Genomic DNA, 572,691 nt, shown 5'->3' on the forward strand with positions numbered 1-572,691 from the left:
TTCTGGATCTCTCTGGCTTTCTCCATAATCCAGCGCATGTTAGCAATTTGGTCTCTAGTTCCTCTGCCCCTTCGAAATCCAGCTTGTACTTCTGGAAGTTCTCAGTGCACATACTGCTGAAGCCTGCTTTGGAGGATTTTGAGCATAACCTTGCTAGCGTGTGAAATGAATGCAATTGTATGGTAGTTGGAGCATTCTTTGGCACTGCCCTTCTTTGAGATTCGGATGTAGACTGATCTTTTCCAGTCCTCTGGCCACTGTTGAGTTTTCCAAACTTGTTGGCATATTGAATGTAGCACCTTAACAGTGTCATCTTTTAAGATTTTAAATAGTTCCACTGGAATGCCATCACCTCCACTGGCCTTGTTGTTAGCCAAGCTTTCTAAGGCCCACTTCACTCTCCAGGATGTCTGGCTCAAGGTCAGCAACCACATTATCTGGGTTGTCCGGGATATCCAAATCTTTCTGGTATAATTGCTCTGTGTATTCTTGCCACCTCTTCTTGATGTCTTCTGCTTCTGTCTGCATTCAGTTTTCTGTAACTTTCCCTATCTCCCTTGCATTTGGTTTCCGTTCCCTTCTCTGCTGTTTGTAAGGCCTCGTTGGACAGCCACTTTGCTTTCTTGCCTTTCCTTTTCTTTGGAATGGTTTTTGTTGCTGCCTCCTGTACAATGTTACGAGCCTCTATCCAAAGTTCTTCAGGCACTCTATCCACCAAATTGAGTTCCTTAAATCTGTTCTTCACTTCCGCTGTGTATTCATAAGGGATTTGGTTTAGATTATACCTGACTAGCCCAGTGGTTTTTCCTACTCTCTTCAGTTTAAGATTGAATTTTGCTATGAGAAGCTGATGATCAAAGCCACAATCAGCTCCAGGTCTTGCTTTTGCTGACTGTATAGAGCTTCTCCATCTTTGGCTGCAGAGAATATAATCAATCTGATTTCGGTATTGCCCGTAAGTGATGTCGATGTGTAGAGTCGCCTCTTGTGTTGTTGGAAAAGAGTGTTTGTGATGATCAGTTTGTTCTCTTGACAGAACTCTATTAGCCTTTGCCCTGCTTCATTTTGAACTCCAATGCCAAACTTTCCTGTTGTTCCTTTTATTTCTTGACTCCCTACTTTAACATTCCAGTCCCCTATAATGAGAAGAACATCTTTTTTGGTGTCAATTCTAGAAGGTATTGTAAGTCTTCATAGAATTGTTCAATTTCAGTCTCCTCAGCATTGGTGGTTGGTGCATAAACCTGGATTATTGTGATGTTGAAAGGTGTGCCTTAGATTCATATTGAAATCATTCTATCATTTTTGAGATATCCCAGTACAGCTTTTCCCACACTTTTTTGACTATGAGAGGTACTCCATTTCTTCTATGGGATTCTTGCCCACAATAGTAGATATGATAATCATCTGAGTTGAATTCACCCATTCCTGTCCGTTTTAGTTCACTGATGTCGATGTTTATTCTTGCCATCTCTTTTTTGACCACATCCAGCTTCCCAAGGTTCATATATCTTATATTCCAGGTTCCTATGCAGTATTTTTCTTTGCAGCATCAGACTTTCCTTTCACTTCCAAATGTGTCCATACCTGACCATCCTTTCGGCTTTGGACCAACCACTTCATTAGCTCTAGAGCTACTTGTACTTATCCTCCGCTCTTCCTCAGTAGCATGTTGGATGCCTTTCAACCTGAGGGGCCCCTCTTCCAGCATATCTTTTAGCCTTTTGTTTCTGTTCATGGGGTACTCTTGGCAAAGATACTGGAGTAGCTTGCCAATTCCTACTCCAGTTGGATTGTGTTTAGTCGGAACTCTCCAGTATGACCTGCCCGTCTTGGGTGTCCCTGCATGGCATAGCCCATAGCTTCCCTTCGCCACAACAAGGCAGCAATCCATGAAGAGGGCACAAGCTCTAATAAACTCTAATAAACTTTTACAGTTGAAATGTCCTCTGCAGGAGCCATAAAACTCCATTTCATCTATGACTGGATTTTGACATACAGTACTTTTGTTCTTTTGGGCTTGAGAATTATTCCTGTCAGAGGATCTTTCCTGATTTGGAGGGGATGGGTCCTCTCTGGGGAGATCAGAATCATTCTCTGGTGCCTGTGGGGAGGGGCTGCCAATTGGGGCCTAAAACTCATTGTCCACCTCCAATCTTTACAGGAGGGGCACATCCTGGTGGCTTTTGTCTTCAGGGAGAAATCCCTGAAGGTGAGGCAGGACAGCAGATTAACTGGGCCAGTTACTATGTACAGTATGAGTTTGCTTTTCAAGGGATGTGAAATTTTGTCTGAATTTGTGCTTTGAGGTTTGATACATCCAGTTACTCCACTGAACGTTAGTAAGTTGGCATCTCCCATTGACAGGATAGGATGCCACCTAAGAAACTCATGTCCAGTGGTATAGGTTTTGTGATGGAAGTGGTATAACAGTGTTCTAAATAAAACAATGGAGAGTCATATTAAAGTATCAGTTGAAGGATTCTGTCTTAAGGGCAGTCAAGCCTGCTCACCTATGACACACCCAAATGAATTATCCTACTTATTCTGTGTTCAGTATTTTAGGTAATGGAAGGTCAGAAATGATGCTTCTGGACTTTCTGGTTTAACCCATAGTAAATTGGTACGGATAGTCTAGCGTGGCTGCCTCAATCCAAAGCACAGTGGAAACGGACAGGATATGTGCAACAGGTGGGGGTATACGTGACCCCTAATATAAAACGGGTGAAAACATGAACTAGCAAGCATTCGGGTCTATGGAGGCCGGGCAGTCCCCCCCTTTTTTTCTTAGGAGCCTCCTGTGTTCAGATATCTGTTCAATACAAACTGAAAGTCGTGCGTACGGAAGGTGTCCATTTCCCCGATGACTTTTCTGACATTCCCTTTCTCCCCGAAACCCAGTCTTGGAAACGAGCTGGACGGGGAAGCCTCGGCCACAAAGGTTCGATTCCTTCCCAGCGAGGAAATTTAAATCGGGCGCCGCCGCAGCCCCTTTTTTTTTTGCGGTGCAAGGCGCCGCGGTGACCAGAGGACGTCGCCCTCCCTCTCTCTCTCTCTCCCTCCTCAAGGCCCCGCTTGCTTCCCGACTCGGCTTCGGGAGGAGGGAGAGGCGGCGGCTGAGATTGTCGCCGCCGCCGCCGCCAGAGGCCGGAATTATTTCCTGGGGAAAGCGCAGCAGGCTGGGAAAGCATTTCCGGAAGGTTGGCTGCATCCCGCAGTTGGGCTTGGAGGCGTCTGGCGCGGGTGGCGGCGGCGGCGGCAGGCGGGAGCCGGGAGAGACGAGGAACGGGAAAGAGGCGCCCGGTGGCGGCGTGAGGCGCAGAGCGGGGCGCGGGCGGGTAAGTCGGACCCCGGGCGGGAGCCTCCCTCCCCGCCGCTTCCTGCCTGGGCGAATCCATTCCCCCGGGGCAGGGCGAGGGAAGCAGGCAGGCAGGCAGGCAGGCAGGCAGGCAGGCAGGCGCTCCTCCGCTTGCAACGCCAGGAGAGGCACCTCTGTCTCTGCCAGCTGCCACATCTGCAGCCGCGGTGCCGGCTCCGAAAGGACGTGGCGGCCGCCGCCTCATGGCGGGGGCTGAGGGAGGCTGAAGACTCTCGGCGGGCAGCGAATCGGGTCGCCTGGCCGAGGGAGAAACAGGCGCTCCGGGCTTGGACGGGAGGGGGTGTCCCCGAGCTGCGGGGGGAGGAACCGAACCTGCGGCGGTGGGGAAGCGGGTTTTGGGGAGTACTCCTTTCCTGAGGTGAAATTGCAGCCGCCGAGCTTGAGTTCGCGAGGAGCCGGGAAGACTGTGGGGGTGCGCGGTCCGCATTGGCTTCCGAGGAGGAGGAGGCGGCAGGGGGAGAGCCTTCGAAGGGAACGGTCTTTAAAGTGCCCTCTGGAAGGCAGAAGGCGAGCAAGAGCAAGGGAAAAGTCGAGGGGTCGGTGGAGGATAGTAGTCGGGGTCAGGAGGAAGGAAATCGATGTTTTTTGAAGCGAGGAGGTGGGCTGATGATGGGCAAATTGGTATGAGGAAAAGGTGGTGGGAAGTGTCCGGGGCCTGCCTGGTACACTGAAACGTTCTAGGCCGGTGATGGTGAACCTTTTGGAGCCCGAGTGCCCAAACTGCAACACAAAATCAACATTTGTTTCAAAGTGCCAATACTGCGATTAAAACGTGAATGCTGTGGTTTTAGTTTAGAAAAAATAACTGCTCCTGCACTGCAAGGGTTAAATGCTTGGTGGTGGTTGTTTTTTTTTTTTCTCCTATGGGCGCTATACTTACAAGTCCTCCAATCCCCCATTGGGCTAGACCGGTAATGGTCGCCATTGCACCCCTCCGCTGGATCACTGATCCGGCATCGGAGGACGGGTAAGTATTTCTCTATGGCGACTTATGACTCGTGTGCCCACAGAGAAGGCTTTGTGTGCCAGCTGTGGCACGCGTGCCATAGGTTCGCCATCACTGTTCTAGGCACTCATCTTGCCTTGTGTTCCCTTTTTGGCATTTCCCTTCTCATTACCTTTTGCCAAGCTGCAGTTCACACATCTTTCTCATAAGGCCTGGGAAGGTATACCATCATTTTCCCATCTGAGGTCCACACTGCCTCTGGACAGTGAACAATGAACTGAGGGCAATGTAGTTTCTCTTTGTGGTAGTTTGGTTTCCTCCCCTCCCCTCTGTATGTGACTGTATTGGGGAGTTGGACAGGTGGGCTTGGAGGGCATTATAATGTGGTGCAACCTTGAGGAGGAGATGCTCTTCTATGGTGATGTGCTGCCTCAAGAGTTGACAGTCATTTTTCTGCCAATAGAGCTGGAGGAAGCATTGCTTGGGTTTGCTGGTTTCAGGGCAAGTGCTGAGATTTAGTGATGAAATGCTGAAGGTGTGAAAGAAAAGAGGGTAATATTTCCAGTAAGGGGAGATGGAAAGCATTGTTGATTGGTGAAAGGCTTGTACTGTAATCCCTTTGGCACCCCAGAGAAAAAGTAGATTGTGACTATGCATCAGGAAACAGGGCAGATGTTGCAGTGACTGCAAAATGTAGATTAAGTTTTAAACAGCAAGGTGATGGTGAAAGGGAGCAACTAATAGAAAGCACAATAGCTATTTGTTTTTGATCATAGACTCAGGACTACATTTGAAGTTATTTTCAGGTTTCATTTAGTAAGAAAAGAATGAAATAAACTTCCAGCCAGAAAGTGCAACCAGGGTTTTGCCACATGTACCTCTGAATTTATTTGAGTACAAAATGTATGCACCATAGAATAGAAAGATGTTCTCAGCTAATAGACTTTAGCTGGACTTCAGGTACTAAAAAGTAGTCAATAATAAAAAAATAAAACCAGCCACATGATAGACACCTATAATAGTAAAACTATTAGTAGTAAATAACTTTTTATTAGTACACACCAAGGTGTTTGTTAATAAACATTTCTTAATAAAAATCTTAAAATTTAAAATAGTTTTAAAAGTAATTGGCAAGCAAAAAGTCTTTGCTTGCTGCCCCAAATACCATAGTATAGGTCCAAGGTAGTCCTTTAGCTGGGAGTGAAGAACCCCGTAATCTCAGCAACAACATCAAAAAGGCTTGCTCACTAGATATGGATTGCATCTTGCTGGGCAGGGGCAACTCGGAAGGTGATAGGACATCTGTAAACAACCCCCATTTTGCCGCCAATTAACAGCAAAACCTAGATGAATTTACAGCCATGTGGGCACTTAACTACTTAATATATTATTACATAAATTAAATAATTTTTAAAATTGCTTTTAAATGTTGCTGCTCTTCATTGGTTTATAATGCCTCTTTTCATTTTCCTTCAAGCTCTTCAGAAGCACAACCTTAGAATGAGGCCTTTCAACAACTGTATCTTTTCTAAGCTCTGATGACACCTCCTGCCTTTTGTTCTAATTGTACTGCTGGATTGATTTTATTTGTTTTTACACTTCCACATAAACTGCTTTTGTGAATAATTGTTTTGAATAATCATGTACAATACAAAGTAAAACTATGGCCAGTATTAAGGTTGTTGGGCATCTTGCATATAAAGGAGTGTCTCATTCTGGGATCTGCAATCCATAGTTCTTATGGTATATCCAGTGGTTGCAGCATCTCAGTCTTACAGTCCTGTCTACTTAAAAGTAATCCCCGCTGAGATGAATGGATCTTCCTCCCAGAAACACACATGAAATTGTAGCCTAAAGTTTTAATTTAAAATATATCTGAACAGAAAAAAAAAATCTAATTAGCAGATTGCTTTTCACTCCAGTTCTGTGATATCTGCCAACATGGATTTGTAAGAGAGAAATACCAAAACCAGAAATAATTTTGTATCATGTATTGGAACTGTTGAACATTTTTTCAAAAGTTGAGCTGATATATTCACCATTAATAATGGCTAAAATGCAACTCTTCTCCTACTCTGACCCTCCCCTTGATCCCGGGTTTTGTTTTCCGCTCAATTGTAATATTTGCTTTACTCCTATGGCCCCTGCAACTTCTTATCACTGTTGTTATTGGGGCTCAGCCTGACTCTCATGACATGGCCTGGTCTGCTATGATTTCCTTAGCCTCTGACTTTGAACGTGGATATTTTATAGGATCTACAATGGCTGTCATGGTTCTGCTTGAGGACAGCTCTCTTTGGGGACACAAGTCTATGTGTCATCCATTCTAAGCATTTCACCAACCATTACATTGGCCTGGTAAAAATGTGGGAAGAGGGTTTAAAGAAACAGCCAGTCCTAAAATATGGCCAGGTCAAGTTAAAACATAAACAGGCTGATCAAATTACTAATTTCTAAGACTGAGTTGTGGTTATAATTAGTCTTACTTACCTATACTCCTTGTTTGGGTTACTCGTGTTCTGAATTGTTTATGTGCTATCAGGTTGCTTCTGACTTATGGTGACTACTAGAATTTTTGAGGTGTGTGAGATGTTCAAGGAAATTGCCACCATCCCTGTGAGTTCCATGGCTGAGTGGGAATTTAAAACCAGATATCCTGAGCCCAAATCCAGCACTATCCAGAATTCCATGCTGGTTCTTACTATTCTGAATACAGGCAGTAACTTCTAGAGAGTAACTGTGTTAGTCTGTTGTAGCAGAATAACAAGGGTCATGTTCTATAAGTGCTTGTGGACTGCAACACATTGTAAAGGTAACCTGCAGCCTGTTTGTTTAATGAATAAGATAGGAGGCATTGGACATATTAATTTCTAGATCTTGAATAAATGCTGGAGAATAGGCAAGATCATTCCAGGACATTTTCCTGCTAGAGATAGCTGAAAATTTGAATGGAGCATCATTCTATTGAAAATAAAGGGGTATTACATCTGTGCATTTGTTGCTCTGTAGATTTGCTTGGAATTTTAGCCCATTGACTTTATTTCCAAAAGCATTTCTTTGGAGTAAGCCAAAAGGAAGTTGCCATGATGTAATGTAACTTCTTTTGAGTGCCTTTAACAAGTATAACATATTTCCTGCAAGTGAAGTCCGAAGAGGAAGCTGTGCTAGTCTGTGAATCTTTGGGCTGGGTTCTTCCCATTTAGGCATTTCCTTTGCTCAAATCAAGTGATGGAACAATTTGTTTTAGGGTTGATACCACTATATTTCTAAGGGGAATCTGGAGCCCTGCAGAGGCAAATAGTATATGTCAGTGTGATGCTTTAAGTAATTTTAACCTTATTTTAATTGCGGCTATTAAAAAATTTTCAAACTGTACTATCAGTCTGCAGGAAGAAAAATAAATAACAGTCTGGTGACTGGCCTGGCTTGTTATCTAACAAAAGACAAATGAACTCTTTGTGCACAACTCTGAAAAAAGAGCAAAAAAGTAATACATGGGAGAGCGTTTCAGTACTGTCACCAAATGGGCATATACAGTTTTGTAATATAATTCTTCTGAAAAAGACCCTCAACTACTACTGCTGACATTGTGCACATGAAACGGCACTTATGTATTTAGGAACTATTAGTACTTGTAGATACTGTGCAGTTGTATTTGTGTGATTTGCTAGAATACAGTCATACCAAGAATATGAATTTTTGGTGGCAGGCAAATTATGATCTTCGAGGTCATAAAAGCACTGTTTTAGTAAATCCCTTGCCTTGCCATAACTAATGATCAATAGGTGTTGAGGTGACATTCCAAAAGTACGTAGTAATAGCTTTCATATATTTTGCTTTCATGTGGCTCTTCCATAACAAAAGAAAGTAGAGCAAGAGGACCTAATTTCAGCTGTAGCCATAAGTTAAATGTTCTGAGCCACGTCTGTGAAGAAAATGATGGGAGACCCCCTTCCAACTGCAAAAAAGAATTTGGAGCACAGCCTGGTACAGTAAATATTTGCTTAGGAAATTAGACTGCACTGCTTCTGTTCACTTTAAATCTATCTGTGTTCTCTCCTGTGAAGTTGGAACCTACTTATAGTGACCCTAATAGGGCTTTCAAGGTAAGTGAGATATTTGGGTGGTTTTACCAGTTCCACTCCCCCAGTGAGTTTCCATGGCCAAGTGGGGATTCGATCCCTGTTCTCCAGAATCCTAGTCCCTCACTCTATCCACAACATAACATCTATAAATCTATATTGGCCCAAATTTAAATCTCGTACAGTAACTGAGTTAATGGCTTGACTTTATAAACTTTGAGCACGATGATTTCATAACTTTTCTGCCAATGTAGTCTATGAAGGCTAATACCAAGTAAAACATGTTCATCTTAAGGTGTCAGACTTTGATTCTGCTATTATGGCTAGCGTTGTTATGTGCCATCAGGTTGCTTCCAACTTGGTGATCCTGTGTATTAGGGATCTCCAAAATATCCTGTCATTAAGAGCCTTGCTCAGGTAATTACAATGGCTACTTTCCCCCTTTCCAGTGGTTTGGGATGCCTTATGCCAGCAAGACTGGAGAGAGTCCGTGATCAATGCTCTAGTATACAATCCTGCTATAGTGTCCTGTGGTGTAGGATGTCTTGCAGCAATCTGAGCCTTCTACTTGCCTGTCCTCTCAGCCAGAGCAATTCCTACTTTACAGAGACCTCAATATTTTCAGTCTCTAATCCTGTTTCTTGTAAGAATGGTGTAATATATTTGGGAGGAGATATCTTAGTCACTTATAGCTGGAAGTGACTTGACAAATCTGCTTGTTTGTCCTCTGTAGTGTCCCTGAAAAGAGTAAAACAGCAGTCTTTGCAAGTCTTTTGAGTGCCACCTGTGACCACAATTTTGGAGAGTGGGGAGTCTGCATTTGAAGTGTGTATAGTTCAGTGAAGCTCTATATGTGATGACTTATCTGTCTTCTACAAGAAAATGAATTGTTTGAGTGAGTGTCAGAAGAAACATCCAGTAGACATGTAGGGTTTTTCCAGTATACAGTCATGTGAAAAACAAAGTACACTTTTGAATTCTATGCTTCTGCTTTGGTATACAGAGTTCATGATTGACTCAATGACTGCAAGGTGCCAAGGTCCTGTGGCTGCAAATCAAGTCCAAAGCATGAACCCTCCACCACTGTGCTTGATAGTTGGTATGGGGTGTTTGTGCTGATATGTTGTGTTTGGTTTTTGCCAAACATGGTGCTGTGCATTACAGCCAAACATCTCAACTTTGGTCTCATCTGTCCAAAGGACAGTGTTCCATAAATCACGTGGTTTGTCCAGATGTGACTTTGCAAAACTATGCCGTGCTGCCATTTTTTAAAGAGAGAAGATGCTTTCTCCTGGCAACCTTTCCGCACAAACCACAAACCATACTTCTTCAGTCTTTTTCTAATTGTACTGTCATGAACTTTAACATTTCACATGCTGAGACCTGTAAAGCCTGAGATGTAACTCTTTGGGGGTTTTTTTTGGTTTTTTTTTTTTTTTTGCTATTTCTCTAAGCATTGCACTATCTGAACTTAGGATGAATTTGCTTGGACATCCACTCCTGGGAAGATTGGCAACTGTCTTGAATGTTTTCCACTTGTGCTTTATCTTCCTCTCTGTATATGAACTTTAAATGGTTTGGAAATGGCCTTATAACCCTTCCCAGATTGAGGGGCAGCAGCAATTGCTCCTGTTTTTATAGAAGTGGTCACACATGCTGATGATCAAGGGTATTCGGTTATCAGCGCCTGGTTGCTACTTAACCTCTTAATTTTTAATTCCTATGAATCAGTAAAGGTATACTTAGTTTTTCACACCTGGCTTTTTCCATTTTGGTTTTATTTTTGTAAAATAAATAATGGCATCATGCAATATGTCCTGTGTTGTTTTTCATCTGATGTTGTATTTACTTAGTCTTCAGACCTGCTAAGGACCAGATGATTTTTATTACAGTGGGGGGTCTACTTAAGAATGTCCCTACTTAAGAACAATCCAACTTAAGAACAGCTCCATTTGCTAAATTTTGCTTCTGCTTGAGAACAGAAATCCAAGATAAGAACAGGAAAAAAACCTTTCCTGCTCCTTTTTTAACCTTAGGTCATTTTAGGTTAAAAAAAAATCTCCCCCTAGTGGTAGAGTACGTATTAACCATGCTTCAATGTACAAACGCACCTCTACATAACAAAAAACAGCCAGAACGGATTACAGTGGTGCCCCGTATAGTGACGTTAATCCGTTCCAGGATTAACGTCACTATACAGAAACATCGTAAAGTGAAGTGAAAAAGCCCATTGAAACGCATTAAAACCCGGTTAATGCGTTCCAATGGACTAAAAACTGGCAGGGACAGGGTGGGTGGGGGATCCCGAAGGCTTCCAGGCAAAAGCCTGGAAGCCTTCGGGATCCCTCCACCCTGTCCCCGCCGCCCCGCGCTGCCTTCCCTAGCCGAGATTGGACTCCCAGGAGCCCGATCCAGGCTGGGGAAAGTGGCGGGGGTGGCTGCCAGCGAAGGGGACAGGGTGGGTGGGGGGACCCCTCCACCCTGTCCCCGCCGCCCCGCGCTGCCTTCCCTAGCCGAGATCGGACTCCCAGGAGCCTGATCCAGGCTGGGGAAAGCGGCAGGGGTGGCTGCCAGCGAAGGGGACAGGATGGGTGGGGGGACCCCTCCACCCTGTCCCCGCCGCCCCGCGCTGCCAAGCCCAGGATGCCTGACAGGCATTGGGTCTCCCCACCTTCCCCCCGCGGCTTGGATCCGGCTTGGATCCGACCCACGGGGGCTACCCCGGGCATGGCTGGACTCTTGGGAGTCCAGCCATGGCAGGGCTAGCCCCCGCGGGTCCGATCCAAGCCACGGGGGGAGGGTGGGAGAGCGGGGGGATCCGGATGCCTTTTAGGCATCCCAGGCTTGGATCCCACCCGCCGCCGGTTACCCAAGGTTGGGTAACCGGTGGCGGGTGGGATCCGAGCCCAGGATGCCCGACAGGCATCGGATCCCCCCACCCTCCCCCCGTGGTGGCCTCAGAAGGACCCTTCGGAAGGGTCCTTCGAAGGCCACCGCAGGCATTTTCCCCCAGCTGAGTGGTGGGAGCGCTCCTTTGGAGGCTCCCGCCGCTCAGCTGGGGGAAAATGGTGCCTATGGGGAAACATCGCAAAGCGATATTTCCCCATAGGCACCTTCATTATACGATCGCAAAAGCGATGGCATTTTTGCTATCACTATGCGAATTCGTCATTAAACGGGGCACTCGTTATACGAGGCACCACTGTAATTGGTTTTCAGTCCATTCCTATGGGAAATTTTGCTTCAACTTAAGAACGTTTCAACTTAAGAACACCATTCCAAAACGGATTAAGTTCTTAAGTAGAGGTTCCACTGTATGTCCTGATACGTAAAAACATAGAATTCAAAGAGAGTGTACTTTCCTTTTCACATGGCTGTATTTGGGTAACCTACATATTAAAATATTGCTGTTGCATCTGAACAGGCTCAGTTGGTGAGAAGCTAACTGTGCACTGCATGGGTTGTATTTTACAATTAAGAAAGGAGATTATACAAGCTTTAGTACATCCCTATGCTTTTGATAAACAAGATAAGAAAGTTTAGGGATGGAAGGTGACTAATTTACTGCTAGTTACCATCCTCAGGAAATAAACAGAGAATCCAAACTTCACTTGAAAGGCCTTGAAGTGAGAAAACATTAATAAAGAACAAAAGTGATACAGTACATGTTACAGTTCAGTGAAGATCTGGGAACATACAAAGCATACAGATTCTATTTAGAGTCTTTTGTTGTTGTTTTTTCTTTTACATGTTTAATTTCTTTAGGTCTTGATTTGACAGAATTGACTTTATGACACATTGTTATTATTATTTTACACATTATGTATGTAATTGTTAATGCATAATCACGCTATTTCAATAAATGTATTTGGTGTAGTAAAATTTTTAAAAAAGCTTAAATCAATGAAAAAGAAATGCGGCTTTGATCTCCACCTGCCTAAGTGGCAAATGTTGACGGAACAATTCCCCTTATTCGGTGGCTCTACCATAGTTGGGACTAATGACTGGATTTAATCTCCCCCAAATAATGCAGTTTTCAGAAGGGAAGCCATCAGCTGATTTGATTTAAAAATGTTACAATGAGAAAAGCAACTTTGGGCAAGTTGCTCTTCTTCATTGTCAGTTGTAACATTCTGAGCAACAAACCTCCTTTTTTTGGCACAAGCTTTTGTGCATGTTGCCAGACTTCTTCAGATCTAGCTGAAGTGTATTAAAATCTACAAAAAAGTATGCCTTTAAAGTTTCACAAGCCTTTGTTTTTTTTTCCTGTAGCAGACAAATGCACTGAAAATGTAAACCTTCTGAGTGATCCTAATTCTTCTGATGGTACCTGATCTGTTTGCCATCTGCCATGCAATCTCTATGGTAACCAGGTCCCAAATCTGAGAAGCATAGGTGCAGTGCATTTCTTGGAGTCAGTATTTTTATTAGCTCACCACCTTGCTGATGCTTCTGATTTGTCATAGCAAATACCACCAAGTAGAATACACCACAGGTGCTCTAGCAATTCTCAGATGTATTTATTGGCAAACACTATGGTCACATATTTAAAGTGTGCTGTGTCTAAATTTTGATAAGGTATTCTCACCACACAAAGACTCATCAAAAGTAAAGGAAGCTTGTATGTGATAAATGTGTTGCATCATAATCATCATTAGGAATAAAGGAATTTGTCACTTCATTTTCTCCAACATATCTCCCTGCCACCAATATCATGTTAAGATCTAAGCACTCTAAACCAGGGCTGTGTTTGGACTTGCTGAGGCTCTTAATTGTATCTTAGCACTGGGGTTTGAGTCCTTCCATTCAACCACAGCTATGGTGCTATTATTATTATTAGTTTTATTTATATGCCGCATTCCTCCGAACAAGGGACCCAAAGTGGCTCACAACATTAAAATTCACACAATTAAATCTGGTTTAAGAGACACAATAGTATTATGAACATGAAGAACAATGAAAAGAGAAATAATAGTTTTATACTTGTATATAAGAAGAGCCTCGTGGCACAGTGGTTAAACCGCTGTACTGCAGCCAAAACTGTGCTCATGACCTGGGGTTCAATCCTAGGTAGCCGGCTCAAGGTTGACTCAGCCTTCTATCCTTCCGAGGTAAAATGAGTACCCAGCTTGCTGGAGGGGCAATGTGTAGCCTGCATAATTAACTTGTAAACCGCTCAGAGAGTGCTTGAAGCACTATGGGACAGTATATAAGCGGCACGCTTTGCTTTTTTTGCTTTGTGTATCCACAAACATGCAGGTATCATATATGTAGGCAGAGATGCAGTATAAGAACATAAGAGCCCTGCTGGATCAGGCCAAGGGCCCATCTAGTCCAGCTTCCTGTGTCTTACAGTGGCCCCACCAGATGCCTCTGGGAGCACATGAGACAACTAGATCCCTATCTCCTGGTACCCCTCCCCTGCATCTGGAATTTTGAGGTATCTTCCTTCTAAGCCTGGAGATTATACATCCCCATCACTTGTAACCTGAGATGGACTTTTCCTCCAGGAACCTGTCCAATCCCCTTTTAAGGCATCTAGGCCAGATGCCATCACCACATCCTGTGACAAGGAGTTCTACAGATTAACAACACACTGGGTAAATAAATGCTTTCTTTGTCTCTTCTCACTCTCCCAACACTCAATTAAAGTGGATGTCCCCTGGTTCTAGTAATATGTAAAAGGGAAAAGAGCTTCCCTGTATCCACTTTATCCATCCCCTGCATAATTTTATACGTCTCCATCATGTCCTCCCTCAGGTGCCTTTTCTCTAGACTAGGGGTCTCCAAATTCGACATCTGGCTTGCCTTGCCACACGCCTCTGGTGGGCATGCGGGTGTGCCCTCCAAAATCTGGAATACAGGTATATATGTTTTGGCCCTCACTCTGAAAAGTTTGGAGAGCCTTGCTGTAGACTAAAGAGCTCCAAACACTGTAGCCCTTCCTCATAAGGGAGGTGCCCTAGCCTAGTCATCATTTTAGTCACTCTTTTATGCACCTTTTCCATTTCCACTAAGTCTTTTTTTTTTGAGGTGCAGCGACTAGAACTGTACACAATACTCCAGGTGATAAATAAGCTTGTACAGAAAAATGGGACCAAGTGAGCTTCTCACCCGTCCCTAATAATTACCACTAGCCTTGATTATCTGAATATAGCTGAACATAAAGGGAAGGCTTGACTGATGTGGTTCATGCATGTCCCAGCCAGAGGCAGATCTTTTTGGCAAGCTTGCCACAAGTAAAGTCCATAGCATACAAGGTTGTTGCTGTGGCTTATGTAAAGCCATCATACCTTCTTGGAGTGGCTTTGGATCTAGTGTCTATTGGCAGGTAGTCAGGTATATAGGGCTAACGTGGTGTTATGGAATTAAAAAAAAAAGCTTCCCCTGTACAAAGAAGAAAGGTGTTTGCTTTTACTATGTAAAGTGGCTAGTGTTGCAACAGCAGTTTACTGTACAGTCTTCTGTTCCTCCACAGAGATCTGATATATATATATATATATATTAAAAATATGTCTCTAGTTTTTTTTCTTGAGAGATGCCTTTGTGGAGCCTGGTCTGTTTTAGTTAAATAACTTTCCAGAAATCTCAAATAATAAAACACGATATAAATTTAGTAGCCTAGTTGGTGTACAGTTTCAAGATGTTAAATAGTAATACTGATTTGCACATTTAGAATTAGAGTCTTTTAAAGTTCTAACTTCTGTGTTATGTAATTTCTCAGTCCCCATAACAGTGCAAAGGTTTGCTTCAGAAAGTTCAGAGGAAGTCTTTAATCTAGATTATTTTACTGGTATGCATGTGTCGGGGTTTAAAATAAGACTCCTAATGCATCTTGAGATATGCAGAACAGCTGCACAATCAAGAGTGGCTCAGGGTTATAGCTGTGCAAAGATCTTTGGGCTCTGTAATTACATTTGGATTCTTTTTAGATTATAATATTTGGTCAGGAATGCAAAAGGGTATACTTTCCTTAATATTAATTTGTTTTCTTAATATCATGAACACAAATGTCAAATACTATATGCAAAATGGATTAACGATTAAGTAGTTGTTCCAGAATGCTGTCCTCCAACCATCTTCTGTGCTGTGGGTGTTCTGGAGAAGAACCCCAGAACAAAGGATGGCTCTGGAAGGCTGGTGGTGGTGGGCATTAAACCAAGGGGAAGGGTAATCTAAGTGAGAGATAGGTAATATGAATAGCACAGAGAGTCTGAAAAGGGAGGTTGAGGTTAGAGAAGGAAAACAAGTGAGCAAAAGGAGACACTGGAGGTAAAATGGTGGAGATTGAGAGATGCAGAGTGATTTCTCTGCAGTGGAGTGTGGTGGCTGAGGTGAGCCAGGCCAGGATTGCATGAGCACTGGGCACTGTCACAAAGGATAGGCCACAAAAGCAGAGGAGATCCAAATCCCAGTAGAGTGAGGCAAGGAGAAGATACCTTAGTGGAAAAGATGTGGCTCGAAATGGCACTGTTGCTTAGAGAAGGAAAGTATTGGGAACCTTGAATGTGAAGGACAGAGTGTACCAGAAACTGATGTGAAGTACAGTATCTTGCAGCCCTGGGGCTATGTCCAAAAAGGCTATATTGAACTCTGACTTATTCATAGACTGTGGAGTATATGATGTACAGCTGACGCAGGCAAGCTCTGTGAATTCTTGCATGCTAATAAAGTACAGGTTGAGATCTCAGTATATTTCATATTGAAGGCACAGTCAATGTGGAGGAAGAAAGTTTGAATGATGTGCTTGTATTCTCCACTTTATCCAATGAGTGAGAACATCAGGACCAACAGAAGACTCCTTATTCCATCAGTAATAAAGTCTGAGAGATTTGGCATGGCAAATGCACTATATACCTTCCAACCTTTATTTGAATGGGGGTGATATTTGCTTTATTCTGCAGCAACCATTCATGTACTGGCCACACAATATCTCTGTAGTAGAATTTTAAAGAGGGAAAACAACATTCTGTGTGATAGGCAAGCTGGTGCCTTATGAATATTCTGAAAAGCAGCCCCTCCAATCTCTCACTGTGCTGGCCATGTATGTGCTGAGTGTATGATCAAATCTTAACACATTTAGGCCAGAATTGTTTTGTTGTTTGCATATTTTGCATAACTTGCTGCAGCTAATTGATGAGGTGCTGGGGCATGCATTATTTCTGTGCCTAGTCCCACACTGATTGTGCAACCAAAAGGGACTTCATAAGTTAGCGGGAATTAGTTGTGTGCAAACCTTCCATGAACCACCAAGATTCTGGCCTTAAAACAGTTTACCATGCAAGTATTTTAGTACAGGAGGCTGCATTTTAATATTAAAGTTATTTTTTATCTAATTATAATGTCATGTCTGATTTAAAAGTGACTCAAGCTGTATGTAGCTATAAAAAGATGAATGCAGCATTCTTAAGAGTAAATATTAAATTTGAAAGATTTTTTTACATACATCCTCTTTAAATAGCAAATAGAGTGTGAAAATGGACTTTGAAATGAAAAAAATGGCTAACAGATGACAAATGACTTAATTTATATTTATGTATAAACCACAATGTTAAAATAGCTAGAATAATCAAAATACAGAACCAGTTGTCATATTCAAAATCAAATGCAGAAAAGGTGAATTATTAGTGTAGTTTATGTGCTTGTGATAAGCAGAAGGGGATGTGTGCATGGGCTTCTCTCACAGGGATGGGGAATGATGATGAGCACTACAGCAGTGTTTGTTTGAATGGGCACCTCACACTTAGAACAGAAGTGCCATTGTGAACTTCCTGTGGCAGTAGAGCACTCTTTGACAATTTCCTGATCCAGATTATGGAGGTGAAAAAGTAAATGGGTGGCAATATTATAATAAGGAAAAAAAAGGTTGTAGTTCATTCTTATAATGAAATTTTTAGCTACTCCAAACATATTGTAGGTAAGTCTCCCGTGCTGTATCTCATCTAGGTGTCGAGTCAGTCAGTCAGTCTCCGCTGTTGGTATTTCATGTTCACAATGTCATTTGGCTTCTTTGTGCAGAATGTAGAAAATCTGCATAAACTTTGATACTCTGCCATTTATCAGATTCTTTTGTAATTTGTAATCTATGTAGTGGATTTTGTGGTTTAATAAAAAGGGTGTGTTTATCAAGTTCCTGTCAAAGTATTTTGAGAAGAATTAGAAGCAAAGTTGTTAATAAAAAATGCAGAGAGTAGCTGTAAGGCATTTTGTGGGTACAAACATATTACCTTTGTTAATTACAGATTTGATCTAGAATCCTGTACAGTTCTTTCTTTCTTCACAATTAACTTGTGTTGTCAGGAGAGAATATTATTGTATGGAGCAGTTACACTCTCAGAAATAATTTATGCTTTACACTTCTCATTATGCTTTTATAGATTTTAATAGTGCCATGATTCATGTTTTACATTGGTGTTCTTTTGAATTAAAATGGCTTCCTTTTGGCTTGGGAGGTGATTTGGAGGAAGAGGCAATTTCATTGTGGTAAAGGGCTTCAGGAAAGACAAAAGACCAATGCCTGACTGTGTTAAAGATTACTTCAAAATTGCCATGCTTATGGGCCAGTAGGGTTGGATCCAGTTCAAAGTTGCTTGAAGATGTGCCCTATAGAAATCAATGTGAAAATAATTAAATGGGATTTAATGATAATTACCTTTGGGCTTGATGCAACTCAGAGACTTCTAAGATAATTTGTTGTAATCTTTGAAAGAAATCTTGTATATTTTCAGGGTTTTAAACAATGGACAGATGACCATTATTTGAAAGAATGTTGCATATATTGTATGTAGGCTCTTTTAACATAAAAGCAAAGCAAAGCATGTTGCTTATATACCGCCCCATAGTGCTTCAAGCACTCTCGGGGTAGTTTACAAGTTAATTATGCAGGCTACCCATTGCCCCCCCCAGCAAGCTGGGTACTCATTTTACCGACCTTGGAAGGATAGAAGGTTGAGTCAACCTTGAGCCGGCTACCTGGGATTGAACCCCAGGTCGTGAGCACAGTTTTGGCTGCAGTACAGCGGTTTAACCACTGCGCCATGAGGCTCTACATAGTTTTTGGACCCCTCAAATTGCCAAAGTTTCGTGGCAGTGTCTCCATGCATGTTGTACATGTACCTACAGTGAGGAGATCTGAGTGGGTTTTTACAGACATATAAAAGCAGTTAAAAATAATATAGCTTAATTTTACACTTCATTATTTGCTTCTGAAAATATCAGAGCTCACTATAGCAATTGTAATATGTAGTGCTACCTCCTCAATATGTATAATCAGTTAATAATCATCATAGTGTCATGGACATGGGCTAGGATCCAGTAGTACAATAACAGAAGCAGTTTTGACATGAAATCTCTGTGGAGGTAATGCCCTTTCCCCTGCAGTTCTCTAACAATTTACTTCATGGGGCTGGGAAACCCACCAGAGTTTATATTTTGGGGACGGTGGAAAGGAAATAAATAAAAATCCTGTTGTGCAGAGGGATTGCATGGGGAAGGACATTACCTGGTTTTGCTGATGGAACTAATTCCATCAGCAGAACTACCCCACTAGATCCTGGTGGAAATATAGGTCCTTATAAGCAGCAATCAATATGTGAAATGTATGTGAGTAAATGTGGGGAACACTGTGGTGAAGGGACCATGGCACTATATGAAACACGCAAGAAGAACACACCTCCAATCAGATCACACAGAATACAGTTTGGAAAGATAAAACACAGCCAGATTTATACATTTATGTACATGTTTCTTGTTCCCTCAAAGAGTTTCTGAAAAGGAATAAGGCTGGCCAGGTTTTCCTTCACCGGGGCAGGTTATCTCGCCTTCCAATCTAGATTGGAGGAGCAAACAAACATAGCAGTAGTCATTCCTTCCACCAATAGCTGGGCTTTTGTCTCTCTTCCCCTAGGCAGATGCTCTGTACCAGGACCAATGTTACATAAATTGAACTCCAGCACCTTTCCTATACAAACATTATTTCCTATCACCTTGGAAGTCTCCAACCCTGTAACCTCTTTGCAAGAAAATGAAGTGTTTTCCTGTCAATACACACAAAAATGTAACCATGTATTTTCAAAATTGCTGTCTGTTGACCCACCCTGTTGACCAACCCTGTTGTAAAAGTCCATCATTCCTGTGATTCCCACTCAGATAAAGTTTTGGATTCCTTTGTAACCCCATACCTTCTGCCAATAGGTCATGAACCACCTATTTCTCTATTTCTCCTCCCACTTCTTTGTACTGTGAACCGCCCATTCCTCCTCCCTTTCCCTTGTGTAACCAATGTTATAAAAGTCCTAGTCTTCCTGTGCATGGCACAGTTGTTCCTGCCTACGCTTGGAGGCATGACTTCCATCACACTTTTTTATCTAGCTAAATAAAACAGCAGCCATTTGAACTCTCTCGAGTCAAGATTTATTGACAATTAATTTTGACTTCGAAAGTCTAGGGACTAGCCCTGACTCAACAATGGTTCCTATGCTTAATTGGTGCCTCACTAAGAATTTCAGGTTATGTTCTCAGTGAATGTTATCGCAGCTGGTAATGGTTGTCTAGCAAATTTCTGCCTTTGGGCTAAAAGAGCATGAACAGTTAAATGGTCTGTACACTTGCACAATTCCCTTCTTGTGGCGTCGTTTTCCAGCATTGAAGCAATGGAGTTTTGGAATCAGGGTTATGCTTTCTTTGACAAAGGAACTGTTAAACATAAGTGGTCTCAGGATGATACTCTTCATGTGCCATCTGATAAGCCGAGTATGTTTCATCGGAACCTGGATGTTTTTTTTTTTTTGGTCTCAGGATGGAAGATACTTGTTTTATGGTTTTAATCAAACATAAAGATCTCTGAATGCATCCTCATGTGTGTTCTGATAAAATTGGTACACATTTTTTCCTCTGGAGTGTTATAGTGTATAAGGTGCTGTGATGGGACAATTTCAAGAAGTTTTAACATGTACAAAACGAGCAATTTGTTTGTTTGGATGCCTATGACTATGTTAATGACAGCATAAAGAAAGAATGGGTTCAGCTCATTTAATTTTTTGCCTCATTGTCAGAGATTAATAATGTGATGTGATAATGAAAAATCTCTGCTTGTATAAAACTAATCTGATCCAGCTTTAGCTTGGAAGATACCTATTGCTGAGGGAAAGTTATTCTTATTTCAAGGGATCCAGCTGTTGTAAGTTATAGCTAAAGTTAAAATTAAATAAAACTCTTTCACATCTTCTGAAGTTAAAAGTCTTATTTTGACTAGGTAGGAGGATACTAGCTGTGTTATTTTCATAGTTGTTGTGTCCATATAACCTAAATTAGGGGTGGGGAAGGTTTTTTAATTTTAAGCATACAGGAAGAATAATTCAGGAGCTAGATCTAAGAGTGAGTTTTACCTAGAGTTGTTGGTGGATAGACCCAGAGCAAAAGTAATCACTTGATATCTGCAAAATATGATACTCAAACATTTGCTGGGTGTGGCATATAGCCTGGGGGTTGCCAGTGATGGATCCTTCTTTAGGATTATTAAGGGGGAAGAATTGTACTTAAGTATTACATACAGGAATGCTTTCTACCTCCAAAGAGGTTCATGTTTAAGGTCTTATTTGCCTATCATATGGTTTTCTTTCTACAAAATGAAATAGTGTTATCTACGGGTAAAACAAATGCATTTATGATAATCATATGAACTCATAGATTTAAGTTCATATTCTTTATGTTAATCACACAAACTCATGTGTATAAGTTCATTTTATTGATTGACTACATGTTTCCTGATCCTTCCTTGCTTTGATTTTTTTCTTAATGAGAAAGGGGCTTAAGTATGGATTAGTTTTGTCAGGTTCAACTAAATTGCTGACTATTCTTTTAGTGGAAGTGGTGTGAGTAGTTCGCTTGCCCTCCTCCTCCTCTCTCAGAATAGCCTTCCTGTGAAACCATTTGTGGACCAGAGCTGTTTGGAGTGGGTTTTGTTGAAATTGGTGAAACCTCTGTGGAAATGTTTACAGACTCATGCACTTGTCCCCATTGAAAGTAGCAGGAGTAGTAAATTGTGCCTAAATGGATAGACAAGTCGAAACTATATTTAGCTAGTTGACTTCAAACACCATCTTTCTCTGAGATGTTATCTGTCATTGCCTTCATTCTCAGTGAGCTCTCAATACAGTATTTTGATTTTGTTTCATTAGCCATTGTTTTTGTTAATCTGCAAGAAAAAAAATATATCCAAGAATGGATTGCCATATAGCCTCAAATATTTCTGTTTTGTTCCTTTCCTGTGTAATCTTAAAGCCAAGCTAGTGCCGGTAGTTTTGCCAGCCAAGCTTCCCAACTGGAGAATGGGAGGCAATGGTGAGTTAGCTGTCCAGGCTTTTGGCGAAGTTCTCTTGGAAACTAATTTGGCTCTTTGAATCTATATTTGTTTGGTTAAGGCTTAGTGGCAGGTAGCCCAACATCAAATGTACTGCTGATCCCAAAGCCAAGCATATTTGTGTAGTTCCTGCTTCCCATAAAATTGTGATAACACTCTATTGTCAACGACTGCATAGGCAGTCAAAAATCTGCTCTTGAATAGAATGATGGTGGGGCAGGAAGGAACAGTTTTGCTCTTTTGAGCCAAACAAATCAGTATAAAATTTGATCTAAAAGTCTTACCTTTTTCTCAGTGAAGCCATCCGTCCATCTGTTCCCCCCAATCTCATTTTTATACTGCCCATCTGGCCAGGGGCCACTCTGGACAGTATACAACAACACAGCAACAACATAGTTAAATACCAATTTGATAAAAATGATAATAAAATACAAATAAACAATACAGTCAAAAACATTAAAATACATTTACAGAAATAAACATTTAAAAATGGCAGACGATTAAATGAGGCTAACTAAGATCAGCTGATTCCGCAGGTATAACGCTTTGGAATGCCTGTCTGAATAACAGAGTTTCTTAAAATCACCAGCAAAGGGGAGCAGACAAATTGCAGGAGGGAATTCATTTCACAGCCGAGGAGCAACCACGGAGAAGGGCCGGTTTCTTGTCCTCTCCTGCCGGCCCTTTCTTGGAGTTAGAATCCTCAGCCAGCCTGCTTGGGATGTTCATGTAGGACAGGCAGATCCAGTTGGAAGCAGGCGTTTTGCCAGATACTGAGTTCCCAGACTGTTATGGCTTTGTAGGTTAAAACCATCACCTTGAAGTTAGCATGGAAACGTGCTCCAGCAAATGGAGCAGAGATATCTTTCTTGTGGTGCAGTGGTTAAACCGCTGTAAAGGTTCCCCTTGACAATTTTTGTCCAGTCGTGTCTGACTCTAGGGGGCGGCGCTCATCCTGCTCTTCAAGCCATAGAGCCAGCGTTTGTCCGAAGACAATCTTTCCGTGGTCACATGGCCAGTGTGATTTACACACGGAACGCTGTTTACCTTCCCACCGAGATGGTACCTATTTATCTACTCGCATTTGCATGCTTTCGAACCGCTAGGTTGGCGGGAGCTGGGACAAGCAACGGGCGCTCACTCTGTTGCGTGGATTCAATCTTACGACTGCTTGGTCTTCTGACCCTGCAGCACAGGCTTCTGCGGTTTAGCCCACAGCGCCACCACGTCCCTCTTAAACCACTGTACTGCAGCCAAAACTGCTCATGACCTGGGGTTCGATCCCAGGTAGCCGGCTCATGGTTGACTCAGCCTTCTGTCCTTCCATGTATCCTGCATAATTAACTTGTAAACCGCCCAGAGAGTGCTTAAAGCACTATGGGGCGGTATATAAGCAGCACACTTTGCTTATAGGGACTTCTGGTGCATTGCTAACCACTGGTTTTTATGTGATGATAAGTTTGAGATGTTTTGTATCAGGACAGAAAGAAGTGTCATCTTATCTGCAGAGGCCATGGTGTACTACAGAAGGATGTCAATATGAGGATGAGGATGTCCTCACCGACCAGATAGGCGGGGTATAAATTAAATAAATAATAAATAATAATAATAAATAATTCAAATTGGCTCAGTATCTGATTCCCATTCTTGATCTCAAGGCTGATTGCAGAAGAAAGGCAATATAATTCAAGCTGCTTTGGCTGTAAGACAGTTTGTGACCACCAACTGTTTGAGGGAGCTTTGTTGTTGTTTCTGATTTGTGGAGATTCTATAAATCAATGACTTCTGAAATGTCTTATCATTAACGGCCCTGCTCCAGCTGTGGCTTCCTTTATTGAGTGAATCCATCTCACATTAGATCTGCCATAGGAAAAGAAGAAAGACGGTGGAGCTCTGTTCCCGTTTTCTGATGTTGGAACCTTTTTCTAACCTCTCCGGAGACCTTGGTCATCTACAGAGAGGTAGTGATTGCTTGTAAAGCCAGGATGTTATGTGGATAAAACTTTGGGGTCCTGGACAAAACTTCTGGCTTGCTCACACTTCTTGTCTGTCTCCTTTCCAATGTTGAGTGCTCCTACCAAGCTTAAGAGTCATATTCCTTGATGCAAACTTTTTTCTGCATATGTGGACCAAGAATCATGGTTTGCTTTAGTCACTTGCTTAAAACAAACACTACTTTGTTAATTCCTAGAATTATAGTTTTGTAGATAGCAAAACAGGGGTTTGGATCCCAAAAGCTAAATGATAATCATATGCTAAACCATGCTTTAACCTTGTGAACAAACCAACTCTATGGCATCCATGCTTTTTGACTTGTAAATCTGTTGTCAATCCTGCCGAGTCCCCTCCAGTTGCCTAATGTGGCCCTCAGAGCCCTTCCCTTTCCCGTTTCCCTTCAGTTTCTATGCCGGCATTTCAACTGCAAAATTCCAGTTTTGTTTATAACATGGCGACAGCTGCCCATCTATCTGATCAGTCTCTGCAAGGAAGACTTCTGTTTCAGTGCGCTTGGGAGGGGGGTTGTGTTGTGTGCTCTGCCAATGAGAAGTAGATGAGCTGTGAAGGTTTAGTGAGCTGAATCTATTTTTGGTTTTGCAGATTCCAGGCTTTGCCTGTTTGTTTTGGCATAGGCTGGTCCATGGCACTTCCTCTCAGCCCGACTTGGCTGCTGAAGTGCACACATGCTCTGTGTTATGGCTGACTAGGTGATAAAATTGTAAGTGCAGTTCACATCATTTCCCCAGTAATCTCATTGAATTTGGGTAGAATTATGATTTCTGCACCATGGTTAAAGAAGGTGGGGTGATTTTGAGAAACCAAATGCATGTTGATGAAGCAAATACATGTTTGAACCAAAGTTGAAGCCTAAAATCCTATTGATTTTAGTGAGAGTTGAACAGGTGTTTATATCTGTCCCTTGGAAATCAGTGGCCCAGATCCTCTTGCTTAGTTACACTGGTGCAACACAAGTGGAGTAACTTTTGGAGGGAATTACCTTAGGTTAAAAAAATCATTTGTAGGCATTATCTGTTGCATAATAAATTGTAGCTTTCAGCATGCAAATGATAGTGCCTATAGTGATTTCTTAACTTGAAACAGTTGCCTCCAAAAGTTTTTGTTATACACTTTTAAATACAGTATATAACTTACGTTTTAAATTCTGTTCTGATTAATACTGTGAGCTACCTTGAGCCCTCTTATCAGGTGAAAGGTGGTTTATAAATAAGAGCGAGGGGGAGGGAGGGAGGGAGAGAAAGGGAGAGAAGTTGCATAGAAATGTGAACAAATCTTGGTTTGGAGTTTCCTGCTGGTTTGTATGCATGGCACCACAGGTGCCACATATTCCCTTCCCCCTCCTTCCCAGTTGAAGCCCCCACCCACTCACCAGTTGTCGCGGTCTCCTATCATCGTCCTCCTCTGGCTGTTTGACTGATCTCTGGCAGGAGCATGGGCTTTCCTGCCCCACCTCCTTGGCTGATCACCCACTCAGACAAGGAGGCAGGACAGACAAACCCATGCTCCTGCCAGGGTTTGGTTTAACAGCCGAAGAGGAGGAAGAAAGGAGAGGAGAGGAGAGGAGAGCGCTCCGAGTGGTGAGTGGGTGATTGGCCAGGGAGGTGGGAGAAGGGAATATGTGGCACCAACCTCTGAACTGTGGTTCATGCCCATCTCTAATGTTGCACCATTTGCATAGCTAAGCAGAAGGATTATGGCCAAAATATCTTAAAATATGCCTAACTGGACTGGATTGTTCCTGCTGTTGGCCCTGTTGTCTTGGAGAACAGGCTTAATGTAACCTTTCTTCCACTGAATCAGGCCATTGGTATTTCTGTCCTACCAGCTTTTTAAGGCCTTAGGCAGATATCTTTCTTATTCCTATTTTGTTTACTGAAGATACTGTAGAATAAACCTGGAATTCAGGATTGATTGGTTGGCGGTCAGAGCTATATAGTGTCTACCATACATACTGGCCCTGTGCCATATAAATGAGCTGCCTTCCCTCTGATGCAGGGGTGGGCGCTGCCCTTTCATCTGTGTTAAAGAAAAATTGAGCTGTTAGCCCATCTGACTTAAGCTCGTGGGAAACCATTCCCCTGGCATTCCATGAGAGGCTGCCATCTTGTTCTTTGCTTCAGGTGGCAAAAATGTGTCGAGACAACCCTGTTGGCACCTTTTGAAAGTAGTGTTGGTGATACCTGTGTACTGCACAGATAAGCTAAGCCTTGTCTTCGAGAAAGTAACATTTTTTGCCAGAAGGAATGTTTATGTTTCTGAGTGTCTCTAAATGTTAATATTTCTGACAGATAAAGTTTATAAATGTTTAATTTCTGAAATATTATGCTCGTTCGCCAAAAATATAAAATATTGCTGCACTATATACAGTACCTGAGTTATATAATGGTAACTGGATATATGAGCTTCACTGCTCAGTGGTTCCTGTTTGAATGCCACTGAAGAAAAGCACCTTGGGGCAAGAATGAGGGAGTGTTAGAAAATTAGCAAAACTGCTCCTAGGGGCCTGGAAGACTCACAGGTATATAAATTATAAACATACCTGTGGTGAAAGCAGCCTTAGACCCAGCTTCAGATCTCATATTTCATGTTTTAGCTCCTGCACAAGATTCAAAAGAAGAGGTTTATTTTTAGAAACATTAGCAAAATGAACTTTGTGTTTATACTATTTTGCACAAAAGCTTTGCATTTTTCATTTAAAAACTCTGGATTTTATTTAAAATACATTTTTTTTCAAACAATGCAGAAGTTTTAATTAAAAATATATTTTGGTTGTTGTGGGTTTTTCGGGCTCTTTGGCCTTGTTCTGAAGGTTGTTCTTCCTAACGTTTTGCCAGTCTCTGTGGCCGGCATCTATATACAGTATTACTTTTGCATAGAAACCACATCTTCACATTTTTTTGCAAAAAAAATCCTCAAATTCAAAAATGCACAAAAACTCTTGTCCTGTTTCAGCAGGGAGAAAGGCATGTGTTGTTTTTTTTATTCCCTCTCATGAGAAATAATAAATGGAGATTTATGTCCCTAATTTCAATGCCAGAAATGCAATACAAAATATAAATGAAATGGTACCATGAAGCCAAAGATGCATGGTCATGTCTCAATAATTTCATAAGCAGTTCTTCATTCAAAATTTATTGGATTTAAAAGTGTTTATTGTTGGTTAGCTGAAGCTTCTTCCAGCTCTAACCAACGACTCCTTGCAAAAAAGTAAATTAATTAAGTTCAGTATATGCACTTATTTGTGAATAAATCAATAAATCTCAAGAAGAAAAGAGCAGCACACTTTCTTTGTTTGGGAGTAAGATGTGCATATGTTGCAGTATATACATGGTCATAAGCAGACATGTGCCATGATGCTGATCTGATGTGTGGCTGTTGTAATGATACACAGAGCCAGGAAATTGAAACCACGTCTCTGAAGTCCTAAGTCCATTATTTTATGCACCGTACCACACTGGGTATTCTACTCATAGTGTAAAAGAAACCCATTTTAAAACATTCTAATCCAAAAAGTTATTTTTCAATTAAAATGGGATAGAAAATACTTTATTACTTTGGTTCTTCTTAGAAGGATTTTTGTAAAAGATGTTTCATTACCTGATTGACTAATATGTAGCCATGATTATTTCTAACATATATTTTACTTCAATAACATTGGCAGTCCAATTGTCTTCGTTCTACACTATTCACATATAAACCCCACTGAGTTCAATAGGGCTTAAAGCCAAAAAAAATGGGCATAGAATTGTAGCTTTAATTCTGCAGAATGGTCTAATTTTGCTGAGAACTTCTTGAAGGAAAGTCAGGGTGCAAATAATGCTATTCCAGTGAAATGTAAGTGCAATTAAATGCTGAGTATTAGTGCTGCAGCCACAAGAGAAATTATGAACTGAAAAGTTGTGTTTTGAAGAATAACATGCCTACAGAAATTAATATCTGTATGGCCATTATAAGAGAAACATGCTCTTGTTTTTTCCAGGCTTAAGGTTGATTTATTCTCCGTAATTTGTGGCTGCAGTTGTAACAAGCAATGTAAGCTTAAGTAAATGATAAACATACCTATGAGGAAAGCAGCCTTAGAAATTTTGAAATATGATTTTTGTGTTGACAGAAGAAAATGAGCACCAGTTGTGTGATTTTTAACGGCTGGTGGTAGTTATACTGGGAAGGCTGACAGAATGTTGAAAAGCATAGCTGTGTTTTGTTTCCATGCCACAGACACTTCCTGAAGCTATATAATGTGCCTCATATCTGTGTAAGCTTTCTTTGCAGTCTTCTAATTGTTTGTTTTACTAGATCACATAATGAGTGCCAGATTAGGGCCATGTTCACAGTGCTGCACGTTTAATTCAAAGCCTCTTCTACTCTTTCTTCCCCTTTGTCTTATTCATTATAAAAAATCGGAATTATGAGCTCCTTTGCTGATAGGGCTTCTGGTCGCTTGCAAAACACCATATATATGGTGCTGCTGTATATCATCATAATCCATATAGTAAAAGTTATCAGAATAATAAAGGCTTTCATAAGAGCTATCTGAAAGTGTGCACTTTCAGAGAGAGAGAGAGAAAGTCAATGGGTTCCCTTTGTTTGTACAAAATAGTAGAGGGAAGACAGCTGTAGTTGCCACTTTAAAGGAATCAGCATTGCTTTAAGGTACAGATTTTTATAGTTTCCAAGAATTTCCAGTGTTATAACATATCTGTGGGATGAGGGGATGCCAGGAATAACTTCAGACAGATTTTAAAAAGAGAGTTGATACAATCTCTGATTTCTAAGCTCCATATATGGCTGTTAACAAGTACATATCTCTGGAGACCTAAGCGTTTGAGAACTGCAGATTTTTTCTAATGTTGTCTCCTCCACTGAGTGCTGGGGGGAGACAGAAAAATTAACCTAAAGAATCTGTACAGATTATTGTCTGCTCAGAAGTCTTTAGAGTTCATAAAACTGAGTCCCCTGTCTAAAAACTGTTGGGCCCTCTTTATAAAACCTTTTTACAAATATTACTGACTTGGAATTTATAATCCTTATTCTGTAATGAAAACTTTGACCTACAACACACTTTTAAATTCAAACTATAGAGTTCTAGTAAATTCTTTAAAATTAAAACAAACATTTAAGGCTTTTTAACAGTAAAAATAAAAAGTCTGATTTAAGTTAAAATATGACTTTTTTAAAAAAAAATACTTGATTTTATCCATCCTGGGATTTCTTTACCTTCTCTCAGGCATGCCTAACCCTATTCTAAGATATTTTTAGTGGCATCATCTGATTGCCTCCTTAGTTTGACAACTGGGTGAGGAGAATAGGAGATATGACTTTAGCAGTATTGGGCTTCTTGTTTTGAAATGCTCTCTTACTCAGGGTAATTCTGGTGTCTTTTTGCTGCCAAGTTTAGACCTTCTGTTTTGCCAAGATTTAAAAAATCTTTTTATTTTTAAATTGCTGTGATAATTGTTTTGAGTTTAGCTCTTGTATTTTGTGGCTATTTGTTAGATCTTGCCATTTTTAATTCTAATTTACCGGATTGGGTTTATGTATCGGAGTCTGATGCTGAATTGAAATCTATTTTAGTTTTATTGTTGGAGTTTAATTTTTGAGCTTTATTGTTACTTTAATTTTCTGCAGTGCCTGGAGGAGAACCAGCGTGGCATTGTGGACAGAGTGTGGGAAAGGACTTAAAAGACCTGGATTAAAACCCCTGTTCAGCCATGGAGACTCATAGAGGGCTGGCAATGGTCACCCACCCCTTAAGCATCTCAAAATTAATACAAATGCAGGAACAGGTGATACTTTTATTGGATCACTTAAAAAAAATAGTGAGCTTTCGATAATTAATCTTCCTCAAGCTGTGCACCAGATTCTCTCCTAAATTGTGTCTATTCCTGATCTTTACTAAAAAATAAAATAAAATTAAAACCCTATTGAATCACCATCAGTTGGAAGGGACTTGATGGCATATGCTAATAGTAACAACAGTGCCTGGAGAACCTTTTAATAAGAGTTTTAAATAAATTAATAATGGTTGAGTGTTCTATAACAAATGTGTCAGGGGAATTTGTAAATAATCTAGGTGTATTAATTTCATTGTGCATCCACTTCTCTTAATGTCATTTGAGAAGGCAAACATAATGATTCCTTTTTATTTATATTACTTAGTTTGATATCAATTTATATCTATTTTCTGTCGCCAAAGCTGAAAAAAATTAAGATACAAGGCAGCAACATCAAGTTCCAAGCAAATAATACCTGTTTGTTTGTTTGAATTATTACTGTTTCCTTCTGTGTTTTAAGCTGTTGATATTTGTACATACCTGCCCTTGGAAACTACTGTATTTGCATTTAGATTCAACCATGAGAAACTGCTTTTGTGTTCTTTCCATTAAATGATTTGTGTCCTTAGTTTCAGCTTTCAAAGAGCACAATATTGGTAGATTATTTTGGACCTCAGATACCCTTCAAACAGCAATGCCAACGAATATTTAATTCTTGACTTAAAGTCTGGCATGAGCTCAGCTTGCTTTTTAGTGAAGGCTGACTAAGGGCAAACCAAATTCAAGGAGAAATTTTGGCATGCCCTTTTGGCAGGTGCAGTGACTTTAAAGAAATTTTCTTAGCTCTTTTTGGATTCCTAGAAATACTGGTTCAGTTGGTAATTTCTTTAATTATTTTTTAAGTACACAGTGGGTCACTCTTGTTTTGCTTTCAGTTATGCGTAAATCAGGTTGAAATAAGAACGTTTACCAATGCATGATGAATTTGCCAATTTTGTTTTTTATTGAATAGCAGAACAGCATTACTGCAACCAAGAGCTATGATTCATTTTCTGTCTAATTATTTGTATATCGGTGTAAACCATTATAAGTCCCATTGAAACCCGGAAGCTAATGGGCATTCACACAGATGCTATACCAGTATAATACAACTTTTATTCCAGCAAGAACTTAACAATAATACAAAAATGCATGGTGCTGGGCTTCAGCTCTGCAAGTTTATGTGCATCAAAGAATTAAAAGGGCTCTTATGAATGAGAGGTAGAAACACAGAGATGGAGCATTTTTGAGAATCTGCACATGATAAAGCATAGAGAGAAACACAGGGACTGGCCTATACTGTGGAGGAGCCATAAACAGAGACATCTGCCGTTTGGCCTTTTGCAGGTTTTTGTGACAGGCTAGAAGTTGAACAGAAGCTATTTATTTGTTTGCAAACACATGCCTTATTGCCTTTTCAAGGAACATTTATTTTATTTATTTATTTTATTAGATTTATACTCCGCTCATCTAGATTGGGTCTACTCTGGGTGTACATGCTGTACAGTTCTCCTTAATTTGCACATGCATTTTAAAAAGACCCTCACACTTAATAGAACCATAGCAGACAAACCACTTGTAATTTTAAGTAGAACTGGGTGTTGTTGTTGTTGGTTTTTTTAGTTTGTTCTAAGCAATTAAAGGATTTGAACTGAAAATTGGCAAATTGGTTAAAGAAAAATCTAGAGGGAGTTCCAAGAGTAGTTAATGGTTAGTTCAAAGAATCTCATAGAGCAGATATGAGTCCTCATAGGAATATCTGTCCATAGTTTAAAAAGGGAAAGAAAGATTGAGGGCTAAATATACAGTCTGTCAGAGATTGAAGGTTTTCATGCACATATTAAACCACAGTCGGTCCTGTCAGTATATCAGCAAAAAAGTGAGATCAAGCTAAATGCAAAGGTTTCTCTGCTTAGAGAAGGATTAGTTTGTTTCACTTAGTGAAGTAGATAGCAAAAAATATTCTTAAAGGAAACAGTGATTTTGGCAAGGGGCAGGTTTAACCTTGAGAATGAGATTGTATTGTGCTGGTACTTTCAGAGGAGGGAGCATGTCAAAGGTGATTAAACCCACCTTGTCTCCACCTTTTCATCAAGACATAACAGTCATATGGTTGCTTGGTAACCAGGAGGTTGGTGACACTTAATGACCTGCAGGAAAATGATGAATCTGTAATGCCTGACTTTTTATTACTGGTAATAAAATAATGCACTCTGACTTTTTCTTAGTGTAACACAGTTGCACATGCTCAGTAAATGGCAGTGTAAAGCAGTGAAATGAGCAGCTAACAGAGGATCTGGTGAATGGGAGTCTGTTATGGGAATCTGCTGACCTACGTTCATTAAGTGGGTGGGCTTCAGATTTAGTCAATAGACACAGAACAGGGAAAAAAATAATGCTTGTTGTATGAAGATTGCCTTAAGCTAAAGCACAGCCGAATGGACCAGTTGAAAGGCCAGGGCTGGGCTGGGCTCCTGTCTAAAGTCATGGAGAACCTGTACCAGTCAGTGTGGATCAGGATGGGGAACCTTTGACATTTCTAACATTTTGCATTTCCTATCATTCTTTACAACTGGCCATTCTGGACATGAGTTCTGGGAGGCCAAGGAGTTCCCCATTACTGGAGTAGTTAATCATGAGCTAGATCAACCGATAGTATAAGAGGGTATGAAGGCCTTCCTATGTTTGTAACAGCTTTTCTTCTGTCTGATTCAGGCTGAGCATTGCAAGGATAGTGTATCCTGTCTCTTAAACACAGGGGTCAGGGCAGGGAGGACTTTCTACAAATAGAGAACACTTATTGGGTTTGCCCCACATAAACAAATATTTTGCTTTCTGGTCTTGTAAAGTTTCTGTCTGCCATCTTTTACTATGATGTCAAGAATCCTAGGGCTTAAATCATAAACTTCATGGCAACATCTGTTTGGGTTCATCCAGCATCCGGACGAGAGAAAATTGCGAAGAAGGAAAGTTAAAGGAAATGAGACTGGAAAAGAAGGAAAAGTGGAAGTGCTTTCAAAAAATGGGGGAGTAAGGGAAGATTCCAACTTACTAGTTTGACGTTAAAGACAATAGCATGTTTGTTTGTTTGTTTTTGCTCTTGGTTTTATTTAGTAATTTAGATTTTCATCCTGCCCAAAGAGTAGCGAAACCACTACTCTGAGCAGCAGACACTCTGGGCAATGTCTTTATTGGCTTTGTAATAATAATACAAAGGCAATAAAAACACTTGAAGAAAAAGCAGAGTTCTATCTATGTGCTTAGATGGACAAAATCTCATCCTCTGAACAAAACATGTTTTTCCAGCTGCAGATCAGAATAAACCCTGCTTGTGGGTTGGGTCTGCCATATAACCTTGAAAGCTATATGAGGGCTCAGGCTTCTGAGCTCTTCTCAGGCATAGAAAGGATGCATAAGTATTTTCTTTCTTGGTTGCCAGGCAGCATCAAACCTCTGATATAAGTATGTGAACCCTGGTTTTCTGTCTGCTTGGTCAATAGAGTAGGACTTTGCCTTTACATTTCAGACCTTGGTTCTTCCTTTGCCTGAAGTTCTGCCTCAGGCTTAAATTCCTCTTCAGAAATTCAGTTGCAACAAGAGCCTTCTAATACCTTGAGTTAGGATGAACTCCCATCTCAAAGCTGGACTGGCATGGTCCCAATCGGTTACTTTGAGCTGGATAAATATGTTTTTATTGTCTTTTGTCAGGAGCAAAATGAAGGGAAAGAACTCATGATGCTGACATAATGCCAGTCATGGCTGAGTGTGCACCAGCATCTCAATAGTTAGAGGAAGATAGCAGGAAGCAAGGTACTGCAGGGATGAATTATGTGATGTGGAAAAGACAGGGTTTAGAAAGACTTTTACATCTGGCACTTTCTTTCTTTGTGATAATGTCAGGATTCCTCAGTGTGAGTTGTTACATGGTAAATTGAACATTTTCCTCCATCCTCCTTGTTAGTAGATGCCATGAACTCTTATTGACCAAACACCTGCTGTTTGTCCATTCTGAGAAAAAGAACAAGAGCAACTGGGAAAATCTGATTCAAACAAGAATTTTTGAAGCAAAATGTGTAATTTCTGATTAACATCTATTGCTGTGCTCTTGGACTGCTTCTGTTGGCTCAATATCAGTTTTTCGTACAGATCGTTTCTACAGGTTAGCACTGCATAAGGTATTTTAATACAAAATGTTGTTTCCCAAAATCACTGTCAAATGTAGTGTATTACTCTTGGACTGAGTGAATCAGCAGGAAGCTTCGGGTGGTCATTATATTTCAGGATAGCACAGTTATTTTGTTGGTAAATGTAAGATCGTATATGTTGCCCTACGCTTCTTGGGGAAGGTGCTTAAGAAATATGTGATAAATACCATTTAAATAACAATAGATGCAGTATACTACTTCTTGAATGGAGTTAGGGAAAGCAATGATGCAAACAGGTGTCATTTGATTTAATTAGTTTCTATTTTCATTTTTTATATTTGGCATTAATTTTCTCACTTTTATTTTCCCTCATATGCATGCAATGTATTCTGTTTTTGATTCCCGTCTTGTGCTTAGAAGGAAACAGCCTATGCTTGATAGCTTTGGAATTATCCACCCATGAGGCCTGAAAAGTGCTCGTGTTACCAAATAAATAGAAAGAAAAGCAAATTTATAGACTGTTGCACTAACTGGGACAAATCAATATGTGAAGCTTTCACAATATGTGAAAGAAAGAGCAGTTTGACAAATTAGGTATTTGTGCCTTACCTTTTAAAGTGTCAGACATTGCTTTCTGAAACTGTCTTCCAATTTCATGAGTGTTTCATTTTGAAGTACAGAATTCTGCCACTAAGGAAATGTTAATGTTAACTTTCCCAACTTAGGGGTCAGAAGTTGGAAGTGAAATCTTCCCTAAGGAATGCTGCCTACTCTTCTTCCCAATCAACAGTTATGAGAAGAAAATGCTATTTAGTAGCAACCTCTTCTTGGCAAGCTATACCATTGAAAGAATAGGGCTTGAAGGCTTGACTGATCACCTTATGCTTACTTAACAAAGTGGCCCTTTAGGAAATATAGCTGTCTCTTCCAGGTCAGTAAGTAATTTTCTCTAAGATGGTGATGCCAGTACAGCAAATATTATAGTTAGGTCTGCCTCTTTCTTAAAATCTTGTTACTTGCATATACATAAAATTGTCAATCATATTCTGTTTTAGTAGCTTTGGATTTTATTATGTGAGCCAGTTAGGACATAATTCACTGTAGCATCTTGGAATTAGAACCAGTCAAACGTCACTCATCTGGAAGCAGAGGACAGCTTCTGTCCAAAATGCATCAAGAGAGGAAGGCTGGAAGGCTTGCATTTTCCTTTCCAAAAAGATAATAAGAGAAGCCAAGACACTTACGATGTTTCTTCAAAGATGCACATTCTGCCCTGAAATGTAGGAAGGGCTCTCCATATTACCGTATTTGCCAGGGTACAAGACAACTTTTTGGGCCCAAAAAACATGCCTCCAAGTGGGGGGGTCGTCTTGTATGCCGGGTGCACTTCATTTGGGCCAGGAAGGAGCTGCCAAGTGAGTGACGTGGGGCGCGCTGGCCAGGGAAGAAGGCAGGCGGGCAGGCAGTCGGTCTGGATGGAGGGAGGGAAGCACAGCCTGCCATGCCTGAGCGGCCAGAGCCCGCCACCCACCCGTTTCCCCTCTTCTTCTTCTTCCTCCTCCTCCTCCTGCTGCCGCCCGCTCAGCCTCTTCCCCTCTTCCTTACCTTCTGGCTGCCATGCCTGAGCAGCCAGAGCCCACTGCTGGACTGCCCGCCACCCTGCGCTGCTGAGCCAGCAGCGCGCTCGCTCGCCCCACCCCCCACTTCCCCTCCTCCTTCTCCTTCTGCCGCCGCCCACCCAGCCTCTTCCTCGCCCTCCTCCTCACTGGCCATGAATTTCCAGGGCGGGCCTAGGCAGAGCCCCTGGCAGCCGGTGCCGGCGCCACATGTTGGGGGGGTCGTCTTATACAGCCAGTTGCCTTGTACGCTGGCAAATAAGGTACCTATTCCAAGGATAGAAAATTTTTGTTGCTCTGTATGTTTCAGTCTTGAATTCCAAGAAGTCTCAACAAAGATTGTCAATAGTATAGAACTGTGGGGGCCATTGTCTAAAACATCTGGAGAGCCTAGGGTTCCCCCCCCCCTTCTTGTATGTGACATAGTAATTGGAATGCTGGAAATCTCAACCCAGTTCCCCACTTACGGCTACTTGCAGATTTGCGTGGTCTTCCATCATGCAACTCCAGAACCCCTCATCCACCTGCCCCTCTAAGTACAAAAGTCTGCTGTTCCCAGGTGATTGGGTAGGTGAGCCCTCTCTGCAAATACTGTAGTGAAGTGAAAGAAGGAGAATGTGGTGCTAGTATTAACGAATTAACTGAAAGCAATTAAATTGCCATTGATTGAGGAGAAAGGGCAGTACCAAGGACAAAGTGCCAGACCCTTCAGTTGCCGAGTGTCACTGGACCTGTCTCCATTTGTAATGAAGCTCGCTTAGTAGCTTATGCCAGTCATTGTTTCTCAACCAAACTTTAAAGATATAATGAGGGAGAAAATTGTGTTATATTATTATGAGCTCAGAGATGTAATGTATATTGGTGTTAATTGTAATGTTTTAACCAAATTACAACAGTAATTTATATACTGTTATGGGCAATTCTTGTCAGTCTTTTTAAGCACCATGTTGGACTTTAAATTGGTGTCATATATATAGCCAGCTGTGACTATTACTACGTCATATTTGGTTTTTTAGCAATAGTACTTTAAGAGAACATGTCCGTAATCAGTGCCTCTGTGGTAGGGGGGGTGGCAAACAATAGGCAGCCACTTACTGAGAAAAAGCCTGCCTGGAGAGAAAGGTCTTTGCCTGCTTGCAGAAGAATAGCAAAGAGGGAGCCAGCCTTGTCTCCTATGGGAGGGAGTTCCTACAGCTTAGGAACAGTGACAGAAAAGATCATGTCCTCACCAAGCATACCTGGAAAGGTGATGGGATGGAGAGAAAGGCCTCCCCTGATGATTTTAACACCACAGCAGGCTCATAAAAGGTGATGCTGTTTTCAAGTAGCCTGGACCTTTCTCTCCTTTCTCTCTGTAACTGGTTAATAGTTGGTATATCTAATTGTACAACACGGTATGTATATATTTATATGCATGTGTTACTGTGCTTGCATACTAGAACGACGTATTTAGCATTCTGACCAATCAGAATGTGTCTGGCATCAGACATATATAAAGCAGGCGCCAGTTAGTAGTCTCTCAGATAGGGTTAATAGGATCATACTATGATATAGGGTCCATTATGTAATAGGGATGATAAGCCCGATTAGGGCTGACCGGGCCAATACATGACGGATGTTAGTTGATAGGGCCAGATAGTCAAAATGTATAATACTGTAGTCAAATGCATAATAGTCAATGTCCCATCTAATTTTCAGCCCACTCTGCATCTCATGCGTGTGGCTTTGCCCCTGCATGTATTCATGACTCTGCCCCCCCCCCCCCGCATCCTAGGTTCTGTCGCGACTGGAACCTAACACAATAACATGATCGTTGGATGGAGGAAGACAGCAAGACAGCTGTGTGGAGGGAAGCAGAGTTGTGCCCAGCTTAGCAGGAACCTTGGTAATAGTGTGAGAGATAATTATAGCAAATATGTCTGTCAACAAGTACAAACTACAGTATATGTATAACAAATACTAAAGTCTGTGTAAGCACCATGAGTTTGTTATAGTATACATATAGTTTTAAACAGTAAATGTTATTTAATGTTTTAACCAAGATTGAGTGGTTATTTACTATCAACTGTTGACACAAACGCACATAAGGGAGAATATCAACTTTTATCCTGCAAGTGTTTATTTTTTTTTATCAACATGCATGAACTGCTGTGAGCAGAGTCAGTTAGATACATTTTATATTATTTTTATAGCTCAGGTCAACATTTAAAACCAAGACAGGCTCATAAAGGGATATGCCATTTTCAGGTAGCCTTGACCTTTCACTCCTTTCTCTCTGCAACTGTTTAATTCATTTCATTCCCCTCTGCGGCTTGAGGTTTCATTGACTAGTAATGCAGGGTCCTTGTGGCTCACCATTGGCCCATGGGAATCACTGATACAAGGGCAGACTCTTTCCAGTCTCAGTCCTCTCAACTGGTTGCTGCAGATTTCTTGGATACTGTGCATGTAAGCTTTAGAAAGGACAGCTATGATAGATCTCTGGCTATTAAATTTTGTTCTTTGGGATCTGATTGCAATTATTTATTTTATTGAAAGCATTTTTGCCTTGTTCTTCAGCCAGAAGGGCTGTAAGAATGGCTTACAGATTACAGCAGACCACCATATTTGAAATGTAATTGGTTCCCTGGTGGTGGTTCTAAAGCAAACTGTTGTGAGTTGAACTCAATTTTCTTATTTAGGCTTAATGTTCGAATAGGAGTTTGATTGCTGGAGAATGTTCATGCCTTATTAATGAAACCTCTGCTTATCACTTCTCCCTCATACCTTCTTTTCCTGTCTGACTGACTGGCTTGCTTGCATGCTGAGTCCTCCCTTCCAATCCTTCTTGTCTTCTTACTTCTCTACTCCACCTCCAATCTCTAGCTTCCTTTTTGGGCACTCATCTCCAACCTTCACTGTCTTTCTGGGAATTCCCCTTTAACCTCTGATGTCTTCTTTCTATCTCCAATCTCCTGCTGGTGTGCTTGATGGCATAAAGAGCTGGTGCCAGTGGTCATAAAAGTGAGTTTCAGATGCTGGATGAGGGGCAGAAGTAGCTGATAAGTGATTCTTTGTAAAAGCAAGGGGTTATAAAGTAAACTGTTGTAAGCTGCAGTTCCCTGAAACAAGACAATATCTCCTCTCTGGTATGCAATATTAAAAAAAGGTAGAAGGGATTTAGAGGAAAGATGGATATAAGCAAATGAAGTGTTTATTGTTCCAAGGAACTGATAAACGACCAGTGGGAAGGAAAACTGGCCACTCATTTTCACTTTAGACTTCCTCAGGCTTCTGAGAAACTACATGATGATTTGAGCTTCCTGAAAGTAGTGTTCATGGAGCTTGATTCCGCACCACCACGTTAAGCATTTCAGGGAGAAGCATCAGCTTTATGGGCAGGTCTTGCTGGACTCCCTTGGCGTCTTGTCACTGCTGCTATTGTAGATAATGCTCTGTTGGTCCAAGTAGACACCACCACCTGTAGAGCACAGGATCCAGCTGCTGTTCTTCACAGGACCATTGCATCAAAATTCCTCAGCCAAGTAGATGAAACCATCAGGAAGTGGAGATGGGTGAAAATGACAGTTGGCTTCCCTCTTTGTGGAGTGTCTTCCCCACAGGGCAGTTGGTTTTGAAAGGAGAGGCAGGGCTTTTCTTCTGCTGTAGGGTAAACTAGCCGTGATATTTTTGTTTGCAACAGATGGACAAGAAAGTGAGGGAATCCAACCTGCATCTTTGACAAATTGTTGTGATACTGCAGAGAGGAATCTGCTTCTGTTGGCTGAGAATGTTTTGTGTTTTCAGAGCCAAAAAGATGTCTAAAAGGAGAGGATTTTCCCTGGCTTTCTTCTGAGCTAACATTTCATTGCTGCTTTCAAACTGGCTGATTCATTAAGCTTTGGCACTTCTATAAACCTCACTTGCTCTGTCTGCATTTCCGCCTCCAGGCAACATATTTCTGCATGTTGATGGGGAGGCTGTTGGATATGGGAAAGGAAGCAAGAAAAGAAAGATTTGTTATGCGCTGTCCATTGATTCAGGCACCAATACTTCTGTTCTTTCTTGCTTGTTGCAAGAGTAAACTAGTATTCTTACTTTAATACTTGTTGGTAGGCTTGGATTAAATGGAGGCTTCTCTTTCCCATGTAGATGTATGTCTACTGTCCTTAGCTCAGACTATTTTAACTAGCTTAGCTAAGATTCCCAATGCTTCCATCATTTGTACATATATATTTAAAACGTATTCATTAGTTCATTTATTACCCACCTTTCTGCCTGGAAATTCAGGGCTAACATACATGACTGTACCTATTTTATCCTCACAACAGTCCTGTAAGGGAGGTAATGCTGAAAGGGGGAGGGACTGGTCAAGTGTTATCTATTGAGTTTCATAAATTAATGAGACTCGAACCTGGGTGTTCAAAGTCCACCCTACCCACTATACCACACTGGCTTTCACATGTTCCACCTACAGAACAGGAAATGAACAAACCAGTGTTATTAGGAACTTCCTGTCAAAATATTCATGTTCTCTTAAATTATATGCTTTAAATTCTATGGGATCCTAGAGCCATTATGGTCGCTGAGAGAATTGTATCATATACAGCAGAGGTCTCCAACCCCCCCGTCTGCGGCCCATGGCCTGAGCTGGACCAGGCCGCCGAGACAGACCTGTCCCCCGCAGGCACTCAGCCCTGCACAGCCAGTTTGCGGCTCTGCGCATGCTCCAGCACGCCCATGCGAGCACCGTGCCGCCGTTTGAGCATGCTCATGAGCGCGCGCATGACCAGACAAGTGCCGCACTGCCGTTTGCACATGCGCACAAGCCGCCCACACCCATGCAAGTGCTGCACTGCCATTTGCACATGCGCGCTCAAGCTCGTGCACATGCGGAAACGGCGGCACGGTGCTCGCACGAGTGGGCGCATGCCCATATAGAAAGAGAGAGAGGGAGTGCTTGTTCGTGCATGCGTGCGAACGCGGGGGTATCCCGCCTTCCCCAGCCGGTCTGCAGACCGAAAAATCCTTTTACTGCAATTTTCAGAATCTACAGAGTCCTATCTCTAAATAACCCATGTCATATTTTTGTCATGTGCCGTCAAGTTGGAATTGATTTACAGTGACCCTAATGGTGTTTTCAAGGTACACAAGATGTTGGTTTTTCCATTTCCACACCCCCAGTGAGTTTTCTTGGCCAATTGGGATTCAAACCCAGGCTTTTTGAGTCCTAGTTCTTCCTTCTACCCACTACAGCAGGGGTGGGCAATTAATTTCTATAGGTGGCCACATGAAAAATCTGAACTGTGTTTGGGGGCCAAACCAACTTTACTTAAAAATAAAAGATAAGCAACTGATCAACTTTAGACAAAAATCTATAAATGGTTTTGGTGTTCAACTTGTTCAGTGAGAGAAATCCAGTCTGTCTTGGGCTTGAACAAGCGCTCGAACACCGGACTGGAGCGACGACTGGCGGCTGGACAGGAGTGGCTGCGGGCTGTATGTGGCCATCGGGCCGCACTTTGCCCAGGTCTGCACTACAAAGGTGACTTTTACAGACAGAAACATTGCTGTGCCGTGGGTTCCCTGATGTCACCCATTGTTGATAACGTATATGTGGAAGAAGTGGAAAAGTAGGCACTAAACGTCTTCCAGGGGACTACTCCAACCCATTGGTGCGGGTATGTGGACAACACCTAGGTATAGATCAAGATTCAGGAAGTACAGGCCTTCACAGACCACGTAAACGCAGTGGACCCAGATATCAAGTTCACCAGGGAAGACACCAGAGACAACTGGCTGGCCTTCTTGGACTGTGCAGTCATCATAGGATCCTATGGCAGGTTAGGAATAGAAATCTACAGAATACCTACCCTGTTTCCCTGAAAATAAGACCTAACCTGAAAACAAGCCCTAGGATGATTTTTCAGGATGCTCATAATATAAGCCCTATGACCAATATAAGCCCCAGTTAAGCGAAACCCCACCATCCACCCTTGTACAGCAACCAGAAGACGATTGTGTTTGAATAAATGTAGGTTGTTGTACATGGGAAAAAAAACATCCCCTGAAAATAAGCCCTAATGCGTTGTTTGGAGCAAAAACTAATATAAGACCCTGTCTTATTTTCGGGGAAACACAGTACACAGTCTGATCAACACCTGCGGATTAACAGTTGCCAATATTTACGGTTAGTAAGGGGTGACTACCTAATCTATTTCACTAATAATAAAGTTTTTCACATAAACAGGCAGATCTAGGTACTGTACGTTTGAGGGTTAGGAAATGCTAGTTAAAAGAAACGTGCTAGTTGGGAAAAAAGGGATATAATTTATCAAAAGATGGATCATACTTTTACAGTAGGAAAGATGTGCACTAGATTGTTTCCATAGCCTCTCCCATCCAGTGTTTAGAACAAGCAAAACACAGCTACCATCTTGTATTGGTTTTTAGCTGCTCCTTTTTACCCCCTTCCCCATGATACTTACTCCCTCTTTCTGTCTCTCTGTGTTTAGTGCCTCAAGCTGTCAGTTGTACTAGACTTCACAAGTCTGTCCATTTCTCTTTCTATTGCTCTCTCGAGTATAACACTGATTAGAGGAAGCAGAGAGAATTGAGTGGTACTGCGACATAATGGGGCTGTTTTCTTTTCCCCTTCCTGCCCTTTGACATAACATTACAACAAAGTGTTCTGTAGCGAGCATGTGATACTGTGCTTGGCATCTCGTCTGCAGTAGAAGAATAATTTTTCCACTGTCAGCCAGGAGGTTTGCTGTCATGTGAGATGATGGCCCTTCTGGTTAGGAAAGCTTATGGTTTCATACTTAAAGCTAATACCCTAAACCTGTACTGGTGAATGAATCGCGTAACTTTCTATCATCTTCAGCATTATCCAGAAACTTAGATTAAAGTAACTGGAAGATGAGTTTGTGGCGGACATACAACTGTGTCAATGGCAAAGTGGGCATTTTTAATAGCTAGAATCTCAGGCTATTTTGCTATACCGCTTTCTGAAATCCAGTGTTCTTGGAAAAATGACAGCATAAATATATCTGTCTCTGTGTATACATATTTTAGTCAGGTTCTGATTGAATACTCTTTGTCCCTAAAATTTAGCCCCCTTTGCTATCTGTCTTTTAATCCTTTGGTGGCTCTTGCGTAGTAAGATTGTCCCTGCATTCTAATGATAAACATAGTAGTTAATGTAATTATAATAGAGATGTCAAAATGGAGGAGGCTGTAACACAGTGACAGAGAGCCTCTGTATTGAATGCAGATGGTCTGGGATCGGTTCTTGGCATTTTCACACATGGAAATGTCTCTTACTGAAATCTTCAAGAGTTGCTGCATGCCAGTGAAGATAAGAAGGAGCTACATGGGCCAATGGTCAATTTCAGGTATTCCCAGAATGCTGGGGTATGCTAAAACTGAACCTGTGAAAACTGAATGGGCAGATTAACCTTGCAGAAGGCATCAGGAGGCTCAAAATGTTAATAGTTGCGCCTTCAGTTGGTGTATTGAAAACTAAAATTGTTTTAACTAATATGTTAAAAGACCTTCAGAGAGTCCCTTTAATAAACCTTTGCCTTTTTAACCAGGCAATTTCTAAATTACACTAACAGGATTTCAGCCAGTGTTTGACATCCTCAAAATCCACCACCATCCTGATTCTGCATGTATATGTACTGTAGTAACAGGTGCTGGTTTGTGGCTACACAAATATCGGAAGTCTATATTGTTTAGTGCCTTTGGAATCGCCTTCTCCATCAGTTGGATTGGTGTCCAGGAGCAGAAAATAAAATTAAAATACTATCTTCCGTAGCAAAGTAGATTAGTCAACTGGAGATAATGGTTCTGTGTATACCGTACTATCTCTTAACTGCTATTAACTCCAACATAAAAAGTTTGGTGAGGATAACTCCAACCTAAAAAGTGGAATGTATGTTTAAAAGTAAAAGTACTGTATAAACATCTAGGGTAATTTCTCCATTTTGAGTAGTGTCCTAGTATATACATGTGTATGCAAACTGATGTGTGTGGACAGAGAGAAATCTAACCCATGGGTTACAATTACAGTCCTGTTATAGTACAGACCTTTCCTCAGAAAACAACAAATCATTATATTGCTTACAATTCTTCATCTTGCAAACCCTTATCCTTGTAAACTGCAAGAGAATAGGTACTGTAATGTGCAAACTAAGCCACTAAACTAAGCCTTCAGTACTTTATTTGCATTGGTAATTAAAGGCACAAGAAGGTCACTTACCCTAAACAGAATGGAGTCTATGACTCAACAACAGGCAACTCAACAACAATTCAGTTGATTTCTTAGAAGCTCATGACTACTTCTAATATAGGGCAAGATTTATATATCTATATAAACAACAATGTTAGCATCATTGTATATGCACATAAAAGGAGGGAAGAAGGCAGGGCTGGAACCTTTCAACATTACTATGAAATTGACCCTACATGGTCTTAGATTGCTGTTATGAAATTAGGATGTAATCTTGCATTCTTAAACAAATGAAACACAGTAATAGCATATTTCAGAATGAAGCCAGATGTTTTTATTAACCACAGAAATAACATCAGGAAAAATAGAAAAGTCGTGAGAAAAGTTTCACAGAGACATCTGTTCCTCACTTGCCTAAAATGGGAGGTATGCTGGGATTTGGGGGAATAACATTCAATTTTATTATATGTTGCAAAGAGGGATAGAGCTGTTCATTAGCTAGAGTTTTCCATCTATGGCATAAAGATGAGTGGACATCAACACACCTATGCAGGCAGCTGCTTAGAATACAGTTGAATAAAAGCAGTTTTCTCTGGGTAGTTTGGGCGGCATATAAATTGAATAAATAAATAAATAAATAAATATAGGCCAGAATACTATTGATTATTTACATTGGTGTAAATGCATGGCATAAAGCACAATAATAAATTGCCAATTGTTAACTAGTTAGTTTTGCTTGTTTTCATCTTCATGCACCAAGTCATGTGATTGCTATATGATGAGAAATGCTAGTCCCAATTTGTTAACAACTGGCAGTTAGTTGCTGTGATTTAAGCTATTGAACATACTGATGCAAATAACTGGTAGGATTCTGTTTAAACATTTCTTCTGTTCAGCAGTCTTCTCCTAAGTTCTTCTCATTTTCTGTTGTTGTACTATAATGACTCAAGGATGCAGGCGTCATCTTTAAGGATAACTCCAACCTAAACAGTTCAGTGTATTTAAAACACAATAAAATCTGTAAATACGTAGAATGCATTTTGAATTCTGCTAATGGAATGTAGTTAGGTTAATTAAAATGGTGGTTAAAGGCAGAGACCCACTGAATAAGGTAATTGTATGTGTATTATTCTTAAAAACAATGAAGAATCTGGCAGCACCTTAAAGGTCAATGCATTTTATTATGGCACAGACTTTTGAGGATTCATCCTGCTACAGCTTATAAATATTGTAAAAAAGTTTACAGGCTTTTGCATGGATATTACTGCTTTCCTAGTTTTAATAACTTTGATACTTTATATCCTGAAATCAGTTTCAGTTGGCAACCCCCTGATTAGATTAAATTAGCTTTTAATCAGTCCTGAACATTTTATCTAACATGTGAACATTTTGTTAAAGCATGCTGGATATACTTCAGTTGCAGTATTCTTTCTCTCTTGCTATAAACTTAAGTAGTCTTATAAAACACTTTGGAAAGAATTTTTATTTGCTTCTCTCCAGAGGTCTCAAAAATGTTAAAAGCTGGAAACTTATTTGTTAGCTCTGATACAACTAATTCCCAATTTAAATAAAGGCTCAGTTATGTCTTGTAATTGGTACTGGATTGGGGTGAGTGAGTACAGGTGTGGAGGGGGAAAAAGTCCAATGTGAAAAAATTGAGTTGGGGAAAGGAGAGAGGTAGAGGACTGGTGTGGGATTGGAACTAATGGGTTTCTCACAGGGCAGGGTTTCTAACATTAAAGATACCACAAAAATGTTGACTTTGCTGTCACAGACAAACAAAATTGCCTACGGAAAGTATTATTCTGAGTACTACTTGTCTGATTCATGATACAAAACACAGGTCATAGATCTTACATTTCAGGTTCCTATGCAGTATTTTTCTTTGCAGCATCGGACTTTCCTTTCACCTCCAGGCATGTCCACACCTGAGCGTCCTTTCGGCTTTGGCCCAACCACTTCATTAGCTCTGGAGCTACTTGTACTTGTCCTCCGCTCTTCCTCAGTAACATGTTGGACACCTTCCGACCTGAGGGGCCCATCTTCCAGTGTCATATCTTTTATCCTTTTGTTTCTGTCCATGGAGTTTTCTTGGTGAAGATACTGGAGTGGCTTGCCAGTTCCTGCTCCAGGTGGATCGCGTTTAGTCGGAACTCTCCACTATGACCTGTCCGTCTTGGGTGTCCCTGCACGGCATAGCCCATAGCTTCTCTGAATTACTCAAGCCCCTTTGCCACGACAAGGCAGCAATCCATGAAGGAGATGTATTGCTATAGCTACCTTTTAATATTGTTAGCAGCAATACCTCAAATTCTTCCTTCAGGATTTTTCTTCCATTTTTATAATGGGGTAGGAGGGAGAGTGGTGATAGAAGATAGAATTTTTCTTCGTGTATTTGTGTTGCATAAACAGTTGAATTCAGATCTGTCTTTTATTAGTGGTGAAGCCTTTCTTAACATTACCTTTTTTGGACTTTTTCCTTTAGAAACTATGGACTCTATATAATCTTTGCTGTAAAATAGAAGAACGCCTGCTTTTGATTTCCAAGTTGATTTTATTAGGCAGGAGTAAACTACTACCAGTCTTATCTTAATAATAATGTGTTATCCTTTTATGAGCCTACCCGGGTGTAAAGATCATCAGGAGAAGCCTTTCTCTTGATACCATCAAATGCGTTTGGTGGGAATACAGGAGAGGGCCCTCTTTGTTCCTGCTACTTTGGAACTCCCTCCTACAGGAGGCCAGACTGACCCCCGGTTTGCTGTTCTTCCCTTAGTGCCTGCCTGTGTGGTTTTTTTTTAATGGATTGTTGTGCCTTACTGCTTTTAATGTGTTTTTGGTGTTGCTTTTGTTTACCCTTTTTGAGTATATTTGTTTGATCCTTTTTAGTATGTATATATCTACTGTTTTAGCTTTAAACATAATTTTTTAAAGATGCAAATCATTAAAAGGAGAAAGGAGAAAGGGTACAGTATAAGTAAGTAACTAAGTAAATAGTCTGATTTATGGCAACATTTTTCAGGTTACTCAGAAGTGGTTTACCATTCCTTTCTTCTGGGGGGCGCCCTGGGACCGTGTACCTTATCTAAAGCCACAGAAACTGACTTTTCAGAGGTACAGTGGGGAATCAAACTCTACCGATACCTAACTCACTGAGCTATCCAGGCAACTAATTTTACCTTGGTTTTATTAAAATAGCAAAGCAAAATGTTTCCTGAAATCTTTATACAGAACTTGTGAATCATGTACTGTAGCTGGATATAGAGATTAATTAAAGTTTGCATTTGCTAGATTAATATTCAAAAGAAGCACAGTATTTAATTGTGACTTCATTTAGGACTAAACCTTTGAAATCATTATTTTCTCTGTGTTGTAGATATAGTAGGTTGGATTAAAAGATTGCTCTCTGTCAAAAGAATGTAAACTTTGGTTCCAATCCAAATACTTTAGTATCTCTGGCATAATATTAAAAATATGTACTCATAATAGTATCCCTGATTTGTCTTGAGAAAGAAAGGTGCAAAATTCCCTTCGTCTGCATATCCCATATGCCCTTAAGTATGCACTCACATTCAAAGTGATTTTCCCTTTATTTTGTTTTGTATGGGAGCAGTGGAAGCAAACACGACTTCATTCCTGTGGTCATGTTGGTGCTATGAATTAAGTGGGTTAAAACGTGAAATTACATGTCCTCAGGAGATTTTGACTTTTATCAGATGCCCCCCACACACATACAGTATTAGGAATGTAGAAACAGCAAGGTGGGAGCAAGAAGAGAATGACTCTTTAAAGTAGAAGGAAGAGATAGTGACATAAGACCATTCAGTCCAAGGGCTTAATTTACTAAGATGTATTACTGAGCCTTCTGAGTTGTGGTATTTTGGCTTTGGAATGCCCTCTTTAAAGATATATGTCTGATTCCTACTTCATCTAGCAACAATATAAGACTTTAACAAAATTAACCAAGGCATTTTAATTTGTTCAGTTACTTAGTATGCCTAGTATTTTTTAAGCAATTAAAGTTGTTTGATTTTAGTGTTTTACTATATGGTACTACCATATGTTTTAAATACGTAAATGTAAGAGCGAATGATACTTTTCATTGGATCACTGAGAAAATCAAAGTGCAAGCTTTTGTGGAGAAAATTCAGTTTCTTCAGACTTGCACAATCCCTTTATAGATTGTGCAGAAAAAAATCCTTAGGAGATTAATTAATACAAAGAAACGTTGAATCAAGAAATTCATGTTACATCAGGGGTCAGGGAACTTTTTTACCTTTTACCCCCCCCCCAAAAAATTAATATACACCAACATTACTCCCTTGATTTGAAAGAAAGGAAATCATACATTATTTTTAGCCGTTCCACTGAATACAATGACATGCCCCAAAACTGCAAATGCAACTATAATATGTTGGCTTTCTACTCTGGCCTTACCTCAGAGACGAGAGTCTGTGTGTGCCTGTAGTAAGTCAACAGAAATTTTGCTATTGAAAACCAAGTGGACTATCAAAGGAAGGCCTTGGAGTGAAATGAAATGCAAAACCAAACAGCCTTAGAACGGTCCCCATGCTGGCAAAACTCCCACCCTGTTGAACCTGCTGCCTGCCTGAGTCTGTGGCTTCTCAGAACACCACACCAAATGACGAGCACATTTATCTTCTCTGCAGGACCAGCGGAAGGTCAGCTTGTAATTTGCTGTCCCTGTCTCCATCTGCTGTGGTGTATAAACCCACTATGTCCTGCAGTAGATGCTACTCCATAAAAGCATGCATTACTCCTCTGCATGTACTTTTAAAAAACATATAAAATGAGAACCTCTTGATGCGCCCGGACACCTCGTGGGCAGGAGCGGTAGTGACATGGGCCCTCTGGCAGCCCTGCACCGGGAGGGGGAGAGGAAGAGAAGCGCAGCCGGTGAAGGCCCCCTTGCTCCGGCTTCTCCGAGGCAAGGGCGAGAGAAAGGGAGCTGAGGAGGACAAGGGTCCTTCTTCCTCTGCCGCTGCCACAACTCCTCCATCTATTCCTGGGCTCTCCCTTTTTGTGCAGCTCGGCCCAGCGAGCGAGTGACCATCCCGGCCACTTCACACGCACAGGTGACCTGCCTACAAGCTGCACCACCCAAGCGCAGGAACCGGCATTGGGATGCACTGCGACCCCCCCTTCCCACCTCTGCACTCGCCCAGGACCTGCGGCCGCCGTCTGGGCAGCCAGTCTGAAGCCACCGCATCGCCAGGAAAGTGCGTCTTCACCGGCCATGAGCTCAGGTGAAGTGGGCCAGGAAGGGGGCCTCCTCACCAGTGCACTTTCTAGTTGTACATATTTTATTTTATCATTATAAATTGCAACTAGAATACGCCAATCTGAACCAATGGAATTTAAAGACGAGTTGATTCACCAAATCCTCATTTGTTTTGCGGGCCTATTCTAGTGCAATTTATTACACAGAGCAGCAGGATTTCAACCACTAATATCTAGAGAGGTTCACCTCTGAAAATATTCTGTTGTGTTCTTTTGCTGAAACACATAGTCTTCAGTTACAGAGGGCCTTTTAGTTATACCATCCATACTGTTTAATCTGGTAATATATTGTCTGAAGTTCATACATATATATATATATATATATGCATGCATGGTCTCTGATTTGTCAGTGTCTGTGAGCCTTTGCAGGGAAAATGAACTTGAAGATCCTTGCTTATGTTGAATTTATTGCTGCTTTTTAGAGGCTTTCCATCTGTCTCTTTTTACAGAGAAGATGCAATGAAAAATCCTGTAATCCAAAACAAATAGGATTAAGATATTTGTACCCATTTAATTTGGGAACATAACGTTGGTCATGTTGTTGACTTATGACTAGCGCAAATGTTAAAACCAAGGGATACTGCTGAATTGGCATTTGAGAACTACACTTTGATTATAGCTGAGCACAGTATGTATCGCTCTCCTTCTGAATGAGTTCATTCTTATTATCCAGTACACTGACTTTTCTGAAAAGTTGAACCTAGTAGGTGTGGACCCCCATGTCATTCCTTGTTGAGAGGTTATTTGGAAGGGACCTCCATTATGCCTGTGTAATGTGAGAAATTGTTTTCTGCAAATTTTCTTCTACACCAGCTCTGTGAAGCAGGTTAAAGAAGATAGGTGAGGCAGGTTCTGAATCAAGTCCTGTATACAAGATTTCTGTCATGTGAATGGGGGTAAATTGGGTTTTCTAAACTAATCTAGCGCTCCACAAGATCTTAAAAGCCTGTATGCCAAAGTAGAACCTTTGTTTATGCTCTGTTTTCCAAAACAATAACTTTTCATATATTTTAATATTTTTTAAATTTATTTGATTTATATACCATCTCATTAGTGCAAGCAGTACCCTGGACGGTTTACAGTCCCTTTAAGAAGACTGCAGTAGTGTTTATGGTCACATTTGACATCTAATAGATAAAATTATCGAAGGAACTTCAGTAATAGAATGTAGCTATTTAAATTGCTTTGGAAATGTTATTTCAGCTTCTTTGAAATATGGGGGTGCCATTGTACCCATGGCACTCAGAACCAAAACAAACAATGTGCACATAAATCCACCTGATTTCTGTGGAATCTTCAAGGATCGCAACATTTTGAATCTAAGATGGTTGAGAAGTTTATAGGTACTTTTTTCTGCAAATAATTAGAAAAAAATCATTACTGCAAAAATCAAGGCATACCATTTACCCCCTTCAAATACTATTAAGAGGTAGCCTTTTTGAAAATCTTAGATAGCATCTAAGTATCATCAAGCAAAATATCTGATCCAGTTTAATCCTCCAATGGCATAGGCTAATGTGTATGTCCTTGTGTTGTTTTTCCTGTGGGTGCTATATTAAGGGGGCAATCCACTTACCACTAACATAGGTAATGCCGTTGACTTAAGTGGAATTATACTGGTATAAATTAGGATGTTGTTTGACCTCTTACATTGTCTACTTTTTGGGGGAGGAGTGACTTGAGTCTATAAACCACCAATACATTTTTTCATTCATTTATGTACCACCCCATAGAACCTTTCTTAAAAGTGAAAGTATAACTCTTCTGTGTTGTAAGAGATCCTGAGTATTTACTCTCGTTTAAGGGCATAAGTGCCCTAACTAAATCAGGGCACATCCACCTAATCCTCCACACCCCATGTATGTTTACATATGCTATAAAATTGAAATCTGTTTGAAACTGGACGGTACATGTTGTTGTTTAGTTGTTACGTCATGTCTGTCTCTTTGTGACCCCATGGACCAGAACACACCAGGCTCTCCTGTCTTCCACTGCCTCCCGGAGTTTGGTCAAATTCATGTTCGTAGCTTCAGTGATACTGTCCAACCATCTTGTCCTCTGTCGTCCCCTTCTCCTCTTGCCTTCACTCTTTCCTAACATCAGGGTCTTTTCCAGGGAGTCTTCTCAAGAGATGGCCAAAGTATTGGAGCCTCAGCTTCAGGATCTGTCCTTCCAATGAGCACTCAGGATTGATTTCCTTCAAAATGAATAGGTTTGTTCTCTTTCCAGTCTAGGGGACTCTTAAGAGTCTCCTCCAGCACCACATAGCAACCAGTACATAGCAACCTATTTTTTGCCTGTTTGTGGTGCAGGACAGCAAGAATCAATGTTTTAAGATATATTGAATGTTGTTGAAATACTACTTTTTAAGTTAGTTTGTGACTTGGAAGTACAATTTATGGATGAAGAAATTAAGAGTGGAAATCACATACTCATACATGTACCCACACAGCCCCGAACTTGTGTTGCTGAGCAGATTAGGCTGTCTGCCAAATAGATGTAGGAAAATGAAAAAGGGATTTTGGCACTGTTGCAGCAAAAGGACCCCATGTCTGCTTAAGAATGGGAATGTAAAGTAAAATCTAAAATTGGAGGAAGATGACAACATCGAAGTGATGACGTAGGGTTTCTAGCATTTTTATCTGCAAGCTGGTCATAAAATTTTCATTTATTCATGTCAGAGTAAAAGTAAAATGGCTACAATACAGTGTAATGCTAGTGGAGCAAAAAACAATCAAACAAACAAACAAAAAAAACCCACCAGCATAGTTATGCAGGGTTGTGTATGTAGTGTTGTGCAACTACCAAGGAAGAGAGGACTGTAGATCCCTGCTTATCAGGGATCGCTGTTTGTTATTACATGGGCCTGGAATGGAGGAGAAGGAGGTTTCAGTCTTTATGGTAATACAACAGTTAGTTCAGGCATCTGCTCTGCCCACCACATAGATGCTGTCTGGGAGCATCTAGTACCCTATGTCAGATGCCCTAGTGACTGACTAGACATTGGGGGGGGGAGGCATGCTGGGTCCAGGTGCCAGACCAGTATTTACGTCAGTTTTCTGCACCTCCTAGCCTCTTTCTTTGAGCGGATTTGGAGCAGGCTAGCACAAACATGGAAAAATGTACAAGTGCTTGTGCAGCCGAGAACTGCAAAAGGGTTAGAAATGAATTTGGTTAGGCATTAGATTGGTGCAAGGAAATAACATTTAGATTGAGGTGGAGAACCTGTGGTCTTCCTGACCTGTGCTTACTCTCAGCACCAGTCATCATATCTATTTATTTATTTAAAATATTTTTACCCCACCTTTCTCATAAAAAGGACCCAAAGTAGCTTACATCATTAAAACACAATTTTAAAAGCTAAAAACGGTAAATTATTCAATATTTAAAAAGAATTAATAACATTATAATAAAAATGTTAGGTAAGAGCATTACTAAAACAGATTTAGAAGCAACAAACTATAAACCATCCCAGAGAATTGCTAAGGAAAAGCTTGTCTTAAGAGAAAGGTCTTTGCCTCCTTGAAAAAGGACAACAAACCTGGCCTCCTGTGGAAGAGAGTTCCAAAGTTTAGGAGCAGCAATAGATAAGGCCCTCTCTTGTGTCCCCCACCAAGCGCATCTGTGGTAGGACCAGGAGAAAGGCCTCCCCCAATGATCTTAACACCTGGGCAGGCTCATAAAGGGAGATGCAGTTTTTGAGATACAGTAACTTGGACCCAAGCTGTTTAGGGCTTTATAGATTAAAACCAGCCCTTTGAATTGTGCCTGGAAATGAACTGGCAGCCAGTGGAGCCACTGAAATGGGGTTATGTGATCTGCGTTTTGAATCTACTGAATTTTCCAAGGACTATCCAAAGGCAGCCACATGTAGAATGTGTTACAGTACTCTAGCCAGGATGTAACTAAGGCATGTGCCACCGTAGCCAAATCAGATCTCTCAAGGAACCAGTGTAGTTGGCATATTACTTTTAACTAGGCAAAGGCACTTCTGGTCACCACCGAAACGTGGGTGTTAACGCTCAGAGGTGAATCCAGGAGCACATCCAAGTTGCACACCAATTTTCAGAGGGAGTGTAACCTCATCCAGTACAGTTTACATTCTTATTCCTTGCTCTGTCTTTCAGCTGACAAGTAGCACCTGTCTTGTCTGGATTAAGTTTCAGTTTATTCACCTTCATCCAGTCTATTGCTGACATCAGATGCTGGGTGAAATCAAGATAATTCCAACTCTCCTATGGTTTTCTGGGTATACAGTACTCAGAAGTAATTTACCAGTCTGTCCTTATGGTGGTGCTCTGAAACTGGGCAATTTTTACACACAAGTGGCAGGGCTCATAACCCCATCAGCCAGATATGCTCTGGGTGATCTCGGGTATCCCCTCTTCTAGGTGACATTCAAACTCTGGTAGCTGATTCTGCAGCCTTGGAATCAAACTCACTGACCTGTACCCATACTTTGGTTTAAGTACACATAGGTTATGTATATTAATCAGTTATATAAGATGGAATAGGTAGAGAAGATAATTGAAGGTATTTCAGAGCCCACTACTTAAATAGAATATGTCTTGAGATCAATTTACATTTAGAAATAAGCTGATAACAACATTTAAAGTGTATGGACAAACTACACAGTGAACAGTTGCCTTATGTATTTTGTACTTTTCATATATATTTTTAAATTGCAAAATAAACGTATTAAAAATGAAAGAAACCAATATACAGTGGTGCCTCGCAGAACGGTCGCTCCTTAGAGCGACGAATCCGCGCAACTGTGCCGTTTTTGCGATCGCAAAAGCGATTGCAAAACGGCACCTAGATAGGGCACAATTCACAGAGCAAAGGTCGGTAAGTGGTTCGCTTACCGACCTTCGCTTTGCGCCCCGCCGATCAGCTGGTCAGCGGGTCCAAAATGGCCACCGCGCGACCCCAAAATGGCCGCGCGCAGCGTTTTCGCGCCCTTGGTAAGCGAGGGGAGGGCGCAAAAACGCTGTGCGCAGCCATTTCGGACTGTTCCGGCAGCGTTTTCGCACCCTCCCCTCGCTTACCAAGGGCGCGAAAACGCTGCGGCCGGCCATTTCGGCTGTTCCGGCGGCCATTTTGGACCCGCCGGACAGCTGATCGCAGCCATTTTCGCGCCCTCGTTCAGCGAGGGGAGGGCGCGAAAATGGCTGCCAGCCGCCCGGAAGCATCGTTGAACGGTGAGTATTCAGCCCAATTGGAACGCATTAAACACTGTTTAATGCATTCCAATTGGTTTTCTTGCCCCGTTCAATGATGCTTTCACACAGCGAGGGTTAATCTGGAACGGATTAACCTCGCTGTGCGAGGCACCACTGTAATCTTGTCACTGAGTGAATAACAGTAAATAATTCTTAAAAGCTAAGCTGATAGCATTTAAAGGCTCTTGCAGTGAGCTATTATTGTATAATGTTGTTTTTATGTGCTATCAAGTTGTTTCTTACTTATGATGACCCCAAATAGGGTTTTTGAGGTGTGTGAGATGTTCAAAGACTCATTAACCTTTGCCATCCCCTAGTGAGTTTCCATGAACAAGCAAGGATTTGAACTCAGATCCCCTCAATTTTAGTCCAACACTCTATGCATTATATCGTATTGATTCTCATAATTACATGATGCTTCCTGTCATATCACCTCTGTGACTAAATATTTTCAAGTATTGTAATGGATCATACTCTTCTGATAAGCTGTAACAAACTATGCCCATTCCTGGAGAGGTTTGACCTGGCTATGGTGACACATTGCACAGTTTACATCCTGGTTGGATTACTTTAACACAGTCTACACGGGGCTGCCCTTGGAAAATATTCAGAAACTTCAGCAGGTCCAAAATGCTGCAGCCTAATTGTTAACGGGGGCTGGTTACATGGATCACAGAGCCCTTCTGTTACAGCTGATGATAAAAATGGGCCAGGGACATGGGAGAATAACCCGAATTTATGAAATCTTTCGGTGCAGTTGTTTGCAAATCCCAAAGCCCCCAACTGTCTCCACATGTGAAAAAATGTTCACCTTCGGGAAAATGTTATAGTATTCTGTAACATACAGTATTTTTTTTCCAAATTACAAAGAACATGCACAGTGCTTTCCTTTATTCTGGAGTGTAAAACTGTAAAATCCCAACCAAGCTGTAGCAAATGATTATTCTGAACATGCAGATTAGTTGTAGGATTCAGTAACTTCTGCTTTACTGAGTGGACTTAAAGGCTATACCTGGGTATAAAACTCTTGCCTCGTGGTGTATTTTGTATCTGATGAAGGCATATTTCACCACACATGACAAAGTCTAAAATGTAATCTATGTGCTGCATTCCCACCGCACAGAAGTAATCTAGTGATTCTAGGATAGGGATGGCTGATGCCAGGATGTTAAGAAGCTGCATCTTTGATAGGCAAAGCTTTACTTCAGGTGTGTTTAGCCCAGCACTGCCACCATCTGGTGACTCACTCATAAATCAGTTAGTCATATCAAGAGAATTTTTCCCCCTGAGGGAATATCAGTAACTAGGGTGGAGCTGTAAATAAGATGGAGCAGCCGAGGCTTAGCCCCAGGATACTGCAATCTAGAGATGAATCTACAGATGGCTGCTAGGAGAGTAAACAAGGATATCTTCTGGTCCTGTTTCTTTTTTTTTCCCCTCCTCTTCTAGCTTTCTTCCATTTTTGAAAACAAGCTTTTTGGGGAGGCATCACATTCTCATTCTCCTTTTTCTAGGGGGGGGGGAGGATGCCCATCCATCAAGGCAGTGGGTGTTGGGAGATGGTGCTGTTTGTCCCGGGTGCCAATATTAGCAGCCATGGCTCTGCTCTGAGACTTTATTTTGCAAAAGGCTAGGCAAAAGGCCCCAGCCATTCGAAAAATACAGGAGGCAAAGACAAAGAGAAAGGGTAGTTTTGATTTTACCAAGCAGGTGTACCAATAAAGATAATATGGGAGCTGGTATCATTGATCTAGATCTAAAATGACGGGTCTGTATGCATTCAGGTATCAATAAACAAGGCTAGCCCTAGCACAGGGTGAAAGGAGGGTGACAGATTTTTGGGGGCAGCAGCAGTCCCTTTTTCTCTCTGACATCACTGTTTTAGCCTTTCCCCTTTGTTGGAGGACAGAGCTGCATTCAGTGCCCTGTAAACCAGTTTGTGATGGAGGAACTGGAGTGTGATTCAACTGCTAGTCCCATCGACTTTTATATGAGATGGGGAAGGGAGTGTGTGATGCCCCTCTTATTTTTTTGATGCACCTTTCTTTTTAAACACTTAAACTAGAATCCTCACATCTAGAATAGAACCATGTATAAATGGGATTTACATAAGTACTGATCATTCAGAAGTTGATTCCATGGGTCTACTCTAGTTGACACCACTGATAGAACTTTAGGCCTTTTGGTTTGAAATAGTGTACGACAATTGCAGTGGATTAAAAAAAAATGCTCAGGTTGTTAAAGTTGGATAGTTACATTTCTCTTCCCCACAGTCAAAGCTGCACATATTCAGCTTATCCAGCCAAACATACAAACTATATTTTTGCACATTTTACAAAATAACAGAGAATCCTGTACGTAACACACATGTGCAGTGCCCAGAATATTAATTATTATAAACTGGTGGCAAACCTCGGAAGCTGCCTTAAACTGAATCATATCACTAGTTCAGCTTGTTCAGTATTGTATGTACTGTATATCAGAATAGCCAACTATTTTCCTTCATATGTTTTGACCTGTAGTTCCTGTAAACTGTAGTTAGCATAGCCTGTGGTGAGGAATTAATAAGAACTGCAGTACAGGAAGATTTGAGGGACGAGAGACACATAGCTCCTGCTTACAGTAACTGACAGCAGCTCTTCAGGCCCTCATTGTGGGGTGGAGAAAGTCCTTCTGAACTGACATAAGAGTTAGGTAGGCAACAAAATGTGAAGTTCTGCTCCTGGTTGGATTAGGCTTGCTTGGTGATTGGCCAAGCTGATTGGTACTGAGCATCTCTGGCTCATTCCAGAAGACACTGTTGTATATGTGCTTAAAATATGCTCTAAGTTTCCACACTAGTCTTGCCCCTCAAATGTATGTATTTTCAGAGGCCTTTGGCTGCCTGATGCACGACTGTAAAGGTAGATTTCTTCCTCCACCTGGTAGAATAACATGCACAGGCAAGCATACTGTCAGGCTGACAGTGATTCAAATGGTGCTCAGCTGCCTTTATTCAGAGAACAGCAATGAGAGGTAAGGTGATTTTTGATGGTTTTATCACTATTTTGTATCCTGCTTTGTAATACATGAGTCAGCTTTTAGGTTTGTATTAAAAAAAGCGGAAAGAGAAGAAACAAAGAACAATAGCATAAATAAAAATGTTTCTCTGCTCAAAATCTCAACTATGTTTTTTCCCCTTAAATGGAAAATGTAGTGCTGGAAAGGGGAATGTTTAACCCTTCAGATGGTTTGGACTACAGCTCTCATAATCCATGGTTTTGATTTTGTACCCTGATGTGTGGCAGAAGAGTCCACAGATGTTTCACTACCTGAAACCTGGTAGTGAACATGTAGTTTAACATGCTCTTTTGCTAGCGTATCTTACAAGCAAGGAGAGATTCTGGTTTCTTCACAAGAATTTCTGCAAGAGTTGATAAGAAAAAAATCCCTCTCTTAAACAGTGTCTTCAACTAAAGAAAGACAATAAGTTTGAATGCTGATGAAAACTCCATTACTGTATACTGTGTGTGCCTTTCTTGAGTGTTTGTGTTGGTGTTTAGGCAGAGGGCTATGTGTGGAAGTCTGTGCTCCATAAGGAGTTTGAGGGAAGTGACAAATCACTGTAAAATATGTTGTCTCCTCACTTGAGGAAATAACACATCTGATCCAGTCATACACCAAAAATTTAAGAAGTCATTTCAGGCAGGTCTATGTGTCTGCTCAGTTTTACTCATTGTGAGATCAGGAGCAGATCCTGTGCTTACATGCATTGTCTCAGAGTTAATAGATGTTAGACAAAATAGCCAGTGATAGGTAGACAGGTAGTCTGACAGGGCATAGGGGTTACTTGTAAAAACTGCGCTTCTTGGACTGAGAGAGTCCAGTCTGTTATTTAGAGCAGTGGTCCCCAACCTTGGGCCTCCAGATGTTCTTGGACTTCAACTCCCAAAAATCCTGGCCAGAAGAGGTGGTGGGGAAGGCTTCTGGGAGTTGTAGTCCAAGAACATCTGGAGGCCCAACGTTGGGGACCACTGATTTAGAGGGCTGGGAATCATGCAGCCATGACGGGTCTCAAAGCTGTTGTTGTAGCTGTCATAGCCTCCTGTTTTCTAACTTTTTTTAAAAAAAATGCCTTGATTTCAAAAGGGTGCAGTTTTCCTCTCAAACAAAGCAGATGGTCATTCCACACATTTCTAAAGCAAAAAATAATAGTAATAGGGAAAAAAAATCAGGATCTCTCTCCAAAACTGGAAGCAGTTTTTCCAAACATTATTTCCCTCAGAGGAACTGCTGCAACCCCAGATTTAACAGTTCAGTAGCTCTCAGGAAACAATCTGGAGTATATTGATACGTAGGAGTTGGAAACACAGAGCAGTTAGAGTTGGAGGGCAAGCCAGAAGGCAAGACCAGAGAATTTGGCGCAAAAAGTCATAATTGAAATACAAGGCACACCAGAAGTCATGGAGTCCTTGTTGTTTACTCAAGACTCAGGAACAATGGGAGGCCTTTCATACTGCCTTCTGCCCAGAAGGATCCAGTATCCAGGCTTGGTGGGCAGAGTCAACACAAGGGTGTGAGAGTTTTTGTTGAAACATAACATCTGCAGTACAGTGACTCAGCACTAGAGATGGGGGGTATTCATATTCGTATACGAATATCCCCCCCCACAGAGCCTTCCTATCACGCTGTTGTCCACAATGGCTTAGCCACTCCTGGCAGGAGGCAGGATGACAAGCTTCTCTGCCAGGTTGCAGAGTGGCTAATTCATTGCTGATTGTGGAGGTGGGAGGGATGTTCTTGCAGAGGTAGTGGTGGTGGTTGGGACTGCAGGAATGCCAGGACCACCTACAATTTCTCTGCAGGGTTAAAGATGCTACCAAGATTATTGGAAAGCATATTTGAAAAGTCTCTAAGTGTGACACTTATGTCACCCAGAACACACTAGCAGCGGTGGCCTTGCGTACCCAAACTGGGGGAAGAAACCAGCGGGTGGCAGAACCAGAAGTGGCAGCAGAAGGGGGAATCCCGGCATGGAGGTGCCTCAAGACCCCACTCCGGATTCGCTGCCAGCACCAGTTGCCGAAGCGCCAGCACCGTGGCTGCAGCCACCTTCTCAGGTTTGACTGTGCGGGGGGGGGGGGAGTAGTGATCCGGCGACTTATGGCTCGCATGCCGGCAGAAAGAGCTCCACGTGCCAGCTGTGGCACACGTGCCATAGATTCGCCATCCTTGCTATAAGATCTGCAGCACAAATTATCCTTACTCAGTTTTCCTTGCTCTGTCAGTACAGCCAAAATGATTTATAGCGGATCCAAAACCCCAGTTGTAATGAAGATGGATCTGAAACAGGGGATGTAAATTGCTGGGGAGGAAGAACAAAGTACAGTGGTGCCTCGCATTACGACGTTAATTCGTTCAAGCGAAATTGCTGTAGAACGAAAACGTTGTAATGTGAAAATAAAAAGCCAATTGAAACACATTGAAACCCCTTCAGTGCGTTCCAGTGGGCTGGAAACTCACCGTCCAGCAAAGATCCTCCATAGGGCGGCCATTTTCGGTGGCTGTCTTGCGAGGAATCTGTCCCAGAAAACAGCGGGGAGCCATTTTATTTACCCGGTGGCCATTTTGAAACCGCCGATCAGCTGTCCGAAGATCATTGTTTTGCGAATAATTGGTTCCTGAAGCAGGGAACCGATCATCGTAAAACAAAAAAACCCTATTCAGACCATCGTTTTGCGAACGCAAAAGCAATCGCAAAAACATCGTAATGCGGTTTTGTCGTAATGTGGGGCAATCGTAAAGCGGGGCACGACTGTAGCCTGTTTACCTGCTTACCTCTTTTCTGTAGTCTATCTGTAGCCATATGAATGAGTACCTTTAGCCCCAAAGCAGATTAGTTTGTACGCCCATGGTTTTATTAACATTGGAAATAACTTATCTGAGATTTTTAGGACATAATCTACTAGTTTCAAGAAGCAATTCAAGATTCCTGTCTCCACATTTGTTTTGGGCAGCTAGTCATCTGGAATGTACACATTTCCTGAACTCTGGAGCTGTTTTGAATTTCTCTTTTTTCATGAAAGATTGACTGAAATTAAAAATGTTCTTATGTTCAGATGTGCGATTGCTGCCAAGAAGTGAAATCTGTAATTTATGACTCTCAGAGCTGACAGGAGCTACCAAATAGGGGTGTGCAAATAATGTCTAATCTAATTCATATTCAGATATTTGCTATAGAAAGTGAGTTTGGCTCAATTTGTAGACAAAGCTCCTACCAGGTTTCCTTTGCTCTCCCACCCTATGGAAGCTGTCCTTAGGGGAGGATCTGTGCAGGGAGTGTGAAAGAGGTCCTCTTAGTATCTCTAGTCAGTAGCCCGGCTTGCCCAAGTGTGACCACTTATTGGTTAGTCCAAATCAGAGTGCTGCACATTTGGCACCCACCCAATCTGGAACCTACAACTGCTGTATAGCTCAGTAGTTTAGGTATCTTGCTATGGAGCCAGAGGTTGACCAGATAGGTGGGGTATAAAGAAAATAAATAAATAAATTGAGAGTTCAATTCCCCACTGTTCCTTCTTGTTAGGGGCTGGACTCACTGATTCAAAGGGGCCCATCCAGCCCTGCAGTTCTAAAATGATGATGATGGTGATGACTGATTATAGCCACCTGCAGCAAGGAAAAAGTGTTTCTGCACATAAAACTCAGCAGTGGGCATTTTAAAAACAAAAGAAAGCAGAATATGGCAGTGGTGGTAGTAGAAAGAGGAAATGGTGTGCCCATTGGACCTACCCAATCAAAGCTTGCATAAGAGCCAGTTACCCATTCCATATTCACAAACATGCAGACCGAAGTGCAATGAATAATGTAGCTGTCTAAAAGGAAAAGTGAGAAAATTCCAGAATCCTGTCAGACTAAGAAACAATATACAATACCCTTGCTATGCCTGAGTATGGAGATTGCTTGGCTTGGTAGCTGGAAGATACGTAAATAGACTTCTTGGAGGTTTATCTCCTCCACCCCTGACGGTAGTGATTGAGTTTTCCAGGAGCGTTTTTGGTCTTTCAATAGAGCTTCAGCTATCAATCTTATGTGTTGATGCTGCTTTTGTTTGCTGCGGCAACTGACCAGAGAAATTTTTGGTTCAAGATCAGCATTTTTTAGTCCCCAGACAACTGAAGCAAACTTCAATGATGTTTAAGAAGAGAGCTGATTAACCAGAGCACAAGCGGGGAGCTTCTTGAGTTACCCCAAATCTGCTCTAATTAAGTATAAATATCCTTGCTTTACCTCATTTTGACATTCTCTCCCCACCCCCAAAACTAGAGCATATCCCTATTACCAACCAATTAAAGAAGTCTCAGCAGGCTACTCATATCCATTGATTAATTGATCAGCTAAACTTCTGTAGGCATAAAAAGATTAATTCTGAACTCCAAAACCTTTTTCTTTATAGTGATTTGGTCCTTTGTTATAACAAGCAAAATCCTGGAAGAGGTGTCTCCTCCAGTGGAAGAGAGAAATGATAATGCTGCTTGTGAGAAGGTGTTTATCATTTGTAGGTTTAGAAGACTTGCTTATCTTGTAATAAATAGTACAGTATAAGAAATTGGAAGTAGACGTTTTTGAAATACATTGAACAAACTTGCTGGAATTGCAGGCTATAGTCAGATGTCTACAACTAAGGAAGCCTATTTGTGCCTGAGAGTGTTTGAGGGAGTTGAACTGTCTGTTTACCTAAATGTGACACAGAGCTAATTAGGCAAATGATGAATTAATAGTGTAATGTGGCTTGGTTGAGCTTCTAGAACTGTGAATTCAGCACTTTCCCAAGTTATCTGTATCTTTTTCAACCTCTTTTCAGTCCGTCCATAATTAACTCTCAGTATGGCTTAGTCTTTCTGCAGAGGAGGATACTGCCAATGTATGGCAGAGTAATTAACCTTTGCTTCAGGAGGAGGCACTTAGTGGTTTGAGAGCACAGATCTGGGACTCAATTTGGCACTTGCGTTGTGAACTTTATTCCTATGACTTTGTTGCCTTTTTATGTGCCCTTGAACAATCAGCTAAAACTTTGGTCTCAAACGTCTTTGTCTTTGAAGCTTTAGTCATATATTTTCTAGTCTAGATGGCTTTATAGGAATGGCACATGAGCTAGACTTAGTCTTCTTTCTGAAAAAGCCCGTCAGATATGTTTTGTTAGATTACAGTTATCACTTAGTCCAGAAAATGTGTGGTGTTGTGAGTAAATCTTGGTTATTTGGTTATTAGAAAAGCTATGTTATTTGCATGTGAATTGTCACCACTGAAATTGTTGGAATATATAAGTATGAGGTTTTTTATGTTACACTTAAACCGCTGTGTACAAACTCTCAACAGAAATCACAGAACTTCCTTTTTGTGCAGTGCTTGATCATGAAAAAAAGGTTCTTCTGGTCATCATAACTTTTGTGAAGCCAAGAAGCCAAAGCTTTACTTTTCAGAAATTAACTTCTGGAAATTGTACAATGGTGTGTAGGATAGGTAGAGAAGGAGTATAGCTCAGTAACACAGCTCATATTTTATAGGTAAAACATCCCAATCATTGTCATTTCTGGACAGAACTGAAAGACTACTGCTTGAAACTCTGAAAAACTGCTGCTCATCAGTGTAAACAATCAGTAGTCTGAAGTGGTGTGAGTCAGCTTCCTGTGACACAGTGCCCTTTTCCATATCGGTGTACACACACAAAGTGAGACATTAAGAAGAATATATTTACCTTAAGATTGATTTTGTCACTGATACAAATTACTTTTCTAGGATAATAGCCAGGATCCTATTATTTACATCTGAATGTGTACATTTTTATTGCAAATTGCCATTAGTTAAGAAGTTGGTTGCATTTCTAGTTGCATACCAGTCATGTGGCTTGATGTGTGAGAAATTCAGTCATGGGTAAACATCCATTCAGGGAAATTTGTTTACCATTTTTGTCTTCTAACTAACAGATCCCCATGTTTATACAGTTTTAAAATGTGTCTTAACGTGTTTTATACTGTGTCTTCTATTAAACATTTGGTATTACCAACATTATTCCCCCCCCCCCCCCGGAATGAAGGGAGGAAGCGAGAAGAAAAAAAGAAAATGCTATGCTTCTAACAAATTAAATATGTCACTTTTTATAATTAAAAAATAAGGCTATCGTCAATGTATTTAGAACATATTTATATAACCATGGGCAAAAGTGTAAGGAGACCTGCATGCAAATTTTAGCAAGGTAATACTGGGGAAGTACACTTCCTCATGATAGATGTTGAAGAGAAAAATGTTTTTTTCCCCTGAAAGTGCCTGGAGAAAAGAATGGATGATACAGTATTTCGTTTGTTTCACTGAAACAAACTGCTGATTATCATATTGTTACATTGCATCCATTCAATAGCAATACATACCTTATCAAATGAGAAAGATGCTTTTCCTGAAAATAGTTGATTTTCTACTTTTCACACTTACGCATTGCTTACCTGATACTGTCATCAGGTAGATGGTCTCCATGAAAGCCATACAGGTTCTTTGCAAGTCCTGTAGTCCTTACACACTTCAAGGTAGTGTGTAATGTTTGTAATAGTCTAATGGAGATTTTTTTTTCTTGTGCCTCTTCTCTCTGTGTATATAGATACAAGAGGTATGTTGAATTGAATGATAATGAAATTTTTAGACTTCCACAAATTGCAGTACAATGGATGTAGAGTTCCTCTTTTTACTATTGTTTAAACTAGTGGTACCCAACCTTGGGCCCCCAGGTTGATGGCAGGATGAGACGTTTGTAGCTTCTATTCTTTATCCCACTGTAATGTACATTACTAGTTCTCTTTGAGATCATGAAACCCTGCTCTGTTTTACCACTGGGAGCAGATACCAGATCTGGGAATGTTGTATTTCAGGACTGTTCTGACAATATATCCCATGCATTTAAACAGACTGGATTTTACCATGTAACATGTTTTTGCTTATCTCCATTTTTGGAAACTTACGTTTCGTTGTGAGATGATGTGATTCTTAACTTCCAAGGCGATGTGCAATCAAGCATGCTGAACATTTATCTTCATCTATCCCATATTCTCCATCATTGCAGTGCAGTGATCAGCAAAATCAACTTGTGACAAAGCTTACTACTTCAGGCCGTTTACTGCAGTGCGAAAATAGGCCTTGGTTTCCAAAGGCTATGAACTTGATTTAAGAAAAAAGATCACTGTGAGCCTTGGTTAATCATGGGGTGGCTTTAAATCGTTATTGATTACTTTGATACTTTGGGGTTCCCCCCACTTCTCATGCTAAGCAGTTTTCAAATGGCCAGCTTTTTGCTAAGCCATTAATATTTTTCACATGTTGTAGAACTGGTCCCTGATAAGGAGGGCATAGGAATCTGAGGAGTCTCTTTTTATGATGTACGGTATACAAGATTTCCTTGTTTTTCCCTAGTATAATTCCCAAATTTTGAGTTGGGTGGGACAGCATAGAACACACACAAAGTATCTGGACAAATTGCAGCATTTAATTGAATGGCAAATTGGAAGTCATTGCTGTGAAATCTTTGATACAAAAAATACAAATACTGTTCGTGGAATATTTAATATGTTTTTAAAAAACTGTTCTCAATTTTAAAAGTTGCAATTATTTTTGTATGAATTGAAAGATAAGATCTTAGGGTCAATTTTGTTTACTGCTTCCTTCTTTTGGTATGGCAGACACATCTGAGTGGCAGAAGTATACCCATCAGTGTAGCTACACTTTTCACAGCTTCGTTTTACCTGTGCATTTTAATCAATGTCATTTCATCTGTAATGTTTTGCCATATTTTCCAAAACACATTATAAATCTCACTAGAGTAGTAGGCCCATTGAATCAGTGGAACCTATAGAGGAGCTGACCCATTGAATCCCCTTTGTTACAATGGACCTACTCTAGTGTGTTTTAATGTGCTAAGCAACAGGATTTTGGCCACTGTGTCTATTATTATTATGGCCAGCCTATAAAGTTGGTTAACTTTATTGTCCTTTCTTGGGTAAGGGGTGGGGGTGGGATGGGGTGGAGAGTGACCTCAAACTGGGATTCCATTGCTGTTTGAGCCTAGCACTGGTTGCTCACCTGTGCCCTGCTCCTGTCTCTATTTCTTCATTTCCAGTCAACATTCATAGGCAAAGTGAAGGCTCTCTTGGGGTTTGACTTCTGATTTATATTGCCTTTTATTTATCTGTCATCTGGACTTCTTTCAAATGCTCTTTCGCGGCTTATCACAGAGAACAGCATATGCCAGCCGATTTCAGGCTATTGTTTCCCCTTTTTGCTTGGCTAGATGTTAAACATGTGGGACTTGCTCTTTCTGTCCCCTCTTTCATGTCCAGCTATGGCCATAATAATCAAGCTTCTGTCAGGCTTTTTTGAACACTGCTGGTGGAACAGGTACATCTGGACTGATACATTATTCTAAAATGTTAGTTGTTCTTAAAAGTCATGACTTCCTTATATTGCAGTGTGAAAGCCAGGGAAAATATTATGAAGTGAATCTGATTGATTCTCATTTGGATCCTTTTGAAGATGTGTTAAGATGTGTTGCATGGCATAAGTTTAAAATATAGCTGTCCGTGGGATTCTAGAAGTTGTCCAAAAAGATAACTTTTTCTCTCTCTCTGTGGATAAGCAAGGGAAGAAATGATTCTTTCAAGTAGCATACAAAAGTATTGGACAAACAAGTTACATGTAGCATCAGAAAACTATTGATATGAAGAATAACAAAAAGGCAAAACAAAAAAACTAAAAGGAGAAAAAGAAAATGTAACAGTTCTTCATAGTTTGTTAATTCTCATAGCACTCTATGTTAACGACTATTAATAGCCTGGATTCCTGTGTATACACTCTATTTTTCCTCTTGTGTGTGTGTGTGTGTGTGTGTGTGTGTGTGTGTGTGTGTGTGTGTGTGTGTGTGTGTGTGTGTGTGTGTGTGTGTGTGTGTGTGTGTGTGTGTGTGTGTGTGTGTGAGAGAGAGAGAGAGAGAGAGAGAGAGAGAGAGAGAGAGAGAGAGAGAGAGAGAGAGAGGGAATGCTGTTCTCTTCCCTTTCAGGCATATATTTTATGCTCTGAAGTCTTAATCATGAATAGTAAACCTAATAGTTCAAAATAGTGTCTGAGGAATAAACTCTTGTCTAAAAAAGGATTAATATATTATATAGTATTTACTAATTCATTGGAACAGTGGGGGGGGGCTTCTTCTTGTAGTCTCTATTACCTACAAATATTTCAGTTACATTCACATCTTTAGGCCTTTAGATGACAGTAAACTATATGAATCTGTGATTTTACCACCTGTCATTTTATATAAATAAGCAAAACTTATTTAATTAAGAATTAGACACAAACTATTTGTGATTGAGGTTTTTGCACCTCATGCACATATTAGAATAGAATACATATTTAAATTCCAGATACAACATATGGCTATCAAGATATTTCAGTCCAGGTTAAATGTATGAACAGGATCTATTTATGCAACCTGCTTCCCGAGAGCAGCTGCACACTTAGTGAGAGGAATCCAGTAGGTCATATCTGGAGTTTCTTTGCTGTCTGCATCCTAATGCCTGTTGTTTAGCTGAACCTAATTTTGCTGTGCAGGTATATTGCCCATTCCCAATAATTAGACCACATTTGGACTTTCTATACCAGGCTGAGCAAGCAGGGTGCAGTTTTGTCATTCCTCTTTTATTTTTCTCTTCTAGTGCTTTTCAGTAGCCATTGTAATAATTTTCTTTGTCCCTATGTGATAAAGTTGTATTCAGATTCTGGCCCTACTTCTGCCACCTTTTACTTTTGCTTCTCTCCTGTCCTGTTTAATTTTAACAATTTTAAGTTTTAAGTCGTACCTCCATCATCTATGCTTTTCTTTTCTTTTTAATACAGGAATTGTATTCCCTAATGGTGTCAATCAACAGTTTTTCTGGTTCAAGGTCGACTTAGTTTAGTAATGCAAATCTATTATTTAGTGGAATTTAAATTTTTTCAGAAATGATACAAATTACATTTTGGCAGTATTGTTTGTTTGGTGTTTTTTTCCAGCTTTGCTCTTATTATTGATCTTTAATGGTCAGAAATTCAATCCACTCCTGGTCGTGTTTTCGAAGAGAGAAAACAATGTCTGCATCTCCGACTCCCAATTGCATAGTTTGTTTGATTTCTGTATTGGTCATCTTATGATGTCAATGTGTACAGTCATCTGTTCAGCTGCTTGTAGTATGTATTTGCAATAAACAAATTGTTGGCTTCACATAATTCTATGACTCATTCTCCTGCTTTTCTTCTGACCCCTGGGTGAAATTTTACAACAACATTTGGTTCAGTTTTGTTTCTGACTTTTGTATTCTGATCACTTGTGATTTCAGTATGGCTTGTTTTGGTGTGTGATTGATTTCCGCCTGGATGCTTGCATAAAAATTTTCTATTTCATATTTTTCAGTATCTGTAGTTGAAGCACAGACTTTAAATGATGCTTATGTCGATAGGTTTTTCCAGAACTGTGATTGATATTGTTTGGTTAAATCTTGCATTATACTGCTGTCTGTGCTACTTATTGCTTCAGTAATACGAAGCAAAAGCCACTCTGTTTCTTCTGAATTTGTTATTTCTGGAGTAAAACACTTTGTAGTTGTCTGACTGAAAATGTCTTTTTCCAGTCCACTTTAATTCATTGACGCCAAGTGCTGCAATGTTTATGCTTTCAATTTGTTGCTTTACAATTTCCAGTTTACCTTGATTTATACTTCTTATGTTCCAAGTTCCAGTTGTATCTGTTGTTTGACATCAGACTTTTCCTTTCACTTCTGTGCACATCAGCCACTGGACATCCTTTCATATAAGACATCCTTTCATATAGTTGCATCATTAGCTGCAGTGCTATTTGTACTTGATGCAACTGTTACTCCTAAAGAAGGTGGATGCATCTTAGTTGGGAGCCTCAGTTTTGACTATCCCTATTTGGGTGTCCCTGTTAGGAGTCTAGACTCATAACGGAGTCAGGCGTCCTGGCAGCATTGCTCTTGCCTTCTCTAATACACTGAAATCTCATCCTTATGTTAAGGTATGCATCTGAGAGGGAGCTGTCACTCCTAGACTTCCCCATTTTGACTGGGGTAAATGTTGGCATTTTTTCTTGGTGGTTAGAGGATCTCTAAAAATGCCTCTGCAGACCATCTTGTGTCTTTGCAGTAGCCTCTTACTTTGTGAATAGCCAGTGCATTTTGAGCCTGGAAAGCACTGTATGGTTAGATGCTTCTGTTTCAGACCACAAGCATTGCTATAGTATCTTTTCTATGAAGTAAAATTTTAATTTGGCATGGCAGGACTCCCACCCACCACTACAATTCTGTTTGGCATATAAAGTGCTTGCAAGAGAACTGTAAAAGAAAACAAAACACAAACCTATGGAATACCACCCACAGGGCTATATATGAATGATTATCTCTAATCTATCCAGTCACAAACTCATTAAGGCTTCAAATTCTTGACAAAGGTTAGGAGGTTACAGCTTTGTTAGTTTTCTTTGCTAGATTTTCAAATAGATGTTGTGGCTGCAGGTGACCCTGAGTTCTGTGATACCCGAGAGCAAAATGCTGTGCATAGTTGTCATTCCATGCACGGTGCTAACCTGGTGGTCTTGAGAATTGCTCCAGTGGGGGAGGGGACAAGGGGCAAAAAGCATGGTTATGTGTGTAGCCATATACATCTATGAGGAAAGAAATGGCACTATGTTTAATCATAATACGTGTATATGTTTTTGCAAATTAACTTTTTTATATAACACATTTATATGCCATTTAAAAATACCTATGTTTATTTAAATATAGATGAATTATTAAAAAAAATCAATGAAGAGTGCCTCAGATCCCATTGCAGACTTCTCTAGAATCATTCCTGCTGAGTCACGATTTAGAAGCTGAAATGAAATGATGGAGACCCTTCTCTATTATGGTAACTGTAAGAGACTAGAAGGTTTGAAGGAGATCTCCATATTGCAGTATAACTTAAGAGTGGTGTCCAGGATTGTGTGTGCATCAGTCTCAGAGCTCATTTCAGGCATACGAAAGAACGAGGCTGTGATTCACAGGAAATGCGTCACCTCTTGGCTGGCTAGGAGTGAGGTGTAGTGATGCAGACTTGGCAGAGTCAAGATGTTGCCCTTTCTGAATCATGAACATTACTGAGTGATTTGGGGCCTGTTACTCTCAGCCTGATACAGTGATGCCTCGCAAGACGAATGCCTCACACAACGAAAAACTCAGAAGATGAAAGTGTTTTGTTGATTTTTTTTGGTGGCTTGCAAAACAAATTTTTCTATGGCTGTACTTTGCAAGACGAATAGGAACACATTAATTAAATTTCAGTGCATTCCTATGGGAAACCGTGCTTCGCAAGAGGAAATTTTCGCAATACGAAATGACCGCAGAATGAATTATTTTCGTCTTGCGAGTCATCTCTGTACTTCCTTTTTGAAGTTGGTTGCAGACCTAAGGGGCAATAAGAGAAAATGTTGGATTTATTTTCAGGAAACCTTTGGACGTTGAATTAATGAGAAAGAGGTATTAAGATATAAGGACAGAGTGATAAGAAGAGACAAGATAATGCATGACTTAGAAGGCAAAAACATGGTGGACAGGGATCCCAGCAAAATGATTTAAGGAGTAATGGAGTTCTATGTTCAGAATGAAGGAAGGATGAATGACATTGGCAACTTTTGTGTGATACCATTCTGCTTTCTTTTCCTTTTCTTGAAATAGTATTTCCAGAATAATTAAATCAGGATATCACTCAGTACATTTGTGCCAGTACTGCTTGAACCAAGGGCTAAGAGAAGTGGCCTTCCACCAAAGCCTTCATCAAAGATTGGGTAGAGCAAGTATTAAATGCAACCAATTCAATTTATCTGAAGAAGAATCAATTTTCTGCTTCCTAAGTACATATGTTTTGTCAGATCTAAATACATATGTTTCGTCAGATAAAATGTGGTCAAGATGAGAAATTATGCCTTAACAAACCAAGATGCCAGTACTAAACTTGATTGTGAAATTGAAAAGACTGATGAAAAATGATGAATCATGATTTTTCAGAGTAGCAGTCCTGTCTTGGTAATTTGTGCCAGCATGTTAACTGAGAAATTATAACAAACAATGATTTCTGATAACTACGTATGTTATAGAGTGGTTTGTCTGTTTTCATCTTTCTCCATTTTATCAGTACATAGTCTCTGGATGACTGCCAGAGGCAAGCAATAATGTTAACTATGGAGTATTAATTCAGATATTGGACCAAACCACTGTTAGAACAAATGATAATTTTTATATCTTGATCAAACCATGATTTCCCAATCTAATTTGCTGGCTAATCCAGAACAAGTTTGATTCACACGTCACACTGAAATAGAGTTAGTGATAGTTCGACATAATTCTATTGTGATCCAGTTTCAAACTCTATTCCTTCCAGTTCAAGGAGGCAAAATAATTGGAGGGGAAAGAAAGAAGCAAGGAATACTATAGAGCTGTCCACTTTGAATAATAAAGAATAATCAAGTATAGTGGGGCTGCTTGGATACAGGATACATTGTTTGAGGCTTGCTCAGCACCTAAAAAGGTAGGGGAATAAAGCTCCCCCGCTTTCAGAAGCCTCCCAGGGGCACGGGAAAAGCAGCAATTTTTTATTTCCAGCTTTATTCCCCTGCCTTTTTAGGTGCTGAGCAAGCCTCTGGAAGCCTCTTAAGAGCCAGCCGATCAGCTGTTAGGCGGGGAGAGGGGGGGGCAGGAGCGGAAAAGAGCACAAAATGGCTGCCAGGCTCCTGGCTTTTAGCTGTTTGGTGCTGTTTTTCCTGCAGTTTGGGGGCTACCAAGGCTTGGTAAGTGACTTTCTTTTATTTATTTTTAAGTTTCTGACCTTTTTCCCCCTCAGCTGAGAGGCGGGGAGGGAGGGGGCACTTTTTTCTGTTCGTAACTGGAGGGAGATTCACATGTTGGTTTCCCTATTTCCCTATCGGAGCGGTTCGTAAGTTGCATTGTTCGCAAGTAGGACATTTTGTAAGTCGAGGGTTGACTGTACAATCAATCAATCAATCAATCAATCTCTAACATCTGCCATCTCTTTGAGACGACATGCGTGGCTGTCTTCAGGCATTGCGGAAGCCACAAAAGCACATATAGAAGAGCTGTCCTTTGATGGGATTGGTCTGTTTAACGAAAAGATGGACGATATTATGGAGTCTTTTCACAAAATAAAGAAAACAGCTAGACCATATACTATTCAGCAGCAACCCAAATTCCAGAGGTACCAATGATGCAAACAATTTGGCCAGCAGCAAAGTCATCAACGCTACCACCAGTCTTACCGCTTGTATAGGCCTTCATCCCAGGGAAAGCTAATACAGTCCTCTTCTGCCAATACAGTGGGGTCTTGACTTGAGAACTTAATCCGTACTGGAAGGCGGTTCTCAAGTCAAAAAGTCTGTAAGTCAAGTCTCCATTGACCTACAGTGCACTGAAAGCCGATTAATCCCGTAACAGGCCGTTTTTGTTCCATTTTGGTTTTTTTCTGGTCTGTAAGTCAAATTTCAGTGTGCAAGTCAAACCTAAATTTTGCGGCCAGAGAAGTCTGTAAGTCAAGCCGTCTGTAAGTCAAGCCGTCTGTAAGTCAAGGGTCCACTGTAATACTTTCAGACAATCTTCATCCCAGCATCATCAGTCCTACCGGCAACCTGCAAAGAAGAACAAGCAGTACCTTTGACTTCTCCATGAACCACATAGAAGTTGCAAAAAGACCATCCATTCCTCCTTCCTTAAATTTATTAGTTACTCTCATGCCCAGATTGGCCCCGTTCTTAAAATACTGGAACATGATCACCAGGGACTCTTGGGTACTCTCCATCATTCGGTTCGGATACAGGCTGGAGTTCATAGAACTTCCTCCCATCGGGCACATCAAAGTTACACCTTACACTCAGGTTCTCGAGGAAGAAATATCATCCCTTCTAAAGAAGCAAGCTATTCAACAAGTACTCCCTCGATACATTCCAAGGGGTTTTTACTCCCATTACTTTGCGGTACCCAAAAAAGACGGGGGCATCAGACCTATTCTGGATCTCAGACAGCTAAATACTTACCTTCTTCCAAGATGATTCTGCATGGTCACTCTGGAGTCCATCATCCATCTGTTAAGGAAAAAAGACTGGTTTGTTGTTATAGATCTAAAGGACGCATGCTTTCATATTTCCGTTCACCCACATCATCAAAAATACCTACGTTTTTTCTTTGAAGGTACTGCCTATCAATTCTTTGCCCTACCATTTGGCTTATCCACCGTGCCAAGAACATTTACCAAGTGCATGGCACCGGTAGCAGCCTACCTTTGTCTTCAGGATATCACAATCTTTCCATACATAGATGATTGGCTGATAGTGGCTGCCTCTCATCACAAGGCTGTTCAAGACACTGCCTTTGTTCTTCAGACTTTGACAGAACTGGGCTTAAGAATCAACAAAGAAGAATCTCACCTTCAAACAATACAGGTCATAGACTACATTGGTGCATGACTAGACTCTATAAGAGCAAGAGTGTTTCTTCCACCAGAGCGCATCAAAAATGCCAAAGTGTCTGCACACCACACGCAACATCTGTTGGGCTTGATGATGTCAACTACATCTGCTCTCCCTCATGCAAGACTAAAGATGTGGGCCTTACAGGCTTGGTATCTGTCCTTGTTTGATGCTACGATAGACAACCCATCAAAGCGTCTTCAAGTCACTCTGGAGTTGGCAAAACAGTTGAAATGGTGGACATTCATTCTGAATCTTTTAATGGACTGTCCGTTCCTTCCATTATTTTATTTATTTATTTATTTATTTGATTTATACCTCGCCTCTCTGGAACTCACACTTCAAGTCACAATGGATGCGCGCCCCACTGGATGGGGAGCTCATTGTGGTCATCTCAGTATTCATGCCCTCTGGTCCAAGAAAGAAAGTTGATTACATATAAACCATTTGGAAATGTGGGCTATAATCAAAACTTTGTGCTCATTTCGCCCTCTGATAGCAGGTCGTGATTTTCAAGTGGTCCCTGAAAACGCCATGACCATGTATTATATCAACAAACAAGGGGGCACACGCTCAGTGTCACTCCTGTACCTATCAGTTCATCTATGGGAGTGGTGCTATCTACATCAAGTATTTCCTGTAGCCATTCATGTATCTACAGAAGACAACAAAGTGGCAGACGCCCTCAGTCAATTGAACGTCCAGACGCATGAGTGGCAGCTGGACCAAACTCTGTTTATGATGATTTGCAACAGATGGGGATTTCCAAGAGTGGACATGTTTGCAATTTATCTCAACAACAAATGCGACATGTTCTGCTCCCGAGCAGGAATGGACAAAGCATCTCTCGGAGATCCCTTCATGGTGGAGTGGATGGACTGTCTCCTTAACCTATTTCCTCCCATACAACTATTTCAGAGGATCTTAATCAAAATTCTTCAAGTTCACGCTGATGCCATTCTGATCGCACCATGGTGGCCCCGGCAACCATGGTTTACCACTCTCAAGATGATGGCATCAGAATTCATCAGACTCCCAACCTTACCACATCTGCTCACGCAAGATGCGGGTAAGATCTGCCACACAGACCTAGATTCTCTGCATCTAACGGCTTTGAGGATTCTTCCTTGATTAGAGAAGTCTTGGATAGGGCTAGGAAGCCCTCCACAAAACTCTTGTACGTGTACAAGTGGTCCAACTTTATAAGGTTTATTGATTCGAGAAATTTACAGTCCATACCTGTATCCATTGATACCATGCTGATATATTTACGTCATTTGTTTGATCAAGGTTTTGCCTTTTCTACTCTAAAAGTTTATATTGCTGCCATCGTCTCCTACCAACCGCCTGGATCTGATGCCTCCTGGATGTTTTCACAACCAACTATCAAAATGTTTTTGAAAGGTCTGCAAAATATGCGACCACCTGTTCATCCTCCTATACCTCAGTGGTCCCTACGTGTTATTCTCCAAGCTCTTTCACGCCCGCCATTTGAACTCCTGGCGTCCTCTGATATTTGACTTCTGTCATTTAAAACGCTGTTTTAGTAGCAATAACCTTTGCTAGAAGAGCAAGCAAACTGGCTGCAATTCGAGCTGATTCACCTTACCTTTAATTCTTTCCGGACAAAGTAGTTTTATACCCAAATATCTCCTTTCTCCCTAACGTTGTCTCATATTTTCATGTTAATCAGCCATTAACTCTACCCATGTTGTTTCCTAAACCTTCTTCAGTTGTTGAGCGCATGCTCCACTCATTAGATGTTCGCCGTGCTTTGGACTAGAGATTTTTGCACTTCTCCCCGTTTGTTTGTTTGCTTCCATGGTTCTCACAAAGGTTCTCCTGCAACTTCACAGACTATCTCAAGATGGATTGTGTCTACAATTGTTTTGGCCTGTGAGCTGTCGGGTAAGACCCCGCCAGAGGCTTCAAAGGCACATTCTACCAGGTCTGTGGCAACTTCAATGGCCCTGATACGTGGTGTGGACATTTCTGATATCTGCAAACCAGCCAAGTGGTACACCTTGTCCACCTTTGTGTTTCATTATCGATTGGACCTCAGGGCCAAGAAAGAAGCCAGTTTTGGGAGAGCTGTGCTTACATCTGTTCTGGAGTGATGGCCCGCCTTCCGGTAAGTGAGCTTGCTAGTCACCCAGTTGTGTGGATTCACAGAGTTCACGTAGAAGAAAGAGTGGTTACTTACCTGTAATTATGGTTCTTCTAGTGGCTCTCTGTGAATCCACACATCCCGCCCAACCTCTCAACCGTCCATCACTCTTGGTCTTAGCATTAGAACTCTGACGATGGTGGACTCTGGAACTGAGGTTTGGGCGAGTGGAGCATGCATGGTGAGGGCAACGTACTACTATGTTTCTTTTTTGTTAAGCTCTAGAATATTTTGAGGATCCAGCACAAGCACAGTTAAACCCAGTTGTGTGGATTCACAGAGAGCCACTAGAAGAACCATAGTTACAGGTAAATAACCACTCTTTTATTTGGATTATGATTCCCAAGAGCTCCCTGGAAACTTCTGAGAGTTGTATTCCACAGAGTTGCTTTGGGAAAAGATATGACATTTCAGCAGCAGCCAGGGCACCATCACAATGTCTTATTGAAGTTTTAACAAGGTTCCTGCTGCAGCAAGGCGGTGGCTGCTTTCCAGCTACTGCAGCATCTGCTTTGAAAAGAGTTCGCTGTCTGAAGTGCTGCTGCATTCTCTTTTACATGTGGAAGCTGTGATGCAAGATACGGGATAATTGCACCAGGATTTTTTTTCAGAGTCTAGGTAACAGGGAGTAAGGACTTAATAATATTTTGCAGTGCTTTGAGAAATATGTTTCTAACATTCCTAAACTGCAGACAAGGAGTAATAGATATAGATCAAGTCTTTTTTTTCATGTGTTCCAAATCTCAGAGAATCACTAATCCTAAAAAGCTTCTGAGAAAACAGCATGGAGCAGTGGGAAAAAATGACAGTGTTGGACTACAGTAGGGGTGGGTAATGTATGATCAGATGTTATTGGACTGCAGCTTGGACCTGAGCCAGCATTGGCAGTGGTAAAGGATGATGAGGATTGCAAATCAACAGGGTCTGGAGGGCCATAATTTGCTCACTTTGTCCTGGCTTAAATCCCCTCTCAGCTAGGAAGCTCACAAGATGTCCTTTGAGGTGTCATGGTTTATTAAATTTAATCTATTTAGAAGGCTGTTATATGGGTAAATGTATACTTACACTCCTGGAAGGCAGGGAAGGATGGAGGTGACATGCTTACATTTAAAAATGAAAGGAAAATATACAATACAGTGGTGCCCCGCATGACAATGATAATCAGTTCCATAGAAATCGCTATTTAGCGAAATTGTCATGTGAAATCCGTTTCCCAATTGGAATGCATTGAAACCTGTTTAATGCGTTCCTAAGGGGAAAATACATTGTTGTCCTGCGAAGATCACCCATAGGGAAGCCATTTTGCAAGCGCCGAACAGCTGTTAAAATGGCTGTCCTGTGAAGCATGGGTCCCAAAAACACAGGGAAGCCATTTTGCGGAGCTGCCGATCAGCTGTAAAAATCGTCGTCTTGTGAAAAAACAGTCCGCAAAGCATGGACCAAATGGACATTAATGGTTCCTGCCTTTCTGATAAGCCGGATACCCCAGTGCTGTTGATTGTATCTGTCCTCAGTAGCCAAAAAGGAGTATAATTGAATGTGCTTCTCCTCTCTGTCTGGTAAAAATTGTGAGGTAATATCCTAACAGGGAGCTACCCAATGTGGTGTAGTGGATAGAGTGACAGACTAGGACTCAGGAGATGTGGATTCAAATTGCTGTTCAGCTGCGGAAGCTCACTGGGGATGTGGAACTAGTAAAGCCACTCCTTAAATATCTCACTTACTTTGAAAGCCCTATTAGAGTTGCTATAAGTCAGTTCTGACTTCACAGCATAGGCAGAATCATCAAAACACTGCTAGCAACACAGCAGGATTAAAAATCAACATATTTTTGCCAATATGTGAAGGCATTTTTAATTCTGCAGCATTGCTAGCAGTTTTCTGCTGATTTTGCTTATCAGTGCTTTCCTAAATTTTTTAATACAGAAATATACCTAGTGGTTAAACTGCAGTACTGCAATGAAGACACTGGTTATATTCTGAATTTGATCCTGGGCTCGGGTAGCTAGTTCAAGATTGACCTTCCATCCTTCTGAGGTCAATAAATTGAGTATCCAGTGCACTGAAGGGAAAAGCAATGTATAGCCTGTGTTATTAAATTGTAAACCACCCAGAGAATGCTTTAAGTGATACGGGGCAATATATAAGTAGGGTGTTTTTTTCCTTTAAGGTACTTTTTATTGTATTTTTAGTTAAATTCATTATGCTGTATGAAGATATGGCAGTGAGGAACATGAAGGCCCTCAGAGTCTGTCATGCTTTTTGCTTACCATGCACTTCTTGACCACACAAGTATTAGAATTTATCTGATTTCTGGTCCAAAATATAAACAGTTTTATTATTAGGTACTCTACTGAGAGGCTAATTGCAAATATTTTATTGGCAAATGGTATATAATTTATTTTGCCAATGTAGTTGTGGTCCCCAGACTAATCAGAAGAACACTAAAATGGGTCATAAAAGCTCTCCTGTTTAATAAATGTTTGAATTGATTTAATGAATTAATAAAGTTCTATTTGATTCTCGGAGAGATTGAACAGATACTTGTATCAATAATCAAACTGGAAGAAAAGTTTGTGAACGATAATTTCTATCACTATGCTTCTACTTCTTTTTTATATGCTGCTATTTTAGGATGCTGGCCCTGTCGTTGCAAGATGGTACTTCTGATGCTCATTGATTATGTGGAAGTCTCTTTTTTTTAGCTACCTTTCCAAAAAGGAGAAGACACACTGTTTCCTCTTTTGCAAGATGTATCAGAACATTGTTCAAGACAGCATCCTTTTTTCCATAACATCCAATCACCCTTGGCAGACTTACAGACAAGATTTGAAGGCAATAGTTCTCTCCTCCCAACAGAGGATATTCAGAGGCATCATCTGAATCTAAAATTTGCATGTACCTTCCATTAGTACCAGCTCCTGTTAACTCTAATCTTCATGAAAATTGGTCTTGTTGGTTTTCAGTTATTATTACAGTGCAATCATGTTTTAAAAGTTATTGGCAATCAAGTTATATAGATGAGGTGGGGTGGATACACAAACTTTTAACATTCACTTTGTCTTTTTCTGAAACATAGAGGTCCAGTGGCCACATTTAGTCTTAAATAACGCAGGATAATCTGATATACCATCTTTGCTTACATCAAGATGGGGGATCTCACATTTTTGCCCTCAAGCCCTATCACTACCAAGGGGCCTGTGGGAATTTTTCCTGTTGTTAGGTATTTGCGAATCATAAAGAGATCTGCTAGCAGATCTCAGTCTACTTCCTGCCCACCCCTCATAGGCATTCTTCAGTCTTGAGAGACTATGGTAACGTGCTCTGTATGGAGGACTTGGAACAGCGTCTAGTGTTTTGACGCTGTACGCAAAGCTGGAGTGACCTCTCCAGGGCACGAAGCCTGGGTAAAATAATATGGAGGATAGGCTGTTACCCAAGCAGAAAATCCCCCCTCTCCACGTGACTTATATAGTCAGTACAGGTGATAAAAAAACAGTGATTTTCATACTGAATGGTAGACCAAAAGGATTCTCAATAAAACCATATAATAGGGAAAAAACTTTGCTGAATGGCAGGCATTCTATTATTGCATCATTCTCCTTGCATTTAAAGTAGGAAGTTATTGAAAGTGACAAAAAAATCTTTGTAGACTCAGCCTGGTTTCCTGTTGCCTTGGTTTTACTAGGCTGTGGAAAGGAAACTTCTGAGCCCAAGGGAGAGTCGCTGAGAGTAGAAGGCAGGTGTCTCTTAGTGTGCATCTACATGAGCAAAAATTCTCTGATTTTTCACACTTTTGCCAGAGGTAGCATCTGTGGTGGTTGCTGGCAGTTCTCTTGAGAATTTAACTCTAAGCTTCCCCTTTACCAACAAAAATGTTTACAAGTATGATCCCAATTATACCAAGTGCTGTGGAAAGTTGTCCACACCTCATGGGGGTGGGGGCGCTCCAAAGGCCATTGAAAACACATCACAAGCTGCAGGCGCAGTTGTTTACTCAGGCTCAGCTCTCTTCTTCCAAAGGCAATGTAGAACAACACCTCTAGGAATTAGTATGTTTTAATTTAAAAATAAAACAAAGAAAATTTGACAGAATGTATAATTTTGAAAAGGGGCCACCTTTGGCTGTTAAGACCAAACATTTTGTACAAAAGGAACACTCTTGATGCTTGGATACAAGAATGCTGCCTTTTTTCCAGCTCACACTTGTGTCTTCTAGGTTGATAGCATTCCTTGTGAAAATAACTGGTTTTATTTTATTCCGTGCCCTTAATTTCACTTCAAAATGGACTTGAGCCAGGTTCCCTCTTAGGTGCATGCCTGCGTGCTCACATGTGACTCCGCCTCCCTCCACATAGCTTTCTTCCTCCTCTGCACAGCGATCGTTCTCAGTCCCTTTCGTTCTGGTCGCAACAGAACCCAGAGGGTACATTGGATTTGAGATTGGTTCTAATGTTCCCTGAAGTCTCATGAAAGCTACTTCGGGGGTACTTAGAATGGGGATATGATCACACTCTTCAAATACTTGAAAGGTTTTTCTCCAGAGGAAGGGCAGGATCTGTTCTAAATTATTCCAAAGTGCAGGACCTGTAATAATGGGCTCAAGTTACAGAAATATCAGAAACAATTATTTAACTGTTAGAGCTATATGACAATGAATCCAACTGCCTTGGGAGATAGAGTGCTTCAACACCGGAGACATTCAAGAGAAGGTTAGACAGCCATCTGTCAGATATACTTTTGTTTGGATTCCTGCGTTGAGCAGAGGATTTGATTCAATTGCCTCTTCCAACTTTGTTATTCTATGATTCTATATACTGTTATACATATGATACGTTGACACCGGGGGTACAGCTGAGAGATCTTTTGGTACACAAGGCTCTGGGCAGCTACACAAAGTAGTGTCAAGTGATATTACAGCTGTTAACATTCACTGCACTGTGGGTGATCACGGAACAAAGGAAGGCTAATTGCCTTAGAGAAAGAACAAAGGAGTCAACAACGGATGTCCGAGCCAGCGGAGCCTACAGGCAACACCCCGAGAGCTCTTTTATTTACTTGGCATGACTACATAGTATGCTGTTAGAATTCAGATAAGATACTAGTTACTTCATCGTAACCAGGATTGGCTGAAATAACCCTTTGATCTTATGCTCTACCTCTAAGCAAAAGGGCAAAAGAAGGGGTACCCCGCCTGCTGGCAGCTGCTGCTTCCTGCCAAGAGTGTATGCATGTCACTGGAACAGAATGCAGCTACAACCTTTAAGCAGAAGTTTCCCACACTGAACCTCTTACGCATTGAAAATGCCTGATTCCTGCCAACATGCTTATTCCAGGAGGAAGCAAGATGTACCTCTGGTACTATGTGTGGCTTCCTGCAGCCCCTGGCCCTTAAGACACCAGGGCAAACAAGTACAAAGACCTTGCAGTGACACATATTTAATCCTATCCATTCATCTGAGATTTTCCAGGATTCTATATTTTTTCTGTTGCTGCTGAAATTCTCTCTAAACCAGGGCTGGGAAAAGTTGTTGGAGAACTGTAACTCTCTGCATTTCTTGCTGTTGGCTGTGCTGCAGCAACTGCTGAAGAGGTACTTAGAATTTTTTTTTTTTAGAGGGGTCTATTGCACTTTTTGGCACAATAGGAGAGAATTTTAAGTACCTTACCTAATTATACATCTCAAGATTGCTTAAGAGAGACCCATAGTAGTTGAAGTGGTATCATACTGATGTAACCATGTGGTGCAGGTGCATGGGTACAACTACGGAAGCCTGTCCAGATCTTATACAATTGCAAATCTAAACTGTACATTCAATGAGCAGTCACAGACAATCCTTGCTTTCACATATGCGTATTTGTGAAGAAGTATTTACAAATTCACATGCGGTAGTAATGGGAATACCCATTAAAAGGATAATTGTTTTATAATACTACTGTTGTGTAATTGTACAATACTAATTGCTGCTTTTGTCTCTCATTCATATTTCAGTTTTGTTTTCAGTTGCTTTTTGGCATTGGGCTAAACATGGCCTTAGTCTTGTACAAAATGTCGTTATATGTTTTGGTTTAGCTGGTTGGATGTGATATAAGTTGTTTAAGTTGTCTTTAAGACCTGATTTATTAATGGAAACTTTTTCCCTCTGAAAACAGAAATTATTGGCTGAAATCCTATTGTCTTGTTACCCATAAGGAAGACTAACATTCAGTTGCTTCTGTGTTGCAGTTAATGAGTTACTGCTGGGATTCATGGGGGTGCATACATCTCCTGGCTTGAGGTATGCTCTAGAATCTCAGGAGGGACTTGTTAATTGCCATCTAGAAGTGACAGAATGTTATGCTGTTTGCCTTCCATGCACATATCAAAGCAATAGGATATCAGCCATTACATTTTTTAAAAAAAATTCTCAATTTATATGATCATTAGTATGCTCTGTGCAGATGTTCATCTCTATCTGGTGGAGTCAGGGAACATAATGGCAGTGTCTAACCCTTCTTGTTCATGGCGACCAATTCTAAATGCAGAACAGAACATCTGTATAAAGGTTTGTGCACATAGACCCTAAGATGTCTAAACATAATCTTCAGAATCTTCATAGTAGAGACTATTGTGGACTACCAGTCATATGGTTCAGTGCACAGTTCCCCATGCATGCCAGCTATCCAGTGTAAGGAAGCCTGGGCAAAGGGCAGAGCTGTTGATTGAATAAGGGAGGCAGTTATAGTCAACTGTTTAGTTTGTGACTCTTTCTGAGTACATTGTCTTATAGAATATATATTTTAATTGCATTTTAATTATTTTGCCCTTTTATTTTGCCTTTTTATTGTATTTTAAATGCTGTAAGCCGCCCAGAGACCTTCGGGTAGTGTAGGCGGCATATAAATAAATAAATAAATAAATAAATAAATAAATAAATAAATAAATAAATAAATAAATAAATAAATAAATAAATAAATAAATAAATAAAGTACATTTCATATCCATTGCTTCCAGTTTGTTTATTTTTTTAGCTTTTTCCTATGTAATCAAGCTTTGGGAAAAAGGTGGTGATCTGATGTGACAGGCTCATATAATTGTCCAAGACTACATAGTCCTACAGTGAGGTCGAACCATGGCAAGCACTTCCCATACCGTTAAAGGTTGATCAGGAGAGGCATGACGATTGTTAGTTTCCAGTTTGGACTATGTGGGATATTTTGCAGGGAATTTAATGAACAAAGGATTATTATTACGAACATGTGGTAGAAATTTGAACTAGAAGTCTTTCAGATGCCTATCTGTGCAATATTGTTCCTGATAAATCTTTTCAAGCTCTTTCTCAAATGTAATGTAGATGTGGCTGAATATTCCTGTGAGAGGAGCTGAAGGGCAGGAGGGATCAGGACTGGAGGCAACAGGAGAATAGTCATGCTTGCTTTCATCCCTATTGTTTTTAGTCAGATGGAATACATCAAACAGAGAGAGAGACAAGTCAGGTGGTTGACAAGGCATAGCCTTTTTGTTTCACTTTGGGGAACAAGTTGTCTCCTGCTTTTGACTCAACCTTCATCCAGAAGTATGTAGACTGAAATGTTTTGGGAAGCTATGATGAATCATATTGGTAAATGAATTAAGTAACATTTTAATGCTATTTTATATTATTATTTTTAATATCAGCTTCTTGGGGATATCATACTATTAAAGAGTATTGAAATATAACAGAAGGATAGATGAATAGATAGATAAACAGATAGTTTCCTGCTGTCATTAATTGTCATGAGCTGTGTGAAATTAATCTTAAATATTGTACTGTATTAAAATTATATTAATTAAAGGGAATTAAAGTATGTTAATTAAAAAGCGGTGTGTGGGAGACCAGGTCTAGCTTGTGTTACTGTGACTGAAAAAATATTCTCCAAGCAGCCACTCCATCCATACAAGTCTTTCACCCTTTGTTCCAGTTTAAAAGCACCCCCCCCCCCAAAGTGCTGGAAAGGTTACATGGAGATTGTTAGGTACAACACTGTAGTTTAGTCATTGCTGTAGTTGAAGCATTACTGCAAATGAAAGTCAGTGCTTGCAAAAACACAATATGACCTAAAAATTGTGAAATCTCAGGTGAGCGAGAGTATCAAGGTATGGTGTTTGCCTTGAAATTATTTATCCTTATCAGTGGAAGACAAGTACAAGCAGTAAATTTGCTCTGGATTGATAGCCCAACAGTTCATCTCTGTTGCTGGCATGACTGTGAATAATTTATAGACCCGTTATCCAAAACCATGGAGAGGCTCATTAGCATTTTAATGAAAACAATATAGGCATTGTACTAAATCTTTGCATTCTGTTTTTCTTTTTCTTCTTCCTCCAGTAAAACAGTTCTGCCTGGTGCTTTGAAAACAGCTGACAACACGGGATAATGTGCTGACTGGCGCTATGGGCAGGCGATATCCAGGGGCTCACTATCGTCAAAGCAATTCATGTATGTATGTATGCCAATCCTCTCTTTCCTTCCCCATTTAAAAAGCAAAACAGAACCTGTAGCTTCTGTTCGCTGGTTTCTACCCACTGTCATTACACCATGAGTAATTATATGTTGACAGTATAATTTCGAACTTCTCTAGAGGGTGTTTAAAGGTAGAAATGAAGTTTTTCAAACATAATTTCTACAAATGGGGAGCAAAAGATTTGCTGTTTAGTATATGCTAATTTTACTGATTTAATTTCTCTACTATTTGAAATTGCTATGCTATTTTTTATGTGTGTGTCAAAATTTAGAAGCATTATAATTTAAACTGAAATAAAATACATGGCATCATAATGCAAAAGACTGACAAGGCATGCTGTGAGCCAGGTCAATGTACTTTCCAGGAGCTAATTGTTTCTGAGAAACTTCAAGACTCTGACTCTCCCTCCTTTTGTTTTGTTTTAAATTGGATTTGAACTAGACAAATAGGGGACTGTTGTCTGTAAGGTAGGAGATATGACTATCAGAAAATTCTGCTTCTACTAAGAAAGGGTCCCCCAATGTTGGAGGCTTTCACATATAGACTGAACACAAGGCATAATATCAGGGGATGGAAACCTGTGACTTTCCAGAATGTATGGGAGTCTAGTTATGGCATGGCCAGAGGTCAGAGTTGCTGGAATTCAGGCAACATGTGGAGGACTGTAGGTTCCCCTCTCTTGTTTTAGATCAGATCAACCATCTTGTACCCCTCAATATGTTCTTTAACTGCAACTCTTATCTTCTCTAGCCAACAAAGTCATTGGGAGTTTAGTATCCAAATTTCTCTAGCTTTTTACAAATAGTTGCTCTATAAAACAGGACATTGATGGCATTACCTCAAGGTGTTTTGGTCCAGAGCAGCAGTATACATTAACAATTAGAGGGAGCAGTATTTGAGAAAAGAACGCATGATGTTGTGTAGGGATCTGCCAATGACTGTTTCTTCCTGAGTTTTATGACCTCCTCAGGGCATGGCTAAGTCTGGACCCAAATGACTATCTATCCATTCTGCACATTTTCCTCTGATCTCACTGTTTACCATTAACATGCCAACTCAACCCCAACATTGTGTGTGTGTGTGTGTGTGTGTGTGTGTGTGTGTGTGTGCATATACATATATACATATATACATATATACATATATACATATATATATATACATACAGTATATACATATACACACACACACACACACACACACACACACACACACACACACACACACACTGGTAACTTTAGTGTGTGTGTGTATGCGTGTGTGTGTGTATGCGTGTGTGTAATCTCAGGTAGTGCACTGTGGCCCATAAAAGCTCATATTACTTTCGTCTTCTAGATATTTCACTATTTTTCTGTGCCAGACTAATATGGCTTACTTGCCCCACACCCCATAGTAGACATTTGAAGTGTTCTCTTTGGTTTTCTGTACTTAGATGGGAGATCAGGATTAATGGTGCAAAGTTGTACAGGTACGGTACCATAGTTTGGATGTGTATGGTATGTTGAACAAATGGATCTGAGACTTCTCCCATAAGGATGTCTTCCATTTAGCTACTACTTTCTGGTGCAAGTTCAGTTTTGCTGATTTCCTTTGTCTTCCTTGCTTTAAAAAACCTTGCTTGACCTTGCTGTGCTTCTCTCCCACTAAGGATAGTTTTTTTCCATGGGGAGAGCGGAGACTTAAGCACCTCTTTAAAGTTTGTAACTTGTCTCTTTAATCTTTCTGAAATAGCAGCTGACAAGTGACTGTCCCTGTGGCTACTGTCAGTGATAATCTGTGAGTCTTCAGGTTGACTCTTGTTCACAGCATGTCAAATGATCTTCTCAGAAGACAGTACTTGACAGTACTTTGTGATTAACCTTCTTACATGCATAACCTCAGATTATTGTATTTCAATGCTATCTATAATTTCCTGGTCATTTTTTCATTTACTGTATGGTATTCTGAACAGAACATTTTGGATAATAGTTTTCTTTTGTAGTACATTTGCAATGTACTTTAATAGTCCATCTGCTGCTGCTGCTTTTGTTGTTGCAGTGCTACTTCCTTTGTTCTAAAAAACTGTGTCTGGCTTTTTTTTTTTTTTGCCTTCCATACACATTCCTTTGTACACCCACATATACATAGATGCCTTTTGCTTGTCTCAGACTGTAGAGATTTGCCTGTTTTTTGTTTTTTGTTTTTTTAGTTGTCCCAAGACTGTTACCAGGCTGAATTAAAATTATAACTTTTAGTGCATCAGTTTTGAGGCAAGAGATCTAACCGGTCTATCTAATCTACCAGTATGTGTTTATTTTAAATAGTGTAACACAGATGACACAGAGCCTTCAGAAAATTTATAGCTCCCCAAAAATTTATATTGTGGTTCTTTCTGAGGCAAGTGGAGGTTGGCTTTGTGGAACTGCTTAGAATTATTTTTCATATGATGTAGGCTGTAGTTCTAAAAGAAGCACCCTAGTGATCAAACCCTATTGAGCCTAGTAAGACTTCTTACTTCTTTTGCATTTGAACATGCAAAAGGCTGCATTGTGCAGCCCTCGGAATTGCTACCGAAGAAGGGAACTGTAAGAGTCAAACAGCAAGGAAGGAGTTTGAAAATACCAAGTTAGATCATGTGGCATTTGTGAATCCCTGTAAAACCTCCACACCAGGCTTTTAGGTTTGCTCACTGATCACGTACTTTAATCTGTGGGTCTTGTCATCATTTAGTCGTGGTCCGACTCTTCGTGACCCCATGGACCAGAGCACGCCAGGCCCTCCTATCTTCCACTGCCTTCCGGAGCTGGGCCAAATTCATGTTGGTCGCTTCGATGACACTGTCCAACCATCTCATCCTCTGCCGTTCCCTTTTCCTCCTGCCGTCACACTTTCCTAACATAAAGGTCTTTTCCAAGGAGTCTTCTCTTCTCATGAGATGGCTCTGCCTAATCCACTCTAATCAGCCATTTGAGTTGATTCCGACAGATATGGAGAAAAGGTATTTGTGCAACAGTAGAGATGCCATGGAAGCTTTATCGAGAGTGAGAACTAGCTGCTTAATCAGAAAACCAATAAATAATGAGGGCACAAGTGTCTACAGATGATAGCTGTCCAGAGATGTTTTCCCATGAAAAGAGGTTCAACTGCCATGCATCCTGTCATGATCTCTAGTGAGTCAAGGTTGACAGGGTTTTGTTGTGCTTCAAGCTTTTTCTCCGAAAAGCTGAAAGCAGTGTCCAACACTGGTGCCAGTTTTGTTAGGATTGCTTTGAACACTTTTTGGTTAGATATAGCTAGATATATCCTAAAATACCCATACAAACATCTCCCTAGTCCTGGTGATGCTTAGTAAAATTGCATAAGCGAATAAGCATTCTGTTGGCAAAATGGTGAAAATCTGGTGTATTTATGGAGTTATTTTTCCTCACAAATGCTAAAAGCAAGTTAAATTGTTAAGAGGGAGGGAAAGAAATTATATGTTATCACTTGTATTATTTCTATAAGTTATACAATTCATTAATTGTGCACAAAATTTAAAGTTCTTTTTTATAAAGGAAAAACGAACTTAAAATTTTGTGAACAAAATTACGAATTGTATAACTTTAAGTTCATATTATTGCAGAGAAAATTGATACCTTTGCAAAAATCCAGTCTTTTTCTTTTTTTTTTTCTTTTTTTCTTTTCCCTTTCCCCTTTTCCTTTGCCATTGTATTGGACAAGTGGAAGTACATGCTAGTGAAAAGAACAGGTAATTATGTTTTCCTAATTCACACCAAGGCTTTCTTCTTTGTTACCTTTGTACAGATAGTATGCTACCAACTCTGGGTCAGAATTAGTACCAATGTAAGGAGGCTGCTGTACAGAAGCCTCTTACCCAGAATCTGCTACCTGTGTTTTGTCACTGCTGGATGACCCTGGCTCAAACGCCCATTCCTTCAGTCCTTGCTTATTCCCCATGGGTTTAGTAGCCCATGAATAACACATGGATAGGAAACAGGATTTAATTGCAGTAGACAGACAATGTACTGATGGGGGGGGGGATTAAAACACATGTGTAAATGTCACAGTTTACAAGTTCCATGATAAAAAGATAAAATAATATCAGTCTCTCTACCAGGATCAGATTTTATGGCACTCTCTTAGTATCTTTGATATCTGCTAACTATATAGAAAACTTCTGTTAAAGTTTCGAAGAAAATACAATTTGAATTCCATACACTTTCCAACTGAAGAAAAAGAGCTGAAGTTTGGGTTTTAGTTTGTTCCTGTAAATAAAGTTGTCAGTGTGTGCCAGCAGTTTATATTACATTTCACAAACTGTAACTTTTCTCCTGCTCTTTGTGATAATGCCTTCACTTGTTTTATAGCTAGATCTTATAAAGCAACTGTTACAGCTTTGGAGAATGTAATAGTTTCTTGACAGGGAGGTACTCCAAATACTGTTATTTATCAAGAACTTAAAACAGGCATGGAGAGAGGGCTGGATTTCACAGTGACTAGGAGCACCGGGATTCATCGAATCAGATATGGGCAAGCTCTTCATCCCCAAGGACAACTTCCAGTGTTGGCAGGGGAAACACAAACATGCAGGCATTCATGTATACATATGCACTCATGCATGTGCACACAGGCACAGGTATGGAGAAGAATGGGAGTTTTAAGCTAATAATTAGGGGCTGTTGATAGAGTATAAAGCAGGGAAAGCCTCTTCCATCCCACAGCAACCTCTACTGCTAGTGCCAGCTAGAAAATAGCCATCTGGAAAGTAATGTCACAGCCATCCGCAAGAGGCTTTCATCCTTCCCAGCTTCCTGGAAAGCCCCGCTGGACTACCGTCATGACTGCTTTTGATCCTGATAGGAAAGAGAGCATTGGGAAGAGGGTCACTACTGTGGACCTAGTTTACTGGTAGAATCCGCTGGCCAAGAGATCTTCTGAAGATAACCATCTTTGTGCATCCTGCTTTGGCTGGTTGGAGTGAACCTGATTCTGCTGGGAAACAAGCCACAGCACAACTCTTCTCCTTGCAAACCTTATGTGGTGGTGACAATAAATAGGATGGGGGTTGTCCAAGATAGATCTTGAAAGAGTTGTCATTTGGACTATAGTTTTCACAAAAGGATTCTAGAAGGCAGAGTTAGCACTGGCCTCTGTAGCCACAAAGACACCCCCCAAGGGACCATAGTTTGCCTACAGTTGGTTTAAATCTTAAGGGATTATAGGGTGGTATTTTTTAAGAGAATCCTAAATAGAAGACCCAGTACAGTGGTGCCCCGCATTACGACCACCCTGCTTGACGATGACATCTCTTGACTTGCTATAGCGTTCGCAAAACGATGGTTCCAATGGGTTTTTTTCACTTTACGTTGTTTTGGTCCCTGCTTTGGGAACCGTTTTTTTGCATTACGACGATTAAAAACAGCTGATTGGCGGCTCGCAGAATGGCTCCCCGCTATTTTGCTGATCTATTTTCGCAAGACAGGGATCGCAAAATGGCCGCCCTATGGAGGATCTTCGCTGCACGAGCAGGTATTTGCCCCATTGGAACGCATTGACCGTTTTCAATGCATTCCAATGGTTTTTTTTTTTTGGCTTGACCACGATTTCGCTGTACAGCGATTTTGCTGGAACAGATTATCGTCGTCAAGCAGGGCACCAGTGTACTGTACATTTTCCACTTAGATGTCTTTTGAACATAGCCTTTGCAATATTGTTAAATGTAGTCCAATTTTACCACATTCTGCATCCAAAGAAATTTGCTTTTATCAGGGGCTGTGAGTTGGACCCTTGCCAACAATGACCTGGTGCCCAGTATCCACAACACCCTTCAGCAGCCAACCCTAAAAGCACCAGAGACAGTGGTGCCTCACAGAGAGCTTCTACACAAAAGCTGCCTGCTGGTACCAACCATCCCTGAGAGGCCTGAAACCATTTGGCTTGGATAGTGAGACTGCGGACTGTGTCAATCCCAGTGGAACTAACTGAGGACGGCTGGGGGAAGGGAAAGACCCTGGAATTGTTGGAGTAACTGAGCCCAGAGATGGACCCAGTGACCAAACGAAAGGAACTCTGGGTTAGAAGTGACTGGCTTGTCCCTGAAGTCTCCTTTTGAACCTGGCCTGCGGCAGTCGCTGCAGCTGACTCTATCCCCACTGCCCCAGTCCCAGCTGGGGCCAGTGGAGCACACACTGTGTGCCAGCTTCTGTGTAGAATATGACGATCTGTTTTTATTAGCAACTCTAATTTAGCAGAAAATTGGGATGATGGAATTGAGTATGTTATATTTTGTTTTTAAGAGAAAAGTAAGGGCATGACCTTTTCAAAATACGTTTGTGTCTCCATGCTGAAGGTCATAGTATTAATTTCGGTATTTCAAACCGCTGGCTGTGATATACTGTATCATTTCCCCCTCCTTGTTTGAACATACATTACTAAGTCCTGTTTCATGGTGCTGCTGATATTTCACTCTTAACTATATGTATTTGTTTCATCTATGGGGACAGGAGATAAAAATATTTTGTCATCTTCTATCTTCCTTCACTTATATTGAGAAACAAATCAGGCAACACTGACTTCTGAGTAACTCTATAGGCAAGCACAGAAATAACTGAACTACATACAGTGGTACCTCACTTAACGATTGCCTCATTAAATGACGAAGCCGCTATACAATGATTCTTTTGCGATCGCTTTTGCGATCGCAAAACGATGTTTTAATAGGCAAAATCCGCTTATTGGTTCCCTGCTTTGGGAACCGATTCTTTGCATTACGACGTTTTTAAAACAGCTGATCGACGGCTTCAAAATGGCCATCTGCTGTGTAAAATGACTCCCCGCTGTGTTTTTGGATGGATTCCTCGCTTTACAGGCACCGAAAATGGCCGCCCCTATGGAGGATCTTCACTGGACGGTGAGTTTTTAAGCACATTGGAACGCATTGAACGTGTTTTCAATGCGTTTCAATTGGATTTTTTATTTCGCTTAATGAGGATTTCGCTCTACAGTGATTTCGCTGGAACGGATTATCCTCGTTAAGCAAGGCACCACTGTAGTATATTAAATGTATCAGTAGGGAAGCAATTAGTGATTAAAGCTCACCAGTGGATTATTTTCCTGCTTCCTTTTAGAATTTAGCCAGGTGACATTAGACTCTAGCCTTAATGGATTACTAAGGCAAAAAAAATAGGCATTTAATAAAAACATAGAAGGAGTAAACTTTCTTTAACAAGTAAATAACTTTAGCTAACAGTAACCAAAGAGAGAGAGAAAAACATGAGACTACTTAGATTCCTCTGCAGAGCCATATAAGCAAAAGAAAAGCAGACTGCAGTGCCAATTCTTGTTTTTTCTTCTTTTTATCTTATTTAACCTTATTAACCCTTTAATTTAATTTTTAAATGAATAATTAATATCATATTGTTAATAAATAAAATATATTAAAAAGTTTTTTTACGTTGCTAATAATACTACATATTTAGTAATTATATCCTATGAAAATTACTTTATTTTAAAATTAAAAATAAAAACAAATCGGCCAGTTTGGTCATGCATCTTCCCGTTTGCCAATAGCAGTTCTCTACCAGCCATTCTGAACCCTTTTTTTTTTTGCCTTGGCCATAAAGACGATATGAAAAAATACTGTATATAGGCAGAATCAGGATTGTATAAGTCGCATAACAAACCTCATAAGGTGATGTGTGAAGAATCATTCTTCTTTGTGGCCTCTGTGAGTCACACTGTGGGTGATCTGCTCCTGTGCAGAGCCTCGTCGGAATATTCTAGAGCTTCTGCGGTAGCAAAAAACACATTAAAATATACCCCCCCTCCATATAAGTACCTTGGCTCCAGGACTCCCCCCCTTTTTTTCAACTGGCACGTTGAAGAGCCTCGGACTTCTATCTTCTGTGAGTCTGACGCAAAACAAGTATATTTTACTTCTAACTTAATTTTTTTCTATTTTTCTTTTATTGTAATAGAAAGATAACATAATACAAACTGTTTTTAGTTTTTTCCTGCATGCCTCGGCTTCCAGCCTGTCATTTATTCTTTTTCTTTTCTTAATTGTTCATGACCCCCTTGGGCCCGTTCAAGCACTGCGTGATTTGCAATAATAAGATCCCACTATCAGATGGCCATAAATGACGAGTCCTCCGTTTTAGCCTATCTCAACTCAAACTCCATCTTTGGGAACAATCTTTGCAACCAGTAAAACCTATGGCTCAACCTCCGTGTAAAACCACTTCACAAGCTAAAGTCATGGAAAAAGCCATTGCAGAATTGTCGAAACATTGTTCCTCCGCTACTTCATCTCATTCTGATGCACCTTCCACTTCGAAAACCTCTAAGACACATAGATCCAAGCAATTGACATCAAAAACTTCAACATTGAAGCCTTCTGAAAAACAAAAGCTTCCTTCCAATCTGGTTCTGGGTCCCCCACAACTGAAATGATCTAAACAGACCAAATCAAAGACTCCTGTGGTCCCTCCACAAGAGGTCTCCGAACCCGGCGATTTAATCTCTGTCGGTTTGCCCTCTGATGATGAAGGAATTCCATCTCATCAACCAGTTTCTCAGTCACCGGCATGGGACGAGCGAGTGGGCCATCTTACTTCCTCGCCCAATAGTCCCTGACACTCTATCTCTCCTGCTAACCCGTCCACTGACGCCTCACTGGTGCCCTATCCTGGATCATGGGGACGGCCTCCATGGCCACTGGTGCACTATCAGGTGCATCCAGTATGTGAGGCAATTCCACAGGCCCATGCGAACCAATCCCGCACCCAGCAGTCTCATCGGGAAGACATTTGCCCCGATCAGTGCTTCTCTAACCTGCCGGCTGCAGATGCTTGACTGGCTGTTTTCTCCGGTCCCATATTAGCATCACGTCAAAAACCTCAATCTCAACAACCTTTGGTGTTGAAGAGGCCTTATCATTCAGATGCCCGCAGCCATCAGACAACTCTTAATCAACCACCTGCAAAAATCAGGGCAGTCGAGAAACACGCTTCAACTTGCGAAGCATTCGCAGCCCCATTAGTACATATTTTCCATCTCAAAATGATGGAGACCGTTCTTCCTGCTCGGCACCCCCAGCCTCGATTTACTCTACAGACCTACCAATGCATCCTCTGAATCGGCCTCAGCTGCCTTTTTGACACCATAGAAACACTGGTGCCAATATAGATGACTCTCGATATCCCTCTTGGTCCATGGATGCTTCACTTCAATCTTTCTCGGTTGCTAGCCCTCAACAGCAGCTTCAACCTAGACATGCAGTTACTCATCTGTAATTGTAGTTCTTTGAGTGGACCCCTGTGAGTCACACATCCCACCCGACCTCCCCTCTGTCACGCAATGCAGTGTTTTCTTCTTGCGGCGGTTGACACCACTGAAAGGGGAGTCCTGGTGCCAAGGTACTTATACAGAGGGGTAGGGGTTTATTTTAATGTTTTTTGCTACCGCAGAAGCTCCAGAATATTCTGACGAGGCTCTGCGCAGGGGCAGATCACCCACAGTGTGAATCACAGAGGTCCATTCAAAGAACTACAATTACAGGTGAGTAACCTGCCATTTTCAGTCTTACCTGTTTCAAATGTGTTTTTTTTTGGGGGGGGGTAAGGGGCCATATCCATCCATTGAGAATGACTGCTCTAGATGACTGTCCCCAACCCCCAGTCTACGGCCCGATGCTGGTCCATGGCCTGGGCCAGACCGGGCCGTGGAGACAGATCTCCCACCCCCTTGCATGCACTCCCACCCCCGCACAGCCCATTCACACATGTGCGAGCACCCGTCACCCCTTTGTGCATTTGCGCGAGTGCCCCCTGAGCGTCCCCAGCCTTTGTGCAAGTGCGCAAGTCTGCACCCACCCGTGCGAGCATACACATGAGCACGAGAGGTGCCCCATCTTCCACAACCGGTCTGTGGTGTTAAAAAGATTAGAGACCACTGCCCTAGACAGTGCAGCCTCTGGAATGAGAAAAATAACCCTGAAACCTTATGAGGCTTACCTCTGATCTAACGTGTGTGATGTGTTAGGCCTCGCTGTATCCCAGAATCAGTTGAGGATGTAATCTAGAACATGCCCAGCACTGTTTTATGGATGCACAGTGAGGGAAAATCAGTACCAGAGGACTTATTATCTTTCAGGGAGCCTTCAGCAATTGCAGTTTTGTTTTTTCTTATTTGGAAACATAGGAACAAATTTTGAAGATACCAGAAAACAGCTGTTAGTGTAACAAAGGCCATTGATAATTCTTCCCTCTTTTTGCCATTTGAAATACCAGTTCAATACAAATTTCAGATACGATGCAAATCAGCTTGATGTAGAGTGGGATAAAAATTGAATAGACGAAATTAAGAATGCCCATAAGTTCCTGAACTTTACTATGATGGTAAAATCATTGTGCTGGCTTTGTTTTATGGCTTTGTTTTTAATTTCTTAAAATGATCCCTCTTTTCAGATTGCAAATAATAATCTATTTCCTGATCCATTGCTGAAGCCAAGTGATCCATGTCAGAAGTACTGCCAGGTCAGATGCCCTTTTCACCTACTTTTTTGAACAGAGTTCCTTAATACCTTTCTCTCCTGCTGGCCCATAACTTTTCTCCTATGAATTAAATAAACATGTTTCTCTCCCTCCCTCCCTCCCTCCCTCCCTTCCTGTATATGTATTTCTTTTTTAAATCAGCCAGTCTTTCAGAACTGCGCAGTGCCAGTGCAAGCATCATGCTTCCAGTTTCTAGTTCACATGTACGTATTCATTACCAGTCTGTGATACTTTTATCATCCTGACCTTTCTTAGGCCTCAAATAGGTCCTGTGTGGCTGCACTATTGTTAGCCATTTCATGATATCACAGCTAACTCTGAGTTCTGGATTAATTAAAAATCACAAATGGTTGGGCAGAACATATTTGCTGGGGAATGGAAAGGCACCTCCTTCCCGTATGATTTCCGCTATCTCTGAACAAACTCCCCTCCCGACTCCCTTGTTAGTGTTATGAGTAGAGATGGGGGTGTTCATATTCATATACGAATATCCCTGCACAGATGGAAATAATTAGGGTGCGGCCCACTCATGATTTCACCGCTGCCACCGGCTCCACAGAGGCTTCCTGTCATGGCTAATCCGACCTGGTGGAGAGGCTTGTCATCCCGCCTCCTGCCAGGAGTGGCTAATCTATTGTGGACAGCGGCGCAATAGGAAGGTTTGACAAACTCGCGTCAGCGGCGAAATCATGAATGGACAGTGATTTCCACCTGTGCGCTTTTTCCACCTGTGTGAGGATATTCAAATACGAATACCCCCATCTCTAGTTATGAGGCAGAATGGATTTAGGAACCCTATGCTTGTCTCTTCAAGCTCTAAAAATATAGTATTTAGTGACCATAAACCAGGGATGGAGAATTTATGACTTTCAAGATGTGTTTTAGATTTTGACTTTCAGAAGCATCAGCCAAACTAGGGATTATCGGTTTTGTAGTCAAGAAAATTAGATTCCTAGTGTAATGTAGTGGATAGAGGACTCTGGAGAACAGGTTCAAACCCCTGCTCAGCCATGGAAACTCATTAGGGGAGTAGAACTGGTAAAAAAAGAATCTTAAATATCTCACTTATCTTGAAAGCCCTATTTAGGGTCACTATAAGTTGATTCGGACTTCACAGCACAGAACACATACAACACACCGTCCAGAATGTTAGATGGGCTAGCAGTTTTCCCACTCATGTCTATAAAACTGGTGTGGTATACAGTACCAGCTGATACTGTATCTCTAGTGCTTGGTTCCATGAGGCCCCGCAGATACTGAAAACTGCAGATAATAACTCAAAACGTCTCTCTCTCTCTCTCTCTCTCTCTCTCTCTCTCTCTCTCTCTCTCTCTCTCTCTGTGTGTGTGTGTGTGTGTGTGTGTGTGTGTATACACATACACAGATACAGATACAGACATTGATAAACACTCAAATTTCATTTATATGAAATGATAAAAGGAAAAAAAAAACAAAAGAAACGTGTTCACGTGCATTACCAGAACTGGCCACTAGAGGGTGCCAGGGACCATGCGGCATATTCCTCACTAACAGGTATTCATAGCACAGTCTCTGGCTACATCTGGTCTCGTTTTGGTAATACATGCAAAAATATTTTTTCCTGGATCGTTTTCTTTTAATATTTTTTAATATTTTCACACCATGGTGCAGTGAAACCCCAGATACTGATCCCACAGATATGGAACGACTACTGTACTAGCCAAGAATGGAAACACCTAATTTAAGTTTCACATTTTTTATCAACTTTTATTATCATCTTCCATAATCCACTGATTTTCTTCTTCCGTGTTTCCATATGGGATAATAGTATTGGTTTGCCTTCTAGGGCTGTTTTCTCCATAACCCATTGTGCTTGTGAAGGCACTGAGTAAAATGCTGTATGAATACTAAGGTTTATGATGATTAATCAGTCCATGGGCAGTATAATGCAAGACCTACATTATTTTATTCTCTAATATCTTTCATAGTTAGGGAACTTTGAGCAGCATTTGCTCACCTTTAAAAACACTGGTATTCCTAAGGCCTTGGCAGATACATCTGCCTGCATCTCAAAGGATGGCTTTTTAGGCCAAGAATACTTCATGAACAGAAACAAACGGCTAAAAGATATGATGCTGGAAGATGAGCCCCTCAGGTCAGAAGGCGTCCAACATGTTAATGAGGAAGAGCGGAGGACAAGTACAAGTAGCTCCAGAGCTAATGAAGTGGTTGGGCCAAAGCCGAAAGGTCACTCAGCTGTGGACGTGCCTGGAAGTGAAAGGAAAGTCCGATGTTGCAAAGAAAAATATTGCATAGGAACCTGGAATGCAAGATCTATGAACCTTGGTAAGCTGGATGTGGCCAAACAGGAGATGGCAAGAATAAACATTGACATCCTGGGCGTCAGTGAACTAAAATGGACAGGAATGGGTGAATTCAATTCAGACAATTATCATATCTACTACTGGGGGCAAGAATCCCATAGAAGGAATGGGGTAGCCTTCATAGTCAGCAAAAGAGTGGGAAAAGCTGTAATGGGATATAATCTCAAAAATGATAGAATGATTTCAATATGAATCCAAGACAGACCTTTCAACATCACAATAATCCAAGTTTATGCACCAACCACCAAGGCTAAAGGAGACTGAAATTGACCAATTTTATGAAGATTTACAACACTTTCTAGAACTGACCCCAAAGAAATATGTTCTTTTCATTATAGGGGATTGTAATGCTAAAGTAGGAAGCCAAGAGATAAAAGGAACAACAGGAAAGTTTGGCCTTGGAGTTCAAAACGAACCAGGGCAAAGGCTAATAGAGTTCTGTCAAGAGAACAAGCTGGTCATCACAAACACTCTTTTCCAACAACACAAGAGGCGACTCTACACATGGAAATCACCAGATGGGCAACATCGAAATCAGATTGACTATATTCTCTGCAGCTAAAGATGGAGAAGCTCTATACAGTCAGCAAAAACAAGACCTGGAGTTGATTGTGGCTCTGATCATCAGCTTCTCATAGCAAAATTCAGTCTTAAACTGAAGATAGTAGAAAAAACCACTGGGCTAGTCAGGTATAATGTAAACCAAATCCCTTATGAATACACAGTGGAAGTGAAGAACAGATTTAAGGAACTAGATTTGGTGGACAGAGTGTCTGAAGAACTTTGGATAGAGGCTCATAACATTGTACAGGAGGCAGCAACAAAGAGCATCCCAAAGAAAAGGAAATGCAAGAAAGCAAAGTAGCTGTCCAACAAGGCCTTAGAAATAGCAGAGAAGAGAAAACCAAATGCAAGGGAGATAGGGAAAGTTACAGAAAATTGAACACAGACTTCCAAAGAATAGCAAGGAGAGACAAGAGAGCCTTCTTAAATGAACAATGCAAAGAAATAGAGGAAATAATAGAAAGGGAAAAATCAGAGATCTGTTCAGGAAAATTGGAGATATTAAAGGAAAATTTTGTGCAAAGATGGACATGATAAAGGAGAAAATGGGAGGGACCTAACAGAATACATCATGGAAGTCCGGACTGGAGGAATCCCAAGCCGGAATCAAGATTGTCGGAAGAAATATCAACCTCTGATATGCTGATGGCACCACTCTGATGGCAGGAAGTGAGGAGGACTTAAAGAACCTCGTAATGAGGGTGAAAGAGGAGAGTGCAAAAAAAAAAAAAACACGGTCTGAAGCTCAACATCAAAAAAACCAAGATCATGGCCACTGGTCCCATCCCCTCCTTCCTGACAAATAGAAAGGGAAGATATGGAGGCAGTGACAGATTTTATTTTCTTGGGCTCCATGATCACTGCAGATGGTGACAGCAGCCACAAAATTAAAAGACGCCTGCTTCTTGGGAGAAAACCTCGACAGCATCTTAAAAAGCAGAGACATCACCTTGCCAACAAAAGTCTGCATAGTCAAAGCTATGGTTTTTCCTGTAGCTATGTATGGAAGTGAAAGCTGGACCCTAAAGAAAGCAGACCGCCAAAGAATTGATGCTTTTGAACTGTCTTTCTGGATCATTTCTAAGTGATCCACTGAACTTCCACTGCATCTCAATTAGAAGCAAGAATGGTGTAGAACAGGCACTGTCTCCTAACATTTATTTTAAAATATAGTTTTGGATTACGCCGGATGCATAGTTTGATCAGATAGTGTTGATTTTACAAGCACTCTGGCTTAGATTTTGCCTGATTCATTGTCCTTTTTAAAAAAAGTAAGACTTCTTTTTCTTCCACTTATAGCTTTCATTTTTATTTGAGAAGTCATTCATTCCTTTACTTCTTAATGTCATAATTCAGAAATCTCACTCACTGCACTTGCCATGATGGAAGAGAAGAGTGGATTTAGTGGGTAGAAATTGATCCCAACGTCAGGCTTATTGTGAAAGGGACAAGCAAGAAAGACTTTCCTGACCTACTTTGGAACGCTAGGACAAACAGAAAGCCCTTCTCCTTGTAAGAGTGGACTTCTATCTTTATGGGTGACACTAGCCAAAATTTTATCAGTATTCAGTACCTGGTGCTTATGGTCATACACATGACATGGGCATGAAACAGAGACCTGGCCATCAAAACATCTTGCATCTGGAAGAAACACACTTCAGTGGTACCCATCGTCAATGGAGCTATGGGAACAATATCAAGAAATTTCATACAGTACTATAAGCAGTTACAGATCTCAGAAATCACACCATCAGAGCTACAAAAAAATGGCAATATTAGGAACAACATACATACTGTGTTACTATTTAACAGATACTTAGGTTTTTGGTTAAAACTTGTGTCCGTTATATAATACCAGTCAATGTTTTTATAATTTTGACTGTGGCTGGAGTTTTTTAAATAATATGGCAAAATTAGTATACTGGTCATTATGCAAAAAATGTAACCTGTCAGCCCTCAAAATTACTCATGGGAACATCAGGTAGAGAAGGTGTCAGAAAATGATGACATCAAGATCTTGTGGGATTTCCGGATCCAAACTGATAGACACTTTGAACATAACACACAAGAAATAGTACCAATAAAACAAAGAAATGTCTGGATCATTGACATTGCAATTCCAGAGAATGCCAGGGTTGAAAAAACTAACAAAGTACAGAGACCTGGCAATCAAAACATTTCGCTTGTGAATGAAGTGCACTTCAGTGGTCCCAGTAGTCATTGGGGCTTTGGGAACAATATCAAGAAATTCCACACGGTATTATAAACAGTTGCAGATCTCAGAAATCACACCATCAGAGCTACAAAAAACATCAATATTAGGAACAGCATAAATACCACATCAATATTTAACAGATTTAAGTTTTTGATAAAAACTACTTGTATCTTATGTAATACTAGTCAATGTTTTCATAAATTTGACTGTGCTTGATGTATAATAATAATAATAATAATAATAATAATAATAATAATAATAATAATAATAATAATAATAATAATAATAATAATAATAATAATAATAATAATAATAATAATGGAATGTCACCCTACATTATAAGCTGTTGCAGACCTCAGAAATAACACTATCAGAGCTACAAAAATAGCAATATTAGGAGCAGCATACATACATATAATAATTCTGACTTATGACAACTCTTTTCAGGGTTTTCTAGGTAGAGAATACTCAGAAGTGGTTTACCATTCCCTTCTTCTGGGGATGCCCTGGGACTGTGCAGCTTGTCCAGAGTCACATAAGCTTGGCTCTTTGTGGATGCAGAGTGAGGAATTGAACTCCCAACCGATGGCTCTGCAGCCAGATACCTAACTCACTGAGCTTCTTCTGGGGGTGTCCTGGGACTGTGCAGCTTGTTCAAGACTATAAAGGGTGGCTGTTTCCCCCAGATGCCCAGTGTTCCAGTACAGTTTTCTGGTTTCATTTTCTAAAACTGGAGATGACTGGAATTTATGATATGGAGGAAAGATATAAATAAAGCAAACAAACAAACAAATAAAAATGAGTAATCCACAAGATTACTCCATCAAAAATTAATTGATTGGTTGGTTGATTGATTTTTCTCTTCTTTAATATTTTGGCTGCTAGATCCTAGATGATCAGTATTTTTGCCTCCATATATAGCAGAGCTTCAGAACATTTTAGCTGCTTTAGGATTTATATTTTAACACGTTCGTTCGTTCATTTAGTCGTGTCCAACTCTTCGTGACCCCATGGACCAGAGCACGCCAGGCCCTCCTATCTTCCACTGCCTCCTGGAGTTGGGTCAGATTCATGTTGGTTGCTTCAGTGACACTGTCCAACCATCTCATCCTCTGTCGTCCCCTTCTCCTCTTGCCCTCACACTTGCAAATCTGCAAATCTGACTGTTACACCATGTGCCTGTCCCTGGTTTTGCAGTTTTGGACCCAGTGAGCTGTGAGCTTGCTCAATATTGTTCTCAGTTAGCGTCCGGTCTGGGCAGTTATTGTTAAGTTGATGATATATTTTTGTTTCAATACTAGTTTCACCTTCCTGCTCTGAATACTACAAAAATGTACATTTTGGCTTGTCTTAAATCCTTGTCATATCCTGCAAATGTGTTAATTTTTCTTCTTGTGCAGTGCTCATTTCTGGAGTCTCATTACTGCTTTTTTTGTACTTTCAAACCTTTCTGTTAGTTTGCTTTCTGTTGGAGTTGAAGCTTCAGCCAGATCACTTTCCAGCTCCTATGTTAATTTTTGTAATAACTCTTTTATGCCTACATCTGCCCTGGTCTCCTCTTTACTCTTCTCCTATACTGTTGCAATTTGTCTCTGGAGCCATTTCATCTGTTGCTTCACAGACTAGGCTGTTTTTAAGCAACAACAATGATTTTGCTTTAAAATGTGGCAAATTCCTTGTTGGCTGCTCTGTTTGTTACCTCTTTTATTCTTGTTTTTAATGCTTACTTTTTGCTGATTTCTTTAGTGGTCTCAAATGCTCCTTTTAGCGGATAATCAGCAGAACAATCTATTTGTGTTTGGATAGCAGCAAACCACAGTTCTGCCCAAGGATCATTCTTGATCTCCTTCTAAGCATCTTTGGAGAGGGGACAACACTGTATTGAGACTGTTTCCACATAGACTTCAATGGCGTAGGTGCTACTAAATTTTAATGTAGCAAGTCAGTTATGGAGATAGGCAGAAGGTCTACTGGCAGGATTCTGAGTGATTTGCAAGAGATTGACAATAGTTTTTGACCTTGGTTTATAACAATGGTAATTTTTTAAAAAACCTGCCTGCATCCCAGGTTAGGTTGCTGAACAAGCATGCTTGGGAGAAAGCAAAAGGGGGTTGATGGACTTGTGAGTGGCTCCAGGTCATTGGACACAAAATCCTGGACTGAGCATGTACACAGGAGTACTGTGTCTCTTAATTCTTAGTGCATGCTCTCCTGTCTGACCCATTTGGCTACTGCAAACAATTATTCCATCTCTGGATCTTAATAAAATAAACAGACAGACAGACAGACAGACAGACAGACAGACAGACAGACAGACAGACAGATCCATCCATAAATAAATAAATAATTGATCCCATGAGCTTGAAGGTTCGCCATCCTTTTCCTCCACTTATACTTCGGTTATGAAGATATAGCTCACATCTTCAGGTGTAGGCATAAGCATTTGCCATATATTCTTACCTTTTTCATTTGCTGTCTGAACGATGATTTGTTAAAATATAGATGACAGATATATATGATATGTTAGTCTCTTAAGTGTGGAAGGACACAATACTCTGCCATTACTTATTCATACAGTAGTAGCTTGGAATTTATAGATGCTTGAATAATTGCAACCATCAACTATGTAAGGCACATCAGACAGTGAAGTATTTTTCCCTTAGCTTTTGTCTCTGCTGTGTTGTGCAAATCTTCTCTAACAGAAGGCTATTATCTGTGGATCAACAGTTGACAAGAAACAGACTGCTTTTTCAGCTGGACATGTTCTTTCAGTCCTGCCTCTGTTTTATTAGGCATTTTTGTAATTATATATGTATCTAGATACAGTAGACAGAACCCAGCAAATTAATCAGTATTGTACTTGGCATGGCACTGTAGGCACAAGGAAATGTTTTTTTGTTGTAAACAAACAAGAAAGATGGGCATGTATCTAGTGTATATTTTCAGATATTAGAGAACATTCAGGTAGGACAGCATTTGTTCTGGATTCGTGGCACTGTGTATGGAGAGAGCCATGTCTCCTTTTTGCATGTTCTTTTTTTGCTATTGCAGCTGCTGTTCAAAGTGCTAGATGCTGTGTACTCAGAGTATGAAGAGTCTTCTTTTTCTCTAGTATCTGATCTGTTCCAAAATAATTAGGCTACTGATTTAGTGGCATCTTCTGCTTTCATACCTGAAGTGGGCATAAAAAATGCAACCAGGATCCAACCTGGAGGCAGGGAAATAGTGTTCCTACAGTAAACTGGTGTGGAAAGCTCTGGATGTTGTGATATGGCAACAGCTCTTAGATAAGATGGCTTTACAAGGGTATTAGGTAAATTTATAGTGGATGAATCTATTAAGGGCTGTTCCCCATGGATGCCAAACAGAACCTGCCATGTTCAAGGAGAATAGACAGTAAATAACAGCTAGCTGGGGGCAAATAATGGGAGGAGGCTGTTGCTTCTGGGCTTCCCAAGTATGCCTCTTGGCTACTCTGGAGAACAGAATGTTTGACTCTGTAGACTCTTGAATGAGAAAGACCATTAGTCCCAAAAGGAAATACCTTTTTTTTTTTTTTGCTTCATGACCTTAGACCCAGTTAGCAGGATGCCCATGTGTGGATAAGGCTTAAAAAGAAGGACAAGACAGTGTCCTTGTGTCAGGCAGCCTAAGACTCCCAGCCTCAATCTCTAGCTGTGGGGGAGTACAACCAGAATCTGGGGGACTCTGGGAGCAGCTTAGCAGTTTGGGGCTGTCTTCCTGATGTTGTGGAGCACACACATACCAGACCTTCAAGAGCATATTTTTAGAGCTTAGAGCATTAATGTTGTTTCAACAAAAAGTAATTCATTTCAGTTAAACTAGTTGAATGTAAAAGAGGGGAAGTAACCAGATGTTCAGAATCAGATTACTGATGTGTAGCGTTTTTTATCAGTCAGAAATTTAAAAATGCCCCCAAATATCTCCAAAATAACATTTTAGAACAAGAAGTGTTAATGATTGTTGTAGGTTTCTCAGGCTGTTTGGCCGTGTTCTGGAGGTTTTTCTTCTTAATGTTTCACCAGTCTCTGTGGCCAGCATCTTCAGAGGACAGGAGTTAGAACTGGTTAGAACCTATAAGAGTCATCGGATCCCGGCCATGAAAGCCTTAGAGAACACAATAAGTGTTAATAATTGCTATGAGAATGTTACAGTGTTAGCAGAGTTGCCCTTATAAGGCTTAAACATAGCAACAGAAGCACCTATTGTTTGTCTTAAAATAAAAAAAGGGAAATGTGAGAAATAACATGGTTACTTCTAATGTGTTACTACCAAACTCTATAGGTACCATGAAACAGAGATTTATAAATATTAAAACCCCTTATAATTCCTTTAATTCTGCACAAAGCTGCTGTTGCTGCTTTTTAAAGCTTCTGGGTATGCATATGTATGTAGTTTCCCAGTGGTATTTTCAGTGACACCAGCTGATAACGATGCAAAGAATATCTCATGAGTATTTCTGCTTCTTCCGTAGTTGACTCCGGTGTGGAAACGTTGGCAGGGTTTATGGCAAGCAACAGCTCAACAGATATTGTCAATAGGAACAGTCCTGCTACTCCACCCAACACACTTCATCTGCGCTCGTCCCACAATGAGCTGCTGAATGCTGAAATCAGGCACACAGAGGTCAAGAACAGCACCCCTCCGAAGTGTCGGAAAAAATATGCACTGACAAACATTCAGACAGCAATGGGTCTTTCAGATCCTGCTGCACAACCTCTCTTGGGGAACAATTCCTCCAACATCAAGCTGGTAAAGAATGGAGAGAACCAGCTTAGGAAAGCAGCTGAGCAGGGGCACCAGGATCCTAATAAAAACCTGACTGCTCCTACCACTGCTTCAAGCATAAACATAACTTCTGAGAAGTTGGAGGGGAAAGAGCCAAACCAACAAGATTCCTCAGCCAGTGAAATCCTGCCCACTCAGCGCAGGAAAACCAAGAGCTTCCTAAATTATTATGCAGATCTGGAGACATCAGCAAGGGATGTTGATCAGAATTATGGGAACAGCCAAATGGCAGGGGAGGAGAAACTGTCCTCACAGCAATGCAACAGCCAGGCATCCATGGTGATTGTCAATGGGGATGCCCTGCAACCGAAGCAAAACAAGCCAACCACTCCGGAAGATTGTGAGGTAGCGACTATATCATCAAGCCCAGAAACAAAAAAGGATCATCCTAAAACTGGTGCAAAAACAGACTGTGCATTGCATAGGATTCAGAACTTGGCTCCAAGTGATGAAGACTCCAGTTGGACAACATTGTCACAGGAAAGTGCTTCCCCAAGTTCCCCAGATGAAACAGGTATGCATGTGTCATTTATGCATTTATTTAAGCCAAGAAATGTTACATGCTTGAGTAAAGCTTTCATTAATGTGAAGGTTAGATTGACATACCATTTGGCTTCAGATGTTCCAGCTGACATTGCAAAAGTTGAGCTTAACTTTTATAGTGGACATCTGGGACTATAGTAAATAATCTCTGTCATTTTCCTAAAAGTTCACGATTGTTGGTCCTGGTCAGGAAGGAAGGGACACAGAAAACCAGGTTGAGGGGGAGGGAAACATAGAGCACAGCTGATTAGAGAAATGCATAAGAGTATGTCACACTGGAGCATTTTCAGGAAGGTCTTGTGTCTCTTTAATCACCATGTGAGCAGAATTCGACCACCATCAGGTTGAGAAAATACAACTTCACAGCCTTGGGCAGTAAAATTTGTATTGTGCAACACACTGTTCTAAGGCATATAGAAACCACCTAAATACTTTACTCTCGCTAATGTCTCTTCTTCCTTTCCTTACTGAATCACTGGCACATCTTTGAGTTTAGTGATTATATGTCTATGCTTTAAAGAAATACCACTTGTGTGTTCTTTTCATATGTGAAGTAAGTGTAATATTAACAATCACTCTTGCAAACGGAATTCTGGAAAATGAATTGCTTTTTTTGTAGGTACTGTGTGAAGTTGACCTGTTTTGATGAGGTGTTTGATCTCCATATCTTTATTTTCTTCTAAGACTGTAGGTTCATTTTCATTGATTCAAGGCATTTGTCTCTGGGACTTTTGCACAGGTGGATATAATTGATTGATTTTTCCAGTCTATCTTGACTAAATATGGGATTTCAACTATTCAATATGTCTAATTCTGAAGGTTTTGTCTACAGTTCAGGATACTGCATGTGCTTGTGCATGCACATGTATGCAAGAAAAAAGGAGAGCAATTCTGTTTATATATATTTTTTCCTCTTGATGGGAAGTCTGTGGTCACTTGGGGCTTCGTACAATCATAAGAATATTTGTGGAATTCAGGGAGCATATGCTTGACATTCTGCATGTTCACATTCAAAAAGATGCAGTGAAACTGCCCTCCTTTTGAAGCTTCCTCTGTTGAGTTGAACTTTTTGCCAACCTCATTATTATTCCAAGGCTTATAAGACTTTTTCCATAGAGGTGTAGAGTTACCACTGTGTCTCTCTATAGAATTTTGACCAATGGCAGTTTCCAGTTTAATAACCCAAATTCAGGCATATGTGTTTTTCTTCTAATTTTCTTACACACTGATCATATTTGCCACAAGAGTTATGCATACAGGGGCCCTTCACCCCCAGTGTTGGGTTGCAGATGTCTATAAGTCCAACCCAGCGTAAGCAGATTAGACTTCTGAGTGTTCACTTGTTAAGCTTTCTCTACTAACATTTTAATCTCACCTCTGGCTCACATTTATCTTTTCCCTTTGTTTATTCTAATCCCCTCCCACCACAGTTCCAGCAAATCATGCTTTCTGGTGATATTGGAATCACACTGCAAACTATAATGGAAAGGCATTGATTAGACATAAGTTTTATATTCTAGGCTGGAGCCCAATTAATAGTAATAGCAGCGTACAAAAGAAAGGAATTGGAGTGCACAAGGAAAGGAAAGGCATGATCCAGATAACAAAACTGTGGCTTGGCTCTTATGTGAGAGGCAATCTGGAGGTCCTCTGGTGCCTTTTTCCTCTGCTTTGAAGATACGTATCTCTTTCAATGGTATGTGTAAAGATGATGGCCTTTTAGATGTATGGAATGGTGGGTAGAGTATAAAATCCATATTCAAGCCAAATGAATACAAGCTTCCTTTTCCTATAGGTTATAAAGGATGCTATAGCAATGTATGATTTAAAATTCAGGGGCCTTGAGAAGTCCAAAGTACAAGATAGACATCAAGGATATAAAACTGGCCCTCAGGATCCTTTCTGAATTCTTAAACTAAATGGCTACTTTTTGCCTCCTTTGAACACCCCCTCTCCAAAAGAGAATGTTAATTTAATGTCTTCGATTTCAGAGTGGGTTTGGGGAAGCCATAGGTTAAATAAATGGTGAAACAAATGTAATGATTAGAATAAAGAATCTGTATTTCAGTCAACAGAACTGCATAACTGAGCAACATGGGGCCAATTTATACAGTTCTATGGCTTGGTTGCAGCATATGTTTCACACAGCAACTGGGGGGCATCTCTACATAGACAACAGAGAATCTTGTGACACTTAAAAGAGGGCAAGTTTCATTTGGCATAAATTTTCTAGTGTTTAAGGTTCCACAGGATTTTTTTTCTGCTCTGCAACAAACTAACATAACCACCGCCTTGAAAATCTCTACATAGCAAATTGTTGGTGGGAAAGGCTTCTTTCTATATTGGTCAAAAACAGGACTCTCTGTATCATCAGGTAGAAGAAGGCTGCAGCTTAAGTGGACAGACACTGGAAGGGGGGGCAGTACTGGTGTGGTCCTCCCAACCATTCCCACAGATTCCCTGGCCATTCTTCTATAATGCAGGAAGTGTCTCTGGCACTTGCTGACCTGTCCAATTGAGAGAAAGGTCCGTGTGCCAGAGATGAAGTATTGCTTCTTTCTGTGGAATCTGGTGGGGGAGGGAACCATTTTGTCTTTAGCCTTAGGCAGTAAAATGTTTAGATATTATGTTGGCATCGCACCAGTTTCTGCAGCCCTGTAAAGACTCTTCTCGTGTAGCAACTTTGCCATGCACTGATACTCCCACATAGTTGTAAGCAGTATCTGATGGGTATCCTTGTTTTGTCTGGGTTTGATTTTGTAAGTGAAAAAGGCAGGATCAAAATATGGCTTAACCCTCTCTTCTCTGTTCTGCCTCCTCCCACTAACTCAATTTCTCAGTGCTAATGCTTGATTGATATTTCCATTATTTATCACCAGGATAGTCTATTTCTTGACTTCCAGATGTTGTTGGCCGCAGCTCCTATCACCCTCCACCACTGGCTAGGAGCTGCACTCCAGCTATAACCAAGAATTATCAACTATTCCCTAATCCCCCTCTTTTGCCATTCCACCATCACTCTTTTCTTTATTTCTGTATCCACATTCCTCTCCACTTATTCTCCAATCCTTTTTCCATTCCTTCTTTTAACTATTTCACTCCTTCTCTAAGTCCCAGAGGTAGCAGGCAGGCCTTAGCTCAAGCCTCTGTTGCTAAGGCAAAAGAGAAGAGAGAAAATGCAATAATAATTCAGATCATGCTTTTTGAAATGTGTTCTTTAGGTTTCCCCAAAGCTATGAAACAAGACAGTGAAATATGAGTCAATTTGGCCTGATAAATCTATGCTTCAGCATTTTTTTTTTGAAATAGCATAGAATCGCTGCCAAAATTGTCTGCTTGATCTATGTTGCTAAGTGGATACTTAAATCTATAGAAAGAAGAAGAGCTGCTCTTCCTCCCGGTGGAATGGAATCCAGCAACAGTTAGATTACCTAGCAAGTTTAAAGCATTCAGTATGTTTTGAAGTTGTGACAGCGTTCATGTACAAGTTATCTAATTTTAACAGCTTTATACAGAAAGACATCAAAATATGCAAGAAGTTCTTTGTCTCATTTTCTTTCCAAATGAATGTAAATGTTAGAAGAATTAAGAGGCTCCTTAAGAGGAGAGCTAAGGGGATATGTGAGGCCAACAGTGGCACACATGTAAGAGGAAACTGGAGGTGCAAGTGCCCCCGTACAGCAGAGTTGGGGAATCTCAGATCTCACAGATGGTCGTATCCCTTCTGCTTGTTTAATGGTTTCCCAATTTTTCTACGGGCGTATTCACACTCTGAAAAGTAAAATGCCTCCCTTAAGGCATGCCTCTTGGTTGTTGTTGTTATTCACACTCAAGTTAGTTCCAATTTAGAATGATCTTATAAATTAGTCACTTCCGAAAAGTCCTGTGCTCTTCCAGCCCCAAGGCTGTGGCTTCCTTTTATTGAGTTATTGCACCTCTTATTTAAGCCTTCTATTTTCCTGTTGCCATTGTCATTTAATAGCGTTACTCCCTTTCCCAGAGAGTCTTGTCATCTCATGATGTGCCAAAAAGATAGTAGTTTCAGTTTTGTCATTTTATTTTATTTTATTTTATTAAACAGAGTTCAGTCTTGATTTTATCTAGCACACACTTATTTGTTTTTCTGGCAGTCCATGGTATGTAGACAGCTCTCCAGCACCACATTTCAAATTAGTATTTTTTCCCCTGACAGCTTTCTTCAGTGTCCAGCTTCCATATTTGTACATACTAATTAGGAATACAGTGGTGCCTTGATTTACAAACTTAATTGGTTCAGGAAAATGTTCATAACTTGAAATGGTCGTAAGTCGAGGCACCATTTCCCATTGGAATGCATTGAAATGCAATTAATCCATTCCGGCCGAAGAAAAAAATTACTGCAAGACCGATCGGAAACATGATTAATCCCTTCCAGCCGAAGGGGTGTGTGTGTAAAAGAAAAGATAAGCAATCAACCCTGCAAGGCCCATTGCAAATGCAAACAAAACAAAGCAAAAAGCAACCAAGCGTGCAAGACCTAATGCAAATAAAACAAACCAAAAACCAATCAACCATACAAGACCCATTGCAGATGCAAAGATAAAGCAAAAAGCAATCAAGCAGATTGTGCAAGATCAGAAATGGGGGGACCTAAAAAGCAAACTCCCCAAGACACATCAGAAATGGGGGGAATCCAAAAAGCAACCAACACCCCCCAAGACCCATCACAGCACAGAAACATAACCCCTGCAGCTCAAAACCACTCTGCAAAAACACCCAGAACAGTTTTTATACAGCAGAAAACAGCACCTTACCTTACAAGGCAGCCCAAAGCCTCTTGCAGAGACACACACACACACACACACACACACACACTCAGAAGCAAAAGGAGGCAATCCCAAGCCTCCTCCGATACACACTCTCTAACTGCTGGTGCGAAAGAGCTACAAAGAAGCAGCCTCGTCGCCACCTACAGTTAGCAATTTGAATTTTCCACCTTTTTTCCCTGCCTTTTTCTGTTCGTAAGTGGAAGCTCCGGTCGCAAGTAGAAGCAAAATTTGGCAGCCGGAGCTGGTCGTAATTCGAAATGGTCGTAAGTAGGGCCGTTTGTAAGTTGAGGCACCATTGTACCATAGTATAATTATCTTTTGCCTCAGTCTCCCGTGACACATGCTCACATTTGAGAATCTTTTCTAGTTTTTCCATAGCTGCCTTTCCACATTTCAGTCTTCTAATTTTTGATATCATTCTCTGTCTGAATTGATAATTGAACCAAAATATCCAAAATCTCTTTAACAATTTCAAATTATTCATTGTCAACATTAAAGTTTTGTAATTCTTTTGTAGACATGACTGCCAGCATATATTTGCACTATGACATCTGATGGAATAGTTTTACTGATCTTTCATCTCTTCCTGGTGATCAGTTTCTTCCAAGAGTTTCCAAACCAGCTTTTACTTAACTTTCTGAAATTGCAAGTTTCATGTTACAAGATTCTTTTTCAAATAAATTTGGCATCCTTGTAGCTCTTCTTTAAATTGTTCAGTATATTTTGTCTACCTTTTATTTATTATATCCTGCTCAGATGATATGTTTCTCTGTTTATTTTTCAGCACCCTTAATCTAGATCTAAATTTCTTTTTGATTTCTTGGATTTTATGAAAGAGGTCTCTTGTTTTTCAATTGTTGTTCTTTTTTGTTTCTTTGCAGTTCTTATTGCAATATTTCTCTTCATGCTGAAAAGTTGCATTTCTGTTTCTGTCGCCTTTGACTTTAGCTTCTCATCTGTTGTTAACAATATTAAGATTGTCACTAATCCATGTAGGTTTTTCTTTTCGTTTGACTAAAGAATTAACTTATTGCATGCTTCCTTGATAATTTATCTGATTTTAATCCATGTTTCTTCTGGTCATGGCCATCTTGCATAAAAGCTTTAAATTTATTTTTCTTCAGCCTACTGTTAGTAGACCTTTCAGTTAAAATCTTCTCTATCATCAGTCCTACTGAAAGCTTCTCTAAAACTGAATTCAGAATTAAAGTGGATCACCAGACAGTGTATAGAGATGTGTACAAGTTCCTAATCATGTGTGTATTCATTGGAAACATATATTTTCTGAGTCTGTTTGCTTCATATGCTCAATCTATGTATATAAGATAACGGGTTAAACTGCAGAAGCCTCTGTGCTGCAAGGTCAGAAGACCAGCAGTCATAAGCTCCTGTTGCTTGTCCCAGCTCCTGCCAACCTAGCAGTTCGAAAGCATGTAAAGATGCAAGTAGATAAATAGATACCACCCTGGTGGGAAGGTAACGGCGTTCCATGTCTAGTTGTACTGGCCATGTGACCACGTAAACTGTCTTGGACAAATGCTGGCTCTGTGTCTTGGAAACGGGGATGAGCACTATGCCCTAGAGTCGGACAGGACTGGACTAAATGCTAAGGGGAACCTTTACCTTTACCTATAACATTCTTGGTAATAAAATTTCCTTCTTCCTTCTGTTTGGAGTGCTTTGCCAAATAAAAATGTCCCAGATTTTAGTATGCAAGGAAGGATTTCCAGAGTTATTTTAAAAAATAGTAGCCATTTCCTATTCCGTCTTTAAATTAATTTGACTTCTATTCCACAGGGGTGCTTTTTTTTAAAAGCGCGTTTCCCTGGTCATTTTGGCTGACATGGTTCTTGGCATTGCTTAAAGTATTGATTACCAAAAGGGGGAGGGGCTTCCTGATGAGAGCAGCACTCTTCCTAATAAGAGATTTTCACTAAATCAATTTCTACCATTGCTGCAGTGCACCTTCTGGGAGTTGAAGGTTAGGAGCTCCAGGAAGTTCTCGTCCCCCCCCACCCTTTGAAGAATGGATCTTTGCAATATATTTTACTGAACCCTTCCTCCTTTTTTACTTTGTGCCTTTAATGTTTTTAAAAACAGCTAGGAACAAGACATTTTAATGAATTTTTAGAGGCAGCAGGAGGATGTTGGCTTTGGTCTGCAGATGAACTGATTAAATTGTGATGTGATTGATGCCTGTAGGCTGTGGGGTCTCCAAAGCTTGTCACTTTGAACAGAATCAGTCAGGAAATGCTAGAATCTCTGGCAGTCTGGAATTGATTCAGTAGCAAAATGTGTTGTATGCATATACTGCTGTAATTCCTTTACATCAGTCTTGGTTTCTGGCATATCGGGAAAAGGTAGTCATTTATATGGGCAACATGTGGTGTTCCCACTCTGAAATCTATGGGCTGTCAGATGGCCCTTCCTTACTTTCATTCCAAATTCTATTCCTTGTTAGACTAATTAAATAAATGTCATAGACATTGTAGTAGGAATCTCCACCCCATCCCTCATCTGCTTCGCCTGGCAGACCAATCTGGAGGCTTTTCGGAGAGGGAAAACACAAGCGAGTATGAAGCTGTTAGAACATGTGCACAGCAAACTTAGAGGATGCTGGTAGCAGATCAGCTAGTGCTGAACTGTGGAGGAGCAGCTAGCAAATGTAAGTAATGAATGATTGAATCGGTTGCTTTTCCAGCTTGTGTATGCAGCCTGCACGTTTCTGTGTGGAAAAAAGTATTTAGGGTATCGTTGTTGGGGGTGGGGTGGGGTGGGACCGGAGGTTGTACTGTATTCCTGCCTGCTTGTTGCATGCAACTGTAGTCGTTAAGAGTAGAGAGGGCTTAGTGGGTAAAGCTGGGTTAATCCTCACAATAAGGATCTGAGCTCAGCTGTTAGCACCTCAGTGTTGCAGGCAAATCAAGTGATTAAATTGGAAATGATCTCTTGACCTTGAACATTTTCACACAGGTTCTAGAGTCCTTTTTATAAGCATCCTGCTTTTCATTGACACATTAAATCCTCCTTCCAACCCCAAATCTCTACTTGCTTAAAGTCAAAACACAAGCTGGTACACTTTAGACTAATTTTGGAGCTTCAAGGTAAAGCAACTTTTTTGTACAGTACTGTGCAGTTTTGAAGTACTTAGCAATTGGTTGTCAGTGTCTGATTATTTTTTGCCGAATACGTCTGACAGATCACTGGAAATTCTTTTCGGCTCATTTTTCAGAGGAAAGAATGGTTTTGCATTATGGATTAACCACCAAACAGATGAGGGTTAGGACTGTTAAAATAACCTAGAATAGGAAATAACTGGCAGTATATAATGCACCCGACAGAGACTAATTTATGTTATAGTTGTTTTGATAACAGAAGAAATAGTTTAAATATACATCCTGCAAAACAGGGGGACTTGGCTTGGATCATATGTTGGTGTAAGAGACACAGAGTCAGCAGTATGTTGTAAAAGTGGAGAATGTTTTGCAAGATGTTATTTATTATTAATTAGAAAATATCCCCGTGTTCCTTCAGGGTTGGTCAGTTTGTATAATTGCATTGTATGTTACTGTAGGTGCTTGCAGGGTTTGCAGTCTGTCTCCTATAATATCTGCTGAAAGGCAATTGATGAAGAACACTGCCTTGCTTAATTAAATTCCAAAACCATCAACTTTTTTGTTTTGAAAGGAAGAAGAGGAGGCATCTCTTTTCCTTTTAAAAAGAACAGCAGCATTTTTGCTGCTAGATAGACAGAGCTACCTTGGGATATATGGGGCTTTGGGCAGGCACAATAGCTGTTATAACCTCTAAAGAGCCCTGGGAAACTGTATGGGGAACTGCCTGAGCAACAGAGGACATCAATATGCACAGGAGACGTGATGGGGGGTGAGGGCAAATTGCATTGTAACACCTACAGCAAATTGCCCCAGTTAACTTCTTTTCTATCATTTTTGGAATGACAGAAGCCATAAGCCAGTGTTTTCACATTATGGGTTTAAAAGTTGTAACCCTATCAACCAACAGGAAGGTACAATGAGAAACTAAAGTGGATAAATAAATAAATATCCTCATCCCTCTTTCATTGCTTTTGAAGAGGTCGAGTCAATAAAGTAAGATTCTATCTCAGAATATGACATTCATGGTTCATGCTTCAGAGATTCTATTTTCGTTTGCAGGCTACAAGGCTTTACCAAGGAGTAAGACAAATGAATCAGAGTCTCAGCCACAAAGATCTGAAGTGATTTAAGACTTTTGGCTAGAGTTAATTATCATTTAAATTAAACGAATAATATAGCCTTCTATAGGAAGGAGAGGAAGAGTGAAAAAGACAGATCATGATCAGCAATGGGTTTATCAGTGGGCTACTATTTCCTTATTTACACTTGTCAGACGTATTAGATTGGCATTATACTGATTAAAGCTTGACAATAATATGCCCTAAAAGCCAACAATAAATTTTAAAAATCCAAAAGACATACAACAAAAATTCTAAGTATGCAATGTAACCTCAGTTTAAAGAAATACAGTACAAGTTGCTGAAGCTTAAAAGGAACAACCATTTCAGGAAATGAAACTACTATCAATGCCACAAAAACCAAAATAACAGGAATTTAAAAGTTTTGGGTGTTTTTGGTCAGTTGCAGAGAAGGACTTAAAAGAAAATACGTAATTTTTTTGTATGAAAAATGTTTTTAACAAAATGAGCAAAACGTAACATCAGGAACATGAACTAAAATACAAACATAACTCAAAATATATGGGAACTTAAAATGCCTTGAAAGCTGGGAGAAACAAATAGGGTTTAGCTTGGTGCCAAAGGGACAGCAATGAGGGCACCAGGAGGTTTCCCCCAGAGAATCTGTTACATAACTTTAGGAAGTATGGGATGAACAAGCCAGGGCTGCAGACATCACTCAAATGGATAGGAAGCACTGTAGCCCCCTTCTGTGATGAAATACTGTGTTACTCTGAAAATAAGACAGGGTCTTATATTAATTTTTGCTCCAACCCCCCCCCCCTTAGGGCTTATTTTCAGGGAATTTTTTTTCATGTACAACAATCTACATTTATTCAAATACAGTCATGTCATCTTCTTCTGGTTGCTGCACAATGGTGGAGGGTGGGGTTTCACTTAACTGGGGCTTATTTTTGGGCTAGGGCTTGTATTACGAGCATCCTGAAAACTCATACTAGGACTTATTTTCAGGTTACGTTTTATTTTGGGGAAAACAGGGTACCTGGATGCTCTGCAGAGGTTACGCAACTTCAGGATGCTGATCTCTTACATATAATGATATACTGGCTTTGAGGATGCTAGATAGAAGCTTTCCTTTTTTTTCCCAAAGTGTAATTGCATAAATTTGGCTTTTAAAAAGTTTTGAAAGTTAAAAGTCATTTGTTGTAAAAGTTGTCTTTAGAGATTAGAAATGTGATGTTGTTTTGGACTCCAAATCCCAGTATCCCCCAGCAATCATGGCCAGCAATTTGTAGTCTGGAATTTCTTGTTCCAAAATACATTTTCAAAGCTCTGCTCATTGCAAAGATCCCCTCCATATTCATTCCCAATGATGGCTTGTTTCCTTCTTTATAAGGAAACGTTAACAGCGTTACCAATGTTTACATGATTTGTAAAGGGATAATTGTGCCTTTCTTAGCTCCACTTCCATTAACAGCTCACTCATAACTTTGTTACTAACAATATGTAGCTCTATCCTTAAGCAGATATGTTCTGTATGACACTGTTAAGTGTGTGGATGTGGAATCTTTAATGGTCTGGAATAAAATGGGACACGCCCCTATTTATGCATCATTTGTTTGAACCTATGACTTTTTTACACTGGAGGATCAGGATGGGGTGGAGCGTCCGTGTGGTGTGTAGAGAACAGAGTGTCAGACTAGGACTCAGGAGGCCTTTGTTCAGAGCCCTGCTCAGCCATGGAAATGGGGCTTGCAATGGTAAAACATCTTTGAGTATCTTGAATATTTTGAAAACTCTACTTGAATCGCCATAAGTTCAAAGCAAATTGATTGCACATAAATAACATGGGGAGGGTTTCAATGCTATGATTATGTATTGGGCAAATCAGATTGTTTCTTGTGTAGATTGGCACACAGGTCAGGGAGACATAAGGACAGCATTTGATGAGGAACTAACTGGATATTTGGCAAGCACCATGGTGATCAAGCACATGGGTTTTAGCAGATATTAAGAACTGGATGAGATTGGGAGTACATTTGCTATAGATTTGTGATTTTGAATACTAATGTCCTTGCTGCTATGCAAAATACCCATGGCAAAGAAATGAATATTTTTTTAAAAAAAGCTCAAGACACATTGTCAATTATAGCTAGTTTTTAAATTTTGAGTGAGTCATTTGAAAAAGATTCAAAAATCGGGTCTTGCTCTATTGTACTTGCACAATATAGGGAGCCAGACGGATTTCCGTTGGGAGGGTATTCCATAGCCGAGGGACCACTGCCGAGAAGGCCCAGTTTCTTGTTCTTTCCTTCCGGGCCTCTCTCGGCGTAAGGCTCCTCAGCCGTCCCCGCTGGCTTTGTCAAGTGATTCGGGTAGACCTGGGTGGAAGAAGGCGATCTGCCAGGTATTGAGGTCCCAAACCGTTTAGGGCTTTATACGTCATCATTAATACTTTGAAATCAATGCGGAAACGAATGGGCAACCAGTGCAAAGTAGCCAGGGTGGGGAAAGATACGCTGATATTTTTTAATTAAGCCTAGCTGCCTCATTTTGCACCATTTGAAGTTTCCGCATCAATCTCAAAGGCAGCCCCACGTAGATTGTGTTACAATGGTCTAACCTCGAGATTACGAGTGCATGGACAAGAGTAGTGAGGATCCCCCCCATCAAGATATGGTCACAGCTGGGCAATCCACCATACATGAAAATAGGCGGAATGGGCCACGGATGCCACCTGGGTTTCCATGGTAAGCGCTGGGTCCAGATGTATCCCCAAGCTGCAAACCTTGCTCTTTGCGGTGAGGGTCATCCCCCCCAAAAGAAAAGGAGTCACCCAAACTGCTGACGGAAGGACCACCCACCCTCAGGACCTCTGTCTTGTCCGGGTTCTAGTTCCTTCATTGGTAAACTTCCAAGTCTGGTTTTTTGGCTGCACTTGGATTGATGATTGAACCAAAATATACAAAATCTCTATTTCAATTTCTTCATTGTCAGCATTAAAGTTGTGTAGTCACGGCTTTGATTTTCTTAATGTGCAACTGTGGTTCTGCATTGGCACTTTCATTTTCACTAGAAGTCTTTTCAAGTCGTTGTTCCTTTCTACGAATAAGATGACATGTCTTAAATTACAGATGTTGCTTCCACCAATTTTCACTCCGTCTGAATCTAGTCTGGTTTTCTGTATGATATATTCTGTGTATAGAAAGATAAGAAGATAAAATGTATCCTTTTGTGACACCTTTGTCTATAGGAAACTGTTCTGTCCTAATGGTAGCTTGTTGTCCACAATACAAGTACACATCATATCAAGTGCTGAGGTACACCTTTTTCTTTCAGAACAACCCACGGTTTCCCATGATCTAAAAAAAAAGGCTTTGCTGTAGTCTGTAAACAGACTGATCTTCTGAAACTGTTTGGTGCATTCCAGTAACTCCTATAAAAAGGATAGGATAAGTTTGGGTTCAGCACAGTTTTAGGTAGCTGAGAGTCATCTCAACTAGTGTTGGGATCTGCAAGATGAGGGGAAGTAGGGGTCTTGCAGGTGAAGCCTCAGTGTAGGAATTTGTAGATGAAGCTTCCCCCTTGACCAGCAAGGGGGAAAAGAAGAGAGACGGGACACTCGAGTGTGGTTTGCAGGACGGGATCCGGATGGACTAAACAGCATGCTCTGTAGCATGCTGTTCAGTGAGAACTCTCCCAGACCGTCACCTCGCCCCCGTTTATTATTGGGATCTTCCTTTGAACAAGTTAATCAAAAACTATTTTAAACAGAGGCGGTTAATATCCAGGCATGGTAAACAGAGGTAAACAGAGACAGATAAATCCTAAATACACAATCAGGGTAAACATTCCTGAATACAGAGCAGGGTAAACATAGACAGATAACATTTTAAATACACAAGTAAGTTGATACAATTTACCCAGAGACAGGAAATTATCCTAGATACCAAAGCTGGTTAATGATCATCCTTACTGGAAACTGACCTGGGCCCAAAAACAATGTCTGCTATATACATTGTAAAAGCATACAATTTCCCAACAAACTAGCTCTCAATTACCTTGGCTAGTTAGAATTGTACTCTGAATAATCTTCCAGAAAACAAGGGCTCATGTGCATACAATACCATTTATCCTGACCACCTCATAAGACCAGTGGGCAACTGTCCAGTTGTGATTTTTAGGAATTTTTCTGTTGTCTTATCCCATTTCTGCTCCTTTTGCTTTCTGTTAGTGAAGAAAATAACAGAATGGATAAGCTTCAAAACTAATTGCCCCGGTTGGCTAGTCCCAAATTTCTGTAGTAGCAATGAACTGTAACCTCCAAACTTAATTAACAAAGAGTTCTAATGTACCACATGTGTGCTGGACCCTTGCACTTCCTGGCTTATAAAAGCAGCCAGAGGGGAAATGACTGAGTGGGTAAAAGGAGTGGTGAATGCCTCCTTGCAGCAAAGTAGGATCCCAACATGTTTAAAGGAGGCAGTAATAAGACCATTGTTGAGGAAGCCCTCCCTGTATCCCAAATTACTGGATAACTATATGCAAGTCTCAAATAATTCAGTTTCTGGGCAAGGTACTGGAGTGTGTGGCTTCTCACCTCTAGGGATTTCTGGAGGAAGCAGATTATCTAGACCCGTTTCAGTCTGGTTTCAGGCCTGGTTCTGGGAAGGAGACAGCTTGGGTTGCCTTAGTGGATGACCTGAGCTGTGAACTGGACAGGGGAGCGTGTCTCTTTTGGTTCTGCTGGACCTCTCAGTGGCTTTTAATATTTTATTGATTGATTGATTGGATTTCTATCCCACCCATCTAGACCAAAGGCCTACTCTGGGCGGTTATACCATTAACCATATTATCCTTCTGGGCCATCCCTTTGGAATGAGACTTGGAGGCACTGTTTTACAGTGGCTCCCATCCTTCCTGGAAGGGAGAAATGAGAAGGTAGTGCTGGGGGACTCCTGCTCAACAACCTGGCCATTGGCCTGTGGTGTCCCCTCAGGAGTCTGCTTTGTCCCCCATGCTCTTGTCACATTCCCGGGGGTTACAACAGCCGAAGTCCGATAAACCAGTCCAGGGTCAAGAATACCAAGAATGCAAAGCCAATGTCCATAAATCAACTCACAGAATGAAGTCCAGCATCAAAGTCCAGAGTCCGATACACAGCGTAGTCCAGGGTCAGAGTCCAAAGTCCAATACCAGCGTAGTCCAGGGGCAGAGTTCAGAGTCAGGAACACGGTTCAAGAAGCGTGGATGCAAGCCAAGGTTTTGACTCTTTGCTTTCACAGAATTTCTGGCTTCACTGGGAGCTGTTTTATAGTAAAACAGCTCCTTGAGCTGCTGGAAAGCTTTCTATCCTGCTAATACTCAGGACTAGATGAACGTAGGTTTCTGTGGACAGCCTTTGAGCGATCCTCTGATCTTCTTGTCCTAAGTCTTTCCCGAAGCCTGGCCCGAAGCTTGTCTGCTGTGGAAGGAGAATCTGGAGGCGGTTCAGGTGTTTTTGATCTCTCAGCATTCTCTTCAGCCTCAGTTAACCCTTATGGTTCCAGGTCTTCGGATGCACTCATGACAAATCTAAATTAAACTGCTGGGAGAGGTTGTCTGGAGTTTTAGGATTAGTTGTTATCAGTAGGCTGACGACACCCAACTCTATCTTTCCTTCCCATTTAATTCCAAGGTTCTAAACCAGCACCAGGTATCAGTAATGAGCTGGATGAGGGCAAGCAAACTGAAACTTAATCCAGATAAGACAGAGGTGCTCCTGGAAAGCAAATGAGGGAATAGGGATACAGCCTGTGTTGGATGGGGTTACACTGCCTCTGAAAACTCAATTCACAACTTTAATGTACTTCTGGATTCATCCCTGAGCCTGGATGCAGTTTAATAAAGTTTCCAGAAATACAAATAAGAAATGATAACATATTTAACTCTTCTGTGAAATTAATAGACTGTAAACACAGGACAAAAAATTATTCCACAGTCATTTCATCTTTACAATGCAAAACCAAAACTAGCCATCCTACAAAAAGCTACTAATTGTACCTATTTGGGAATGGAATTAAAATGCTCATCTTTGGTGCTGGATACTGACCCTTGCTTTAAAAAGAAGTGCAGAACTTCTGTATTTGGAAAGCTAAGTTTTTGAGCTTAGAGATACTTATAATAATAATTTCTAGTACTTTTCTGTATATAGGCTAGTTTCTTACTCCTTATATAATTTGCATTAATTGGGGGGAGATGTGTTGTGGCTTGTGAACAGTGTTTTACCATTAACTGCAAAAACCCTTCTTAGAAAGGTAAAACCAGATGCCACCTGGTGGATAAAATATAAAATGGGGAAAATTAGTGTCAGCCCACACACTATAATTTTCTTACCTTTCTACCAAGTAATTTCGGTTATATTTCAGTCCCCCCCCTCCCAAGATTAATGAACAATGGTAAATAAAGTTTCTTCTCTAGCAACTGTGTATAATAAAAGAAGGAAAACAAGTTATGTTAGGCTTCCAGATGTATTTGTGTAAAAAAGTTAAATTTGGTCCTCTTTTTCACAAACATGATATGAGACACTGAGCTTGAATTGGGACTGTGTCATTACAGAGTGAGGTTGAATAATTACAGAACTGGATATTTGCCTTCCATCCCGCATCCTACTTATGCTAAACTAGGATGGGGGAAAGGGTAATCTTGACTGCGTATCCTTGGGCAATTAATTTTCTGCACAGAAGGAATTTATTGTATGCAAGGTATTTAAGTTATTACTCTTTTTTTTAAGCTGTTGTGGCCTTGGGCAAAGCTGCATAATCCCAGGATACCACCAGAAGGGAGTGCAGCTGGAGTTAACAAGGGTCTCTCTCTCTCTCTCTCTCTCTCTCTCTCTCTCTCTCTCTCTCACACACACACACACACACACACACACACACACACACACACACACACACACATCTATTTAATTCTGAAAGCAAGTTGTCATAAAACTCTGATGATAGAGTTTGGCATACAACACACATACCAGTGCTCAACCCCTCCCAATTTGGGGGTTTTAACCTGGATGTCTCTGATTCTAATGTGAAACCCTAACTTCTTCATACCTTTCTGAAAGCATAATAAATATGCAACGTCTTCTGTTCGATAGTTAAATAGTAAGAATTTCTCAAACTTTTGAAATATAAATAAATAAGTGTTTCTTTGCCTTTGAAGTAGCTTTTTTTCCTTAATCAAGAAGAATTCTACAAGGAGGAAAAAACCTGTTTTCTTGACAGTCATTTTATGCTGTGAAGGAAGTTTGTTCCAGGGACGTGCTTTTGGCTGTTTATCACAGCACCTTCTTCGGTAATGATCCAAAACTTATCCCCACTTGTAATGCAATTATTGGTCCTACCAAACTTTGCATTTCTTTGCATTTTTTATCATGTCCCTTGCTGTGAGCCCTAGGAAAAACTACCTGTTGATCATCACTATTATGACTTTATAAGGGCTGGACTCAACATTCATTATTATGACATAGTGCATGCATAGGAATTAGAATCTTTTTTTTTTATGTTTCCATGTAGTTCAGTAACTACACCTGCTTTCTGCATGCAAAGCATATCCATTTGAAAAGTGAAGTTAGAATTATAGTTGTTTAGGTACAGTACACCTTCAGTTCAGTCCTCTAAGACAGTGGTCCCCAACCTTGGGCCTCCAGATGTTCTTAGACTACAATTCCCAGAAGCCTTCACCACCACCTCAGCTGGCCAGAATTTCTGGGAGTTGAAGTCCAAGAACATCTGGAGGCCCAAGGTTGGGGACCACTGCTCTAAGAGACACCAAGATTACAGTATTCTAATTCATATTTTAAAGAGATAAGCTGCTCCTCTCTCCCCTTTCTTCATCTGATTTGAGCTACAATGAATTTTGGATTCATAGACATTTAGGAAAGATAGAAGAGTCTCATTGGGACAGTTTAGTAAATGATGGCTTTTTCCTGTACAGGAATGAACTCTTAAAACAGCCATAACATTTTTCATAAAAATAATATATAGAAAAATTTGGCGAGGAAAGCCATCTTTTATATACAGGAATTAATTGTAAGTTATCCCATTCAAAACTATATGATATATGTAATTATATTTCTTAAGTTTTAGTATTAACTGTTGTATTTTCTTTCTGACATTTCCATCATAATCACACTTTAGACTTATCCGTATTATACAGTGTACCCATGGGAATAAACCTTGGGGATAATCTAAGGAGTGAAGAAATTATTGACATAGCCATTTATAGTGAAATAACATATGTTTTCAAATTATTGGTTAAGATTAAAGTAAAAGGCTAGAAAGGCAACTTTGCAGTTTCCATCTACAATGCTGGAATACTGTACCTCCTGAGGCATTTCACATTGTATGAATGTAGCCCCTTTTAGTGACAGAATAACTATCAGTTAGGATAGTATGGCCCAGGATCTAAAGAATTTTGGATTAATTTCTTCTGTTTTATCAGGTTTCACCCTCCATCCCACTCCAGATTGTCTTGAGAGAAAGAAAAAAAAATACAATTTTTAAAAGTTCTAGAGGAAATATTTTGCATGTTTGCACTAGAAGTTGACTTTGATTCATGGTGATATATGCTGATAAACGTCATAAGCCCACATTCACTTATCTGTGCGCTGACAGGTTATGTAGTGTTTTGCTTGTGTTTGTTTTCTAAAGGTGATAGTCCACATGAAGTTTATTGAAAAGCACATGGGGAAAGAGAGTAGCAAGACCAATAGCTTTGCCAATGATCAGTTTACAGGCCTTTGTCTGTGAATGGAAGCTGTGAAATTGGAGAGAAGCTGTGGTCACATACAGATGCTTTATGACAAGTTGTCTTGTCAACGTCTTTTAATCAGCTTCCATTGTCCCTCTCTCTGCTATTAGGTTCTGTTATGCTCAAGAGAAGAGAAGATTTTTACTTTCGTGCAACAGATCTGTGGTCATAATGAAACATTGCTAAGGTTGCGGATCACGGTGTCCTCTGCAGAGCTTGTGTAGTGTCCTGGTCACAGTTTTGTGTTTTTGACAAGCTGCCATTGTCTTCAGGGTATATATTCTGGTAAAAGCGGAAACTCAGGATTCTGTAACTTCTGTAGTATAGCTATTGCTGGGCTGGTATATATGATCTCTCGCTGAAAGTAGAGGATCACTTGCTTCCCCATATATGTAGGTAATCCCTGTCATATATACAGCTCATATGTTAAAGAGAAGAAACTCCAGCTGCTCAGATATGCTTGTGTGGGATACAGATGGAGAACATTCAAGCATGTGACACTCACCTGCATTCAGTCCAAACACAGTTGCAACTTATGGCTGTCCTGATCACTTTGCAACTCAGGTATTTTGAACCATACAAGAATGTACAGTTAATGCTGATGAATGTTGTATCATGTGCAGTCATGGCTGAATGACACCAGTTCACTGGGATGATTGGAGAAGCCAGCACTATTTGATAGTACTGGGGTTGGTTTTTTATTTTTATTTTTTGGATGGCTGACCTTGTAAAATGGCCTTGGGATACCTGCCATACAAGAAAAGATATCTTTATGGAATTGAAAAATAATGGAAGAGAAAATTGGCTCCATTTTGCTGCACCTTCAGGTCAGTGATGCCATAAGAGATACTGCTGCCTATTGCATTTTTTATCTTTGTCTAATTGAATTGAGGTGAACAAATGATTCACGTTATGGCACTTTATGATTTCTTGCCCTTTGCCTGAGAAGAAAAAGCAGTAAAAACAAAGCTGTAAAGAAGAAAGTCCATTGCCTTTGCTTGTTTTTAAAAACACCAATAACTACCAACTCTGCTGTATCGTTAATAGTACTATCAAGTTGCAATAGCAGTTAATTTCCACCTTGTTTTACTAAGTCATACTATTCTTTCAGTGTACTGTAGTAAAACTATCACACTTGAAATACAAATTGAATTCCCAAATTTGCTTTCATCATCTTGCCAAATTCAGTATTTGAATTTGAACATACCATCGTTTGGAGTTTATTGCTGCAATAAATCAGCTCTGTGGTAGATGCTCACAGCTGGATGCTGACAGCTGGAAAAGTGAGTTGTAAAACAGCAATGTGTTATTTTATTCAGGTTTTATTACACCTTGCTGTTTTTTAAAGCTAGTCCCTGAGCCTCCACGTGTATCTCCTGTGGAAACATTTTCTCAGTGTTGTGTTCCTTTAGAAAATTGCTCTTGTTTCAGCTTAACTAGTAGGTGGGCATAAAGGTAACATAAAGGAATACAGAACAGATTGTTGCTACAGTCAGATTCTGTCAGATTTCATGATGGTGAATTGATGGATTCAGGTAGTGGTATCAAAGTGTTGTTGTTTTTTTGGTTTGTTTTTTGTGGCCCCAGATGCCTCCTGCCAAAAATAATTACGCAGACAAAAATAATTATTTTTCACTCTTGCCTCCAGGAGGGATACTTTTGCAAGGACTGCAGGACCACTCCCAAACCTCATAAAAAAGTGAAATTCAAAGCAGACTTCCAGCAACATTGTTTTGATTTTTCATGACTTTAGTTCATTTAGGAGCGGATGGTAGGAGGATGGTTGCTGGCCACAGAAAATTGGTCCTAGGACTTCCAAGGTTGCCCAGTCCTGATTTATGGCAAGGGGAGTCACTCTCTCATCTACCTTCTTTTTTAAGTTATTTGCTGAAATTTTCAACATCAAGATTTGCTTCAGACTGTTGTTCATACTGTAGAAAATGTCATACAGAAAGTCATTTTTTCACACATTTTGCTGTCTTTAAATAAAGAGAAAATTGAATTAATAGACGTTCTTTTCTATCTCCCGTTTAAAAAAAATAAAATTTTAACATTCTTTTAAAACCCTCAGTTGAGTAACTTATTTTTATTTATAAAATCATATAAGAAAAGGTGGAAAGAAATGAAAAAGAAGTTGGGGTACGGTGATTTTAAAAAACTGTGTACAAGTTTCAATAACGGGTGAAATGTATATAAACTTTAGTGTACTAGTTAATTCTATATGATTCTATATTCTATACTGTTGCATAATTCTGTATGGTCCTGTATGTCATATGCACAAATGTTGGAAAGGATGTGAGGTCCTCAGTTGCTCGTATGCTAGAAAACCGGTTTACAGCAAACTTTAGTTCATCTGGTAAAGGGTTCACAACTACTTGGCTTATGCAAAGCACTTCAGTTTTTTGGCAAAAGATTTAAAAACTTCGGTCATAAGAAAAATCCATGAATGAATTTATCCACAGAAAGTCTATGCATTTCTCCACAGAATCCCAATATTTACACTACAGACTATTTTTTTCAGAGGCAAATATAAATTTTTTGTATATACTTCCCTGAGAACACCGGCTGGAATACTCTTGCCCTATACTCTTGCACCATTGAAAGCAAATGGTGGGGCTATATTTGAGGCTTGCTCTAGAACAGGGGTCTCAAAGTCAATTTACCTGGGGGCCGCTGGAGGCAGAGTCTAGGTGAGGCTGGGCCGCATCGGATTTTCCGCCAGGCGGAGCAAGAGCCCGAGGAAGCCGCCCAGGAGTTTCCTTAGCCCAGCTGGGGCTTGGAGGAGGAGGAGGGGTGGGCGAGCCCTCATCGCCAGCCATGACCCCCTCCAGCTCCTTCTTCATACTACCAGCAGCAGCAGGACAAAGAAGCAGAGAAGGGAGCGAGTGCCGCGACCGCCTAGCCATGGGGAGGAAGGCACGGCATAAAATTTTAAAAAGAAACCTCACAGAATTCACCTTGCCAAAGGAGAAAAGCCCCCACCAGTACCCACAAAATTAAACAGAACGGGGCGGGGGGCCCACAGGTGTGTGTGCATGCACGCGCGCACGCGCGCGCGCACACACACACACACACACACACACGGAGGTCTGGCAACCTTCCTCTGAGGGCCCCCCTCAAAAAAGGCGCACTCAGCAGTAGCAGCTACCCCTACCATGACAGGCAGGCTAGCTGGCAGGCTGCAGTTCTGGATGGAGGGTGCAAGAGCCACTGTCTTGGGAGAGAGCCAGCAAGCAAGGCGAGGCTTTTTTTGACTCTTGACAGCAAAGGATGCATGGGCTCTTCGGGGGGACAGGCAAGGCAGGGGCCACAAATTATCATCCAGCAGGCCAGAAATGGCCCCCAGGCCACATGTTTGAGACCCCTGCTCTAGAAGGTATTCAGCATGTGTATGCTCTTTTAAAAGCAATGGGACAATCTCCAGTTTGTACAGTGGCAGACCAGAGATAATGAGACGCTGTGGGTCATACAAGGAGATTCAGGCCTTCATTACAGTTAAGAGATCCAATTAGAACCAATTAGAGACTGCATCTTCTCAGCATTGTTTCCCACCTGTATTCCAACTTTATGGACTACTGTCTCCAATACAGTCGACAAGCAATTTGTGGGGGTGAGCTCTGTTGCCGATGGCCTAGAGCAGCAGTTCCTGACTTTGAGTCCCAGGCTGTTTTTGGACTGCAACTCCCAGGACAGGAGACAGCTGGTGGTGATTGGCCTAAAATAACTGGAGATGAACTTTCTGTGTTTACAGAAACATGGTTTCTTTGCTACAAGATTTCTTTCATTCTGGCCTCCCATTTTGTTGATGGCCGAATGATTCAGACTCAAACAACTATTACAAACACTGGTACTCTTTTCTGTTCATAGAATTGCCTCAGTGGAGACTTCATAAACTAGACTTTTAAAGAAAGCTACACCAGGCTCTTTGTCCTGCCTCCCGGAGTTTCGTCAAATTCATATTGGTAGCTTCGATGACACTGAGCATGTAGACAGTAATATTATGGAAAACAGTACTGAAAGAGTTCAGTGCACTATAAACAGCCATGTTTTTGTGGGGGCATGCTGTTTAATTAAAATGTTCATTATTTTTTGCTAGTTTCTTGCATCTCCCATAAACTTGTTTGCTGCTGATTTGAAAGCTGCTGTTGTAGAACAAATCTGGTATTATACAAATTATGTTGTTCCTCGCATATAGCCTCTTTGACAGCAAGGCAGCATTATCAAGGAAACCCATGTGTACTATAAAAATTCAGTCCTCAGGAGGATCTTAATTCATTGTACCTTTTGTGGAATTTTTATGACTAGTAATTGTTTATTGTCTGTGTAATGTTTTCTGTAATTTAGAAAAGGTCTTTATGCATCAGTCTGTTTCTGACAGGAACAATGCAAAGTGTGATTCCTTTTGACATCCCTAGAGTTACATAAATACCCAGAAAAAAGTTACTTCTTAACCTAATTCCATAAATACTCTTTTCCATGTCTGTTAATAAAAGGTATTTGTAGTTAGTTTCTAGAGCAGAATGGGATACTGCAATCTTTCAAATAAAAATAGTATTTCTAATACAAAGTAGGCTTATATACTTAGGTAAAGTGTCCTTGGGCAATTGGATACCAATCTTAAATGTCGTACACTACATTTGAATTTAGTTCAGTAGAGCGTGCTTGTTTCTTCTTCTTCTTCTTCTTCTTCTTCTTCTTCGTCTTCGTCTTCGTCTTCGTCTTCGTCTTCTTCTGTGGGGGAGAGCAGTAAAATATTGCAGTGCTTGTTTTCACATGCACATGATCCTTTTGTTTGTTTTAGTTACACTGACCTTATTTAAGGTCTGTAGAGCTTTGTTTTCAAGCATAAAAGCTGCTGGAGGCTTCTAAACATCAAAGACATACATATTTGGTTCTCTGAGTTTTACAACATAGTATCCTATAGTAATGAATAATTATATATAATTTTCCTTTCATCTTTTGTTTTTCGGTTTGTAAGAAGTTGCTCATTGTGAACATGGCTGTATATTTGCCTAGTGTGGTTATAATTATTTAAATTCCAGTTGGAACAATTTGCTTTTTCTCTCAAATGACTGTTTCTTTCTCTCACTAAAATCACTTTGTCAATTTATCATGTTCTGTGATTCTAAATAGCTGAGTGTAGAGATTCAACCAGTACAAATCCCTTGTGGGAATTAAAGTTGGTAAAATAAGAAAGATGTGCCATGATTATTTAAATATGTTAAATTTATCCATATGTTCCTGGTGAATAAATAATGTTGATCTGATTTTTAGGGGTCAGTTCTATGTGCATCGTGCTGGTGTTTTAGGAATGCTAATTAATTCATATAATAGACTATTTTATATGAAAGAGTGTTAATTTGTCTTCATAGGAAAATATGTGTTTTATACATAGTTTCTTCTTTAATCTTATTTGGGGATAGAACAATAATATTTTTGCATCATTTAAAACTGTACAGCCTTCCAGTTTGTTTCACATCTTAACAACCATGCCTTGTATTGGATTTATATTCCCAGCAGATATATGGAGTGATCATTCATTTCAGACAGACCCTGACTTGCCTCCAGGCTGGAAGAAGATCAGTGACATTGCCGGGGTCTATTACTGGCACATACCAACAGGAACAACCCAGTGGGAACGTCCTGTGTCCATACCAACAGATCTTCAGGGCTCACGGAAAGGATCACTTAGTTCTATCACACCATCTCCTACTCCAGAAACGGAGGTAATGTTTGTATGACTGCTATGCATGCATGGAGAGGTGAAAAATTGTTTGGATCAATACATTAAATAAATGGCTTGGGTGGGGTGTGGGGAGGGAAGAGGGGAATCAATAACAAGGCAATTTGTATTTATTTCAAACAGGTTATTCTCATGTGTCACCATGCCCATGAAACAGAACTCAAAACAGAAGAGGGTGGACACTTACGATTGTAATACTTATGATTGTCTTGGATCTGTGAGCACAGAATAAAGGAGTAAAGCCAAACAGGAGATACCCATTTCTTAGAAAAGATACATAGCAAGGAAGGAAAAGCCTTAATAATTAACAGGAAGCCATTTTTTATGGTCAAGCCTCATCTCACACAAGTAATGGTGTTTTGATTATATGGCCAGGTCTTGAAACTACTGCTGGCTGGATAGCTCACTGAGTTGGATTATCTGCCTGTGGATCCAGGAGTTGGGAGTTTGGTTCCCCACTGTATCTTCTGCAAAAATAGCCAGCCAATGTAACCTTAGGCCTGCACAGTTGTAGAATTTTCCCAGAAAAGGGACTGCTAAGCCACTGCTGAATACTTTAGAGCTATGAAAACCAGCAAAAGTCACCGTAAGTTGGAATTGACTTTATGACACTTAATTATTGTTTGCATAATCTACTAGTATTTTTCACTCCAACACAAGTAGTCCTAGAGGGAGGATATTGGCATAAAAGTGGTTATATGATCTAGATCACCCACAAAACTTCCATATCTTGTCAAGGCACATATAGAAATCGGCTTTATAATGACCATCACAGTTAAATGTGTCTATCAATCCTTAGTTATTCTGAACAAATGCAACCCCTTTCTACATAAGCCTTCCTAAAAGTAGGGAACAAGATCTAATAAAGCTTGAACTCTCACTGGAAGCTTACATGAGTGGAAAGTAAAATGACTAAACTGAGGTTAACATACTTTGGACATATCACAAGAAGACAAGATTCACTAGAAAAAACAATGAGGCTGAGAAAAATAGAAGTCAGTAGTAAAAGAGGAAGGCTGAACATGAGATGGATTGATACAATAATGCAAGCCTTGGCTTTTAGTTTGCAAGAACTGAGCAAACTGTTAGCAATAAGATCTTTTTGGAGGTCATGAATCCATGGGGCTGCCATACATTGGAGGTGATTTGATAGCTCTTAATAACAACATAACAAATGACAAGTTGTGCTTGGAGGGTCCATTCTGCGGCTCTCAAAACTAAATATGTGTAACATTACCATTTGATTTAATGTAACAACAGAACAATCAGTATAATATAATTAGCTGCCTTTTTGGTTGCTCCAGTACTTCTAATGCGGTTCAAAATCTAAGCACAAAACTTTCACCAATGTGAGATGGTCACACAGAAAGCAGCCTCCAGGACTATAGGAGCACATCTAATTACAAAATACATCCCTGCAGACCAAATGAGGTCTTAGAAGTAGCAAATACTTGAGCTGAGTGAGTAAAATGTAGGGACAAAGATTTAGGTGTTGACTGGTCTGTCTTAGGTCAAAAACAAGCAGCGTGTGGCCTTCTATGATTGTTTCCAACATCCTCTGCAATTAATATGTTCAGACTTCTCAGAAGAATGATGTGTCACTTCCCCATGAGCCTGTTAGTTGGGCAGGACTGGGGACTGAGGGAGAGAGAGCAGGGATGGCATTGAGTAAGGAAGAAAATAAGGATGAGGCTTTGGACACTTTTGGCTTTTACCACATTCACAACTTTAGCCCAGCACACCACTAGTGTGTATCTGCTAGCAGCTTATAAGGGAATGTGGCCCTTGGCAGGAAGATGTTCGTCAGCCGTAGGAAAAACAAGGAGCAAATTTATGTCTGTGTCTTGGACAGAGAAAACCAAAAGTTATAATTCCTGATGAGCATGGACCACAGGTTCGGCAGTTCATCTGAACAGGTGTTCTGTGCTTCCCAGCCCCACTTCTTCTGGTGGGTGCCCACTCAGAGCAGCGCATGGAAGAGGTGGCAGGGCATCCAGGATCCTGCATCTGAGTGGGCACCCATTGGAAGAGGCGGTGCTGGGAAGCACCAAACATCTGTTTGGCCAAAAAAAAATGAACCACCATTTCTATTCCTAATATACACAAGTGGTACTGTCAATAATACATTTTAATACTTTATGGAGTTGTTCATTTAGGTTTGTATTCAGTCTTTCCACAAATATATCTTGTCATTTAATGGCCAAAATCCTGTTGTGTAGTGTAGTAAATTGCTCTAGAGTAGACGTGCAATGAGAATTTGGTGAGTCATCGCCTCCATAAGTTCCATTGTTTCAAACGAGCCTACTCTTAACTGCAACTTTAGAGTAATAAGTCACAGTTAGAGTAGGCCCATTCGAATCAATGGAACTTGACTCCATGGGCCTACTGTATCACCATTTGCTACACTAAGCAACAGGATTTTGGCCAAGTGCGAAGGTAGTGTGAATTTTGAAGTGGTATTGGAAGGGCAGCAAATTTTCACATATTAGTTTATTGCTATATTTTTTACCACAGTGCTGGGGCACCGCTTGAATTTCTGCCTTGGTCACCAAGATGTCTTAGGCCATCTTGGAAAGCATTGTTTAGAATATTTCAGCTTACTTTCAGTTTACTGGCCACTTGTAATAATATCTTTTAATATTTACTACTGAGCTTTGTTACCAGTTGCCAATATTTATTATTTGGCTTGGATGCATCTTCAATGTCTTTATTAACTGAAAGATTTTTGTACTATTTTGATACATTATGTCTAACATCTATTTTTTCCCTTCCTTTGTCTTTTCAAACAAAAGCTTCCTGCAAACAAGAATAGAGTACGAAAAAAGCTTGATTTTAGAGTATATTTTTGTAAGGAAAGACTTTAAACTAAAGAATTGAATGTTGCATTCTGAGCAGTAATGAAGAGTTACTGGAAAGATAATGAGTGTTGAGATTTCCCAGAGTCATCTCATGGATCACTGTGGGGTATTTATTTACAAGAGGAAGCCTATCTTTTTTCCTCCCCCAATTCCCCATTTGTTTAATATTGAATACTTTCTTCCAGGACTTTTGAAGTGCAGGGGAACTACCAAATGCAAAGGGGTTAGCTGGAAAATATACCTGTGTATAGTACATGCACTGGTATTATGGATGAGGCCAAGGCAATTTTAACAAGCTTTATAACTAGCTTCCTTTCATCTGAAGACTTTAATGAAAGTACAAGCAATTTGTCTTCCAAATTATATGCATTTTCCCCTGTCCTATTTGTCTTGGAAAGTAACATTAGATCAAAGGTTCCCAAACTATAGTCTGCAGGCCAAGGGTAGTTCATGAATTTGGTTTAGATGTTCCATGGAAAGGTTCCAGATGTCAGTGATATATCAGCTTGGCCCTTTTGTTGTTTTTTAGTCATTTAGTCATGTCCAACTCTTCGTGACCCCATGGACCAGAGCACACCAGGCCCTCCTGTCTTCCACTGCCTTCCAGAGTTGGGTCAAATTTATGTTGGTGGCTTTGATGACACTGTCCAACCATCTCGTCCTCTGTCGTCCCCTTCTCCTCTTGCCCTCACACTTTCTTAACATCAGCATCTTTTCCAGAGAGTCTTCTCTTCTCATGAGATGGTCAAAGTATTGGAGCCTGAGCTTCAGGATCTGTCCTCCCAGTGAGCACTCAGTGTCGATTTCCTTCAAAATGGATAGGTTTGTTCTCCTTGCAGTCCAGGGGACTCTCAAGAGTCTCCTCCAGCACCACAATTCAAAAGCATCAATTCTTCGGCGGTCAGCCCTACACTTTGTTTATTCTTTTTAGATGCCTAAGATGGAGGGCATTTTGACCAGACCTAGGTTATTTAGCTGACTAATATGGTTGTGTCTTAGGGCCTATGACCTTTAAAATACAGCGCTGGCAGAGACCACTAATATTTCTCTACCAATATATCAGCAAAAGGGGGCCCTTTTAACCATAGGTCCTTGAAGACGTAAAATTTTCCCTGTACTCTACTTGTTTCAATAACGTTGCCAGGACCAGGATTCTCTGGAAAGGACAATAATGCTGGGAAAGGTTAAAGGCAGTAGGGAAGGAGGAAGACCAAATAAGAGATGGATTGACTCCTTAGAGGAAGCCACAGGCTTGCATTTACAAGTGCTGAGCAGGACAGGAGACTGCTCATTCATAGGGTCATCATAACTCAGAGGCATCTTGACAGCACGCAGCAACGAACACCAAGTAGCCAATGTTGAAGATGAAAATATTTTTAAGATTATGAGTTATGTACGTGCTTTGATAGGTGGAACAATAGCAAAAAAGTTTATTGCGTGACCTACAGAGATTCTCTGCAATGTACAAGTGGTCTGCAAAGTAAATAAAATGTTTGAAAAGCAGCGCGTTGATAGCTTTTTGTTTTTACTCCTGCTGCTGCAGCCACCAAATATCAGTGTACCCAGGGCTGGCTCAACTGTAGAAGTAAGTGATGTCAGTGGCTGGGCTTCTGAAATGTCTGTAGCCTGTGCTTCAGTTACGTAAATATCTCGGGGCAGGGGAGAGCCACTGCTTGCACTTTTTGAAGAGGTACACAGGGCAGCTGGGCAGAACTTTGGCTTGGTAAGATCCCCTGCAGTCCTGGAGACATGAGAGCCTTTTGCTCTAGGTTGGATGCCTGGGGCTTAACGGATTTGTAAAAGGGAAGAGGTTAAAAAATGACAGATACTGAAAACTGAAAAAGAAAAAATAATATGTTGGTCAACTACTTGGTGTGCAAATTCTATGCAGATCAGCATTATATGCTGGGAGGGGAAACAAAAATTTAATTTGTTAGGTGTATCTTTTTGTTATTTCACGCAGTTTGAGCCAGCTCTGGCTGAACAGTAAATTAATGAGTTGAAATTTGAGGTGATCGTCTCCCTAATCCTGCCTGTACATGTCAATGCTAACAACCATGTTTGTGTTTTCCCCTTTTTTTCTTTCTTTTTCCCCTCTATCCTTTCTTTTTCTTTTTTTTTTTCTTTTTTAAATTAATGTGCTTCTTCCAATGTGAATAATTATATATCTAGAAACAGCCATGGAGTGATTTTGCTGTACTGAATGGGGGAAAGATTAATAGTGACATTTGGAAGGCAAGTATATTGTTAGACTTTAGAACACTTGTAATACTTTTGCTTCACTTTTTTAAAAAAAGACATTTTGCATGGCCATGGCTGTGTTTATTGTTTCTTTCCACAAATATCACTCATTCTCTTTAATCAGCCAAATTGAAGAAATTTTGTCATTGTGGCTAGGGGAGACTTTACTCATGCTACCTAATGCTCATCTTTCCACACAGAATGAATTTCACCAAGGCAAATACTCACCTGTAACAACACTATGCTTGCACTTAAACTGTAATGTGAAAAATGCATGCATGCTTTTTTTAAAAAAAAACATACCTCAGCCAAACATACCACGTTGCTGCTTTGCAGGAATAATTTTGTAGATCTTTGAAAGTAGAATTAACCTGTTAGAAGGAATGACTCCTGTCCTATTCAACATGCTTGGTTTTGCTTCCCTCTGCAGGACCTTCATGCAGCCACAGTGAATCCAGACCCCAGTTTAAAAGAGTTTGAAGGAGCTACATTGCGATATGCTTCTTTGAAGCTCAGGTATGATTTATTTATTGACCATCAATAATCCTCAGCTGCAAGTACATTTACCTGGAAAAATGTCTCAGTGGATTTCAGCAGAATTTAGAGTGGTGTCCTGCTTAACGCTTACCCCGCTTGACGACAAATCTGCTTCACAATGAAGTTTTTGCGATTGCAAAACAATGTTTGAATGGGTTTTTTTCACTTTGCGGTGATCAGTTCCCTGCTTCAGGAACCAATTCTTCACATTACGACGATCAAAAACAGCTGATCGTCAGGTTTCAAAATGGCCGCCGGATGTACAAAATGGCTCCCCGCTGTGTTTAGGAAGGCTTTTTCGCAAGACAGGGAGCAGAAAATGGCCGTCCTATGGAGGATCTTCACTGGACGGTGAGTTATTCAGCCCATTGGAACACATTGAACGGGTTTTCAATGCGTTTCAATGGGATTTTTTTATTTTGCTTGACGAGGATATCGCTTAACAGTGATTTTACTGGAACGGATTATCCTCGTCAAGCGAGGCACCGCTGTACTTTTAAGTAAATATGTTTTGGATTTCATGCCCAGCTTACTGTCCTTAAAAAAACAAATCAAATGGGGCAGTGTTTAAATAGAAAAACAAGAGCCAGTTAACTTTTAAATCTGGTGTCTAAATGTATTCCCATTTTAGGGGTAGTATGTGTGAGAGGCATACTTTTAGGAAGTTAGTTTTTGCAGGGCCACAGCCCAGTCTTGGAGGACATGTTTTGCATGTGTCAGGTCCCAGGCTTATTCACTGGCATCTCCCTTTAGATCAGGTGCCAGGTAACAAGAAACACTCATGTCTGAAATCCTTGTGAACTAATCACTGGACAATACTGCACTAGATGGACATATAGTTTGATCTGCGATAAAGTAGCTTCATGCAGTTCTTACAATAGGGGGTGATGCCACAAAGATAGCAGGACAACCGAAACTTAGGGAGTTATTTTTGTGGATTTCAGTTCCCAGAAATCTTACAGAGGATTCGAGGAGCTGTCCTAATAAAGGAATGTTGCTAAACTCTAAAACCAGTTCTGATGAAGACAAGTTGGCCAAAATGTAGTTAGCTCAGAATTCTCTGTAAATTCTCTTGGACCAGATAAAATAATTTCACCAGTTCCGGTTACAATGCACGGGCTGCCAGTTAACCACTTCTGGATTAAGTAAATAGTTGTAGAATTGTACCTGAATTTGATACTTATTTTAATTTCTAGTAATAGTAGGAGACAGAGTTAGGATTCTAGATCAAGTAACTTAATTATCTTATTCTTATCTCCTATTCTTTTTGCAAAAACACGGGAAATACGATTAAAATAAGTTTTAATCTTATCTCCTGAGATAAGTCCCCTATAATAAGAGTCCCCTATAATAAGAGAATTTGTACTTATTTCATTATTGGAGCAAAGGGTTGAAGGAGCTGTGTTGACTATTGATGTGTTTTTGGACTGGTGCTGACTACTAAAGCCCAGAGAGACCTAGATAGAGAACACCTGCTTTTTGAAGGAGCACCTGCTTTGATATCTATCTCTATACTTATGTTTCAGCAATGAAGGTAAATATGGTATCCTGCTAATATTGTTGAGTTGCAGTTCCCACCATGTCTTACTATTGGTTGTACCTAATATGACTGAGAAGAGGAGAATCCAACCACATCCGGTGGACTATACTACCCCCCCCCACACACAAATAATCTCTTCCATGCAAAGGAGGTCTTCCTGTATAGGATTTTGCATTTATAGAGTTCCACAAAATTCTGGAGCCAGCCACGCTTTTGCAGATCATGTGAATGTTGCCCCAAAATGCAAATTAATAAAAGCTGTTAATTCTAAAAATTCTACTTTAAGATGCTGAGCTGTCCTTTTGTACCTGACATTTCAAACCTAATAGTAGCATTTTTCCTTCAACCAGAAATGCTCCACAGTGTGATGAAGATGATTCCTGCAGCATCAATAGTGATCCAGAAGCCAAGGTCAGTTAAGCGTGATTTTTAAAAGGTATTTAGTGACCAACATATGTAGTAATCTGGTCACATTGAAAGTGTAAAGTCTGACTTCATCTACAGGCAACTGTGTAACTGAAAGTGCTGAAGGTGAAATTATGAATTTGCTTAACCAAGGATTTAGTTTGCTTGCACATTTTTAGAACAGGAATTAATTTCAAAGGACCTAAAGTTTTTTTGTTGGGGGGGGGATCTTGCAAGATGAATAATAATATGGCTCCTCAAGTGTCTTCATCCAAACAATAAATAACAAGAACTGTAACAAAAAAAGTATCTTTATTAGACCCCTAAAAAGATCACAAACAAATGCTATCTTTTAACCTGCATTGTTTTCATCAGGCTGAGCTCCACAGTACTGTGGATGGTGCAGGAAAAACATTAATGTTTCAAAAATTTTGACTAGATGTGCAGGCCAGGTAAAAGTAAGTTGCAAAATGGCAAATACAGACTCAAATCAGAGGTGTAGTTTTGGATTTCACAAGAATTTTTGATATTAATATGTATTAAAGAAACCAATATACTTCTGTATGGGATAATTACTAGTTTCCTGCATTTCTTGTAGAAATCCCTTGTAGCTTTCCCACTCTCCAGCCCAATGCCACCATACATTCTACCATCTCCAGCCAAGCTGCACCTTAAAGTTGGGGAGCCATAGCAGAACGCAGCTTACACTCACATTCCGTGTAAAATCCACCTTGACAACAGCTTGGTGGAAGGAGCTGCAGTAAGAAGTCTACAGAAAGTTCTCTGGGTGTGCGTGGTATTCTGCATTTGGAGACTAGCAAATGCCCTGACCCTCCACAGCTTTTTGAACTCATTTCCCATGCTGATTTTTCCCTGAAGCTTGTACCTGTGCAGGTAATAGGGCTGCTTTAAAGCAAAGTAGGCAATTCTAAAGGTAGGTTTGGCCTTGGAGTTCAAAACAAGCCAGGGCAGAGGCTAATAGAGTTTTGTTAAGAGAATAGGCTGGTCATCAAAAACACTCTATTCCAACTACATAAGAGGCAGCTCTACGGATGGACATCACCAGATAGGCAATACTGAAATCAGATTGATTATATTCTCTGCAGCCAAAAGAGGGAGAAGCTCTATACAGTCAGCAAAAACAAGACCCGGAGCTGATTGTGGCTGTGGTCATCAGCTTTTCATAGCAAAATTCAAGCTTAAACTGAAGAGAGTAGGAAAAACCACTGGGCTAGTCAGGTATAATCTAAACCAAATCCCTTACCATTGCACAGTGGAAGTGAAGAACAGATTTAAGGAACTCGATTTGATGGACAAAGTGCCTGAAGAACTATGGATGGAGGCTCGTTGCATTGTACAGGAGGCAGCAACAAAAACCATCTTAAAGAAAAGGAAATGCAAGAAAGCAAAGTGGATGTCCAATGAGGCCTTACAAAAAGCAGAGAAGAGAAGGGAAACAAAATGCAAGGGAGACAGGGAAAGTTACAGAAAATTGAATGCAGACTTCCAAAGAATAGCAGGGAGAGACAAGAGGGCCTTCTTAAATGAACAGTGCAAAGAAATAGAGGAAATAATAGAAAGGGAAAAACCAGAGATCTGTACAAGAAAATTGGAGCTATTAAAGGAACATTTTGTGCAAAGATGGACATGATAAAGGACAAAAATGGTAGGGACCTCACAGAAGCAAAAGACATCAAGAAGAGGTGGCAAGAATACACAGAGGAATTATACCAGAAAGATTTGGATATCCCAGACTATCCAGATAATGTGGATGCTGACCTTGAGCCAGACATCCTGGAAAGTGAAGTCAAGTGGGCCTTAGAAAGGACAGCTAACAACAAGGACAGTGGAGGTGATGGCATACCAGTCAAACTATTTAAAATCTTAAAAGATGATGCTGTAAATGTGCTACAGGTAATATGCCAGCAAGTTTGGGAAACTCAGCAGTGGCCAGAGCTTTGGAAAAGATCAATCTACATCCCAATCTCAAAGAACGGCAGTGCCAAAGAATGCTCCAACTACTGTACAATTGCACTCATTTCACATGCTAGCAAGGTTATGCTCAAAATCTTCCAAGGTAGGCTTCAGCAGTATGTGGACCAAGAACTCCCAGAAGTACAAGCTGGATTTCAAAGGGGCAGAGGAACTCGAGACTAAATTGCTAACATGCACTGGATTATGGAGAAAGCCAGAGAGTTCCAGAACAACATCTACTTCTGCTTCATTGACTACGCAAAAGCCTTTAACTGTGTGGACCACAGCAAACTATGGCAAGTTCTTAAAGAAATGGGAGTGCCTGACCATCTTATCTATCTCCTGAGAAATCTATATGTGGGACAGGAAGCAACAGTTAGAACTGGATATGGAACAACTGATTGGTTGAAAATAGGGAAAGGAGTACAACAAGGCTGTATATTGTCTCCCTGCTTATTTAACTTCTGTGCAGAATACATCATACGAAAGGCTGGACTGGAGGAATCCCAAACCGGAATTAAGATTGCTGGAAGAAATATCAACAACTTCAGATATGCAGATGATACCACTCTGATGGCAGAAAGTGAGGAGGACTTAAAGAACCTCTTAATGCGGGTGAAAGAGGAGAGCGCAAAAATGGTCTGAAATTCAACATCAAAAAACCCCCAAGAACAAATAAAAGGGGAAGATATGGAGGCAACGACAGATTTTACCTTCTTGGGCTCCATGATAACTGCAGATGGTGACAGCAGCCACGAAATTAAGAGATGCTTGCTTCTTGGGAGGAAAGCGATGAGAAACCTCGACAGTATCTTAGAAAGCAGAGACATCACCTTGCCAACAAAAGTCCGCATAGTCGAAGCTATGGTTTTTCCAATAATGGTGTTTGGAAGTGAGAGCTGGACCATAAAGAGGGCTGACCACGAAAGAACTATCCATTCTAAAGGAAATCAACTCTGAGTGCTCACTGGAAGGACAGATCCTGAAGCTGAGCCTCCAATACTTTGGCCATCTTATGAGAAGAGAAGACTCCCTGGAAAAGACCCTGATGTTGGGAAAGTGTGAAGGCAAGAGGAGAAGGGGATGACAGAGGACGAGATGGCTGGACAGTGTCATCGAAGTGAACAAAATGAATTTGACCCAACTCCAGGAGGCAGTGGAAGACGGGAGGGCCTGGTGTGCTCTGGTCCATGGGGTCACGAAGAGTCAGACACGACTAAACAACAACAGGCAGTTCTAGATGTTATTTTGCTCCAGCCCCCATCATTGGCTCTGTAGACTAGGATGAATGGGAGTTGTAATCCAAAAACATCTAGAGGGCTATATGTCTCCCTCCCTTATTGGGAAAATCAGTGACCTGTTAGAGCAGTGCTTCCCAACCCTAGGAAACCCAGGTGCTCTTGGACTGCAGCTCCCAGAAACCCCAGCCAGCATAGTTGGTGGTAAACGCTTCTGGGAATTGCTGTCCAGGAACAGTTGTGTTACACACGGTTGGGAACCACTGTGCTAGAGAACTGCAGAACAGGGCATTGGTTGGCAGAAGAATGTGTTTAATTCATACAAGCATCATATGATATTCCTGGCCAGTACACTGGGTGGGGAAAATAGCTAGACAAACCTCGCAATGCTAGGCTTTAGCATGGAGGAGGTGAAAGACTCCAAAATAAGAACAGAAACCTCCGACATATGTGCTACATTCATCAACAACTCCTATTGTGAATGCCAGGAACTATCAGTAGGAAAGACCAGACTTTTCGTCTCTCTTCTTTTTGGATGCCTAACTCTTAGAATTCCCCATAACCACAGGCCAATGACCATCACAGCTGGAGGATTCTGGGAGCTATTGTCCAAAGAAAACACGTTCTGGTGTTAGATTAGGATTGGGACACCTGAGTTCAATATCTCCTTAGCCCTGAAAATCACTAAATGATTTAGACCAATTATTGCTTCTCAGTGCAATCTTGCTTAAACTATAGGGCTGCAGCTTTTCTTAACTCTCATAAGCATAGCCATTAGGAACAGGCTGTCTAAGCTTTGCTACTTACCCTGTGATCCTTTGCACTTTTACTGTGAAGTAAATCCTACTCTTCTATAATATTTACTTGCAGGTAATTATGTATAGGGTTATAGCCTTTGTTCATAATCTTGTAAGATTTGTGCTCAAGAAGGCAGAGAAGAGCAGTTTAGTTGTTTTAGTGCTTTTTTCTTTTATGAATTGTAATTGCTGTTGTCACTTGATGTGCTTATTTCTCTGTATATTACAGATACAAATACTTTTCTGATCTTGCTGATGCTAATCCTGCCACTCAGCAGTATCCTGCATGCATAATTGTTGAATATTGTTACTGAACCAGGACAGGAATGGGTCCAGAAAGGCCTAGCTGCATCTCTAGGGTGTGAAGGCCCACTAATCTGCTTTCCCAGTACATCATGTTGTAAAAATAATTTGTCCTGAAGATCCACTTTATCTTGGATTAGTCTGTAGGAGAGTGATGACAAAAACTTAACTTGAAGCCTGGTGGCAGCTGAGAGGAAGAAATTCTAGTTACAATGAACAAGATGTACAGAAAGCAATGGAGTGGTTCAGCTCCCACAGATGAATGATTTGTGAAGGGTCTTTTATGTTAGTTTCTGCTTTCTTACTAACAGGACAGACTTCAGATAAGCTACATAGTTGGACAGAAAAATGTGGAAGGAAGGGTGAAATTTATACCTATAGCAGACCTGGGCAGAGTGCGGCCCGAGGGCCACATACGGCCCACGAGCCGCTCCTGTCCTGCCCGCGGACAGTTTTGAACATCAAAACAATGTATAGCTCTTTGTCCAAAGTTGATCAGTTGCTTCTCTTTAACATACCGCAAAAAAAACCTCTTTAGTATTTGTGAAGATTAACAAGTTTAAAATAAAAACAATCATAACATCACTGTTTCCTTTTATTTTTAAGTAAAGTTGGTTCAGCCCCCGAACACAGTTCAGATTTTTCATGTGCCCCCCCAATAGAAATTAATTGCCCACCCCTGACCTACAGAGATATTAAGTGTTTTGTGTTTTTACGAATGGGAGTGGCTGCCACCTTGTGGACAACTACAAGAAATATATGAAATGTTTGAAAAGAAGGCCATGCTGCTATGAATAAGGATACAGTATATTGCTGCCTTGAGTGTGAATCTGTCTCTGTCACTTGGTGTAAAGTTAGGTTTTCAAGCAGAAGATTGTTCCAGACTGTACGTAACCCCAAGTCTTCCAAGGAGAGGGAGACATCAGATCCTGACATAAAGTCAGGAGTCAAAACTTCTTTTGTAACTCAACTCCAAACTGCCTTCACTGTTCAAGCCTTCCTTTGGCCCAGCCCAGTTGGACTTAATTCTGGGCAGCCCATAGGTTCAAAGGTGGGGAGTGGTTACTTCATCCTTCCCGTACAAGTCTTTGAAGGAGTTCTCTCTTCCTCCTCCACCCTCATACCTGCGTTGATGTAGGAGTCACTGGGGTGGGCCCTGCTGGTGGTTGCTGGCACCTTCTCTGAACTGTGGCATCCCGTGGCCAGCTGGAGCATGCGGCTTGGTGCAGTTTTTTAGATGGTTCCTGGCTGAGGCCACTTTGGCACTTCCGCCTAGGTCAAGGGGAACCTTTACCTTACCTAGGTTTTCACTTTGTTGTCCTTTTCTGCCTTCTCCTCTTTCTCAGCAGTGTGCTGCCACCAGTCCCCCCCCTTACTGCTTTCCCCCTCACCCTTTATACCCTCGGGGTCTCCTTCCTCCCTTCTAAGATCCTTCTGACTCTTGCTTTTTGCCTTGGGCTTCACTCTTTTCGGAAGGTTCCTTGCCCTTTGGATACTCAAGGCAAGCTCTCTCCTCTGTTTTTCTTCCGCCACCTCCATCTGCTTCTCTGGCAGGGTTGGTGGCTTTCCTGTCAGCTTTGTGGCTACCTGAGGAGATCAGCCAAGGAATGATTGGTGTGGAAAGCACAGTGGATGACCCTGGGACTCTCCAGGATCCCGTCACACTGTTTCCTAAGCCGCTAGTGATCTTGGGGAAAAAAATATCTTTGGCCAGAATCGTATTGGTTCTTTACACTGGTGTTATGTTCAGTGGTGTAATTCACAGTAGTGGAGTATTATTATTTTAAAAGTTGCCACTTCTTTCCTCATCACTCACCCGGTCATAAAAGTGGCATGCAGTGAGAAGTAAAAACAGCAGCTTGTTAACGAACAGCAATTTGTGGCTGCAATTTCCATCATGACACTCAAGGTAAAGGTAAAGGTTCCCCTTGACAATTTTTGTCCAGTCGTGTTCGACCCTGGGGGGTGGTGCTCATCCCCGTTTCCAAGCCATAGAGCCGGTGTTTTTGTCCAAAGACAATCTTCTGTGGTCGCATGGCCAGTGCGACTTAGACACGGAACGCTGTTACCTTTCCACCGAGGTGGTCCCTATTGATCTACTCGCATTTGCATGCTTTCGAACCGCTAGGTTGGCGGGAGCTGGGACAAGCGACAGGTGCTCACTCTGTCGCGTGGATTCGATCTTATGACTGCTGGTCTTCTGACCCTGCAGCACAGGCTTCTGCGGTTTAGCCTGCAGCGCCACCATGTCCCTCTGTCATGACACTCACACCACCATAAATAACCAACAGATTTCTGGCCCTTATATTTCCATTACAATTGCAAACAACATTTCTTAAATATTATTTTACCAAATCTGTGCACTTTCTACACATTTTAATTGTAGAACTGCCTTGTAAAATTCAGAGAAGTGTGTTAACAAAAAGATAATCACATTCAGATTGAAGTGTCAGCTCAGGAAGTATAAATTTGATCAGTTTCTGTTAAAATGTAAGCCAAATGAATTTTCTCCCATCCCTAACTAAGAGCAAGAAAATGTTAGGAACAGGACAATAAGACATGGTTAGTTTAAACATGATTTATGTCATTTATACCGATTTTCCCTACTCCAAATAATGAATGTTGTTATATTTTGTTTATCGTTTGTAAGTTAAAACAAATGCAATGGCATGCAAGGTCTTGTTGTTTAAAGATAAATTAATGATAAATGAAGAGGAATGGGCTATAATATTTTTTATGTAGTCATATGTGCTTTGATAGTCCATAAGCCATTCAGTTATAATAGCAATGATCAATGTAATTAATTTTCCAAATAAATATTATCTGATTCTTTCATAACATTTGCCTTACCTGTTCAGTTGAATGCCCCTCTAAGATCCTTGAAGACTAAATATATTCTCTGCGTACAGTCCACATTTTCTGTTATTCACATTTTATAGATGGTTTGGCTTGGCTTATACATGCTCTTACCTTTTATTTATTTCAAACATTTATCTCACCCTTCTGCCTGAAATCATTTAATGTACGAATTTGAACAGATTTGTTTAGTAACATTGATGAGAATAAGAACAGAAAAAAATTCATAAGCTATTGAATACTTTTTCTGTTCTGGAATGAAAGATATAAATTGCTGTGCCCTCTCCACTCTGTTTGCCCAGCATAGCCCCAATAAGAAAATGCTTCTCTGAAGAGAGGACAGAAGAATGGAACATAAGGCTATGGCTAATTGTTTATAGTTTACAATTTATCGAATTGTGTATAAACTTATATATTGATTGTTTAGTAACTACTTTGAAGGTACGGTGAGTTAGGGAGAGGGTGGGAGCTCAGTTCCATACTGTACATCCCAGAGGAGCCACCCTGTGTGCCCTTGGGCAAGCTGCACAGTCCCAGAAAGAGGGAATGGTAGACCACTTGTGAGTCACCTGTACTTAGAAATCCTGAAAAAGGGCCACCATATGTCAGAATGGCACACAACAGATTATTATTTTGAAGATAAAAGTATAAAGAAAACACAGTGAAAATTGTGAAGCCATATAACTGCTTTGGAACAGAAAATGTTTGTAAAAAATAACCATGGAAAAATATGTGTAACTACAAAAAAAATCATTGTGCCCGTTCATAATTAATTACAGTGGTGCCTCGCATAGCGATCGGTTTGTTTAGTGACGAAATCGCTTTGTGATGGACTTTTTGCGATCGCAGAAGTGATTGCTTTGTGATGTTCCCTAAGGGGTATTTTCGCTTTGCAATGTTCACAGGGAAGCGATCATCACAAAGCCCCCATTTCCGCACAGCTGATCGGCGGTTTCAGAATGGCCGCCGGGTAAACAAAATGGCCGCCCCCACTGTTTTTTGGGACAGATTCCTCGCTTTAGAGGCACTGAAAATGGCAGCGCTATGGAGGATCTTCACTCAGTGGTGAGTTTTAAGCCCATAGAAATGCATTGAAGGGGTTTCATTGTGTTTCTATGGGCTTTTAAATATCGCATAGCGACGTTTTCGTTCTGCAGCGATTTTTGTGGAACAAATTAACATCGCTAAGCGAGGCACCACTGTACCAAGCTGAGTCTCTAGTACATACTCTCCCTTGTGTAATTCCTCCTTTGGGCAAACTGTTATACATACCCATTGTATGTACCTAGCATAGCTGTGCCCCTCTTACCAAAAAATTAGCGATAGAGACTCTCCCTACTTTACCATATTGTAGCTCTCCCATACCAGTTCTGTTAAAATGAGTCTACTTTGATATTTTTTGCAAATTTTAGTTTCACCTTGTCAGCTTATTGAGGAGCAGATGTACTAAACTCCGTTTAGATTTTTTGACTAAAGCTTCCAGAATCCCAGCTGGCCTAGTTCCCAACATAGTGCTCTACAGAGGTTTGCATCAAGACTCCCATAGTTCCCCCAAACTGCCTCAGGCCTGTTCTAACTGTAGCCTCAAACATGAAAGAGGCATCAGGTTTCTTATCTGTGCCATAGAGCCTTATGCAGTATTACCAGCACTAGGCAACATATGGAAGATCAGATGCCCAGTTACACTGATGGGTCCCTTGAAAAGGTTTGTTCCCCAGTTTCTCATTAAAGCTGCAGCCCTCTTGCTTCCCATGAACAGGACTGATGTTTGCGCAGGTACTCTACAACACCCATGTGGCTTAGCAACCTTGGGAATGGCACCCCCACACCGGGTAACAATACCTTGACCACACTTTGTGATGTCACTTTTTGTCAACTTTATAAAGTCTCCAGCAAAGACTTTAGGTAGAGTCATCATGTCCTCAACAGAGGAAAGCAGCTTGGCAACAACTCCTGAAAACCAAAAAGTGGAAAAGACAGAAGACCTTTCCTCCAACAAAACAACTGAGGTGAGGAAGTCAAATCTATTTCACTGGCCTGAGCAGGGTGCTTCCGACATAGAGGTGATTGAGGAAAGTTTTCTTCCAAGTACTCCTTTTAAAAATCTGCTTGTAGGTTTCCCGAAACATCCTGTTGGGCATCCTAAAATATACTTTTGATTTTTGAATCCTAAAGGGCTGCTTTAACAGCCTGATCTCATTGCAGAAGTAGCAAAAACTTCTGCAATGAAGTGGTAACTTCTGAAAACCAAAAAGTGCAAAAAGCAGAAGAGCTTTCCTCCAACAAAACATCAGGTGAAGTATTCTAACAGTTTGGAGACTGAAATAGGCGGCAGGGAAGGATCACCAGTGACCACAAGTTACAATGACTCTGAAGAAGATATGAAATTGGAGGCATGGCACCATAATCAGAAATGGAAGATGAAAGGCAGCTTCATCCAGCACTTTGTCAGCGGCTTGTGCTTAGGAAAGGAAAACTCTTGACTTCAAACCCCCACTGAGGCACCCCCATCAGCTTCCATGCCATGAGTGAACAGGCTGGGTAGGTGGGACTTGTTAGCCTGGGAAGGCAGCCCATCTCGGAGAAGTAAAACTCTGACTTCAAACCTCCACTGCCTTGTGGCTATATCCACCGATGGAAAAGGCTTCAGGAGTTAGCCTCGAGGCAAAATCCGGAGCTGGAGTCGCGGAGGCAGTTCGTGTCATTCTGTCAACTCCTGCGACGTCGCTGAAACCAGTTGTATTGGCTCTTGCCTTTCCATTGGACTTTTTCAGTAACGTGAAGAGGGGGAATTTGCTGGTTGGGTAACAGCCTATCCTCAATATTATTTTACCCAGGCTTCATGCCCTGGAGAGGACACTCCAGCTTTGCGTACAGTGTCAAAACACTAGATGCTGTTCCAAGTCCTCCATACAGAGCATGTTACCATTGTCTCTCGAGACTGAAGGATGCCTATGAGGATGAGTTTCATGGCCTTATTACTTAAATTATTCCATCTTTTCTCCTACTTCATGTTGCTAGAACTCCATTAGTAAACTGATCTGGATGATTAGATTAGTGTAACTGTTAATGTCTTAGATTCAGGCCTTAGCTGGTCACAATTTTGAAAATTCTGTCAGTCCACGTTCAGTTGTTGGTTTTCTGAATGTATGAAACTCATATATTCTCCCTTTCCTCCTTCTTTATCTTATGTGTCATTTGTTTATTTTATTACTTTTGAGTTTCATTCACATGTTCATTCCAGTGGGACTACTCATCAAATCCCCACTGATTCAATGGGCCTACTGTAGTGTAATTTCCTGTGCTAAGCAACAGTGTTTCGGCCAGTGTGTATGACCCAATGCAGGCTTCTAAAGAGGTTATGTATGGAAGCATAAATGTTTGTCAGATAACAGCACAGTCTCATTCAATTGGATACAGTTAATATTTTTTTTAAGTTCAATGTAGAGTTTTTGAAAATGCTTTTAGAGACTCTGGGAAGAAAATATAGGAAAGTGTTTTGTTTTATAGTTGCTCGTTCTAGCCTTAAGGGAGAGGGAACTAATGTTAGTCTCTAAAATAACAACATTATTTAAAACAAAAATATATGATTCAAATTGGTCTCTGATGTAACACAAAGCTTTTGGAAAGCTTACTCAAGAATGATGTGCTGTCTTATCCTCAATAACTGAAGAATATTATCAGTTAAAATATAATAGTTAGGTTTTGCTAACTGTCAAAAAACTATTTTAGTTGCAATAAAATTGAATTTCTGGTTTAAAAGTGCAGCTTTGTAGAATATAAGAAAGCAAAAAAAGTTTAATTATACCTAGGAGATTGTGTTTATAGTATTGTGGAAGTCTAATAGGTAAGCAGCTGATGCAAGACCACTGGGAATCCCATGCATCATCCTCTGAATTATTTTTTTGGGGGGGAACCATGATGTGTATTTTTGTTTTCAGTCAGCAAAGACCACAAGTAGTACTAGTTCATTAAAAAAATGTTATCCACCTATTTGTCTGTATGTAACTATGGCAAATAGTGTGATATGAAGTGGAAATGCAGCATTCATTAAGCTTCATCATATAGGTAGGTATGTGAATAAATAGACCAAGTGATGGTCCATTTATTCACATACCTACCTACGTGAGGAAGCTTAATGAATGCTGCATTTCCATGAGGCAGGTGCTATCATGTGTTTATTACTCATCTTTCTGCAAAGCATTCAGATCTTTCAGGATAACATAACAATCTGAAAAAGGCTACTGTCCTTTATTTGTTACTGACCTGTTTGTTTTCAGCACATTTCTACTAAGCATCAGCCACGTATACTCTATAATTGTGTTAGTTTTATCAACAGGATTGCTGGCCATTCTGGGTGTAACATTCCATGTATGGACAGATAAGAGAGGTACTGGGAACACTGAGGATGGAATATTAATCTGTGTTTGTAGAACTTACGACTTTGGTAGAGAGAGGTCCTGAAAGAATTCTGGAAAGAGAAGGCAATATACAGCCTGTGGGCTAAATGCAGCTTCCCTAGTCATTTGAGGGGGTGAAATCCCTGCTTTCTGGCAATTTTGCTGCCAAAGTGCAGGAGCACCTTTCCTTTAAAACATAGTGCAGTGCATACTTTGTGCACACTTTGTTTGGAAGTGGAATTGAAGACCTGTGGTTTTACTTGTAAATAAAAGGAAGAAACTTCTTGGCACCATAAGGAGTAACAAGTTTTATTTGTTAGCCTTTAAGATGGCATAATGTAACCCTGTTGATACTCCTGGACCTCTCAGCGACTTTCAACACCATCGACCATGGTGTCCTTCTGGATAGGCTGGCTGGCTTGGGAGTTGGGGGCACTGCTTTACGGTGGTTCCACTCCTTCCTGGCTGACCGTGTCCAGAGGATGGTGCTGGGGGACAGTTGCTCTGTCCCATGCCGTTTATGTCATGGGGTTCCCCAGGGGTCAATACTGTTCCCCATGCTAACATCTACATGAAACCGCTGGGAGAGGTCATCAGGAGATTTGGGCTGAGGAGTCAGCAATATGCTGACGATACTCAGCTCTACCTCTCATTTTACACCAATCCAGGTGAGGCAGTTTCTGTGCTGGACTCGTGTCTGGACCTGATAATGAACTGGATGAGGTTTAATAAATTGAAACTCAGTCCAGACAAGACGGAAGTGCTGTTAGTGGGTGCTTCACCGGACAGGCTGGAGGCCCATTTCCGTGCCCTGAATGGGGTTACACTCCCCCTAAGGGACAGGGTCCACAGTTTGGGGTGCTCCTGGACCCCATTTCTAACACTGGAAGCCCAGGTGGACTCAGTGGCCAGGGACGCCTTCCTTCAGCTGCGGAAATTTCACCAGCTACGGCCCTACCTGGACGAGCGGAGTCTCATGACAGTTATACTCGCACTGGTAACATCTCACATAGATTACTGCAATGTGGTCTACGTGGGGCTGTCTTTGAAGACGGTCCGGCGACTGCAACTGGTCCAGAATCGAGCTGTGTGGCTGGTGGGTGGTTGGGCCGCTAGGGAACACATCAAGCCGATTCTGTTTAAATTACATTGGCTACCAGTTGCTGCCCGGGCCCAATTCAAAGTGCTTGTTTTGACATATAAAGCCCTAAATGGCTTGGGCCCTGGATACCTGAAGGACCGCCTCCTTCCATATGAACCTACCCGGCAGTTAAGATCTAGGCAGGGGGCTCTTTTAAAAGAGCTGTCCCTTAAGGAGGTAAGAGGGATGGCTTGTAGACAAAGGGCCTTTTCAGCAGCTGCCCCCAGACTATGGAATGCCCTCCCGACTGAGATTTGTCTGGCGCTGACGCTGATGACATTTCGGCGCCAGGTCAAAACCTTCCTGTTCCAGAAGGCTTTTAATTGAAATAATATAATAAAAATCAATTGGCTACAAATAAAACAAATAAGAAGTTTCGCTATTCACTTACACCAAAAAAACTGGCTTTCTAAGAACATTAACTGAATTTGAAAAATATTGTATTCAAAAAGATAAAAATAAAAAGAGAGGACTAACCTCACTAATATATAAAAGCATTATTGAGAAGGAATATGGAAAAGGTGGAGGATCTAAAAGAGTGTGGGAAACAAATTTAAATATTAATATACCTGAGGAAATTTGGACAGGAATTTGGAAAAAATACCCATATAAATCTATATCGACAAGTGTGAAAGAAATGGTTCTGAAGGTAGTGCATTGGTGGCATCTATACCCTACAAAGCTACAAATAATTAAAGATATATCTGATAAATGTTGGAGGAACTGTGGACAAAAAGGAACTCTGGAACATATGTGGATCTCTTGCCCCAAAATAGACGCATTTTGGCACGAGGTAATTAGATGGATAGAGACACTGACTAATCAAAAAATAAATATTAATGAAACATTATTGTTATTTTCATTATTCACAGGGGGAAATGAGAAACTAGAATATAAAGAATTAGTTGCAAATCTTATAGGCACCACAAGATCTGAAATCGCTAAAAATTGGAAAAAAGCCCAAGATCTTTCATTGCAAGCATTCACGAGTAAAATATGGCATACAATGCTGATGGAAAAAATGACTAATAAAGTTAGATTACATAGAGGAGAAATAAGCCACAGTAAATTCACTGAAAATTGGAAGCCATTATTAAAATATGCCGACAAAATAGACTTTGAGACGTGGTTTGGAAAAAAAATTAGATTGTTGGTCAATATTTCTTTAAAAGGTGAAGGGGAATGGTATAAATGTGGTTTGGAGAATTGTGGGGAATAGCTTTGTATTTATTATTTGTAATATGGTGGATTGTCTTTTCATTCTTTAGAAGTATAAATAAATAATTATTATTTTTTTAAAATTGAAATAATATCAGCTGTAGGTCCAATGGGAGTTTTTAGAGTATATATTTTAATTGCATTTTAATTATTTTGTCTTTTTATTGTCTTTTAAATGTTGTAAGCCGCCCAGAGACCTTTGGGTAGTGTGGGCGGCATATAAGCTTAATTAATTAATTAATTAAAAAGTTGGGCATTCCTAATATACAAGAAAACTATAGTTTCCTGACAGATGATAATTGAGTAGGAGAACAGGGGAACAGAAGAGGAATGTGAGAAGCCTGAAGTTTGAGGTTAGAGGTAGACTAAAACAGTTAAGGAAAGCCATAGTAAAAAAATATCTGAGGTGGGACTATCCTCAAAAATGAGGCATAAAAAGCAGTAGCAGTAGCTTGCAACAGAGGGCAGCAGAGGGGTGAGATACTGTAGCTGCTGAGGAGGCTCTATCCCATCCTCTCTTTAGTCAGTTGGCACAGCTCTGACAGAACACTGCCATAGTGACCTTCTGGAGAGCCATTATCTGCTGTAGAGGAAGGAGACTGTAATTTCAGTCTGCTCTTTTGGCACCCAACAAGTGATCATTGCTGGTAAAGCTGATGGTAGTCATCATCTGTCTGGCATATATGAGTGTTCAGATTTGTTAATATGTATGTATTTGCATAAATGTGGATCAAAGCTTGGATTACATTTAAGAGGTTTCTTTAGTTAAGGAGAATCACCAACCCCCAATAAAAAAAGTCCCACCACTGTAAGCCTCAATATCCTGTTACTTAATTAATTATGTTATCTGTTGAGGTAATAACATAAAAAATTGCCTCCATAATCTACCTGATGAAGTCTATACAAATGTGCTAAAATTCAAACTGATAACAATCAACATTACTGGAACTACAGCGAAGTAAATGGTGGTGAAAACTGGCACATTGACATCCCTTCTTTTAAATTTTGATAAAAAATTACAGGTCTACTTTTATTTGGATTTATTGGGGAAGAATTCCTGTCATTGCTTTGGTGAAATTCTAATGAGCATTCAAATCTTATTATGCTTCATTAAATCTTTAAGTGCATTACTGCCAAATTTACACCATGTTATTTCAGTTATTCAATTTGAAGGTAGAATCTTGCCAACAGTCCAAGGCTATCATTGAAAAATCAGCAAATGTCTATAACTCTTTTTTTTTCCTGCTAGTTATAATTTTCAGGCATAGTAACTGATGATGCCCAGAAACTGTAGATGAACAGGTGCAAAGGGTTTTACGCTATGTATTTAAATTTTCATATTTTTAAATAGAAGTTCTAAAGATTTATTGGGGAACTCAATAAAACTTGTAAAGATCCTTACCCCTTCTGTGTGGATCAAATAGGCATGCTTCAGTTGACTTGTTGAAAAGAGCCTTAGGGCAAAATCAGCGTGCTGTTTGCAAGGTTCTAATAAAGAACATGCTCCTCCTCCTTATGTTTTTGTAGACTTTTATGAGAGGGACATAGGAGCAGACCTTACTGAGAAATCTGCAGAGTTCTTGAAGGATAGATATAATCAGATCATGACTGGTGGTGGCAATTTTTTGGAGATTAAAGGTTCCACCCCCTCAGCCTCCCAAAACTTGGAAAGGATTTATAGGGAGATTTGGAATGAGTTTACAGAGGGGTGGATAGGAAGTTTATGGCTCATGATGTCATTGACTTTACAAGCAAACAGCTACACCAGCAGGGTTGTAGCAACTTCATGTGAATATGACTATGTTCCGTTTATGTAATTGTGAAACTGTATAAGCTCTTAATTCTCACTGGAGCAGAGTCTGTTTTGTCCCCAAGTTATTTCTGTATGAGAGTCTGGGGATAATTAATTTTTGGAAGTAAGAAGTAGAAGGTGTGAGCAAGGACAAGGGACAGGAACTGCCACCAAAGAAGCATAACTCAACTCACAGGAAGATTCCCCTAGCATAGCCTAAGGCACAGCTGCTTCACAAGGCAATACAAAACCAGGACATCTTTTCTGATCCCATGCGTGCCATCCTCCACATCTAGGTTTGAGCCTAAAAGACCAAAGCAAAGTTTGGGTACATATAGGAGAAGTGCTAAGCATTGCACACCGTCATTCATGTGGCATTGTAAACCATTATTCCTCATCATGCACCATGTCTGTTTAGGCACAGGTCTTATTTTCCAGATACTGTACATGGCTTTGTGGAGATTGAGCCAAGATACATTAATATGTATAATTCTGTATAATTTACACTGGTTACCAGTTGCTGTCCGGGCCCAATTCAAAGTGCTTGTTTTGACATATAAAGCCCTAAACGGCTTGGGCCCTGGATACTTGAAGGACCGCCTCCTTCCATATGAGCCTACCAGGCTGTTAAGATCTTGCCAGGGGGCCCTTTTGAAAGAGCCATCCCTCAAGGAGGTAAGAGGGATGGCTTGTAGACAAAGGGCCTTCTCGGCAGCTGCCCCCAGACTATGGAACGCCCTCCCAACTGAAATTCGCCTGGCGCCGACACTGATGATATTTCGGCGCCAGGTCAAAACCTTCCTGTTCCAGAAGGCTTTTAATTGAAATAACATTAACTGTGGGTCTTAATGATGGTAATTTTAATTGTATTTTTTAATTGTATTTTAATTGTATTTTAACTGTATTTTAATCATTTTGTTTTACTGCACTGAATTTTGGTTGTTGTGAGCCGCCCAGAGACCTTTGGGTAGAGTGGGCGGCATATAAATTAAATAAATAAATAAATAAATAAAATAAATAATATCAGTCTTAAACCAGTGCACTTTTTGAATATTGAATGTATTTTTAAATCCAACAAAAATAAATAGCCACTTCAGGTAACATTTATAAATTGCCTTCTATGAAGCACCTTCTACATAGCAAAAAAGGATGGGGATCTTGCAGTGTCGATCAGAGCACCATCATTAAAATGTATAGGAAATATTAAATATTTAACTGCAGGCCCATGCATATTGTTTACTGATGGGTTTTCCCAAGCAATACCTGCAAGATGTTAATACCATGAGTGACGTGGCTCTGTTCTCTGTGTATTGTATGTTGCTGATATTGTTTCCCATTCTGAAAACAGTATGCTTTGATCTGAGCACATGCTTGTCCCATTTTTTGTGTGATTGAGTAGAAAACCTTTTAAAAAAACAATGTTCATTTCAGAACAGAGTCTTCTATAATGAATGGAAAGAGGGAAATACACTTCTAAATTAGGTGATTAAAATTTTTAATGCAATAAATAACTCAGCACATTTCTTAGAGAGAAATGCTGCATTTAAATCTGATCCAATCAAATTTAAAGAACTGGCTTCTTTTTCTTTTTTCTTGCTATCTTGGAACTGCCTTTGTTGTTGTTGTTGTTGCCTGAGCAATCTCCTTGACCTTGCATTTAATCTCTGCAATCCTTCTGTTATAAACTGTTTGAAATATGTTTTAGTTTTTGTTTTCAGGAGGGAAGTTACTCAACTGTCTGTTTCAAGACAGAGGGATCTTCTAGCTTGTGATGGCTGAATAAGAAATAGTTAATTTTTTGACCTAAATGCAATTCCTACAATATGTCAGCTCAGTGTTCTGTGGTGAAATGACTTGTTAAATAATGTAATGACTTATGTAGAAAGCATACAGATAAAGGACCAAACTTTTCAAGGGAAACAAGAGGGAGGTTTTTTTTTCCTTTCAGATTGAGTAGTGATTTCCAGATGGGGGAATCAGGACTCAACAGTGGTTTGGTAGAGCACTGGCTGCTATTAATATAATAATGGTGATAAATAGTTCACATTGTTCTCCTGCTCTAGAGCAGCCATTCTCAATCTTTTTTCAGCCATAGCCATAAACATAATATGAAAGAAATATAGGCCAAACCAGGATTGTCTAAATTGCATAACAAACCTTATAAGAATTGTTTTCAGGATGTGGCCCCCTTCAAATGTGACAGGGAGCCATATACTCCTTGTTGAGAATGGCTGGTCCAGAGCATGCAAATCATTTCAATATTTAAGGAGTCCTCCCAGGTATAGTGTTATCTCTGTGTTGCCAATGTTGTGTGCCGCTGAAGGGCTGAAGAAGAGTAGACATTTATGTAGATTCTGATGAAACTTGAACTAGTGAGTTAGTGACTGACAGCTGAAGGTAAGACATTGCAGTACACTAGATACAGTGGAACCTCAACTTGCAAACGTCCCTACCTACGAACATTTCGACTTACGAGTGGCTCCATTTGCAAAAATTGACATTGACGCGAATGGAGCCTTGACCTACGAACGAAAAAAAGGCAGGGGAAAAGGGCGGGAAATTCAAATTTTCCCTGCCTTTTTTTATTCCATTCAAACCATTGGTGCCGAAGAGGCTGCTCTTTCGCCCCAATGGTTAGGAAAAGGGACCCCCAGGAGGTCTCAGATGGTGGTGGTGGACCCCGGGAGGTCTCCCAGGGCTTCCCTGCCACCATCGGAGACCTCCTAGGGGTCCCCCCCGCCACTGGAGCGCCTTCGGAGGCAGCAGTCACCCAGCGCTGGGAGGCTTGAGCTGGCTGGGCGCTTGGCCGCTCGCCCCCAGCCACAGCAGAGGCAGCAGAGCACCGGGAGGCTTGAGCTGGCTGGGCGCTTGACTGCCCCCCCGGCCACAACTCAAGCCTCCCGCCGCCAGTGGTCACAGCAGCAGTGGAAGTCCAGGAGGCTTCGGATGTCAAGGTGCTGCTTTTTCCTTTTTTAAAAACTGTTCTGGGTGGATTTTGGAGGGTGAGTTTGGACTGGGGGGTTATGTTTCTGTGCTGTGTTGCCTTGTTTTTGGATTTGTTTTTTTCTTTGTTTGTTTTTTACAGTCCCAGCATGGGATTGCTCTGTTTATTTTTATTTTTGGTATTTTTTTTTTTTGAAATGCTGGAATGGATTAATCCCGTTTCCATGCATTTCAATGGGAAATGATGCTTCGACTTACGAACATTTTGACTTACAAATGCTGTTCCAATATGGATTAAGTTCATAAGTCGAGGTACCACTGTACCTGGGTGACATGGTCAATGGTATGATACTAAAACAATAACTTCCAAGCACTGTAAAATTTTATAACACTTTTTGGTAGTTTGAGTCTGTGATGGTCTGGAATAGTTGATGTTTATCTCTGAAAGGCTTAATTCCTGCATTTAATTAGTTATTGATGTCAATCAAAGTTTATCTGATTATCATGGTATGAATTATTTACCTCCTCCTGCCCAACTCACTAAAAATGTAGCTTCCAAACTTGCTCCATCTCTTTTCAGAGGATGAGAGTAAACTATTGATTTCAGCCATGTTGAAATAAACAGAGAAACATGATCCCAGGCAACACTAACTTGTCTGTTTCTATGAATTTTATTAATCTGTAGTGCTTCTCTGTATACAATCCAGAAATTAAAAATTCTAAAGGACTTGAAAATAGGTTACTTCTGAGAAGTCACAACTGAGAGGAAAAGCTGTTGCTACATATGCTTAGAAATATATGAAGACTGAATTTAACTTACAGGCAAATACTTAAGTTAGAAAATATGTTTCAGTTCAAACTATAAAATTTAAAGACAAGAAATCGTATTGCAGTCCAAAAATACAGGAGCTTATAGCCTGAAAAGGCACACCCAAAAGCAGGGAGTACAATCTCTAACATAGATAATTAAAAAGATAAAAATATTGTAACTTTGAGCAGTCTTTAGCCTTGAGCATATCCAGATACACATTAAAAAATTACGTTTTCTCACACAAACCATTACCAATTGCAGTTTGCATCTATGGAGGAAAATCCATGTTGTCTTTGTGTTTCCTCTGTTCTCTATGTCTCCTGCCCGCTTCTGGCTTCTTGGCATCTTGTGCCTTCCTCTGGAAAGAAAGATAGGCAGCCCAGTGAAGGGAATAACTCAGCTGAGTTATGAGTCTATTTTTCAAACACCAGATTCCACATGTTTTGAGGGAACTGGAACTGCTACTACAAACACAGCTCGCAACTCCTTAATGGAACAAATAATGGGTGATGACAATAATGGGTGTTTTATAGAAAGAAAGGTCTTGGGTCTCAGAAGTTTGCAGTAAGGACATGGTATATCACGTTAATGAAGAAAAATGAAATGAGGTTTGCAATAGCTCACCATGTAAATCATTTTTAGCTGGCACACATGGGCACTATCTTCAAGTAATCTGCATACCCCTGAAACTAAACCCTATGAATAAAGACCTGGACCCTAAATTATTAGAGGGCCACTGGCACATATGAGCCTGTGGTGTCACCGAACTGTACTTCCCTAGCTTTGATGCAGGTACATAAAAGCCATTGAAAATAAAATCTAACCAAAAAACTATTCTTATTCAGATCCCATAGTATATCTATGGTATACTGTGTTGCAGTACTGATGATGAAGTTGTAAGCTGTTGGTTGACCTGTTCATATGTGTCTGACAAAGATGTGGCAGTCAGTCAGACCACCACTGGCTAACTACTTCATCCCAAGGGTCTCCTTCTGTGTCACTGACAGAGCTGCTGCTGTCCTAGGAAAGCAGGACTTGCGTTTTATGAAGGAAAGCTGCTAGCGGCAATGCTGAAGAACTGCAAATTTATTTCAGTTAATAATCAGATCTCAACTGCATGCTGCAACTGTTTAAAATTGAAAATGCTACTCTGAAAGTATAAAGCTGAAAATTATATGACCTCTTCTTCCCCCCCCCCCCCCACCTACCCACTGCAGATACTTCCTGCATACTGTGCCATATGTGGAAGTGTCTAGAGCCAGAATTTGATAATCAAGTTGTGGGAGCTAGCTTCTGTTTGTGTGATTTTAATAGCCTAATAAATGTATTACCCACCCTTGTTTTTGGATTGTATATGTCTGAGGATTGTTATATGTTTTTTTCTGTAGACAGAACATCAGTGAAAATGAAGCAAGGTCTCAGAACAACTCTTTCCAAAATTGCTGTGTTAGTAATATGTGGTAGATTCTGGTAGCAGTGCTCCCATTTGGTCACAAGGGGGCAGCAGCACTGAAGAATGTACCCTTGCTTTTAAGTGACTTGCAAATAGCCTTGCAGAATGAGCAGTGTCTGCTACTTTAGTCTGCGTTTTAATCACCCCCTGCCTCAATATATAAATGTATTGCCAAAACAGATGAACGAGTACTCTGTTGAAGCTCTGGATCTGCAAGAAATCTATTTGGTAATGCTTCTGCTGGTGATGGTGACGGCACTCAAGAGTGACTGTCCTTTTGAACATTATCGTGTGATCTAGTGATCTATATATCTATAAAGACACCCTACACATAGATTCACTAGGCTGTGCAGACACCTCTGTAGGTCCACAGGTTCTTGAGATGTGCATATCTGCAGTCGTGCCTTGCTGAAGGTCTGCTGCATGGCTTTAGCAGCAACGTGATGCCATTAAGATTGCTGTTGCTAACATTGAACACTCCGTCAGGAGCAGCCAGGCAATGCCAATCCCTGCCTTCTGTGAATTAGCACAGGCTCATTGTGTCAGCCCTCTTGGGTCTAGAATACAATGATGAGAAGGCGATGGATGTGATCTGTGAAATCAATGGGTTTTGAAAATAAAGAATGTTCCTGACATTGTACATATACAGTGGTGCTTTGCATTACGATATTAATTCATTCCAGCAAAATCGCTGTAGAATGAAAACATCGTAATGCGAAAATAAAAAGCCCATTGAAATGCATTGAAACCCCTTCAATGCGTTCCAATGGGCTGGAAATCACTGTCCAGCGAAGACCCTCCATAGGGCGGCCATTTTCGGTGGCTGTCTTTCGGGAATCTGTCCCAGAAAGCAGCGGGGAGCCATTTTATTTACCTGGCAACCATTATGAAACCGCCAATCAGCTGTAGAAAAATCGTTGTTTTGCGAAGAATCGGTTCCCGAAGCAGGGAACTGATCATCGCAAAGCGAAACAAGCCCATTTGGATCATCGTTTTGCAATCGCAAAAGCAATCGCAAAAACGTCATCGTAATGCGGTTTCGTCATAATGCGGGGCAATCGTAATGTGAGGCACCACTGTATATCCTGTACGGCACCTCCTTTTATATGATTGCTTGTTGTGATAACCAGTGGCATTTTCTGTTTGCTCTCTCATATCTGCAGCACACACTTTACTTGACTGATTAATATGTGCTTGGAGGGAAATCATGACTGGCTGCTCTCAAGCCAGCTGCACGTGTCATGTCCTGCTGCATACATCCTATGACAGAGTGCCTTTAGTAGCTAGGCTTGCTGCAGCTGACTAGAGAAACATCATTTCTACATTATCCATAATGGTTTATGTGTGTAAGATAACTTGTTCTTTCCCCTTCTGCCCACAAAGCATTTATTATAATTTTACCACTAATGACAAGAATAGCCCAAAATTGCAATTTGTGCCACTCTGAGCCCCTTTGCCTTTGTTTCCTTGCTCCAAAGATCCAAGTACATATTAGGGTGCCTGGAAGACTATTTTAATCCAGTTAAATAATTCTGTATGGCTTTCCTTCTTTTATTTATTTGGTGGTTAAAGAGTATAAATTTTGTAACACAAGGGAAAGCTACAGAAGACTGCTAGGTGTAGACAGTAAAAAGCAAGGAGTTAAGAGTGAATTGAAGGAGACTGGCTTTTAAAACATTTTGATTACAAATATTTTAAAAAACTGATCGTGCTTTCCTTTGTTCTGGCTCCAGACCAAGTTCTAACAGTACATCTCTAGAAAAGAATAACTATCCCAGTCTTATTGGCATGAATCTTAACACTCACGCCTACCAGTGTAAGTCTGTCAGCATAAATCTTAGCAGCAAATTGCCTCTAGTTAAGAAGCCAACATTTGCATCTGGTGTTACACACCAGTCTTGGCACATGATGGCAAATGCCTACACTTCTTTTTAAACTATCATTTCCCCCCAAAATAAGACAGGGTCTTAAATTAATTTTTGCTCCAAAAATGCATTGGGGCTTATTTTCAGGGGATGTTTTATTTTTTCACATGTACAACAATCTACATTTATTCAAATACAGTCATGTCATCTGTGGAGGGCAGGGTTTCACTTAGCTGGGGCTTATTTTAAGGGTAGGGTTTCTATTATGGCCATCCTGAAAAATAATACTAGGGTTTATTTTCAGGTTAGGTCTTATTTTCAGGGAAACAGGGTAGTGGCGATTTTTCACTAGAATTTGGTGGACCTAATGCTGGTATATTTCTTCAGTTTGATTCTTGTCATTGTAGCTTATGTAATCAAACATAGTTATTAATAATATATTCTAGTATATTTCTCGCTTTAGTTACAGCTACAAAGGAAACATCTGCCTTTGGTGTAAAAGACTTTCTCTGTAAAGAGCTATAATTAGTTTCTTCAAAATCGTATTGCTATAAATTTATGCCATTTAAGCAGAATTATGTCATCATCCAGATAATGTCATCATCTAGATTGTTGCTGGTGATCCTAATTCCACTGTCAGGGTTCCAGCATTGACTTTTGGTTAATAAAGGCTGTCCCCCCAACCTAAGGCTCGGGGCAAAAGGAAGCCCTAGGGAGACTTAAAACCTGAAACAAGGGGGATAGGAAGCTTTCAGTCCATTTAAGTTCAATATTGCTGGCACTGGGTGATGACATTTAGCATACTTGTGTGGTTTAAAGTTCTGCAAGAGGATTTTGTCTATTGTAAAATATTATAGTGCATGTCTCATAATGTTGGCTCATTGATACATACTTCTGCTTCTCTGTTACTTGTCTGGAGTATTTGTTTTCTGCCTATTCTGCACAATCCAGTGGCAAAGAAGTGAAATAAAGGTGTTCTCATCTGCATGTCATAGTGCTCAGTTTTCTGATTGCAAAGCAGCTTTCAAAGGTTGCTTTTTTGAACTGCAACTAAACTCAGAAGAACAGGGAAGCCTGACAAAAGCGATCAGTGATGTCATAGTCTCTGCTAGTTCAGAGAACCCTAGGACTTTGAGCCCATGAGACTTGACTCCACTGGGCCATTAATGCAGACACAGCAGAGGTATTCTTGGATTGCAGAGATGGGATCCTTTCAACTTTAAGCCGAGGGTCTTCCCTGAAACCAGAATATGTAGCCATGTTCTTTCTTGCATAATGGCTTACCTCTAGTAAAATACTGAGCATATAAAATCAGTGTGTTAGAATACCCATGAGGGCTTTAAAATGTAATGTACAAATGCTCATCTAGCAATAATCATGTTGAGAGATACATTTAATTAAGAGCTCACACTCATATTTTCTCTAAATTAGAAAACATGTGCCTTTTCAAAAATTTTTGTAATGAAATTATTTAATCTGATACCTTCAGTGTAAACTTGAGTTAAAATAACATTAGCAACTCTGAGAGGGGGTATAATGCAACAAAACCCACTTGTAACCATGCAGTTTTTATTACTTTATAGTGCTTTGCTGTCCGTTCTTTGGGATGGGTAGAAATGGCAGAGGAAGATCTGGCTCCTGGAAAAAGCAGTGTTGCTGTAAATAATTGCATTCGGCAGCTCTCTTACTGTAAAAACGATATACGAGACACTGTTGGCATTTGGGGAGAGGTAAGAAATGTCTCAAACCTATATCTTTCTCACAGTTTTGACATATTGCTGTTTTCTTTCCTGCTCTTCTGTCTTCCTAATTCAGGTGAGAGTTGCCACCAGTAGAGAAGGTAAGAAAATAAAACAGCCAGAGAAGCTATGTCCTTCCTTCCTTTCCTTTCCTTTCTTTTTCTTTTTGTCTTCTGGCAAGGAAAAGTGAAATCTGTAAGTTTGCTGGAAGTGTGGCTCTCTTCTTGCAAGAGTTGCCGTACAAAATGAATGCTTGGCAATGCTTTTCTCACTGTGGCTACCTGCAGTGATGGTTGGAATCAGAGTCCACTTGAGGTTTATGGAGGTGCCATTGTTTGTTGGCATCAGTTACAAGAATAATATGTGCTCTGGCCATTATAACAACATATATGTGTCCCTGTTGGGTCAAAGTAAGAGTAAATCTAGTCCAGCATTCTGTTTCCAGCTGCCCTTCTTGTTTGTCTCACGTATTTAGTACTACTACCTCTGGACTTCAAGGTTCCACATAGCCATTGTAGTGATTAGCCATTTCTGTTTTTCTATGAATTTGTCTACCTATTCTTGAAGCCATCAAACACCCAAATCTTTTACAGCCATCAAACACCCAAATCTTTTACCTAATATCAGTCATAAATTTACCAACTTCAGTTGGTATCAAATTTATCAACTTTCTTAACCAACTCCCCACACTCGTCTATAAAGAAGTCTAAACTATTTAGGCATTTTTTCCCTAAGGATGGTTCTTCAGTTTATAGATCTTTTGAGTTGCTATTTTTGTACCTTTTTGAAAAGGTGCATTTTTCTTAACCTTTTATTGTAACTTATTTTTCCATTAGTATCTGGAGATTTAAAGCCATTAAAATATGTTAAAAAGCTTCTGTTCCCTCCCTTTGCCATTCACCTTTGAAAAGTAAGGATCTCTTTTCTGAACATATGAATAGAACTTGTCAGCTTATTTTACATACACCCTACTGCTGTATTTACTGCTTAATTTGTAATAAACATTATATATTAGTCATCAGCAACCATCATGATGATTTCAACATGCCTAAAGTGTGTGTAAAATTATGCCATTTTGTTCAAGAGTTTGGGAAGTGGATTTTCTGTAGATATTTTTCTTTTGTTAATTGTGTGAAGTTAAGGTATCAGCCCCAAAGTGTTCTACTATTCAGCACCATTGTGATGCCGCCAAACATAAGAAGTTGTGTTTTGTTTTGTTTTTTGCAAGATTTACCTTTACTAAGAACAGGCAACATCTCCTTTTCAAAAGAGCTTCTTCTCATGAAAAATTATACTTCTGTCTTCTATGAAGATGTGTTAGAAAATATAAGATCTACTTTTGACACCAATAAGATGGGTTTCAGTAGATGAAACAAATTATATAAACAGAAAGTATGTAGCTAATATTATAATTGGCACTCTGAAATGTGACAATCCTGGTGAAGTATTTCTTCTAACACGTGAAACTACAAAAAGTAAACAGTTCCACTATCGGTATGCTCCTTGATGATTCTGTGAAACTACTCTGGCTGGATAATGTAAAAACGGGGGAACATCCTCCTCTTTGTAACAGATGCCACTGCACATGACTAAGGCAGCCAAGGGGCTTAAACTGCTTTATCAAAAAAGGATCCATATTGCATGTCTTACACATGGTTTATACAGATTGGCTGAAGACATTCAAAGCAACTATCCTGATGTAGATAATTTCAGATGGGGAAAAATATTTATAAAGCTCCAATTCTAATACAAAAGTTCTAAGAAATTGCTCCTACTTTGGCTCTCCCTCCCCAACTTGTCATGACACATTGGGGGACTTGGCTGGATGCAACTTGCAGTGGACAGTTAAAGAATTTGACTGTTTTGACTCTTCCTCCGTCAAGATTGTGCAAGATCCTTTTCTGAAATTCTGGCTGGAAACCTGGCATATATATAATCCAACTTCATTGGATTATCAAGACCAATCACCCACTTTCATACTGTAGGAATGAAAAATAGTGATGAAAATTGTGAAACAAACTGTTTGATTTAAAGTGAGCAAAGTGGAAAGTGGCTGAAAAAAATAGTGATAAACTGCAAAGAGTGCTGCAATCTAATCTGAGTTATTCAACACTTTGCAAAATAAGGAACATTCTAAATGGACTTGAAGCAAAATTTGATGACTTCAAGCCAGAGTTTTCTCCAGATAACCTCAAAAAGCACATGATCATTCAATGCAATTTTGCTGGTGACAAAAACTAACCCAGCTAAGACCATTTTACTCTCAAATGTTCATTTCAGTACTTCAATACTAGCACTTCTGCACTGGAAATGAAGAAGAATAAACCATTTAGTGTGTGTGTTTGTGTGTGTGTGTGTGTGTGTGTGTGTAAGCAAAAAAATTTAAGAATTGGGTGCCGATTTCATAAAAATTCTAAAGTTATATTTTTTGCTTAATTAGTCATGTTTAAATGATTTTAAGGTCATAAATGCTTGTGTATTTCTGACTTTTTTAGGTCATAGAAAACCTTGCCTTAATGATGACTGTTTTTGTCCATTTTTAATCAGGGAAAAGACATGTATCTTATCCTGGAGAATGACATGCTAAATTTGGTAGACCCCATGGATCACAGTATTCTTCATTCTCAGCCCATCGTAAGCATCCGAGTCTGGGGAGTAGGGCGTGACAATGGCCGGTGAGTTTGAAATCTATTTTATCTTTACAAGGTTGGATTCTGCATATGTAGATTGAGTGCATTCTAGACAAACACAGAATCTAATCAGTCAACTGAAAGTATTGTTATATTTCTGAAACTATTAGAAGAAATAGGCTTGTAGGTAACTGTTTTCAAACATGATAATAATTCTCATTATGTGAATGATCATGCTCTTTTCATCTTTTTTGATGGAAGACATTCTTTGAGATATTTTTGTTTTACTAACCACTCTCACTCCAGTGAACACAGTACTCTTCGGAACTGTCCAGGGTGGTACTTGTGGAGCATGGCATTCCAGTAGATCTGGAGAGTGAGGTCCAGATGTTAGTGCTGGCAGATTTCTTGGCCTTTCAGTTGCCTTGAGCTTTTACCTTGTCCCTTGTGGATGGTAGAGTGCTTAAACCTTCCTATATCAAACACTTTCCCATTGAAACTCCTTCCCCTTCAGCTGCTTTTACCTTCTACCCTTCTCCACAAGGTTGTGTTCTGTAGAATAGAATCTGTGACTTTCCAAATAAAAAGTGATGCCACAGAACAGGCAGCCAACGACCCAGCTACCAGTAACTGCTGGGCAGCAAGCCGTGGCTGTATCCTTGTGCAGTCCTCTTACACAATTATGTGCTTGAGCACACACACAAAAAGACAAGAATAGGTCATTCCTAGAAAAAACTGATCAGGTGAACAAGAATGAAACTACATCTCCATCTGTCTGACACTTCCATATATTGCCAATGAGTATATAACAGGGCGGGAGGTGGGGATAAAATCATTTTCTGTTTTTTAACATAAGCAAGTAAAATGTTGTTCTGTACCTAAAACTGAATGTTACATGTCAACAAAATAATGGAGAATGTGAAGACTTGCATATGCAAACTTAACTAACCATAACTAAATATTTTAGAGCCTGAACCTAATTAGCTAAGATGCTGAAGGGCAAGCTAATCTAAGGCAGCTGTAGCTGTGTAGAATCCAAATCTCTTCCACCTTGGTGATGTTGGAAATTATTTGGGACTACAGCTGCTTGGTTGGCAGACCTCTGACATGGACTAGCAGAAGAAGATTCTGCTGGCACAGAGGCCATTTTGCTAGCTGGCAGAGGAAGCTTCAGTCTATCCTAGCCCCCTTACACTTGCCACATATTTCGGTTAAGATGGTTAGTTTCTATTAAGAAATGAGAAAGTAAAGACTTTTAAACAGTATAACTGCATCAGAAACTACTACTTTTGGGGATGTGATTCCATGTATCACTGTCACTAATTACTTTTTCAAAAGTAATTTTTCAACCTTAGAGCTGTACTCATATATCTATCTAAACATGGTACAGTGGTACCTCGCTAGACGACGACCTCGTAAAACGACGAATCCGCATGATGAGGTTTTTTGATTGCTATAGCGATTCGCAAAACAGTCATTCCAGTGGGGGATTTTCACTTGACGGTGATTTGGTCCGTGCTTTGTGGACCGTTTGTTCGCAAGACGACGATTTTTACAGCTGATCGGCAGCTCTGCAAAATGGGTTCCCTGTGTTTTCGGGACCCATGCTTCGCAGGACAACCATTTTAACAGCTGATCAGCACTCGTAAAATGGCTTCCCTATGGGACGACGAGGTATTTTCCCCATTGGAACGCATTAAACGGGTTTCAATGCATTCCAATTGGGAATCGGATTTCACATGACTATGATTTCGCTAAACAGCGATTTCTATGGAACGGATTATCATCGTCATGCGGGGCACCACTGTATATTCTGGTGATGGGACAGAACAGCCTACTTAGCAGAATATTCAGTGCACAGAACTAGAACACTGAATGGCAACAGAATGGTAGAATATGTGATGGGGGATAATTTGCTTGGTGAAATAAGAAGAATGGAATGCTGAATATTTGCCTGCAACTCGAGTAGCAAAGAATAGCCTTCAAAATTCTCACATAGCCTTTCTTAAGGAAATTAATTTATTCTGTTTGTTGTCAGATAGACAATAATTATGAAGACTAATATAGTTATTTCTATATCTTTTGAATATAAAGTTAATTGAAAGTCATTGTTGTCTTAAGGTCTTTGGATTTTTATTATCAGATCCCCACCCCACCCCTTGGAGTAATTTATTATGTTGGATTTCTTTTCAGAAGACAGAAAACCCTTTAATAGTATCTGAACAGATTATTTTCTAAGTTATGTGTTAATGAAAGACTGATGAAAAACACTGATCTGCTGATGGAAGTTTAATCCAAGGATATGTCTCTTAGTGTATCTGAGGCATAAAAGTCTCCTGTAAGATTAATAACTTTCTCAGCACACACTGTATTGTTATCTTTAGCACTAGCATTGATTCCTTTTTAATATGGTAGCATGATAATAATATATTTAATGATTTCGTCCACCTTTTTGCTGGTTTAAAATTGTGTGACTGTTTTACAAAGTGGAAAGAGGTGGCCCTTGATGTCTCTTAAATATAAAGACAATATATTTCTAAAGCTATTTAGCCTAAAGTAAAAGCCATAAATAGTCTATACATAATAGAGGGGTGTTGCGATAATATATATACATAAAAATATTTCTGCAGATTTTATTTATTTTCTTACTGTTTAATATATACATAGCTTGCTGTGTAGTAGATGAATATTATAGTGTTATATTGAAAATCCATTGTTTTTGAGAAGAGTAGAAATGAGCACAAAGTACTTCATGTCCCTTTGTCATACATAATCTGTGCTACAACACAGCTGCTGCATTCCCGCCCTGAATGTCTCCCCCATTGATTGATTGATTGATTGATTGAATGAATGAATGAATGAATGAATGAATGAATGAATGAATGAATGAATGAATGAATGAATGAATGAATGCTGGGAGATAAAAAGTCCCTACCAATCTGTTGATTTTTGCTATTCAGGTAATTGGGGGTAGGGGCAATGAATTTTATATAATATAATTTTACTTCTATTCCACCTTGACTTTTTGACTCCTTGGTGTTTGGTTGGCACACACTTGATTCTGCACGCACAAATATTCCTTTGAATGCAAGACATTTGTGTGACATTAGAATTTTCACAGGACTCAGAAAGTATCCCAGAACTTACAGCATTCTTTAATACTGGCGTATGAAGGCTAAAAGAGAGGTAAGGATGGACTGGGGAAAAATGATTATCCTCATAGCTGGTTTCAAATAGGCAAACCAAATTTTTCCAGGACCTAGTGCTGCAAACTCGTCTTACTGACAGATTTGTGACCTGAGGGACAAGACTAGTTATAGGCCTTGTGAATAACATCTTGCTATATCTAGTCTACCTGTAATAGCCGCTGGTTAATAAAAGAAATGGGCGTGCCTGACCACCTTATCCATCTCCTGAGAAACCTATATGTGGGACAGGAAGCAACAGTTAGAACTGGATATGGAACAACGGATTGGTTCAAAATTGGAAAAGGAGTATGACAAGGCTGTATATTGTCACCCTGCTTATTTAACTTATATGCAGAATACATCATGCGGAAGGCTGGACTGGAGGAATCCCAAGCTGGAATTAAGATTGCAGGAAGAAATATCAACAACCTCCGATATGCAGATGATACCACTCTGATGGCAGAAAGTGAGGAGGAACTAAAGAACCTTATAATGAGGGTGAAAGGCGAGAGTGCAAAAAACGGTCTGAAACTCAACATCAAAAAAACTAAGATCATGGCCACTGGTCCCATCACCTCCTGGGAAATAGAAGGGGAAGATATGGAGGCAGTGACAGATTTTACTTTCCTGGGCTCCATGATCACTGCAGATGGAGACAGCAGCCCCGAAATTAAAAGACGCCTGCTTCTTGGGAGGAAAGCAATGACAAACCTAGACAGCATCTTAAAAAGTAGAGACATCACCTTGCCAACAAAAGTCCGAATAGTCAAAGCTATGGTTTTTCCTGTAGTGTTGTATGGAAGTGAGAGCTGACCGCCGAAGAATTGATGCCTTTGAATTGTGGTGCTGGAGGAGACTCTTGAGAGTTCCCTGGACTGCAAAGAGAACAAACCTATCAATTCTGAAGGAAATCAACCCTGAGTGCTCATTGGAAGGACAGATCCTGAAGCTGAGGCTCCAGTACTTTGGCCATCTCATGAGAAGAGAAGACTCCTTGGAAAAGACTTTGATGTTGGGAAAGTGTGAAGGCAAGAGGAGAAGGGGACGACCGAGGATGAGATGGTTGGACAGTGTCATCGAAGCAACCAACATGAATTTGACACAACTCCGGGAGGCGGTGGAAGATAGGAGGGCCTGGCGTGTTCTGGTCCATGGGGTCACGAAGAGTCGGACACGACTAGACGACTGAACAAACAAACAATAAAAGTCCAACTTACTTTGCATTCTTCTTTACTTGGAAACACTGCCCACAACCTGGTATCCCAGCAATGAAGGACCAGGCAGTATAGGAATAGCAACCATATGGCTTAGGTCAGCGATGGCGAACATATGGCACATGTGCCACCGCTGGCACGTGGAGCCCTTTCTTCTGGCACAAAAGCCGTAGGTTGCCAGATAGCTACTACTACTCCCCCCTGCACAGCGAAACCTCAGGAGGCAGCTGCAGCCGGTGCTGGCACTTCAGCAGGTGGATGCGGAGCAACTGGTGCTGACAGTGGAGGGGCCTTGAGGCCCCTCCATCCCGGGATTCCCCCTTCTGCCGCCACTTCCGGTTCCAGGTCAGCACTTCCGGTGCTGTCGCGGTGGCGGCACACCACCCACTGTTTTTTCCCCACAGTTTGGGCACCCAAGCCCAAAAAGGTTCGCCACCACTGGCCTAGGTTATAGGAGACAACCTTCTATTGGAAGGGCTTAATCTAAGTTTAAACATCCAGAGCAATCAAAAGGAGGCAGGTGGAGCAAGTGCTGCAGTGTTTCCAAGCACCAGTTAGCACTTTTAGACCAAACAGTCGTGCAGGCCATGTTGGTCACAGACTTTGCTCTTACAGTGAGAAAATTGTGTACTTCCGTTTCAGTTATAATACATTTTAAAATTGGTATTTAAAATATAAAACTAGCGTATTTAAATCTTCCTTTCTTTCTCCTTAGCAGTACATACATGACCACATGAAAGCAGCCAAATATCTTGCTACCAAAATTTATATTTTGCTTATTATATGGTTTAGTGTTCAGCTTTGTTATCTTTTCTTCTCCTACTACATGCACAGAGAGAAAGAGAGAGAATATTTCAGGAAACAAGGGGAGAGGAGGAATATTGGTGAGGAAAATGTGGAACAGTTTTCCTATCTGAGCTAAGGCATCCATTCATAAGCTTTTGTCATCTTTCTCCTCTGGACTGCATGCATATTGGAAATTTGTGTTTCCTAAAATAGATGCCATGTGCACATTAATCCATTCATTCTCTCCCCCCCCTTCCTTTATTCTTTATGCATTTGAAAACTAGGTCATAGTCTACTGTGGACCTTGCTGGTTTTCTTCATTTATCCCAGCGGGCTTCTTGTTAAAGTGGTGGCAGTGCAGCCTTCACTTACTGCCTTTCTGCTCCTCCTCATGGGATGTTGCTTTCCCTTAATGGAGCATTTTTGTTGTCACTGCTTTTCCTTCTGAAGCCTAGTATTCCCAAAGGTCATCGATTGCTTATATTCTACACACTATATCTCTACATACTAGCACTGGCTGTGAGGGAGGCTTTGGGGGTACTGGGAATAAATCTTTTCTAGAACTGCACAGAGAAAGTGTTTGTACTAGAGAAAACCTGAAGTGGAGATGAAACTCTGAATGGAAGGAATTTTTAACAGTCAAGTTCTGATTGTAACCAGGATCACACTCAGTGGCTGCAACCCTGTTGAGTATCTACAGTTGTGCAACCTGTGATTATGCAAGCAGTAGTATTCATTGTGCTGAATTAGAAAGTGCGGTTTGTGAAGCACTTTTACAGGCTCATTGTGCAATCAGTCGAAATGGGAAGCATGCAACTGATTGCACAATCGAATTGTGCAGTCTTAATTACCTGAATGGAACACCCAGCACACTTATGCAGGCATAAAAGTTAAGCTGCACCTAGACAAACAGGATTCTGGCCATGATCTTTTTAAAATCATAATTGGCCTGGTTGGCCCAGCCCACCACATCACTCAACACAAACAGCATTTGTTGGTCACGAAATCTTTAGAGGGTGGAAAGAAGCTTCTTACAATTTCCAAAATTAGCAGCAGGTACATTTTACAGCTTCTGTAATGCAAAATGCAGACTACTCATAACCACAACAGAATCTGACGGGTTGTGTTACAACAGATGCATTATTTATTATTATATGATTAATTTATTTTAAAAAGATTGCTAAAGATGGCAAGCAACCATAATTGAAAATAAATTGGAGAGCAAGTAGAATAATAACAATAACCATGCCCAATAAAACCATCATACTAAAAGCACTATAATTACCATGATATTAAGTGATCAAGTGAGCATGTTGTGAGAATTTATATGAAGGACTCAGTTCCCAGGCATTTGAATGGCAATTGCACAACTCGAAACCCAGGGATAAGGACGTTCTTAGTTTTGGATCTTATTTTTGCTGTGAGTTGACTAGTAAGTAGGATTAAATTCATCCTGTCTCAGATTTTCTTTTACTTACCTTTTAGAGTTGTCTGTATGTCAACAGGCTGTTTCTACAAGCTAGTGAATAGGAAGTATTTCTAAACACTTTGTGCATTCTAAATACTATATTTCATTACAATTATTATGAAGTAATATTCAAACCATTAACAATATTAAAGTAGCGTGTGACTGTCTGTTAATGTTCCGTGAGTCTTGCCACATGCTGAGTACGGCTGAAATACTGTGTTTCATAACACTAAACCCATGCAAAGATTAGCTGCTCTCTTAATTTTATTAGTAATTTTTTAAAATGTGTGTCCTTTTTAAATACCTTGTTGGGGAATCCTGAATAAATAAAAAGACAGTTGAAAGAAAAAAGAACAGAATTGAACATAAAAGAAATAGGCTGGAAATTTATTCAACAGAGGCCACTATATTGTGATTTTAGGAAACTGGAACCATACAGAGGGAAGAAATGATAGAATGGCATCTAAGAAAAATAACTAGGTGGAATTAGAATAATATATGGATGCAGGTACAGTGGTGCCTCGCTTAGCGATGTTAATTCGTGCTGAAAAAATCGCTGCTAAGCAATAACATCGCTAAGTGAAAATAAAAAGCCCATAGAAACGCATTAAAGCACGATTAATGCGTTCCTATGGGCTTAAAACTCACCTTTAAGCGAAGATCCTCCATAGCACCGCCATTTTTGGTGCCTCTAAAGCGAGGAATCCATGCCTGAAAACAGTGGGCGGCCATTTTGTTTACCCGGCGACCATTTTGAAACCGCCGATCAGCTGGCCGAAAATGGGGGCTTTGCGATGATCGCTTCCCTGCGATCATCGCAAAGTGAAAATAGCCCATAGGGACTATCGCACAGTGATCGCTTTTGCGACCACAAAAACTCTGTCGCAAAGCAATTTTGTCGCTATACGGAGCGATCTCTATGCGAGGCACCACTGTAATCCAAAATCTAGTCTAGACATTTCATAAAGGAATAAATCAAGCAAATATATTCTAGAATGGAAGAAAACTAGAGCAAGTAGAAATAAAATGTAATTGTTTTATGAAATAAAATTAAACAAAACAAATAAGCAATGTATTTCTTACCTTAATCTTGGGTTCTTAGTGGTTAGTTCCGAAATGAATTCTAAAATACAGTGCAAAATCATTTCCCCCAGGAGTACAGAATGCCTTTAGATCCTGCTGACATTTGTGGACTAGGTGTCCAGAACATTTTGAGAATCAGAGTTCTTAATATATGGCATTTTCTTTTAGCCGGAAAGTTGGCACAACAGGCCTCCAAACAGGAAGAATACTTTACGAGTTGTAAGTTTTATGGAAAGAGCAGAGCAGTTTGGAACTGTGCCACAAAAAAAAAATCTGATTGACAGCAAGATGAATTTGGGGATGGGGGAACAAAGCTTGAAAATCTTGAAAAAGACTTGCTTGAATTCTACTCACATTTGATCAAATCTTCCCCAGATAAAAAGTTCTGAGAATCATGTGATGCAACTGGAAGGTATATGAGATATGCCGATCTCATGTATATACGTAAGCCATTGCTTATTAGACTAGAAAGAAACCCTGTGCCTTCACGCTCCCCCTCCGTTTTGTGACATGCCAAAATTGAATAGCCCATATTGTTCTAGCAGATGCACATCTACAGTGCAAGACTGGTATCCAGTGCTGTTTTTATTGCGCAAATAGTGCAACATAGATTGCATATTTACACCACCACTTGTAAGGTGATGTAATCCAGCGCAATAACATGAACAAGGACTATAGTTCTACTAGTAAAGCTGGGCCAACATTTTGATGTTTTGTTAAAACATATTTTCCTGTTGTATCTGAAATGGCAAATAATTTATTTCTAATGTTGTTTGTTGCTGATTGTCTCAGTATTTATTGTAACAAAATATTAAGTTTTATGTTACATACTATTTTTGTTTCCGTTTTGGCAACTTTCTGATTCCTTTGTATATTATAATGAATAGCTGGATTTGCAGAGTTCCAATATGTTAGTTAGCAGCAGTTGATAGATAGCCTGTGGGCCAACTCCCTAGTGCTGTGGAGTACCATCTGGCCACTCTGTTGCCAACCAGTGGCAAAAAGAATTTTGTCAGATGATGCGGCAGTGACTTTCTGGCAGCCTGCTCTCAGGTGGCAGGGAGTGAGAATAGTCTGGCAGTTTACAACGGCCCAGCAATTAAACTATTATTGTTTGCAGCCATTTGTTGAGTCTAGAGTGAAGGCAAAACATCAAGCACCTTGACAGGACATCCTAGTTTAAGTATAGCACAGTAGCAGCAATAGTCGTATTAATTCTATCCAGAGCTTAGAATATGTGTTACTCTTATGTTGTTTTGCTGAACAGTGTAATCAGAAGTTTAATTAGTGCCTGCTTTTGAATTTAAATAGCTAGCCCTAGTGTCCCTCCCCTTCATGGATTGCTGCCTTGTCATGGCGAAGGGGCTTGAGTAATTCAGAGAAGTTATGGGCTATGCCGTGCAGAGACACCCAAGATGGACAAGTCACAGTGGAGAGTTCTGACTAAACGTGATCCACCTGGAGCAGGAATTGGCAAGCCACTCCAGTATCTTTGGCAAGAAAACTCCATGGACAGAAGCAAAAGGCTAAAAAATATGACGCTGAAAGATGAGCCCCTCAGGTCGGAAGGCGTCAAACATGCTACTGAGGAAGAGCGGAGCATATGTAGAACTAGCTCCAGAGCTAATGAAGTGGTTGGGCCAAAGCCGAAAGGACGCTCAGCTGTGGACGCGCCTGGAAGTGAAAGGAAAGTCCGATGCTGCAAAGAAAAATACTGCATAGAACCTGGAATGTAAGATCTATGAACCTTGGTAAGCTGGATGTGGTCAAACAGGTGATGGCAAGAATCAACATTGACATCCTGGGCATCAGTGAACTAAAATGGACGGAATGGGCGAATTCAATTCAGACGATTATCATATCTACTATTGTGGGCAAGAATCTCATAGAAGAAATGGAGTAGCCTTCATAGTCAAGAAAATAGTGGGGAAAGTAGTAGAGTTTTGTCAAGAGAACAAGCTGGTCATCACACTCTTTTCCAAAATACTCTTTTCCAAAAGAGGCGATTCTACACGTGGACATCACCAGATGGTGACTCTAGACGTGGATATCACCAGATGGGAAGTACTGAAATCAGATTGATTATATAATGGGGCCTCAACTTACGAACGTCCCTACTTACAAAAATTTCGAGTTACAAAAAGCTCTGGCCGCAAAATTTTGCTTTTACTTCGACTTACGGGGGGAAAAGGCAGGGGAAAAGGGGGGGAAATTTAAATTTACTAACCATTGTTGGCAAAGAGGCTGCTTCTTCACCCCAATGGTTAGGAAAAGGGAGGATCAGCCTCCTGGGCTTCCAACACTGCCCTGACTTCTGCGCTGAGTGCCAGTGCTTTGGAAGCCCGGGAAGCTGGCACCCAGTGGGGCGGTTAGGGTGGCTTTGGAAGCCCGGGAAGCCGGGCTTACAAAGCCGTGCCTGCTGCCTCCTGTGAGGCAGAGGGCAGTAGGATGGCAGGCAGAGAGCTTTAAAGCCATCCCTGCGGTCCTGTGCCTCCCTTCCCTGCTGGGACAGCTTTGAAAGCCCAGCTTCCCGGGCTTCCAAAGCCATCCCCGCTGCCCGCTGCCTCCTGTCCTCCGCCACTGCAGGAGACAGTGGGGACGGGAGACAATGGGGATGGCTTTGGCCAGGGATGGAGAAACAAATAAAAGCTGTGATATATGCCAAAGACAGGGATACCCTGGGTTAAAGATGAGACCTGAAGTAGCAGGAATAGCTAAGGAAAACATAGTGAAAAACTCTAATGATAATCCCAGTAGTGATGAAAAGAAGAAAAACAATATTTGCAATAATTATTTTATTTATTTATTTATTTATTTATTATATACCGCCCCATAGCGCTACAAGCACTCTCCGGGCGGTTTACAATTTTTAATTATACAGGCTACACATTGCCCCCCCAGCAAGCTGGGTACTCATTTTACCGACCTCGGAAGGATGGAAGGCTGAGTCAACCTTGAGCCGGCTACCTGGGATTTGAACCCCAGGTCGTGAGCACAGTTTTAGCTTGCAGTACAGCGTTTTAACCACTGCGCCACAATTATATTGTAAAATTTAATAAAACCCTCAATCCACTGACCCATGAACACTTAGAGAGGTCTGTAGTTGATAGAGGTGGTTGGAACTGAATAAAACATGTTAAGGGTGGTTTCATATATATACTGTACGCTCACAAGGAAGTCAGAAAGCATCCACTACAGCAACAGAAGAAAGTTGGGGAGGAAAATGTTTCCTGGAGAGTCAAATTAATAGCTATTCTGAAGAGGATTATATGCTCACGAGAAAATCCAATGAAAGTAGTTTTGCTCAGAAGCAAAAGGAGAACACTAACTTCTTGGGTTGTTAAAAAGCATCCGTGAATCCCACACTATTGTTCTCTGAAAGTCCTGAGAAAATCTGTCTGGACAAAGATCTTGTAACTAAAGAAAAGTCTTAGCAATTGACTTAGCAATGACAGAGACTAGCTGAAAAATGACTCCTGAAAAAGAGAAAAACTTACACGAGGCTCTGGAAACATCATATTATCCTGAGGTTGTGAAACTGAAAAATTTAGAGGGAGCTAAATTGCAATTAGCAGAGGCAGTACCTAGGGAATTGGTGCAACTAAACCAGAGGACTCAGAAGCTTGGTCATTCGGTATCAGCGCAAGCCCTTGAAACCCTGCAGTGCAAACCCCTATATAAGAAACTGAATAATAAAGAAATAGAACTAGATGAGACTATTTGTACATTCAAAATTAAGCAAGGAGTTAAGATTGCATTTCAGGGAAATTCGCCTTTGAATCTGAAGTGACCCAGTATAGTGGTTTCCCACCTAGAAAGAAACTGGGTGAATTTATGGGTGAAAAGAAAGGCGTAAACATTGACTTTTTAAATAAAGAAAAATCCAGAGATGTACAGGAGGAGGAGGAGAGGAAATTGTTCCTAGCTGAGAGAGTCAAGCCCCGTGTTAAAAAGAAAATAAGTTTTACTGCTAAAAGGCGAGCAGGGAAAGTCCAACCTACTTCAGAGAGCCGACCAAAGAAGCAGCGGATGAAGGAGTCTGAGACCAAAAGATGTAACCCTGAATACCAGCAATCGTGGAATCAACTGACAGAGGAGGAGATGACCGGTCCAGTATACAGCGCACCTGACAAGGATCACCCTCTACACAGAGATGTTCAGCGTCGGGCAGAGCCAAGCAGATGACTAATCTTCGTCCCGTGACAGGACTCTACGAGAAACTGGAGGTGAGAAAACGGCATCCATCTGTTAATGAACAGGAGTGCATGGACATTGATTGATCGTTGCAGAGACTGTTGAGGACACTGCTGTGGTTAACGACTATCAAAACAAACAATAATAAATTGCTGAGGTGGGCACTATTGTTACAAGATTTTGACATTGAAATCAAAAGTGTCAAAAGGACTCAAAATGTAGTGGTTGATGCCTTATCAAGAAGACCAGAAAAGTGAAGAAGAAGAAAAAGGACTAAAATAAAATGAAACTTTAATGATATGAAAACTGTTATAATTAAATGTTATAAAAGTGTAGTAACATGAGAAATTATTAAAAATGTAAGTTACATAGAAATAAATGGTAAGTAAAGTGGGTTTGCATTGTATGAAAAACATTATTTTATGTATGATGATAAAGGTAATTTAAATATAAAGTAAGAACATTAAAATGATTTAAAATGTGTCATAGAATAAGTATATATTGCAAATGGTAAACTGGAAAATGGTTTTAAAGAAAAGATCCATAAGTAATTGCATTCGTTGTTCATAAGGGTAACCTACTGTAAGTGTTACCCCATGACACAAACTTTCCAAGGGGGGAAGTATGTGACGGACAGCTCACATGTCACTCCTGTCTGTCAGGTTAGAGCTCTGATGTGAGATCCTATGACAGGACAGGAGGGGCGGAACCAAGGGAACTAAAGGAAAAAAAAGACAGAGCAGTTTGGGCAGGTAAGAGAGTTAGAGAGAAGGAGAGAGATTGAAAGAGTTAAGAGGGATAGTTAGGGAAGGAGTGAAAACAAGAACTTGGAAAGTTGGTGTGGTTAAGATTGGAAAGAGTTAAAAGAGCTAAGAAATAAATAGTTGAATATAGTAATACCATGATTAAAGTGAATCCACATAAGCAAACATAAATGTAATCAAAGCAACATTTATTGAATGAATAATAAAAGACTATCCATGGTTTTCTTTATATGATTTACTTACAAACCCATAAATAAACATTGTTATATTTGACAACACTGATCTAATAGTCATATTTGGTACAGAGAGGAACATATCCTCTGGTGGCAGCGAAAAAGGGTGAAAAGTACATGCCGTGCCCGAAACGGAACCTGTGTGCGTAGAAAAAGAAACAGGGGAACTGGGGGTGCGTGACAGTTGTCAGTAATCTAAGATCTCTGGGGGATAAGTATGTTCCAAAAGGAAGAGTCTTCCTGCCCCCTTTTCCTATAACAAGAAGAGTCACCCTGCTCCTTCCTGAAGGCCAGTAAGCAAAGCCTGAAGGCACCACCATTCCCCTTTTGCCCTCTCTTTCTACCCCAACCACATTTCTGCAACATAGAAGCAATATCTGGAAAAGTGATTACAGATTGCAGCTCCTCAGCCACTCTGAGTATCATACTCCCAAAAGGTGAGTTTCCCAATCTCTGTGTAGATGCCCTCTGAACGTTGATGTTCCATATTAATATGGACTATGACTATGGCTCTAAATTTGTATCCTCATAGTCAACAACAACTTAGAACTGAAGAGCTGGAAAGAACCTCTATAGATCATCGAGTGCAACCACTATCAAGGAGGCACAATGGAGGAATCCGACTCCCAGCCTCTCTCTGGCTCTGCAGCCAAAGATCTAAGCCACTGAGTTATCCTTATCCTTTTAAAAAATAAAGTGTATGAATTTGCACAGTCTTTTTAAAGTCAGAGATTATTGTCTTTTTCACATTTAAAAAGTGATTAAAATTGGGGGTTTGTAATAATTCAGTGCGCTTCTCATATCTACTATCAAACTCATATCTACTATGAGAAGATAGCTATATCTTGGCTATGTATAATAACTTGGCTGTATTCACAGTGGCTCGTCAGTACTATGCCATCACATTTTTCAGTACAAAAGTAAAAAAAAAAGGGAAAGTGATTGTACACTTCCACCACTGAGGACAACTACAGAATGTGGGTTTAATCCTTAGTTCATGTGCCTTGTCCCCTAAATTGCCCATTAAGATTAGATACTAGTGAGGTAAGTGGCAGATTGAAGATTCTGCCCCAAAATAGGAATGGACTTCTGGAGGAGGGAGGAGCAGGACTGCTTAAAGACTTCGTTTGGTGTGCATTTTGAAGAGAATTGATCTGAATTTTGCTTTCTTGATTAGCATGCAGATCAGAGCACAGCTCTGCTTTGGTTTTTCCAGTTCTCTAAATTTTGCAGTACAGTTTACAACTCAAAAATCACAGGATGTGTGTAAAATGTTTATGTTTGAGATGAAATGCATTCAGAAACAATGCAAATTTTTGTGCTTTATAAATGCTGACTGATGAGAAGAAATGACAGAGTGGACTTACGAATGATTGCATGCAAATCTGCTGCAGAGCAGAAATAGATTTATCTGTCCATTCCTAATGCAGATGCAGCAAAATACAATTGTAAGAATTTCAACTACCACTGGATCCCAGAAAGTAGAAAAAAAAGTCTTGAGTATGTTGGATTTGTTTTATACTTTAAAAAATAAGTCCTGTTTGGTAGAAATTGAGAGGAAAATAATCCATTCCCTTGTCATCTTAATCACCACCTCTGTTTCGCAAAATGTGATTACCAAAGGAGAATTGGTGATACTCTATCTTTCTTCCAGAATGCCATATCCCATGGCTTACTCCTAGCTGCCTTCTCCCCATCAGAGGTTCTAGACTGATGTTTTTGGTGCAAACACAGGTGTCAAAGCAGGGCTGGCAGAAGAGCTAGAAGGGGAAAGTAAAGGGCAAGAAGCCATTATTCCAAGGCTTCCCACATTGTTTCTAAGGAAGAGGAGAAATCACAGGCAATCTTTGAAGGTGGATGTTAGAGGCCAGACTTTCTTGTCTGCAGTAAGAATGTATATTCTTTCCTGACCCCGTGCTCTTGGTTGCTCATACCACTATAACAGTGTTGTTTCCCCCAAAAGTACACAAGGAAGTTTTACCCTTTCCAGCAATAGTAAAAAGACCCTGGCAACTTTTTATTTCCCACTACTGTGGTCTTCAACATGTTTTTCTACTGCAGTCTATTCCACCTTTATAGTAGTGCAGAACCCAAGGATGTTTACAGCATGAATTCAAGTAGAAGCACCTGAAAGTCAAAGGCTAGCATTCTATTTGTTTCTGTAAGATTTCCATAACTTGCAGCAGCTAATGGCAGCTAATTGGTGAGATGTTGTGAGCACATTTAGATTATGCAGTTAGGCACATGACCTGGCATGCAGTTGAGACATGCCCCAACATCTTGGCAATTAGTTGCAATTGTAGCAAGTTATACAGATCTTATGCAAACACTAATATGGTTCTGGACCATTGGTTATAATACTAAAACAGAATTGAGTGTGTGTTTTTTTACTTTAAAAACTATTTTAAACTTTAAAAAACTAAAATAGGACATGTATGCTTATTGCAGCTCAGTTCTCCATGTGTTACCCTTCTCCCCAATTTGGAGGTTCAGAGGCATCAAAAACAGATGGACATTGTCTAATTCAGTCCTGGCTTAATTGATTAGAATAAAAAATATGTGTTTATACTAAATATCTTCATATGTCACTGTCTATATGTAATAACATTTACCTGTGTCTTGTCAAATACAAAATCAAATATCTTGTTATTCAGAGCAGCCCATTATATGGCTTATGACTCCTTTGATGTCACAAAGTATGATACAGAGGAAGAGTCAATAGTAGATATGGGAAGTGACATGCGTGGTTAGGCCAGAAACAGATGTTAAAGAGAGCCATAATTAAAGCTGAACACATATGAATGTTGCAGAGAGATAACAGAATAAATGTTTTTGTTTGTGAAATCAAGTTTCAAAGGATTCCCGTGATGAAGTCCTGAAGGCCAAGCACCAAAGAAAAATTCCAGAGGTGAAAAAAGCTTGTGGTGTGACACTTAAGAGACTCACATTAGCTAAGAATTTCCTCTTCCAGCCTCAGGCTGTTTCTAAGTTTTCTGGCCTTACTTATAAGAAGAAACAAAGAACCACTATCATATCAGAAGGACTGAAACACTTAAACAGAAAATCATGCACATTTAATTCATCTCAGCTTAATTCACTTTAAGACCTAAAGATACCATGGAAGAAACACTGTCTTGTGACCCTATTTGCAAGATATAGTCAAAGAGGTTCTGTATGGTCAAACAACCATACACAATAATTATGTATTACTCTGTTTCTTATGACAAAGGGCCCTTTTATTTCAGTTTTGTCAGTTTCACTGCTTACAAAGTCTACTGAAGATAGGGAGGAGATGGAGACAGAATAGTGGCAGAGAAATCAGAACTCCAGAAATTCAGGATATTTAATGTTCACAGCGCACCATACCTATGGGTCCTCAGCTAATTAATAAAAATAGTAAATGATTGAACTGGTGCATACACTTGAAATGGGCAAGGCCTAATGGGTCATTGTTATTTGTATTTGTTATATGTTTAGCCAATCTAATGCCCTCATAAAGAAATCAGACTAATCTTGAATAACTGTTTTCATTTTACAGCTAATTTCGAAGTTCAAATTAGTATGTTTGTCACAGGTTACTGTTGCTTACTGGCAAAAGGGAAGAAACACAGGGGGAATGTTAATTAGTTTATTAAAGAGCCTTAAAGAACAACTGGAGGAAATTTCAAGATTTGTGAGAGGCTTAAGGACCTTCTTTAAAGCCATCTTTATTAAAGGATGCCGGCACTGGACTATGCAAAGTAGGTGAAAGTTTCCAGTTGAAACAAAAGCCCTGCTTAGCATGGGACTCATATAGGCATGAGACTCGTGCTGTGAATGCAGGACAAGAAGCAACAACAACTTTTCATGACAGGCATTCTTGCAATAGAGAATTTTTAGTTTTTGACCAGTTGAAATGTCTGGGACTGCAAGCTATAGTTATTAATAAGGTTTTAAGATTAGAAATGAGGTATTAATACAACTATTAATACATTATTTAAAGGCTTCTGTTTTCATCTTTTGCCTGTTTTTATTTGTTAAACAGTTGCTTCTATTTTAGCAACACTTGAAATGGAACATTAATAATTAGACAGATAGGCTACTTCAGTTCTTCCTATGGGACTTTTAGACTTTTGCCCTGGAATACAGATGTAAATCTTGTCTTGGTCCATACTCATGCATTGAATAAGAAAACATCTCCCCACCCCCACCCCCAGTGCTGGAAGGGGTTTTTTTGTCTCAGTCTTGGACAGAATTTGAGTATTTGCAAGAATCTTTTTACACTATTGTGGAAGACTTGAAATTACAAAAGTTGCTATGTTATAGCATGCACTTTTCAAAGGGATAATTATCAGGTGGTGTTTTTGTTTTGCAGCTTTTAAAGTAATCAGCCCATCCATTTGTGCTTGCCATGTTGAATATGCTTAGCTTGAGAAAGACAGAAGATGCTAAAGGAGCTTTGAGCAAATTGCATAAATGCAGTGGAGAAAAGTATTTTGCATCTTGTCCACATGCTGGGGGTGTGATGTTTTGAATACACAGGTGAATCTCACAATCTCTTGCTTTTGGATAGAACTGGGATGGGGATCCTCTTTTCTTCTTCCAGCAATATTTCTTTGCAAGAGTTTTTTCACCCCGCAAAGTCTTATAGGAGTTGGTTGATGTGGTTTTTTTGGGCTGTTTGGCCATTTTCTGGAGGTTTTTCTTCCTAATGTTTCACCCGCATCTTCAGACGACATTTTCAGAATATGCTGGCCCCATACACTAGTGAAACGTTGGGAAGAAAAACTTCTAGAACACAGCCGAACAGCCCAAAAAACCTACAACCATCGGATCCTGGCCATGAAATCCTTCGAGTACATTCTTTAGGAGATTCTTACTCCAGTAGTGTAACTTTCAGGGGGAAGTTGTTGCCAGTTAAGATATCTGTGCTTGGTTTTCTTGTCCAGCAGAAATTCCTTAACTTGGTGTACAACAGAAATAACAATCAGTTTTGTAATTGGAGCAGTTTACTGCTGAAATGTACTCCATTGAAGTTATGCTAATCTATGTGTGTAATAGGATTCTAACCATTAAAGTAGAAATCAATCAAAATAGTACAAAGCCATATTACACCTGATCTTTAGTGGAATCACCTGGAAACAAGCTTATTGCACTACAGTGGCCAAATCCTCTTGCTTAGTTATACTGGTGTAATGCAAACAGTACATACAGTGGTGCCTCACAAGACAAATGCCTCGCAGGACAAAAAACTCACAAGACAAATGGTTTTGGCAATGGAGTTGATGACTCGCAAGACAAATGTTCCTATGGCCGTTCTTTGCAAGACGAATGTTTTCCGTTTTTTGTTCCTGCCTCATGTTTGCTGATTTTCAAATGTTTTTCTATGATATTTAAAAAGTTAAAGTTTTTTGACTGAAATTTTTAAAATCATCTGCACAGTATGTATGGCTTTAAAGAGCACTTAATAAACCATTTGTAAACCAAATTTGACTTTGTTCTGACTTTTTTTGCCCATAGGAACGCATTAATTACATTTCAGTGCATTCCGCAAGAATTTTTCGCAAGACAACGTTAACCATGGAACGAATTAAATTCATCTTGTGAGGCACCACTGTAGAACTTTTGACAGAAAACTGCATCACATTAAGAAATCTCTATAGACATTATACGTTGCATATTGAATTCTGTGACTCATTGTAGCTATGCAGAAGTATTTGAGCCGGCTTATTGATTCTTTTGCAGTTTTTGTGTTTCTTCTAGAAGCTTAATAGTTAGTTTTGCTGGCCAATAGGATAGGAGGATATTTTTTGATAGTATAATTCTGTTAGGACCATAGAAGGTGGGAGGTGGGAGGGGAGAAGTGGTGAAAACAAAGATGCTCTTCTACCTGCTCTTTCCCCGTTGTATCCAGTCACACAGCTGGGCTTATTGAAAGAGGAAGGAATAAGGGTATCTAGCTAGGGAGAGTTGTTGCCTACCGGATTTGGTCCAACCTAATACAAAACGAATGAGCTGCTGCCCCCACCCTGAGGGACTCAACACATGTTGCCAGAGGAGGAATGCATGAATGAATCAAGAGAGTGCTTTGCACTTGTCTAATCACCGTGCAAATGTTGATGGGGAAAGGCAGGCAGAGAGCTTGAGGCTGGGGGTTTCTGACGTGCTTGGCATTAAAAATGCCTGTTTGCTGCTGTGAGGAATTAGGTAAGAAACTTGGACTTGAACAAGCGCTCCTGTCTGCCTTATATATATATAAGACACAGTATAAAGGAACAAGTAGCCTTTTGTCTTCTGTAGTGCTTGTCTTCTCTAACTGTGTGTATTTAGAGCAGTAGTGTGTTCCTTGAATGACCCAGTAAAGCTTCTGTAGTGTGGTAGAGTGATTGTGTTATGCAGCTTGTTTTCCAAGAATGACATTTAAGAAGCTTTGGAACGGAATTGCAGCTGTAATGGCCACATGAGAGTTATACTGTAAGTACACCTCCTGTATCTTTATTCCCCTTTCTGTTTTCAGAAGCTGACTGCAAACTGATGAACTGTAGCTGAGTGAGACCCATCTGATATTTAACTGCTTTTATTGTTCACTCTTCCGATCACCCAAATACCTCCTGTTCTTGGGCTGCAATTACTAGCCTCATATATTGACTTAAATTGGCAGTTTTGTAAAGCTTGTCATTTGCTTTTAATCACAGTCCTGGCTGCAATAGACAGGAAATGTGATAATTACCCAACTGACAATTATTTTTTAAATATGATATAGAAGAGGGAGATACATTTGCCTGCAGCAAGCAAATTGTTTAAAATCTTTACAGTAGCATAATTATTTTTTAAATTCTTTTAAATTCTTTTAAAATTCATTTTGCACTAAATTGGTTGGAATGTAACAGCAATCAATCTTTGAGCATAATGGCTAATTTAATTGTAGCTTTAATATGCATTTTAACGAACTATTAAAATAAGTATGTGTATTGGGGTTGCATATATGCATACATAGTACTAGCACCTTTTTTTCTACCAAATCTTCACAACCCTTCATGATTGAAATGTTTTTGGATTAGTTTGGATCAGTGAAAAATCCCTCATTTCTTAATCCTCTTTGTATCTGCTGACGAATGTGTAATGAGGCACAGTTTATTGACTTGTTAATTGGTGTATAGCTAGGAATCCTTATTCAGATTTTTCGCAGGGAAGCAAAATAATAAAACCATCCATCATTTCTTTCTAATCACTCAGCACTTCCATTCTTCAACTTCATCTACTATATGACATGTGTTTGGAAACATCTTTGCTTTTCATATTGTCTCTGCTTCTGTCATTATTTCTTGACTATAAAATAATATTAAGTGCTGCTGAATTTTTGCTGTACTATAATAAAATCCACAGCAAATTGCATATCTTAGAGCAAGGACTTTAATTATGAATTTAGGCTAGCTTGCTTCACCATGAACATATTGAGTAACTGGTGGAAGATATGCTTTTTTATTATTCATCCCTGAAGCATTTCCTGGGAGCCAAAAGAAAAGTAAATTATTTACTCTGAAAATGGAATGCACTTTTCCCCCCTAAGTTAGTCCTGGTGCTCTATATGTGGAACATATAAATCACCCTGAGAAGTTGTGCATACAATTTACACTCAGTAATATCCCAAAATAGATCCACCAGCTGTGGAACCATCTTAACATTGCAGCTGGGCAAGATTTAATGAGAAGGGGTGGTCTGATGCTTCAGTTCTGTGACATAGATTAATGTTTAAATAGATTAGTTGGTTAGACCGGAAAAAACATTGTTGAACTGGAGCAGATTGTTTACTTTCATTTATTCAGATTTGCTGATAAAATGAAAGCTGAAATTTGTATTGAACAAAACATCAAAGATACTAGGTCTTTATACTGATTTAAACTAATAATATATGAATGTGATCAATTGTTTCATTTTATTTTAAAATCTTGATCTAGAGCCATTGTGATTAGCCTTATATCATACATTTTAAAAACTTGTATACGTATAATAAGTATATATATTAAGTTGATTCCAGGGTTTTCTAGTTATTTTCTGAAATGATTTAAAAGTCTCTTCCTCTGGTGATGTTCTGGGATTGTGTAGCCAGACCAAAGCCTCACAGATGGTAGGGCACTTAACCCCATCAGCTGTACACATACCAGGTGGTCTTAGTTGGCCCCTTTCCCAGGAAGTTCAGTGGGGATTCAAACTCCCAATCCTTGGCTTTTCAAACACTTGTCCTCAGGTCCTTTGAGAAAGTTTGTAACACAAATTTTCTAGGTGGGTTTATTTAATTGCATTTATATTCTCTGTTTTCTCCAAAGAGTGCAAGACCATAGTTCTTCCCATTTCCCCATTTTTATCCTTACAACAGTCCTGTGAGTTTGGTCAGACTGAGGAATAGCACCTGACTCAAACTTATCTGCTGAGTTCCATGGCTTTTGGAATTTGAATATAGAAATCCTTTGTCTACAGACCTGATTGGATTAATGTTCTGATATGATTGACAGATTCTGATTATTTTAAAATAAGACTCATACTTTAAAAGAGTTTCCCCATATCCGAGTAGAAGTCTCTTATTTGTGAAATATTGACTTGGAACTTACCATATGGGTTTTTTTGGTTGTTTCATATGATATAGTTTTTGCTATGGGGTAGAAAATGTTCTGGACTATAATTCCCATCTTTCCTCACTCTTGCCTGCACTAGATATGGCTGTTGCGAATCCTCATCCAATAGTTGCTGGTGGTCCACAGGCCACTCCTCTCCAGTTTAGAAGATCCTGATTACAGATCCATCATGTATATGATAGAAGTAGGAACATGCAACACATTTTCGCCAAGGAAAAAAACTGTATCTAAAGAGTCTGTTGTGTTTCTATTGTACTTACAACTATAAGCCCATAGTTTCATTGCCAGCAGGCAGAATATAGTGTAACCCATTACACTGCAGGTATTTAAATTTTTGAAAACCAAGGATGCCAGGTGCACGCCCATGGGTCTGCCTCCCTCCCTCCCTCCCTCCTAGTAGCTTGCTTCCTGCTCTACACAGCAATTGCATTCAACCCCTTTAGTTTCAGTCGTGAGTGACAGAATCCTGTGTGGAGAGGGGCCGAGTCGCATGCACACACAGGAGGGAAGTAATGTGCGAGAGAGGCTGAGCCCTTCCCAGCAAGGCTGAAAATTAGAGGACACACTGGTGTAAAGGAAGGTGTCATAGTCTTCTGTTGTTATGCGCTCTCATACCAGTTCCAATGCATTAGGACCCTGTAAAATAGTCTAAGAAAGAAAGAAAGAAAGAAAGAAAGAAAGAAAGAAAGAAAGAAAGAAAGAAAGAAAGAAAGAAAGAAAGAAAGAAAGAAAGAAAGAAAGATCCTATTATTAACAGCCCTGGTCCAGACCTGCAAACTCAGGGCTGGGGTTCCTTTATTTAAGCTATGAAAACGAACTCTTATTCAGCTTTCCTCTTTCCTTATTCAGCTTTCCCCTTCAACTTCTTCCACCATTATGTTTTTTTACTGACTCTTGTCTTCTCATGGTATTCCCAAAGTACGATAGCTTTGGTTTAGTAATTTTTTTACTTTTTCCAAAACATCAGGCTTGATTTGCTGTATGGCCCACTTACTTGTGTTTATAGTATCCATAAAGCACTCTTCTAACATCCACACTTCAAATGATTTGTTGCTGTTGTTGTCTGTCAGTTTTCTTCATTGTCCAGCTATCACGCAGTAGTTGGGAATACCATCGTATGAATGATTTTGGCCTTGGTCTCCAATGACACATCCTTAATCTTGAGGATCTTTTCTAGTTATTTTATAACAACTCTTCCAAGGTCCTGTTGTATTTTGATTTCTTGGCTGCAGTCAGCATTTAGAGTGATGATTGAACCAAGGTATTATACAAAATATTTTGATATTATCAGCATTAAAGTTATATGATTTTTTCCTTATGGTTTTTGTCTTGCTAACATTCACCTGTAATTGTCCTTTTGCATCTTTTTCTTCTTCCTCATCAGTAGCTGTTTCAAGTCATTGTTGTTTTCTTCTAGTGCTATAATATAATCTGTATATCTTAAATTGTTGATGTTTCTCCCTCCCGTTTTCACTCCTCTGTCTGAATCTAATCCAGCTTTCCATATGATATACAGTGTTCTGCAGTGTCATACAGTTAGGGAGATAAAATACACCCTTGTCTGACAGCTCTGTCAGTTGGAAACAATTCTATTTCTACATATTCAGTTCTTAACAATAGCTTCTGGTACAGAGTATAGATTTCATAACAGCACAAGCAAATGGTGTAGTACATCCAGTCTTTTCAGAACAATCCAGAGCTTTTCATGAACCTGATTCAGAGTCTTTGCTTTAATAAAGTATAGGCTGATATTCTTCTGAAATTGTTGGTATGCTGTCAAAAACGTGTATTTGCCACGAAGTCTCTCATGCATCTTCCTCTACTGAAACAAGACTGAGCATTTGGCATTACTCATTCCATACATGGCAAGAATCTTTCTTGCAAAATCAGGAACATGCTTGCTTGGAACATTAATACAGTGGTTTTATAGTTATGACTAAATGTCACTACGTACTCTGCCAACCCTGATAAAATAAATTTTCCTTTACAAATCTGTGAATTTGGGGGGGAAAGGACTTTAGCAAGAATGCTAAAATGAATTCATTATTTCTGGTGCCTAAAGTAGCTTATTTACTTTCATCATTTCCCACACTGTGCTAGAGATTTTTTTTTCCTTTGGAAAAACTATGATTCATTTATAGTTGGCCTTAAACGTCTTGCTTTATACTTTTTATATAATTCTGGTTTAGCTATGAAGTGAATTTCCTGAAAAACACAGAAATACTCAGTCATATTTGGATCATCCATCTGTGAAAGAAAACCATTCCTCAGGAACATTCTCCAGTCAGGAACGAGCACTTAAATTGCAAGGAATATGACTTCATGCAGAGATACAGGAATGACTTTCAAGCCATCCCATTTCAAAGGATCAGAGAATAGGTTTTCGGTCTTTAGACTTTGGAAGTCCAGTGCAGAGCACTTTAACTCAAAAGGTAACACTGGATTCACTGGGACTGACTCCTGTATATCCTTCCTGGCATAGGTTGAAATTCTGTATGGTGGGATTTGGGCAAGTGTACTGGGGACTGCAGAGGCAGGCATGGATGGAGCAATCCGGATAATGGCTTGGATGCAGCATCATACTAGTGTTACAGCATGACAGAACTTTCTTCCCCTTTTCTATTCCCCTGCAGTGCTCTGGACTGCCCAGAAACTTACCTTGAAGAGTTTTTAGATTCATGGGGGACTGCAGTGCAGAGTAGATATTATTCCACTCCTGTTTCTACTGACAGAAGTACAGAAGTGAGAAAGGACCTCTGAGAGCATTTAAATCTACAATCATTTTTCCAATACCAGCACTGCCCGCACTCACTTATCATATATCAACATACTTGGCTATCCCAAGCTTTCTTGATTTCAGCCTTCTAAATTGGGAAGTATGGGAGGAATTGTTTTTCTTGTTGCTAAAGTAATATGAGTCAGAAACTACAGTACTTATTGTAGTACAAATTGCCCAGAGATCTACCGGGTATATCCTGGTCTACATTTTGCCCACCCTGAAGTAGAGGTTGCTCCTCCTTCTGCTTAGTATCAGACAGAAAATTGTATTCAGAGAAAATGGTACAGGTCGTATATTCAACCAGACAGTTTACAAGATAAATTGGCCATTTATGAGCTGTATTCTCCACTATTGCTAATAATCAAAACCACAAGAGCATTCTTGCATGCTAATTTTAGAAGTTAAATGGTTCAGATTCTTTAGAGGACTTGCTCCTACAGATGTAGAAAGCCCTGAATATACAGTATTGAGCACAGAATCCAGCTAGCTTCTACCTTCTTTTGTACATGTTGTATGGTACAATGTCGTGCTTGTGTCATTTGTATTTTGTTCATTTGACATGTTCTGGAAACTGTGTTGGTCTAAGACTAATACAGATGAATATCATTTTGACACTGGGAGTAACAGCAAATGAACCAGACAGTGTTGTAAAGGGTAATTAGCTACTCCTAGGAAGATCTAGCCATAGTTTGTGTGCATCTACAGAATTTTATCATTTTAAGGACAATGTAGGCAGTTTCCTGATATGGTCACTACCTTTAATGCATACTGAAAAGAAGTGGTTGTTAAGCTGTGCTATCCTAATGTAATGTCTGCTGTGCTTCTTTAAATGTTACAAGGAATGGAATAAACACAGTAGTTTTCTCAGCAGCAGTAGCAGCTGCTGCTGAGGCATATAATAGTTAATGGTGAAGTTGCTTTGGGACCATTATTAAATGTCTTTATATCTTCAGACAAATCCGAATGGTGGTACAGGAGGTACTTCATTTGCTGTGGGGATAGGGTAAAGATGAGTTAGGTCTCTCAAACGTTTGCATCTGAGATGAAGAGAAGCCTAGAAATGTAGATTTGGGTAAATTCACCTGCAATATTTAAATATCAGAATTACCAGTGCTATTCTATTGCATCGGGGTAAAATGATTTTTTAAAATTGAAAATGTGTGTTCCGCAATTCAGTAGTCTACATGTAAAACTTATCCTGCCTACCTAAAGAAGGAAGCGAACAGAGTAAATAAAATAGATACTGTTGTTACATGTTAAAAATACTTGGAGGTGAGTGGGAGTGAGTTCTCATTTAAGAAAGTTCTGAAATATGCTGAGTGGCATCTGAAAATATGGGCTGCAGTCCGCCAAATACAGCTTGTAGCTCTTGAACACACTTCCAGACTTTTTCTTGTTTTGTCTAAGGAATGTCACTAAACTCCATTCTCAGTATATTTTGATTCCTTGACTTCCCTGATAGCAAGTATGGTTTACAGCAAAGATCAGCATATTTTTCACCTGTTAGATAAACACAGGCTTCAATCAAATGCGTTAGATAGTGTATGTTTTCTGCTGTGTTGTGATAAGCTTGGAAATTAAACTATTTTATTAAATAATGCTGCAGAACAATTGCCAGATGGTAGCTATAGATTCACAAGCCAGTTCTAAGTGTTCACATCATGTTTGTATAGTTTCGTTGATGTAGAACTAAGTGCTGCTATGGCCACAGACATATTAGACTTTAGAGGAAAACATCTAGAAAACTAATCTTCCTTCCTTCCTCCATGAACAGAGTGAAAATCATGCTGCTTGCATTGAATTTATCTTCCTGGTAGTATCTGCTTTGTCTAATGTAATGACCTTGTGCTAATGAGTATTTTCATACAATACCTCATGAAAGCTCACATGAGTGAGGATAGCAGGATGAGATCCTCAGGGATCTGGGATAGCACCTCCTCCCCATTATGGTGGAAGCAGAATTAAACTGCTACTTAATGCATAACGCAGAATACAAAAAATATGTAGAATGCATGTATCCCTTATTTTCTACAGGTTACAGAATTTAAGTACACTATGGGTAATTCAGCATTTGGGTTATGATGGAATAAAATATCTTTTTCTGTGCAGGGTCTTTTCTTTAATACAGTGGTGATAATTTATTAGAAATATAGCATGGGTTTTTAACATACGAATCATTAGAGCAATGACATACATCTAAATATGTATCTAAATTATATCTATTGGCCATCTCTCTTTTTTTTTTTTAAGTAAAAGCATAATGTTTTCAAAATTCAAACCTATAATGGGGAAATGTTCATTCAAAGATCTTTTTCTTTTGTAATTTTTTTCTTTTGTAACTACCAGCAAAACAAAATTCCATAAACTGCTATCAGTAACTTGAAAAAAAAAATAGCTTAGCAAGTAGTGAAGACTTGGACTCACAAATATCACACTTCAGTTTTGATTTAAATGCAGGAGATTTGTCATAGCAAACAAAGCAGCTGTTATTTTTTTTTAAAAAAAATCTGTTTTATTCTACAGCAGGGGTGGTCAGTATGCAGCCTGTGGTCCCCAGGGCCATTTTTGCAGCATCAGTGGCTCCCAGACCCCCTACACACCACATATTCTTTTTTTAAAAAACATATTTTGTTCAGAAGGGCCCTGTGTGACTTCTAGGAGACTAGGGGGCAATTTTGCTGTGTTTTGAGAGGCCCCAACACCCCTGGGCCCTCCATATACCACCCACAGATTTACTTTTTAAATTAATGTTTGGCTACTAGAGGGCAAGAAATGTTTTTTGTATTAAACTCAGTTCCTAGTTAACAGAAATCTGTTGTTGTTACCTTTAAAATATATACCGTATTTGCCGGTGTATAAGGCGACTGGGCATATAAGACGACCCCCCCAACATTCTCACTCAGAATGTAGAGTTTGTTATATACTTGCTGTATAAGACTACCCCCTCTTCCACATGCGTGATTCTGCTTTGGCTGCATCATGGGGAGAGTTCCTTTTGCCCCTTTTGGTTCCTTTTCGGAGAGAGCCAGGGTTTGCTGGAAGAAGGAACAGCAGAGAGGCAGCAGCCATTTTGAGAAGCAGCAGCCGTGTGGTCCCATCTCAAAATGGCTGCCGCCTCTCTGCTGTTCCCGACAGTCAGCTGTTCGGTGCTAGAGTCATGCTGTTCCCAGGCTAGGAGTGGGGCTCTACTCGGTCTTACTATCAGGTAAGTGACTTTGCTGGGAGAGAAGGAGGGTTTGCTGGACATGCACCCGGCGTACAAGACGACCCCCCCACTTGGAGGCATTTTTTCAGGGCCAAAAAGTCATCTTGTACGCCGACAAATATGGTAACCATCTCTTTAACACTGAAAAAAAGAAATGTGCAAATCAGTCATTTTAGCTCAACGTCACTGAGAGTACTGCCCTTGGATCACTAGCAAACCTGCAAAGTGGTGCTGGGTTCCACTGTGGTTAGTTAACTTTGCCTTTCAGTAGGTGTGGGCAAGATCCATGGCTCATGTTTGTAGCTGAAGAACCTTTCTGGGCTGCACCAGCTCCTTCAAATGAAATTATCGGAAGTGATGTCACTTTTCAAAAAAATGCTTCTGTGTTCTTTGCTTTGTTTTTTTATTGGCATTTTGCAAAAATGGGGGACATCCTAGAAAAGAATCACACCCACTAGAAGTGTAATTCTTCTGTTGTGGGAGATTTTTTTTTAAAAAAATTGGAGAATAACTCAGATAAGACACTCAATACATAGAAGCAGGGCTTCCTTAGGTGCTATAAGACATATTCCATCATAGCACAATGGGATAGGCATTCTCCTAACTTCTAGTTTGACTCCTAGTCTCTTAGCCACTGCAGTCCATCAACTTTAGCTTAGATTTATGCTTCTTCATTGATTGTAACAGACAAAGGTTTCTTATTGTAATGTAGAGGGCTTTTAAAAAAAAACTCACCTTAAATTGTCAAGAATGTTGTATCTTCTACTTTACATCTTGAGCACAAAAGGAGAACTGAAGAATAACATTTCATTACAAAGCTCCATATAATGCAAAATGTTACATTTCAACAATTGATGAGGAATTATAAGCATATTTTTTTTAAAAAAAAGTAGTGGGTCAACCTCTGTGCTGTAGTGTAGAGCCATGATGTTTCCGACATTGTCCCTTTAAATATCATCTTGAGCAAGAAGTGTGAACATTGATGTGACTTGCTTTCTAAGCATCTGCCAACTGCTTCCCTTATTTGTGTGCGATATTTTAAGCCTGTCTTCCACGGCTGATATTTGTGTCCTGCCTGCCTTTCTAAATTCAGCTGATACCTGTTGGCCTCATTATATCTTTCCTAAAATACTCCCTGACTTGGGCACAACTGGACTGAAACCCAAACAGTGGCTAAACAAAAACAAAACAGCTTCAGTACATTGTGGTAAGGGAAGCAGCCAGAGAGTGGAGGGTTAATTGAGTGATTGATTTGATTTTTATTCCCTCCCTCTTTCTCACAAATATTGGGACTCAAGCTGTGTGAATCCTCACTAATTCTTTTTCTGCTCTCTTCTTCCATGCTTTTCTGGGATTCAGAGAAAGGTAAGGTATTTCTGTCTCTGTCTCTCTTTCTCTTTCTCTGCTGTGGGAGGGGAAGGAGGGGTTGCTTTTTGTATTTCATCGCTGACATTAGTTGTTGCCTTGCAAATCATGATGAAGCAAGCATGTTTCTCAGTTATAGTTCTCAACAATTATCAGATGAATTTTCAAACTCCTTCTGGGATCTTCCTCCTTGCAGGAATTCAATGCCAAAAAGATAACCGTAAAAATAGAGATGTTCCCTTCTCCATATCATGAAAGAAGAGGAACCCTTTCTCTCAAATGGGACTTGCAAAGTCCTAGACTGGCATCCCCCTAACCCTTTCAGACTCCAGATTGCTCCTCCAACCAGCATTGGAACCATGGTGCTGCGGATGACAGAGGATGGATGCCCAGCCCATCAGATACACACAGGTTAGGGAAGGGTCTCCTAGATATTCAGAACCTGCCCCACCCGTACAACTAAACGAAACTGCTGGGTTTTTACAGTCTCACCCCATGTATAGTCCAGGAGATGAGAAGAAAAGCTGCCTGGCTTAGAACAAGTCTGCAGCCAATGAGTCACAGGTTTTTTGTGTGTTTTTTTGAGGCGAGATGACCATTTAATTAGAGGCAAAGAAGGAAGCCCAAGTTGCCTTCCTATACCTTGTCTGGTCTGCTTCTGGGGCAAGATTTGCATTTCTTCAGGAACAATCTGTGTCCTTACCGTCTTCCAGAGTATGGGAACCAGCTTGTCAGTATTCATTTCAATGTCACACATCCTCTGCCCCACAGAGAGATTAAGTTTGTACTATAGATAACTAATAGAAACCTTGTCATGGGGAAAGGGCAATACAAATATCTAATTTGCTCAAGGACTTAATACGTTCCTATGTCTTTTATTCTTAGAAGTCACAAATATTTGGCACTAAAAAGAGAAAATAATCTGAACATGTGAATACTTTGAAGCATTAATTGCTTTTGACTGGCTGCATAGAATGCATTCGTTTAGAGAAATGTGAGAACATTTATTGCAGTTGCAACTGTACAGCCAAAGGTTATATCCTTAATGTTTATCAGAAATTATCCTAGGATGGGCCAGTGGTGACATCATCATTTCCTCTTTAGTTCTCAGAATCTGTGCTTAGTTGGTGTCCCCTGATAGCAGTGGGCACAAGAACACAGTAGCAGAGGGCCATGTCCTATGTGATTCTTCAGAGCTAGGGGGGAAATGCACAGCAGGACATTGAATGTAGGCTTCCTAGCTCACTGATATTCTTAGCTTTTTACAGATTTGAAAAAAGAACAGGGTGTTTGGTGGTGGTGGCTTTTTCCTCAGCAAAGGCCATGAAACATTCTCCGTTAATGTCAGGTTAGAATATCAGAGGGGTAACTTGATAAGACGCCTTTGCCTAGCCAAAGTTACTCCAGGTGTGTTGCAGTAAGACACCTGTCAGCCAGTGACCATGGTGGCTGGGGATAATGGGGGTTGTAATTCAACATATCTGAAGAGTGCAAAGTGGGGGAAAGATGCAATAAAACTTCCGTTGTTTGGAAGAAATTATGTAAGTTCACATAACTTGGCTTTTTGTCGGACATTTTCTCTCTTTTTGGCACATTATATACACATAGTACTGAATGTGGCTCTGCAGTTTTTAATATATCAAAACTCTTATGGAAAGAGAAAACTTTGTCTGGCCTTTCTCTCAGTCCCGCCACCTTCACAGGTGTGTTTGGTGAGGACACAAGAGAGGGCCTTCTCTGTTGCTGCTCCCAGACTTTGGAACTCCCTCCCACAAGAGGCTAGGCTGGCCCCATCTTTGCTGTCCTTCCGCAAGCAGCCAAAGACCTTTGTCTTCATGCAAGCTTTTCCCTGTTGACTGGCTAAATGAGTGTGATTTTTAGATGGATTTTATGCATTACTTGCTTTGACCATGTTTTTAGTACTGCTTGTGTTTACCATATCTCAGAGTTGTATTTGTTTGATCTTTTTTAGTATTTGTGTACTTACTATTTTTTTAGCTTTAAACATTGTCTTTTAATGATGCAAGCTGCCTTGGGTCCTCTTTAAGGAGAAAAACAGAGTAAAATTATCTCCAAAAATTTTAATAATTTATTTTATTTTTAGTGCTGCTCTTCTCCCTCCCCCAATCTGTGATATTCTGACATGAGCATCTTAAATTAAGAGGATGTATCTTACAGCTGATCAACAAAACCAGTCCATAATAGCATTTTGCTGTTTCCCTCTCTCTTAATCAATTTATTGTTCTGGCTTTGATTCAGGATATCTCATGGTGTTGTTATATGAGTCCTCTGTTGAGGATAGGCCAAACCCCCTCCTCAACTTTAAAGAAAGGAACCCCCAGATCCTGCTGACCCTGAACCCTTGAGGCTAAAACCCCAGAGGAAGATAGTCCAGTGCCTGAATCAGGAGGCTGGGCTGCCTTCCAACCCGACTTTGAGAAATGATTTTTATTTTGTTGTTGTGGGTTTTTCGGGCTCTTTGGCTGTGTTCTGAAGGTTGTTCTTCCTAATGTTTCGCCAGTCTCTGTGGCCGGCATCTTCAGAGGACAGCACTCTGAGTGGTGTCCTCTGAAGATGCTGGCCACAAAGACCGTCGAAATGTCAGGTAGAACAACCTTCAGAACATGGCCAAAGAGCCCGAAAAACCCACAACAACCATTAGATCCTGGCCGTGATTTTTATGTTGTTTAAAGAAAACGGAACAGGGCTTCGCAGATGCTACAAAATCATGCTCTAAGTTAATGTTTGGCAGCTATTTTTAAATAGCGACCTCATTATAAATTAAGAAATGTCAGGGCTCAATATCTTACCTTTTGCCTATTTGCTCACTTCTGTAACAGCCAGCATCAAAAAAGCCTTCAGCCAGATCGCAGCATCATGGTCAATACATATGTCCTTGTTTTACACAATTATCTCTCTGGGCACAAAAATCTTGCAGAACTGTGTGCCTGAGGCAAGCAAAACCATGCTATCTCTTAGATGATTAATTACAAAACAAAAGCAGGCTCATTTGCCAAATATATATTGAGGAAAACTCATGTTAAAATAAACAGAAGATATTTTCTTCTTAAGAGGGCTGCTGTGCTTCTAAAGACATATTCATTGTCTTGTCTAGCTGGGCCCTTTGTAGTCCCTGAAGTCTGAAACATGTTCAAATCATCACCCCTCCACCACCGAGCTTGACAGTTGGTATGTGGTGCTGATGTGTTTGGTTTTCACCAGACATGGTGCTGTGCATTATGGCCCAACATCTCCACTTTGGTCTCATCTGTCCAAAGAACATTGTTCCAGAAATCTTGTGGTCTGTCCAGATGCAGCTTTGCAAACCTAAGTCGTGCTGCTATGTTCTTTTTAGAGAGAAGAGTTTTTTTTTCCTGGCAACCCTTCCAAACAAACCATACTTGTGCAGTCTTTTTCTAGTTTTACTGTTATGAACTTTATCATTTAACATGCTAACTGAGGCCTGCAGAGTCTGAAATACAACTCCTGGGTTTTTGCAATTTTTCTGAGCATTGCACAGTGTGACCTTGAGGTGAATTTGCTTGGACGTCTACTCCTGGGAAGATTGGCAACTGTCTTGAACATTTTCCACTTGTGAATAATTTTCCTCACTGTAGAATGATGGACTTTAAATTGTTTGGAAATGACCTTATAACCCTTCCCAGATTGGTGGGCAGTAGCAATTGTTTCTCTATGGTCATTGCTGATGTGTTTCCTCTTTGGAAGCACATCAGCAATGTGTTAACACACACCTAAATGATCCATACCAGCAAACTGCTAGAACTTCAGCTTTTATAAAGGTAGTTACACTTGCTGATGATCAATTACTCAAGGGCATTTGATTAGCAGCATCTGATTGCTACTTAGCCTCTTAATTCCTATGGAAGCAGTAAGGGTGTACTTAATTTTTCACCTATGGCTTCTCCATTTTGGCATTATTTTTGTTAAATAAATCATGACATGGTGTAATATGTCATGTGTTGTTGTTCATCTGAAGTTGTATTCAGCTAATTTTCAGACCTGCTAAGGACCAGATCATTTTTATTATGTCCTGATTCATATAACTATAGAATTCAAAGAGGCTGTACTTGCTTTTTTACATGACTATATGAATCAGCTTGAAATATACTGGATTAGAATTGAGGCAAACATGGCAGTTGACCGAAGAAAGATATTCCCAGTTCAGGGGGAAGGATAAGAAAGCAAAGCTGAAGGATCTAGTGAGATGTTTGGTGCTGAATATTGCATGCTGTGCAGAGTCATCATTACCCTCTTGGCCTCCCCATCCTTTGCACAGGAGATTCCCATTGTCATGAACTGCAAAAGCAATGGACCTTGATGAGAATACAGGGACAATGTGAAATTATGCTCTCTTATGTTTCACGGGGAAGAGAAGTGCTTGGGCACAGCAGGCGTTGAACTCGGTAGATCCTCTTTAGTAGCATTTAAAAGGATCTCCGCCCCAGATGAGTACCTTCATGAGCTGTGGCTATGGATTTTCCTAGTGGTTGGAAGCAACAGGTTCTAAGGAACAGCATGACCTGTAACACCTTGTTTTGGGAAACAATGAGTGCCAAACAATGTTGTTTTTTCAAAGTAATATAACATTACTTCTGTGATGTTTTGGAGGTTAACTTTGAGGAGTCTAATATTTTTCTACTTTTAAATTTTGTTTCTGAAACAAAACAATCAATGATAATAGATTAAAAACTAACACGTTAGCAATGTGATAGTAATATAATATGTAATACCTAATACATTATTTGAAGAAGAAGAAGAAGAAGAAGAAGAAGAAGAAGAAGAAGAAGAAGAAGAAGAAGAAGCGAGTAGAAAACAACACCTAACCCGTTGTTTTCAAAAATCATTTTATAATTTATGGTTTTTCTTAAACTGTTTGATCAGATCAAGTATTGAAATAATAATAATAATAATAATAATAATAATAATAATAATAATAATAATAATAATAATAATAATAATAATAATAATAATAATAATAATAATAATTTGTTTATTTATTTATATTGAGCTCTATACCAGAGCGCATTCCAGTAGTCAAAAACAGTTAAAAAACAACCATAACATAATTACAATGATAAAAACATACAGTAAGCAATTATCATTCAATAAAGCAATAAACAATCAAAATAGCTATAATAATAATATAATTAAAGTACAGTAATTCTATACCAATAATTAAAACCACCCTATCTGCTGGACTTTGCTGGTAGAAAAGATCCACGTAGTAATTCTTATTCAATTAATAACATTGACAGATGATTTTATAGCAGATAGTTGCTTATTTCCTCTTCTGCCTCCCCATTTCCCCCTGACATGTAGAAGCAAAGATGTAGAAGCAAAGAGAGAAATAATCTGTTGGTGCTATTTCCTTATTTGTAGTGACGTGAATTGATACGGCCCTACTTGTGAGGTCATGGCATGTGCAAAAAACTGCTTTGGGTGTTTGCCATTATCTCAGATCTAGACAACATGCATAGCTAAATAGTATTGGAGGCAGGGGGGTTGTATTGGGGGAATAGGCAATGCAGAGAGGAATTTAAAGTATTATTCTTCAGCATAGCCAAGGTGAACATACAAAAATCCATCTGCATTAAGAGCACTATTACTTCTATTTTTGTGTTAATATTAACAACATTATCAGTACATTTCGATTGTACAAATTATCCTTGTTTTGAAGCAGTGGAGTGTGCCTTATACCTGCACAGCTAGCATTTTGCAGTGCTTATCATATAAAACCAATGATTTCACCAAAAATATCAGTACCCTTGGGAAACGATCACATCTGCTGTGAAATTTGTGAAGGTGACATATCACTGTCCCGCTCTTCCTAAGTGGTGCCTCTGGTTCGCTGGTGTTGGGAATTAGGCAGGTCACCCTCAAAAGGAGGGGAAGGGGATATGTGTTGCTCCAGAGGTTGTTGGGCCACAGTTCCCATCACTCTTCATCACTGACCATGCTGGTGCAGATGGTTGGAATTCAACATCTGGAGAGCCCTGCGTTACCCACCCCTGCTGAGAAGCCTGGCACTAGCACAGGCATGACAAGCCCAGCCTTAAGAGACTGTGCCAGCCTGAGTTTCCAGGATGAGAAAAATGAAGGCGAGAAAAAGCCCTCTCCCTGGTCCCTGCCTGTCTTCCTCATAAAATAGGCAGGCAGAGGGAGTGCCTGCTGCTGTAGCTGCCGCCACAGCTACTCCTAGCAGAAGCAAAGTTACATTCTGACCCATAGGATGTTACCTTCTTTTTCAGAAATCCAGACAGGTCCTTTTTGTGTGTGGCTTCTGTTAATGTTGACAGGTTTTATTTTTATTCATTCGTTTGCACAGGGACTTTGCCTACGTAGCCAGAGACAGAGAAACGAGGATTTTGAAATGCCACGTCTTTCGATGTGACACACCAGCAAAAGCCATTGCCACAAGCCTGCATGAGATCTGTTCTAAGGTAAGCAGTCCGGGTTGTTTTCTTCTTCCTGTCTTCTTCCCTGAAGAAGCCATTTGGTTGCTCTGTGTGGTCAGTGCCATTCTGGAGTTCTTCCTTTGATCCGGCTCCTGCTGCCACACCTGTTCACATCTATTTAAAGTTATTACTTGATAGTTATTTTTCTTCTGACCATTAGAACTGTAATTACATGACTCTATGAATATCTCCCAACAATATTACGTGGAAGTCCCTAATCCCAATGGGACCTCCTTCCATGTAATTAATGGTACGGGGCCAACAGCACGTTTTGTGTAAACACATGGAACAGTCGTCCACAAAGCATGTCTGAATGGGAAAAGCGGCTTCACAAAGGAGGTGCCGCATAGCCTGCTTCCCCTCTGAGGTCCTGTGCTCCAACCCTGCCCCTGCTCTTCTCGCCCCCCCAGCTGCTTCCTACCCTGCACAGAAACACAGGATTGCAGCTGTGATTTTTTTAAACCCACCCTCTAGAATTGCCAGTCTCATTGTATTATCTGGTAGCCTTTGTTGTTATCGTTGTTGGGCTTTTATAATTTATCTAGTGAGTCTTTTTCAAATAAAATTATCTTGATGTGTGTAGATGTACAAAAGGATCCATAGACAGCTTTTAGAGCTTCTAGACCAGAGTGCAACTGCCCTTAGTCTTAGGCAGCGTAGTCCGTAAGGACCAGGACTGGATTTGCGATTCAGCAACCGCTGGAAAGCTGCACTTCCCTTACGCTGTTTCTTGAGCTGTGTGTGACTGATCCTACGGAAACAGGTTGGAGCAGTTCTGTCATGCCACCCAGGGCTTCAGATTATGGTGTGTACTGTTGAACCACTAGAAGGAGACGAGGGGGCTGGAATTAAGAGGGTAGCATACGGTCTGAGTTGCCCATAGCCTTGCTGTCCTCATCATTGCTAATAGCGGTAATCCTGGTTTCTTTGGAGGATTCTGTTTCATTCTGGTTTCAGGCCTTATTTGAAAGCGTGTTCATCATCTTGGTGCACAACCCTTGCTAAGAACTAGATAAAAGAAATACATCTTGTTGGACCTCTCGACAGCATTCAGGAATATCAGTCACAGTGTCTTTCTGCAACATTTAGTTGATAAATGAAATCCAAGGAAGCTGTTTTGGCCGTAGATCAGTGTTTGGTATCAGTTATGAACTGGATGAGGATGAATAAACTGAAACTTAATCCAGGCAAGATAGAGGTCCTCCTGGTCAGTTGAAAGGCGGATGAAGGAATAAGGATGCAGTCTGTGCTGGACGGGGTTACACTCCCCTCTGAAAACATAGGTGCACAGCTTGAGGGTGCTCCTGGATTCCTCTCTGAGCTTGGACACTCAGGTTTCAGCAGTGGCCAGGAGTGCATTTGCTCAGTTAAAACTAGTACACCAGCTACATCCATTTCTGAAATCCCAGCTGAATTACTTATTTGTATGTGGGACCGCAGATGGAAAGTGTCGGGAAACTTCAGCAGGTCCAAAACACAGCAACCAGACTGCTGACTGGGGCCGATTACAGGGATCACATCACCACCGACACTCACCTCGTTACAGCAGCTCCACTGGCTGCCAATCTGTTTCTGGGCACAATTCAAAGGGCTGCTTTTAACTTGTAAAGCCCTAAATGGCCTGAGCCCAAGTTGCCTCAAAGACCATGTCTCCCATTATGAGCCAGCTTGGGTGTCAAAATCATCAGGGGAGGCCTTTCTCTCAGTCCCGCCACCTTCACAGGTGTGTTTGGTGAGGACACAAGAGAGGGCCTTCTCTGTTGCTGCTCCTAGACTTTGGAACTCCCTCCCACAAGAGGCCAGATTGGCCCCACATTTGCTATCCTTCCACAAGCAGACGAAGACCATGTTCTTCAGGCAAATTTTTTCTTGTTGACTGGCTAAATGAGTGTGATTTTTAGATGGATTGTTATGCATTACTTGCTTTGACTGTGTTTTTAGTACTGCTTGTGTTTACAATTTCTCAGAGTGATATTTGTTTCTTTTTAATATCTGTATACTTACTGTTTCTAGCTTTAACATTATATTTGAATGATGTAAGCTACGATGGTTGTTGTGGGTTTTTTAGGCTCTTTGGCCATGTTCTGAAGGTTGTTCTTCCTAATGTTTTGCCAGTCTCTGTGGCCGGCATCTTCAGAGGACAGGAGTCAGAACTCTGTCTGTGCTCTGGTGCAGTTTGTTTGGATATCCAAACACATCTTGTCTTTGGATATCCAAACAAACTGCACCAAAGTTTTGTTGATTATGCCTGAAAAATTGTATTATCATATTCTCCAGATTATGGCTGAACGGAAGAATGCTAAAGCTGTGGCTTGCAGCTCCCTTCAAGAGAGGGCTAATGTCACCCTTGATGTCCCCTTACAAGGTATTGTATGGTTGGGATATTATGATCACTGTGTAATGACTCATTCAAAGAATTTTATGAGGGATCGAGACGTTGTCACATTGGATTTTGTGACAACTCCCATGTTTTTCTGTTGCTGCTTCTGTCTTTCTCTTACCAGGAAAAAAAAAAGATTAAGGGAATTTAAAAGGCAGATGAACTGCACAGTGCAAGGAATCTCTCATTTGGAAGCATCTCAGTTTGTTGCAGCAAAACCAGAAAGGGGTTTGATCCAGCCTTAGTTCTACCTAAGAGTATATGATTGAAATCAATGGAACTTGAACCAGTTGTGACTGACTCAGAGTACAAGTCAATGTTAGAGCAACTGAGGTGAGGCTGAAGACAAGTCTCTCCGAACCTAGGCATATTGGAAGTTACTTAATTTTACCTTTGGCTTGTCCTGACTATTTTTCTTAATGTTGGAATACAATTTTGTTTATTTTGATTGGAGAGCTGCACCACAACAGCAACTGCTGTATGTTCTAGTTCATGCATTGGGTCAGACAATATTAAAAAGTCAATCAAACAGTGTTTCCCCCCTAACCCACTGAAGTACAGTCAACTGAGTGTCAGGCAGTGCTGTCCTGGATCTTTCTCCTCTTCCCCCTCCAGCTTGGGAAGGTTGCTGTTTTGGACTATAGAATCTCCATCCAGCAAGGCCCACTGGCTGGGGGATTCTGGCAGTTCTCGCTGAAAAAAATAACTTCTGCGAGCTCTGTCCTCTTTCCCAATCTTTGTGCTGATCAAGAGCATAGTCTTCTGGATTTGGGATATGCTTGCCTCATTGCCTTGGCCTGTGACTACACTAGTAAGCTGAATCAGAGCAATTCAACTTTGGTGCAACTTTATTCGCATTCGATTTTGCATTTCTGTTCAGATTAGGTGATCGCGCCGAAACTGCAGATGGTTTCTCTACCAGTTTCCACACTGGCCCCTCAATCTGATGTGGTTTGATCTGCACCATAGCCCCCATTCCTCTGATCTTGCCCTCTGCCAGTCCCCAGCTCTGTTTCTATCGTTCATTGTAAAGCCAGTGGGCTGTTTAAAGTGTTGCATGGCTTTAGTGAAAAGAGATCATTTTCCAAAGTTCTCCATAATATTCAAATAATATATGTACTCATTGTGGAAACATATTTATTTTATTTACTTATTTATTTAATTTATACCCCACCCATCTAGACTGAAGTCTACTCTGGGCAGCTAACAACAGTACAAATAATAACAGTATAAAATAGCACAACAACAGTAATACAATAAGAGATAGCAATGGATAAATTATGTATTGACAGGAGGGAAGGCCTGCCTAAAGAGCCAGTCTTGAATTGGCTCTTACAAAGACCCAGCAAGGGAGCGGAACGAATTTCCAGGGGGAGATTGTTCCAAAGGCAAGGGGCCACTGCCAAGAAGGCCCGATTTCTTGTTCTTTCTCTCCGGGAGGCCCCCTCAACTGCCCATCCTGGCTAAAGCGAGTGATTCAGGTAGATCTAGATGGGAGGAGGCATTCCGCTAGATATTGAGGTCCTAAACATAGCTGTCATCAGAGTTGTTCCTATTTCATATTGATTTATATCTGTTTTTGTCCATACAGAGGTGAGCTAGCACTAAAGTGGTATATCAACATACTAATAAGGTTATCTAGCACTAAATTTGATAGTTTGTTTTTTAAAAATAAAATAAATACTTAGGGTCAACGTGGGGAAAAGATTGTGGGAGTGAATGTTCCTGCTGTCCAAAACATCACCACACTCAGCTTAGCATATCACCAGAGTATCACCCACAGTCACACACCCCATCCTTTTATAGAATGAAAGAACTGATCACATGACTAAAAGTGCATTCAGATCATTCCAGCTTAAAATAAGTAGATGCCCCAGCAGCGGGGGGGGGGGAGCTCTGCATCGGGAGCAGAAAGACCCAGAGTGATTTGAATTGGCCTTTGCATTGTGTGGTCAGTAAAAGAAGATGCAAATTAATTTGTTCTGCATGAGCAGCAAATCCCACAGGGATTTGACCATGTAGTCACAGCCTTAGTTCCTTACCCAATGCTCAGTCCTTCTTTTCTGCTCTTCTATATGAAAGAGCTACTTTACAAGCACGAAAGGTTATGAGGTACCTACCATTCCTTCTAGGATTCCTTTTAAAGTGGGATAGAAGGAGCGCTAATTTATTGAAATCGACAAGAGTATCCCTAGAGATCAGTCACATGGTTACGTTCTTTCATCATTGAAATAAAGATGTTTTGTCCAATGTGAATGTTGATAAGATGAAATTGGGTATTTTTTTCTTCCCCCAAGCAGTAGATTTCCCAACACCAAAGACTGAGCTGGTCCAGAAGTTCCATGTACAGTACTTGGGCATGTTACCTGTACCTAAACCAGTGGGTATGTTTCTTTGTTTGCAACTACTTCAACATTTGTTGTGCACCATCTAACTTGTATCTTTTTGATATATGTGGAGGACAAGAACAAGATGAAACATTTAGATTTTCCTGTTCTTTAAGTAGAACCTCTGTGCTTGCTGAAGTGATTATTTTAATCTCTAAATGATATTTAGTCTCAATCCAGAAAATTGTACCTATTTTCCAAATTAAGAAGAATAACACTTTGGATCCAGTTTCTGTTAGATTATGTTTTACTGGAAATCTGTAGGGAGTTGTATACCATGAAGGATAAAGTTACTGATGTTTTGTGTGCCATATGAAAGACAACATAGTGAACATGCTTTTGGGAAGAAGCACCAGAAACAGTGTCAAGAGAAAAATCTATGTGCTCAAATGCTTAGTTTCTGAACATACCAGACAGGTTTTAATAAACACAGATACTTTGAGAATATAAGTTCTCTCCTGGCATTTTAAAAATACCAATAAAGTGGAATAACAGATGCTTAAGAGCTGATCTCACTAAAGAAAAGTAGCCAACAATTCATCTTTCAGACTTACTTTTTATATTAAAATTTTTGGATGAAAGTAACACCTCCTTTTTTCGGTATTATTTTTTATTCTTAACACATTTATGCCAGCTTGGGCTGAGAATGCGACTTAAGACATTGCAAACATTATTCCAAAATTCCTATCTCCTGTAATGCACAGACTCTATTAAATGTTTGAAGCATTTTTATCCTGTATATTACTGGGAAAGGGGGCTTCCACAGCAGCTGGGCATCATAATACAGTCTGTCTCCTCTGATTTAACAGTTTAAAATACAGTAAAGGTGAGCATACGTAGTTCAGGCTTGCAGTTTCTTTTAACTAAACTTCAACGTTTATCAAACCAGAGTCAAGGGAAGAAGATACACACTTAGCCTTAGGTAACCTGGAGCGCCAGAATCAGATCTGAGTAGCAGAAATAAACAGAGTTCACACACAAACATTCACACCCTTCCCACCTCAGCACAATATTTTGGGTCAAGAGGTAATTTGGCTGTTGATTTCATGAAGTAACTACAGTTAGTCAGCTACAAGTAACCCAGGGAGAACAATAGATGCAGACAATAGATGACTCCTCCTCTTATGTGAAAGGCATGATACCAAAGGAAAAGGGGAAGATGAAAAAGACAATCCCTGGCTTTAATTCCTGGTTTTGAAGTTCTTCTACCAATTAGATAGAACAGAGGAAGAAGCAAATGTCCTTGGTGTCTCCAAAGACAGCTGAGTGATCTTGTTCTGTTTCTTCCCAGGTATGGACACACTGAACAGCGCTATAGAAAATCTCATAGATTCCTCTAGCAGAGATGACTGGAAATCCGTCACCATGAACGTTGCAGATGCCACAGTGACAGTCATCAGTGAAGGAGTAAGGCACAGCCTGGCTTCCCTAAAATTCGAAATTATTTTAGTTGGTACTGGTATTTGAAACTTTGTTTATTGGTGTTTTATTTGTCTCAGACATTCTTTTTGTTGAACTTTAATGACTATAAATAATAGCTACCATATGCATCAGAACAAATTTGGTGACAAACTATGATTTGCATTTTTTAAAAAACTTTCATCACTGCCATATGTTGCCGTCTTCTGCTGTAAAAATAACAGAACTGTCAGTTTAACAAACCTCAGATGAAAGAAAACCTGCAAGCCCAATTCCAATTTCAGTAAAATTATACTTACCGTATTTTTCACTCCATAAGACGCACCGGACGTCAAGACGCACTTAATTTTTAAATACCGAAAATTAAAATAAAATAAAAATATATAAACAGAGCAAGTCCCACACTGGGACTGCCAAAAAAAAATCACCAAAAAACAAAGCAACATAGAAACATGCATCCCAGCCCAAATCTACCCTCCAAAACCCACCCAGAACATTTTTTAAAAAGTAAAAAGAAGCAACTAATTTTTAAATACCAAAAAATGAAGTAAAAATAAATAAACAGAGCAAGTCCCATGCTGGGACTGCAAAAATTTCACCAAAACACAAAGCAACATAGAAACATACTCCCAGCCCAAATCTACCCTCCAAAACCCACCAGAACATTTTTAAAAAAGGAAAAAGCAGCAACTAATTTTTAAATACCAAAAAATAAAGTAAAAATAAATAAACAGAGCAAGTCCCATGCTGGGACTGCAAAAAAATCACCAAAACACAAAGCAACATAGAAACATACCCCCAGCCCAAATCTACCCTCCAAAACCCACGCAGAACATTTTTTAAAAAAGTAAAAAGCAGCACCTTACTGGTCAGAAGCCAGCAATAGTGGTGGTGGGGGACTCCCCACGGGGCCTGCTGAGGCCTCCGGAGGCCTGGGAAGCCAGCGATGGTGGCTGGGAGAGGCCCCCATGGGGCCTGCTGAGGCCTCCGGAGGCCTGGGAGGCCAGCAATGGTGGCGGGGGGAGGCCCCCACGGGGCCTGCTGAGGCCTCCGGAGGCCTGGGAAGCCAGCGATGGTGGCATGGAGGGGACAGTATTCGCTCCATAAGACGCATGCACTTTCCCCCCCAGTTTTTTTGGGAGAAAAAGTGCGTCTTATGGTGCAAAAAATACGGTAACCAAAATGTAATGGACAAATTAATCAGGGCTAAACCCTGCTCAATACTTTTTTGGACAATGACTTCCAGAATACCCCTGGCCATGCTTGATGGGTTGTTCTGGAAGTCACATAGCAAAGAAGCAACTTATTCTGTCTCTGATTTTTTCCCCCCCATAAGTTGTTTCCTGGTGGTTCTGTAGACTCATGTGTTATGAATACAAATGTCTGCCTTCCTTTCCATGTTCCCAAAACTAAACAACTCATGTTGATGGTGATGTTTGTTGAGCGATTTGAAAAATTGTGTCTAAGAATGCTTGCATTGCATGGGAAGCTTTATAGTGCTTTCGCATAATGTTGTGGGCACACAGTCATGGGGTGCTGGTGCTACCTGCTTGAGTCGACCTTTGGTTTGCACATTATGTTTTGCTTCCTTAGCTCTTAATTGATCAAGGGAGTAACATTTCAGCACCCGGATGAGAAAAGCATTTTAAGTCTTACCTTGAACATTCAGTTGTAATAACAATAATTCTTCCTTGCTAGAATGAAGAGGAGATTGTGGTGGAATGTCGTGTGCGGTTCTTGTCTTTTATGGGTGTGGGTAAAGATGTCCATACATTTGCCTTCATTATGGATACAGGAAACCAGCATTTTGAGTGTCATGTTTTCTGGTGTGAGCCCAATGCAGGCAATGTATCAGAAGCCGTTCAAGCTGCTTGTATGGTAAGTAACCACAGGAAATGATAGTACACCATGTATAAAAATAGAAAATACAAGCAAAGCAGTGTATTAAGTACTTGCTCATTTTACTTGTAGTATTTAAGGTTACTTAAGAATATGACTGCAAGTAAAAGAACATCTGCAGTTCATTTTTGAAATTGCCCTGGCTCTTCAGTTTGGCTCCTTGTTCTAAAAAATTCACATCATGGGTCTAAATATTAGCATCTGCTCTCTCTGCCTCCTCTCTTTTAATGCTATTAGCAGCCAATGTCATAAATTACTAGAGAGACTGCAAGCTGGAGCAACAGCATCAAACATTAGAGGGAAGGGGACAAGCACTAGCTTTTCAGAAGAGAACAATGTGTCTTTATAGAAAGGAGACAATGGAAAGAGCAAACAACAAGACCGATGAGAATAACCACAATGCCCTGCTTCAGCTGTATCATGCAACATCTGCTTCCAGAGCAGTTGGCGGGTATCATCCTTTAAAGCTGTCAGGCATTCCTAAGATAAATGCAGGAATTATCAGCACTAACTAAAGAGTAAACAGAGCAGGTCTTGGTGATGAGAACAGGATAACCATCAATCCTAGTCACCACTAGCAAGTTGTGTTAAGTTTAGATTTGGATACTTAAGGCTTATTTTAATAAAACCTAACTGGGCTGTGTATTAATAATTAATTTTTAAAATTTACTTACTATTGATGTAAACTGGGAAGAGGAATGGGAAGATTTTAAAAAAAAACAACTCACCATATCTCCCATGCTCCATCTAACCCTTTTGACCCTTCTTTTAAAAGCAAGCCTGGAAATGACAAGACTATAAAAGAAAGCACTTTGGCTTGGCTTCTAGCTACAGTGGTACCTCGCAAGACGATTACCCCGCAAAACCTTTTTTATTTTTTGCTAGACATTGATTTTTTCCGATTGCAATAGCGATTCGCAAAATGGTTTTTTCTATGGGGGATTTCGCTGGACGATGATTTCGTCCGTGCTTCACAGACCGTTTTTTCGCAAGACAATGATTTTTACAGCTGATCGGTGGCTTCACAGAGTGGCTTCCCTATGGGCAATTTTCACAAAACAGGTGTTTTCGGGACTGATGCTTCGCAAGATAGCAATTTAAACAGCTGATCGGCGCTTCGCAAAATGGCTTACCTATGGGCGATTTTCGCTGGACAACAACTATTTCCTTCCATTGGAATGCATTAAACGGGTTTCAGTGCATTCCAATGGGGAAACGCTTTTCACTAGACAATGTTTTCACAACACAGCAATTTCAATGGAACGGATTAACATCGTCTAGCGACGCACCACTGTAATTCTCCACTGATAGGAATATCCCCTCAGCAAAGTTGCACTTATGGGACTCTGCTCGCCTCCCTGTGGAAGAGAGGGGAAAGGCATGTTTTATCAATTCCCTCCAAAGTCCCTTAAATCTCCTCCAGAGGGTTGGTCCTCTGTGGAACAGGATGGGCAAGATGGAGGTAGCACTGCAGGGAGGGCAGAAAAGCAGTGAACACTGTCTCCTGACCTTCATCAGAAGCCTCAGCTGGATCACAGATGGCTGGAGCATTTCTGTCTGCAGAGAAGAACTTGCAATTTAACCTTATATTTACAGGAGCAAAGCCAAAAACATCATCTGGGCAGCTCAGCTTACAAATTACATAATGATAAAATGTAGTATAACTATCACATATATCTTGCAGTCTAAAAATTGCCAGCTGTGGCGAGATTAAAATAAGATTACTGAAAAATCACAACACATAAACAGTGGTTTAAAACATAAAATCACGGCTACTTAACAGGGCTGGAAAGAATTTTGAAAGCCTTCACCTGTCATTGAAATGGTCATAAAGAAGGCATCAACTGGACCTCTTTGGGATTGACATTTCACAACCAGGATGCTACCTCCACTGAGTAACACCCCCCCAATCTTGGCAATAGTTAAGCATTGTCCACAATAATATGTAATAATTGTTCTGAGAATACAAGAAACTGATGAAACTTGGAGAGACCTGCACATATGCGGAGGTGGTATGCCTTAGGGCAAGCCTGCACAGCACATGATCTAACAAGGCATCCCCAGGCACTGTGCAGGCAGTGAACATGTTTTATGAATCCCCATTCATAGATGATGGGCTATACTTAACTTGGTGCCTGATACTTTTTACATAGCTGCTGACTCAGGATGCAAATCCCATTCTTTGGGCAAATAAATTTTTAAGACATAGGGGGGGAAATCGCCACAAAAAGAAAGGTTACTTACCTGTAATCATGGTTCTTTGAGTGGACCTCTGTGAATTCACACATATGGGTTTAGTCTGCGCCTGCGCTGACATTCTCAGAGCATTCTAGAGCTAAAAGTAACAATTTTATGGGATGATCCCCCATGAGGCACAAGCTCCTCCCACCCAAGATTCCCCTCAGTTCCTGCAATTTGTCCACCGGGCACGAGAGTTATACAACAATAAGATACCCGTGACGACAGAGGGGAGGATGAGTGGGTAGTGTGAATTCACAGAGGTCCACTCGAAGAACCATGGTTACAGGTAAGTAACCTTTCTTTCTTCGTGGCCTCTGTGAATACACACATATGGGTGACTGGCAAGCTTACTTATTGGCAGGTGGGATGTCATGGTAGGAAGGATGGCATCACATTTCTGCCAGATCCAGTGGTATTGCATGTACCTACGTGTAGCCAGTATTGCTCTGCAAAGGTAGATGGCATGGATCATATTGGTGCACGGTAGATGTCGAGAGTCTCGATTCTACTCTGGATGCAGCCGAGGTAGACAGCACTCCGTGGAGCGAGGCTAAAGCTGATTAGACAGTGACTCGTCTGACCACTGGCAAGCCATAGATATGGAGCATGTGCTCTAAAGGAGATGATGGTGATCTGAAGAATGATGGTAAGATGAAGCATAGATAAACATGAAAATTAGTCAAATACGTCAGGAATGAGAAATTAAAGTAGGAAGTCACTTTATCAGGAAAATTGAATAACAGGTGGATCAAATCACAATCCAGCTATTTCGCGTGTTCCCTTGGCAGATATGACAGCCACTAGGAAGGCTGTTCAAAGTAAGTAATTTGGCATTTGAAGAGAAAATGGGCTCGAATGGCAGGCACATGAGTGAATTTAGAAATCTATAGACCATTGAGGAACAATGCGGGTGGTACTGAGTCCTGTGAAAAGATGTTTGACCCTAGAGTGAGACAAAAGTCCTACCTACCAGAATAATCTGGTTAATGGGCAACAATAGCAGATATATAACATTTTAAAGCATAAACAGGAAGCCAAGTAGGCAACAGTTTCTAAGAAAGTTGGTAAGGTAGTTCTTTGTTTCAGTATATTTAGTAAAGATTTATTTATTTACACATCGACATCGAGTTCATGGTTTTTGAGCTCGATCGAGCACTGATGCAAAAGTGGGAGTATTTCCCAGGTTGCCAAGTTCATGGACGATAGACCTGGATGGTAGACCATCCTTCCCTCCAAAGTTAGGAGGTGAGGAACCAGAGGGAACTGACATGTGTCTGTCTATATCGATCTGAGACAGGCGAACTAGGACCAAGTACCTCAAGGAGGTATTTGGATTGCATTTGATTAGGAATGATGGTGATGGAAGATTCTCCGTAGAATGAAATGTATTGGAGGGAAGAGTTACGGCAAATTCCCTGTCCACTGCCATATGAATATATCCCCGACAGTGTTTCCGTCCGCACCTGCACAGGAGCAATAAAACCTGTAGTCGGCATACGGACCCCAGTGAATACATTGAAGGTCGATACTTTCCAATGGTGATAGAACAGAACTTGCAGTTCCTTGGATTAGGGATCCTCTAGTTGGTCAAAAAGAAAAGATACCACTATTGGAGTGGTTCGAGGCTGAGTCTGGATTGCTTTAGCACTGAAGCCGTGGAGGTCATGAATTTGGGGAGATGATTTCTAGTAATTTGTTTTTTTTTTTTTTAAAGAAAAACATACGCTATAGTACCAGTACAAGTAGATGTCCATATCTCGCAGGGGAAGGTTATTATCAAACTGATGTCCTGTACCATCTCAAAGACCTTGCAAATGTTGAAAAATTGAATGGCAGTGAAAACTTAGGAATTACTGATTAGATAATAGTGTTGAGGCTGGAATCTGAAACTTACGGTAGAATACACATGAAAAGATTTCTGAGACCAAGGATGGGACGGATGCCTCCGGCCTTTCTATGTATATAATAGCACATAAGTAGAAGCCATGCATAAGCCAGATGTAGGAACTTGGATTATGGCATGTTTGCCCAGGAGGCAGAGGTCTCTTCCTGGAGGATATAGACAAAAAGAGTGAGTCTAACATTACTCAAAGGGGAACAAAGACAATTATATAACGTAACCTTGAGAGATGTGGTGACATTCTTGTATGAACCGAAATGTCTGGGAGGCTGAAACTCCAGATATGGTTGAAAGGACTATGGGTAGAACTGAAAAAGGGATGAAAGGCTGTCGGCCCATATATAATTTAGCTGTTTTCCTATTCTGTGTAAATAATAATAATAATATTTCTAGTGTCACCAGTCTAAGACTGAAGAGACTGGTACCATGTAATGGAAGACATTCAATTCTGTCCTATGTGTCCTTGATGAGCCAGTGGATCGTGACTAGGTGAGCCTTCTATAGATACTAAGGATGCAACAGTAGTTGAAGCCCTTTGCATGTCAAGCAGCAATCCTGTGTTGCTTTGCTAGAGTCATGGTCTCAGAGCAAGAATTTCTAAGCTCTGTTTTAATGGATTCCAAGAGAGGTAGAATTTGAGACCAAAATTGCTCCAGGTAGGCGCCTATTGTGATTGATAGTTGGCCATATGGAGCAGAAGTGAATGAAGTGAATAAGTCTCCCTGCCAAAGACATCAATGTTTCCGTATTCTTATTAGTAGGGTTCAGGGAAATCATTTCTCGTTTTGGATAAATTTGTTCTACAATGATAGAAATGGGACTGGAGTCATCCCAAAATTTCTATGTCATTTCCTCGTACCTTGTACCTGTGATACATTCTTCCTAGATCTTTAATAGGAAGTGGCTTGGTGCAAGCATCTTTATTAGCTTCAGCATAGTTAGTGTAAGTCCTCAGCTAAGTGATGGCTGGATCTGGAAAAGGCGGTTCCTCCATTCCCAATAGACGGGATGCGGTGAACCGAGAAGTGAGCTGTGCGAATGAAAAGAAGCACACTGAAGGTGACAGAGGATGATAATGGATCGCATCATATTGGAGGGAGATTCGTTCAAGGAGTGAGATCTGAGCTTATGTCCAGAATTGGCAGATTCGAAGCCAGGACCGGTCGTGCTCGATCATAATGGGCCTTGACACAAGATGGATTGGAATTTGGAAAGCATCTTTTCCTGCCAAAGTGTTGTATGGTAGAGAAAAAGAACAAAAATCTTTTCCATGTTGAGGTCGATCCTAATGGATTCAACGTACATCGAAGATAGTGGCAAAGCTGGTAGCTACGATAGAAAGAAGTCAAACAGACTGACTGGTCAACAACAGAGAAGTAAAAAGACCGCTCAGTTTTGCAGTCCTACCAGCAGTTCTGCCGGTCAAGGCACTGCCTCCCCACATGTCTAGGGGTGGCGGCTGGTAACTTTGGGGTTGAGGCTTTTAACGTTCCCGGAATGCCATAGGCTGATGGGAACATCTTCAGGCTCTTGCAGATGTACAGCACAATGAATGTGTCACCTTCTAGAGCCTGAGCAGGTTATCAAGAATAACAACCTTTTTCTGGCTAAAAAGCCATACACCAACAAATGGCAGGTCCTAACCTGTCAGTTGCTTAGACACTGGTTTTCAGGCTTATCGAGCAGCAGTGCGCTCGTGATGCACCTGCAACAGTGCCTCCCAGTGATGTGGAAGGCCTGAACTGTAAGCGTGCAGATGAGCTACCTGCAGGGTGAGCAGAGCCAAACTCCATAAGTGGTGATAGGCCCTCAGGGCAGAGGAGTACATGGCTACACGGCGACCGAAAACAAATAACAACGCTGACCAAAGAACTCATCTGTTGACAGTAAAGGAGTGTGACCATCTGCGACAACCGAGAGGGGTGTAGGAAGATTGGTTGGAAACTCTTCCACCCCCCAGCGACTCATGTGAGTCTCAAACCTGAATGGGTTAACAGCAGGTTTGATCAAGGCTCCAAACATTATGATGCTGGAGCCGAGTTCGAGGCAGCACTACATCTGTAAAGCGCATGTGGAGGCATAAAGCACTCCATAGCCCATGGCTCAGAACGATGCCAGGTAGAGCGGGATGGTGATGGTGGCCGAGAGCTCATAGCTCCTATCCCAAACAAAAGGGACTGGTCCTACGCAACCTTGTCAGTGTGACAGGACCTACCTGAGGAAAATTATCCAGACTTACCAGACAGCGGCAGGGTTCTCGGGTGGACCCTTGTGAGTCCTTTCCTTATGAGCCTATGCGGGCACTGGCAGCTGAGACAGGGCCGCAGGCTACTTTGTGAGCGAGCCCATTGATAAAGAGGGCTGTTTTGTGCCAAATTAACAGCCACCTGCAGGTGCTACCCCAGGCAGGAATATCACTGACTAGCAGGGCTAGTGGTGGGAGTTGCTGCAGCCCCCCCTTTCAGAGGCAAACTAGGGCTTTCAAATGCTGCCAGAAAGCTTTCGCCTCGGCACCTGGTTTTGGAAATAGCAGCCACATGAACAAGGCCTCTGATAAATCAGGGCCAGTACACCAAACGCCCAAGGGCGTTACCCCAGACAGGCAAAGCACTGACATGCAGGGCTAGCCGCAGGAGCTGAAGGGGCCCATTGTATCCCCAAAGGGAAAACCCAAGCCTTACCATATGCTGCTGGCAAATCTACAGCCTCGGTGTGCAGCTCCCTCCAGAAGTCGCAGCTACATGAGCAGGCGCACGAAGGAGGGTTGGTGTGCGGCACTCACACACAGAGGCGCTTTCCATGTCAGGAGGAATCACTGACAGTCAGGGAAGGTGACCGGGGCAACAGGAGGCCCTTCTTCTCCAAGGGACAGGGAAACAGAGCCCTAACTCCTGCGGGGTCAAATCAGTTGTATGAATGAGCCCCTTGAAACAATCATCCATCGATGGTTCACCAGTCTCTCTCATGGTTGCTCATAGAGAGGGTGTGGTGAGACATGCCTCCTTTTCACTCTCTTCTCCTCATGAGATAGAGAGACTTAAGCTCCAACTCAGGAACGTCAAATGCCCGCCCTCATGTAGGGCTAAAAAGGGCCACGGCCGGACTGGACGGTAGCGCAGTCACTGAATGGCCATTTGGAGCAGAGGCTATCAGGCGATCCTGAAGTCTGTGCAGGTAGAGCTGGCACGTCGTCTCCTCAGAGGCAAATTCGCTAGCCTCTGGCGAAGATTCCTCTGTTGATGTAGACTTCAATTTTAAGGACTCCTTGACATTGTCGGGTCCCCTACTGCGGCCTGCACCTATCTGGGTAAGATGTAGCTTACTCAGGCAGAAAATCATTAATGTGCCTGAGAGTCAAAATGAGTAGGCCGAAAAAGGCGGGAAAGGAGAAAGAAGTAAACAGTTGAAGTGTGTGCATGTGTGTGGGGGGGAGCCAAGTAGCTGGCAAGTGAAAAGAAAACAACTCACGGGGGATTGTAGATTAGATAATTGAGAAGGGAAAGAATCCAATTTAGAGGGAATTGATCAATAAGCTAAGGGGAAAAACCCCTGTGGAAATAGCTCTATGCTCTGTAGAACTTTACAGCACGGCGGAAAAAAAGGAACTGAGGGGAATCTTGGGTGGGAGGAGCTTGTGCCTCATGGGGGATCATCCCATAAAATTGTTACTTTTAGCTCTAGAATGCTCCGAGAATGTCAGCGCAGGCGCAGACTAAACCCATATGTGTGTATTCACAAAGGCCACGAAGAAGAACCCCAGTTGCACATTTTGGGAAATCGAAATACTTGCAATACTTTCGTATCAAATCTAAATGTACTTTACTGACTTAACAACATTCAGTACTTCAGTCATAATGAAAGTAGCTTGTGGAATACTTTTCATCAAATTTAGAAACTTAAAAAATATTTTTAGAAAACTTAAGTTTTCTCCGAGTAAAACTGCCCATATCGTATTCTGAAGAGAAAGCTGCATAATCTTGCACCGTCTGCATTGCAGTCCACCAACAGTGAAGGCTGCCTTCTGTGCTTCTCTCACAAATACAGCAGCACCAATCTGGGATTTAAATGTTGCTATGTCTAGGGCACACATAGGAATTGAATTCTTGTTCAGTTGACTGCTTTATATACAGATAGTTACATTATGCAGTTATTGGCATTTTGAATGAGTAAAATGGTGTATTGAAAAGCATTTGCTCCTTCCAAAAGAGAAAACACTTCAGTAGGAGAGTCTTTTTCTAGGTTCCCCAAGTTTCCAAAATCTGCACTGGAAAAATAGAAACTTCATCCTTGGGAAAAAAAAAACTGGGGAAAACAGTGTTTTTCCTTCCCCGCTCCCCCCCCTCCCAAATTTCTGGAACTTTACCTCTTTAGTGCAGATTAGTGGGTGATCAGTTTCAGTGTAATTTAGCAGAATGTTGTCAGTAAAGCTGAGGATATCAAACCATGCTAGTGATTTTGGAATACCTTTGCTTTTTTGCAGCTGCGGTATCAGAAGTGCTTGGTAGCCAGACCTCCTTCACAAAAAGTCCGGCCACCACCTCCTCCTGCAGACTCAGTGACCAGAAGAGTCACAAGTAATGTAAAACGAGGAGTACTGTCCCTCATTGACACTTTGAAACAGAAACGCCCTGTTACTGATACACCGTAGCAGCTCTGCAGGAAAACAGGATCTTCTAGAACCTAGATGAACATCTCCCAGAAGATACAGTAGCCCCATGAAAGAAGATGAACTGAATCTTGGCCTTCCAGTTTAAATTGGTGATGCTTTGTCTTCAGATAATTTACCCTTATGAAAATAATATTAGACAAGCATGTTCTCTTGTTCTTGCCACCATCATGTGATATGAAAAGAAGCATGAGTATTTTTTTTTATTTTTTGCTGTGAGTTACACATGAGAAGTGGAAGGTCTGTTTTCCGCCTGTAAATATTATGAACATTACTTAAATCCGCACATACACGAGAAAGGATAATGGCACATCACTCCTAATCCATGGAAAGAACCATGTCTAGATTGCTATTCATCGTCACCATCCTGAGCTGGAATTGTCACAAACAGTCCTTAAATCTTACAGCCCTTTTTGTAACTTGACACTTAAATTCATACATTAATATTACTGTAATATGAATACTGAGATTTTAAAACATTTTTTTACAAATAGTATTCATTAATCACACTTCCATCTTGTACACCAATGGTTCCGAGCTTTGGGGCCCCAGATGTTCTTTGAGTACAAGTCCCAGAAATCCTGGCCAGCACACCTAGTGGTGAAGGCTTCCGGGAGTTTTAGTCCAGAAATATCTGCAGACCTAAGGATGGGAACCACTATTGTACACCATAATCATTCTTAAAATTTTGTCTGCAGGTTAAATACACTTCAGCATGACAAGCTGCCCAAACAGGTAGCACCTCTATTTATATTTTTTTTAGTATGCCCCTTAACATCCCTTCCTGATGGGTGCATGTGTGTGTCTGTATGTTTGTGTATACATACATAGAAAGCAAACTTAGGGTTTCAACATTGTCACATGGTATCTACATGTGTGGGGATGTAGGTTTTTTGGGAGGTGCTCTTTTTTTCTTCCGTGGAACTGCTGTCTATGTAGGAAGCCTTCAATCTTGAAATTGTCTGAGTTTGGACTCAAAACCATATTTAAGAATTCTGAGACAAAAAAGCTGATAGAACATATTAGTTTTTCATTCTGAAGCAGATGATCTTCAGTGCTGCTGCCTCTAAGGCTCAAGAGCCTCTTCCATTTTAAAAAATACTAGGTTTTGCATCAGTTTATTTTCTTCCTGGTAGAAACAAAGTTAGATTGGAATGTCATCTGTTATCTTTCTTACTAATACAATTGTCAGACTGTCCACAAATTTTTCCTTGAGTTTTAATGTTCAAATTGTGGCCTCATATTTCATCTCTTCTCAGCAGGGCTGAGAGGTGAGCTAGTGGTTTAATGTTACACCTAAATGATTGGGAGGGGGGGGCTGGACAGCATCCCTTCTATTATTAAGCCTTTTGAGAAGATGTATTTTCTTACGTCTTTAAATTAAGAAAGTAGACATTCTCTTATAGACTTCACATGTAATGTAAACCGATTACAATGCTGAGAGTCATAACATTCCAAGGAAAACTTGTCAGGTTGTAGCTCCCAGTGTCAAACAGTATTGATGGCTCCTCGTAACAGCACCTTACACTGTGTGTTGTGGTAAGTTATTGTAGCAGGAGATTCTTTGACATTTTTCTTGTGTACTGATGTATTCATGTGTACCACATGCAGCACAACTTCACCTGCACAACTGTCAAAGGAAAAAACACTGAAACCACATTTATGCTGTGGTCAGTCAGTCAAGTGCTGGAGCAATAGCAGAAATGAGGTTGGTTCAGGCATACAGTAGTCCTAGCCTTTATCATGCCAAACATAGAGGGCAAAGAAGCCAATTAAGGCTTTGTCTCCCTTCCCCATAACACAGACATTCTTTTAAGAACTGAAGTACAGTGGACCCTCTACTTACGGAATTAATCCGTATTGGAACGGTGGCTGCAAGTTGAAAAGTCTGTAGGTCGAATCTCCATTGACCTACAATGCATTGAAAACCGATTAATCCCATAACTGGCAGTTTTTATTCTATTTTTGTTACATTTTGTTTTTTTTCCTGGTCTGTAAGTCGATTCTCCGGCTGCAAGTCAAATCTAAATTTTGCGGCCAGAGAAGTCTGTAACTCGAAAAGTCTGTAAGTCGAGCCGTCAGTAAGTCGAGGGTCCACTGTACCCATAAATGCCTACTCAAGTAAGCCCACTCAAGTCAACTGCCTACCCTTCTAAGAGATGACTAGGAGCTTATCAGCTTCTGTTTTTGCACAAAACCTATGAAGTGCAGAACAAAAATGGCTTATGAGCCCAAGTCTTTTCCCTCTGCCACATGTACAATCATGTAACCATATGTAAATCAGCCTGAAGCTGTCTTCCTTTGCCCAATCGAATACAGTTGGAGGGCACTAGGTGAAGGGAAGCTATCTGTCACTGTGATATGCCAACAATTTGTACTATCAGGAAGTAAGCACGTTGCCATATGTTTAAAGATCAGAACTACTGACAGATTACAGGGTTCTGCACAAATGCTGCTTCCATTTAGGAAGCTTGTACATAAGGAATACTCAAATCTGCTTTGTCTTCATTTGAAGCTATGACTAATTATAGCTTCCCACTCTGAGCACACGCAACAAAGCAGACATGTGTACCATGCATGCATGAGGTGTACATGCATGCTGTTCCTACAGAAAAATGAGCAAGAGTAGACAGTAGCTCCCTGCAAGCTGGAGAATACTGTTAAAACAAAGCTACTGGAAATGGCAGAATGTAGAAAACTAATGTGAACTGCTTTAAAAACAAACAACAAAAAACTAATCTCCACAAGTATGTCTCTCACACATCCCAAAAAGGATGTGTCTTTCTTTTCATGCCTATCTGGGGAATAACTGCTGCCAAGTCATGAATTGTCCTACTTTAAATTTTTCAATACCAGAGGCAAGTTAAGGCTGTTTGAAGCACGCTCTAGCACTTGATGACTGGAACATAAATTAATTACTTGCATGTGTAGTTATGCCATCCATACCACATGCTTTTCATATCCCCTAAAATACACTGCTTTTCTGCAGACACTTCACAAATTAAGCTGAAGATCATCAAATGAGGAATTATCCTATGTGCATGTGTGAACTAACCCAGTGTTCAAGATCTACAAGATGGAAAACATTTAAGAATGAGCTTCCTTTAAAGGATAAACATTGTTGCGCAGGAGAACAGAAGTGAACTGACATATAGATGTCATTTTAGTTGGAAAAACACCTGTTTAATATTCTAGTTAACTGACATCTCTGCCTATGCAAAGCAAATATAGGGCAATTAATATTCTGTACAGGAAAGTTAAAGTTACTTGGTGTTGTACGTGCTGAAGTGACAAATCAAGTACATAATACTTTTAAAGTGGGCAAATGCTTTGGTCATTTTTAGTCAATTCTGTTTTCAGTTCTCTTTTGAAGAAAGAATCTTAAACCTTCCTGTTTTCACAGAAAGTAAATGCTGGTTAGCTGCTGGAAGCATTATTACCATTAATTCTTTGTCAAGAATTGAGTAAATGGTACAGAAGGTTTTTGTAAAAATCTTATATGTCCCCTGATTTTACCTGCTTGAAATAATAGGAAACCTTAACTTTTCTGAATTTATCTAATTGGCCATCTTTTTCCCCCCTGGACTAGCACCTCCTTCAAACCGAATCAGACAGGTGGCTGGACATGACCTGTGGAATTACTGAGAACACAAAGTGTGTCCCCTGCCCTCCAGCCTACTTTCTAGAGTATTTGCTTTATTCTAAAGTGCTTTTAAGCTTATGATTAATTTTGTTATTTTGCAGTGGCCGATCATGTAATTGATCATGTTTTATAGATTCTCCACATGCACAGAAGTACTCTCCCCCCCCCCCCAATTCAAGATGTTGAGGGAAAATGGTAAGGAAGGCCATCATCTTTTTTGCTCTGCTTCTGAGCATCTAGAGGCAATAGGTTGGCTGCTGTTAGAAAGCAATTACTGGACTAGTTAGAGCTTGGCCTGATCCTGCAAAGCAGTTATTACCATAAAAACATACAAGCTTTTAAAAAAAATCTACCATGGCCAAAATGTATGTATGGGTTGAGTGTGAGCAAATGCCAATGACTTTACTCAATGTTGTAGTGATACTTCTGTTATCTATGCATTCTTTATATCTTGCAAGGCAGCCATGTTCACTATGCCTTGGATGTTTCATGTCTTTTTTTGATTAACCTGTTAAATACAGCTTAAATATTTTATTTTATTTATTCTATTTTTACTGAAATATTCAATTATGTTGACATATCTTTATTACTGGATGTGATCTCGCAAATATATCCAGTGCTAAGTAATCTCAGTGTACTATAGGTTGCCAAAAGACAGAGGATTTTTGTAATTATTTGTATTCACCTTTTTAATTAAGTATGTAGAAGTAAATGGCAAAATAATGTGTAAAGCTAACTTCTATTATTTTTTAAAATACAAAAATCAATTTAGATGCTGCTCTCACAGACCACCTAATTCATCTACTCCACTTGAAGGGAGGGAAGAGATTGTTAGCCACAGTCATTTGTAATAGATTAATGCCTTTCTTCTCCCCGTCTCTACCCAGGGCAGTTCTTTGATGCTGTTTATTTCTCTGTTCATAAACACAAAGTACTGTTTCTTTAAATAAGTTTTTCATAAAAATCAAGAACCATCTAAATGGGAAAGAAATTGCATGAAATGATATAAATCCTACTTTTCTTACATGTGGAGTTCTGAATGATAAACTTTGTGTGCAGAAGTATGCTGGATTAAAGCGAGAAACCCTCCAGAAACCTAAATAAGCCAACTGCACCAATCTTAAGTGTCTTAAGAACTTATTTTTTAAAAAGTCTGAAGTTAATGAAACATGGGTATTAAACCAATAACATGTGGAAGAAAAGTGCTATTTGTATGGCATTAGCTCTTTAACCAGCCTTTTAGAGCTCTGCTAATGCCATTATTAGTTTCTCTTTGGCATGCATGATTGTTTTGACAGAAGTGTGAATTAACAGGCATTTGTTTTTTTCTCACTATCTGCAAAAGAGAAAAGGAAATACACAGAGTTTATCAGCAGGAACTCTCAGTATTGTATGAAGTAGTTGATTTTTAAAAGGATATTTTCCCCAGCATTGTCCACTTTTTACACATTTAAATGTAATCTGTTGCAAGAATAAATTTAGCTGCATTAAGAGCTTATTTTGTGTTCCTGCCAGTTACTTCTTTCCACAGTGTCTTTTCAGAGGGAAGCCTACCATTTGGGAGGCTACCTAGAAAAAGCACCACTGCTACAAATACTTGTATCATGTTAGCAAAAGAAATACAGACAGACCCTCATTTCTTTTCTATCATGTGCAGCATGAAATTGAACTAATTTTACAGAGCTGGAGGAAGTGAGTAAAAGAAATTAGAGAAATTTTAGAATATTTAAATTTTCAGCTAATATTTCAAACATTTTTCTTAAAATATTGGCTAATTCAATGTGGAATGCACTAAACCAGAAGAGATTTACAGTCTTTGTCTTCTTCCTGGAATTATTATAATACTGGTCTGTTCAGCAGTGTTTCCAATGGGATAATTACGAATGAACGATGAATCTACTTCCATACAAGGTACTGCTGTTCCATAAGGTCGGTATGGGTGTATGCACACGCAAGATAAGTTACATTGTTATTCTGATGTTTTGTGGGTGAGACAGAAATATAGCTTGGTACGAGAGGTTAACAGCAGCCTTCTACCATCCATAGCAAACTGCTTCTCAAATTATGCAAGTTTCTAAACTGTGATATAGATTTGCAATGTTAAAAAAATTGTACTGGACCTAGTACATGAGTCTTAGAACTGCAGAGGTGGAAGAAACCCTAAGGATCATTGAGTCCAGTTCTACTAAGGAAGCATAGTGGGGAATCAGACTTCAAATTTCTGGCTCTGCAATCAGATACATAAATAAATCACTGAGATACCCAGCAGTTCATTGCAAGAATACATTAGAACATGGAATGTTCACCTCCCTTTTTCTGGGAAAAAATTCCCTCTGCTTCTGGATCCCTTTGGACCCTACTTGCAGGCCAGCCCACACCACATAATAATCTAGATTTGGTACATGCCATGCATTTTGCTGAACTTACCTTATTCCCCAATTTGGGACTCTAGCTAAGTATTAAAAATGTATTATTTTATCAAATTATACTGTATAGTAAAAACTGGTTCTATGCTAAAAAATCCACCGTGATTGATAGGCAATTTGAAAATGTGGCAAATCTAGGCATCTCAGCTAAATGCATTTATTATTTATAAATAAATAAACATATTTGCACCCTGCTATCACTATATAAAAGATGGCTGGGATGCAAAATGAATATCACATCAGTACTGGCAATGGGATATGGTCCTTCATAACCAAGGGTAGAATTAGTTAAAAGCAATGGTTATTAATCTTGGATCCCCATATGTTTTTGGATGAATATTCTCAGGAGCCTTCACCACTAGCAGTGTTGATTAGGATTTCTGCGAGTTGTAGTCCATGAATATCTGGGGAACCAAGGTTGGGAAGCACTGGTTTAAAGCATTCAGGGCACTCTGTGCGGCACACACAGCTGTTTGCCAAGTGAGGGAGCCCAGCCAAATGGCTGCAAAGCAGTGTAGAAAAGGCCTACTCACTTAATAACAGATGATACATATATAAATAAAATACTGCAGTTAGAAAAGGCATTGATCAGGAATTATTTAATGGGTTTGGTTTCTATTTTACTATAACGTATAACAAGCTGAAGATTTATATTGACTAGTGAAGTAGCTGTTAATAGCAATGTGAAACCATCTAATAATGAAGCTGCCACAGAAAGAAAGCCAGAAAAAAATCTACATTTCTTAATATTTTCTTGTTATTGTTGTGATGTTCTATTCTTTAAGCCAAAATTATAATAGGCTTTCAAAAATTCTGGCCTTTTAGAGGAGAAAATTTGAGTGGGTTATTAAATGGGCTGCAGTCTCTGCAGACTGTCACCCACTGTGAAAAAAGGAGGTATGCAAAATCCCCCAAAATACTCACCAAATGCATAGTGAATAAGCAGTGAAAAATCTGCATCTATAGTCAGAAAGCCTGTTTTTGTTTAGAACTGCAATGCCTAGCCATAACATTCATTACCTATAAGTACACTCAGAGGGGAAAAAACTGTTTCTGCTGTAGTTGAAACTGATCAGCTATTGCTCATGTAAGCATTTTGTATTTCTTAGCAGGACAGTTTCCATAATCTAAGTATACATATTAGATTCAGGCATTTTAGCACTCAGGAGTTTACAGGCACTGGAGTATAACATTGCATGATAAATGCCTTTGCACAACAGCCCCTCTGCTACTTTCATAATAACTCAGAAAAAGATGCATTTTAACTGCCTAAAAAAAGCAATTCAGTTTCTCTGTAGGTTATCTGGTGCTTACATTGGAAACAGGGTTTTTTGGCCTTTCCCCCTAGAATTACAGGATTTCAAATTCTGAAAGAATTATGGTAAATTAGCAGTTATGAAAAGGCAGTCTTCAAAGCCATGGACGAGAATGCTTGCCTGGAGAAGAAAGTTCTTTTGATTTTATCAGTCTTTTGGATGCAGATGGGCTAATTGTGCTGTAGGTCCCATTTTTTCCTCCAACCCAACGATAGTAATAGTGGTTCGATGAAATTTGTGATCTGTTTCCTTGAGGATTAAAGTATGGCATCAATACCGGAGGCAGAACAATCTCAACAGGTTTCAAGAGCATCACACGGTCTTCAGACTTTGGTTTCCTAATGTTTCGTTGTCTTTCAAACACTTTCTGCATAGATGGTGAAGCAAGTGTGTTCTTTGACATAGTGGGTAGAGATGAATTTGAGAGAGGTTTGGCCGTTTTCTTCAGGGGAATAGAATTCTTTGTCTGGTTCACAACCTGAGACGTACTGGCAGTTATATTAACTGCTGAAGCATCAGACTCAATAACGCTTGGTTTCATTTCTCGTTCCAGAAATTCCTGAATTTTAGATTGCATCACTGCCTCTTTAGCAGCAGTCTTTGGCTGGGTTACCTTGTGCTTCTTTTTCTTCTTCTCTTCTTTTTTAGTTGGCTTTGCCAAATCAATACCTTCCAATAAACCCTTTGCTGCAGCACGAGCTAAAACATCTTTCACTGATACAGATTCAGATGGATCCTTCTATAAGGAGAAATGAACATACATTATCATAATCAAATCACCTGCTGAAAGAGCAACCACTTTCATGTAATATAGGGAGCAACAGCTGTATTCTGTGAGAGCCAGTAACTATTCCTATTACCTGTATCACTCTCCCTACAATCTCCAGGACAATGATTCCAAAGCAGTGGTATAGCTAGGTACTACTGGTAGGATAAAGCAGTAGTTGAGGTAACTGCAGGATTTTCTAAAAACTGCTACAAATTGACCCCCCTAAATCTCTGGGTCCTCAGACAAGTATGATATGTTGTCTCCATCCAAACCCACTTGCTACACATTATCCATCTGCCCTTTCAGCATGCTGGTACACTGTATATAACTTTGGACATGTGAGCTTTCTCTTAATTCCCCATTTTCCCTGTCCAGCAGCTTACCAACTACCAAAATGAGAGAGAGATAATAAACTGCCTGCAAACCTATAAATGCCCTTTAAAGGCTGTTTTGTTTCTACCACCACGGGACTCTAGTTCATTAGTGATTGGAGGGACACAAGATGTGAGAGCAAGATGGTTAGATCTGCTCTTAATATCGCCCAACAACTGCCAAACCCTTTGCACTGGTGGCTCTAGCCTCAGTATGTTGCAGATTTACTGCTGTAGCAAAAGAAAATTATTTTCAGAACGTCAGTATAAAAAATTAGCTGTGGACTGTTCACTCCTACATGAAACTGGTGACACTGGAAGGAGGATTCATATATTTAGTTTGACATTAACTAACCTCTTAACACCACATAATGGAAATTTTCTTTAAATTAGATATGGATAAATGTGCTTAAAGCTAGGCAGAGATACAACTCTCTCAGAATATTTTCAAGAGAAAGCAGATATAATTTAGAATCCTGCAGCCTTAAGTATGTGCAGTTCCAGTTGCCTGCATTTCTACTGTTTAGCATTGATAATCCCCAAACATTACTACCAAAGCTGAAGTCACTGACATAGATACACCCCACTCTGAGTGAATGCAGAAGGAAGAAGAGACTGGAAAACAAGAACTTCCCCATCTCCAAAGCTGCTTTCTTTTCCACCACCAATCTGTCCTCAATCCATTGAGCTAGAAGTTCTCCTCAAGAATCTTTAGCTCAACCAAAAATAATACTGCTTGTTTAGAGGTCTACAGTAATTACAAAGTTGCATGAATGTTTGTGTAAGTCAACAGTAAAGACCAAAATACCAAAACAGTGTCTACAAAACTCGTATTTTAATTACACTTACCTCTCGGGTTAGAACAGCTATAAAACAGCTATTAGAAATATCTGATGGCTCCAGCTTGAAAAAGTTTTCTGCCGAAGAATTTACTTCCGATTTGCAACACAAAGGAAGAACAGGCGGACAGAGCCTACAGTGAGTAACACACAAATTTGAAACTGTCATTGCTACTTCTTAACTAAATATATAATTTTAACTAAATCATGAATCTTGCCCTTTCCAGCATGCCATGCAAGCTGTCACAGAAAACAATGTCACAATGCCTGTTTACCTGCTGGGCCAGCCTGGGGAAGCTTCTAAGACCCAGCACCAATCAGCTGTGAGGTGGGGAGGGGGCGTGAGTGGAGAAGAGCACGTGCGCGCGCGCACACACACACACACACCAGCAAAGCACCACTTTCAGAAGCCTCCCGGGGCTTCGTCTTGCGAAACAGGGCCATAGGAAAAATCTTGTGAAGCACCAAAATCCTCGCTGGACCCAATCGTCCAGCGAGTTTTTCGTCCCACGAGGCAATCGTCTTGTGGGACACCACTGTACTTATGTTCAGCACTAATTCTCAAATCAAGACAGATGAAGCAGCAGTCACAAGACACTACCAAATTAATATTCCAATGTCAAAATCAGAGAAAGAGAATTTTTCTTTGTGTGAAAATACATATAACATACTACATGTGAATAAGGTGGAACCAAAGAAGACTTCTTCAGTCTTACCTACAGATAGAAGAAGCACAGCATAATTCAAAATAATGGAAGAGTCTGTTGTCATTTTGGATTCTCCTACTGAAAAGTGAAGATTGTATTCCTTGTACAAGACAATATTATTGCCACAAATAGACAAACACCAGTTTAGAGGCTGTGTCCATATAAAGCAAGGGTAAGCAACTGCATTTTAACAACAAAACTGTCATGCAAAGCATGTTGAGTGGACACATGGAGAGAAAAAAACATACTGTACGTCAAAGTAATAAGTAGAAAACTAGTATCTTTTTAGTTCATAGAACTAGCTAAGGAGGCATGTACACTTAAGTGTCTGAAAGTACCCTCTGCATTCCTGGGTCAGATAAGGAATATACAGAGAACATAAAACATACAAATAATAAAAGCCTCTTCATTACTTGTAAGGTTGGGCCTTTGTTCCTTCTGCTCCAGACGCTAGTGCGTTGTTCACCACAGCTTCATTTTCTTCCGGGTAAACCGAACAAGTGCAGTAGACAACAGCTTGCACTTTAGCAACTACATGAAATCAAGATGGCAGCAATTAACACTTGTTAATGATGTGTTGTTCAACAAGACACTTTAAATATTAAGCTTTAGACACTACTTTAGTCACTAAACTTTAAAAGCTGGACCAATCTGTATAATTATGACTGACATTTTTATGAAAACAACAAGGAATTCAAATTTTACCATAACTATGTATTCCACTAAAGGCTTAAATTGTTTTCGGCTATACAGTGACTCTTTTCTTTTAAACCCTGGAACCCAAGTTGTCTTCAGATTCCCTTTAATCAATATGTAATACTCCTTAGTATTACTGTCCATTTTTTCCTCAAGTTGAAAACGTTTTACCCAGATACTACAGATGTGCCTTTAACAGCAACTTTATTGCAAGCTATTATTAGGCAGAAACTGCCTCTCCAATAGCTTCCTGCTGACAGACCCTGTTATTCAGACAGGTTCTTGGCCTTTGCCTCCAGTTTCAATACAGTGGACCCTTGACTTACAGACGGCTTGACTTACAGACTTTTTGAGTTACAGACTTCTCTGGCCGCAAAATTTAGGTTTGACTTGCAGACTGACATTTGACTTACAGACCAGAAAAAAAACAAAATGGAACAAAAACGGCCTGTTACGGGATTAATCGGTTTTCAATGCACTGTAGGTCAATGGAGACTTGACTTACAGACTTTTTGACTTGAGAACCGCCTTCCAATACGGATTAAATTCTCAAGTCAAGACCCCACTGTACCTGGATTTACTCCTCATTTTGACTTATATTAACTATTAAATTTAATAGTTTTTATTGCTCCAATTCAAGTAAGCTGTGTGCAAAAAGTGAGACACAGTTTACAAGAAAAAAATTAAAGATTTATCTACTGATTTCTACAAATCAGGCTGTCAGCAAAGTTAATTGCAGCTTAACCTCCTATTCCTGTAAACATTTTAAAGGCACTACTGATATCATTTCTGCTATTCAACCCCATCACTGTAAAACCTTCTCAGTCTCAGAATAGACTAGAAAAAGTCAGGAAGTTAGCAACCTTAAATCCAAAAGGAACAAATTAAACAAAATAGGTCTGGCAAAAATGGCAAATAAATGTAATCTTAAACAGATGACCATCCTGACAGCTTGGAAGGGCTAGTTTAAAAGACTGTGAAGTCCTCCCATTGAGGAGCAATCCAGCAATCCCCACATCTGGACTGCAAGGTAGGGCATAGGTATGGAAATGGACTGGACTCCTGCACCTTCAGCAATTATGCAGAAGAGGATATTTCAAGTGTAACTTGCTGAAATCTCTTCTATACAATGACTAAAGGGAGAAGATCCCTCTTTCTGGGGCCATCCTATAACAAAAAAAAATGTTTAGGTCACTAAAATAGCAATGGGACTAATTGTTTGCACAGCTGTCCATCAGTATCTGTAAAATTATTATTTTTTAATAAAGTCAAATGAGCAAGGCATCTGATCTCTTTTCTACTTCAGCACTACTACTTCCAGAATATTTAGTAGGTATTTCTACCCCCATAATACAGTGGGGTCTCGACTTACGAACTTAATCCATATTGGAAGGCGGTTTGAAGGTCGAAAAGTTCGTAGGTCGAATCTGCATTTCCCATAGGGATGCACTGAAAACCATTTAATCCGTATCTGCTCTTTTCCATCCATAGAAACTAATGGGAAGCTGCTATTCTGCCTTCTACCACGAGAGGGGGATATTTTTTTTCCCTTAGGTCAAGAAAAGTTCAGGAAAGGAGTGGGGGAGGCAGGGAACAGTTTGCAAAGCACTTTTGAAACCTTTTTTTTTCAACGAAGCCAATTTTAAAGCATGCTTTGAAGCATGTTGTGCTGATTTTTTCAGCACAAAGACACACAAGCAGGAGTCTGGAACTCACACAGCCTTTTTAGGTGCTGAGTAAGCCTCCAGAGGCCTCTTCAGAGCCAGCCGATCAGCTGTTAGGCAGGGAGAGGAGGGGGCAGGAGCGGAGAAGAGCACAAAATGGCTTCCTGGCTCCCTGCTAGGTGTCGGCTTTGAACTGTTTGGTGCTCTTTTTCCTGCAGTTCGGGGGGCTACCAAGGCCTGGTAAGTGACTTTCTTTTATTTATGTTTAAGTTTCTGACCCTTTTTCCCCTCTAGAAGCCTCTAAGGGGAGGGAGGGGGCACTTTTTTTCCTGTCCGTAACTCGAGGGAAGTTCGTATGTTGAGTCCTTATTTCCCTATCGGGCGGGTTCGTAAGTTGAATTGTTCGCGAGTAGGGTCGTTCGTAAGTCGAGACCCCACTATATAGACTTCTGTACATATGTAAACCAACATCACTGTGCAGGTAATATAAATGTAATATAAATGTATATGCAGGTAATATAAATGTATGTTCCAGTGGGCAAGAGTATTAGAGTCTTTTTTATTATGCACCTGTACTTTTTCTTTAAATTTTGAGTTAAATCTAGGGAATAACTTTGCTGTTACTCAAGTATCTCTTTTGTAAAAAAAAAAAAAGCTGAAATTGGTTTCAGTTGCAAAGAAACCAGTGGAAGATCTAGAAGTTTAAGATCATGCATGAAATCAATATGCTTAATTCCTGACACGTAGGAACAAACTTACACTGCATTGCATGCATTAATTCTTTAAGCTGTTGCTGTGCAAGCATATTCAGTTTATCTTCTGCCACAGATCCTTGAGAGAGATCTCTGAGTAATTCTGCATCTAAAAGGAATGTGGTACGTAGAAAAATATATAACTGCAACATATGTTAGGATTTTGTTATTTTCATTATCAGCCACTAATTGATTTTGTATCCTGTATCAATATCAAAAATACAGGGCCTCTAATACAGAAGTACACATAGTTCGCAGTTAGGTGGTCGTGAACAATATTTGTTCCTCACAAATGCATATAGAATCTTGGTTGGCAGCTACTTTATGCCTAGTGGACATTCTGATTTAACTAAAGGGGCACCAGGAGTTCCTTTGCCAGCCCACTTCCCCCACAACATAGGAAAATGGGCATTAATCCTTCCTCTTTTATGTGGGCCATTGTTCTCATCCTTGTTTTTTCCTGCCTCTGTGTACACATTGGACTGCAATCCCCATCAGCCCTAGCTAACATGGCCAATGGTGAGACAGCATGAAAGTGAAACTCCAAAACATCAAGCAGATAATAGAATAGGAAAACCTAAAAGACAATACTGGAGACATTTGATACAGCTCTCCATTTTTATGCCTTTCATCCACCGCCATCGCCACCCCACAAACATACAGGCAAATAGCTGAGATATGTGACAAAAGAAACATTTGCCTGATTTTCAGCTGCTGCCCATCTCTGCAGAAGGAAACACAGTTTTTTAAACCCCCTTTCCCAAGATACAGACCCTCTTCTTTCTTCAGATTCTCCTGAAGTTCTGGGCCTTCAGCCATCATCATTGGCTATGTTAGCTAGGGCTGATGAAGGGTGACCAGGGTGATAAAAATCTCAAAACTCAGGCCTATGAGGAATGCTTGAGACAGCTGGGTTATGTTTAGCATGGGAACAGACAACTAAGAGATGATATGATGGCCATCTTCAAATATTAGAAGAGGTGTCAATATTAGAAGATGGAGCAAGCTAGTTTTCTGCAGGTCTGGAAGGCAGGACCTGAAGCGTTAGATTCAAATTATGAGAAAAGGAATTTCACTAAACATTAGGAAGAACTTCTTGACAGTAAGAGCTGCCTAACAATGGACTGTCTTGGAAAGCGATGGATTCTCCTTCTCTAGTTTTTTAAACAGGGGTTAGAGGGCCACTTGTCAGGGATGCTTTAGCTGTGGGGTTTCTTTTGCTTTGGCAGGGTGTTCGGCTCAATGCCCCGACATACTTTCCAGCTCTACCCTGCTATGATGCCATTAAAGAAGAGGTGTTACTGTCCTTTCTCGTTTCAGGATATGAGGACTATAGTTGTAAGGAGAGGAGCTAATTTGAGCTCAGAGGAAAAATCAGAAGGCCAGATGAAATTTTACTCTGGATTGTCTATCCCTAATATTTATTTTATTTATTTATTTATTTATTTAATTTATATGCCGCCCACTCTACCCAAATCAGCTGACTGATTTAAAACAGGCTGGACTAAGAAGCTGCAGGGTCTGTGAAATGTCACAGCATGGCAACAATTCATCACAAAGTATCATAACATTACAATGGTGCCTCGCTTAACGAGCGCACCGTACAACGACGAAATCGCACAGCGATCCCTTTTTTGGGATCGCTAATGCGATCGCTCAACGTTTTTTTAATAGGGCAAAATTCGCTTTGCGAAGACCGGTAAGCGTTTCGCTTACCGATCTTCGCAAAACGAAGCCCGACGATCAGCTGTTAGGCGGACAAAATGGCCGCCGGAAGCCCGGAAATGGCCCAAAATGGCCGCGCGCAGCGTTTTCGCGCCCTCGTTAAGCGAGGGGAGGGCGCGAAAATGGCTGCCAGCCATTAAGAAGCATCCCTGAACGGTGAGTATTCGGCCCATTTGGAACGCATTAAACCATGTTTAATGCGTTCCAATGGAATTCCCTGCCCCGTTCAACGATGCTTCAGCATAGCGAAGGTTAATCCGGAACGGATTAACCTCGCTATGCGAGGCACCACTGTATATTTAAGCTGTATCACAGGTGACAAAATGGTTTAGGAGTTAGTTATTGCCATGTGCTGCTAAACCTTCAAGATAAGTGAGATATTTAAGGAATGGTTTTACCAGTTCCAGACCCCCAGTGAATATCCATGGCTGAATGGGGATTCAAACCCAGGCCTCCTGAGTCCCATTTCATCACTCTACACTACACCACACTGGATAAGAGTCAGTTCCTGACCCAATTTTCAACACCAAGAATGCCAAACCAGGTGTAACTACAATAGAAATGTTCCTTTTTATTTTAGTACAGGAGAAATATTTCGTAAAATAATTAATTCCAAGTTACCTTCATGTTCTTTCAAAATAAATTCAATTGGATTACTAACACCCAGGGCTGAACACCGAGGTAGCAGCAAAATAACCTTGACTTTTTGCAGCTTATGATCAGTTGGGTCAATATTTGTAAAATCTTCACGTAGTAGCTCAATATCTGGGGGAAATAATGAGGTCTGCAAGTTAGACAATGGACAACTAATAAACCAGATTAAATTATATAAATTCAACATTTGTATCTTTGTAAAATTCATTAAACCCTTTAAGCAAAAAACACATTTTTCAAGAAATAATTCAAGAAGGTTCCAAATGTTATGTGTCAATAACTGGCATGGATATACTTTCCATGCAAGTAAATGCTTTTTATACTGTGATAAAGAAAGCTACTGCATCCTTACTTTTACACTCCATCTGTGCAAACAGGTCCTTCAGTTCAGCTTCTTTTGCCACTGACTTTACTCCACACACAAATACTTTAGATGTTTCCTGATTCATCAGTACTGACATATGGGCAAGGGTCAGCCAGGATCCCATATTGGCTACTAATACATCATCATCCATGTTCAGCAAAGCTTTCACTGAACGAACAGCAAGGCTACGAGATTTATCCTAAAAATTAAACCATAATACTAAATTAACAATGAAAGATTATCCTCCTATAGTTCAGCTAGCCAAATTGTTAATTCTAACAGGACCAGCAATCTGTCCTGTTAGAGTCCAATATCAAATTTATAGCCAGTTTTTCCACATATACTTGCTTGGGCACTTAAAGAATGCAGTCACTAGTTAGATTAGATTAGGCATCCTTCAATCTCGAGAGACTATGGTATCGTGCTCTGTATGGAGGACTTGGAACAGCATCTAGTGTGGCTGAGAAGGCCAATTTGAGAGTGACAATCCCTTACACATTGAAGACAAATACAATCTGTGCCCTGTCCAGCTCCCTGATTTTGCTGCTTTCGTGACTGCCTCTTTGCCTCGGCCTGCTGGACAAAGTCACTAGTACATTCTTTACAATTCAAATTAATTATTTTTTCATTTATAGCAGCAGGTATCTAAGTAAGCAAGTGAAACATATCTCTGTGGAGTCTGTTCCACAGTTTTCTTGCATGTCACCACATAGTGGCCTTCAGATGTTTGTTGAATGAAGTGGCTTCCACACATTTTCCAGTCATCCATGCATCTACTGACACAGATCAGCCATAATAACATTTGCAAAGCATGCACTTCCTCTGCAAAATATTTTTGAAAATACTACTGAAAGTAGCCTCATCTGGAACTTATATCTGGTACAAACTTGGCACTAAGCAGTACGACAATACACAGTTATACTCAGTGGAGGATGGTCAGGCAGAGCTCAGCCATGTCCCTCAAAGCCAGAATACAAAAGGAAGAAAACTACCACTCACAGGGCATGACTTTATTCTTCTCTGTACTCCAGAAGTGCTTTGCTGCCTTGGCAATAGGAAAAGAACACAAATGCATTTCTTTTTTACTTCAACAGATGTCTCTGAACGGCCATCACTAATTTGGACATGCCTAGTATTGAGTATTGAAGCTAACAGAAAGATAGGTTGCAAGGGAATTTACCCACAGCATGTCTCATTGCGTTCAAAGTACCCACTGCTATTTTACACATGCCCAGTAGTAAGCATGGAAGCTAATGGAGGTGGAAATTGAAAGGGCATTTTCCCAAACCACCTACAGCCATCTCCCCACAAAATAAAGATGTTACTTTAACCTTACCCCAGTGATAAGGAAAACAAACAGGTGGTATTCTAGAATGCCTTAGGAATAAATAATGGTTTCAAAATACTGCTTCCCCCAAAATACTTAGAGATATGAGCACAAAAATTAGCTAATAGACTGTGCATGCTTCTGAGGCAGGCATCAAAGCAGATGAGTGGAAAATAAATGGCAGAAAAATTACAGAGGGTATAGAAACAAAAAATCCTGAAGCTTTCCTCAATTTAAGGTGTCTTCTCATGAGTACTCAATACCGCAGAGACAGGACATATGTACGTAATAAAACATATTGTGAATAAGGAACTTTCATTGGAAAGTTCTGATTCCTGTCTGCACTGTGGCTTTGCCTACACTTCACAGTTTTATGGGACAGCGTGAATGTATTATATTGGGTGGATCCAGTGTAGTATAGTAGTCAGAAGGTTGGAGTAGCATGGGTAAGAGGTGGCTTCATATTCCTACTGTGGACAAAAAATCCCTTGGTGGATTCACAATAGTCACTCAGCCTGATTTACACACAGAGTTTTTCTCTAGATAAAATGGGGAGGAAGGGAGCAATGTAAACACTGCCTATGGGTGGATGGGTAGCTGATTAGCCAGGAGGGACAGGATCACAGATTGAGACTGATAAACAAATAATCAATACCTTACTACTTTGAATGAGTTCAAATCTCAAGGGCCTAATGAACTGTATCCAAGAGTACTGAAGCACTGGCTGAAGAACTCTCAGAAACATTGTCTATTTTCTTGAAATCATGGAGGTTGGGTAAAGTGCTGGATTACTGGAGGAGGACTAATGTTGTCTCTATCTTAAAAAAGGAGGAAAAGGAGGAACCTGGGAACCAATCTGGAGCCAATTATAAAATGGTCATTCTGAAAGCACCTTGAAAACAACTAGAAGCAGACAGGGATTTGTCAAAAACAAATCTTGCCAGATTAATCTTATCTCATTTTTTTAAATCAGATAACCCTCTTTGGTAGAAGGAATTTTGTATATTAGCAAAGCTTTTGACAGAGTGGGCCATGATATTCTGATTAGCAAGCTACTAGGTGTGGGTTGAGTCAGGTGGATACACAGTTGGTTACAGAATCATACTCAGAGTGTGCTTATCAATGGCTACTTCTCAAACTGGGAGGAGGTAATAAGTGGGGTACCAGAAGGCTCATTTCTGGACCTGGTGCTCTTCAACATTTTTATTAATGGTTTAGATGAGGGATGTAGAAAATGCTTCTGCATATGACATAAAATTGGGTGGAATAGCTAATTCAGGCCACTGGAAACTAAGACCTATATGGAAAGACTGAAATAACTGGGCATGTTAAGCCTTGAGAAACGACGACCGAGAGAAGATATGGTAGAACTTTCCAAGTACTTGAAAGGCTGTCATACAAAAGAGGGACAGGATCTGTTTCTGATCATCCCAGAGTATAGAATATGCAATAATAGATTCAAGTTACAGGAAGCCAGATTTCACTTCAACATCAGAAAAAACATCCTAACAGAGCAATATGACAATGGAAGTTACCTCAGAAGGTAGTGAGTGAGCACTCCAATGCTGGAGACATTCAAGAGAAAAGTAAACATATATTTACAAGGCAGGCTTCTGAGAGCGTAGGAGAAAACACTTCCAGTAATTTTTTTTCTGTGCTGCCCAGGGCAACATCAGGACTCCATCTTCACAATGAACACCATAGAAACATTGCAACAAACTCTGTTTGAAGACTGATCTCAGCTGACATGTTACAGGTCAAACAGCAGGGGACAAATGGGGAAAAATACACACAGCATTATCCCCCATCTTGATGTGAACAAAAAGTCAGCAATCTGGACATAAGTGGAGAAATTCTCCTTTGTTTTCTCTGCTGGTTGTTTGGTGATGATAATATGTGGACAAACTCAGGACTTAAATCTTAAAACATCTGTCTGATAAGGCTAGAAAGCATAAGGTATCCAAAAGTCACATTAAGAACTGTGTGCAGCTGTCGATGCTGGGTAGCGTGGACACAAGACATTTTGTAGTGAGAAGGAACAACCAAGAGGTAGAAAACAAAAGGTACATTCCTCTCAAAGATCATTGACTGTGTATGATTCTGTGGGGTGCTTCGACTTGTGTTTCACAGGATCAGTTATACAAGTCTCTCCAAAGAAGAGTGATAACACCGAAGAGATAACACATGATTTCTTGTTTAAGAAACAGTGTTCCTGAAACAGGATGTATTAAGTGTGGGCAGGCTGCCATGCACCTATAACTGGCATTGCTAAACCTGCTCTTTTAACAGCAAGCAGTATGTTATTTTAATTTTAATCGTTTTTCCTAGATTTCCCTTAATATATGTTAGGACCAAGCACAGAGGATAGCATTTGTTAATATTATGCAATCATTAAACAGCCAGAAAGCAGACCCAATTAGAGATTATTCTTCAAATTAATTGAACATAGTAAATGTTTCTAAAACTAGAATCAGTCCCTTGCAATCTCAGATGGTTCCAAATCCCAAAACGCTGAGCAATCCTGATCACTAGTATGTTTAATTAACTTTGAGCTGAGCAGATTACGTCCCTCTGAAACATAAGTGCTTTGGAAAGACGGGGAAAATTCCTGAATTTTTATTGTTCTTGTTACTTGTTCAGTTTTGTGTTTAATAATCAAAAAAGGGAAAAAAAATTAAAAGGAAAAAGGAGCCATTCTTCTCTGGGGAGGGGGGGTAGCTACAAAGGTTGCATAAGGCCATACACCCAATTATCTTGAAGCGAGATAAGAGACTATTCTTAAATTTAGTTGTTAGTTATTGCTTAAGTCCCCTTAGATTCACTGTCTTCTCCAAACCCACAAGGGCATTTTCACCATCATCTTCAAAGCTGTAAGACTAGCTGTGTCAGCAGCCTCTTCAAAGCCATGGGATCACTTCATGGCACAGTACAGCATGGAAGTGAATGTGATCGCGCACAACTATTCTGAGCCAAGGGTAAGAGAGATACAGCAAACATGTGTCATGATCTGAGGATGATGGAGTAGGAGAATAGTCATCATTCGAGCGGGAAGTAGTTTGAAATGTGTGTGTTCTGGACGGCACAGTTTGTGATGTCGAAGTTGGTATAACATAGCGATTCTTTAAGGAATGTTTAGGTTGCTTCGATGGTTGGACAGTTATGGATTGTGAATGGCGTTTTCTTGATGTTGAGAGTGATGTCACTGTCGAAAGAAGTTCCATAGGCTTCAATGTCAGCATTGATGGTGGAATCTGTGGACGGCATGGTGGAAACTCATGACGGCGCCATTTCGCTGGGGTTGTCTGAGAAAACTCATGATATGCTTCCATTTGAAATTTGTTAGCAAAGGGAAAAAAGTTATCCATGCCAAGTTGCTGGAAAGCAAGCTGTTGGTCAGCTGGGAAGAATGGAAATTGGTAGCATTGTCCAAACTGAGATATTGGAGCTGGTGGGTCGACATGCTTCCTCTTCTCCTTATGTTTCCTTGGAGACCGAGGAGGAGTTTCAGATTCAGATGCCTCGTTGCAGAAGCCCGTCCTGAAATCGGGCTGGAATGGGCAGTGGCTGGACTGGAAGGAAGCTCAGTCCCGATGTGGCTATTGGAGGGACAGAAGCTACCAGGCAGAGCTGGAGCTTGTGCTGAGGGAATATGCACCTCATCCCTTTCCACTACAGATCCGGGAGCCTCCATAGAAGATTCTTCCAATATTGGAGAGGGTGGACGCTCTCCGGGTGGATCCAAACGAACGGATTTAGTTTTCTTAGACTTCTTGGTAACAGATTTTTCTTTCTTTTTTTAAGATTGTACATGTTCCTTTGGGGCTTTGGGTTTTGAAGCCCTAGAAGGGTCGGAGCCCTCCCTGGAGCAGGGCGAAGGAGCAGAATGCCCTGGGGTGGCAGATGAGGCTTGCCATGACAGGGCTGTTTCTGACTGTGGAATCTCACAGGGAGCCACGGTAGCGGGGTTAATGGCTGCTTCCCAAAGATGAGATCTTAGTCTTTGGAGTCTGTGTTTTAGCGCTGGCTTGGTAAAACTTTTACAAGCCGCACAGGATTGGGTTTGGTATTCCCAAATCTGCAAAAATCTGCAAAAATTCCAAAATAAACACATGTCGTTGCCATCAGTAGATGGAATATTGCTATTACAGCCAACGCAGCGTTTGAAAAGAGCTGAAGAGGCCATATAGGGCGGGAAAGGAGGGAAAGGACAGTTGAAAGTCCAGGGGGAAGGGAAAAGGTCTGAAGAAGTAAAAACGGCAATCAAACAGGGAAAAAACTCACTGGAGATCAAACGAAAAGAAGTTGTTGATTGGTAATTGAAAAAGGTAATTGGTATTTAGCAGCACAAAGGCCAAATAATCGCTCGCTCTCTCTCTCTCTTCCATAGAACCTTTTGGCGGGAAAAAAGGAACTGAGGGGAACAGTGGGTGGGAGGAGCATTGCCTCATGGGAGATTACACCATAAAATTGTGACTTTTAGCTCTAGAATCTTCAGAGATTGTCAGTGCAGGACAATGCCCATATGTGTGCATTCACAGAGACCATGATGAAGAACAACTGATTTCTTTCACCGAAACATTAAGAAGAGATTAAAAACATGCATCATCAACTTAACATACCTTAATTATACTCCTGTCCTATGGGGCCTAACAAAGGGACAAAGAAAATGAACTTTACAAGCCCCTGTGATAAGTCTGGAAAGAGGAATGTTCATCATCCACTACACAATGGTCAGAGGATCTGTTAGCACAAGATTCATTTGAACAAATATCATATAGACTCCAGTTTCACAAGGACATTTGCCTGGACATCTGGAAGGCCTATACTGATTTCCATATGTAAGATTAGGTAAAGATAAAGGTCCCCCTTGACATTTAATTCAGTTGTGTCTGACTCTAGGCGCAGTGCTCATCCCCGTTTCCAAGTCAGAGAGCCAGCGTTTGTCTGAAGATAGTTTCCGTGGTCAAGTGGCCAGCGCGACTAGACACGGAATACCGTTACCTTCCCACCGAGGTGGTACCTATTTATCTACTTGCATTTTTACATGCTTTAGAACTGTTAGGTTGGCAGGAGCTGGGACAAGCGACAGGAGCTCACTCCGTTGCGTGGATTCGATCTTACGACTGCTGGTCTTCTGACCTTCCAGCACAGAGGCTTCTGCGGTTTAACCCGCAGCACCACTATAAGATTAGAGATGGGCACAAACCAGAAAAATGGCTACCCCACGAACAATGAACTTATTAAAAAAATGACCCATGAACCAGTTCATTGTTTTTTAAATGTTTGTGCCTGTGGGTGGGGAAACTGAACCCCCACCTCCTCTACCATCCGCCTGCCCCCTTCTCATTGCCTCTGTCACCTCACTACCTGGTCCTGATGCTACCTCCTCCTTCTCCATTGTTGTTCTGGCTGCAAAGGGGTGATCCAGTGCCATGGACCACTGTGGCTCACAGTAACATCGGTCCCAGCTGATCTACCTGATCTCTAGGACCACAGCACCTACGCAGAGACAAGAAGCCAGACTGCAGTCTCTGCACATGCCATACCTCTCAGCTGTTAGGCATGGGCTTGCAGAGAAAATGGGCCCTGCTCCCAGAAGGGAAGCTGGGCCACTGTCTCTAAAGATGGCAGCAGTGACAGAGGAAGAAGAGGAGGCAGTAACAGCACAAGGTAGAGAGGCAAAGGAGCCAGGGGCAAACAGACCAGGAATTTGTTAAATCAGTTAAAAAGTTTGTTGGGTCAGTTCATTTTGGTTTATCGGTTTTGATGAACCCAAACCGACCCAAACCAGCAATTTTTACCTACTTCCTGGTTCATTTTCTAGTTCATGCCCATCTCAATGTAAGACGTATGTAGCAAATCTATATTGTAAATTTATAATGGTTGTTCATAGTGAGTACTAGCATTACTGTATTTACCATTTTTGCTCTGTTTTTGTTTTGTTTTTGTTTGTTGGTTCAATTTAAATTTTTATGTTAAATCTGCAAAAATAAAAAAAAATAAAAAAAATCCATACCTGAAACAAGAGTTTGTAAGTAGTAAACAGTTCCAGAGTAAGTAGATGTTCTTTAAGAAAGGAAGGGAAAATAAGTACATCTTCACAGTGCTTATCCAGGCAATATGAATAATCACCAAATTCTGAGACCGATTCCACTTCAGTGAATCCCTCTTTTTGTAAAGAGCTGTGAACTTCTTCAAGGCTGTAGCATAAAATACAATGGATGTTTGTTCTGAAGGTGGCAAGTCTTTTCTATGAGAAGCGAATGATTACATTAGCATATCATTTAATCTGCTTTATTTGCTATTTGTCATTGCTCTGTCATTCTTGAACATTTCCTACATGTGCAATTCTAACATGCAGAAGTTTGAAAGTACATTATGTATTGAAAGCTAATATATGGATTTCCCCCGCTGCAAATAATTTCATAGTGATGTGAGACACTCTTGGCAAACCCTCTATTGAAGCTCTACAGAACTAGAATCTACACCTATTACTCCTCTTCTCCAAAACTTTTGTCATAACCCCCGTTAAAAGGAAGAACAGATGCCCAGGACAATAAATACTGTACTGTGTTGCTGATGCTACGTTGAAAATAAATTTCATCCCCTTGTCAGCTTGCAAGTTAGGCATCTTAGAGCAGTCTTTGGAAGAACATCCTTCCCTCCTTTGTTTGAACAAGGAGGGACTGGTTGTTATATAAAGCACCCAGCTTGAAGTTAATGTTATCGTATGAATCTCTTGTTTGAGTAGTGTTTTAGTGTCAATGGTTCCCACAGGAATGTAAGGAAATGGCTGCCTCACTGAATACCAAGATGTAAAACTGTGCTCCCAGAGACTCATTAGCCAGCAAAGATTGGCAGAAGCCAGGAAACCCCTCAATATTTGTGACTGTGTTACCCATATTGCTACTGCTAATTAAAAAAATAGCATTCTCTGTGTACGTAACACTTTTCAAAGAAGATCTATGGCAGTTCCTATCTGAAAGGGTACCTAACCAAAAACATTAACAGTGGAATAAAGGGAGAAAATGTCAACATGGACAAGCATGGTTACTATACACAATATTCATGTTTATATACTACAACACATGCCAAAAATCTTGCTCTGTTGCATGCACTCTGTTGCACTTTCCCCAGCATTTGTTCACGGAGGCATTCACAATCCTCTTGGGCAAGCAGAAGTCCTGTTACCTAAAATGGGACTTATCTCCAAATCGCCCAACTGCAGACTAGAGATAGACATCGAGAGCACAAGCAGCAGTTACACTCTCGTACAGATATAGGATGGAAGACATCTGGCCAGACAACAGTACCTGTGAAAGGGATCTAGGAGTCTTGGTAGACCACAAGCTGAACATGAGTCACCAGTGTGATGTGCCTGCCAAGAAAGCCAATGCAATTCTTGGTTGTATCAATAGGAGTATAGTGTCTAGGATCAAGGGAAGTTATACTGCCATTTTTTGGTCACCTGGAGTACTGTGTCCAGTTCTGGGCACCTCAATTCAAAAAGGATGTTGACAACCTGGAACGTATCCAGAGGAGAGCAACTAAAATGGTTAAAGGTCTGGAAGCAATGTCCTACAAGGAGTGGCTTGGGGAGTTGGAAATGTTTAGTCTTGCAAAAAGGGAGACATGATAGCTATGTTTAAATATTAGAAAGGATGTCATGTTGAAGAGGGGACAGGTTTTTTTCCCAGGGCTCCAGAGACTAGGACATGGAGCAATGGTTTCAAACTACATGAAAAGAGATTCCATCTGAACATTAGGAAGAACTTCCTGACAGTCAGAGCAGTCTGGCGGTGGAATAGGCTGCCTCAAAGGGTGGTGGAGTCTCCTCCTTTGGAGGTTTTCAAGCAGACACTAGATGGCCATCTGTTGGAGTACTTTCATGGATGTTCCTGCATGGCAGGGGGTTGGACTGGATAGCCTCAGTGGTCTCTTCTAACTCTATGACTCTATGACTCCACATCTGCTAACAGGATTCCAGTCAGAGGACTCCTAGGGCAGTGGTGGGGAATTTCTAGCCTATGGATAAAACTGGCCCAGCAGTACAGAGGAATGCCTTCAAATAGGATGAGAGAGGAACAGTATCCATATAGAAAGAGAAAGAGTGATTAAACAATCAGTATATATTTGTATATATCAACAAATATGCCAGTGGTGAAATCAAGCAGGTACAAACTATCAGCCTAACATTCCACTCACATTAATTCCTTAAAATACTAGAGCAGGGCTATGAAAACTCCAGAAAAGCATGCATTCCACTTTCACCACCAGTCCACATTTACATATATTATTATAGATTATTTTACAGAATACTAAAATACACAGTGTGATTTGGTAGGAAGAAAATGTTGAAAACATACGTGCAACGCTAAGTAAGTCTTCAGAACTCACCTTGCTTTAAGTGTATTTATCCATGCATACAAGGGTAAAGCAGTAGCCCTTTGTTCTTGTTTCCGTATTGTTTCTGGCAGAATGTGTTCTATAGATAGAGCATCATGTTTGATTCGACATCTTGCTAATGCAGCAGCCAATTTTGTCCTAAAACTACAGTTTCAGGAAAGTGATCAATGTTTTATCAAGTTTTATCTCATTACCCTTCCTTGACATAATACTTCCTTTCCCTTTCCAAAAATCAATACTTGGAATTTAATCCATAAACAAAATCATGATCAAATGTTGCATCCCCTAAATATTTATACCTACTTAGGCACTATCATACCACAGATTCAAGTTGTAGTTACAAGGATAATTCCAGTTCAGACATTACCACAAGGCCATAGCTCACTTTAAACATGAGGTTTATTAGCATATGGTAAGCCCCCTATATGCACAAGATCTATTTCAGCTGTATCCCTTATCTGCAGTTTGCCACAGTACTATATGCAACATACAACGGCACCTCTTTCTGGTCTTTGTCCTGCCCCTTCTATGTTATATATAGGGTTCCCTTGTATCTGTTGTTTCAGGCATCCATAGCAGATCATGGAACTAATCCCCTGTGGATACAGGGGTCCTGCTATACAACTCACAGACACTCAAACAAATCACACATAATTTCATCTAATCTTGGCTCCTTATCACCCACCTCTACAAATACACAGCTGTTATCCCATAGCTATCCTAAAGAGCTCAGGACTGGTAAGTCATTAACTACATCATCATCAGAGTTCAATTCCCCATTGTGCTTCTTTGACAGAGTCTGGAGAGTCCCTACATAAGATCCCTTCTATGCAGTTCTAAGATGATGTTGTTGTTCAGTTTTCTACTACTGGCAGCTTGCCAATCGTGCTTTATTTAGGAAATAGAAAAGGTTCCAGATTTTTTTCCCTAAAACATTTCCAGTTGAAAATTAGAAACAGAAGATTTACTGATATAGAACACTTTTAAACTAAACTGTACAAATGCTGGAACAGTCTGCTAACAGCAAACATAAGCCTTTAACATATATCCATTTTATATGTTATACTGCTACATACAGGCCTATTTCCCCTTTTCATAAGTTAGTTTAAAATACAAATCACATAAGGAAATCTTGTGTAGTTCTTTTACATATACCTGCACAGGTAACATTCAACTTCTTTGACTACCGCTACTGGTTCCTCATCATCGATATAGCGTGCTTCAAACTTCCGCTCTTGGAGATCATACAGCATCACAACAACAAGACTGGTCAATTCATCTGACTGGAAAAGAAGGCCATCATATAGGAGAAACGACAGTGACAATAACTGTTGACAATAAAATCTGTTAACACAAAACCTGCAGTAATTTGTCCCTCAATTCTATGAAGGAGGGTAAGGGACCTACCAAGAATATATACATTTGCCAGATGTTATATATAAGTTGTCTTTGAAACATGGCTGCAAAGGTAACACAATAGTTCACTTTTTGCATCCTTTTCTTCGGCATTGTTTCTCAAGTGCTGAAATAACGTTTAAGAATTATTTACTTTTAGACCAAATGGTTCAGTAGACAACACATTTTTAGATAAGGCATGAAAAACTAATGCTTATTAAAAAAAACACAATTTTATCAATAGTTGTGACTACGGGTAGCAAGGATGATTGTAAAAGTGGTCTCAAAGAAACATGCAATCATATAAACACACGTTTCTCCTAACACAGGACCAGGAATATTCCAAGAGAAGATAGTCAATGGAAAAATAATGTTGCCAAGAGCAAGCTCTGGGGACTATCCATTCTATAATGTCAAACAAAATATATCAACACCAATTTAAAATATACCTCTTTCTACTCAAAGGCAAACCAATCACATGCTTGTATTTACACACTGACACTAGCTAGACCAAACTATAATTGAAAACACCTGTACTGCTTTAAGTTCTCCAACATAATATTAGATTGCAACTATGTGATCAAATGCCACGAGGTCAAATTTGCTCCACTTATAAAATAGGTGAATTCAAAGTATTTTTTTACTGAGTACTTGACACAAAAGCTAATTAGAATTGATCCAGCCCCTTTTTGTTTTCAAATCAGCTTTTTCTCTCTACCAATGGAGGCTTTCTACTTTTTATTTTTTATTTATTTAAATCTAGTGGCCAGGCCATTTACAATATTATAACATAAAGACATAATAAATCTACAGTAATACTCTAATAAAACATCAGGCAAAACTATCCCATCCAGTATATACGAACCAGGAACTCCTGAATCAGTTCACAGCCTCCGTGTGACAGCACTGGTTGCAATTTCAAATATAATAGAGGCTGCAAATCAAATTGCAACAAAGTGTAGTCACACCCTTAGACTTACAACTCAATCTTAAGTAAGCCTATGCAGAAGTAAATCTGTCCATTGAACTGTCCCTTATTTCTTGTGTATTAATCTTAAGCCTAAAACATGATTTACTATTTTAACAGCTAAGAATTAAGTCTGCATGCCCCATAAAAATTGCACCAAAGGAGGACACAAATGCAGTTCTGAGTGCCAATTGTTTTTCTTATACAAATTGCAGACAGGAGGTCCTTTCCAAAAAGAGTTGTAATAGTCTATGACAACCTGTTGTCCATCCTCCAGCTTTACTGAATTACTGCCCTCATCTGCCCTAGACATCATGGCCTATCAGGGACAATAGGAGTTGTAATCCAAAACCACTGCAGTGTCAGATTGGGGCACTGGTCTATGCAGTGGCCAAGAGATTTACTTCCACTAAGCACATATATTCAAGACCAAACTTGGATACAACAATGGAACTAAATTTGTGTATACCAGGCTTCCACAGTCTTAGTTCCTCCAGATATTTTGCACTACAATCCCCATTATCCTTGATCATCTGTCACACTGGCTGAGGCTGATAAGCACCACGTTGAGGATATTAAAGCACCATGCAGATATTAAAACAGCTGAAGGCATGGGAAATGTATCTGAAAACATGTCATTCCTTAAACCTTTATTCCTATCTGCATATGAATACAAAGCAGTCCTCCCAATTTTAATTACCCATATAATAGCAATCACTATATTCCACCTTTTATTATTAGATGCTACTGGAAAACACTACTTATAGGAGAAACACAAAAGATGTATTTTCATCAGGGTCATTTACACAATATGACAGAGCACAGTGAACTGCAGGACAAAATTTTTACGCACCATTGACTGTATTGGGTATATGCCACTGTCTATCAGTATATTTTCAAGAACATCTTGATCTACAGGAGAAAAGGGAATACAACAGAAGGTATCTTTAAATCATTACATTTTGCACAGATCAGTTTTGCACAAATCGATAACATTTAAAAATTGTTAAACTAAGCCCTGAAAATAAAAATTGTTAATTAATATATAACTAGCCTACTGAGCATATATCATGATTTTCAAATCCATGCAAGATGTACAACACCATCTGTATGTTAAATTCTGCTACCATGAAAAAAGAAACTGAGCACATGACTACAAGTGAAACTGTACAATGGTTATAGAGGCCTCTAAGAATCAATTATGCAGGACATACATGACAGCTTAGTTGTACAATATACACACCACACTTCTGTATATTTAATCCCATAATATGATTAAATAACAATTATGCATAGATAATGTTGAGCTTCTCCTAAATTCTTGTACAAATATCTCTTATTTTGTAAGAGTGTTCCATCAGAAACCATTGACTGCATTTGCACACTGTGGTAAACCATGGTGCAGTGCAACATGCACAGGCAGAAATGAAGTGCAGTAAGCTGCTCTTGTCCGCTCTATCACATGCAGAAGAAGAGTTCAGAATTTAACCATAGCTTTTCTACTGGTTGTCAACACTGGGAACTCTGCATGGTTAACTTTAAAAAGCTAGCATGAGGAACCATAGTTTGAAGCTAGCTTGTTTAAAACTAGCTACAGATAACATTAGCTACTGGTTATATTAAACAAAGTTTGTCACTTCAGACAACAAGCTGTCGCTGAACCTGAAGTTTGCAGCAGCTCATTTCTGCTCATTGCTTAGCATGACATGTGAACTCAAACAAAGAGTTCTTGAGTGAACACAGTTTGAGAATTTTAGAGCTGACATGCAGAAAATCAGAATAGAGAACAAGCACACAGATACGTTACCAATTGGTCAAGCAAGAGACTCAGTGGCAAGTTGCTTATATTATTGTCATTGAATTTGTCCTATTTCTCAGGACTTCAATCACTGCATTGATTTGGAAAGCCATAGCATAGCCCATAGTGGACATTATCAAAACAACAGAAACTTGCAAAATACACACAGCTGTCTTAATTCAGTCTGAACAATCTTAATTGTTTTCTGAGCCAAAAAGCATATCATCTCTATATTTTCAAATGTCTCTATCAGCCATCTGTTGATAATCATGGCTGTGGCTACCATGTTAGAATAATAACTAAGACAAAGAAGCAAAAAAATGTATCAGCAAGCTGAACCCCCACAGCATTTTCCAGGGCACCATACGATAAATTTACAAGGCACTGAGAACACAATGTAACTGTCACACCTGATATTTACCACAACCATGCTTTTTGCACTCAACAAAGGGTAGAAGACTGTACGTATATGGAAAGAGACATTTCAATACTGTATGTTTGTTTTTACAACATCTTTGAATGTATAGAAATTGTATCTGTCCATATTCTTTTTACAACAGAACTACTGAAAATGCACAAGCTGTCTTTCACACGGAATATAAGAAGCTTAGAAGAGTGTTAACTAAGCATATCAGGCAAACACAAAATGAAAATAAAAAATAAAGATGACAAAAATATTGTGACCCCTTTAAAACTATCTGCTATATTTTAATGTGAACTTTCTCGGACCAGTCCATTTCCTCAGACATAAGTGCTGGACTAAATGGCAAATACTTATACATTTATACATGGCCCCAAATCAGAGACTATATCTGGGCACAAGCTGACCCAGCAATGACTTTTAAAACCCATGTTAATATTCAATGTCCCTCCCAAGAAGTATTGTTCTGTAAACAATTACAGTGATTAGTGGTTAAATTCATCCCAGACTATAGATAAAGAGCAGGAAGAATATGGTAATAAGTATCTCTAATCACCAATGGGGTTTGTGAAGGCCCAACTGCTTTCACTACTGGAAATCAAGAAACAGCAATAGTCACACAAGACACAAACACCCTTCCTGTAATTATTGCTGCCACCAGTGGCTATTTATGAGTTATTCAGTTAGTGGAAGAAGAAAGAAATATATCTGATTATGCATAGGTTCTGAAGTCAAGAACCTCATAAAAGATGGGCAGTGTCATCATGTTGAAGTCATGGATTATGTTAATACCATGGATCACATAAACATGTCCAAACTGAAATTATATCTAGGGAAGGAAAACACACAAGAGGAAAAGGTGGAGCTGCAATGTATCTGCCAGCCTTTTTCTGACACTCAGCAATCAAAGGGGACCTGCCCTTGTTGCAGCCTCTTACCCATGATGCCCTTTCCAAGGGCAGTCTTTCCATTTAAAACTACTGTTGATCATTTTAATACCAAGAATCAGAAAGCACAGCAAACATAGAAGTTTGATTTTTTATTCATTCATTCATTCATTCATTCATTCATTCTATTTATACCCTGCCTATCTGGTCATTGCGACCACTTTTTTCATTTTAGATTCATGGGATAGCAGCATACATTGATTTTTCTCCATTTAAGTAGTACAGTGGTGCCTCGCATTACGAGCGCTCCGTTTGACGACAAAATCGCATCATGACGAAGATTTTGCGATCGCAAAAGCGATTGCAAAACAATGTTCCCTATGGGGGAATTTCGCTTTGTGATGATCAGTCCCATGTTTCGCTAACCAATTATCGCAAAGTGATGATTTTTGGCCAGCTGATCGGCGGTTTCAAAATGGCCGCCGGGTGAAAAACATGGCCGCCCGCCGTTTTCTGACACGGATTCCTCGCTGCACGGGCAGCGAAAATGGCCGTGCTATGGAGAATCTTCGCTGGACGGTGAGTTTTAAGCCCCTAGGAACACATTAATTGGGTTTTAATGCGTTTCTATGGGCTTTTTAAAATCGCATGAGGTTTTCGTTCGACAGCGATTTTTTCAGAATGAATTAACGTCGTCATGTGAGGCACCACTGTATTTTATATGCAGCTAACCCAGGAATATAGCTTATCATTGAAAGACACAAGCCATTTCATCTTCCTGCATGACTGAGACAAGGTGATGGTACCATATTTCCAGTCATTCCCATGGACATCTGACAGCTTCTTTTCAATACTACCCAAACTGTACCTGCAACCATTCTACGTGCACGAACAGGTCAAGAAAACCAGGACCAAGCATCCCTATTTCAGGTTCTTTGTGTGCACATCTACGTACCTCTGACTCACTTCTGCCTTCAAGTCTTCTAGCTCATTTAGGCATGGCGTGACAGGTACATGCAGTTCCAAATGGTTATATTTTGTCCCAGAGAGCAACTGGCTCTCAGTAGTAAGCTGACCTTCATAGACAAAAAATATATTTGGAGTGTCTGACATCTGGTCTCCTATTAATCTTCTGTGCCATTATTAGAAAGACAAGAAGGCAGAAGCCACCCAAACACCTGGTTATAATGACTACAAACTGATCATGACAGAATCTCTGCACATGTTCTTAATTACACAAACTATCTTTATGTCAGAAATGGGGGCCTGCAAGTCTGAAAGTCCCATTAATCCCAGTCTGCACACCACAATGCAAGATCCAGAGGGCCACAGCTGCCCACCCCTGTACTAGACTAATTACACATTATACCATCCTAAACACACAGGTGCATTTGTTACATATTCAAGTTTGATTTTTTTTCCATAGAGGGAAAATGATGACTTTCTACTTACATTTTAAAGCATTGAAAGCCAATTCATATGACAAACGCTGGAACTGTTCATCTTTGAAATCTGGAAGAGATGGCAGTGGCCCACTCCCATATTTTACCAATATTTTATCTTGAGGCTTTTCATTATGAATGCCTTGAAAAATGTTGGCAGCATTTAAGTAAACAGAGTCCTGATAGCCATTCTTCTCTGTCAGACTTGTTGAACTTTTTTCAGATGGTATTGCTTCATTTGAAGAAGTCATTTCCTGGACAGTTGAAGTATCACTTGCAATATTATCAACTGAAGGCACCACACTGCTTCTTAGAATTGGCATTATTTTGCAATTGATGTATCAGTAAATTACAGGATAACAAATCAGGATTCAAGATCCCTGTGAAAATATGAATCAAGCTTTGTATGAATTACAAGAAATCAAGTGAGAAAGCCTTAGACAGATAAAGGCTTGCCTTAATAAGAGGAAACACTACTTGTAATCTGCCTCCTTCAACATCATAGGGTTTGTTCCAGACACAGTATTTATTCCTCAATGCTTTGTCCTGGTTGCCGACAGTTAGTGTCAAGTAAGTACAGAACTCACCTAGATATCTGTACACACTACTGTACTCCACTTCTCTTTCCACAGAAATCAACTGCTAAGTTACCCCAGAGATCAGCTATCTTTAAAAAGTACTCTTTTCAAAATGTGGAGGTATCCTTAGAAATAGCCCTCACTTTATCTTTTTCCAGAAAATACATTTTTCCAAACCTGTACTGTACCTCAACATATAGGATCTCAAAAAGACTGGCACGAATCCAAAGACAAAAGGGAGATGGAAGGGCTGGGACATTAGCACATTATGAGAAAATTGCTTTTTTTGGACTATGACTCCTAGAACTTGTCCTGAAAAAAGGTTATGCTGGCTGGGGGATTCTAAGAGCTGTAGTCCAATAAGTACCGTATTTTTCACACCATAAGACGCACTTTTCCCCAAAAAAAACATTGGGGAAAAAGTGTATGCGTCTATGGAGCGAAATTCCCAGATTATTTTTTCCTGTTTTCTTCGCCTAAAAATTTGGTGCGTCTTATGGAGAGGTGCGTCTTATGGAGCGAAAAATATGGTAAGTTTCCCAATCTCTGGACACCACAAGTTATCCAAGGCCTTTTTCTCCCTCTGCATCATGTAAGCACAGGCTGGGAGGAAGGAGTGAGATTTGAACAAGAGCAAAGAGAGTATAAATTGGAAAGGTGGGGAAGCTTTCTTTGCACTTGTTCACAAATTTTCAATTCCAGTTAAGGATTACATAAACATATCTAAATGTTCTTAATGTACGTATGTTTGAAAGGGCAACATTTAAGTTCAAAACTTTTGAAAACAGATTTCTGTAGCAATAGTTCATATTCATTTTGTTGCTTTGTCGTTAAGTTGTGTCCGACTCTTTGTGACCCCATGGACCAGAGCACGCAGGTCCTCCTGTCTTCCACTGCCTCCAGGAGTTTGGTCAAATTCATGCTAGTAGCTTTGATGACACTGTCCAACCATCTCGTCCTCTATCGTCCCCTTCTCTTCTTGCCTTTACACTTTCCCAACATCAGGGGAGTCTTTTAATTTTGTGGCTGCTGCCACCATTTGCAATGATCAGGGAGCCCAAGAAAGTAAAATCTGTCACTAGCTCCATATCTTCCCCTTCTATTTGCCAGGAGGTGACGGGACCAGTGGCCATGATCTTAGTGTTGTTGTTTTTTTTATGTTCAGCTTCAGACCATTTTTTGCGCTCTCCTCTTTCACCCTCATTAAGAGGTTCTTTAATTCCTCCTCATTTTCTGCCATCATCTGCATATCTGAGGTTGTTGATATTTCTTCCAGCAATCTTAATTCTGGCTTGGGATTCCTTCAGTCCAGCCTTTCACATGATGTATTCTGCACAGAAGCAGGGAGACAAGATATAGCCTTGTTGTACTCCTTTCCCAATTTTCAATCAATCAGTTGTTCCATATCCAGTTCTAACTGTTGTTTCCAGTCCCACATATAGATTTCTCAAGAGGTAGATAAGATGGTCAGGCACTCCCATTTCTCTAAGAAATTCCCATAGTTTGCTGTGGTCCATACAGTTAAAGGCTTTTGCATAGTCAATGAAGCAGATGTTTTTCTGGAACTCTCTGGATTTCTCCATAATCCAATTCATGTTAGCAATTTGGTCTCTAGTTCCTCTGCCCCTTTGAAATCCAGCTGGGAGTTCTAGGTCCACATACTGCTGAAGCCTACCTTGGAGGATTTTGAGCAGAACCATCTTAGCATGTGAAATGAGTGCAATTGTATAGTAGTTGGAGCATTCTTTGGCACTGCACTTCTTTGGGGTTGGGATGTAGACTGACCTTTTCCAATCCTCTGGCCACTGCTGAGTTTTCCAAACTTGCTGGCATATTGAGTGTAGCACCTTAACTGCGTCATCTTTTAAGATTTTAAATGTAGTTAAACTGGAATGCCATCACCTCCACTGGCCTTGTTGTTAGACAAGCTTTCTAAGGCCCACTTGACTTCACTCTCCACTGGCCTTGTTGTTAGACAAGCTTTCTAAGGCCCATTTGACTTCACTCTCCAGGATGTCTGGATCAAGGTAAGCAACCACATTATCTGGGTTGTCCGGGTCATCCAGATCTTTCTGGTATAATTCCTCTGTGTATTCGTGCCACCTCTTCTTGACGTCTTCTGCTTCTGTGAGGTCCCTACCATTTTTGTCCTTTATCATGTCCATCTTTGCACAAAATGTTCATTTAATATCTCCAATTTTCTTGAATAGATGTGTGGTTTTTCCCTATTATTTTCCTCTAGTTCTTTGCACTTTGTTTAAGAAAGCCCTCTTGTCTCTCCTTGCTACTCTTTGGAAGTTTGCATTCAATTTTCTATAACTTTCCCTATCTCCCTTGCATTTGGTTTTCCTTCTCTTCTCTGCTATTTGTAATGCCTCATTGGACAGCCACTTTGCTTTCTTGCATTTCCTTTTCTTTGGGATGGTTCTTATTGCTGCCTCCTGTACAGTGTTACGAGCCTCCATCCATAGTTCTTTAGGTACTCTGTCCACCAAATCTAATTCCTTAAATCTGTTCTTCACTTCCACTGTGTATTCATATGGGATTTGGTTTAGATTATACCTGACTAGCCCAGTGGTTTTTCCTACTTTCTTCAGTTTAAGCTTGAGTTTTGCTATAAGAAGCTGATGATCAGATCCACAATCAGCTCCAGGTCTTGTTTTTGCTGACTGTGCAGAGCTTCTCCATCTTTGGCTGCAGAGGATATAATCAATCTGATTTCAGTATTGCCCACCTGGTGATCTCCATGTGTAGAGTCACCTCTTGTGTTGTTAGAAAAGAGGGGTTGTGATGACCATCGTGTTTGCTTGACAAAACTCTATTAGCCTTTGCCCTGCCTCATTCTGAACTCCAAGTCCAAACTTTCCTATTGTTCCTTTGATCTCTGATTCCCTACTTTAGCATTCCAATCTCCTAGAATGAGAAGAACATCTTTCTTTGGTGTCAGTTCTAGAAAGTGTTGTAAGTCTTCATAGAATTGGTCAATTTCAGCCTCCTCAGCATTGGTGGTTGGTGCATAAACTTGGATTGCTGTGATGTTGAAAGGTCTGCCTTGGTTTCTTATTGAAATCATTCTATCATTTTTGAGATTATAACCCAGTACAGCTTTTCCCACTCTTTTGTTGACTATGAGGGCTACTCCATTTCTTCTACAGGATTCTTGCCCACAATAGTAGATATTATAATCGTCTGAATTGAATTCGCCCATTCCCGTCCACTTTAGTTCACTGACACCCAGGATGTCAATGATGATTCTTGCCATCACCTGTTTGACCACATCCAGCTTACCAAGGTTCATAGATCTTACATTCCAGGTTCCTATGCAGTATTTTTCTTTGCAGCATCGGACTTTCTGTTCACTTCCAGGTGCCTTGGCAGCTGAGAGTCCTTTCAGCTTTGGCCCAAACACTTTAGTTCTGGAGCTATTTGTACTTGTCCTCCGCTCTTCCTCAGTAGCATGTTGTACGCCTTCCGACCTGAGGGGCCCATCTTCCAGCGTCATATCTTTTAGCCTTTTGTTTCTGTCCATGGAGTTTTTTTGGCAAAGATACTGGTGTAGCTTGCCAGTTCCTGCTCCATGTGGATCACCTTTAGTCAGAACTCTCCACTGTGACCTGTCTGTCTTGGGTGTCCCTGCACAGCATAGCCCATAGCTTCTCTGAATTACTCAAGCCCATTTGCCATGACAAGGCAGAAATCCATGAAGGGGTCATATTCATTAGTCATGTGCAAAACAAAATAAAGACTATAGTTGTCCAACTTTGATCAGAAACTGAACATAGTAGCAAATAAATGAAATTATGGAACACACAATATTCTTCCCTCTTTGAAAAAGGGCAGTGGAAATCTTTAATACAATACGTAAGATCCTCTTCAGAAACCTGATATAGAAACCACAGTGCCAGTAATTACTTGTACCAGTTGAAGTAGAAGAAGTGCTTTAAATGCCACAATTTGTAACAGGAGCCAGTCAACAACACTGCTAGGTGCAACAAAGTCATTAGCCAGCACAGAAAGAAATAATGGTGATGTGACTGGAGATCATAACACGAAGCTAAGATTTTGCACTTTATCGTCAGTTAGCATTTTCTCTTGTTTCATCAAAATAAGGTAAACAGAGAGTATCATCTACAATATAATCTGCTATTGTCAACAGCTTTTAGAATGATGAACATAGAATGTGTACCTCAGAACTCCAACAGGTAAATTATGATTCCAGGATAAAACTAACAGTCTTTAGTTACACACTTCACAGAAAATTACACTGTAGCTATATGTGAGCAAACTGGCATTTGGCGCACAGAAGCTATGCTAAGTAACATCTGTGATTAATATGACTGGACAATGATTTAATTCTGAAATAAATCCTGATGTCTTAGTTGAGTTTATTAAATGTATGCATTACTTCACATAATTAAAAAGTCTTAAAACTAATTACAAGAAAATAAAATATGAAGAATTACATTTATATTAATTAGGTAAGTATCTATCCAAAAAAATCACCTAGAAACATCTTCATCCAAGTATAATTGTGAACAGCAGAAATAACCACAAACCAATCCAGTGGGGGGAAAGCAAAATGCCTGGCACCAAGAAGCTGACAAAACTACCAGCACTCCATACTTGTATTCAGCACTTTGTGTCACATTTATCTTTAACTATTTATAATTGGCTGAAATCCTATCTGCACAAGTTCCAATATGTAAGGTTGATGATGCCATCAGCTGGGTCAATTTTTCAGAAATTTAACACTTCCTACTTTTGTCCCAAGACACCTGCAGCTTATGTGCAATCCCTTACATTGTTGGGAGCCTGTGGAGACAATAGGACAAGAGGAGGAAATCTTTTAACTGTTGAAAATCACCACCACCAGGATAATTTTACCTGCAGCAACTGCCTTCAGTAATTAAGTAAGTCCTCCTCCCCCATCACAACTACCACAGGTTCTTCATAATGAAAGATATTACAGTTGTGCCTCCAGAGAGAAGAAATTTTTAATTTACAAAAAAATGTCTTGGGTGATTATGCCATCAGCCTTATGCAGCGTAGCTTAGCAGAATAGGGTTTCAGTCATAATGATGTAATGTAACAAGGGTCCTTCCCTCATTAACATACAGAAGTAATACCAGTTTTACAGAGACAACAGTGTTGTTTTAAAATCAAATGCAATGCAGTAGAAACCTACCAAAACCCTTTCAGAAATAAATGTTACAGACAACTTCAGCCAAAGGAATTTCCTATATGGTTGGTACCTATGAAAAACAAAAATTCCTATATCCATTAACACATGTACTTTTATATCACAATCAAGCACAACCTTGATTGGTAACAAATTACATCATATGCACATGTTCTTAATAGCATCAAACAACAGATGAATATTTTCAACAAAAATTCCTCAAATACTTTTTGAATAATCTGCTAGTGTTATACTGTTTTCCACAAAGAATCCATCCCCAAATATACAACATATTGTATCAAATGAAGCAAACATGGCAAGCAAAAAGATACCTGAACTTCATTGCCATCAGAAAACCTATATGGATTTAACATTCCAACCGTTGCCAGGTGAATTTCTCCATGGGTCCAACCATCCCCTTTGTAGGAAAAAAAAGTTACATGGGAATCAGCCAAGGGGGAAAACTCATATAACAAAGGAATATTATTTCTCTAAGGCAACCCAAACCTTCTCCCCTTAAAGTTCTTATCTTTGTATTGTATTCAAATTGTTGCAAGCTGCCCAGAGACCTTTGGGTAGTGTAGGCGGCATATAAGTTAAATAAATAAATAAATAAATAAATAAATAAATAAATAAATAAATAAATAAATAAATAAATAAATAAATAAATAAATAAATAAATAAATGATGATGATGATGATGATGATGATGATATAATAATAATAATAATAATAATAATAATAATAATAATAATAATAATAATAATAATAATAATAATAATAATAACAACAACAACAACAACAACAACAACAATAATAATAAAGTCTCCAACTTGAACTTCTAATCTCAAAGATAGAACAACTTTCAAAACACAGACAGACAGGCAGACAGACACCTTTATTGGCATAATGTACAAAATTAAAACACACTAAAATGCAGATAAAACATTCAACAGCTAACATGTGTCAGGGAACAGCCAAATGCATATTTAGGGCTCAGCATTCTGCGACAGCATGCTGCGTTGCCTCTGCATGATGGAGTAGATGTATCTGGCTAGTGCCACCTAGGCAGCGTCAAATTTTTCTCAGGTTGTCCCATCCAGAATGGGAGGAAAGGAAAGTGCTCAAATAAGACAGGGGGATATCCTTACACAAGATACTTCCAAAACACAATGGAAATGAATTTATTTATTCATTCATTTAATTTCTATGCCGTCCATCTGGCTACAAGGTCACTCGAGGTAGTTTACACTCAATGAGACAATAACTCATAAAATATAAAACATAATTAAATGAAACAATTTTGGCTTTTCGGCACCAAGCAAAGACCTTTCTGTTTAGCCAGCATTTTAATTAAACAGAATTCTCTAGCTGGCCACATGAGCAGCAGGACTTACTAATATTAATGTTTTAAGAATTGTTTTAATATAGGATATTTTATATTGTCTATTTTAATGTTTTTAAGTTTTAATATTGTTGTACGCCGCCCAGAAGCCACTGGTAATGGTGCAGCTAAAAATCTTATAAATAAATAAATAAATAAATAACTAAATAAATAAATAAATAAATAAATAAATGAGAATAAAATACAACATTCAACTACCAATATAACATAATTATACAAAGTCAAACACAAAATCAGAATAAACATACAGAGTAAATAAAATCAACAAACATAAATAACAATTTGAAAGGCAAGATTATAAATTAAGAGATAAATCCTAGAAATTTATAGGAGTCCTAGAAGAGGTTATTTTTGTTTTTCTCGGGCAGAACCTTCTGCATCCTTTTGAGTAATTGAAAGGGAGACAGAATTCCCGCAGATTCAGATCCTTCCCGCGACGCGATATTCAGAGAGAGACAGAAGGCACCACCTGTTGAATTTCTAATAAGATACCCCTATTATTTTAAAGCAACGAAAGCGAGTTTTTTTTAAATACAATTTCACCTGTGAGTCTTTCAAATGCTCACTCCCCCCAAAAAAAGTACTAGTCCAGTTCTTGCCCAGCCTCCCCATCACATATACACAAACACGCACACACGCAAGCGCGCCTGCACACACGGTTCTTCGCGTGCCTCAGGAACCATATACTACGTGGGTGACAGGAGGCTGTTTGCCCAACAGCTACCGTCGTGGAGGGAACCGCTCCCTGAAGCCTACAGGAGAAAGCGGCACAGGGTAACCACCACCACCATCACCCCGCCGCCGCTGCCGCCGCCACATCCCCGCGCCTCACCAGAGTACGTCAGGGAGCGGCTACCGGGCCCACAAGCGACGCCCCGCGACCTCTCCCTCCAGCGCCAAATCTTTACTGGGTTGGTACGGACCCCTCCAGGAGGGGAGGGGCAGGGGCATCGCCTCGCCCCGCCCACATGCCACACCCACCGCCGCGGAGGAGCGGGAGGGGAGGGAGGAACGCCAGCAGCCGTTTCATTCAAATCAGGTCCCTACCACTGCCTTCCTGGAGGCGGGGGGGGGAAGGAAGGTGTGTGCTCCATATTTGTTGAACTGATAAATATAATGCCCTTCCGAGACATATACATGTTCGGGGTTTGTGGGTCAGCCAATTTAAAGTTTTCTTCTCTTTCTACTTTTTTCACGTCTACCTATTTCTTTCGCCCGTTCTGGTATTTGGTACGGCCTGCGTGATGTTCTTTCTGTGGCTACTGCTGGGCCGGTTGCGATAAACCCCCTTTTTTTTCTGTTTGCTCTTCTCTCTCTTGGCAACCGTGGCGGGACTGAGGGTGGGGAGACAGGGCGACGTTAAGGGAGAAGGAAGCTACCACACAGCAATAGTAACCCTGGGTTTTCTGGTGTGTTTTAATCCAGAAATGCATCGCTCTTTGTCCTTCCTCTGAGAATCAGAACGTGAGGAGAGTTCTGCGACCCGAGAGCCCAGCAAGTGAACTCGCTTCTCGCTCCGCCGGAACCTTCTCACGGTGGCCAACGACACGGTTCAAGAGAGCACTCTGAATTTGGGAGTGTGACCTAGAGTGCTAAAACTTCCAGAATCTCCCGTCACAGATTCGGAAACTTTATTCCGAAAAAGTAACGTTCCCAAGATGTGACTAGGACGTGAAAGCAAGCCCCTTTTCCATCACTGATTCCACCAGTTGTGCCAATTATGGGTCTTTGGACTTTCATAACGGTACTATGACTATTTATTTAAATACGTTTTTAAATCCCCTCCAAAGCAATTTACTATAAACCATAACAAGAAACTGCAGGTATCATTCTCTTCCCCCAACAAAAAAACTACAAAGGCAGCGGGGAGGGGGAGGCGGATCAGGTATTATAATATAATTCTCTAAAATTAAAGACATTGGTGTTGTGGTAAATTCAGAAATGTGGGTACTCTTCATGACAGCCAGCTCCCCCTGAAAAAATTTGGATATTCTAAAAACAGGAAGTCGAATGAGTCCATACCAACGAATTGGTTTTGCTACATTTGTAGCAAATGCTACTTGAATGGACTACCTTAGTGGCACATTCAAGACCAAATCACCCTCAGAACTGTACATGATAGCAGAGATGGATGGGGAACATATCATGGAAATCCCATTTATTTTCCTGGTGCAAGGATTATTGCCTTGAGACAATGGATAGCAGGGAGACCTGAAGATGACATACATAGACCCTGCTACTCAGAAAATCCTGGCTCTGCTCACACCACTATACAGGGAACAGCACTGATTACTAAAAGCACTGCAAGCCAATAAAGCTTTTACCAACTATTGAAAAGATAATAACATGATTAGCTAACCTTATTTCCCTCCAGATAAAATTCAGAAGATAGCTGGTGGTATGTCCCTGAGCATCTCACTCCTGCCTTGAAGTTCCAGCAATTGGCTGGTTCACTCTGCTAAATATTAGGTCTGGCCTTGCAAATGGAAAAGTACGATCTTCATTTTACCTTCTATCATCTGAATCATTATACTTTTTAATTAAATCAATTCATACATTCAACTGCAAGTCAATAAAGCAAAAGTGATAAAGTTATATGCAAGTGTCTACAAACCTCTATTATTGTGTAGTACATGGTGTACTACACAAGGTGTCACTGTATGAAATAAATGTTTTTATGTAAACTGGCACAGTCATCATTACAAATGCCAAGAGGAAGAAAGGTAACAAGTGAGGTAAGATTTTACAAATCTTTCTTCTCTGTGTGAACTTTACGGTAGTAGAGAAGGGGAGGGACTTTCCAGAAAGATTACAAGGGGATAAGCAATGTTACTTAGCAATATGTACTTAGTTACTGATGAAATATGGGAACTATACTTGAACTAAAGAATAGAAGTGTTCTTATTCTAAAACCAAAGTGTAAACAACTCCTGAGATCATTTTGTACTTCACCTAACCCCCTCTGCACATTTTCACTGTGCTCTGTAACAGTTGCCATTACAGTATTGCTTCAATAGGGTGTGTTATTGAGGCAGAGCCAGCCCTACAATGAGAAAGATGGAGGCACATTCCCTAGGCAGCATATCTGCATTCTCATTAAACAAGAACAAACTATTAGTTTTGGTTCCTGTTACATGCCATGACCTCTGACTTATGGCAACTTTTTGAATGAATGTCCTCCAAAATGTCCTGTCCTTCACAGCCCTGCTAAAATTCTTGTGAACTCAAGGCTGTAGCTTCCTTTATGAAACCAATCCAGCTTATATTTGATCTTCTTTTTCTACTTCCTTCACCTTCTCCTAGCATTAATAACATTTTTTCCAGTAAGTCTTGCCTTCTCATGATGCACCCACAGTACAAAGTTTTGCATGTACTGTTTCTTTCCTGACTGATAGAAAGAGGGAAAGCAGACTTGACATCTCTTCCCACTAGTAATTCTAGAGGAGAGGAAGGTTGCGTTTTTCATTCAATTCTGAATTAATAGGGATTAGTGGTATGGGGGCATCATCTGAAAACATGAGAGGCCTGGTCAGCTGTAGGGTTGCCTGATTGTTGGTACCAGCCTTCCAGCTCATCTTACATTAATTTTAATTTGCATTTCATTAAGCATGTTTCCCTGATCATTTTTATACTAATATGTTACTTCTTAGCTATATGGAGAGACAGATCTTCCTGAGCCAAGAAGAATAAACAGTACTGCCTTTATAAAGAGATAGATTGTTCTGTTTCTCTCCATGATCAATGGAAATTGGTGTTACTGGGTAGCTGCCAAAGCCAAATTATGCCTCATGGGCTCTGCAACTGCTTCTTCACTGCTTGTTCACCTTTCCCCAATATGCAGTGAAAGGAGAAGGAGCAGAAGAGGGCATGGAAACAGGCGGTGGGAAGAGTAGTGACTCCACTCAGAGAATATGTCCAGGGCACAGCTTGGGAAATTACATTTTGGACTACAACTCACAGAATCCTCCGGATAGCATGGCCACAGGGGATTCTAAAAGATGTGGTCCAAAAACTAACTTCTACCAGTTCTGGAGGAAAGTATCTACTAGGATAATGTTGACCAAGAATCCTCAAGATACAAAAACCAATACTGCTATGTTAAGAAGACAGAGAAGGGCCACCTTTGTCCTATTGAGACAGTTTAGGGCAGTTATGGATTGTGGGGACCAGTGCAACATTTGCCCAGAAGTGATTATATGCCCTTAGTGTCCCCTGTGGTAGGAATGTGGGTCCACAGAGTCCAGATTTCCACCCAACATTTCCTTTATAATCATAGAAGACTTCAGTAGTATTGCTGTTGCAATAAAGAGTGTTGTTGTTTAGTCTTAAGTCATCTCCAACTCTTTGTGACCCCAATAAAGAGTGTAGCATTAGGGTCAAAGGGGTAACAGCAACTAATAGCGCATCATATTATGGATTGTGGGGATCAGGTGAAAAGTTAAAAAAAATACAGTACACTGATTTGAGGACTTAGGATTTTCCTGAAATGTTGAAAAGTTTACCAATGGGCACACCTAAAGTCACTGAAGCAATAGCATATGTGATACCTATGGCTGAAATCCTGTTGCTTAGTGTAGTAAGCTGCACTAGAGTAGACCTACTAAGTCAGTGGGGATTTGGTGAGTTACCTCTTCCATAAACTCCGTTGATTCAAATGGACATATGTAAGCCACAACTACAGTAGGCCCAATTGGATCAGCAGAACTTAAAGAAGAGTTGGCTTACCAAATCCCCACTGATTCAGTGGGACTACTCTAGTGCTGCTTCCTTAACTAAGCAACAAGCTTTCAGCCGGCATGTGATGGAAAACAAAAATGAAACATGAGGAAGTCTTATGGTTTGCATATGAATTTTTGTACCTTGGAGTACAACATTCCCTGGAATGTTGATGGGTCTTATTCCATAATCCCAATCAAAACCTGAAAAAACTATATTTTTGGACTACAGCTCCTAATTTCCCAGGAGCAGAAGCCACAGTGGCTGGGATATTTTGAGGATCTGAAAAGGGGATTTTTTTTCAAGCTCTTATTCAAATATATAGGTTGTGGCACTAGCCCACATTAAATGAGTCCCATCTTTTAAAAGGGAAACCAGAGCATCATGGACAAAATAAGATTTCAAGCATCTCCCCTTGATGACATATCATTAATATTTGGAATGTGTTATCCTGCCTAAAAAATATTCTTTAACATGTCTTAGATTTCATAACTCAGGAGTCAGGGGTGCATGAAGGGAGCAGATCTCATTTCAGAGTACTGTACTGAATTTCACCTTTGGCATCATATTCTGCTTTCTGCCGGTGCCCAGAGAGTTCTACTAAAGTCAAAAGGATAATGTCACTGGGAATATTACATATATTTTCAAAACAAGGTATAAGCCCAGAGGGATAAATGTAATACTTCAGGCATACCTCAGCGTTTGAGAAATCTTGGCCGCATCAGATTTTCCGGCAAGCAGAGCAAGAGTCCGAGGAAGCCACCCAGGAGTTTCCTTAGCCTGGCTGAGGCTCCAAGGAGGAGGAGGAGGGGTACGCGAGCCCTCCTTGCCAGCCATGACCCGCTCCGGCTCCTTCTCCACTACCACCACCAGCAGGATGAAGAAGCAGAGAAGGGAGGGAGCACTGGTGACCTCCTAGCTGGGGGGTGAGAGCGCAACATCATTTTTTTAAAAATTCCTCACAGAATTGCCTTGCTAAAGGAGAAAAGCCCCCATCGGTACCTGTGAAATTAAACAGAATGTGGCGGGGGGCCCACAGCTGCACACGCATACACACAAACACACACACACATGGAGGTCCGGCAACCTTCCTCTGAGGACCCCCCTCAAAAAAAGGCGCAGTCAGCAGCAGCAGCTACCCCCACCATAACAGAGGAGCAAACTTTGCGAGGTGAGCCCAGGCAGCCTCCAGAGCCGAGGCAGCTGAAGCAGGACGAAGAGGAGCAGGAGGAGGAGGAAGTACCGCTGGGTGCTGAGGCGGACTCTGGCCAGGCTGGTGCTGGGGGTGCCAAGAGAGAGAGGGCCAGAGAGCCGCTTCCCTGGAATAGGCGTCGGCGTCGGCAGCTGCTGTTGGTGGCTCTGTTGGAGGTGCTCTTCGAGGATGGGCTGGGGCGAGCTCTGCTCTCAGGCATCTCTCGGCGGCGGCTGAGGCGCTCGGGGAAAAGGGCCGACAGCACCTCTTGCACCTTCCATTTGGAACTGTAGCCTGCCAGCCGGTAGACAGGTGGCCTAACTGGCAGGCTGCAGTTCCGGATGGAGGGTGCAAGAGGTGCTGTCTTGGGAGAGAGCCGGCGAGCGAGGCAAGGCTTTTTTTTATCTTGACAGCAGAGGACGCGAGGGCGCTTCGGGGGGGGAGGCAAGGTGGGGGCCACAAACTATCATCCGGCAGGCCGCAAATGGCCCCCAGGCTGCATGTTTGAGACCCCTGGCTTAGAGTATGACAACACAGTAGTTTGTCCCAAATTGAAGCAAACCTTTCCTTTGATTCAAATGGATGTATGTAAGCCACAACTATAGTAGGCCCAACTGGATCAGCGGAACGTAAAGAAGCGTTGGCTTACCAAATCCCCACTGATTCAGTGGGACTACTCTAGTGCTGCTTCCTACACTAAGCAACAGGCTTTCAGCCAGAATGTGATGGAAAACAAAAATGAAACATGAGGAAGTCTTATGGTTCGCATATGAATTTTTGTACCTTGGAGTACATCCCAAGCATTACAGATCACTACCGTGGTTCACGCACAAATGTCTAATTAGCCCGGGAAGGGGTACAGTGGCACCTCGACTTATTAACATCTCCACTTGCGAACATTTAGAGTTACGAACGGCTCCGTTCGCAAAATGTTGCTTTGACTTGCGAATGGAGCATTGACTTACGAATGAAAAGAAAAAGGAAAAAAAATATTTCCTGCCCTTTTTTTGACCTAAATTCACCTTAGGTCAAAAGAAGAAAAAATTGAGGAGAAGCTTTGTCTTGGTGAAGCTAGCAGCTCTCGGGAATAGCTCCCGGGAAAAGCTAGAACCACTTCGGTCTGGGACCCTCTCAGAAACGGGGGGGCCAAGGAAGAGTCAGGAGAGACCCTTCTGCAGCAGTTGGTGAGCCACAGAAGTTAGAAGATTGGGCAGCAACTCGATTTTTCTTTCTTCTGGAAATTCACATCAGCACAGACGAAGACGGGCGCCATTTTTGGCAACTAGCCAAAGACAGCTCCGTTCGCCGAGAATAAGAAAACAGAAGCACGGCGAAAGTATACATCAAAGTAAGTGGAAGCCCTTGTTCTATGAAAAACCTCATTAAATAAAGAACAAGTGATTGTGTGCAAAGTTATGACCAAATGAGATAAGGAGCGGCATTTCTAGCATACCAGCTTTTACTCAAGCTGAAGGTCGAGTCATTTCTAAAGGAACAGCCAGGCAGAAATAGCTCGTGTCTCCATTAAAGGAGGAAAAATAACTCTTGAAGAATCAACTGACAGGCTTTGAAAAAATAAATTCTGTTGCAAGCTGTTCACTTTGGACCCTTTTCCTCTTTGGATATATATTTTTAGACTGTGTGGGACTCTGCTTTCCGTGGATAATATATCTGCCGGGACTCTGATTGCTGGACCTCCCTTTTCGGGGGAGGAGAAGGAAGCCTCTGGAAGTAAAAGGGAGAAGAACGGACTGTGAGCTGTGAACTGGGGGCTATGTGGTTTGAACTGAACTGGGATCTTGACAAATGACATTCTAATAATAGAGTCTTGCCGGGTGAAGGTTAAAACAAACTTGGAGAAGAGAAAAGAAGGGAAAAGAAGAAGCAACCGGTCTGAAAGTTATCAGCGACGTGGAAAAGGACTGGACTACAAAGACACTTGAGAGATGCATGTTTTAGATTCCATCTCTTACTTGAATGTACCTGCTATCTTATTGCTAATATTGTATAGTTGCAAGGTGAAATATTAGAAATATTGGATGGGTATTGGGGTAAAGGGGAGAGAGAATTTTAAGTGAAAATAGTGGAAACAGAAAATGGAACCTCCCCCTGAGAAAATTACAGATCGGTGGCTAGACTGGAAAACCTCTTTTCAGATGTCACTGTTGCAAAAATTCATGCAGGTAAATTATTATATTGACCAGATGGAAGACGTGATTGGAGGCTCTAGGGGAGGGAAGGTAGCGGAGGTTAAATTACACCAAAAAGAGATGTCAGAACTGGTTGTATTGATGAAGATATCAGATAATATACAAGGGATGGAGGGCCACCCAGTAAGCGATGTAGCGATAGCAGATAAGAAAATTGAGGTTGAAAAGCAAACTTTGAATGATATTGTTCCCCCTTTTAAAATATGGAAGAAAAAAGAGTCGCAGAAACAAAACAAGCACAGGGAGGAAAGGGGAGGGGAGAGCAGAATTTATATTATTTTGGATCTGTTGAGTGTATTCTCAAGAAAAAAAGGAGGGTGAAAGAGGGGATATATTTCACAATTGGCCTTGGTGTTCTGATGCTGTGGGAATAACATAGATTTAAGCTGTATTACACGTATAAGCTGAAAGCTAAAGAGGTTAATACATAGACAAAATAGTCAAAAGAAGAAGAAGAAAAAGAAGAAGAAAGATGAACCTTTATTGGAACATGAATAGATTAGATGTTTATATACTTGATATGAAAGATTGAATGATTATGCATTTGATGTTTTCTTATTCTCAAAACCCTTTTTCCATCCCCCCCACTGCCCTTTGCCTTTTGTATTCCTTCCCCATTACCCAATAGTTTTGAAAATAAAATTATAAAAAAAAGAAGAAGAAATTAAAAAATTCTCCCCCTAGTGGTAGAGTGCAGATTAACCGGTTTTGAATTAGTTCCTATGGGAACTAATGCCTCTACCTACGAACAGCACCTCAACATACAAATGAAAAACAGCCTGAACTGATTAAATGGTTTTCAATGCATTCCTATGGGAAATCTTGCCTCGACTTACAAACTTTTTGACGTACGAACGCCGTTCCAATACGGCTTAAGTTCGTAAGTCGAGGTACCACTGTATTTGAACTGTCAACACATCACACAGTCCTCCTTTTCCTGCAACCTTCTCTGCTTTATCACTGCCCTCTTACTCACCCCTTTTGCATGCATTCAAATCCCCATCTTTTGTTATGTTTAGTAAGCGAAATAGAGTAAATAGACAAGACATGGTAGCATTTGAACTACAGCTGTATCAGATTCTCAGTAAAGTTTAGAACTAGGAGAAAAAAATATTTAAAAATATAATTTACAAATTGCATTGCAATTGTAATCCTTACTAGTGCTAGTAGAAAACAAGCAAAAGGAATAGGGTTCTCTCCAATCCCACACACTGTGATGTCATCTGGACACACCCAACAATGGCCCTAAAAGCCCAATATAGGTGATCACACAAGACAAAATGATACAAAATGAAACTGCCAGCTGAGTAAAATATACCAGATACTCATGACAAAAGATCTACTTGCAGTTAGTGCTAATGTCATGTAGCTGGTGGAATAAATATCAAAAAGAAACATGAGAAACATGGCACAAACAGCAAAGCAAATACTTATTAGTCATCTTAGCTTCACTTTCAGATTTATTTTCCAAAAATACAGGAAGTGCCCAGAGAGGCAGTTTTGATCCCCCACCCCACTTTCTAGGGATGTAGAGGTTTCTTAGGAGCCTCCAAGGCTCATAATGCTAAAAACCACTACTCCTGGAAGCCTCCAAAAGCAGAAATGCAGGGGGGGATGTTTAAATGTGGGAAACTGCAGGGCCCTATGGTGGCCTGGAAACTGGCTCAATAGCTGAGTGAGTTAGGTCAGAGGTCGGGAGTTCAATTCCTCACTGTGCGTCCCAGGAGAACAGCCAGCCTAGGTAGCCCTGGGCAAGATGCACAGTCCTAGAGCACCCACAGAAAATGGCAGAAGTAAAGCACTTCTGCATTTCCTTTTTTTTTCAAGGGGGGTTACCATAAATCAGGTTCTACTTGATAGTGTGTTCTTGTTCTGTGTCTGACTCTTGTTCTTATGGCAGCCTAAAAAAAAGTTAAAAGCACCCCTTGACAATTTGTCCAGTTGTGTCCGACTGTAGGGGGCGGTGTTCATCCCCATTTCCAACCCATAGAGCTAGTATTTTGTCCACAGACAATCCTCCGTGGTCATGTGGCCAGCATGACTACACGCGGAACGCCGTTTACTTTCCCACCGAGGTGGTACCTATTTATCTACTCGCATTTTTGCATTTTGCATGTTTTTGAACCGCTAGGTTGGCAGGAGCTGGGACAAGCGACATGGGCTCACTCTGTTGCATGGATTCGATATTACAACTGCAGATCTTCTGACCTTGCAGCACAGAGGCTTCAGCAGTTTAACCCGCAGCGCTACCATGTCCCTTTATGGCAGCCTAGAAAGCAGCAATAATGTCTCTGTGGGCTAAATGGGCTCTTCTGACTTTTCGCTTGGTTCTTTGTTTTTGCAGGGACTTAAGGAATTGACCTCCAATCTTTTATGCTAAAACTACCACTCTTGGAGGCTGGCAGGGCAAGGCAGGGCAGGGGAGACAGCTTTGAGGTAATTGTCACAACTGCAAAAAAAATTCCTGGGAGCTGAATCTTGTCCCTAGGCTGCATGTTGTCTGTTGCCCAGTCTTCCTCTACCTCTAGGAGCTTCTGTCCTTAAAAGTTGGCAAATGCTAAACAATGTATAATAAAACAATGTTTTCTTTTTCTGATTTTCTAAGATGAAAGCCAGGATGATTGACAGTTCTGGTTGCCCACAAGAGAGGGAGGAAACTTCCAGAAGGATATTTAATTTTTAAGACCATCTAATTCAGAATGTAATACTTTGTTATAAACTGAGATACAGACCAAGTTATTCAGTTCAGATGTGAGTGGAGATGAGCACAAATCTGGATTGTCAGATTGTGCTGGATCATTGTACTGGCACCACAGGTGCCGCACAGTCCTGTTCCCCATTCCTCAGATGCGGAGGCGGGGCAGGGATTGCTTCACTGCTTCTTTTGGGCAACTGCTGGAGGAGGCAGAGAAAGGGAGTCCATTCTCTTGCTGCGACTGGTGAAATGACTGAAGAGGAAGAGGAGTGGAGTGCATGTCGGCTGGTGAGTGGGGGAATCTGGCTGGGGTGAGTGGGGGAGGGCACTGTGCGGCACCTGCAGTGCCGATATGATGATCCAACATGATCTGGCAATCCGGATTCATGACCCTCTCTAGATGTGGGCCTCACTCTGCACTCAGGTTTTCCAACTGTGGAAAATTGGATCATGTTGCTCTGGATTTCAGTCTGAACTTTAAAGCAGCCATCTAAAGTAGAGGACCTATTTTGGAAATAGCGTTCACCAAATTAGATGGCTTCTGTAAATTTCACACTAAAACCTTGAACAGGTTCATTGTCTCACTTATATGGGAACCTCCATTGTCTCATAGTTCTCAGCTTGAATGTCTTTCAATCAAACAGTCCTCTTGCCACCATTATATTAAAAGGCCACATCCGAAAGCACACACAAAGCGCAAGGATATAATGTGAGAACACAGCCTAACCTTTTCCCAATTGGCTGTTGGTGATGTGAGAGTAAATGTACTGTATCTCTCTTTTTATTGTGACAGGATCACCCAGCAGACTTGTAGCACATGTTAGGTGTACAGAATAGCCCATTTCTGGCATCTCCAGATTGGTCTGGTTGGTAGATATGGATCAACATCACGGCCTCCACTTTTGGTCTCTTTTTGGAAATCACTGCATATCAGAAAGTACAACTACTAATTAGTCTCCATCATCATGAAAACAATGAACAATCACACACCCTCAGATGAAGCTGTGGTCTCCACATGAACCCTTGCTCCCTCTCTGCTTTCTTCACTCACCCCTTTGCTCTGCAGATGCATGCAGAATTTTTTTTATTTTCACATGAAAAAACTGAAATATCCCTCCTGTAAATTCTATAAAAACCAGCAGAAATTTGATTTCATTTTTTTCCTTAGTGGTAGCTCCAGGTGAAGTCATAAGAAGCTGAGCGCACAAAATTAAAGATACATTTAATACAAAAAACAGCTATGACTCTATTAGCTGCTTTGTTTTAGTAGGTCATATGCCAGTTCAATGGTGAGTTTTAAAAAAATCACTCAGCGGAATAGAATCTGATTGTTCAAGCTCCAAAGCTACTTGTTGCACAGTCCTATATATGTCCATTCAGAAATAAACTATGCCCAGGAAAGCAGTCTTAAGACAGTACAGTATTTCTTATTGGCAGATATCTTGATTTTTTTTGTAAATAACTAATGACTGCCATCTGCTGGAATACAAGGAAATAAGATTCTATTATGCATTTTCTTTGTGTCTGATGCATTCTGTGGCATGCATTAGCAGGTATAAACCTGAGGGTGGATGGTTATATGTCTTCACAGAGACAAAATATGCCTAGCAGAGGAGAGCCAATATGGTACTTTGTAGGCTCTGAAGTTCAAAACGCCATTTCCCATTGAACTACACATTACATAGAAATGCATGTAACCAAATCCCAGCAGCAGCTTCTACTAGGAAAAAGCAGATTTAAAAGTGAAGAAGGAGGGTCTCCTGCCACCCACCATCTCAAATTCTTCATCTGTCTGTGAATGCCTATGGGGTAGAAGGAAATGCTTTTGAGTCTGGTACCAAAGAGGAAATGGTGGATGGCGGCTGGTTAAACCATAATATCCAGTTTATGCAACATCTATTTATTACAGACTGCTGTTAAAAGTTCAGAAGTGATTTTTTAAAATTGGTAATGCTTGGTTTAGGAAAGAAGCCAAGAACTTTTTTTATTGGAGGATAATTAAGAGTTTTATATTGCACACAGTGGCAAGAGATTACTCATACTTGGCCTAAAAGAGGATCATAGTCTTAAAAAATTAGCGGTGTTGTTCTTTTAAATATCCACACAATAGGTAGTTCACAGATGTTATGCATGAGATGGAGTGATTAAAAGATAAGAATAAATTGAAAGGAAAAGTTGCATATTTGACAGAAAAGGAACAATCTCCTGATCATAACCCTGTAATCACAGAGATGCCTAGCTCTGAAAAGCAAACCCACCACCTAGGGAACAAGGGGGGGAAGTTCCGCATCGACTTCAAAGTGTTGATGTTTACGTATAAAGCCCTAAACGGCTTAGGGCCTCGATACTTGGCGGAACGCCTACTTCCACCAAGTTCTCCCCATGTCACTCGCGCGAGTCAGGAGGTGAGGCCAAGGAGCCTAACGCCGAGGGAGGCCCGGAAAGAAAAGACAAGAAATCGGGCCTTCTCAGCGGTGGCTCCTCACCTCTGGAATAACCTACCCCTGACATTCGCGTGGCTCCCTCGCTGGGTATTTTCAAAAATCAATTAAAAACACTGATGTTTCGGCAGGCCTACCCCTCAGCTAATTCCTGATCTTCCCTTTTAATTCTCTCCTAGTGTTTGCCCCATCTTGTCTAACATTTTTTCCCTTATTTAAAATTGTTTTAATTATATTGTTATATGTCTGTTGTAAGCTGCCTAGAGTGGTCCTGAGGGGCTAGATAGGTGGGATATTAATTAATTAATTAATTAATTAATTAATTAATTAATTAATTAATTAATTAATTAATTAATTAATTAATTAATTAATTAATTAATTAATTAATTAATTAATTAATTAATTAAATAATTAAATAAATAAATAAATAAATAAATAAATAAATAAATAAATAAATAAATAAATAGTTGATTGCATATATATTTTGGCTAATGGGAGAATTTTCCCCATTTATTATCATGCAGGGACATTGCTGGACTTCGGATCCTAACCAGTGTAGCCTTCGGATCCTAACCAGTGCACACTACCTTGTCCACTCTGGTATCTATATGCACAAAAGTAATTTTCTGTCTGTTTCTTTGTTACTGGATTATGCAAAAAAATGGCCAAATGGATTTTCAGTCAATTTGGAGAGTAAATTTGGGATGGTCTGACTTCAAAGAAGTTACACGATATATACAAAAGTCACTTTGAGGGCTCGTGGGGCACCCCAATTCATTTGTCTTAAACAGCTGGATGTCTTTCTACCAAACTTGGACAGTATGCTTGGGATGATTTACCTGACATATCTGAAGGTGGGACTCCTTGAAATTTGCCTACATGGACCCAGAGTGCCCCCAGAAGAAAGGACTTAGGTATAGAGTACTCAGCACTTCTGAGTATTCTATACCTAGGAAACTGTGGAAGGGTCACCCTAATCAAGTTGTCACCACATAATTATTAATAATTATTTATCCTCTTAGCATAAGAGGTGAGTCAAAACATCTCAGAACATATTTATCTGACCATTTTCTGACCATTTTGCAAGGTATAAATGGTGAGCATTATGTCAAATAATTTTTGCCATTTTCCATGTATCCTGGTCACCGTTCTTCTTCACAATGCCACCTTCCACTGTAGTTGCCAAGTAGCTGCACTTCAAGAATGTTCTCATCCTTTCTGCCATTGGAACTCTCTGTTCTGTTCCTCTGCTGATCCTTCTTGTGCTGCCTCTTCACCTGCCCTTTCTGTACAGTTTGTCCCCATCCCTTCCTTAAGAGGTCACGGAAAGAGGAAAAGATGAGGCAAGAGCAGGGGAGAAAAGATGGAACCAACTAAAGGACAGGAATCCCCTGAGAGAATCTTCCTCAAAAGTCTCCTGAAACATGACACTAACCATATTTCCAAGCCACTAGGATATTTCTCCCTAGATGTTGCTGTTTTTGCCTCTATTTCATTTTGCTTCATTAACTACTACAATAGTTAGCCAGTCAGCATTCTGCGCAGCCAACTAGGGAAAAGAAATGACTCCATGGTCTATAACACTGATTCCCAACCTTGGATTCCCGGTGTTGGAATACAATTCCCAGAAATCCTGGTCAGGAGCTTCTGGGAGTTGTAGTCCCAGAACATCTGGGGACTCAAGGTTGGTACAATGGGTCTATAAGGGCCACACACCCCCACCAGCATTCTATACTGCCACCTTCTATTAAGATCAAGAAGAACTGGTTACTCCTCAACATTGATTCCTGGAAGAAGATTGTCATACTAAAAGGACAAGAGTGTGAGTCCACAACAGACTCAGGCTTTGAACAGTGTATGCTGTGATTGTATGCTGCCTGAGATGACTCAATACCTTTGAAAAAAGAATAGCATTGTACATGCTGTCATTTATAATTAAGGTTGTGACAGATTTCCTTCTCTTCTCCTAAAAAACACACATATACACAAAAGCCAAACTTGCATAACTTCCTTAAAAGCCAACATTTCACAATGAGCCATTGATATGGGGGGGAGGAAGAAGAGGGGTCAAGAACAGTTTTCCATTCCAATGTTGCCTATATGTATCTGGAAGTGAAACAAATTTCTAATGTCTTTAATAAATAAATAAATTCAGCTGTCAGCCATGTGGATAGGAAGATAAAACTTAACATCTTACTTGAGCAATCCTTCGGTTCACACTGGATATGTTTATTTTCCCACTAGAAGGGTCCAGACAGGTCTTTGGATCACCAGTTTACTTGCAAGTAAGGTTTACCCAGCTTATTCATGAGTAAAGGTAGTTGCATGAGGAGAAAACGTTGGAATGAAGGTAGTCAGGTGGCACAAAAGGATTTAGAGGCAAGGAGAGGGGAGGAACGTTCCATTGTGCTGATACTGCCCATGCAAGAAACTTTGAAATGCCATGGTGGAAGAGAAGTGGGATAGAAATAAAATACAGTAATAGAATGTTGTATTTGCAGTCAGTAAGTTATATTTTTTTCCTGACAAACTGTTAATGGCAGTGAAGATACACCTAAGCATAAACTAGATGTAGCAGTCCTAATGGTTAGTTCATCCAGGATACCTAGAGCTACTTTAAAGGCTGGGGGAAGGGGTTGAAGACTGACACACAGACCATTATGAATTTTTCTTCAGACACACCCTTCCATCCAGCACAATTATCTTAAAAGAGAAAGTTTGGAGCCTCGGTATCAGATTAGCTACTAACCCACAAACTCAAATCTCCTCTATACCACTGACAGAATTCAATGCCAGTTTTGTATTTGTTCATGGCCACAAACGTTGCATTGGTAGATTTAGTTTGAATCACCGCCCCGAGCGTGTCATTTCTGTGCTTTGAACGGAGCCAAATATTAGTGATCGTATCCTGATATTTATGAACTGTGAGGAGAAGGTTCTATTCTGCCCACTGTTCCCCTTTCCCAGCTGATTATGAAAGCAGAAATCCCTGCAAGCTAGCGATCACCAGAGCAAACATGGAACACTCCAGCCACTAACCGAAGGATTCTTTGCCTTTGCCAGCAGGTTTCTGGTGTGGGGTTTGTGGCCCATGAACTAGTGTATAATCTTTGGCCTTGATTTGGAGAGGATTTGGCAACAGGAGGGAGGGGGTAACTATGATCCCACATATTATGCTTCAATACACAGGTAATATGGCACTACAGAATTAGGGTTTTTTCCCTTGATACAGAACTTACTAAGCAAGGAACTCTGACATATGTATGTTGGCAATAGATATAAGATTACACACACACATTTGGGAGAGTTATGGTTTTATCTCTTTCTCCCACATTCATTCAGGACCAAAAAGTTAGGCACAACCAACATGTTCATTTTATTCTTTTCATTTTCATTCTTTTAACTTTATTTTTCTCGTCCTTGGGTGAATTTATCATTTGTGCTCCAAAGTGTAGTTCATCAAGTTTTAATTTTTTTTAATGCACAGCAAACAGTTACTAGTTTTGTTTGTTATAAGCAGCTATCTCTAAGAAGCGACCTCTAGGATCATGCCCTGTTCTCACATTTATCATGGATATGCTACCATCATTTTTTCCAGTGGTAAAGGTGACCCTTCCTCCTCACCCTGAATATTCTCTCATGTGGTGGGATTTGAAATTGAAATCAGTCAAAATGAAAATTAGAGGAGTATTCTCATAGCTTTATAAGAAAATACCTGTTTCCAGTCATATGTGTTTTGTTGAATGACTGCTGTTGTGTTACATGCTGTACCAATATTATCTTCTAGACAAAGGCCTTGCTACACAAAAGATGACCTGGCTTTGCAGTATAGCTAGGCAGCTGTGTATTCTAAAGCAGTGCTTCCCAAACTGGGGTAACCCAAGACTGCAGTTCCCAGAAGGCTTCACCACTAGCTATGCTGGCTGGGGTTTCTGGGAATTGCAGTCTAATAATACCTGAGTTACCTAAGGTTGGGAGTCACAGTTCTGAAGAATTCTTTCTCAAACTTTAAATATCCCATATCCCTCAAATTACTCTAGCAAAGAACTGGAATTCAAATCTGGCAGAAACAAATAAAGAAACACTTTTTTCCTGGGAGGGATATTTAATTAAATATTTATGGGCATACTGTTTCTATTTATAGTAAATTTTAAGGCAAATGCAGGGATATTTTTGAGAATAAACACAAACAAAAATAACTGATAATTCCATGGGTAGTTGAACATTGTACTAGTAGGACTGAATATAAACTTTATTGATATGATAACACAGAATAATAAATAAAACATTTCATAAGTGCTATTCGGAACACATGTGATTATTGCTATATGACTAAAAACAAAGAAATGATTCCATTAGTAGTTAAAAATTCAATAATACTATTGACATTGTATACAATGCAACCTATAGTTTGCTGTCTACTGTTGTTTTCTTTTCAGCAAGGAAAAATAATAAAGGTTTACAAGAATTAACCTGTTGTTAAGCAGGCATGTTGACAAAAAATACACTGCACGCCTGCTCAAGAGGAAAAAGAGAAGAGAATTATGTGTCAGAAATCATGCTTCAAGGAAATCTGCCTGAGAACTCATTTTATTGTTCTTTCTAGGAAAAAAATCTATCATGGAAATAATAATGCCAGTTATTTGGCTATAATGCCAGATACCCTTTTCACTCTGTAAAATGGATTCAATGGCATGCCTGGTTGTTTGGAATGCATCATAGATCAAGGCCAATGTATAATCTGTAGGAAATTAACAGGATGGTGAAGAGGCATTTTTAACCTAAAGAAGCGGTAAAAATACATTGTGTGGGAAGTATCTACAAAGGCTTCTTAACCTTGGAAGACATCAGGGAGTGATATTTCTATGTTAACTGTAGCCTCCCTGACAGTACTATCTAGGAAATGATGATGATGATGATGATGATGATGATGATGATGATGATGATTGAAAACACAAGGCATAATCAATCAAAATTACAAAAACATTACTGGTATTATATAACAGATACAAGTTTCAAACAAAAATCTAAATATCTGTTAAATATCAACACAGTATGTATGCTGTTCCTAATATTGCTATTTTTTGTAGCACTGATGATGTTATTTCTGAGATCTGCAACTGCTTATAGTACTTTGTGAAATTTCTTGATATTGTTTCCAAAGCCCCAATGATTACAAGGACCACTGAAGTTTCTTTCATCCACAAATGAGATGTTTCGATTGCCAAGTCTCTGTACTTTGTTAGTTTTTCCAATTCCTTATTTTCAACTCCGGCATCTCCTGGAATTGCAATGTCAATGATCCAGAAATTTATTTGTTCTATTACTACTATGTTTGATGTCTTATGTTCAAGGTGTCTATCAGTTTGGATCTGGAAATCCCACAAGATATTGGCTCCCTCATTTTCTGACACCTTTTCTACCTGATGTTCCCATTGGTTTTTAGAGGCTGGCAAATTATATTTTTTTGCATAATGACCAGTGCACTGATTTTGCCACTTTATCATGTCTAATTTTGAAATCTGTGCAGTTTTTGGACATTCACTGATGAGGTACAACACAGTTTCATCTTTTTCTTGGCAGAGTAAACATTTGCTGTTAGCACTAATTCCTTGGATCTTAGCTTTCATCATGTTGGTTTGGAGTGCTTGTTATTGTGCAGCAAAAAGTCAAGCCTGCAGTTTCTTTCTTAAGGGTCCCCAGTTTTAGCCATTCCCATGTTGAATTACGATCATGCTTTCCATCAATATTTCTCAGGTGTGTTCATGTAGTAGGCTTCTTTTTCCCCCCTCTACTACTTGCTGTATTAGCAGTAATCCATGGCCTCTGATGTTTCGTGGTAAATATAATGTGTACACATCACCTTTTGGATGTAGTGTGTGATGTGTGTTCATTAGTTTCCATGATTTCTGATCCAATTCTTCTCATTCATTTTGGGTCCAATCTATTATTCCAGCTGGGTATCTAATTACTGGATCTGCCCATGTGTTTATGGCTTTGATTATATTTCTATGGTTTAATTTTGATTTTAAGATTTTCTGCAGTCTTTTGATATATTTCTTTCTATTAATTCTTCAACTTTTGTGTGCAGGATGTTATCCGTGTTTAGTATTCTAAAGTATTTATGATTTTCATCACTTTATAGTTTCTTGAGTTCTTTAAACAGTTTTCTTAATCTGCCCGATGACAGAGTGCAAAGTCATATTGCACAGACACATAGCATTAAAAATGCTTACCACAGAAATACAGACAGGATGGAAACAGTTTTGAGTTTACGGTGGAGATAGCCTTTTCTAAGATGGAGGATCAATCATTTCTACTTTTCAACCTGCCAGCAAGTCTACAGGCTACTGAAGGTGAAATTATTACGCATAATAACCCTCATTTGAATGACTGAAGAGCTTTCTCCATAACATCTCAAGACACCAAACAGACTGCAAAAAAATTAAGATGAAGACTCTCTTGACTTACTTAATTTGTTACATCTTGCCTGAATAAAAGAGTGCACATTTGTGTTCCTTTTTTAGTTGACTTAAAAAAGTATTACTCCAGCATGGATTTTGAAACAAATATGGAATAAAATCTAACAGCATCTGTCCACCAACACAACAAAGGCAGTTGGTGAGATTCAGTCCTACATTCCTTGTGGCTATGTGTACATCTTGACATGTGCAGATTTAGGTGTATGTTTGCAGGGAATGAGAACAAAACTCCGAATAACTAGTTACCTTTTAAGCAAAAAGTAAAGTACCTAGTAGGCACAATGTTCCTTTCATGTGTGATAACACAAAAGTTATTTAGATACAATGAACAACATTTAGTTACTTTAAAAATTACATTTAAAGGGCATGTTAAATCATTTTGACATGAATTTATGCCATTTTCTTATTAATGCTAAATGCCAATAAAAGTATTATTTCATGTTGTGTTTTGTGTTTTTTACAAACATGTCCAAAATGCAATATCAGAATTGGCCACTTGAGGTAACCAGAGAGCCTTGGCCCCTTTTCAATGCAATACACTAATAAAATGTAATGCAAACAATTACTTGCAACATGGGAGGCAATGGTAGTAGTAAAAAATACCTGGCTGCCATGTAGTAACTACTACTGTATCAAATTCCTTCTGAAGTGCAATGTTTCTGAGTCCAAGTGTGAAGTTCCTACAAGTGAAGGTGGATGGAACTAATTAGAACAATCTCCCCCCTCCCGGAAATTTGTCTGGATCCCTCGCTGGGTGTTTTAAAGAGCCAACTCAAGACCTGGCTCTTTAGGCAGGCCTTCCTCCTGTCAATATCTAATTTATTTGCTTTTTTTCAATTGTATTAATGTTGTTGTTTTTTTTTTTAATTATTATTCTTGAGTGTTATTAGCCGCCCAGAGTATACTTCGGTTTAGATGGGTGGGATATAAATTAAATAAATAAATAAATAAGAAGAGAGCCATAGGGAATTTCACCAATGATTTCATTCATTTCTGCATTGATTTCAAAGTTTTACTGATGACATATAAAACCCTAAACGGTTTAGCAATATTTGGCGGAACGCCTTCCGACACCTAGTTCTACTCGTATCACTTATCATAGCCACGAAAGGCGGTTGAGGGGCCTCACACCGAGGGAGGCCCAGAAAGAAAGAACAAGAAACCAGGCCTTCTTTGCAGTGGCCCCTCGATTATGGAATAGTCTTCCATCTGTGATTCGCCTGGCTCTCTCGCTGGGTTTTTTCAAGAGCCAACTTAAGACCTGGCTCATTAGGCAGGCCTTCCCCCCTGTCACTACTTGAGCTTTATTTTTCTATTTTAATTTTCTGTCTTTACTTTTCCATTTTGACTGTTTTTCCATCTTGAGCTACATTATTATTATGTTTAAATTGTGGTGTAAAGTGTGTGTGAATTGTTTTTATGCTTTTTTGTTGTAAGCCGCTCAGAGTGACACTGTCTCAATGGGAGGGATATAAGTTTAATGAATAAATAAAATAAAATAAAATAAAATAAAATAAATAGGGAAAGAAAAAGAGCTTCTTTGTAATTTTTGTCACGGGAATCCAAAACAACTCTCTTTTTTCCATCTCCATTTCTTTCCTTCTCGGGTATTTAGATGGAGCAAATTAGTGCCAGTGTACTTAAAAGTCCATCCCATTCAGTTTAACAGGGTTTACTTCCAGGAAGTAACTTAGGTAGTAGTTCTGCTCCTATGAATATAACCATAAGACTCTTTATGGTAATGGGGCTTACTTCAGATATGTGCAACAGATACATTACTACTGCAGCCACTACACAGGGATAAATGCCATTGAACATGGTGACCATTCCTTCTGAGTACACTGGCAGGCAAGATTACTTGCAGACAGACAACCTTATTAGGTTGACAATACAGTAGGAACCCCTGTCTGCAGGTGAACGATTCCACAGATAATAGAGAATACCAGTATACCACAGATAATAGAGAATGCTATAAACAGCATGGTCTCTTGCTTCCTCTAGTGGAAGCAAGGGTCTTATTTTAATTTTTAAGCATTAGGGCTTATTTTCAGGGGATGTTTTATTTTTTTTAATGTACAACTATCTACATTTATTCAAATGCAGTCATGTCATCTTCTTCTGGTTGCTGCACAAGGGTGGAGGGCGGGGTTTCACTTAACTGGGGCTCATATTTGGGGTGAGGCTTATATTATGAGCATCCTGAAAAATAATACTAGGGCATATTGGGTTAGGATTTATTTTCAGGGAAACAGGGTAGTTCTGGTAATCACTTTGTGGAAATACATAGTTCTGGGATTTCAGTCCGAGGATAAGTGAAACTGCTGATAGCAATCCCATGGATATGGGGCTTCTACTGTACATATGTGGCAAAAACATTTATACAACAGTTTTTCTTATTCAGAAGGAATTCCTACTGAATTGAGTGGGATTTATTTCCAGGTATTTATGCTAGTGTAGTCAAGACCTCCCAAAGATCTATTCTGTTGTGAATTTGGGTGTATTTTGTGCTGTTAAACTGCCTGTTTTAAAAAGTCAGAAAACTTGGTCCTTCCAAAAAAACCCCCAAAAAAACACACCTGTGAATGTGGGCTATTGCTCCTGGGTTCACAATTCAAAACTGCAGAAAATGATCTGATGTTACCGTACAATAGTATGCCTTGCAATTCCATGCCATGAGAAGTTCTTGAAAAATTGCCATCACGATTGCTTTGTGTTAGGGTGACAAGTGGCTAACTGACAAAAAATATCTCAGGTTCTGGGATTTTCCTTTGCCGGATCTGTTTGTGAATGGTAGTGAGCAGAAGGGAGGATCCTGTAGATGAGCCATTCTCAACTCTTTGGCTGTGGCTATGAACACAATATGAAAGAAATACAGGCCAAATGATTGTGTAAGTTGCATAACAAACCTAATAAGGTGGTGTGCAGAGAATTGTTTCCGGTCTGTTCCTCCCATTCAAATATCCCAGTCCCCCACCCCACCCTAGGGAGCTGTATGGCCCCCATTGTGAATGGCAGCATTTTGACTCCTAACACTGCTGCCATCAACATTCAAGCTGGCCTTTGCCATATAAAGCTTGCCATCCTTTTCCTCCCTGGCAATCTGGACTTGATATTGCAATTCAATGCTGGACCATTTCCTTCAGTTCTGAATTAAGGGGGCAGAAGCAGTATTCCACATTCATAGATCAGAGATATTTTGAAATATTGGGTACTGGGCTCTGAAGTCGTTTGTTTGGCTTTCTTGTAAAATGTAGGCTACAACCAAACTGCAGAGCGGTGCAGATTTTTTGGAACAATTGTGCTGCCCCATAGACCCAGTGTAAACCCCCCTGCAGATTTCAACTTGACATGACCCATTAACAAGTGCTGTTCACTCTGGTCCTTTGAGTTGCACCCAAGTTCTGTTAAGTACTCTCTGTCTCTGTCTCTCTTTGTCTCTCTCTGTCTCTCTTTCAACCCACACAAGCCTATTCATAATCTAATATGTGGGTTCTTCTGAGATTAGACTGAGCCACAATATTTGCTTCAAAATATCCCTTCTGTTGTGACTGAATTAACCCACATCTCTTTGAAATGCTGACTCCAGGTGACTAACTTCCACACAAGTGGAGCTGAATAGGTTTAGACAGCTTAACATTCTACCAGCAAGAAGCAGTCATTCCAAGAAGCTCAATCAAATCCTGAAAGGCTCATTAGCAATCGACAACAATAAAAAAATATATGAAGGTATGAAATATATAAGAAAGGGATCTAGCCATAATGGTGCCCTTGAAGGAGAACAACTTTATTTAGAGACTGAGACTTTAATTGGAGTCCATTTTTGCAAAAATAAGTATTGGTTGTTGAAGGTCAGCATATTTTATAATGCTGACTGAAAGTATGAAGGCCATGGAATTAAAGTTTAATTCAAGTTTAGTTTCAAGCTTTACTGTGTAAAGTTCATGGAGTAGCTGAGGGGAAAAGCAGAATCACAATCCATAAACATTAGGATAAGGCCAAGAAGAGGAAAGACATTGTGGGAGGGACTTAATAAAATTTGTAAATTATGGAAAATATAGTAAAAGTAGTACACGAAGGATTGGTTTCTTGCAGAAGTAGAACCTAACACTCATTGAACAAAATGGACAAGAAGTAGGCTCGGGGCATGAAAGAAAGAGCCCTTTAAATACAACATGTCTGCAGTTTATTTACTTCTCTGTTTGAGAGTAGCATACTGTAGCATTCTCTAATTATTAGGCCTATGGTTCATGTTATATTATATAATGGTTTAGGTTTGTTATGTAAAATAATAGTTTATGGATATTCATGTTGCTGAGAGGCGGAGCTGAGAGAGATGATATAAGAGGCGGAGCCTGAGTCATTGTGTAGAGAGTAAGAGAGACAGTAAGAAAGTGTGTAGTTTGGGAAATTTTGAGGAGTGATTAGCTACTGAAGATATTTATGAATCTCTGTAATCAAGAAACCAAAGTTTTATTTAAAAGAACTTGAAGTGTGGACCTGAATCATTCTGAAGTAATAGTGATTTAGAGATCACCTGGTGGCAGCAAGTGTAAAAGAAGAGAGTGTTTGCCTTTGTGTGCTCTGAGGCTTGACGGTCAGGCAAGGGGCACGAGGGTGGACGCCACACATACCTGCAGGGTTTTACCATGAACAGATTAAAAATCATGCTAAACAAGCTAACAGGCAGGCAAACAAACAAGAACATGTCAGAAACTGATGGGCAGTAAAATGTCAACATGTGTACAAACAAACCAGAGAGATGCAGTCTTTAGACATGGCAATGTATGCTGTATGGACACTTTCCTCCATACTAGCATTGGGGAACTATGGCCTTCTAGATTTCACTGGGCTCCAATTCCTACTAGCCCCGGCCAGATTAGCTAGTAATCAGGAATGATGGAAGCTATTGTTCCACAACAACTGGAGAGCCAGCCGTTGTTTTCCCATCCTGCTATACATGTAGGACATGACTACTCAGGTTCAGAATTAGAATTATTTGTTCACTCAAGCTCTGAAAGGTTCCAGTACATCTAAAGTTATTTACTTGTTACTGATTGACAGAACAATCATATTTATGTCTGCCTGAATGTAAGCTCTTATAAGGTGATGGGTGCTGTAGCCCAACGTTTATGTAAGAGACGAAGCTGAGGAAGGATTGTAAACATAATACGTTATTTCCAGATCCTCACATAGGGTGGGCAGAGTTTAATCTTTTGCTTTCCTCCCCAAAGGTCCTGATCTGGGCTTTGGTACAAGTCTTCAATTTACCTTGCCAAGAATTTGCCTGTTTATTTTACTGTATGACTGCCTAGCAAAGCAAATTGCAGGCATTCGGGTCAAGACCAAAATAAGGGACAAAGATTTAAAGCCCCCTCCTATCACACACACTATGGACCTGATTCAGATTCATGCTGGTATGTGAGTAGGACAAAATGAATGGGGCTGCTGGTCTTTTAGATAACATATAGTCTGACTTACACTCACGCCTGACTTTAGAGGGACGGGGGACAGAATCATCAGTTGTCTACAAATATTTATTTGTTGATCTTAATCATGTTGTATCATCCGATTCTTAAATAAGATGGATCCTACAAATTAGGAACCAGCAAATATCAAAAGAAAAATAGGTGCAGTAACTTTCTAAAGCAGATAGAGCAGAAAGCCAAGTTTGGGTCATTAGCTCTGGAAAACAGTTGAGGAATGTGACAGAAAAAACAGTTTTTATAATGGGCACAACTCTTGTCAGGAGATACTTCAGATGACCTTAGCAACATTAATAACAAATCACTAATTACCATATTATATAGCATTATATGTCTGTGGATTTTGGATTTTTTAACAAATCATCCACAAAGGGTTAAATTGAATGATTACATCTCTACTGACAAGATTCTCAGCACTGGCACTCCACAAGGTTGTGTCCTTAGTCCACTACTGTTCTCCATTTATTCATCGGATTGCACCAATAACCATCCCAGTAATAGAATTATCAAATTTGCAGACGACACTACACTAGTAGGACTTATTTCTGGGGATGATGAGTCTGCGTATTGGGATGAGGTATTACAGCTATCCCGCTGGTGCAAAAAAACCAATCTTCTATTTAACATCCAAAAAACCAAGGAATTTATAGTGGACTATAGGAAAAAAAGAGCAGACATTCAGCCACTGTATATAGACGGAGTTTGTGTGGAACAGGTGGTTGAATGTAAGTTTCTTGGGACCATCATAACAAATGACCTGACTTGGAGTGCAAACACCGCTGCGTTAATCAGGAAGGCGCAACAACGGTTGTATTTCCTAAGGACTCTTAGAAAGCAACAATTGACTGAGAGTTTGTTAATCACCTTCTATCGGAGTTCGATTGAGAGCATATTATCCTACTGTCTCTGTGTATGGTTTACGAGCTGCACAGTGGCAGAGAAAAAGGCAATTCAAGGGGTGATCAAGACGGCCCAAAACATCATTGGCTGTTCACTCCCCTCTTTGGAAGAATTGTATAAGAACAGATGTAAGAGGAAGATATCTAATATACTGAAAGACTCCTCTCATCCGGGACATCAGCTCTTTGAACTATTGCCATCGAGAAGGAGATTCAGGGTATTGAAAGCAAGGACAAGCAGATTCAAGAACAGCTTTTACCCAAGTGCAGTATTGAGTTTAAATGCGGGGTCATAAGTTTTTGGTGGAATTTTAATTGCTGGGAGAAACGGGGTATCTATATTTGTATGGTGAGTGTTGTGTATATTTTTAACTTTTTTTTGTAGTGGTGTTGTCCAGTTTTACCTTGGGGAAGAGCACCTCATTTCGTTGCACCCACTTGTGAGTGCAATGACAAATAAATTTCTTATCTTATCTTATCATAGGCATCCTTCAGTCTTGAGAGACTATGGTAATGTGCTCTGTATGGAGGACTTGGAACAGCGCCTAGTGTTTTGACCCTGTACGCAAAGCTGGAATGTCCTCTCCAGGGCACGAAGCCTGGGTAAAATAATATGGAGGATAGGCTGTTACCCAACCAGCAAATCCCCCCTCTCCACGTCTCTGAAATAGTCCAATGGAAAGGCAAGAGCCAACACAAGTGGTTTCAGCGACGTTGCAGGAGTTGACAGAATGACACGAGCTGCCTCCGGGACTCCAGCTCCGGATTTTGCCTTGAGGTTAACTCCTGAAGCCTTTTCCATCGGTGGATATAGCCACAAGGCAGTGGAAGTTTGAAATCAGAGTTTTGCTTTCCTAAGCACAAGCCACTGACAAAGTGCTGGATGAAGGTGCCTTTCATCTTCCATTTCTGATTATGGTGTCATGCCTCCAATTTCATATCTTCTTCAGAGTCGTTGTAACTTGTGGTCACTGGTGATCCTTCCCCGCCACCTATTTCAGTCTCCAAACTATTAGAATACTGATGTTTTGTTGGAGGAAAGTGTGACAAACCCAGACCTACTGGGATATGCCACAGTTTCACTAAGCTGCCACCAACCATTCCCTATAATAAGTCACACAGACCAGGGATGGATTTTCAACAAATAAAAGAATAAGGTTTATTTAAATACAACACACAGGGAAAATAAAATGATCAGGTGAATAAGATAAAGTAACGTGGCTTATTCTCATTCATACATGCATACAGTTTGGTTCACACAGAACCCTTCACTTGAAGCACAGACCCTGAACCTATCAGTTCTGGCTAACCAACAGACACCTGAACCTATCAGGTTGGTACTCTGACACACAGTAGTACCCTGTCTGACAGACAGACTCCCACACCAGCTTCTTCTTCCCAGCTGCTGCTTCGTCACATCCCAGCGTCTCCCAACTTCACCACACAGGCTTCACATATATATACAGTACAGCCCCTCCTCCTGATGTCCCGCCTTCCACTCTCCATAGGATGGAACTTTCCCTCCAAACCCATGACAGACAGGTAACATCAGTGCTGTATGTAACACCTCCCCTCTTTATAAGTTGTTTTGTAGGGGGAAAGCTAAGGTGCTTTTTCCCAAAAAACAACCTGGATAAAACACACAACAGTTATACATACAATATCATACTTACTTATACTTACATTCTAAGTTAACCATATCAATTAGGCATTTAAACATTTACCATATACATTACATCAATTTACCTTTATTCATACAAACCAAATTCAAAAAATAGGTACATTTAACTTTTTGTCATCAATATATACACATAGTCCATGTTCTTTCGCCGTCTTCAATCTTCAGGTCTTCTTGACAAGGCGTCAGCAACACAGTTCACTGACCCTCTGACCACCTTCACTTCAAAGTCATAGTCCTGTAGGTTTAAAGCCCACCTCATAAGTTTGCTATTGTGGGTTTTCATTGTCTTTAACCATTGCAGTGGTGAATGGTCAGTGCACAGAACAAAATGTCTTCCCCAGATGTAAGGCTTGGCCTTCTGGATCGCGTAGACTATGGCCAAACACTCCTTCTCCACGGTTGCCAAATGTCTCTCACCTTTTTGAAGTTTCCTACTCAGGTAGGACACTGGATGCTGGTCACCATTCTCATCCTCCTGGCACAGAACTGCTCCTACCCCGCTGTTAGACGCATCGGTGTAGATGATGAACTCCCAGTCGAAGTCTGGAGCACGCAGGACTGGATGGTTGATGAGCGCCTGCTTCAACCTCTGGAACGCCTCCTCACAGTCGCTGGTCCACGGGATGCGGTCATCAGCCTTCTTCCTCGTCAGATCGGTCAGCGGAGCCGCAATCTCGCTAAACCTCGGGATGAACTTTCTGTAGTAGCCCACCAACCCAAGAAATGATTTGACTTTTTTCTTGGTGTTGGGTCTAGGCCAATCACGAACTGCTTCTATTTTGGCCTCTAGGGGTTTTATCACTCCTCCCCCTACCATGTGACCCAAGTATTTTATTTCTGGGCTACCCAGCTGCAGTTTGTTCTCTTTGCAGAGCCTAGGCCAAAGCACTTCCTCCCCTTGGTTAAAGTGCCTCTCCCTGCCTTCCTGGTCATCCCAAACTTTCTTTCTGACCTTTTGAGCTTGCAGGGTCTCTACTGCTGGCTCTAAGTTTCTCTTTAGGTCCTTCCTTAAAGAGTCTATATATGTCACAACGTCTTGTGGGTCATCCTGGGTGATCTGCTCCCAATTTTGTTTGATCAAATCAAGGGGCCCTTTCACCCTTCTCCCAAATAAAAGTTCAAATGGACTGAACCCGGTACTGGCTTGTGGCACTGATCGATAAGCAAACAAAAGGGATTGCAGCTTCTGGTCCCAATTGTTTGGATTCTCTGCCAAGTAAGCCCTAATCATGCGCATTAGAGTCCCATTGAACTTCTCAGTTAACCCATTACTTTCAGGATGATAGGCAGTGGTTTCCTTGTGCTTAATTCCACAGATTTGCCATAAGCGTTTCATGAGCTTTGATGTGAACGATGCGCCCAAATCTGTGATTATTTCTGAGGCAAATCCCATCCTGGACATATACCCCACCAAGGCATCTGCCACTGTGTTAGTTTCAATGTTAGTCAAGGGTATGGCTTCAGGGTACCTCGTGGCATGGTCCACAATGGTGAGAATGAACCTGTTCCCCCTCTTTGTGGCCTTGGGCAAAGGTCCCACAATATCCACCCCTATGCATTTGAACGGAGTGTCAATCACAGGCAAAGGGCACAACTTTGCTTTGGTCCTGTCGCGGTTATTCCCCTGCCTTTGACACACATCACATTGTTTACAGAACTCCCTGATCTGCTTCCCTATGTCAGGCCAGTAAAAATTCTGTGTGATTCTCTGCTGTGTTTTGTTCACCCCTAAGTGTGCAGCAAACATGTCAGAGTGCCCCCTTTGTAAGATCATGGGGCGATACTTTTCAGGTACCACCAGCTGACTTCTGATCCCATCTCCCCCTTTTGAGATATTCCTCAGGGTCTCTCTATATAAAATCCCCTTTTTCTCCAGAAATCTCACTGGGGTTTCAGGTGTTAGCTGGGCGTCAGTCACCTGTTCAAAACACTTTTGGAGAGTGGCGTCTGCCTTTTGCTCTTGTCCAAATCTGCTGTCTGTGGTTAAGGTTTCCACCACAGCTTCTGAACTCCCCTCTGCTTCCGTCTCTGGCTCATCATTACCCCCTTGAACTGTCCCCGTGGTGGCTTGTGAACGTGTAATCACTAGCACCCGTTTCACATGTTCAGCCAGGTCATTTCCCACGAGCACGGCTGCTGGCAGAGTCGATGAAATCGCTAGCCGCCAAACTCCCCTCCAGCCTTGAAAGTTCACAGGTACCTCCGCTACTGGCAGTGAGATTATCTGCCCCTCAATCCCTGCCACCTTCATGCTCTCATTTGGGATTACGTACTCCCTAGGAATAATATCTGGATGGCACAGGGTCACCTGGGAACAAGTGTCCCGCAGCCCCCGATACTGATGGCCAAGTATTCCTACGTCCACCCCTGCTGTCTCAAACAACTGGGAATCTGTTCTCACCAACAGGCAGCGCCTGACCTCTACAAGAGGACCATTTTCCTCAGCCTGATCAGCAGATGTAGCTGTTCCAGATTGAGTAGCCATGGCAACAGGCTCCCTCAGTGACAATGAGCCTTGCTCTTTCTGGACACAGAACACAGCTTTTGGCTTGGTCCCACTCAAATCCTGAGGCACCATTCCTTTTAGCTGCCTTAATTTCTCACACTCTGAGATTAGATGGCCCTTTCCCTGACAGAAATAGCATTTTCTGCTATATTTTGATTCTCTCTCATCTTGTTTTGGTTTTCCCTCCAAAATCTGAGGTCTTGGTTTCATTTCTGAGGGCTTCCCTGCACCATGGGCCCCTCCCCCTTGCTGGTTTTTCCCTGGTCCCTGAGAGTACTTGCTGTAGGTTTCTTTGGGTTTTCCTACAGATTTCTCCTCACCTAAGGGCTTTCTTATCTGGTAAATAAAATCTGCAATCTCGGCGGCTTCTGCCACAGATTTCGGTTTCCTTTCCCTCACCTGGAATTTCAGTTCCCCATGCAGGACTGAATAGAACTGTTCCAGCGCTATCAAGTCTTTAAGCTGCTGGTAGGTCTCTGTCCCCTCCTGAGATAGCCATTTCTCAAGCAGCCTCACCAATTGGGCCCCCACTTGGGTAAAAGTCTGCTCTGGCTTTTTGGTGATTGACCTAAATCTTTGCCTCAGCTGTTCCGCATTTATCCCATGTCTTGCAAACACCAGTTTTTTAAACTCTGCAAAATCTTTCATCAGTTCCTCAGGCATCTCGGCATAGACCTCAGCCAGGCTACCACTGATTAAAGATCGCATGATGGTCATCTTCTCAGTTTCCCTCACTGAGAAGTCCACAAACGCTCTTTCCACTAGGGAAAAGAACACCTCAGGACAATCTCCCTTGTGGTACACAGGGAATTTCTTCAGGTCAGCCTTAGACAATTGGCCTCCCTCAGAATCCCTATTGTTATTATTGTTCTGGTTCATCAGTTCCAGTTTTCTTAATTCAAACGCCATCCTTTCTTTTTCCAGAGCAATTTTCTCTCTCTCCCTCTCCCTTTCAAACGCCATTTTCTCTCTCTCCAATCTTTCCTCCATTTCCCTCACCCTCAGTTCATGCTGTTGGGCTAGGAGTAATTTTCTAAGTTCTGGGTTCTGCTCTCCTGTGCTGTCACCTTGCACTGAGCCAAATTCATCCTCAGAACCTTGGTCAACCTGGGGGTCTTTCACTTCACCCATTTCTGCCATTTGGCTTCGAGTCAAGGGCATAATCCCCCCTCAGAACAGGCTGCTTTTAAAAAGTCAAGCCTCAAAATAAAACGACCACTTTTTTTTCTCTTTTGCCTCAGAACCAGCTTTCTATAGATTGCTGCTGTTCTTCAGCACTTAACTTGCAACAGTAGCGAGTTTGAGTCTACCCCCCTCTGCTGGGCCTCTCAGCTGGCAAGCTAGCTCACTTCTACTACACAGTTTTGCCTCAGCTTTTTTCCCGCCAAAAACAGGCTGCCTCAGAGCACCCTAATCTAGTCTCCCCAGTTGGCACGTTCTTCCACTAGCGCACCTCCCCGTGAGGTACACCTAGAAGATTACCTACGCGCCTCAGATTGTCCCTGACTAGACCCCCCTTGCTCTGGGCACACTTGCCAAGGCTTTGCTGGACCCCTGGACAACTGGACCAGTCGTATCCCACACGCTGGACACCAATCAATGTGACAAACCCAGACCTACTGGGATCTGCCACACGTTAACTAAGCTGCCACCAACCATTCCCTATAATAAGTCACACAGACCAGGGATGGATTTTCAACAAATAAAAGAATAAGGTTTATTTAAATACAACACACAGGGAAAATAAAATGATCAGGTGAATAAGATAAAGTAACGTGGCTTATTCTCATTCATACATGCATACAGTTTGGTTCACACAGAACCCTTCACTTGAAGCACAGACCCTGAACCTATCAGTTCTGGCTAACCAACAGACACCTGAACCTATCAGGTTGGTACTCTGACACACAGTAGTACCCTGTCTGACACACAGACTCCCACACCAGCTTCTTCTTCCCAGCTGCTGCTTCGTCACATCCCAGCGTCTCCCAACTTCACCACACAGGCTTCACATATATATACAGTACAGCCCCTCCTCCTGATGTCCCGCCTTCCACTCTCCATAGGATGGAACTTTCCCTCCAAACCCATGACAGACAGGTAACATCAGTGCTGTATGTAACAGAAAGCTCTTCTGCTTTTTGCATTTTTTGGTTTTCAGAAGTTACCATTTCATTGCAGAAGTTTTTGCTACTTCTGCAATGAGATCAGGCTGTTAAAGCAGCCCTTTAGGATCCAAAAAACCAAAAGTATATTTTAGGATGTCCAATAGGATGTTTCGGGAAACCTACAAGCAGATTTTTAAAAGGAGTACCTGGAAGAAAACTTTCCTCAGCCACCTCTATGTCGGAAGCATCCTGCTCAGTCCAGTGAAATAGATTTGACTTCCTCATCCCAGTTGTTTTGTTGGAGGAAAGGTCTTCTGTCTTTTCCACTTTTTGGTTTTCAGGAGTTGTTGCCAAGCTGCTTTCCTCCGTTGAGGACATGATGACTCTACCTAAAGTCTCTGCTGGAGACTTTATAAAGTTGACAAAAAGTGACATCACAAAGTGTAGTCAAGGTATTGTTACCCAGTGTGGGTAACAATACCTCCCAAGGTTGCTAAGCCACATGGGTGTTTCAGTCCCACTCATGGGAGGCAGGAAGGCTGCAGCTTTAATGAGAAACTGGGGAACAAACCTTTTCAAGGGACCCATCGGCGTAACTGGGCATCTGATCTTCCATATGTTGCCTAGTGCTGGTAATACTGCATAAGGCTCTATGGCACAGATAAGAAACCTGATGCCTCTTTCATGTTTGAGGCTACAGTTAGAACAGGCCTGAGGCAGTTTGGGGGAACTATGGGAGTCTTGATGCAAACCTCTGTAGAGCACTATGTTGGGAACTAGGCCAGCTGGAATTCTGGAAGCTTTAGTCAAAAAATCTAAATAGAGTTTAGTACATCTGCTTCTCAATAAGCTGACAAGGTCTGCAGCAATAGACATTAATAGTTAGGTAACCCCCACGACTGGAACTTTTTAAGCTCCATCTGAACCGGTAAAGCATCATGAGATAGTAGCTTGCCTAAGGCTAAACAGCCTAACTCTTCCGCAAGGCATAGTAGGACTCCTGGCTCCTCAGGGAATTGTCACTAATTTCTTTGTTTCTTGCTATTAAAGGGCAGTGTTCTCTTTATAGAGAATTTGTAGCTGAATTATAATAAAAATAGAAAAGAGTGGTCTATTCTGATACCTTTCCCGTTATCTTACTGGTTGGCAGTTGCCATGTGCTTTTTACCTTCATTTCGAACATGAGACTAGTATTTGTCAGGTTTCAGGGATCTCCTATCTGCCAAGAACAATTCATTTATGTAAATTGTGGACTTACATTACCTTTAGTTTGATATGCAGAGGTTTAATGAATGCTTTCTTGGCAACAAAATATATTAGTACTCTTATAAAACAAAAACACTACAAGCCTTATAAACCTGTGCTATCATTTCTGTACCAAACACAGATCTTAAACGTTTAGCTCCGTAAGAGTGCAGATATAGTTGTCATTCATAGATCCGATATCTTCCCAAAACATGAAGTCAGCTCTCACTTCATCTCAAAGAATTCCCTAAAGCTCTCCTCATTGCTATTATACTAATCAGATAAAGAGAAGTTAATTGAAAAAGATGATAGCATTCCGTGTGTATATTAGAATGGTGGTTGCATTTAGTTAGCCCAAGCGCCATTCCTCAGATTTGCTGATAGTCTGAGGGCTGCATTCCCCAAGAGGGGTGGAGCTGAAGGGAGGAAGGTATGGCCAAAGAAGCTACAGTGGTGCCTCGCATTACGACATTAATTTGTTCCAGCAAAATCGCTGTAGAACAAAAACGTCGTAAACCCGTTTACTGTGTTCCGATGGGCTGGAAACTCACCGTCCAGCGAAGATCCTCCATAGGGCAGCCATTTTCGCTGCCTGTTCAGCAAGGAATCCGTCCCAGAAAACAGTGGGGGGGCATTTTGTTTACCTGGTGGCCATTTTGAAACTGCCAATCAGCTGTCCGAAAATCATCGTTTTGCGAAGAATTGGTTCCCAAAGCAGGGAACTGATCATCGCAAAGCAAAATTCCACCATAGGAAACATTGTAAAGCGATTGCAAAAGGTTCATCGTAATGTGGTTTTGTCGTTAAACGGAGCGACCATAAAGCGAGGCACCACTGTACTCTGGATATTTACTTTTAAATTATCTTTTAAAAAAATCTTTAATGCACTGCTTATGTACTTTTAAAGTTGCTGCAAATGATTTTTTAAAACTGAAAAATCAGTTGAACTTTTAAAAAATCCTGGGGTTTTTAAGCTGGGGAGGGGGACCCTGTGCCCTCTGATGGAATGAATGAATGAATGAATGAATGAATGAATGAATGAATGAATGAATGAATGAATAAATAAATAAATAAATAAATAAATAAATAAATAAATAAATAAATAAATAAATAAATAAATTGTAGATATGAGCACCCCAAGATTTGGGGGCAGAGAGGTCAACACATAACAAAAATGTCCCTATCTCCACAGACACGACATTACAGGCAACAGATACAGGGGGCTGAAGGCTGCAAAATTTTTCCCTTGGGGTGCAGTGTGGTCAGTCCTTGCACATGAGTGCAACAATTGTGCCACTTAACATTGTGCACACGATGAAAGAGCAGCAGGCAGCAATACAGAGTGTGTTGTCTCTGCTAAGGAGGTGGCCGAGAAGCCTCTGGTTCAAGGTGGGACAGACAAGAGTGAACCTCGGGTATGTTCCAGTGACTTCTTTGTGCAATCCAACCGGGGCAACCAGAGCAAGGGGGAAAAGAGATAATAGAGAAGGCAATTTTCTCCCCAAGAGTCGATGTGCCAGAGATGGACAAGGATGGCATCAGCAATCAGACTCACACCGTTAGCCTGGGCAGCAGCAGTGCTGCTGCTTTTGTGGTTGGAAATGAGATTTATAAAGAGCACCAGACTTTGCCTTCCATATTCATACCATGCAGCTCCCTCACATTCAAGGAAGTGTTTAACCCACCCACCCCCACCTCCATTCCCATCAAATCTCTCCTGTGCAAAGCAGTATGGAGGTTGGTGGGAGCTCCCCTTCAGGTACATACACATATTCCATGAGGGGGAGGGAGAGACTGAAGGAACTCATGTGGGCACTATTCCAGAAGCATGTGGCACTGAGATCATCCCAACCCCTCTAGCTGCACTTCCTCACACCAGCTGCTGGAAGGAGCATTGATGACAAATTAGCAATCCCTGTTAAGGACATATAATCAAAAACTGGAGCTCCCAAGAGGTCAGTAATCTGGAAGTGTTTTGAACAATGTGCAACAGATGCTCGCATGGCTGAGTACATGCAGTGCAAAAAAGTGTTCAAGCATAAGCAGGACTTAAGCCACCTTTCCAATAACAGCATGCTCAGTTGCCTGAAGACTCAACACAGGGCAGTGATGGTGGTGCATATTTTGAGGGCAAGTGGCTCCCTTATTGTGAAGGGTAAGAGTAATCAATGGGCAAATGGAGCACACCAGCCTAGGGGAGCAGGGAGATGGATCTCGCAAATAGCAAGAGGTGGGAAGCAGCAAATATGAGAGCCTCTTCTCAATAATAAGTTCCAGACTAGCCTGGAGGAGTTTGGAGGGGTGCAGGAAAAGGCCTTCTGCAAATGTAGAAATTTCAGGAATACTCAGTGCCTCGGGGAGATGATAGCCTTGGACGACCAGCCTTTCTCTCTGGTAGTGAACATTGTTTTATGTCTGTCTGTGACAGAACTGGCATCTCATTACCAACTGCCATCCCAAACGAGCCTTAGCTGCAAGGTGGTTCCAGATTTATATTGAGATGTCAGGCAACTGATTACAGCAGCAGTTGGCCAGTGTACAGGTGGTACATTTTACAAGGGACATCTAGAGCAGCCTGGGTACCAAACACACCTATCTCTCCCTGACAGGACACTGGTGGGAGGTGGAGCCATCAGCCACAGGACAACACACAAGGGCGGAATACAGGTGGGGCCTGTTGAATGTGGTGGTGATGAAGGACAACCACATCGGTCTCAACAGTCAAGAGGATCTGAGGGACACGCCACAACAGTGGAGTCTAGCCTCAGAAAGGCAAAGTCTCTGTCACAGACTGTGGGGCAAACATGGTGGCAGCACTGCAAGCTGGAAAGATGAAATGGATGTAGTATATGGCCCACACTCTCGGCCTATTCGTTCAGGGTGCTTTGCAGGGTATGGAAGACATATGCATAACTAACTGACTAGGCCAGAAAGGTGGCAGGGCATTTTCACAACCACTGTCTGGGGGAGTGATCTGTTAGTCAATAAAAATTGAGATCGCCATTGCATCACCTAATCCAGGATGTGGCAGCATGATAGAACTCCACTTTCTGTCTGCTTCAAAGTGTGCTGGAGCAACAAAGGGCACTCCTGATTTGGCACTGGAGACTTCCATTGGTATGACTGTTCCTCTAGGCAGAGAAGAGTGGGACATTATGGGTCAAGTGGTCTATGTCCTCCGAAGCTTTGAGAGTGCAACTCAGGTCATTAGTGGGGAGATAGACATCCTTAAGCAGGGGAGCCCAATGTTCCACGGCTTGGATAGCATGATGGAGGGCATAATGAGAGGACAGTCTAGAAAGATGGATGGGGAATTCCATAGAGAGAGATCAGCAATTTCCTCCTCCAAGATTGTGCTTGCTCGTTCAACTGCACTGTGCCTCCTGCCATTGGCACAGTTCCCACCCTCTTCAGGCAGTCTGTTGTTCCAGTGTGCCTGCCAGTACTGCCCAAGTTTTTACCCACTGCAACCTGTCCTCTGTTTCCCCAATGTTGTTGGCATTATCTGCTGGCATTTGCACTGTTCAGGGTTCAATCAATATGCCAATTACAGTCATTTCCTAATACATTGGCACTGTTTGCTGTTGGTGTGCACTCTTTTTGTTTGGCACAATCACTGGAAAGGTGTCAGAGAACACAGAGAAATTTGTTATGAGCCTCCATCCATAGTTCTTCAGGCACTCTGTCCACCAAATCTAGTTCCTTAAATCTGTTCTTCACTTCCACTGTGTATTCATAAGGGATTTGGTTTAGATTATACCTGACTAGCCCAGTGGGTTTTCCTACTTTCTTCAGTTTAAGCTTGAGTTTTGCTACAAGAAGCTGATGATCAGAGCCACAATCATCTCCAGGTCTTGTTTTTGCTGACTGTATAGAGCTTCTCCATCTTTGGCTGCAGAGAATATAATCAATCTGATTTCGCTATTGCCCATCTGGTGATGTCCATGTGTAGAGTCGCATCTTGTGTAGTTGGAATAGAGTGTTTGTGATGACCAGCTTGTTCTTTTGACAATATTAGCGTTTGCCCTGCTTCATTTTGAACTCCAAGGCCAAACCTACCTTTAGAAATGCCTACATTGCTTTGAAACAGCTCTATTACCTGCACAGGCACAAGCTTTAGGGAAAGATCAGCATGGGAAATGAGTTCAAAAAGCTGTGGAGGGTCAGGGCATTTGCTAGTCTCCAAACAGAGAATACCATGCACACCCAAAGAACATAGGTTCCTATGCAGTATTTTTCTTTGCAGCATCGGACTTTCCTTTCAATTCCAGGCGCATCTGCAGCTGAGCAACCTTTCGGCTTTGGCCCAACCACTTCGTTAGCTCTGGAGCTACTTGTACTTGTCCTCCGCTCTTCCTCAGTAGCATGTTGGACACCTTCTGACCGGAGGGGCCCATCTTCCAGTGTCATATCTTTTATCCTTTTGTTTCTGTACATGGAGTTTTCTTGGCAAAGATACTGGTGTAGCTTGCCAGTTCCTGCTCCAGGTGGATCGCGTTTAGTCAGAACTCTCCACTATGACCTGTCTGTCTTGAGTGTCCCTGCATGGCATAGCCCATAGATTCTCTGAATTACTCAGGCCCCTTTGCCAAGACAAGACAGCAATCTGTGAAAGGGAGTGTTAGTGCACATCCCTAGTATTTTATCACAGGAAAATTTTATTTTTAATGAATTACAAAATGTGAGTTCTCAGATCTTATTTTGTAATTCAAATTAAAATATTCCCCAAAATATGATGGAATTGAACATTATATACAGAGGTGATCTTGCCTACAGTGACTTATGCACAAATATATCTTCAGCACAGCAAACTGTATGCTTTTTTAAAAATCCTTGATTAAAATTTGTGGTGATAGGTTTGGTTTGAACCAGTAGTTGGTATGTTTTTTCACCCCTGTAGTATTCATAGTGGTTTGTCAGATGAGGAACAGTTTGTACCAGAATATTGGTTTCAGTTTAGTGATCCTTGACTTTAGCAAAAAATTATTTAACTCCTAAAACTTTCAGTTGTTCTCCTAGTCAAAATAAAAAGAACAAGGAAGTCAGAACTGGCACAGGTCTTTTTTCTGAACAAATATATTTTGCTGCTATGTGAAACTTTCAATTTCTAATCTTTAAAAGAGACAAAGGCTGTAATCCACAAACTATAGAGGTTTATCTGTTACAGACTTTAAAAAATTTAAATTTACATCCTCTCCTTATAGGATAAAAACCCTTGTGTAAGAGGGTAGGGCTACAGTATATACAATGAATGCTCAACTTCCCCAACAAGCTGCAAGTCCCAGAATTCCTTCAGAAAAACTATAACACACCAATTATCTTAGTATCAGTGTCACCAGTATATGCCCCTTATTTAAATTGGTATCTAAATCTATGCATAAACATAGTAAACTTTAGAGGTAAGCAGTGGTGGGATTCAAATAAATTAACAACAGGTTCTATGTCCTAATGATAAATAAATAAATAAATAAATAAATAAATAAATAAATAAATAAATAAATAAATAAAAATACATACATACATACATACATACATACATACATACATACATACATACATACATACATACATACCCAGGACAGTGGGATCCGATGAGGGTTTCTTCCACAGTGATCTCCCTACTGCCTATCAACACAACTACTTCTCACATGATTAAGACATCTGGATAAGTGTATCTGTTTGGGCATACCGCTGCTGTTACCCTCACTGTGGGCATCTGCCAAACACATACACACACACACACACACACACACACACACACACACACACACACACACACACACACACACACAAATACACACCTCACAGTGGGTGCTTATGACCACGTTTGACAGAGAACTGACACATCTCTCCTTCCCTTTACCTCCTATTTCACCCTATAACTCACCAGCAAAAATTGCTTCCCTCCCCTTTCCTGCTTCTGAAATGACTGATAGCCCTGTTTGCTGTTACCTGGAGGCCAGCCGCCTTTGCGCACCTGTTGTGGAGTTCTTCCCCCCCCCCGCTTCCTTCTGGCTTGGAAGGTATGGTCTCTTTTCAGTCTGTCGCCACTCCACCTCAACCCCACCACCTCAATCGGTCCTTCAGTTACTGACTCCTCTGAGGTCTCCTCCTCCTCCATCTTTCCCCTCCACCCCTCACCCACTGCTTCTCCTTTGAGGGGTGTTGGTGTTGGTGGCGGCACTGGTGGTGATGATGGCTTCCCTCAGAGCCCTGGCAAGCTCCACCTCCCCCACTCACCCTCGGCGGCCGCTTTTTCCTTTCGGTACCCTCTTTCCCTTCATGGCACCATGGCACAGGTGGCATGGCTGGCAAGTTGTCTTCACAGCACACCAGACTCACGGTACATCCCATCCAACCTGGTTCCCATACAGTACCCACCGTGGCAGATAGGTGGTTTTGACTGTGGCACCTACAGCGACCTTCGGTGACACTGAGCTCCGGCTGTCCAGAGTCAGAACTCCCTCTCCCCCCCAAACACACACAATGCCCAGAGTGCAGGCTCTGCATCGGGCACTTGCAGCTGTGCCTGAGCATGGAAGGGGCTGCCGAGCTTTCTCTCTCTCACACGCCATGCTCCTCCCCCTGCTGCCCTCCCTGTTTTGGATGCCTGTCCCCCCCCCCGCACCCCACTATTCCCTGCTTCCATGCCGATCTCTCTCCCCCCCCGGCATGCCATAAAAGGGGTAATTCAAGGATGAAGCTCCCCCCTCCCGAAACACCTCAGGGAGTGGCAAAGAGGGGCGGAGAGCAGCCTTAGGTGCCCAGCCAGAGGAACTGGTCGAATTAGGTGGCACCGTGCCTAGAGGGAGAGAAAAAGGGAGTGGGGAAATGACTTTTCCCATGAGTGAGACAGACGGACACAGAGACACCAGTCCGGTGACAGTGTCTCAAACAAATGGCAGCTGAGGGATGGGAAGGTGGTGGTGGGGCGAGTTCATGGAAACTGGCACACACGATTAAAGAGAAGCAGTGTTGGATGGAGAATGAAAGGCATGGCATAATAACAGGGAAGAGCAGGGCACTCCGACCCTGGAGCAGTCAAGCAGGAGCAGGCAAGGCATAGGGTCAGGATGGGAAAAGGTAATAAAGAGCACAAAAGAGACCTCTGGGTAGTGTGGGCGGCATATAAATTGAATAAATAAATAAATAAATAAATAAAAGGTCGTCTCCCTTCCCACCACCAAACACACAGATAGTACGGGTCCAAATAACTGTTTCCTATTCATCGGAGGATGTGGTGGCGCTGTGGGCTAAACTGCAGAAGCCTGTGCTGCAGGGTCAGAAGACCAAGCAGTCGTAAGATCGAATCCATGGGACGGAGTGAGCGCCCGTCGCTTGTCCCAGCTCCCGCCAACCTAGCGGTTTGAAAGCATATAAATGCAAGTAGATAAATAGGGACCACCTCGGTGGGAAGGTAACAGCGTTCCGTGTCTAAGTCGCACTGGCCATGTGACCATGGAAGATTGTCTTCGGACAAAACGCTGGCTCTGTGGCTTGGAAATGGGGATGAGCACCACCCCCTAGAGTTGAACACGACTGGACAAAAATTGTCAAGGGGAACCTTTACCTTTTTTTATTCATTGGAGAGGGCAGCTCTGGTTTACTTCAGCCTCCAGCATACACTCAGGATGCAGGGGTAAATCTGAACGCGCAGATACTCAACATGACAATCTTCCTAAGCTGGGTCCCAAAGAGAGTCCCACAATGCCCACAGCTGTATTGAACCATGCCAACAAACAGGTGCTAACAATTTTCGTTTCCACCAGGGACAGGTATTTTGTCAACTTTATGGGTCTCAACTGTCAATTCCAGACCAGCCCATCTCCAAATGCTTCATATTATTATTATTGCAGGAGGGATCACTCGCAGCAATATGTTGTTATTAGAAATATGGATTTTCCCACCGCCAGCTACTGTGAGGATTGCAGCTAAATTCAGGAAACAAACCGGCGGTGTTGCTTTGGGTTGGAGAAGATCCGTTGGAGCTGCTTTCCTGGGGAAGTCAAGAAGATAACTATTTCTCCTGCCCTGTGCCTGCCAGGCGGTTTACAGAACTTCAATAGAACTCGGGGTGTTCCCCCGGAAAGAACTCCGGATTCATCATATGGAAGTTAAACTCACTTTGACTCACTCCAAAAACTCTTCCCCCCCCCCCGTAATCTTCCGGTCTATAAATGATATTTAATCTATGCACAACCCGGATCTCTCCCTTGAGATCAAGATGGTTTAAGCGTGGAGGATACACCTGTTTCAATTCACACGTGCATACACACAAACCGCCACGCGTGGATCATCCCTTTTCCCCTCCTGCAAAGAATGGAATCAATCTTGATGATGTTTGGGGGATGGCCTTCCTTTCTCCTTTTACACTCGGGATTTTTTTCCCCACAGAAATAGCATGGCCTGTACTCATTTTGGTCAACATAGCACCTTGGAAAGGTTGTGTACCATTCTACATATCTGTATTTCATCATATGCAAAATTACATGTCTCTTATATTTTTAAAAAATCCTATGAACGAAAAGAAGCATACTTACTTGAAAGTAATCTCAGAAATGAAAGCTTGAAAGCCAATCTCAACACTCCAGTCCTCTGAAGATGCCATCCACAGAGACTGGCGAAATGTCAGGAAGAACAACCTTCAGAACACGGCCAAAGAGCCCAAAAAACCCACAACAACCAATATCAACAAATGCTTGATTAGTATGCTCTCATGTATGTCTTTTTCTGGAGAATACTGCCTTCTCATGATGGTCCCTCCCCCTCGGATTCCCTCCAGCCCCCACCCACCCCCCATGTTGACCTGTGGTCAAGATGCGCCTGAATGTCTGGAGAGAAAAGTTTCGATTCCCCGTATCTATCGATATGTTTATGTGTTTTCCTTTCTTGGTCCTGGATATATGGCCTTCAAGAATAGTAAATCTTAGTAGTGTTAAAATACTGATAGCTGTCTTCCTCCTTCTAACAGAGTGGGCTATTTGTGTGCCATTTGTCTCCTGAAATTGTCAGTTTTGGGGCAGGAGGAAGAGTTCTTTGTTATTTATTTATTTATTTATTTATTTATTTATTTATTTATTTATTTATTTATTTATTTATTTATTTATTTATTTATTTATTTATTTATTTATTTGATTTTTACCCCGCCCCTCTAGACCATGTCTACTCGGGGCGGCTTACAAAATAAAACAAAACAGTATAAAAATATATAAAATCATAAAATTACAAATTTCAATTTAAAACAATTAATTTAAAGAGAGGATTACCAAGATGGAATAGCAAAAAAAAAAAAAAAAAAAAAAAAAAAAAAAGAAGAGAGAGAGAGAGAGAGAGAGAGAGACTTAATTGACTTAATTAATTATTCTAAATGAGGCTTGGAGGTTTGATGTCTTTGTGGTATGAGTGACTTTTCTATTGCATACCTTGCTTGTGTGGATCAGTGAGACCGTCACCACTTCATGCACTGGATATTCTCTGAGATTTTTTTTAAAAAAGGTACTACATAAGCAACAGTCTTACATGGTACCTTTAACTTGAAAAAAATCATAGTAAAATGAGGATGGTTGGGTGTTTGACTGAAGTGGTCTCACCCCAAAACGTTTTCCCTCTGTGTCCTGCCCTCATGCCTTGTCAATCACCCCCCTCTCTGCCTCAAGGCCATGGGCTTTCCTCCAGTGATGTCAAGGACTCATCCTCCCCCCGCTTTCCCCCATTGATGCCTCTGCTCTTTCCAGGGCTTTATCTCTCTCACCCACACCCCACCTCAGAGGGCTCAGTGTGGCGCAGGAAGGGAGGCAGCTAATTGCGCCCCCCTCCCCCCGCTCATCGCTGGTGACCTGGCCCCTCCTCCTTCATTCATCTCAGGCCAGCAAACGGTTCTAAGAACCAATAGTACATTTAGGAATCAGTTCTATAGAATAGGTGAGAAGCTGCTGAATCCCACCTCTGGAGGTAAGTCAATAAGTCAGTTTTGGACTTAGGCTATGGCATGTTAAGCTAACTGTACAGTTCTGTGCAATTTCTTGAAAACTAAGTCCCATTGCTCAGTGGGATTTGACTTCCTGGGAAAGGACCACAGGATTGCAGTAAACTCAGTTTATTTCTACAGATAAGATTACTTCATTTCAAGAATCAGGTTTTTGGTTCTCTTCTGTCAATTCAAGAGGCAGCCTGAGCCACAAACTCTATTTCAGCCCTCCCATCTCTACCATCTAGTACAGAGTAACACTGCCCTGCTTTATAGGCTTGTTGTCAGGATTAGTGCTGCTCTGCCAATTTCTACCCTTTCAGATGTTTCTCCTGTCATGAGAATGGCTGACGGTCAGATTCCAAAAGATCTGTATGGAGAATTAGTGCAGGGAAAGGGCCCCAGAGGGAGACCACAGCTGTGATACAAGGAGATCTGTAAGCAGGATCTGAAGGCCTTAGGAATGGACCTCAACAGATGGGAAACCTTGATATCTGAGTGCTCAGCCTGGAGGCAGGCAGTGCAGCATGGCCTCTCCCAATTTGAAAAAACACCTGTTCAGCAGGCCGAAGCAAAGAGGTAGTCCCGAAACCAGCAAAATCAGGGAGCTGGACAGGGGACAGACTGTATTTGTCTTCAGTGTGGAAGGGATTGTCACTCTTGTATTGGCCTTCTCAGCCACACTAGATGGTGTTCCAAGACCTCTATTCAGAACACGTTACCATAGTCTCTCAAGACTGAAGGATGCCTACCTAGAGATGTTTCTGGACTGCAACTTCCTTCATTTCTCACTATTGGCTATGCTGGGTAATGTTGATGGAAACTGCAATACAATAACATCTGGAGGCTTACAAGCTGGGTTATTGAAATAATATATACAGTACTTTTAACATCCTAAAAGCTATAAATGCTAATATTATTGTTATCATTTCAAAATGGAAAAGGAATTTCTTCCTCTTAATGATAAGAATTTAATTTTTAAAAAACTTTCTTTTACCAAGTACTTATCTCTGGAATATTAAAATTTTAGCAGTTCCATATTGGTAAAGAGGAATTGAGCTTGTATGTTTTCACACCAGAATATACAAATTCTTCCTTCCCTGGCCATGCCCCATGGCAAACAGATTTTGCAACTGGCAAATTTGAAAAGCAGTTTGAGATAGCAGGGTAAATCCCACTAGACATGACAAGGTTTGGGGGTACATTTTAGCTCATTCTTTCAAATCTCTGTAACAGGAACTAACTGTTCAAAAGAAGAGAGATTCCTGCCCCCCCCCCCCATTGCATAACAATATAGGCAGGAATCAGAACTCTCAAAAAGATTTCTCATGTTTCGTACTTCCTCTTCTACTGTTTGTGGTGTTATTTTTTTAGTCACAAGTTCTGAGTCAGATTTTTATGCCTTACTGCATACAGTATAAGCAGAGGTGTGGTGTTTTTTTTTCTTCATTTTGTTTATACTCATCTGATATTTTGTCATAAAACAAAGGGGTGGGTAACATAAAATGGGTGGAGAATCCTTAAGTGTTAAGATGTCATTGCTTTGTCTGGGGCTTTAAGGTAATTATCAGAGAGATTTTAAAAGGCTTGCATTTTTTTAAAAACAAATCTTACCCAAAAAACAGATATAGTGTTAGGTCAAGAAAGTGGAACATTTTTAATACTTTCCCCAAATGCAGTCTTAAAAGAGGATAGAAATTGTCAGGGTTTCTTTTTATCTCCATGTCAGTTAATATTCCCATGTTCTTGCTGTTTTGTGTTGTCAAGTTGCCTCAGGCCCAGGGGGATCATATGAATAAACGGTCCTCAAAAATGTCCCGTCCTCAACCCTTGCTCAGCTCTTGTTAAGTCAAGACTGTGGTTTCCTTTATGCACTCAATCCATCCCTTATTTGGTCTTCCTTATTTGGTTGCCTTCCACCTTTCCCAGCGCTAATGCCTTTTCCAGAGAATCTTGCCTTCTCCTGATGTGCCCAAAGTAGGACGATCTTGGTTTCATCATGTTTGCCTCCAGGGATAGATTTATTTGCTCCGGGATGCACTTGTTTGTCTTTCTGGCAGTCCAGGGTATCTACAAAACTCCAGCACCATTTTTCAAATGAATCATTACCCCCCTCACCCCGTCAGCCTTCTTTATTGTCCAGCTTTCACACCTGTTGTACATGGTGATTGGAAATACAAGAGTGTGGATGATGTTGCTTTTAGTCTCCATTGACACATCCTTACCCTTGATGATCTTTTCTAATTCCTTCATCGCTACCCTTCCAAGTCTCAGTCATCTTTTGATTTCTTGACTGCAGTGTCCCTTATTCTCATAGTTCCAGCTATATTATCACCAAGATGCCATCTTATTCTGCCTTGTTACTCTTTTCCTTCCTATTCTTTGGCAACTATCCCGTGCAACTTTTTGTGTGTGTTCTACTAATAATAATAATTACATGCTGCCAAGCTTATTCTGCCCTACGGCAACCATTTCCAGTTTTCTACGTAAAAACTACTCAGAGGTTGTTTGTCATTTCCTTCTTTTGGAGGTGCCCTAGGACTGAACAGCTTGCCCAAAGCTATACAGGCTGGCTCTTCTCCTGGGAGACTGAGTAGGGAATTGCACTCCCAATGTCTGGCTCTGCAACCAGAAGTGTAACTCAGGGTGTGACTATACTGGCAAGCCAAATTGTCTTGTTTCATAGTCTCTTTTGCAACTGCAGTTCGGGTGAGCGCAAAAAGACCCCAGGGTTGCTTTGAAGGCAGTGTCCACACTGGCCCCCTCAACCTCATGTGGTTCAATTCATGTTCCACAGCCCCATTCCTTTGATACTGCCTTCCTGTTGATTCCTCTCCTTTTATGGTCTGCCATCAGGCTGCTGGGACTGTTTAAAGGACTGCATGATGGTAGGGGAAAAACGAGAGTCTCCCAACATTTTCCGTACACATACTTACAAACACACACACATTGCATGAAAATATTGTAGTTTGCTGGAGTTCATCAGATTTTTTTCAATTTTTATTTTTTTAAAGTTTTTTTTACTCTGTACAGAGGTGGTCTAGCACTAAAATAAAGTAACAAGGCAGTGATAAGGTGATGTAGTACTAGATTCAATAAAAGGAACAAAAATACATTGGGGTGACTACAGAGAAAGATTGCAGGGGTTGGTATTCCCATTGTTCCAAAACATCACACTCAACTTACTATGTCACCAGAAAATCACTCAAAATCACATCCTCTGGTCCTTTTGAGAATGAAACAAATGATCACATATGGAAAAACACCATTCGAATTGTTGCAGTTAGAAAAAAGTTGAAGCCCGCAGTAGCAGAGGGAAACCTGTGGATTGGAAATTAATTAATGATTCCCATTGACCCTTACATTGTGTGATAATTGAATAATACCATATTTTTTCATGTATAAAATGCCCCCATGTATAAGATGCCCCCACTGTTCTAATCCAAAATTAAGAAATCTAAGTGGGGCTTAGCAAGTGTAGGGGGAAAGGGATAAAAGCGCTGCAGAATCTCTTTGGTCCCTGCTTTTCCCTCCACTTGTTTTTGTTCTCTCCTCAGCTTACTTCCGTGTATAAGATGACCCTCAATTTTTAGTCTAAAGATTTTAGACAAAAGTATTGTCTTATACACAGAAAAATACAGTACTTCAAATTGAGCCAAGCCAGCAAATGTTGAAGTATTTTCCAATGCAGTTGCAGTTTCACTGGTTTCTCCAGGTCAGTCAAGAAATCAATAGGAATGTTATTTTGAAGAGGAGAGACATAAAACATATCGGAAGTGCTCAGAATCCCCATCCTCCGGCTCCATAGCCGGATACACAACTCACATGGCTATGCAGACAGTTATTCCTGAATAAATATGTGTTAGTACTACTGTAACTGTTTCACTGTCTTGTCCTCTTCACAATAAGGATACTGTAGCTAAAAATGTGTCCAGTGAGAAGGTAAACATGTGAGGTAGAAGTTCTCAGTGCAGAAAAGGAAGCAGTAATTACTAGGGGTTAATTCCCAAGTAAAAAAAGCATAACTTTGCATATTCATTGTATCACTGATGTTGCCAACTTCTTTTTAGTGTGGCCCCTGCTCCACTTCTTTTAATCTTAACCTTAAACGTCTTATACAGCTTGGAGGACCTTCTACCCATTTCCACAAGAATGTACCGCTACCGTCACAGGTTTCTCCAGAAATTAGATGAGAAATGACTGGAGAAAAGGTTTTAGAATGCTACCTGATAAATGCTCTCTGTAGCTTGCCAGACACTGAATTGCTGCACCTTTATTTTTGTATATGTATGTTATCACTTTTGTTCTGAAATCATTGCAGTGCATATAGAAGCTACCTGGGAATTTTTGGCCTCATTTTTTTAAATAAAAGGACAGCATTAAATGCTTGAAACAGGTAATCTGATCACAATGCAACATAAAATAAAATTTGCAATAATTTTTCCCCAAAATACTTACACATCCAGGGAAAACATCACTCACTAAATTGATGTTTCAGTTTAAAGGCATGAGAGTAGGGCCAGGAAAAAGATAGCAACTTCATATGCAAAGCTGATCAGGAAGATGTGATTATTATCAACCATTTGGATTTTAGACAATCTTTCTAACAGTAAGAACTGAAGATGTCGGCAAACCGACACACGTGAACACACCACTCAGTAAACCTGTAGCAGAAAGGTAAGATACACAATACTCAGAACAGTTGTACAAATCTCCCTTTGCCCCTGAACCATGTGCATCTCCACAAGTTCTATGCTTATAATTTTTAAAAAAACAAAATTGTCTACCTTGCTAAAACAGGAGTTTTAAAACTGGCCTTCAGCCAGCAAAGGCTCACTGAACTGGATAAAATTTCAGTTCAGATTTAAGGGAAGTTGTTGTGAGTAAAAAATCTGGTTTGGTGAGTTTTGAGAGCTGGGATCAGCAGAGAGGCAACATTGCTACTGTGAGCGAAGAGAGTTGTGTGGGGGTAGGTGGGAGGGAGAGACAAGCAGAACTGAGATAGACAACATTTCCCTCAGAGTTAACAGTTTCAGCATGAGACCCTCCCTGTTCAGAAGGCAGAAAACTCCATTCTGGAAGCGGAATAGCTTAACTTTAATGCTTTATGTCTAGTCAGGAATTTAAGTCTCACAGATTGCCTCCTGATTAGCACTCATTTTAGCACTTTTGGAATGTGTGGCTTAGGCCAATGAGGAGCAAGGATTTTTGCTCAGCTGGTTCCTCTAATTGCAAGTTCCTCTCTGGGCATATTTTCCAGTCTTCAGTACACTCCCAAAGGCCAATCCTGAAACGTGGGGGTTAAGGCGAAAAAGATCCGTTGTAGCTGGTGGCATTGTAAGGAGTTGCTCAACACTCTTAAGCAGGCCAGTTGAAAAAAAATAGTAAGAAGATGCATTAGCTCGCTGGCCAGAAACTCTTCCTTATTCCTGTGAATGCTGCTAAACTGATTTGACACACGCTAGCCAGGTAGGTAAACTTTGCTGCTGTTGTGCCTTGATCTCCACAGTTCTCTTTCCGTTGAAAATCTACCTTTATTCCGACTGAAAGCTGCTTTTGTCTTATTTTAGCAAGTTCTCCTGAGTTAGGTGCGTGCCTGGTATTTTAAAAGTGGAGCCGACTGACTTGTTTAATTCCAAGTTTTAATATTACCAAAGTAAATGACATTTTGCCTCTTCCTCGTGAGTAGGGAAGAATATGTATCCTATTAAAATTAGTACTCCAATGTTAATTCATTCATCTGGGGGAAAGATGATAGAACGCCTGTTGCATTAACATTATAACAAACATCTTCTCCACTGTACCAAAATATTTAACTGACTTTGTGCTACATAGTGCTTAAGATGTGTCTAACTTTAAAATCCTATACATAAATACACCAGTAAGTTGTTTATGTTTGATCATTGATAGTAGTTCAGAACTTTTATTTCCTGCATAACTAGCAGTGAGGAAAGGGTACTTTTCTGTATTTATTCTGACTCAGTACAGCATATGTTCATTGAGAAGAAAATTGCACTGAGGAATGGGGACATATTTAGTAGTAAGTGGCAAGAGTTACCTATCTTCAGTATTTTTTTAATGAATGGTTTAATTGTGGTTGCTGGTACTGATGTGTTGACTGGATGTAACTATGTGTGCAACCTTGTGCATGCAAGGCAGGAATGTTATGCATGCTTACAACCAAGAAAATATGCATACGATAGTGTTCTCAAATCCGATTGATACCAATAGGATTTAAACAGCCTTTAGTAGAAGTATAACTTCTGTTTCTTTCAAGTGTACGGGTAGAATCAACCTGTCTTTTGCTCAAGAAAGAGGTTCTTGGAAAAGGCTAATAGAATGATGGAAAAAAACTAAAAATTAACATTTTTACGTCTACTGTAAGTATCTTTATTTTTGCTATTTATTTCTTTATGCTGTTTATTCTTTTGGAGGTCATTTAAGAGGCACAGATAGACCTTTGTGAAGAAGTTGGCACTTAAAAGTGTTTTGACTTTAACAGAAATGTCTCTATGGCCCTTTGCACTCCTCCCGCCCCAGTTATCTTGGGCAGTTGCACATCTTGTGCTCTAAAAGAAGAAGCAGCTTGATGCTGAGCTCACTTGATTTTAAGGGGAAGCAAAACTATTTGAACTGTCACAATAAATATGCTGCACACTGCTATGTGTTACAACTTTCCAGACTTTCTGTAATCCTTCCCTCCCTTCACTATGTGTACCAAGGCTCCAGGTGCCTCAACACAAAGGTGAAAGGTCATTTATGAACACAACAGACATTGATATAAAACTGGAAAGCTGAATATAATATACAGTACACTGTGAAAAAAGGAAAACGAGATAACAGCAGAAATATGTTGTGTAATGGATCTTTCTCCTTTTTTCTTTTGCCCAATAGAGCTTTCCAGGCAAAATCAAAATGCTTGTCTAAATCTAAGTAAAGGAGGATTCCCCTCCCCCATCTCTACCCCAATTTAGTCTCAGTAGCTAAAAGTTTACAGAAGTATATCCCTTACAGTCAAAACTACAAGCCATCTGTAGAGAATTTTAGCTTAAACACACATCCTAGTTTCACTTCTAAAACCCAGTTTTTCTGGTTTAAATGATTGATTGATTTGGACTGGGTGCCTGACCAAAAAGAACTGGAACCTGATAAATATCTGTTTGTGAAACCTGGGGTGTGTCAGATTTGTTGCCACAATGACTTTGGAATGGTGTGTAAGTGGGTTCCTTTTACACCAAGCGGAGCTCAGGCATTATGATTGTGGATGCATAGCGATGGGCTGGCTGTATAATGAACCTGTTTACAAGAACTTTGTGATCTTCTGGGGGTAAACCTAGTCCTTGAGAATCAACTACTCTCCTTCAGTGCCACTTCAGAGCTGAGATTTGAAAAACTGTATGCATGACGCTTGAAGAACAACATGGAGAGATTCCTGACTTCCGTGTAAAAAAGCAAGGCTGTCTTCAGTGTTTTGTGGACTCCCCTTTTGCAAATTGAAAGTTGCTTCAGCTTTCCACTTGCTTTTTGCTAAAACTATTTTTTCATAACATGCTCCTTGATGGATATCTGACAGATAAGCATATGGCACATTAATTTCATATAGAGATCAATGTTAAAAAAAAGGACTTTTACTATTGCATGTTTATATCTTTCCATATGCCGCTGATGTGTCAATAAATCAATACCTAATACTCTCTCCCGGATAATAACGGTGACAGTAGGTGCACCAAAGATCTTGCTTTGACTATGACCAGAGTATCATAAACAGCTGTCCTGTAGTTGATGAAAGAGTTGCAGAGATTTGTATTCATGTTACTTTTCCTGCCTCAGATTGTTTCCTTTCCTATCTCTAATTATATACAGTATAACTATTTTATATTACAAAACCATTAATCAGTTCTTGCTTTTCATAAACTGTGTGATCTAATGACACTAACAATGCAATGTTATATGCACTATCCCTCCATGGGAATGCATCACACTGAACTTAGTTGGCATTACTCCTGAGTAAATATATATATATATATACAGTTGCTACTGCAGTGTTGATCTATGATACATAATTTGAATAAAATTATTCATTTGTTTCCCCCCCAGGTGTGTTGTACTGTAATTGGGTTTTAAAAAATACATTAGTTTGTATCTGTTTAGTGGAATACTTGTACAGTATTTTTTCCACATAGCACATGGAAGCAATGAGAGTCATGCTAAGAATATTCTCTCTCTTTTTCCCTTAATGACATGGTTCTGTGTACACCTAGTTCTGCCAAGACTGGACTCATCTTCTCAATATTGTCAAGACAAAGTTGGCTTTGTGTAGTTAGAATATAAATGGTTTTGATATCACAGTATATTCAGTTGAGTACAACAGGTACCCAGTGTTCAAAATCTGTTGCTTAGCATAGTAAATCACACTAGAGTAAGTCCATTGACTCAACTGGGATTTGGTGAGTTTACTTCTCAATCAGTTCCATTGATTCAAATGGGCCTACTCTGACTGCTAAAGTTAGTTGCAGTTAGAGTAGGACCATTTGAATCAATTGAACTTATGGAGCAGTTGATTCACTAAATACCTATTGATTCAATAGGCTTATTCTAGAATGATTTTTCTGTGTTAAGCAACAAGATTTTGGACATTGACCACAAAGACAACAGACATACTGGCATTTGGAAGTAGTTTTTGTTGCATACATGTTCTCCTTGGTAAAACAATTTTTGTGTGTTTTCTGGGGTAATGCCTCATTCAGTTTTGTTGACAATAATTGATAGTAGCTTCCTGTATTAATGTAACATTATTTAGGAATGCTATTTAATAGTGCATTTTAACTGATAGATTTTGAATAGATCACTGGCCAGTTTTCAATAAATGACCAAATAATTACAAAAATTTTTGGATTTGATCTAGCAAAACCACCAATAATACTGAAATCAATCCACTCATGAGGTAACGAAGTTTCTTTTTTTTCTGCAAATAGTAGCTGTGTATCTAGTTACTTTCTGTTTGAAATGTTTTCGTACTGATCTATGGCTGAAAACAAAAAATAAGGTAGTTCTCTTAATGATCCAGGTTTACCTGCTTCTCATCTTTTGGTCTTTCCCCTTACTCTGGGGACCTGAATGGAAGAGGGCATGTTGTATTCAATGTGGATCTTTACCATTTGATGTTAGCTAAATCAGTCGCACATTACAGTTGTTCTGCTTTTGCTGGAGGGTGAATAAAACTGAGAAATTGTTCCAGAGTGCCCTGTTCTCAAATCACAGTGATAAAGGAAGTGTATTGTAGCCATTCATGATCATGAATAGAAAATAACAGTTGAAAAATATGTGCTTTGTCTACCTGGTGATATTTTTTTTTAAAAAAAGACAAGTCATAAAACCTAAAACAATACGGTAACATAGAATTCCAATCCTGTAAAATTCAATAAAAAGGGAGTATCCAAAAATTAGATAGCACACAGTATTGTAGTGGTGAACATGGAAGTCCAGAAACTCATCATGACACTTACTAGAGATACCTTCCCCCACCCCCACCCCAAGTAATGAGAGTCAGATTGGTCCATATCATAAAATGAGGACAGGTCTTTTGGAAAGTTAATAGATCTTAACTGCAGATCAGGCTATCCTGAAATGTTTTACATCAGTGGTCCCCAACCTTGGGCCTCCAGATGTTCATGGACTACAACTCCCAGAAGCCTTCACCACCACCTCTGCTGGCCAGTATTTCTGGGAGTTGAAGTCCAAGAACATCTGGAGGCCCAAGGTTGGGGACCACTGCTTTACATTACAGCAGGGATGGCTTGCAACTTGTGCCATTTCTGTGGAAATCCCTTTATCTCCTAGTTACTATGGGACAGCAGGTGAAACTCAGACAGAACAGGGAAGCTGTGGAGGGGCCTATTAAATAACGTCCTTGCCCCTCACGAAGACCTAGGGCTTCAACCTTATAAGACTGTCTCTGCTATACTACTGGTAACCAAAACTGTATTCACCTTCAAAGCAAGATACTCAGTTTTATTAAAAGATTCATGTTTCAGTGTAGGTCATAAAGCTGTAAGGAAGTACTGTCCCTTCAGGTGTTGAATTTTTTTTAAATTGTGTGTGTGTGTGTGTGTGTGTGTGTATGCGTTTAAGCTCTTTTTCTTAGTATAAGGCATAGCTAAACTTTTTATGTTCGGTATGATTGTGATGTACTATTTTATTTTGAATGAATGGATTTATGGCAAATTTGCTTTGTATTTCCACTTTATTTGTTTGAGTTATTTCATCCCAATCTGCCCACTGTGTTGAGCTTTGTTGGGACTGACTTACTGTGATTTGCCTGCTCAGCTTACAATGCTACCATCAGATAACAACTCCCTTAAATCTATCCCCTTTCACTTGTAATTGGCAAGCCGGAGGTAGAAAGGTCTAGATCCTATTTACCAAACCTTAAATCATTCCAAAGGTTTACCTTGCCAAAATGGCACTCTAGTTTTTATATTATAAGGAATGAGATTCCTTTCCCAGGTGATAATATATAAGAAGAAAGCTCGGTAGTTTAGGTATCTGGCAGTAGAGCCAGACGTTGGAAGTTCAATTTGCCACTGCACCTCCTGGAAGGAAAGGCAGCCTGTGTAGCCTTGGGCAAGCTGCATAGTCCCAAGGTGCCTCCAGAAGAAGGGAATAGTAAACCACATCTAAAATATTCTGTAGAAAACCCTGGAAAGGGTTCTCATAAGTTGGAATCAGCTTCACTGCACACTACGGTGGTACCTTGCTTGATGATTACCCCATTTGACGACGAATCTGCTTTACGATGATTTTTTTGCAATCACTATTGCGATCCCAAAACGATGATTCAAAGGGGTTTTTTTCGCTTGACAACGATCGATTCCCTGCTTCGGGAACCGATTTTTTGCTTAACGATGATCAAAAACAGCTGATCATCAGGTTTGCAAAATGGCTCCCCACTGCGCAAAATGCCTCTCCGCTGTGTTCAGGATGGATTCCTCACTTTACAGGCACCAGAAAATGGCCGCCGTATGGAGGATCTTCCCTGGACAGTGAGGTATTTCCCCCATTGGAATGCATTGACCGGTTTTCAATGCATTTCAATGGTTTCCCCCCCCCCGCTTGACAACGATTTTGCTCTACAGTGATTTTGCTGGAACGGATTATTGTCATCAAGTGGGGCACCAGTATTAATTGTTATTGTTGTTGGGCAGTACTCTGGGCAGTTTATAATAGACTAAAATAATACATATCAATAAAAATGAAACACAAAATAACAATCAACACATCAAGTAGCAGAAATAAATGGTATATATATTTAAAAAGTGGCACAGGGCATATAAACATCGAAAGTAGCACAGAACAAGTCATGCAGAGTTGCCAAAAAACACCTCTCTGAAAATGTTTTCAAAGATCTTTTAAAGGATGGGAGGGAGAGGGCCCGTCTCTTCACCTCATGAGTGGATTGACTTCAGCTTTCTCATATTAGTTCAAGCAAATATGTCTCCTGCATAGAGACTGGACCACAGGGCCCATATAAATCAAGAACATATTGGATTGCATAAGATTTCACGCGACTGATAGATGTTAATGCATGATTGAAAAATATGTATGGATAAATGTTGTGGGACCCGATGTTGCATTGTTTGCATGATCAGGAGATGGGTCAGCAGCGCATAAAAGTCATTGTAGAAGTTAGCCTTCATGGTTCTTGGCCGCAAAATGTATCTTTAACTGGGAGGTTTGTATCTAAGTTTCAACAAGTAAATGCAAAATGTTGCACATTTTTCAGTTTCAAGAATAAGAAAATTGGTCTACCCCACACTTCTTATTTTGGAGAGGTGTTCGTCTTTTTTTTAAATCTATCTATCTATCTATCTATCTATCTATCTATCTATCTATCTATCTATCTATCTATCTATCTATCTATCTATCTATCTATCTATCTATCTATCTATCTATCTATCTATCTATCTATCTATCTATCTATATGCCGCATATATGACAAATGTTGTCACAGAGTAGTGGTTACCAAACTTGAACTCCACAACTCTTCAACTCCAACTCTCAGAAGCGCTGACTACTGGCAACTCCGGCTAGGACCTTGGGGAGTAGCTGTACAGGAATATCTGGAGCCCCAAGTTTTAAAACGTGTCAGAGAGAGAAAAAAGAACAGTGAAGAATCTTCATGGTTGTTTATGTCTCTGTTCCAGTTAGATTCCATATCCATCCTGGTAGCACTTCACTGAAAGCACAGTTTGGTCTGTTCTAGTACAGTAGAATAGAATCAGATCCATGCTTTAAAAATAAGCTGTCACTTGGAACAGTCTCTTTGAACCTTGTGTAATGGAAAATAAAATAATGCTCATAATCAGTAGATGCCATTCTGTGATTTACAAAATGAAAAGAGACCCTCTTAAAGATTAAGATGGTTTTGCTATTTTTATAATAAAGCATTGCCTTTGCAAATAAATTTAAGCCAGCGACCTAGGCTTGTGGCATAGATTTGTGGAATCTTTATTTGGATCCAACATAGTTTATTTTATAGTAGGCACCTGTTCCTTCCTTGCAACACTGCAGTGTCAAAAGCACAGTGAATTAAGATTCTGCCCCTCTCCCCATGGTGTTTTGCTACAGTCCTCCTAGCAATATAACCCAGAGATCACATTAGCCATTTGTTCCTCAAACCTGCGATTGGTAACAAGTTGCCTCATATGTTACAGTCCTATTATGCATTCCATCTCCTTGGTGGCAAAAGTTCTGTACAGTAGCTCTAAGGCTCTTAAGGCTGAAAAGTAATTACCAAGTTAGAGAAGTAGCAACTACCTTTATAAAAAAATAGTTTTCTATATTCTGTTTTTTGATTGTTGGGGTGACAATAAATGAAATGCAAATGTTATCTGTTTCTCTCCTTCTATATTACTTCAAAAGGTGGCTGATGATTTTTTCCATGTAGACTCCCATCTTTGTTCTTGAGTAGTTAGTGATGTTTAAATGTCTCAAAATGGAACAAATGTTCTTTCCCCACCCAGTAAGCAATGGGATTGATGTGCCATTAGAATCATACAGAATCATAGCAGAATGCCTGCTCCCAGCCAGATCTGTCCATAATACCCGTTCTTCACAGGCAGGGCGGTTGAGGACCTTGACCCTGAGGGAGGCCTGGAAGGAAAGAACAAGAAGTTGGGCCTTCTCGGTGGTTGCCCCCTGCCTGTGGAACAATATGCTCATGGAGATACTCCTGTCACCCTCGTTGAACAGGTTTAAACAAGCATTGAAAACTTGGCTCTTCCATCAGGCTTTCCCTGAGCATTAAGTTGCTGGTATCTCTGCTTCCCTTTTTGCCATCCTTTCATCATTCTTTCTATCATCTTTATAGCCATCTGTTTTAATTTATCCTACTAGTTATTGTATCTGTTGAATGTTTGTATTATTTTATTCTTATTGTGTTTTAATATTGTGTTGTTTGTCTTGCGGTTGTTAGCCACCCAGAGTGGCCTGGCTGCCAGATGGTGTGGGGTATAAATCTAATAAATAATACACATGCAAAGTGAAATCAACTGCTCTCTACATGAACTCAAGTTGTGCTATAATTTCTACCATAACAAAGAGTTGGGGGTTTCCTGTATCATTTAATGGGTATCTAGCTTGACATCCATGGAAATAGTTGCAGATATTATTTCCAGAAACTGTTTTGAAATGCACCAGTTTCTCAACTTCCTCTTAAAGGTTGTCCAGTTTGGTTGAAGTAAAGAAAGATTCATTTATATGTTGGTAAGTTAGTAATGTTTTTTTTTATTTCATTGAAACCAACATTTTAAAATACTGCTCCTCAGTGCATTTCCCCCACAAAGATTTGATTCAATCTCCACTTTATGAGGGAAATCAGATGTTCCCATCCACCTCACTGTGCTCATCAATAAGGTTTCAGACCCTCAACTCACTGAGTCCAGTGTTGCCTTCTCTTGATTTGACTTTGGTGCTTATACAGTAAGGCAGCTGAGATTTAATAAATGTGGAGGCGTAATTCATATTAGACCACAGAAATGTGATTTTATTGTGCATTGACTGATTGTGTGTGAACAATGGAAAATGCTCAAGAATAATTGCTAACTCTAGCACCTGTGGTAACTTTTATTCCTCACAATGTCTTGTAGTACAAAATTCCATAGTACAGTATTCATCTGTTAATTAGAGGAAAAGTATGTTTGTACCCGAAATGAACATCTATTTTTGCTGTTACTTCATGTGCTAAGAACAGGTTGGTGTAATTAGACTTCTTTCTTTTTGTCAAATTTCTGAATTGCTGAAAAACTCTGATGGAGCACATAGGAGTTATTAAAAATATTAAGCCCAGCATTGTTTTTGTGGTTATTGTGGCAAGGAACTGATTCAGTCTTAATCTACACCACTGCTATCAAAGCTACCTTTGCTTTGTTAGATTGGAATACTTTCTAATTATTAGCAAACCTAACTAATGAGGAGAGAGAATTAGAACTAAATTCAAAGCAACAAAACAACCTCTGCAAAGAATAAAAAATTTCAAAAAGATGCTTGGTAAAACAGTCAGCCTTCAATAATTAACAAGTCCTTGCGCATTTGAACTTTGGAACTTTGACATGCTTCACAGTAAGTGTGACTTTGGATCTTGTTCCGTCCTGAGATACACAACTATTTCTCTGATCTTATGTAGAGTGTATGTGCTGATATTTACATTTGGTACTAGAGTTCAACGTAGTTTGTATCAGGATACAGAATGACAAACTCTGAGTGGCTTCTTTTCCCCTTTTTAAAAATTAAATTGCTTTACATTTGGCTATGCAAAACACAAAACTAGGTGGAACGCAGAGCAGTATGCTTTTTGAGCAGTAGTTCCCAATTTGGGTAACCTAGGTGTCCTTGGACTGCAACTCCCAGAACCCCTCACCACTAGCTGTGCTGGCTGGGATTTCTGGGAGTTGCAGTTCAAGAACACCTGAGTTATCCAAGGTAAGGAATCACTGAGGTAGAGGATGACTTAGGTTTTCCCAAGGTTGGGTGACTGTGACCCTTAGGGTGTTTTTGTTCTCTAATTCCCACATTTGCCTATTACTTTGCTAGGCTAATTAGGCCGGATGAGCTTTGTAGACCCAAAACATCTGGTGAGCCACTATTACCCACCTCTAGTCTATAAATAAGCCCCTCTGGGGTATGCAGAAAAACCTTGGTGGTGTTTTTAATATGTTCATTCCCTCAGGATAGCAGTGATAACAGCCCTCGGACCATTCTTCTCCTTTGGAGCCAGAAGATACCACTGTGTGTTCCAGATGCCTTGCGTCTCCTAAGCAAGCCTGCTGTCCTTAGATGGGGCGAAGGATGCTGACCCACCTCCCAAGGTGAAGACAAGTAGTAAGAGTCAGATGCCAGTTCCACTGGCTTTTGTAGGCAGAACAGGGAGGTGCTCCATTGTCCTTGACTCAGGTGAAACAATGTTTTCAGCCAGCCCTGATGATACATAATACACCAATCCGGAGTGTAATTAATGTGCAGCCTACCTCTCATTGTGATATGAATAAGTTTGTCCTGTCAGTGCCATGAATGTACATATGGGCTCTGTTCCTTGATGAGGGGTACCTTGTATGAAGCCTCATCTGTTGAACAGGATGATGCGAAGAAGCACCATATGACAGGGATCAGACTAGACAATACGCTTAGCCCGTGTTTAGAAGCACTGCTCTGTAGTGGATGAAAAACATTTGTTCGTCCTAGAATGAGCTTTTCTTGCCTCCACAACTTGCAATGCTTTGTTTTATAACTGGTCATAGGAAGATCAATATGAAGTTAGTAAATGTAAAGGTAAAGGTTCCCCTTGACATTTAGTCCAGTCATGTCCGACTCTAGGGGACAGTGCTCATCCCCATTTTCCAAGCCATAAAGCCATCGTTTGTCCATAGACAGTTTCCATGGTTACATGGTCAGCGCAACTAGACACGGAATGCCGTTACCTTCCCACTGTGGTGGTATCTATTTATCTACTCGCATTTTTACATGCTTTCTAACTGCTAGGTTGGCAAGAGCTGGGACAAGCGACGGGAGCTCACTCCATTGGGTAAGATCGAATCACTCCGATTCGATCTTATGACTGCTGGTCTTCTGCGGTTCATCAGAGGCTTCTGCGGTTTAACCAGCAGTGCCACCACATCCCTTATTTTATGCATACTACAATGCAAAATCTGTAGTTCTTTGCATACTGCAGCTTAGAAATACTTCACTTATTGATAGGTAGAGACCTAATATGTAGTTCTATATTGAAGGTACATTCAGTGGCAGTTCTGGATTTGTCTATATGTAATTGGTAAAAATAACTGACATTTGCTTAGATATGGGACTCTTAACTGTGTGTGACATTCAAGTGTCTGATTTAATAAATCACTCTCTCAGTACTATGCATTGGGTTAGGCAACCTATGGCCCATGGGAACACGTGTGGCCCTCGGGGGCATATGGTGCCCTACCCATTTTGCAGTGCCCACTGCTCATGATGCACCCACAAAACTGGGAAGCCCCACCATTTTCACATCACTCAGCTGATGAGTCGGAGACTTCACAAAGCACTCCCCAACACAGGTTGCCTTGGTGGATCCAACATTAATGTTCTCCTGTCACTAGCAGCATTGAAAGAACACTTGTCTCAGGTATGTGTGTGTTAATACTTTATGGGTGAGTGTTGTGAAAGTGTCATCTCCTGGTGATCCTACTTGCAGAAGCTGGTAATTCCCTGCTCCTGAAAATGGTGGAGAAAATGGGAATATCAGCTGAATATAGAGCGCTAGGTCTGGGTGAAGTGAATTCCTCCTAGTTCCTCAGTAATTCTGATCAAGAGAGCTCCCTGGCAGATCAGCTGAGGAAAACTGGTTTAAAGGGCTACAGCATAAATGGCCAAGGGTTGAGTTATCTCAGCATAGGTAAGAAGACTGTCAGTACAGTAATAGTCTTTGAGAAGCAGGAAAGAGGCATTTTACTGTACTTCTTCCCGTCTCCTAGTGATCCCTAAATTTTAGCAGTCTGGAAAGGGAGGCTTAAACATTCCTATCACTATTTCCTATACACTAAAATGTAGTGTATACAGAGGGGGAGAGATGAAGAGAGAAAATAGAGATAACTCTCGGGGCTGAAAATTCTGACCATCCCTCCTATGTATGACTAAATATTGCCCTGGAGCAGTGAGAACAAGACCTGAGCAGGACAGTTGTTTATGCAGCCACCCTCTTTTTGGGAAATTGTTGTGATGTATTTGTTCTTCAAACACTGTCCTAGGAGTAGCACAGTGCTGGTAGGACCACCAATGTTTCTCCTGCTGCTGCATCTGTTTCCTAGATCTTACTCAATGCCTACAACTGTCTGTACTATTCCTCTGCTCTCTCCCGCCAGTATTCAAAGATTATTTCTAGTAGTTTTTGTGAAAAGCTGGTACTTTAGCAACAAGACTTGTATCCTCCATCATTCCTAATAAATTATATCTGAGTTTCACTTCAGATCATTTAATTTGATCTGCCTCTCTGTCTGGGTAGAAAAACAAAGACCAGTCAGTGGGCCAGTTTTTCTTACTGTGTTTGTGTTATTGCTGGAGTTGCATACACTTTTAATAAAGAGTTTCTTATAACTGGAAATCACCCTTTTGCTAACCCTGAGCTGAAAGAGTTAAATGAAAATACTTCTAATCTCTTTATCCTTGTCACACCACTCTGCTATGTGGTAATACACCAAAGAATTTCCAGAAAGCAAAGGTTGGGGACATGGCATTGCTCGCTCCATAGTTAAAGAGGAGAAAAAAATATGGAGCAAACACTTGTGGGGGGTTCTACTACTGTGCTCTAAAGTATGTTAGTGAGCAAAGAGCATTTGTTTTTGGAAACACCGTTTCTCCAAAATAGTGGCAAATCTGGACTAAATGTGCATTTCTGGGCTTGAAAAGAGAGAAACATAAGACATTTTAGGAGAACTGCTAACAGTTCCTTTCCTTGCTAATCCTTGGCATAGTAGTAAGCCAGTACAAACACACTGAGATTGTTCTTGCTGAAGTAATTCATTGGACAATGCTTCTTAATTTTCTTATGCAATGTCTACATACAGACAGTGACACGTTGCACAGAAGTTGTGCTTGCAGTGTTGCTTTCTTATCAGTTTTGTAAAACCAGGCAATGTGTTACAGAGGAATTTTCCATCGCTTAAATTGGGGCAAGGAGCCTGTGACCCTCCAGGTTGCTATGAACTCCTGTTCCCATCATCCTTCACCATGGGCCATGCTGTCTGGGGCTGATGGTATTTCGAATCCAGCAAAACCTGGAGGGCCACAGGTACCCTATTTCTTACTTGGTGCTGTATTTATCTATTTAGTGATACACATATCCATACAATATGTTATTATAGAACAGAGGTGACTAACAACTCCTGAAACAATTCTACCTGGACCTGTGGTAGCCTTGCCATATGTTAAGCAAAGGTTTGTTGTAATATGCCCACAGTTTCACTTGCAAGCTGTAATAAAAGACCCATTGTTTTCCTCTTATAAACTGTTGGGTTTTGTGTGCAGTGCCTTGGCTATAAGGGCATGGAGACAGTGGAATATTCTCTTGCAGGTTCTTACTGTTTCTAAATGCAGATTGCACTGCAGAAGTCTTTAATTACCTTGATTGGTTCTAGATTGAGTCAGACTTGTAGCAGATAATTTGAAATCAATGTGATTTACTAATTTGTGTTTTGATTATATTTGGCTCCAGCCCAATGGTTGCATAATCTATTTTAATTTGAGAACATGTTGTTGTGTTTGTTTTGGTGAAGTCTTCTAATAAGTACTGTATCGTAGGCAGCTCATGACTGGAAGAGAGGTAAGATCTCATCCAAAAATGTGGGGGTGAGGTGCTTGGACCCAAACGCTGTGTAAAATCCATGTACATGCCGGGGTTTCCAACATTGGAAGCAGAGCAGGTGGTGTCCCTTGTAGCTGGGCGAGACAAAAATAACTGGGAAAGCCAAGTGATATGTGGGTCCAAATAAAAGTAGCCCCCAATTCTTTGATTTTTAAGGATTAGACTACTCATGGAGTGTCAATGAAGCATATTTTAAACTGTCCTGGGAATTTTTAGATTTGATTAATTAACTCCTTGGAGCAAGGACTTGTGTGTGTTATTACAGCGAATACACAATGCACATTGATGCCTTTGCTATTACTGGCCTATGCTTGCAGGAAATCCTTGGTTGTATTATGGCTATTTGGCATTAATGGTATATTAATGTTTTTCAGCAACTGCATGGCAAATCAATCTACTCTAGACATAGAATTACACCATGACTTAAAATGTTTTAATTCATGTTCTGTTTTCATAGAGAAGCGTTATGGTCAAAGTGTGAAGTGGGAGCTTGTGATTGTGGTTTCCACATCTCTCTCTCTCTCTCTCTCTCTCTCTCTCAAAGCTGCTCATATATTCTACTTAAATGACAGATAGCTGACTAAGATTTCTTAATCATCTCAGCTATAATAACATTTTGAGCAATGAGGAAATGATTTATTTTTTCCTCCTGAGCATTGGTGTTATTCTTTGCTAGACCACTACAGGCAGTTGTAGCATTCTCTTCTCATTCTAGATTGTGTCTTCCTAAACTCTGATTGCTCTGAAACATTTTCTTCTGAAATACTGTACATGGGAGGCAGTTGGTAATGATGTAAAAGTAAGAATTCCGTTCTGAAGCCCCACCCCTCTTGTTCGCTGTGTGAGCTGTGCCTCTCATACAGTTCTAGTGTACCTCAAGTGTCACTCCCCTAGTGTATCAAATTGCTTAGGGCGGTGGCTGAACCCATTGTGCTAGATGCAGAGAGGTCGAATTCCAAAACTGGAAGAAGTTACGTTTGTGGATTATAATCCACAGATTCCAGCAGTCAGCCTAGCTACCAGCCATGCTGGCTGAGGGACTGCTGGGAGAGGGACTCCAGAAAAGTCACCTTTCTATTCGAGATTGGGTAGAGCCAGACGGCTCAAGCAGTAGAGGCTGACTGAAAGAAAGCAACGTGTACACTGTGAATCACAGTGAGAGATGGTAGGCTGCCATCTCTGGATTGAGTCATTTGACTTTATATTAAGATTTTGTAAAGGTTCATCTTTGGGTATGGAACAATACTGCCAACAAAGACTAACAAATTTGTATTTAAATGAGTTCTCTTCCTTCTCCTCCTTTTCTTCTTGGCTAGGCTGAGACAAGCTGAAATTTCTCCAATTTAAAAAAAAAACATGCAGCTCTTGTACGTTTTATGTCTCATTCCTCATCTTTGAGTCCTCAAGTGAAATCATAGCTAAGGTGAACATACAACTCTCTTCTCTGTATTTAACATTTCTATGAATTCTTTTTCTATTTGTAAATGGTATCAGTTTGGTTTCTTAGGTTTCTTCTCTAATGGCTGACTCATAGTTGTAACAATAAATGATGATGATTGTTCTGTGACCTGCTCCTATGAAACATTTGCCCTCTTCCCATTCCTACAAAGCTCTCTTCTGCCAGTTGGAGACCCTCCTGACTGGCATGGAATATGAGACTCCTGAGGCAGGAGTCATTCAGAATTGGTCAATCCTTGCACTGGTGTTCCTTCAGAAGGGCCCATTGGACCCTCTGGATCAGGTTTGCAGGGGGGAAAGGGGAGAGAGCGATCCATTGTGTGAGCTGCCTTTTGCTTGTGTAACCACTGGATAAGTTAAAAAAGAAACAAATGCTGTCCAAAAAAAAGCAGCATTCACCTGCACTTAGCTTTAGAGGTGAGAGAAGCTCCTGCTGTGGTGCTCATACACTTTCTTTCATTACTGAAGGGTTTTCCTTTTCTAGTCGCAGGTTCGAGATCTAATTTTGGTCTGGGTTTTGTTTTTTTTGTACCAGATTGGTTTTGAGATTCTGGTAAGATGAGAGAAAGAGAGAAGAATGATAGAGATCTCTGGCCTGGTCAAGTGTGAACAAACATGGTGGGAAAAGAAGTGAAGGAATTACTGTACATAAATTCTTAGGAAAAATAGGATTTCCAAAATTAGTTTAGATTGGGAAGGTTCCCTATTAGACATGTGGTTTAAAAGGAATGAGTGCTGTGGTTGAGTAGTGATAGTGGGTGTCATCCTATTAATTTAGCAGTTACACTTTTTACTATATTAAAAGGCTTGGTATGATTCCTTAATGTTTTTTTTTTAACTTCTGAATTTTTTGTCCTGAAGAGAAACAGTAGGAATTGCAAATAACATTGCTGCAGGGACAGAAACACACGGTACTTAAGTTTGTTAGTCAGAATCTGAAGAAATAATTAATCACCATCCTCCACTGAGATGTTATCAGCACCAACATGTCTTTTAATTGTCTGCTTGACTCTTGCTCTTTGTTGGGGAGCTTATGGGAGGAATTGGAAAGTTGCATACAGTTAACTGATGGAGGTAGTTCATCTGTAGTTCTATCCTGTACATGTGTTTAGTGGGCTTTACCCCCTTTTATGTGCACATAAGAAATATCTGGAATATCAATGGCATAATCCCCTTTCATTAAAAAAAAGATTTCCAAAAAGGCCAATGTTCCATATTCTGTTATTCTTGATAGGGTCAAGTTACCAAACCCCTTGTAGGGCTATTTAGATGGAAATGTGGTTGCTGTCTGGAGCAATCGGCAGCAAGGATGTGGGTTTAATCCAGAGTTTGGAAATGTTACAGCTTTTGTCTACACAACTTCCTGAGCCTCCCAATCAAAGCAGCCATGGCAACCGTGGTGTCTGTGAGATTCTGGGAATTTCAGTCCAAAAAGTGACATTTGTAAGTCCTGGTTGTTTTTTCCACCATTCTGTTAGTGTTTCCAAGTAAATTTTTTGTAGATTAATGGCTGCCATTCACTTCTCTTAAAGAAAACATGCACCGTAATTTGGAAATGGTGTTGCAGCAAGGACAACAGGAAGGACTGCTGTCTCACCACAATATATAGTAAATGTTTTGTTGGAAGCAGGGATCCTGTGAAGCTTGCACAAGGAGCCGGTACACTTCTGGAGTTCCTCCTTGCAATATATTTGCCCTCCCTGAGTAAATATTTAAATGCATGTACCACCCACAATAATGATAGGCATGGTTGTCTTGAAATATTGTGAAATCTAACAATTAAAGGGGTAATCTTGTTCACAACATTTCTACACAGTAGGAAATACAACAAAGGTTTATTTCTGGTGTACAGATGTAGGCAAGTGATTGTCAGATGAGGCAAGTGATTGCCAGTTGAATGGTCTTCTTCAAAACTCTCTTATCCCAAACTCATCTCAGGGCAAACTATGGCTCATAGAGGACATGTAATCGGAAGAGGAAATCACTTAAGTTTGATTGTCAGAGCAAGAGCTTTTAGTTTACTATGTTTTGTGGGTGATGTGTGAAGGTGAACATGGACTTTGTTGGTAAGCTTAATTTCTCAAGCATGAAGGCCTGTCTCTGGAACACAAATGTGATTTCAGTTAGAATGAGGTATTTACATGTACAATTTCGGCCCACAGTCGGATTTAAATTGCCTCTGCCTTAAGAGATTAACATTACAGTATTTGGTTGATTTGGAACACCTTTAAGTGTTAACATTTAGGGTACTACATTTATGTGTATGAAACCAGAAGTATTTAACTTTTAAATAAGACATTCCTTTCTTTGAAGGATTTAGATATTAGCTCTTAACCCAGGTTGGTAGCAGAAATTTTGATTTGACAGGTTCATTAACTTGCAGCCGTTTTTGCTAGCCTTTTTTTAATGGAAAAAGAAACAACTCTGATCTTAGTGACATCTGGCATAATTAAACATACATACAAATGCATACATCCTCATTGCTGCTTCCCAGACCAAGAAGGGCTTTTGGAGGAATAGTTGAAAGTTTAATTGCCAGGCACAGAGAATTTTTTAAAGAAAGCTGTAGAAAAATACTGTATGCTGGAAACCTTTATTACCTGCATCCATTTTGTGGCATTTACTGTTAGAATCCTCAGGTCAAAGGCTGCAAAACTGGTAAAGCAGAATATGTTAAGTGCTAACCCAGTTTTTCTTGATAAGTAGGTAACATTCTTTAGAGGCAGGGGGGCTGTTTCAGTATGAATAAACCTTCTGGCATTTCTTTGTTCAATCCCATTCCTCTTTGCAAGCAGTAATATTGGTAGAAAGAATGAGAGGTTAGGTTAAAACGTATTTGCAATTGTCCAAATGTGCACACAGATCATAGAAATTAAAAGGGATTTGTTGGTTAATGCTCACTGTGTGCACCCATCAGTGGTGGGTGTTTTGTAACAGCAACTGTCACACTTCTATAAAAGTGGATTGTGGAAATGCAGATCATGAATTTGAATCATGCTCATGCCAAATAAATTAAATACTGTAGCTGCCTCCTTGGCAAAGAGCTGTATTACACTTGCGGTCTCTTCTCACTTTATAGGCTTCGAAGGAAGCTACAAGATGGCTGTAGAATACATATTTATAGCTCCAAAATAATAATACTTCAAAACTATTATATGACAAAATGTTTTTCACCATTGGAATAAGGCAAAAATATACAGTTGTGTTTATGTGCCTTTTGTTATCACAGAAAGAAAAAAAATATAGCAGCTTCACATAGAGGTGGGTATTTGTACAATATGTAGTGTGTACTCTTCCTCCCCCTCAAAATTAGACATGCATATGAAAATCTGTTGTGTTAATGCCTGTTCCCCTTGTTTCTGGTCAAAGAAGTGAGACTAAACTGAAGTAATAGGAATATATATGCTGTATACAGTATAGCTCTTGGAATAAGTTGACAAACTGGCCAGGGCAGTTCTGCTTACCATTCTACCACAAGTGTAAAGAAACAGCTTTCCTCTTAACACAGGAACAGGTAGACATGGACAGATTCATACACATCCACACCAAGTGAATCAGTGAAATCTATAAAAGACATTGAATGTATAACATTGCCAATTAGAAAACATACCACCTTCATAACAATTGAGGACACACTATGGCCAAAGAAACAAAATGTATGTTAAACTTGAATACTGAGGGTTCCAGTGTTTGAGAACTTGGGCTTCTGTGCCTGTGACTTGTGTGTTGTGAAGACGACATACCAAAGTGTAGGCAGACTTCTGTTTTTGTTGTTGTTATGTGTTGCCAAGTAGCTGTCATATTTATTTATTTATTTATTTATTTATTTATTTATTTATTTATTTATTTATTTATTTATTTAACCTATATGCCACCCACACTACCCAAAAGTCTCTTGTGGTGACCATATGAATTTGTGACCTTCAAAAAGTCCTATCATTTAGCAGCCCTGCTCAGGTCTTATAAATTAGGACTGCAATTTCCCTTATTGACTTATTTATTATTTTTTTATTATGTTGATAAAGTGGAGATAATAGCTAATAGATCTTTGTTCTACTCTGACAGTGGGAACAATCTTTCTGATGGGTGGTAGGATTTGACATTTCTTTTAAGAAAAAGGGTTTGTTTGTCACACCTCTCCTGTGGAAGAGGACTGCAGAATATTGTAGGGTGGAATTCATTCCTGGAGGATCAAGAACTGTGATTTTTTCACTGGTCACTAGGACTTTGTAGTAAATTGACAGCCATTTCGAATATGTTATTTTGACCTTATAAGCTTGTTAATAGGACAAACTAAGCAAGCGATATAGAGATGTTCTTCAAACCAAATTAATTACAGCTAATTCCTTTCAAGACATTCAAAATTGCCTGGACCTGATAGAGACAATGAAGGTGCATAATAACTTTACGTAGGGAGCCAACATGTTCTTGATACAGTTCTCCAGGACTTCTCTAAAGAGTACTTTGGTCTTCCTTCAGGCTTCATGTTTCTGTATCTGAAAATTCACATTTGTTCAAAGGGTGTATCTCAAATCTTGCAACTAGTAGCAACATGAAGCACAGGAATTACAGTGAAAAGAAGATACTGGGAGATAATCTATTAAATCGGGGAGTGTTGTGAAACCAATGTAAAATCATCACTAGTGAGATTAAACAAATTGTGACAGCATTGATACAAAAATTAGCTGAAACAACAAAGCCCTGGAGATAAAAGGGGTGTGTACTCAATTTCTATTGTAGAGACATTACAAAATGAAGTTGATGCATGGATTAGTAAAGAACTGCTATGCAATTGCCCAAAAAGGTTCTATGTGATTATTGCTTTATTTTCAATATCGCCTTTTCACTGACAAGTTTCCTTTACTGTAACTGAACTGATACTTGGGATGGAATGAGATGGCTTATGACAATTGGAATGGGCTGGAGTGGAGCTAAATAGGGTAGCTTGGAAGTCTGGGATGTTGTTGGGTGCAATCCCTACATCCAAATGGCATATGGACCCGAATCAGCCCCATCTGGTTTGCAGCAGCCTGCTGTCAATTTACCAATATCCTGAAGCAGCTTCAGAAGGGAAAGTGAAAACGTCTTCGTCTCTGTGGAGGGGCCAAGGAAGTAAAAAAGAACAACAACAACAAAACCATTAGTAGAGCAGCAAACATGCTCTACATCAGTGGTTCTTAAACTGGTGAATTCGCCCCCAGGGGGTGATTTTGTTTTTCAGGGGGGCAGTGGAAAGAAAAGGGGCGACGCGGGAGAGAAGGAACAGAAAGGGGCAATATGGGAACGATGGAGAGAGCCAAACCTGAGAAGGCGGCTGCAGCCGCAGTACTGGCAGTGTGAAATGGCTCTCTTTAAGATTTTGGCAAATTAAAAGAGGGCTAGGTATCCTTTCTTCCTCCAAGTCTAGATTGGCATTTTTAATCTTTGCATCAATCTTGTATGAGTGACAAGGACAAGGTCCCCTACTGAACTTTTGTGACACAGCGGTGATATGAACTTGGTTGTCTCAGCTGATAACTATGGTTAGCTGATACTATGATAAGTACATTGTCTTCAATGCATATTTCTTTTTTTAAAACTTTCCCTTTGGAAATGTACATCTAATCAATACTGTGATAGTCCATAACAAGTCTAATTTCAGAACCTAGTTGTATTGATGTATAATTTTCTTGATCTTATACACCTGTATCAGAGCAATTTGGTAAAATAAACACTCTTTCAAAATAAGCGCGTACAAATATAACAAGAAGCCAGGATGCTAAAGGAAGTCTGGTTTCTGAGTGCACCATTGTGCTACATGAAGTGCTTATTCATTTCTGCTTGGCACCTCCTCCATGTGGGAACAGCTAAACAGATGAGTAATCTCATGCCTGCAGTTCGTTTGGTGTGATGTGTGAACCAGGAACTATTGCTTGTTTCCTTTCTCAGAAGTCAGAATAATGGGTCATAGTTTGATTATACAGTGGGGTCTTGACTTAAGAACGGCTCAAGTTAAGAACATTTTGACTTAAGAACCACTCTCATAGGAAAATATTGACTCGACTTACATACTTAGATTTGAGTTAAGAACTAAAAAAAAACATGTGGGAGGCAGGGAAAGTGCAAAATTTGAACTTTCAGTTAACTGTTGGCCAGTGAAAAGGGTGCCTGTCTGCTTCCTCACTCCTCCCAGCGTTTAGAGAGTGGATTGGGAGACAGTCTTCAGACCGCCTGGTACTGCCTGGACTGTATTTTCCCTGCCTTCCCTGAACCTTTCTTGACCTAAGAAAAAAAAGAAACAAAATATCCCCCTCTAGTGGTCGAAGGCAGAATAGCAGCTTCCCATTAGTTTCTATGGACGGAAAAGAGCAGATACGGATCAAATGGTTTTCAATGCATTCCTATGGGAAATGCAGATTTGACCTGAGAACTTTTGACTTGAGAACCACCTTCCAATACGGATTAAGTTCTCAAGTCAAGACCCCACTGTACCTTATTAGCAGCACTTGTAACCTAGGTTTATCTTATTTTTTGCCTCCCCCCCCACCGCTCATGCAAATGGCAATTGTGTTGACAGTGTGACCACCATTTTGGTTTTGAGAAATATTGGCTCAGCACTTCTTCCAATTCTTCAGGGTTTATCACCAAGGCTTCCCAAGTGTTACACTTTTGGAGGATTTACAGCAAATGCATTTTCTGCTTCAGATGTTTATAATTCAACTCGTTCCCTGGAGCAGGTATGGGTCAGGGCAATGTTGTGTCCAGCTTTAGCAAAAAGACAAAGCTAGTCCTGTGCTATTTGTTCTTCAGTTTCTCAGAAGGTTTGTGAAAGAGAGTTCCATTTTTCTACCTTTTTCTAAGGAGCCTTTAAACATTCCTTTAGACTATTTTTAAAAACTTCTGTAACATTGCAAGCTGGTCAAGCATGCTACTCCTCATCTTCTTTCTATTACACATTGGTTCCTAATTCTTCCACTCCCCCAGCAGCCCACACTTCCTGATCCAAAAAAGTTCGGTAGAAGCTGTTGTCCTGTGTCATCTTTCTCTCGGCTTCAGTTTAAGTATAGGAAACTGGTGGAGGTGGGGCTAAAATTGTGGTAAAAGAGAATGAAAGAGAAAATGTGTGCATGCTATCCTTGGCCATTTAATGAGGAAGGTACATGAGAAAAATCTGATGCTCACCCATGAAACTTTATCCAGAATTATTCCTGTGAAATTCTTTTTGAAAGCCATTTCTTTTCTATCAAATTGAAGGAGGTTAGTTGAAATTCTCATAGGAGAAATTTTCTGCACATTAGCAAGCAGGTGTGGCTGATTTGTTTGTTCACAACTGCTTTCAACAGAAGCAAATGGGCAGTGAGCAGAAGCATACTACAGTACTGATAAAGAATAATACAGTGGGGTCTTGACTTGAGAACTTAATCCGTATTGGAAGGCGGTTCTCAAGTCAAAAAGTCTGTAAGTCAAGTCTCCATTGACCTACAGTGCATTGAAAACCGATTAATCCCGTAACAGGCCGTTTTTGTTCCATTTTGGTTTTTTCTGGTCTGTAAGTCAAATCTCAGTCTGCAAGTCAAACCTAAATTTTGCGGCCAGAGAAGTCTGTAACTCAAAAAGTCTGTAAGTCAAGCTGTCTGTAAGTCAAGGGTCCACTGTAAGCCATGGTTATTGGAAACTTGGTTTATTGTTATGAGCAGACTGGGCTGGTGTGTTGCCAAAATGCATGCCAGTGCAAACATTTTAAGCCTGACTATATTTATAATGTGCTAATTTCCACTGAGAAAGTTTTCTATACCACCTCTTCAGTGATAGCAGGCAACTCATCATCCTGCTTCTATTGCTTCTCTTCATTATCCTGTTATTTTGGAGGAGTTTTTGTGCAGGCATCATATTTCACCAGTTGTTTTAGAGACAGAGAGCATGTCCTAGTATTTGGGTCACTTTTGGTACTGTTTGGTTCAAATCAAATTATGGAATCCACATGTGTTTTGACAGAGCAATCCATTGCACTCCTTTTGAGAGCTGCCCCGTGCTTATTTCGCACAGCACTATGGCTACAGTCTTTTGGCATGATTTGGAGGACTCCTAACTAGCCCGTTCTGCAACCTGTTGACAACTCTGTGACATATTTGGTAGGCATTGAAAAGGATGGTGAAGAAACCCCCTCCTCTGTTTTCATTTACTTTACTCTTGGTTTAATTTTTGACATGTGTCTATTGTTACAGCACTGTTCTAGATAAAGGAGATACAAAGTATGTGTACTATGCTAGCCAGATTGCTGTTTCACTATGTCACTTTATTTAATTAAAAAAAGGGAATGCTGAATGACGGCCATGGAAAAAGGTGAGGAAGGGGATTGGAAAGGAAGTGCCATTAATTGAAAGAGGGATAAACTGGAGCAGTCCAAAGATCTGGGCTCTTCTCATAAGTAATCATTATGAATGGAAGAATTTATAAAGTGAAAGATAACATAGATCACATTAAAGATAAGAACCTTTTAAGTGGTAACTAGATTGCTCCAACTTTCCCTGGACATGCCTGGAGTTCGTCTTAAGCACAGGGTACCTGAAGCTGCACATCTGTGCACAAAAATAGAAGTAAAGTGCATAAGACAGGGTAGCATCCAATCTTGTTCAGGTCTGGCGGGGGCCATACATATACTTTACATACATAGCTCCCACCCCCAGCAATCTCCACTGATGTCGCTTTCTTACTAGCAGAACAAAAAAATTAAATCTTGGAATCCAAGGGAGTCAATCTGAGCTGCTGGGAAAAGCAGGAAAAGATTTTAGTCCAGTTTTGGGCTCTGCATTGCAAGCGGACAAATTGGCCTTTGTGGCTCCCAAAGTACAGGTTGTATATCCCATACACTGAGAGACTGTGGTGTGAGTAAATAATAATAATTGGCCATCTTGGTAAAGGCCCTCTCCACCCACCCTCTCTCCTTGTGGAGCTGTAACACGTCTATTCCACTGTCCCCCAGGCTGCCACCAAAACCTGATAGGCTGCTATTCATCCTCCTTGAGCTCTCATTTGAACCCATTGGGCATATGATATGTAGAGGAATGTTAGATTTTCTTTCCTTATTTTATAAATGTGCCTCTGTTCATTTGGGGCTTACTTTGTGAGTGCTGCAACAGAACATTTCTGAACTTGTGTTCAAAGAATCAAATTAATATTTTGTTGGCATCTTAGAAGAAAACCCAGCAGGACTCATTTGCCTGAAATCACCCAGACGAGATGTTAATTGTCTGTACTATAAAGTGAGTAACATCTTAATAATGCAAGCAATTATCTCAACTCCTTATTAATGTCATCCCTACAATAATACTCTGCAGCATGCTCTTTATTACTTACTTGTTTTATAGGTCGGGAAGTTAAGACTGAAACAGCTTGAATGAACAAGACCTGCTGGTATTTCCAAGGGATCTGAATGTTGGTCTTGTTAATTCATGTTGCTTTAAATTCTGACAGACAGGTGTGGTGGTTGAAGTCTCTAGATTATCAGAAACCATGTTTTGCCATTATTATTATTTTGATACAAATCTTTGTGAGAATAGCATAATATCTGACTAATATGTCATGTGGGTTCAGTTACTCATGCTTATTTTCCTCTCCTGGATCTTACATGAAACAGCTAGCAACCCAGACTTCATAACAAAATACATATAGTGTTAAGCAGGAAACAAAGGAGACCCATTAGAAAGAAGTGAGAAGGGAATGTTCTACCCAAGAGATCAGTCCCATTCTCACAGGGTTCGCCTGAACTGGTCCAGTCAGTATTTTTAAGGAACACCATTTGAAGCGAGGAATACAGTAATGAAACATTCAGCAAATGGAAATACAGTGATTAATTTAAGAAAAACAACTATTGACTACCTAGAGCAACTAAAAATAAATTACACAAAATCTAAAGTGATGATTTTTGGAAAGCATCCCCCCAAATTTAGCTGGACTATAGGCAAAAAATAAAATAGAACAAGTCCAGATCTTCAAGTACTTAGGAGTGTATTTTGATGAGAAAAACTGCTGGAAATCCCAGATACAGAGCACGAAAATATCAGTTCAGAAATCTAGCCATGCTCTGGTCAAATACATCTTTTCAAAGGATGTAAAATACTCCACCTCACTGTCAACATTTTGAGAACAAAAATTGGTAACTCTACACTCCATCATTGGGAGAAAATCTTCAAATTAAACAACTATAAGCTGTGACTGTGTGCAAGAATAAATGATTAGTCAGATTTCTTTATATTTTTGTACTGAGCAGGAACCAGTTTCGTAGCATATTTGATATGTGAATATGATACACCCTCTTACAGGATTCTTTTATTGGTTCTGCAAATTCCCTTTTTGCTTGAAAACTTCTAATCTTGCTCTGGCCAGATCCTTTCTTTACAGTAAGAGAAACCCACATTGTTACTAAAAGGAGAACGCTTCTTTCTACACCCCTCATACTTGGTTTTTTCTCCACTAACAATGCCTAGACTCTTCTGAACAGATGCAAGTCCAGCATGTGGTATGAAGATAGACCTGGAGAAAAAAACAGGCATGTCAAGGAGGTGTGCTGCTGATCCCCTAAGTACTAAAAACAAACAAACAAACAAACAAAAAACAGAATGTTCTCGGACTCGTCCATGAAACATTTGTGGCCTCATTTGTTTTCAGATATATCTGTCCCTCTCAAAAGAGCTTCTCTTTAAACCGACCTGGCACTCTTCGCATATAGCGAAATGCATCTGCCATGCTGGCTGGATATAATGAGAGCAGTAGTTCAACATGTTTGGAGGTTAGCCAGTTGGGGAAGGATTCCCTGGACATTCCACCAGTGATGATCGTCTTCTCTTATCCATGAGGTTCCCCCCTCTCAAGCTTGCACTGCTGTTGTGGCTTTGTAGCTGTTGGGTTTGCTTCCCTACAGGTGCCCCAACATTCCTGTCAGATTTCTGTTGTACCTCAGCTCAACCTCAGCTTTCTCTTCTTCTGCAGAGGAGAGCGAATCTTTCCCAGAAGCTTAAAAAAAATCTTCAGACACACATACTTACTCCCCTAAAGTGTTAATCTTTAAAACAAGAAATGGATTTCTTCCTGTGGTTAAATTATAACAACTTGCTGAAGCAGGTGACAAATCATAGGATGAGAAAATGAAAAATTTACAATAAATATCAATTAGTATTTAACCCATAGGAATCTGAGGAATGTGCTGTTTTCAGCAAACAGTCTCCCAAAGTACTTTGGCCCAATCACAGTTTCTACACTGTTAGAACAGCAGTCTTACACAGCGTTGCATCCAACCTAGTTGTACTTGTGTCCCATTGCAATCAGTGGGACAACTTAGCCAAGATACGAGTACAGCATTGTTAGGGCATGTCCACCCTGACAGAGTAGCTTGCTATTTGGATCGCTTTTAGTGCTGTTTTGTTTACCAAATCTACACATGTTTTGACTTAAAGGAACTCACCTCGGCCCACTCCTTTTTAGAGCGGTCCCACTCCTTTTTGGCACAGCACTAGGGCTACAGGGTTTTTTGTGTGTGTGTCATTTGGGGCATTCCTAACTAGCCAGTTCTGTAGCCCATTTAGATGGCAGGTCTGTACCAAAACAGAGCCATGGATGGTGTAATCTGAGGTGACAACCCTATGACATATTTGATGGGTGTGGCATTGAAAGAGATGACTGAGAGCCCCCTCCTTTATTTTCATCTATTCTATTATTTTAAATTAAAAAAAAAATTTTCCTATTGATGCTGCACTATTCTAGATAAATAAGATATATTGGCAGTACAGTAGGACCCCTCTATTTGTGGGGGATCAATTACAAGCCTCCCCGTAGATACTGAAAACTGCACGAACGCTTTATCTAACACAGACTGCTGGACCCACAACCCCTGTACCTCTATTTTTTTGTCTTGATGGTGCCTCTGTGAGTAAGAGCTGAGTTGTTTTCCTTCCTTCATCAATGTGCTGTAGATAACCCCCCTCCTTTCTTGTTCTCATTCTCTCTCTCTCTCTCTCTCAATGTTTCTATGGGTTTTTTTTCCTTCTAAGACAATTAAGAATGCATTTTCTTGCTTGCCCAGGAATGTTGAGGAAGGGGTTGGCTGGAAGGCAAGAAGGGTGGGAGGTTGGAAAACTCTCCCAGGTGGCATTTTGGCTTAGGCTAGTGTCCCTCCTCTCACTTTGCCTGCCAACCCAGCTCTGTTTTACGGCAACACTGCTCTGGAAGGTAGAGGAAGCTGTCTCAAGCTAGTGGGAAACTAGGCAAAATGGCATCAGCTTACTTGTATTGCATAGCGTCTGGTTTCCTCTAGTAGCTCGTTTTGATCATTACATCTTGACAATCTGTATTTCTAGGTATTTTCATGTAATATTTTTAATATTTTCAGACCCTGAATAATTGAAACTGCTTATATTGATCCTGCGGATATGGGGGTTCTACTCTATTATGTAAGAGGGACGTGGTGGCGCTGCGGGCTAAACCGCAGAAGCCTGTGCTGCAGGTCAGAAGACCAAGCAGTTGTAAGATCGAATCCACGCAATGGAGTGAGCACCCGTCGCTTGTCCCAGCTCCCACCAACCTAGCGGTTCGAAAGCATGCAAATGCAAGTACAGTAGATAAATAGGGACCACCTCGGTGGGAAGGTAACAGCGTTCCGTGTCTAAGTCGCACTGGCCATGTGACCATGGAAGTTTGTCTTCAGACAAAAACGCTGGCTCTATGGCTTGGAAACAGGGATGAGCACCGCCCCCTAGAGTCGAACACGACTGGACAAAAATTGTCAAGGGGAACCTTTACCTTTACTGTATTATGTGTTAGGTAGATGGATTTCTGCTTTGCTTTGTTAGTACATATAAAGCTGTCATGGTTCTAAAAAAAACGATTCAAGACAATGCAGTCCATTACAACTAAACTTAACATTTAAAGCTTCAGCCTACTACATTTATCAAAAACTTTTCTATAGAAGAATAACATTGAAAAATTCTTAACAGTCTAAGAGTACTCTTTCTTCCTACCGAGAAAACGGTTGTGTATAAATAATATAAATAAATAAAATAAACAAGCATTAAAAATTTGAACAGTAATTTTGCAAAATATCTCATAATTCAAACATCAGAATGATTCCATAGTGGAATCATCACTTCCCATCCCCATCAATTACTCTTCTCCCTTACTTTCAAGTAACACATGTAGGAGTCATTCCATGAAATACGTTGTGCCTCTTTGTCCTAAGTCATTGGCATAGCAGCACAGCTGCCATGCGTTCCTTTCCCCCACTTCTCTCACTGGCACCTCTGCTCACGAGCTGGGATGCATTACTCCATCCCTTCCCATCGCACAATCGCAGGAGCCCAGACTTCCCTTCTCTGACTTCTCCAGCAGCTGGCCACTCAGATGAGGAGGCGGGGCAGAGATTCCTGCAGCACTGCCTTTGAGTGGCCAGCTGCTGGGCTCCTGCCTGAACTGGAGATCTCACAACTGGGAGGGACAGAGCAGAGTGCACTGACTGGTGAGTGGGGGTGCCATGAGGGGGGTGGGGGAAAGGAATGTGCCCCTGCTGTGCCAATGACTTAGGACGAAGAGGCACACAGTACTTTGTGTCCATCTCTATTTTAAACAATTGGCACAATAAACTTTTGGTGTAAGTCCACCTCCACACCTTTCAATTAAGTAATTCACAGTATTAAGTTTCTTCTTCATCACAAATAAACCTTCCCACATTATCTGGAGCTTGGGGCTAACATTTACACTCCTACATAGAAATCACGGTTCCTTGCTTGTGCATCATTGTTTGTGTTGTGCATCTTCCAGGGTCTGTCTAGCCACTTCTTGGATATATTTTCGCTTCTGCTGTAGCTGATTCACAAACTGAGCCATGGCAATGGGATTTTTAGCTATCTTTCCCCTCCTTTTAATTAATAAAAAAAGAAGAAAGAAAAAAGAGGAAAGTCTCCACAGTCCGCTGAATGACAACTATGGGAAAGAGTAGGGAAGAGAGCAGGAAGTAGAGCATCATTCATTGAAAGGGGTACAGGGCTATCCAAAGATCTGTCTGGATCCTTCCCAGGGATTGCTCAAGTGAGAGATATATTGATAAGAATGTTATAAGTATTAACGAAATTGCCCTTATTTCCCTTGTCTAGACATGCCCTCAGTTTGTATCTAACCCATGTTCTACCCCATGCACTGAAATTTTTGGAAACTTCACATAGTAATCAGGAAGGTAAAGGTAAAGGTAAAGGTTCCCCTTGACAATTTTTGTCCAGTCGTGTCCGACTCTAGGGGGCGGCGCTCATCCCGCTCTTCAAGCCATAGAGCCAGCGTTTTTGTCCGAAGACAATCTTTCCGTGGTCACATGGCCAGTGTGATTTAGACACGGAACGCTGTTTACCTTCCCACCGAGGTGGTCCCTATTTATCTACTCGCATTTGCATGCTTTCGAACCGCTAGGTTGGCGGGAGCTGGGACAAGCGACGGGTGCTCATTCCGTTGCGTGGATTCGATCTTACGACTGCCGGATCTTCTGACCCTGCAGCACAGGCTTCTGCGATTTAGCCCACAGCGCCACCACATCCCCTAGTAATCAGGAACTTTTGTATAAAACTGATGCTTTCTTCCAAAGCGATAGCATCCATATGTATGGACACATACAATAATTATCAATGAAGTATCTATATGTATGGATGTACATAACAGTTATAATTGAAATATGATCAATAATTAATGCCTACCTTTAAGTTTTGGCCTCATAAAAATATGAAAATATTTAGGTATGTATAGAGAAGATAAAGCCACAAATAAAATTTTCAGAAGAACTATTATAACACTGGAAAAAACAATTTTCTTCATGAGCGCACATCATTCCTTCTGACAAAGCTGTATCATTTGGATTTAGAAAATTAGAAAAGAAGTAAATCCTTTCTTGTGATTCTTTCTTTCTTTTCCAGCATACATAGACATGTGCCATAAGACAGATACAGCAGAAATCCAATGCTTGCTATTATTCCCAGTGTGGTATACTGGTTTACCCAGTATGGTGTGGTGGATAGAGTAAGACTCAGGAGACCTGGATTCAAATCTCTGCTCAGCCATTGAAACTGGAAAACCCACCCCTTAAATATCTCACTTATTTTGAAAGCCGTACTAGGTTTGTGAGGGTTCCATCTTGATAGGACATAACAAACTGCAGATATATTGTAAATCTGTCTGTTTCACAGCCATCTTTCCCTCCTTGAGTAGTCAGCTGAAGACTCCCTGAATTGACACAGAGAGTACAGGAGGAGATTCTAGAGCATATGCTCGGTTAATGTAGAGCTGTTACCCATGATTTTTGACCCTCCTGGAATGCAAACATTACAAAGCATCCCATGTTCTCTTCTTCCAGTTCTTAAAAAATAAAAATCTATGAAAGTAAAATACATACGTTTTATAGGTTTTTACTTCCTGAAGTTCTGTGCACCAAGGAAGTGCTGCTTAGCTTTCTTGTAAATGAACTATGTAAGCTGACATTGCACATTTCTGGGCAAAAACTACCTAATGCCTCTAACAAAAGGGAGCAGGGTGTCCTTCCATTAAATCTGTTCAGTTCATAGGAAAGACAGTTTGTCTCTCTATATAGACCCCACAGATTTTATTGCGATTTTCTCAAGGTGCCCACAATATAGGTACTGTATGGGGTATCCTGTGACCTCTACAGTTTTGTGCATTTTGCTGGTGTAACAGCTACAAGAAAGGAAAACTTGTTGGGCTGAAACATCAGTCTTAAAAAACTTGGTGTTTTTTTTTTTGAGGGGGCGGTTCACAGCCCCCAAAATCCTCCAGTCAGCATTGCCAGTAGCCAGGTTGAGAGGGACATTCTGGAAGGCATCAGCCAAAAAATAATAATAACTTTCCCACATTCTGCTCCAGAACTGTGGCATTATGTCCCCTTACAGAAATAGATGTGACAAGAGAGTATCTTAGCTAAGGCTAGAGTTCAAATGTTCCAATTTGTAACACGATTTTAATAGGTAAACTACATCCACTCTATATTAATATGTAATCTCCACCCTGTACCTATCCCCTCCTTTACTTATTTGTTTTAGCGCTTGGGCACTGTAAAAAACTACCTATAGCACACTTACGGGAGAGGCTAAACAGGCAGTTTTACCCCTTTGTAAAAAGCAGTTAACTGAGTGAGTTGGTAAAGCACTGTTAAAGCAAGGCACTGCATAGTTACTGTGCTCGTATAGTAATCAGGCAGTACTTGGCAAGATTACAAGCTCTCCAGAAAATGGAAGGTTGTTCTCCCCTCCCCACCATCCTGGTCACTCCCGGCTGATATCCCTTTACTTCTAGGTTAGACTTTTCCACTACAGTGTTGGAGATGCTGGTCTACAGGTGACCTCCATGGTGCAACACCAAAGTATTTGTAGAAACAGGTTGGGGTGCTTCAAGGAAATATCTATTTTGAAATAAATTTCTACAGTTTGCTAAATATGTCAAATTGTCTCTGTAGATTAAACTGAGAGAGAGAAACTACTGAGATTGCTCTTGAATGTCAGGGTCATTCTTCAAGTGCAACTCTAAACAAGCAGCAGCTATATAACTGTGTTATGTTTTTGTGATTGGGTTCTTCTTCTGTCATGGGCAATCCCCAAGTATGCACGGGAAAAAGAGTCGGAGGCTGATTTAAAACTTTTACAGTGTCTCTTTTATTCTTTAACACATCTAACTCAACAGCTTCAAAAGGATCTATCAAACTCAACTCAGGTAGAATCTTGTAACTGCGGACCTTCGTATCAGGAGTTACTAGCACTCCTCACATTGAGGCTGGTCCAAAGCGTTCCCAGTCTGTCATTGGTCTCAAAGGTGTGCTCCGCATTGCGCAGATCGTGCCACAGCAGAGGTGTCTCACCCAATCCCCCTCGCACAGCTGCTGGAGTAAAGAGGGACTGGGATGAATTACCTTTCCCCCCCCCCATGCTGGTTGCGCAGATACACAACCACTGTCCATTCCACAGGTTCAAGGTTCTTTCTCCCAGCTCTGATGCCCGTCGGATCAGGTAGCAAGCCTCCTCCTGTCTGGAGGTTCGTAAACTCTTTCATTAACCCTAATACATCCTCCTGCTCCCACTCCTTCTCTGTTTGTACTGCCTGATCCCTCCTCTCCAGCCTTATTTCCTGGGTTACTTTGAAAACACGTGGGCTTTCCCCCTCTTTTAACACCTCCTCCCAAACAATCAAATCCAGCTCCTCCCCCTTGTCGTCAGCCAAACAGACTTCTAACGCCTCCTTCCCCACTCCCTTCTCCTGTTCTATTTCCACTAACACCCCCTCTATGCAGTCGTGGTCTTCCTCAATGATGGGTGTGTCATGGGGTGCCTCGCTCACAGTTTTTAAGACGTAGCTCCCAATCTTGGGTCCCTAAATATTGTGGGACTATCCTGCTTCCAGCCTGGCTCTTCCCAGTTGAGGAGGGGTGAACAAAGCAAGGTAATTACTAGTAAAGTCAAGCAGAGACAGCAAACAGATTAGGAGGAAGAAATCCTGAAACTGGGCTAGAGAACAAAGTGAAGTCAAACAACTGAGTTTTGCCAGCGAGTCAGGCAAAGTAGGTGGCAGATATCTAAAACCAGAATCTAGCAACAGATCTGGAAATGAAGCCAGTCAAATAGAAAACTGCAGCCATGCATGAACATCCAAAGAGCCATGTCAAACACAGTTTAAGATTAGGCAGTAGCAGATCAACTCCTACAAGGAGTATCAGCACAGCTAATGTGGTCTAGCAAGATACTTTTCCTGCAGTTCCTCTTGCCTGAGACTCAACTTTTTGAATAAGAGCTGCCAGAATGCCATGCAGTGTACAACTACAGTCTGTTGGGGGCTTCTAGTCTCACAAGAAGACCCATATATATGCTGTTCGTTCTCACAAGAAGTCTTCTGCTACAACTGGGCAATTTTTTCAAGGAATGGCCATTATGGGCTGCCTCTTTAGGCACTGATGCCCTCAGTGTCTTGGCTTAGCTCTGTTGGCTCTGCTGCAGAGGTCCCTTCAAGATGAGGAGAGAGGGTGGACTCACAGTGGCCCATCTGAAGTGTCCATGGTCTTTCTGAGTCTTGAGCTAAGGCAATTCCCGAGGGTCACTATTTTCTGCGGGCTGGATTGGATATCACACCCCAGTTTTTCAAACAAAGAAGCACAGGCCATGCGCACAAATCTATCAATTTGGCCTTTCTTTGAAATGGGCATGCCTCTGCTTGGCCAGCAGGGAGAGGGGATGACACAGTAAACCATATGGGAATTGGGTGACAATTTAGTAAACTCACTAAGTGTGATGGACAGTACCTAGGGAATTGCTGCAACTAAACCGGAGGTCTGAGAAGCTTGATCACTCTGTATCGGCACAAGCCCTTGAAACCCTGCAATACAAACCCCTATATAAGAAACTGAATAATAAAGAAATAGAACTAGATGAGACTATTTGTACATCCAAAATTAATCAAGGAGATAAGATTGCATTTCAAAGAAATTCACCTTTGAATCGGAAGGTGACCCAGTATAGTGGTTTCCCACCTAGAAAGAAACTGGGTGAATTTATGGGTGAAAAGAAAGGCGTAAACATTGAGCCTTGTGGCGCAGTGGTTAAATCGCTGTACTGCAGCTAAAACTGTGCTCACGACCTGGGGTTCAAATCCCAGGTTGCCGGCTCAAGGTTGACTCAGCCTTCTATCCTTCCGAGGTCAGTAAAATGAGTACCCAGCTCGCTTGGGGGGGGCAATATGTAGCCTGCATAATTAAATTGTAAACCGCCCAGAGAGTGCTTGAAGCGCCATGGGGCAGTATATAAGCAGCACGCTTTGCACACTTTTGCTTTAAATAAAGAAAAATCCAGAGATGTACAGGAGGTGGAGGAGAGGAAATTGTTCCTAGCTGAGAGAGTGAAGCCCCGTGTTAAAAAGAAAATAAGTTTTACTGCTAAAAGGTGAGCAGGGAAAGTCCAACCTACTTCAGAGAGCCGACCAAAGAAGCAGCGGATGAAGGAGTCTGAGACCAACGGATGTAACCCTGAATACCAGCAATCGTGGAATCAACTGACAGAGGAGGAGATGACCGGTCCAGTATACAGCGCACCTACCTGACAAGGATCACCTTCTACACAGAGATGTTCAGCGTCGGGCAGAGCCAAGCAGATGACTAATCTTCGTCTGGTGACAGGACTCTACGAAAAACTGCAGGTGAGAAAACGGCATCCATCTATTAATGAACGGGAGTGCATGGACATTGATTGATCGTTGCAGAGACTGTTGAGGACACTGCTGTGGTTAATGACTATCAAAACAAACAATAATAAATTGATGAGGTGGGCACTACTGTTACAAGATTTTGACTTTGGAATCAAAAGGGACTCAAAACGTAGTGGCCAATGACTTGACAAGAAGATTGAAGAATGAAAAAGAAAGAACTACTGTATTTTTCGCACCATAAGACGCACTTTTTCCCCACAAAACAGGGGGGTGGAAAGTCTGTGCGTCTTATGGAGCGAAGAAAACAGATTATATTTTCCTGTTTTCTTTCTCCTAAAAATTGGTGCGTCTTATGGAAAGGTGCGTCTTATGGAGCGAAAAATACGGTATATTAAAATGTAACTTTAATGGTATGAAAACTGTTCAAATTAAATGTTATAAAAGTGTAGTAACATGAGAAATGATTTAAAATGTAAGTTGCATAGAAATAAATGGTAAGTAAAGTTGGTTTGCATTGTATGAAAAAAATTATTTTATATATGATGATACTGTAAATGTAATTTAAATATAAAGTAAGAACATTAAAATAATTTAAAACGTGTCATAGAATAAGTATATATTGCAAATTGTAAACTGGAAAATGGTTGTAAAGAAAAGATCACTAAGTAATTGCATTCGTTGTTCATAAGGGTAACCTACTATGAGTGTTACCCCATGACACAAACTTTGCAAGGGGGGAGGTATGTGACAGACAGCTCACACATCACTCCTGTCCATCAGGTTAGAGCTCTGATGTGGGAGCCTATGACAGGACAGGAGGGGCGGAACCAAGGGAACTAAAGGGGGAAAAAAGACAGAGCCGTTAGGGCAGTTAGAGAGTTAGAAGAAGAGAGAGATATATAGAGAGAGACTGAAAGAGTTATGAAGAATAGTTAGGGAAGGAGCAAAAACAAGAACTTGGAGAGTTTGTGTGGTTAAGATTGGAGTTAAAAGAGCTAAGAAATAAATAAATACAGTGGTGCCCCGCATAGCGACGATAATCCGTTCTAGATAAATCGTTGCTATCCGGAAACGTCGCTATACGGGGCAAAAAAAACCCATAGGAACGCATTAAACCCTGTTTAATGCGTTCCTATGGGAGGAAAACTCACCGCTATGGGGAAATCCTCCATCCGGCTGCCATTTTCGCTGCCTCGGTAAGCGAGGAAAACGTGCGAAAACGCTGCGGGCGGCCATTTTTTCTTCCGGCAGCCATTTTGGAACCGCAGATCAGCTGTTTCAAAACATCGCAATGCGAAGATCGGTAAGCGAAACGCTTACCGATCATCACAGTGCGATGTTTTCCCTATTTAAACATCGCAATGCGATCGCTTTTGTGATTGCAAAATCCGCATCACTATGCAGATTCGTCGTTAAATGGGGCGCTCGTTATGCAAGGCACCACTGTAGTTGAATATAGTAATACCATGATTAAAGTGAATCTACATAAGCAAACATAAATGTAATCAAAGCAACGTTTATTGAATGAATAATAAAAGACCATCCATGATTTTCTTTATATGATTTACCTACAAACCCATAAATCAACATTGTTATATTTGACAACACTGATCTAATAGTCATATTTGGTACAGAGAGGAACATATCCTCTGGTGGCAATGAAAAAGGGTGAAAAGTACCCGAAAGGGAACCTGGGTGTGTAGAAAAACAAACAGGGGAACTGGGGGTGCATGACATAAAGTTTAATCAACTGGGTTCAGATTAAAGTCAAAGTAGTATTACCAGTCTTGCTCCACTGATGTTGAGAGACCATGTGTCTTCATGTTGGTGTCTTCTTGGTACCAGGGGTGGCAGCTGTTTCTTGGTTGTAATTCCATTGAAATAAAAGAACTGTGTGGTCAATACAAAATACAGTTTATTTTGGCTTTGTTGCTCTAACCTATCTCTGTTTGTTTCCAATGCAAACTTTATTTTTGTTTCTACTGCTGGGAATCCAGACCTCTGTGTCCTCAAACAGTATGTAATCTCTTCTCTTGCCTCCATATTCTGATTTCAGAGCTACCTGGTCATAGTAATTTACTGTATTTTTCTGTGTATAAGACGCCCCCATGTATAGGATGCCCCCCACTTTTCTAATCCAAAATTAAGAAATCTAAGTGGGGCTTAGCAAGTGTAGGAAGAAAAGGGATCATAGCGCTGCAGGATCGCTTTGATCCCTGCTTTCCCCTCCAGTTGTTTTTGTTCTCTCTTCAGCTTACTTCCATGTATAAGATGACCCTCAATTTTTAGTCTAAAGATTTTAGACAAAAGTATAGTCTTATAAATGGAAAAATACGGTAATTGATTTCCAGAACTTGGACCACAAGGCCCAGAATCTATCAGTCTGCAAGGCCGTGCTGATTTGGGGATATTGTGAATTGCAATCATGATGGTTGGGGGATTCTGGGAATTAAAGTCCAAAAGTAATTTTTTCCAAGCTCTGGATTATTATTTTTAGCATAGCAGCTGGAAAAAAAATGTCATAGGGAGCTGAGTAGAGATCGGTGACATGGATGCTATTTTCATGTCAGATACTTGGCAGACTACTTGGATCAAATTAATCAGGTTTCAGGCTGGCACCTGTATGGGGTATGTCTGAGCACCAAACCCCTTGGTAGCCTCCATGGTCTTATAAGTAACAGCTGCACTATCATTTTTGTGACAGTGACTGATAATTAAGGAAACAACATGCAATGAATGTGGATGACCTGGGGAACTTGGGGCTGAATAGGCTTCCGGGAATTTACAAACATTTTTGCTGACCTCAGAATGGAGACAGAAGGTCCATGGCTAGAACTGAACTGACATGACTCAAGCAGTTTTATATGGGCTTTGGAAAAGGGTAGAACATCAGACAGAATTTGTCTGGCACCTGGAACCTAAGGGACAGTTTGGAAAGAATATATACAATTACAAAGTATCTATGTAGCTATGGACTAACATTTCAGCTGGAAATTCTGTTTGATTTCCTTCAAGAGGGAAAGGAAATCAGTCTAGATGGTGCTAAACAGGGTGACTTGAGGTGTGGTGTGATTGATCCTTGCTTGTGGATGCACGGAACACCCCAAATGACATACCATACCTCAAAGCACCCTGTTTAGCATGATCTAAACTGGTCCAGCCGGGACAATTGGACTATCTATTTGTACCCTAAGATAAGTCTACATCAGGGCCCCAGGGCAAGAGCAGAGCCCTGCTCGCTAGCAATTGTCTGATGCCCCCTCAACATGTGTAATGTATGGAGAGGGCTAGGATGTCTGGAAGCTTTCCATCTCATCTTAGTCAAGAAATATTCTTATTTAAGAACTAGCGCTGGAGGAAACAATGCCTTCAGGTCTTGAAATTAAAAACAAAACAAGAGCTCAGCAGTGCAATAGAATTGGAAAATACTGTCAAAAGAAGACAGTGGTTGTGTAATAACTTGATGGGATTACTAAACCTTTACAAACAAGGTGGGCTCTCAAGTCAAAACATGGGAAGTCTGGCTCCCCCAAATGCAGCAGCAGCAACAGTTTTACACTATTTTTCCCCATATATATATTGAACATTGATGAAAACACACACACACATTGCAATGTGTGGTGCTCACAGGCCGCACTTATCTAATCTGTCAGAGTCTCTGAGACTAGGAACTAGTCTGGTTCTCTAGTGGGTCTCAGTGTTTGACCCTCCAGCTATTTGGGACTTCAACTCTCAGAATCTCTGGATCATTAGCCACCCTGGCTAGGGCTTGGGAAACTGACATCTGAATCATCTGAAGGGCCAAAGAGGAACCTGGGGCTGTGTGCTTAAGCCTGAAAGTCCTGAGGGAAGAGAGTTGTGTGACATCGGCCTCTGGACTGGCAGGTTCTGCTGGAATTACAGGACCCTTTGCCTCTTGACTTTACCTGGTCAACCAGTGACATTTCAAGCTGACTTCATGCCACCAGAGGAGGGGAAGGGCTTTGTTGTTGTTGTTGGAGATCAGACACTCTAGTCTGGGACTTGGGGAGCAGCTGCCTTCTTGCCATCTTTTGGGAAGTCCCCGTGTGCAGCATGCAGTAAGACCTTGTTGTAATTTTCCTTCACCAACCATCCTGTTTCATTTTGTTTCTGTTTCTCTCTGTTTTAACACTGATTTTTGTGTTCTCAGCAGCTCCTCTTTGCTTAGTCCTTCTTCCCTTCCTTCAATAGCCATATGTATGTGGGAAGGATTCTTTCATGAGGCCAGCTGACATGTCTGTGCTCAGGATAGTTCCTCTTTGTGCTGCTGATTGTTCCTTGTCGGTTCAGATGCTTTCAGTGTGCTCCTGCCAGTTTCTGCTCTCATCTTTTTGTAATTGTTAACTTGAAAGGAATGCAAAAACTCTGGTTTTGAGGCTAGTAGAACTTTAACTTCTGTTAGATGGTGCAATATGGAGATGGAGGGAGGGATATTTCCTTACTGCCAAAGGGGTTGCTGTGTATGCATTCATTCACCTTGTCAATGATTGGAATGTGTGTGAGGGTAGATTTGTTTCGGGACTACAACTCCCAGAATCCTCCAAATACTCTGTCAATGCTGGCTGGGAGATTTTGAAAGATGTGGCCCGAAATGTATTTCTCTCCTCTCCCCCCCCCAAACCCAATAACAACTCCGTGTTGTTGTTTTTTATGACAGCCCTAAACACCTTTCCCTTCTTCCCTCAGTGTACCGTGCTTTGTACTGCCCGTTTTAAAAATGCAGCGGTCATTGAGATGTCTTGGTGTTATTCTAAAGATTTATTTGGAAATCGAATACTATTCTTTACTAACTGTTCCTTGTCAGTTTTTTCCAGTAAAACACGCCTAGGCTTGTGTACAGATTAGAAGTTAACAATAAGGAAAAAGGTTATCATGATTTACGTTTCACAATTACATATGAATAAATCTAACTGATGTATTAAAGCCCCCACCTTTTTCCCTACAGCTGAGTAAGTGTGGGGGACACTGGGATTAAATCTCAAATTGGGAGCCACTGCTGCATTTGTGTTACCTGCATGCTGTGTGTAGGTGCTTTGTTACCATTATATTCTGTTCTCAATAGTGTTTGCATGGAGGGTGGGACAGAAGGTTGTTTAGTGTCTTGTAAAACATTTACCAAAAGCAGTCAGCCATAGATTTGAAGGGCATTCCATTGCCAAGCTGCCTGTGGGAGGGGAAAGAGAGGGAAAGACAGAGAAGGTACGTGAAAGAGTGAACGCCAGGTACTTGCCAGGTACATTTTAATATTTTTTTGAACTTTCTTTTTTATCAAGAGGCTTCAGAGTGAGGAATATATTTTCCGTAACTAGAAATGAAAATGAAACCAGTCAGAAACACTTCTCTTAATTGAGAAAAATATACAATTTTCTTGCAAAATGTGACTTGCAGAAGTGATCCAACAGTTTGTGTGTGGCTTTGTGTGTATGTTTCATAGTGTCTTGAAATACTGGGTGACTCAAAACCAGCCAGGTGCTCATGAGTTTAGGTCTTGCAAATCACTGAATTGGAGATTTTTATGTTGCAACATGGACGTGGTTTGTGCCTGAATTCTATGCAAACATGTGTTAAATGTTAATTCTGTTGTAAAATGGAAGCATTGAAAAATAAGCAAACCGTTCAAGGTGGTTTTCTGTTTTGATGTGCTCTAAATAAAGTAATATTGTGGCTAATATTTTTAAGAGAAGATTTAAAAATGGAGTGCTTCACTAGGGTTTAGAAGCTGCACAATAATGTAAGTAGAGGCAGAATATGAGGCAAAATTAATTATTTGTAACTATTGCCATTGCTTGCTTTGTTGGTAACCATACTATCCCTATATGAGCAGAATATGCATGCTGTATAAGCTAAAAGTACAAGAAAACATGTTCTTTCTTTGCGGTGTTTCTGTTATCTGGCAAAAAAACACCTTTCGATTATTTAAAAGCAAGTGATACTTCAAATAATAGAACCAAAAGAACTTCTTGCATCCAAGTGCTGTCCAGTCTAATTAGAATTGGTAGCAGGTAGCAGTCCTTAAATTGCAGCTGTGAAGAAAAAATCATTAGTGTGAATATGGAATCCTAATCTGTGATCATGTCTTCAGTATTCCTGATTCAGGGTCATGCTTGTTTCCCTCAGAACTGTATCTTAAAGGCAGAAGGTCCACACGATTGTGCAGTGTGGGGGTAACCTTATGTCTGAAGGCGTTTGAAGCAGTTTTACCCAAAAAAAGAGACTTCTCCAGATTTTCAGGTTTTGCAAACATGCTTGTCGTCAGTACTTTAGCATATCGTATTTGCTACATGGCAAATGTTTCAGACTTTACTTGTCTTGGTTTGTGTCCGTTTGTACATTTTGCAATACATAGGAGTCAGTATGCTCCAATAGTTCTTGCAGTCTTTCAGGTTTTTCTGACTTTGTTCTTTTGGGCAACTTAAAATACAAAGAGAGGGGACAATATTATCTGTTGTCATGTTACGGCATGCGTGCCTTAAAGTTGGACACCATAACATTTAGACCAAGAGATTAAAAAGGAAGAGGCACAGAGCTATCTTATGAATGTTCATTTGAGGGTAGAGTTGAGCTGTGTTCCATTAGGCTTGTTTCCTAATATTTATGCTTAGGATGATGACATGAAGCTATAATGCTGTTTACACAACATTTACAGTAAGCCTCATTTTCTTCTGAGTAGATACAAGTTCTCTATATGTACTGTAGGAAACTACTTTAGAATGATTGCATGCCTAGGATTTCTTGCACTTTTTCTTAAAGATCCATGTATGGAGACATGAAACAAAAGCAGAAGAGGGGTGGGGGTAGAATCTAATCTTACCAGTAATTACAAAAGCAGGCCTCCATATAGTTCTGTCTAGCTAGTATTAGCTAACTGCTGTTGCATTTAGTGTTGAGTTTTGTTAGCATTAGCACCCAGGAGATCTCAGTGAAAATTTCCACTAAATCCACAAATCTCATGTATTAACATTGATCTAATCACATCCTTGTAGGCTGACATATTGGCCCCAGACACCCACCTTTACAGGTTTGTGTTCTGAGGGTGGGTGTCTGGAGTCAATATGTACACTGTCCTGCTCTTTGGACAAAGGGTAAGATAAACCTGGTTTTAGTTCTAGTAGAAGTAGTAAAAATAAATAGTCTGATCATGATGGTCACTTTCCAGATTTAAGTGAGCAGAAAATCTTACCAGCATAGTAACAAGGAACTTGACCACTTGGGAAAGTATTGCTATGGTACAAGGGTTGATCTCTATGAAGAAAATCCACCTTTTGTTTGCCACAATGGAAACATTCCCAGAAACAACACAGTCGTGCTTTACTATGTTGATGGGCCTTTCCACTCAAGGGAAGTTCAATAAGATACTGGCTTTTAAATGGAAGGTATTTCACTGAGAAGGAGGCACGTGCGAATTTCACTCTCATTTGCTCCCAAATTGGCATGTACCTTCAAATCAAATGAATATGTTTGAATACGTATGATAAAACATATTAGCTGGATTTCTTTGTTCAAAAAGGCACCTGCACTTCAATTCATTTGACTTTTGAATGGCTGTGCAACTTTGTAGAATAACAGAAGAATGTGTATAAAATTTTGCTTAGCATTCAAGGTCTGGCTGAGCATCAACACAGTATGAAAATAGACACAGGATGTATTTTGCTATACTGTATATCAGAATTCTATAGAATAGTTACTACAGTGAAACAACACATTTTTTTTGTTGAAACAGCAAAACCAGAATGAAATCTCTCTAGACATGTAGAAGTACAGTATCTTTTTGGAAGGGCGACTGAGCTGGAAAATGGACAAAAGAACTTACTTATACTTTGTATGGGGAATATTAATGTATATGTTTTTGCTGCTCTCAACAGCCATAATAGCTAAGGATACAAGCGGCATGAATTTTATTCCACATTAGTCATCTGCATCTGCATCCTTGTTTACTAAGTTCCAGTCAGTTACACCTGTGCAAATACTCTAAAGGTACTGAGTTAGCATACATGCCTCAAAGAACAACTGAGCAGCAGAAATTTCTGCTGGAATGATAACTTTGAAATTGCAACAGTGTTGAGTCCAATATAATCATTAAAAATGATTTATGGAAATAGTTTTAATGCTGAATAGTTGTATATACAAACACGAACTTTTGAGCAAATGTAAGTAGTGAATAAGGAACCCTGGGTCCATCCTTGTTCATACTTGCTCTGGGTTAATTCATTTGGACAAGTGGGGGAGGAAGGAAGTGCCATGTGAAGCTTTGAGGAGTACACAAGTCAGCAGCAAGCTTTGGAAAAAAAACTGATTATCTCAGATGAGAACAGGACAGGCTTGAGAAATTTGTGTGCAGAATCATTGGACTATAGAACTGAAAGGGATCACATGCTTCATGAAGTCCAGCATCTTGCTAAAGGAAGAAATCAGCAGCTGAAGTATCCCTAGCAGGTTGCCATCTAAACTTTGTTTTAAAAACTTGCAGTGAAGGAGAGTCCACTGCCCTGCAAGACAGTCCATTCCATTGTCAAACAGCTCTGGAGCTACAGGAAAAACAAGCTTGCTCTGTGTTCTGCATGACAACCATCTTCTGCAAATACTTGAGGATGGCTGTTACTATCACCTCTCAGTCTTCTCTTCTCCAGGCTAAACACTTAACTGGTCCTTATAGGACTTGGGTTCCATACCTTTTACAATTCTGTTCACTCTCCTCTAGACACATTCCAGCTTGCTGATCTCCTTCCTAACTGCATTTCCAAGAACTTGGCATGATATTCTAGGTGAAGTCTGAAAGGAAGAGAATAGAGTGGTACTATTACCTCCCTTGACCTCATTGCTGTACTTCTGTTGATCCAGCTCAATGCTGTATTGGCTTTTTCTGCTGGAACATCGTACTGTTGACTCACTTTTAGATTTGTGGTCTACTAAGACTCCTAGATCCTTTACTATTGCTAGATCAGCGGCCACCTACCTTATACATGTGCAACCGGTGTGTGTTTTGGGTGTGTTTACATTTTTCCCCATTAAAACTCATTTTGTTGGTTTCGGCCCAATTCTCCAGTCATGATTTTGTCTTCTCAAGAATTTCCTACCCCTCCCAGTTTGATGCTAAGCACCTCCTCTACACATTCATCTAAATTGTTTGTAAAGATGATAAACAACAAACATTGACCCCTGACAAAACGCTTGGGGCACCTCTCTTGTCACTTCTCTCCAGGCTGATAAGAGAGACCCTTGGCGAGCACTCTTCTGGCATGCCATTGGTTTAACTAGATAAAGGTGGTGCCACTTCAGGCCCCATGACACAATCTCCCCCACCTTGCTTTTTATTTGAACAATAATTACATAAATTAGCTTCATGGAACATCTAGTCATTCAGATAACTGGCCTTTTACTACTAAATCTCAGGATATGCCAAATTCAACTGGACTGAGTGACAATCTGAATTGCTGCTTCACTGTCAGACATTAAAGTGGCTCAGGCAGTATTTTAGGAGATTAACTTGGGTGTTCAGATAATTGTGTTGTATTAGGTGGTACAAGTTACTTTTAATTTTTTAATTTATGCTCAGGTATTCTGAGTAGGTAAAACTAAAAAAAAATTCAAATGAAACTGTGGTGTTCTCCCTTATTATGTTAAATAGTCATGCATTATTTATGTTGTAGGCTAATATTGGTGAGAGGTGGCGCTGAGAGAGAGGTAAAAAGGTGGAGCCTGAGAGTGAACAGTCAGAGAGTCAAAGGGTGGAAGAGAGTGTGGAGTCAAGGTGAGAGATGAGAGTGGAGTGAGAGACAGAGTGATATTTGGGAGATCTGGGGTGTGAATAGTCAGAAGAGTGTATAATAACTGTAAGATCAAATAGAAGATTGTTATTGTTGATTTAGAAACCTGAAGAAGATAGGTATGAATTATTATCAAAACATCTGTAATCAATAAACCTGTTTTATTTAAAAGAATGGACCTTCATCTTTCTTTAGAAAAGTATGTTGATTTAGTGATCAACTGGTGGCAGTGTGTGAAGAGGAGTTTAGTTTGCCTTCATATGCTCAGTGTTTGGAAGATAACCAGGGGTAACTAGGGGCAAATGCTACAGAAACTAAAAAACAAAACAAAAAAAACTAAAACTAAAAAACTAATAAAACTTAAAAAAATCAAATGAGATTAAATGATAAAGATGTATTAAAACACAATTAAAACTATATGAATTTAAGAAATATTAATTTTAAAAAGAAATAGTAAACAAGTCTCATAGAGTACAACTGCCCTCCAAGTGTGCCAAAGGTATAAAAAAGTATTAAAAGTATTCTTCAGCTGTGTACACAGTGATGTCACAGGCAATTTCAGAGTAAAGTATCTCAGAGTTTATCCAGAGCTTTGTTCCCCCTTTCCGATGTTTAGTACTGCTTGGTGTCAAATCAGCATGTAACTTACTGGGTTTTCGCCTAACTCGTTCTTAATTTGACTTTCTTATCTTTAGGAAAATAACCATTACCTTATAGAATGGACTGAAAATATTTCAAAAAGCTTGAAGAAACCCTTTAAAAATGATTGTGTGTGTATGTGTGTGTTAGATTTATTTTGTTTTGTTTCGTATGTGTGTTCATGTGTGTGTAGTGGATAGCTTCTGATCTGAACCCTCCTCAGTGGGAGTTCATTCCACTCCTAATCTCCTTTTGAAATTGGCTCCCTTTCACACTAACTCTGAAAAACATTGAAGAAACCCTTTCAAAATCACCTTCTGTGTTGGATTTTAGTTCTTGTTTGTTAGTGGATTCGAGGTAACATTGGATATTTTCTACCTAAGAGCTCTTGCTACTTTAATTCCACCCCTGTACAAAGCCAAAAAGAAAAAACAACCCTCCCCTCAAAAAAAAAAAGCCTTGGGAGGGGCTTTAAAAACAACAGAAATTTGGGTTTTGTTGCTCTTTGTCACTGTTGGTACCAGGTTGAGGCTTGTAATGTCTGTATGTTTTGGGGTGGGTGGGAGAAGCACATACAGTGGAATAAATTCTCTGTCTTGATAAGCCCTCAGTCGACTTGTTGTCTATGACAGACAAATGGTGTCTGTTTCCCAGTTCACACAGATCAGCTGCCCTGCTTTTTCCAAGACCAGTAGGGCAATTGTTTCATGAATAAGCTTTAAAACAGGATGTTGGAAGCCTTTCTAAGTATTACAGTTAACGCTTCCTGGTTCCTTGTTGTTCTCAGTAGAAGAGGAAGTCCCAGCAACATCTCATGCGGCAACCTCACAGATTCTCACAGCAAAATATATTGGTCAGCAGTGGGAATAGCGGGACTGTTTTCTCCCTTATTCCTAAAACATTTTGATAATTTTAAAGCCATCCATAACAGAGAAAAAGAACAGTATTTGTGTGGATGGTACATAGTATATAGTATGACATCTGCACTGCCAAACTATAATTTGCTCCAAAGCAGAGTTATCAGATGTGGGAAGGAAATTTACAGATGTTTTGGTTAATTATGGCTGGTGAAAATATCAGCATAAGGCATTGCAGCATACAGAACATTTCACAGTTCTGAACATAGTTGAGAACTGGGAACATTTCATCTGCTCTGGGCCTTTGTTGATTAAGGCTGATTCAAAAGTGTTCTAATTCTTCTCGTCACTATTAGTAGTGGTATCTCAAGTAAAGCATATAAATGCTGACATTGCACAATTTTTCTCAATACTGTACATGTGTCAAGGACAGTGGACATTCTAGAGAATTGTTCCACTTCCTGGAAAAAAAGACATTTTAAAAATGCAGGCAGTGTTTTTATCTCATGCAATTTAATGAGATATATAAACAGTGGTGGAAAACAGAAATGGTGTGTTATAGACACAGCATATCTACTATTTTGTGATCCTGTCAAAGTAGCTGTTTTTAATGTTGCTGGTCTGCTGCTTGTCAAGCTCTTCAGATGGAATATATTTCTGGTTATTGAGGCCTAACCCCCTCATAATGTATTAGGAAAGAATTAAAAATATTAAGCCAGTGCTTATTTCAGCATATTGTCCTTGGTAGTTCATTCAATCTTAAATCAGTTCTACCAATTCAAGCAGATTTAATTTTTTTAAGGTGATGATTCATAGCTCATTTCATCTAATCTAAGTTTTAAATAGATTTGCTTGTATGGAAATTTCTGAACTTATATGAGAATCAGAAACCTATTTTCTTCTTAAGTGAAGAACCCCTGAGACCCGCTGGAGGCTTTTCAGGCAGCATAACTGAAGAGTTTTTCCTGTGCAATGTGGTGCTTTATGTGGTTTCCCCAACCTGTTGCCTCTAAATGTTCTGGGCAATGGCCACCAATACTGACAATCCTGGCAGGGATTCATAGGAGTTGTAGTCCAAAACATTTTGAGAACACTAAATTGAGGAAAGTGTGTCATGTGAAGACAACATTCGATCGTATGGATTCTCCCTGGTAAAGAGTGTGTCTGGAAAGAGATAGTAGCCATTATTACTATCCTATTGGAGGCTTATGAGTATGTAAGTGAAATCACACAACTGATTAACAAGGTGCTAGTTGCATTCTTAGTCACATCTTGAGCACACCATCAGAAACACAACTGCCATTGGGTTAATTCATGATAATTTGCTGCTGTGATATATACAATTCCACTTATAAAATAAGATTATGACCACTGTTTCCAAGCCTGCCTGGCACTTGAGATGAGTCTGGCTCCATGAACCAACATAGTATTGTGAACTGTTTCCATTTCAGGTGGACAGGATGTGAACCTACAGTGACTCCTCAATTAGGGACCTGAACATTTTCAAACAGGGATTTATTATCCCATTCTTCTCAAAAGAGGGGATGACAGGTAGACCAGCCTCCTTGCCGTAGTAGGGAAGGCAGGTTAGGTTATATAATTCCAAGTTTATATAGGAGTTACACTGGTTGAACAATGGAAAAAGCTTGTTCTTCAAGCTGAGCTCTGGCTTGCTTTAAAATGTACAAATCCTTAGATTTTCAACCTGTTCATTAGGCGTTCATTTGGAGAGATGCCAGTCATCTTGATCAAGCATTGGGACACTACAATGAACCCCTGCCTCATTACGGGTCAACAGAACTGCATCAAGCTTTTAATTGCTGAGACTATAAGCTATGAGCACATTCCTCTCTATTATTGGCAGCAAGTAAGGGGTAATTGCAGCTTTCCTGGAAAGTCTCAATGCAGCTGGCCACAGGTTGAATTCATACACAGAAGAGTACAAGGTCTCTGTTGCATAGCAGGTGGACCTTCAAGAAGGTACGTCCAGTCACAAAACAAAAATACTGGATGTAGTTCTGGAGAGGGATGTGGGAAGCCACAAGGGCAACATGCACCTAAGCCTTATTGGAATACTGTATGGTGATCTTGATCAGCCTATAGGAATTAAGTGAAATGGGTCAGGATATGTGGGTTAGAAAGTAAAGCGCTGTGGCCTCCATGGAAGTCCTGGAGATACCATGTTGCTATAAAATCTGCTTTGTATCTCTTGATCTTGGAGCTTAATCTGCACAATAACACAACAGGTCTGGTATACCAAAATGCAGGTAACTTTATACTAAAAATCTTCCTCTTAAGATCATTGGGAAATCATCTCTCTTTGACACAAACTCTTTGATGGGAAACAGTGTGTCCAGAAACACTGTAGCTTTGCTCTGCTCTTTGCTTTGCTAAGGGGCATTAGGGTTATTTTTGACAGATGTACATCTTTTCTTTTGACAGGAAGGTCTCACTGCCCTCTTAAGACCATCAGGGCATTGCTATTTCTGACACCAACTCTTCAAAAAAGCAAATGTGGGGACATCCTGATTAAAAACAACATGACCTCCCGAAAACTAATAAAATTACTACTATCATGTATAATATATAATTGCAAAGGATTTATTCATGTTGCAAAAAAAAAATGAAATTAAAATGCACCATTGTGGTATTCTAAAACATTGGACCTTCTTGTTATAAAGTGCCTGTCTAGCTTGGCACAAAATTATACATGCTCCAAAACTGGGGGTGAAGGATGGGACAAAAGGCAGCAACAGTTGATATCCTGGTGATATAACATCCCATTACTTGGGATGTTATATCACCAAGTAATGGTGATATACCTACAAGGAATATCACACCTACAAGGAAATGCTGCCTCATGGGACACACTGACAAACAGCACAGAACAACATGGATCAATATGGTACTAGGGTCAATGCAAATCAGAGTAGCTTGGAACAACAAAAATCACCTTGCAAAACATTTGTCCTGCTTTAATACATGTTGATGCCAGTTTAGCATGTTTTAGTTTGTCATAATGACTGCTGGATAGCTCAGTATTTATTTATTTATTTATTTGATTTTTTACTCCGCCCCTCTAGACCATGTCTACTCGGGGCGGCTAGTAGTTAGGTATCTGGCTCTGGAGCCAGAGGTTGAGAGTTCATTTCCCCACTGCACCTTCTGGATGATCCATAGGTTCCCTTCCAGCTATGTATATATTTTGGTTAACATCTGATATTTGACACTGTGTCACTCAGTTCTGGGATTTCCTATGCCATTCACTTTTATAGATGGTTTCTTATTTCTAGATCAGTTTGTGGTGTGACTGTGTCAATTTTCTGAGTAGCTTTGAACCCTTCTAGTTCTTCCTTTAGCCACTCCCCTTGATCAGTAGTGTTGCTAAACCAGTTTATGAGGTGGGTCTGGGGAACCTGCTAGAATGTGTAGATACTGAGAGCTAATTTAACATTAGCCTACAGGGAGCAGGGATATCCAGGAACTTGAGGTATTTTGGAAAATGTTGAAGAACAACAACGTTAATTCTGTTGCTTGGCCAGGCCCTGAATATCTAGACAGTTCTGGAGATAAGATCTAGTGCAGCTCACATTTCAAGGAAGATATATCAAGCCAGTAATGAGGTTATTCCAAGTCACTTTGCTGCCTGAGGCAAAGTACAAGATGGCAACCCATCAGCATTCTCTATACTGACAGGGGAGTGACAGTTGACCTTTGACTTTAATATATAGATGCCTTGTGATAAGAGCAGAGGGACACCTTCCCCTAAACATTTGGGTTGTGGTGCCCTCCCTGCCCTGATCAACGAGACACCCCTATTTCTGTCATACACAGCTCTGTCCTCCAAGAGAGACGAAAGGAGTTTGCTGCCTCCTCACTGCCCCAGTCCTGGGAAACAGGATTACAACAGTAAGGGCATATTATTTCTCATATGGAGGAATCTCATAAGAGAACATCGAATGTAGACTGTAGGTGACCAAAATCGCTCCAAGTTCCAAATTATGTGGAAAGATGCTCAGTCTGGCTACCTTATTTGGAAATGAATTAGGACCCAGCTCATATGAGTGTCTGTGACTATACAGAGTTGCATTGTACAGAGTCAGACTATCCAGTGGGTGACTAAACTTCTCTAACTGGTGACACTGCCAGGTTCTGGGGCAGAGGTCTGCCAGTTCTGCAACATGAGGTACCTGTTCATGTAGGAAGGGATTGAAATCTGGAACAGTCTACACTGAAGCCCCTTAAGGGCTGACTAGGCTAGGTGCTTCAACGAAAGCTACTGCTGTGCTCTAGTTCTGTGCTGTATTTTTTGCTGTTACAATGCAATTCCATAGTGCATGGCTAAGATCTATAGTAGAGGGAGATGCATACGAAGTAGGTTGTTATTTGGTGCTCGCCTGAACCTTTGCTGGGAAGATATTTCTCTCACTCAGGTAAATGTGTGCTGCTGCATCAATTGATATTTGTGTAGGTTTATTTTGGAGAGACGTGATTTAAGGGTTTGTCTGTATGGGCTCATAAAAGCAATCTGGAGCAAGCTAAATAAGGTTGCTAGAGGTTGAGTTGAATTCTGGTACGCCATTTCGTATATGTAGTTCTTGCATCCAATTGGCATATGTACCTTAAGCAACCCTATTTGGTCTGGCTCCTTCCTCTTTGAATCCATGTCATGAAGGGGTTTTATGATATTTGCAAATTAAACACTACCTCTGGTCCTTTGTAGAGTAGAGGAAATGCCCATCTTATCACACCCTAACCCTATTTTTTCATGTTGACTTGAGCGGCAGACATGGGAAAACCACCCTACCCAGCCCTGGGATTAATCCCACAGGACAGAGCTTATAGGTATGCTGTTAGTGCCTATATGGAACATGTATCACATTGGGGGGATTTTCATTGAGGTAACAGCAAAACAGAAAGTGATTTCCTTCAGTATCACAGCTGATCTATACTGGGACATCTAGAGTCACAATTATACTTCTGGGGGTGGGGAAGTTTGCCTGGACAACAAGATGACCTCTGACTGCTGTGTCAGGCTTGATAACTGAAAAGCTGCACATGTTCAGCTTGACAGGTTTTAAGGAGCTGGGGATAGGAGTCTCATTCATTGCTGTCATTCATATTTTTTTCATCCCCTGCCAAGGCAGATGATGCCCTCAGAGATTCAACAAAACCAGTTGTGAGCTGGCTATGTGTTTTGACAGACAAGGGAAAGCTGCTCAGAGGATTTAAAGCCTCCTGCTAGCAAAGCAATCTGTGTAAATGCTAAAAGGGATGTAGGTTGGAGGTATGGTTGGAGACAGTTTTAATTCTTGTGTTGCTTGTGGAACGATACTTTCAAGTTAATTCCCCAGCTGGCTATTGATCTGTTTCAAACCACATTTGCAGTTTACTCAGCAGCTTGACCTACAGAGTGTATGTGTGGTGGTGGAGTGTGAGTTATAATTCTTGGACTTCTTTCAGACATCTTTCAACATGGACAGGACATGGAAACTACTGTGACCTTAAATGAATTGGCTTCACCTACAGACTGACAGGCAAACTGTATCCGACTGCTTATATTAGATTTTGGCTACATCTTTGGCTACTGCTGATTATGAGATGGTGGTGACACAACTGTAAAGCTGCCAGGTGTGTGTTTGACTATTCTCGTGCAATGGCATGCAGTGCTGATGGTGCATCCTGTGAGAAACCTCTCCCCAAATGCTTTTCTGTGATCTTTAGAAAAGTGTTTGCTTCCTCCATGATGCTCTTCCCACATGTTTTAGGGTGGATGAGAACTTGAGATCAGCTCCACCAAATCCATTGCCTTTGGTTTTCACTTTTTCATCAATTCTTCCTTCCCAATTTGCTCTAACATTACATAAAGTAAGCAGTTTATTCCAACTCTTCTCTACCTCACATTCAAGACACGATTCCTCAAGGCCTGTAATGAGTTTGCCATTCAGATTGGCACAGTTATGTGTAGGAAAACATCAATGCCAATCCCACAAAATGCCACCAGAAACGTGTGCACTTCGGTAGGAACCTAAAGGTTAATAGATTTTAAAGGTAGCATACAGTTAGTTGCCTTATCTTTGTTTTTCTTTACTCACAAGGGCCCTGATCCAAATCATGACTACCATTTCTACTTAGGGGGGAGATAAACCTCTTACCAGCCATTTGTTTCTCAATACACATACTTGTGTGTGTACACATGCTCCTACACTATACAGAGGTTTTAAAAGGAAATATGTGGTAGAGGCCTATGGAGCCCTTTTCTCACACTCACACACCTTTTTGCCTGCCTCTGGGGATGGGGGTCACAAAACAGGTGTCTGCCTAGTGAAATCCCCCCATATATAGTAGACCTAATTCAGGCCATTTCTAGCTTCTAATCTAGTCAAATCTAACCAAAATGCTGTGACATTTTCAGAGACTACTATGTATGCAACTGTACATGTAGATAGCTCTGCATGTGATTGGGAATTCTGCCTTCTATGACTGCCCCTCCCCCATCACTCATGGCAAACTATCTCCGTGGAAGTGGCAGCTAGTACCTATTGTGGCTGATGGAGCAGAAGGCATAGCAACCAATGATGGGTAGTGGAATCGACTGGAAAAGGAAAGTATACGTATACACAGGCAAAGAATGCCATCTGAATTGCAGGAGAGATTCCATTAAGAATCCAAAAAGTTACCAGTGTCCTGTTCTGAACCACCCTCAGCTGAAGACTAGAGGGAAAATATTTTGTTCCTGAAATAGAAATAGAAATGTTCCTACATACTACAACTTTTTAAGCAGATGACTTATTAATTCATGGCCATTCTCTTATTTTCTTCTCTGCCTTTTCTCTCTCATGTGTACACACACACACACTCACAGAATTGAGAACTGAGTAGGAGTACAAAACAGGCAAGGCCCTTACCTTCTGTCTCTGGATAGAAGGCCAGTGGGAGTGGTGTGGCTATAGGTGGTCTGAGCCTGAGGTGAGGCAGAGCTTCACCTCCTCTAATGGCTTCACCAGCCTCCACTGCCGCATTTGTACCTTTATATTCAGAGGGTTCTCAACACATGTTGAGCAAAATCATGCTGGCAATGTAAGTGTAGATGCATCACTCATGGTGACAAATTGCCACTAATTTATGATTTGCCACTTCCATTCCTGGTTCCATGTCAGTCACATGACTTGGTGCACAACCAGGAACATGAACAGCAACTTGTTACTCTGCAGAAATTTGACACCATGATTTATGTAACTACAGTTACAGTGGCTAAACCCCCAACACAATTCTGTCCATTATAGTGAATATATATGGTCAGGCAGAGCTTGCTACCACAGTCCTGTCACCCTCCTAGCAAACTTTCTAGCTCCATACACTTTGGTTATTATTGCTGATTTATGCTGGCTTAAAGGAAAATGCATTGCCCATGTAGTGTAGCCTGGAATGAAGCCGGCACTCAGGCCTTATGAGGAAGTGGGCAGCAGGGCTATTTGGCTCAGGCCTCACTTTACCCAAGAGTTTGTGTGTGTCACGTATGCTACAACTTTTTTTAAAAAAGGTATATGCTATTATTTACATTAAAATATATATATTTAACCTTCTCCGTGTTTTGTTGCATAGCAAGAGACACTGTTTCGTCCAAATTAACAGGATTTATAATAATCTTAGAACTGCATAGCTAGAAGGGACCCTGTGGATTATCAAGTCCAGCCCCTGTCAAAGAAGTACAGTACAGTGAGACACTGAACCCCAATCTCTGGCTCTACCTAAACCTAAACTGCTATCCAGCAGTTCTTTATTGAACATGAAGTTTAGAAACAGAAACAACATTACTGTATACAGTTTCTGAACCCTTTCCAATTATTATCCTGATTGATATTGGTTCCTTCTTTTTGACTGATGATTACACACACACCCTTGTGCCTTTATTACTGAGGTCTTGGGCTCCGACTTGCTTGATCACTCCGACTGATATATCCCAAGCAGGGGTATGGCTTATGTGTCCAAAACGGGAACAAATGACTAGGTCCTCCCTTCTTCCCTTCCTCCTCCCTAAATACTGAAAAGTTCAGCAAGCCCTCTCTCGGGTATTGGGCCAGGGTTGGTCCACGAAGAGCGAGAGTCCTTTTCTACCTTGTTCTTGAATCTGCCATCTTCTTTCCCTCCCCCTCTCTGTTTCTCTCCAAAAGGAAGGCTTTTGAGAGAGTTTAGAAACACAGAGGTCCTCTGCTTCTGCTTTGGGGACTCTCAAGGAGATGGGTTTGTCAGTCTGGGACCCTGCTTTTGCACATATTCCTATTTTCCCTGGGCCTCTGCTATTTTGGGGGTTTCCTGCTTCTGCCAGGTAAGATTCTTCCTCCTGGTCTTCCAGTGCATCACCCCAGTTCTCTTCTTCTTCCTCTGGTTTCCTCTGTGCTAAGATTCCCCATATTACTCTTGGGGCTTGTTTCTCCTTCTGTTCCCCCTCTTCAGATTGTGCTCCTCCTCCTCTCTCTAACTCCTCTTTTATAGTTTTTGCTTCCCAAGTATTCATTTTTCTCCTCTAGAGGACATTCCTCTTTTCCCAGACTTTTCCCTTTTTTCAGGCTTTCCATCTCCCCCTTGATAATCATAATGTAGCATTGCTTCTCCCAAGCCAACTGGGGAGGTGGAGATTTAAAATGTGGCCCACAAACAGGGGTCAAAGTGTCACAGTCACTCTCTTCACACCTGCATCTGCCTTATCCCTGTCTGATGCAGCTGTTAATTAAAGGGCACCTAAACATTCCTAGAAAAAATAAAAATGTAAGAACACATTCTACTTAAAAGCCTTTCTAACAATGCACTCGCTCAGTGTATATGAAGAGCTAAAGTTTTAGCCAGAGGTGACTTTAAAGGTCCTGAGAAGATCAACAGGCGGTCACTTTCCTCACAGAGACCAAATCTTGACATTGTTTGGCAATTTATTTGTCAGCTGATCAGCCATCTGACAAGCTAAAATTTCTAACTTAAATGAGAATTAGGCCTTGTAAACATTTATTTTGAGTTTACTAGGAGGCTCTTATGACTCACCCTTTCCTTAGATATAAAATGTATTTATGCTTACCAGGAAATGTATATTGTTCTATATATCTTGTGCTATACTATAGCAACTATACACAAAGCTGGAATATCCCAGGCACCTTAAATATTTGATATTGTGTTTGCATCTATAATTATTAAACTTGTATTTTTAGTTATCAAAGGCCACTAATTGGGCTAACTGTTTTTCTAATGTCCATGGGACTTTTCGATTCATCTTTAACTAGATCAGATAGTTAGCTGGGAGATAGAACATGTCCAGACACTGGTTTCTTTTTTGTTTGTTTGTTTTTAAAGCTTAGTAGCTTTCTCTCATGTATTCTCAAAGGCTTTCATGGCCGGGATCTGATGGTGGTTGTGGGTTTTTTGGGCTCTTTGGCCATGTTCTGAAGGTTGTTCTTCCTGACGTTTCGCCAGTCTCTGTCCTCTGAAGATGCCGGCCACAGAGACTGGCGAAACGTCAGGAAGAACAACCTTCAGAACATGGCCAAAGAGCCCGAAAAACCCACAACAACGAGCCTTCTCTCATCTTTGGTATTATACATGCACTCTTCTAGAGCTGTGATTTTTTTAGTGGATATGCTTCTTACAAATTACCAAAGAAGTAACGGGATACAGAAGTGATCAGAAGTGCCATCAGCCAACTATGTAACACAAATGACTCTAAAACTGGCTGAATCTAAAGGAAAAGTTCATGTAGCATTATTATGCAGGCTGCAGAATAATTTAGGATGCTAATTATTCATGATATATTATAAGCACAGATTTGTTTGATGTTTCTCTTCTCCCCACTCCCAAAGGGTTTCAGTATTAATAATCCAAATTTATTACTTGTCTGGGTAGCAAAATGCATACTATATTCATAGTTCAGCAAGCATGGACATTTCTAAAGTATATTTGCTTCAACTAAAATAAATTATCTCTACACTTCTATGTTTATTTTTCATGGTAGAACATTTTATGCAGCAGAGTTCTTCCTCACTGTCTAAATTTACAGCGTTTAAATATTTTGATCAAAATATTATTATTATTATTATTATTATTATTATTATTATTATTATTATTATTATTATTATTATTATTATTATTATTATTATTATTATTATTATTATTATTATTATATTAATTAATTAATTAATTAATTAATTAATTAATTAATTAATTAATTAATTAATTAATTAATTAATTAATTAATATGCCACCCACACTACCCAAAGGTCTCTGGGCGGCTTACAGCATCCAAAATACAACAAAGATATGCAACAATTAAAATACAATTAAAATATATATAAAATTGCCATCGGACCCACAGCTAATATTATTTCAGTTAAAAGCCTTCTGAAACAGGAAGGTTTTGACCTGGCGCCGAAATGTCATCAGCGTCGGCGCCAGACGAATCTCAGTCGGGAGGGCATTCCATAGTCTGGGGGCAGCTGCCGAAAAGGCCCTTTGTCTACAAGCCCTCCCTCTTATCTCCTTGAGGGACGGCTCTTTCAAAAGGGCCCCCTGGCTAGATCTTAACTGCCGGGTAGGCTCATATGGAAGGAGGCGGTCCTTCAGGTATCCAGGGCCCAAGCCATTTAGGCTTGGGCCCTGGATATGTTGATAATTGTTGTAGGCATTGGGTTTTTTTTGGGGGGAAGGAGATAAATAAGACTCATCCACATACAGAGTTTCAGGGAGAAAAATGGTCAGTATAGAACCCACATCCATTTGAATATGATGAAGAGAAAGAGGAATAAAAATAAGCCTTTTGTGATACAAAGTAATAGGCAAATAACAGCCAAAGTGAAAGCTACAAAACGCGGATGGTGTACTGGCATATCAAACCTGTAGTGCCTACCTCTCAGGTTGCAGGCATAAGCACCAAAAGAATTACTTCCACTGATCAGCCACAACATTAAAACCACCTGCCTAATATCATATGCTCATCTTCATGCTGCCAAAACAGCTCTTATGCATTGAGGCATGGACTCCACAAGACCTCTGAATGTGTCCTGTGGTATTTGGCATCAAGACATTAGCAGTAGTCCTGCTAATTGTAAGATGCGGCCTCCATGAATCAGATTTGGTGTTCCAGCACATCCCATAGATGCTCAATTGGATTGAGATCTGGGGAATTTGAGGCCAAGGCAATACCTTGAACACATTGTCATGTTCTTTAAACCATTCCTGAACAATTTCTGCTGTGTGTCAGGGTGAAAGAGGGCACTGTTATCATGGCCACGAAGGAGTGTACAGGGTCTGCAGCAAACTCTAAGTAGGGAGGTACGTTTCAAAGTAACATCCGCATGAATGCCAGGACCCAAGGTTTCCCAGCAGAACATTGCCCAGAGTATAACACTGCCTCCACTAGTCTGCCTTCCTCCCATAATGCATCTTGCTGCCATTTCTTCCCAGGTAAATGACACACACACGCCCAGCCATCCACCTAAACGAAAACATGAATAATCAGACCAGGCAACCTTCTTTCATTGTTCCATGGTTGCATTCTGATACTCATGATCCCATTGTAGGCACTACTGGTGGTGAACAGGGGTAATCAAGGGCACTCTTGGCATGTCTGTGGCTATGCAGCCACATACACAGCAAACTGAAATGCACTTTGTGTTCTGACACCTCTCAGCAATTTGAGCTACAGTAGCTATTCTGTGTGATTGGACCAGACGAGATAGCGTTTGCTTCCCATGTGCACCAGTGAGCCTTGGGCACCCACAGCCCTAATACCAGTTCCCCACTTGTCCTTCCTTGCACCACTTTTGGTAGGTAGCAACTACTGCATACCGTGAACACCACACAAGACTTGCCATTTTGGAGATGCTTTGACCCGCTTTGGCCCTTGTCAAAGTCACTCAGATCTTTTTGCTTCCCCATACTTCCTGCTTCCAAGACATGAAATTCAAGAACTTGTTCACTTGCTGTCTAATATATCCCACCCCTTGACAGCTGTCATTGTAACAATATAATCAATGCTATTCACTTCACCTGTCAGTGGTTTTAATGTTTTGGCTGATCAGCATTACTACAGCAGACTGTCCTTAACAGCAAACACTGCAGCTCCTGCAGAAAGTGCCATTAATGATCTTTTAACCCAATAACGGTTTAAAGAGCCCATGACTGGCTTGAATAGAATTAAATCTACGGTTGTGCTAGATTAATCTCTTGCAAAATATGTGTTGCATGCTCTCCCATATTTGATGTAATCTTTTCTTCCAGTCACTGAATTCAACTCACAGTATTAAAAGGGGCTGCTTTGGTTTGCTTTGCCTCTTAGACACTTAGGATGGCTGGGTGATCTTCTAAGTAGTTCAGATGATAAGCCTCATTTAACTTCTAGGAGAACAGTCAAGAAGCAGGTGCTGGTCCACAGTGCTAGTTTTCTGTTTGTACTTGGTTGCTTTTTGATTGGCCAGCTGACTAAGTGCCCAGATGTGATGCTGAAAGACGCACTTGTCCAGTTATAAGATGTAACTTGCAGGCTATTGGGGCTGGTTGAGAAGAACAGCTTGTGCTAAACGTAAAAAATACGTTTTGACACCCATGGAATTGTAAATAATGTGCTATTTGTATCATCTAATGTCAGTCCAAATCTTTCTGAGAAAAGAAAGTTTTTTATATACAGTATCTTTTTTTCCTGGCTGGAAGGAAACACTGGCTAGCATGATTGGGTGAAGCCAGTTTAAGATGTTATTCACCTGCAGCTTCTTGGTTCACCAAACAATGACCTGCACTCAGATATAGTGGCATTTAACATTAGTGCAATCTAGCAAAACACTGTTGAGGGTTTTCAGGACTCCTGTGACTTTAACTAGACACTTCCTGTTTGCAAGTTCTACCACACTATTCTTTTATGTGTGTGGGAGAATAGTGAGGGAAGGACAAATGATTTTCTCTTGAATAGCCTCAGTGTTATAGCATTACCCTAGTGATAAGGTCCTGTACAAGCATTGTAGAGCTTTAATTATTGCACCTTTCCCCACGTTATTACTGTTTCCTTAAGCTACATATGCCATTTTAAAAACAAATAAGTTTAGAATTGTTTTGCACTTAAAATTATATGATTAGATTATTTTGGCACATACTTTACCAAACCTTGCCTTATATGTTTCATGTCAGAATAAAAACAAATTGAAATAGATGGGTGGGGTTAATATGAAATCTTGATGTCTTAGGTTTTTCATGAAATTAACCTAATGGCATTTTGGTATGTTCTACCAGAATGTCTTAACATTCACTGTCAACACATTTGTTCAAATGCATCACCACTTCTTTTTGTTAACATTATCACACAGGGCTTCCAAAAAGAAAAGAAAAGAAAAGAAAGAAAGAGAGAGAGAGAGAGAGGAAGGAAGGAAGAGAGAGAGAGAGAGAGAGAGAGAGAAAGAAAGAAAGAAAGAAAGAAAGAAAGAAAGAAAGAAAGAAAGAAAGAAAGAAAGAAAGAATCAGCACGTGATTGTGTAAAACAGGCAAATAGGTATACAGGAGATCTGCGGCTGGCTTGGAACCCCACAGAACATAATAATTCCACTAAAGTTTATTATCTACTCCACTAACATCTTCCTCCCTCCCCCTGTAGCATTGCTGCTTTTAGCTCAGTCATCCCAGTCCTTTTATTCATTTTTGAATATCTAGGCTTGTTCACATTGGATCTAGATCATATATTTGTGGTGCAAAGTTCCAAGCTGATGCTTGAAGTATTATTTTGTACAAAATCAGTCATATGATTCCTCAGGGTTCTGGTGCTCCACTAAGGGATATTTCACACTTTATACAGCAAATATGAGCCTCGTGGCGCAGTGGTTAAAATGCTGTACTGCAGCTAAAACTGTGCTCACGACCTGGGGTTCAAATCCCAGGTAGCCGGCTCAAGGTGGACTCAGCCTTCCATCCTTCCGAGGTCGGTAAAATGAGTACCCAGCTTGCTGGGGGGGCAATGTGTAGCCTGTATAATTAAATTGTAAACCGCCCGGAGAGTGCTTGTAGCACTATGGGGCGGTATATAAGTCCAATAAATAAATAAATAAATAAATAAATAAATAAATAAATAAATAAATAAATAAATAAATAAATGTTGGCCTGCCGTTCCCAGAAACCTTCATCACCACCTGTGCTGGCTGGCCAGGGTTTCTGGGAGCTTGGGAGCCCCTGCTCTAAAGGAGCCTTCCTCAACCTGGTGGTGGGAATGGTATTTCAGTCCTGCTGGAGGCCACCAGGTTGGGAAATGTGACAGTGAATTAATGGAGTAGGTAGTTGTGATCTTTGAGTATCTGGAGCGAAATGCTCTATTTTGAAATAAATGTAAAAGAGATAAGTGGTATTGCTTTACTGTACATAATAATCTTTAAAATGATAAAATGGGAGAGTATTATTATCCCCTTGGTGTAGGAGGACATGATGGATAATATCAGCCTACCTAGAAAGTTTGTCACTAGGTGAAGTGTCCTTTGAGCCAACCATTTCTCAAATCACACTTTTTGTCCCCAGGGCAAGAAACCAACTTGCTGCTTTCATTGTAGCAACAATCTTGAGTGTGTTTTTGGGTTAGCCTTCTGAAAAAAATTACTTATTGTGAAAGAGAAGCTAAAAATTATGACTCTCCTTCTGAGAATAATTGGTATTTGTTTGCGTTAGAGTGTAGGAGAATTGTCACACTACTGTGTTCATGTTTAACCTTGTGTAGGAGGACACAGAATCTCTGACCATTTGTCATATGGTGGAACAAGACGGTTAGCTGTTTTTAGCCTGCTGAACTGGCAAATTCAACTGCTAAAGAACTTTTTGGTTTTGTCCTCTTGCTTAACTGTTTGAAAAGGTGTGGTGTTTACTTTACCAGAGTGCTTCTGGGGCCTAGTTTTATGTACAGATCATATTTATGTCATGAATCATGTTTCACCCCTCCCCCCCCCCCCGTGCTTTTTATGTTGGTGTCTGTATTTCCTTTTCTTCCTAGTTGATTCCTGGTTCACTAGGGATATAGCAAACTCCTGGTAGCTAGGCATATGTAAGGTCTTATATATGTTTGGCTGTTTCAGCATTTATGGCTTTTGTGTTTTTATTTTTGCTGTGCCACTCAAACTGAATTTTTGCTGGTTTAATCTAATTATCCTGACAAGCAGTTTGAAATTCTGTTAAACTAGCATAAAAATAGATGTCGCTCAAAACAAAAATCCTAATGTCCAGCAAAATTTGCCCTTCCTCTTATCTTATCTGTTTTGAGTCACACAAACTATTTGCACAACGCCTTGTGCTTGGAAGAAGTTGTTTGTATGTGATTCACTCTCTATCTCTGAATTTCAGAGTCTGAACTAAATCTTTTCTGTTTTAAATTCTGGCTGCTTGTGGAAAATGTCAAAGTGTGTGTCTCCTGCTCTTTCCTTAAGCCTTCATCTGACCTAATAAAAATCTATTAGTTACGGGGGGGGGGGGGGTTCGATTATTTTTTTGAGGCACTGGGGTAAACTTTTTGCACTAGGGCAATCTCAAACATCTTTCCTTTCTGTCCCACCCACTCAGGCTACTTCGAGATGCCCTGAGCAAATTATTGCCATGGAATTTAAATGGCCAAACCTCACTAGCCAATAAAATGATATGTGTGTACTGTATAACAGAGTTACATAGACCTCATGACTAGGAGGAAAGGTTATTCAAGCAAAGGTGGAAGTAGAAACTAACCTGTTGCAATTGGAGGACTAGAAAGGTAAGAGGAACACTTGCTTTTTAAAAATAGGATTTGGTTTAATTGTACGCAGATTAGCAAAAAATAAAAGGTGGAGCTGTCTGTTACTCTTCTGTAGAGCATTAAGTCTAAGAATGGAATAAATAATTGTAAAACAAGCTTGACTGCAATGCAGAAAAGAAATTTCCTTTCATAGGATGCATGGAAGTTTCATCGTTCTCAAAAAACTTGGCATAAAATTGCTTTTACTTTTAAGATTTAAAAATCGAGTATGCTAAGAGTGAGTTGCCATTCTTTTAATTCAAACAAGCAAAACGAGATTAATTTAGCTTTGTATTTTTCTTGGATCTGACTCAGCCAACCTTGTGGAGTAGCTCATTTTTCAAGTAGATATGATGAATTTGGCATTGAGATTTGAAAACAATGAAGCTTTAGCTTTGGGGACTTCTTTGTTCACTGAAAATAACCGCTCGCTATTCCTCTCAATGTTGCTATATTACTTAAAAATAATTTAAGTACAATGCCACAAAATTCTGCACAGTAGATATTTGAATATTTGCTCTAAAGGTGTAAATACAATTTATAAACTGTTTTCATTTGTCACCTCTTTGTCACATTTTAAAATGGCTTTTATGTAAAGAAATACTCATAGCAACATTGAATAAGTGTATAATGGGACCACCTTTTGTTAGATCAATGGAGAAAAATGTTTTGTTTCATTTTTGCAAGTTCAGACATATTTAAGGAATACACATAGAATAGAAATAATTGAAACCCTACTCTGAGAATGCAGCTTTGACTTGAAACTTTAATTCTACATACTGTACTTGCTTTTTGAAGGGATATGTTTTCAGTGCACTAGAGACCTTAGCTCCACTTCATTTGAAGCTAGTTTCAGTTCAAGCCTGATTTGCAAAATGGCTACTTTATTTTTCAAGACTGTCTCTGTACAGTTTTGCATTTATAACACTGGCATTTAAATCTTTGGAAAAATTAGAGAGAAGTATTCTGGAACCAATGTAACTTGACCTTTCCTTAATGTGCACTTGTTCTGAAAGGTGGGTAAGGTGCAGACCTGTTCAGGTTTGCCTAGTCATTTAGAGCTTATCTCCTTTTTCTCTACAAAAACAAATCTATATTGATTTTTCATGCCTACTGTCAAGAGTTGAAGGTAGAAGCATAACAACATAGGGAACACTTGTGTCTCATTGTACTCCTTTTAGAGAGTTGATGAAATATTAACTTCAGAAGAATCAGATGAATTTTCAACCAAAATTAAACTTTGAATGGGGTGTAATTTGTTCTTGAAACACCCCCCCACCTGATATTTGCATATCCTTCAAAGGTCCTTTGTCCTGGTTAAGCATTTTTACAAAATGCATAACAACTCTGGGCAGAGGTAATCTAATCTGGCACTTTGCTCAGCAGGGTTAGGAGCTGTATTTCTCCATTTCAGCCAGGGGTTCAAAGGTTTGCACAGATTTCACAGATCAGAGATCAGGACTAAATAGCTGCACTTTGCAGCTCAGTTCATCAGATATGATAAATTTCCACAACCGTGATGGTTGCTTGCTCTGGCTACTCGCTCCTTCCGCTCAGAGGCAATGACAGGCGGTTAACAGCATGATATGTGCAAGTTGGCCACTGGCACCTGAGTTTAATGAGTAACTAAAGGATACCTAAGCCATGGCTGCAAAGTAGATATTACGAAAGAGTTCAGATGGTGAATGGGGGATGGGATGACACTGTGTTTGGGAGAAGAAAATAGTGATGATTAGATTGAAATGCCAGCATTAAGGTTCTTAGAAGAAAGTTCCATTAAAATTAATGGGCCCAGTGTCTGAATGAACACTTACGACTGAAGGAACAACGTCAGTTGTTTCAACTGCGGATCAGTATTAACCATGCAGCATTGGTTAGTGCTTCTAATCCGATGCACAACGATAGATACTTCTTTGCCTTAAATGAGTTACCCAAATAAGTTAAATCAACCTCAGATAAGGATTCTAAATTTATGTTCGTCCCCAACCACTGTAATTTTTAAAACATCAGCATGATGCAGCAACATTGTGGGAATGCACTGCACAAGAATCAGCATGGCATGAGCTCACTGTCCAGAGAGCCAGTGTGGAGTAGTGGATAAAGTGCTGGAGTAGAACCCGGGTCACCTGGTTTAAAATTCTTGCTTGGCCATGAAAATTCACTCAAGGAGTCTTAACAGTAAACCAGCCCTTGATCATCTCACATACTTCAGAAACCCTATTAGGATCACCATGCATTGGAAGGAACTTGATGATATGCAGGAACAAAGCCTTCTGCCAAATGTAAAACACTGCATGCCTTTTAACTAAGTAGACACACTGCATCCTAATCAGTGTGTCTATGTTGTGCTGAAGTTCAAATTGACCCTCGTTAGCACTGAAAACTGGCATTAGAGTAAATGGAGAATATCCTACAAAATAGAACACCTAATTTGAGGGGCACTTTTGTTCCTATCATGCTCATTCTAAGATCTAAGGCTATCAGAATTTGAAAAAAGGATGGTCAATAGCTGGACCATCATTCATATGACACTGACGATTCCCTTATATGAACTACTGTAATACTTCCTGTATGGTTCTTGAAGAATATTTGGAAACTTCTGTTGGCTTAGATGTTGGCCATTTTGTTGTTAGCTGGGGCAAGCATACAATAGTATACTGGCTTTCACTTAGCTTCCAGGACATAGGAGTGGTCCGATATGATTTGGGATCACTTATGTTTCTTCCCATGTGTTTATATGCAAAATATGTATTTTAGTGATAACTTATTCTTCATAGAAAAACTGCTTTTATTGAAAGTTGCACATGAATTACATTAAACTTTGATTGTTTGCATCTCTCTTCTTTTATGTACAGAATTAAGTTACATAGAATTTGACTTGAGTTCCTGCAGTACCTTAAAGACTAACACATTCATTTTAGTGTAAGATTTTATGGCCTAGAGGTGACTTGGCCAGATCCATGGGAGGAGGTATGTACAGTTCTCTTGGCTACTTTTTTAAAAATAAAGAATGGCTAAAATCCTGTTGCTTTTTTATGCATAAGGAAGGCAAGCAGCGTAACATTCACTCACTTTTAGCTGGCAATTGATGAGTTTCCACTGGGATTCGCAGACGCACTGCACATCAGTGGGAGATACTGACAACTCTGACAGTTGCCTCAACAACTTGTTAAATGCTGGCTAGAAGGAAGTGGATGTTGCTCTGTTTGCTTTCTGCATGCATAAAAAAGCAACATATAATTATATATTATAATATATTTTAATAACATTTCCTAATTTCCTCTGTCACCAAAATGATTAAAATCTGAGCTAAGATTTTGCCTAGCAGCACTATCCTATGCAACCTTACCTGGGAGTAAGCCCCACTGATTATAATGCAATTTACGTCTGAGTGAATATGCATAGGATTGTGCTACAAGGCTGCAGTTCTGTGTATCACAGGGAGAAAGACCCATTGCATGCAGTAGAGAATTCTCCTAAGTAAACACATTAGGATGGTACCATTAGTGTAATTTTTCTTATAAATAAAATTATGAAACTTGAGAAATTTTACCAGAAACCTTTTATGTTTACCTGCACATATAAGATAAGATTTAACTAATATACATAAGAAGCAAGACCTTCTTGGTTATGGCACCGGTCACAAAGTATGATCTCTCCAGACAGCTCTTTAAATCCTCATAGAATATGTCTATGTTCCACGAACCAACTTAAATCCTGGAGTTTCTGAGCCTTACACTTTGTACTAAATTGAGTATTGGATTTTTATTGCAGGTTTTCTCTCTAGCTCTGTATCTTGATTGATGATAAACTTGTGAGTGGGTGTCTTCATAAATAGAGCCTACAGTTTTCTTGCTTTTCCCTGTTGCTGTTTTCACTCTTTGCATTATGGATTTGATTGTTACAGCTACATTAATTATAGGTTTGTGGGCTTGGTTGATTTTGTTAGAAAAGTGGGACATGACTTTTTAATTAAATAATTGCTTTTTGAGAAGTAATGAGCATTTGGACCACACTATTGTATCTTATTGCTTGTTGGGTACCAGGGATGTTTTACATTAAGGCTGAGGAAAATACATTTTATTCTGTGGCCACACTGTAGATTGTTTTGAAATATGCAGCCACCAGATTCCAAGCAGAATGTCAGGGTGTGTGAGCTATTGTCATTAAATTTTGATATCAGTTTATCAGGAGTCATACTCTAAAGTGCATGTATGAGAAAGAGCGCATACTGTCACCCAACTGAATGCCATTTTTAATGCATGGACTTCCAGGAATAGCTTCACCATGTAGCAGAACCTCAAGCAGAATGAACCCGATAGGTGCTGTTTTCTTACCCCTAACTTCCATCTATTAAAATAGTAGATGTTTTAGACTCCAGCTCCCATTATCCCTGGCTTCCAGAACAAGCAGTGGTGCAAAATCTTGAGGATTACCTCCATCAATACTTGGAGGGCTACATATGCTGCTTCCCAATGTTAAGCAAGAGATGGCTCTAGTAATTCAGAGAGAAGGGTGATAGTGTTGGCGTCATATTGTCTCTCAGCAACAAATACAAATGTATCTAAGCTTTGGACACAAGCTTTTTCAGCCATGCTCTCCTTTTGTAAAAGCTTCACACAGTCTGTCTGCTTGATTAATAGCATGTTCTGCTCTTTAAATACACCCAGGCCATACGGCACATTTAGAGCAAAGCAGGTTGTTGTCCCAACAGCTGTTGTTTCCGATTCCAGCTGTGCCTAGTTTGAACACACTAGAACCTGTCAATCCCTTGTCATTTTAGCACACTGCTGATTCAAACGACCATTTTCCCTATGATATTGTTTGACTTTTGCAGTCTTTGTGCTGGAAATCAAATGGAATTAGGCTATCTGAAGAGTTTTAACATACCAGTTAGCAGTGAATGGTTAAATCTGTAAGACAGAGTTCCATGAACTGGCTGGAAAGCTGAGCTGGATACCCGTCTGCAGAGCCACAGTATAGGAGTTCAGTTCCCCGCTGTACCTCCTGTGAGCAGAGCCAGCCTGTGTGGCTTTGGGAAAGCTGCACAGTCCCAGAAGGAGGGAATGGTAAACCACTTCTGGGTATTATCTACCTAGAAAACCCTGAAAAGGTTTGCCATAAGTCAGAATTGACTTGACAGCATGAATTTATTATCAGAGGTCCATTAAATAGGCACTGGGACACATGACGGTCCTTCAGACAATCCAGTTTCCACATCCCTAAAACAACAACAACATGTTATTCAAGAGAAGAATCACGGACAAGGATTCTGCACACAGCCTATACCCACTATAAATATATGTACCTACTGAATCAATGCAATTGACATAAGTGTTGATTTACCATTAAGTAATTGATTCAATTCCTCTTTTTTTCCACATTTCAAGTTCAATATTTAGTATACTTCAGATACCTATTCAACAAAAATAGCTCATTGTGTTTTTACACCTGTTTGTTTTTAGGATATCATTTATGAAATAAAAAGTTTTCCTCATTTACTCCCTTGTATTTTTAAAGGGTTCCTTGGCCCTCAGTTTTGGAGCTACTTAGAAAATTAATCTTAAATAAATAAAAGGGGATGGTCATAAATTAGTGCTCCACTGTGTCAACATTGTGCAGCCCCCTTTTGTCAGCTGTCCTTTGCTGACACTCTGAGAATAATGGAAATAGTCACCACAGCAGAGGAATAAAATCTGCAGGGGAATAATCTGAATTTAAAAGAGAACAAGTGTGAACATGAAGCTAGTGCCCAAGCTGCTTACAGATGTTAAATGACAATGTTCAATATAAGTAATAGATTTCAGTTTTAACATCAAACTACTGACCTTGAGGAAATGGCACACAAGTAATATTTGTCCCAGGACCTTGTAATATTTTTGTGTTGATGCATTAGGCCTTTTGCTTCCACATTCCCAAATCATGTTGGTAATTTTATTTTTGAACACAGTAGAGCTTTATTTTCTTGCTACATTTCTAAGTGTGTGTGTCTTCAAGTCTTCCATTGCATGTGAAATAAAAAGAGACTGTAAAAAAATGCTTCTTTATATGAAGGCTGTTTTGTGGCAGACCATATTTTGACATGCAGCCTAGGCTGATCTGTTTGCTTTGATGGTATACCTCCATAATGCACTGGCTCGTGGCTTACGTAGATTGATCTGCGTAGGGCTCACAGTGTTTCGGCTGTTTTCTTTTGGCTTGAAGGGCTGGATTCCATGAGCATGGCTCCTTCCCACACCTTAATTCTGTTCCACTGGTATAATCGGGTGTGATCACACAGGGAAATATATTGCAATTGGGGCTGCTTCTGAAGTAGTTCAGTATGATCCGTTTCCCAGCAATCACACAATCTACAAGGAAATGTGCTCCAGACTGACCCCAGCGTGTGCCCAAATTGGACCTTTTTGATCCAACTGTAGGGCTACTGCTTTGAGGGGCTGGGCTGGAGCAATTCCCCAGCAGACAGAAGGGTCACTGTGAGGGAAATCACTCCTATTAAAGCAATCCTTTCCAGTGTGATCAAACATGCAACTTTGCAACTGGACACAAGAACAACTATGTCAGTGTCAACTTACACCTGAATTGATGGCTACTTTTCCTTCGCAGTAAAGATTGAACATGGATGTATAGAAAGCTGGACTGGTGCTTTGTAAACTAACAGAGAGCTGTTTTCCTCTTATCTCACCTAATGTGTTCTCACAAGTATTGTAGTGCTGTTGAAAAAGTCAGATCTTTTTCTGAAGGATGGCTTGTAAGATGAATGCTAAAGGCAGGCAAAATGAGATGAATGCCTTAAACCAGAGGTCCCCAACCCCTGGTCCACGGCCCAGTGCCGGTCCATGGCCTGAGCCAGACCGGGCCACAGAGACAGACCTCCCACCCCGGCCCCTGCACGCACTCACCCCACACAGCTGATTTGCACATGAGTGTGTGCTCCAGCGTGCCCATGTGAGTGTCATGTCGCCATTTGTGCAAGCGCATGAGTGTGCTCTCATTTGTGTGAGAGAGCACATGCACTTTTTCGTGCATGCACATGAGCGCGGGAGTGCCCCGCCTTCCCCAGCCAGTCCGCAGGGTGAAAAAGGTTGGGGACCCCTGGCTTAAACTGCAGATACAGGGCGGGGGGGAGTACTCTCAGACTGACTGTCTTCCTGCCCCTACCTCCATTCCGTTGATAGCTGTGCATGCCACACAGCCTGTCATGAACCCCTTAGACTTGCCAGCTCTTCAGATGCAGTAGTGGATGCTGTACCATCACTAGTATCAGTATAGTTGGAATTTGACAGTACCATGATGTTCTTCTCTCTTGGCCCAGCTCTGTTTCAGTATTTCTAGGAATGGTACACCTTCCCCTTTGGGGAAAATATTTTTATTATATATTGTGGCTTTGTACTGGATGGTTTGTAATTCTGGCTTTATGGGTTGTGAACCACCCCGAGAGTGTTTCCACTAATGGGGCAGTATAGAAATTGAAATCATACATACATACATACATACATACATACATACATACATACATACATACATACATACATACATACATACATACATACATACATACATACATACATACATACATACATACATACATACATACATACATACATACATACATACATACATACATACATACATACATACTCAATATGCTGTTCTTCCTGCACCCTCTGCATCCTGTCCAAGGAAAGAAGAATGTTGTGAGAAATTAAGTGAAAATATGGCCGAATGACGTCGTTTGTAGCACATTTGCCTTTTAATAAGGATACTCTCATCTGGAGACATGAGCCAGGAGTCCTCTTTTTATAGAAGGATTACTATATTGTTAATCACATCTAACTAATGGTACCCTTTCCAATTTCTTTTTTCAGGAGGTGTTGCACTTTGGTTAGGACATAATGACAGCTGAAGATTCCACTGCTAGGATGAGTAACGATTCCTCCAGTATGCAGGCAAATAAAGTCCCTGAGGGTGTGGCTGGTGCCCCAAATGAAGCTGCACTTCTGCAACTGTTAGAGCGCACTGGATATACGATGGTTCAAGAGAATGGGCAGCGCAAGTATGGTGGTCCCCCACCAGGCTGGGAAGGGCTTCCTCCGCCTCGTGGATGTGAAGTCTTTGTGGGCAAAATCCCTCGTGACGTCTATGAAGATGAACTTGTCCCTGTGTTTGAGTCAGTGGGGCGGATCTATGAAATGCGCCTGATGATGGACTTTGATGGAAAAAACCGTGGCTATGCCTTTGTAATGTATACTCAAAAATATGAAGCCAAACGTGCTGTCAAGGAACTGAACAACTATGAAATCCGTCCCGGCAGGCTGTTGGGTGTGTGTTGCAGTGTGGATAATTGCAGGCTGTTCATTGGAGGAATCCCCAAAATGAAAAAAAGAGAAGAAATTTTGGAAGAGATCTCTAAGGTGACGGAAGGCGTGCTAGATGTCATCGTATATGCCAGTGCAGCAGATAAAATGAAAAACAGAGGGTTTGCCTTTGTTGAGTACGAAAGCCACCGAGCAGCTGCTATGGCAAGGAGGAAATTGATGCCTGGGAGAATCCAACTTTGGGGGCATCAGATTGCTGTCGATTGGGCAGAGCCAGAAATCGATGTTGATGAGGATGTCATGGAGACTGTTAAAATCCTGTACGTCCGTAATCTAATGATCGAAACCACAGAAGATACCATTAAAAAAGTATTTGGACAATTTAATCCTGGCTGTGTAGAACGTGTTAAAAAAATACGAGATTATGCCTTTGTACATTTCACAAGCCGGGAAGATGCTGTTAGCGCCATGAATAATCTCAACGGCACTGAGCTGGAAGGATCCTGTCTGGAAGTGACCTTAGCCAAGCCAGTAGACAAAGAGCAGTATACCCGTTACCAGAAAGCAGCTAAAGGAGGAGGAACAGACGTTACTCAGCAACCTAACTATGTTTACTCTTGTGATCCATATACCCTGGCATATTATGGATATCCATATAATGCTCTGATTGGTCCAAATCGAGAATATTTTGTGAAAGGTTAGTACACAATTTTGAATACATTGTAGCTATGAACATTATTAGAGTTTTACTTTTTTTACAGTGATGGGGAGCTATTTGCTTTAAGTAAGTGATAGGTGATACTGCTTGCTTTCTGCTCTTTGTTGCCAGAAAACCCTGCTCCTAAATTGTATAACCTGAAGCTGTTTGTAACAGGAATTAACACATGACAAATCACAGCACTCTCTATCTGTATCCACACCATCTTGCTTGTTCCTCAATTTTAAAGCAAAAGAGGGCTGTTCAGTAGTAAAGTGGCGGTGATGTGTGCTCAGGGTATTTCCCAGGGGTGTAAAGGTATACTGTATTTGTTTCGAAGTCAAAAAGAGTGAAGGAGAAGGAAAGCAAACCAGCCTGATCAGAGGCCTCCAGAAGCATCAGTACATTACACTTGGAAATATGCACTGCAGAATTTTGTTTTTGGTTCCCACTATTATCGGTTTTCTGAATCCTGTCACACTCTAACACGTGGGGAGCCTGCAAATATTGGCAAGGATCTAGCTGGATGCTGTTATTTATTTATTTATTTATTTATTTATTTATTTATTTATTTATTTATTTATTTATTTATTTATTTATTTATTTATTTATTTATTTGTTTGTTTGTTTGTTTGTTTGTTTGTTTGTTTATTTATTTATTTATTTATTTATTTATTTATTTATTTATTTATTTATTTATATCCCGCCTATCTAATCAATTAAGATTACTCTAGGCGGCTTACAACAATAAAACAACAAAAATATAGTTAAAACTATTTTACAAAGGAAAAGTTGCAGCAAGATGGGACAGAACTAGGGAGTGGAAGGAAAGGGGAATCAGGAACTGACAAAGGGGAAGGCCTGCTGATACATCAATGTTTTTAATTGTTTTTTAAAAACCTAAAACCCTGTCAGTACAGTAACACACATTATCCTGCTTGTGCAGGCATTGCCCTTACAGAAGGAGAGATCCCTGTTCCAAATAATCAGCTTGGACAAGGAGATCTCAGATACCTCCTAGCATAAGTAGCATGAAAGTCAAACCATGGTTGCATGAGTGAATAGATTCTAAGAGGATCCCAGCCCAAAATTCTGCATGAGAGAATAGATGAGGAGGTAGGGAATCTCTGCCCCCCCCCAGATGTTTTGGTCTCCTAATCCCATGACCCTTTACCATTGGCTGCCCTGGTCCAACAACATTTGGACTCCAATTTCTTTCTCTCTGTAGTACATAAAGTTTATTGCTGGACTGCAGCCCTGCAGGAATTTTTGCATTAAAGCCTTCTTCCACAGTGATCCCATCTGAGGTAGAAGAATCAAACTAGGTGAGGCAGCAGCTTTGTGTTTAAATTTTAAATTTTAGAAGTTGATAGTACACTATTCAAGAGGGTTCATTAGAGCAGTGGTCCCCAGTCATGGGCCTCCAGATGTTCTTGGACTTCAACTCCCAGAAATCCTGGCCAGCAGAGGTGGTGGTGAAGGCATCTGGGAGTTGTAGTCCACAAACATCTGGAGGCCAAGGTAGGGGACCACTGCATTAGAGTATGCACAGTCAGACTTGACAGTGAAGCCCGTGTTTGTCTCCTGGCAACTAATCAATAACAGAGCATGCTAATTTGCAAGATGGAGAGGTGAGAAAAGTTGTTGAACAGTTAAAGGAGCTCTGCTTCTAAAAGCAAAGCTACTCATTCTTTTTAAGCTTGATTTAAAATCTTGCTAGGCTTTGATATAGGCAAAAGCTGTTTTTCCCTGTGGAATAGTACCAAAAGGTGCTAAAGTCACTTAACCCATTTTTGTTTCCACCAAAGTTATACCCATGGCAACAAGTGAAGATAAACTTTGGTTAATTACATTTTTTAAAAAAGTTACTCTTCCTTTCAATTCTTGCATAGATGTCATTTTTACAGTGGCAGAGGTCATAACTGTATGAAAAGCAAACATTCATTAAAAAATTAGATATAAACGATCATCCCTTTACATTTCTAAATGAACGTGCATTGCACAATCAAAGAGTTGCTTGTATGGTATGGAAACTGGTGTATTTATTGAAAGCCATGATCTCATTAAAATAGTGGTTTAATTGTTACAGTAATCTGTTCAGTAGTAACAGGTTAGGCCTGAAACAGTGTGTTGCAACGTGGAGTGTTTTTGTCCAGTGTTCCGGCCAGCTAGCCATGCCTTCTTCCGGTACACGTCATACTGCCACACACCAGATGGACAGTATGCAGAATGCTTTGCCATACTCAAAGCTTTCTGATAATAAACAGGTAGCATTCTGTGACTGATCATGCTTATTGGCATATTTAGGAGGCATACATACAGTTCATCATTGTTGGTGTTGCTGTCTGAGTAGAGCTTGGCAGAGGGGATTTGCATCTGCCAAGGGGAGCACCTGCTTCACACCTTCTTCCTTTCCAAGTAGGGGTATGTATGTATGTGTGCCACCACACACAATGTGCTGCTGGTGACACTTCGCTTTCCACTCTAGGCAACAGAAGAGTTTTGGCCAGTCTGGTAACAACTGGTAGGATTCCAATGTAGTAGAATTACACTCAGATTTCTTTCAGTGGAACTGGTTTAGCAACTCAGAGGAAGAAGGTTTTATAATAGGCACTCTCGGGTGTCAGCTAGAAGTAAAGGTGAATTCTGCCCTTCTGCAACTATGCTTGGTATTATTATTTTTGTTTAAAAAGACATCAGTTTAGCAAATCAGGCTTACATGGCACCTCATGAAGAAGGAAAAAAACTTCAATCCCATCCTTCATGTCCATCCTTCCAGCCAACATGCCTTGCTGGCAGCCACACAAGTCGGAGGAGCAGGAAGTAAAGGATGAGGAACCTAGAAGGAGCTGGTAGGCCATGCTGGAAGGAGGACATCAGGGGAACTTCAGAGAAAAGAGGAGTATGGGTTTCTGTTGGTGCCAAGAATGACATGAACCACCAAGAAAATGTAGCAGTGTTTGGAACAGATATGCCAACACCCATCATTTGCCACCATTAAGCACCATCGAATAGCTGACAAAATGAGAAAGCATCACAAGGCCCTGTGACTAAAAAGATTGTAGTGTATACTACTCCCACCCAGTGAACATGCCCTTCACCATATTCTGTCTCCCTATCATAGTTTTCCGTTTCCCCATAACAGTCAAGTCACTATGCTGTTATCAGTGAGAAGCTAAGCCTTCTCTGGCTGTTTTGAGTTACAATATTTTCCTGATTTTATATTTCTCTTGTGTCACCTTCCTCTTATGTCTGCATGTTGCTGTTTTGGCAACATATGATTCCATACTTACCCCTACATTTTGGAAACAGACAGAATGGTGCATTCAGCTGCAGGAATAAAACTGTCTTTAGGTAGGCAAATTGTAAACATCAGTGTTTGACAAAACAAAAAATTAAATAATTCCTGTTTCCTGCAGAACATGCAGTAATCCTAGCTGAGCTGTTTATGTGACCAATAAAATAAAATGGGTTTTACATAATTCATTTAATGCGGCACCACATTTGTCAATTCTTGAAAGTTTGTAAATATTAAAGCACAGTGTTTTCTTTTTATTCCCACAATATAATTATTATTTTTTATTTTAAACACTGTACGTATCACACTCTGGCACACCCATGTTTTTCTTGATAGGTAGGTAGGTAGTGTTTCAATACTATAGAGCTGCTAGTGCCTTTTTGCCATTGCTTATGATTTATCATAGCAGGAAGACTGTAAGTTTTCCTTACAATGTACGGAATTTGTCTTTCTCTGTTTCTGGGCTGTGCGTGTGTGTGTTTGTGTGTGAGTCAGTGAGAGAGAGAGAGCGAGAGAGAGATTTTCTTAACTCTTACACCAGATGTGGAAACCCTTTGGCTTTCCAGATGTTACTAGACAAATAATAGTTCTGTGCCATCAAGTCAATTCCAACTTATGGCAACCCTTTCCAGTCTTTTCTAGGTATAGAATACTCAGAAGTGATTTACCATTCCCTTCTTCTCAGCATGTCCTGGGACTGTGTGGCTTGCCCATGCCTGTATAAGCTGGTTCTTCTCTCAGGAGGTACAGTGGGGAATTGAACTTCTAACCTCTGGCTCTGCAACCAAATATCTAAACCACTGAGCTATCCAGCCAGCTGTTGGTAGACTAAACTGCCCATAATTACTTGCCACTGGCCATCCTGGTTGATGTTTCTAGGTCTTGAAGACCCAACCATTTGGAAGGCCATTGGGTCTCTCTAAGATTCTCTTCCCTGCTCCTGATCTATACCTTGACCTCTATTGACGCAGAGCTTCTCTGTGTTATTAGATGTGATAATCTCCCAACAGGCAAAAGAATAAAAAAGGCTTTGAACAAAATGTCTTGTATTCTTATATGCAAATAATTGAGAATTCAGTGCATCATCAACTCAGATAAACACAGAAACATTCCTACACCTGTCTTGTTGTAAGCAAGATTCACATATAAGAACATGCAGGATAGCTCAAGGAAAAGCATTGGATTCAAACACATGCATAACATCAGTGGGAAACCCACTTTGGAAATGCTCTTGCTGTATTTTGATTTTACTCGTATACTTGAAACCCCTCTGTCCTGCCTCACAGAATGATAATGCATGTGATTAGATGGTGATTTAGCATATATTTTGGACTGCTCGTGGCACAGCCCTGTTTGAGTCCACCACTTACACAATATACAGGAAATCCAGAGCCTTTCCAACATTGCCCAGTTTTTGGTCCAGCAACAAGGCAGTGCTTTCGTCTCTCTTTTTGAGTTGAGCTGGAGCAGTTAGGACTAGAGTTGCATGTGGGAGGAAGGATCATTTTCAAATGGTTGCTTTAAAGATCACATCCAACAAAGTGACCCTTTCTGGTATGATTCAACACAAATTTTTGTTGCCATCTGATTGTATCCTATGTCATGGACCAACCTCTCTCCAAATGCAATGTTAGTTGCATTTATATCCCATCTTTGTTTGGCCATCATAACCAGCTTTGAACTGAGCCAGTTTTACTGTTGTAATCTAGGAATCACACATGCTACATGTACTGTATCTGAGTCAGTCAGTAGCCTGGTTACAGCATTTTTGAATGCATTGAAGTTACAGAGCTGTCTTCAAAAGTGACCTTGTATAGAGTATACTGTATTGTGATTATCCATAAGAGATATACCTATGCATGAATATCCTAGAGGCCATACTTATAGGAATACACTCATCTGCCTTCAGAATTTGACATCCATACTACTATTCATGGGCTTTTTTTTTCTCACACAGCTGTTAAGCTTCCTTTCCCTAAAGCTGTTCTGCTCCCTAATCTGTGCCTACTACAGTGCCTTTACGTTTACTGTATATAACTGATATTTAGGGTGGCTCTTTAGTGGTTCTTGGAGTTGTCATCTAGAAAAGTAACTTTTTTCAAGCTATACTCAGTGCAACAAATAAAGTAAACAGTACTACAAATAATCTTGGCAATATTTTCTTTGTTTCAAGTATTATTTTTACAGAGTTTCAGTAAATGCTGTTCGTGCTGCTTTGTCTAGTTTGTGTTTTTAGTTTTGTACTTTTATTTATAAGCAGGCAGCGTTAGAGGCAGAGGACGAGGCGCAGCGGGCAACAGAGCCCCCGGTCCAAGAGGTTCATACCTGGGGGGATACTCTGCAGGCCGTGGCATATATAGCAGATACCATGAAGGGAAAGGAAAACAGCAAGAAAAAGGATACGAGCTTGTACCCAATTTGGAACTTTCTGCTGTCAGCCCAGTTGCTATTAAACCTGGCACAGGTTGGTATAATTATTGAGATGGTAAAAATATTGTTTGGGGGTTTAAATAAATCCTCAATATTTTAAGGGAGCTGCCAGACATCAGTTTCTTCAGCAAGTGGAACAACAAACTTAGGAAGTAGCTTATGTTTCACTTTTGAAACCGATGCATGTTTTGCTGAGGTTAGAGCTTCCATCTCTTTTTATCCCCACGGTGCAGCAAGGTCAGAATGATGGCACTCGTGTGTTGGTTTCCTTCAGAAACCTACACACTTTTAAATGACACATCATTTCTACTCATATGGGAACATACATGCAGTGGGGGTACAGGCATCGATGTTTGTTGGATCCAAGGGAAGTGGAACTTTGACAAGATAGCAGAAATTTGCCAGAAGTTTGGAAATTAAAACATAGGTATAATTCATGGATATGTACCATGGTCTTAAAATATAACATGATAAATACACATAAGAAGCCAAAATTTGTAAAATAGCTTCTCAGATTTTGACTTTGGGTAGGCTTAACATAGGCATAGCCATTTCTGGAAACATTTCACTGTGTTTCTCTCTGTCTTCTGCATCTAGTCAAATGAGTATCTGTCCTTGGAACTAATCAAGATTTCGCGGAAATTCTTTGAATTCTAGAATAGGCAAGATATTATAGAACAAAGTAGTAAAACATTGCAGCATCTGATTTTGAGTTTATTTGGTGTTGTTTCGTTTTTCAGTGTCAGGAATGAAGTAGTCTTAAGCTACTTCATTCTCAAGGTGGGGTCCCAGGGCAGAACTTGTATTCACTTCACAACGGGCTGCCTCATGAATTCCCCGATACTTAAAGAAAAATTTGCAGGAGTCAGTGGTTGGGCCATGTTCGTGGTGGCTTTTGGATGTTCTTGGATGGTTTTAAGACATCCAGCTTCTAACCCTCACTGAACCACAAATTACATTTAGCAACCTTGAACCGTGCCTCCCTCTCAGCCTGAGCTACCTAACAGGGCTGTCAGGAAGATAAAATGGGGAAGAGAGCTGTGTGTCGTCTTACTGAAGGGAAGATGGAATATAAATGTTGCAAATAAATACTTATTAACATGATGCTGGCATATAGCTTCATCAGTACAGTATAACTATACAAAATGACAGGATACGAGTCATTTTGGCTTTTTGGCAATAGTCTACAGATACCAAACAAAAAAGGGATGACAATAAACTGTGGTGTAATATTTTTTTCTCCTTATCAGTATATATAGGGGCAGGGATCTGAAGAAAAAAGGTGTGGACCACAGCCAAACTTTAGGCTGTAATTCTGCATCCCTTTTCTATGCAGTATTGATCCAGTCACATTCTCCTACAAGCTCCTCTCTGAATTCTGTGCAAAGCCTTGAAATTTCTTTTTAGCACTGCTGCTAGCTTCCAGATTTGTCTATATTCAAAGGCCTTCTGAATTTGGCCAGAACTCTTATGATAGGAAATGTATAAATTCTTACTATTCCTGATGTTAAATGTAGTCATTTGTGGATGGTTCCTGTTTTTCTGAAGTTTTAAAAGCTGAAGCATTTTTCCTGATGGTATCTTCTCCATCTTGCTACCCATGATGGAACAATGGAGATACTTGTATTTGGCAGAAATACATAGGAAGAACACCTGACTGGTGATGTATCATGTCCTTCTACCAAGCAAGTCAATGCCTTTCTTTCTCCATGGGCATACTGTATGTAATTAAATCAGCCTTATCTAGTTGCCCTATAGATATGTTGGATTGCTCTTTACAAATATCTAGCCAGCATGGCCAAGATTAATGGATAGTGCAGACACTGCAACATCTGTAGGGCACCAACTTGGGAAAGTCCAACACAAGCACATGTTTTATATTGCACCAAAACAGAATTTATGTCCGGAATAAGAAGTGCAACCCAACATGAACACCGTGCACTAGTGAGCTTAAGCTAAAATGAATATCTTTTTATGCTAGGTTATGGGCTGCAAGAGCTGTAGATACAAGCTAATTTATGTCATTGTTGATGTTACAGCAATAGCCTGATAACATCTCATTCTGGTCTCTTCTAGTGGCAATTCCAACTATTGGTACCCAGTATTCTATGTTCCAAGCAGCACCGGCAGCAAAGATGATAGAAGATGGGAAACTCCATGCAGTTGAGCATATCATCAGCCCCATCGCTGTCCAGCAGGATCCAGCCAGTGCAGCAGCTGCAGCTGCAGCAGCAGCTGTAATACCAGCAGTTTCAACCCCTCCACCTTTTCAAGTAAGTTTTTACCAAGAGTTTCTCACTTTGTTTTTCCAGCATACAGAAAGCCATCTGAGACTGTATACAGTGAGCTAAACATACCGTGAAGCCAGAAGCTGATATCAGAATCTCAAGCTGTGTGCCTAGGGTCAGCTCTACTTCTAATGTCATTTTAGCAACATTTTGTCATGATGCCATGCACAGTAAATCCAAAGAGAGAATAAATGCACATTTGTACTCGAGCTGTATGCAGATTAAGCAGCACATAGAAGGATTTAGCCATGGTGGGATAAAGGTAAAGCCCCACTGGAGGAAACAAGCAGGCAGACTGGAAGTATGAGGAACCTATTGAGAAGAAAAATAAATGCAGGAACCGATGATACTTTTATTGGACCATTAAGGAAATAAAACAAAAAAAAACTAACAAATAAAGCAGGCTTTCAATGATAATTCATCTTCCTCAGGTTGTACACCAAGTTTTTGTGGGTAGCTCCAAAATTATATGCTTGTATCAAAGTCCCAAAAGTTTCATGTTGGGGGGGGGGGTCAGGTGCAGCTTCTTAGATATTGAGAAGAAAGTACACCCTTGCAGTCAGTGACATCCACTAGGGACATACGTAAAGCATGTTATGATAGAGCAAAACAGAACACACCTACTAGAACTTTGAGACAGTGCTCAGCAAGACACCAAATGCTAAAAATGCCTTATGTACCCCTTTCCAAATCTTTGCACTAAACTTGAAGCACATGGGAATGTTGAGTTACAGCCTGTTCTTATTGAGGTTGAACATATACGTACATAATACTGCAGATGACATGATAAAGTTGCTGGTGTATCAGTGAAAAATATAACATTGTTCTTCTGCTTGGTTTCTTTGAGAACTAGTACCTTATTCGTATATTGTCCCTTTATGTATTTGTCAGTGCCACTGTGCAGATTTGCCAGTGTCATATTATTAGCAATGCTTGATCTGAATTATAAATATGTTTTTGCAACTTCTTTTTGCTATAGAGAAGAGAATTTTCTTGTAACTTGCAGAGCTGACGGAGTAAATAGGTGGAGCTTTGTCATAATGGCTTGGTGTCATACTGATGCATTTTTGTAGAGTCAGGTCTCTTCAGACCATTTTTAGTGCTTCCTGAATGCCTCTCCTCAGCTACTGGAAGGACCAGGATGCTAGACTGGAAGGACCCCTGATCTGCTCTACCAGAATTTTCTTATGATTGTAAATGCCAAGGATTTGAGCCGGGCCCTGTGAATACAATGTCAGTGATCCACATTTGAGCTACTGTGTACTTCTTCCCATTTTGAAAGTTTTAGATTTGTATGTTGAAGAAATCTTTACAGAATATTTAAGAAATTGATTTTTTCTGCCAGAGTTTTTCTGCTGAAGTCTGTTCATTTGTCTGTGTGCTAACTGAAAGCCTCTGATCAGGAAGCTCTCACCGGCTTCAAATGTGAACTGCTCGTATAGCGCTAAACTCCATCTCACTGATACAGTGCAGTCCTAAAATGTAACCATGCTTTCAGGAGTGAAAGAAGGCTGGTAAATTATATAAAAAAATGTTAGTGTATAGAGACAAGAAAAATGTTGACAGATAGCAAGATGTTACTGATAATATCAGAACAGGAGCTGGTCCATTCAGGAGAATAAAATGCTGGAAGAGTCCTCAGATGGGTTTTTTTAACATCCATTTTGGGTTTTAGACTTTCTAAAAATTGTTTATTTTTTGTTGTTGTTGATTCCAGGGCCGCCCTATAACTCCTGTGTATACCATGGCTCCAAATGTGCCAAGAATTCCGGCTGCAGGAATCTATGGTGCCAGTTATGTCCCATTTGCTGCCCCAGCTACAGCAACAGCAACAATAGCCACACTACAGAAGAACGCAGCTGCTGCCGCTGCGGCCGCCGCCGCCTACGGAGGATACGCTGGGTATATCCCTCAGGCATTTCCAGCTGCAGCAATCCAGGTTCCAATCCATGACATCTATCAAACTTACTGAGACTGCCAGCTGTGGTTGGTAGAAGGGTTTGGGAACACTGAAGGAACATTTTACTATTTATGAAGAAAGAACCTGCTGCAGAAGAATGTGTTTGGATGTCAATGAACTGATGACAAAAGCTGGAAGTGAAATTTATATCCAATTTAGCATCATGTTTGAAATCTTCCGTACACATGAAGTTTCTACTAACTTTTTAGGCTTTTTAAAAAGAAAATTAATGTGCCTGAATTCTACGTTTCCAAAAAGGCTTGTTTTTTCAAGGCCCGTTCTTCTATACAGGTTTATATAAAGTAGTAGGTTTTTATCAATTTTATTTTCGCTATATTTGTGGTATGAAGGTTATTTTTTAGCAAGTTCTGCACTCCAGAGATTTCTATTTTGTAGTGCCTTTAATAATATATCAGCTAAATATGAAAAAGTGCACCTGAGCAGGTAGGGAAAAGTTTTTAAACAATCTATTTTGAAGAATATATTCAATATTTAAAGAATTCATGCAATAGATTTTTTTAAAATATATATATACAAATGTATCTTATTTAAGACATTAAACTGGAAAGTGCAATTTGAAAGTGACTGAGACCTCTGCGTTATGTCCTAGCATTTATATGGTTTCTTTGTTACCTGGAGCCACACTAAACATCTATAGTTATAAAGAAACTCCCATAAATATGGTTATGTTAAACTATGCTTAATGTTAGGAGACCTTTTTTGCATTTTCTGTAGAGCTATCATTTGTATTTATCAGCATTCTTTAATTTTCAAACTCAGAGCCAGAAGCAAAGTCATTTATATTTTATAAAAATGTAATGTTCATTTGTCACAGATGAGTTTAACCTAAAACAAAAACAAAAAACATGGGTTTTGGTATCACTGCACATGTGAATGCTGAGAGTGTCCATATGGCTCCAGACCTTATCTGCAGTCAGCTAGTTTTATTGTTGGTTAAGAAGTAGACTTTCCTTATAGTGCTAAATCAAGATTGCTACCTTACCCCAGTAGGAAGGATCTGTTGCTCAGTGGTGGAGTGTATCTCAAGTCCATGGCATCTCCAGCTAAAAATATCAGGTTCTGGGTAACACCTGAGATCCTGGAGACATACTGCCTGCCAAAATAATCAATACTGAATAGATGAACAGATGATTTCTGCTGGTGTAAGAAGAAACCATACTGTAGGTTTATTGATGCAAGCACAAAAATTTGGGTTTTCTGTATTTTTCAGACGTGTGGCATATGTACACACAGCTCTGATTGTACACTTTTCTAATATAAGTGGTGTTCAAGAGATACATCTGCAGATAAAGACATGTGTGGTAAATCTACTTGAAGCCCCTACAATACATGTGCAGAGATACAATAACTGATACGAAGTTGTGATTTCGTACAGCTCGTTATATCTAGGTTTTCTCATCTCCTCTTATATGCTTGCAAACAAAATAGCTCCTCTGAATTTCAACAAGCTCTTGTGTTCTTATATAAAAGGTAGTTCATTTGTATTCTTTTAAAGTATATGTTATAGTGTCAGAGAATGTTTGCTAGTGTAGTCAAGGACCAAATATGTTCTTGACAGAAAATACTGCTTTTTAAAATAGCTTTACCATTTTTCATGCTGAGGTAAGGGGGTTAGTATAGTGATACTAGGTGGATTTTAAGCTCTTGCCTTATTGTCCTTTCCATTTACAGATCCCATTAATGGGAGTTGCACATGCACACTGGTGAAGGAAGGACTCTGAATTTTTTTAAAAAAAAACATGTAAATATATTCACATTATAAAAGTTGTTTTATTTTGCTGTTCTTTGTGGCTGTGTGGCATACCACAGAGTCCATGTTTAATTTCAACGTTATGAAAATGTGTTTAGTTAAGTCATTTTATTGGAGTGTTTTGTGGCCTGTTTAAAGGCTTTTGTTGGTAGTAATGCGATGAATGTAAAATACAGTAAACTGTGGTTAATTTCCTTTATGTAACATGCCCTGGTACCACCTGAAAGCTTTACTATAGTGAAGTGTGCAATACATATTACACATGGAAGGGTGGGATCCAAAGATCTCTGAAGGCACCTTCCTTGCACACTTGGGAGCTTGGACAGCGCTTTCCAATCACTCTAAAAGAGATAGTGCCACCAGTCTGGGAATCTCTGGTTGCTACCTGAGAACCTGGAAGGAACAGTGGAAACATGCTAATTGTTTGAATATAAATGTTTGAGCATGTGCCCAGCCTCTTGGGATCCTTTCATATGGAGTCTGTGTTTCTGCATAACAGCAAACCAGGACATGGTTTGATGAATTCTAGCTACAAGTTATCCATGGTTTGTTAGCCAGCCTCAAGAAACCACTGTTTGTAATTGGTTTCCTCTGGCTTGTTTAAAACCATGGCTTTGAAAAAGAAACTGGCAAAAGGGCCAGAGAAAAACAGATCACAAAAGGGGAAAACAAATTGTGATTTTGGGGGGGGGGGGTTGTTTGCAGTACAGTTCACAGGTAAAGCAACCAACTAACGGCTAACAAAAACCATAGCTTACTGTGACATGCATACACAGCCGGTGTGGATCACTAAGACAAAGGCTGAGTATACAAATTTAGAATGTTTATCTAAACGGCTTTATACACAGTCAGGTTTTTTAATATTCCAGACAATACTTCCATTCAGCAAATCTATTCTGAATCTAAATTGTAATATAAAATATAAATATTTTCAAGAATATGTTTTGTCAAGAGAAGTGGAAACTGTTAAGTATTTTGCTATAGAAGTGAATGGCAGTAATTCTCCTCCCTCTCCCTAAAAGAGTGGTCCTTTAAAAACACACCCACAAATCCACTGTTGCCCGAATTACTGCTGCACCCTACCTCACAGGGCCACGTTAACTACTGCAATGTTTGTAGGGGGCTAGTTTGCTTTAAGCTGGCAGTCCAAAATGCCCTGCCGTTCTTTGACTACGGGGGCCTGAATCCTTAACCAAGGCCTAAATGCTAACTATAGTTCTCCCTCAGATGATAAGTGTGGATATGAACCTTGCTGCTGTATTATAGGGCACAAATGATAACTGTTCCTCTATACAAAAGTGAGACTCTAGTCTTCTCAGTGTAAACCTGTCAAGGGGAAAGGGAGGTCAGAACTGTTCTCTTTGATATTTGGCATTCTGCAAGGATTTGTTTGTTTTAATATGTGAAAGAACACAGAGAGAGGCATAAGGGCATTTGCGATGCAGTACAAAGGAACAGATCTCAGACACAGGTTAACCTGAAAACTACGATACTCCCAGCAGCTGCATCTTGGGTGAGAACTCAGCATAAATTCTGTTGCTTTTACAGGGCCACCTCATGAATCAGTTTTTCTGAGTGGTCAAGCATATATATTTTAGTGTTTTCTCACCTCTTACAGTACTGCACTACACAAGTTTTTGTAAAATGACTGCCAGCAGCAAAAGGCATAATTAACACACTGAAGCAAAGCACCACTGTTCTACTAATACTCTGATTTTATTTTTAATCTCCCATTGTGCAGAAATAATGAGACCTGAGCCTTCTTTTAAAACCTTAGTCAGACAAGAGGGCTTGGACTAATATATCCAGGTACTACAACTACTTTTTATCAGAACTGGATCTCTGACTGTATTTTACGTTTTACCATATATATGTATAGTATCAAATAAAATGGGTCCCAAACTTATACTAGGCAATGTTCTTAAAATGCACTTGTTCATAGGAACTCTGGGCAGGTGCAAACATACTAGCTGAAATGCCTAGCAGCAGGATCAGGAAGGTTGTGTAGGCCTCAATGAGCCAGCAGTCTGTGGTGTGACTCTTATTACTATTTCTGAACCATTTCATGTATACACTACTGAGGCAAGTTATGACTTGAATGTGAACTTTTCGTAGGTTAAGAACAAAACTATAAAAAAGATATGTATGTTTGCCTTATTTTCAAACATGCTACTAGTATAGATATTTTGCTGTATTTCTATTATTTTGTGTGTTGTTTTTGTTCCATTTAAAAGTACTTTCTTAGGAGGTAGTAAATAAAAACATTCCTGTATAAATGGGTCCTTGTCGTTCATTCTCTAATTCATTTTTACAGCTTCAGAGTTAATGAAACACTGGCCTATTTTCAGTCATTTTATTGCATTTTTATATGATCTTTTAGACCAGAACTGATAGTCTACTTGCCTCCTTACCCATTGTAACATCAACTTTTCTGGCATCATTTCTTTGTTAGTCATTGGCTGCTTTTGGCAAGATGTAGGGAAATGCCCAAGTTTAGATGCTTATTTTGCTATATTATTGCAGCTGAATTCTATTAAACGCTATAGCGATGAACAGGGGAGTCATAGTTGCTGTTTTTTATACAAGCTGTGCACTTAATTAATTATAATAATTACATGCTGCCAAATCAATTCCAATAGACAGCAAACATTTTCCAGGATTTTTCTACGTCTCGAGTGCTCAGAAGTGGTTTTACCGTTCCTTTCTTCTAGGAATGCTCTGGGACCATGCAGCTTGCCCAAGGCTACACAGGCTGACTCTTGTCCTTGGAGGCACAGCAGAGATGGTGTAGTCTAAAACAGCCATCCCCAACCTTTTTAGCCCCACGGACTGGCTGGGGAAGGCGGGCACATGTGCAAAGGGTGGCACAGCACTCGGGGGGCACTCGTGCACATGCGTGAAGGGGTGGGGGAGTGCTCATGTACATGCAGGTGCATGCGCGCAGGTGCAAATGGGTTGTGGGGGGGGGAGTCTGTCTCTGCGGCCCGGTCCGGCTCAAGCCACAGACCAGCACTGGGCTGTGTACCGGGGATTGGGGACCTCTGGTCTAAAATAATAACTTGTACATCTTCTTTGAACAGGTTTACTCAAGGTTACAGGATGGTTATAAAATGTCTGATAAATACAGCGTAGCATACTGTTTCATGTCAGTGTAAGGTAAATAGTCTTGGATTACTCAGTCAAACCAGATATAATTAAGTGTACTTAATAATTTGTATGTGGAATTAATTCATGCAATGAGCAGACCAGACCAAGAAGGTAATCTGAATTTCACTCTTGATGCAATTTTTTGTAAAGAATACTTCCAGGTAAATTTAGATCTACTATAACATTTCTCCAGATAAAAAGTGAGATAAACTCGATGTTGTTCCCACAGTGCCATAAATTGCAACCTTAGTGCTCCAACAGGCTCCTGGAAAATTTGAGACTAGTTTTGAAAAAGGGAAAAAGCAAATGTCTCTCGGTATTAAGTAAAAAGCTATCATTTCCTTCCTGGTTCTATAAAAGGACATTCAAGGTTGCCTTTGGCTAGATCTATGCATAAATCCTTTCTGATCAGATTGTTGTATCATCCCCTATTTTCTTCTCCAGGTCATTTACAGCACTGGGTGTTTTTATTAGAGTACATTAATTAGAGATCGGTAAATTTACTTTTTTAGACTTTTTAGTTTCAAAACTCCCCAGCCATCTGGGCATTGACCATGCTGGCTAATATATTCTGAGAGTTGTAGAATATCAATATTTGAGGAAAAAAAGCAATTATAATGCTTTTGATCTTTCAGAACTAGTTTTGCATGTGGGCTATGGCTTGCATTTGTTGCCTTACAGTGTAATATTCCCACTTACTTATTTGAAAATATTATCAAATATATATTGTATAATGTATGATATATTTAGTTTTTAATAGTTTAACAGTTTTAGCTTGGTGGATAAAATATGTTCTTTATATAGCTGCTCCATTTTCATCTCTTTCAGCCATGTTTTGTTTTCATGCTGTTCATTTTGTAGTTGGAATTTGAGGAGAAAATTTCAGGCTTTATAAAGAAGTCAATGCTGTTCGTAGCTTTCTTTTTTAATTAAATCCGCCTCCCAAGGAAAGTAAACTTCCTTGTTACTCTGTTGTGTCCTTGTAGCTGGTACACTGGCCAGAGAGAATAAGGAAGTGTATTGTAGTTGGCCCTGGGTCCATCTTAAACTAGTTTTTCAACATTTTGCAAGTGGTCATGTGCTTTGTGAGCAAAGAAACTGAGAGACTTTTTCCACAAAGGAAGGTGTGTTCAGAATGCAATTGTATTTGTCAAACTGCTATTGGTTTGGTGGTCTGGCCATGTTAAAAAATTAAGAGCAATTCTACCGTGATACATACAGATTTCAAATACTGTTGGTGCTGACTGCAGTTCAGTCACATTTTGCATAATTTGTATGTTGCTTCTGTTAACATATTTCTGAAGATGGAGAGCTGAAGAATTTTGTCAGGTTTCTCTATTTCTTCTATTATGTGCAAGAACTGGATAATCCTTTCCCCCACCTAGTTTTTAGCTCTTTGTTCCCTTAACCTCCTAGTCTCTAGCTGCTTCCCATCCTTTTCTGCTCAAGGGCAGTGGTCACCAGGGGGCTTAATTTAGCTTTATGGCTGGAAGGTACCGTACATGTTCCATTCCTCATCAAAAGGAATAATAACACAGTTAGTGGCGAAGTTTTTATTTTCAGGCATGAGAACTCACAAACCGCTATAGCAAGATTTTATATTATGCTATGTATTTTATTATTTTATCTTTGTATAATTGTGTCTTTGACCACATAATAAAACTTTACTTACTTACATCAGGAGGAGTAGAGATGTTGCTTTTTGTACATGGATAAATTCGCGCCCATAATGTTTTAATCAGAGATGTGGAACTTTACATTTTGGACTACTACATCTATCACATTTACATTTTGGACTACTGCAACATGGTTAACATTCACAGTGGTTGGGAGATTTTTAGAGTTAATAGTCCAAAAAAAAGTTAATCTCCGATCTCTAATCTCTTTAAACAGTGTCATGGATTAATAACTGCTCTACTTTCTCACTATATTATATATTTTATCTTATATCTTAAATCTTTGGAATCAGGAATGAAGTATCATATAGCAACTCACTGCAAAACAGAATCTGTTCTTTACTTACGTTACTTATCCAAATGACATATTCACATGTAATGTGAGAAATTTAAATCACACAATCGCACATGGATCTCCAAGAGGAAACTGCTGGACTGCTTGATCTGAGAAGCACAGGTCTTAGAAGAGATTTGTAGAGGCTTCTTTGTTTTGCTTCCAAAGCACTGTCTTGAATAAGGCTAAAGAAGCTTAAGTGGAAGAAGAGTCAAACCTTAATGTGTATTAACATTCCCCCATTTGATCACAATACACATAAGTAAGCCATACCATACTTACTTAAATAGCATTTTCAGTCGACTCTGCTTCCATTCTTACGAAACTGTGCTCCAGAAGAGTTTAGATAAAATCACCATCATACAGATATTCAGTTGTACTTCTGGGAAGAACTGGGACAGGGTTAATATTGGATATTGTCTTTTAAGGTATATCAGAGCTTTTCCAGGAGATAATTTGTTCTGTTTTCAATCTAGGTAAGCTCCTTGCTAATGCTAAGATTGCAAATAGTTGTAATGGCAATGCAAATTAATAAATGAAGTAAGTGTACTGAAAGTGTGTAGTAAATTATAAAGGTATAAGGAGGATTTATATATACTGTATACAGGTATATGTATAGTATTTTAAACAGGTGATATCCAAACTCAAGGATGCCCAGTGAGATATAGTGGATAGAGTGAGGGACTCAGGAGGCCTGGGTTTAAATTCTGGCTCAGGCATGGACGCTCACTGTGTAAAACTTGTAAAACCACTCCTTAAATATCTCACTTGCCTGGAAAGCCCTATTATAGTTGCTGTAAGACAGTTCTGACTTGATGGCACCTAACAACATCCAAACCTAGGACTGTGAGTTAGCTTCAAATTCTTTGGTATTCATTAAGACCATAAACAGACTCTTTTCTGGGTCAGACCAAGAACCTGTCTAATCCCGTTTCCAACAGTGGTCAGTCAAACGCCTCTTGGAAACCCACAAGCAGTAACATTCTGTGATTTGGGTGTCCGAGCAGCTGATATTCTTCCCAGGACAGAATTCTAGATTTACCTCCCTTCTGGCTGATTTCAGGACCAACTGTCCTAGGGCATGATCATGCACTGTAACTTCTGGTTCATGACCAGAACAGATATTTATCTTGTCTATACTGCTATAATATTTCCCACATTGATATATTTTTCTCCTTTTAATACCTTCTCAGTGTCATTCTCTATATCAAGATCAGCTTGAGTTTTTTGATCAGAGAGCGAATGGTATTTCCATCAATATGAAATTGCTTTTCACCACTAATTTTCCCATCTACAACACTACTATGGAAGAGCTTTCCTTTTTTGAGATTCTGAAGTTGTATAACTCTAATATATTTTATAATTTGTTTTAGTGTAAGTGTTTCAAGAAACCCTTTTGGCTGTGATATTTTCCCCTGTGATGGACTGTGCGGAGTTTGAAATCTGTTTGATTTTCTGTTCTTTGCACTAAGTACGACTGCACCTTCCTATGCTAGTTTGGGGAAATTCAGGGGAGACCAAGGCATTATATTGAAAGAGCTCACTCCAAAACAAGGAGAACTGAGCAGCAAATTGTGTTGAGTAACTGATTACATGGAGTTTGGTCAAGCAAAGATAATATTTGATCTGGGAAGTTTCCTGTGGTAACATAGACATAGCACAAGCCTACAGATAAACATTATCAAGTAGCTAGGGAGGGACAATGGCAAGGGGGAGGTGTCAAAGAGTTCACATAGGGCAAAATTACACCAGTAGCGTAGAGGGAGATCACAATAGTGTGGAGTATCTACAAGAAAAAATGAATTTGACTTCAAATAGCATAGTGTCAGCTGGCAAATGAAAGGAGCTCTGGAAACACTGAATTAAAAGGGTAAAACCTCCTAAATTATGATGTCAACTGAGAAGGTCTCCATGATAACAAAAGGGGAGAGTGTGCTTTTTTCTTTCTTTCTTAAATAGAAGTGTTGCAACTTTAGCTGGGTATGCTTTTGGAAATCATGCTGGAACTCAGGATACTGCATAGTCCGTAGATTAGTGGTGCAGCACGGACTTGCATGAATTAGGAAGCACAGGAGATGAAGCACTGAGCCCCCAAGAATTCCCAGCCATAGAATTCTATGCTATGTTGAATGGCTTTATATAGAAACCTCTCCTGGGCACTTTGGCACTTTCAGCTACTCACTTCCTACACTTGGTGCATGTTACATATTGTTTTGTTAAGACTGAAGCCCAGAACACTTCCCATTGTAGAGAGAGAATAGTTTGGCCCTGCATCACTCCTTAATGTATTATCTTGTGCCTAGCTGGCTATGTTAGCGACCAAAACACACACACACCCCAAAAAATTTGTTCAGCTAAGTTGTTACGTTTCTTTAATGTCAAATATCGCTCCGAATTCCAGAAGATTTTCATAAGTGTTGGCCAGAAACCTGTTGATGTTCACTTACGTTTTTTGTAATTTGCTACAGCTAACTGACATTCTCATGAACTTTGCCAATCCTTTGGCAAAAAAGGGGGGTCCTGCTGTAGTGCGGATTCAGGTTACCTCTTGATTATCACATGACCATTGAAAAGCCAGCAGGCTGTGCTCCGGCCTCAGTCATCCCCTTCTTTATTACCATGGGATAACTATCAATCTCCAACTTCCCCAGACCCTCTTTCCCTCTTTCTGTGCCGACCGTGGGTCCGGGTGCGTCCCCAGCACATCTTTCCCTCCCAGCACTGAGATCGCCTGATCGGCAGTGCTGCGAGTTCAGATACACTGCAATTTCCTGCCATTACCATATAATCCAAGTTCCAATGCCTTTCGAATCCGCGCTACCCACTCCCAGTGTGACCGAATCCTACTACCACCCTTACTAAAGCCAACGCTCCTAATCCAGTGCAGGATAGGTGAAAAATCTCTGCCTCCCCTCGGCTGCTCTTGGGACAGCCTTGTAGTATCGTGTGGCATCCGGGAGGCTGGCAAAGACACACCTCCCTGAGGGCATTCCCTTAGCCCCCCCCACATGAGCAGTCTGAAGAGGAAGCAGTTGGCTACATATCCGCACACGCAAGAACCCTGTTTTTTCAGTAGCATGGTGAGTCTTCTCTCTGTGAGACAACAGATGAGGCAAGTAGTAGATCTCTCTTCTTCCTCACACGTTCAGATTACTTCTTTTCTGAACATCCAAATACAGTAGGCCTTACGTTTCCAGCTTTTGTGGATTCAGCCCTTTCCACCTTACCACTCAGCAATTTTTCTGTTAGATGCTTTTTACAAGACCATTGAGTAGACAAATAATTCAAGATCCCATCAGTTATCTTCTGGATTTCCAGCTACCCCTGGGGAGGAAAGTTTTAAAATAAACTATCATCTTATGTTGAATTATAGTCATCCTAAATGGCTGTTAAAGGTAAAGATAAAGGTTCCCCTTGACAATTTTTGTCCAGTCGTGTTCGACTCTAGGGGGCGGTGCTCATTCCCATTTCCAAGCCATAGAGCCAGCGTTTTGTCCAAAGACAATCTTCCGTGGTCACATAGCCAGTGCGACTTAGACACGGAACGCTGTTACCTTCCCACCGAGGTGGTCCCTATTTATCTACTTGCATTTGCATGCTTTCAAACCGCTAGGTTGGCGGGAGCTGGGACAAGCAACAGGCACTCACTCTGTTGCGTGGATTCGATCTTACGACTGCTGGTCTTCTGACCCTGCAGCACAGGCTTCTGCAGTTTAGCCCGCAGCGCCACCACGTCCCCAAATGGCTGTTACCACACCCTAAATGGCTATTAGTGTACAACACATCTAAAATGTGAATGTTCCTAATAATCCTTTTCTATAGTTGTAGTGTCTTTGTGCAGCAGAGTTTGTGGTTTTTCTCTATTTTACCGTAGATTAGCTGGAGAAAGAATGAAGATGTCAGGACAAGATTTAGATTGTATACCTGCATACCATATTGTTGAACTCACCTTTCCTCAGTAGAAAAACTTCAGCATATTTGATGAACAGTGTAGCTGTTAGAATTTGTAAGACCTCACAGTGGCAAGAGAATAGAAATCTCAGCAAAACATTTGAAAAGAGCCACAAGCATTTGTAAAGATTACACAACAGGCCATTCTGTACTGGTTTTCTTGACATGTTGCCACAAAGTTTTGCAAATATCTTTTGTGCCTCTCTGTTGTAGGGGGCAAATGCTCTTCTGTGTTCCCACAATGAACACGTAGATATAATATAGATGCAGATAGGTATAGATGTATATTATATTATATTTAAAGATCCAGTCAATATAATTAAATAAGCTGAAGATTTTCCCCACTGAACTCACATTCACAATAGTTGTGCATCATGTTTTAATAACTCAGATTGATTTTTATAAACATGATCCAGACACATATAAGTACTTTTAGGCTCTACTGATTTGAATGTTAAGCACAGAGCACAGTCCTATACATAACTATTGAGCAATCGGTACAATTAATAACTATGTATAAAAAAGAATGGGAACCTCTGACACTCTAGCTGTTCTGTACTTCAGCTTCCATAGTTCCTTAGTATTGTCCGTGTTGGGTATTGCTGTGAGCTGTAGGCTGAAGTCTCCTGCAAAGTATTCCAACCTCACTATCTTAGAACACAATCCTAAATAAGCAAGATGGCTGAGGGCCAACTGAGCTGACAATAGTTTAGCCAATTGTGTGTTTAATCCAAATTACACCCAACCTAGAAACACTAATTAGATACTAATTAGAACTCTCCTTCCTCCCGCCTTATTTTACCCCAGCACAATGCCTGGGTTGGGAACACTATAATTTGGCTCCTATCCCACTCTGCTCCTTCTTTTTACCATTTTTCATTCGTCCATCAAATGATTTGACCTAGGAGGGTAGTTCTGCTGGCAGACCCTCTTGTTGGCAGATCTCTGAGACCAGCCAAGAGAAGGAGGTTCTGCCTGTTCCAAAACTACCTGTTGAAAACTGAAAGTGCATATTTGAGTTAGGATTGCTTTATTATGCAGAAATTAATAGGACTCAGAACTGTTCAGCTTGCCTGGATCTTTTTAATGTTGGTTTGTACATAAATGTTTAGTATAAACTATTATAAATACATATTTTAGTTCAATTTTTTCAAGTAACATGTGCCAGAAGTTGAGTACAATGGTGTCATTTGTTGTTACAGTAGCAATCTTGCATGCATTAACACTGGGTATCAGTGGGAGTGGGGTTTTACAGCCCAATGTGATTGTCTTTTGCTCTAAGGCCCTGGTCATACGAGGGAAATATTTTCTAGTTCTGTCAGTACTTTCAATACCTCTGGGTGGTCACGTGGTCTATATCCCAGGATGAACTTCCCAATAACTTTTAGCAGTAACAATTTATTTCCTCCTGTTTGAATCGTTATGGGTGGTTACATAAGTATATGTATATGTATATGTATATGTATATGTATATGTATATGTATATGTATATGTATATGTATATGTATATGTGTGTTGTGTGTATGTGTGTGTGTGTGTATATCTGTGTGTGTAATAAAAAATATTTATCAATATATCGATTTATCAGAAACAAGGTTCCCTCTAAAGAGCATGGTTATGTGTGAGTGTGCTTGACTCCACACTCCTTCCGGACAGCTTTCCTCCTTCCCTGTGCACCCACAACTATTGTCTCCAGCCCCTTTCATTATGGATGCAATAGAACCCCAAATGAGGGGGGTGGACTTGCACACGGGGGTGGTGGTGGAAATAAGAGGGAACATTGATCAGCAAGGGGGGTCTGTTTAGGAAAGTGTCCCTCTGCTGCACCAGCTGCTCCTGCAGAAATGTATTGCACACAATGGACATGGCATATCCACGCAGTGGTACTGGTGATCACCCCCAGGACATGACATTGGCATTTGAATGTTTCAATGTATTTTCTCATAAAATAAAATAAAAATTATTACCAGTAATGGCAGAGACCCCCAGTGACATACTTTTATCACTGCATTGATGTATTGGGCACAATTTTTTTAAAAAAATTATATGTGTGCTGTCATAATGGCAGAGTAAGAGGATTCTGATAAATTATGGGAATTCCATGGGAGCAGAGCCTCTTCCCCTTTCATTCCATTGGCAGCCAATTATAAGTTTTAATGTGCTTCATACTAGTCACACCTTCAATTAAAAAAAACTCCAAAAGCACAGGGAGCAGTATTCAAAACAATTATCCCAGGTTCTTGTGCCCACCAGAAGCAAGTGTTTTCTGCAGTCAGTGGATTTCATCTACCAATTCAAGACCACACCATTCTCAAATACTTTACATCGCAACTGGTCACAGCAATATGTTTTGCTGAAATATTTCACCTTTCCCAGCCTCTCACGGTCAGTACTGTTTTGTGAAACCTGTAACGAAAAGGGAACAGGAAATGGTGCAGGGACGGGGCCATGAATAATGAAACTGAACCACCTTGGCTCTGCTGCAACAGTGGCCATGGGGAATTCCCAAAAGAGAAACTCCTTTGTTTTAAAATAAAAAATTATACTTGAAACTTTACTTTGGTGGGTGGATGCAGGAGAAGCAGAGCTGAACTACGATCATTCTCATTGTAAATATGGGCATGGTGATGCATGCCCAGGGCGATGCACCCTTTTTGTGCCTTAACTTCCACCTCTAGTAAACACTACAGCGTAATCCCACCAGTCAGTTTCCCTCCCAATATAAGAGTATATCATAGCATGCCATCAGTGCTGTGGAACAGCTGATAGAGCATCAAACACAGGCTTTGATGCTATCAACCTCTGCAAAGAGCAGATTTTTACCACACTTCTGTCCATAACTATCCAATATTTTCTAGACTAGTATGGTTGATTTGTGTTTAAGGGCAGAAAATCTTGTGTATTTAGCCCTCAGGTAAATGGAAATATTGATTTTGTTTGTATGTTTTCTTTTAAGGAATCAAAGAATACACATCTCCTTTTAAAATTTACTTTTGTTGGATGTTAAGGTTCAAGAAAGGCGCATTAATGTGCCAGTGTTTTGGGTGATGATGGCGGGGGCAATGGATCCATGCCCCAAAATTTATTTCCCATGCTTTGGTGGGGGGGTGGAATAGTTTCAATGGTGACGTTTTGTTTTAAACAAAAGGGCTTGTTTTCTTTTTCTTTAAAGAATTTGCCTGCTTTCTGAAACATAGGAACACACAGACATAAATGTTTGGTGGGAGTCTCTTTTTACTGATTAATTTAAGGTGAAAGGGAAAACGTTTTTTAAAGCCAAAGCTTCAAAAGGTTTGAGGAAAATAATCTGGATTACTTCTAGCAACCGAGCAAACTCTTGCGTATATTCACAGTTAGGAAATAAAATAATCAACAGCAAAGTAACACATGGGGCTCACCATACAAAGCAGACCATCTTCTCCCAACCAGATTCTAATTGGATCTTTAAGGAAACCACATCCACTCACAAAGGAGAGGGAGTTGCACTGAAGCCTGTCATGTGAAGAGACGGGAATTCACACTACAAAACTGTTACTCATAAATCTACACATAACAGATTGGTGTTAATATGCTGCTCAAAATTTTCTCCTGGGATACACAAAAATGGGTGCTACAACTCCTACCCCAAAGTATTAATTTCTGTGGAGGAGATAATGCAGAAACTTGTAATCAACCATAACTTTACACTGGTTAGGGCCACGGTATAAATGAATAAAATATCCATTAACTGATGAAGAGCAATATCTTGACACAAAGTCTCAATAGTTACATAAATAGGACAGCTCCTGTGTGTGCACCAGAGTCACCTTTATTGGATGTAACGTCTCTAAACATTCCCCCCTCTTGGCTGAAGGTATTAATAATTTGGACAGGGATGATCAAATAAGCTAGCAATCTTGCTGTCACATTAAGTTTTGGAGCAATATTCTAACAGTGCATAAAATGCAAGCTGACATGAACACCTTATATTATGAGAAACAATAAGCACTGCTAATTATAATTTTAAAAATATCTCATTTCTGTTAAGAAAATGATGTAATAAATTACTGCACAAGATTATATATCTGCTAGGTTGTATATTGTGGATTTTTGCTTGCTTACTTGTTTACAATGCTTCTAAAACCAAGAATAATGATTTCCTGTATAAAGGGCCAAATGATTTGGGGCAGAGATTTTTTTAGAAAACTAAAACACAGCATTCCAAAGCAATCTTACAATTTCACAGGTCTGTTTTTGTTCCCGAGTATTATATCAAGTGTTCCAGTATTAATTCCTGACATAAGTCAGAACTCTCATTAACAGTCATTTTTGGGCCAGCTAAACAAACACAAACACACATACCACCCACTTCTTTATGCATAGCTAGCAACAACAGAGGTAGAGAAGCACAAAATACACTAAGCACAAGAATTAAAATCAGAAGGAAAGAATACGATGTAGAAATCAGAAGGAAAGAATACGATGCAGAGGGAGATTGGGAAAACTTGGAAGGTGATCATTTAGGAAATAAAAACAATGAAGAGCAGCTTTGTAGAAGCAGTTGTTTCATTCTGGAAATGAAAGGATTATAACACACAGTGTGGAAACAAAAGTCATCTTAATGGAAAAGCAAGAAACATATTAAAAGCTTTCATATCTGCTCCACTGGCCAAATGATTTAAGATGCCTTCTTTCCAGGGAATTCTGGGAACAGTAGTTCTGAGAGGGAGACCTAAAGGACTCCAACATGCCATTTTTAGCAGTCTTACCAAACTATAATTCCCAAGATGATTTGGAGAAATAACCCGGTATAGAACAATTAAAGATTTGTATTGCAGACATGCCTTTAGATTTATATCTGTTCATGCAATAATATGAGCAAGGGATGTGGTGGCGCTGTGGGCTAAATCGTAGAAGCCTGTGCTGCAGGGTCAAAAGACCAAGCAGTCGTAAGATCAAATCCATGCGACGGAGTGAGCGCCCGTCGCTTGTCCCAGCTCCTGCCAACCTAGTGGTTCGAAAGCATGCAAATGCAAGTAGATAAATAGGGACCACCTTGGTGGGAAGGTAACAGCGTTCCATGTCTAAGTCACACTGGCCATGTGACCACGGAAGATTGTCTTCGGACAAAACGCTGGGTCTATGGCTTGGAAACAGGGATGAGCCCCGCCCCCTAGAGTCGAACATGACTGGACAAAAATTGTCAAGGGGACCCTTTACCTTTTACCTTTATGAGCAATTATTTGCAATTAACAATTAGAAAGAAAAATTATGAGATATGAAGTAGCTAAAGACAGTGATTTCAAACTAATATAGGAACACAAATGGTTTACTTTGACATAACACTTTGTTTTTCTTAACCTTGGTTAAGGGTTAAATCTAAATACTGTATTTAGACACTGTCCTATTACTTCACAAAGTGAAGTGCTATCCTTATGATCTGTTTGTTAACTATCAGCTTTTCTACATGGGAAGGCTGGAGTGGGCTAAATAGAGTTGCTAGAAGTATGTCATTTGGTGAAATTCTTGAATACAAATGGCATATAGAAGAAGAAGAAGAAGAAGAAGAAGAAGAAGAAGAAGAAGAAGAAGAAGAAGAAGAAGAAGAAGAACCTGACAGGGGGCAGAAAGGTGCAGATATACTGTAATTGCTTTGGGGGTGAGCTGGTTAATTCCATCAAAGCTGCTGTTGTCTTTAGGAGTGAACCAGCTCATTCCTGCAGCAGATCAAACTGGGGGCTGAAATACCTGTGTAGTTGGCCACTTAATGGCAGCTTATTATGCCAAAGTGTAACATTCAAATATTTAAATGTGTTTTCTAAATAAATGTTTTTATTTAGAGAGACTGTTGTTCAGTTTCAATAACGGGGTCTTTGTTGTGTTTCCTCCCTAGCCCCATTCCCTGCGCCCAATCTTTTGTCATTGTTACAGGGCATCTCGATATATTAATGCTGTTTATTGTTGTTGTGGCAAGCATGTTGGTTTTCCTACGCTGCTACAAAAATGGAAGAAGTGGATATAAAATGTGCATCATAAGGCAGAAAAACGCATGATCTCTAGGCCCCTTTCCATATGGCATAATCAAGTTCTCTGAAAGAAATCTGGGCAGTGCAACCCAAACCGTTGGTTTGGTTTTTGGAAAGACCATCTGGTTCAGCCGTCCATGGAAACCTAATTGCATTCCCGCTCACAAGGCAAGAGACATTGGAGGCTGATTGTAAAGTTGTCCTTTAAGAGATGAGACCAGGATAAATTGCCTTAAAGAGTCCAAAGTCTCAGGATTGCTCAACTTGACTGGGTGGAGGACTTCAGTCTTCAAGGGTTGCAGCTAGGTGTAAAGGCAGTGAGTAATCATCCCTGAATTGGGTGGAAGTTCTACAGTCACATGATCACATGTAGAAGCCACAAGCCAGGAGAGAATTAATAGCATAGACCCATGCATGTTAACTCAGAAATAACTGCCAATGTATAAACCAGGGCTTACTCACATGTACGTTTCCATAGGATTGCAGCCTAGCAGTGTAACCTTAATTCAATAATGTGCCAGGTATTGGGGGTTGGAATAGATAGGAGCTTGTCAGCAAATATCACTTACTCTTAGCTGATATGCTCTGCCACCAGCTGATCTTAGACATCTGCTGTCTGAACCATTCTGCTCTCTGCAAAAAAAAAGGCAAAAAGGGGTGGAGAAGGAGCAGAAGAAGGGAGGAACCACTGGATCCAAACCTCCTCCAGCACACTCTTGATGCCAGCACAAAGTCAAGCCAGGGGAGGATAGTCTTAAGTAAATTCCAACATCTCTCAGGTAGGAAAGTTTTGGATAACATACAGCTTCAGCTGGCCTAATGTCAGCTCAGAATTCCCTCAGTCATCTTGGCTGCTTTTGATTAAGGATGCTTAACTCTTTGAGAAATTCTGACCAACCGCAAGGTTGAGGATCCATTTTTAATTGGGTGGGAGGATTTCCTTCCTTGTGCTCCTCCAAACCCCTCCATAGGCTCAGTGACGTTAGGTGGTATGGTCATTTCTCTGACAACACAGATGTAGCTGTTTCCTCTGAAGTCATCAAGTCCCCAGTCAAAATGCCAGATGTGCCATATTGGCTTCTACACATGCCCATTTGTCACTTGTTTGTGTCAGCATTGAAGCCTCCATGTAATCAGAAACTCCACTTTCCCGGGGCCTGAAAACCTCCTCACTTAACACAGGCAGACTAGATATGCTGTGGTCGATGTGGGTGGTACCTTCTCTCCTACACCTGGTCCTTTACCCTATTTGGACATAAAGGCTAGGCTAAAAGGAGTATCCCTTTCCAGAGCTGGGAAAAATTATTCTGTTGGACTGTAACTCCCAGAATCCCTGGGAAATCGTGGAAGTTGCAGTTCAAAGAAGTAACTTTTCCAAGCACTGCTCCTTTCTAGTTTAATTGAGGAAGGAAAGCTCTGTTGGGAGAGGCACTGAATTTTTGGATCCTCTGACTACAATCTGAAGTCATGCAGGCCAGACCCTTAAATGAGAACAAAGTCTTTTTATATAATCCTGAGCAATGTATTAACATATCTTGCTGACTTGCTTCATTTCAGATAAGACCTTGAACTTACACCTCAAAACATTTAATATGTAAATGGAAACAAGGCACTTTGAAGAAGGGAGCTTGTGTCCCAGGTTTTTAAACATATTGCATTCAATTAATTATCATACTAATCTTGGGTTAATGCCCTATCCTTTTCTCAAAATGATATATGTCAATCACCTCCTTCTCATTATACAATCGGTTAAGTACTGTAGATGTATTTTTGGTTTTCCCTTTAGTGATCTCACCAATGTCAGCTCAAGCAAAAGGCATTTCTGGAAGGCAGTGAAAGTTCTGAGTGGATGAAATTATTTGACTCAGTCCTATCACTGCCCATGTGCCCGACTTTACAAAGGACCGGTCTTTGTGTGAGCGTATCCTGCCTTTTGAGAGCTGGCCAGTTCAAGCCAAGTTTAAAGATCAAGCACCAACTGGAGGGGGAGCAGGAAGAGGCCCTGCAGTTGCCCATTGACAGTGAGCACCAGAAGAGCAGGCTGAGGAGAGGCACAGATCCTTGTCTTTTTCACTGCTCAAATTCTAATTGTTTTTATATTTGCATCTGTGTGTATACATTGGCAGATACAAATTTTATGCAGGTCTGTGTTTTCTTTTGCCTCCCTCTTTTTTCTAATACATGTCCCCTTTTTGATTTAGCAACCTGTTAAGTGGCTACCTGACTCTCCAATGACTTTACTTTGTCTTCAAAAGGTATACCACGTTGTCAGTGATAAATTAAAAAGCAAGGGCTCTACATGCATAATAAGTGTGGAGGACATTAAAATGGCTTACCTCAGAAGACTGAAGGTTAAACATGATGCTTAACACATTTTTAGAAGAAATGCTCTCAACTGATGAAAAACATCATTATCATCACCTTAGAATTGCAAAGTTGGAAGGGACCCTGTGGATCATCAAGTCCAGCCACTATAAAGGAGGCAAGTGGGGAACTGAACTCTCAACCAAACATCTTAATCACTGAGCTATCCAGTGGTCATCTCATCATGCCTAGTTTGATTCTGTAGAAAAGCCTTGTAAGGTCCAATAACACATCACAGGTATAGCACAGTCTGATACTCAGGCAGTCTAGTGTTAACAGTATGTTTTATTAAGTGATCAGGGTGATTTTGTGCCATCATCCCGGTTGTACTAGGCCCTTCCCTGTGTGTTATGTGCTGAATAGTCAGAACTGACTTCTAGGGATTTTAAGGTAATTGAAATATTTACAGAGTAGTTTTACCAGCTCCAGTCCACACCTCAGAAGTTTCCACAGCTGAGTGGGATCTGAACCCAGGCTCTGTGAAGCGCAGTCTGGTACTCAATCCACTACACCAGTGGTTCTTAACCTTTGTTACTCGGATGCTTTTGAACTGCAACTCCCAGAAACCCCAGTCAGGACAGCTGGTGGTGAAGGCTTCTGGGAGTTGCAGTCCAAAACTCCTGAGTAACCCAAGGTTACTCAGTGCACTACACCATACTGGGTGAGCTTCTCTACTCACCCATTAATTCAGAGATGAGTAGAGGGTTCATAAAGAAGGATCTACTTACTGGTAAGTCTCAAAGTGATTTTCAGCCTGAGCAACAGTTCATGATTCCCTGTTGTTTAATAGTAACAGCAGCCAAAGGATTTCCTCATGCCCCCAAAAATTAAGAGCCTGAAATGAAGAAATCAGAAGGAGGTAATCAGAAGTAATTGTTTTTCTCTTTCGTTTTTTTTTTCCTTGTTTTTGTTCTTTCATTTTTTTTAACAGTGAGCTTTGAGACGTTGAAACTTTTTGCTTGGTCCCACAACTCTCTTCTTGTAATAACATGCAATTAAGTAATTTGTTCTGTAAGATAAAATGGCTCTTAAGAAGATATTGCTTAGGGTAAAAATGAAAGCTGGAAAAACTCCAAGGACATGTTGGTGATAAGTCTGACAAGGCTGTTTTTGTTAATCTTGAATGGCCACAGTTCTTAGATCCATTGAGCTATATGAACCGACATGCACTTTAATGTACAATTGATTATGGCTGGTGTGTATGAGAAAGAATTCTAGTTTTTGAAAATGGTGATTAATTTATTAATTAGCATTATTTTTGGGAAAAACAATTTGCAATAAACATAGGTATGAATATAACAAGCTTCTTTAGGCAACAGCAGATCATTTATTTATCTAGTCCACTCCACTTTGCTACAGTAGGCTTCCTGGATCACAGACAGGGCGGTTGCTTGACACATGGTCACAAAATAAAATGTTGATGTGCATAAAATTAGTGAATGTTGATATTTATTCAGAGACAGAGAAAAAGAAATAATACAAATAAAAGAACATCATGCCATAGTGGGAATTGTTCACTAAATAGCTCAGTGAGTTAAGTATCTACCTGGTTGTGAAGCCTACCTGTATCTAAGAAGAGTAGCCTCTGACAGTGATCCAGAAAGGTATGGGTAGGAGCACTCTGGGGACTGCCTGATTCAAATTGGCACTTATGTTGTCTGATCGCTAGCAAAAGAAGCGAATCAGCCTGTCCACACAGCAGACCAAACAGCAGGACAAATACCCTTGCTGTCATCCCTTAAGCAACCTGAGTGCCTACTCCTACTATCCAGCTGTCAGGTCTTGACAGCTTCAGGTCTTGACCAGGTCTTGGGCAGTTTCAAAGTTTTAATATCTCTTGTTAGAATTCTTTAGCTTTTAACCGAACTTGGATTGAACAGCTTTTCAGAGAGAGTGTGGTCTCAAACAGAAGAGTATCCAATGTAAAGGGGTACACATTGCCAATCTAAGCAGAAGTCACATAGGATCCTTCCCATTGGACTTTCAAAAGACGACTGCCCGCCCTGATGCAGGGCTGGAATGGGCCGAGGCCAGATTGGGCGGTGACTCAGCCACAGATAGGCCAACATTAGGAGATAGGCGGCCTGTCGAGACGGGAGCCTGAGTCACTGGTGGATGTGACTCCTCTCTCTCAGAAGTTGAGTCCTGAGCCTCCCTAGAAGATTCTTGCAAAATCGGTGATGGTAAAGTGACCTGCGGGGGCTCGAGATGGACAGATTTGGCTCGCTTTGTCTTCTTAACAATAGATTTCTCCTTTTTCTTTTCAGACCGCTTGCGGGTTCGAGCTGAAGGTTTTGATGTCGAAGCCGACCTTAGTTTTGACACAGGCTTGGACTTATCAGCACCCTCCTTAGGTCGAGGAGATGGAATCAGTGGAACGGGAGCTAGCTGTCGGGATTGGCGCTCAACCGAGGGTGATCTCACCACATCCATAGAGGCTGTCCCTGGGTTCAAGGATCTCTCCCAAAGGTAGGATCTCAGTTATTGGAGCCTCAATATGAACACTGGTCTGGTTAATTTTTTACAGGCTGCGCAGGAGTGAGTGGGGTGCTGCTCCTGAAACACAATAAGAAGAGCTTGAATCCATCAGAAGAGGGGATTTTATTCAAGCACTCAACACACCGTTTGAATGGAGCTGTATAGGCCATAAGTGGGAAACCAGAGGGATAGACGGTTGAAGAAATGGGGGGACAGGAAGCCAAAAGGCAGGAAAGGCAAAAAATAGAACAAACTCACTGGGGGAACGATGATTAGATTATTGAAAATAAGAAGGTATCAATTTAGACATAATTAGAAGAGGAAGTCGTACTAAATTGCTCAATAGAGAAAAAGGGCTCTTTTCTTCTGAAGGTCCGATCAGCTTGGTGGAAAAAAGAACTGACGGGAATCTTGGGTGGGCGGAGCATGTGCCCCACGGGGGAACATCCCACTAAATTGTTACTTTTAGCTCTAGAATCTTCCGAGACATTCAGCGCAGCCACAGAACCCATTTGTGTGCATTCACAGAGGCCACGAAGAAGAAGCACATGTTCTGTGCATCTTTGTTATGCTTACCCTTGAGAAATTTATGTGCTTTCATAAAAGTGACATTAAACAGCAACACTTGTACAATTTAGACACACTCTAAGTCTGCAGTGCAGATATGTCCAACTCTTTAAGGTGTGTGATATGTAAGATGTAAATATCTTTGACTGACAGCTATTTCAATATTTAGTTCTTACAGCTCACACACCTTAGAGATGGGCATAACTTCATTGAAAACTGAGAGTGCATCTAAATAGCACAGGTGTAGCCTTTTATTATCACTTTTAGCTGTCAGAGTACTTTCCTGCTGAATCCTAAGGTCTGTAGTTAAGGGAAGCACTGCATGAGAGACCTCCAATGGTGTTCTACAGGGGAATGGACTCCAGTCCTGTAGCAGAGAAGTACCTCAGAGATTTACACGTCACGGGATTCTGAGGGATAGAGCCATGGCAGTCAGTGGTGTCAAACCACTTTCACTGTGCTGATGCACCTAACCTGCTTTTTGCAGTCATGCCTTCTCCCCAGGGAATCCTGAAAAATATAGTATGCTGAAAAACTCCTTTTGGTAACTAATGGACATTCTTTAAACCAAAGGAGAAATGTCTCCACTGCTAAGTGCTCCTTTCATTTATTTCATTATAGTGGGGTCACAGTGGTATTAACACATGGTCAAATCTGACGGATTGTCTAAAATCTCCTGATGTCATTTAGTTTACTGTGTGATCCCTTGTTGTTTAGGATAGCCAGCTTCATACAAGAAGGAAACGTTCCTAACCAGAAACAGCCACAAGAAAAGGCATGAGGATGGGAAATGCAAAACTGTCTAGCCATTTAAAGTCAGGAATAATTTCTACACTACTAGAATTTCTAGTTTTAATTCAAAAATCAAAACTGAAGAATATATAACTAAGTTTGTCTGCCAAAAGCTGTTCAGAATCCTAACTGAACTACAACTCCCAGGTTTCTCAAAAGCTTGTGAAGAGAAGGTTTCGTTTAGTCGTTTAGTCATGTCCGACTCTTCGTGACCCCATGGACCAGAGCACGCCAGGCCCTCCTGTCTTCCACTGCCTCCCAGAGTTGTGTCAAATTCATGTTGGTTGCCTCGCAGACACTGTCCAGCCATCTCATCCTCGGTCGTCCCCTTCTCCTCTTGTGAAGAGAAGGTAATAAATGAGAATACATTGGGACCCAAAATGCACTTTATGTGTTGGAGGCATTATCATACAATGTGCACCCAATGCCCCATGCCCTTCTGTGACTGGGAACCCTGTCCAATCTGCCAAGTAACAAGGAAGCGACGTGATTGGCTGGGTGGTGCATGTGGCCCGCTTATCCAGAAGAGCCTAAAGGAGGAGGGGGCTGGAGGGCTGGAAAGGACGGAGATGAAAAAGTCTCACAGAAGGAGGCTGTGATGTTGGGCTATTGGGTTGCAACTGCAAAAGAACCGAAGCTTAGATCTGTTTCCCAAATTGTTGTTACTTTGTAATAAAGAAAATATCAGTTTTTATTATTTAAGCACTGGGTCTGGTGTGGCTAATGAGTGATGTCAAACCTTTTAATGGAAAGCTATTTTAAAAAGTGACAAGCTTAGGCTTGGGAGCTGGTCACTCCTTCTTGTCGTCTGGCCATCCCTGCCTAAAATGATCAAGATACAAAAGTAGTCATAATTCCATACCCTCACGTCTGACACCACAGCAAATATAACATCTGGTAAGTTACAAAAACAGTAATCTGTCATTAGAAAAATAAATTCCTTAAGTGCTGATTGTTGGTTGTTGTCAGAACAGCTGCTTTTCTTGTTTCCTGTAATTTGCAACTTGGGCTTTCTCTGTTTTGTGATTGGTCTTCAGGCTATGAGGACCTTCTTCCTGTGCAAATCCGATTTCTCAGACTCAAAAGTCTTTTTCAACACTAGTGTGACTTATGCCCTCTAGACAATTTATCTTATACAGTATTTATCTTATAGAGGCACAGTGACTAGAAGGGCTGGAGCAAGACATTTTCCTGTGTCAGGCAGAAGAGTATAGGGTGCCTTCAGTCTACTCCGGGTCAAGGTGCAAAATACTCAGGGTCAGCCAAATTATTTTACCATCTGGAGCAGAAAATTCCACAAGCACCTTTTCCCCTCTTCCTTGCAATAAAAATATTACAGGGATAAATGAAATTGCGAAGCTTGTCTTTTCATAATACCCCAAATTAGCTGCCTGAGGCATTTGCTTCACTCTGACTGTCAGGGCTGACCCTGAGCAAATGAGACAAATCCATCTGCTGCAGACAAATGTTGTCAGATAATCACAATAGTAGGAAGCCAAGCACCTTATCTTTCTTTCTTTTTTAAAATTGCACCTCTCAGGTCTGTCAGGACCAGGCTAAGCGCTGAGAGGCTTGGCAACTTGAGAACCAACAACCAGCTCGCCAGTGGCAAAGGGAGCAACAGGGGCAAGTGATCTCATCCCAGAGGCGCCTCAGTCAGTCTGCCTATGGGGGACCAGAAGGGCAGGCTGCAGCTTCTCCCCACCCCATACATCGCTGTCCAGGAGAGTCCAGCCAGGTCTGGGTAGAGTTTGGGTGTGCCTCTCACAAGGATTAGGGGACGTGGTTGCGCTGCGGGCTAAACCGCAGAAGCCTTTGTGTGCTGCAGGGTCAGAAGACCCGCAGTCGTAAGATCGAATCCACGTGACGGAGTGAGCACCCGTCGCTTGTCCCAGCTCCTCGCCAACCTAGCAGTTCGAAAGCATGTAAATGCGAGTAGATAAATAGGTACCATCTCGGTGGGAAGGTAAACAGCATTCTGAATCTAAGTCGCGCTAGCCACGTGACAACGGAAAACTGTCTTCGGACAAACGCTGGCTCTACGGCTTGGAAAGGGGGATGAGCACCACCCCCTAGAGTCGAACATGACTGACTAAAATGTCAAGGGGAACCTTTACCTTTACCTCACAAGGATTACCACACCTACAGGATGGCAGCTGCCAGCTGTGACTATGGAGGTGTAGCAGGGGAAGGAGTCTTCACCACTCAACTCCAAAGACAGCTGACCATTTGCATGCAATACCTCGGTTGTGGCAACACTGTGCCTGGCGCACCTACAAGGGGTCCTGAAACTGGTAGAGGAGATGGGGCTCCACTCCTCCCAGTAAAAGTTCTTTGAGATGCCTGGCCCCAGAGACTGTGGGAGTGGAGCTAACTCCCTGGTGTCCTCTGTTGGTGGTTTTATGTCTTGGCTGTGTTGGCCCTTTAAGAGTTTAATTGCTCAGATGATGAGCCTGTTCCAGAAGCTACACTCTGTGTCATTATGGGAGAGGGAGCGGGGCCATCACACAGGTTTTTTCCACTTTTTGTTACAGAGTTTTGAATTTCTGGTAAAATTCTCCTTTTGCTATGCAGGAAGACAGAGATCCACAGACTAGCTACAAAGTCTCCCAGAATCCATCCCTTTCTCATTAACTGGCACTCAGAATCTCAATAATTCCCTCTGAGATGATCACAGGAGAAAAATTTAAAAAGACATCTTTTCTTCCAATTAATTGAAGCTACAGACTTGTTTATGCTGCTTTCTTTATTGCACACAACCAACCGAACAGATCAACAGCAAACAAAGAACTACCATCAATTCAGGAAAGAGAGAGAAAGAGCATTCCGCAAACAGGTGGGGTTCTGTTTGAATTCAAGGCCTGGAAGGAACAATTGGCTAGTACTGGATAGACAATCATCTCAGTCCAGACAAGTCCTTCCCAGTCACACAAACCACAGACAACATGTGAGGCTGCAAATAAAACTCCAGCACTTTTCAAGGAAGGAAGGAAGGAAGGATAAAGGAACAGTAGAAGCATTGCTTGGCATGTTATTTGTCTAATAACTAAATGAAACCCAGAAATATAATGGCTGAAGCTGCTGCTTCCATTCAAGCAGACTGAGAGAAAATGTCATCTGTTAAATTTCTGCATATCATGTAGCTATCAACAACTCAACCTTAAACATACAGCAGAATAATTTTGCAGAAGAAGTGAGATGCTACAGCACATTTGTTTAATGTGGATATTATTCAGAGAAAGAGTGAAGAAACTAGATTCTTAACAATACACATTTTTAAAAAATGTATCATCCTAATTAATTGTTTTGTGCTACTGTGTGCAATCTTTCTTTCTTTCTTTTTCCTCCCAGAAAGGAATTAGTCAGCACAGTCAGTGATGAGAGTTGAGCCATTATTTAGCATTAGTGCTTTCTAAGTATATAACTGTTGGAGTTTTTTCGAACCTCGCATGCTGCCTTCAGTAGGTTTGGCTCTGTGGGATCTTTCTCAGCTGGGATGACTGTCAATCTATCCAGCATTAGCCAGTGCTTCCCTCCTTCCTCTGAATTCAAAGAGAGCCACACCTCTCTGCTAAGAGCTTCCCCCCTCCCTTGTCTGTTGGAGTAAATAAGTCTGTTTGCAGTCTGTAAGTGTACTGAGACCTGTTGCTGCAGGCAGCCATGTTTTGTTAATTTGCTGCTTGATCTGTTCTAGTGTAACTAATGAAAACTTTCATTCTTTCTCATACCAACGTCTGAGAGTGAGTTATTTGTCACCATCGTCATCACAGAACTGCAGAGCTAGAATGGACCTTATGGACCATCAAGTTCACCCCCTATCAAGGAGGCACAGTGGGAACTCCCGACCTCTGGCTCTGCAGCCAGATGCCTAAACCACTGAGCTATCCAGCAGTTTACTCTACTGAGACTGTAAGTGCCAGTTGATGAGGAAAAATGGTTGTACAGTACTAGTTTGGAGAACTTAAAGCTATTCTGCTCAGTGAGTCCCTGCACTTCTGCTGCACAGCTAGAAGAATTTAACCAGATATTCAAAACTCTGCAACAATAACCTTGGTGTGTTTATTAACTAATTTGTAAGTGTGACTCCTCCTTAAAAATTAACGTGTTTGGATAAACCCGCTAGGTTTTATGTTCATTGATTCCTCACCACCTTAAGATATAAGATTAACAGAGGAAAACAGGGATGTTTTTGCCCCTCACAAGCCATGGGAGACAGTTACAAGATGTTCTGCTGCATTCCACTGACTGAACTCCCCTGTCCCCCCCCCCCTTCCTTAACTCTACATGTTTCTGACACTTCCAGGGTGAAGGAGATCTGGTTTGATTCTGTGAGGGAGGTTCTAGGAAGGTACATTTCTGTAACAGACACAGAGCGAGTGCAAGGGCAGCGTCTGTTGTACATTGTACAATGTTCTGTTTGTTTTGGCAGGCTTTTCTGTGTGGGGCTGACTCTGGGCAGGGTTTTCGCAGCCTTGATTCTAGCAACCGCAATCAACCTGTTACCAAGTTTGCCATTCTGCTGACGTGGTTTCTTGGCTGCTACTAGACCGCATGACTCGCTCGGCCTCTCCCCAGCTCAGGAAAGAGAGACTTCATTCACCTCACCCCCCCTGAGAAAGCAGTGAGATGTGAATAGTTAACCAAAGAGATTGTGTAATAAATGCTTTATAACCGTCTTCCCTTATGACAGGGAAAGGAGTTATAATACTGTGTTATTCCTGAAACATTTCCAGAGCAGTACATCAGAGCTCTTCTGTAGCGCAAACCACAAATCTGTAACTTAAACTACAGCAAGTGGATTTTACTCCATTTATTCCTGCCTGTTCTATTTAGGATGGGATTCTTCTCGCCCCTCACAGGGGCAGTTAATGAATCAAGTAAGAGGGTTTTTCAAAATTTTCAGGGTTGTATCTCCTGCTCTGGACTCAATCAACATTTCCCCAAAAGGGATACAAGACAGTACACACTGTGGGGAGGGGGGGGGCTGAGTTGGCCCTAACACGGGGGGGGGGGAGAGAAATGCAGCACAGTTCTCCATGGCTCTGATGGTTCCAGTAAGACTCATGGTAGGAAGCAGCCAGAATAAGACAAGGGTGAAGAATCTCTACTCCACCACCCTGTTTTGTTGAGTTCCTGTTCCTGTTCTCATCAGCCCTAGCTAGCCTGGCTGAAAGTGAGGTACAATTTATCAACATCTGGAGGACCAAAAAATCCCAAATTATTCCATCAACCTGAGAAGGACCAAGATACCCATTCTGGAGTAAATGGCATTCATTCTGTGACTTTCAGCTGTGAAATTAAATTTGAAGGTACACATAATAAAGAGCATTCCATATATTTCTCTCTCCAAATTAGCCATAATATCAGGGACAGCTTGTGGACTGAACAAGGAGAGTGTCCCTCCCACAAAATTATTGGGGCATTCCCACCTACTTCAGTCACAAGTCACCTATACCTTATCTTCTGGTATCTATCAATTCCAGTGCCATCTTCATTATTAGGTGTGCAGTTCTTCGGCAGGAATGGAATGTCTTCTGATTTACTGGGTAGTCCCTTGAACAACACAAGATAGTGATAAATGGAACATCTTGGCGTCCAAGAAAAGGGTTGCCTAATTTGAATATCTCAGAGCGGGGTACCCCTGCTACAATGGCAAGCTGACTATAGGGATACATTTCTTGTGGTGGAGTTGGGTTGGAAAAAAATGGGGCAATAATAATAATTGTGATTCATCAAGTTGATCTATGGAAATCTACCAGAATTTTCTAAGTATACAGTACTCAAAAGTGGTTTACCAGTCCGTCCTTCTGGTGTTGCTAAGATGGGGTAGGAGAACATTTTAAAAATGACCGTGCTCAGGTATGAGAGAACAAAGACACAATGGGAGAGAAAGAGGAAAAAAGCATTGTGACTCTTATCAGCTTGAAGTCTGCTCACTCCCTTTTAAAAAGTAAGTTGCCCAATAAGAGGTATCACCCAGTCTTGCATGTGCCAAACTTGGTGTCCTTTAAATGTATTGAGTGAAAACACCAATCATCATGTGGCTTGCTCAAGAAAGTGAGCAGTAGGAATTACAGTAGGACCTGCATATGTGCTGAGGATTGGTTCCAATACTGGATACAGAAAACTGCAGATGATGCTGAAAGAGAGAGAGAGTGAGAGGACAAGAAACGGGGCTGGGAATTATTTTCAAATGCATTACCAGAACTAGCCACTAGAGGGTGCCAGAGACCATGCTATGTCATCTTCATTAACAAGTATTCATAGAAGAGTCTCTGGCACCCTCCAGTATTCGGTTCTGGTAATACATGTGAAAATAGGGTTTTTTCTGTCTATGCAACAAGTCCCAGAATTACTAGCTAGCATGACTAGAGCAGGGTCTTAGTTCCCCAAAGTATGTGTTCAAAGCTTTGCAACAGTTTATTTTTGGCAGCTGAATGGTGTTATGTTTATAACAGACACGTAAGGATTCGATCAGACAGTGGCATAAAGATTGCATTGGACCACACTGGAAAGGGTCACTTTCAGAGTGCAATCTTGAAAGGGACCCTTTAAAGCAACTTTTCCATCTTATCCCAATCATACCAGCCTACTCCAAAAATAAAATAAAATAAAATAAAATAAATAAAAAGAACAGCCCTGCCACTAGATCAAAAAAGTCCAAATGGGATGGAAGAGGGTTGAGCTGGTTCACAATCTGCACTACATTGTCTGAGCACCAGCAAATAGAGCTAACCAGACTGTCAGTGTTCTCAAATGCAATTTGATTCATCTTCTGATCACACTTTTAGTCTGTTTCAGAATGTATAATAAGTCCTGGAACAGCTTTAAGAATAACAGATTTACTTCAGTTTGAGCTTTCATAGATTATAATCCATTTCTTCAAATATAAATGAACAGTAAACCTCATTAATAGGACAATGCATACAGATTTATTATTATATTTATTTATTTAAAATATTTGTAAGCCCCCTTTCTCCCCAAAAGGACCCAAGGTGGCTTACATCACTAAAACAGTATTTAAAAGCTAAAACAGGTATACAAATATTAAAAAAAAATAATTAAACAAGTCCTATATAAAAATGGTAACTAAAATCAATATTAAAACACATTTAAAACAACAGTCTATTTAAAACCCCTCTCAGACCCCCAGTCATTAAGGAAAAGCCTGCCTGAATAGAAAGGTCTTTGGCTGCCTGAAGAAGGACAGTAAAGATGGGGCCAACCTGGCTTCCTGTGGGAGGGAGTTCCAGAGTCTGGGAGCAGCGACAAGGAAGGCCCTCTCCCGTGTTCCCACCGAATGCACCTGTGAGGGTGATGAGACTGAGAGAAAGGCCTGCCCTGATGATCTTAATACCTGGGCAGGCTCATAGAAGGAGATGCAATCTTTCAGATAGCTTAGATCCAAAGCATTTAGGGTTTGTTGGTTAAAACCAGCCCTTTGAATTGTGCCTGGAAACAGATTGGCAGCCAGTGGAGCTGTTGTAACAGGAGGGCTACATGTCCCCTGTAAGCAGCCCCAGTTAACAATCTGGCTGCGGCATTTTGGATCCGTTGGAGTTTCTGAATGCTTTCCAAAGGCAGACCGACATAGAGTGTGTTACAGTAATCCAACCGAGATGTAATTAGGGCATGTGTCACCATGGCACATCAGACCTCTCAAGAAATGGGTGCAGCTAGTTTTCACTGTGCAAAAGCTGCCCTGGCCACTGCTGAAACCTGGGCGTCCAGGCTCAGAGAGGAATCCAGGAACTTCCTGAGCTGCGTGCCTATGTTTTCAGAGGGAGTGTAACCCCATCCAGCAGAGGCTGCAAACCTATTCCTTGATCTGCTTTTTGACTGACCAGGAGCTTCTCTGTCTTGTAAGGATTAAGTTTCTTTTCTTTTTTTTCACCTTCATCCAGCCCATTACTGACACTAGACACTGATTTAGAACTGAAACAGCTTCCTTGGGTTTAGATGGAAAGGAGAGATAGAGTTGGGTGTCATCAGCATACTGGTGACACCGACTGAACCCCAAAACTCCAGACCACCTCTCCTGGTGGTTTCATGTAGATGTTAAATAGCATAGGAGACAAAACAGACCCCTGAGGAAAATCACAGTCCAAAGGCCAACATGTTGAACAGGAGTCTCCCAGCACCACACGCTGGGCTCTCCCTTCCAGGAAGGAACAGAGCCATTGTAAGATAGTGCCTCCAAGTCCCATCCCAGAGAAAGGGCCCAGAAGGACACCATAGTTGATGGTATTGAAAGCTGCTGAGAGGTCCGGCAGAACCAACAGGGACACACTTCCCCTATCCTGTTCCTGGTGAAGGTCATCCTCCAAGGTGACCAAAGCAGTCCCTGTCTGACTGAAGCCTGAAGCCAGATTGAAATGGATCTCAATAATCCATCTCATCCAGGAGCCCCTGGAGCTGAGAAGTCACATCCCACTCCAGCACTTACAGAGCTAGTGCTGTGCAGTTAACATTAATTCCAAATGAGACCAGCATATCCCATGTGTCCGAAGAAGTGGATTTAGATCCATAAAGCTCACACTAAAGCAAATTTGTCTTTAAAGTAACACAATATATATCCTTGATTTTTTTTCTTATCCTTCCAATTTTGCCAGTACTGTATACCTTTTGTTGTGCATCATGATGCATTCTCGCCCCCTAGTGGTCAAGCAAGGTAGGAACACACATTGGTATCCCTAAACATTGCTGTAACTACAGGGCCAGGGGATGAATATTTAACGTTTGTATCCCAACTTCATTTTGTACCAACTAAAGGTCTCAGATTCCAAAGCAACCTAATCTATTTTATGGATTGCCTGACATGTGTTTTCTGCCATGCAACATACAGTATTGCAGTTTCAAAGCTAGAATAAGAATTTTGAATGGTCACATAATTCTCTCTGGTTGTGTGGCACAAATATGCAGCATTATGGTGGTGAGGCGTGGTGGCGCTGCAGTCTAAACCGCAGCCCTGTGTGCTGCAGGGTCAGAAGACCAGCAGTCATAAGATCAAATCCACATGATGGAGTGAGCTCCTGTCGTTTTGTCCCAGCTTCTTGCCAACTTAGCAGTTCAAAAGCAGGCAAATGCGAGTAGATAAATAGGTACCACCTCGGTGGCAAGGTAAAACAGCGTTCCCTAGTCACGCTGGCCACGTGACAACAGAAATTGTCTTCGGACAAGCGCTGGCTCTACAGCTTGAAAACGGGATGAGCAACGCCCCCTAGAGTCGGACACGACTGGACTAAAAAATGTCAAGGGGAACCTTTACCTTTATGATGATGAGAAGAAGGACACCCTTTCTCTGTTGAACCCATCTTTCCAGCTGCTGGTATAAGCACTTGCACTACAGCCTTGTTGCTTTGCTTCTCTTTCTTACCTGGATATTTATTTCGGATGTTCAAAACCCTTAGAGTGGGAAGGCCTTGATGGAAAACCCACACTAGTAGAAGCAGAAAAGCCAATGATGCACCTATGTATTGCATACATGTAGTGAGTATGTACCATAAGAATGGAGAATTCCAATCTCCAGCCATTACTCCATCCACTTAGCTCAGGATTATCTGCTCTTACTGTATTGGGTGCTTCTAGACCTTTCACCATGTTCACATTTTTGCTGATATGGTGGGGGCCAATGTAAATGCAATGGTCAGACTGTTAAACTAGACTCAACGAGAGCTGGGTTCAAATACTTTGGGTAGAGTGGGCGGCATATAAATTAAATAAATAAAATAAATAAATAAATAAATAAATAAATAAATAAATACTAGGCTGTACAGCTCACCGCATGACTTTGGACTAGTCACCTTCTCTATAAGGTGGAGAAAAGAACCAAGAACCACTGGGACCATCTGGATATGCAGTATAACCAATGTTCCTTCATTCCAGAGCCCCATCCACCCTCCAAAACTGCTTTGAACCTTGTGAACCTCTAACACAACCCTTCCCTTAAACACACACACACACATACACACATTTAATAAAATCTCCCCATATATTAATAAAATAAAACTATTTTTATGTAGCAAACCATTTTAATCATATGTTAATTCATCATTTAATAGCTGTACTCCATGCTTCTTTATACCTATTATCCAGTTTAAGATTGTGCTTAACTTTAACTGTATGTTAAAGAGATAGGAATCCCCTGTTTCCAGTTTGTTTAGCTGTATATGACATTGTTCTGACTACACTGCCTTCTGCTTACTTCTGTAAATTGGATCATGTGTATATTTCAACTGTTGGTCAACAAAGGAAGATGCAACTCAGAAACAGCCTGAACATCAGCTCTGGCCAGGTATAGATCAGAATCCATTTTATGTGTGATGCTACTCTAAGCAAGAACATCACAGATCAACAGAGATCCCTTGCAAAGGAAACCTTCATTTCAGTCTAAACTTGCGCAAGCTGCTGGAGTGTGTGGTGGCTTTCTAGCTCCAGGGGTTTCTGGGTGCAACAGATTAACAAAATCCACTTCAGTCTGACTTCAAGGCTTACTATGGGATAGAGATTGCTTTGGTCACCTTGGCAGATGATCCATGGCAGGAACTAGATTGGCCAGGGGAAGATTGCCCCTATTAGTTCTGCTGAACGTCTCAACAACTTTCAGTATCTTCTCAGTTGTCTCCCTGGGGGACTTGAAGGCACTATACAATTAGAATAGGTCCATTTGAATGAATGGGACATACAAAAGTGCTGACGTGGTTTAGTACCATTTATATGCAGATACAACTTAATTCTATTTCCCCTTTCCACCTAATTCCAGGGGAAGCTTTTGGTCCTAAACCAGTTTCTGGGGCCAGTAATGGACTGGATAAGGGTGAACAAACTGAAACTAAGTTGAGACAAGTCAGAATTGCTCAGGCATCTTGCCAACATCTCCCTTCCTCCAAGGGATCAGCAGCACTGCCAAAGTTATAAAACAAATATATATTTATATGTACACAATGGCTAAAATTCTGTTGCTTAGTGTAGTAAGTCACAATTAAAATAGGTCTATTTGTAGCAAAGGAACTTACAAAGGTGTTGACTTACAAAAATATGCTGATTTAATGGGCCTACTGTAGTCTGTAGACTGCTACACGAATGAACTAGATGTCAGCCTATATATTTGCATATTTATTTATGCAAAAATACATACACAAATACCAGTTAGAATACCATATATTAGTGAGCTGATTCTACTGAGCCTTGAGCAGGTCTGCACTCCAACAGCTGTAGAGAATTGGGTGGGGCTTTCACCCAAAGCATTGCAGATCAGCTCTAGAAGATTCCAGAATATTCTGCACAGGTGGAGAAAACTCTCAGAGAGCTGCAGTTACAGGAAAGCAACAATCTTTCAGTTGTAAGGAAAAGGGTCAACAACTGCACGGAAGGCTCTGAGCAACCACTGCTAAACCAGAGAGAATGTTGAAGGAGACATGTTGCTTTTTTTAAAAAATGTGATTACAGAGGGAGAAGTGATGAAGAGGAAAAGTTGAAGAGGAAGCATACCTAGTGGAGGAGGAGAGAAATCTTGGGAAACTCTGCACAGTGAGTCAAGTCACAGTGAAGTGCACGGATCGTCTCAGGTAGCACGTACACATACCACCAAGCTTTGGAAGGTCAGCCATGGAGGCAGGTGGGAACAAGCCTTGGCCAGCCCAAGGGCATAATTCAGTTTCAGATGGATGTGTGAGTGCATTCCAGGGACGGGGTGAGGCCAAAGGTAGGCCCACGTTACTAACATATTTTAGTTCAAAATGCTTACTTTCTGTAACTAATCCCGAAGAGAGGAATTTCAGCGTTTTAGAACGGGGAAGAACATACAGCGACAGTGGGAAGTTGTTAATGTGTATCAAAGAGAATTCCAGAAGGTCCAGTTTCAGGCCCAGGGTCTAAAATTCCTCCTCATCCCTGACTTCAGGGATAACAGAGGAAATGTGTAAGTGTGTGTTGGGGGGAGAGTTGCCTTTGCAGCATAGCAAGGTTGAAAGGAGAGTGGGAAGTGGCTCTGCCTTTTTCTTTTTTCTCCCCCCCCCCATATCAAAGAGTTTTTTGGTTTTTATTTTTGTTTCTGTGTAGTAAAGTACTGTAGACATTGGTACTAAAAATGAATAAGAGATATACCAAAAATATAAATACACCCTGGGAGAGAGATAACAGAGAGAGCAACTTCTGAATAATAGCTTTCATGTTTTTCTTATTTTGTTTTATTTTGTGTTGTTTGTATCCTGTCTTTCTCTCTTGTGGGACCCAAAGCGCCTTACAACATAAATTTAAAAACAGATCCAGCTTTAAAAAACTAAGTATATTCCAGTATTAAAACAGTAATAAATAGTTTAGCTGACTGGATAGCTCAGTGAGCAGTGCCAGAAGTTTCAAGTTTGATTCTCAACTGTGCCTCCTGGAAGAAGAGCCAGCCTGTGTAGCCTTGGGCAAAATGTACAGTCCCAGGGTTCCTCTAGAAGAAGAGAAGGGTAAACCACTTCTGAGTAATCTAAGTATATCTAAACGAACCCTGAAAAGGCCCCCTGTAATTCAGAATTGACTTGATGGCACTTAGTTGTTAATCAGTTTATGTACTCTATTATACAGTTTATAACAATTTAAATATCTCAAGACATGGGCAGGATCATATGTGGGGATGCAGTCCTTCCAATAGTCTGAAACCAAGCTGTATAGGTTTTCTAAGTCATCACCAGCACGTAGAACTGTGCCTAGAAACAAACTAGAAGCCAGTGAAGCTGCTGCAACAAGGAATTTTCTGTTTTAACTATAACTGCCTTTGGTTAACAGCCTGGACACAGTATTCTGGATCTGATGAAGATTCCAAGCACTTTCCAAAGGCTTCCATTGTATATGTTACAAACATCCAGGGTTTCCTTCACATATCTAGGTTAACAATCAAATACTGTAGTTCCAAGAATCTAGACCATATGCTCATATAGCTTCCATTTCCCTTTCTCCCCATACATGCGCCTTTCTTTCAGGGTCAAGTCCAAAAAGTTCTCTTTTCTAAGTGTGGCATGGCAAGGGACTTACAGCCTTGTAAGACAGTATGCTAGGTAGCTCGCCTGCCTGTAGAATCCAAAGTCCTTTTCTAATGTCTGATTTCACAGGCAAATACCCCAAGCATAAACTATAAGCAGAAAAATCCAATGTTGTATCCAGTGCAAGGCTGATACGTTTCATTGTCTCCTACCAGAAGGCAGAAACAGTTACATAGGATCACACCATGTGGTTAGATATGTCCCACTTTTAGAACCTGTCCAGCATGTGTAGCTGTGAGGGTCCAGTTTGCGGGACCTCCCTTTCCCCAAATAAAGCAAGAGACGTTTTAAAATCAAAAGTGTGGTCTTCGTTTATTAACTCAGATAACTGGATTGAAACATTAGGTAAACTTGGAACAAACTTCTCCTGTGAGAGCAACGGCTCAGACAGGGGCAACCACATGTCCATTTCAAACGGGTTTGTAGATTTGTGCTCCCAGGGACCTGCCAAAACCCTCTCAGTTTCGGGGGGCATCTTTTCTCCCACATCTGGCATTAGTAATGGGGTGGCTTCTTCGTCCCCCGACCAACCCCAAAGCGGCGATCCTTCTCCTGGGTTGGCCCCCCCAAGGTCCAGGTAGCAACCCAATCTCTTCGACTCCTCCAGATGCCATGCTCTTTTGGCTTCCCTTTCCCGCTCAGCCGCCTCTTTCTCTTCCCTTAGTTTGTGTCACCACTCTCGGGTTTCGGACTCACCCCAGCATGACGGGCGTTGGGGAAGTCCTTTTCATCTTCGGCTCTCCGCCTCTTGCTTAGGACCCCCGGACTTGCTCCCATAGCCTGGTCCACAGGTCCTGCGACCTTATCATCTCCCAGCCACCCGAGATGTCGTCCCGGTTCACCTTTATATCGCCCACCCCTGCCTCCACCACAGACCGCCCAATCTCTTCTTTTCCCGCCTTTTCAGGATAAGTCTGGGTGGCCACCGTTAACCCCTTCAAGCCTCGGGTTAAATCCTGGGTATCGACTCCTCGATGCACTAACCTAGGAGGAATAGGGGGTGGAGGCGTCTGTGTCCCCTTAGATGTTCTAGGGAGAGACAGCACTCCTATCATAGCTTCCTGACCCAAGCCTCGGGTTCCACAGTAGCACTCTAGTATGCATGGCTTCTTGAATTTGTCTAGGGCAGTGTTTCCCAATTTTGGTAACCCTGGTGTTCTTGGACTGCTATTCCCAAAAACCCCAGCCAGCACAGCTAGTGGTGAACGCTTTCAGGAGTTTCAGTCCAGGAGCAACTGGGTTACCCAATGTTGGGAACCATTGGTCTAAAGTCCAATGTGGACCCAGAATGTTTTTTTCTTGTATTAACTGTAGCCTCAGATCTAAGGAAAAATTCTTGATGTTTTCAAGGGTATGGTTTCACTTGTGTAGACTTGTTTGTGATGAGGAGGGAGGTACTGATTAACCTAAGTGATACACAGAGTCAAGGGAGGGTCATTTCCCCATATTGATTAACACAGAATAGGGTATAGTATAATCCAAACTATTTATCTTTAAAATGATCAAAAAGTCTTGCATTTCTACACCTAATAGCTTGCACCATTCAAACTGCTGAAAGGGTTATATTCCTTTGCAAGTGTGAGTGGGGACTTTTTCCAGCCACTTGTAATTGATCAGTTTGCACTCAATGTGGCCCTTAACTGTATAGTAACTTTAACATTAGACCTGGCCTTTGAAACTTGTATTATGCATGAGAGTCCTGATACAGTTACACCTTTGTACTAAAGCCAAAACCTGCCATTAAGAATTCTATGTATCATTTATATTATCATCTAGATCAGTGGCGGCAAACCTTTTTGGGCCTGAGTGCCCAAATTGAAAAAAATGAAGGGGAAAAAAAACAGTGTGCGGTGGTGGAACTGGAAGTGGCAGCAGAAGGGGGAATCCTGGGTATGGATGTGCCTTGACACCCCACTCTGGGTCCGCTCTCAGCGCCAGCTGCTCCAGATCCTGGCCCACTGCCTGTCGATGTGCCAGCACCACAGCTGCAGCCTCCTCCTGAGGTTTGGCTGCAGGGGGGGAGCAGCAATCCGGTGACTTATGGTTCGCATGCCCGCAAAAAGGGCTCTGTGTGGCACGCATGCCATAGGTTTGCCATGACTGATCTAGATCTTCTTCCACAATGAATTTTGTGGGGGTTATAGATAAGGAACAGTTACATACTTTGCTGCAGGTTAGAGTTCATTACATCTTAAACTGAAGTTTTACTAGAGTGTTTCCCATTAGGGCAATTGGTTTTATCACATGACCTTTTGACTATTATGTTTTTCAGTGCCACCCTGCATTTAGAATGTTAGAATTTCCAAAAGTACAACAGGTAATTTATTTGGATCAAAGGTTTATTTCACTGGATCTATTCCTAATGTTGGTTCCATCTGTACTTTTGTCATATGCTACCCTGAGGCTTGGAACAAGTAAATGTCCTTCTATAACCAAGGTTCCAAAGCTGGACAATTCCGCTTTTTTTAAAAAAACTACTTTCTGGCTGGTGGGCTCTGGGAGTTCCAGTCCAACAAAGTAACTTTTCCAAGCTCTGCTAATTTGCAAATTTTATCCAGGCACATTACACATAACAGAAGGACCTCATACTGCATGCAAAACAGATAAGGCACACATTAGAGATTTCATAGCAAATGTGAAACTTATACAGTTTCATTAAAGTTAATTTTAAATGCTGGTAGATCACTTCCCTATGGAAGCTGGGCTACATATATGCTATTATAATAAGGAGTGGGGGGAGGAAAAGTGAATGGAGAAACAAAATCTAAAGAACATTGGGGAGAGTGAAGTGAAGTGGGGAGAACAGGAGAAAGAGAAGGACAAATCTACATAGTTTAACAGAGCATGAATAATGAATCCCATCCTTTTGGCATGGATATATGAGAGCCTTCGGAAAGACCTGGCCCAAGAAATTTTGATGCTTGGGGGAGAGTAGGAAATAATTTCCCCCTGTTCCCCCAGTCCTGATGCAGGGCACCTAAACATCCATCCATCCACACATCCACCCATCCACACATCCATCCGACATCTAAACTGTCTGTCTGTCTATCTGGATGGATGGATGGAAGGAAGAAATGCCACACTCTGCATAGATATGATACTTCCAAACACAGAGCCTTGGAATCTTGAAAAGAGATTTTTCAACCATTGAGCTCGGAACATTCCAAAACCTGGCACCTCACAGGTTAAGGTGATTTGGAGATTGAAGCCAACACCGCTTAATCAAGGAATAATTTATTGAGAAGAAAATAAACATGCATTAGAAAGATTGGACTAAAAAAAAAAGTCATCTGCTTTCATTCTTGTACTAAGGGTTCTAATAAAACACTACAGAAGTGCTTACAGAACATATTTAATCCAGTCAGAGCCCTGGCATATCCTGTTCCTTAAAGAGCTTTGCCAATAACTAAAATGCTCATGAAAAAGACCATAATAAAAAAAATCCACATGAAGAATCTGTCCATCACTTTGGCTACTTTTTTCCACTCCACTCCTTTTGCATGGTTGGCTTTATGGCGTCTCACACAATTAGCAATATATTCAATATTTTTAATCAGTATCCGGTAGCAAGAACAACAGCTTTCATCCCTGATCCCATAATTGTTGCTCACATCTTCAGGAGGCACCTTGTTCCGGCCACTGTTGCTCTTTCTGATCTGAGCAAGGGATCTCTGAGCCCCTTCGTACTTGTTGCCTTTTGTACATGTATTGATTTTTTTCAGACTTGAGTCTTGCTCTTTCATGCTTTGAGAACTTGTGCAATTTTCACCGACATCGTAAACAAAGAAGATCTTGGACATATAGTCCAAAATGACCACCCTTGCCCACTGTGGGACAGGTTTGGCTCCTGAGCCACAGTAATGGATATTCATTATAATGATTGTCAGTGCTGTGGATGCTGTGATCATTGTCATAGTGGCAATGTAATATTTACCTATGATGGAAAAAAATAACTTAAGAACAGGAACAATCACCTTTATCCCCAAAGAAACATTTCGTCACAACATATGTAAGCAAGATGACATTATAGAGCAGTAGGGACGCTTGGAACTTGCATGGATACTTCAGAGTTTGCACATCTGGCAATGAACTCAACTGCCACAATCAGAACTAGAAATCCATTGTGTATTGACCATTACTGAAAATTTTGTCAGCACACAGATATCTAAAGAAGCTGACAGTGAATTGAAACAACAACATCTATAAGGGGAAACCACATGGATTTCCAATGGTATAGCTCAGTGCTTCCCAACCTTGGGTCCCTGGTCATTCTTGGACTACAACTCCCAGAAATCCTGGCCAGCACAGCTAGTGATTAAGGCTTCTGGGAGATTTAGTCCAAGGACACCTGGAGACCAAAAGTTGGGAACCATTGGTATAGCCTATATCATTTGTCAGTATTTTTCTTTTCATTACAACTCCCCAAATTCCCAAGCCAGAGTGGCTGGATAAGTGACCATGTTGGATGGAAAGGGTAGGTTTTTTTTTAAAGGAAGTTTTTCCAAGCTCTGAAATCACCAGTCATTCCAGGGACTGGTTTGTATATTTTCTTAGCCTTGTCAGGAAACATATACTATTTAGTCTTGCAACTGTTGTGTCTGGAGAGCATATAACCGTGGCTGTACTTACCTATCAAGGGCACATTTTCAGAAGGCGGCATGCTCTCTGCAACCATAAGCTGAAACACAGTCAGAGCCAGCAGAACAGTAACTCCCAGAGACACTTTTTCCCCAGAGTCTGCCGGAAGGTAGAATCCCAGTGGAGCCAGAAAAGATATCAATAGACAAGGAAGCAGAAGGTTAAATATATAGAAAGAGGACTTCCGTTTCAAAATAAGGGTGAATGTAACATCTGGATAAGGCTCTGAGCAACAGCCGTAGGTGATCACGTTCTTGACAGCTGGCATGCCATGCATCTCCCACTCCACGTCTTCTATAAAGTCAGAGAGGTCACCGCTGTCTAAAGAATTGAATATATCTACCTGATTCCCATTGTAGGTCCAAGAACCAAAAGTAAGGTTGCACTGCTGGCTGTCAAAGGGGAAGTAAGATACATCCACCACACATGAGCTTTTTGTTATAGCTGGTGCATCCCAAGTAATCTTCCCATCGTACCTCAATACAATGTTAGTGTTCACCGGCTCAGAAAAATCATCATCTGCCCTAAAAAAAAAACAACCCACAGAAAATGATGAGCTGGTGGAACATGACAGCTAAGGGCATTCTCTGGTGCAGGAGCACTGAAGTGGCTGCTGCTGGAAGAGAGTATATAATGTAAAACCCATAGCGGCTAATTTGCATTACAAATGCCTTACCCTAAAATTGCAAAATGAATGGCCAGCCAGATGTTATTGCACTACAACTCCCACCAACCCTATTTAGTTGGATGATGGGAATGGCAGTCAAGCAACCTCTGGAGAGCCACAAGCCACCCATACCTCCCTTGCCTTGGTGTTTGATAGATTGGGAAGTTGTGTCGAGGTGGATTCCCATTTTAAAGAGGAGCAGGGCTCAAAGGAATGAACTACTCTGTTCATCCCCTAAAGAAGAGCAAGTTTGCAAATCCCATGAGGTGCTAGTTCCTGTCTATTCAGGACAGGTTAGGCCTCACCTTGAGTATTTTGTCCGGTTCTGGACACCACACTTCAAGAAGGATGCTAATAAATTGGAACAAGTTCAGAGGAGGGCGACAAGGATGATCAGGGGGCTGGAAACCAAGCCTTATAAGGAAAGGCTGAAAGAATTGGGCATGTTTAGCCTTGAGAAAAGAAGACAGAGGGGTGATATAGCATTTTTCAAATACTTGAAAGGCTATCATACAAAGGAGGGGCAGGACCTGCTCTTGATCATCCCAGAGTGCAGAACACACAACAATGGGCTTAAGCTACAGGAAGTCAGATTTTGATTAAATACAGTGGTGCCTCGCTAGACTATGATAATCCGTTCCACTGAAATCGCTGTCTAGCGAAATCATTGTCTAGTGAAAAGCAAATCATCATCTAGCGAAAATTGGTTTGCGAAGCAGGGACCAAACATTGTCCAGCGAAATCCCCCCATAGGAATCACTGTTTTGCGAATCGTTATAGCGATCGCAAAAAGTCAATGTCTAGCGAAAACTGACATGTGGGGTAACTGTCTAGCGAGGCACCAGGGAAAACTTCCTAACTGTTAGAGCAGTACAGCAATGGAACCAATTACCTTGAGAGTGGTGAGTGCCCCAACACTGGAGGCATTCAAGAGAAACTTAGACAACCACCTGGCAGATATCCTTGGATTTGTATTCTTGCATTGATCAGGAGGTTGGACTTGATGGCCTTATAGGCCCCTTCTAACTTCACTATTCTATGATTCTATGAAGTCCCAGATATTCTCTGATAATTAAACTTTTTTTAAAATTCTCTCCTGGAGCTGCAAAGAGGAGTAACTACTACATTTTATATTTATAGCTTTTAATATAATACTTGTTTGATTCTTTATAGTATTTCTAAACTTACTGTTCTTAGCTCTTAAATATTGTCGATTAGATGATGTAAGTCACTTGGGTCCTTTTTAAGGAGAAAGGCAGGATAAAAATATTTTAAATAAAAATATTTTTAAAAACTGGGGATTATTCATCATCTTTGGCCATCAGCCCTGGGTGCATCTTGCAATCCTACTTAGGCTCCAATTAGGCTTTGAATAAATCCAACTGCATTTAATCTGAATAGACCCAGGCTTTTCTTTGGCTTTTGTTATGTCAAACATCTTGCCTGATGAGCAGGAGGAGCTGGTCAATATATTTTGCTACCTGAGGCAAAGGACAAGATGGTGCCTCTTTCCATTCCATAATCAAAAGCCTGGAGGGTTGCCAGTTGAATTTTTTTCCACCCCTAATGAAGGGCCAGCATCCTCTACTATATCTGAGGCAGGGCTTTGGAAAGATAGCATTCCTGGAATCCACCACAGAGCACAGCCACTTGCTGAGCAGGTTGACAGATGCTGGAAGTTGTAGTTTCAAAAAATAACTCTCCCAAACTCAGATTTGAGGATAAAGAGCTAACTTAGGTAACTGTTGGCAAATCATGGGAAACAGGGAACTCTGTCTTCCAATACTTCCTCCCCTTGCCCTTCTTCCTAAGGTTGCTGATTCACTCTGCCTAATGGTAGAGCAGGCCCTGCTAACAAAGAATTCTGAAGAACAGAAAAGCTTACTATCAGCTTTGTTACATTTGCTTCCTAATAGATTTACATTGTTACTATTCTCCATGTTTTGATTTCTCTGTGTACTTATACAGCTACTTACACTTTCACATTTCCTATTTAAAAAGACCAATCTTTTTGGAAGTTCCGCACATATTTAATGCTTTGTTTTCAGCTATTATTTTAGAGAAAGTTCTACTGAATGGATGTTTGTTCCTCATCTTCAAATGTTTCTTGGATGCTACTGATTTAGTTTTTACTGTTTACATTCTTCATATGACACAGCTCTCTGCACTTTGAGTCTTTTGTTACATACAGATCTTCCTCTGGAGGTTCTTAGGATAAATTGATCTTAATTAATGTGGAACAATGTTCCACCTAATAATTGTAAAAGGGGTAGCTGTGTTAATCTGTGCAAGCATTATAGGTGAAAACAAATAAACAGTTAAAAAAAGTTGTGGCACCTTAAAGACTAACTTTTATATTTTTTTTAACCTGAGCTTTCCCGGACAAGTCCACTTCATCTGACATAAAAGAAAGGATATAACATGGCAGATATCTATACAGTGATGCCTCGCTTAAAGAGGATAATCCATTACAGCAAAATCGCTGTAGAACGAAATCCTTGTTAAGCGAAATTTTAAAAGCCCATTGAAACGCATTGAAAACCCTTCAATGCATTCCAGTGGGCTGAAAACTCACTGTCCAGTGAAGATCCTCCATAGGGCGGCCATTTTCAGTGCCTGTAAAGTGAGGAATCCATCCTAGAAAACAGCGGGGACCATTTTGTACAGCCGGCAACCATTTTGAAACCCAACGATCAGCTGTTTTTAGATCATTGTAATGTGAAAATCAGTTCCTGAGGCAGGGAACCGATCATCATGAAGCAGATTTTTCCCATTTAAACCATCGTTTTACGATCGCAAAAACCTAATCATCAAGCGATTTCCTCGTTAAGCAAGGCAATTGTTAAGCGAGGCTCCACTGTACATGGCATCAAGGTTGGGGCTGGTTGATGAGAAAATTAGTGGGTGTTGAACATTGTGATGATGGTGTCTTTGATATGCAGGTCTTAGTACAAGCTTATGTTGTAAAGAATGTGAGAATTTCTGTCATAGATTAACAGTGGTAAGATAACAATGGTAGACTAACAAGGATGTTAATCAGGCTATTTATAGTAACTGATGAACTTTTCCCGTACAAGCTCACACACTTTACAACTGATTACAAAAAGAAGTTTGTAGGGGAAAAGTTCATAAATGATTGTAAATACCTTATCTTATTAACATCACTGTTACTCTACTATTGTTATCTTCCCATTGTTAATCTATGACAGAGGTTCTCACATTCCTTACATCATAAGCTTCTACTAAGACCTGCATATCAAATACACCATCATCACAATGTTCAACACACCCTGAGTCAACCACAACCTTGATGCCATGTATAAATATTTGCTATGTTATATCTCTGTCTCTTATGTCTGATGAAGTGGACTTGCCCATGAAAGTTCAGGTTAATAAATACATTTAAAAATATTTTACTTTTATTTGTTTTCACCTATAATGTTCCAACTGTTTTCAGTGTGCTTGATGTTAGATCTTTGCTGGAGGTGAAAGAGAAGAGCCGTGTCGCAAATTCTCTCCCCCATCTCAGTGAACATGCAGTGATGGCTTTTGGGCAAAATACAGCTATTAGCACTACTGACCCTTTAATCAAAACCCAGTAGTCTTGGGCTAGAGTTTTCAAAGATTGTTTATAGGCCAATCAAACTAATTTTCTGCTTGCACATTGTGTAACTAACCTTTTCCATCCAGACTTACTTGTTATAAAGTACAATGTCTGGTCTCCATACAAGATTGCTAGGGATCCGGATAGAATCCAAGCCGTCATATTGATCTTTGTCCCACTTCAAGTAGGCATCATACCAAGTTTGTCGAATCCATAGGTAGGCAGTCAGAATTTGATTTTTCTCATCCTGTAAATATATGACAATAGGTCTCCAAAGATCTGAATTTTCCCTCCACCAGCTCAGATCACGGGTTAGTATGGTCTACACACAGCACAGGCTGGCAATGGCATTCCTGGTTATTGCTTGGCTAACAAAGCAAATTTCAAAAGCAACATAGTGGCAGGAATCTTGTTGCTTAACATAAAACAAATTCTAGGTTTCCATCTCATCCTATTCAGAAGATAAACCATCCCTGGCACAGTTCTGTGGGAGCATGCACACTGGCGTAGTGCATCCATGTGTGCCCCAAGAATTGTGAATTGTGTCCCTTCCTCTTTGCTTACCAGAGAGGAAGGGACACAAAGTTACAGTTTGGCTTACACTAAGCAACAGGATTCTAACCAGTGATTAGGAATAAAGTTACTTCATTGATATAACATATACAGTATAACACTTTCTGGTTATTTTCAAAGAGCATTTTATAAGAGATAGTTATAAAGGCGTTTTTGGAAGAAGTTTGACATAATTTTTTTCATGATCCATGCCATTCTTCACCAACTTTTTAGCATAGTAAAAAGTAATGAAAAATAGTGCCACAAAGAGGACTCTTGCTTATCCCATTCTGTAGTCCGTGGGGTTGGATCATGTGCTCCCAAATAGAGGTGCTCCCTGTGGTGACAAGCCTGTGGGATATGCACTGGGATGTGACATTAAAAGTGACAATTGAGAAACTGCCTCCTCTATTTTCATCATCTTGGATTTAAATATATATATATTTCCCCAACAGACACAGCACAGTCCTAATATACTGGAGGTGCCCTTTGGTACTTGCGTTGTATCTGATGCAGCGCTGACTAGTTGGAAGGGAAATTAACAAAAGAGGGGGGGCCATCATGTCCCAAGAGTGACGAAAGGTAGGGAAGGGAGTATCACTAATCAAAAAGTGGGAGCGATCTGAAGTGCTGTCTGGATCCTTCTTATGGGAGAATGGAAGGATCACTCAAGCACAAGATCCAAGAGATTGTACAGACAATAGGAGCCTCTTAAGTGCAAACCATATTGCTCTAGCTTCCCCCATTTAGTCCTGCTCTTATTTTGAACAAGAGAGCCTGGCTCAGCACCTGGCCGCAATGATCTTTTTGGGATGTTCTGTTTCTCCCCTACTACAAATTGTGAAACACACAATCTAATGAATGGTCCTGTATGATTCAAAAACTAGCCTACTTTTGAGATTTTAGTTATTTAAGAGATAAATAACTAACTTGCCCACACTTGTTTTTGTGCTTTGAAGAGGTAACAATAATCTTCTTTCTGAACAGGAGGGGGAATATGAATACAGAGCTTTGCCAATGGAATTAAAGAGTGTCAGTACGGCTAAACTGTGCTGGGAAGGAAAAGAGAGGAAAGACGACAGAGGGGTCCCAGTAAGCCTTTGTGGACCTTGATATTCCTCTGAGGATCCCTTTTAGATTTCATGCTATACCTATTTAGTATACTTAATTCCTTACTATATTTAATAAACATTTGGTGCTTGTTATACTTACCATATCTTTTATTTGAAAAAGCGTGATCTGAAGGGTGACATTCAGAACGGTGTCTGTATCTTCTACTGGTCTAAGAGCATTTGAATAATCTTCAAAGAGTTCATTAAAAAGCATTTGGGCATACTTCCCTTGTGCTGCATGAACACCTGTATAGAATAAATCTATTCAGTGTTTATGTGCTTTAGAAGTGTTTACTGCATCTTCATTGGATTCCTGAGTCATGATCAGAATCTAATTTCTGGAGGGGTATTTGTGTTTGAATTATTTCATACAAGATCACTCACAAAACTTTCCAGGGATTTCATATAGCAAGTTTCTCCATTTGTAACGATTGCTTGTTTTTCTACTGCTTCCTTCATCTTTTTTCTTACCATGTAAAACCATTAAGGAGATGGAATAGCTCCAAGCCCTTCCAGTTTCCAGGATAAGAAGCTTCCCTTCTGGTTGAGAGTTTAAATTCAGTATTAATCCCACTAGCAGATATCCACTGCAACAAATGAAACTTCTTAGTCACAAATCAATATAATGTATATTGATTTCAGTGGGTATGGATGCTAGCTGGAAGAGCATAAGATTTAACATTTTTATGTCATAAAGTTTCACGGGCTAAACTCCACTTAATTGGAGTCAGAAAACGTTAGCCTCAATAGGCAAGAAGGTATATACAAATATATGTAGAGAACAAAATGCTACAGTGAAATCAAATGGCAATTGCACTCACTAAGTACAGATATGAAAATGTAATTAATAGTTCAGGAAGATACGTAGGTTTCTGCCTGCCTTCAATTCCCCACTGTGTGCCCCAGAGCAGCCAGCCTATGTAGCCTTTGGCAAGTTCCACAGTCCAAGGGTTCCCTCAAAAGAAGGAAATGGTAAACTACTTGGAAAATGTTGCCATAATTCAGAATTAACTTTACGGGATGTAATTATTATTTATATGAGCACAGTGATGCTCCATTAACTACTGATGGTACAGTTATCTAGGCATTGTTAAATTACTTGTACCTACACCTGTAACGATGAAGATATTATTGCCCTTAGTTATGACCATATGATTAAAATCAATATTTGTTGTTAGCCTTGATTCATTTTTTTCTCTTAGGCAGATTTCAAAAATTTACAGCCTTTCCCTGATCAACACCCTCTGTACATTTCCAGTGGCAATATTCTGTAATTAGCAGACAAACACATGAACTGATTAAAGCATTTGGAATTGTGTGTTAGAAAACATTATATATATATAATGTTTTCTAACACACAATTCCAAATGCTTTAATCAGTTCATGTGTTTGTCTGCTAATATATTTATAAAGATTATATGAAGTATTTTAGGATAATAAATCAAAGGAGATTTTTTTTAATGTTAAACTGATTTCAAACCCTTTTCATTCTTAGGATACTAGCCAAATAATCCTGAGATCTGTAATTCTATAATGGGCCTGGAATTTCCAGTACAGAAATCTTGAGATAGCTATGTCACATCAAGCCACTTTCAACTTAAAGTGACCCCAACAATTTTCAAGATACTGTATGTGAAATGTTCAGAGGAGTAGTTTGCCATTGATGTGATGTTCCATAGCCAAGTGGGAATTTGAACGCAGGTCTCCTGAGTCCAACTCCGACTGACACTATACCATATCGGCTCTCTTACATTTCTTAGTGCATCCTAAAATGGCAATTCGCATTGCTCTTGAAAGAAAACAACGAAGATTAAACTGTAGACATATAATTCAATGCAGACCCCATATGAGACTGCTTTGCACTATGCTAACTGCAACTCATACTTTTAATATATATTCTGCTGAGAAATTTCTTACCATGAAGTGTTCCAGCCATGAAAAATGAGAGGTAACAGACACTGAAGGCCCAGATGGTCTTCATAGCAGAACAGTGCATTCTTTTGAGTGTCAAGGAGAAAATACAACCCTTCTTTAGATGGAAATGTTCATCCTTCCAACAACCAGGATGAAAGACACCAAGAGAAAGAAGGAAGTGCTGGACTCAGCCACTCCTTCCCTGACTTTAGTCGCTCTGGCCCATCCTCTTTCAGTATGCCAACTGTTGGTCATTCACTCTCTGTTCTTTCCATCTGTCAGGGCCTCCGTATACCTGGTAACCTGAGAATTACCTGCTGAGTGGCAAGACGAAGAGATAATGTGACAAAACCATTCGTTCAAACTCTTGATGTTCACATTTCTTCTTTGTCAGCCAGCTAATAGAAGCAAGAATCCATTCAAGTTTTCACATTCTCCTTCAGTTTACCTTCCAGCTACATTCATTTCCCAAAGAAATAAGATTAATGGAATTTAAAGTAAGAGGGAGAATGTGAGAAACTTACAATAAATATCAATTTTCTCCTCCTTAACCACCCCTTATGTTTCTTGTCTTTTTTTGTTTTTTAAAAGGATCACAGAGTCTTCCCCCCCCCCCCCCCAATTCTGTATTTATTTATGGGAGCTGCTTTGTAATCACTGTCCATGTAAAAGTAGCACAAAAATACAGGCAAACATCTTGTAGTGTTTACACTCACAAGAGTGCTACCCACAGCAGTTGCCATGGTAGTCCGGAAAGGTGCCCATTGTGCACAACCACAGAGGCCCATTTGCAACCATATAGATCTGAACAGCACTTTTTAGAGGAACTGTCTCTCTCTCTCTAGTTAACATGACTAGGTGCACCCTAATGGATTTACCTGTTCCTTTTTTTTGTTCACTGCACCAGCAACTTGGATTAGACCTTTTGCATGCTCCTTAATGGGTTGCTGAATACATGTATTCTCTACTATTTTTTCCTTAGAACATTCCTCTTTTCCATTTATATTGGTCTTACTTTGCATTTTTTCCCTTCATAGTTGTTTCGATCTCCTATGATGGATATCATTCAACAATCATTGCATGGGACAAGATACTTACCCAATAGCAGGAATGACAGCATCCCTGATGGGTCAGGGAACACACTGCTGTAAACATTAAGTATATGTCTGTGGGAGAGCACTTGCTTTGCATCAGTGTCCTTGAATTACTGGCTATATGCAAAGATCTCTGGGAAATCCAAAGCTTTTATCAAAAGATCAACACATACTACATTAGCAAATAGGGTGGCATGAATTCTCTGATGGTGCTTTGATTAACTACACACCTGTAGGAATAGTGGATTTCAAAACATAACTTCCAAGAGGCAATTAATCTGATGTGAGAATCAGCCCAAGCAGCAGATGCCCTGAATCACTATAGCACAGAACTTCATGGATTGAAATCTTCCACAGCAGTTTTTCATCTCTTGAAAATGATGGGGCAGCCCAGTTAATTTCAGGGACAAATACAAAGTGTCCCCAGTTTTTCACCAGAGTATGGAGTTCTTACTCTGTGGGAAATGCATTTCTCTGGATGAGGCCAAGTCATCCTTTTTATCTCCTCCCATTTTTTCCATTCATCACATGTGATAGTAAAAATCAGGAAGGATGCTGCCAGTGCAAATCATCGCTCTGTGGTAGCCAAACCAGCTTTGGTTCACAACTCTGTTTCTTGCATACATTACGTTTATAAGACTTACACTCCAATTCAAATGTCTTTTAAGGCCAGGGGGGCATCCATATTGGACACCTTGTACATTACAACAGTGGTCCTCAACCTTGGGCCTCCAGATGTTCTTGGACTTCAACTCCCAGAAATCCTGGCCAGCAGAGGTGGTGCTGAAGGCTTCTGGGAGTTGTAGTCCAAGAACATCTGGAGGCCCAAGGTCAGGGACCACTGCATTACAATATGGAATATTCCTTACATCCTTTATTTCTTGTGAGGTTTCTAGGAAATCTATTACTAATTCTCAGAAGAATGCAATACATTGCAACATATATCCTCTGGGATCTCCATCTGTGCCAATCTATTCTGTTTTCCTTTCCCAGATCATGAGATAATCTTTTCAGTCACTAGTTAAGGCAGGTCTTTCCTTGCTGATACTGAAAATGGTCTGTTGGCTGTAATGTCTGCTAGACGGGGAAGTGAGCTGTAAGTTTTACAGGTTGTCCAGTCTTATTGCTTATCATTGTAAATCTTGTTGCTTATCATAGTAAATCGCAATAGAACAGGCCCACTGAATTTGGTGACTCAACTCCTCTATAAATTCAATTAATTCAAATGAGCCTATGCTGATTTCTTTTAACACTATCCCTGTTGTTCAACCCGCAAATTGCTAGTGCCATAAAGATTACTTGGTAGAGATGGGTATGAACCACCAATTCAGCCATTCCTCTATCGGCCAAACAGGTTTTTGGCACAAGCCCCACCTTCTTCAACCTGCCCAATTTAAAAAAAAGTTACAATTTTAGAATGTCACCATAGATTGCTACAAGGTGAAGTGCCTAGCTAACAACTCCCTGTAATAAATTAACTTTTTATGTTTTAGGAAAATAAACTGCCTTATTTTTGTGAGAAATCAGTCCTTTGTTGTCTTTTAGCTTCGCCAATTTGCCTTTTTTGCAAAACACCTATATATGACTAGAAATGTAACTATAGCTGTTTCTTGGGTTATAGCTCCCAGAATCTTACAATCAAGCAAACACAGACTATCCCTAGCTACAGAATTCTGGAAATATAGTCCAAAGTAGTAACTTACACACTTTTGTAATTAGCCAGACTACCTATGGCAAACATTTGTGACGAAGCACAAACTTCCCAAATGTATCTACCAGCCTCAAAAGGAGTGACTGATGGAGATAAAAATAGTTTATGTCTCTCATAGATCTCATCCCCAGCTGCAGAACTCTTAGCTTCAGAAGGTCCCTATCCTCAAACGTTTATAACATGTGCATGCCTAAAAGTAGAGATATGTACATGATTGTCTAGGGATCTGAGTGCAGAACTGGGGCTCAGGAAATCTGAATTTAAACCCACTTGGCCCTGAAATGCACTAGGTGAGCTTGGGCTTAAGTGAGGATAAACTGAGGATGGGAGCTTTGTACATAGCCTTGAGTTCATTAAAAATAAATATCAGATATATGGATAATGGCAGAAGCACAACTCCTTTAATGTGGATTTCTATGTGCTCTGTTAAGCTCACCATTATAAGACTACAACTATAATTGTATTCACAGGCTTTGATTAAATATTGCATACTTTTTCAAGACAGGTCAAAACAACAACAAAAAAGATGAGTGAAAACAAATAGTATTGCTCTTCCTCAAGTTGTTCTTAGATGAGTTCCTCAGGTAATTTTGTCTTAACTTTGACAATGCAGTTTATCTGTAGGTTATTTCCAGGCTAGACTTATTTATGCAAGTTTACTGTGGCAAAAGCTGAATCCATGTACCTACAGGGAAAACCTCTAATTACAAGAAATGCATTACCTGAAATCGCAAAGAAGAATGGATTACTCAGAAGGCCAGAGATATTTTATAGAAGCTCACGTCCACAAGACATTTTCCTTTACGTCATTAATACAGTAAAAATGTAACAAACAGTAGTATCTTTATAGTTTATTTAACCACTTGGTAATTAAACCACAACAACCTTTAAAATTAAAACAGAAGTAGAAACAGAAATACAGTATGTACACATGTGTAGTGTTAACTATACTAGGATTAAAAACAAAGTGCAAACAAATTAAAAATACAATTAATTTTTTAAGTCCTCTCAGTTTTGGGGCAACCATGCAAAACTTGCTACGATATCTGTTACAGGTTTAATAACAGACAACCGATCTACTACTTGACCTCCACAAATGCAAAAACACTGACCTGTCAGTGTCTGAGTGCAATGTCCATCTAAGGCATAGTTTGAAAACTTAGTGCCAAAATGCTTTTCTAAGTGCAGAGGCTTGACAGCTCACAAATCATTCATAAATCTATGGGATGTTTTTTTAAAAAAAAAAACACACATAATTGAGGGTTAAATGATATAACTGCATTCAAATCTTATTTGGACTAAAAGTCCCGTAGCTTTTTAAAATCACAGTATATAGATTATCCTTCTTTTCTAAAAAATTTTTAAGTAGTGTGCAGTTTATTTGTAGAAAAAAATCAAGGAAAACAAACATTTTAGGCTTAATAAAAATTAATATTACCAGTATAGCATAGCTGTGTGATAACTATAGAATTAAAACCTAAATGTTTCAAATATTGCACTTCATTTGTTTATTGTATTTATGTTACCCAACTAGCAGCAAGCCACTACTCAAATACATACTCATAACACCTAACCCAAAATTATACATAATATTCCAAATATTGCACTTTGTTTTTTGCATTTATATATCACCCATCTCATGGCAAGCCACTACTCTGAGCAATTTACAAAAATCAAACATACCTACATCATCAAACCCAAAATATACAAAATATTTGGTTTTGATAGTAACAAAACCAAATATAAACATCATAAACATAGCACACACATTTCCCAATATTGCATAGTTGTGCGATAACTGTAGAGTTAAGTGATACCTAAATGGACATAATGTTCCCAATATTGCACTTAGTAAACCCAGTATTTCTAATATTGCACTAGACATAATGTTCCCAGTATCAAACATCAGTGAGGTAACACTTGAAGGATTAAAGTGACACAGTGTAGTACCAACAATGTATTTTTAAAAAAGCATCCCCCAAACAGAATTTTATCTTACTCAAAAAACCAAACTGCATTGCCACCACCAGAATATATTACTTATTTCACCAAATTGGTATTATTCAATCATGGACCTCAAAATGAGTTAAGTTGCAAAAATGACATTTAAAAAGCAGAAACTTGGTAAGTACAAATAATGTTTAGAAACAATTCCCTTTACTGATATCTCAGTTGTGTATGGGGCTTCCTCCCCCAACCCTTTACCTTACAGCAACCCTCTGAGATAGGCATGGCTGAAAGAAATTACTCCATGAGCTTCAGAGGTGAGCAAAGATTTGCAGCTCCATCTTCATAGTCTTCATCAGGCACATGACCCACTTACCAAGTCTTGCATTTATAGCCTCATTTAACAGCAAAACACTAGAATACAACTGTTTCCCCTTTCCAGACAACAAACTAAAACACTACTACCCTTTTCATTTAGTGAAAGACTGAGAGTGCAATCTTATACTGAACGGCCAGGGTGTAAGCCACATTCAACTCAGTAAGGTTTACTTCTGAATAGCCAAGCATACGATTGCACTCTGTTTTTACCAATAGTTTCAGATTGGAAGCAGAAATCAATACATTTTGTTCAGGCCTGAACAGATCCAGATTATATTCCAAGCTATGTTTTATAGATTGTTTATTGTAATCAATACTGTTTCAAATGATAGACTAATCTATGAACTCCAAGATGCAAGCATCAGAAACTATGCTTTTCCAAAACAAATGCAGTTTAAAAACGGGTATTTCTGTTAAGTTGTCATGCAAGACACTGAACTATCAATATGGTTTCTTTCAGCAGGTGTTCAGTGTTGGCCATCTTGTCGTCGTCGAATGCCCCTACGTTGCCATCTTGTTAAACGACGAATTATTGTGCCAGGGCACCGATGTTTCACTACAGTCACGATGGAACCAAACCAGAAGGAGTGCATATTGTACTGCTCCCATGGGAGACCAAGTCTCCTCAGAGCAGAATAAAAGATGATCAAAAAGTGTTCCCTTGGCAGTGGATGCTCATCAATGTACATGAATAAGGGTCCTTCCCCATGTGGCCTTACTGCCAAGTAACTGTGGAGGATAGCAACAGGACACAGCTGATCACCAGGTGAGCGTGCAAAACGATACATGGATCGTTCCAGGCCAGTCTCTGATGTGCACAGGCGAAGGCCAATACTGTCCTGCTGGATCTCACAGTCACTCATGTACAAGAGGTCTGGGTGTGGAGAAGCACAGCTTTCCACAGCTACCTCCTCTGGCTGCAAAGCCAAAAAGAAAGACAGGACAAATGCAGCTCGAAATAGAAGGCATTCATAGAGGTTACTGCAGACTTCTTCAAGTGAGCCCACTAAGCCTCCAAGTACTTCCATGGTTAGGGGAGTAGGAAGTCCTGTTTGCTGCTGCAAGTTTTCCATCATGCACCAAGTGGAGAAGTCCTGGAGAGGATCTGGGAAATCAAGCAGACGAGACATGGAAGAAAGGGCTGCAACGTACATTTGTATGACAGATGGAGGCAATCCCTGTACATCCATGGACAAAATGGTTGGCTGGAAGTGGCCAAGTTGAAGGCAATCCTTCTTCTTGCCGGAAAGCGATGAAACATTTCAAGCTCATGTTGCAAGTTTTCCAAATCTTGGGATGCCCTGCACACATTTCAAATTTTAGGGCTTCAAGAGGCCAAGGGCCTGACAATCGTTGCCTAAAGGTAGAGTGGGCCTGGCTTGTAAAAGTCTCTTCTGGGCATGAAAAGAAAGAAAAACTAATTAGGAACAGTTCATAGGAGGCAATACAGTTTAGCATTTTACAGCACATTCCCCATGTCTTAAAAGCAGAACTCTTTCCACTGGGTGTCAGTGGAAAACAACTAATCTGAGCATTTCCACCTGATTTTTCTGACATGTTGACAGTGCTGGAAGGATACTTGGTGGAGAGATTGAGCAATAGTAGCTCTGAGTATATAGGCTTGAAAGAAGACTAGCAGTTGTTACTTCCCCAATTGATAGGCAAGGAGACCCAGACGAGGGCTAGGATGAAAGCTGCCATTTCTCAAAAGATATTGCTGCCAACCAAGAGCTTCAGATTAATTTTTCCCTTCTGAAATAGAGGTCTATATGCATCTGTATACATTATATTCAGATCTACGTTCAGCTTTATTCACTATCCTTAGTTTTGTTACTGCCGCTATTAAGTTGTCTCCAGCTTGTGACAACTCTATGGATTAATGATCCATAAAGAAAGCCATGACCTTTATGTTTAGCTCTGTCTTATTAGTTATTGCATAAACATTTTTCTTTATGCAAGGATTCATTGTTATTGTTTTTGTTAATTTGTGAGAACTGGTATAACAGAGCAGAAACAATGTCAGACCAAGGAGTCCTGGATTCAAACTTCCATTAGGCCATGGAAACTCAGTGGGGGTGGTGGTAAACTGGTAAAACTACTTCTTCAATCTCATTTATTTATTGGTCACTTTTCCTCCAATAGGGGGACCAAAGGTGACTCACAGTATTAAAAAGAATGTAATTTAAAACACCGGAAAAAATTATAAAAAACAATTAACCATAAAACTGATTAAAATACTATTGAATAATTAAAAACAGACAAAACATTAAAAACTGTCTTAACTAAAAATGGCTTTCAGGGGCTCAGATCATGATTTCTGAAAACCTGCCTGAAAAGATGGGTCTTCCGCTGTTGGCAAAAGGATAAAAGGGAGGGGGGCAACCTGAATTCCAAAGGGAAAGTATTCCATAATCTGGGAGCAGCATAGAAAAGACCCTCTCTTGTGTGCCCACTGTGTTTAACTGTGCAAAAGCATTCCTGGCCACCACCAAAACTTGAGCATCCATCTCAGGAAGAATCCACTAGTACATCTAAACTGCGAACCTGAGTTTTCAGGAGGATTGTAACCCCCATCCAGCACAGGTTGTATCCCTATTCCCTCACCTGTCTTCCAATTGTCTAGGTACACCTCTGTCTTGTATGGATTAAGTTTCAGTTTGTTTGCTGTCATCCTGTCCATTAACTCACTGGTTCTTTACCTGGACAATATCGCCCCCCAGGGGGTGATTTAATTTTTCTGGGAGGCGATGGAACTAAAAGGAGCAACATGGGGGCAAAGGAACAAGAGTGGGGTGATAGGGGGGCGACGGAGCCACTGCGCTGCCACCACCACCATAGAGGAAGTTATCATCGCCCCCCTCCCTGCGCAGCCAGATCCAGAGCAGCTGGTGCTGGAAGCTGATGTGGCGCCGCTGGTGCCACCGCCATTGAGGAAGTTATCATTGCTCCCCCCTGCGCTGCCATTGCCGCACTGCCACCGTGGGGAGGGGGGCAATGATAACTTCTTCAATGGCTCAAAGGGGCGTTTCTTTAAAAAAGATTAAGAACCACTGCATTAACTGATACCAGGCACTGGTTAGAACAAAGATAGCTTTCTGGGAATTGGATGGAAAGGAGAGATAGAGTTGGGTGTCATCAGCATACTGGTGACACCAAACCCCACAATTCCAGATAATTTCATGTAGATGTTAAAAAGTGTGAGGGATAAAACAAAATCCTGGGGAATGCGACACGACAGTACTGAGATGGATGCTCAAGTTTTGGCCAGGGCATCAAACGGGAGTCCCCCAGCACTACCTTCTGGGTTCTCCCCTCCAGGAAGGACCAAAGTCACTATAAAACAGTGCCTCGGATTCCTATCCCAGAGATGGCCCAGAAAAATACCTGTGTATGCCATCCCACAGCCCAGCCTGAAAACAGATTGAAATGGGCCTGGATAATGTTTCCTCCATGAAGCAGAGAAACCACCACACACTCCAGTACTTTGCCCAGAAATGGAATATCTGAAACTGATATTTGAGATCCATTATTTTTCAATAATGGCCTTATTACTGCCTCCTTTACACATGCTGGGATCCTACCATGCTGCAAAGAGGCATTCACTGCTCCTTTTACCCACTCGGCCACTCCCCCTTAACCCCAAGGAAGGGTTAAGATCTAGCATACATCAGAAACCATACTAGGTAGGAATGAATTTACAGTAATTGCATATAACACGATGCATAATTAATTTTATTTTGGTATTTTGAGAGCTATTTTGAGAGCAGCTGTTTGAGAAGTAGCATAAAAATAAACAGATCACATGAGTGCTCTTGGTCATGTTACTCAGCACATTGTTTTTTAAAATTAAAAAATCAAGAAGGAACAAATACGATTTTAAAATCTTAAAATATAAGGAAGGTGGAATGCTCAGAGTGATGCTGCTAAGTTCAGCACTATCTTCATTTTTACAAGAATGCTTCTGGGTGGTTTAATCTCAGCATCATTTTGACGTGTACCCAGCAGTATGAAGATAGTGTATGACATGCAAGTAGATATTTTTCCTCAATATGAACAGTTGCCTTCTCTAAAATCAGTATTACGTTGTACAGTTAGGGAAGAGATGAGCTGGATTTAATTTAGCCCCACTGAAATAATCTATTCATGAATTGGATTTTCCTAACTGAAATCCCACTCATTTCAGTTTGTCTACTTTGCATAGATCCATCAGTGGATTTAATACTTTAACTCTGTTAATGTTTTGACTTGGACACTTTCAAGAAGTGAAGGAGACAAGCAAGCACCATCTTACAGGAAGTATCCTCCTTTCTTATACACAGGCAAGGATGTCTGTTCTAGATGGTGCCTGCTGCAATATGCACATATCTTGTTTAACAACTTGCTTAGTAGACACAGGCAACAAGAAACCCCAAGCAGTGTTTCCGCTACTTTTCCCTCAACCTGTTTGGGAGAAGGTATTTAGCACAAGGCATTGATTTTCCATTTCCATGCTCACTGTAGAAAAAAGAACTGTGGGCATTTTTACAATCCTGGGTTTTAAAGAAAGGACCAAGACAAAACAAAGAGCAATAAACTTATTCATGAGCAAATTTGTCTTTTTTCAACTGAATTCCATACTGAATTTCCTCTAGGGGGGAAAGCCAAAGTTTTTAATAACCTAAAGGGTTGTATCCTGCCTTTTTATGCTGGCTGTAGAGAAGCTGGCCTCACAGCAAGCACAGAAACACTAGCTAGCTGTGTTTGAGCAAGCAGGGAGGCAAGAAGTGGGAGCAGAGTTTTACATGTGGGCAGCTGTACATGAAGATGTGCCACAAATAAGACACCTGGTGCCAGTTCTCTGGCCTTCCTATCTGAAAGAGTCTCTGTGTCCAGCATCACTCTTTGCATATTCAGTGTCTTTGCCCCAGGGTGCACATCTTCTTTAGCTACCATGGCAAACATCTCTAATTATACTTCCTGGCTGGTTGCCCTGGTGTCCCTGTCTACCACAGTAAGCTAAAGACAGAGCACCAGGTCTTCAGGGCAGGCACATGTTCAGTAAGCTGCTTGGGGTGCAACAATAGTATCAGCCTCCCCTTCTATTCTGAGTACATTATGAACAAACATGACATGGTGTGGGTGTGTACAGTATAACACAATCTGACTTACCTAGTGAGACCAAATTTCATTCCTTATTCTCTGACAGAGCTTGCCAAATACATGCATTGCCTTTATCCCAGCCAAATATTTATTTATTTATAGGAAGTTGGAGTTTCAATAGAAGACAGGGGGGAAATGCAAATTATTTGGCAGTGGTTGTTACTGTGGTTCCCAGCCTTGGTGCCCCAACTGTTCTTAAACTAAAACTCCATGAAGCCTTCACTCCAACTATGCTGGCCAGGATTTCTTGGAGTTGTAGAACATCTGGGGACCCAAAGTTGGGAGATGGAATCGAACCAAAGGCTAACAAGGTTGGAGCTTCAAACCTCACACCCAGAGTTGTTTGGCAAGCACACTTTTTTACCTTTGAGAACCAGCCAGGCACAGATAACTGCAAGGAATTTTTGGGACTATGCATTGTCCATAGTATTTTGGTGCATAGCCTGAGGAAGACCTATTTACATTGAAAGCTGTCTTTTCAATATTTTAGCGGTCCAATAAAGGCATCAAAGACCACATGTGTTTTGCTTTGTTCTCTATACATAACTAATTTGGTGGAGTTTTTTTACTTCTGACCAGTGTACGAATTATACTAAATCAATAGAGATCTCTTGCCAGCAACCACAAATATCCTGCACACATCTGAGGGGAAGTCTTAGAACAGAACCTGGTATAGCTTAAAGAAGTGGCTAGGATCAATTTTAAGCTCTCCCAGAGCCACAAATGTGCCAGGCATATTTAATAAATAGGCTAAATAGCCTACCGATTCTCATAAAAAGCAAAAAATATTTTGGCTGGAAAATTGTAGAGTGTTAGCGATAAATTATGTTTTGCAGTCATATTTCCAGCGGATGTTTTAGAATAATTCTAACGTTAATACAGCGCAACCCAATACAGGCTTGTTCTGAATAAATTCTACTGAGGTCACAGAGACTGACTACAGAGGGAGATTGTGAGGGAAAGACCCGGCAAAGAGGATTCCCTGGGAAAGGGGAGACTTTATGAATCGTACGACTCAACACTGTGGCACGATAGGAATTTTAAAAAAAGCACACAGCGGACAAATAAATATAAACTTGGTTGTTGTGGGTTTTTCGGGCTCTTTGGCCGTGTTCTGAAGGTTGTTCTTCCTAACGTTTCGCCAGTCTCTGTGGCCGACATCTTCAGAGGACAGCACTCTGAAGATGTCGGCCACAGAGACTGGCGAAACGTTAGGAAGAACAACCTTCAGAACACGGCCAAAGAGCCCGAAAAACCCACAACAACCATTAGGTCCCGGCCGTGAAAGCCTTCGCGAATACAAATATAAACTTCTTCTCCCCTCCCTCGCATCTGATTTATCCATAGTCACGCACCTCTTTAGCTAAGGTCTGGCTGTTCGGACCAACCTGTTATTTTTATATTCAGAATAAAAACAGCTAGAGAGGGAAACACCGCGGTTCCCTTCTACTCTGTCTGCAAACCCTGTAAAAGGCGGCGCGAAGCAGCCAAAGCATTCCGCCTTATTCGGCGGTTTTAAGAGGCTCCTCAGAAACCGCGCGCCAAGTAACCTTCCTCTTCCCCGCATGCGCCGGGATGAGCAACGCTCCCTCCCCGCCCCCAACGCTAACCGGTGTCATCTTCCTGCACATGCCTAAGTTTCTAACAAGGAAACTGAAAACCGCCGCGCGCGCGCCCTTCCACCCGTTGCCCCTTTGCGCATTGCCCAAAACGCAGCTAAGGGCGGGCTTCTAAAGCCTCCAGCCTTACCGATCGGCGCGCGGTTCTCTGTCGTCTCGCGCGCCGCGGCCTGCTCGCTCTGCGTTCCTCGCGGTAGAGGCGCCGCCTTCGCTGCGCGGAAGACGGCGGGGTTTTCTTGAGGAGGCCTTGCGCCGGGTGGGAAGGCGGCGGCAGAGGCTGGAGTCGCCGCCGTGGCCGTCGCGGCCTCTGCCTGCGGGCTCTGCTTCTGGGCCGCGCTCCCCTGCGAAAGGACCTCCTGCAGCCACGCTAAGGCCGGCTCCTTGGCCAGCAAGGCCAGCATTTCCCAGAAGTGGCGGTTTATGCCGTCGGGCCTGGGGAGCTGGTTGCCGTTGCTGCTCATGTTCGAAGAGGAGGGCTGCCTGAGGCGCGTGGCGGCAATAACGGCTAAGGGAGAGGCGGTGGAAGCAGCCCCACTGCTCTGGTGCAGGAATCGGGAATAGCGGTTCAAGGCCCAAGACTTAAATACCCCGAGTGGGGATTAAATGCCAGCCAGTGAACAGGGGGCACGGTTCTTTGTCTCGGTGTCCCCACCTGGGTCAGATAATTCAACTATCTCGCCTTCTTGATTGGCTCCATTGTTTGATTGCTGCGGTCGTTAACATTCCGATTGCTGAGATCGTTAAAATTAACATTTATTCAGGGTGTCGTTTTATTCATGGAAACCCCCTTGCCACGGATTGAAAAGAAGATGTATGGTACTTTTAATTTGGAAGTGAGGAATGTGCGTCTTTAGATGTTGCCGGTCTGCAGTTCCTATAATACAATTTGTCATTTGCTACTAGGGCTAAGAGGAGTTTCAGCCTCCAAATATCTCGGGGCGACATGTTCCCTCCCTCCTCCTTTGTTTTAAATTAAATGCTGTAGTGTGAATAATAGGCACTCCCCATCCGTTTTTGTATGTCTGTTTGGCTTATTATCATAAGAACATCCTGTAGCTAATTTTCTGCTGAAATTACACTCCCCTACACTTTTATATCCCGATAAAAATAAAACAAAAATGTTAAAATACACTAACGTCGCTATGCGAGGCACCACGTACTAATGATACGAAAAGTCCACATTGAAATATAACAGGTCTTAAGATGACACATTTTTGTTTTCTATGTTTTTATTTTTGTCTATGCTTATACAGACTAACATGGCTATTTCTTTGAAAGTCTTTGTAGTAGCTTTTGGTAAATACGTATTTTAGTTATGAGATCTGCATACACAAAGGTCTTATGCACTAGTAAGTATTTAACATACTGTTTTAAAATTTTAGCTTATTTAAACCTTATACTCCTTACCTTCCCATTTGTTAAAAATGATCACACTTCTCATCTGCCATCTTAATACTGTACTGCCCTAGAAGAGCAAATATAATTAGTGTATTTAAACATACCTCTATAACCAGGTAAGGACACAGATAATAGGTCATGAGTTTTTGGAATGTTTTAATTTTTTTTCTACACCATTTGTGGTGCCCGGCCTGAAAAAGATTTGTATGTGGTTGAAGTTAGCTAATGTTTTTAGTGGTTTAATAAAGGCATCACCCCCTCGATGTCTTCTGCACGTGATATTGCCCTGCACACCACAAGGGGGCGGGCTGCTGCAGAATACAGCAGACACAAGCCCTGAAACCAGGTCATTTCTCGCCCTTCGGAGAGCCAAAGAGCTATGAAAAATTAGAGGTGCAAGAAGGCGTCAAAGGGTTTCCTTGCTGATACAGTACTATCTTCTTTTCCAATTGGGGATTTTTAATACCCAACAGCTCTCTGGGGAGCAAGGTACGGCACTGGTTAGGAAGGAAATTCCCTACCATGTCTAAAGAGGCAAGCAATTTATATGAGGGCTTTGAGTTTTGTTTAAGACAAGCAAGTACAGAACGTATGCTAAAACAAGACTTAATTATGCTAAAATAAGACTACCTGTGAGGAACCCACAATATTTTGCCCATGTATTTATAGTTTTCAACGGATTGTAGCGTATGGCCTGGAGTGGTGGACAGTGTTTGACAAGAGTGCATGAAAAAAACAGTCGTGGATATCTTCCACACAAATCCTTTCAAAATGATATTTTGGAATCCTAAATGTTTATTCTTACAAACATAAGGACTATGGTTTCAAACCATCACGCCTTTTTTAAAGACTACATATACTTCCAGTGATTATAATATATACTGTGAATCAAGTGCGAGTTCTGCGAGACAAACAGTATGCTTCATCAAAATCGCATCGTTTTTCGGAAATAAGGCTCATCTGCAACCATAGAATATACTGGCACTTTAGTAGCAATTTCCAAAGGAGGAGCCTTTTAGTCTGTTTAAGTGTAATAACAAAAAGGGCGGAGGGTTTGAGCTAATTTACAGTTTGATGATCAAATTCCTGTATTAACGACCCATTGTCACTTTGGCTCTTTCCATTGTCATGGAGCTATGTACAGTGTATTCTAATCACGTATTTATACTCCAGTATCTGAGGAAGTGGGTTTTGATGCAGGGAAACTCACAACGAAACAATACGGTTACTCTGAAATTCTGCAATCCACATCACCACTGCTTTGTTGCCAACTTCCCCTGACGATGTTCGGGATTCCGCTAAACCTTTGCAATCGTGAAAATATCAGTGCTACAGTGCAGCGTGGTCTCACTATGCCACTCCTCTAGCAACCCAACTCTTATTTTCAAAAAGCACCTCTGATCCCCAAAAGTCACGAGACTTTTAAACATATTTTACATTTAAAGGGTGGGGGTAAAGTGCGAGGAAATCGCTTTTTAGGCGCTGGAGGGGATGAGGCAGTAACGGTAGAAAGTATGCAGCTGCTTTTTTGACGGTCCTCGCCCCCGCGCATTCGCTGCAAAAACCGGGCAACAGAGATTAAAGGTCTGCATATTTGCGAATCTGGATTACATCTCCCACAATTCCCCAGACCTGGTAGTTGTGGAATACCGGGAGTGCTAGTCCTGAAACAGGATAGGTACACCCTCACATCTTCAGAAGCAAGAATCAGGGTCCCGGTTTGAGTCCGCGTGCCGGCTGTTTAACTTAAATATTTAAAAAGCTACGGAAGAGTAAACTCGGTGCCAACGCAGTTGCAGATCATCCGGTTTTAAAGATTTCTCCTCAGGCCCCTTCACCCGCACAGCTCGGCTTCTCCGCTGTAGTTTGGCCGGAAGCCTCCGCTGATCTCCGCAGCGAGCGAAATCTGTCCCCTTGTGCCCGCGGCAACTGCCCGCGCGCCTTTGGTGGCCCTCACTTGCCTCAAGTTTTTAAAAACGGGGCAGAGGACGAAGGGAGGAGAGGGGAGGGAAGGACACTGTCTAAGGGCCTGGTGTCCCGCGCAAAGGCATCCAAGACCCGTCGCAAAGCGAGCTTTGTCTAGGAAAGTGGCATTGTCGTTGGTGAAATAACAACCCTTTACTGTCTCCATTTTTGTGTGTTTTGAGCATGTTAATCAAAGTTATATCGTTGGAACGTCTACCTGCATAAACAACTTTCTGTGGAATTCTCCCATTTGCAAGCGTTAGGCGTGTGAATCAGAAACAAACCCACAAAGGTTAACAGGAATGTATTCGCGAAGGCTTTCACGGCAGGGATCTAGGTTGCTGTGGGTTTTTCGGACTCTTTTGCCCTTTTCTGAAGGCTGTTTAAGGTTCGCCAGTCTCTGTGGCCGGCATCTTCAGCCAATGCAAACATGGCTCTTCCAGGTTGCGTCCAAGGCGGCTGCAGAATCCAGACCAGAGGAGTGCTGTCCTCTGGCGAAACGTTAGGAAGAACAACCTTCAGAAAACGGCCAAAGAGCCTGAAAAACCCACAACAACCATCAACAGGAATGCTTTTTTATTTCTAGGTTCTCTTCAAAACTGGTGAAATATGAGGCCAAAGAAAGTTAAACGTACTTGTGAATACTTTTCAGCTTGTTTCTTTTGCGCAATTCATAAAAGAGCTGGTGTGTTGTGGTGGACAAAGTGTCATACTAGCATTTAGGAGGCTGGGTTTCAAATTTTAGAAACTGTCTGGGAGGTAGCAGTGGTAAACCATTCTTTGAACATCTCTCATACCTCTAAAACCCTATCAAGAGTTGTCCTCAGTTGGAAGCACTCTGACAGGATGTAACAGTACATGAAAGTTAACATGAAAAAAAAAGAACCTAAATGAAGAAAGTGGGCAGAAAGTAAATCCCATCTCAGAATAAACACACTCAGGAGCAGACAGAAATATTCCCAACAAGTTTGAAGGCCAAATATTGTTGCAGTTTAAATACTTCAGTGGATGGTGTCTCTTTAAAAATTGGTTTATCATTCGAAAACATAGAAAGAGTGTATATTTAGAACCAAGGCCTCCTGAGTTAAAGCACAACCAGGAGGAATTTGCAAGAAATACAGTAAAAATTGCTGACAAGCTGACCTGCGGAACAATTTTGCTTCCCAAAGATAAGTTCTCCTGTTCAAGGGTTTACCAGTGTTAACACAGGAGCCAGAATTCAGGCCTGGAGAAATCCAGGGTAGTGGTAGCTACATTTGTCTACCCTCACTCTTTTACAGTGTTCCTATTGTGCTATCCAGTGTATGGCAAAAAAAATCTTTAAAAGGGGGAAGGCATATTTCTATGCTTTTCATTTTGTGTGCATGTTAATCTTACCCTGCCCCTATCCTCACTCCAGTTTATTGCCCATAACTGGCACCAGAACCTTAAACTGTATTTAAGGTAGGGATTCTTTTTAGCTGACACAAAAACATCCCAGTTCTCAACCAGAAATTGAACACAGAGATAAACATGAGAAGACCCCCACACACATCATCATCCTACCTGCTCTGGCTTTACAGCCTTTGGGACTGTAATCTTAGATATTAACTTTTCAGAGGGTGTATAAAATCATTTATTTATATTTATTTTATTTATTTATTGTATTTATACCCCACCTATCTAGTCATTTCAACCACTCTAGGTGGCTTACAACATAAGGACAACAAGTTCTAAAAAACATTATAACAATTAATTAATTAAATGATTCTATAAGATGGGAAAAATAAAAATAAATCAAATAAAGAGGGGGGAAAAGGAAAGAGGACAGGAATTAACTGGAAGGGAAGGCCTGCCTATACATCCATGTTTTTAGTTGGTTCTTAAAAGTACCCAGCGAGGGTGCAGCGCGAATCTCTGGAGGCAGGTTATTCCAGAAACGAGGAGCCACCACCGAGAAGGTCCGGTTTCTAGTTCTTTCTTTCCGGGCCTCCCTCAGCGTCAGGCTCCTCAGCCTCACCGCCTGGCTCGCGCGAGTGACACGCGTAGAACTAGTTGGGAATAAGCGTTCCGCCAAGTATCGAGGTCCTAAACCGTTTAGGGCTTTATATGTAAGCATTAACACTTTGAAGTCAATGCGGAAACGGATGGGCAGCCGGTGCAGCATGGCCAGAGTGGAGAGATATGTTGGTATTTTCTCACTCCACTAAGGAATCTGGCCACCGCATTCTGCACCACTTCAAAGGAAGCCTCACGTAGAGCACGTTACAGTAGTCTAATCTAGAAATTACGAGCGCAAGTACTAACTTTAAAATCAAGTTTTTAATTTACAGATGTCATGTTTCTTTGAATGTAGAAAGTCTGTCATGTTGAAACTATTAGCTTTATGTTGGTATGTCCACATTTTACTTCAAATTTTAGAAGAGGTAGCTGTGTCAGTCTGTACTAACATATCAGGCAAAAACAAAAGAAAAAGAAAAAATTAAGACGACAAAAACATTGTGGGGCCTTAAACACTAACTGCTATATTTTAATGTGAGCTTCTGTGGGCAAATCCACTTAGACATAAAAGTGGGACTACATGACAAATATTTATACATTTGTATGGGACCCCAAAACAGAGACTGTTTTGGGGCACAAGTTGTTGATAATGCAGTATTTCACACCTGGCAATGACCTGTAAGACCCATCTGTGATTAGTGATACTCATTACCATGTTATTCCTGCTAGTTATCTATAGCCTGGGATTAATTAAGGCACCAATCATGGTAATTGTTTACAGAATAGTGTTTCCTAGGAGGGAAACTGAATATCAACAGGAGTAATATTAAAATACAGTATAGCAGTTAGCCTTTAAGGGGCCACAATATTTTTTGTCTTCTTTATTTTCAATTCTTTTTTTTTCTTGATATTTTACTTCCAGACTCCTAGATACTCAGTGCCAAAGCTTGTTCTTATTTGTCCTCTGCAAACATCTTGAATGGAATTGGAGTGTTATCAATTGTCCCTTCTAATCTATTGGAACTGGTTTCTGAAGAAGCACACAAAGCATCAGCTTATGTGTTTCATTAATATACTAAGGGCATGACCAAAGAGGGTCATTGCTGTATGTTGATGCAGGCACTGTGCATTGCATAGTCACACATCATTTGTTTGTTTGTTCAGTCGTTTAGTCGTGTCCGACTCTTCGTGACCCCATAGACCAGAGCACGCCAGGCCCTCCTATCTTCCACCGCCTCCCGGAGTTGTGTCACACATCATACTGATTGTACAATTCATAGTCCATGATGTGGTGGCACTGCAGGTTAAACCGCAGAAGCCTCTGTGCTGTAAGATTTGTAGATCTGCAGCTGTAAGTTCGAATCCACGCAACGGAGTGTGCGCCTGTCACTTGTCCCAGCTCCCGCCAACCTAGCAGTTCGAAAGCATGCAAATGCAAGTAGATAAATAGGGACCACCTCGGTGGGAAGGTAACAGCATTCCGTGTCTAAGTCGCACTGGCCATGTATCCACAGAAGAGTGTCTTCGGACAAACTCTGGCTTGGAAATGGGGATGAGCACCGCCCCCTAGAGTCGAACACGACTGAACAAAAATTGTCAAGGGGAACCTTTACCTTTACCTTTACCTTTACCTTTACCTTTACCTTTACCTTTACCTTTACCTGTGTTTCAGCTGTCTACACAGTGGATATTAGCAACATTTCTCCTAGAGTCCCCTCCCTTACTTGCCATCATTCTCTTCCATAATCGCCAACTTTTCCTATACCCTTTACATTCCCCTTTACACTTTGTTCATACTGTTGTCCAAAACTCATTTTAAAAGATGTAATAACATTCAAGATAGTATTGAAATGGTTCACCACAAACTTGAACTGGTTCTCAAACTATAGATGCTAAAGAGAGAGATTAACAGTTATAGTTATTTTGGTGCTAGTGCCAGCCAGGGGGTGGGAACAGGCAAAAGTGTTCACTCTGATGCCATATCCCACTGGTTATCTCTTGATATGTGTTCTCAAGAAGTGCCCAGCAATATTCCAGGAGAAATTAAATAATTGTTCACACAATACAATTGCAATCCAAAATAAAATAAAATAAAATAAAATTGGGTATGGGGAAGGAAACACAACAGTAGCAAAGGAACATTAAGAGCTAAACAAAATGTCCCAGATACTGATGCAAAAAGATTAGGTCCGTTATGGCACTGGTTCTTAACCTTGGGTTACTCAGGAGTTTTGGACTGCAACTCCCAGAAGCCTTCACCACCAACTGTGCTGGCTGGGGTTTCTGGGAGTTGCAGTTCAAAAACATCAGAGTAACAAAGGTTAAGAACTACTGCTCTATGGGATTGCCAACAGTGTTGTCTGAACATCAGAGAAAATATGAAAATAATCAGAGAGGATTGTGGGAAAAGCAGTAGCCTGTTTGTTTTCTAGTCTACCATACTGCCCAGCCAGTGTGGTTGTGGCCATGCACCGGTTATTAGGAACTGTAGTCTGGAAGATAACTTCTCCAATTTCTGCTCGCACTACAGTAGGCTTCTATTTTTATAGAATTTCTTCTGAAATTGTTATCTCGCCTCTTGTGAGAGTTCTTGTATTTTAGAAGGTGAAAATAAAGGGGATGAACCCTTTATTAGACCATTAAAATCTTGCAAACAGAAGAGTAAAGCTAGAAGCATATACTGTACAATGTGAACATTTTTCCTCTCTCTGAAAGCACCTGTGATTAACAGCATAGGAATACTAAAACTTAATGGGTCTCATACATGTCAAATTATGTGTAGCATTATGCTGTATGAGGCAGCTAAAGAATTGTTTAACAGGGATTCTGATGGTAATCTAATGTGCATTTTAGAAAGTTTGTACTGTGTGGACTCGAGAAAGGTCCTGTGCAGGCTTGCTTGGAAATAAGTGTTTCTGAATTCACTGGAACTGACTCCTGCATAATAGAGAGAGGAGAATTAACTGTGTTACAGTGTGGTTCTGAGCAATGGTATGGGAGGGTGACAAGGAATCTTGTCAAGTCATCCTACAATTTAATCCCTCAATACGGTGGACACATAGTGTATTTCAGAAAATCAATTAAGCGAGATAGGGCTTTGAAAAAATGTCCCAGGGACTGGTATGCCTGAGAAATAAACTAGATGTGTGACCTAGAAAAGAGTGCTCCTAGTCTCCTCAAACTGTTTCATTGAGGAGAATTAAGCTGAAATTAACTGGGTAGAATCACTCTAATTTAAAAAAAAAATGAAGAAGATTATTCCACCCCCCCTTTTCTATAGAAAGTTTGAGCAAACCGTTTTTTTTTTCTTTTCTTTTTCAGGCAGGTGTTTCCGGTATAGAAAGAAAAACATCTCTGTGGTTTGACTTGTTTCCGTTAGTGTATGCACCATCACATTCGCCAACCAGCTGCTTTTGTACTAGACTGAACCACAATGTTTAGGATCCATATGAAAAAGGTGGCAATTTTAAATGAAAATATTCACACATAAACCATTTTAAATCCTCAAATGTGACCAGCTGATCAACATAGTAATATTATCCAAGTCCACAAAAACTGAAATTAGTGTTATATACATCCACCATTAAAATTCCAACTGCGTGCACTGCAGGTTGCCTTGCTGGGGGTGCCAGTGGCTGCAAGGTTTCCTGGCAATTATTCCATTGGCTCCAGATTGCTAGCGGAAGTAAAAACAGATTTTATTGAGGACAGTTTGGATTCAGCAACAGCAAACACCCCTCAATCTTGTCTGTAGAGTCCCTGCAGGATCTCCCTGCAGGAACCCGCTGGGTAGCGTCTTTTCTAATGGGGATCCAGTTAACTTCACTGGTAGCTCCTGCAGTCTGGGCACAGAGAAACATAATGGGAGAGTTAATCCAGATGCCTCTCAAAGCCCTTTCAGGGACTGTTGGTACAACTTGGTGATGGTCACCTGGGTGGGCTCCCTTGCTGTTTGTCTCTCCAGTCTCTTGCACTGGTCTTTGTGCCACCAGTGCCACAGCTGGGGTGTGGTGGGCGATGCTGCTCTAGTCAGTCAGTGTGAGCACCAGGATGTTGTAGGAGGTATTGATCTTTCTGGAGCAGGGCAAATGGGATCCCCTCTTTGGTGGTATCCTCCTCACAAGTGGGAGTTCTTTGGGGGGGTGTTTCCTGCTAGGGATCCATCTCCCAACCATACTCCCCACCCCTGATGGCACAACACAGGTGGTCCCACTCTTCCACAGCTTGCCCTCAGGTCTCCTTCTCACCTGAGGTTTCTGCATTGGTTCCCATTGTTCCTGAATCCCCCTTTTATCTTCCTCAGGCACCTCCTATCAGGAGGTTTTTCACTGAACACCAGCTTTCCTTCCCCCATGTTTTCCAGGTGCCTGGGAGTTGTCAGCTCTCCCAAGGTCCCTTTCACACAGTGTCACCAACAATTCTGCAAAAGATCATTTTTTAGCAAAAAAAATTTTTAGATGGTGTGGCATTTGCCCTCGTGGCCCCTGCTTGTTTACCCAGACACAGAGCTCACAAGGTACCTCAGCACGCCCTCTGATACGCTGCCACCAGTTGATCTCTTTTATCAACTTAATTTACTTAGAAAAGATGAAGGTCCATCCAGTACTGATGTCTTAACAGAACAAGTTTATTAATTACAGATGGTTTGTGGAATAATTCATAAGCACATTCTTCAAGATTCATCAATCATCAATATTAACCTACTCTATCACAGGTTACACTCTTTTTTTAGTTTTTATTTATCTAAAACATAAACATAAACATAAAATACACAAATCAAAATACAATATAACTGTGTTCCCCACTACTGTAGGTTACACTCTTAACTAATCACTCCTCAAACCCCCCAAACTACCTTTCTCCCTCTGATTCCAGACTCTGACTGACTGACTGACTGACTCTCTCCTCTTAGGCTCCGCCTTTTAACATCTCTTTTGGCCCCGCCTCTTAACCACATTAACATATAACATGAATAATACATAACTTACACTGCATAACTTAGGGTAAATGCTACAGTATGCTCTGAAGGGTTTAATAGAAACCAAACTGGATCGGATTTAGTAGTGACTGGTATTATTCTGCCTTGTTCTTATGAATAAACTATAGAACAGTGGTCCCCAACCTTGGGCCTCCAGATGTTCTTGGACTGCAACTCCCAGAAGCCTCCACCACCACCTCTGCTGACCAGGATTTCTGGGAGTTGAAGTCCAAGAACATCTGGAGGCCCAAGGTTGGGGACCACTGCTATAGAATATTATCTTCTGCCATTTTTAGGTCCCTGAAATGGAAGGCTACATATTTTAAAATAAGCAAAAACGTTGGTCACCGGACATTGTCATTTCAAGGTTTCTCCATGGTGGACGGGAGGAGGCGAGCATAATGTTACAGAGTCATGAGTGATCTTCTAAGTTCTTCAAAACACTTCAAATGGAATATTCAATGATACCAGGAGTGGAAGAGAGAAAATAGCCCATGGTGTTATCCCTCAGTTGGCAGTAACAGGACAGTGGAATAAGGGTGGTGTAGATTTAGATTATTCTGATAGGCTTTCATGAACAATTGTGCCCCAAACAAAGTCCAAAGATGAAGGCTGTTGATCCATATTTTTCTTGATGTGTTGGATATCTAGGTGTGCACAGACACCAATTGTGAAGAAAAAAAACGTTACCTGATGAATGATGTGTCCTCCTGGACTGGAGGGATAGGAGCCTCCTGTTAGGGGGGGAGAAAGGGGTGGGGGGAAGAAACCAGTGGCAAGCTTCTGAGCCATCATCTTTCTCAGAGCATGAACCTGACAGAACATTAGTCAACTTTTCTAATATAATTCCATTTGTTTCTACAACCATGCAGGAATTTGGCATGTAAACCTTTCCCAGGTTTTGGCATATTAAATGAAATAAGTAACCTCTCAAAACAACACTGGTTTGTTTTTGTTTTTTACCATCTGCCCAAATTTGACTTCACATATTTCAGTGTATTGTATTTTAAGGAAGTGTTCAGGGTATTGTTGCATTTGTTTCATTTCAGATAAGTTAGCTGAGACCATTCAGAAGAAGCATTTAAAAGAAGAGGAAACTTATGGCATATTTGTGTACGTGCGCACGCAGAGCAAACATGAGGCAAGAAAATTTAGGACATTCCGTGACTCATGAGTCTGAGGTTTTCCTTGCTGGTTCTGTTTAAAATTTGAGATAAGGAAATAAATTGCCACCAACTTGGCTGAATTTCACAACTTGAAGCATCTTAAAAGTCTCCACACCACTACTTTCCTGTTCCTAATCTCATAAACTGAGAAAATAATTTTTAATTTCATTCAGATTGACTCAGTCATATGGCTTTAATTAAAACCCTGCCACTAATTTTGTAAATCTAATCAACTATGTTAATCTCTGTCCTTGGGTGATCTGCGTACTCATTAGTTCAGCAGAAATTCTGAAGTTTGTTTTATTTACAGCTTTTTTGCTTGATTATAATTTTGATGTGTTTACTATTTTGATTGTAGGTATACCACCCTGGTATATGTATATGTGAAGAGTGGTTTAAAATGATAGACAAACACAATTGCATAAAAAGCAAATCATATTGAAATAAATATGGAATAGTGGTGTTCCAGTGAATCCAAAAGAACCTGTCACATATTTTGGCTGAAATTGAGTAGTAAGCTGCAACTAGAGTAGACCCATTGACTCAGTGGAGATTTTGGTGAGTCAGCCTCTCTATAAATTTCACAGGTTCAAATGGGTCTACTCTAGCTGCAACTTACTACTGGATTTCAGCAATTGTGCAATAAGTTTTTGTGGACTAAAATTTGCTTCATTGAACGAAGTGAGCATTTATTAGAACAGATTGTGCTTTAGTAATCTAATTATGTGAATACTGATCCACAAAAATACATATTGTAATGTATGTTAATTATTTAAAAAGTAGAAACTTTTACTTTTTCTTTAATCAGCAAGGTTTACCTCTAAATAAATATATTTATTTGGTTGAGAAAAGAGGTACAAATAGGTGTGCTGGCAGGATAGAATTCTTCCCAACTTATCTGTCCCTCCAATGTGGTGTTCCTTGCTTAAAGTAATACCAACATGTATGAAAACAAGTGTGGAAGAAGTGCTTGCAAAGGGGAAGGTCTTCTAATGGTTTATGCAAATCCAATAAGCCACATTCAGGATAGATAAAATAATTAAACTGCATTCATCTTGATGGGTGTACTTCACACTGCAATCCTATACAACCTTATCTGGGAATAATAGCTGCTGAAAATTTACTTCAGAAGGATTCTTAATGTCTTTTCCCTTCTATTGCTTACTTTTGTTTTATTCTGATGGTGTCTCTTGGTATTTTCATTATTTTAATAGGAGTTGTACAACACCCCTCATATCCACGAGGTTGAAGTACACTTTAAAAATGATTTAATTAATAAAATAAATAATACATACAAAATCCAAGAATAAATAATGTTGAGGCACATTTCTCGAGTATTTGTGTTATAGCAGACACAAAAGATCTTGTGCCACCTTAAAAACAAAGCATTTGTAGTCTTTTCATCATATGAACTACTGGAATTCTTTGGAGGTATGGCGTCCCCTTTAAATCTGATGAACCGTAGTCTATGAAGTTTTCGAAGAAGTAGCCATGTTAAGGGCATGTCCAGACTGGTGTTTTTTGGTGCGGTCTGAATCGGATCAGTTGAAGTCAGGGGGAAGAGCAGCATTCCATTTACAGTAATGTGATCCTCGTGCCTGCATCGCATAGCAACCTCAAGCAATCCTATTTCTAGTAACCTATCTGCCCTTTGTGCTCCCCTTTGGCTACAGTGAGTTTTGGGAGGGTGGGGAGTCAGAGAGAAAGGAATGGGACACACAGAGAAGGAGTATATGAAATATCTCACTACTTCCCCAGGCTCACCTGTGGAGACAAAGAAAGGGACCCCCCCCTTTTGCACCTTGTGTTGTATATACACACACCCAAACAGACACACAGAGAAGAAGAGATGGGGATTGCTTGGAGGGCACAAAACAGATTAAAAAGGAAAGGGATTGTCCATCCAAACACAAGACCTCCCCAAGAGGATCTCTGTGACCATGTTAAAAATAAAAGCAACTCTTATCACTGAGCTGTGGATCCACACACACCTCTCCGTTTGCACTTTACCTTTCAGGTATTTTTGCACTTTACCTTTCAGGTAATTTTATTCTTGCCTTTTTCATCTCTCTTTTGCACACAACACAAACCCACTCAGGAAAAAAAATAGGAGGAAAAAAGGGGTGGGAATCGATGTGTCTTTCTTTGCTTTTTAAGTGTTCAGTTTGCCAATATCCTGAGGCAGCTCATCTGTTATTCACTCCACAATGCCAGAAATTCAAACCAGAATAAACCTCGGCAGCTCTGAGGGCTGCAAAGCTCAGTTTTAGTCAGTTTTCAGTAATCATAAATGCTGGAAACAGACTAAACTCTATGGTAAATGTAGACACCCCTGACAAGCTGAGAAAGATGTGAGTTGGGGTGCCCTGGGGGCAAATTGGAGCAAATTGGTCCACTTGCCATGTAGATGCCAGAGGGGGGGGGGAAGCCACTGATATCCTGAAGCAGCCCCCACAGTGCACCAAAGAGCGGGCCAAATGCCAATCTGAATGAGCCCACAGATGGCTTCATCAAATACCTCTCTGAGAATAGAGGATCAAAAGAGTGGACTGGCCCACCCCAACAACACACCAAAGGGAAACAAATGCTTGTCTGGATATGTCCTCAGTTTGTGCAAGTATATCAGAGAAAAAAGAAAGAAGACAATAATATAACTTCTGTCCAATAATATAACTTCTATCATACTGCTATGCTCCATGTTTTTATTTTTCTACGCTTTTAAATTTTATATTCATTTCACTTTATGATTTTTTAATTTGCTATTTTGTTACTCTGTTTTTTGTTATTTGTTGTAAACCGCCCAAAGTGGCCTTGGCTGCCAGATGGGTGGTATATAAATCAAATAAATAAATAAACAAACAAAAACATTGTGGCACCTTAAAGACTAACTGCCATATCTTAAAGTGAGCTTTTGTGGATCAAGTTCACTTCCGTAGATTTAAGAGTGAGACTATAAGTGGATCTCCAGCATTTGTACATACAATTTCTTAGGTGCTTCTCTCCCCCCCCCCAAAAAAAGGGACTTAAGTAAAAGATATATACAGATGCTAGAAACCCATCTTAAATTATTAGGAAGTGTAAAATTCTACATTGATTCCCACAGTTTGCCATTTCTATCAACTATTTATTTTATGTATTATTTAGAGTGCTATCTTGTAGACTGACACAACTGAAATTATTCACAATTTGATAGCCTATTGTCACTTTGTCCATTGTCTGTATGAAGTCCATGAAGGTCTGCATTAGGATAAACATCTGGGCCTTTAAGGTACCAGAAGGTGACTCCTTTTTAAAGACATAATTCTGAGTAGACTTATTTGACTCAAAGGAGAAACAAAGGTATGATTTAAAACACAAAGGCTTATAGTTAAGAGGGACTGCAAAAGGAAGCCTTCCTTAAGATTTTGCAAATCCAATGAACTGTCTGTAGGGGAGATAACCCAATGCATTTATCTTGAAGACTGCTGTTGTCCCATATTCACAAGTGCAATTAGTCCTCTTTTTGCACTCTAAATAGTAGACTTTAATTCAGGGCTAATGAAGTAAAGATGTTGAATCCCATCTCTAAGGCCTAGCTAGCCTGGCCAGTGGTGATATTCAAAGATTACGTTTTTGTTTGTGTACTTAGGACAGACAGTCTTGTTATGACCAATTTCTGTCCCACAGACATCTATATTTATATAACTTTCTTGCACACGGAATCTCATGGCTACAGCAAAGCACAACTATTATGGGATTTGTGCATTTTTCTGTGTAAAAGCAATATGCTATCAGTTGATCAGATTTATGCTGAGGATTGAATTGAATCAAAGACTTGACCTTCATGTTGCTTTCCAGTGTTGCATTACTAGCTCCGAGCCTTCATACCAGGGAGAAATTATGATGGTAGATACTTCACTTGGGTAATGTCTCCTTGTCACAGAAATATTTAACATGCAGGTAGCTGTGTCAATTTATTATAAAGCTGAGGTGAAGAGGCAAGATACTGAAATAAAAACACAATTATAATACCTTTATTAAGCCAATTTACTTTGGCCAGAGTCCTGTTGCTGGTTTGCATGGTGTTAAGCAGTGTTCTTTCATTTGAAAGACAAAAGACACTCATTTGATAACCAAGATGTACTCATTTTAAACTGAGAAGATAGATCGTTTGAGAGAGGGGTCAGGGAGGCCATACATGTGCTTATAGAAAATCCCTCACTCAACAGGGGTGGGGGCCTTAGATACAATCTGTCTCCTATTTATCATGATGCCTTTTCCTCCTTCCCAAAAAAGATTAGGGACAGACAAAATATCACTGTTAACCATCAACAACCCATGACAATGAGTGGAGAAGGACTGCAGAAGTGGGATTATCCCTCACCCCCCTCCATCCTTTGTCCATCTAACAAGCCTATTCAGACCAGGGGGAAGTGAAACTAACCTGGAGGATATATCAGGGATCACCTACCAACTCTCCTCAAACTGAAGAAACTGCTTGGATGAGAAGCAAAATGTTTCAACCTAACAAGAAAGACCTCCGGTTGCTATGACTCAACTTCCATCAAGGGAGCTTATTTTAACTGCCCATCTTCTGTATTATAATGCATCGTAAATCAGCTGAGCACTCCAGAAATGTTTTGCAGTGTTGAGAAGACCACTTGGCAAATTAATTGTACTAGATTACATACTTGCTCAAAGCCATTAATGAGGAAAGTGCATAATTTCCTTCAAAATCTTAAGTATTGAACCTATAAAAATAAAATAGCAATAGTAAAATAGTAAATATCAGATTAACTACGTAAGGGGAACACCCTGCTTTCAAGAGGACGCTTTTATCAATTTTTTTTGTTTTGAAATAAGTGTGTTTTCTCCCCCTGAGCTTCACTGGCTAGGGTTTTCAAGGCCCTATACATATGAGCTGACCCTGTATTTTATGGCCATAATGTACTTTGAAAGGGGGAGGGGCACCTGTAGTAATCTTTCCTAATCTCAAGTCAATGACATTCAAATATAATGGTGCCTCAATTTACAAACGTCCCAACATATGATTTTGAGTTACGACCAGCTCTGTCCACAAAATTTTGCTTCAACGTGCGGCCAGAGCTTCCAGTTACAAACAGAAAAGAGCAGGGGAAAGGTGGGGAAGTCAAATTGCTAACCGTTGGTGGCGAAGAGGCTGCTTCTTTGTAGCTCTTTTGCCCCAGCAGTTAGAGTGTGCGCAATCGGAGGAGGCTTCTGACTGCCTGGTAAGGTAAGGTGCTGCTTTCTACTTTTAAAAAACTGTTCTCGGTGGGTTTTGCAGCGTGGTTTTGGGCTAGGGTGGGATTATGTTTCTATGCTGTGATGGGTCTTGTGGGGTTTGTTTGCTTTTTGTTTTTTTGTGTTTCCATTTCCGATGGGTCTTGTGCGGTTTGTTTGTTTTTTGGGGGTTTCCCCCATTTCCGATGGGTCTTGCAGGGATTGTTTGCTTTTGGGATTCCCCTCCCCCATTTCTGATGGATCTCGTGGGGTTTGTTTGCTTTTTTTGCATTTCCGATGGGTCTTGCATGGTTTGCTTTCTGCTTTGCTTTTTGTGCATTTCCGAAGGGTCCTCCATATTATTTTACCCAGGCTTCGTGCCCTGGAGAAGACACTCCAGCTTCGCGTACAGCGTTGAAATACTAGACACTGTTCCAAGTCCTCCATACAGAGCACGTTACCATAGTCTCTTGAGACTGAAGGATGCCTATGCTCCTCAATAACAAGGTCGAAGGGGAATAGCAAACCTCCTCTGGTCATCATCACGGTTTGCTTTTCTTCCTCCCCCTTCAGCCGGAACGGATTAATCACGTTTCCGATGGGTCTTGCAGTGTTTGTTTGTGGGTTTTTTGGTGATTTTTTTCCTTTGGCTGGAATGGATTAATTGCATTTCAATGCATTCCTATGGGAAATGGTCTTCAACTTACAACCATTCAAGTTATGACTGGAGATCCAGAACCAATTAAGTTTGTAAGTCAAGGCACCACTGTATGTACAGAAGAGCACACAAATACTAGGTGTGGTGCACTGTTTATCTTTTTGATTACACTATCTGGATGTGTTGCAGGATTATAAGCAACAGCTCCCAGCTTTTTGTATCAGTAGAGCTAGAATTCGTCGCCTTTTGCTGGGATGAATGGTTACATTAAAGATGCACATGCCAGAAAAATAGAACAGGTTAAAAAAGACATCACTTTTTTATTTCTTAGAAATGCTTAGACTTTATTGTTTCTTACAAAAATCAGTTATTTTCTTGCAAACCAGCATAGTATTCACAGTACTGTAGATCAAAATTCTAAATATGTTTCGTGATTTGTTTCCATTTCTTCCTCCCAGCTGCAAGCAAAATGTTTAAATCTAGTTCTAGCACTAGCAGCACATACACATAAAGATGCTTTGTAATTGATCTTTTATGAAATACTGTGCCAATGAAACTCAAAACTTTTTAAATAACTGCAAATTATTGCCTAGAATTGGATACTTGAACTTCCAAACCAGTTAAGCTTTCCTCTAAGGTTCAGTAGTTTACATGACTGAAAATACTTATGATCCATTTTGGACAAGGTACATGCAGATCCAAAAATGAATGCCAATTTTGTTAGGTACTGTGTTTGAACCTATTGGTGAGTATGGCTCTCAAACTGTTCAACAAGGCTGCACTTAGTTTTATTTACTGGAACAGGACCACATCTCTAATATAAAATCTGAAAGATGTCATTCAGGAATGGGAGGGTAGTGATTCCAGCCTCTCTCCTCTTTTCCATCACCCTGAGATAATCAGACTGTGGCTGGTAAATGCTTACCACTGAGTCTGGAATAAAGGAAGGCTTCAGGAGTTAACCTTGAGGCAGTTCATGTCATTCTGTCAACTCCTGCGACGTCGCTGAAACCAGTTGTATTGGCTCTTGCCTTTCCATTGGACTAAATCAGTGATGTGGAGAGGGGGGATTTGCTGCTTGGTTGGGTAACAGCCTATCCTCCATATTATTTTACCCAGGCTTTGTGCCCTGGAGAGGACACTCCAGCTTTGCGTACAGCGTCAAAACACTAGACGCTGTTCCAAGTCCTCCATACAGAGCACATTACCATAGTCGCTTGAGACTGAAGGATGCCTATGATGAAGTTTTGGTGGGAAATTATTGCTCATTAATGAGGGAGCTGGTTGCATTCCTGGGTGCAAACACAATTGCACAATCAGGCATTTGTCCAAGAACACATACAGTACTTCATTAATGAGTGGCAATTTCTACCGAGACTTATACAATGTCACTTACACCAGCAAACTGACAGTACTGTAAACTGTAAAGTGACAGAAAGAGTGATCTAAAACTCAAGGGTCATAGAACTTTCTGTTCTATGTCCGTGTTAAATGGGAAAGGAGGTTGGGAAGGATATCAATGAATTGTATTGAGTGCTATCTCAGTTTGGGATTAGCTAGGTCTAACTCAGAACAGTCCCACAGTGTTTGAAGGGACTTCCTTCTCAATATACATAAGATTGCAGTCTCACTATTCTGTTTTCCAGTTGGATAACAGGAGAAAAAAAATTTCATCACAGATTTACACCTTAATCCTTATACATTATGAATTGGTTGTGGGAAAGCATGCACAGCCCTGATCAGTGTTGTAATGCTGAAAAGTGCTGTGGCCTTGATTTGGGGGCTAGTTGGAGAAGAGTGGCCCTCAGTTCCAAGAAGCTGCTCACGCAGCCCTCCAGATGTTGCTGGACTGCAACCCCCCAGGATTACTAAGCATGGGTTATGCTGATGTGTGTTGATGGGACTTGCAGGCCAACTGTATCTGTTGTTCATTATATCTGTTCTTTAGAGTTTTTTCCTGGTACTGTATATTACGTCATTTTGCTCCCTGAGTCTATAAAGCAAGTGACAAAATACCAGTGTACATAATCAGCAACATCACAAAACCTATTCCTGATGTATTTGTAGAATTTCCAACTGCATGGGATCCAACGAATTAAGCTTTTCCCACCACCACATGCCAGTACTAGGAATCATGCTTTGATTTCCTGGAAACAGCACACAACTGTATGTTGGTTTCTAACACAACCATGACATGAATGTTACCATTTCCTTCCTGTGCCGATGTCACCTCTCAAAGAGAAATGTTCTTTCAAAAGAATGTCTGAATGAGGAAATGTTACAATTCTGTGTTAAACTAATTAGACTAATTGGCGTAGAGGAAGACATGATAAGAGGTATATAAAACTGAGCATGATCTGGGGAAATTGAACAGGGAAAAGTTTTCTCCCTCTCTAGAAGAAGGGAAGGGAGGGGATAATACACTGTAGTTGAATTTCAGGAAATTCAGGAGAGTTAAGTGGTAGTACTGCTTCATATGGAAAAGACCCTGATGTTGGGAAAGTGTGAAGGAAAGAGGAGAAGGAGACAACGGAGGACGAGATGGTTGGACAGTGTCATCAAAGTTACCAACATGAATTTGACCAATTTCCAGGAGGCAGTGGAAGACAGGACGGCCTGGAGTGCTCTGGTCCATGGGGTCACGAAGAGTCAGACACAACTTAACGATTAAAGAACAACAAACAACAACTGCTTCATATAGGGCACACCTAAATTAGAATTCACTGCTCCAAGATGTAGTGATGCCCCCTAACATGGATAATATTAAAAAAGAATTAGATACATTCCTGGAGGCTGAGGGTGTTAATAGCTGGTTAGGCAACTCAGTGAGTTGGTGTAGGGGTTAGGAGTTAGATTCTTTTTTAAAGTGCTGAATCATCAGATTTGCAAATCGTCAAAGCTATTTGAAGTGTTTGCTGCTAAAAAAATGAAATATAACACTGAACATCTATCTTTGCTCAGTGCAAGGCCTTGAGCTACCCAGCAGTATCTTTGAATCTAAGCCATAAACATTTCACATCAGTAAGTTGTCAGGTTTGTTTGCTTGCCGTTGTTGTTTTTAACTAACCCAAGTTCTTGCGTCTTTGATAGCCTGACCTGCCCAACACCAGTAGGCAACAGTGCTCATCTCCCTGCCATACAAAGTTTCACTGATTTATCCAGACCAAGCATAGGAGCACACCACACAATTTCTCTTTATCATTTGGAAACCTTAAACAATTCTTTTAAAAATGTAACTAAAATAAGCCATCTGCTTCTTCTTTTTTATTATAAAAGATTGACTTCAAGAAAACCCATTCAAAATTTATTAACATTAGAAAAAGGTAGTTGTAATCCACAAGTCTCCCACTCCTAAGGAGCATGACTGGAATAATATGCTGCTACTGCATGTGGTTATTTAAAACTTCATTCGTACAGGAAATTATATTTCTGCTTTAAGCTCTTCTATTAAAGTGCCTAATTTAAGCATAATCTTAACCTGTCAATGTAGGAGGCAGTTTCCATTCCGCCCACTAATTCCTCTGCCCCTTTGGTGAGACAGCCAACAAAGAGGCTCTAGAAAATGACAGGTTGATATATCTGATTATCAGTATAATCCCTGTGAGTTGAACTTAGACCACAGAATAGGGTACATGATAACACGTGGGGGTTCTCAGGATCTACAGGTCACATATAGAGATAGTAACTTCCTGTCTTCTCAGCCTGTCATTTATGATACTAAATCTAGATACAGAGAAAGCCAGCACAAGCCGGATACTGTATTTTAACCTCTCACAATACAGTTCCTGCTCTATAGACAGAACTAGGGTTGCAAATTGGACTAGAAGGGGGGGGGGGGAAGCATTTTGGCCAGCTGGTGTGCCTTAAATGTTCAGAGATTGGCAGATGAAGCTTTCCAGGGCAAGAACATAAGCAGTACCATTTGCTAACATCTGTGTTGAGAGCACAGGAGCAGTGGCTAATAAGAAGTTAGGAATCCTATGTGGGTGTTCATGAAGTCACTTGTGATGTGGATGGCAATGCTAGATCTCAGACTCAGAGTTCATGTTTCCAATAATCTCAGGATATAAAAAGGGGGGAAATGTATTGCACAAGGCATAATTGTCATGACATATATAGAGATGGTCATCAGATTAAAAGGCCTTTTTAAAAGATACTAGCTATATTCATAGCATAGCATTATTTGGATTGTATTGTGTAGAAACAGTATATGTAACAGAGCTTAATAAACTGTAACTCCCAGAATCCTATACACAGCATGGTCCACCATGCTGGTTAGCTCACGTTGGGAGTTTAGTCCAAAAAAGTACACATTTCAGGTTGTGGAACCGTAGGGAGTAAACACAAGCTGAAGAGGAGAAGTGTTGCTTTCTTGCCATCTCTATGAGCTTCCACAGAGATAAGGCTGAGCACTGTTGGGAACAGCCTACTTAGATAAATACTAATCTCAGAACTGCAGAGCTGGAAGGGACCCTATAAATCACTGAGTCCAGCCCCTGTCAAGAAGTTATAGTACGGAATTGATACTCCCTCTCTAGCTGCCCTATACTGACTTTTCCATTTATACTACTGTATAATTAAAAGTTTCCATGAAAAGATTCACACTTCATCAGGGGAGTTTAAATAGCTTTTAAAAGATGAATTAGTCCATTTTAATTATCATTTAATTTAATTTTAATCCAAGTCCTGCATAAAAAAAATCAGTTTTCTTTTATGCTGGCTTTTGATCCAAGTTGCTTCCACAAAATCATGGATTTGCAAAAGTTGCCACCACTTTTTTCTAACAGGCCTTTGCCAACTGTGTATAGGTAAATTGTAAAGGACACAGGCCAACGAATGTAATCTTTTCAGCCATGGGATTATAATGGTGAGGACTATGTAAATCCTGCTGAATTTCTACCTGTCACAAACTGCTAGAATGTACAGAAGTCCTATTAGAATAAACTATGACAACATTGCTAATTCCCTGAGTTTACGCATTGGCCAGGGGGAGACAAAAGGGCTGCCTACCTTTTCAATTGAGAGTTTATAGTCTAACTACTGGGTGACAGGAGGTACTGTAGTAGGTTTAGTTTCTTGCATCACAATGCCATCAAAGTCATTGTAGAGTTATACTTCTAGAATTTTGTTCTCTTGTATACCTACTTAAGAGCATGGAATGGGACACCACCCACCTCACCCTGATAGCTGTACAAGGATTTTATCGGAGTCATCCTCCATCTTAAATATATGAATATCTGCCTATTTTTTCACTTTAATAATTTGCTTTTGGAAACTGAACCATGTGGTTGACACTAAATCAAAGAATTAAAAATATAAACTATAATTTTAAACAAGGTAAAATTAACAGGTAATAGGTATTTACTTGTCACTTCGTTTTACCAGGAAAACCAGTGAGCTGTGATTGTTGTCAGTAACAGGATTCTCAATGCCCTCCTCAAACTACAGTCCCCATGATTCCATAGGGAAAGTCAATACTTGGAAAAATTACTTGTTAGATACCCCAGAATCCCATGTTAGTTGGAAGATTCTGGAAGTTATACTCCAAAAAAGTAATTTTTCCAAGCCCTGGGAGAAGTCACAGCAGTTACAACGATATAAAACTGATCTGATTATTTTATTTAGAACAAGTTCTATTGTTTCACTCAAAGCAAGTGAACTTCCATTGTTAAATAAATAGGTTCTTTAATAGATACACACTCACAAATAATAGCAAGATCACTGCTGTTCAGAAGTCTTCAGTTTGGGCTTTCCTTCGCTTTATGCAACTGGGAGTGACGTGGTACAAGAGCCATCTTTACAAGGGAAATGTTCCACTCAGACCTATTTGCAGGACCTATTTGCAACACACATGCTGCTATCACAGATGCAAAAATTATGTGATCCTGCTTTTCCTCTGCTGCGCTGAAGCCATTCTGCCTCAGGAAAAAAACTTCATTTGTGATGATAAATGAGAAGACCAACAATGGAGTTCAAAATACCTTGCACTCATTCACAGAAGAAAAAAAATTCCTCCTGGCTCGTTTCTTCGCGTGATTCACTGCAGTCCGGACCGCACACTCGAAGACTTGCTGGACTCCCCTGTTGGTCAGGGACGAGCATTCCACATAGCCCTTGGCTCGGATGTCCTTGGCAAGCCGCTTCCCATGTACTGGACTGATACAGCCAGTGCTATGAGGTCCCGTTTCTCTTAGGTCAATTTGGGTACCTACCACTAAAATTGGGATTCTGGGCAAGTGGGTCCTGATCTCTGTCACCCATTTGTTCCTCAAGCTGAGGAAGGAGTTGCGATTGGCCACTGAGTAGCACAATAAAACCACGTCTGCTTGCTCGTAAGAAAGGGGGCGGATGCCTCTGAAGGAATCACTGCCAGCAGTGTCCCAGAGGCCTAAACTGATCTGGACACCATCCAAGAAAACGTCCACCCCTGTGTTTTCATAAACAGTTGGCCGGTACGTGTCCGGAAATGTCTCTGAGGTGAAACGCAGCAGCAGTGCCGTTTTCCCAACAGCAGTGTCCCCCACCAAAACACATTTGACTGAGTCCAGCATTTCCTCAAAGCTTCTGTTTTCTAGAAGAGAATCTAGAAGTACAATTCCTCATGAGTCGCTGTTGTGTGGGTCATTCAGGAGGAATCCATCCAAGCTGGTTTCAGAGTTTCAGAGAAGGAATCAAGTGTTCTTTTTTCCCCCGTAGAATTCAATATTTGAACGGGTCACAGAATATGTCTACAAAAGTAATTTTTAGATCTGTCATTTTTGTTGTAAGTCAACATATCATTTATTAGGATTATTATTTCTCCCGCCTTCTTTTTTAAAGTACTTATGAGAGTACAGTTTCCCCCTCTGTCGCACATATTTTATAAGACCTTTTACAACAGGAGTTGGAAACATTTGGTTCTCCAGATGCTGTTGAACAGCAATGCTCATCAACTGGCATAGGCACTGGTGGGGAAGAAAATGGGCTGCAGCACTAAACACCTGGAGGGCCACATTTTCTCCTCCTGCCTTGGAACAATGTTTCTTAAAACAGCAGGAAACCTCCATCTAGAGGCAATACTAAAATCCTGGAGGGAGCACGATGAAAACTACAGCAACAGTCCAGCGGTCTCAACACAAAGGAGAAAACTACACTAAACTAGCACTACTCAAACAAGATCACTCACCACCAAAAGCTTGAATGATGGGTGACCGCTAATGACTACAGCAGTGTCTCTAGTTCAGGAGTGAGCGATGTGTGACTGCCAGACACTGTTAGACTGCAACTCCAATAATCAGCCTTCACCATTTGTTTCGAATGACTAGGGCTAAGGGGGTGTGGAGTGCCACATCATTTGAGCAGCTACCAATTTCCCATCCCTGAGCTATATTGACCCACTGTAGGTCTTCAGAATGTCAGATAAGAGTATTTTCCCTGCTCAGCCTTTGAGGTAATACGGAATTTCCCTTCCAGTGTTTCTTCCCACAGATAGAGCTACACTAGGAATGTTGACTAACATACATTCCCCCAATATGGCCATTTACTGCTAACTGTGAGCGACTTCTACTTTCTACCTCTATTTTAAACTCTCAGATAAAGGAGAAAAGTACAAGATGTGCAGAGTCAATTGTCCTCTTGTCATAAGAATATTAAGTACTTCCATGTATTTTACCAGAGACCTCTGAACAAGACTGTACTTAATGTAACAGAAAATTATTAGGCCCAATTTAATGTTTATATCTTTGTTTTCTAACCAGTTTCCCTACTGGTCTCTCCTTTACCATAGTCATTTTTAATATCAAAGGCTTAAATCCAATCTCTCACTAGAAGCCATCTATGTTGCTGAGACTTCCTCCCCTCCCCTGCAACCCTCTTCACCACCTGAAAAACTGGGAAGGGTGTAACAAGAACTTCGTGTTCTGTCAACAGAGCAATGCTGCTGCGCACAGGACATTGATTTTCAACCTGAGGCATGCATATCCTCAAATGTCATGCAAACACCTCTACCCACAAGAGAGCCAATAAAATTCAGAAGTATAAAGTTGCCGGGGAACATGGGGTTTTTGAATTATAGCTGGCCATGCTGCCTGGGGATTTCTGTGAATTCTGAGACTCAAAACATATCTTTTCCTCTTTCCTCTCTGTTTTCCTCTTGCCTTCAACAATAACAGCACTGTTCAATGGTCCCCTTTTGCTTTATAAAGTGGCAGAATCTTACCTAGTAGAATGCGATGGTTTGCAGGTGCTGTCATCTTCTCATGAAGAAATCAAGCTGGGAACAAGAAGTGGAACAATTCAGCCAACAGTCATTTTGTTTTCTCCAGATGCCTGATGAAGTACTGCTAAAAGAGCTTTTGGGACGGCTGATGCCCCTGACTGGGTCTGTTGTTTTGCCGCTAGCTGTTCCTCTGAATCAGGTAGTTAAAACAACAACAACAACAACCCTTACAGAGAGCTTCCTATCCACCCTGGTGACTTCCACTCTGATCGACCTGACAGTTCTTATAAGATAGCTGTTGCATCAGAAGATATTTCCTGGAAGGCAATACATGCAATACGAGGAGTTCAGAGTTAGAGACTGACTACACGGGCATTTAACTGTCTGTTTGCTGCAAGAATGGGCTGGTTCCCCAGTAAAGACAGCGACCAGGTGACATCTTTGCTGGAGTGAGCCCATCCACCTCCGCAGTGTTCCTAAATACACCTTTCTGGCCCTTGTCAGAGGCTTCTATTTTTTTTTATTTGTGTATGTGTGGGGGGGGGGGAAGTGTTCTGGTTTAGGTTGATTCCAGTGCATGTGATCCCTGGATTTGCCAATATTCTGAAGTGTTTTAATAAGCAAGCCACTGCAGTATATTGGCAAATTAAATACTTCCTTGGCTCCATGGAACTGTGTCGTTTCCAAAGGCAGCTTGAGGAGGCTGCCTTTCAAAAGCTGAACCCTCCTGCATGTCCATGCAGCTGCATCTGTGTCTGCCTGCCTGCCTGCCTTTGTGCGTACATGGGGGGGGGGAGGGCTTGTCTTGTCTTTTAAAAGGGTCACGTGGGGCAGCAGCGGAGACAAAAAGAGACCAGGGGGTGGGGGTTTTATTTGCTTTTCTCTTAAAAAATCAGTCAGGAAAAGCAAACAAAAAATTCCTACTCCTATCACCATTGCTGCTCTGCTTGCCTCTTTTAAATAGCCAAGCCAGGCCTCCCTCCCACGCCCACTCCAGCACACTCCAGAATGAGCATGTCTGAGAAAGTTTGACACATATATTCCAGGATGTCTGAAGAGTTCGTTCAACTAACATTTCTCTGAATTGATTACACTCATCGCCTGCTACAACTACATCAGCAACAGAAGGGCTCTCCTGCCACCAGATACTGTACTTAAAATAGAGGTATTCCTAAATTCCTTGTGTAAGTTTTTTTAAAATTAAGGATGATATTTTGCTGCATTCCATCATGGACAATGAGATCAGGACCTCCACCACACCTGAAGATGGCGGGCTAATTTAGGAAATACAAGGCTCATAGGTACTGTTCTGAAAGAAGGCAAAAGCTTGGGGGCTTAGGAGGGAAGGCTGCTACTGCTGAACCTTAGATGTTCTGGCTTAGGAAGTTGCCTCACTCTGGCTTATGAAAAGGGAGTTCTTAAGAGTGTGATAGTGATGAAGGTGAAGGACACTGAAGATATGAGTTTTCAGTGACTCCAAAAGTGTTTCTACATTACACAGTTATAGCAATTTGATACCGTTTTGACTGTGATGACTCTCCTGTAAAACCCATAGAGCAGTAGTTTGATGAGGTGTTTACCTTTCTCTGTTAGAGAGCCCTAGTGAACTCTGAATTATAATTCCCGTGAGTTTTTGGATAGAGGCACGACAGTTAAAGTTGTGTCAAATTGCTGTAACTGTGCAGTGTGGATACATTCAAAGTTTGTCTACCTTGAAAGCAGGATGTACAGAGATGGTGCTCTGACGGCGATTGGGAAGGGACATAGTTTGGGTGGACAGATTAGCATCTCAGTTCGCTCTTGTTCACTTTGACCTGTGAGGAGGTTCAAATGTCTGCATCGGACAGTTCATACACCAAACAGAAGAACAAAGGGAAATTCAGTCAAAATCTTAATGGTCCTCAGGTAGTGGTTGCATAACATATCACTGACAGGTGGAGGTCTACATGCTGGCAGTGAGTGGGGTTAAAGAAAGCAAGGCAGGAGACAAAGCCCTCCTGCACATGCATGGAGGCACTCTACTACCTACACACAGCTAACTGCTACCACTTGGCAGATCTGAGTTATCCATTGTAATTTCAGATTTTGGACTCAGTCTGTGGAGGTACTGATACCTCCTCTCAGGGTTGGCCCAAAATATGTTACTGTTTGAAGTACAGAAGTGGTTGGTGCCCTCCCTATGGCAAGGTGCACATTATCCAATGCCAGCCAAGTTATATTGGCACCTGTGGCAGAAAATCCCCGAAGCACCTCTCTCTGTCCTTGACAGTAAAAATGCAACAACGGCAACAATAAAGTGAATAAGCATTTTCTTCTCTTCCACACAGAACTTTAGTCTGTAGATGTTACTCAATATTTTTTTTCAAAGTAACATGTAATGCTTGAACAATCTGGTTTTCACTCGATTTTTGTTGTTCCATGCCGTCAAATCAGAACCAACTTACAGCAACCCTAATACAACTTCCAAATTAAGTGAGTTATTTAAAGAGTGGTTTTACCAATTCCACACACCCCAGTAAGTTTCTATGACTGAATGGGGATTCAAACTGAGGAGTCCTGAGCCCTAATCCATCACTCTGTCCACTAAACAACACTGGGCACCCTACCTGATTTTTAGCACTCATAAAATACAAAGAAAAAGACAAAGAATCCAGCAAATGAACCCACCAAGCAACTAAGTGTAATAAATAAACAGTCCATTTTTATTACACTTACGGTGTCTGGCATTACGACGTTAATTTGTAGAACGAAAACGTCATAATGCGAAAAGAAAAAACCCATTGAAACACATTAAAACCCGTTTAATGCATTCCAAACAGCTGTAAACTCACCGTCCAGTGAAGATCCTCCATAGGGCAGCCATTTTCGCTGCCTGTGCAGCGAGGAATCCATCTCAGAAAAGAGCGGGGGGCCAATTTATTTACCTGGCGGCCATTTTGAAACCGCCGATCAGCTGTTGGAAAATCGTCATTTTGCGAAGAATCGGTTCCCGAAGTAGGGAAACGATCATCGCAAAGCGAAATTCCCCCATAGGAAACATTGTTTTGCGATCACAAAAGCGATCACAAAAAGTTCATCGTAATGCGGTTTCATCGTTGAACGGGGCAATCATAAAGCGAGGCACCACTGTATTTCATGTATGTCCATAATTTTAAATTGTGCTACACGCTAACAAAATAAATAAGATAATGTTATTAGCAGTCATGGTGTTAATTTTAAAAAGTAGCACTACATTTAACCTTTTTACATACACTGTTAATTGTGACACATTATGTTCAATACCTGTCCCCATGGCACTAAAAATCTACTGCTTGGAGCATCTGCATCATTGCTTAACTCTAGATCTGGCCCATTTTGCCCTGGTATAATGACAGAGAAAGCATAGTCTCACTGTCTCAAAGTGCTTTGTGAGTTGGGCGTCACTTGATAATTTAACTACTAAAGATATGAAGTTGGTTGCTAAAATCACACATTTTATTTAAACATTTCAATTTTGTTTATCATTCAGATTCTGTTTTCTGAAAAATGACTAGTTCAACATTTAAGTCGCTTTGTATTAAACATTTACATCTCTGAAGCCCTGAAATTGTTGAAATGAAAATGGCTTCTGAATTTGACATTTCATTTCTACTCTTATAGAAATGAAACCCTGTTGAAGAAACAGACTGGGTGTTAAGCCACTGATTGTATCTGTTTGATACTACTTTAATTGCCATGACTAAGGATTCCTGAGATTCCTGGGATTCTCTTTTTCCTTCAAATTGTACTGTATAACATTAGACATAATATTAAATACAAAAAAGATGGATATTTTAAAAGCCAGATTCAAAACAATCAACAGATATTATTAAGCTGGGTTCAAATTTTTCTTTGTTTTTTGTTTTTGTTGTTGTTGTTTTTGTCATATTGTTCTATAGATAGTCTTTCTAAAATCATTGCTATGGTTTTTGTGATACATCCGTTCTCCAGAAATAATGAAATCTATAAAATGGTACCATGATTCAAAAAAAGTCATCTTAACATGAAACTACTGAATAAACATTACAGCGGTAGCTAAAGAGGATTTCAACATACATATAGACAAAGACCCTGTGAGAAACTACAGCTTTAAATTAACCCAGAAAAGACAAATGATAACAGAATTTTTGCTTGTACCAGTGAATAAAGAGAATCATATGCAGTCAGCATCACATTTATATGTGTGTTTTTGTTTGTTTGTTTGTTTGTTTTTGGCCTGTTGAACATCGTATCAAATCAAGATTAGCTTCCACATTTTTAGCCACCTGAGATGAAAGGATCCCCTGTCCTTTCAGCCTCTCCAGCATGGTGGCGATACAGCAGTGCTGTATTTTGATATTTTTATTGGGCTTAGATGCTACCTATGTATTATTTTGAGTGTTATTTCTGTGAATTTAATAAACATTATTGAAACTGAGGCTGTGCTACTTTGGACACATCATGAGAAGGCAGGATTCTCTGGAAGGAACAATAATGCTGGGAAAGGTGGAAAGCAGCAGGAAAAGAGGAAGACTAAATATGAGATGGGCTGACTCTCTAAAGGAAGTCACAGGCTTGGGTTTGCAAGAACTGAGCAGAGCAGTTACGGGCAGGACATTTTGGAGATTGCTCATTCATAGGGTTCCCATAAGTCAGAGGTAACTTGATGGCACATAACAACAACAAATTTGAATGGAGAGGAAAACCATATTGTTTTCTACAGTACCCCACAGTAGATTTTTTCCTAGATGTGTTTACCAAACAATTTTTACACCTTTTATATTCTCAAATTTTACAACCAGTATCCAAAAGTATAGTTTGGACATTTCTCTTCATGTTGTATTTGTGTGATTATTGCACTATCCACTACAACCACACTGGGTACTCTCATTTTTAATTAGATGTGTCATTTGTTTAATTTGGCATGCTTTGTGGTAGGGTTGGTATTCTGGAACTGCCAGCCTGCCCTTCAATTTTGATTTTGTTTGTGGAAATTTAGAAAATTGCGTTGTGACAGGATTTGTCGCCTGGTGAAAAATGTGGAATTTGCTGTATTTCAGAGGGGTACACTGTAAAAGAACGTTGTCAAAGATGCCTTACAATGGAACCACCGCACTTGGAGTTGTATCAGATTGATAGAACTAAAAGGTTAGCTGGCATCAGTTGTGGACCTTAGTTGCCATTGTCATGCTTCCATATAAAAAGTGAATGTGAGAAAAGGTCTCCATCAGGACTGGCCCTACCATGCATAAGCTAATTTGGGGTCCCACAAAAGGGCAGGAAATGGCTAGTTATTAAATTATTGTTGGGAGGAGAAAAGGCTTGAGGGATTTTCTCCCTTCTGCACTGACATAATGTGACTGGATTTGGATACCTTGCCCTTTACTTGAGTGGGTGCTACTCTGCCACAGGCAGCACATATCTTAGGCTCTGAAAAAGCAGACTGGTACAGGATAAGAGAGTCTTCCTACCTTTTGCAACTGTGAAGGCCACTCACAAAATTTATTCTGATTGATTTTGTCAACAGGGAACTTGCCTAGACTAAAAATGGATTCTGATGTGGCTATGGAGAACTGGATATGCAAAACATAGGCATTTGGGCATGAAATGTGCTCCTTGTAAGCAGTTCTGTAAAAGTGACTGAGAATATCTAATGAAGGATCTGTCTCTGAAAAGGGACACGGTTCTGCCTAAAACTCTTCTTCAACACCACATTTCAGATGAACTGATTTTTTTTCCCTGTCAGTTTTCTTCCCTGCCCAGCTTTCTCATATGCACATAGTAATTGGGAACATCATAGTGTGAATAATCCTAGCCTTAATCTTTAGTGACACATCCTCACACTTGGGGATCTTTTCTGGTTCCTTTCCAGCTGCCCTTGTGAGTCTCATTCTTCTTCTTAGGAGTCTGAGGGCAAGTTGAAAAAAATCCTGTTTTTGAATCGGATTTAGCTTGTCTGAAATCTGTTTTAAAAATTCTGACTGCACACTGTCCAGGGAAGCACTGATCTTTTTGCCGAGGAAGCGGGGTTTTTTGATTGGAAAGCACAGCACTTTATTCAGCTGTGAGATGGTCATTTATTTTAAATTGTAATACTGTGCTATCCCACTTGGAAAGAAATAAAAAAATAAAACAAATATTAAAAATAACATCACAAGTGGTAGTGGGAAGTGGCTGTGAGAGGCAGCCAGTGTGAGGGTGGGTGAGCAGGCACTACAAACTCATTGCATTTGAGGCTTTGTCCTGTGCCTGCCCACCCTCGTGCTGGCTGTCTCCCACAGCCACTTGCCTAGGATTGCCAGACATCTGGCAAAAGGAGGACATGTCCTCCTTTTTAGCCTAATGTCCTTCGTCCAGCAGGCAAAGATAAAAACTTTTAAAATGTCCAGCTTCAGGGCGTGTCACGCTCATGGGGGGGCATGTCGCCCATACAAGTGAGCCCCATGTGATGCCTCCCCCTGCCGCAACGAGAACTTGTGGCAAGCGCACGAACCAACCGTCATCAGAGATCACTGCTGCAACAATGATGTTGTGACATGCCCATTGTGAGTGTGACATGCCCACCGCGAGCATGACATGCCCCATGCCCCCCGTGCACAGAGCCTGCCCCTTATTATAAGGTAATAATTGTACAATTGGCTGTTTAAATAATGTTTTTTTGTATTTTGAAAAAAAAGCCTCCATTGAATTTATTTTTACTTTTTAACATGACTGTTTCTTAGTTGGTTCACTTAGAGACATTTATTGGCAGCTATTGTAATAAAATTGTATTGATTGCAGGTTTAATCCAGAACGATTCAAATGAAACATTCAATACATCTGACAGCAGGTGGTCATAGAAAGCCTTTCTAACATATGCAACCCTTCCATTCCAATGAATGAATGAATGTTTTAACCTATATGGGATCCTTGATTTCCAATTAATGGATGTTCAATTCTTATGTCATGCTAGAATGTACTCTGTATCCAAGAATGTATCCTGTACCAAACATATTTGTTAATCTTTATACCTATATACAAGAGTTACGTTTTGCTATTTTTCTGACTTTATGTATCAACCATATTACCTTGTAGAATGTATCCTGTATCAAACATGTTATATTGTTGCCTGTTAATCTTTAAGAGTTACGTTTTGCTATTCTTCTGACTTTACCCCAAAACTGATAAAATACACCCCTCTCTTGGACCTCAAACAGATCATCCTGACCTTTAGCTAACAAAAACAACAGCGAAGCCTTTGCCTTCGGGTCTTCACACCCTTCCGCAACAGCGATGGCAGAGCAATAGCTTTACATTTCAAAGGGACAAATACTCCTCTCTAATCCTGAATGGGAGAGATATCACAGACCACAAAAGGGAAACATTGAGAGTAATATTTTCTGATGGGAAAACAATTTAACCATTTCACTCTAGTGAGACGACATTTATGGAGATGAATGCACCCAGATGGCCGATCATACTATGCGTAGGAAGGAAGCCAAACATCTACATTTTTGACACCATTGAAACAATTAACATACTTGAAGGCCATGGGGCCAGACCTCAAAAGACACAAAGGATATAACATAAACACACTAAGAAAGATAAGGAAATGCAGATACATTTTCTGCAGACATCCTGGCTCTCCCTGCCCCTGGGTCAACTGGGCACGAGGGCATAGCATGGGCCTTGTAGTACAGCCAATTAGGAAGACCCCAGAACACTTTCAGCCAATAATTGGGAAGATCCAAAACTTTGAGGTCCAAGAGCCAATCAGGTCAACCTCCCCCGCTCAACCCCTTTATGATTCTTTCTGTTGAACCTTATAAATCGATATGTAATCTTTTACTCAGGGCTCTTCTCTGACTTTAAGAGATTGGGCCCTAGCTGTGTAATTCAATAAATTGGGTTAATAGACAGCTGGTCTCATGTATCTTAGTCTGTGATCTTCGCCGGATAATTAGAATCCAGATTTGGATGTTAACACGTGGTGCCGTGACTCGGATCTCTGGTGTAGCTTAGGCTTCCTCAACGGAAGACACAGACTACCTAGCCCTGGCCTTTTGGGCCTGCCACTCGCTCTCCACGGTGAGTACCAGGAAGGGTGCTCTTCATGAACAATAGGATACGGGATAATCCTGAAAGACGGTACTCCCGTGAGACCTGGGAAAGCAGTTGGAGGCTTCCCTTCACTATAAAGACGCCCCACTCTATGGTTGAGATTGGCATCTGTGATACCATAGGGTGAACGCAAGTGTACAGTGAACAGGACCTGAGTGTGATACGAATGAGAAGGATTGCATGAGCGCTCATCGGGGTGAAGCTCATCGGGGCTTGAGACTGACTGAATCCCAGGTGCTCAGATAGATAAGACTCGGCCGAGCACGAGGAAACTTGTTGGGCAAGAACCAGAAATGGGTCATTCTTGTGTCAGCAAGGCACCAGCAAATCGAGGGACGCCTCTACGCTGCGTGTTAAATAATTGGAGAGGACTTGTAGGCAAAAGATTGGGGCTTAAAAAGAGATGCATTATTAAATTATGCACCGAGATATGACCTTCCACGCTTCCGATAAATCCACCGTGGCCAGAGACCGGAAGCTTTTCGCCAGATGCCCTTAAGGCTGTGGTAAAATGGGCAGAGGAGGAGCTCCAGAAGGGCGAAAAGGACAATGTCCGATACGCTTCGTGCTTTCTAACCGTCGCTGCTAATCCTAGATTTTATGACGGAGCCTCAGATTTGATACCTATAGGGGCTCTCCGGAACCCTTATGGATCCGAGAATTATGTTGCTTCTCCTCCTTCTACAGACCTCCCTTTGCCACCACCTCCTCCCCCAGCGGAGGAACCAGCGTCCGAACGAGACGAGTGTTTCAAAGCGCTCTTGGCTGCCCTCCAAGAAATCAAAGCTGGTCGTGAAGAAGCTGCGAATCAGGTGATGTCTAAGACAGTCTTGGAGGAACCTGGTGAGTATGTCCCCCCTCCCATTTACCCCTCGGCCCCACCATTACCCGATGATGGGCAGGTAGGGGAAGCGCCCGGGGAAGGGGTCCAACAAAGGGGGGAGCCAGCTGCAGCAGCACCACCACCACCACCCGAACTACAGGCCTCGGGTGTCCAACCGCAGCCCTCAGTTTCCCGACAAAGGGGGGTGGAAGGACAATTTCTAATGCCCCAAGCCCCTTTAGGTCATCAGGCACCACAGATTCAGGTGATTGTTAATCAGCCCAAGGCTTCTCCAAGACAGGTCCGGACCAGAATGCCCCCAGAGGGACCCGACTCAAGCGACACCGAAAGGGAAGGGTCAGCTGGGTCCCCCCAGGGCTCACGCCATACTGCGCGCCAGCCAGACCCTACCTGCTCACCAGCCCTTACTAGGGCAAGAGCGGGAAAAGCAGATAGCAGCACACATAAGGCAGACGGAATTTTTCCCTTGAGGGAACAGATAGTTGTACAACCGGATGGCACTATACGTAGGGCTTGTGTTTATGTACCATTCTCCACGGCTGACCTTTTTAATTGGAAAAATAACTATCCTAAGTATTCAGAGGATCTGGAAAAGCTATCTGAATTAATCAGGGGTATTGTGTTATCACACAACCCCACCTGGGGAGATATGGTACATCTACTCAATGTTCTCTTAACTGAAGCCGAGAGGAAGTTGGTTTGGGAGGCGGCACGTAAATATGCCACAGAAAAGTGGAAAGATGATGCCAACCAAGCCTACTTATCCCCGGTGGAAGTAGTCCCTGAGACCCGCCCCGATTGGGACCAGGGACTAAGTGATGAACACATGGTGAGCCTCCGACGCTTCCGGGAGGCCATCGTGGCCGGACTAAAAAAGAGGTTTCCCAAACAAATTGCGAACCATAAAGTACATGAGGTCTTCCAAAAGAAAGACGAAAATCCGGCTGAATATCTAGAACGATTGGTTAAAGCCTTCTGGCAGTACACTGACCTGGACCCTGAAGGGGAAAATTCAAGCACTTTTCTCAATTCGATCTATATAAACAACGCCTACGAGGACATTAAACGGAAACTGAACAAAGTGGATGGGCACTTACCAGTTCCGATTCAGCAGCTAGTGGAAATTGCATTTAAAGTTTTTAATAGCCGGGCTGCAGAGGAAGCAAAGGAAGCGCAGAAGGAAGCTCGAAAGCTCCTCTTGGCTTCCACACCCGGGGGGGGCTTTCCCGCAGGGGGAACTTTGGTTACAGACCTCCTCGTAGAGGGATGCCAAATAGAGGCAGAGGCCACAGAGGGGGTGGAGGATATCCGAATCACGCCCCCCCCGGCTGGTCCCTTCCCGGGAGGCAATGAGTGCAGAATTTGCGGAGACCTGACTCATTGGGCGCGCTCTTGTCCTCAACATCCCCATAGGATGCAGTCAGCTTGCCACATCTGTCTAGATCCCACACACTGGGCAGACATGTGCCCTTACCGGAACTCACAACAACCTCAGGGGCCCCCAGCCCCGGGTCCCAATCGCCCACAGTATCCTCAGCAACCCCATTCAGGCGCGGCATATGCCCTGGAGGTGGAAGCAGGGCACCCATGATGGGACCCTGGGGTATTCCACCTCCCACCTCGAGACCCCATGGTGAATTTTATGGTGGGCAGTCAAACCATTCCCTTTCTGGTTGACACTGGAGCTACCCATTCAGTCCTCTCTACCCGGCCTTACGGGATGTTACCAGTGCCAGGCGGTCCATCCTGGAATGTTGTAGATCCTTCAGGAGGGGTTCAAAAGGTCCCCTTCCTTCCCCCCATGAAAGAACGGATGGGTAAATCCATCCTAGACCATGAATTTCTTTTCATCCAAAAATGTCCCGTCAGCCTCTTGGGATGAGACCTCCTCATGAAGCTGGGGGCAAAACTCGAATTTAGCCCAGAAGGCTGTAGACTAGCATTAGGGAACGCCGCTGCAGCTGCATTCATACTTACTCTTAAGGGTCCCAGAGCTGCTCCAGGAACTACAGATCCACTCCTGGAACAAGTAATAGGCCAAGTAGTCCCCTGGGTATGGGCTGATGGCACGCCAAGCAGGGCAAAGAGGGCAGACCCTATTGTGGTAGAACTAAAACCGAACAGGAGCCCAGTACGGATTCGGCAATATCCCCTCAAATTGGAAACAAAACTAGGACTCCAGAAGGTCCTTAAAACACTCTTAGAAGCAGGGCTCATTTCCCCATGCCATTCGGAATTCAACACTCCCATCATGGGGGTCCCCAAGAAAGAAGGGAAGTACCGCCTGGTGCAGGACCTAAGGGCAGTAAATGAGGTGACACGGGACATCTCTCCGGTGGTCCCTAACCCCTACACGTTGGTAATCCTAATCCCTGGATCTCATGCCTTTTTCACATGTCTCAACCTGAAGGATGCCTTTTTCACCATACCCCTTGACCCGGGCTCATCTCACATCTTTGCCTTCACATAGGAGGACCCCCCCAGGGACCCCAGGGATCCCCTCTGGCCAGTATGCATGGCAAGTCCTCCCCCAGGGGTTCAAAAATAGTCCAACTTTGTTTGGGGAAGCCCTTAGCAAAATCTTGAGGCTGTGGGTTCCCAAGGTGATCTGTCGGGTGATACAGTACGTGGATGATCTTCTGTTGTCTGCGGTAACTCAGAATGATTGCATTCAGGCTACCATTGATCTTCTCAACTTTCTGGGGTACGAAGGGTTTAAAGTATCACAGGACAAGGCTCAGGTAGCTAGGGAGGAGGTTAGCTACTTAGGTTTTTTGATTTCGAAAGGACATAGGAAGTTGACGGAGGATAGAGTAGGGACCATATGTGCAGTTCCCCTCCCAACCACCAAACGTGAATGGCGTACTTTCTTGGGCATGGCGGGATTCTGTAAAATTTGGATTCCGAATTTTTCAGTTTTGGCACGACCTCTTTTTGAAGCACTAAAGGGGGACAGTAGGAAGGTGGAGGTAACTCCAGTCATGAGGCAAGCATTTGAAAGTATAAAACAGAGGCTCCTCTCCGCTCCAGCCTTAGGGCTGCCGGATCCAGAGAAGCCATTTGAACTGTTTGTGCATGAGCGGCAAGGTATGGCACTGGGTGTCCTCACCCAACAGGTTGGCAGCTGGCGAAGGCCAGTTGCATATCTGTCGACATTACTGGACAATGTGACCAAAGGATGGCCGTCTTGTCTCCGAGCGGTAGCGGCAACTGTCCTCCTTGCAAAAGAGGCTCAGAAATTCTCTCTAGGCACCCTAGTTACCATACATGTCCCGCACGCGGTGACTACAGTTTTGGAGCAAAAGGGAGGCCTCTGGCTTTCAAACATGCGCATCAGTAAATATCAAGCGCAGCTCCTGGACAGCCCTGATTTACGGCTTGTCACCAGCTCATGCCTCAACCCCGCCACCTTACTCCCTTCCCCCTCCACAGATTGCACACCAGTCTTACATGACTGCATTCATACCATTGAAACAGAATACTCTAGTCGGAAAGATCTCTCGGATTCCCCCTTACCATTCTTCGTGGATGGGAGTAGCCTGGTTCGGGATGGCATACGCATGGCAGGATATGCGGTGGTGACTGAGTCCTCTGTTGTAGAGGCTCGTCCCCTTCCACCAGGCACCTTTGCCCAAAAGGCTGAATTAATCACTCTCACTAGAGCACTGGAATTGGCCACTAAACAAAAGGTAAATATTTTCACCGATTCCCGTTATGCTTTTGGAATTTTCCACGCGTTTGGGGGGCTCTGGAGAAATAGGGGATACAAAACTGCAGAGGGGGAGGACATTAAGCACTTGGCTGAGGTTCAGTCTTTGCTAGCAGCAGTCCAGTTGCCCTACAAAGTGGCTGTGGTGCATGTAAAGAGGCACGGGAGAGAGAGCGACGCTAGAATACGTGAAGGAAATAGACTGGCAGATGAAACTGCACGCCGGGTGGCAGAAGAGTCCCCAGTAATCTATCAGGCTCTTGCTGTACTTCCGGCTCCGGTAGTACGTCTACCGGAACCTCCCCAGTACTCAAAGAAGGAAAGGAGAGAGGTGTTGGAAAAGAAGGGAAAAGTAGGTGAAGATGGGTGGATGTACACAGAGGATGGGAAGATCATACTGCCAAAACAACTCACGAGACATTTCATGTGGGAACTCCACAGACGTACTCATGCTAGTCTCCAAGTTATGCTCGATAGTATCAGTCCCTGGGCGTCTGGGTACGGCCTTCATACAGTGGCCCAGGAAGTATCAGATGCCTGTGAGATTTGCTGTCGGAATAACGCCCATACGGGACTCCGACGAGGGCCCATGGGAACGCAGCCCAAAGGTCTCTGGCCAGGGGCAAAGTGGCAGGTGGATTTTACTGAAATGAAGCCGCATCGCGGATACAAGTATTGCCTTGTTTTTGTGGACACCCTTACAGGATGGCCTGAGGCTTTCCCCACTAGGACAGAACAAGCTAAGGAAGTCATTCGTGCCCTCCTATACGACATCATCCTGCGTCATGGGATCCCGTGGGAAGGGATCTCATCAGATAATGGGCCCCATTTCGTTGCAGACGTTGTCCAACAAGTGTCCACATATCTAGAAATAGACTGGAAACGGCACGCCGTTTATAGACCGCAGAGCAGCGGACAAGTCGAGCGCCTGAATCAAACTCTGAAATCCCATCTTAGAAAGATGATGCAGGAAACTGGACTGGGATGGGTTGACTCTCCCTAACGGTGACTCCCAATTGCCCAGGAAAGGGGGGGAGGATTTGCGTAACTATCTATTGGGCATGTCCCGACTCTTACAGGAGAGCCACAGCCAGCTGCTGGAGAAATACCTTGTGACGATCGATCAGCCCCTCCATCCTTTTTCGCCAGGAGACTGGGTCTATACGAAGTCTCTTTCCGAGTTGCCGTTAGCACCGAGGTGGAAGGGTCCGTTTCAGGTTTTGCTTACGACTCCATCGTGCGTAAACATTGAGGGCAACGCTGCTTGGATTCACTATACCCGCATCAAACCGGCCCCTCCACCTCAGGACTTTCTCCCTCCTCCTCCTGCCCCTCCTCCTGATCCCAGAGAACTCCGACGCCTCTCACGAGATCAGTGGGCGGTGAAAGGCATCAACGGTCTCCGTTTCCTGTTCCAGCGTCAGCCCTGGTTGCCTCCGGAAGAATAGACTTTATTAAACTACAAGAACAATTATGGGATCTCCATTGTTCTATCTGTTGTTTGTAGGGGCTTTCCTAAGGGGGGTTTCCTTTGAGGACAACACTATGGTTCGCTTACATCAGGAAGTTATCCGCCATGCAGCTTTACCAGATTGCTGGATTTGTTCTTTCTTCCCTTTTCATGGACGACTCGGACTACCATCCTGGCCGGTTCCTTTAGAGCTCTCCGATTGGTACAACCGATCCATTGATGCTATTGAGGTAGGCCCCTCTGATGTTCCCCCGTTCACACTCAACGGCCCCCAACGCCCTGCCCCTATATGCTTTAACAAAACCATTGTCACAACCACCCCTTTGGGTTTCTGTGTCCTCCTTTTGGTACCCATGTATCTGGCAAACCTACACTTGCCGCTACCACTGGTGGTGTTATTTTTAATATTTGTTTTATATTTTAAAATTTATTTCAAAGTGGAATCCATTACTTGAGAAACCCCACACAGTCAAACACACATGCCAGCACAAGGGGAGGCACAAGACAAAGCCTCAAATGCAATTATTTTAAGAAGTTTAAAAGTCATGTAGCCCCTTTTGACCAATATACAATACAGCTTAAAATGGATTTAAATTGTCCCAAGAGGATGCACACGAAATCCAAAATGGTGTGACTACCACATAGCTTTAAACTGAAAACCTTGATTAACACCTGATTTATTGCAGTAGAGTAACTGCCTCTGAGGTAGATGTCTGCTTCTATCTACAGTATTAAGCTACCAAGCTAAAACTGTGCACTTATATCCAGATACAGCTCAGAAAAGGGAGTAAAGTAGGCCTTCCAAACATTTGGAACAACAGTCCTGATCATGTTTTACTATTGGTCCATGTTGGCTGAGGCTTCAGGGTGTTGACATTTGGAGGGCTAAAAGTTCCCTATCTCAGCAATCAAGAAGTGACAGACCTGAAAATTACAGAAATACTATCATGGACAACTTTTGCAGTAGACTCTTACATGTGTTTTAATAAATATAATGTTGTGCCATTAAATTGATTTTGACATGGTGATCCTTCCCAGGGTTTTCTGGTTATAAAGTGCTGGGAGTGGTTTATCAGCCCTTCCTTCAGTTGGTGCTCTAGGATATTGCTCAAAGCTTCACAGGTTGGTTGTATTCTCAGGAGACACAGTGGAAACCAGACTACTGTCTCTGTAAGCAGATATTCTAGAACAGTGGTTCTTAACCTGGACAATATCACCCCCCAGGGGGCGATTTCATTTTTCAGGGGGGCGATGGAATGAAAAGGGGCAATGTGGGGGCAAAGGAACAGAAGGGGGTGATATGCGGGCGATGGAGCAAGCCAAACCTGAGAAGGTGGCTGCAGCCGTGGTGCTGGCAGCAGATCCAGCAGGCGGATCCAGAGCAGTTGGTGCTGGCAGCGGATGTGGTGCCACCGCTGCGCCACTGTGGGCAGGGGGGCGATGATAACTTCCTCAATGGCTCAAGGGAGCATTTCTTTCAAAAAGGTTAAGAACCACCACTCTAGAACACTGAGCTGGTCAACTTTTGTAGCATAATCTTAAGCATAATTTACTCGGAGGTAATTCAACAGGCTGCAGTTCTACACACAAACACATAGGAATTAACTAAACCCCTTTGATACCCATTGTAGTGTAGTGAATAGGGTGACAGAGTAGGACTCAGGAGACCTTGGTTGGAATCTTTACTTAGCCATGGAAACTTGGGTGGGAAGTATGGAACTAGTAACACCACCCCTTAAATAGCTAACATACCTTGAAAAGTATGTGAAAACCACTCCTTAAATATATCACATTCCTTGAAAACTCTATTAGAGGTGCTGTAAGGTGGTTCCAACTTGACAGCACATACACACACATAAGCTTCACTGAACAACGTGACATTTCCATAAAGAGCTGAATTACTTTTCTCAAGTTCCTTATATCCCAGTACTTCTTAGGATTCCTTCTTGGTTTGATTTTTAAATTATTTCTTGGCTCTGAGTCTTCAGTGAGTAGAGCTATCAATCAGTAAAGAAGCTTAGGGCAACAACTCTCATATCTGATGATCAAAGAAGTAAATGGCAAATAGGTCGTTGATGACCCAAATGGCAGACAATAGATAAACTGATGGATGAAAATTGTTCCTTTGATGTTTTTTAATGGGAGCTGGGATTGTCAGGCACGACTAAATGACTAGACGACTAAATGACTTAGATGACGACGGGATTGTTCAAGAAAACCTGGATGCTGGGCAATGATGATTTATCTTCAGAATGACAATAGATACAAAGAACAGGATAATCACCTGTAAAATTGGTTACTTTTTCAGTTGTAAAGAAGGTATAGGAAATTTATATTTCAAAAGAATGTGGCAACTGGGAACAGAGTTAATTTATTGGCATCTTCAAAGTAAATAAGCTTTTAAGAAAGCAAATGTAGAGGAATTGGCATTTACATGTGTGCAATCCAAGCCTGCATTACAATTAAAGGTAAAGTTTGCTAGATACTTTAAAAGAATATTTTGAGAAGCTTTTGAAATACTTTTTTCCTTTTAATCTATTATGTTTTCAGCAAAAACATAATGAAAAGTGATAAAAACTAATTAGTGTGTGGTTTAGTTGTGTTTTTTTGTAACTTCTTATGTTTTTAATTCTATTTTTTCAGTATTGTGAACCATCTTAGGTCCCCTTATCAGGAGAAAAGTGGCCTATAAATCAGACAGACAGACAGACAGACAAATGGTACTATAGTTAGTAATGTTAACTTATTAATTAATTTTCAAACTTTTAAACAAAAGAACAGATAAGCACAGGAATGGCTTTTAAAAAGTAATGCTTGCAGTACTCTGTCTCTCTTCCTTCTCCCCAAGGGGCAAGTCAATCCAAAGTTCTTGGAGAACAACATTACTATGTCTTGTGATGTTGAAACCATCTGTGCTGAAATTATATCAGATTTAAAATACGATATTCAAATAACTTTGCAAATATCATGCACTGCCAGAAAGAAAAATAAGTCGCCAATGTTTCTTTCATTAGTAAAGTGTGGAGAGGGTGTGCTCTACATCTCCTTTTCTCCAACCACAGTGGGTGCCGTTCTGTTCCTTCAGCACTGTTTGGAGACTGTACTGCAATGGATGCAGGAAAATAGGCAGAGTTTGAACCCAAACAAGACGGAGGTCCTGAGGGTGGGTGGACCCACCATCGGCAGTTGGGGAAACTCCCTCTCTTTTGGGGGAGGGGGACTCTCACTGCGAAGAATGAGGTTGGCAGCTTGGGGATACATCTGGACCCAGCGCTCACCATGGAAACTCAGGTGGCATCAGTGGTCCATTCTGCCTATTTCCATACAGTGGTGCCCCGCATAGCGACGATAATCCGTTCCGAAAAAATCATCGCTGTATGGAATCGTTGTTATGCGGGTCAAAAAACCCCATAGGAATGCATTAAAACACGTTTAATGCGTTCCTATGGGGAAAAAACTCACCTTTAAGCGAAAATTCTCCATCCAGTCGCCATTTTCGGTGCCTCTAAAGAGAGGCAAGACAGCGGGCGGCCATTTTGGAGCCGTCAATCAGCTGTTCGGCGCTCCCTCTCTCTCTCCACCCCTTGCAGGTCCAGCCTGGGCAGGGAGACTGATGCCAGAGTCTCCCTGCCCAGGCTGGAGTTGCGAGGGGGGGGGAGAGAGAGCATGCGCACGTGCGCCGAAGTCGGCAGGGGGTTTTTGAAGCTGGCTTCCCCGCAATCTCTGCAAACCACCTCCCATCAGCTGTGCTTCGGGGCTCTCTTTTGGTGGGGCCTTTGGGATGATCGTGGGGAAGCACTTCCTCACGATCATCGCAAAGCGATTTCCCCCCATTTAAAACATTGCAATGCGATCGCTTTTGCGATCGCAAATACTCCACCACTATGCGGATTCATCGTTAAACGGGGCGCTCGTTAAGCGAGGCACCACTGTATTTGAAGGATTGCCCAGCTGCATCTCTATCTTGATGTTGGGGCACTCACTACTCTGGTGCATGCACTTGTAATCTCGAGATTAGACCACTGTAATGTGCTCTGCGTGGGGCTACCTTTGAGATTGATGCGGAAGCTTCAGATGGTGCAGAATGCGGTGGCCAGACTTCTCAGCAGGGTAAGAAAACATCAACATATCACTCCTACTCTGGCCGCCTTGCATTGGCTGCCTGTTCGCTTCCACATTAATTTCAAAGTTTTAATGATTACATACAAAGCCCTAAACGGTTTAGTAGGACCTCGATACTTGGTAGAACGCCTCCTCCCACCTATATCTACTCGTATCACCCAATCTAGCCAGGAGGGGAAACTGAGGAGCCTAATGCCGAGGGAGGTCCGGAAAGAAAAATCAAGAAACTGGGCCTTCTTGGCAGTGGCTCCTCATCTGCGGAACAACCTCCCCTTTGAGATCCATTTGGCCTCTTCGCTGGGCAGTTTCAAAAGCCAACTGAAGGCCTGGCTATTCAGACAGGCTTTCCCTCCGGGCACCACATAGTATCTTTTGCTTTCCATCTTGAATAATTGTTAATTCTCTGTAAATGGTGGTATAACTATTTTATATGTTAATTGTTTTTATATTCTCTGTTGTGAGCTGCCCAGAGTAGACCGTGCCTAAATGGGCGGCATATAAGTCCAATACATAAATAAATAAATACATAAAACAGTTTAATATTTGTCATATACTTACTAAGGCTGCCATTAGTCAGAAATAGCTTGATGGTATATGTCACATAAATCGAATAGTCTGTGGCCTTCGACATTTCTCTCCCTGAGCTACCTTCCTACAAGGCTTCATCCCCTCCCAATAACTTCCATGTTGTTATGTGTGTACAGACATTCAACTCTGTTCTTTTGCGAAATCTTGAAATTAGGGTGGAAACATCTAAATGCAGCACTTATATCCTATTAATTTCAAGTCCATACATGGATGAATATCACCATCATCATCCTCTTAGGAGCTGTCATTTTTCTGGAGCTGGACCAAAAGAGTTACTGTAAAGGAGATTACATCTAGTGAAGTGACCCTTTCCAGTGTGGTCCAATGCAATCCTATATTGCCGTCCAAGTGTATCCTTTTGTTTCATTTTCTATTTAACAAAGTGTGGAAACTATATGTAATGGATCCTTGTCCTGATATTGCTCTGGCTTCTACTATCTACAGCAGGGCTAAGAACATGTGACCCTTTAGATGGTGCACTACAATTCCCACTAGCATGACCAGTTGTCAGGAATTATAGAAGGTAAAGGTAAAGATTAAGGTTCCCCTTGACAATTTTTGTCCAGTCGTGTTCGACTCTAGGGGGTGGTGCTCATCCCCGTTTCCAAGCCATAGAGCCAGCGTTTGTCCGAAGACAATCTTCCGTGGTCACATGGCCAGTGCGACTTAGACACGGAACGCTGTTACCTTCCCACCAATGTGGTCCCTATTTATCTACTTGCATTTACATGCTTTCGAACCGCTAGGTTGGCGGCAGCTGGGACAAGCGACGGGAGCTCACTCCGTCGCGTGGATTCGATCTTACGACTGCTTGGTCTTCTGACCCTGCAGCACAGGCTTCTGCGGTTTAGCCCGCAGCGCCACCACGTAGTAGTCTAAAAACTTGTGAAGGGCCTCAGGGTTTGTACCCATAGTCATCAGGATAAAGACAGAATTATCCCTCAGGATTTCAGAATGTTGATTTATTCGCTGTATTTTTAAAAATTGGCCATTACCGCAAGCTCTGTCTGTAGTATACAAACACATTTTCATAACATAACATACAGTATAACATAAAAATAGATAATAAACATCAAATACTGCAGGAAAAAAATAAAGTAAATCTAATACTAGATAAAATAATGCAAAGATTTAAAGGCATGGGAGCCATTCCTAAATTGCCTTGGAAATAAAAGGGTCTTCCCGGTGCTAGTGAGACTACACTGAGAGAGCCAGGTGAGTTTATCTGAGCAGGGAGTTTCATAGGTGTGGTGCTACTTATTGCACTTTTGTGCCACTTTTCTCCTGGCAGTGGTACTCAAAACAGCTCACACAAATCATTACACAAATAATTTAAAAGAACATACAAAAAGCCAATTTAAATGGTTAAACAAGGTAGTATTAAAAACATTGCATATAAACAAATTAAAAGCATTAAAAACATACTTAAAAGGGTATGTTGGCAGGGTATTTTGGTAGCTACATATGTTAAAATTAGATATTAAACACTAAATGCTTGTTGGAATAAAAATACAGTATTTTTAATTGCCACCAAAAAGAGAGGAGAGAGGGGGCTAACCTATCCTCATAGGAGAAGGAATTCCACAACCTGGCAGCAACCGCTGAAAAGGCCAGCTCTCAGGTCCTGGTCAAACATATCTGTAAAGGTGACAGGGCTGAGAGAAGGACCTCCTTGGATGACCTTAAGACCTGAGTTATACAGTATGGGGAGATATGATCCATGTGATAGCCAAGACCCATCTATATAGGGCTTTATGGGTCATAACCAACACTTTGAATCGGCCTGGGAAATGGACCAGTACCTAGTCCCTATCTTCAAAAGGGCAAAAAGAGGGACCTGAGAACTATAGACCAGTCAGCCTGATATCAATCTCAAAGAAAATTCTGGAGCAGATTACAAAATGGCCACTCTGCAGGCATCTTGAAAACAATGCAGTAATAAATAGAAGCCAACATGGATTTGTCAAGAACAAATCCTGCAAGATTAATTTTATCTCATTTTTTGATTGGGGAACATTCCCTGGTAGACAGTGGAAGTGCTGTAAATTTAATATAACTTGACTTCAGCAAAACCTTTGACAAAGTGCCCCACTCTATTCTGATTGGCAAGTTGGTTCACTAGCTTGATGACTATCAAGTGGATACACAGTTGGTTAAAGACATACTCAGAGAGTACTTATCGATGGCTTCTTCTCAGACTGGAAGGAGGTAACAAGTGGGGTGTCACAGGGCTCTGTCCTGGGCCCAGTGCTCTTCAACATTTTTATTGATGATTTGGATAAGGGAATGGAGGGAATATTTATCAGATTTGCAGATGACACAAAATGGGGTAGAATAGCTAATATCCTAGAAGATACTGTAGGAGCAAAATTTGAGAAAATTTTGACAGGCTTGAGCACTGGGCATAGTTGGTTCACTAGCTTTAACTGAGCAAATGTACTCCGGGCCACTGCCAACACCTGAGATTCCTGACTCAGAGATAAGTCAAGGAGTACTCCCAAACTGTAAATCTGGTCTTTCAAGCGGAGGGTAACCCCATCCAACACAATTTAGTCTGCCTTCTGATTGACCAGGAGCACCTCTGTCTTGTCTGGATTAATTTTCAATCTGCTTGCCCTCATCCAGTCCATTATCGATGCCAGACAAGGAGCAGCTTCCTAGGAATTAGGTGGAAAGGAGAGATAGAGCTGGATGTCATCCACATACTTGTGGCACCAGCTCCAAAACTCTGGACAACTTCTCCTAGCAGCTTCATGTAAATATTAAATAGTATGGGGGGGGCAAAACAGAATCCAGCAGGACACCCCAGGGTAAAGATCAAGGCATTGAAGTGGAGTCCTCCTGTTATAGTTGTTAATACTAAGCCTGGGATTCAACCCTTTGTGCTCATACTCATGCATTATCTAACTGGAAGCTGTGCACAAATAAACAACTGGTATCTCTTAAAGAGGATGAAAAGCATATGTTTAAACATCACCAATAAAAGTAAACTACATTGTAATATTATGGCTGAATATGCTGCAGGCTAGCAGTACACAAATGGATTCAAGTTATTGCTGGTTAATGTTTTGTGACATTTGAAACATCAGTGAGATTATGATTAAAAATAATAAGAGCATGTATAGCTTACACAATGTTTTATGAACTACAGTATTTTAATATGCAATTAAAATAATCACAATTTTCATTCAGTCTTTGTCTTCTTTTTTTTTTAATCATGGAGGGTTGGTGAAGTGCTGGGTAATTGGAGGATGGCTAACATGTTTGTTCGTCTTCCCCATCCCCAGCTCCTTGGGTCATCTGGGCTACTGGTGGTTTTCCTTTCCTCCTAACTATAAACAGGTCCAAATGCTTAAAGAGTCAATACTTTTTTTTCAATAGGAAAGTGTACTGCTGTTGGATATATTATAACCCTAAAGGTCTGTAATCTACAATCCAGTAAACTGCCATTATGCTGATAGTGAATTTTGTTTTGGCTCACTATTTTTGCAGCATCTGTACTAATATAGTCTTGTAACAACAAAGGTTTAAAAACCCAGGATCTTGGAAAAGCTGAAGACTGCAATACCGAGATGTTGGAACAAAAAGAAGAGCGAACTATTGGACATGCGTATGTCATATCTGTATATCCAACTTGTAACCAAAATATAATTCAGCTGACATGAATGTTTACAATTCATTGACCTTCCTCAGTTTGAGAGCTGGCCAATTGTTTTGAATGTCTGTACTAAATGATTTCCAAGCCACACTTCTAAATGTACTTTCATTTTCAAGGCAAGCTTTTCTGCACCTCCTTAATTATATTTTAACCTTATACATACAAAATTTCAAATAATGGCAGTGTCAGAGAGCTGTAGTAATTCCTGCCATTAAAAACAGATTTTAGGCTTTGTGTCTTTTATGTGTGACATTTAATTTGATGGGTGCTAGTAACATTGTGCAGGAGGCAGCAACAAAAACCATTCCAAAGAAAAAGAAATGCAAGACAGCAAAGTGGCTGTCCAACGAGGCCTTACAAATAGCAAAGAGGAGAAGGGAAAGAAAATGCAGGGGAGATAGGGAAAGTTACAAAAAATGGAATGCAGACCCAAAGAATAGCAAGGAGAGACAAGAGGGCTTTCTTAAATTAACAGTGCAAAGATATAGAGGAAAATAATAGACAGGGAAAAACCAGAGATATATTCAAGAAAATTGGAGATATGAAAGGAACATGTTGTGCAAAGATGGACATGATAAAGAACAAAAATGGTAGGGACCTAACAGAAGCAGAAGACATCAAGAAGAGGTGGCAAGAATACACAGAGGAATTATACCAGAAAGATTTGGATGTCCTGGACAAATAGATAGTGTGGTTGCTGACCTTGAACCAGGCATCCTGGGGAGTGAAGTCAAGTGGGCCTTAGAAAGCATGGCTAACAACGAGGCCAGTGGAGGTGATGGCATTCCAGTCGAACTATTTAAAATCTTAAAAGATGATGCTCTTAAGGTGCTACACTCAATATGATGCTGTTAAGGTGCTACACTCAATATGCCAGCAAGTTTGAAAAACTCAGCAGTAGCCAGAGGATTGGAAAAGATCAGCTTACATCACAATCCCAAAGGAGGGCAGTACCAAAGAATGCTCCAACTACTGTACAATTGCACTCACATCACACGCTAGCAAGGTTATGCTCAAAATCCTCCAAGGCATGCTTCAGCAGTATGTGGACCAAGAACTCCCAGAAATACAAGCTGGATTTCAAAGGGGCAGAGGAACTGGAGACCAAACAGCTAACACACACTGGATTATGAGAAAGCCAGAGAGTTCAAAGAAAAACATCTACCTCTGCTTCATTGACCACACAAAAGCCTTTGACTGTGTGGACCACAGCAAACTATGGCAAGTTCTTAAAGAAATGGGAGTGCCTGATCACCTTATCTGTCTCCTGAGAAATCTATATGTGGGACAGGAAGCAACAGTTAGAACTGGATATGGAAACACTGATTGGTTCAAAATTGGGAAAGGAGTACGACAAGGCTGTATATTGTCTCCCTGCTTGTTTAACTTATATGCAGAATACATCATGCGAAAGGCTGGACTGGAGGAATCCCAAGACGGAATTAAGATTGCCAGAAGAAATATTAACAATCTCAGATATGCAGATGATACCACTCTGACGGCAGAAAGTGAGGAGGAATTAAAGAACTTCATAATGAGGGTGAAAGAGGAGAAAACAAAAATAGTCTGAAGCTGAACATCAAAAAAACTAAGATCATGGCCACTGGTCCCATCACCTCCTGGCAAATAGAAGGGGAAGATATCAAGGTGGTGACAGATTTTACTTTCTTGGTCTCCCTGATTGCTGCAGATGGTGACAGCAGCCACAAAATTAAAAGACACCTGCTTCTTGGGAGGAAAGTGATGACAAACCTAGACAGCATCTTAAAAAGCAGAGCCATCACCTTGCTGACAAAGGTCCGCATAGTCATAGCTATGGTTTTTCCAGTGGCAATGTATGGAAGTGAGAGCTGGACCATAATGAAGGCTGACCACTGAAGAATTGATGCTTTTCAATTGTGGTGCTGGAGGAGACTCTTGAGAGTCCCCTGGACTGCAAAGAGAACATGCCTATCAATTCTGAAGGAAATAAACCCTGAGTGCTCACAGGAAGGGCAGCTCCTGGAGCTGAGGCTCCAACACTTTGGCCATCTCATGAGAAGACACCCTGGAAAAGACCCTGATGTTGGGAAAGAGTGAAGGCAAGAGGAGAAGGGACAACAGAGGATGAGATGGTTGGACAGTGTCATCGATGCTACGAACATGAATTTGACCAAACTCCGGGAGGCACTGGAAGACAGGAGGGCCTGGTGTGCTCTGGTCCATGGGGTCACAGAGTCAGACACGACTTCACGACTAAACAACAAGGTTTCAAGTTTTTTTAAAAAATCATAGAGGAGATTATCCTATCCCTCTGTGTCCCAGAGGGATTTTTCTTTCTTTGAGTCCCTCCTCAAACCTGTCTTTGGCCTAACTTGTTCATCCTCATTCCTTACTGAAAAACAGACCATGCTCCTATGACTAACGTGGCATAATTTTTTTCTGTCTTATATCCTATCAATGTATACCAAGAGAGCTGGATTGCACCACAAATCACACTGCATCCCTGATTCAGCTGTCCCTTTCTGTGCACAGGTAAAGGAATAGCCAATTAATGCACACAAGCCCATTAAGAAATGCATGAAGAATCCTACCATATAGCAGACATGGGTGATTTGATCCTATGATCAATCTATGTGCAGTCTGACATCCAAGTTCTGTTAAGTGCAGTATATGTATAGAATTGCCCCAAGCTTCTTAGTTTCAGCAACTAAGGGTCTTTTGGTTGCTAATGTTGAGGAGGAAGATACTTTTGTTGATCTGGTGCAGATCTCCCATGGAACTAATAGTAGATCAAGGTCTACCATTTGACTACAACTAACATACAAATCCTCTCCCCACCTGTTCTGTGATTCACTATACAAGACGTTGTGTGTGGAAGCAGCAGCTCGTCAGTTAAGTCATGGGTCTCTGATCTTAGAAGTGTGGAGTCTTTTGAATTAAGATGAATTTCAGCCAAGTCTCCATGCACATAAGCTTTTGTTCTTTGGCACATTGTGGCACATGAGAATCTTTCCTACTACTAATCTCTGCATAAAATCTGTTATATAAGAGAAATAGCTGTTCTATACATTACAGAAGTTAAGAGTGCAACTAGAACAAACCTAGTTGATTTCAAGTTGTGCTGATGTTAACTGGGGTTTAAACTTGTATTTAGTAAAGAATCCATAAGGAAAATATGAACTTTGTTCAAATATATCATTTTGAAAAAGACAAGATCAGAAAAAGAGACTTACCAGATGCAGGCTGATAAACAATCCGGAGTGGTAAACATGGGTCACATAATATTTTCTTAGGAGAGTAATACTTTAAAAAATATTTCCCGTTTTCCTCCAACTGTACTTGTGCAGCAAATTAATTTTTTTAAATTCTAAAAAGTAAAGAAAGCCAAATGTTGAGTTTTCAAGTAAACCCCAGTTGAATTCAGCCAGTTTAAGTGCCTTGTGTTTCAGAGCAGAAGCAGCAACAGCTGACATGAAGGGAAAAAAGATCAGTGAACAGTTTAGCTCGAGTCAGTTTCCTGAGGGTTTCTCATCTCTGTCGGTGTGGGTTTCGGTGTGGGTTGGGTGTGTGGGTCTCATTCTGATCAAGACAAACCAAGTGTGTTGAGTATGCACAGAGCTGAAGAGGTGTGGGGTGGTAAAAGGCATGATGTCATGCCTGAGGCAGTTCCTTTCTCACTGTTACCTCGCCTCAGATCTTATTGCTCTTTCTAACATGAAATGTGAGCTCAGATCAAACACTGCCACTGGTCTCACCCAGGACTAGCTTACCCCCTACTAAAATGTAGATTTAGGAGGCTTTATCAGATGGCAGATTTTAACACGATTAACACCCAGACATGATCCATCCATCCATCCATCTGCTGCTGTTTGCAGTGTTCACTTCAGTGTTCATAGTTAAAATTTGAAAATGTTGGAGGGAGAAGCTAAGGTTTATTACATCAAGCCTGTGAATACTCTAGTCACTAGAATCTGGTGGATGCGCCATCCAGTGTATACTTTCTAGGAATCAAACCTTGTTTAAACTAGACTTATTTCTGAGTTCTGCCTTAGATAGCACTACAAATGATATTAGACTCACAGATCTGTTGGCTGTAAATGTCCTGCCCCCATCCATTTTGTTCCATTACACTCAGAGGCCTCTTTTTGTTCCATTACACTCAGAAACCTCATTCTAGAGGCAGCGATTTCTGAATACACTTTTCTTAGCAGGTCAAAGTGTGCTAAAAGTGTGTAAAAGTATACCTGTTGCCACTGTTGATAGAAATGGAACATCCTGAATGTTCAAGGATTTCCCCTGTGTTTTTCTCTTTCTCTAAAGGGAACAGGAGGTGCAATGGGACAAACACAGCACTCTGAACCAGAGGATACGTTATGTTTTGATGCACCAGCACACTCAGTCACTTCCTGGTCAGTCTTCTTTATTGGCAACAGAGAACAACATCTGGCTGAAGTGAGCATAACAAACACTAAGAGATAAACATATTTATTGCTGTTTTAAGCCACTCTGAGTCATAATGTGCAAGATTTGTTGAAACCCATTATTATTTTAGTTGAAAAATGTTTGTGGGGGAGTAAAGGCAGGTGTTGCTGACAATCAGTTACCAACAAAGAAACAAAAATTAGTTCAGGCTTAGTCAAAACTGCACGCATTGTGCACATTCTGTAAGCCATAGGGTAGAAGTATTCATTTATGTGGCTGTCACAGGCATCCTGAAAATACTTTCTCTGAAATGACTGAGCTGTGAGTATATAACAGCCAGTACCTGTTCATGCTGGGGTAATGTAAAGTCATGCTGGTGGAAATGTACTAGGCATTACGCTTGACAACGAGGAATTGCACTATGCAATTGCGCAATCAGTTGTGCATCTCAGCAGAAGTGCTTTGGGAATTGCATTGCAGCACAATCCAGAGTGGATGTGATGACAGACATATTACGAGACACATAATGTTTGAACTGCAGACCCGGAAAGGACCCTATGGATCATGTAGGCTCAACATCGTTTCGGTGATGTAATAAATGTTGCTTTTTGAATGAGAAACAAAGATTTGTTACACGTTTTTGTGATTTTTTGGGGGGTGATATGCTCATTATCTTTGTAAATTGTATAGTAAGTGTTCACTATAACAAATATTCTGTATTTGTTATATCACATTGCTAGAATTGTGATTGTTTTTGGTTTGGGAGTGTGCAGATATTCCAGGTAATGAACACTCAGTTCCCCATATAAGTATGAATGAATAGAAGTTTCTTTTGCATAACTTAGTGGCTTCTTTTATCTTCTGGCTAATTATGTAGTAAAGTTTCTTTGGGTATGGCCCTAACATTGGACAAACTAAGGCAGCTATCTCAGGTGAGTGACTGTGAGTGTTGATAGTTGTTAGTTCTTCAAATTGTTATTATTGTATTTTCACCACCTGGTGGGCAGAAATTCTTGTGTTCAAAATAACTTGGCTGCCTTGATCTGCATCTTGGTTTACAGGGTCTGGGAGAGCAACATTACTGCATCAGGCAGTAAAATGTGTCTTCTTCTGTTTTCATTCCCACTGATAGTACAACATCTTCATAAGGAAACATGAGAACAAAAATATGAGAACTTTAGGTAAAGGTTCCCCTTGACATTTAGTCCAGTCATGTCCAGCTCTAGGGTGCAGTGCTCATTCCCATTTCCAAGCCATAGAGCCAGCATTTGTCCATAGACAGTTTCCGTGGTCACGTGGCCAGCGCTACTAGACACAGAACACAGTTGCCTTCCCACCATGATGGTACCTATTTATCTACTCACATTTTTACATGCTTTCAAACTGCTAGGTTGGCAGGAGCTGGGTCAAGTGACGGGAGCTCCTTCCGTGGCATGGATTCGACCTTACAACTATTGGTCTTCTGACCTAGCAGCACAGAGGCTTCTGCGGTTTAACCTACAACGCCACCATGTCTGTTCACATTTAGTTGATTGTGAACAGAGAGCAATCCAGTTGCTTATATGTGTGGTAAAATTTCATTCACATAAAATTATGTGGAGGATTCATATGTACTGGGAGCACATGAGACAGCTAGATGCCTGTCTCTTGATACCACTCCCCTGCATCTGGCATTTTGAGGTACGTTCCTTTTAAATCTGGAGAGTATACATCCTCTTCATGGCTTGTAACCAGCGATGGACTTTTCCTCCAGAAATCTGTCCAATCCTTTTAAAAGAATCTAGGCCAGATGCCATCACCACATCCTGTGGCAAGGGGTTCCGCAGGGTAAAGAAATACTGTATTTTCTTTGGTCTGTTCTCACTCTTCCAACACTTAATTTGAGTGGATGTCCCCTGGTTCTGGTATTGCGTGAGAGGGAAAAGAGCTTCCCCAAATAAGTAGCATCTTATTTGGCCCTTATATTGACATCACAATCTCCATATTCAAAAGCTCTCTACCAAGCTCACATGAAGCATCCTACTGGGTCAGACCAAAACCCCTTATCATCTACCATTGTTTTCATAGTAGCTAAACAACTTATAGAAAGCCTACGAGCACGTACAAACAGGCCAAATATAAATACAATAACCCCACTCTGCTTATTCTCTTAGCAACTGGTTTTGAGGTACAGTTTCTGTAATGCTAGAGATAAAATGCAGTGTTCATGACCAGAAGTTAACCTTATCCTCCACAAATTTGCCTAAACCTTCTGGAAAGTCATCCTAGTAGAGGTCATTTACTATGTCCTGTGGAAGCAGGTTCTCTGATGTGTCCTGAACCTCCCACCATTTATCTTCACTGGCTGACCCATTTCTAGTATAAGAAGGAGAAAGAACTTCTCCAATTTTCTTTGCACCATGTGTAATTGTATATATCTCTATAATACCCTGGCTTACTTGTTCTTTCTAAACTTAAAAACTCCAAAATAACACAATTGTTCTCAGTTAGGGAGTTACCCTGGACCATTGTTTCAGTTGCCATTTCCAGCATCTTCTTGAAGTTCTACATTATCTTTTTCCAGGCACAAGTGCCTAGGATGGCGAACCTATGGCACACGTGCCACCGCTTGCATGCAGAGACCTCTCCGTGGGCACGCAAGCCATGTCACCGGATCACTACCCCCTACCCCTGTAGCTGAACCTCAAACTGCACAATTGTAAGCCACCTATCCCTGCTACCTTCCTTGGTTGCAGCACTTGTAAATCAGTTATTTTGGAGATTGGAGATAAGGCTGCTTTATTGTTTACTGCTGTAGAAGAGCCCACGGCAGTCAATCCGGCTTGTGAATTACTACTTCCACCAGACGTAACTGCAAGCAGGAGGGAAGGCTCCAATTAAGGCGGGAAGGAAGGTCACAGAGAGAGGGGGGTGGATTTATCAAGCTTGTTTAAATGTTATGAGAGGAAACGGGGATATACTGAACTCAAGCAACTGATCGTTGAAAATTTAATGAGTGTGTGTGTGTGTATGTGTGTGTGTGTGTGTGAGAGAGAGAGGGGGGGGACTCTCATAAAACCATGAAAAAAGAACCTTCCAAAGTGTGTGAGAGACACACAGAGACTTGACTCTTTCATAAAACCATGCAAAAAGGAACCTTCCAAAGTTAATCTCCACTGCATTTAGCTCTGCAGTTTCTGCTGAGAACAGCAAGTATTTCAAGATTCTGTTTCAACTCTAAATTAAACTGGGCAGAACTGGAATATTTATCAGAGTCTTGCTAACAGCAAACACATAGTAAAAGATAACCGACACACCTGGGACTAGATGTCTGAAGTGTGTAGCAATCGTGTTTCTCTGTTTCTCATGCCCAATGCAGGCAAGACTATCATAGTTTATTCCCCAAATCTGAATCCAAGTTTCTCTGCTCCTGGTCCTGCTTTGACTGCAACACCAAACAAAAGGTGTTGCAAACAAAATGTGGCTTTCTTTATTGAGTCAATCCTCTCATGTGCACTCCTCCTCTTTTCCTACTGCATTGCACTTTTTCCTGAGTTGCTGCCTTTTCCAGTGAGCTTGTCTTCTCATGATACCTCTGAAGTACAATACCCTTTGTTTGGTTATTTTAGCTTCTAGTGAGAGTCCACACTTAATTTTCTTTACTTATCTTTCTGACAAGTCATGCTATCTGTAAAACTCTTTTTCAACATTACATTTCAAATAAGTGAAATGTGTATATACACTTTATGTAGTGTACAAAATGTAGATATATACAGTACTTTAAAAGTTTTCACTCCTATATATAGCTGCTTTTCTGAGGGTGGTATACTTTGGAGGAAACAAGTCCAGGATTTCAATGTACATAATAAGCTTTATAAATAGGGTGTATTTAATTCCGTTTAGCATTTTGCACTTGACTTTCCTCTAAAAGAGCTGTCAGTTCCTCCAATCAATAAAGAACCAGACAGACAAAATGTGTAAATGACATCATGAGAGAGGAGCTGGTGAAACTGTTGTCTTTGCCTGGAAGAACACAAGGGAGAGATATCTACAATGCTGTGATGGAGGCTATTTTGTCACAAGACATAAGAGCAGAAAAAGTAGTTTCAGTTACTAGTGACGGGCACCTTGCATAGTGTGGGTAACATCTGGTTTCTTACAGTTCTGTTAAAGAAGCAAAACATACAGTCATTCAGTTTCATTGTATTATACATCAAGAAGCTCTTTGTACAAGGAAAAGCAGCAAAAAATTAGATGATATACTCAGAGATGTCACAAAAATGGTGAATTACATCATGGCTCGTGCTCTTAATTTTCAACAGTTTCAAGCACTTCTCAATGAGGGCACAGTATAATACTTTACTTATGTACAATAATGTCTAGGGTCTGAACAGAGGATGAGTCCTGGAGAGATTCGTAGCCTGCTTGAATGAAATTAGGCTGTTTATGACTGAAAAGGAGCAAGAATATCCACAGCTCACTGATATGGCCTGGCTTACCAACCTCATGTTTTTTACAGATTTTACAGCACACTTCAGTGTACTGAACAGAAAACTGCAAGGCTTAGGGAAATCTGGAAATGGAGCTATTGGAATATCAAAAAAGCTCTATCTGGAAAAATAAATTCTATAATCTGCATACAACACTGGAGAAGAGAGTGTGAAGGGATGACAAAGGACAAAACAGTTGGTAGTTCTGAAAATGAAATCCTTAAAGTGTGGATTCCTCTGCCAAATAATTTTAAATCAATGAAAGCACTTGGGATTGCTCTTCTTGTTTTGTTTGGGTCATCTTATGCTTGCGAGCAGCTGTTTTGAGCTTTGAATTGTATCAAATCTGATACAGAAACAGACTGACAGATGACCCGAGTGCTGCATGTGTTGCTCTCAAACTAATGGCATATAAACCAAGGTTTGACAAATTATCAGCATACATACATCAAAAATCAAATTAATTGTGCAAAAGCATGCCAAATTCAAAATTTTACCTAATGCAGTGTTTGCAGTCCAAGACACTAATTTAGGAGTTGCTTAAAGTGTGTTAAGCAAGTTTAGTTTTCTTGTTTATCTTGCTCATCCTAATACAGGTTAACTTTTACTAATCCAACACCTGTAGAAGCCGGGAAAGGACCTGGAGTAAGGCTTGCCCCATACAATTTCAGCATGGCATATAATCATATTACAAGTTGAGTATCCCTTATCAAAAATACATGCACATAATTATTTTTAAAGTTTGTATATATTACCTGGCTTTAGGCTATGTGTACTAGAGTTGATGGTTATTTTTCAATTAAAATTTTTTTTTGTATCATTGAAATCTCTGTTATTGTTTTTCTTTTAAGACAAAAGGTGTTGATTATTTCAGACAACTGTATGAGCTGTTTTTTTTTCCTAAACTAAAACCTGAGTATTAAGGATTAATTACAGCGTTGGCACTTTGAAATAATTAATTTGGTTTTGTGTTGCCGTTTGGACATTCGGGTTCAAAAAGGTTCGCCGTCACTGGAGAACTATACAGAGTAACCCACATATGGACACATGATAGATTTGTTAAGATATTACAACATTGTCCATTGTACTGTAGTTTCAGTTGCTTTGCTAATGATTCAACATGAAGTTTGCCCTTTTTATAGAAGCTACATTGAGTAGACATTTTTGGGACTTCCAGTGTTGGGGCTTACTGCTGTTAGCTAAAAACCTCTTTGATGGGTCATTTCCAGACGTTTTCCTTGATAATTAACACTCTCAGTTATTATGGATTTTTTTAAAATTGTTTTCAATTATTTGTTTTTATTGATTGTATTGTTCTTGTACTATTTTTACTCCAGACTGCTTTGAGATTTTTTCAAAAAAGCAGAAAGTTGTATAAAATGTTCTTAAATATATAAATAACTGAATCAATTTTAATAGAGGTATCCATAATGAATCCAAGATCCTGTCTTTGTCACTCAGCCAGACTATCAGTAGTGTGTACATACAATCAGGAGTTTTGCCCCAGTGTGCACCACTCTACACTTACCTACGTATATAGAACAGTCTGTCATTTTAATCCATCTGCAGCTTTTCACTGTCAATTTTAATTAAAACTATCTTAAATAATTCAGCATTTTCACTAAGCTTGGAAACCTTACTGCTCATCTCTAACACTAGATCATTTATGATCAATTAAAAAACATGTACTCCAATATGTTAATATTGGCACACGTCCATTATGAGAACTGACATCAGGAAGCATGGTCATTTAGAAACTATTGCTGCCCACAAATAAACTTTTTTTAAAAACAAGGAATGAGTTTAGATTTTAAAAAACAAATTTGTGTGTTCAAAACAGCCTTTAAATGGGTACAAGGACCAAACATGTTCACCCACAGAGGTTTTAGGAGTTGTAACTGGCCATTTTATGTCAAATTTTATTATTAGACAACACTTATGTAAGTTCAGTGGATCAATGGATCTGAAAATAACAATGAAAATAACAATGGGATTTTGTCTCCAGTCTATGGTAATTTAATTAAAGTATTCTGTTTTCTCATCAGAACAAAAGTGGTGCAGAAATTTATCTGTATTCCACAGGCGTCATTTTCTGTGAATTACATCTTGTCAAATAGCTGTCATTTACTGTATGATGTCTATCAGGTATGAAAACCATAAGATAAATGTTTCAGTGATGACTTCACTGTAACTCCAACATCAGGAGGAAGTGGAGCAATATGAACTATCATTTTCCTGTTATCTTCCTCTGAACCATTACTTCTCTTTGGAGTTAATTTCTACATTGGCTAAAATCAGACAAATTGTGTGAATAGTGTTAATTTGGTAGATACTTTTACTTGGATTTTTTGGACAAGTCTTTCACAAAAAAGTAAGAACAAGACTTGTCTTATACTGAGGTGATCAGGTGAAAAGGCGGGCAGGGTTCCTCTAATAGTTGCTCAGAAGAGGAAATTTCAACTGGAGGAAGTTTTTAATGCAAACACCAAAATTTCCTCTTCCACATACAACTGTTAAAGATAAAGAATCCTGCTCTTTTTAAAATGTGATCAATAGCTAAAGAAACAGAGATTAGAAAAAGCAGTAACTAAAAATCATAAAGGTAAAGGTTCCCCTTGACATTTAGTCCAGTCATGTCTGACTCTAGGGGGCTTTGCTCATCCCCGTTTCCAAGCCGTAGAGCCAGCGTTTGTCCAAAGACAGTTTCCGTGGTCATCTGGCCAGTGCAACTAGACACGGAACGCTGTTACCTTCCCACCGTGGTGGTACCTATTTATCTATTCACATTTACATGCTTTTGAACTGCTAGGCTGGCAGGAGTAACTAACAATCATAATGAGTCGTAATTAGCAGGGTCTCCTTATGGATCCACACTAGGATTTCTAATACATTAATTGTTCATTAATTAACTGGAATAAGGATAAGCGACGAATTGGTTAAATTTGCAGACAATTGGAATTTTTAGTCTAGGAAAAAAACTGGAAAGGACCAGAAGAATATAATAGCAAGTGATAAAAGCATACACAAAATGAAAGAAGTAGATAAAAGAAAATATAAACACTTCCAGGATCACCTCGTGTAACTGGTTGGCTTTAGACCAAGAACAGACAAAATACTGCCTGACACAAAATGTAATTTATGGAATTCATTGCCACAAAATGTGGTCAATATCTTCAAGGACTTAAGGGGGGGGGAGTTAGACAGATCTATAGAGGACAGGGTTATCATTACTCATGATGGCTATTTGTGGAATTATTTGTTACATTCATATCTCACTTCCCTTTTACAAGGTCAAGAATACAATTATGGGTATCTTTCTCTCCACTTTCTCTCCACAAGTATCCCTGTAAGATAAGTTGGTTATAGAATTTTTATACTGTATATGTTTTTAATGAATACAAATACTGTTAGAGTACAAGAAATTAGGAAAGTCCTAGCTCTCTACATAGCAATCATACATTTATATCTTTATCTATAAGAATTTTCTCCCCACCACTCTTTTCCTCCCCGCCACTCTTCTTGGGAATTTGCCTGTTGATCTCAAGGAACTCTGCATTTCCCATCAAAGACTGGAATTAGAAGAATCTTTCACAACACAATCCAAATCTCTGAATGCAGACCACACATCTATCCCACAAGTCTTTCAAATTGTTATCTATCACTAATTGTACCTGGATGCCAAAGCAGAAAAACAAGCACACAGTTCTCAGAATAGTTCCCAGGAACTGAAAATACTTCATTGATTGCCTAATTGACAGGTTGCGAGTTCTTCTTGAAACAATAAACTTGTTCTTAGCTTGTACTTATGACTGCAGGTGGTTGCCTCATATGTTTGCATGCAAATATCAAAAAAGAGGAAAGAGAAATTCCTTCATAAGGAAAAGTGTCATGTAAGAGAAATTATGATATACACTTTTCTCTCAACATCTAATTTTCTGTGAACTGGGATGTTTTTGTATGGTGCAGGATCAATCAACCACAGAACATCCCCCATAACCTAAAGCTGGGTACCCACAGTGGTGTAATGGACAGAGTAACAGGCTAGGACTCAGGAGACATGTGCTTGATTCCCTGGCTCTGCCATGGAAACTCATTGGGGAAGGAGTTGAACTGGTGAAACCACTCTTTAAATATCTCACTTACCTTGAAAACTTTATTAGGGTAGTTATAAGTCAGTTCTGAATTGACAGCATGAAACAAAAACATAATTGAAAGTGGTACAATCCAGACACAGGATTGCTGTAAGGCTCTGAAATCTTACTACCCTGGAAGATGGGTTCTTACTGTATTCTTTAAGGAATCAGTAATGTCCTCAAAGGAAATACGTTTCCATGCAATTTTATTATAAATCAAATATCTGATAGTAAGGACCTTCTGGAAAAGAACAGGATCATTTAATTTCTTCATTTAAGAATTTTATTTGAAAGTTTTCATGTAAGAAATTCACGCACTCACAACCAAACATTACAAAACAGAGAGGAAACCAGAACTATTTTATACACTTGAACAAATTAAAAGAAAAAATTCACCAACATACTGGCCATAAGACTTTAATGACAACTCAGGGTTACACTTTACTTTCTTTTCACACACTTTGATTATAATGTATTTTTTGTTCAATAGTTCAGATCTGTATTTTTCTTCTTTTGAAAAAACAGTATTTATTTTTAATAAAACCCATATCTGAACATATGCTCATTACATCGTTATAGGATGCTAATTTGACCCAACCCCAGCAGTAAAAAAGATGGGTACAAATAGGTTTTTCTTTCAAAAGAAGAAAAGCTTTTTTTCTTTTTTTCATTAAGGATTTTTCTACTTGTAAATATTCCTAACCATTTTCAGGTATAGGTTAACAACGAGAAATGTTAATATGTGATTGCCACAATCATTTATAATAAACAGCAATTTCCACAATGGGCAGGGTCAGAAAAATGTGCTGCTATGATCATAGGAATTACTGAAAGACATATTTCATGTTATCATGTTATTAATGCAAAATGCAATAAGTATATATAGTGTGTGAACTAGCACACATCATCACAGGTTGAAATCTGTGTAGTATTTGGTATGTAATGTGTGTGCTACATTCTTCCACTCAACCAATGATGACAGATTAGGCAACATTTTGAAACCTGAATTGTATACATTTAACAGAAATTATATTCAGATTATTCTTCCACAATAATATCTGCTGAAAATAATAATTAGGGGAAGGCTTTCTTTTCCATAGGCACTTTTCACAGAAACTATTGCCCTGAGAAAATATCTTTTCAATAAAATCTTTATATTACAAGTTTGGCAGCATAAGTAATGGCCCCACTCCATATGAACCTATGCTCATAACATAATTTTAGGATGTTAAGCCAACCTTAATAATTGAAAAGATGGGCACAGGGAAATCACAATTCTTTCTTAAGACACCGACTTCCTGTATGAATAGTGCTTTTCTAAAGCTTAGTAAAATATGAAAACAAAGCAATTACTAAAGTTATTACTTATATATTAAAATCCTTTAGTATTGCTACAAATATTCTGATTTCGTTTTACATTTCTTCAACAAATCTAATTGCATTCTTCTCATGAGTATGTATGTACTGTACGTCACAAGGTTATTTTTATAACAGTCTATTAAAATTGTAAGTGTGAAACAGAGGAGGCAAAATCCATCTATTACGTCTCATAGGTAGGCCCTATATGAATGAGTGAGCTTTGCACAGTATCTTCAATTTTCTAAAATTAACACAAAAACATTAAAATTTATCAAAATTCAAAAAGATGTAAAAATGACCACCATTAACCTGTGTATTAAAAGCAAGTACTTTGAAGCCTTCATACAATGGCTTGCCTGTATGGGTATCACTGGGAACTAATTACACACATTATCACATGTGATCGAAATTATTCATCTATTCAGGCTACTTGAATAGATGGATAATAGCCTTCCATGAGGTGTATATAAAACAAAAGAGATGGGTGTGCCCTGTCCACACAGACATGATATCAGTGCAACTTTAACTGGAGAAACAGTACTGCTCTACATTACATTCCTAAGTAAATACTGTAGTTTGATAAACAAAAACATGTAGTTAAAAAAAAGACTTCATAATCTGTTAACCATTTCAATCCATGGAACGTAATTAGGGTGTTAGCCTCTTTCCCCTACAAATACTTAAAATGCTTGATCTATAAAAATAGGGAAAAAATCTGCCCCGCAAACATAAGTCAGTGTTGGTTTCTCTTCTCTTGCAGCCTCTGCCAGACATTCAACAACTCATATTTGTTTTCTGATTCAAAAATTACCTTAACCTCAGCAGTACTTTACACTCATCTATGTGGGAAAAAAACACCTACTTTTTTCACAGATCTTTTTGGGAAGATCAGAATAATTGTAGTTTGATGCATCCAATTAGAATTCATTTTAGTGAATCATTTTTGTTATTCTATGCATGCAACTTAATCTGCTCTTAGTTACTCATGCACAAATGTCTCTGAAATAAACTGGTGAGCACAACATGTATGTATAAATCTATTGTTCCATTAGAAACATTTGCTTTTGAACACAGTCCAACATTTTACTGAAATGGCACCTGGATATTAAAAGTATTTCACACTCATCCATTTTCAAAATGGCTTGCGTGCAATTTGCAGTTGTTTTAAAAGCGTAGTGAAATTAAAAGGTATCATTTTAAAGAGCACTTGTAGTTCTATTGTGAAAAAAGGAGAAATGCATACATTGATTGCATATTCAGTTTTTTGATAAAATAAATCACTTTTATCATTGCTTTAAAAATATCTCTGCACTAATTTAGAGGAACTGATATATCTGAGAGACCTGTTAATTCTGTAACTAGCCTTATCCTGTTTTGCAATTCAAAAATGTTTAAAAATACTTCCAGTTATCACTAGACACTTATTGCCTGCTATGAACTCACACATTTTAAAAACTGACAGAAAATGTATTATGATCAAAAAACAATGAACAATTTTCCAGATGGCACTGCATCAATATAACTGAGACATACAAGCACTCATTGTAGTGCTTCAGCTTTCTAGCTCTTGATCTAGATGTATGATTTAATAGCAGTATGAAAACGAGAAGTTCAGCATACATGTAGCTTATTTTTAGTAGTTCTGCATTGTGATTGGAGCCAGTGCAGTTGAGGATGTTCTTCTCTGTGTATTGCTGATCCTGAATCTGCCTGTAACCCAGCAACTTGTCACATAGACTCAATCTGCTTGTATTTTAGGGCATATCTTATTTCTATGTAAAGAGAGTAGATACCTAGGAGTTCCCTTCTATTTCTTTTCTTCAAGAATTTGCATTGACCCCTAGTCCAGAGGACTTGCTACACATGTAAAAATCACAAGGTAGAAAGAAAACTACAGAAGGGGCACCACGCTACCTTTCAAGGCTCTCTACTGATCCCCATCGCACTCACAGACTAAGTCCTGAGAGCAATGTAAACAAGGAAGCCCCTATTTAAATTTGAGCTCTGTTGGCAATGCTAGTCCACAGAGCTTGGGATCAAGATGAATATGGTAAAAAGCACATACTTTAATTCCACCAATTTTAGTTGTCAATGTTAAAAACAAAAGGAGGAGAAATAGATTCTCTTGGCTCAGATAAAGACAGTTTCATAGATTTGTTAGGTACCTTTCTGTTTCACAATGAAGTTCCACCATCCCATTGGGCTGTATTGCCAATACTTTCAAGATACAGTATACAATATTTCAGTATACAGGAGGGAAAGAACAGTTCATTGTGGCACAAGATGATATGTCTCTCTTCCTTTCCTCTCTATAAAGAGAAAAAGGACTCTTACATGGAAATACAAGAATATAAATCTTAGTTAGCACTTCTTGTTAGATTTATTATATCACTTCATCTCACAAAAAAACTTTAGATTATTTCAAAACAGGTGAAACACTCTTTGCAGTAAGGCTTAAAATTACCAGGCTTGTTTTAAAATATTATTTGAGAAGGACGGAGTGTTTCAAAACTGCTTCCCTTTGAAAGTTAATTTCTTGTACTGAAACATGTCACACACGCTGCTTGATAGGAAAATGCATATAAAAATATTTCCCTTTAAAAATCAGATACTGTTTCATATAGGGAATTCTTTGCCTCCCCATGCTAAAAATAAGTTAAATATTGTTCTTTAAAGTAGCATAGCAAAACAAATACATTTTTTCTGTAATATGAACTTTTGCAGTTCTCTTGGTGACACTCATTTACTTCAGCATGACTTTCAGGCAGCCTGGCTTTATTTCTGTGAACCTGTGAATCAAAAATATGGGCAGTTAGACCGGGTTAAATTTTAAACAACCATGACTGGAAGGAAAGCAGCTATTAGTCCATCTACAATTGCACAACAACACAACAGTTACTTTCTCATTCTTTTGCAAGAGACTGCAGGGACAGACCATCATTGCTTTTTTTAGTTTCACTTGTGTCATGTAACACTCTAGCACAAGGTATAAACAGCCCTTCATGAGTGGAAGACATCTTCTGCATTTAGAAAAACCATACCTGGAACAATCACCTTTTGACAAAAAAAGGAAGAATAGATATTGGGGGCAGGGGGGACATCTTACATATATATTTTAAGAAAACGGGGAAGGATTAAAGTAATATAGTTTATATTATGGGAATTTATATTACATGAACAGCAACCCTCGTATCACTTAGTAAACTGAGGAAGTTTTATAAAGTAGGTTGTGATATGGTGTGGAGAAGGGAAACTGCTTTTGCTGGAAGAAAAAAGAAATCCGTGTACCTATCAAACAAAGCAGCTGTTCCTCTGGATATAATATGAAATATTTTCCAGCATCAAAAACAAAACAAAACAACAACAAAAATGACCGAGAAGTATGACAGAGTACAATGTAGGCATTTGGCCTTGCCTCAAAAGCTAGAGGAGCAAATTCATTTTTTGTTTCCTCTGATTTCCTCCACAATCCCATTTTATTAACTCTACATCAGTTACTTCAGCTACTACTCTACCATTGGCTTCAATTTTATTACAGCCCTGCCATTCAGATGGATTGGCCAAGGGCCAGAATGGGAATTGCAGACTGACACATACTGTATGGCGAGCACCAAGAAATCTACTGAAATATTCTGTTTGCACACATTTCCTTGTTCACTTTTCATATGAGTATGAGCAGGCCATTACCATCAATGGAAGTTAAACCAACCGAATCAATCTTCACATTAGAACAATGGCACCATGGAGTTTCATATACAGTTGTGTTCAAAATTATTCAACCCCCACTGAAATTGAATGTTTTGGCCATTTTGACATTGATTTTGATCATTCAGTCATCTTGCTTACATTTACATGAAAGAGGCACTTGTAGGTCAGAGAAATATAACCTTAAGTTTATAATGAAATAACCACAAATGTCTTTTCTGTGCTCACATCATTATTAGTTTTTATTCAGCCCCCAAGTGACATTCAATCTTAGTACTTAGTACAACATCCTTTTACAGTTATAACAGCTTTTAAACATGAAGCATAGCTTGACACAAGTGTCTTGCAGCGATCTACGGGTATCTTCGCCCATTCTTCATGGGCAAAAGCCTCCAGTTCAGTCAAATTCTTAGGCTTGCGCACTGCAACTGCTTTCTTTAAGTCCCACCAGAGGTTCTCAATCGGATTTAAGTCTGGTGACTGCGATGGCCACTCCAAAATGTTCCAGCCTTTCCTCTGCAACCATGCTCTAGTGGACTTGGAGGTATGCTTGGGATCATTGTCCTGTTGAAAGGTCCAACGTCTCCCAAGCCTCAGGTGTGTGACGGACTGCATCACATTTTCATCCAGTATCTCCTGGTACTGAAGAGAATTTATGGTACCTTGTACACGCTGAAGCTTCCCTGTACCTGCAGAAGCAAAACAGCCCCAAAGCATTATTGACCCTCCGCCATGCTTCACAGTAGGCAAGGTGTTCTTTTCGTCATATGCCTTGTTCTTCCTCCTCCAAACATAGCGTTGATCCATGGGCCCCAACAGTTCTAATTTTGTTTCATCAGTCCACAGAACACTATCCCACAACTTTTGTGGTTTGCCCACATGACTTGTGGCATACTGCATTCGACTCTTCTTATTCTTGGGAGACAGCAAGGGGGTGCACCTGGCGGTTCTGGCATGGAGACCTTCATTACGCAGTGTGCGCCTTATTGTCTGAGCTGAAACTTCTATACCCACATCTGACAAATCTTTTTTCAGTTCCTCAGCAGTCACACGGGGACTTTTCACCACTCTACGCTTTAGGTAGCGCACAGCAGTCGAAGTCAGCATCTTCTTTCTTCCACGACCAGGTAGCATTTCAACAGTGCCCTTTGCCTTGAATTTGTGAATGATGCTTCCTATGGTGTCTCTTGGTATGTTTAACTTCTTTGCAATCTTCTTATAGCCATTGCCCTTCCTGTGAAGACAAATCACCTCTTCTCTTGTCTTCCTGGACCATTCTCTTGACTTCACCATGTTTGTAACCACACCAGTAAATGTCTAGAAGGAGCCGAGTATCACAGTCATTTTAAAGCTGCCTAATTGGTGGTTATTATGCTTGATTGGTGCTCAGTGACATCCACAGGTGTTTTCAATACCTGATCGAAAACACCTGAATGAACCTCTCTTCTTCAGAGTGGTAGTCTTTAAGGGGTTGAATAATTGTGGCAATGAAGAAACCACAAAAGAAACATTTACTACTGTATTACACAAACAATTGATGTTATTTTAGTTGCATTTGGTTCTTTAAAACGTCCTTGTAGGATTTCATTCTGAATACAATTCCAAATGTACACTATAGCCCCTAAACCCCTTTACAGCATTGGGGGTTGAATAATTTTGAACACAACTGTAGACTTGGCTCAAGTCTCTAGAATCCTCTATGAAAGCTACATGAAAAGAAATATAGCATATTGCAGACCCAATAATACGTTCATGATAGAAACTCCATAAAAATTATCTAGACTATGATAGTCTTTCTCAAAAATAATCACCAGTTTTTAATCAGTTAAATACAAGCTGAAAAATTTTCAGTCCCAGTACATTAACTCACCTAAATTTGTGGCTTGTTAGGTATCTCATTACTGCTGGTTTGATGCGAGCAACTCGTCCCTGGCTATGGTTTCCCCTTCCTGTGATCACGTAAAGATAAGGCTTACCACCAGCCAGGCTGCACTCTGTTGCACAAAAATGATAAGGGTCACAATATTCTCTCTTTAGAGATCTAGTTGTTTTTTTAAGGTATATGTCTAACAACATTCAACACAGTGATTATAAAATAATATGCAGTGTATTACATGGACAAATGAAGCAGCTTTGTACTGTCTTGGATCATTGGTTTAGCCCACATGTTTCCTTCAGTTGATAGTGGGTTGTCAGAATTTGCCCCAGCTTTGATATCCACAATATTTATGATCATTTTCACAAAGTGACAGGAATTAAATTTGAGATGTTCCACACATAAAGCACATACGATTTATCTAGATTCATATACACAGCTCCAGAAAAACAAATATGTCCTAAGAAGTCTTCTGCTACCTTCTGTTTTTTCCTGTAGCACTGCACCCAAATGATCCAAAGCTTCATCCACATGAAGACCGTGCAGGTCCAAAAGGTTTACAGGCAGCTTTGAGGCATTTACTTTCTCGAAGATTTGCACAGCAGCATCCCGATTTGCTTCTTTCATCTTCTGCTCATGAAAGCGACCCTTTATTCAAATATACATCAATTGTCAAATCATGAGGGGTGGCTTAATTCTAGGGTTTGATAGTGGGGCTCCAAATTAGAAACAAAACAAAAACAGAAGAAAACAAATGCAAAACACCACACAACAAATGGGGAGCCTTAATACCTGAGGAAAAACGCGCTGTACTGGACTTTTCAAAATAAGTCATATAAGGTTTGATGGGTTTAAAGGAGATGTAAATCAACAAGCTGGTGTGAAGTAGGGATAGAGTTCAAAAAGACAGGAAGGAAAATGGAAGAGGAAAGTAAACATGATGCAGAACTGAACACAAATAACAATCAGAACAGTACAATCAAATTCTTTCTCAGTGTTCTAATACAATCATACGTGGTAGGTTTTCCAGAGTTGGTTCAAAAACACTATTCTGTCTGTGTAAGAGAGCTATATACTTGGTTTAAAAAAACATGTGAACTGATCGATGAAACATCACTTTTGAAAATTGAAGAGATTCAGTCATAATTTGTGATAGCATGGGATCTACTGCTGAAAAAGAAAAGCTAAATATTCAACTTGGCCTGCCTTAATGTAGCCTGTCAGGTCCCAGTGCTTGTAACTAGTAAGTTGTATCATGCTGCCTTGCGTTGTCACTCACCTATACCATACATGGGGGATATCAGGGGACATAAGGGTCATATTTCTGCCCCAGCTCCCATCATGGGTCTCATTGTTTTAAATAAAACTGGAAACAATAAGTACCCAGATACATCTGCTATTTTTTAATTTTGTGGAACCCCCTCAGATACATTTGCTATTTTTTAATTTTGTGGAACCCCCTCAAATCGAAAACCATTGCTCCTGGAGGCTTTTGGTTAAACAATTTAAAACATTCACATACACATACAAACTGCATTTTCACAGTATGATCTTTTGGGGAAAAAAAAGTTCCTGGAAGCCAAATTTGGCCAAAGGGGGGCATTATACCCATTCCTGATTTTATCACTGCTTGACAGCAGTTTGAAGTGCAAATACTGGCCACTATAGCTGTCAACGGAGTTGAGAAAGCATCCAAAATATAGACATTCTTTTACTAAAGGTATCTCTTGTGACAGGGAGAACAGTTTATACTTGTTCTGCCTAGCTATTCTTCACAACATAGACTAACACAGTCCTACAAATACCTGTCCTCTAACAACTGCAAGCATGCAAACATCTACCTCAAAATTAGATGTTAGTACGTATAAGCTAATTTTAATTTTATATCTGGTATAAACAGATATATTTGCTATCTGATTTCCTGAATATTGTATTGTTTTTGCATAAAATAAAAATTGTAACAGTGGTTGATTTAAAATAATAGTGAAGCAAGTCTCACTACAAAAAGAGCTACAGCGAGAGCGAGATTTCAAAAAAGAGGCGTTCCAGGAAAATCGTTGTTAAAGCGAAAACATCGTAATGTGAAAAAAACCCAATTGAAATGCATCGAAACCCCTTCGATACGTTCCAATGGGGTCAAAACTCACTGTCCAGCAAAGATCCTCCATAGGACAGCCATTTTCGTTGCCTGTCTTGCGAGGAATCCGTCCCAGAAAACAGCAGGGAGCCATTTTGTTTACCCGGCGGCCATTTTGAAACCGCCAATCAGCTGTTTAAAAAACATCGTTTTGCGAAGAATCGGTTCCCGAAGCAGGGAACCGATTATCACAAAGTGAAAAAACCCCATTTAGACCATCGTTTTGAGATCGCAATTGTGATCGCAAAAAGATTGTCGTAATGCAGTTTTGTCATAATGCGGGGCAATCGTAAAGCGGGGCACCACTGTAAGTATCAAACTAACAGCCATTACCCTTGACAAAAAGTCAGATTCAACAAAGCACATGTTGTATAATAACTGGCAAAAAACATATAATACCCGTTGGACATAAAATGCAGCTACTGGCTTCATTCCCTTGCGGTATGCTTCCCCAGCTTTTCTTAGACACTCTTGCCTATGCTGCTGGTGAAGGAAAGCTTCAGCCCTGAAGTCATCATATCCTGGATATTCAAAGTCTTGGAACACTTTTTCAATGAGATTGTCCTCTGGCTCCTTGATTTTTTTCACCTGTAATTCATAATAGCCACAGTTAGGATGCAGCCTGATGCTTTTAAGGCAATTTCATGGTGTGTAGAAGAGCTTCCAAAATCATCATTTATTTCTTTAGTTCAGAACAGCGAAGAAGAGAAAAACATATACTCCTAAAACATCTCCTTACTAAGCAGTTACATAAAGCTATTTTTCAGAAAATGTCTTTGCTAATGACTGCACAAAATGGTCATTACCTTTTTCTTTGGTATACCGCAAGAAGAGAGAGTAGTACCCTGAGTAGTTTCTTTAGCCACAACAGTTTTTACTGGATCTGCTTCCAGAACGGTATTCAGAAACTGCACAGTTTGTTCCAAAGAATAACTAAGACAAAACCATTTAAAAGCACAGTGAATAATTTAGGATAAATATGTTCATGGAATAAAGCAGAAAATAACACTGTAAAAAGAAAAAAACAAGAGGACAGAACATTCTAATTCTTGATCTTTATACTCTGAATTAATTTCAGTTGTCTATCAAAGTACCCTTAAGGTTAATAACTGTGTTTTGTCAACTGGATTCTGACTTGTGGCAACCCTTTTAAAGGATTTCCTTGGCATAAGTACTCAGAAGTGGTGCACTAGTCCCACCTTCTGGTGGCGCTCTGAAACCATGCAACTTGCTCAACTCTGTACAAGTGGCAGGGCAACTAACCTTATGCAATATCTTTAATGAAACTATTGATGATGGCCCAACAATGCCTACTTCCTTGCTGAATCCAGATGGTGTTGGACTACAATATCTATCAGCCTTAGCCAACAAAGGCAATGGGGAGAGATGACAGATGTTGCAGTCCAGCAACATATAGGGTCACAAAGTGCTCACCCTTCATGCCAAAAATGTGCCAGAAGAAAACGCTTTTCAAACCTGGTGCCAGCAAGCCCCTTAGACAAGAGAGAATTCCACAGCAGGGCACCACTGCTAATAAGGTTCTGTCTTGTGTCACGGCCAGCCTTAACTCAGACAGTAAAAAGACCTGGAATGGAACCCCCTGACAATGATACTTCTATTCAAGTATGTGAGAAGGATATGGGATAAAGAGGTTCTTCTGCTAACTGAAATGCCAATCCACTTAAATCCTTAGAAATTAGCACCAGCACTTTAAATTTACAATACTGAATATATTAATCTGCAGTAGTAACTAGTCTTTCCAACAGAATAATTCCTATGTTACTGATATGGATCATATTAAATAAGAGCTCACTTGTTGTCCTTGAAGATGTCCATCAAGAAATTCGGATTAATAGTTGGGAATATCTCCAAGAGTTGCTTCTCTTTCAGTCTAGCAGCACAATCTTTTCTAGTCATGAAAGGAAAATGTTTCTAAACAAAAAGAGAGAGATATTTTGTATTCATATATCCACAAAACTTCTTCATAAAGAACAGATTTCATACACAAAAAGCTAAATGTATAGGGCAACCCTGGAACAAAGCAGATCCATAGAAGTACTGCCACCCCCACCCTGCTTCTAACAGGATGGAATTTACTAATCTAGCTTTTGAAATAGACAAGGCATCTCAGGTGAACAAGGAGCCTAAGACCGGTAGGCCATTTCTCCAAACTTGATTTATTTTGATCTTACTAATGGTGGTGTACCAGAGTTAAGCAGACAAATCATCAAAGGCTGATGAAGTAAAAGCAGGCTTTTAATCTTTCTTCAAACAAAAAAGCAAGTGTTTCTGTTCAATCCTATCCTTTACTTTTCCAGTACTTTGGAAATTATATGAGAGTATGCAAATATGCCCCATTTTCTTCTCTACTGCAATCACAAACTCAGAAGTAAGCTCCCCAGAAACTACATATCATATTGCAATCTTAATTATTAATGCAAAGGTGATTGGGCTCCCAATCTTACAGCCCTTACAGGTAGAGTTGCTACCCTCTCCATTTCTTAGTAGGAAAGAATAACTCAAAATCTTGGTAATGCAGCCATATTTATTTATTTAACTTATACGACACCCACTCTACCCAAAGGTCTCTGGGCGGCTTACAACAATTAAAATACAATAAAAATAGATACTCTAAAAATTGCCACCAGGACCCACAGTTGATATTATTTCAATAAAAAGCCTTCTGGAACAGGAAGGTTTTGACCTGGTGCTGAAACGTCATCAACATCCGCGCCAGACGAATCTCGGTCGGGATGGTGTTCCATAGTCTGGGGGCAGCTGCCAAAAAGGCCCTTTGTCTACAAGCAATCCCTCATACCTCCTTGAGGGACGGCTCTTTCAAAAGGGCCCCCTGGCTAGATCTTAACTGCCGGGTAGGCTCATATGGAGGGAGGCGGTCCTTCAGGTATCCAGGGCCCAAGCCGTTTAGGGCTTTATATGTCAAAACAAGCACTTTGAATTGGGCCCGGGCAGCAACTGGTAACCAATGTAATTTAATCAGAATCGGCTTGAATAGTCCCCTAGCGGCCCCACCACTCGCCAGCTGCGCAGCTCGATTCTGGACCAGTTGCAGTTGCCGGACCGTCTTCAAAGGCAGCCCCACGTAGAGAGCATTGCAGTAATCTATACAAGATGTTACCAGTGTGTGTGTAACTGTCATGAGACTCCACTCGTCCAGGTAGGGCCAAAGCTGGTACAAAAGGAGCCTCGTGGCGCAGTGGTTAAAACGCTGTACTGCAGCTAAAACTGTGCTCACGACCTGGGGTTCAAATCCCAGGTAGCCAGCTCAAGGTTGACTCAGCCTTCCATCCTTCCGAGGTCGGTAAAATGAGTATCCAGCTTGCTGGGGGGACAATGTGTAGCCTGTATAATTAAAAATTGTAAACCGCCCGGAGAGTGCTTGTAGCGCTATGGGGCGGTATATAAGTCCAATAAATAAATATAAATAAATAAATAAATATTTCCGCAGCTGAAGGAAGGTGCCCCTGGCCACTGAGTCCACCTGGGCTTCCAGAGTTAGACTGGGGTCCAGGAGCACCCCCAAGCTGTGGACCCTGTCCCTTAGGGGGAATGTAACCCCATTCAGGGCAGGGAAATGGCCCTCCAGCCTGTCCGGTGAAGCACCCACTAACAGCACTTCCGTCTTGTCTGGATTGAGTTTCAATTTATTAACCTTCATTTAGTCCATTATCAGGTCCAGACACAAGTTCAGCACAGAAACCGCCTCACCTGGATTGGTGGAAAATGAGAGGTAGAGCTGAGTGTCATCAGCATATTGCTGACTCCTCAGCCCAAATCTCCTGATGACCTCTCCCAGTGGTTTCATGTAGATGTTAAACAGCACAGGGGACAGTATTGAGCCCTGAGGAACCCCATGACATTTATGTCATGGGACAGAGCAACTGTCCCCCAGCACCACCCTCTGGACATGGTCAGCCAGGAAGGAGCGGACCACCATAAAACAGTGCCCCCAACTTCCAACCCAGCCAGCCTATCCAGAAGGACACCATGGTTGATGTTGTCGAAAGCCGCTGAGAGGTCCAGGAGTATCAACAGGGTCACACTCCTCCCATCTCTCTCCCGGTAAAGGGCGACCAAGGCAATCTCCGTACCAAAACTCGGCCTGAAACCTGATTGAAATGGATCCAGAAAATCAGTTTCATCCAGCAGTGCCTGGAGTTGCTCAGCCACAACCCGCTCCAACACTTTACCCAAATTAGGGAGGTTTGCCACTGGTCGGTAGTTAACTACCAGCCTTGGGTCCAGGTTAGGCTTTTTAACGAGTGGCTGAATGACCACCTCTTTCAAGGTGGTAGGGACCACTCCCTCTCTCAAAGAGGCGTTCACGGCCTCCTGGACGCAAGTGCAAATCCCCTGGCAGATCTTCCAATTAGCCAAGATGGGCAAGGGTGGAGTGGAGTGATGGTAGAACGGACAGATCCAAGCACCCTGTCCACATCCTCAGGTCTCAACAATTGAAACTCATCCATTAATATTTGACTTAAGCACGGCACACTGGACACATCTTCTGATTTTGCAGTAATGGTGGAGTCCAGCCCACTGCAAATCTGAGTGATTTTTCCCTCAAAATAAATAGCAAACTCATCACAGCGAGCTGATGAGCAGCCCGAGACCTCCACTGGATTTCCCAGTTGAAGAAGATCCCGGACTAACCGAAACAGCTCTGCTGGATGACATTCTGAGGAAGCAATACAGCTGGAGAAATACTGGTGTTTCGCCAGCAATGTTGCCACAAAATGGGCCCGATAATGGGCTCTAAGTTGTGTTCGATTGGACTCCCAGCAGGATTTCCTCCACCTGCGCTCCAGCCGTCTCCCCTCTCGTTTCATTGCTCACAGTTCAGAAGTATACCAAGGAGCTGTCAGGGTTCTACGTGCAGAGAGAGGGCACTTAGGCGCAATCGTGTCAACCGCCGGGTCATCTCCCTATTCCATAGGGTGACCTGAGCTTCGACAGGAGCGCTGACCATATCAGAGGGATAATCCCCCAGAGCATTCAGAAAACCATCTGGATCCATTAGTCTCTGAGGGCGATCATCTTAATAGATCGCCCACCTTTGCAGAGGGGAGAAGAAGCTAATAGACTAAACTTGACCAGGAAGTGGTCTGACCATGACAACGGGGTCACAGCCAGCCCCTCCACATCCAAACCACCATCTTCCAGTCCCGTTGAGAAAGCCAGGTCCAAGGTATGCCCCTTCTCATGTGTCAGGCCAATGACATATTGAGACAGCCCCATGGTTGTCATGGCAGTCATGAAGTCCTGAGCCGCCCCTGTCAAGGCAGCCTCGGCATGGATGTTGAGGTCCCCCAGAACCAACAGCCTGGGAATCCTCAACACCAGGTCCGAGACTACCTCTGTCAGCTCAGGCAGGGAGACTGTTGGGCGGTACACCAACAGAATCCCTAATCTGTCTCACAGGCCCAAGACACAATACAGGCCCTCAAGATCTCCTCTCAAAGGGATAGGAAGCCTGGTGAAGGAGATAGAACTCCTATAGACTAGAGTAACTCCCCCTCCCCGACCCTCTGAGCGGCACTGGTGCTGGACCGAGTACCCAGGCGGACACAGCTGGGAGAGGGGGACACCACCCTCCTCTCCCACCCAGGTCTGAGTAGTGCATGCCAGGTCAGCACCCTCATCCAGAATTACATCATAGATGAGGGCAGTCTTATTTTGTACTGACCTGGCATTCATCAGCAGCACCGTGTGGCTCGAGGGTTTGCTGATATGGTCACCTGATACCACCTGGTTGGGGGTAGGACTAGAAGAGGGGATAGATATAAGATATCTAACCTTTCTTCTATGTGGGCATGTTCTACCCCCACCGCCATTCCTTCCCTTACCCAAAAAGTACACAGTACTTTTAAAGCACTCTTTTTAAAAAAAATGGCTGCTGTAATACCATTGAGAAATAAAGGTGAACAAGAGAGGGAACTGGGACAAAATGTCCAAATACATGGGAAGCCTATCAACTGATTTATGATCTTATACACTGCTACACACTGCAGCTCAGGATATGGGAGAAATGCAGTTCAGAGATTATAGTAGGCAGTAATCCTACCTCATCTTGTCTTTCTTGTAAGGCTATTTCTTCGGACATTATCTCCCGGAGTGATACTTTCTGTGTCTGGACATTCCAGTGATCCATGAAAGGAAAGAAGTCTGAAGCAACTGAATTTTGAGTCAGTTCATGCACTGGTTCAGTCCTTTGTACCTGACTACTTGTATGATGAGAAAGGTCCATGTCCAGCTCATCTAGCTGTAACTGCTCAAACAGCATGGGATCTTCATAGAAAACAAAAATGCTAAGTGAGTAAGTATCTCTTAGAGGGACAGTTTAGTGAAATAAGAGCCAAACGAAATTCAAGTATATTCTTTTTTTAAAAGTTCACCTGTCATTAAGAAACTGCACCACGTGCAGTGGGAGAGAAAAAGCATATAGGGGATGAGCATCAGGGTGGGGAGAAATAGAACATCAAGGAAGGATGGGTGGGAGGGCAGTCAGAGTTTTCTCAGTTGTATAAAGCTAGAAACCTCTGCTAATGATTAATAAATGTCTAATTTACTGTGAAAGAGTTCAGTGCTCACTAATGTCATAATCTGCCAATTCTCCAAAGAAAACAAAAACAGGCATGTTCCCCCTCCTCTCTTTGAAGGTACTGAAACTGAGGAACAGCCACTTGTACAGCATGATTAAATTGCCCCAGAACTGGTGCCTTCACCATGGTGCCCATGGCACCAATGTGCCCTAGAGACTGAAGTGATGCCTACTTTCTTTCAGAATCAGAGTGCAATAAAAATAATTTTTAAACTTTTTAAATGGTTTTCCTAATATATACTGTTCCTCTGCTTCACACACCTACTTCTATTCTGGCCCTTGAAGAAACACTTCAGCTGCGCCTGGCCTAAACCACTGCATTAGCGTTCTGAAGGGAAAAAGACAGGTAACACAGAATTATGGCCGGTAGAAAAAGAGGTAGATGGGGTTTAAAGAGGAAAAGCAGATAGGTGTCTATGTGGGCACAGCAGAAAATAGGAGAGATGGTGTCCAGTGGATGCAAATTGAATGGCAAAGGTCATGGGAGAAAGGGCAGAAAAAGGGGCATGTAAAAAAAACAACAGGGCAAATAGTACAGTGGTGCCCCGCATGACGATGATAAGCCATTCCATAGAAATAGCTGTCTTGTGAAAATATCATCTTGCGAAAATTGTTTCCCCATTAGAATGCACTGAAACCCGTTTAATGCGTTCCAATGGAGAAAAATGGTCGTCGTTTTGCAAAGATTGCCCATAGGGAAGCCATTTTGCGAAGCACCAATCAGCTGTTAAAATGGCTGTCCTGTGAAGCATCGGTCCGGAAAACACCCATTTTGCGAAGCGCCGATCAGTGCCAAAATCGTTGTTTGCGAGGCACGGACCCAAACATCATCCAGCAAAAACCGCCCATTGGAAAGTTTTGTGAATCGCTGTAGCGATCACAAAACCTCATTGTCATGCGGATTTGTCATTTTGCGAGGTCGTCATCTAGTGGGGCACCACTGTACCTGGAGTTGTGGAATACTGTACTGGCATATATGTTTTTTCTGCCCCCTGTCAAATGAGTTGGGGATTCCTATCATTCCTCTAATTTATAATCAGTACCTTGGGGAAACTACTTATCTCGAAACCACATCAGTTTATGTCTGTGAAATGAGTATTTTACGATGGTCCGTGTCTACCACAACAGTCATTTTGTGATGGTGCACATCCCTTTAGTATACTGTTCTTTTCTGATACAATGCACTTTAAAAAAAGCAATATAGTAGTATATCTCTACTTAAAAAAACAATGTTTTCTGCAAAATATAAAAAAACAAAGCCAAAGTACGGGTGGAGGGAGAGAAAGAAATTAGTCTTGGTGAAATGACTGTAGTGCAAGGTCAAAAGCAAAACCTGCTTGTCCTGAAGCTTAATGTGTGGCTTGAGAAAAGTCCTTGTCTGTCAGAATAATTTACTTTCCAGGGTGGTTTTAAGAAAAACATGACAGAACCCCACCTACCACAACCTGAGTTTGTTAAGGGTGTGAAGGAGCAGATAAAAAGAGTGTGCCGTCCGTAATGGACAAAATGGAGGAAAAGAGAAAAGAAGGGGAACATCAACCATTTGCCTTTCAAGTAATTGCATGAGAATTGATGCAAGTTTTTACCAGGTTGGGATTTCCAAAGGAAATTCTGACGGATCAAGGGAGTAATTTTATGAGTTTGACTTTAAAAGAGATGTGGAAACTCCTACATGTAGAACCCATTCATACCACCGTCTATCATCCTCAAACCAATGGGCTGGTGGAGCAGTTTAACAAAACCCTTAAAGGGATGCTAAGGAAACTAGTAGTAGAAAAACCTAGAAGATGGCGCCGCTTATGTTTGCAATAAGAGAGGTACCACAGGTGTCCACGGGATTCTCTCCTTTTGAGATGATGTATGGGTGGAATCCTAGAGGAATATTAGACTTGATTAAAGAGAAGTGGGAAAGCGGGGAGGACACCTCCCACTTAGCTGTACAACATGTGCTTGAGATGAGAGAACATTTGAAGAAAGTAGCAGAGATTGCTAAAGAGCACTTAGGGAAAGTGCAAGCCAGGCAGGAGAAGAGATACGACGAAAAAATATCCCTTAGGCATTTTAAACCAGGTCAGAAAGTTCTACTGCTACTACCTGCAGAGAATGCCAAATTGTTTGCACGATGGCAAGGCCCATATGAAGTGGTTAGGCAAATAGGGAAAATAGACTGTGAAATCAAGACTCCAGACAAGAAACAGAAAACAGGGATTTACCATGTGAATTTACTAAGAGAGTGGAATGAGAGGGAAGTGTTGTTGGGGGAAGTAGGTGAGGAAGATTACGGACCCGAAACCTCAGAGTGCAAGGTAGGAAATACGGAAACTACCCTAGGAGAGAATTTGACTGTGAGGCAAGTTGCCCAGATAAGAAGCTTAGAGAAGGAATTCCGAGATGTTTTCTTACCTAAACCAGGTAGCACTAATATGGTGGAGCATCACATAGATACTGATATAGGTGTTGTGGTACGTAGTGGAGGGAGGAGCTGGCCATTCCACTTAAAGGAAGTAATCAATAAAGAAGTGGACGATATGGTAAATTTAGGAGTAATCGAACCATAACAAAGTCCATGGAGGAGTTAACCAGTGGTAGTTCCTAAACCAGATGGTAAGGTCCGATTATGTATAGATTTTCGAAAGGTGAACGAATTTTCTAAATTTGATTCATACCCTATGGCGAAAATTGAAGATTTGCTTGAAAGGCTAATGGGCACCAGTTACTTAACCTCTCTACACCTTTCTAAAGGCTATTGGCAAATTCCTTTAAGAGCAGAAGACAAAGACGGCTTTCGTTACCCCTAAAGGGTTGTACCATTTCCGGAGAATGCTGTTTGGGTGGCATGGGGCAGGTGTGACCTTTCAACATTTAATGGATAAAGTGTTAGAACCCATGAGAGGATTTGCAGGTGCTTACACAGACAACATCCTTATATTCAGTAAAAAGTTGGGACGATCATTTGAAACACATAGCGCAAGTACTAAGAGAACTCAGAAAGGCCGGATTAACTGTTAATCCAGTCAAGTGCAAAATTGCGCATGAGAGGGTCCGGTTTCTGGGTCACGTGGTGAGTAAAGGAGAAATACAACCCATAGCAGAGAAGGTAGAGAAGTTAATGGATTGGCATATCCCAAAAACAAAGAAGGAAGTACAAGTTTTTGGGATTGGCCAGGTATTATAGACAGTTCATACCAAATTTTGCAGAAATAGCAGCCCCTCTCACCAACCTCACCAAGAAGAAAATGTCTAGATTAGTTAAGTGGGGGACGTTGGAGCAGGTGGCCTTTGATAAATTGAAGGTAATCCTTAATGAACTTCCCAAAAGATATGCTCCTGATTTTTCACTCCCTTTTATAGTATAGACCGATGCGTCTAATAGGGGAATTGGGGCTGTGCTGGCGCAAGAAAGAGAAGGAGTCGGATATCCCATCATGTATGTGAGCAAGAAATTGACTCCCAGGGAGCAGAAATATGCTACCATAGAGAAGGAGGCTCTAGCGGCTAAATGGGCGATTCAAACATTGAAGTACTATTTATTGGAGGCCCCTTTTACACTGATGACAGATCATGCCCCGTTGCAATGGTTGAATAGGATGAAGGATTCACACCCTAGGTTAACACGTTGGTATCTAAGTCTACAACCATTTGCCTTTCAAGTAAAATACAAAAAGGGGTTAAACCATGCTAATGCTGACTATTTTTCGCGACAGGGTGAAGGGGAAGAATCTACTGGTGAAGAGCGGACGGTTCACTCCTCTGGGGTGTGAGTGTGAAGGAGCAGATAAAAAGAGTGTGCCATCCGTAATGGACAAAATGGAGGAAAAGAGATAAGAAGGGGAACATAAGGATGTGGCAGGGGGTGAAGAAGGAACAGAGGGAGACGTGACAGTTGGAGAAAAGGCGGGAAAGTTGGAAATCTGTCTGGCAGAGGGGGAGTGGGAGGAGCAAGTCAGTGTGGGAAGAGGATAAAAGCGAGGTGGGTGTGGTTTGGTTTAGCACTGTGGTGGAGTATGAACGTAAGAAGAGGGAGGAGAGACGGAAGGCGTTCGAGAGAGTCCGTCAACAAGGACTCTTAAGGGACTTCCCATATCTAAAGAGAGGAGGACTCCTCCCTAACCCTGAGCCGGAAGAAGAGAAGCCACGCCGTTTGGTGGCACATGAATGGACAGTCATTGTGGCTCCGAGAGACGCCGAGCTATGCCATGAGTGGGAGAAGAGTGCAGCTCCTTTCCCTGAGGGACCGGACGAGAGTGGGTGGGTGAGGCACTCATGTTGTGGGACGATCTGTGTGATGAGGAGTGCCCCACCCCCGTGATTGGAGGACAAGGAGCTACATGGGATGTTACGCCGATATGTCCATGGGACTATAGTAAAAGTTTTATTGATGTTGATAATGGCCTGTTGCCGAAGTTGGAACCGACGTTACCTCCAAGTGAAGTGCTGGTGGATGTGGGAGACAATAAAGTTGACAGTTCAAAAGGTATAAAGACTAAACCTCTTTTATTTCCCGCCAAAAATGAGAGGCCGCCTGAGGGAGGCAGCGGACCTCTTCCCAAAAGGTAAATGGATATAAACATGATTCTTCTGTACATACAACTGTAATCAAAATTATTCAACTCCCATTGCAAATCAGGTTTATTGTCAAAATTAGAGATGGGGGTATTCGTATATGAATATCCCCCCACAGGTGTAGGCAATGAGGGTCCGGCCCCCTGGGGCCAGACCGACCACTCACTATTCTGCTGGTGCCGCAGGCTCCGCACTCCCTATCGCTCCAGAGCTCACGACGGATTAGCCGTTCTTCAACCTGGCAGAGAGGTTCATCATCCCACCTTGTGCCAGGAGTGGCTAATCCACCACGAGCTCTGGAGTGATAGGAAGAGAGTGTGGAGCCCGCAGCAGTGGAGGAATGGTGAGTCATCAGTCTAGCCCAGGGGGTCAGTCCCTTATTATCTTCACCTGTGAGGGGATATTCGTATTCATATACGAATACCCTCATCTCCAGTCAAAATTTATAGACTTCCAGATATTTGCAATGAACAAATCAAACAAAGGCAATGGAAATAACTCAGCACAACAAATGCTTCAAATGGTTTCCCCATATTCACCTGAAAATGCAACTTTTAGTGAATTCTGCAATCTCAAAATTATTCAAACCCTTCATGGCAAGCATCGTTAGTACTTAGTACAGCATCCTTTTGCTGTTATGACCTGTTGCAAATGAGATGTGTAGCCAGACACCAGCTTCTGGTGGTGTTCCTGAGGAATCTTAGCTCATTCCTCATGACCAAATGGCCTCCAATTCAGTAATATTCTTGGGTTTGCATGCTACAATCACTTTAAATCCCACCAGAGATTTTCTACAACCATACTCACCTTCTTCAAGGAGCCTGTGTAACTCCTCTTCTCTCTTCTGGCGCTTCTAAATCAAAACAATTTTATATTAATGAGCCACACATTTAAGTATGCTTTATTGAACCTCAACATAAACTTCCATTTATGAAAAGATTAATATTATTGCTTTATAAGTCTGAACAGATTGAGAACAGGTAAACAATGGCAACTGAATTTCATTTTCCAAAAAAAAAAGGTCTTGGTGAAAAAAAATGCTGCCACTGACTAGATGCTTCAATTAAAGGAAATGCTTGGGGCCCCAAATACTGCTGAACTGTAATACCCACCATTTCTCACCACTGATTATCCTGGCTCAGACAGATGCAGGGTTGCCACTGAAATTTTATTTCCCTGGCTTTCCCTGACCAATATAACCACAAGTTAAAAAATGAATAGGTCGTATGGGCTAAACCGCAGAAGCCTGTGCTGCAGGGTCAGAAGACCAGCAGTTGTAAGATCGAATCCACGTGATGGAGAGAGCTCCCATCGCTTTGTCCCAGCTCCTCGCCAACCTAGCAGTTCAAAAGCATGCAAATATGAGTAGATAAATAGGTACCACCTCGGTGGGAAGGTAAAACGGCGTTCCCTAGTCACACTGGCCACGTGGCAACGGACACTGTCTTCAGACAAGTGCTGGCTCTACAGTTTGAAAACGGGATGAGCACCTCCCCCTAGAGTCAGACACAACTGGACTAAAAATGTCAAGGGGAACCTTTACCTTTTTACATTAATGCAAGTATTAATGAAATGTTCCACTCTACAATTACACAAGTCTCAACAATATTTGTCAAAATAAGAGATTTAATATTAGCTTCTTTCAACATTAGATGCAGCAACATCTGTTTTGCAAGTGCACCAAAAATTGCACCAAGTTTCAAACTTCAATTCAAGTAAACTCTGAAAGCTAACAAATGACATAACATTTTTGTTATTGTTTTAAACGTACACTAAAAATTATATAAGTGTTCTATCTAAAATGGTTTCTCTGAAGCCACATTACAAAATGTATAGGTTTGAAACTGCAGTAATAATCAAATTTTTAAAAAATAGAGATTTAAGATATAAAACTATCACTTCTACAGTTTTCTCTTTTTATTTTGTAACTCTTAGTTTCTCATAAATTGTTTCCTCTTTCATTTTGGCTTCTTCTCTCAGTCTTTTTTTTAGCATTTTCAAAATGCTAAAACATTGACAGACAGCAGTTTCTTCATGCAAGTTCTCAATTAACATTGACTCATTAACTGAAAATCCACTTTCAACAGAAGCATTACGATGAAACAGGATAAGGCACATTTTGACAATAGCTTGAGAAACTTTAGTTGGACATCAAAATACCACTGTAAAACATATCCAGTCCAACTCCATCATTTTGTTTTGCAACATATGCTTGAAAGTGAGCCTTGAACTCATTGTGGGCAGCTATGGTTAGTGTACTGTCGCTTTGATTTTTCCATTACTGTGTCATTGATCTGATTTGCTGCAAAAACAACCCCTATTCTGGTGATTCCAAGATCTGGCTTGCATAAAATGATAGTAGGATCTAGAGATGGGGGTATTCGTATTCAAATACGAATACCCCACACAGAATACGTCCACTGCTGCCACCAGCTATGCACTCCCTTCCAATCACTCCAGAGCTCACGGTCGACTAGCTACTCGTCAGCCTGGCAGGGAGGCTCATCTTCCCTCCTTCTGCCAGAAGTGGCTAATCAACCATGAGTTCTGGAGCGATTGAAAGGGAGCGTGAAGCCAGCTGCAGCATGGATGGGTGAGTGGATGGTCCGTTATGTCTACCTGTCCACCCATCTCTAGTAGGATCTAATGCTGATAGGCCACACACCATCCTGAACTTCAAAGGACTACTCTCAATCAACTTTTCAACAACAGCTACTACCATGTTTCAACTCTCTAGGCAAAATGCAGCCACTTGATGTTCACTCGGTTTAGTTTATTTCAGCAGCTTCTTTGCTGCAAAGCCAATGTCAACATTGCTTCTGTCAAGCAAATTCTCAGACAATTTCATATCAATTGTTAACAACTGGGAACAACAAGACAAATTTTGCAGCTTTTCTGATTTTATGCATTGACTCGTTAGCTTCTTGATTAGCTTGCAAAGTTCTTCATGCACAAAAAGATGCCAATAGTTTTTGGTTTTGAAGTCATAGCAGTGTATGATGCCCTCCTAGCTGGGGAGTCTTTGAGCAGATAATACATGTTGCGCTAGACTGAATTCAGGCCCCATTTCACTGCTTGCAATCCTGTTTTAAAAGGCCCAGGTACAACATGAAGGGTATGTACAAGTTACAAAGTCAACTGATTCTTTTTCTTCTCCTTTACATTCAAGGTTGGTTTTAATTTCTTCTTTCAGTTTTCTTAGAAAAAGGTGATTTAGATTTAGCCCATCCATAGATGCTTGTAATAATTTTGCAACTCATAAAGAAGACGTGCCTTCTTGAAGAAGGTCTTCAGCAGTAGCAGTTTGAAGAAAAACACTGGTTAGATACCATGTGGAAACTCATCCCAAAAATAAACCACTAAATCCATCTGTCCTTTTTGAACCACCTTATTCAAAGCTTCATCAAAACAGATAACAAATGTCTGCCATTGTTTCATCTGCTTCAGTAAAAAATCAGAGAAATATGGTGCCAAGCCAAAAGCAACAGCATACATTGCTTTTGTTTTTCCAAGATGAAACTGTTGAGCTATCAGGCTATCTGAGAACATTCACTTGAATAACTTACTGATGCTGTTACAAGAGTTTATTTTTATTTATTTATTTATTTAATTTATATGCCGCCCACACTACCCAAAGGTCTCTTAAGTTAAGTGACATCTTCTTCATCACCACTCACAAAGTTCACAGGTATTCTGCTGTTCTAACACAGACCTAGTTTGTGCGAAGGGTAATTCTTTGCCATTTTCATCACTCTGATCAAGTTTTCCAGTTTTCGTAGAGGCTGTCTCTTCATCCTCTCTGGTTTTACTATCTGAACTTGTACTTGGCTTTGAACCTCAACATATTGCGATGGGACTGTTGACTTGATTTAATTTTCAGGGTCTTCTAATGTACTGGTCCTCGTGCATGAGACTCCACAGTTTTAATTCCCATATTATCTAGTTCAAAGGTTTTATAGCACACTTTACAATAATCTTTGCATTTGTCTCCAGCAACTGGTGCTAACCACGGAACAAAGTCAGGATGAAGTCTGAAATGCAGCCACTGCATATTAAAAACTGTCCTCTTAGAAGACACCTTCAAAATGTGGTTTCAGATACAGCCGTACACAGAACCACCTGCCTGACACCAAGATGTTAGCAGATTTGTTTTCTAAAAGGTAGGAACTTTCCAAAGCGGGGAAAGTTTCACTTTCATTTTCTGGTTCCAGAAAGTGTAATGAGCAGATCAGCAGCAAGAAAGGAGATGGAGTTTAAAGCAGAGAAGCAGACAACCCTCATTTGCAACCCTCATGCATGGGAGAAGGCATGGAAAAGAGTGAGAGAGCTGGTACTCTGTAAACTCCAACAAGCAATCGCATTTTAAAAATTTACTTTGCATGGTGCAGAGTAGAAAGTGCTAGTTGACTGTGAAATCCAACAGCAGCAAAACTCATTTGCAACTCTGTGCTGGGTTTAGCAGGAGACAAAACGTCCATTCCATACACAAGCATCACCCAAAAACATGTTTATTTTTATATGTAAGTTAAATGCAGTACTAGCAGGTAGGGATGAAAACAGTTAGATGTTTAAAGTTTGTATCTTGCTAAATGTTTAAGCTAGCCTTGCTCTGCAAATGCTACAGGCAGGTCTTGGAAATCATGCAGGGACAGAGCTCAACAAACACATTAGGCTGGTTGCTAGGGGTGGAGCTGAGAAACAAGTGGAGCTAGGAAAGGGCATCATTAAGTTTTACTTGTATTCTGCTACTTCTCTATTCCAGTTGCCACAAGAACTGATCATGCACTTGTAGCAGTAGGTCAAAAATCCACTGCTTGAATATACAGTGGTGCCTCGCTTAACGGGCGCCTTGTTTAACGACGAAATCGCATAGCGATGAAGATTTTGCAATCACAAAAGCGATCGCATTGTGATGTTTTAATTGGGGAAAAATCGCTTCGCGATGACTGGTATCCTGTTTCGCTTACCGATCATCGCAAAGCGATGACTTTTTAACAGCTGATCCGCGGTTCCAAAATGGCCGCCGGGTAAAAAAAAATGGCTGCCCGCTGTTTTCTGGGATGGATTCCTTGCTTACCGGGCAGCAAAAATGGCCGCCATATGGAGGATTTTCGCTTTAAGGTGAGTCTGAAGCCCATAGGAACACATTGAAGGGGTTTCAATGCATTCCTATGGGCTTTTTAATATCGCATAGCGATGAAATAGCTTTGCAGCGATTTTTGCTGCACCGATTACCGTCGCTATGCAAGACACCACTGTATTTTAATCACAATTTCCCTGACTTTTCCTGACTTCGGAACAATTTCCCTGACCAATTTCCATTTCCTGACTTCCCCTGACTTTCCAGAAAGTGGCAACCCTCTGATGGGAGTTATAGTTTGATAATATCTGGAAGGCCATGTATTCCTTGTTTCAATATATGAAGGAATATAGTCTTACCATTATTATCATAATTGTCCCATCATATACACCGAAACTGGTAAATTGGTTACTTACCATGAAGACCCATTTTGGTCTGCATGGAAGAAGACATCCAGTAGTTTCATTTATTCTTCTCTGCTTCCCACGCGAGGCATGGTTAATTCTCCATAGATAAAATTGGCCTATACTGCACAGGCTTGGCTACTCTCCCCAATCTTTACATAGCTAGCTCAGAAAAGGAAAAAAGGTGAATCAGAAAGAAAGGGAAAAATGTATCAGCATGAATGAGGTGGTGCACCAGCAAACTCTAATATGCAGAAAGTCACTGTAGGGTGAGTGTGGATATTTTCCTCCACAGGAAGTAAGTAACCAATGAACTACTCACAGTTTGTCAGAAGGAGCAGTTCAGTGATCTGGGAATTATTCAACTTCTACGCTAACCAGATGGTATCTGGCTGGATAGCTCAATGGTTTAGGTATCTGGATGCAGAGTTAGAGGTAGAGAGTTTAATTCCCCACTGCACTTCCTGTCAGTAGAGCCAGCCTGTGTGGCTTTGGGCAAGCTGCACAGTCCCAGGGTTTGTAATGATAAGCCATTTCTGAGCATTCACTACCTGGAAAACCCTGAAAAAGTTTGCCATAAGTCAGAATTGACTTGATGGCACATAAGGTGCTGTGATGGCTTTTTTGCTCAGCCCAGTTGTTCCCAACCGTGGGTAACCCAGGTATTCTTAGACTCCAACTCCCTTTCACCACTAGCTGGTGAAGGCTGCATGAGCCTCGTGGTGCAGTGGTTAAACTGCAATATTGCAGCCAAAGGTTGCTCATGACCCAGGTTCAATCCCAGGTAGCTGGCTCAAGGTTGACTCAGCCTTCTATCCTTCCAAGGTTGGCAAAATTGAGTACACAGCTTGCTGGAGGGAGGGGCTATGTTTAGCCTGCAGAATTAAGTTGTAAACTGCCCAGATAATGTTTTAAGTGCTATGGGGTAGTATATAAACAGCACTCTTCACTTTTTGTTTCAGCTATGCTGGTCAGGGTTCCTGGGAGCTGCAGTCCAAGAACACCTGGATTACCCAAGATTCGGAACCACTGGCTGAGCATGCAGCTAAATCTGAACAGGTAGAAGCATCTGCATTCCAGTGTTTAAACCAGAGTGCCTCAACACTGTAAAATCAGCAACAGACCTAGTCATGTGAGGTAAGGGAATCCTGAGTAACATCTGTAACACAGACATAGGACTTACTCAATTTGGTTAATGTTTTCTGTGAGGGTTTAGCATCCAAATTAGGATTATTAATAGTATCCTTAATTCAAAACACAGATTCTAGCTATCACAGAAGCAGTGGAGGAAACCTCTCAAGACAGCTTCATGTTTTTTATGCAGAGCTCAAAGTGACCTTTCAAAATTTTTGATCTTTAAACGGAGCACTGCTTTACCTGGGACCTAGTGCTCCAGACAATAAGGCTGAGACTACACCAGTCTTAGAACTTTTTTAAAAATCCACTGTAGCTAGATACGAAACACAAAACGTCTGAGCTGAAACACCACTCTTCTTACCTGGCACGAGACAGTAAGATATATAGCAAGAAAATGAAGAGATAGGTAAGCAAAAAGACAAGAAAATGTTATTAAGGTTGCAGAGGCAAAGAGCTAAAAACACCTGACCTGAGCCAACACAGGGAAAGATTTGGGGGAGGAACCAAGTCTGTGCAGTACAGGGTAATTTTATCTGCTAGACAGATAACACTGCTATGCCTGGGAGGCAGAGGGGAATAACCTGAACTGTTGGATGGTTCCTTCTTGCCTATCAAGAATTATTAGTTTCCACCATCCCAATTAAACTTACACAACTGCACTTTTGTTCAAGCAGACTTTGACTACCCCCATACCATCTTCCCGCAACTCTTTCTCAGGAGTTTGAACTTTACATTAAATCTCGTTTAATCTTTTAATACAGCCTCTGCAATTATATAACTTAAGTTCCTTGGCCAATGCCTTCTCCAAATGGTTCCAAAACACATATTATCTATCTGCTTCTTGAAAACAGAAAACTGTTTTATAGAGCAAATTGTTACTGCTTTATTGCTCTTTAGCACTGGTCTCTTAGTAGGTTTGTAATTATGTTGCTTATATATTTTAAACTTCTGAAGCAGATATGATGCAAATGTAATCATGCTATTCATCTACCTGTCCTTTAGATCCGGAGTCCCCAATCCCCAGTCCACAGCCCGGTACCGGGCCATGGCCTTGGCAGGATTGGGCCGCGGAGACATATCTCCCACCCCACCCCTGCACATACGCCCTCCATGCATGCACGCGTGCCCTGCCAATGCATACCTGCACAGGAGCCCTGCCCCCACACAGGACACCCTTCCGCCCCACCCCCACCCCAACCAGTCCATGGTTTGGAAAAAGTTGGGGACCACTGCTTTAGATGATGGAACATATAAAATGACACCAGCAAATATTGAGATACTGCTGCAGTTAAATGAATCTGACTAACCATGATAGATGCTTTCCACTTCTCATGAATTTCTCTGGCCAAATTCAAGTCAATATGAACCACATAATCTTCAGTAGTTAGGGATCCTTATGGAAGGAAAAACACATTGAAATAATGTGTTATGCAAATGAAAATAAAATGTTATACAAATAATTCAGCTATGCTTGCCTTTCATCAAGCCATGTATCATATTTAATACTGTATTTTTCTAAGATACAGAAATAGGTCTGGTTCTACACTTCTTTTTTTCATTTTACAGTGTGTTGCATTTAATTACATTGTTTAATCTCTTATGCATCTTGCCCATTATAGCTGCATTTTTATAGTTTACATTAATAGATTCTTTAAATTAAAAAATGAACACCAGCTGAAGTTCTATCCTAACAGAAGCAACAAGGAACTGCTGTGATCATCTGTAAACAAAACTCCCTAAAATAATTCAGAAGATCTTTCCAAAATACACAGACACAACAGAACTTTGATGCCTTGCTTAATTCATGACCCAAATCTACAATATATTATATAGAAAAGATAGATTAACTCTAAGTAATTTTGATTTTTTTAGTTATATGGAAGTGAATCCCAGCCACTTCTCCCAGTTTCACTGAAGAACTCAAAATGGGGCGATGGAGATGAAGCAATGAACTGGAATGACTAGCTTAGTCCTACAGAGCCAAAGTAAACTGGTTTCAGCCTCAAATACATCAAATACAGTGGGGTCTTGACTTGAGAACTTAATCCGTATTGGAAGGCGGTTCTCAAGTCAAAAAGTTCTCAGGTCAAGTCTGCATTTCCCATAGGAATGCATTGAGAACCATTTGATCCGTATCTGCTCTTTTCCGTCCATAGAAACTAATGGGAAGCTGCTATTCCGCCTTCGACCACTAGAGGGGGATATTTTGTTTCTTTTTTTTCTTAGGTCAAGAAAGGTTCAGGGAAGGCAGGGAAAACACACTCCAGGCAGGACAGTACCAGGCAGTCTGAAGACTGTCTCCCAATCCACTCTCTAAACGCTGGGAGGAGTGAGGAAGCAGACAGGCACCCTTTCCACTGGCCAACAGTTAACTGAAAGTTCACATTTTGCACTTTCCCTGCCTCCCACGTGGTTTTTTTCAGTTCTTAACTCAAATCTAAGTATGTAAGTCAAGTCAATATTTTCCTATGAGAGTGGTTCTTAAGTCAAAATGTTCTTAACTCGGGCCGTTCTTAAGTCAAGACCCCACTGTAGAGGGGATACATCAAATAGGGAGGGAAAAGCCTAACTCTCACTCAGAACACTGTCTTCAACAGAAGCAGATTTTACTTTAATCATATCCCCAAACACAAACTTCTATTTTATTTAGGCCCAATATAAATGAACTCATACGGGGAAAATATAATAATGCACTGAGAGACACTGCAGTTGGAACAACAGACACCTGCTAACACCAAAACAAGCTGGCACAGTCTCCATCAATAAGAGCCAAGGATATATATGCCACCATTTTTTTCCTAATTTAGAACAATTATTACTTCCAGCAACTAAAGCCTCCTAACTTGATGCATTATCTACACAACCATCATGTTTCATAATTTATGTTACATGCATTTTAAAAACTATATTTCTTGGTGCAATTACCTGAATCAACACCAACAGGTCCAAATATTTCACTTAACTGAATGGCTAGTTCTGGAGGTAAGGCTAGTTCAAGGCAATCTATGTTCACAGAATTTGATGAAGTTGTTGGGGTCTGTAACCTCATGATACCATAATTTTCATTAGGTATCTTGTTCTCTCCATTTTCTGCTGCCTTTGGAAACTGTGGCTTACAATCCATTTCTCCACACTCAACAAGTGTGCCTCCCTTGCTCTGCAAATCCTCTATTGATTTTAGATCAGGCAATATATCCTGAAAAGCTGTATCTTCTGTTGTTGAACACGCTTGAGGATTTTTTGATGATCTGTTGTCTGTTACCGTATGAATGATAGGTTTCAAAGCAAAGGGTCCTCCATTAAAATCATCAGGTACTGTCACAGGGCCACATCCATCCATCTCAGAATGTGAAACCTTGTTTTGCTGCTCATTTTGCTGCTCATTTTCTGACAATGTAGCAGAATGCATCTCTTTTGTATGTGTTGTCATAGCATCCAAGGGAGACTGCTGAACAACAGATTCTTCTAAATCAGCTCCTTCAAGAGGCTGATTGGAATTTTTGTTTACTGGTGAGGAACCAAGCAAAACACTTGTCAGCAAGTTGGCTATTTCAGTGTTTACATCAGAAGTATCGGAAGTTTTATTAGATGCATCATCAATTAAGATATTAAATATTTCTGAATCTTGATTAATTCTAGAAATCACTGCCTCTTGGGAATCAGGTTTCTCTACATAGCCAGTATTTTCCTTGGAATCAACAGCTGTGTCAGGAGTTTGAGCCTCTGCTTTCTGCAAGCATTCAATGTTATCTTTTTTGCACAACTTTTCATCAGAATCTAGTAATATCCCAGTAGTCCAATCAATGTCCCTGTTACATCTCTCATATAAATCCTTTAGTGCATCAAATGAGAGGGATCCAAAGAGTTTACACAAAATATTTAGATTTTCAGACTCATCAATGCTGACAAGTTCACTTTCTTCCACATATGTGCTTTTCTCGTAAGTTACTTTATAAGGTATTTTTTCAGGACAACCTGAAGTGGTATCAACACATTTTGGTATAAATCCATCTAGCCTGCCATGTAGAATTCTAGTGTCCTCTGAAACAACAATTTTCCTTTCAAGCCTCCATAGGTGAGCAAAATCTTGAGGTTCTGTCTGTGAATACTTGCTCGTCTCTGTCAGTGTGCATTCATCAGGCTTCTCCTCCATAACATGAAACAGAGATGACTTTTCCTCTGGTTTGCCGATAGCCAGATTGTTAGTAAATGTTAATGCTAATTTATGGTGCTTGCGTGTTCTTTTATTCTGTACAGGCTTTTTTTCAGTAACAGTTTCAGAACTTGAGGTATTCTGTTCCTGAAAAATCTCATCATTTCCAATGCCTGGTGATACACCAGGAAGGACAGTCCTTGTGTTCAGACCATTTCTGCTGTTATTACACGGATTACTTCCAAGCCTTTCTGAATCACTAAGGTTTTTCCTAGGCATTCTCTTTGCTCTATTTGGTCTTTGCTCTAAAGAGTTTTGGACAGGCCAGTCTCCTACAACTAGCAATCTGGATGCATCTTCTTCGGTCTTAATACTAGATATACAGGTAGAGCGTTCATGATTCTCTTCCTGCTTATTTTCAGAAAATGGCAGCTCCTTTAGAATCAGGTCCAAGTTTTCACCTTTATCTGGAACTTTTAATGAATTAAGAGTCAAAATATTTGTAACTTTGTCCTCTTTTTCACTCTTCATAAGTTTTTCTAACCTTCTAGCTCTTTTCACTCTCTGTCCCATGGTTTGGTCTACTGGCCAATCACCCACAAAACTGAACATTTCTGGCCTTACTGCTTGCTCATAATTTGAATCTCCCCCATCTGCATTTTTCACATCAGTCAATTCTGCTTCTGTTTCTACTTCAGCACACTTATTTGCTTCAACCTGAGCTTTCAAGTCACTGTGCTGGTGAACAGTTTCTTTGACATTGAAATTGAAGAGTACACTTTCTTTTGCTGAGTCAATTTTAGCAACTTCTGGTTTGATGACAGAATTCACTGTATCGTTACTTGGTGGTGTATAAATATCCAAATTATTCAAAGGGATTCTACATTCAGAATGACATTCTTCTGACTTATGTCTAATTTCCCTCTTATCTTTTTGAAAATTCTGATTCTCCAGTGTCTCTTTCTCTAACAGATGGTCATTATCCACATTTACTTCTGAACATTTTAAAGTTGAAACAAAAGCTTCTTCAGTTTTCCCATAAGAAAGTATATCTTCCTTCCTGTAGGCCAAATAACAGAAAAATGTTACCATTTAAAAAATCACCTACATATCAACTGTGTGTAGCTCTGCTAAAAGATTTTAGACCAAAAGTGTTTCTTCTAAAACACAGTAAAATGCATATGTAAATATTACTAGACAGACAAAAAAGAGCAGTAGCAAATATTTTAGATGGGCTAAAGAAATTAATCTTTCATTTCAAATGAAAGTGGAAATTTGTTCTCAAGATAAAACAGGAAAAGTGTAGGAAAAGTGATCCAGAGCTTGAAAATGTTATTTTTGGTCTTATTTTTGTTATAGCAGCCAGGCCTATAACAATCGAATGGGCCATGGCAATAATTAATAGGTCTCTCCGGGAGGGCAAGGTACCTCTTGCTCTCAAGGAGACACTTAGGCCCATTAGGAAGAAACCAAATTTGGCGGCGGACAATATTGGCAACTATAGGCCTGTCGCCAATGTTTCTTTCCTTAGTAAAGTGGTGTAGAGGGCGGTGGCCGATCAGCTTCAGGTTCATTTGGAAGAAACAAATGCCCTGGATCCATTTCAGTCGGGCTTCAGGCCACGCCATGGTACAGAAACGGCATTGGTTGCCCTGTTGGATGACCTATTTAGGGAGGCCGACAGGGATAAAACATTTTTGTTGGTCCTCCTCAATATCTCAGCTTCATTTGATACCGTCAATCACGGTATCCTCCTGAGGAGGCTCTCAGAGTTGGGAATTGGTGGTCTGGCGCTTGCCTGGCTCCGATCCTTCTTGGAGGATCGTCCTCAGAGAATACAGCTTGGGGAGAGGGTTTCGGCCCCGTGAAGCCTCAATTGTGGGGTTCTGCAGGGCTCAATTATCTCCCCAATGCTGTTTAATATCTATATGAGGGTGCTGGGTGAGGTTACCAGGGGGTGTGGGGTATTGTGCCATCAGTATGCTGATGACACTCAGCTCTACATCTCCTTTTTTCCAAACACAGTAGAAGCCGTTCTGTCCCTTCAGTGCTGTCTGGAGGCTCTACTGCAATGGATGCAGGAAAATGGGCTGAGGCTGAACCCGGACAAGACGGAGGTCCTGAGGGTGGGTGGACCCACCATTAGTGGTTTGGGAAACTCCCTCTCTTTTGGGAGGGTGACTCTCACAGCGAAGAGTGAGGTTCAGATTGGGGATCCATCTGGACCCAGTGCTCACCATGGAAACTCAGGTGGCGTCAGTGGTCCGCTCCACCTATTTCCATCTGCGGCGGATTGCCCAGCTGCGTCCCTATCTTGATGGCGGGGCCTTCACCACTCTGGTCCATGCGCTTGTAATCTCCACATTAGACCACTGCAATGCGCTCTACATGGGGCTACCTTTGAGATTGATGCGGACGCTTCAAATGGTGCAGAATGCGGTGGCCAGACTTCTTAGTGGGATGAGAAAATATCAGCATATTTCCCCCACTCTGGCTGCTTTGCATTGGCTGCCCATTCATTTCCACATTGATTTGAAAGTGTTAATGATCACGTATAAAGCCCTAAACAGTTTAGGACCTTGATACTTGGCAGAACGCCTCCTCCCACCTAGATCTAATCGTAACACTAAGCCTGAAAAGAAAAAACAAGAAACCGGGCCTTCTCGGCAGTGGCCCCCCGCCTTTAGAATAATCTCCCCTCCAAGATCCGCCTGGCCCCTTTGCTGGGTATTTTCAAGAGCCAACTTAAGACCTGCCTATTTAGGCAGGCCTTCTCTCCAGTCACTATTTGATTTATTCCTTTTTTCCTTTATCCCTTTCTTCCATCTTGAATAATATTCTTATTGTTGTTAAACTGATATTATTTGACTGATTTTTTTCTATTTTATTGTGAGCCGCCCAGAGTAGACACTGTCTAAATGGCCAGGATACAAATTTAATAAATAAATAAATACAATTATCTCCTAAAACCCCGTCAATATGGCTAAAACTTTGATTTAATCATAGATTATATACTGAATCACAGAACTCGACACTGTTTTATCACCCATAATTTAGGACTGTGCATACTCTTAGTTGTGGTCACCAGCTATAGAATGTCTTCCAAACAGGAGTGCATCCAGTACCACGACTGCCAATGGTTTGGGCACTCCTGCTTCAGTCCATATCAAAACATTGTTATTATCAGGGCATTTAATTGCTTGATTTGATGTGCTTTATCTGTTCCTAGTTGTTTTGTTATAATTACACATTTTTTATGTTTTATTACTTCAATTACATAGTCTTATTATTATGCAGTAAAGACTAGTTTGGCATTTTAAACATTTAAAATTAAATGTCATAATACAATGAAATTGTAAATATGATGATTAGTCATTCTCTCTTATTTTCCTCTTTTTAAAACCTAACATTTTATTAAACTGCTATTGTGGTGTGGATGTTATGTGATAAAAGGTCAATTACATTCTTTTTTACACTTAAACAATTGCTTATGTTTTATATTTGGACAAAAGACAATCATTTTACCCCTCTCCCTCTTTCTGATGAAGAACTTCATCACGGGTTATATTCTTCAGTTCATCTGGGATTGAAGAATTCAAAATTGAATTAACAGTCAGGCAGCGTTCATACCGTTCCAACATTTTTTTGATCTTTTCTTTAGAAACACCATGAATATTTCGCCTAAACATTAAAAAGAACAAGATGCTTAAGATTTTAATATTGTAATAAAAGTATGCTTTTTCTCAACACATTTGAGACAGATGAAATGTTTAACCAGTGTTTCTTCCTGTGGCACTGCAATTCATATATAGATACTTGATATTTTGTCTACTGGTGACTATTTACATGCAAACAGAAAAAGTGATAAGTAACCTGAAAATTACAAAGATACCATAATACTGGATTATTCTCTCTTTTATATTTGTTTTAGAAATCACGTAAAGGCATAAGGCAGATAGTGGAGATTTTAATTCTTGTTAAATTTCAATTTCAATTTGACTATTTAGTGACACTTTGTCAAATGAAAAAAGACATTGGAGTTTCAAGTCATGACCTTTTAAACAACCACTGGAAACAATTAATGGGCAAGAAGATCAGTTTTATTCAGATATTTTTAGCTAATGTCAAGTTTAGATCTCTTCAGCAATGGAGGAAAGAAAGAAACTACATGTGGAAAAGAAATGCTCAAAGTACTGCTCTGTCATCAGAAGCAGTTTTGCTCACTACCTCAGAATAGCAAACTGTTATGCATAGTTTGCTCACAGCATTCTGTCTCTTCATCCATAGAGACATAAGCTTATATTACAATGAAAAAGTGGTTCCAGGATTCAAATAACTAGAAGCCTAGAAATACTGAGAAGTAAAAATAGCCACAGAATGATAGTGCATGCTCCTTAGGCTCTCTGTACTTGACAAATAAATAGCATTCTTTAGCTAACTGCAGCTTTACAGGATCTAAGATACAATACAAACATTTACTATTCCAAACAATCCCTTAAATTCCCAATGGGCTTCAGGAAGATCAGTCAATAGTACTGCAGCAATCTTTTAATGCTTTTGAGTTAAGAAAAAGCTGCCCTCACTCCTACTGGGCTCCCTTATAGCTGAGAGTATTTTAGTGTTTCTTTTAAGATACACTATAATGGAATTATTAATAGTTTTTTTACCTTTCCAGTTCTTTTGGTTTAAACTTCCACCAAGTATCCGGCTCACGAAATATGACTTTATACTTGTGTTGCTGTGACTGAATGAAAGTATAAAGAACATTTGATACATCATTCTATTTTTGCAGTGTCAAAATATAATTGAGAAGTGAATCAACCCTTATTTTAGAGTGTACCTCACAAACAATTGTTACTGGTGACAAAGAATACTATCTCCCCTTAACCACATAAGTACCATTTATCATGAACCCATTATGTAGACAATTGTCTATGACTCTGGAGAGTCTACACCTGATGAGACATGTTGCAGGCCAATAAAGCTTTTGCCAAATAAATCCTGGTTAGTCTTTAATATACCACAAGGAACATGGCTTTTGCTGCACCAAGACATCATAACTATCTCCCATCTAGGACTGAAATTCATCCATCTTATATCTTCCTTCCCCTCCAGTTAATTCCTAATTTTCCTCACCCCTTATTGTTATGATTTATTTTGTCTTTCTTTCCATCTTGGAAATTTTTTTTCTAATTGTGTAAACTATGTTATATATATTTTTTGTTTTATATTTTGTGTTCTAAGCTGCCTAGAGTGGTCGCAATGACCAGATAGGCGGGGTCTAAATGGAATAAAATAAATAAATAAATAAATAAATCTTACCCTGCTTTCAGAATAAACTGCAGGTTGCAGCCATAAACACATTTATTTGGGAGTAAACCCTACTGAAGTTGGTAGTTCTTCTAAGAAGGTATGCACAGGATTGTGCAGAAGCTTACTGTATTTTTCAGTGTATAAAACGAGACTTTTTCCTAAAATAATTAAAGGAAAAATTGAGTGTTGTTTTATACACAGAAGGAAGCAGTCGCACTCAGGCACCTCTTGCTGCCGCCGCCACCCAATTGTCTCTTCCATAGCTCATGGCTTGTCCCCTCTGGTGGCCCAGAAGCAGCAGCAGGAGGAGGCGGAGGCAAAGGAGCATTCATACATGCTCAGGCACCTCTTGCTGCTGCCTCCCCCGCCTGCCCAATCACCACCCCCACTGGGACTGACTGGCTCAGCTCATATCACCGCCTTGTCCCCTCTGGTGGTGGAGGCAGGAGTAGGCAGAGGTGGAGGCAAAGAAGCACTCACGCGCGCTCAGGCACCTCTTCCTGCTGCCGCCACCAGATCACCACCTTCCATAATCTCCTTAGGGCAGGGAACAAGGCGGCGGCGTGAGCTGGGGGTGAGCCCCAGCAGTCGCACTGGAGGTACTAGCGGGCAGTGGAGACAGCAGCAGCAGGAGATGGAGGAGCAGTTGCCCGTTATCTGCTCCTCTGCCTCCATCAAGGGTCAAAACTAGGGGGGTGTTTTATACATTGAGGGGGTCATATACACGGTAAAATACGGTATTTCAATATCAGACTCCATTTTCATGATATTCATTCCTGAGGCTCTTGGCAAAGCAGATCAAATGTAGGCCTTGAGCTCATGCTTTCCCACCTACCAGCCACCCTGCCATTCTCACTGTAGGGAGGGAGTATGCCAGCAGGAGGTCACCCCTGATTCTCCCACCAGACATCTCTATGGAGCAATGGAGAATAAATACCTGAAACAGCACAGTATTGCCAACAAATCTGCACGGAAAAAGTTAACAAATGTTCCGCCCACCAATCCTAAAATTATGGAATACTAACCAGAGCAACATATGGTTTCATTTCCCAAGCCTGTGTGTTTGTGTTGTCAATTATTATAGGAGTGATCCTTTTTTCAAATGCTTCTTTGGCTGAAAAATACATCAGAAGGTTTTAAAGGGTTTAATTCTATTATAGTGAAATTAACATTTCAATTTGCTCTTATTTAAAATTCAATTACAAAAGTATAATCAATTGTTTAAAATTACTTCTCTACCTTTATTTTATTCTAAGCATACAATACAAAACAATACAGTAGTCTTGACTATCAACTAAAACCTTAACACCTGACCCTACATATAAATTATGTCAAGAGTAAATTGATAATAATTGTGTGCTATCAACTCAACTTCCAGCTTATGGTAACAATTTCCAGCATTTTCTAAGTATAGAGTACTCAGACGTGGTTTACTGTTCTCTAGCTTCTGGGGGTGCCCTGAGACTGCAGTTTGCCCAAGGCTACACAGGTTATCTCTTCTGAGAGGCACAATAAGGAATCAAATCCCCTGCCTCTGTAGTCAGTTACCCAGATGACTGACATACCTTTAGCCTGGTGTTTCAGGAATAACACAGTAAGAAAGTGGATTATATTAACCCATGGATGGGCCACTAGGCTTTCAGGTATGTTGTGGCTCCTCTGGCACTTCAATCTTTCACCCCACTACAGTTGAAAGACTAGACTGCAGTATATAGCCCTATATCCATATGATGATCTCTTGAATAATTCTACACTTTCAAGTATTCACATGGACACCGGTACCCAGTTGAAATAAAGTCTGCTGACCTCTTTTCTCACAGCACAATCATTCTCCCTTTTCTTTTCTCTTTCAAAATCCTGACTTGCGCTTGTACATGTTGGCTGCAATTTGTTTTGTTTTTTTTAATTTTTTAATAAATGTTTTGGCTGGTTCCAACGGCCCATTCGTACATTCAAGCACATGTGATCAAGGTCACGACTAGACTGTATTAGTGTAATTACACCATGGAGATGTAATAAGAGAGGATAGCTGGTATGACATCACAACCCCAATATTAGTGTGCTACTGATCCTCTGTCCTCGCCTCCGTTGTCTCAAAACAAACCTCAGCTGACTTAGGGTGTGCCTTGCAATTTCTCAGTTCTTGTACATAATACATTTTATAAAAATTGGCGGGCCCCTAGTCCCTGCAGGGCCCCTAGACTTTAGCTTAGTCATCCTTATGCAGCCTTGGTAGGAAAGTTGTTGCATTCACTGTGAGGTCCCCAGCCAGGAGGCTTATGTAGGAGTGCCGTCGCTCCCATCGCGGGTCCAGACTACTCAGACATCCCCTCCTCCTTCCCCACCCCAACGTGAAGATAAACAGGTGGACACTCACGGGTTGGGAGAGATACCTGAAGGCAAGGGCTTAGTGGACAAGGAGGTTGATACCAGTGACCTGGTACAGGCACTGAAGGAGTTAACCATGACACCAAAACCCGGGAAAGATTTGGCAGGAACGGGGAAGGAGGAGATAGATGCAGCAGTGCGGGATATAAGGGGGAAGAGGGAAGAGATTCCAGGCGGTTGGGAATTGGTTTGGGTCCAGGACCCATGGACTAGAGAGTGGGAGCAGGTGAAAGTGCCCCACGAGGAGGCGGAGAGGAGAAGGCAGCAAGGTTTGAAACCCCGTCCCTCTTATTGGGGAGAGACGGAAGCCAAAGAATGGAGGCGTAGGTTAAGAGAGGAAAGAGAAGCTGTGGTCAGGGAACTAGAGAGGAAAAAGGCATGGCATCTTGCCGAGTTACAGAAGAGGGGGTCTACCCGGACTGTGGTTGGCTGATGCAGGAGAAGAGTCGTCCGTATGGGGCTGGAGCGGTGACAAAGAGACAGTTCCCTTGATTGGCCCTGATGAAGAGATCGGCGAGAACCCGGTACCAGAGAAAGGCGTAACAGGACCATGGATGATGGAGGACAGTAATCCGTTTGTTGGGAATTTATGGACACCCTTGCGGCCAGAGTGTGTGCCACAAGAGACGTTAGAAACCATTCCTCTTGAAGTTCCAGTTCCAGTTGATGTTCCAATAAATACCGAACCAGTTGAATTGTTAAAACTGTCTCGCTCTTTATTTAAAGCGACTGACTCCCAAAACATCGAACCCTCACATTCACCTCCTGCTTTTAGGCCTTCTGGAAGCATCCGGTTGGACACTGTGGGCAATTAGGAGGAGATACTAAATAGACCTAGGTCAAATATCCTTCGGAACAAGAAAGAAAGTGGCCTTCCTATGAGTCACATCACTGGACCATAGTATGCGGGACCTGTGGTTTCTAGTGTGAATTCCATAGTTTTAAATAAAATTCTTTCTTAGCCCTAAGTACCAAAGGTATAAACTGAATGAAATAAATACAACCTCTCCAGTGCTGAGATCACTGGCCAAAACCTTACTGCATTTGTGCAGTGTAAATCTAAGACTATATAACTAGTATGACTATCATTCTGGTTGGCTGCCACACACTGAGACATGTCCAGGTTATGCACCTGGTTACATGGCTGGGTATGCAATAGACAACCAGAAAATTGCAAAAAATGCTTGTGCAATTTCTCTTATGTGTGCAGTTATTTTGCAATAGGATTCCGCCTATGTTTATGTTTGATTCCTTGCATGCTATACAGAAGAGATGCTGGATCAGAAGCAGTAAGCCAACAAATAACCTTAATCTGAACACAAATCTTTCAACACAAAGAAAACTATTCATCTAACCAGACTGACCAGAACATTTACAGGCATTTTTCTAGTGGACAAAAAGAGAATAATGGTGATTTATGCTCTTATGTAATTGAACAGAATACAGTGTGACCCACTGTAAAACTATATTATCAGGTAACTGTCACTAAGAATGATTCAGCTTTATAGTATGGAATATAATATGGAAAAAAATCATGTATATAGTTATAATGGAAATGTATGCACATGGAGAAGCCACCATCAGAAGCAACTATTTCCCCAAGTTTTGCATTTCTCCTTTCTCTCTTGAATTTAATGACAATTCAAGGTTTATCAAAGGTTTCTATCTGGTTGCACACCCTCCTCCAGTAATCCTACTATTTGAGAATCAAGCTTGTTCTTAATGGTTTAGATGCATTTTGTCCTCTGGAAATCCTTATTCTAACTATTACGTCTTAGTCTAGGTGTGATGGGATACTGAGAATCAAGCCACATACAACATACATAAAATGAATGAAGTGGGACCCCTGTATTAACAGGGGATCCATTTCAAAATGTACCATGAATGTGGATATAGTGGTGCCTCGCTTGGCGATGATAATGTGTTCCATTAAAATCGCTGTTAAGCGAAATCGTCGTCAAGCGAAATTTAAAAAACCATTGAAATGCACTGAAAACCGTTCAATGTGTTCCAATGGGAATATCTCAGCGTCCAACGAAGATCCTCCATAGGGCGGCCATTTTCCGGTGCCTGTAATGCAAGGAATCCGTCCTAAAGCACAGCGGGGAGCCATTTTGCACAGTGGCCAGCCATTTTGAAACTCGATCAGCTGTTTTTGATCGTTAAGCGAAAAATCGGTTCCTGAAGCAGGGAACTTCATTGGTTCATATATTAGAATACATACAGTGGTGCCTCGCTAGACGTTTACCTCGCAAAACGGTTTATTCGCAAGACGATGAGTTTTTGCGATCGCTATAGCGCTTTGCAAAATGGTTTTCCCTATGGGCGATTTTCGCTGGACGATGTCTCGGTCCGTGCTTCGAAAGACTTTTTTTTTCTGGACTGTTTTTCGCAAGGCGACGATTTTGACAGCTTGGTCCGCACTTCGCAAAATGGGTGTTTTCGGGACTGATTTTCGCAAGACAGAGATTCTGACAGCTGATCTGTGCTTCGCAAAACAGTTTTCCTATGGCAATTTTCGCAAAACGATGACAATTTTTCCACATTGGAACGCATTAAATAGATTTCAATGCATTCCAATGGGGAACCGCATTTTGCAAGACAATGTTTTGGTAAAACAGCGATTTTCGCGGAATGAATTAACATCGTCTTGCGAGGCACCACTGTACTTAGTTTGAGTCATGTGCAAAGATCCTCCTCTCTTTCCCAGTCATTTGCCAGAAGTGCTGTGATGATTCAACAACTACTGGAAGATGATTCTCTTACTTCAATTAATATTGTTGTTTAATTTGTGACTATATGATTGGCAAGACAGTATCAATCCTGACACAAGAAGACTTTTACATTCACAGATTGTAATTTGCATAATCAACTGCTTTTGTCTATATCTAGTTCTTACCCCGTTTTCGGTTCCATTCATGTGCTTCTGCTAAACAATCAGCATCAAACTGGTACTTTCCATTTTTCTGATAAAAATAATCATCTGTACTAAGAATGATTCCACCAGGATTGTCTTCAAGCAAAGTCCTGCAAAAATAATGAAGTAAATTAAGTAAATCATCTCCTCCTCCCTCACCTCCAAAACAGCAACTTCTCTTTAAACATACACATACAATTTGTAGACCTTCAGGTTAAAGAGAGGAAGGTTGTGAAGATTTTTTTTTAACAGTGATAGTATCACTGATAAGTTATTTAAAAGAAAGGCTTGTGGTTTGAATGACACAGAGATTCAAATTAGGCAAGATGCTTAGAAAAGTTGCCACTTCAAGTGGAGCAAGATAACTGCATGTTATAGCATGTGATCTTCCTTAACTGCACATCTTTCATTCAGTGAGTTTTGCTTTATGATTGATCTTTGATGGTGTATACAGTCTTAATTTAAAAGCCTGATCATTGAGGCAGGAATCTTGTCCTGTTGTGGGAGGGCAAATAGCTTAATATAAGGAAATACACTTTCCACTTAATGTCTAGTTTTAATGTCCATATTTTAGCTTTTAAAAGTAGTTACAATTGATTGGGAACGTTCAAAGACTATTGCTGTTCTTTTGATGTAATACAAAATATGCCAACCATTCTCAGGCTGCTACAGTCTAGCACTATAATGGTTGCACCTTCTTGTGTCAAGTGCAAAATTTAGAAAGCTAGGTGTCTTACAACTGTATTTTGCAAATCAGATGTTAGTCCTGGGAATGTATGCTCCTCCTCAGCCCCCTAAGCACAGCAGTCCTTCCCTCTGTCCCATTACTATAGTTTTGCCTGGTATGGGTACTGACACAGAACGGCTCTTTCATAAAGTAGAGGATGACACTTTGGTTTGAGGTGGACTTGCACATTACAGTTAGGTATTTACAGATTTGGTGTACACATAGTCCATGTAATGCACGTGTATATGTGTGACTGAAAAAAACTTACGAGACAGAGAAAGAGACAGAAATAAGATCCAATTTTAAAAATATACACAAGTAACTTACCTTGCCAAGTATGATTTGCCTGATCCTGGAACCCCTCTAAGAAGAACAAGCACATGACCTACAAAATGATTCTTTCTTCTCACCATGTGGCAATTAGGAAGCTGGTGTACTTGAGCAAAGTTCATTTTTTGGCTTCCATCTTTATTTTCCCATATCCTTGGCACCGAAGATTTGTTGTCCCATGACTGTGAAGATACTTGAGGGGAACAAACTCTTCCAAGAGACCTATAATCTGAAGCAGGCCTCCACTTCCCAGGACTGATTGCAACTGGGGTTACAAAACTATGGCTCACACTTTGAGGATAAAAGGCAGGATAAAATACAGGTTCTGGTGAATATTCCTGGAGTATGGAAAATTGTGAATTCCATGCCTGTTGTGACTGGTCAACATTAGTAAACGATGATGATTTGAAAATGGATCCTGTGCAGAGGTCAGGGATAGCAGCTTTTTTAGGATTGTTACACACAACCAGTGCTTCTGAATTTTCAATGTCCTGTGAACTATGACGGTCAAATGAACTTGTTTCAAATCCAGCAGATCCCTGACACTCTTGAACTGATACACCACTTACTGTTGTAAAATCCAAGAAAACATTTTGTGTTTGTGGTGGTTTGCTATGGCATGCCTCTATACTACGTAGCATAATGGATTCCGAAATTGCACCACTATCAAGCACTACTTCAGGCAAACTAAACTTTTCTGGGCTTTTTGCAAATATATCTACCTCATACAATGGGCTATCCTTTCTCTCAATGTTCACTCCTTTTCTAAAAACTGGTTCAGATGTGTTATTATCTGGATTTAATTCAGTAAAGGTGGTTTCTAATTTTTCACTACTTGTTTCCACTAGCTTTGAAGAAAGCACAGCATTAGAATGCAAACTAGCCTTTGCCCACTTAGATCGCTCCTTAATAGAAATGGAACTACTACAGTTCAGAACTGGACAGAGATTACCTGAGATTTGGTCATTTTCTGAATCCTTCATTTCAGCATTCAGATTATGTTCTCCCAAAGAATTATGCAACAAGGAAGTCAATTCTTCAGATGACAAAGACTTTTCTGATTGCTCACTTGAATTTACAGCTTTCTTTGCAGTAGAACTTTGGCCCTTTGTCTCATTAGTAAAAGAGCATGGCAGATTTTCACAAACTAGTGATGCAGATATGGAATCAAAACCTGAGACTTCAGATGTTGATGTTATACCCTTGGCAGTAGTGGACAATTCAAGTAGGCAATCCATTGAGTCTTCGACTATTAAAATAAAGAAAGAACAGAGTTGTTGGAAGCAATCCTAAATGTAGTATATACCAAAATATCAGATATATCACAGAATTTGGCATGGAATCTGATGTTCTTTTGAAAGTTTCCAGGTTCTTCACATCTCCTGCCAGATTCTGGTTATGTGCCCTTTTACTGCTCTCCATCTAAAAAAGTTGAAGGCTGATGAAATGAAGCTCTTTAGTTTCACCAAGCGAGAGGGCTAAAGAGCAGGGCCCTGGGATAACTATGAGGTTCCAATTTGCTTAGTTGGCTTCAGATTGTTTGATAGCACCTCTTAAGCATTATCCTCTTCCTCCTCCTCCTCCTCTTCCTAGGCTTCCTATATGAGAACTTTATTTTGATATCATCCTTTATTAAAATACTAAGCTGGTTAGCAAGCACGTGATTTACAAGAGTTGATTTCAATCGGAGTCATGTGCGCAAAAATTTGTGCAATATTCAAAATGTATACTACAAATAAAATCAAAACAAAAGACGTTAGCAAATAAATTGGCTTTCTCTACTGTTCTAAACTTTTCTGTACTGAAGAGCAAAGCCTAGGAAGAGGAGGAGGAAGAGGATAATGCTTAAAAGGTGCTATTGTAACAATCCGAAGCCAACTCATGAGTGTAGAGGACAAATCAGCATCTGCTGAATAAATGGAAAATGAATATTTAATCAACATGGTCACAATAAGAAACAAGGAAATCAGATATTAAACAGCATTTCAATAAACAAAATAAAATGAATTAAGCTTATATGACTGATTGTTGATTGCAAAAGATTAGTGACCAAAATCCTGTTTGTTTTTGTGCATGCAAGAGTTCACTTGCTTTTTATATAAAAGATAGCTTTTTATACCATTTATTGCATACATTTAAGCTCCATTGTTTTTAACAAGCAATCTCTTCTGTGTATTAATTGAAAGCTGGAAATTGTCTGAACAATCATGGAATGTTCTGCCTACAAAGCCATGACTCTCCATGGCTATTAATATGATTCTGTCCACTGAATCATGTATTACTCAGATCTCAATCAACACTGAAACATCAAAAATAATATATCTTAGAAAAAACCATGATAGCTCTAAAAATGAATGAATGCCAGATGAAACTTTTAATATCACTAACACAAAACTAACTCTGAACACAATGAAAGAATCTGGAAGGTGCAGTTTAGAAAAAAAACACCTACTGTACTAGCATTTGAGAACCAGTCTCATTTGACAGAGGAGGCAATTAATACATAGAAAGTTCTGGTTTCCCTTTCAGCTACTGTATTTCCCTCCACCCACCCACCCCTTTCGTGATTTTGAGAAACACATTGGCTAAAGTCCTATTATGTAGCTAAGTCCTCTGTAACTTGAAGTTGTGCAAGCAATTGCAAAACTTGCACCAAAGTGAAAGTCAGTGATCAATTCTGCAGCTGCAATTGTGCAAAGAGTTGTACAACCAATGGTACAAGCAGGCATGTAATGCAGCTTGCCTAAGACTTAGGTGTAAAACCTTGTGAACTTCCACAGTGTAACTTCCAAGTTACAACAAGTGCAACAACATTTCAATCATTATTCCATACAGTTAATTAGCAACATAATATTGAATACAAGTCAAATGGAAAAATGGAAACAGATACCATGCCAGCAAATTAAAAATCAGAGTTATAATAAATTTTGTCAGAGAAGTACCCTAAAATTCTATATGCTTAGCTACATATAAGAATGCAGAGAGCTCCATAAGTGTACTAAGATGTTAAAAATCTGAACAGCAAAAGGAAAGTGTACATTATCTCATGTTAAAATCTTTGAGTATTCCAAGAAAATAACTTTCCAGAATGGCTTGGAATGTAACATTTAACACACACCAAAAAACACAGGAAATAAGTACCAAGAAAACAAAAACAAACTATGTACAAACTGGAATCTACACAAGCTTGGCATAAATGAAAAGAAATTCGAAAACATTTATTCCAATTCCCCCCTAGTATTAACCAAATTAGAAACCTCTTATAATTAATCGTGAAACAAAACTGCAATGTAGAGAACAGGATAGCACCAAGTAAAACTAAAAAGACCTCTATATGATTATAAAAGAAAGTAGCAGCACTCTTTGACAATTACATATGCAAGTTTCAAAAGAATGTCAAATATTTCATCTTCTTCAGTGGCTTTAAAAGAGACAGTGACAGGAATTTTATTGGTGTTTGTGCAAAGCATGTGTAACTTGGTGTGGCTAATTTCAATTAACTGATGACAGAGCACATATTGGTTGCACAAGAAGTTACAGGCACGCATGACCAGACAAGTGACTGAGACCAACTCCAGACCTTATTTATTAGCCACAGCAAGTTGCACAAAACTGAAGCTTAAACCAACAGGATTCTGGCTAATAAAATAAACACCATACACTCTTCTGTCAATAAATGACAAGGAATGTAGCTGTTTGTAGTCTTACCACTGCTGACCATCTTCCAAATAGGTCTGAATGGAGAAAAACATCCTTGACGGCAGTTTGAATGGAAACATTAAAAAATGTGATTTATTGAGAATTGCTCTACTTCACTAAATTTAATCCTGTTATTTTTAAAAATCCACAACTGACAGAAGAGGATCTGATGTTCATTCTACTATTTTTCTGTAAACCCACAGAAGATGAGCAGGAAGTTGAAATGCATCTGGCTTTCTTTTGAAACTTCTATAGATTAACTGTCAAATAGTGTGTTGGCAGACTTTTATCATTGTATATAGACTTTTATTATTCTGATTGGAATTGGCAATATCCAGTTCAGTTAGTTAGCTATCTGACTGTGGAGCCACAGATTGGAAGTTTAATTCCCCACTATGCATTCCAAAAGAGCCAGCCTGTGTGGACCTGCAGTCACAGGATGCCCTAAGAAGGGAATAGTTTTTGAATCATTTTAATGGATAAGTTTAGATGGAAAATACCTCCCCACTTATATGTTTTTGTCTGTTTTGTCTGTTTGTATGTGTTATAAAAATAATAAAAAATTATAAAGAAGAAGAAGGGAATAGTAACCACTTCTGAGTATTGTCTAACCAGAAAACTCTGAAACAGGTAGCCATAAATCAAAATTGACTTGACGGCATCATTATTATTATCCATATCTCTATGTTACAAAAAATGTTCAACAATGATTGTTTTAGGAAGTTTTGTTAGCTGGATACTTAGTGAGATAGATATCTGTCTGGAAAGCCAAATTTTAGGAGTTCAATTCCCCACTGCCCTCCAAGGACAAGAATTGCCCTATGTAGACTTAGGCAAGCTGCACAATCCTAGTATGCCTCCAGAAGAAAAGAATGGTATACCATTTCTGAGTGCTATAAATTTAAAAAACCTTAGAAGGTTGGAACTGACTTGTCAGTAAGTTGTGATTATTATATAGGAGTTTCTAGATTGAGTTAGCAGATTTGGGAATTACAAAAATTCTGTTTTGTAATTTATTTAAGTTTTTGTAGATTCCAAATTCAACATAGTTTCAATTTAACATTTAAACCATAAGTATAATTTAGCTACCTCATCAAAATTTTCAACACACAAACTTTTGACTAGAGGGGGGAAATCATTTTACATCACTTTAAACCAATATGGCCATTGAGGTGTTTTTAGGGGGGTTGGGGGGGGATTATTAAGCAGAACTCATAAATAAGTGCCAAATTAGATTTCACTCTATTCAGGACAGGATAAACGTCCCAGAAAGGTGACGCTACCACATTTAACACAGAGGCTAAGAAAAATGGTACTGTAAATTTTGATTTACCTCGGAAATCACATTCAGACAGCACCATGTAAACCACTGTAGGGTCCAAGTCAGAAAACATTTCTGAAAGACTGCTGATGAGCTCTTCTTTATTGACAGCATCTGGTGCTTGTAACATTACATGCTCTACTGATGAAGGCACCAGGCCAGCAGCAGTAGCAGCAATAGTCTCTAAGTCTATGTTCTTTCTTGATGGGCTCACACCTAGATTTTTCTTTTTTCTTGGCATTTTTCTTCTCAAAAGAAATTTCCTTTGTATTTTATTTTGTCCACTTGATGCGTGTTAAGTCAATGATAAGAAAAGTCATTTTATATCCCATATATCCAGATCAAAAATAGTAAACCTAGAGTAAAGAGATGGGACAAGTATTTTAAAAGATGTAATTGAGCTTTACTTTTCAAGCATTTTGATGTGAATAATAAACAATGTGATATTATATAAAATCTGCTTATAAATTATACATTTTCTTTGATATTCAAGCAGTAAACAACTATAAAGTACATGAACACAGTAACAACTAATTCAACCCCTCTAATAACAAAAAAATTAAACAACAATAATTTAATGGCATCTCTATGGTAAATGCATATGATCACTTTACCTAGAACAAATGTCCATTAAGAGACACTATATATAAGGTAAACAATGTGGATAATTTTATACATAACAAGCACCAAACATATTTTGAATGCATCCAGGCTTCTTAATAAAGATATCTTAGTTCAAATTCACAACAGAAAAAACTATCTGCCAAATAAAGTAAGCCAAAAGTAATACTTTTGCAGCAAAACAAACAAAAAATCATTACAAAATTCTACAATTTTTGCCCACAAACCAGGGTCCCCACCAATCCTTAGTCTACTGTGCTATTGTTTAAAACAGCATTTAAATTCCTGCTAAATGTACACTATGGCTATCAAGCAGAAGTACCTGAATTATTCTACTAAATTTTTTTCAAAGTTATTCTAGGACAATGACTACTCACTGAATTGAGTTAGTATGGTAGGGGCAGGGACAAAAGAGAAGAAATAAAAATACATTTTAAATCTTCATAGGATCTTTAGTTGAACCGACACAAACTGACTATATTTCTGCCTATACCATAGCAGAATGCAATTAATTGTACTACATTGATATACAGTGGTGCCTCGACTTACGAACATCCCTACTTACGACCATTTTGAGTTACGACCAGCTCTGGGTGCAAAATTTTGCTTCTACTTGCAACTGGAGCTTCCACTTATGAACAGAAAAAGGCAGGGGGAAAATGCAGGAAATTCAAATTTCTAACTGTAGGTGGCAACAAGGCTGCTTCTTTGTAGCTCTTTCGCCCCAACAGTTAGAGAGTGTGCATCAGAGGAGGCTTGGGACTGACTCCTTCTGCTTCTGAGTGAGCATGTGTGTGTGTTTGCAGGGAGGCTTCAAGCTACCTGATAAGGTAAGGTGCTATTTTCTGTTTTTTTAAAAGCTGTCCTGGGTATTTTTGCAGTGTGGTTTTGAGCTGGGGAAGATTATGTTTCTGTGCTGTGGTGGGTCTTGGGGGGTTGTGTTTTTTTTGGTTGCCCCCCATTTCCGATGGGTCTTGGGGGTTTTTGTTGCTTTTTGGAGTGTTTTTCCCATTTCCGATGGGTCTTGGGGGGTTGGTTTGTTTTTTGGGTTTTCCCCCCATTTCTAATGGGTCCTGCATGCTTCCCTTGCTTTTTCCTTTGTTTTCTTTGCATTTTCGACCTGCCCCCTTTGTTCTCTGTACATTTTTGATCTGTTCCATTTGTTTTCTGTGCATTTCCAATGGGTCTTGCACACTTGATTGCTTTTCTCCCCCCCTCCCCGGCCGGAAGCGATTAATAGCGTTTCCAATGAGTCTTGCAGTGATTTTTTTTGGTGTGATTTTTTTTCTTCAGCTGGAATGGATTACTGTAGTTGCATTTCAATGCATTCCTATGGGAAATGGTTCTTCAACTTAACAACCATTTTGAGTTACGTCCATCTTCTGGAATGGATTATGGCTGTAAGTCGAGGCACCACTGTATTGAAAGTTGGTTTGGTTTTAAAAATTCACATATGAAATTGCCAAAACTCTTTTGGTGTTCATGAGCAATAAAGTTCTGATTTAGCTATCTATAGAGTTTCCACTATTCGGTCATCCTAAGATACTACTTATTCTCCGTACATGGGAATGGAAGCTTCCTTTCAAATTAATATTCTTTCCTCACTTAAAGATTATTTTCAAAGCTAAAGTTTCTATATTAAATCTTAGCCATCAAATTCTGAAGGCTCAAAACTGCACTAATTGCCATGTTTTGTTTAAACTGCTCTGACTTCCTGCAATTTCTTTTGTAATGCTAGGAGAGTAAGGTGCCAGTCTGCAGTTAATACTATTAACTGGAGAGATCCAGCTGTATTTAAAAACACAGCTGGATCTCTCTAGCTGCCTAAAAAAGCTTGGCCATTTCAATGAAGTCTATCTTCTCACTGATATTACTGATTCTTTTGCTTCATTCTGCCTTCTGTTCAAATAGTTTTACCTAAGTGTGAGAGATTGCATCTTGGGGGCTTCAAAGTACAGTACTGATAAAGATAACTGACATAAAGCAATTCAATACAGAGTCACAAAGCAAAATAAGCAACTTGCTTTACCATCAGTTTGCTTAACCCCAACAATCAACCACTTCCTTAAGACACAAAAACTTTTATTTATGCTGACAATCTTGCACTTCCTGATTAGCTGAATAGCTTTCAGAGGCAGAACTTCTTCCAACAGGTACATTAGAAGAAGCATTTTGACAGACATCGATTCAAACCAAACCCTGATAAGAATCAGTTACATGTCTTCCATTTTAGGAATAAGCACGAATCTCAGAAACTTCAGGTTACCAGAGCATCCAACTAGGTAGTTTTTTGTTCAAATACCTAGGCACTGCTTTGCATCTTATCGGTTACACTGACCTATATGAAACACTGCCAAAATACAAAGCAAAATGTCTCCACAAGGAACAATATTCTTTGAAAGTTGTGGGGAAACCACATTAATGACTGGTTGATTATTTGTGACTATTGTTCTTTGAATAGTCATCTGTGAATTCCCACAAATGGATTTGAACATGCACAGGGCCATATTCTGAAATGTTTCCCAGCTAGGCTTTTTGGCGGTAACCCTGCCCATACCAATCATATTCATGTACAGTGGTGCCCCGCATAGCGAGATTAATCCGTTCCAGATTAACCTTCGCTATGTGAAAACATCGTTAAACGGAACACAAAAACTCATTGGAATGCATTAAACATTGTTTAATGCGTTCCAATGGGCCCTAAACTCACGCGAGGATCCTCCATGGGGCGGCCATTTTCGCCGCCTCGGTAAGCGAGGAATCCATCCAGAAAACAGTGGCGGCCATTTTGGAACCGCCAGTCAGCTGGCATTTCCCCCCAGCTGGCCGGCGGGTCCTTGCTCCGGAGGAAGAGGAGGAGGTGAAGCAGGAGACGGGGAGCAAGTTGCCCAGCCGCGCCAGGGCTCCTTCCCTTCTCTCTTCCCCTTCGTTGCCGGGAGAGCAAGCTGAGAGCTCTCAGCTTTTGGAAGAGGGGGAGGCGGAGCAAGGCGACCAGCTGCGCCAGGGCCCCTTCCCTTCTCTCTTCCCCTCTGCTGCCGAGAGAGTAAGCCGAGAGCTCTCGGCTTTTGGAAGAGGGGGAGGTGGAGCAAGGCGCCCAGCCGGGCCAGGGCCCCTTCCCTTCTCTCTTCCCCTCTGTTGCCGAGAGAGCAAGCCGAGAGCTCTCGGCTTTTGGAAGAGGGGAAGGCAGAGAGGGCGTGCAGGCGCCCAGCCGTGGTGGGGCTCGTTCCCTCTCTCCTCCTTCCTCCCGCGCTGGGGCTCATTCCCTCTCTCCTCCTTCCTCCACAGCCCCGGGAAGAACAAACTGGCTGGTGGCCGGCCTTTGGAGGAAGGGGAGGAGATGGAGGCGGGGAGGGCGTGCAGGCGCCCGGCAGCGCTGGGGCTCGTTCCCTCTCTCCTCCTTCCTCCACAGCCCCGGGAAGAACAAACCGGCTGGTGGCCGGCCTTTGGAGGAAGGGGAGGAGATGGAGGCGGGGAGGGTGTGCAGGTGCCCGGCAGCGCTGGGGCTCGTTCCCTCTCTCCTCCTTCCTCCACAGCCCCGGGAAGAACAAGCCGGCCGGTGGCTGGCCTTTGGAGGAAGGGGAGGAAATGGAGGCGGGGAGGGCGTGCAGGCGCCCGGCCCTTTCCCTTCCCGTGCCACCTCCCCTGCCCTGGGAGGAGCGAGCCGGCTAAAGCACCGCTCGTTGCCGGCCCTGGGCTGAGCTCCCGCCGCCTTGTCCTCGGAGGAAGAAGAGGAGGTGGAGCAGGAGAAGGGCAGTCAGGCGTCCGGCCCTTACCTTTCCCCTGCCGCCTCTGCCGCCCCGGGAGGAGCGAGCTGGCCGCCCACCGGCTTTTTCGGCCAGCTGACAGGCGGGAGCTTGAGAAGGACCGCGGGGGGGAGCCCTCCCCCTGGTCCTTCAGAAGCCCCCGCCGGTCAGCTGGGGGGGAAAAGGGCCTATGGGGAAACATCGCAAAGCGATATTTCCCCACAGGGAACATCGGTATGCGATCGCATTACCGACTGCAAAATCCGCATCGCTATGCGGATTCTTCGTTAAACGGGGCGCTCGTTATGCGAGGCACCACTGTATATAAATATGTGCTCCAAACAGCAGTTCTCAGTTCCATCTGCCAAAGAAAAAATATAATAAGACACTGAGGGGAGGAGGGCAGGAAGTGTGAATCTATAGATGACCAATCAAAAAACAACAGTTACAGGTAAGAAAGCAGTTCTTCATGGTCTCTGTAGATCACACAAATCAGTGGACTCCAAGCTAGCTTACCGGAGGTGGGAGTGTCACTGTAAAATAGATGAAAATAGACCCCTGAAATGAATGTCATTTCTAGAACTCACATCCAACAGATAATACTTGAGGAAGGTAGATGGTTGAAATGAGGTGGCAGCTTTAGAAAAATTGTGGAGAGGAATGTCTTTGAGGGCTGCTGCTGAGGAAGCAAGAGCTCTAGTCAAATGCCCCTTCAGACTTAAAGGTGTTGGAAAACTAATAAGTCAGGACAATACAGTCTGTGACCAATGCACTAAGCACTCTGATGAAAACCTGGATACCTTTTCTAGAACCTCCATACAAACAAAAGGCAGCTTGATTTATGAAAAGAAGCAGTCTGTTACAGACAGAACGAGAGTGCTCATCTAACATTCAATGTGTGTAAGGCATGCTCCAAAGCTGAGGTAGAGTTATGACAGAAATACTATGTCTTGTCGGAGATGGAAGGTTGAAACCACCTTAGGGGAAAAGATAAGTCTGGATGAATTGCAACTTTAATAGATGAGTAAGAAAGTCCCTTGTGTTTTAGAAAGAGAAGAAAATGAAAGATATTGGGAACATAGCAAGAAAACCATCAGAAATTGTGTTCTTGAGCAAACCACTAAAGCTTCCATCTGGTAGCTTGAATCACTTTGTTAATTTTAGATTGGAGAGAGTGAAGGGTTATATCTTCCAAGATGTCAACTGAAGATACTAGAGGGCCAGATGAAGGATATGGCCATGGACCTGGTCTGTTTTGGAAGATGAAAAAACCTGAAGAAGGGTGACAAGCTAGGGTTTCCTTAGTCACCAGGGAGTGAAGAGGATGGCCTTGGTCTTGAACCTGGCCATCCAGCTAGAGTAGAGTGTTGAGTTTCTGATCACTGGGTCTGCAGATGAGACTTCTGGTGAAGCAGGACGGGGTACTAATAAGTGAGGCTCCAAGTGCCCTTCCTCATCAAATTAAGAGTGAGGAGATGGGCCTTGAGGTTTAGATGTGTCAACATGGCATATCTGCTGCTTTAGGGAATGTTGTAACTGGGATTCAGGAGCCATAGTGGTAAGCAAAGAAACAGATGAGGGTTGTAAGGTGATCTGGTAGGCAAGTACAGCTGTCGCCACCTGACAATGTTGTGCATTTTGGACCACTTGTGATGGTTGAAGTGGAAGAGTATGGTGAGGAAATGAAACTAGATGTGGATATCATTGATACATGTTCTGAAGGTGAGTATGACATAAGTAAACATATCTATTGGAGGTATTATGTCAAGATGACTGGTATTGAGCTGATCATTGTTGAGAGGAGCAATAGGGAAGAGTGTGTCTATCAGGTGAGTATCAAGGTGAGTACCTTCACTGATACCAAGAAGAGTGAGATCTGGAACATGAATAGTGGGTAGAGTCAGAGTAGTCGGAGATGTCCAATACTGGTGAATAGGATAAATCATAGTAGGATCAAGAATCACAGGACTGAGCAAGAGAATGGTGATATTGAGAAGTAGAGGGGAAAGGCTGATATATTAAGGATGAATTGGAGATTTTCCCTTAAGAGCCAGATGGGCTATCCACAGGATAAACTGTGGATGCAGCCAGATGGTCAGGTTGTGTGTCCATCACTACCACTGGCATAGAGCCCATACCAGTGAAGATCTCAACGGACAATATTGGTGGCAAAAGTAGTACCAGGAGTGTAGTGTCCAGATCAAAAACTAAGATTGAGGACTAAGCCAGGGTAATAAATAAAATCAGTGGTACATTTGGGTCATCATCAGTGAATGTTGAGATCAGTACCAAAATTTTAACTGAAACAAAGACGAATGCCCAGACTCATGGATATAGTGAGACCAATCAGGATAACAAGTAGATAAAGAGAATCGTCGGTATCAGTGGGCAGTACTAAGTGACTATGGGATGAGTAATGACTGGCTGCTGTGATAACAGGGCTTGAATTAATGGAATTAGTAATGGTGAGAATGGCGCCGCTGAGAGGGCAAGAGGTTGTGATATTGCTCTGCTTTGGGGGTCTCTTTTTATATCCTTAGACTTTTTAGGCTTCAGAGTCTCAAGAGCAGGTGATGGAATTGACAGTATACAACCCTGTTTCTTCAACTTTGGAGTAGGCTCCAGTGAAGAAAGAGGAGAGGCCTGAGAAGATGAGGTGGATTGAGACACTATAGCCGTAGGTGGAACAGATCAATCTTGAACAATGAACTCAGATTTGCCCTGTTCATTGGATGCAACTCTGTCTCTTGTATTGGGTCGAAACTGAAAGGTAAAAGCATGCTGCTTGTACACCACCCCATAGTACTTTAAACTCTCTTGAGGTTGTTTACAATTTAATTATGCAAGCTACACATTGCCCACCCCCACCAAACTGGGTAAATTTGCTGACATCAGAAAAATGGAAGGCTGAGTCAACCTTGAGCCAGCTGTTTGAGCCTGGGATTAAACTCAGGTCATGAGCAGAGTCTTCACTGCGGTACTGCAGCTTAACAGGTGGACCAGCATGGTGCATGGGCTGTGATGTCTTAGATGTGAAATAAGGAGCAGGTGATGTTGGAGCACAGGATGCTATGGTCAATTTGTGAGGCACCTTAGGTGTGTAGAGGGATTGATTTTGGGCTATCTGCTCTGTGAGACTGAAACCATGTAGAGGGGTCAATTTTGCGCCATCTGCTCTGTGGCTTTCAGCTGTTACTCCCACAAAAATAGCCTTAACCTAGATTTTCTAAGGAGTAGCCCCTGCTAAGTAGCATGCTTTTTAGATAAAGCCTTTACAGATGGAACCCATAGAGGTAAGGTTCCTCCAAGCAGAAAGGGGAAAAAAGGCATTTAGAGTGCTTATCAGTTTGGGCAATGCTTCCTCTGCAGCAGAGTGGGTAAAATCAATGAATTTTTAAAATCATTGATTTAAATAAAAAAAAATACATTTTAAAAATTTTAAATCACATACAAAAAATCCAATTTTTAAAATTTTAAATAGTGATTTAAAGCAACTTGATTTAAGTCAAATCCACCCTGCTCCACAGGCCATATATTTTTAAAATAAAGCCATACTGGCCATGTGACTGGTTTAGGCCCAGAGTCACAGAACCCCCCCCCCCCAGAAAGTATCAAGATAATTACTGTAACCTGATCACAGGAGTGGAAAGAAAAACAAAGGTTGATGAATATAACACAGGAGAAAGATAAGGGAGAAATACAGAAGTTAAGAAGCTGCAGTAGTTGAGGAAGATTCATTTTATTCTGAGGGTTGCCAGCTGGGGCACACCTTTATATATGCAAGAGTTGGTATGGATGGGATTACCACCAAAAAGGTCAGCTGGGGTATGTTCTGGAACATAGCCCTTTGCACGCACAAACCCATTTCTGTGATCCACAGAGACCACAAAGAAGTACAGCCTTGCCCCTATGGTACTCTGCAGGTGAATAAGGCAGCCTAGTGCGGTATAGTTCAGCCAATACAAAATAAGTAGACACAGCACTTAATGAAAGCTGTAAAATCATTAATGGTTGTACTGTATGAAGACAACCACATTGATAAAATCATTGATATCCAGGAGGGATTGCATACAATGACATACAAAGAAACAGGATGGATAAAAATCAATGATACAGGATGCACAGAAAACAAGAAAGGTGACCAGACAGAACATTGGATGGAATCCTACTGATATTTTCATAAGTTGTTATGGCTAACTGTCAAGATGCCAGGGCCCATCCCACTTTTGCAATCAGACATGCTACCAGGCATGCCTCTGAAACATGTCCCTTTATTTTGTCAATTGGCTGTAATTAGTTGCTGGCAAGTTGCACACACCTTACACCAATAGGATTCTGGCCACTGTATGCTTCAGGTATTATAAATATGTGGCTGTGAAAACACAACAGTTTCAAAGTGCAATTCAAATATTTACTTACTTCTAGAAGCAGTTATTTCATCTTGATTTTAAAAAAGCAGCAGAAGCTCTCTCTTTTCTACATGGCACTTGCTTCTGATGGATTAATACCAGAAAAAGGGAAACACCACTGATATAGGCTGCAGGCTCTTTAGTATCTCCAACATCTACTTTGGACACTTATCTATTTGTATCTTTTTAGCAATAAATAATGCATCATCCAGTTTGGATTTTGCTCAGCTTTCTGTTGGAATTCATTAACCTAAAAAATAATCAAAACAAGCATCAGAATCAGAAATAAGCAGCAGTTATTTAAAGAATTCTGATAATATGAAAACAGAATTTTAACTTACTTTTCAGGGTTTACAATGAATTTAGAATGATTGCTCATGTTTCCAGTACAGTTCCTGATGCTTTAAATAAACAATTGTTTGATTTCAGCACAGAAATGTAAATTAATCTTCCTATCAGGAACCATTGCACATGCACTGTTTTTAAACTTTCCTCTCATTTGATAAGTGCATCTAGGTTACAGCTCCTCTTAGCGAAATGCTATCACTTTGGACATTCTGTGTTACTGATTATTACAAAGACCTCAAAACTGTTTCACAGGTAAAGTTAATACAGCTGTAATAAGAAATGATTAGGAAGAAATTTACTTGTGATATCAAATCTCAGTTATTTTCACTGAGACACTTAAAAATCTCTTGCAAAGTAAAAGAAACTCATAGACTTTAAGAGTCTAAGTAACATTATTCTACCTGCATTCTATTTACCAACTAGTTTTCTTGAAGAGGGTGATAAGACAACACAACAACTGATTAAATCTGTAATTTGATATGGGCAACTGCTGGCCTTTCAGATGCTGGACTCAAATTGCTATCAGCTCTAGGCCACCATAAGTCCATGGTTAGGTATAATAAGAGTTATTAACGGTAACTGGATGGCTTCCATTTCCCCACGTTTGCCGTTTCAAATGTGGGCCACCAATAAGTTACGTTGCAGCAAATGTCAATCTATCATCTTTGGTTAGCAATCAAAGAGTTAGATAGCACCTGTTAAAGGCCAGCTATAGCCAGAGGCCTTCAGTCACTACAGTCCAATCAACCTACTGAGGAACTCCAGCTTTGGAAGGTACTAAGTATCAGTGCTAACAAAGGTACACCAGCATTCACTGTGGAGAGAGTGTTGCATATTCTTAGAGGTAAGACAGGCTCAAACTACCACTGTACAACACAATCATCTAAATACCATTAGAAATAACTGGCAAGACATTGGGCCTGCGGAGGTGTGGTGGATCGGGCTACGAAGGGTTTGTCAAGGTGCGGGGGAGGAGAGATATGCCATTTGGTGTGCTCCTTCCAGCCAAACAGCAAATGACTCCTTGTAGCCTGATCACTTGTTCATTAAACACTTCCCCTGGTTGCCTGTGGGGGGTTGAGAAAGTGAAATTATTTTTTTACATTGCTCCTCTCTCCTTCTGCTGGTGTTCTGTTTTCTCCCCTCTCTGCTACCCTTCTCTTGGCTTCCCCCTCCCCAGCCCCTCCCCCCCCCCACTGAGAATCAGTAGCCATGATAGCAGAGGCTGCTCTCTCCAGGCTAAACAACGTGCATGCCAAAAAAAATGCATGTCCTACTACTGGGCCAGAAAGGTGTATGACAGCTCTTAAAGGGGAAGGATGGATCATTTTAAGTAGAATCACTTGCAGATTAGGCCATCTGTTTTCCAATCCAAACATTATAATCCCTGATCCATATACTGTATACTCGTATACCTATATGCCATACCCATTATCTCATGCAAGACACCTTAGTAGATGCAAAGAAGGAACCAATCTTAGGTTCAATTATCCTTGTGGCACAGTGGTTAAACCGCTGTACTGCAGCCAAAACTGTGCTCACGACCTGGGGTTCAATCCCAGGTAGCCGGCTCACGGCTGACTCTGCCTTCTATCCTTCCGAGGTCGGTAAAATGAGTACCCAGCTTGCTGGGAGGGGGCAATGTGTAGCCTGCATAATTAACTTGTAAACCGCCCAGAGAGTGCTTGAAGCACTATGGGGCGGTATATAAGCAGCACGCTTTTTTCTCCCTGACCAAGAAATGAGAAATTAAAAGTGGAGCCTATCTTGTTTATTGATTTATTTATTTGATTTATTTTATTTATATCCCGCCTATCTAATCAATTAAGACCACTCTAGGCGGCTTACAACAAAAATATTACAATGTAATTAAAAACAATTTTAAATAGGGGGAAACTTTAGACATAATGGGAGAAACACTAGGAAAAGGAAAAAAAGGGAAAATCAGGAATTGGCTGAGGGGAAGGCCTGCCGAAACATGAGTGTTTTTAGTTGATTTTTAAAACGTTGGGCACTTCTGTTCAATTTACTGGCTTCAAGAGCTTTACAAGGGAAGAGAAGGAATTTCTTAGGAATTAAAAATTTTACTTGTAAAATAGAACCTGCCTAATGCATGGGTTCAGATGATTAAGCTTAAGTAAGAGTAAGGCTGCACATCACAAAAAGACAATACTTGTTATCAAGTATAGTATAATAGAACAGACCAAAGTGTACCAGCTACATGTGAATATAAACAGGAAAAAAACAATAATTATACAGCTATATAGAAATCATGTCTGTCAGTTTTATGTAAATATTTCCTGGACAGGAAATTAACACCAGTGCACACACGCCTTGGGTGTGACTAGGCTACGGCTCTTTAATAAATGTACCGTACACATTTAATTAAACATGTACATTAGCTACACGTGAAGAGGCTATTAGGACGAAGAAAACATCTTACTTGCTCAGTGCTAAAAAAGCTACTTGGAAGTTCTAATTATAACACTACTACCCTGATAATCTATATGAACAACCAACATTATGACCAGATATTAAATGTGAAATCTAGCTTCCAGAAGTTATACATTTAATTGTTTTTAAATTAATAATGACTCCATATAATAATACAAAAAAACCAAAATCAGATCTAGTGAGGACTAATTTATTTATTGAAACTCAACAACTGAGTGTGCTTATTTTAAGGTCTGGAAAACTAAACTTGATAAGACAATTGAACTTTTTTACACATCTACACTTCGCAAAATTTGACCTAAAATTTAAACAATTGTTTAAAGGTCCAGCACTCACTGTTTCTCATTTTCCCTTTACTGCAGCTCTAGAAATACACTAGAGATGGGGGTATTCATATACGAATATCCCCACACAGCTGGAGTTAATGAGGGTCCAGCCCATGGAGCTGGACCATCTACTCACATGTCCACCGCTACTGCTGGCCCCGCTCATCCTTCCAATGCCGTTCTCTTCCCGGTCGTTTGGCCACTCATGGCGGACGGAGGAAGGACAAGTCTCCTTGCAAGTCTGCCCAGTGGCTAGCCGTATGGTGCTCTGGAGGTATTGGAAGGAAGAGAGGGGCTACCGGCGGATGTGTGAGTGGACAGTCTGGCCCTAACTCCAGCTACATGGGGATATTCATATTCACGAATACCCCCATCTCTAAAATACACACTTGCGAAAAGAACAAAATAGGTCCAGGAATTACTTTTGATGCTACAGCTATCTTTTTTTAACCTTTTCACACTATTTGTATGAATAAGGAATATGGAAAAGTGTACAAATAATATTGTTGTCAAGACCTAACATATGCAAAAGGCACATGAAAAGAAGTCTGCTGATTTTGTTATTGAAAAGTAGCCTCTAATTCAGTTCAAAAACTGAAACTGTACAAAATTACAAGCCCTAGAACACTTTCACCAAGGAATAATGTGCCTTTCCTTATCTGAGAAGTACCTACATAGATAATATTCTCACCAATTCTTGTTCAAACAACAACCAGCTTTCTAGTTTAAATGCCAGCATTTTCCAACAGAACACTTCATTAAGAAACAACACAAGTTGTGGAACTTTATCACGGGCAAGTTCACAGAAGCTGGCAAATAACTATTTATTTTTGATGGGCTTGGGACAAATATCTCCATCTTATTTTATGCCTTGGTTTGGCTTACTGTCTATTTTTTAAAATTAATTTTAATTCATGCTGTTTTAGAATTTCTTTATTGAAGAATTACAGCTTCTTAAATAGAACTGCAGTAGAAGTTCTGATTTCTTGATAATCTCTTAGTTTAGACAATAAGGCATCAAATAATCCTTCAATAAACCCACTTCAATTTGGGTAGAGGCCTTTCCGCTGAATTCTAAATTAATGACTATTTTTATTCATTATACCTTTAAAGTAAGCAAAACCAAGTTCATCTTAATCTTCCTCTTGGCATCTGGGTGCTCAAAAACTTTAGCAAGTACAACTTTGAATTGGCATGTCAGATTCTCCAAATAAAGCAGTCAGTACAGTACTACTTTAACCAATGGGTAGAGGAAGCAAAAATCTATCAGGTGAGAAGCACTACCCTAGTCTATACTAAGAACTGAAAGCAGCTAATCAATCTTATGATGAGTAAGGGTGTATATCCCCTTAAATCTCCTGCACATTCTTATATCCTTGTCCCAAGTAGCACTGTAAATACAATGGAACTAAAAATGAGCCAAACTTTTTTCAAACCACACAAACAAGGACAACCACACAGACCAAGGCCAGAAGGAAATCCCTTTTATTTTGTCTTCATGTCGGGGCTAGGTTTTTAAAAGGTGAGAGCACCACACATTCTTCTCCTAAACTTAAACAGGACTGAACTTGCGCTATTTATTTTCCCCTAGCCAAAGGCTTGAGTTCACAAGACCTGGGCAAGGCAGTTGAAAACAGGACATTTTGGAGATTGCTCATTCACAGGGTCGCCATAAATCGGCGGCAACGTGACGGCCCGTAACAAAAACAAAGGGGGCGGCCCACTTGGCGCCTTCCAGATGTTGTGCGCTTGTGACTCCCGACAAGCAGGGGCGAAGGATGACGGGGAGCTGCAGTTCGATCACAACTCGGGAATTACAGGTTACCCATTCCTCTCTAACCTAATCTATGGTAGCAACCATAAACACAGCATCGGTTTATGAGGATCGTGTCTACTACAGTATTTCAAAAGCAAATTATTGCGATGTAGATGCGGGGCGGGGGGGGGAGTGAAAGACTATTAGTTACAGAATTCCAAACTAATTCACTGGAACAAAAGGAGCAATTAAGCTCATTCTGGGGTAAGGGAAGTCCTAGGCCTGACAAAACTCATCGGGGTTCTCACATTTCCTCCGGCCTCTGACAGAACGAGCAGGGCCTCACCGTTTAGCCGTCGGGACTGACGGTGAGGGAAAACAGTAAAGCACCCTGACCAGTTGTCTCCCCTCGGTTACCTTCGGCCCTCCTCCCTCCAGCTCGCTTTGTTTATTTAAAGCCGTTCTTTACCTCACGGGAGTATCCGCCTCTTCTGTACGACGAAAGTTGCCGCCGCGTCCGTTTCCAAACTGAAGCGGGAATCGGGTAGTAGTTTCTCAGAGGGGCTGAAGGACCTCAGGTAGGCCTGGGCGCGCCAAAGCAGCACAGCGACCCCTTCCGGCTGGTCGGCCAACAGCCGCTTAGGAGGAGGCGCCAAGCCGGGCGCGGGAGAGGATTTCGTTCGCTTGCTTCCCTTTGGCGCCCTCGGCTGGAATCATCCCCTTCGTGCCCCTATAGAAAGATAAAACAGCCCTACTTACACGTTGAAGTCGAAACGCTGTGTGATCCCTGCACAAAATTTTAAAAATGGGTGGATAATATTTCTATTAGTGAAAACATATTCAGTGGTACATGGGTATTTGTGTGCAGCTGGGTTGAAGTTAAGCATCTCTACAAGAACCATACAATTGCACTCATTTCACAAGCTAGCAAGGTTAGGCTCAAAATCCTCCAAGACAGGCTTCAGCAGTATGTGGACCGAGAACTCCCAGAAGTACAAGCTGGATTTTGAAGGGGCAGAGGAACTAGAGACCAAATTGCTAACATGCACTGGATTATAGAGAAAGCCAGAGAATTCAAAGAAAAACATCTACTTCTGCTTCATTGACTACGCAAAAGCCTTTGACTGTGTGGACCACAGCAAACTATGGCAAGTTCTTAAAGAAATGAGAGTGCCTGACCACCTTATCCATCTCTTGAGAAAACTATATGTGGGACAGGAAGCAACAGTTAGAACTGGATATGGAACAACTGATTGGTTCAAAATTGGGAAAGGAGTACGACAAGGCTGTAGATTGTCTCCCTGCTTATTTAATTTCTATGCAGAATACATAATACAAAAGGCTGGATTGGAGGAATCCCAAACCAGAATTAACATTGCGGGAAGAAATATCAACAACAAATATGCAGATGATACCCCTCTGATGACAGAAAGTGAGGAGGAATTAAAGAACCTCTTAATCAGGGTGAAAGAGGAGAGCGCAAAAAATGGTCTGAAGCTCAACATAAAAAAACCCTAAGATCATGGCCACTGGGAAGATATGGAGGCAGTGACAGATTTTACTTTCTTGGGCTCCATGATCACTGCAGATGGTGACAGCAGCCATGAAATTCAAAGACGCCTGCTTCTTGGGAGGAAAGCGATAAGAAACCTAGACAGCATCTTAAAAAGCAGAGACATCACCTTCCTGACAAAGGTCTGCATAGTCAAAGCCATGGTTCTTCCAGTAGCGATGTATGGAAGTGAGAGCTGGACCATAAAGAAGGCTGACCGCCGAAGAATTGATGCTTTTGAATTGTGGTGTTGGAGGAGACTCTTGAGAGTCACCTAGACCAATGGTTCTTAACGTGGGCGATAATGCCCCCCAGGGGGCGATTTCATTTTTCAGGGGGGTGGTAGAATGAAAAGGGGTGGTGTGGGGGCGCTGGAGCAGAAGGGGGGCAGTAGGGGGGTGGTGGAGCAAGCCAAACCTGTGCAGATGGCTGCAGCCTTTTTACAGTGTGCATGAATATATATTTTCCTCCAATTTTAATTTAGTTTCAGACTTTTTGTCTTGAAATTTTTAGTTCCTGCATTTTTTATGCCCTTTTTATATTTCTTTTTGCATCTTAAAATTCACTTGCAACTAAATCATTAAATGTTACTTTTGGGGGGGGCATTTCATTTTCTTGGAATTTAATTTTGTTTTCAGGGGTCATTGGATTTAAGTGTAATAAATAAATAAATAAATAAATAAATAAATAAATAAATAAATAAATAAATAAATAAATAAGATATCATCACCGTGGGGAGGGGGGCAATTATAACTTCCTCAATAGCTCAAGGGGGTGTTTCTTTCAAAAAGGTTAAGAACCACTGACCTAGACTGCAAACCTATTAATTCTGAAGGAAATCAAGCCTGAGTGCTCACTGGAAGGACAGATCCTGAAGCTGAGGCTCCAATACTTTGGCCATCTGATGAGAAGCGAAGATGCCCTGGAAAAGACCCTGATGTTGGGAAAGTGTGAAGGCAAGAGGAGAAGGGTACATCAGAGGATGAGATGGATGGACAGTGTCACCGAAGCTACCAACATGAATTTGACCAAACTCCAGGAGGCAGTGGAAGACAGGAGGGCCTGGTGTGCTCTAGTCCATGGGGTCACAAAGAGTCGGACATGAGTTAACAACTAAACAACAAGATTGTTGTATAGGAAAAAATAAAACATACTCTGAAAATAAGCCCTAATGCGTTTTTTGGAGCAAAAATTAATCTTATTTTTGGGGGAAATGGTATATAGATATGAAGGAGAAGCTAATGCAAGGGGAAAAGTTCGGATACTTAGGGACTGCTTTAAATTTTGTGCAGATGTAAAACATCTGTTTGGTGGTGCATCAAAACCACTTTTGTGTGCAAAGGTGCTTGAACCTGTCCTCATAACCTGTTAAGATGTCAAACCAAAGAGTTGCTTCCTTTATTAATAGATTAGTATATGGCTGAGCAAAATGTTACTCTCCAAATTTTGTTGGACTACAGTTTCCATCATCCCCCATGACTGACTATGCTGGCCAGGTGTTAAATGCTTCAGTTTGTGTATTCAATACATACCCGCTCTGGCTCAATGGGCTTGTATTTACTACTTTCTAGTTATGGCCATTTTCCTATGCTTTAGTAACCTATGGGATTAAACAATAAACCACAGATTTTAATTTCATAATTGGTGACTTATTTAAAAGCAATCTTCATTGCCATACCAATTCTTTTAGTTCATGTTAGAATAAGAAGACTAAATATATGACCCTACTTGGAGGGGGGGGAGATTGTGTGAGGAAACTGAGTGTGGTTTTATTTGCACAAAATTAAAGCTTCCTCTTCCTAATTACACAGCGAATAAAATGGTTTCAGCAGGAATCTAAAGAGTAGATTGACTTAAAATCTCCCTCAGCAGACTACCCCTTATTTGTTAGTTTACCTAAACTGACTCTGGCAAAGAGTAAAACATTTTAATTTACTCACAGTTCTTATATAAAAACAAATATCATATTGTGTGGAAGTGTTTACTTGATACATCACTGAGCTTAACTGGTTAACTTGCTTCATTACTGACTGACTGGTACATAGCTGAGGTCTGGTTACATAGAATAGTCTGACAGACTCTGTTGCTGACACTGAAAGAACCATGATTAATGTAAAAAGGTGGGAAAATAAGTTAAGGTAGAGAGGGAACTATTTGCTATTACTGAGTTGACTGAAATTCAACCCAAGTCCAGAAAGGGTCTTCCCACCAGAACATCTCAAAGGCATCATATGTAGGTTGCAATATATCCAATATGATGTACTCTAATTATAAGACCTGATTATACCTCATTGTGTGAATACTGTAATGTTCTGTGGGGTTAATTTGGAAATTAATTAATAAAATCTTCTTCCCAAAGAGTACCAATTTAAACAGCTGTATCAGTCCCTTCCCTCTTCTCATTACCAGTCACAATTTAACTGATAAAAATACAAGTCATACCAAGTACTGTATATTAACAAAACCAAATCAGTATTTGCATTCCTAATTAGATGTTTAGCAAGTGTGAAAATGAATAATAGCACATGTACCACTCCTTTCTAGTTATTTTTACTTTGACTCTGCCAAGAGATTACAAACAGGAAACGGGCAATGAACATGTTGAATATATTCTCCATAACTGCATGCACTATAGAAATGGAAGAAAATATACTGTAAGGAGAAAACAACTACACATACAGATATACAGGGACCACATTTTAGCATTAGGAGCTAAGAGATATGGTGTAAAGATAGTGAAGGGCAGCTTACATAGAAATAGCCACAATACAGTTCTTCAAATTAAATTAAGGAAGTGACATTTCTCTCCTTCCTACATTGTTTAATATTATGAAAAGGGAATATCTGAGAAGAGTAAACAGTACCAAGGATCTTGGAGCACTTTAAAGATTAGCATGTTTTAAGTTTAAGCTCAATAAAACCTATTAGTCTTTAACGTGCCACATGACACTGATGGTTTTACTGCCACAGAGTAACCCACCTGCCAATTTATTGAGAGGAGTAGTTATTAGATACGGATGTCAGTTTGGGCATAGCAGTGGTTTATTCTACAAATATGAGTTTTTAAAGAGTTTGGGGACCTCATGTGTCAGAGATTAAAATAGTACCTGCAGACTGGGAGTGTATTAAGTTACTATAATGATTAGTGGAAAATGAAGTAGAAACAGTTCTCACACATGGCATATCTTGAGTTTAACTGAATGCAAAGAAGCACAGCGAAGTTGTGAAGACTGTGGTGCTTGCAAATAAGTAGAAAGTTTAGTCTCCATGTTAGACTGTAAAGGAGAAATAGGAAGATGATTAAGTAGGGAGGACTAATAATTCTGTGATGTCCATCTGCACAAGTGTCAGTCACTAATTCCAACTGATCTTTCTGTTATTTTCAAATCAGACCAATGTTAATCCTATCCTGATCACTTATCTGCCTCAACAATCTAATCTCAAATGTGTAATTGTAAATCATAGTAGCAAGTGGCATAAACAATAACTCAACACTCTTTCCTCCAACATCCAAACATGTGTCTGGGAGATTCCTAGATGTCAAAGCATGACATACTGTTTATATAGGTAAGAAAATTATATAATAATATGGAATGAGTAGGCCTATAGCTGATCTATGATAGATCAAATAAAGGACTTTTCTGTTGGTAAGGCCTGACATGAACAGAACACGTATCTCAGACAACTGGGTTGCTTATGGGTACAGGACTGGATTGAGACCTCACACTTAAATTAAAGTGCAGTAAATGTCATGACTACCAAATCCCACTCATTTCAGTGTTTTTATTCTGCATCTAAGTCATTGTCTTTTTGTTGGGAAAGCACGGGATTCTGCTTTCCAAACAGAAAACAATACATGCTTGTATATCACCATATAAACAAACTGAATTATACTCATTTTAATATCTTAAAGAAACAGTTTCTTTATCAGGTCCAACCTACAAAGTCAAAGCCAAGTAGAAACTGTGAAGCAGGAGAGAAAAGTAATTATCTTAGAACTTACACCCAATTCTGCGAAGTGTGCCTCAACCCAATCTTTCTGTCCTCTGAGGCCTTCAAAACTCTGCTCTGGAAGATCAAAGGTGGAACACCTCCTAGCTAACCTTTCAACAATACATACAGGCAGAGGTATTACAGTACTTGTGGACCCTGGCACAAATTAAGGGAGATCTGTGGTACAGCATATCAGTCAGAATAGAGTTTCCATGTAGGCACATAATGCATAAATTTAAAGTGTTCTCGGTCGTTTAAATGGCACGGCGCTGGAAGAAGACATGATAGGCCTGCCCTGGCACTCATAAGACAGCATCGATCAACTTGATGATAGTGATGCTGAAGTCCGATGACCTCCCTCGCCAGGGAGTTATCCCCAGGC

The 572,691-nt window shown here is 40.7% G+C and overlaps 6 protein-coding genes and 3 long non-coding RNA genes across 45 annotated transcripts; 3 read left to right on the forward strand and 6 right to left on the reverse strand.

The window, feature by feature from the left end:
* The first annotated feature begins 3,197 nt into the window (after window positions 1–3,197).
* APBB2 (amyloid beta precursor protein binding family B member 2) lies at window positions 3,198–220,021 on the forward strand. 23 transcript variants are annotated; one of them, XM_078393990.1, is made up of 16 exons: window positions 3,257–3,338; window positions 83,188–83,302; window positions 93,769–93,837; window positions 103,493–104,320; window positions 127,660–127,865; window positions 132,913–132,975; window positions 133,412–133,497; window positions 135,409–135,469; window positions 159,838–159,984; window positions 162,541–162,668; window positions 197,861–197,975; window positions 200,268–200,355; window positions 202,668–202,754; window positions 204,049–204,164; window positions 205,875–206,054; window positions 214,697–220,021. In XM_078393990.1, the coding sequence occupies exons 3-16, from the start codon at window positions 93,819–93,821 to the stop codon at window positions 214,862–214,864; spliced, it is 2,292 nt and encodes a 763-aa protein (XP_078250116.1). In that variant the 5' UTR covers window positions 3,257–3,338; window positions 83,188–83,302; window positions 93,769–93,818; the 3' UTR covers window positions 214,865–220,021. The 23 variants fall into 23 exon arrangements, with proteins under 23 accessions (XP_072857278.1, XP_072857279.1, XP_072857280.1 ...); XM_073001181.2 differs by having other exon boundaries at window positions 3,316–3,338; window positions 83,188–83,298; window positions 127,657–127,865; XM_078393989.1 differs by having other exon boundaries at window positions 3,316–3,338; window positions 83,188–83,298.
* On the reverse strand, window positions 39,283–43,675 carry LOC144589416 (uncharacterized). Its single transcript, XR_013545505.1, has 2 exons — window positions 43,603–43,675; window positions 39,283–39,316 (listed from the first exon to the last, which is right to left on the reverse strand). It is a non-coding gene; the product is annotated as an uncharacterized LOC144589416 (long non-coding RNA).
* A 1,514-nt stretch (window positions 220,022–221,535) lies between the features above and the next one.
* NSUN7 (NOP2/Sun RNA methyltransferase family member 7) lies at window positions 221,536–255,549 on the reverse strand. Of its 4 annotated transcripts, XM_020786281.3 has the most exons (14): window positions 255,445–255,549; window positions 253,541–253,626; window positions 253,215–253,281; window positions 247,462–247,831; window positions 243,757–243,815; window positions 241,697–241,824; window positions 240,533–240,685; window positions 238,152–238,335; window positions 230,797–231,007; window positions 230,412–230,555; window positions 228,073–228,174; window positions 225,367–225,484; window positions 224,257–224,380; window positions 221,536–223,006 (listed from the first exon to the last, which is right to left on the reverse strand). In XM_020786281.3, the coding sequence occupies exons 4-14, from the start codon at window positions 247,772–247,774 to the stop codon at window positions 222,362–222,364; spliced, it is 2,181 nt and encodes a 726-aa protein (XP_020641940.2). In that variant the 5' UTR covers window positions 247,775–247,831; window positions 253,215–253,281; window positions 253,541–253,626; window positions 255,445–255,549; the 3' UTR covers window positions 221,536–222,361. The 4 variants fall into 4 exon arrangements, with proteins under 4 accessions (XP_020641940.2, XP_020641939.2, XP_020641945.2 ...); XM_020786280.3 differs by lacking the exon at window positions 253,215–253,281; XM_020786286.3 differs by lacking the exons at window positions 247,462–247,831; window positions 253,215–253,281 and having other exon boundaries at window positions 255,445–255,544.
* Window positions 255,550–303,502: 47,953 nt separating this feature from the next.
* RBM47 (RNA binding motif protein 47) lies at window positions 303,503–386,623 on the forward strand. Of its 9 annotated transcripts, XM_020786243.3 has the most exons (6): window positions 364,682–364,819; window positions 367,696–367,810; window positions 372,709–373,855; window positions 379,411–379,617; window positions 381,660–381,856; window positions 383,589–386,623. In XM_020786243.3, exons 3-6 carry the CDS (start codon window positions 372,736–372,738, stop codon window positions 383,841–383,843), a joined length of 1,779 nt encoding a protein of 592 aa, XP_020641902.3. In that variant the 5' UTR covers window positions 364,682–364,819; window positions 367,696–367,810; window positions 372,709–372,735; the 3' UTR covers window positions 383,844–386,623. The 9 variants fall into 9 exon arrangements, with proteins under 9 accessions (XP_020641900.3, XP_078250125.1, XP_020641901.3 ...); XM_020786241.3 differs by lacking the exons at window positions 364,682–364,819; window positions 367,696–367,810 and adding an exon at window positions 303,503–303,706; XM_020786242.3 differs by lacking the exons at window positions 364,682–364,819; window positions 367,696–367,810 and adding an exon at window positions 342,925–343,050.
* Window positions 328,923–329,407, reverse strand: LOC144589415 (uncharacterized). The gene is made up of 2 exons (XR_013545504.1): window positions 329,282–329,407; window positions 328,923–329,105 (listed from the first exon to the last, which is right to left on the reverse strand). It is a non-coding gene; the product is annotated as an uncharacterized LOC144589415 (long non-coding RNA).
* An 18,835-nt stretch (window positions 386,624–405,458) lies between the features above and the next one.
* On the forward strand, window positions 405,459–407,618 carry LOC144589414 (uncharacterized). Its single transcript, XR_013545503.1, has 2 exons — window positions 405,459–407,089; window positions 407,267–407,618. It is a non-coding gene; the product is annotated as an uncharacterized LOC144589414 (long non-coding RNA).
* A 15,101-nt stretch (window positions 407,619–422,719) lies between these two features.
* Window positions 422,720–438,715, reverse strand: CHRNA9 (cholinergic receptor nicotinic alpha 9 subunit). The gene is made up of 6 exons (XM_078376641.1): window positions 438,281–438,715; window positions 435,302–435,395; window positions 430,618–430,763; window positions 428,946–429,100; window positions 424,574–425,106; window positions 422,720–423,878 (listed from the first exon to the last, which is right to left on the reverse strand). The coding sequence occupies exons 1-6, from the start codon at window positions 438,713–438,715 to the stop codon at window positions 423,331–423,333; spliced, it is 1,911 nt and encodes a 636-aa protein (XP_078232767.1). The 3' UTR covers window positions 422,720–423,330.
* Window positions 438,716–467,282: 28,567 nt separating this feature from the next.
* On the reverse strand, window positions 467,283–495,692 carry RHOH (ras homolog family member H). The gene is made up of 3 exons (XM_020786238.3): window positions 495,586–495,692; window positions 469,882–469,935; window positions 467,283–468,412 (listed from the first exon to the last, which is right to left on the reverse strand). The coding sequence occupies exon 3, from the start codon at window positions 468,233–468,235 to the stop codon at window positions 467,657–467,659; it is 579 nt and encodes a 192-aa protein (XP_020641897.3). The 5' UTR covers window positions 468,236–468,412; window positions 469,882–469,935; window positions 495,586–495,692; the 3' UTR covers window positions 467,283–467,656.
* A 9,944-nt stretch (window positions 495,693–505,636) lies between these two features.
* Window positions 505,637–567,382, reverse strand: N4BP2 (NEDD4 binding protein 2). 4 transcript variants are annotated; one of them, XM_020786201.3, is made up of 18 exons: window positions 567,234–567,382; window positions 561,891–562,130; window positions 553,120–553,463; window positions 548,085–549,336; window positions 547,013–547,140; window positions 542,751–542,839; window positions 541,080–541,156; window positions 539,938–540,093; window positions 535,185–537,472; window positions 533,567–533,652; window positions 526,446–526,491; window positions 520,692–520,762; window positions 516,267–516,385; window positions 515,260–515,386; window positions 514,853–515,041; window positions 512,796–512,964; window positions 512,311–512,434; window positions 505,637–509,524 (listed from the first exon to the last, which is right to left on the reverse strand). In XM_020786201.3, the coding sequence occupies exons 3-18, from the start codon at window positions 553,346–553,348 to the stop codon at window positions 509,479–509,481; spliced, it is 5,196 nt and encodes a 1,731-aa protein (XP_020641860.3). In that variant the 5' UTR covers window positions 553,349–553,463; window positions 561,891–562,130; window positions 567,234–567,382; the 3' UTR covers window positions 505,637–509,478. The 4 variants fall into 4 exon arrangements, with proteins under 4 accessions (XP_020641860.3, XP_020641857.3, XP_072857270.2 ...); XM_020786198.3 differs by having other exon boundaries at window positions 520,539–520,762; XM_073001169.2 differs by lacking the exon at window positions 567,234–567,382 and adding an exon at window positions 565,145–565,276 and having other exon boundaries at window positions 520,539–520,762.
* Between the last annotated feature and the right edge of the window lie 5,309 nt (window positions 567,383–572,691).

Source organism: Pogona vitticeps, chromosome 5 (genome assembly GCF_051106095.1).
Source record: "Pogona vitticeps strain Pit_001003342236 chromosome 5, PviZW2.1, whole genome shotgun sequence".
Taxonomy (NCBI): domain Eukaryota; kingdom Metazoa; phylum Chordata; class Lepidosauria; order Squamata; family Agamidae; genus Pogona; species Pogona vitticeps.

Coding starts and splice junctions, on each gene's coding strand:
- CHRNA9 (XM_078376641.1), bottom strand. CDS start 438,715: ATGTACGTTGCAGCCCTTTCTTCCATGTCTCGTCTGCTTGATTTCCCA. Junction 429,101..430,617: donor TTTTTCAAATAAAAGATATG/GTAAGTATAACA, acceptor ATATATTTACAG/GATGAGAAAAATCAAATTCT. Junction 425,107..428,945: donor GACATTGTACTTTATAACAA/GTAAGTCTGGAT, acceptor TTTTTTTTTTAG/GGCAGATGATGATTTTTCTG.
- NSUN7 (XM_020786280.3), bottom strand. CDS start 247,774: ATGCCAATTCTAAGAAGCAGTGTGGTGCCTTCAGTTGATAATATTGCA. Junction 238,336..240,532: donor ATAAATACACTTAAAGCAAG/GTGAGTTCTGAA, acceptor TTTATGCTACAG/CCTTGAAGAAGTTCACAGCT. Junction 228,175..230,411: donor TATTTTGAAAGAACATGAAG/GTAACTTGGAAT, acceptor CATTCCTTTTAG/ATGCAGAATTACTCAGAGAT.
- RHOH (XM_020786238.3), bottom strand. CDS start 468,235: ATGCTGGACTCAGTCAAATGTGTTTTGGTGGGGGACACTGCTGTTGGG.
- N4BP2 (XM_020786198.3), bottom strand. CDS start 553,348: ATGCCAAGAAAAAAGAAAAATCTAGGTGTGAGCCCATCAAGAAAGAAC. Junction 541,157..542,750: donor TGAAACCATATGTTGCTCTG/GTTAGTATTCCA, acceptor ACTTTCATTCAG/TCACAGCAACACAAGTATAA. Junction 520,763..526,445: donor ACACAGGCTCCTTGAAGAAG/GTGAGTATGGTT, acceptor TTTTCTATGAAG/ATCCCATGCTGTTTGAGCAG.
- APBB2 (XM_073001177.2), top strand. CDS start 83,253: ATGGGCAGGCGATATCCAGGGGCTCACTATCGTCAAAGCAATTCAT. Junction 162,669..197,860: donor GTAGGGCGTGACAATGGCCG/GTGAGTTTGAAA, acceptor TCGTTTGCACAG/GGACTTTGCCTACGTAGCCA. Junction 206,055..214,696: donor CCGTTCAAGCTGCTTGTATG/GTAAGTAACCAC, acceptor GCTTTTTTGCAG/CTGCGGTATCAGAAGTGCTT.
- RBM47 (XM_020786241.3), top strand. CDS start 372,736: ATGACAGCTGAAGATTCCACTGCTAGGATGAGTAACGATTCCTCCAGT. Junction 373,856..379,410: donor TCGAGAATATTTTGTGAAAG/GTTAGTACACAA, acceptor TTTATTTATAAG/CAGGCAGCGTTAGAGGCAGA. Junction 379,618..381,659: donor TGCTATTAAACCTGGCACAG/GTTGGTATAATT, acceptor GGTCTCTTCTAG/TGGCAATTCCAACTATTGGT.